Consider the following 449,925-nt stretch of genomic DNA (forward strand, 5'->3'; position numbering starts at 1 on the left):
TGGGCGGGGCAGGACGACGCCCCGCGCCTTCCCGAGGGACGCAAATGGAGCCGTGAGGGGACCGGGGAAAGTGGAGGGGCGAGACGGGTGTTTATTGGTGTTGTACGGCTTGCTTCTGTCCAGGGATTGCAGCAGAATAATTAAGAGTCGTTATCAGGACCGCTTGACGGCCAAGTCCGTGCAGTAGGAGTTTGCAGTTCTCTTTGGGCTGCGAAAGAGCGTAACTTTTGTTACATGACCTGGCGACCAAGGGCAAGCTCCCAGCAGTCTTGAGCAATTGCGTACTTCACAGCTGAAGTGAACCGCACTGAGACGTGGCCTTTTGTGCTCGCGTTGGCCAGCCCTCCTTTGGACTGCCGTGCGTTCCAAGGCTTCCAAGTTACAAAGCGCATAGGTTTCCGTGTGGCGGGACAGGCAACTCTCATAAGCTTGTCTCAAAGGAGTGATCAGTCACCAGTGATTCTGAGCTTAAGGGCCTGTTTCTTGGTGCTCTTTGGGTATCCCATTTCTTCCTATGTACGAATGGAAAACATGTTTCTTACTATAAGAGTCCCAAAGTATTTGCACCGAAATAAGACCTTTAGACAGTATGCATTGGCCCACGTGATGGGTGACCTTGGCTGGATGCCAGGTGCCTACCAGGCCACTTTATCACTCCCCTTCTCAGCTGGACAGGGGAGAGAAAATTAAATGGAAGTCAACTCATAGATTGGGATAAGGCAGTCTATTAAAGCAAAAGCAAAAGTGTGCATACACACAAGCAACGGAAAAAGACAAAGATTTTATTCTGTGCTTCCCATCAGCAAGTGATGTCTGGACACTTCCTGGGAAGCAAGGCTTCAGCACGCTTACCAGTTGTGCTGTAAGGTAAATGTTGTAAATAACAAATGGCCCCCCCTTCCTCCTCTTTCCTTAGCTTTTATATCTGAGCTGATGTCATATGGTAAGGAATACTCCTTTCATCAGTTTGGGTTAGCTGCCCTACTTGTCCCCTCCCAGAACCTTGCCCATTCCCAGCCTACTGGGGCAGGGGCAGAATGTTGGGGAAACAGCACTGATGCCGTGACAGCACTGCCCAGCAGCAGCCAAAACAGTGATGTGTCATCAACACCTTTCTAGCCACCAGTGCACAGCACAGCACTGTGAGGGCTACTGTGAGGAAATGAACTCCATCTCAGCCAGATCCAATAAAGCCCATCAATGATATTGTTGTCCTGCTCCAAAATAGAAGAAGCACTAGGGAAATAAAAAATTTTCATTTGCATTTGCCAGAAAAGCAAGAGTGAGTCACAGCCTTCCTCTAAAACATGCCGTCCTTCAAGGATGACGTGTTTGAGGAGGGATTCTGGCAGGTCCAACATTCTCTGGACATTAACAAAGCAATCTTATGTATACAGGAGAATGGAGGTCACCTCTGAAATACCCAAAGTCCTAGCTGTTAAAAAAAAAGAGGGAATTATGACTCAGCATCCAGAAGACAAACCATATCTCTTAAAATTAAAGGTGATGTATACTGTACATCTTGGAATGCAGCATTCTTTCCTATTACTATAAATCTTGGCATCAGATCAAAGCACCTGTGAAATGTTGTGAAAAGGATTTGATTATACCCCATGTAGAAGTGGCCAAGCAAGCAAGGGAAAAATACACTGGTGTAGAAAATATAGTATCTTTCTGCTAAGTATTCAGGGACGTCATGGAACCTCCCCCTCTGGAGGCATTCAAAACCCACCTGGACACGTTCCCATATTACCTACTCTAAGTGACCCTGCCTTGGCAGAGGGGTTTGACTAGGTGGTCTCCAAATGTCTCTTGTGACCCTAACTATTCTGTGATTCTGTGATTCTGCTAAAGAAACTTTTTGGAGATGAATGTAAGCAGCATCCCAATTTTTGTCTTTTGTAATGCAAGAAAGAAAAAACAATGGAGATGCAGCAATATATATCTCTCCTTATATCTCCACGCTTAAGAACATTTAACATGGATCCAAAATTTCTTATCAGGCAAAGGATAAGAGTCCTAGTATTTCAAGTACATTAGTGAAGAGGCTGAGGTCTTCAAAGTGGTATTAGCCTGACTGTCATTAGACTGTGGAGGGGCAAGCCAGTGTCATTTAAAGGATGGATTAGGTAAATGTACCATTTGGGAGCTGTCTAAAAACTGGGCTGAAAAAACACTCATCTACAATCAAGTTTCTGATGGGCCTCTTTTCAGGCAGCAGCAAAGTCATATAACGAGCTCTCTGTAGCTGTTATATTTTGCTAAAATTGTACCCATAGAGAAAAACCTGCAAGGAAATAGCAATTTCTTAAAATTACAGCATCAATAAGCACTGAGTAGCCTTCAGAGTAACTTCTGTATTAGGGGACATCCATAACTTGTCATTCATAAAAATACAAAGGACAGTCTTTTGAGATGTTGGTGAATAGTTCTTGAGTGTGGTTAAAGGAAATGCATCACTGATTTCTTCTGAATAAACAAGGAAAAAATTAAAATTGCATTCTAAAATACCTAAATTCCTTCTGACCACACCAGGGTTTGTGGTGGGGTGTTCACTTCAGTACTAAGCAGAAGTGAGTTAGGTAGCAGCCAATGCACCTGATTTGTTGATTCATCTGCTTTAGAAAGGTGACAGATTTGCAGCAACTGAAAGAACTACTGGAGCTGACTGGAGAGAAGGAACTGCCACCATGCTGCTACTGGACATGACACTTCAGTACATGAGGATCCTGCTACTATCATGGACACTGCGTGCATGAGAAGCCTGCCAACAGGGCTGGTGGAAGTACCAGTTACTTAGCTGACAAGTTGGATTATTATGTTTATAGATCCAAAGGTTTTTGAGAGCCACGAGAGTCCTGTCACTAGTGAGCCGAAATGTAAGGTTAGAAATTCAGTTGATGTCCTATTTCTTTGCAAGAAGTGGGTCAAGAACCAGAACTTTTAAGACAGGGAGTACTTTGAGTCATTGCTATCCTTGGGCAGTCTCCAAGCAGTTATATTTAATAAGATCTTGAATTAGTAAGTCAGTGAAGAGTAGGTGTGCAAACTTCCAGGAATTAACTTTGCTTTTTCTGCCTTCCAGTATGATCTCCCTGAGCCTGTATCTGCTGGTTTTCTGATATAATCTCAATTCAGGCCAGTGCTGGAAGAGCAGTGAAACTACAGAATCCAAATATGGCAGAAAAGGTAGCCTGCCTAGGCAGATCCATACATAATAAATGCAGAACCGGACTGGCAATGGGATGAAATACTGTGGAACTGCACATACATACTTAATGCATGTGTGTAAGGTGGATTGGTAATTGCTGGGTGTAAAAGTCTGGATGCTCTGTGGCTTGAATAACCTGAACCACTGCAAAGTGATCTCACCTGATGCTGCCTAAATTGTCTTCTGCATGCTAATGTTGTGAACAAGAGCAGAAATAGTCCTGTAAGTGTTTCTACAACCATTCCAACACCTAGTCTGTGACTCCTGCAGTGTCCTGCAGTTCTGAACTTAATTTATACCTGGCTGGATCTGAATACGTGAAACACCTTGGATAAACTCACTTTAGTACAAAACATTCTTGAGAAAGCAGATCTCATCTGTGAAGTCTAGTTTAAAGTTTGATCAATTTCAAACAACTGCTGTGGCAAGATGACTTCTGTCCAAACACAAGACTATAGAAGTCTCAGCTAACCAGCTACGCAATTCCTTTGAAAGTGGTGGGATATTTAATAGCATGTTTCAAAGTACCATAGCATCAGGAGTAGGTTTAGGTGTCCTGATGTTGCTGTTAAGAAAGAACACTGCTGACAGAAAGAACAATTTGGAGCTTTGATAAATGCAAATTTTTTTAAGTACTTGATTTTTGTCTGAAGTACAAAAATGCAAGAAATATTTCTAGCATAAAAAATATTTTTTGTTATGCTTAATATCTCAGAATTAAACAAGGTAGTTTTATCAAACAGTTTCCTGATATTCTTATTTGCTTTGAGGACAAGAGTGAAAAACTCCAGTCATAAGTCATTCCTGAGGAATCTCAAAATGCTGCTCTATAAAGAAGATGCCTTCTTGTTTCTGAATACAGTGTACTGAGCTATGCAGCAATATCAAGACTGTAGTGGAGCACTGGAAAATATTACTCAAGGAAAGAGGAAGCAATTATGTTTAGCCACATCTACAATTCAACTCAATCAAGAACATTTGCAACTAGGCAGGGTAGCCACAAACCACAGATTAACCATCAAGTTACAACAGATAAAATACCTACACAAATCTTAAAAAAAGAAAATTATAGTTCCTGTGGCAGTGAATACAGTCTGCCTCCTGATTAATCAGTGAAATGTATGACAAGAGAATAGTTGAGGTATTTTGAAGGTGTCATCCTCTCTATCCCTGATACCCTGTGATAGCCTGACAGTCCTCATCTCTCTGCAAGATCTCACCAGGTCTATGCTAAAATAATTTGAATGTGAAGTAAAAGATTTAGCTGAAGATATCTGGATTGCCTTTTGGATGAAAATAATTGGTTCAAGAGCACTTAACTTTTGGCCTCTGAATAGGGTTTTTGTGGGTGTTGGTGGTGGGAGCGTTGTGGGGAGTGGCTTCTGTGAAAATCTTCCCCTGTGCCTCATGGAGCTAGTGCCAGCTGGCTCCTAGACAGATCTGCTGCTGGCCAAGACCAAGCCCATCAGCAACAGGAGTAGCACCTCTGGAATAATATGTTTAAGAAGGGGGGAAAAACTGCACAACAGCAGCCAAAGAGAGGAGTGATAATATGTGAAGGAAACAGCTCTACAGACACCAAAGCCAGTGAAGAAGGAGGAGCAGGTGGTGCTCCAGGCATCAAAGCATCTGTGATGCCAACTATGGTGAGGCATCTGTACCCCTGCAGCCCTTGAAGGTCCATGGTGGAGCATATATGTGCCTACAGCCTGTGAAGGACCCCAAACGGGAGCAAGTGGATGCCCAAAGGAGGCTGTTACTCCATGGAAGCCTGTGCTGGAGCAGGCTCCTGGTAGGACATGTGGCCCCATGGAGAGAGGATCCTATGCTGGAACAGATTTGCTGTCAGGAGTTGTGATCCATGGGGGACCCACACTGGAGCAGTTCATGAAGAACTTCACCCCATGGGAAGGACCCGTGTTGGAGAAGTTCAGGAAGGAGTGCCTCCCATAGGAGAGACCCCATACTGGAAAAGAGGAAGAGTGTGAGGAGGAAGAAGTGGCAGAACAACATGTGATGAACTGACTGCAGACCATTCCCCATTCCCCTGTGCTGATGAAAGCGAGGAGGTATTAAAAATTGGGAGTGAAGTTGAGCCCAGTAATAAGGGAGGGGTGAGGGGAACGTGCCTTTAGTTTTGTTCTTATTTCTTATTATCCTACTCTGATCTGATTGGCAATAAATTAAATTAATTTCCCCAAGGTGAGTCTGTTTTGCCTGTGATGGTAATGGGTGAGTGATCTCTCCCTGGCTGTACCTTGACCCACAAGCCTTTCATCATATCTTCTTCACCCTCATCAAGCTGAGGAAGGGAAGTGATAGAGCGGCCTTGGTGAGAACCTGGCAGCAGAGATCAACCCACTGCAACTCCTTATCTTTTTTATGTGTGATCCTGGCATATCCCATAAACATTTAAGCTGTTGTTCCTTTGGTCTGAGGGAGGAAAACTGAGAGCTGATGAGTCATTCATATTTCCAGTACATTTCCAGGCCATCTGACCTGCGCAAGATTTTGCAGGGCTTATGTCATTGCATTATATGTTGACTGAGATGAGTCTAACAGACTATTGTAAGTACAGCCAATGCTGTCCTTGGGTCACAGTTTGGACGGTAAAATTTCTAAATACATTTCTCTAAAAGAGTAAGAATATATTGAGTAATGGACCTAAATTGCTCAATTACATGTTTCTAGCCAATACTCAACAGGTCTTAGCTCAAACCTGTTAAATTTAATCTATTAAGGTGACAAAAATCTGCATTCATCCAAGAAAGCATCATGATTTGTTTGCATTGTTTTTGACTTCAAAGCTGTCTGACCAGACAAGGAATTTGATGTCCAATCAAAGAAACACCCATTCAACTAATCTTTATTGGTTTATCTGTATTTCTCTAAAATTCTAAGCAGGATCAATTATAAAACTAAGTATCTGTGATTTATGATCACAAGAACACTGTAAATTTTTTTCACCAAAATATTCCTGTGCGCATCGTTCTGCACAGCTTTCATACAGATCGGGGAAGACCATGAATACTTGGTGATTTTCTGTATTATTCGCTCACTGTCGCAAGGATGTCCAATACATTTGGAGTCACTTGCTAGCCTCACCACAGAAACTAGTGTATCTCCAGGCTGTATGTAAAGTCCCTGCTATTTCAGCTATGCTCTTCTAAATATTCAACGTGCTTCTGCTAGAGCTACCTTGTATACATTTGTGCAGAGATCAGCCACAGCTCTGACTGCATTATAGACATACTTAAAGACTTTGAAGTGGAACATCTTAGAAAAATCGTTTTGGTAGGCACAAAAGCAACAGAGTATGCTCAGATAGAGACAGAGTTGGGGCTAAAACAGGAAGCAAACTAATACCAGTATTAACAGACTTTGGAACATAACAAAATGTTGGACTTCTATGATGTTTACTAAGCAGAGAGTATTTTCCTAGGCATTTTGAAATTCTGTCTCCTAGTAAAGCACAAATCGTCAGGCTGGAGTAAAGTTTAAAGCCTTAGTAGCTTTTGAGCAGACATAACTATTGGTAACAGTGATAGTTCGGCAAATATGTGTTTGAGCATTTGGGGATCCAGTGAGATTGGAGACAGCTCAAGACAGATGACAGCCTGCTGGGTAAAGAATGCAAACTAGTGAGAAGGTCAAGCAACAAAATTCTCCAGAATACTACAGGGACGCTCCACACAATGGCACAAACTCAACTTATGGAGTGAAAGGTCACAGTGATGCTGCTGATGGTATAGGCAAGCCTTTCTCCTGAGTGTTCATATGAAAGCACATCAGGATGAGACACCTACGTCTAGGAGGTCTGAGGTGTTCTCCTCTATGCAGTAGTAGAAGGCCTGACATTTAGCTTCACTTACCAAAAAAGTTCTCATCCTGATTAAATTTTTCTGGAGAAGTATTGGATAGCATCAGCTGCTCTCTGTAGAAAAAGCTACACCCAAAGCTGCTACATACTTGACTGTGATCCAGTTACTCAGTGCAGGAGAAACAGATGGTATCTTCATCTGGTTCCATCTTCTGATGAATTGCCATGTGATCCCACTGCCAGCACTGAAAAAAGAGAAACGGTCCTGGTAAAAAGAAGTACAAATCTTCTGATGGGGGACCTCCATGCTTCCCAGCAGATGGATAAAATCCCTCTTTAAATTCAGATGATCAGATTTTGAAGAGTGACAAAGTCAAAGAGAGATCATACAGAGCTATAATTTGTAGTTTAAATGCAAGTGATGAAGAAGATATGAATTTTGTTTGTTATTTTGAATAATATTCAGCATTTGTACAGGGTGGTTGTTTCCTTGAGTCCTTATTACTTTCATGTGATTGCTGGTGAATAGCTGGTCTGAAAGAAAATCAGCCTTGCAAAAAAGGAGAAGAAGCTTTTGGTTTAGAATTTAATATTTTTCCTTGTAAACAGTATCTCAATCTGTGCACAAAAATTCACCTTCTGATTGTGGGCTGTTCAGGACTAGAAATAATGTCCATATCATTACTTTACAAAGTTGCTTGTAGGCAGAAATTAAATATGACCTTTTAAACTGAAATTTGAAGGTTACCTGTATCAGATTTTATGTTACTATTCTCTAGCCCATTTAATAAGTCTTACTGGTTTCAGTTCTTATATTTATGCCTCAGGCAAACAATTTATTCTATGAGCAATAGAATATTCAAAGCTGTTTTTTTACAGATTTATGTTCTATATCCTCAATTCAAAGTCCTAACTCACCCAACATCCCCCGAGGTGCCATCTCCTCTGGGGAAGCATAAGTATGTGGTATGACTCACCTAAAGCTACGTAAATACACGTGTCTCTGTTCAGTCAGCTGACAAAAGCATAAGCTTTGTATGTATATGTATGTTTATGGCAGGGGTTTTTTGGATACTTTGAGAAAAATGTATTTATCCATTGATGTTTCATGAGCTGAACCAGATGACTCTTGAGATCTAATCCAAACCAAACCATTTTGTGATCATTAAAATTAATTTATCTTTGGATTCTTCAGAAGTTAAACTCATCCAAACTGAATTACTTTGCAATTCAGTGAAAAATTTGCCCAGCAAATTCAAGTATTATTAGGTGTGGAATGGCAGGGAGGCAGAGCAATGGGGGGTGATTGTATAAGCCTTTTTTTCTCAGAAGATCATATTAGCATGGCATACCCAGCAGTGACAAGATTGTCACTTCAGTGTTGCTAGCTCAGGCTCTGCTTATGTTACCAAGGTTTACTATCAGCATCTGTTCAATAAATTTGCTCCATGCCTGACATCACTGAAATGACACCTGATGACTGTATAAGCTATTATATATTTTAAGTTACCAGTTTGGTTTTAACATAATATAGCATATGTAAAAGAAGCAAATTTTTATTATGGTATTGTACAGTTGTTTCATGACTGTGGTCTTGTTTCCTTTTACAGAGAAACTGGTCATCCATAGAAATAGCTTTTATTAGTGATTTGTCATGTGCTTGTGATTAATTAGCAGCTGACACCTTTTCCAGCCAGTCTTTACTCCTAGAATTACATATGACAAACACAACATACTTTGCTGTTGATGCAAGATCTAGAGAATTCAGAGTTATTCAAGTTCCTTTTGGTAATTTCTTGTCATCATACCGTGGCAAATCCTTTATGTTAAATTGTATCAAAGCTATGTTCTGTATGTTTACTCCTTTTGGATATATTCAGGTTGTCATAACCATGGTTATAACAAGAGGAGAGTACCAATGGTTAAAATAAGGAAGACACGTCTTTTGTTAGACAAATATAGCTGGGGAAGAACATGCTCTTTCTAAATACTGTTGATTGATAGCATCAGTAGCTGTTAAATTCTATTGCTTTCTCTCTACACTGTTTACAGGATCCTTTTTGATACTATAAAGTTTGTTTTCTGTATGACTAGGTTATTTTGTATTTGTTGAACACTGAAAGATGGCTCTGTTTATTTTGATGGGTAATTCCTTGATTTTAGCCAACACAGAAAACTCGTTTATGCGGTAATCACTCTGTTTTTGCTTATTTGAAATATCGGTGGTTCTCCTGTAATTAACAATTGCATTTTTTTTGTAGTGGCTTCCTATTTTCTTTGAGACTTGATGGACTTCAACCTCATCTGTATTTTGAGAGTTTTTAGACAAAGTTTTGAATGTCTGCTGGTAGAAATGGTTTTACTGAAGAACTTCACCGGTTGCAACTATTTCAAGTCAGCTGCATTGTATTTTTATTTTATTGGATACGGTAGAGAAGTTTAACATCTTGAATCAAGGATTTCTATCACCTCGACTTTAGTCTACCTTTTCTCCAGTGAGATATTGATAATTTCTTCCTATAAATGCCTGTTTTATTGGTGACCTTGTTAATAACAGGAGACTTGCCATTTGATGCTTTTGTCTAGCAGCACTTCATTTTAATTTCACAAATTGCATTTGGAATTTTCCTGAGAATTCTGGCTGCTATTTTATAAATCTATTCTATACAGCAATGAAAATTATTTTTTACCTCAGAATCTTTTTTTTAATTTGTGCAACTTGAAAAGTTTCAATGCCCCAACACTCATTGAAAGTTTACCTTCTGCGTAGTTAATTTGTAATTCCTTATTACAACAATCTAAGTGTGTCTTCACAGTCCCTCAAATCTGTGTTGTCATTATGTTTTACAGTCATTATGTGCTTAACTTTGCTACCCTGAATTGTCTCACTGACTTGAACATCTTTCATTCCAAGTAGTATGGCAAATATTCTTACTATTTCTTGTGACATGTTTACTGTCTTAGCGGGCACTAAGAAGCAGGGAAGTGATCTGGAAAAAGATGTTATAAAAAGGGCGGTGAGGCCATAGGTGGTGGCAAGGAAGAGCTTGGCTCTGGTGTAATTTGACCACAGTTTTTAAGTGGCTGCTTGAACAGAACTCAGATATTGCTACTTTTATTATAGGACCAGGAACTACGTCTGGGAAGGACCTCGACAGATCAGGCAGAACATACATTCTCCCAGAACGTAATCCACTGCAGATAACTCATCTGTGCTGTCTCTTTCCTGATGTGTACAACAACAAGGATTCCTCAGTCTTTTCAGATGAACTATTACACGAGTTTAATCTGTGATGGGAAAATGTTTCCTTGTATCTAACTTATTTGCCTTCTGCAGTTTCAATACTGGGTCAAGTGCTTTGGCTCTATATTTGGCTAGAACCTGTGATATTAGCAGGGAATAATACATTGAAAGAGGATGGATACCTGAGAGCCTGGCATGCATAGAGAGTCTTTCCAAAGAAAGTGTCTACTCAGAAGACAATGTAGAGTTATACTGTGAGAAGAATTGGAGGTGCTGCAGTGGCTGCTGAGGCCAGAAGAGAGGAGTAGAGCTGCAGAGTGGCAAATTATGCCATAGTGTAAACTAGAACCTTGAAGTCAAGAACGTGAATGACCTGAACCATAAAAAGGCACTTGGGCCTCAAGTGTTGTAAAAAATCATCTTATGTTTTATCAGGTTTATATAATCAAAATGAAAGACTGAGTTTTAGCATAAAGGACTGCCTTTCACTTCAGTAAAGGATATCAGAGTAGGAGCAGCTTCTTGCTTAGGGAGTGCAGAGATGGTTTGGGCTCCTAAATTAGTGAAAATGGGGGAGTAATCCAAGAAATGGCAGCTAAGCAGTGAGAAGAAGAGCACTAGGAAGAAGAAAATAATGATGAAACAATGGCACAGTGTTTAATGAGTCATCTGTGGGGGATGGAGAGATGATAGTTGCATCCAATATTAATTAGAAACTTTAGGCCTGTTTTACTGGAACAAATTAGTCAGGAGGGTCAAAGGTATTTGTTTATATGACCCACTGTAGAGTACTGAATAATTAAAGTCTGACTATTCGGAGACACCCAAACATCTGTCAACAAGCATTCACATCTAAAAAAATCTGAACCCCAGAAGTTTAAACCTTTAGTAGTCACAAAAAAAAAAAGAAAAAAACAGGGAAAGCTTACTTCCTCTCTCCATAACTGCAGTACTGGCTGTTAGTTTGATTTTTTATTTTATAGTAAGGGAAACTGCTCTATTTGGCAGCCTTTTAGGTGATATTAAAGATGGTAATAACTGTTCTTTTTGGATTAAGAAGTTAAGATAATGACCCAGAGTCGATGTTATTACTGTTGTGGTAAAACCTGAACCCTCCTCCTCAATGATAAATTATGAGATGCACACACAAAGGGGAAAGGGTTGAAAAAAGCCAAGTTAGAAAATACATCTTCAGTTTCTGCTCTGACTTTAATTTACAGCATTGTTGTTAGAGGAGACTGAGGATAGCACAGGGTGACTTCAAGATTTAGCTTTTACAACCACTTCCCTGTTTAAAGGCATTGCTTTACTCTGCCTTCCTCTTTTAGTCTTGTATTAGCGCTGCTAAAAAGAGTGATACAGCCAACTAAGACGTAAGCCAAAGGCATAGCAAGGAGAACCAGAATGAAGAAGACATTGGGAAAGCAGAGGGACACAAGTGAAAAGACGTGACAGCAGAAATGCAAGAAAAAGCAGCTGCATTTGCTGAAGCTGGAGGAAGAGTCAATATCATGCACACACTCCATCTAGGCGCTGCTCTAATCTCTGTGTTTCTTGGGACTGAGAAAAGAAGACCCAGAGGGGTCACAGTGGGTGTACTTGTTTGCCACACAATCTTTCCAGTGTCCTTGGATGGGTACCTGGAGAACTTTCTAGATTTAATCTTCTCTGCTTGTATAGATAATACTGTTTGACAGCTTGCTGAACACTGATGTTTTCTGGCTATTATTTCCCTGTCTGAGCTTCTCTCAGGGAAAATGCCTTTGAATATCAGATAATCAGATAATATGAGCAGCTATTCCTATTACAGTTTGAGAGCCATGCATAACTCTTTGAATGCTGTGATTTGTCATGCCACTGACTGTGTTTTCTTTAAAGAACCATTACACTTTTCTTTGAGCTGAAATGGATAGAGGGTAAACATCAACTACCCCTCATTAACCATTTTCTTCCTTACCATGGGAAGAAACCTTAATTTTATAAGACAAACACAGAATTGTTTTGGTTAGAAGGGACTTCAAGACTATCTAGTTCCAATACCCCCCTGCCATGGTATAGGGACTTCCTCTAGACCAGGCTGCTCAATGTCCCATCCAGCCTTGGCTTGAACACTTACTGGGAAGAGGAATCCACAACTTATATTGGAAACCATTCCAGTGCCTCTCTACACTGTTAGTAAAAAAAAAAAAAAAAATTCAATCATGAAACCTTATCTAGTTTTTATTTTGTTGCACCTCTTTTAGAACTAAATGACCTCTCTACCTTTCTTTTTTCCCTGATGTTCAAAACAGTGGGTCTGGCTGGACTTCCACACAGGATGCAATCCCTGTGTTTCTCTTCAGCCAGTAGCAAATGTGCTCTTCACCCATATTTAATGAGATACTTCATTTCCATCCTAGACTCTATTAAGTAGTTCCCCCTTTACTGCAAAATTTCAGTTTTACTGCATATCTTCTTTATACTGACTGAGCTGGACTCCTGTGCTTTGGACAACTTGAGACGTGTTTCTGCCCCTAGGGCCAGGGCCTTGGTGGGAGGCACAGCCCTTTCACTCGCTTGGGCTTATAGACAAAGCCAGTTAATATTATATGAAAAGATTTGAAGAAAACCAAAGACTTTTTTTTTTTCATTTTTATTCAAATTTCTTCTTCAGTTTGACTGGAAATAAAAGCTGTTTCAGTGACATTAGAGAGAAACGCAAAGAAAATGGTTTTTGGGTTTTCAGTTTCTTTTCTTTCTCAAAGGTCAGAGGAAAGCACTTTTATTTCGTTATGAAAATGAAAAGTTAGGACTCTTTTAAATAATATAAACATCTTCATTGTGAAATAATGAGCAGTTTCAACCTTCTTTTGCTGGAATACTATGGCTTGAAAAGGGCAAAGAAGCAATGGGAGCTATTGTACCTTTGACACAGAAGACAAAAAGGTTTTGGGGCCCAGAAGGAATTAATTGGTGCCTAAGTAAGGGCTGGGGACTGTTTTGTAGTTAGATCTTCCTCTGCCCTGAAAGAATCAGTTTCTTCGATTTAGCCACATGAATACATTTTACCACCTATGAACTCTATCAACAAGAGCAGCTGCAGCCTTGGGGGAAATAGAAGGTGCAGTTGTAGAGGGGTAGGAGACTGCTGTGTGAGGGTCTGTGGTAGTGACTTTATTGGAGACAGACTGATGGCTCAAAAATGCACTCTAAATCATTTTAGCAGACTAGCCAATGATGGAGGTATGAATCAACTCAAGAAAAATGAAGTTTGAAAAAATGTAGGATGTGATGCAATGAAAATGTGTTTTCAGGATAATGAATCTCTGAGGTTATGAAGCATTGAGATCCTTGGATAGGTCATGGGTAGTGTAAAAGAGTTGGGAAACAGAAAAGTTTTCAGAGCGCTGCAGCAAGAGGAAAAGGATTGTTTCACTCTTTTCTCCTGTTCTACTTTTCTTCTCTTCCTATTTTGATTACTGTTTTCCTCCTTGCTGTCTGTCTCCATCACTTGTATTCTTCGTATTCACTTGGCCCTCTTTGAGTGCCCCAAATAAATTCCAACTACACTTTTGGATTAAAAAAAGATTTCCTCTACCGCATTTTCCTTAGACAGTGTAATTTGTCTTAAAGTGGTTTTGGCCCTATAATATTTTAATAGTTCCAAGTTGTCTTATCACTTTCTTATAAGTATATACATCATAGAGATAAAAGTATTTAATTTTCTTATCTTCTTCCTTTACAAATTACTAAAATTTTAATCACAGCAATAGTCTTTGTCATCTTTGATCAGCTCTTTTCTGCATATGCTTTTTATGTCCACTTTCCTTCAGTTTGCAATTGGCACTGGCAGTTGCAGATATTATTTTTGATTTCTATCTACACTTCCCAATTCTTGTGAGACATATTGTAGTCTTTTGTTTCCAATGTGGAGTCATCTCTATGAAAGGGGCATAATTTACAACTTCTGTAAGCTCTTGCAATGAAACAGAAAGGAAAGTTATATTTTGAGTATATTCCAGTATTCAGCAGGTACATAAGTTTGGACCTCAGTCAGCACAGATGCTGTGAAATACATCAATCAATTAATGTATCAGTTAAATCACTGCATTGGTGGTTTCTTCTTTTTAACTTTTTGTTTGTTTGTTAAAGGAAATCAAGAAAATTCTGTAATTATTTGTAATATATATGTGGTATAGTTTGTTTTCCAATATAGGAATTTCACTCAGTAACAGCTTCTACTGTTCTCACTATCACTGTTGGTATATGTATTCCATTTGCTTCCTGATAGGCAAGGTGAGGAAGGAGCAGGAAACATCACTCTGAAAGTAGCAGTTTGGCTTCTACAGAAGGCAGTAAGGAGATAGGTTTGTGTCAAAACTGAATTTCAACATAATTTTATTCAATGGCTTCATACAGCAAACATACAATTGTGCAGTTTTCATAAATCAAGTATTTGAAGACATTCCTTATTTCAATTTCAAAAGCATACAGCAACCCCCAGAAATTAAAGTAGTTGCAGATACATTCCAGATAATCTTCTGATTTTAGGTTTTAGTTCCAGTTCCTGTACAAATTTTCTGCCTAAAAATTGTTTCACCACTTTGGCATGAATAAATCATCAGTTTGGAAAGAATTGTAGGGTATTTCCACTAAAAGAGGAAACTGAAGGTGTAGCAAGGTATTTTTTGATGCAATCCAGGGCTTTTAGAGAGGCTGAGCATATTTCTATATTTGGAATCAAGTAACAGGAGCAAATTTCTCTGTTCTCAGTTCCCAGTTTTTTTCAGCATAGATAGCCTAAAAGCTGCTTTGCTTTTGTTCATGGTTGTGTCACGTTCCTGCCACTCTTTTGCTGGCTGTCTTGCTTTTTTTTTTTTTTTTTTTGCTAACTTATTTGTCTGCATCTGCAGAGATTCTCTTCACTGCTCTATATGTTAAAAACATGCATTCACATGTGTGTGAATGCCTAGACACACTCACACACACTGCTCTGCATTCAAATCAATCCCATACCTCTGTGCCATTTCCCACACTTGATGTGATCTCATGGGACCATAATAGTTCAGCTGTTGCCCCACCCTCAGTGGCTTAGTCCTTGTGTGACTGATTTGCTGCTATTTTAGCCAACAGGGTCCCTCTAAATTGTTTCCTGAAGTAGGCTGAATGGAAAATAATTATCATGCCAGCAACTTCATCGAAGTGCTGCAATTGCCCATAGACCAAAGACTCATTCACTGGGAACTTAGCTGATGGAGAACTACAGAATAATCTTTATAGCTCCATATTAGGAAACCAAGTAAAACACAGGTTTTAGTTCTACTTCTAGGATTGCTCTTCAGGGAGCAGTGGATTGTCTAAATGCCGCATATTTTATTGATATTTTTTAGTAAAACTTTCAGCTTTTCTGATTTTGCCCATTGGGTATCTAGTGAATTTGATCATTATTTTCGTTATTTAATTCCTAAGTTTTTATTGATCTGCAGGCAGATAGTACATAAAGATAGAAATAGGGCGCAGACTGCCAGTGTATTGTTTACAGAGGTATATAGATGGTTATGGTGTGTTGGGACTAAGTCCAGCATTACCTTGAAGTTTGCTGCAAGTGTCCTGCTTTGATAGGACACTACCAAAGTGTCCTTCCATTGTTTAAAATTTCAAGAGTAAAAATTTATTTTGTTGATTTTTCAGTTTTGTTTTCTGATGAAATTTTAAATTTAAGAATGCTGTTTTGTAGATTCTTCTCTTCTGGATCCCATATCTTTCAGCCCTCATTTGTAACACACATTTGAAATCTGTATAGGGAGTTTTCCTTCCCTTGCACAGGATGCTCCTCATGTCTGGTTATATGTTTTCCTTTGGGTCTCATATGAAGAAGTATTTTTGTCAGTGCAACTTATAAGCTGGCTTGAAACTGCTTAGACAAGCAGTTATAATAGTAAATATAACATGCATGTTGATCCTTGGAGCTAGGCTTCTTTTTGATTATGAGCTCTATTTAATTTATACCAGTAAAATAATCTGTTCTCTTGTGATGTTCCTTACCATGAACAGGTAAATTATACTTTCAATTCAATGATATTATGTATCATGAGTAGGGAACCTTGTATTTTACATACTGATTCACTTATTTTTTTTAGAATCTACATTTTAGCTTTCTGCAAGGTAATGAACAGGCAATTTTTAGATTTTAGGTCATGTGTGCCTGGGTAATGCATGTTCTTTCATCTTGGTTTTCTTTTGAGCTTCTGTCTTTGAGTGCTACCAAAAAACATATTCCAGAGTTTTGCTTATTTTCGTCAAAGCCAGAGGCATCTGAACCAGTGAAGGATTTGCTTCATACTGTGTCACAATTTTGTGTTGCCGTTGTTAATATGACATGATGATATGAGGTTTAGATTGGATTTTGTGAAAAGTTTCTTCCTCAGAAGGCCTGTCAAGCACTGGAACAGGCTGCCCAGGAAAGTGGGTGAGTCACCATCCCTGTAGGTCTTTAAAAGACGTGTAGATGTAGCATTTAGGGAAATGATATAGTGGTGGACTTGGTAGTGCTGGTTTAATGGTTGAATTGACGATCTTAAGGGTCATTTCCAACATAAATGATTCTATGATTTCTCAGCTGCTTTTATGTATATCGAGATTTAGGACAAGACTGGTCTGGCCTACTTATATGTGTGGGAAATACAAAAGGGGTTTGGGTTTTGCTACCAGTAGAATGAGGAGAGCATGAAGTGTAAGCAGATGCAGGTGATAGTAGTGGAGGGGGCAAAGCAACCACTAAAATGTACTGCAGAGCTCCTGTATAGTCACTACTTTCTGTTACAAGCTGCTCTTCTGGCAGAGGTGAGCCAATGAGAGCTTGAGCATTAGCTCTACCCTGGTTAGGTGCCAGACTACATTGTTGTAAAGTGCAATACCCAAAAGAATACTTTTCTTTCCCAGAGTAGTACAAGAAGTGAAAGAGAAGAATCAGAGTACTATGGATCTCTGATGATATGATTCTCAGCCTGTTGGTGGGAATATTAGCTACATACTCCAGTTGTGTAAGTTGTGTCAGAACTGTCTTTTCCTTCCTGTGAAAAAAATATCAGAAACTGAGATGGAGACTTTTGTTAATAGTAGGAGAAATTTTCTGATGATGGTGTCTTAACAAAATAAACTGCTTTGTTGATCTAAGGCCTCCAGGGATTTGACCTGTCACCAGCAGACAAGGCTATAATTTTTATGAAGTATTTCAGCTACCTCTGTCCTTCGGTCTGTTCCGCTTCTCACTGTGGCATAGCCACTGCATCTGTCCTGTCCTTTCACTAGGAGTTATGATGAGAATGGGATGGGTCACTAAAGCAAGCTCTTTACTGACTATACATGTGTATACAGGGAAAATTATTTCTGTAAAGATTCTTTCCGGAACCATACAAACCCGGATGTTACAATGGCAGAGAAACGTATGCTACTGAGGAATGAGACAGCACTGTGGATTATCATCATGTGTTTTCCCACTACTGCACTCAAAAAGAAAGATATTAAATGCTGAAATGCAAGTGTGAACTCAATGGAGAATTAGGATATTATTGGTATCTGGCTCTACAGTCATTATACTGTGGAAGAGAAGGATGCAGTGATGTAAGGGCAAATGGCTAAGGAAAAAAATAAAGAAATTTCCTAGAGGAATTATGGTAGTTTTGTGGCTGGTTCTCCGACCATCATTGGGAGATCCAAAATTGTTTCCATCATTTTAGCTTCAGAATGGTTATTTAATTGTGGAAGAGTCTCAAAATAGACCATCCTGACAGGATGTTTCAGCTGATAGACATGGCTGAGGAGGTATTCAGTTTCCTAAGGTAAAATCTCAACCATTTAAAATTTGACTGGAAAGTCTGAATACATCTTAGGACACACAATATAAAAAAAACCCAAATCTAGGCATTTATTTTCCACGTTTTCAGTATTTTAAAATATATTTGCTACGTTTTCTGAAGTTTTTCAAGTCTCCAGTCAGGATCAGTAACAGGCAGTACTGTGAAAGATATCAAAACAGCCCTGAGTTCACAGACTGAACTCCCAGCACTGCAAGGCTGTTTGTACAGGCAGGCATTTGTGCCAGCATAAGATTCTTGCAGGATGGTGTCCTTAGACAAGAAGTAATATATCAAATAAAAGAAAAGGAACCAGTGAAACATAAATGGTCTTGCCACACATTTGTTTCTATTATTACTATAGATGAGGATGTTCATAGCATCTAAAGGACTACATTTTTGGCTTCAGCACAACAAGCTGTTTCATGTACGAGCTGTATGTAATTATATTGAAAACAAACTTTGCTTCAAGAACATTTTTGGCTCCAGTGTGCAATAACACAAAGGGCCTTTGTTAGGCTCTCAGCAGAGTTATTTATGGATTGCAAAGGACTTACTAAAGGATAGTTTCATCTGATGGTATTCATCCATGGACACAGATTTAAATGGAGTAACTTATATTAATCAAAATTATTAATATGATCAACCAGACAAAGATTTCTGAAACTAGAAATAGGATTGCTCTACAGATTCAGACCTGGAACAGCAATATGGAGTGGTTTTCAGATCCAAAGCTTTGAATGAGCCAGAAGGGAAAACAACAAAAGGCTTTGCATAATTCACATCAATGATAATCATCTTCACTTGAATTGAAAATGAGGCTCTTAGTCTCTTAAATGGAAAAAAAAAAGTCACAGGGAGCAGAGGGAACTAACTGGCTATTGGGAAAAAGGAATCTCAGGGCAAAGTGGGCTTCAGCTAGAAGATCTTATAGGACCTTAAGAAACTAGGTAAGGGCACCGTGCTTTCCTCTGACTTGCTGGAACAGCCATTACATTAAAAGATTACTTTCAGAAATCCTTTCCTCAGATTTTTCCTGCCTGACTTGTGGGACTTGGGAAGCATCCAATGATAACTTTCTGTTCTATTTCAAACTCAGCATGACCATGGACAAGCTCTTTAGGACCATAGTCAGACCACTTGCTGTCAGTACAAACCTTTGGTTTCACAATTGCTGTGGCATCTACGTTTAAGAGTGTGCCACTCAGCAATTCAGAACACTGTTTATACAAGACTGGAAGATCCAGCTTCTGGTGGCACCAGTGGAGTATTTATAGTTAAGTAAACTTATGTGAGCCGGTATGAATGTAGACCCTGTTCATTCTTTCGCTTTGGCCTCCCTGATGTTAAATAGATGGTCAGTAGTTTTTTACCTCACTGGTTTCCTGTAAAATTAAAGACTCTAAAGAATATGGAGCACTGAGGTATTGCAAGAGAGGAGGTTATATAAGTGTAATGTAATTATATGAATCTCTTCAGATGAAATGCACTTTCATTACCATAGCCTTGTGCTACATGCTTGTTGTTTATTTGTGCTATTAGTGGTTGTAAAGAATAGATGTTATTTGAGATGATGAATCCCAGTCTTATTTTCTCTTCTCATGAAGAATTTTGTTTGGGTCATGCAAACTGCAGGGTCACATTGATTCACTCCAAAATTGCAAACACTGAATGCTTCTTAACACTGCAGCCAGTTTTCTGAATTTCAAAATTTCTTTACTATAGCATTTCCTCCTTGACATTTCCAGGATCCACTGGGACCTATTGCTAGCATCTAACTCAAGGTTCATTGTCACTCTACAGGAAATGACAACAGACACTGGATGGAAGGACCAAATTGGCATTATCATCAATACACTCTCTAAAAACTACAGCATTGTGCTGTTCTTTAGGTTTAACCAAACAGTTAAGCGTAATAATTAAGTGTTAATTTATTCTTAACCAAAAGCACTGTATTCTAAGCAGGTCCTTGATGTTCTGAGTGATCAATTACATTGTTCTGTTGTTTCCTTTAGAAACCACTGAGGGGCAGCAGGTTTTCATGTGGAAAATATTATTGTCTTTCATGTGTAAGGAAATCTTGAGCTGTGAGTATTACACATTTTATTATTTTAATAGATTCCAATAATCAGATCGATGAAGATTAAAACAAAAATGTTGTTGTGTACTCCTCTAAATGAATGTGATTGTTACTATTTTGTTGAAGCTTGATGTAGAAAAAAACTGAAGAATGCTCCACCAGATGTGTCTGCAAAGGACCATTTATAGCTATAGATACCGGTAGGACTGAATTAATAAGTAAGTTTGTCACATGTACAACACATATTTAAGCACTACTTTTAGAAATTAGGCCAGTGTATTAGGACAAAAGAATGAAAGAGCTTTGCTTTATTAATTAGAGTTATTACAGCTAACTAGCCAACTAATGGAATAGGCTGTGTTACTCAGAAATCTCTCTATGCTTCAGATAATAACTGTTAACCAGACACCCTACTAAAACAGATCCTGTTCTGTGATCGTGTTCTATTAAGCTGAGCCATGAACAGGAAAGACATACCCAATAGTGAATGCAACCCATCCTTACTTCTAGGAGCTCTGCTCTATTTAGCTACCTTTGCAACTGTCTGTTTGCCTTGATTCTGGCTACTCAGCTGTGCTGCAGGGACTCACACCAGCCCAGAGGTCTGGAGTGAAACACATTGGTCTGTCAGCGTTGGATGCTCACCTGTGTGATGTGCTGAATTACAAATCAACCCGAGGAAATACTGATTTAGATCAATGATTTTTCTGCATGTATTAGTGAGAACAGAATAGCTAGTTAGGTTTGCAGAGGATTTCTTCATGGTCTATACATGAAGCTTTGGACCAAGGGCCAAATCCTTGTTCAGCCAATTTTCTACAAACATTTTGAAAAGTGCTGGCAATTACTATTTGGACATACCCCTGTGTGCTTTCTGTCCTCAGCTGAGGACAACTGGACACAGCTTTTTGGGAACACCTTAGGGCATTAAGCTAAATATCCTGGTAAAGGTTACAAGGAAAAAATCAAAAGTCTGAATTGCTACGCTGTTTCAGCTTGGGTAGTTCATGACAATTCTGTCCAGCATAACTAAAGCATGAACGTATTATAATTCCTTACTTTCATACTCATATGCAGCTTTCCTTCCATAGGCTAACATGACAAGACTGATGAACTGTTTTAATTTTCCAGCCAAAGGCAACTGGAGTGTAACCTTTCCTGGCCACCCTTGCACACCTTTGCAATATTCTATATTCCCACATGTGGGAAGAAACTGATGGGTAAGAATCAGGTTTCACAAGGATTGTTTTATTTCTAGGCAAACACAAGGATTGTTTCATTTCTAGGCAAACACATCTAATCCACTTTCTGCTCCTTTGTGCTGTTGTATGAGTGTGAGCAGAATGGAGTATGTACAGCGTCAGGTCCAAAAAACAAAACAGATTGCCTTTCAAGTCAATGTGTAAATACTAATTATCTCTAAGAGTCCTGTCTGCCTAGCAGAACCAGCAGAACCAGCCACATTAAACACAGGCACAGCAGTATGAAAGCAGGGTGGAATAATAATAACAATTAAAACAAATAACAATTATTTGTCTGAGACAGAATTCTGCTATCAATAGAAGAATAGGAAAAACAGTAGAAGGTTTAAAGCATATAACCTGAATTTGCTGTTCAGTTATGGGACAGTCTTGCCAGGATAACAGAATGAAACCTGGTAAGGTCTAACTTTGCAGAAAGCACTGGCTACAGAGGACACAGCTTTTCATGTCTATCAAATCTAAATTCTGCCCTGTTGTGTGGTAGATGCAGTGCTGTCTAGCATTTAATATTGCGCACAGTGCCTCTTTGTGTCTGTCCTGTCCCTGTTCCAGCTTTTTTCTCCACTGTCCTGTTCATTGTAATTTAAAATGTTTATCTACATTGTATGCCATTTGATTGTTTAAAATAAGAGTGGATCTGGCTATTTTCAAGGAAAAACTTCTGTCCAGCCCATTTATTCTGTCCGGCCCATTTATAGTAAAATAAGACTGAGACAACTGGAGATTTAATTAGCTTTTACAGTATTTGTAAAGAAAACACTTCCTTACTGAGTAACAAATACAGGTGTAATTAAGTCTGTTCTGAAATTAAGTAGGAATTAACAGCTGTTCTGATTTCTGTCTGCGTACACAGACCTGAGAAGCCATTTGAAGTTCTCCCTTCCCCAGTGCTGTAGCCAAGTATGGAGCCGCCTGGAGGCAGCATTCACACAGCTTGCTGCAGGCCTTTCTTTGGAGAGTAACTTTGCTGGGGTTTCATCACACAGAAAAAAGCTAAGAAGAAATTATATAGAAAGAAGCATGATTTTTAGAAAGCCTTTTTGTTCAAAGGACACAGCTTTGATTTTCATGGAGCTGTAATACTGGGATGCTCCTGAGAAGTGCTTTGTTGCAGAAATGTTTGTAGCAAGAGCCAGCATGATCTTCCAGCATACTAGCTGACATAATTCATACAAACATGCAAACTTTTCTTCATGGGGCTGAAGAACATGGTTGCTTGACCTAAATTATTGTAGAGTCTTTTTATTCTTGTTTTTTTCTTGGATGAAACTGATCTATTTTTGTTTGTTTGTTTGTTTGATTGATTGATTGAAGTAAAAATTGATAATGGAATTTCCCTCTTACATTACAGTTGTCACTTCATCTCTCTCTTCAGTTGCACTGAAACAATGACGTGCAAATGTTTGCAAATGAATGCTACAAAACACTTTGGAACCACCCAGAGAAAACTGGCAGTGCTAGTAGAGCTTCGTTTGATGGGTGTTTGCTGTTGCTTTGTTAATTGTGAGATAAGACTCATGCTTATACTTATTCCAAACACACATTTCTCAACCTGCTTTGAAATTAATTTCTTAGCAACTACTCTCCACCCTTATGGCATCAAGTCCTATTATACAAATTTGTTTTTCTTTTCAGATATACAACTTTACTGGACACAGAAGCTCTGAAATTAACCAAATTATATGGAAAGTCCATCTTCAGATTCCTAATGTTGGGATGTAATTGATTGCTATCTGTCTCAGCAATAATAGATATAGAGATATAGTATACACCATTATCAAAATGTAGTATCATGATTCTACAGAATTTATGCCAAATACCACCTCTCTCCATAAAGTGGAACGTGAAGGAAAGGTAGTGAAGGATTTTGTAACAAAGCAAGTCACTGAAATAACATATTTTATGATAATATTCTCCCCATCCTATTTCAATGATGTCTATACTTGATGCAGGATTAAATGAGACTAGTTTATGTTCAATATTTCATGAAGTCCATGGGGTAGAACAACACAGATATATGAATCCACTTCTTTTGATGCTTATATTAAAAAATGTCACTGAACCTGCCACTGTGTGTCTGGAGCTGGAAAAGAAGGCAGAGTCACAAACTGCTTTAGGAAGAAATTTTGAGGATGTCAGATTTGGTAGGATTCTTAGAAAACTTTCTCTTCAAAACAACAAGGGAAAAAAGCTATGTTTTCTGTAAATTTTGTCCCAAATTTCCTTCTTTACAATAACCCTCTCCTTGCATTCCTGTGGTTTACAAATAAATCAGGCCAACACCTGAAGTTACACAGAGGGTTTTTAGCCTTTTTTTGCATAAAGTTCTTGGAAACTTCCGAGCTGACTAAACACATAGCCATCTTCTCATTTGCAACACAGATAACTAGTAGTTTCTGAAGTTTATGGCTTCTTCAGGTCCCTCTTGTCCTGACATTCAGCCTCATGAGTATAGATTTATTCTTTAGACAGAAAAGACTTTGGGTTTTCACTTCTGGATCTGAACTTCCGAGGTTCAGATCACTTCACTTCTGCTTGCAGGTAAAAAAGGCATAGAGATAGGAAGAGATTTGATGGAGGTAATCTCTGGATTTATGATGAACCACAGACTCAGAGGCCACAGGGAAAGGATGAGTGAACAAGGTCTGTTAGATTGAGAGAGAAACAAGGAACGTACGTAAATCTTCAAATGCATGAAAGACTTCAGCAAAGATAAAGTGAAGAAATTCTTCATGTCTCCAATGAGCTGAAAAGAAATAATGTATTTAAATTCCATCAAAGAATATTCACTTAGGAAAAATTTGTTAAGAATAGTGAAGTAACCAGACTGCCTGGCACTGGCATGGAAGTTCCATCATCGGTATTTCCAAACAGGTTAAACAAATGCCTTCCCCTATGAACAAATGATCCTGCCTTAGGGTACTAAATACAGGAGCTAACATTCTAAAGTTCCACTAACTTCCTAAGTTTTCAGATGGCCTTTCTAAGGAAACAAATTTCCTAGGACTGCGCTGTCAGATTGTCTTATTTCTTTAACAAGTCATGTAATTAACCATTAGAAGATGGTGAAGGGCCTTGAGGGGAAGCTGTATGAGGAGTGACTGAGGTCACTTGGTCTATTCAGCCTGGAGGAGACTCCATCACAGTCTACAACTTCTTTTTTGAGGGGAAGCGGAAGGGCAGGCACTGATCTCTTCTCTGTGGTGACCAGTGACAGGACCCAAGGGAATGGCCTGGAGTTGTGTCAGGGGAGGTTTAGGTTGGATATTAGAAAGAAGTTCTTCACCCAGAGGGTGGTTGGGCACTGGAACAGGCTTCCCAGGGAAGCGGTCACAGCACCAAGCCTGACAGAGTTCCAGAAGTGTTTGGATAACATTCTTGGACACATGGTGTGTCCCTTGGGAATGGTTCTTTGCAGGTCTAAGAGTTAGACTCAATGATCCTTTTGGCTCTCTTCCAACTCAGCATATTCTATGATTCTGTGAAACCTGTAACACATCTAATAGTTCCTATATGCTTCACTAAGATGCTACACAGAAATAAATGGGAAATAAAGCTTCGTTGACTTTGCTGCTTGGTGGTTTTTTGGGGGTTGTTTTTTTTTAAGGCAGGGGGTGTTGGATATTTTGTTTTGTTTTGTTAGGGGTTTTTTGTTAGTTTGGGGTTCTTTAGTGATCAGTAAAGCACCCTGACAACTTGTTTTCATCCCACTGTCAATTCCTTTATAAGCCCAGGCTGTGATATGAATTAAACAGGGATATATAGCTTCCTCCTTGGGTCAGATCTCATTTTTAATATCTTCAAATCATTTCTACATATTTCTCATAATTCTTAGCGTGTTAAAATTCATCCTTTTCAAACTAGGTATCTAAACATTCAAAAATCTTATCATCTTAATACCACGTTCTTCAACATTCTTTTTTTTTTGTGAAGTCATGCACTTCAAATTTTTGCATGTTTTGATGGTTTCAAAAAAAAAAAAAGCCTAGCTGCTTATATGGTTAGTGTGTGATAGGCAAGCTGCATTCTATGCCACAGTAAGTCTCTAAATTGGTAATGATTGCTCAAAACATTTCTTTACCAATTTTAGCCTCTATTTTAAGCCACTTTATCATGCATATGTCTTTAATGCTGTGTGCATTCTGGTGCTGATGAAAGATCTGGCCTTTCTGTTTTACAGATTTTACGTTATTCCACTTTCTGCAGAGGTAATGCCCAGAAGCGTTTAGAAGGGAAATGTAGTGCATATAAAGGTAGATGGATGCTTTCCAACTAATCTACATTTTAAAATAGCTGCATTCTTGATTTGTCTGCTTTTGGCTTTCAGGCAAAATTTCCAGCTAGTATTTCAATCTGTTATAAGCCTGGGGAAGGGAGATGGCTTTTTTTTAAAATCTGTGTGCCAATAACAATCTGAAAAGAATACCTGAAATCCCCATTGAAGTTTTGTATATATAAGTGTTTCCTGAACTGTAGAATACCAACAAAATAAGCTTATTCATAAAAGGTAGTCGAACTAAACCTTTCAACACTAACTTTGAGAATAGGATTTTCATGAAGACCTTAATATAGAATGGGTGGGAATTACATTCTAGAGAGAAATGTAAGTTGTGTGGTATTTCACAAAAATAAACTATGGAAATGTGTCCTTTATGGGTTCCAAGTACAATGGTACCCTTTCTATGAAAAGCCTTCTCAACAGAGTCAGCGTACAAATGTCCAGGGGTTTTCTTAACTTAAGCAGATTGATATTTCCTAACAGGGCTTTTCATTTGTTACAGCTGAGAGTGTAGAGTGAATCAATGAGCCTTTTTTTTTTTTTTTAAAGTAATGGCATGTTCTACTACTCATATAAATAGGAGTTATATTTTAGGAGCCTTTGGGTTTTTTGCTATTTTGACATAACCATGTATTTAAAATGAGATTTCCAGAGATCAGATGTGTCATTTGAAAATGAGTTTTTACTGGGGGTGTGTTGTTCTGTTTCAGCTCTCATGATTTAAGGTATGAAGATAATATGAAACTACTCCATCATGTTATTTTTAATTTATTTGACTTTTTTTTTTTATTGCAGAGTAATTTCTTAAGACTTTTAGCCTCCAGAAGAGGAAATCTTGTGTACATAGTACCTTGAGACAAGATCCAAACTTACTTTTGACTATGTATTCTCTAAACTATTTGTCCAGAGAAAGATTTTGTTATCAAAGTTTGACATATTTACTCTGTAATCATATTCTTTCTGCATTTTGTCTCTTTCATTACATTTTAAGTGATAAATCAGCAGGGTGCTCATCTTCACTGATTTTCTTGTGAAGCATGAAATGCTCTATAGATAACTCATTCTAACATTTAGACAACTGCAGTGAATTAGATCTTCTGTTTCTGGAAGAGCTCCTTCAGCTGTTGTTCAGTCGTTGCTTCTTTCTGTTGCATCAGGTCCTTGGCTCCTTTGGTCACTCCCCAGCCATCTGGCTTTGACATGGAAGGGCAATATGGCCTGCCTGAAGCAGGCTTCAGGTTCTCCCAGTATTCTTTTCTTGCCCTAAGGAAAGAAAAGGAAATTCAGGTGGGTTTTTTTTTTTCCCAGCACCTAACAATACTGAAGGAAATGTGGCCTAAATGACCATTGCAAAGGGTCATCTAACTATATTTAAATACAGAGGAATGAAAGCATGCCATGAAATGATATGTGCTTAAAAAGTATCTTTAAGGTATTCTTTCCATCTTTGAAAGGAATACCGTAAGCCACTCACCATTAAAAGCTGATCTACAGTACCCTGTCAGTTTTTCTTCACTTTCAATAATTACTTTCATGAATTACTTTTACAAGAGCTCCTCTAGTACTCCTTCACCCATTTCCCTGCTCTGAGATCAGCTTTAAGTCTTTAAAATTATTAACACACAGAATGTTTACCATGATATTTAGACCTCCATATGAGTTAAGCCAGTCTGCTGCACAGAGCAATATAAGCCTTTGAAATAGGTGTGGTGGTGTGCTTTCCAGGTCAGATATACACACCTTGCTCTGACCCAGGGTTTGGTATGCATGCTCAGGTTATCGCCCCAGCTACCGTGTTTCTCAGAAGCTTCTGGCAAAAATCCTCTTTCAGGTGCCAGCTCCTCAGCTATTGCTCGGATGTGATATGGCTCAAATCCACAGCAGCCTCCAATGAAACGAATCCCTAAGTCATAGGCCTTTCTTGCATATTTTTGAATGTCCCATCTGGTTAAAATTCTTGGCTCCAGACCTGCAAAGACAGTCGTATCTTAAGTTTCCACCATGGTTCATTTCAACACAGTTTTTGTAAGAAATCATGTAGTTGAAACACTTGCACTCTGTTAGCTAAAATTGTTGTAGATGTAGATGTACATGTTTGAACTGTCTGACCTAGAATTAGCTTTTTGATTGTGCTGCTCTGCTGACCTGTGCTTGTTAGCATTTTTGCCCTTGCAAAACAGCACCTAATATCTTCTGAGACTGATCACATGCTTGCCATTCTGACAGAGTTCTTAGCTGAAGTATTGGAGTACTTTCAGTGTTATGGCTACATTTCCTAATTAACAAGCAATACCTGGGAAATCTGATTACCACACATTAATCTGTGAAAGGAGAAGGTATCAGTCTATCTGAATAGGAATAAGCCTGCTCATTATTCCTCAGGAATGCTTATTACATTTTTTTCCATGATCAGCTAATGTGTAGTTAAGAAATGGGTTCAGAAATTAAAAAGCAGAAGGAAGAAAAATAAATATTCTTAAACAGAAAATTATTGGTCTTAGAGGGAAAGACTGGACAAAGGAAAAGTAGGTGGTCTAATATCACAAGGAAAACAGATTACGCTATCTTAGAAAGGTGTTCAAATAAAAACAAGCTCATGTACAATGCTGCAGATCTGACAGAAAGCATCAGAAGCAAAAATTCATTATTTCCTTGTTTCTCATATATCATGAAAATGCTAGTGCAAAATTCATACAAATGATCAACATTAACAATGCAGCATTGTGCACTTGATTTATACCTGTATAAGCAACAAAACTCCAGAAGAACAGTATAGAGTGTTTCCCTGTCTTCACCACCCTGTCACAATCCATGTGACCTGATGAGATGCATCTGAGGGTCCAGAGGGAACTGTCAGATGAAGTGGCTAAGCCACTATCCATCATATTTGAAAACTCATGACAGTCTGGTGAAGTTCCCAGTGACTGGAGATGGGGAAACATAACTCCCATATAAAAAAAAATAAAAGGAAAACCTAGAGAACTACAGATGGGTCAGTCTCACCTCAGTGCCCATCAAGACCATGAATCAAATCCCATAGAAAATAGGCTAAGGCACATGGAAGATAAGGATTTGACTGGTGGCTGCCAATGGGGCTTCGTTGAAGGCAAATCATGCCTGACAAATTTGGAGTGCTATGATGGGGTTACAGTGTTGGTGGAGAAGGGAGGAGCGACTGATATCACCTTCCTTGACCTCTGCAAAATATTTGATACTGTCCCACACCAAATGGTTTTCTCTTAAATGGAAAGACACCTTCCCAAAATTGAAAAACCTTCTGTTTTCCCCATCTGCCAATGCATTTCTTTTCTTGGCTTTATTCAGAATTAAATATCTATAACCTAATAGTTAGAATTTTTAGTAAAAAGAGATTTAAATTTTCATCAGTTTTTGATGAAAAGTTTGTAACCTGTTCCTAGATTTGCCCCCTCTATATATCTACTTTTAAGATAACTGGGTACTTTCATTGACTGGGACATTTCTTTCTAAAATATTGTCCTTATTAATTGGTGACATTTCAGAGAAATTGCAGTAACATAGAAGAACACAGGAAAATAGATAGTTCTACAGAAAAATAAATACTGCTGGCATCTAGACACTGGAGTTTGCCAATACAACATCACTAATGCTTTCCTTGATACTGAGATATTGTTGGCCTGTGCAGAGGTTATATACTTTTCAGATATCTAAATACCTCTTTGTCCATATTGCCATTCACAAGAAACAGTTAATTTGGTTAGGTTAACAATGATTTACCAAACAGCTTATCTGCTGTCAAGTAAACTGTTGCTACTTCTTGGTATTGAAAACATTCACAAAATGAGTCTTCGCCAATTATTCATGAAATTTCTGAATGCTGAGATCTCATACAGATTGCTTAAAACATACAATCCAAGAGCGAATCTTTCAATTCACTTGATTGCTTACTGTATCTGTTTGATCTTTTTTTGCTTGCAATCAGAGGACTTATATGAAGGAATGAATAGGATAAATGGTTCCTAACACATTTTAAACATCTCAGAATATTTTCAGAACTCAGACACATTATTACCATTTAATGAATGCCTCAGGCTCACTGTTTTCTTTCCATCATTTATAAAAAGAAAGGAATTTAAAGAAAAATCAATGAACTTCCTAAAAATCGCATCCATGTCTTAATTTTTTTCTACAAATTTGAGTTGCGAGTGTTTAATACCATACAGTTGGATCTTGAAAAGAAAGGTGTATGTTATTGGAAAATGAAAGAATTTTTCTAATCAACCTTAAAATGTTTAAGCTGATTCTGTCCTGTTAAAGGGATCCTTTGCACCGCAAGAGAAAATAAGCCTAAATACACAAGGCTTATATACACAACAAATGGCAGAATCTTTCAGTTTTTGTAGAGTTTCTCCTGAGCATAGTTGTGATACCTCCAAACTGCCAATTTGTTAGCCACATTGAAGTCCCCTTTTTGGTTTCTCTCTAATCTCACTTTAATTACACAGTAACACTCACAAGACTGAACTATTATGCAATAATCATGCACCTATATCCCGTTCTGCATATGCACTGTACATTAAATCCCTACACAGGTAAACATAGGCCTCGTGGGATAGCAAGGGTTTTTTTGAGTATTTGCTGTTATTCATTTCTTTGGACCGTTTATAGCTGTCCTGAACATGTTTCTATAGCACTGGGAAGAAGTAAATATTTAACTTGAGTTTAGATGTGGCATTTGAACTGTTTTCATCGTAATTTCACTTTCAGTCACATGCTGTGATACTAGTGAAGCATTGTCACTGTGTGGATGATCTTTAATCCAATACTATACTGTAATCTGTCTGGAAAATGCCAGAAGGTAACTGGGATTCATCCTATTGTATAGAAGGACACTTTGCAGCTTCAGCTTTACTAAAAGCTGGGGAAAAAAACAAAAGAGGAACATACAATAAAACAAAACCACAAAAACCCAAACAACAACAACAACGACAACAAAAAAGATACCCTTGTCTTACCAAAGGGAAACTCTGGAAGATCAATAAAACCCTGCTTTCCACAATCAGGTGTATGGAAAGCAAGAGGTTGGGACATCAGGTGGGCTTTCAGTTTAGCAGCCTGCAAGCCCTCTTTCATCAGTTTCACAGTTTCTAGGGAAGTTTCTGGGTCAAAATGGCAGTTGACTCCAACAATAGAAGCACCTAGGAAGAGAAAAATAACTTCAAGTCACATCTCCACGGGAAGTGGAAGGGGAAAGTTCTGAGCCACAGCAGTCCAGTAGCAGTACAGTCCATCTTTACGCCAGTGTTATGAAAACAAGGCATCTGTGTTAGAGCTCAACTCTCCTGAGGTTAATCATTGGATTTGCATCTCAGTTGCACTCCTCTTTATCTTCCTGATGATGAATGACATCTTCTCCCCTTCTATAGCTGCTTTTCTTACCAGTGCTTAATCAGTGAAGTCTGATCATGTAGAGCCACACATGCAAATAGTTTGCAGGTTCCTTACACAAGTTCTACCTTTGGATTTCAACTCTGACTTGAAAGGAAAAGAGTAGTTCCAAGCAGATATAATAAACTGTTGTACCATCATTCATCATGCCCCTGCTTAGTTTCTTCTGCCTTTCCCCTTGTCCTGGGAATAGGCAAAATTATTAGTTTTTTCATCCTCTTAATTCTTTCATCCTGGGTTTGAACTGTGCTTCATACATTTCAAAAATACATAAGCAGAGAATCAAAGGTGGCTTTGGATCCTGCATGTGATTCTAGAATTTGGGGCTGGGGCTGTAATGAAATTTAAGTAGGTTTAGGATTTTGCTGTATTCAGTATCAGCTGTCTGTGGCTATTGCTCCCAGCCATTGCATTCTGGTTATCAAGGATTTCATAGCTGCATTTTCATCTGTTTTTACAAGATTGCTTTAGTAAAGTACACATAAAAACTTTACTACAGAATCAAAACTTTTACCAGATATAACTGGGAAGCTACCTACTTCAGATACACATTCATTTATCTCAATAATTAAGGACTTTACTTTGTTCCCTGCTTTTAAAGGGCATATTAAAAGAGATTCTTACCAGCCTTTACCAGCTGGACAGCACATTGTCCAGGGGACACTCCATGCATGTCTCCTTCTGGACCAATGCACATCGTAGCTGCAACTGGCTTTCCAGATTCTTTTAGAACTTCAACTGCCCACACAGCCTCTTCAACATGTTCAAAATACTGAAAGAAATTAAAACCGGACAACTTTAGTTTCTTGGCAATGAAGCATGAACACGTTAATCCAGACCCCAAATTCATCATCAATACAGTGACTTGATTATTTTCTGATTTATACTAACATAATTCAATGGAGTTCACTGACCACTCAGTTAAAAAAGGATTTTTATAACTCAGTGAGTAAAAGTAAGTTAAACATAATGATAATTTTGTCTCAGAATAAGACTGCCCATGCAGGAGCTTAATCAGGGATTAATCCAAGAACTATTTTAACCTAGAAAAGTCATCTTAGATTGCTTACTATGTATGGAAGAAGTAGAAACAAGTTAAGACCCCATTAATATATCCTCTTTGTACAAGTATAGAATTTTACTTGACTGAGGTAGAAACTTAGGTTCCAAGGTCCTATTCTAGGACACCTGCAGGGGATGGTGTGCATTTGGAAAAATATCTGATACTACTGGGACAAAAGCACAGCAGAAAATTTTAAAGGCAGAAGCAATATATAGTTGTTCCCCCTAAAGTAAACTAGACATCTTAAAATTCAACATTGTGCCAGTTGAAGGCAAGTGCTTTTTTAAAGATTTACCTCCGCAATTAGGAAGTCCACATTCTTCTTCATAAAGACCTCTAGTTGTTTTCGAAAGACTGCTTTAACTTCTGTTTTATCCTTGCAGCTTAAGTATGATGGTGTTTGACTGACTCCTCCAGCCACCAAAGCATCACCTTCATTAGCCACTTCTCTTGCAATGTCACAAGCAGCTTCATTCACTTTCTGGCACTGTGTGAATATATATTATGTCAATTTTACCTAGTCAAAGATATGTATATAATTTCAAAGCAAAATAAGGACAAAACAAGTCAAAAGCCACAATATCTTTTTCATATTCTTTTATAACTTTAATAGTTTTTAAAATAATTTTGATTAGGAAGATTCTTTAAGAAAAATAACAAACACTCAGAAAAAAATTCTTGCTGCCTGTAAATTATCATATCATCAAATACTAAAAAAATCATATTACCTTTAATACATTTTACACAAATATTCTGTAAAAACTAAGTATTTGGTGTGAAGTAGAATTTTCTTGGCCTATTAGAAAACAAGTTAGTTACCTTTAAGTGTATGTGCTTTTATTCTGACATTTGTGGATGTAAAACAAAATATATGGTAATTTCAATTGATTTTTTTTAAAAGGTATTTTCATGTTTTGATAATTTTAAAAAATTCAGATATAATATACAGAATTATTTAAGGCATTTTTAAAAATATATTAATTATTTGATGTTAAAGTTAACAATTTAAGAAAAGTAGAGGGAAAGTTATCAGTATTTGTAATTGATTAATTAATCACCTAAGCTGAAAGACAGATTCCCTCTATAAGTAAATCAGGATGACCAGAACAGCTTTGGAAACAGGTTAACCTGGGGAGAAAAAAAAAGATTTGGAGAAAATCTATCCCATTATTTGGGATAGATAACAAGTACTGATTATAGCAGGTTTCTCTGCAGTCCATGGACTACTTAGAATCTACATAGTTTTCTCTCAGCTGAAGTTTTCCATGGCTGCCTTAAAAGATGTAGCTGATTTTTAGGGCTATTGCTGATACATTGTCTTCCTTTGTGTTCAGGTACATGTTTGAGAACTCTGGGAGGTGGAACCACAAACCACTTAAATCCTGAAGGAACCTGCTTCTTGAACTGGCAGGAAATCAATTTGGAAAGGTTTGCTGCAATGCATTCCCAATACCAGGTGCTCTCCAGCCCTTATAATTTTGCATGGCAGCAAGAATTGCAGCATGGCTTGTTCCAGAGGTACAGTGTTTCTGGGACTACCACTTCCGACATTTCAATGTTGCATCTATTGAATGTAAAGGTACAGCATTTCAGATAAATTTGATCATAACGTTTTGTTGTGACCTCAGTTAAAGTGTTTCTTTAGTGTCCAGATTGTTCTAATTTCTGACTGAGGCTATCAAGATACAAAGATATTCCTTCCCCCCTGAGTCCTGGAGAATTTTCTGTATTTTATGAAAGTTAAAATGTGCAATAGGACCAAAGGGAAAGGATCAGAGAAACCCCTCAGTGGCAACTATTCTATCTAGAGGAGCTATCTAGAAATGCTTGTGCCAGAAATCCCGCTGGACCTTGGGCCTGCATCTCTTGAACACATCCAACATCCTACAACTCCTTTTTGCAGGGGGTAAAAAAACACCAATGTGGTACTTCTGATGATGTAACAGATTACCCTTACATGGGACAAGGGGAATATTGACCATAGAGTATATCTTGGATTTTTTTAGTTGTTACTTCATTGAAGATATGGTTCTTAAAAACATTTTGTTCTAATTAGCCAGTCATTATTATCTAGGATTCTTTACCATTTTTGCAGCTGATTCATTTCTCTGGATGTTAAAGCATTTCTTTTTTCTTTTTCACTACTTTTACCTGTGCATTTAGTCCTCCCTATAGTCTTTGTATCAAAACTCCAGTAAACCAATCTCCTCAGATGGGAAAAAATACAATGTGGGCATTCTCTTTCCTCTCTTCATCCTTGACCTATTTTGTCTGGGGAGGAAGGGGGTTGCTTATTTTGGTTTTTGTTTGTCTTTTGCTAGGTTGGTGAGGTTTTTGTATGTGTGCTTTGTAAGGAGGTTTTGTTTGGTTGGTTTTGTTGTTGTGTTTGTTTGGGATGTTTTGTCCTTCAACCTCGTCTTTCTTGCTAAAACTGTTAAGAAAAACTGTGAAAGTACTTGATAATCTCTCTACTAAACCTTTTGAAATTAATCAATTCATTTCACATCTCCATCAAAACTGGTTTACTCACAGTTATTTTCTCAGCTACATAATTGCCCCTGTTCTCTAGTTTGTCCTCACTGGCATAAAAGGTGAATGTCTGCAGAACATTGGATCCAGCTCTGAGGAATTCTCGGTGAAGCTGACGAACTGCAAAACAAGAAACAAAGAAGAGATGTCTGGTACAGTTATTAATGTGTTACCCCAAAATCAAATGTTTATTGATGTAATGTAAAATAAGTGATAGTGTGTTTACTAGAAGAGCCATTATGAGAACGCAGGAGCAGTACCCCAGTATTCATAGAACTTCTTTCTTCTCACTCTCAGAACATTAGGTAGAAAATTTTCTCCTTAATTTTTCTTTGCTAAGAATGACTAAAGATTCTATTTTATCAGCAGATTCAGCTTTGCCTACCACCTTGCCTGTCTTCTACTTTGTGCAGTCCTTCAGACCTCCCAGACTGCCAGAGCAGGAGCAGAACTGGAACTGTCAATTGATTTTACATGTATATCCACAGAATAAGAATTTTAATAATTTCTAAAACACCAGTGATCCTGTAAAACAGAGGTAAATGTTTGACAGCTTATAGCAAATGTAGGAATAATTTATTCCCTAGATACACAAGTAGTTTTTTCTAGTACATTAAATAGTACAAAAGTATCTAGTACACAAGATACTTTTTACATGCACAAGAACTCTGCAGTTTCTGTGGCAGATGTTTAGTAAAGCTTTCCTGAAGACCTGGTTTATCATAACTCATTGTCTATAGACAGTCTGTGTCATTAAGAAAATACTGAATTCGTCATGAGTATAAAATTACTCCCTTCTGCTGCAACAAACACAGCTTTCCACACCAGAAAAACTCAAATCAGCAGTCTGAGTTGCTAGAATCAACCTGCATGCATGCAAGTATGTTTGCTTTCACTGAAGGATCAGTGAAAGTGTAGTGTCCCTTGCTTTTCTCTAGTAGTACAGTATTTAATTTCTAATTACAGTCTTGAGTAACCACACTGTGATTTAACACAGTGCTCCTTTTCTCACCAGTCACTAAGATCTTTCCAGGAACATAGGTTACAGAAAAGCTACATTTCAAAAAGTCCCTGAGATGAGCTCAGTTGGTACTGAGTTAGAGCCTGGTACTAGTAATGCCAAGGTTGTGGTTTCAGTCCCTATGTGGGCCATTCACTTAAGAGTTGGACTTGATGATCCTTGTGGGCCCCTTCCAAGTCAGAATATTCTGTGATTCTGTAAAAAGCCCATGTAATCTGCATGAACTGCTGGGATTAAATTTAATTCTTACACTTCTATGGAGAGACAAGGATTCATAATTCAGGGAGTATTCTTTTCCCTACACCATTACAATAGGCTACTGATCCCAAATATATGGACTGTCTCATGTTTCTAGTGCTCTCTCGTTTCTGTTTCTATTCTCCCCAGTGAGAAAGCATTGATGAAAACTAGTCAGGAAATAGGAAAAGGAAAAAAAAAAACTACAAATATTTTCATAAATACTCTATGATATTCAATAGTAGACCAGATTTGTTTACCCCCATGACTGGTGGTCTTTAAATATGGTTCTTGCATTCCTAGAAGAATGCCTGGGATTTGTATGAATAACGATGGTGACATAAGTATTCAAATGAAACACAATCTAACATATGGGATTAAGCAACTTCATACTCCAAAATCTCAGATATGTGAACAGGAGACTCTTGAATGGGTCTACAGTTTGAGGGAAAAAACAGTGTTGTAAATATCAGCCTGAATCTCATTTAACCCCAGGCAGATAATTTTTTTACCAGAAGAATGAATACACTGTTGTTATCAAACCCACAGCATGATGCACTATCAAAACCCCAAACCACTCTGTAATTACTTGTGTGACTTCCAGCATACTAGTGAAACTCTGTTTCCCTCCAGCATTTGAGAAATGGGGCTAACAGCCACGTATGAGACTAAACCATTGTTAATAATATTATTTTGTTTTTAATCCCTTGCTGCATTCTCAGAACCTGCCACCTTTTCCTTCTTTCCTTATAAAAACAAGAAACTTAGGTAGTTTGTAATGTTTTTACATCCACTGGCTCAGCCAGTTGCTCCCTGTGTTCTTTACACGTGCTTTCAAAGTAACATGACCCTTGAGCATGCAGAAGCAAAAAAGCAGTAATGGAGAGGAGGCAGCCCCCCTGCACAAAAAGCAATGAATACATTTCCACTGAAGGGTGTATTTATAAATAGCCTGTAAGAGACATGTGGAGAGGGTCAAAGGGCTTTTCAGGTGCAAAGTAACAAGCAAAGCAGAAATAAAGAGCATGGGATAAGTGCTATGAGTTGTAAGTTGGAACGTGCAGAGGCAGACAAAGGTAGACATGCAGAGAAACAGAGAGAGAGATAATGGAATTCTCTTTGGGATGAGAGTCAGCAAATTAGATCATCAACTCTTAAACCTTTGCTGGAGCTCTGCACTATCTAAAGCTATGCATAACCCTAAATTAGGCATGCTACACCTGAATGACACTTGAAGGCTGAGAAGAATTAGATTGAATGAATAGGTAAGGTGTACAGAGCAATGTAACAGAGAGAGCTAAGATATCTCTTCTTACCCTCCTCTTCCTTCTTCCTATGTGTAGAAGAAAAAGACTAATTTGGAAGGGGAAACACAGAACAAAGAAAATTTTTTTCCCCAGGCTTGTGGGATTAACTGCACATCATATTATTAGTGCAAATGCTTTCTTGCAATGAAGCATACATAAATAGTTAATAGCATCTGCTTCTGCACTATTTATGCTAAACACTATAATCTTTATGCTGGAAGGCGTGGAATGGTTGTTCATTTTTTTCTCCATCCACTTTAAGAGTGTTACTCTGTTATATGTTTATGGCAATTTTTAGGTTCTTATGGGATCTATCATTCCCCATTTCATAGTGGAGCCAGAAACATTAAAGACTCCCATTACGATGTTTATTAAAAGCTGCTATTTCTCTGAAAGAATTAATAAACAAACCATTCAGGTTTATAAATATATGAGTCCTACAATGACTAAAACAAATCAAATGGTTAACTGCAGAATTCTTTTTCATGAGATGTTGTAAATCATAAGCTTTAAATGATCAGCTCAAGGACAGACTGGACAAATCCATGACTGAGAAATCATTTAATGTTATTAAACAAATATAACCACATGTGTATCAAAAAGTCCCTGAGATGCAAATTATTGAAGACTGGGAGAGCATTTTGAAGAGGTATCACTAGATGTTTGCACTATTCATATAAGAATATGAATATAAAACCCAGTCAACTGCTTTTGGCTAGCGTTAGAGCAAGTAAAAGGGGTAAGATGGGCATTTCCTATGCTGTTCTTAACAATGTAACACAGTGTCAAGGAACACTTGTACTTGAAAACTACTACAAGTTCCTGTATAGTTATTATAGAGTCAACCATGTTTACATTCACTACAGGAATACCATTTCCCAGTAAAACTGACCTGCCTCTGGGTGTTCTACAGTTGCTTCAGGAGTCCAAGGCCCAGCTTTTACATATCCCCTCTTTTCAAGAGCAAAGACAAATCCTCCATCTCCAATCACAATTTCCCCAGCATCCAAGCGCTCTAGAATACCCTGAAGAAAGCAGGAGGAAAGGTTAACAGTTACCGTGCTTCAGTTTTGTGGCCTTCCTTTGTCTATGTTGGCATTTTCTGTATTTGCAAAGGAGACATAAACACCTGTGGGCTACCAGAAATACTTCTGCTGTAATAGGGAAAAGTAATACATTTTCTTTTGAAATTATCTTTAAAGAATGGTATATGTGCTCTTCTGCAGCATAAGGCTTTATAATGTACACACTTCTTATGTCTTTTCTTTAGTCAGTTGTATTGTATTTCAGAGATACAGTCTCTAGAAATGGAAGTCAAAGGTCCAATTCCATTCCCATGAAAGTAAAACAGCATCTCAAATTCTTCTGTAAAATATATGCAAAACTTCTTAAAATTAAACACTAGTATCACTAATCTCTTTATTAGTCCATTTAGCTTTCTAGCTACAAATGCCACATTGATAGAGCCTTACCACAAGTAACTTGTGACACTAGATGGCACAATAGGCATCACAGAAAAGTAATCATGTAACAAGACACATCTCAAAAAGCTGGCCTGCAGTTTCTGATAGTCTTTTTAAAGCCAGGGTTTGCTTATGCAGATTTACAAAATCAAAGAAAATCCTGTTTGTTTTGGACAACCCTGAAATGTTTTAAGATGCCAAATTAAAAACCTTACAGCATGCTGTGATTACCCTTGCTTCTGCCTTCAACTCCATGCTAGTGCAAGGAAAGTGGCAAATTTTTTTTGAAAACTGAAAAATATGAGAACGTATATTAGTTTCACCTGAAATATATTACTTATTTTATTCCTTTCATTGCTTCATTGGCTTGTTCAACATTTCTAAAAAGTATATTGCTGTCAGAATATTTCTGCTATTAGATTGCAACCATAGTTCTATTTATTTTTAAAAGTGGATGAATGAATGAATGAAGACTATATATATAAGGTAGTGAGTACAGGAAAAGAATTTATCAAAGGTAAGACTTCAATTTCTCTCCATAGTTTTCTTGATGGCACACTGGCATTTCAGTGGATGAAATTTGAGGAACAGGAAAGCCTCATGGACATAGAGCTGCCTGTGATTTTCATGCAGAGTGGAAGGGTTTTTTAACAATTAGCCTTCAACCTTTAGTAGATTTGCTTTTTTGATACTTTGTCTTTCACTAGTATAATTATCTTACACCACATATCCAGCAAAGGCAAACACTTACGACATCTCAGCCCTGGCCTTTAGGCAGAAGGAGAGTATCGCTTTCCAACCAGCAGAAGCACTGTGCCAACTGTGCTAGTTTCAGTACCAAGCACAGCAGTCTAAGGCTCTTTAGAGCATACCAAGCCTGACTGAGAGGGTCATCGTTTTTGGCTCAGGCACTGACATTGCAGCAAGATGGCAGGACTTCTCTGCACAGTGCTGCTGTGCAGAGATTCGCCAAGTGTTGGCTTGCAAACCTCTGTATCAGATTCCATTGCACACTGTGGACTTGCCAAAATACGACTTGATTAACTTTAAAACTTTAATAAAGTGTGAAAGTTTTTATCTTTATTTCAGCAGAAACGGGGCAAAAGAATTTTAGTATAAGTGTCAGGAGACTTTGTAAAGGTTGTGCTTGCAATAAACTAACTTGCAGTTGTAACCAAATGCTTCAAATGGGGCAAGAGAAAGGCACCCAAGTGATCACTGGTTGAGCCCTGCTTCCCCTGCCTGCCAAAGTATCTTTTGGAGATGGAGCTTGCTTCAGAAATGTAATATCCAGAGAACAGGTGTGCAGGAAAAAAAAATTAACATACAAGCAACCTCAGGTTTTGCTTGTTAACTGAACATCAAATAATAGACACATTAACATCACATATAGGTATTATATTTATTATTATATTATATAAGTATTTAAATGTAGTTCAACTGACTTTTTTAAAAAGTCACTTACAGGGTTCAACCACAGTTTTTCTCCACAGTTCTAGTTTTTTTAAACTGCATTTTAAAATAATCTTCACTTTTGACACACAGAAGCAACACAAGCCATATTTAAATAGACCATGGCCTCTTAATATATAGTGATACATTAAACCTAGCATCAGGGCATCTGATGGCAGCAGAGATAACTACAAAGCACAAAATACTTAATAAAAACTTATTCCCATTTTAATACAATATGAACTGACAAAGCAACTTTTTGCAAAGTTTATTATGGGTCTGGCCTTTTCCCTTCACAGCATTTTTGCTTTATATACTGTGTAAAATACCACTGGTTCAACAAGCACATAGCTAGCTGAATTTCAGCATCAATATTGTTTTGTTCTGCCCCAGAGACCTACAGCTGTGTGCTCATGTCTGATCCAGATCAAAACTGTATCGGCAGGTGATCCACTACTACACAAACCTGGTATTAAATTACAAGAAACAGCACGAGTAAAAAGCTAACTAAGGCTTTTTTGAGCCATCTTTTCACTGTTTCCCTTTTGCTCCTCTGAATGATGTTGCAGCACATGGTTCATCTGTTCATGGAAAGAGGGAGTGCCAATGTCCCTAAGAAGATGTTTCCTCAACCACCTTTAGGAATGTAACTGAACTGTGTAAGTGAAGAACCTGCTTGGTCTACCTACAGCCTACCTTTTCCTTAGTGGAGAGAAAAAGACTCTCAAAACAACTATTCCAATCTTAAGTAAGCCCTCAAGAGAAGTCCATTGCCTGTAGGGGGAACTTAGGAAAGTTTCCTTCCGCTAAGTGTTGAAGTTAGGTGGTATGAGTATATGCCAAAATATAAAAAGCAGAAAAAATACTGCCCAACCTGGTTCCTTTGCAACTGATCTACCTGAAAGACCAAGAGCTCATAGACTTTTTCCTGTATCTTTCTATTCTCTTACTCTGGACTTACATGCTATACATAAAAATGAGCAAAACCAGTTCTGAGTGAGATGTGCCCTACTAATTGTGTCCTTCCAAATAAAAGATGGATACATGATTCTGCTGATCTTCCCGGGCAGCAGTGCAGGGTAGCAGTATTGGTATATGTCAGAGAGTTTGATTTAGAAGCTCATAGCTTTGCCTTAATGGCCTGAATGGCTGCTGCCTGGATAACTTTTTATACTGGTTGATTTCTTTAGCTAATGAAGGAGCAAAGGGCATAGATGCATAGGAGTTTGGGTTGATATTACAAATACTGTTGATATCAAGTCATAATAATCAAGAGAAAAGCAATTTGGGGCTTTTAAATAGAGGAGGCAGGACGCTAAAGACAAAAATCCAGCCCAGTGACAGTGTACCCTTAAAACCTTTACAATTTTAATTTACAGTATGTTGTGAGCCCCGCTTAATTTGCATATCAAATAATATTAAATAAAATGGTCTTGAAGTCTGTTGGCTCCAGTCTATATGTTCAGAGAAACAAAACCTCTGTGAGCTGTTAGAGAGTTAATTCATTCTAATCTATCTCATAATGATGTCCAAATGCCTTTAACGACTCGATGCCGAACAGGTGCAATTACAATCATGGCTTTATTTTAGGTTTTCACAAGATCACCTTACCTGCAGAGATACTGAGTACCTTACTGGGAGGTAATCGGCGCAGTTCGCGGGTTACGCCGCTCTAGCAGCAGCTCCCCCGAGGAGCCTACGGGCAGGACCCCGCGGAGGCGAGAGGCTCTGGCCGGAGCCGCCGCCGCCGCCAGACGCCCGGTGCGGGGCTGCTCTCCCGCACCGCCCGGTCCCGCCGTGGCAGGGTCCGCATGGCGGAGGGGAGTGGGGCAGGCACACCACTCCCGTGCCCACAGGGAGCAGCGCCCGGGGTTGAGAGGGGGAGGGAGGCGGTAGAATTACCCTTTTGCCCTGTTTCGCGGTCTTCCTGATCGGCAGCATCTTCCTCGCCAAGGAACACCAGCTGCACGCTCTCTACCGACGGCTTGGCGCGAAACTCAGCTCAGCAGGTCCTCCGGCCGCGCTTTTATAGCCCCGGGAGGGGGCGGGCGCTGCGGACAGTGCTGCGGGAGACACCCCCCACCCGGCCCGGCCCGGCCACTGACCCTGGCACGGCCGGGGCTGTCCCGCTCCTCCTGCCGCCGCCCCCGTCCGGCCCGAGGTCGAGAGGCGCTCGGTGCCCCCCGCGGGCTGCCCCTTCGGCCGAGGGGCGGTCCGGCGCCCTCCTCCGGGAGGGCTGGGCTCGGTGAGACAGGGGCAGGACGAGACGGGACGCCGCGTGGAGCGGCCCGGGGCTAGCGCTCCGCATCCCCGGTCGTGTGCGGGATGAGCGCGGTGCTGCGGGGAGCCCTGTGGTGGCTGCGGGCGTCGCGCCGGGCCTGCCCCCTCGGCGCGGCGGCCCGGCGGTCCCTCAGCGCCCAGGGGCGGTGAGTGCGGGCGGGGGGCGGGCGGAGGGGCCGGGCGCGGTCGCAGGATCCGCGCGTGGTTCCGCGCCGGCCGAAGCCGCAGCCGTCGGTGATGCCGCTGTTGGGGATGCGCGGGGAAGGCAGTGAGAGGGGCGGGCGCCTGCACCCGGCCTGCAGTGCTCTGCCAGCGGCTGGACGGATCACCTGAGGGCAAGAGGTGCATCTCCCAGCGCCTCGCATTGCTGCGCTAAAGTCAGAACCAGCCGGGGTGCGTTGCTGAGCTGGTGTAGAGAGATCCGTCCTGTTGTCTTCTGGGCCATGCCGATGAGCAAGGACTGACCGGTTTTAACTGGCACGATCAAACATCTGGGTGAAGGTGTAGTTCACCAGGAAGGTGCACCCCGGATCATTGCTCTTCGGCAAAGGTTTGAAAAAAACCTGAAAGTCAGGTGAGAAAATCTCAAATCCACAGCATAAAAGAAGCATGAGAAAAGCCTCTGTGCTGGACCTTGATTAACACGTGCCTCAAAATTCAGTAGAGGAGCTGGTTTAAGTGTCTCACATTTAGCTGTTAAACAGCTTACCGTTAACTTGCAAAAATTAATATGTAATCATTAAAAAGTACATGTGCGAGTGTGTGGTGCACCAAATACATAAACCTGTGGTGTCCTGTCCTCCGATTTATTCATTACTTGCTAGTGAATAACCATGGTGCACATTCCTCCTGAAATTGCATTTAAAATGTTGTAAGATCTATATTCATAATACATAAAACTAGTAGCTTTGTTTTCTCACTGAAAGACTAGTTATACATTAGAAAGTCTGTTGCCAGAGAAGTTGCAAATGGACGAGGAGAGATAAAACTGAGTATTGATTAACTGTCCTGAAGGGAGAGATACTGTGGTTTCACATAATGTGTACTGCTACTATACTAATATGTCCTACCTTGTCTCACACCAAAAAAAAAAGACTTTTGAAAAAATCGTGATAAATTTCCGCATTCCACAAGCTTGCTGCTTGGTTGTCTGTGGGTGAGGTAGTAGAGAGGAGGACCAGATGACTTGGAGAAGAATGGGACTGCCTGTGGTAGTGGTTCTGGTTTATGCTGGCCTAAAGTAGTTGTGAAAATACAGTGTGGTGAGGTAGCAGATGTGAGACAGTGACAAAAACCTGTTTCTATAATGTTTTGTCTTCAGAAAACAAGAACATGTCAAAATAGACAGAATACAAAGATAAAACCCATGTTTCATTGTTCATGAACACATACACTGTCATAGTCTACTGGCATTGGCTTTAGAAATTTATTAAGGAGCCTTACTAAGGAGACATTTTTAAAGACTTTTTGTTGCACATTACTATAGCTCTTTTGAAAAGTCAGGTTTTGATACTGTCATTTTGGGGACCAGTTTGTTACTGAAAAATAGGATCTACAGATAAGGTTAATTTGGGTAATAACACAAGTTTTAAAGTTGTAAGTGGAAGCAAGTTTGCTTTGTTTTTTTTTGTTTTTTTTTTTTTATTACTACTGTTTACATATATGACTCTCCAGGAGTATTTACTTTAAAAGAAGATACAAGTGAACAGGTTAGGGTTTAAGTTAGGTGTGTAAATTGCCAAGCAGACACTAAGTTTTATTATCATTGAAGCAGTAAACAAAAGAGATGGAAAAGTGCCTTTTTGAAATTCTTCTTTTCTTTCAGGAAAGAAACCTCATCTCCTTCCTTGGGGAAAGACAGAGCAGACACAGTGATCATTGGAGGTGGTTGTGTTGGTGTGAGTCTGGCCTACCACTTGGCTAAAGCTGGCTTGAAGGATGTTGTTCTGCTAGAAAAATCTGAGCTCACTGCAGGATCTACCTGGCATGCAGTAAGAAATATTTTGTTAATCTCTCAAATTAACAGCAGTTTTTGTGTATAACAGTGTGGAGATTTATTACCTTTTTATTTCCCAGCTTTGTTTCTTGCTGACATTACCTAAAGTCTTGGAGGAGCAAATGTAACAACTGTACACTGTGGAGTTGAAGAAAAAGAACTCAAAAGACATACATGTAATAATGTTAGAGTGGGGACTCCTCCTATAATAATGCTAATCACGTGGACATAGCGGTGCATAACATACATACATGTAATTACATATTTTCTACATCAGTATCTGGAATAGGCAGTGTAACAAAATGAAATAAAGCTCGCCACAATAATACACTTGAAGAAGGGTGTTAGTGAGTTGATAAATTCAGGACATAGGCTTAACTTAAGTAACACTTCAATCTGCTTTTTAAGTGCTAAATGAATGCCATTAGATTGATGCGGCCATCTCCATTGTAGGCACGGGAATAGTTTCCTTAAATATAAGAGGCTGTAGTAACCTCTTGGTTTTAGCTTTGCATGAACTCAAAAGAGCTTGAAAGCTTTCTGAAGTCAAACCTGTTAAAGTGATGTACAAAATGTATACAATAATTCTTTAAACTACTTCTGGAATGCAGCAGTTGCTCTTTAGCTGCCAGACAAGACAACTGTGGAGAATAGAAGAATATCGGCTGCCCTGCTGTTCACACTCCAGGAAAGTAAGAATTCTTGTGAAGATATGGTCTTTCTGAATGTTTGGTTTCTCTCCCATCTCCATTTACAGGAAGAAAAGACCTTACTACAGGACATTTAGAGTTCATAATTAGACTTAGTTGTCAGAAATGGAGTTTGTGTGTCCCTTCCAAAAGATTTAAAGCAGTCAGCTCAATAACTTAAGGAAGAGAGGAAACTATAGGAGAGAACAACTGCAAAACTATCATGGTTTGACACATTTGATGAGAAAGGACAGATGGAAAGACACTTGTGCAGAAAACAGTAATGCCTTAAGTAGGGAAAGGATTTTATTTTTATTTTTGCAGCAGTTGGCTGTATCCATGTGTTGTTTTTCTTTATGGTATCTTGACAGTTGGAAGGAAGTAAAGAAAACATTACATTTCTAATTTATGTTGTTATTTTTCCTATTTCTTATTTGAGGCTGGCTTAACTACTTATTTTCATCCTGGAATAAACCTGAAGAAAATCCATGCTTACAGTATCAAGCTCTATGAGAAACTGGAAGAAGAGACTGGGCAGGTAATCAAATTAAGCTTTAAAGTATTAATTCAGAACAATACTAACTGCAGTAATAGTCTTACAAAAAAGTTTGTAGTTAATAAGGGTGTGGAGTGAGAGTGTGTCCCTTTTTATTGAAATAAACTCTTCTGAATGATTAGTCTCTATGTATTTTAGATGGTTTCCCAGATCCCTCTACAATTGAAGAAAATGGTGTTCATAAAATATCTCATGAGCTCAGCAGACTGAGAGTCTGCAACTTCAGCTTGATAGAGGAGCTAAAATAGCATCAGGGATCTGGAGTGAATGGATTGATTATGATACATTACTGCTTTAAACATGTCCACTTAAAAATGCATATGATATGATGCTGTCTCTACTTGAGAAAATTGCTGCAATTCTCCCCATCCCTTTCAGAGATGTGTTTTTATTTAGAGACTTAAGGAATGGATATGCAGGGAAACACAGGTGTCATCCTTTTTGTCTGGTATCACTCAGCCTTATAGATTTCATTTACTAAACTCATGCTTGGTTAGGACTGCAGCAGAAATTGCATGATCCTTGCTATACTAGTCTACAGATTTTGTAGAGGGTTTTTTTTACATTCATCATATTTAATATGACACGTATTTTTTCTATTTGTCATAAAATGCTTTTTTCTTCTTTCTACTACTCAACTAGATAAGATACCACAGCAGATTATCACTGTGAGTTTAAGTAAAAAAACTTAATTCAGCCCTGTTACTGTCCTGTGAGGTAACATAGAAAACATGAAAAAAATAGTGTGTACCAGAAAGTAATCAGTCAGTGTCTAGCTCTGGATGTTTACTTTGTTAAGAAGGCAGAAAAGGCGAGTGGTTATTCATTGAGTCAATAAAGGTGCTTAGTTAGTTAAATACATTCTGCAGCATTTCAGTAGAAAATTATGTGGGTGATAGACTTCAATAAAAGCTGTTATACGTACTAATTTTTGAGACATACCTGATTCAATTTTTGAAAGTGTGTGAGTCCATACATCACGTATTAATCAAATCTTAAAAAAAACAAAGGTATCATGACATTCAATAAATTCTTCGTGCAACTGTCTTGAAGATAGTATACATTAACCTAGGAAATTATTTGATAACTTCTTGAAAAATTATTTTCTCTAGGAGTTTATATCTAAGCCCTGTTCCTTCAGGAGTCCCTAACTTACTTGACTTTTCTTTCAGTGATGTTAGTGGCAAAATTCCTGTTAGACTTCCCATAGCATAGAAACATGCATATATGGTGATCAGTAAAGGTTCTTTCAGTAATTCACTATTTCTTTTTGGTTTAGTCTGTGGGGTTTCATCAGCCTGGAAGTATCAGAATTGCTTCAACCCCTACTAGGGTGGATGAATTCAAATACCAAATGACTCGTGCTGGTTGGCACCCAACAGAGCAGTACCTAATCATGCCTGAGAAAGTACAAGAGTTATTTCCCTTATTGAACATGGATAAGGTAAAAACCTGGTTTTATGAAATATAATTTCCATTGCAATTAAATATTGGTCTATCAGATATATATACATGTAAGGTCTACTTTCTTTATACAAATTGTACATGAAATTCTTGTTTCTCAATGAAAAAAAGAGATGTATTATAGCCTAAAATCAGACTCATGTGCATTTTAGTCCATAATGTATCCAGTGTCCATAATGTATCTCAGTGTGCATACTATTAATTACTATGTATATAATATTATAACATTAAAGCATTGCAACCTTTGATTGCATGGGAGATCTGAGCAATTTTACTCCTTTAGACCATTGTTAAGTTGGATAGCTGGATAGTTCTATGTAGGCCAATGTTATCATATGTTTTGAAAATTTGTTTTGATTTGACTTAAGGTTTACTATATTCAAGAAAGAAAGTGTTGTGTTTTTTTTTTTTAATTACTAATTCTGATAATTTTAATTTCTTTGATTTGGGGAATTTTACCTTCACTTAGGTTTTAGCTGGCCTGTATAACCCTGGAGATGGTCATATTGATCCATATTCTCTCACTATGGCCTTGGCTGCAGGAGCCAGAAAATATGGTGCCCAGTTAAATTATCCCGTCCAAGTGACTAATCTTAACTCCCGATCAGATGGGACATGGGAAGTTGAAACTCCACTTGGAATAATTCGAGCAAAGAGAATTGTGAATACTGCAGGTAAGATTTAATATAAGCATTTGTGCACTCTTCAAATTTACAAGCTACCACCAAGCACCTGTATGGAATTGCATGGATTACACGTATAAGCAATACATGTTTTCAAACATTCACTTGGTTTGTGGTAAAGTGTACTTTGCATGTATTACTTTACACTGTGATGAAAATTTAGCTCTTATGTTAATTGCCCTTGAATAGGCATTAAGACTGTATAGTAGCAAAAGAGACCTTTACTGGTTTATAATAAGTTGTGTAGAAGAGAGGCTACTGTCTAGAATCATAGAATATCCTGAGTTGGAAGGGACCCAGTCATCAAGTCCAACTCCTAGCCCTGTACAGGACACACCAAGAGTCACACCATGTGTCTGAGAGTGTTGTCTAAATGCTTCTTGAAGTCTGTCAGGCCTGCCACGGACCTGGGGAGTTGTTCCAGTGCCCAACCACCCTCTGGGCGCTTGAACTACACCCTGGGCTATGCAATATTGTTGCTGAAATCTAATGGGTGATGGAATGTACAAATGAAGTAGATATGTCTTCACTATTTTTTCAGAGAGACTGATGATTTGACCCTGCTTATTTTAGTATTATCTTTCTCTAAGATTTAACTCTATCCACATATCCTTGAGACTAAAGATTTTTTTGTTTTCCTTTGAGTAGTATTTAAACATGTACTTAACAATGCATTTTTCTGCATATCATAAAAATTGCCTGACTCAAAAGAGCTTGTGTTTACATGTGCAATTTTTATTCTTCTTTAAAGCAGCCAAACTGATGTTTAAAGAAGCCAGACTGATGTTTCTGCTTCAAAGAGCTTTTGGGCAAGAGTCCTTTGGATTTGTGTTTGTTTTCCTAAGCAAGTTAATAGGTCTAAAAACCTGTATTCAATCTAAACTTCACTTATTTTTGTGCTGCCTTATATAAGTATAGAAAAATATATTATTAGTGAAACTATTGGCACATCCTATATGAAGCATATCTTTTGCTTCCTATTAGAAGACATTCTAGTTTCTATTGTTTGGAAACGTGTTGAATATTTACCATATAGATTAAACTTTTTTGCTGACTCTGTCTGTCTCAAACTGAATCATACCTGCATTTTTGGGGCATTAGTCTTCCATATTTCCCATTGCAATGAACAATCAGGCTTCAGCAGGAAACTGTGATGTCTCAAGTGGACTTTCTTACTGAGATGGGACAAGTGAACTGAGAGCAAGAATCTGTCTTTATAATTCCTTTCTGTATATGTGCAGTGGAACAACAACAAAAAAAAGCACATATTTCTAGTGCAAAGAAGATAAAATGAAGAAGTGAGACAGAGACTCTTCTTGTTTGTGGGTAGAATAACCATGGTTGACAATTGGAATTATGACTGAATTGGACTGGAAGGGGATTAGACTGGGAAAGCAAAATGCTTGGGAAAGATTCCTGGGAGCACTGGCAGCAAGTGGAACAGTTACATGCTGGAAGACTTAATGAATAAGGAAGCTCAAACTAAGAGGAGATGGCAACAGTGGTGATGACACCAGGGAGAGAGAGAGTGGAAAGGTACCTGATATATTTCAGTAAAGAAACCGGACCTAGGAGATTTTCAGACAAATGATTAGGAAGGATCCTCAAGGAATGGTTGTGTGTGAAACTGAGTGGAAAACTGAGGCTGCCTGATCTAAGCAAAAAAGGCTGGTGGAGTAGCAAGGGAGAGGTAGATGAGAGTAGATTAGAAGGCAGCGAAGGCATCTGCGACAAAATTTGACAAACAGGGGAGACTGACTTGCACACAGCAGCAAAATAGCTGAAGAAGGATTTAAGGACCGGAGGAAGAAGAATGGAGTTTGCAAAAGCAGAAAAGAAGAGCAGGTGTGACCCAAGCAGGGATGATGAAGAGAGAAAGTTGGGATAGAGAGAAATTTCAAGAGAGTGGGATAAAATGGCTGAACTCTTAGGGCAGGAGCTTTACTGGGTGACCTCTCTTTCAGTGTCTGGGATGTAGACAACCCTGTGTTAGATCATTCCAGGCTTTCAATAAAGACTAACTGGAAAACCCGTTGAAGGGTGCACTTTCTCATCATGTGCCTTCCATACATAGGTGGTCACCTGCTATAGCTATATGCCTAGCTTAAATAGCAAGGATCTGAGAAAGTTCACCTTGAGGCCCTAAGCTTGCTCATGAGTGCTACATAATGACATTTGGGAGAGAAAGAAGACTATGGGAATCTAATATGCTTTTTAGATAGCAAACAACCACACAAACAGGAAAGATAAAGTAAAAGAATTTTACGTAGGTCGCAGAGTCAAAGACTTGGAATTGAGAGGTGGCAATATTTGATTGCCTTTGGACTGTCAGTTCATGGCTTTCAGGCATGAATTATGGGACAGCATTCAGTTACAAAATCCCAAGGTCTCTTACAAATAGGATCTGTATGTCAGTCGTTACACAGTGTGGATATATTGGTCTGGGAGTGATCCAAGGTAATGAAGTGGAAAGGCAGCTCTTTTGGCAATCAGACTTATTTAGGCCACAAGCTTCTAGGCACTCATTATTCCTGACTATTGGCTCTGCATCGTATGGATGAAATATCACAGATGTAGTAATTTTCTTAAAATTTTATACTGCAATTATCTTTCTTTGGTTTATGTATCAAGTTGACGTTAGGCGGAGTTTTTTGGTAAACGCTCTTCAAATTTTATTTGCAAAAAGTAGAATGCACCCTTGTGAACTTTTCATAAGTATTTTTTATTATTTAATAATTTATTAAATCAACAATATATTTACTTATTTCTCCTATGTAGTTAACTGTTCAGCCAAAATGAATATTTGAAGCACATATTGCTTAACATTCTGGCTAACGATGTAAAATCAATACTGTATAACACATATCTCTTATAAATGTTTTCTCAGATAACATTCATTCTTTTTCTCGGCCTTGCCTCATTCCACTACAGATCATGACTGGTATAACTCAGAGCTCATATTTTAGGCACATGTTGCAAAGAAAAATGCATCAGAAGGCTCTTTACATTCTCTCTCCCCCCACCTCACACCACAACTGACATCTGCTGAGGAACTGGAACAAACTAGTTTCAACCAATCTTTAGCTGTTCCTTATGTGAGATTGAAGGAAAGCAGGTGCCTAATAAATAATCCCTGAAATGAACTAACTCGTACTGAGCCTGCTGAAGTGATTTGCAGCCTGCTTGATTAAAGTCTGCAAAAATAATGAATTTAGTTTATATATATATTGTGGGTATGTGTATATAAACATATCTTCAGACATTTAAGCACTATATACAATCACTTAGATATAAGTAGTGGTGGGAGATGTTCAAAAACAAGAGATAGATTACATACTTCAGCAGATATGCTAAGGAATACAACCACTAAATATTTCAGCATCAGCTGTTTGCAGTCTTTACAATTTAATCTTCACAAACGTCCTAGAGACATAATATATGCCTTTATTTATCTCTACCATATGTAATAGGGCTTGACATCTGCTTCCAATTAGAATTTTGTTTCAGAGAATATGTTCTTCCTTTTGCCATTTTCGGTTTTGTAATACATTTGCATATGGTTCAAAAACCTTAAAGAAATTGTAATATTTTTTAATTAGTAAATGTCACCTGTTGTTGTTTTAAGCAATTAAATGCACACTTACCATAAATTACTTTTTTTAGAAGACAACTGAAGATTTTATTTTAAGCAAACCTTTTACTCAAAAGCATTTTAAAATCGGCTGTGTTTGTAATGTTATTCTGCAAACTTCATGGCTAAGAAAATTTCTATTTTCTGAAAGAAACAAAGGTAGGTTTCAAAGACCTAATTGTCTGCTACTTCACCTTTTGTTCTCCTTTGTGGATCATTAGCTGACATCACCTTTAAATAGTTTTACTTTTAATAATAATAATAATGGCCAGTCTTCGCGAGCGAAGATCCGGGGAAGGTCTTTACACCTTCCAGCCTGCGCATTGGATTTTTTAGGTGAGACACAGTGTGCGCGGAACTGAGCCCACCCTTTAATCCTAAGGTTCATCTGCCGGGGCCAAGCGAGCTTGGACGGTGGCAGCGAGGTCCTTAGGACGTAGGTGGGTTGCCTTTAAGGGCTAACGAGCCCCACCTGCCCGGGAGTGGCCCTGACCGAGAATCGAACCCGGGTCTCCGCGGTGATAGCGCGGCGCCTTTACCACTAGACCACCAGGGGCTCCTCAGTTTTACTTTTAGGTGATATGAAAATGCCCAAATCAAAAGACATTCCCTGAAGATTTTTAGCTTCCAATTAAATTCACTTTTGTGTGCGTCATGTGAAATGAAGTAAACCCTTGCAGATGTGTTAGAAATGCAGTTTTACTAGAATTTTTTCATCATTTTCTGTATAAGGGAACGTAAGTCATGTTTCAGTAGTGTTAAAGGATTTTTTGGATCATTCACTGTATACAACTATGGCAGGATCATGCCTGAGCCAATTTAAATGACCTAACAAGTGTTCTGGCAGAAAGTCTCCTCCAAGTGGTAAGCGTGCCATTAAGAACGAAAGCCTTACATCTGATAATGGCAGAGCAACAGGTACTGGTTTCTAATATTGACTAGACAGTATTGACTGGACAGGGGCTTTTAACTGAACAGATCTCTTGATGGTGATGCTGAATTTCCTTCTCCCTTGCTTCACTTGGTGATCAACAATTGTTGAGTCACCACAGAAAACGTTTCTGTTAGAAACGTTGCATTTTTAAAAACCATGGATGTTAGACCCTAAGGCTAGTTTGTAATAAATAAGAGACTGACAGCCCTTTTGGCATGGCGAAATGGCACAAGACCAGCATAGCCCAATTCAGCTTTCCTAATTGCCCTGGCTTTGAGCCATGCCAGAGGTGAGAGGATGTATTCCCAAGTTAATGTCAGCAAGCAGCGTGAGTCAGCTGCTCCTGATGGGACAGGGAGCCAAGCACGGTAACAAGGCTGGCTGAGCCAGCAAGAGCTGTGTCTGACAGGGCACAGGGAAGGCAGCAGGGAAGGCCCAGGACCCACACGTGGGTTCAGCCCACAGTCCAGACCCCCTGACAAGCTTGTGGAGACAAGCTTGTGGAGACAAGCTTGTGGAGATAAAGCACAGTCAGACCCATAGTGATAAAGTCAGGCTGAGGCCAAGCCAAGAATGTGACCACAGGTCAGGAACAGGCCTGGTGACAGAAACCAGGGTCAAATAGTGCCCAGTAAAAAACAGGCAGGACTGTGGAGATGAGACTGAGCTGAGGTCAAGTTGAGAAGTAGTCTCAGATCAGGGTCTGGATCAATGTGTTCCATGGTCAGGCACAGGCATGGTTGTGACAGAGCTGCACACACCTACAATCAAACCAGCTCAAACAGGTTCTGAAGGACTTGAGCTGACCTGGAATGGCACAGCTGACCTGTGTCCATAGGCAGGAGGGTGGGTGGAAGTCCCAGGTGGGGCTGTTCAGGATCATTTATGTCTTTTGCTGCCTTCAAGGCCCTAAGAAACTTTGACCAGATCTTGGGGGGTATAGGATTGAAGTCTTGGAACTGAAGTGAGAGGTAAGAATGTTTGGTTAAGACAAGTAATCAGCAAAAAGGAAGAAAAGTTGCATATTAAGCTAGGCAACATGAATTGTATGTCCCAGGAGAAGGGGCAGCTGTGTTAGGTAGCAAATCTTGCTAGAGGTAGTTTGTCATGAACAGTTTGGAGTCAGCTGGTTGCACAAGAACTAGGCTGACCTACCTTCTTCCTCCTGGGTGCCATATGGCCCATAACCTTTTATTTGGAATGTCCTGCTACCTCTCTTTCATTTTGCCTTCCCCAGTGCTCACTCCCAGACCCCCCTGAAACTCCTATTTCATCCAATTTTCCCCCTTCATTCCCACTCCTGAGATCTCTGCTCCCTGCTCTAAAGAGTCAGGAGAGCAGGGTTGAGGGATATTCAAAGCTTCTTATAGCAGCCACCATTCCAGACAGGTGTACCTGTCCAATTCCCAATACTGTTATGTCCCAGCCTCACAGCAGATGTAAGCCATGATGCAGAACCAAAACTAGTAAGTGTGGCAGTTAAGTGGCTTCCACTCCTTGACTTTGATACAAGTATCTCACCAAGTGAATCTGTCTTACCTGCTTATCCTTAACAGAGAAGAATTAGGTCTTATTTAACTTATGCCTCATGGTATATGTGAAGGATCTTGAGCCAGTTTCAGAGGCAGGGAAATTGTTGTTTGCATTTTCTGGTCACAGTCTGTATCAGAACTTCTGATATGAACATTATGAAGCATTGATTGCTGTGTGAGAGACATAATTAACATGAATCACATGATGCATGTGAAAGATGAGAGAAATTCCAATTCTTGAGGTTACCTGTCTCTGAAAGTACTTCCTTGCTCTGTTGGGTTGTTAGGACTTGACTCCTGTCTTGGGAAAGCATACTAACTCACTTGGCTGATTGTAAGAGTCTAGGTTAACACCTATGGTGTAAGCTAATGTATTCTGGTTTTTATGTGTCTGACTGTTAGGAGTACATTGGAGACCTACTTTACTGGAAAAAAAAAACATGGGTTTTGTGCAACTGTTAATTTAAGCCTAATTTATAATTTACTAATTATATATATTTTTTTTTTGTATGTGTGTGCTATAATAATATACAGTATAATTAGGAAAAAGGACATGGCATTATGGAGGGAAAATATGCTGGATAATATGAAAAATAATGTGAAAATTAGAAGTATGGGGGGGAAAAATATCACATATAAAAGCACAGTGTTTCCTGCAAATATTTTACTATTTGTTCACTTAAATTAGTGTTTGAATGTTGGGTTTGTTGGGTTTTTTTCTACTCTAGGCTTCTGGGCCCGTGATATAGGCAAGATGATTGGCCTACCGCACCCTCTCATACCTGTTCATCATCAGTATGTTGTGACATCAACTATCCCTGAAGTGAAAGCCTTAAAAACAGAATTGCCTGTGATTCGTGACTTAGAAGGATCATATTATCTAAGGCAAGAAAGGGATGGTCTTTTATTTGGTCCATATGAAAGTGAGGAGAAAATGAAGCTGCAGGACTCCTGGGTAACAAGTGGAGTCCCACCAGGTAATTAAGAACATTAAATCTTCAAACTTGATGAGCACTAGCACACATTTCAATGTGTATAAATCCCAGGCTATTATGTTGCTATTATGTGATGGAAAATACTAAATATTTGTGGTACATGATTGTAATGCCGAAACTTTTTTCAAAGAATAATTGTAGCTCTAATAATCAAAGAATAGAAATACAGCTGTAACATAAGGAAAGCCTACTTGAAATAGGCACAACATACACATCTACAACATAGTCTTAGCCTACTTTCTGAAGAGGTGGCTGTGCTTTGTGATTAGATGCAGTCACCAAATCTGCATTATGTAGCCTTTTTTGAGTGAATAGGGATTTTTCTAATTTACAGTTCTCTCCAGCATACTGACAGGGGCTCTGGATTTTTGCTATTCTCACAGGACAATGTGATTGTCAAATAGGAACAGCAAAAGAATATCTTAGACAAAATGCTGTGTTTGGATATAAGTGCAAGAGAGCTGTAGATGTGTATAGAATACAAAAATATCCTGTGTCATACAGATGCTTACTAAAAAAAAAAAATTATTAACTGCTGTGTAATACCTAGACTCCAGCTTTCCCTTCACTTTAGACAAAAAGTTATATTAAGTCAATAGTACTGCTGTTTTAAAAAAATGCATGTTTCCTAAGGAAGAGCAATCAACATGTTGAGTTTTGGATAGCCTGGTCACAGCTTCCTGAACTTATTGTCTCCAGTAGCATCAAATGCCTCTACAGAATAATGGTCAGCAATGCTTATGGCCCAGACTGAGGGGTGAAATAATTCACATAATTTAATGGAAATGATAAGCATATACAGGAAGTATGTTTCTTCCCCTTCTCAAATTATTGGCACATTGAGAAAAATAAGTGGGTCTTATTAACGTAGAAGAAAGTTTCTGTGTTCCTTCACTTCATTTCTACTTCATTGTTGAATTTGCATGACCTTAGGGTTAAACAAATATGTATAAAGGATACTATAACTGCAGTGACAAATAAACTCCATCCTGTAGGTAACTAGGGATTTTTGCACACTATTATTTCTTGTGTAGGGTGGCAAAGGCTTGAACATACACACTGTTTAATTCCATATAACTTTTATATGTAGAGATTGTATACCTGAATTTAAAATGTATGTGTTTTAGTGTAAGTAACTATATAATAAGAGTCAAATATTTGTGCAGGTTTTGGAAAAGAACTTTTTGAGTCTGATTTAGACAGAATAATGGAGTATATTGAGGCTGCTATGGAAATGGTCCCCGTTTTGAGAAAAGCAGACATCGTAAACACAATTGCAGGTCCTATCACCTATTCTCCAGACATTCTTCCTATGGTGGGACCACATCAGGGTGTCAGAAATTACTGGGTAGCTATTGGTTTCGGGTGAGTAAGTTCTTTGCAACAACTTTTGTTTGTCTGTCATATTGTTAAAATGGCAGTCAACTCAAGCTTTGTATATTCTTATGTGTTTGACCATTGTTTTGCACATATTTTGTGTAAAAGATAATTGGAAATACTCTTAATTATCACAATCTCTATAATGTAAGCTCATCCTTCTCTCTTACTTCTTCATAACTCTCACTATTTTTTTTATTTATTTCCTCCTTTCAATCTGGAGGCCAATATCTGTGACACTTGATGAAGCAGCTAGAAATGGGTAGTACTTTGTACTGTCTGTGCAGCAAGTTAAAGTCATGAAAGTGCTGAGATTTACAATACACTTTCCAGTTAATTGTATGTATTGCTTTGAAATACACTGTATTTAACAGTTGTGTGGAGTATGTAAAACTGGTTTTACCAACGCTGGACAAAAATGAGTAGTACAGGGAGAATTTTTTAATGTGAAGTATTAGTTTTTGGGTAAAGAACTGAAGGTATACTAATCAGAGGACCAGCATACCTTGGGACTGACTGCTTAAGGGATACAAACCCAATCATGTTTCTAACTGTGAAAGTTGAGCTGAAAAATTACATTGTTGGGTATTGGAGGAGAGCAAATGAAGAGGACAGTGCAACAATAGAAACAAGTGGTTTACTGGTGTCATTCTCCCACCAAATATGACATTTTCCTTGAATGTGATTTACATCTTATTTATTACAGCTGTACTGGAGTCAGTGGTAAAACACTTACTGACATCTCTTTAATTGTCTTAGTTTGACCATTAAGTCAAAATGGATAGAATGAACCAATTGCAATTCCGGGTGCATGTTATTGAACACATTCTGTTTACATTGTTTTTCCAATTGCCTAATTTGCTGTTCAAAATCCAGCTCAGCTTTTTCCAGTTTTCTTTCATTCCAAAGCAAACAAACCCTCAGATCATAAGATAAGGCAGTATCACTAACATGCTTTATGAGGCCCTCAAAATAAGAAGGCTTGGTAATTTTGCAATGATTCATTGTGAAAGGTATTCACCTTTGCTGCTTGGATTTTAAAAAAAATAATGTTATCTTTCAGTAACATTTGCAGAACTTACAGTTACAAAAGCAGTTTGCCTAGACCTTGTTCACCAAAAAGACTGTTTAAGTTCATTACTCTGTGGCCAGACTTTGGAGCTTGTTTTAATTCACTGGTATCGATGGGAGCAGAATCAAAGTTCCATATATGAAAAACTGAAGACTAGTGTTACATGTTTAAATTTCGTTAAACAACTTATTTCAGGAGTTTGATTAATCTCTAAATGTTTAGTACACAGGTTTTTTTATGGTTTTTTATGTGGCTATCACTGGATTGCCTTGTCTGCTTTTCAGGGACTTTTGACTTTCTGTTCTATGCTTTTGGGTCACTGCAGTGTTTCTACCAGTGTTGTAACTTTTTGTGTGCATTAGCAAATCCTTATCTCACAGTCAACTAGCATGGACATTGTGACAGGGGACTTAGTGCTGTTAGATTAGAGGATTTTTATTATCTAAAATTAGCAGCTTGCTCGGCATTTTAACATGCAAAGAAGTTAAGTATAGTTAGCAAAGTGTGTAGCGCTATTTATTATTAAGGTTGCTCAATGCTTCCCATTTTTATTTACTTATAGCTTTGGAAATGTTAACAAGCTTAGGTTAGGATTTTATTCAGAAAAGTTTATTTTAAAGCACTGTAACCATTCCATAACTTGGGACAAAGCCATTGTAAAGGGGACCACGGTGCACAGAGACTCAGATTTCCTAGGAAAAGGAATGGAATGAGTTGGAAATGAGTGAGAAGCAAGGAACTCATAAGTAAGACACAAGAATGTGACAGGAACAATGAGAAGACAATCTGTCAGGGATTGGAAGGAGAGATGAAAAACCAAGAAGGGCAGATTGTGTTCATTAAGGAAAATTTTCTCTTAATCATATGAAGACTGAGATTCCTATACTGTACCATTCTTCATAGCTACTCGTAACGTCCTACCCCTGAACAATACATTTCATTTTTGTGCAGAACAATTGCAGTGGATGTATTAATACAATCAGCTCCCTATTATCTGAGGTAACAAGGGATTTGGGCATCCTATGTAGTACAAAATCAAAACAAAATCAATGGGTTGCACAGAGTCAGTGTTGCAAAGCAGAGACCACTCGGCCTAAGTGCAGGGGCTGTACCTATAGAAGCAGGGCAGCCTCCCCTGTGCTGTCTTGCTGCTGGGGTTACCCTGCCATCAGCTCAGCAGTCTTCAGCTAAAGCTAAAAACCTGCACTGTATTTGGTCTGTCAGCATTCACAATCGTGCAGTGGTCTACTGTTGTTCCCCTCTGCTTTTGGCTACAGTGAATGGTGAAGGGAGGCTTAAACTGGCTAAGACTGGAGCTGTACTCAAAGGCATCATAGCCATGCTCATAAAGCTTATACCCATGAATAATTAAGAGTTGCTGACAACTCTTTATTAACACCAGGAACACTTGCAAAGTGGCAGTTTACAAGCACTCATCCTTACTGCATCAGCTGTGGTGATAGAAACTTGTGCTGAGCCTGAAGATTTATGCTGAACTGCCTAAAAGGGTGTTTTTAGCAGAATTACTTCATGTAATCAGTTTGGTATTTCTCTTTTATTTATTAAGACCCCACTATATCAAAGTAATGTTATTGATATTATGGATTCATTCTTCTTATGCATATGCATTAGAATTAAATTATTTCTTCTTTTTTTTTTTTAAGATCCTTACCTATTTTAATGGAGGGGATAGACTTGAATGCAAAGTTGATGAGCAGCAACTGAAGTTTGCTTTAGCTTTGCTATTCTGCATGAGTATCTATGGTTTAATTGCTGCATGTTAATCTAAACGTGGTTCTGAAAAGACTTACTTTTTTTTCAAGGGTTTTTCAGTTGTGCTCTTGGCAACATTTCATAACTAACTAAGAATTTTTTTCGCATCTTCCCCAGGCAGAAAGATATTTTGACAATTTTTTTTTCAGATATGGCAAACTAATTCAACAGAGGTATCCAAAGTTTTAAATCATTCGGTATTAATGATTATTTGTCATTAAACATTTCAGTGTCAAATCAGAGGCTCTATTTCATTATACACAGACTGAGTAGCAACATGCACATATCGCAGCACAACAAAGTTTGTGTCCCCAGTTTTCTGTAACCTGGCAGGAGCAAGTTTGACACGTTTTTCCCTATGGATGTCAAGATGTCAAGCATTTTGATAGTTTGAGTTGTGTACAAAATGTTTAACAGAAACCTAAAATCCATCACTTTATAGCTTTTGAACATCTGCCTTTGCTGTCTAGAGTGGTTCCTTTAATGTAGGTTTCTGACAAGATATTTTCTCTACAGTCTGATTCTTCACACACTCATTATGTAGAAACAGGACAGGCTTTTGCTACAGACTGGTAGCAGAAAATTTCTACATGTTTATTTTATTAGCATAAGCTTTCTGGATCCAGTTCTTTTTGTAGCTGTAGTAGAGAACAGAGAAGGTAAATCAGGTGAGAAAATGTGGTTCTCAACCTCTGGCACCATTGCAAACAAGTCTCCTATTTTTGTCCCCAGTTCCTCTACATTCCCTGATTTTCTGTGGAGCAATCTAAAAGTACTGCTGGAATTTCAAATTCCTTAAAGCAATCTCTGTAGTGTTGTCTTCTGGCTTTTGCTGCTGTTGATCTTATCACTGGAATATAAATACTCACTGTAGATTCTGGAATGTCTCTATGGATTTCAGATCTGAGTGTGGTTGAATCAAACGTGATTGAAACAGAAAAGGTATTCTATGACTAGGAAGTGTATTTAATGGACATCACAAATTTGAAAACTTACTTTAATATGAATTGTTTAAGAATGTTAATTCCCCGGAAAAGATGATTGAATTATGAATTGTAAAGAAAGAAAGAGCTTGCTAATATCTCACACGCTGCAGCTGCTGTACATTAGTGAGGACATTCTGCTGCTGACAGTGGATCAGTAGAAGGACCTGTTTTGTTTCTAATCTTGTTTTGTAATCTTGGAAAACAAGACAAAACAGAAAAAATGAAAAAAAAGAGGGAAAAATGTAAAATATTTTAGAGTCTGTGCAGTATGTGTTAGTAGTATATTTTACTACTGATTTTAAAAGAACAAAACATGAAAGATTTGGTACTGCAGGACTTTTTCCTGTTTTTAAGGTATGGCATTATACATGCTGGTGGCGTAGGAAAGTACCTCAGTGACTGGATCCTTGAGGGGGAACCTCCATTTGACCTGATAGAATTAGATCCAAACCGCTACGGAAAGTGGACCACCACAGAATACACAGCAGCCAAAGCAAGAGAATCCTATGGTTTTAATAACATTGGTAAGAAGATATTTTTAAAATATATTTATTTCCTGAAGATGGATTCCAGCAAAGCTTGCCTCTAGATTTCTCTGTTTATATACATGTTTTCTATGCTGGTGATGATCTTAGCATGCCATAGCTTTTGAGGGTTTTTGGTTATTTTTTTACTTTTCCCCTCCAGTTGGTTACCCTAAAGAAGAAAGATTTGCTGGGAGACCAACAGAGAGAACCAGTGGGCTGTATCATTTGCTAAAGTCAAGATGTTCAATGGGCTTTCATGCAGGATGGGAGCAACCTCATTGGTTCTACAAACCTGGAGATGAGACTGGATACAAGTAAATAAAAGATTACTTCTTTTTTCTCCCCTGAGAAATTGTCATAGCAAAAGCCAGCTGAGTTAAATTTAATAAGAAGCATACATTTATCATTCATTTCAGCTACTGACCTACCTATTAGATAGCTCTTCTATTCTTGCTTTTTCCATAGTTTAGAATACATTTTATGCTGATAATGCAGACATTTCAAAACACACATCAAGTATCCTGTAACTGTTCTAAGTTTGGCATAGCAGGGAGCAACTTAGCTCAAGGAAGAACTTGGAAAACAACTTGTTCATTATAGAAGTGTATTTTTGTCCATTTCTTATTATTTGATCAGCAGCACAGTATAATGTGTTCATAAAAAAGCTCATTTCTCTCTAATTGTCTGGAATGGAGAAGCCTTTTCCCTTCCCTTTCCTTTCCTTTCCTTTCCCATTTCCTTTCCCTTTCCTTTCCCATTTCCTTTCCCTTTCCTTTCCCATTTCCTTTCCCTTTCCTTTCCCATTTCCTTTCCTTTCCCTTTCCCATTTCCTTTCCCTTTCCCATTTCCTTTCCCTTTCCCATTTCCTTTCCCTTTCCTTTCCCATTTCCTTTCCCTTTCCTTTCCCATTTCCTTTCCCTTTCCTTTCCCATTTCCTTTCCCTTTTCCTTTCCCTTTCCTTTTCCCTTTCCTCTCCTCTATGATTGCCCACCTAGTTACCTGCCCGCATCAGGGAGCTTCCAGCAAATAAATATTTTCCACGTGGATACTGGAGTCCCAATCTAAATGAGGTTCATAAACGAATACAGAGACACACTTGGCTGTTCAGAAATAAAGCCTTTGACACCTTAAACTTAAATAAATGTTAAAGGATTTTAATTATTAAGCTATGTTAGACTAAGGAAAATATTGGGTAAGCTGCCTACAAGTCTGTCTCTTTTGGATGATTATTAAACCGAAGAAACTGAAGACTATGTTTTGCTGAAAAGAGCCACAATATTTTAAAATTGTATTTAATGTGTCTAACTGCTCTGTTTCAGACCCAGTTTTCGGCGCACAAATTGGTTTGACCCTGTGGGTCGTGAGTATAAACAGGTTATGGAAAAAGTTGGTGTGATTGACCTGTCACCATTTGGCAAGTTTAGAGTAAAAGGCACAGATTCTGTTAAGCTGCTGGATCATCTCTTTGCAAATGTTGTTCCAAAGGTAAGTGGGACAGTGATAACTGTTGTAATGTAGGATTTAGACAGACAAGCTCTGTTTCAGACAGGGAAAATGAAACATAATATCTTTCGGACACCAAATACACAGATCCTTTGGAGGAATTTCTGTGTGAGATGTATTGCATTCGTTTAAGAGCACAAACAGTGAAGTTTACAGTAGAGCAACTCCAAGTAGAAGTACATTTTGGCACTGATCATCAAATCAGAATGGTTGAGGTTAGAAGGGGCCTCTGGATGTCAGCTTGTCCAACCCCCATGTTCAAGCAGATCACCTGGAGCTCAGTGCCTAGCACTGTGTTCAAATGGCTTTTGAGTATCTACAAGGATGACAATTCTACCAGCTCTCTGGGCAACTGGTTCCTGTGCTCAGTCATCTGTAGAGGAAAACAATGTTTTCTTTATGTTCAGACAGAAACTCCTGTGTTTCAAATCTTTATCTAAAACATGAAAGTTAATCTCACCTGGAATTTCCAGTAGAATAGCTTGGCAGTTGCCTGCCTAGAACTGTGGTGTACTGTGGCAGCTTGAGGCACAGAGCAGAGCAGGGGAAGATGCTCTTGCCTGGCCACAGCTGGATGTTGTATTCTTCCTGAATTTCAAAATGAACAACTTTATTGTTGGTTGTTTGTTTTTGGTTGTGGTGGGTTTTTTTCTTTTTTTTTTTTCTTTTTGCAAATGCTCCTCCTTATACTGTGTACAGTTTTACAGCTGGCTGCCTCGTGCAGGCAGGGCTGCAAATATACAGGAGATTCAGTTTTTACCTCACACCCGTCCTTTCTCACACCCGTCCTTTCTTCACAGGTGTGGCTGTTCATAGATCCGTGTAGTGTGTTTCTGCTCTAAAAAATGGCACACTGTGATAAACTACCCCAGGTTTCTTATTCTTGGTTGTAGGGCTCCATGAGTCATTTTGTTTTTCTGCTTTGTCAACCAGTCTCATGTAGTGTCTTTAACTTTAGAGGTACAGCTCCAGCAAGCAGATTGTTCCTTTCTGAAGTGCTACAGACTTGGGGTTTGCTTATTTCAGCACAGAATTGCATTAAGTACTTGCAGTAGGTGATGGCTTTCATTGCTTCAAACACCAAAGGGAGGAAATATAGGGAAACAGTAAGTACACAGATTATAGCTATGAAGGTATATAAGCTCTTGTCAGAGGTCAGAGTCAACTGAATGGGAAGGATGTACATGAAGTTGGTATCTTAAGAGAAAGAAGAACCTGAATTGCCATGTGGTCATACTTTTTTACCATGTTCGTTTTGTGGTAACAATATAGATTGAAAGTTTGTCTTCTGTCTAATTTGGGGTAGGAGTAGGGTAACATAACACTTGCTGAGTATATTTATATGGTGGAGGGAAATCGAGATTAAACAGGAAATTATGAGAACAAATCAAGTGCTTTCTGTGAAGTTTCATCAGCACTGCTAAGAGGAAAAAGAAAACTAGATGGCAAAGCAGAAGGCATGGTTTATGAGCCCACTTAAAAATCCAACATTCACAACAGTTCGTTAATTTTTTTAAAGCTGCTGATTTTAGTACCATTCATGCTTATCTGCATCATAAAATAATCCAGTGGAGTTGCCAGAGATATACTTGTATCACAACCAGGTTGGATGTGAGTAGCATCAGGTCCTGAAAATTCAACTAAATACCTGATATATGTCAGTAACTATATTAATGTAACATGACCTTGCAAACGAATCTTAATATCTGCAAAATTTTTCCTTTCTCCGTTTGTTATATGGAATCTGGGCACTGACTAGCTGGCTGACAAGTTTCTGTGAAAGCAGAAAGAAATAAGAGAGATTAAATTCTACCTCTGGAACCAGACCAGCACAACAGCTACAGCATATTCATATCTATTTATATGGATGGATATTCATATCATATTTATATGGATGACATATGTATAAACATGTGAGCGTTTTATGGGCACAGCTAATTAACTGTCATTTGAAATTTTGTCTCTAGAGATCAAGTTCCTACACAGGACCTGATCCAAATATAGAGAGATGTAGATTCATAGTCAGCAACTACTAATATAAAAGCATACATAAAACAGGGCCACAAAAGCATAAGCCAGCTCATTATTTCTTTCTTTAAAGTAAGGGGCAAAGCATATGCTATTCTTTTGGGATCTGAAAGCCTTATTCATATGATTGAAAAAAAATTTATATCAATAAGGTAGAATTTTTTATTCAGATAATGAGAGACAAAATAAAGTTGACTGAATTTGCATTTAAAATACATTCTGAAAACAAATGTAGCTTAAGCCTGCCTTGAGTAATGCATAATTAACAAATATTTATAAAGGTCTTGATTTATCTTATTTTAAAAATTTCCATTTTTTCTGTAAACAAAAATGTGTAGTTTCCACTGCAAACCTTAAGCTTGGCCAGTTGTGTATCTCTCCACTCGTATTATGGCAGAGCAGAGCAAACATTAAAAAAGTTGTTTTTTCAAATGAAGACATAAAACCATAAATTTAATTATGTTTAAGAATTGAAAGGTTTTATTTTGCATTTTTAATAATTGCAAATTTTACTCTATAGGTGGGCACCACAAATATAAGCCATATGTTAACACCAAGAGGAAAAGTTTATGCTGAACTAACAGTTTCTCAGCTGTATCCTGGAGAATTTATGCTTGTAACTGGGTCAGGGTCAGAACTCCATGATCTGAGGTTAGTTCATCTTTTATGCAGTAAGTACATAGTGTTATACAGTCATAGTAATATAGAAACATTTTTACTAAGTTGCAAATTCTCAATTATTACTTAACAAACTTATCACAAAATTCATGAGAGCTATACTTATTTATTAACTTTAGTTTGTTAGAAACTCGGTTGACTTAAAATCTGAAGTATAAGCAATTGGGTAGTGGATTATTGCTGATGTGAAAAGATTGAGAACTTACTGACAGTTATGTAATACATGTTATCGGAGGCAGTTATTGTTTTGTTGTTGAACCTTGTGTTTGGCATTGTATGATGTAACACAGCACGCTTGTTCCTTTCTAGTGTGTTCTCTTACGCAAAAAAAACAAATTGGCTTTAAACAGGGAGGACCCCAGAGGCACTGACCTGGCCTATAGAGATAGGTAGTGTAGTCTTCATGATTGTGGTAATGTCTCCTGCCTTGGGCTTTGGGGTCACAAAGTGAAACAACAAAAAGAAAGGAAGTAGAAGTAGTTGCAGGATGACTTAATAAATTACTTTTCGTAAATGAGCATCGGAATTGACATATCTAGTGCTGTTCTTACTGGAGGTTGCTGGCAAATCAGTTAATCAAAATGAATCAATGTCTAAAAGACTGAAACCTGCTACCCTAACATTTAAAGAATACAAAGTATTCTTTGAATACCATTTAGTATACTAATTCAAAAGAATACTTTTGAGTACTGTTTAATAACAGTCCCAAGAGAATCAGTAGGATCACTAGCACATTCAGGAACCAAATAGCAGAGTCAGATCTAATGTATTTAATTCTACAGATTTCTGAAGTCCTGTTTGGTACTCCCCTATGCCTGAGATCTGCTGACACTGCTGAACAATCCAGTACTTAATAAGATTTTAAAATATACTCATTTATTTTCTGAGCTTCCTAAAAGACAGTTTTCAGTTGTTGTTTTTTATTAAATCCAAACTGAACTTCCTGCCAACTGTATTCAGGATGGAGCAAACCTGCTTGTAAATTTCTGTTGTCACAGAAACTTATTTGGAGATTTCTTATGTTTATCGTGTTTATTACTTACTCTTTTTCTATGTTGACTTTTTATTAACACATTCTGGATCCAAAGCCAAATCTGTTGGCATTGTATGAGATAATTTTTTTCCTCTTATCTTGAATATACTGTTGCATGCATTTAAATTCTTTTCTTTCCTGGCTGTATCTCAGATGCCTGTGTTCCTGTACCAGTGCCTCATGAGAAAACAGTGTTTAACATCAATGATGGATTTGACTATCTAATGTAGCACAGTTTTGTTGGTTATCAGAAGATGCGGCACTGGAAGCTGCTTGGAGGATGAAAACAAAAAAATTACTAGCATTAAAATCTTATCTAAATCAGTTACTTTTCATAAGAAGTGTAACATCAGTGTTGTGTTTTGTGTGCAGATGGATAGAAGAGAAAGTAACAACAGGTGGATACAAAGTTGAAATAGAAAACATGACAGATGAGATGGGGGTGCTTGGTGTGGCTGGTCCATATGCACGACAGGTCCTCCAGAAGTTGACAAATGAGGATCTGAGTGATGGCTCATTTAAGTTTCTTCAGTGTAAACACCTGAAACTTTCCAATATTGCTCTTACTGCTATTAGGATATCGTACACAGGTAAGGCATAGAAAAACCCATGCACTTAAGGAAAGAGACAATTAATAAAATAATAAATGTCATTAAAATTATGTTGAAAAATAAGTCTCATCATGTATTCATAAGAAGTAGGTTCATTATATTTTACATATAAATGTCGGAGGAATTACAGTACATTGATTTCCAAATGTGATATGGTCAGGGTCTGTGCTGAGTTTTTCCAAGACCTTTTTTTTCTAGAAATACCTTATAGTGTAAATATTTATTTTGCAGAACAAAAGGCCAGTTCTGATAACCTCTGTGGTATTTGCTGCAAAAACAACGTCAAGAATTGTTTTTAGATTACCGTATATTAGTGTTTGTCATGTGCTTTGAAAATGTAATGCTGTAGTGCTTAGTATTGGGGTTTTTCAGTTATTTTTTACTTCTTGTTACATCCATCCCTAGTGCAGTAGATTCAATATAGAGCATTCTGAAGTAGCTGAAATCCTTGTAATTCATATTCTTTTTCTGTTGTGCTACATATGATACAATGCACTGATTCTTATTTACACTCAGTTACATTTGCTAAGTCATTATCTGGTTTTAATGCCCTTAATTTATCATTGTATCTTTATTACATTAACTTTCCTTATCAGGTATTCGGATTTTTCCTTACCCACAGTTTTCAGTTAACAGTTTAAATTAGAATAATGGTATCTATTCTAATTCAGGTAAGCCCTCTGCTTAATACAGAGGGCACAAATCCTCTGGTGGTTCTTGCAGGGAATGAAACTTGATATATCATAGAAGAATTGGCCCTGGAGTGTGAATTAACAGTTACAGCATTGATCCCCACTTTTGACCAAGGACAGGAGTGTATTTATTAGAATAATTTCATTGAATTGATGAAATGATTAATCTTTTTTGTATAATAGGTGAATTGGGCTGGGAGCTGTATCATAGAAAAGAAGATTCTGTAGCTCTTTACAGTGCAATCATGGAAGCTGGCCAGAAAGAGGGAATTGATGACTTTGGAACATATGCTCTGAATGCTTTAAGGCTGGAAAAGGGTTTCAGAGCCTGGGGAGCAGAGGTCAGAAAATCTTCTTTATTATTTCTTCTGAGATTTTTGGTGAGGGGGAGGAGAGTTACATGTTTGTTGGTTGGTTTATTTATTTTTATTTAGTTATGCTTGTACAGCTTTTAGTCAGAGTTAGCATAGCTGGTATTTGTACCAGTTTCTCCATTTAGCATGAAAAAAGAATTTACCTTGAGCAGGAAAAGCTGCTATTATTCTGACTGGTGATTTTCTAAATAAAAATAACTAGTGTACTTCATTGCAATGCTTGCAAAGAATCACTTATTTCGATTCATGGATGCTTTTCCCTGTTTTGTATAACAAAATTATGAGGATTTTGCTGAGCTCTAGTGTTTTAAAATCAAAGGTTTGGCTGACAGATTCTGAAAATGTTTTATTTCTGTAATAACTATGTCATGAGAAGCCAATTATTCTTGCTTCATAATGTCTTTGGAACTTTTTCATTTCCCATTAGCTTGTTTCTGCAGAATTTGCTCACTCAGAATAAAGAACTGCTCAGGGAGTCTAGAGAATTTGGGAAGATCAGTATAATTTCTGCTTACCTGAAATTTTTCCTAATTCCTTTTGAAATGAAAGACCTCAAGAGGGTGAAATGGTGGGCATGTAGAGGTCCTTTGTCTTTGTGCTGTGATAATTATTTTCATTCCTTCTTCAAATGCTGCTGAACAAATTATTGTCCCTACACCTAAGGGGAAGGTGGTGAATGAAATTGGCTGTGTTTTATTTTCCTCTCCAGCTAAGACATTCTGCTGTGTTGTAAAAGGTCTACATACCTCAGTTATTCAGTCTTCTGCAGGTTCTAGTCTGCTTTGATGAAAAATCCTATTTCTTACTGAAATGTGTTTATTTTGCATATTGAAACTTAGATGACGGATTTACATATCTATATGTTATATTAGGCACAATAGTAGATACACCGTTTAAATCACGTATTGGAAGCTTTCAGTGTATTCAAATGGAAGTTGTATGTATGCAATGTGGAAGACATTGACATAAGAGTAGCTAGAAGTATACATAGAAAGAATAAATAACCCCACCAACCCAAAAGATATGATGGACCCTCATTGCTGAATCATGAATTTATATCTTTTAACAGATGAACTGTGACACTAATCCCTTGGAAGCTGGACTGGAATATTTTGTAAAGCTAAACAAGGTACGTCTTATTATTTTTAATGTGTTCTATTATGTTCAGGGTTATTCCTTTAATTGTTTGCATTGTTTGCACATGAAAAATGTCATTATCTGGAAAACAAAATAGGTTTAGAAGCTGAACTGTGCAACTATAATTATAAGGATAATTACTTTATAACAACCAACTTGCTTAAAAAAATATTTTCCTTTGTTGCTAACAGAATTATACAATAGATCAGAAAGCTGCAAATACTAAATGTTGTTGACATAAAAAAGTAATTCTTGGTGATTTATTCTCAGAGAGAAACTTTAGTCATGTACTTTTGTAAACATATCATATACATATATACAAGCTGAACAAACCTGTTCATATTTTGAAAATGTTTTACTTGCTTATTCTTGTTAAAGCAGATGTCTCTGAGATTTTTTTTCTTGGCTACCACTCTAGGACAACAATTACTGAAAAAAAAATTTATTTTTTAGAAATGCTGACTGACAACTGACAATAATAAGTTAAATATAAGATACTTCAGTTAAAAAAATAATTAGTTGTTCATAGAACTTCTGAAGAAGTCCTCTGCTCATAACTGTTTCCCACCTGATTTGAAGTTACAGAATGGAGCTAGTTGCATGTAAATGTGCAGTAAAAAATATGTTATTCTATCTCCTTTTATCGGCAATCTCACTTTCTTATATTATTATTTTGCTTCAATTTTTTATCTGTAAAATGAAGTGCCAACATTTTTATGTAAGATCAAGAAGAAAAAATGCTTATGAAACATTTTATCTTTACAATGATGTAATGTGGTACAGGGACAAAATGTTCTTACTTACGCTCCCTTTATACCTGAAATGGTAATAAATCAGATAATAAATCATCCTTGATATTTTTGCTATGTTGTGTGGAGGCACCGTAGAACTGACAGAAAGAATGTGGAACTTTGAGTTACATCTCTAAATAAAAAGCAAGTGTTAAACCATAAGAAAGAGTTATGGACGTGTGTTAAACCTAAAACAATGCTTTTATATTTATAAGACAATTTCACAAACCATTAACAGCAACAAGCCCAGGAAAGTGATTTTCCTCCCCAGCTGCTGAACCTGTCTATAGAGGTTAAAGTTCTTCAGCCTGTGTAGGATTGAGGAAAGGTGCTCCCAGGAGTGTCGGTGTCAGTTCTAAATGTTTCCATTGGGTAGTATAATTTTGCCCTAATCAGAGTAAATGACACATACAGGGGGAATACAGAATCTTAGGATTATGCTGTATTTGCAAATGAAGGATTTTCTCATCTTGAAGAGAGATTAGCAGGATTGAAGGGAAATACAATAAAAAAATATTATTATTACTCATTTTTCTTTCCACTTCCTTTTGATACATTTGTTTTCTTTCGTTTTCCCCCTTTAGTATAAGTAGGAGAGTAGCCATAAACAGGGAAAGTCATTACTTACCAAGATGCCCATGCAGAACATATGAAGGCACTAATGTGCATGAAGCACTTGATTCTCTAATTGCTCTGCACATTTCTCTGCATGGTTGAAATGCAGGTTGGAGCAGTTCTTCGGAGAAGATACTCACATTGTAGGCAAATGGGCATGTAAAGAATCTCCGTCAGAGATGCAGGGTGTCAGCTTAAAACATTTGGCAGTTTTGCTGAACTAATGTGAAAAAGGAAATAATCAATTTTTTTATTGACTCAAATGAGAGCAGTTGTAACTGTGTGTTGACACTTCAGAGGTACCTGAGCTAATTCAGATATTGGAAACACTTGTATGAAATGCAGTGTGAGAGTATTTACTATGCTTCTTGGCAGTTTGAGTCCCAATTCCATGCCTCTGGTTTGTTGTACATTTAGCATAGCATTATTTACTTCAGCATTATTTACAGGCCACTGTGACTGAAGACAAGCAATACTCTTTTTTTCACCTGTTTCTATTGTTAAGGAAACTTTCCCCCCGCAAAAGGGTAAACGAGATAGAAACTATAACAGATACTTTAATACTTCTTTTTGACGTTTTGGTGTGTTGGGTTCCTCACAAACATTAATCTTTGTGAGGAAACCATGTGCCCCCAAGTAGGGAAAGTGCTGATCTCTGTGTAAATTAAAACAAAAATGCACTGTTCTGTTAATTACTTCTTACCCTGCAAAAAGAAGCTGAAATAGCTCGCAAAATAGAAAAAAAAAAAGACTTCAGCATAAGTGAATCTTGAGTGAAATGTAATGGAAAACGAAAATAGTTTCCAAACAGAGTAAAACGAATGAAGAACCAGATGCCACTGAAGGCAATATGATCAAAAAGAATTTTAATTTCCACAAGAGGGCATTCAAATATTGGAGAAGTATATATTCAAGAGGGGTAATTTCCTAATAAATTCCTGATGTTCTCTGTGTTTAGAAAGTTTAGTATATGCATCATTTTTAGGTACACATGGACTAGTAATTTTTTTTAAATTAATAATAGGACAAACTCTTAAAAGCTTAAGCTGATTTTTTTCCCCCTCACAGTAGAATAAATTATAACATGGCAATAAGTAAACCCATTTCCTCAGGATTTCTGTGGCAACTTTCATTTCATCAGTAAGGCTGAGGAGATGGCATTGTTTCAGGTGGTTTCCTCTAGACTCTGCTTAATAATCTCTCTTTTTCTCTAATGTTGGTGTTAGTTGCTTCCTTGCACAGATGAGCAGGATGGGCTGCAAAGTGGAGGGACAGAATATAAGGGAGGGACAGTATATAGTGTCTTCACAACAAAAATCTGCCCATTTTAGTGATGAGATTTCTTTTAATACCTGTTGTCTTTCTTTGGGTTGTTCAGTTGAATTTAGTAAATCAGATAAGTTGTTAGACAACCTCATCTCATGAATAAGCATGCTGCTACTAACTATTGAGTCCTAATTTTAGTCCTGAGCTTAATGGACCGGAAAGTCCAACAAAACTTGATGTTACAGTGAAAAACATCCATACCAGTTTAAATAGCTCATAGAAATTAACTCTTTCAGAAGGGTTTTCCTTGTGAATCCAATAGTGACAACATTCATTAAGAGCTTGAAGTCCAGTCAGCTCCTACGTTTGTGCTTGTGTTGCTGTATCCAAGGCTGCCATCTCCTGGTCATGCTCTCTGCAGCAACAGCTCACTGTGATTAGGGAAGAGAATGCAGTAGATGATGAAAACTCTTTGGAACTCTGCTGTAGTGTGCTCTTACAGGCCAGGATCTGAGTGTTTAGCTCATAATTCATGATTTTTTTCCATTAGGAGAAGCTACAGAGGCACTGTTTTTTTTGCCTCAGCCCTCTTTATTTACTGGGGCAGTTTCTTTGTTCTGCATTCCAAGCTTCTTTCAAGATTTCCCACTCTGCTCTGCACTGGAGTGGCCTCAGCTTGAATATTGTATGCACTGTTGGGCACCACAATATAAGAAAGATACATTAAGCTGTTAGAGAGTGTCCAAAGGAGGGCAACAAAGATGGTGAAGGGCCTTGAGGAGAAGCCGTGTGAGGAGTGGCTGAGGTCACTTGGTCTGTTCAGCCTGGAGAAGAGGAGACTGAGGGGACACCTCATCACAGTCTACAACTTCTTTGTGAAAGGAAGAGGAGGGGTAGACACTGATCTCTTCTCTGTGGTGATCCAAGGGAATGGTCTGAAGCTGTGCCAGTGGAGATTTAGGCTGGATATTGGAAAAGAGTTCTTCACCCAGAGGGTGGTTGGGCACTGAAACAGGTTCCCCAAGGAAGTGGTCACAGCACCAAGCCTGACAGAGTTCAAGAAGCATTTGGATGATACTCTCAGGCACATTGTGCAATTCTTGAACATGGTCTGGTGCAGGGCTAAGGTTGGACTTGATGATTCTTGTGGGTCAACTCAGCATATTCTGTGATTCTGTGATTTTTCTATATCCAGAATCTCTTATGTTTTCTTCAGCCTACTCTACCAGCTTTTCCTTTTTTTTTTTAATACCAACCTAAAACCTTCTCCATTGTTTCTTGCTCTTTTGCTTATCTGCTTATCACTAATTGCATCTCATCTCCTCGAACTCTAGTCAGTGACTACCTGAATTTTTTTGTCAAAATTCACCTCAGACTACAAGTACTACCTCTTTTTTCTCACTTTGACATTTGGTGGTTTTAATATTGAACCAATTAGACACACAAGTACTTGTTTTGTTAGGCATTATGCATAAAAGTTGTGTTATGCCCAACAGCTTCCCACAGATGGGTAAATGACAAGACACAGTTCTTGAATATTGTTCTAACCTCCAGCATATCTATATATAAGTTGTCTTCTCATGGGAAACTAGGATGAGCAGTTCTAAGCATGTGCTTCCGTCCTTTTATTCCTCTGGTAGCAGATTTAGAGTTACAGTTTCATGCCCTCCTCTTTCTAGTCATCATTTCCCTCCTGGCCACTTTGCCAGAACTGTTCCTCAGTTGTTTCAGTCCAACTCATGGTGTTCCCATGGCCTAAGGTGCTATGTCCTGATGTATTAAAGCCCAAAACAATAAAACTTCTTATGGAAAAGCCACCTTTTTTTTTTTTTTTAATTGAATGGGTAGAGGTTGGAGAAAGAAAACTAAAAGAATCTTGAACTGTCCCAATTGCAGAAAGCATACCCTCCGAAAACAGAGCACTAGGAGAATCACCACTCCTGCCATGGGCCTCCAGAGCCCTGCCCAGCCAACACTAGGTGAAGAGAGAGCGTGGGGAAAGTGACAGAATAGATGTACATGCTGGCTCTCTAGGTCCCTGCACCGTTGCAGCATATGTAGTCATTTGTATCATTAAATGACTCTCATTAAATGCTACTATTCTGACCTGGTAACACCCTGCACTCTCAGAAGCACAGAGGCAAGCAGTGAGTAGGGGCAACCAGAAAAACAACCACTTGTAGCTATTTGTTTGTGTTTTCTATTTCTTAGTTATTTGTTGAGGGTTTTCTTTCCTTGGTTGTGGTTTTGATTTGTTTGGGTTTTTTTAAACAATCACTGACTCTCAAACAAAATCTGTCTTTGTGGGACTACAGCAAATGATTTATCATAATCTTCTTAATTCTAAATCCACTAAAGGGCAGACTCAGTGGGTGGAATGCCTGGCACTTTATATCCAGGTCTGGATCAAGTGCTCCAACGTGATGCGGTACAGCCTGAACTTCAAGAATTTCTGTATCTTGCCCTTATTGCAATTGTCTGCCCTTCCTTCACTTCTCCATCTTATATCCCTCCTGTTCTGAGAGGAATGACTACACTAGTGGTGACCAATCCCACTCCATAACCTGGTGTTTCATGAGGAGGAAGAAGAAGGAGCAGAGACTTTACTGAAGAAGGGCCAGGGATCCTGAGGATCTGAAAAAGGATGGAGTAATTGATAGAAACTAGGAATTTGAGAGGGGGGGAATAGTACTTTTTCCCCACCTTTCTTTCAGTCCCCATTTTTTATGTCTATAACATATTTATTTGATGCACTTCTCCACCTAAGTCCCATTCAAATTGAAATTTAGGTGTGGAACCATATTCTGTCATTACTTCATTTGTTTTCCAGAGGGTCATAAAACATATGACTTATTCCATAAATTTATGCAGGCTATGAAACATGTTAGAAAGAATATGCAATGATTCTGTTATCTGTATAAAATGAACACCTAGGTCACTCCCAGTGTTTTGGTTGGGCCACTTAAAGGAATAAGCACCCACTAAGCTAGGAATTTTGAGCCAAAATAAATAAGTAATTCATCAGTTGTTTGTAGCATGTCAATTTCTTAGAGCTGGGTGTTTGCATACAAGAAGGGCTTAGGTAGATTAGTGGTGCAGATGTCATACATGACTGGCCACATCTCCCTTAGAAAACTATTCTGTGCAGTTTAAGCTGTAGCATTGGCATATAACATCGTATTTGAATGCTTGTATTTAGTTCTAAAGTTACATTCCTTGTGATTAAATGCCAGAAATTACATTAGCATGAATAGGAAAGGATTTATTCAATGCTAAGTGATTGTTTAGTTCCTTGGTATTTCTCTTCATCATGCAAAGTATTTTAATCTGTGAGTCCTGCTATGGTATACAGCCTTATTTGCATTTCTAGTTGTAGGTATTTCCTACAGTTGTACATGTTTCTGTATAGTAGAAAAGTAACAGGGAACTAGAATTGCTGAATATTGTCTCATCTGAGATATTAGCTTTATATTTTCCAGAAGCATCTTGACAGTTACATTCTAAAATGAATCTTCACAGTCTTTTCTGATCTGAGCTATATTTCATGCTATCTTTCCCCAAAGAGTGCCATCTGTGGTCCTTATGCACAGTCTCTGATTTATCTTCAGTTGGTTCACCTCGATTTTCAGACTAACTCGTCTTTAACTGGTTCATAAGCTTTTTTTGCAATGGCTTACAGAGCCTAACCTTGAATAGTGCAAAAACTCTTCATGCCTTTACTAATTTCTTCTCAGCCTACATACAGACATATGTGAACATGAAGAACTGCAAGAACACATGAACTCACTGTATAATAATCTATTCCAAGTATAAGATGTGTTGCTTGCAATTCTGACAGTGCAACACTTCTCTACAGAATTATCTCGAAAGAAATTACCAGAAATAGTATTTTTGAAGTCTTCAACCATATTTAATTTCTTTTCTCTAAGGCACTTATCCAATGAATATAATTCTTGCTTCAGACCTAAGATCAACTGCCTTAAAATAGCTTTCACTGCTAGTCATGTCTTCAGCAAAGGCTGGAAAACTAGAGGACTTTGTAACTGCCATTATGTTTCTTGCCTATGACTGGTGTGTATCTGGCAGTTTAGTTGAATACAATTATTTTGTTTTGCCTGATCTATATCTTAAAAGAAAAAAATGAATAGGTAGAACTTACAAGCCATTGTTCCTAATATTTAATGCACAGTTATTAGAAATAATGACATCCAGCTTGATTACTATTTTATACTCTGTCCTAATTCTCAGGATCTTTGAAATGAGCTTCCCTTGGTTCTTGAAGAACTTTGTCCTGGACCAAAATGTTTATAACAGCTCTTTTTTTCTATGGCTCCTTTTTCCAATTTATTCTCTACCCAGCCAACTAAGTTGTCTGGGTTGCATTTTAAGTTACCTTTAACTCTTCAGCTTTAACTGTGAGGTATCAGGTTCACAGCTATTGGTAGGCAAAATGCTGTGAACCTGGCCACAATACTACCTAATATCTTTATTGATGATCTGGATGAGGGGATTGAGTGTACCCTCAGTAAGTTTATGGATGACACTAAGTTGTGTGGGAGTGTTATCTGCTGAAAGGAGGAAAGTTCTGCAGAGGGATCTGGATAGGCTGGATTGATGAGCTGTGGTATGAAGGCCAGTAGTATGAAGTTCAGTAAGGCCTAATGACAGGTCCTGCACTTGGGTCACAACAATCCCAAGAAGTGCTACAGGCTGGGGGAAGAGTGGCTGGAAAGTGGCCCAGCAGAAAAGAACCTGGGGGTGATGATCAACAGTGACAGTGACTGAACATGAGCCAGCAGTGTGCCCAGGTGGCCAATGGCATCCTGGCTTGTAGCAGCAATACTGCAACCAGCAGGACTAGGGGAGTGATTGTTCCCCTGTACTCAGCACTGCTGAGGATGTACCTTGAATGAAGTGTTCAGTTTTGGGCCCCTAACTACAAGAAAGACATGGAGGTGATAGAGTGTGTCCCGAGGAGGGCAATGGAGCTGGTGAAGGGTCTGGAGCACAAGTCCTATGAGAAATGGCTGAGGGAGCTGGAGTTGCTTAGCCTGGAGAAAAGGAGGCTCAGGGGAGACCTTATCGCTCTACAACTACATGAAAGGAGGTTGTAACCAGGGTGTGAGTCAACCTCTTCCCCCAGGCAACTAGTGACAGGACAAGAGGAAATGGCTTCAAGCTGCACCAGATGTGGTTTCAATTAGACATCAGGAAAAAGTTTCTTCACGGAAAATGCATTGGAAGAGACTGCCTGAGGGCGTGGTAAAGTCAGCATCCCTGGAGGTGTTCAAGAAACGACTGGAGGACGTGACACTTGGTCTAGTTGACAAGGTCGTGTTTCGCCAAAGATTGGACTCAATAATCTTAGAGGTCTTTTCCAACCTAAATGATTCTGTGATAGAATCAGGCTAGAGGAATTAGCTCAGCATGGTCACATATAGTAAATACTGTCCTATACACCCTTGAGGATTTGGAGACTTGCTGATGACTGTCCCCATACTTTTCATGCATTTATGTAGTCTGCTTCCAGAAATATGAGAATCTGCATGTACCTTTCTAAGCAAGCTGAATCCAAACAATAGTATTACTCTTTAACTAACACACAGCATTATCCCATAAAATTGAAGATATGGGAAAAAAACATACTTACCTTAAAACAAGAATATGCAGTAAACTGCCTGTTGTGCAGCTTGGCAGAGACACCAAAGTGAAATGCTGACAAGTTATTATCATGGTTGATACAGCATCAAAAGGAAATGTGTTCACAGAGGAAGGCCCAAATTTTAGGATCTGGGTATTGGAATTCCCTTTTTTTCATAGAAATTGAAATGATGTACAGTCTTCTGGCTCATAACCCTAACTGGGCAGACAGTATTGTTATACATCTCAGTACATGGGTATTTCTACTATGTTGGAATTATTGATATTAAAGTACTGAGATTTAGGAAAAAAAATAAATGGAATAAAGTTACCAACATACAATGTACCAATATAAAAATACCAAGATACTATCTGTCAAAGATTTTATTTAATTTATATTTCATACAAAATACTTAATGACAGGAAAAGAAATAAAGATAAATTTAAATGTTTATATCTCTAAACTTTTTGCAGAACCCAAATAAACATATATCATCATTATCTTGTATTTTTTTCAGCCAGCAGACTTTATAGGAAAGCAAGCACTGAAGCAGATTAAAGAAAAAGGGCTCAAACGACGACTGGTATATCTCACCCTGGAAACAGACAATGTTGATCCAGAGGGAAATGAAAGTGTGTGGCACAATGGCAAGGCAAGGACTACAGATCCTATTAGTTACAAAAATCAGTATTAATTCTCCACGCACAGAATCTAACTTTGTGTTTCAAGTGTAAATGCATTATTTCTATTTTACTGGCACAGATCAATTTGGAGCTATGATAAACACTTTCTAATCTTCATGCAGGAAGCAAAGGCTAACCAAATATCTACATAGAAAATGTGAAATGCTGCCAAGCCACAGAAATTAGGCTTGGAACAGACTGAAGTATTGTCATCCATTTTCTTCTTTAGCAAGTTCACCATTCTCCTAACAACACTTTTGCTATTCACTTAAAAGAAATGAAACAACGGCAAAGTTCAGGCCTCCACATTGCAGTATATATTATGTATTGAAATACTCACTGGCAGTTAAATTGTTGTAGATAATAAACATATGCATGTGTACACTGTATATTCCAGTGAAAACTTAACTAAATGAAATACGAATAGAGTATTTTGTCAAGGAGCAAAAACTTCCCAGTTTCTGGTGATACTACTCGTAGTTGAGAATATTCTGAACTGCATGAGATGCTTGAGACTTGCTTAATGTCTCAAGTGTATAAATCAAAATAACCAAATTGTTGCAACCTGGTTTAGAAGCTCTGCGCTTTACCAGGTGTTACACTTTTATTTCAGGTGTCAAGAGGTTTTGCCTACACAAACTCTTGCAAAGTCTTTTGATTCTCTGGTACCTTGAGTTCGTGTAGAAAACTACACATTTTTCTCTAAAAGATTTTAATTTGGTGAGAAAATAGGGGTTTTAGCAAAAAGGGTTTAACAGAAATAACATGCGACTTCACAAAAGCATTACAACAGATTACAGAAAGTAGCAAGTACTGCTATAGTATTTGTTACACCCAGCAAACACAAACTTAAGTGAAATACAGACAAGTTGCCCACAGGACTAAAGGAAGAGAGATTAAGAGAAGAAGGAATAAAGAGAGAGAGGAGAGAGACATATTTACCACTTTGGAGGTCACATGTTGACAGGTCAGGAGGGCAGAGGGCAAGGGGGAGATGGAGACCCTGTGCATGTCTGTTTATAGACTCTGGCTATTGTACCACTCCACTCAGGTGGGATCTTTGGCTCACTGCCACTCACTGTCCCCCCACCCAAAGTGAGGGATGCCACAGCCACTTAAGAGGGTGTGTGGTGTGGGCACGCCACCAGGCAGACCTTATTGACAGCCCAGCCACATGGCTTTCCCAGTGCTCTGCATGGATGTGGCCGTGTTAGCTCCAGGCCTAAGCATCCCCCCTCCCCCAAACAGACAACTTAGTTTATTTGACCCATCAATCAAACAATCCGGTGAGATACGAATCCAGTCTCTGCCAGATGTGTAGTTGTTTGTCTTGTTGGTTGGGTTGTTTGTTTGTTTGTTTGGTGGTTTTTTTGTTTGTTTGGGGTTTGTTTTTGTTTTTGTTTTTAGGAAAATCTCACTGCATCTTGAAAATGAAGATAATTGTTTGTGATTTCTTTCAGGTTATTGGCAATACCACATCTGGATGTTTCAGTTATGGTGCTCAGCAGAGTCTAGCTTTTGCATATGTTCCCATGGAACTCAGCAAAGTTGGACAGAAATTGGAAGTTGAACTTTTAAGTAAAAATTATCCAGCAACAATTATACAAGAGCCACTGGTGCTGACTGAACCAACAAGAATGCGCCTTAAGAGAAAGGGTGAAAGTCCCAAAATATAAACTCAAATGAGGATACAGCAAATTACACAGTAGGAAGTAGTGCTGTTAATATGCATGAAATTAAGAGAATTGAACTACTGAGATTTGCTAATTACTAAGCACAAGATCTTCATTGCCATGCATCAATGAGAAATTCAATAGTCTTACCCTCCTACTTCCTTGTGTGGGCTGTTCACAGTAGAGATCTGAGCAGAGCTGATGAACCAGCAGCACTTGTGAGCAGAAGCACTTGCGAGCATAAAGTGGCAGGGAATGAGTAGGTCATTGATTCAGCTTGCTCCCACACTGGCTGGCAGATTTATTGCATTAATGCATACAAGAAAGGTGCTCTTGATACTGTCCATAGCAAGTTCCTCCTCCTCCTTGACACTCAACAGTTCCTCCTTTGCCTGCCCTCAGGGTAAAGTAGCTTACTTACCCTGTCTTCTTTACAACATGAATAGCAAACTCGTCATTAAAATCATATCACTAGTTCTGCTCAGAATGCTTCATAAGGAATTGAAATACATTCCATCAACCATTAAAAATAATAAAGGTGTTATTAAAGGCAAGCTGTTGTCATTTTTTTGCAGTGTGTCAAGCTGGCAGAAATCTAAAATACAACACAATGCTCTATGGTTTTATTTAGAGTATGGAGGAGAAGAGCAATTCTTAGGAGCACAGTTTTGAATTTCAGTTTTCCCAAGATTATGCAAATTCTGCAGACACCACAATCTGGAGTGTACAGCAACAGTCCCTCTGAGACAGACTTTCACATATACTTTCCTAATAAGTTTGCTAAGCCAAAACTGTTCCAGTGATGCCTGCACATCCCAGTTTGAAAAGTTAGAATCAGGTTTGTAACTTCTTTTCTGACTTGTAAGAAATAAATGCTATTCATGAACACATCAACTGAATAAGTCTGACTGTGCAGAAGGGATAGGCTTTCTGCAGCCTGAGCAAAATAGCAGATACAATTCCTGTAGTCAGATGAACTCAGAAACTGTTCCCTTCATGAGCATTTCTAGCTGTAACCTCCCAAATCCTAATTTCTCCATGTAGCTGATGCAGACCTGTCTTATTATACAGTGTAGCATTATACAGGTCCAGACTCTGATTTCTGTGTGTGTTTCTCACTGACACCTATTGTCACCCAAGTGTCACCAAGATCAAGCCTTGGCCAATTAGTGGAAGCCATACGAGGAGTGGCTGAGGTTGCTTGGTCTGTTCAGCCTGGAGAAGAGGAGACTGAAGGGAGGCAACTTCCTTGCGAGGGAAGAGGAGGAGCAGGCACCACAGTTCTCTGTGGTGAGCAGTGACAGGACCTGAGAGAATGGCATGAAATTGTGTCAGGGAGGCTTAGGTTAGATATAGGAAAAGGTTCTTCACTCAGATTGTGGTTGGGCACTGGAACAGCCTCCACAGGGAAATGGTCACAGCACCAACCTTGTTAGAGTTCAAGGAGCTTCTGGACAATGCTCTCAGGCACATGGTGTGATTCTTGGGGTTGTCCTCTGCAGAGCCAGGAGCTGGACTCGATCCTTGTGGGTTCCTTCCAACTCAGCATATTCTATTATTCTAATTTTCATTTCATTTCAAGATTTAGATAAGCAGACAATGTGTTATGATGTTTCTGGGACAAGGCAATGTAAAGTTTCTTTCCTGCAGCCAAGTTAGAAGACTAAAACAACTTCCTGTTCATCACTGACTCTCAAATACTTCATTTGTAAGACAAATGGAGTATCTGAGAGCTTGTTACATTCTGTTACTTCTTAAGAATGGCTGTGCTTTCTGTTTAACAATGCATTCAGGACAGAGATGCCATAAGTAGTTTTAAGCATGATGGCTGAGTATTAGAAGCGCTATAGTTGTGATAATCGTATGTCTAAAAGGACTTCCTAGTTGACCTAGCTTCTTTTTTACTCTTCTGATACCCAAATCAGCTTACTGAGTATTCATCAGGATAGCTCAACATTGCAGCGTCTTGCACAACACAGATAAATGAAACAGTATTAAGACAAAGTTTTACAAATCATGCCTACAGAGAGATTCACATATATAGCTCCATCTTTCAAGGCTTTTAAAGAAAAAGAAAAAAAAAAAAGGTAAACCTGGAGAAATGAGATGGGGGAAGTGTTCAGCAGCTTTTGTATCTTCCTGTCACTTCACTACAGGTTGAGATATGGTGTTGCATAAACTTGTGGTGCCAAGATACAGCAAGAGTAAGTGAACAGGAGCAAGAATGTTGTAAGTAGTACTTCTGAGTTTTAAGAGGGCTTCTAACCAATCAAACAGAAACATTAAGGTAGAAAGATTGACAGAGGCTTCTCTGGAGTCTTCTGCAATACCATTAGCTAACAGAGGAGACAATTTCTGCAATGAAGGGAAAAAATGACAGTTGGTCATCAACATCATTTCTACATCATTTCAGAAATTTTCTGAAATACTCAGATCCAGGATATGTCAAAAGGCTGTTTTCTCAGATGTAATTTTTTTTTTCATTTTCCTTTATTATTCCATCTCCAGAGAGTATTTGCATATCAGACGAGATGTTACTATTACCATTTGAATTTTTGCTCCAAGTTTCCATGGAAAAAGTGTCATGTTCATGCTTTGTATGGAATGATAAATCCGCATGGATACCGTAATCTTATGTGTCACTGTAACGGCTTCATGAATCACTGACCTCAAAACAGCATCCAAATTATTCAGCCCCAAATTCAGAAAAGGTAGACTGAAACACAAGAGACTGAACATAGGCCATTTCCAGGATTTATTCTTTTGATTCAAGAGAATGTTGTCTGGTGTAAATAGTATTTTCTGATGGGATTCCAATTCCCTCAACCAGTAATAAAATATAAAATAAACCAAAAATACTTAGAAAATATGACAGGCAGCAACATCCAGACTGTGAATGTGCAGTATCTACAGTATATGTTTCGGATAATTCCATTTAATGTTTTAACTGTCAGCTCAGGCAACCAGGTTATCCTGTTCTGGTGGAGTAGGATAATCAGCACATAACTCTTGACACAAGGGAATATGAGTTCAGCTGCACTAAATACCATAGTAACTTTGAAAACATGACAGGTGAATAGCTATTATTAATTTTATTGCAAAATTTGTATCCACCATTTCTGATTTCACCAGCATTATGCAGATTTTCAAAGTAATTATTTTGAATGAACTAAAATGGTTTCCATGGGAATGTGCTTTGAATTAAACTTTACCTGTAATAAGGGCATGGAAGATGTTAGACAAATAAACAGTTCAGTGTGACATCTGAGACTGGTCATGAGACCTGAACTAGGAAAAAGATAAATCGGAACTTTGCTGCTTTTGAACAGTATGAATCACATCTCAATTTAAAAAATTCAACTCATAGTCATATACCAGCTTGTCAGCAATCCTGGAATTTACTTCAGGAAAAACTGACTTCAGGACAGTACTGTTGCTTCCTGTTCCAGTACTGGCTTTGACTATAGCATATTGTCATTGTAGAAAAAATCTGGCATCACTCATCATTGCTGTTGTTTTCAAATCAGCAGGGAAATCAGTGGCATTAAAAAAAACCCAACCTGATAACTTCACAGGCTTATCCACTAGACTTCATTCATAGAAGCATGAACTTTCTTTATAAAGAGAAATCAAAAAGAAAGTAGTTGATCAAAAAGAAAGTACTCAGGAGACTAGCATACTCAGTATTTGGCTTTCTTACCAAGAAAACCAGTTTTTAATGTGGACTGTTCTTTGACCTGTTACCAAATGGCAGTATAAATTTCGCAATACACGTACGCACATTCTAGCTAAATGTGAAACAGGTGGTTATTTGATCTTCAGCTGGACACTGAAATTTATGTTTATTCCATGGATGAACAAAATTGATCCAAGTTGATAGGTATTTCTGTCCTTTCACGGTCTTAGATTTTACATCAAGATTAAAACTAAGGTAGTGGTTGGTTGCATTACTGCTTTAGGCAATTCTGTGGTTTGCAGAAACAGACAGCCCTGTTGACATAGCTGCTATTTCTGCTTCTGGGTTGCTTCACTTCCTTCCTACACTGTAACTAACAGTCACGACCACCATTTTAGAGCCAGACCCAGATCAAGGCTTTTCATCTGTACGGGCAAAATGAAAAGAAAAAAGCACTGTGATTTTTATGGCTTTGCAGAGAGGTCAAGGAGGAGGAGGGAGGGATGACACACATGGGTGTCGCGTGTGTGTGTGTGTGTGAAAGAGTGCAGTTGATACTGAGAGTTCCTCCAACAGGAATAATTTCATCTGCATCTTCAGTGACGGTGGCAACTTGTTTTTCCTAGGCCCTAGCACACATCAGCAAGCAGCAAGGCCATGTCTGTGTTGCAGCTGTCTCACTTCACTTACACACAGAATAAACTCTGTAAACAGTGTATATTAGATCTGGATGAACTCCTATGAAGGTAGAAGTAACAGCCCAGTTACTTGTACCTGAAAGCACGATGTCCTCTTCTCATAATGTTGTAGTGACTTCCTTGAAAACACAGATTATTTGAAACACAAGCTTGAACATAGTTACCTGGTTCCCCTGGGGAAAGGCTCCGTGGTTTAAAACGAGTGTTTAATGTAAGAGTTGAGGAAAGTCAAAATTAGAACGGACCGCCAGCATCAGCGAGTCGGATACTCCGCCAACACCAGCAACAACTTTACAATTTCCTTTCTCAACTCACTCCAAACCTCACCGTCCCAAAGCCACACCGCTAGCCCCGCCGCAGGCCCTGCCTCCGCCGCCCCGCTCGGCCAGGGCGCGTCCGGGCCTGCCCCGCCCCGGTACCGCCCCCTCCTCGTCCGGTTCGCTCGGCGGGCGGAGCCCCAGGCCCAGGGCGGGCTCTGCGGCCCAGTTCCTGCTGCCGGCGGCGGTGGGGTGGGAGGGCGTGGGAATGGCGCTCAGCCGGCTCCTCTGCCTGCCCCTCTGCCTCCTGCCCCTCTGTCTGCCGCGCCCGGCGGCGCCCCGGCCGCCCGCCCCGCACCTGGTGCTGGTGCTGGCTGACGACCTGGGCTGGGGCGACGTGGGCTGGCACGGCTCTGCCATCCACACTCCGCGGCTGGACGCGCTGGGCGCGGGCGGCGTACGGCTGGAGCGCTACTACACCCAGCCGCTCTGCACCCCGTCCCGCAGCCAGCTACTCTCCGGCCGCTACCAGGTAGGGCGAGCACTCGGAGCCGGAGCTGCTGTCCGCGGGAGAAACTCCGGGGCTCCCTTCGTTGCCCCCGGGGCTCCCTCCGCTGACCAAACTTGGCGCTCCGCGGGCTGTCGGCAGGTGGATGGCGGGTGTTGCTCCCCTGCTTGCTTCTGGCAGCGCTCCGTGTAGTTTGTGCTTCATGTGTCCCGTGTGCCGGTGCGCTGGGAAGAAGCTGGTTTCCACTGCTCTGTGGAAACCGGCTGCTTTTATATGCAGTCTTAACTTACTTTTGTCTTGTGAACTCAGAATAAGCCGACATGGATTTAGTGCAAGTTGTTCTGCTCTAGAGAAGCCGAGGTGCTCTCTGTGCTTAGGTTGGATTAATAGGCGTGGCAGCCTGTAGTGGAAGATACCTTTAGTCATCTGACTCTTAGGTACTTCTCCACTGGACAGGCACATGGTCGAGGTGCAGGCAAAAGTGGATCAGCACCAATCATTCAGTTTTTCCAGCATCTTTTCCAATGCAGGTTTAAATGCATCCCAAGCTGTATACATTCTCCTCCATACGGTACCGTAGATGTAAATGTTTCTGTGCTCCTTGATGGAATGTGCACAGAATGATCCTTAGGCTGCATGCCCAGCTGCTTCATAATCACAGTCATGATTTTTCCCACTTCTTTCTTAGTTGCACAGGTATAAGGATTGGGCTTTTTAACACTGGTATATTTCTCCCCCTTCCTGCCCTTGTTGCAATGTTGGCAAAAACGGGAGTGGAAGGAAAGAAGCGTGGCCATACAGCGTGGATGGAAGGAAGAAACTCACAAAGGGTTAAGTGCGTTTCAGAAACTTCCCCTCTCTCTCGAAAAGTTCTGCTTATCTGTGTTAACGGTAGTGATTTTCCAAAGAAACTGCTCTTAATTAATAAAAATAAACATCATCCTCTATGATTGGATGCTCTCTCTTGTTGCAGAAAGGTTGTTCTAGGTGATATGCTTTCTATGCAACATTTGCCCTATTCCTAGAAACTCCAAGAATCAATAACAATTAATAGGAAGAAGTAATTTACATTATCTTTAGCAGCTCTTTAAGCTGTTAAATAACCTAAAACATTTATTCATTGTGACTGTTTTTAAAATACAGTTCGTAGTGTGAACATGCTTACCTAGAAATGGGCCATTGCTCCAACTCATTTTAAAAGTGGACCTGGAAATAGCTATAGTTCAGTCTGGATTTAAATTCATCCTATACATCTGGCTCGATAATTTAATGATCTTTGTGTTGATCTTGTTGCAAATAAGATAATAAATATTAGAAATAAAATAAATATTAGAAATATAATAAATATTAGAAAATGGAAGTATTCTTTTTTAAAAAGAAAAATATTCGGTGCAGGAAATAATTATGCAGCAAACAGGTGGGATTTTTTTTCTTTGTTTTACCCATTGATATAATTAACAATTACCTAGAGATTTGAGACACTAACCTAAATCTGGTCCTATCAGGAGCTGGAATTTTGATAGTCACCTTGCAATCTGTAAGAAAAAAGAGCAATGGTATTGGTCTAAGAAAGCTGTAGATTTTTTTTAAGTATTGCTTTCCTCTTCTTGTTCTTGTTTTCCAGAGACAGTGGGAGAAATTAAAGTACTTTGCTAGTGTGTGTCTTTCTCTATATTAACAATATTTTCTGTAACACAGCATTTAAAAATATTTTTGAATATAATTTTGTATATAATATAAATTCTATACTATCATTTTTGAAACCTCCTGTTTCAAGGAAAATTAGTAACTAACAGGCCCTTTATAAGAGTGCCTTACCCACTTGCCTAAAATCAGGGCTTATTTTAAAAGCCACTTTGAGTGTCGCTAAAGTGGTGCTTTAAAAGTTAATCATGGAGCTTGCTACACTGGTGTGCTTAGTGGAGTTATAAAATCTGGTATCTTGTGCACTAGGGGGTCTTAAAGGTTTTGTGCTTTGACACACACAGATTAATAGAAATATTTAGTAAATAAACAAGATATTTATACTTGTTTATTTACTTGTATTATAAACTTCTATATGTTTGCTGGCCTAGTTTTAGCGTAGTGCCTTCTTTTTATAGTGGAGAAGACGAGATTTGACAAAAGTCAGCTTACAGTACACAGTAATTGAAGAGTTTCCTTACATCAAGCACAATATACTACTTGAAGTATTGTTGTCAGCCATGCTTTTGTAAAGAGGTACAAAATCCACCATTTATCGAGATTGGAAGCTTAAGTGGAACTCTTAAAGGTCAGATCTAGGCAGTGTCTAAACTTTGGGTCATCCCCATATCCAAATACTTTTTATAGTGCTCACACTCATTTAAAGTATGAAAGTAAGTATAAAAATGTGTATATATAATATCCTTTTAGAAGAGTAATCTTTTATTATCCTTTCCTGATACAGAATTTCCTGTTCCCTGATACAAGCAAAAGCTTGATAACTTCGACTGCCATGTGCCTTTTTGACCATTTCCATCTTATTTAATCTCCATGCTGAGATGTTGTCCTTAGCCTTCAAACACACCCTAAGTGTCATTGTTACCTGTTGGATTTTTAGCTAAAAACATTATAAGCTTTGGGTTTGTTTGGTTTTGTGTTGTTTTGTTTTTTGGTTTTGATGTTTGTTGGTTTTTTTAAATTGCATTTGATTTATGCCTGGGAAGATGATGTTAACCCTTGCAGTGCTATTTTCTTGTCTTCCTCCATGCCACCTTGCCCTCCACTTGCAGCTTCCTCATCTTCCTTAGTGCTACATCAGTAAAAAGAGGATCCCCTAAAACTAAGGCTAACCTCTGATGTAGCTGTATGTCCTTTTGGGCCTGGTTATAAATTAACCCATGGGAACCCCTGACTGCATTGTAAGTGGTCTCTCATGCTTCTTTTATCTGCTAGATCCACACAGGTTTACAACACCAGATAATTTGGCCATGCCAGCCCAGCTGTCTGCCATTGGATGAGAAACTCCTCCCAGAGCTACTTCAAGAGGCGGGATATATTACTCATATGGTGGGGAAGTGGCATTTAGGGATGTACAGAAAAGAATGCCTTCCAACTCGCAGAGGATTTGATACTTTCTTCGGTAATGGTTTGATTTAACATGGGCAATAAATGCAGTGTTGAAAAGGGTAAAAAACTGCCCCATTCTTTTAAGAACAACAGATTTACTGTTAGTTTAGAAGTACATCAGTACCTGGGTGTGCGTGTTTCTGAACTGCTTAAAAGAATGCCTTTAAGCATCTACCTAAACTTAACAACTTACTGAAGAAAATACTGTAATTATTGTGTGGCTCCAAATAAGGTATTCTGTTCTTACGATCTCTGACTCCCCCCTCCCCCCGCCCTCTTTCCCAAGCTTAAGTTTATTCCCAGTTCTCTACCTCTTCCACACAGTAGCACAGGAGAGCAGGGAATGGGGATTACTGTCCGTTTGTGTAGCATTGGTTTTCCGGAGCTGGTGACAGGATGGTGTGAAAACCTCTATAAAGCAGCATGCAAAAGCTTGCAAGTTACAAAGTCAAACTCTCAGACTAATAAAAAAATGTATTGTCCATGTGTGAGTCCACTACTTACACAGCAACTTGTAGCTACCCATTGCTCATTCTTCCTCTTATGATGCTGGGCTCCTCTCCCAGTGCTGATTGGAAGTTTATTAGTTGTGCACAAGTGTCACAGATGTTAAGTGACTTGGGCTGTCTGCTCTGCATTTCATTGCAGAAATGTACAGAGGCCTGTGTTGCTCTTTTCTAACTTTAGGCTTAAATGAAGAGCAAGATTGTGCAATGTGCCTTCTATAGACAGTGTTGATCCAAATGTTAGGTAGAAAAAACAGTTCCCTTAGGTAGTTCATCTCCTTTGAGTCTTCAGGGAGCTTGTGTTTCTGGTTTCACAACTGAATTAAGCCATTATATGTGGATCAGAATACAATGGCTCATTGCTTAAACATATATGCTTCCTCCCATCCCTTCACAGAAGCTTGGGATCTTTTGATAGCATAGATTTAGGTAGGCTGCCATTCCTCATGAAATCTCACCCTAGGACTGAGCAAGCACTTAATGCACAAGCCTGAACACAGTCTGGCACTGGGTACCAGACTGTATGGGTACCCAATATGACATTATTTTTCAGGGAATGTAATGGTTCAATATCCTAAAATGTTAATGAAATTACAGTAGGCATCGATTAGCAGCATTTGATTCCATGCCACACTTGATGGAGTGTGTCCCCCAGTGGCCCTTCAAAATGGAAAAAAATGCAATTTGTGCCTCTGAGTACATTTATGTAAGCCATCTGCCCACAAAGTCAGTCTTTATGCTTTGAAAGAAAATGCATTTTTTCCTCCTAAAAATATATTAGACATTTATATTGTATTTAAGGTAACTTCATTCTTTCTGTACATACGTTTTGCACAAATAACTATTTGAAGCTGCTGAATAAAAATTCAAGTAAGTAGTAGTAATTTTTGATATTCAAAGAATTTTTAAAAGTTTTGTTTGTGATAGCTGAAACAGAAAGGGTAGCGTTATCCTGCTCCATAGGATAGCCTTAGGTAGGAGCAAATCTATATCTGTAGAATTTTTGCTTGGTTTCTTTTGGGTATCTCTAAATGATAGTGTCCTTTCTTCACCACCTGGTGTCAGTAATGGATCAGAAATTACTTTGCAGCTGACATAAAACATGCTTCGTACTTGAGTGCTTTTGAATAAATAAATTTTTAAAATTCCAAACATTCAAATAGAAAATACAAACATACAAATTCATACCAGAAAAATCAGACTAGTTTATACACAGACTAGATAACTGCCTTTGCAATCAGTGCATTAGTTTATTGCTAATGTTTTTGATATCAAATTATAAATATGAAGTCTTGGAACGGCTTTCAAAATGTTTAATTTCTTTTGAAATTACTACTTGCATTCATGGTGAAAAGCCTATGAGGTATTAAATGTTGTACTACTTAGAACTGTCAGGGGTATCTCTGTAGGTGGTCCAGTGTTGAATTCATGCTTCAACTCAAAACCACTGAAGTATTGACATTTATGTTTGACTTCTTTCTGCCTCTGATGTATCTGTTTCTGTGACATGATGTTGACCTGCTCATTTCACATCTTTTCCTGTTCTAGGCTATCTTTTGGGCAGTGAGGATTATTATACTCATGACCGCTGCGTCCTCATCAAAACAAAAAATGTAACGCGCTGTGCTCTGGACTTTCGAGATGGAGAAGAAGTTGCAACTGGATTTAAAAATATGTACTCCACAAATTTATTTACAGAAAGAGCAATAGATCTTATAGCCAATCACAAAACTGAGAAGGTACAGTCATCAGCTGTTACTCTGATAACTTCAGTGTTAAGGAATGTTTTAAAAAATGTGAATGAAATATGAAGAGAGAGAGACCTGCACTTGAACTGTAATTCGGTGCTATTCGCTAAGGTGCATAGAGCTAAATGTGAGAAGTAGTGCTGGTAAAAATGGTCATCTTTGTTTGCATGGCACTGGCCTGCTACAGATCTCCATTTCTTTTATTACAATACAATTAATAAGTTTTTAGAAATGGTTTAGCTAGTAGTTTGCACTTCTAAGAAGAGAATGGAAAATTTAATGTGAGAAGTTTAGTAGAAATAAATTATTCACAAATATATTATGAAGAAAAGATACACTTAATGTTTTTCCACAGATTTGGAGAAGTAATTTTTCAAAGTTTTGTTAGTTTATGTGCAGGGATTAGAAGATGTAGAACAAACCAAAACACACTGCCAGCACTGTTGATGAATCAGGTCTGCTTTTGCTGTGGTAACTTTGGCACGTAGTACTCAATGTTCAACTAATTTGCATTCTGTCCCTTCCACCCCAGCCCCTCTTTCTCTATCTTGCCTTTCAGTCTGTCCATGAACCTCTTGAGGTCCCTGAAGAATATGTGAAACCATATTTTTATATAAAAGACTTAAAGAGGCGCCATTATGCAGGGATGGTGACTCTTATGGATGAAGCTGTAGGAAATCTTACCGATGCTCTGAAAACATATGGTCTTTGGGACAACACAGTTCTTGTTTTCTCTACTGGTAAGTTCCTTTAAATATTCTTTCAGTAATAACTTTGCTACAGTGTTTAACAAGCTGACTAGAGAGACATCTGGCCCCTCTGTCGTTCCCCCATATATTTTTAACTACAGAAGGGCAGTGAAAGTGAAGTAGGACTTTAAATGAAACAGCAGTTCGTTCCTAGAGCTCTCTCAAGCATGACAAAACCAACTCAAAAGTAGTGTCTGTGCAAATGGGGGATGCTCCTGTTGAAGTAAAAACACCATTGTAAAATCTGAGGAGTGCAGTGAAGTTAGAAGCATCTTTCTTGCCACTGCAGTTACTGAGGATCTGTCAGAACTGAATCCTTAGTAAGAACCATCTACAAATTTATTTGTCCTGAGCTATAGGGAGTTGCCTGACCAGTGTGTGATTTGCCATGTGTTGCATGAAGTACAAACAGCAAGCAGTTTGAAGCCAGAACTCTTTCTTTCCCTTACTTTATTGTGGCATGTAATTTCTGTCTTGCTTGAAATGTTTCATTGGCATCTTACTTCCGTGAAGCAAAGGTCTATTAGTAAAAAAGCTGAATACATGATAATACAGTCTAGTCTGCCAAATTACATCTCAGCTTTTGTATGTGCAGGCACAGAATCTGATTTCTAGATTGTTAGAGGAATGCAAATAATACGTTGCAAAGCACTTTCTTTTGTTTCCAAATTAAGAATTAAACAGAACCTTTTTGAAATACAGCTGCTTGGCTGGGTTTCAGGAACGTATTTATTCTTGTTTGGTTGGGAGTAGGCTTTCAATGCTTACAGTTGCTCTTTTGTCCAGGCTTTACATGCTAGGGCTGTCAAAATGGCAAATTAGTTTTCTGTGAACACTTAAAAAAACCCAACAACAAAAGCAACACAACAATAACAAAAAAACACCAAATCAAACCCCAAGGTTTGATGAAAATGCACTGATATGTTTTGAGTTTAGCATCTGCTTTCTATAGCACTTGGAGTCCTGGAATTTCATTTTGAGTTCAAACCTGTTTGCCTTATGATGTTACATTTGTGTCCAGGTTTTGGCTCTAGCAGGATTTGATAACTCTTCTATGCCTGTTTCTGTTTACAATGTTTTTATATTTAGAACTGAAAGTAAGCAAAGACATATGTAAAATGATAGCAGTATTTATTCCATATGGAAAAAATCCAGTCTTTGCTGATGGGGTCTTGGTAGAGTAATTTCAGTAATGTTTGTTCAGTACATTGTAGAATAAAACTAAATACATCTGAGCTAGAATTACAGAGTTTGAGTGAATTAAAAAGACAAATTTTTTTTTCATTTATGAAACTTCTTTTTTTTTCAAAGTGACAGTATACTGTGCTTTTTAATAGTGATTGTTTTGCACTCAATTACATGTGCATTTCAACCAGAGTCAAACAGGAGAATCCAGTATCTGCACTATCTAATGGGACTTATTTTGAGTTAATTGACATTTCAAACTACCAGGAGTTAAATTTATTAACTAAAATGCACATAAATTGGTCCTAGATCAAGGAAGCCAATGATTTGACTTTTTCAGTCTTCTCTCTTCACTTCGAACAGTTTTCTTTACAGGCATGAAACATTGAATGCATTAAAGATGCAGTTTCAAAAACCAGATGTTGAAACCATTAAGCATTGAAAAAAATTGGCCAAAAAAGGAAAAAAAAGTGTGAGATTACTCAGTTTTTCTGTATTTTATTTAGTGCTTTTTCAGGTGGTGTGTTTCAGAATAGACATTTGACCTGGTGTAAAAGAAACTTGAGAGGATCTGTGATTGAGTATCTTATGCAGAGTTGTGCATAAGCAAAGGCCCTACTTTTACATGGGTACATTTTACTGGATTTGTTACTATTCCTTTATAGTTGTGGTCAAAATTTACATTTGTATGTTTGCATCTCTCCCTGCTTCAAAAGTCCCACCCTCAAAATAATTTACAGGTGATCATGTGTGCTCTAGCAAGTAGCATTGCAGCAGTCTTCTGATTGATTACTTCACTATGAAGTGCTGACCCCAAATTAGGGCTCTCTTTTTAGTGGGTACTTATTGAAATACTCTAGAATATATTGTAATCTTTATCTTGTGGTAAGTTTTTTTTGTTATACTCTTCTGTGTTTCTTCCTATTTGTTACAGAATTATAGAATTATAGAATTTTTAGGGTTGGAAGGGACCTCTGGAGATCACCTAATCCAACCCACCTTCCAAGGCAGGGTCTCCTAAACCAGGTTACACGGGAATGTCTCCAGAGAGGGAGAATCCATGACCTTGTGGCTCAAGCAGGATTGCCTTGAAAACATGCTAGTTGACAAATGGAAATAGTGCACATTTTGAAAGAGGCTTGTAAAGTGTGTGGAAAAACTTAAATTCCTCTTTAAAGTGGCTTGATGGAGAACTGGGATAAAAATAACATTACCTGATCATAAGCAAAGTCTGACTCCATCAGTATATCCTGTAAAGCAACATCACCGGTGTCTTTTTGGACAGATAGACAAGCTATTTCTACAAGTAAATAAGACAAAGGTGAGCTAGTTCACTTTGTCTATCAAATAGTAGCTTTAAAAGTCTTGATTAATGATATAAAATAGAATTTCTTTTTATGGAACACTTTTTATACTGCAGATGCAGGTAAGTCTGTGCTGATGAGGTCATTGGTGACAATGAATTTATTACTTGTTTAAGCAAAACAGATGAAAAAGTATGTGTGCAGCAGTGTTGGGTACCCATGCATGGCCTTTTATCCACTTGAAATCAAAGAGAATGAGACATAGGGTGTATTTTTCTTTTTAGCAATCACAAGAGAGTGTAACTACTAATGTCCCTGAAGAGGACCTTGACTTAAAATATAGGTCTTATTTCCAGTGCCTACTTTGAGACTATGAATCTGGCTTTCACTCATTCTCTAAGGGCATTTTTGTATCTTCTTAATGCTTTTGTTCCCATATGAACTCCTGCTCCTTTACTTTTGCTGCTAAAGGACTTCAGAGAGACTTCTGATTGCAGATTGTCGAACCCAACTGAAGGACAGACTGGTTATGGCAGTTATTCTCTGTCTGTGGTGTTGGAGTTGCTAATTTTGAAGGTTCTGTTATCAGATTTTTTTTATTATAGATCTGAAAACCTCTTTGAATTGGTCTTGCAAGAGTTTCTGAGAGGTTTGTTGTGTTATAATGAGGAAGATGTCAGGGCATCTATTGCCTGAGCATCTGCTGCTTCCTAAGAGGAAATAAGCACAGGTGCCTTAGCTGCAAGCACCTTCAATCACACTAGTTATTTGAGTTCATATATTCTCAAATATTATTTTTCTATTTCTTATTTATTTAGGCTTGTTATTATGCAGGCATAAGTTCCAGCTGATCACTGTACTTGCATTGATTAGAGTTGTCACATGCCAATGGTTATAGTGAAAGGTGCACGTAGTTTGGTGTTTTGTACTCCAATTCTGGCTTTTATCCTTTTTTTAGGCCTTTTCCATATTAAAGTATGGGTGCTAAGAATATATTGTTTAGAAATAAAAAAAATCTCTGCCATATGATGCAGATAATAGTAATGAGACTATATTTTTAATAATATATCATCAAAGGTGAAAATATTGTGATGGTAATGGATTTCAAACTAATATTGATAGATATTGATAGTCAATATATTGATTTCTCCCCCCTTCCCCTTTAAAATCCACTGAAAACCCAAAATGTTTCTGTAGGAAATATTTATTTATCTTCCATTTCTTCTAGCATTAACCCCTACCCATCCACCTAAACTTTTTCCATGCAAAACCTAACACTCCAAAGCCAAGTTCCTGAACAGGGACTGACCTTGTGCTAGAGACACTCACTTCTTTTTTTCCATTATGTTCAAAAATTCCATCTTAGAGTGGAATCTTGAATTTTTCTTCTGGCTTTTAGCAAGTGTCAGTGCTTAAAGTGAAGTTCACTTGTAAATGATACTCAGAAGTGAATTTTCCCCAGAATTTTGCAAGCTGGCCAGTTTTCTGTAAAACTTTGATTTAAGCATGCTAATAGCTATCTTAGCAATTTTTTTCTCAAACTGAGATGAATGCTGAAAACAGCTAATTATAGATATTTACAATGTTTAATAATTTCTGACAGCTCTCCAAAGGTTATCTTAAACTATGATTGCTGTTAAACTATACTAGTTTGTTCTCAATAATAGTGTTTAAGAAGCCATTATTCTTTTTGTCAGAATCTTTGACACGCATTCAGTGGTCAGGTTTAGTGCTCTGTAACTGGGACAAGTCAAAGTTGTCTTGCTTAACTTGCTTACTGCAGGCATGTGAATAGTTTGCCAGGTTATTCCTGTTGCTTTTAGGTTAAAACTTCCCTGTGTGTTTCTCTGGTGTTTAGGGATAGTGCATGCTGGTGTAGACCCTGACATGGTGGGATCTGTAACTGACCTGTTCAGTTACTGAAACTGTTCACAATGAAAGCAGTTGCCTGGAACTGTCTGTACTAGGACTGCTCCTGTCATGAAAGCTGGCCTGTCCTAGGAAGCAAAAAATAAAAAGAAAAAAAAGAAATCAATAGGATGAAAAAGCATGTTGTTTGTGTAGCTTTTGTGGACCAACTGTTGGAAGCTTATGTACATCAAATGCATTTTTTTCCCCATGAGATTGATTTTTCTTTTTTTCTTTTCTTTTTTTCTTTTTTTTTCTTTTTTTCTTTTTTTTTTTTCTTTTTCACATTTGGAAAAGTTAGGAGAATAAAGAGCCATTTCTGGTGGGTTACAAAAAAACATAGAGGTTGATTTATATGAGCACAACTCAGTAAAAGTTGTGCTTTTATTAATGCACAGTAAAGTTCCTGAGCAAATGGTGCTCTGATGCAGGAGGGGTATTATGTTCCCTTGATGGAAAATAAAAACCCTATGGTTGTATTTAGAGCAGAGTAAGAATTATATTAGCAGAATTTTATAGTATAAGGTACAGTTTTCTATCATCTTTCTAATGAAAAGGCTTTCAATAGTTCTTTCATCACACATACACAAAATCTGTATTAAGTACTGAAAATACAGTAATGCGTCAGCATTCTGAAGACTGAGAGGCTTTTCTGCTGCTTACATTGAACCTTCAGCATTATTCTTTCTGCTGAGAGTATATACAACGTCATACTGAAGTACACAACAGATGTTTTCTCATCAAGTGATCTTAACCAAATGGTTTTGGTTTGTTTCATTGAAAGTACGTGTTTCATATTAGCCATCAGAGGGAGTGTGCTTCCTCTTCTGTCACACTTGCAATGTGACTGAAAAACACAGCTACGCATGGATCTTTCAGATGGAATATGGGGAAGCAGGGAAGAGCTTGAGTTCAAATTAAGGGCAAAGTTGTTCTTTAATTCATGCAGTGAGTCTCTTATCACCAGTGTAGATCTATGCTGTGTATTCTGTACTCTGTTTTCTGGAGTTTTGTTTTGGTTGTTTTGTTTTGTTTGTTTGTTTGTTGGTTTGGTTTGGTTTTTGTTTTTTTAATGAAACCTCAGTGGGAGTCCTGCACTTGGAACATATACAGACTAAGCATTATTTATGCTGTGAAGATCAGAGGGGAGAAATTTTCCCCAAGTGTCTTCCTTTACCACTGTTATTGGCAGTGCTCTCTGTTTAACTGTGAGTCACAACCATGAGCTGAAATCACACAAAGGAAGGGCTCTGATGTCCTGTTCTGTGACCTAGACTTTCAGCAAGAATGTTGGAGGTCAAATATGAATGTTGGAGGTCATAGCATTTACAGAGCTGTACATTGAAGCTGTCTGATGTTTGCTAATATTGTGTCTGGCAGTAGTAAGTGCTATATAATTCCCTTTCACATATACAAAATTTCACACAAAAAATTAAAAAAGATTTTAAAAATCCCCACCAAAACAAACCAAGGCCTGACTGCCTGCTTGTTTTGTTGATATTGGGAACTGCTTGTAGCTTACATTCAAACTTCTGTGTATGAGTATTATGCATGCAAACTTGTTTCCTGCTTATATAATTTTAAAATAAGTACATATTAAATTATGTGTGGTGGTATCATGTCTGCTAAATAACTGGGAGGGTTTTAAAATGTTGTATCACTCTTGTTTGTAGTTTGCATTCTTTGTTTTTTATTACAATGAACTATTGACTGCCTCCATAATTTCTTTAGTGTTTAAAACGAAATCATACAAAGTCCAGATTTACATTATGGAATAGACATGACCACACTTAATGTAAACAAAACTTCTGGGATTTGGCTCTTCTGTAGTCTCCTCATCAGAAATAGGCAACAGGAGAAAAGGTATAGGCATAGCAGGTTTGTCCCACCTATCTTTTGTACTTTTGTGGGTTTATTTGCATGATTCAAGTTATGCATTTTATTTATTTTGAGTTGTAAACTTGAGAAATATGTTTTATAGAAATATTCAACGTAATACAAGTCACTTCATTGACATGCTCTGTTTTCAACAATACCAAGACACTAACAGTGTTAATTTGGCTTCTTAAAATCTGTAAGTTACATATGAAATAATTTCCCAGTTAACTTTTAATATACTTTCCAGTTCTGCTTCAGATGGATGGACCTTTACACTCACCTCCATGCAGTTCTGATTAAGTATAAGAGCACGATTAGTCATAAAGCCCCAACTCGTCAAAGGAGCATGACATATATAACATGTAGTAAATGTTTACACAACTAAACTGTGAATGAATTGGATATGCCATCTTATTTCTGCCATCCTTTTCTATACTTGTTACACTCATTATTGTTTAGTTGTTGACAATTAAGGGAACATATATGGTTGCTAGTATTCAAGGTTGAATTGAATTTGATTTTTAAAATGCGTTATTACAATATAAGAGAGAAAAATAAACAACTCAGTGTTGGAAAAGAAAGCCAGAATTACATGAATGAGAAAAAGAAGCAACACTTTCTGTTGTCCAGTTTAATGGCTCGTACTGTTTTGGATCATTGAGACAAAGTGGTTGAAAAGCCTGTCTGCAATCAGTCATCCCTTGTAGTTCATCTTCTCTTAAGGGAATTGTGCTGCCTGGCTGACAGTGGCCCAGGGTAGGATTGCTTTAGATGCTGTAACATTCAGCATTAGAAATGTGTTTCTAGTGCTGCTATTTACAACTTGTAAAATCTCTTGATGCAATAGTACAAGAAAAGGGAAAAAAAGTCCATATTCATGAGAGTTTGAGTTTCCAATTTTATGCTTTTGTCATTCTGAGCTCAGATGTTGCACAGTGGAAATACTGTGGAAATGCACAATCAGAAATATTAGGAGAGGGAAGGAAGGAAATTCCTTTTTTGGAATTAAGGAATACTCCTTCCTTATTTTCGTAGGACCTAGTGAGTATGGTTTTCTATCCATTTCCTTCGTTGCCCATCTTAGGTATCCAAATGGTGGAATGTCTTTCACTTCCTGTGGGAAGTGAAAAGAGACTATGAGACAATCTTCTAATCATAGAATCATTAAAACTGGGAAAAACCTCCAAGGTCATTGAGTCCCACCTTTGACCAACACCACTGTGCCAGCTAAACCATAGCACTAAGTGCCACATCTAGTCATATTGTAACACTATAGGTGATATCAAAAAAGCTTAGAAAAACTTTGAGTAAATAAGCTTTCTCTGGTTTTCCTCAGAACTCTTCCTTGCACAGCTTCTAGAATTTCTTCTTTGTCCTGTACATTAAGTGACCAGATACTATTACAGGTACTAAATAATAAGATATGCCCACATATATGATATTTACTGATCATAACAAAGGAGATAAGTATAATTTTGTACACTGCCATTATTCTGTTAGAACCTAATTTTATTCAATAGCCAACTTTTGAATTTTAAATATGGAAGAAAAAGAGGAATACTACTTCTAAGGTCACTAGAAATCACTCAGCGACATGACAAAATACTAAATCTGTCCCACAGGGCACTCATTTTTTTTAATATTTGCTATTATGTTTTCTCAGTATAGCTTGATTTTATAGAATGACATAATGGTTTGAGTTGGAAGTTATGTTTAAAGGTCATTTAGTCCAATCCCCCTGCAGTGAGCAGAGGCATCTTCAACTAGATCAGGTTGCTCAGAGCCCCATCCAGCGTTTTTGGGGATGGAGTATCTACTACCTCTCTGGGCAATGTATTCCAGTATTTCACCATCCCCATCATAAAAAAATTCTTCCTTCTATCCAATCAAAATTAGTCCTCTTTTAGTTTAAAACCATCACCCCTTGTCCCGTTACAACAGTCCATGGTAAAATCTCTTTCCCCTAAGCCCCCATTAAGTACTGGAAGGCCACAGTGAGGTCTCCCTGGTGCCGCCTTTTTTCCAGGCTAAGCAACACCAACCGTCTCAGCCTTTCCTCACAGAATAGGTGCTCCAGCACTTCTGACCGTCTTCTCCCTCCTGTAGACCCTCTCCAACAGGCCCACATCCTTCCCGTGCTGAGGACCCCAGAGCTGGACGCAGTGCTCTAGGTGGAATCTCACGAGAGCAGAGTAGAGGGGCAGAATCCTCTCCCTTGACCTTCTGGCCACACTGCTTTTGATGCAGCCCAAGAAATGGTTGGCTTTCTGGACTGTGAGTGAATATTTTTGCCTCACATCCAAGATTTTATTCACCAGTACAGCCAAGTCCTTCTCAACAGGGCTGCTCTCGATCTGTTCATCCCCCAGCCTTCACTTACAGCAGAGTTGCCCTAACCCTGGCGCAGCACCTTGCACTTGACCTTGTTGAATCTCATGAGCTTCCCATGGGCCTGCTTCTGGAGCTTTTCTAGGTCCCCCTGGATGGGATCCAGGCATGTCAGCCACACCACTCAGCTTGGTGTTGTCTGCAGGTTTGCTGAGGGTACACTCAATCTATTAAACAGCACTGGTCCCTGTATGGATCCCCAAGGGACACTAGTTATGACTGATCTCCATCCAGACATTGAGACACCTCTTTTCAGTTTAGAGAGAAGGATCATAAGGAGGGAACGCATCAAAGCCTTACAGTAGTCCAGTTAATAGACATCCATAGCTCTTCCCTTGTCTACTGATAAAATCACTTTGTTTTAGAAGGCTATTAGGTTAGTCAGGCTTGACTAACCGGATCAGACTTTGAAGCCATACTGGCTGTCCTGAATCATGTCCCTGTCCTCCCTGTCCAGTAGAATCTGTTCCATAGTCTTCCCATGCACAGAGGTGAAGATGACAGGTTGATAGTTCCCTTTCTACCCTTTTTAAAGATGGGTATTTCCCTTGTTCTCCAAGGAACAAGGACTTCACCTCACTACCATGACTTTTCCAAATGGCATGGAGATCAACTTGGCAACTTGATCAGTCAATTCCCTCAGGACTCTGGGATGCATTTGGGCAGGTCCCATCAACTTATGTGTACGTTCTGTTTCCTCAAGTGGTCATGAATCTGATCTTCTCTTACACTGAGAAGGATTTTGCTCCCCCAGTCCCTGTCTTGTGGTCTATCCTCTTGCGAGGTGTGAGAAGAGAAACTGCCAGTGAAGACTGAGGCAGAAAAGTTGATGATGACCTCAACCTTTGTTACCAGTTTGTCTTTGTTGCCAGTTTATCCCCTCATTGGAGGGGGTACACTTTCGTTGACCTTCCTTTCCTGCCTGTAGAAGTCCTTGTTATTCTTTGCATCCCTTACTAAGGGATGCACAGCTCCAGCTGTTCCGTAGTGCATGCCTTGGACTGCATCCCTATACTCTTCCCAGGAGACCTGTTCCTGCTTCCATGTTTGGAATGCATGTGCATTTCCTTCTTGTCCTTTAGTTTGACCATCAGGTCTCGACTCAGCCATTGCCTTCCTTCCCTGATTTCTCACACCTGGAGATCAGGAACTCTTGCCCTTTATGGAAAGTTTCCTTAAAGGTCTCTCAGTTCTATTCTGCTCCCTTGTCCCTGAGGGCAGTTTCCCAGGGACTCTGACTTGAAGAGCTGGAAGTTTGGTTCCTAAAATTCAGTGTCCTGACTTCACTCTTTGCCTGACCCTTATCTCTCAGGACTGAGAACTCTACTACTGCATATATTATAGAAGAACTTGCAAAGTTATCAAAATGGAATTCCTTAGCTTTTTGCAATTTTGCATTTCAGTATTTCTTCAATAATTGTTTAATAGAACTAAACCAAATAGACTGAAGTTTGAATTTTATATACATTTTTAGATTGCCTTTGTTACTGATAAATATTGCTTGGAACAATGTAAGAACTGTCTGACACAAAGCTTTCATATTTCTTTAGAAATACTGCTTCTCCAAGAGACTTACTTTGCCAGTCATGGACAGCCCTGTAGAAACACAGGGAGAATCAATCACTGATTCACTTGGGAAGGAAACATGCAATTTTGTCTGGTCTGGTTTAAGAATTTGGGAGAAGTTGCAGGTGTTGTAAGATTGCCTTAGTCAAATAAGTAGTATCTGAAAAGAGTTACTTGAATCCCTGCTGAGATGTTCTGGATCTGTTTTCCTTCTCTGCTTTTTCATTTTTTTCATGTATGTTCATATAAACTATGGTTTGGTTAGTATATCTGTTCCATATATTTATGAATACTCCAGAACTAAAGTATGCTCCTAGGTTAAACTGTACAGGAGAATTAAGGAGCTTCCAAATAAACACTCTACACAACTGTCCTTCATATTCTTTTCTCTCTCTCACTTTTCATTATTACATGTCATTTTTATGTGTAGAATATAACAGATCTATATTTGTGGACGATTTCACTTTAACATGCATTAAAAGAGTAAGATTTTTCCCTCTCTGCCTTAATTCGTGAGAGAGTAAAACCAACAGATTTTACTTAGAGGGTCAGAATATGTGTATTCCAAATGCCAAGGAAGCCATACATTTTACAGATTTTTGAGTTAAAAATGCCAAAAGAAACACTGAAGTCCATATGCATGTTAGTTGTCAGTGGATGTTGAGATTTGGCCACAGGTGAGTGTGTCAGATTGTGTAAATGTCTGATGTGAAAATGGCTTGGAGAGCTCTTACTGCAGTGTCCCCTGCAGTTTTCTTTTCTCTCTTTATACTAATACTGAAACTCATAATCTAATTTCCCCTCCTTTTGGAAGGTTCCTTCTTTGTGTTTTAGTGTTCTTCAGTCTTAATCATTCCTCTGCTTTCTCTATATGTTCCTCTTTATTACCTTTTGAAATATGTGTTTAGATACCTTCATTGCCTCCTATGACTGGAATATCTGTCTCTTAATCTACAGCATCTATCTTTACTTTTCAGGCAGGAAGAAACACCCCCACTTTTTATTTGAACTTTGAGCACTACTGCTGTGTGGAATGCTGCCTGCACCTGCTTCTACTTTTGACCTCCAATTGTGTTTTCTCAAGTTAAAGTGCAGCCAGAGCTTTGTGTACATTGAAGTGAGCTGACTCTGAATTCTGTATTAAGATTCCAGAGTTGCTTGAACTGGTCGGGAAGAACCAGAAATCTGCAGCAGTCATTTCACTTATATTTTAGAGTAAATGGCTCTAACTAACAACACATAGATAGTGCAGCAAATATGGTGCAGGTTTTTCATTACTGTCTTCTTGTATTGTAGATGATCTACATGTTTAGAATACGCAAAAGATTATTACTGATCACTGCAGAGAACTGGATGTAGTGAAGCTCTGCACTGCTTCTGATATCTTGCAAGTAAATGCTTTGTCAAATCAGCAATGAAATAGGGTATGCTGACATCTGATACACAGAATTTAATGACAGTTTTAATAGTTGTATCTCTTTAAGTCTGTTTTAAGTCTACTTCTTTCTATTTGCACTGCAGCAATGTAACATGTTTTACAATCATATAAGCATTTGTAACAAGTGAATATTAGGAATGGCATCCTATGCATGCTTTTTATGTTAAGTTTTTTCAATAGTATTCTTCCATTCAATAATGTTCTCCCATTACTCATGGGGTTTAAAAAAAAGAGGTGCATTCCATTACTTTTCTCATTGCAGTTGTGACTGCAAATGATAGCAATTCATATCCTGCTACCATCAGGCTGTATTCCACTGATTTCAGTGGATTGAAAAAGCAAAGCCTTTGTTTAAAACAATGTAATAATTACATTTTACTGACCACAAATGGCTCATATTGACTAGGAGAGATAAACTACTGCTGACCATCAGTTACAGTTCATTGGAAAGTCAAAGGTAGCAGAAAGAATTCAATGGCAAAAAAAAAAAAAAAAAAGGAAAAATGCATGCCTCAGGAGGAAGAATAGCTTTGTAGACAGCAATGCTGATGTGTGGGGCTAAGGTTAGGGTTTTTTTCTGCCCACAGGTGCCTCCCTTCACAGGCGATTGCCCCTGGGGTCTCTCAGCTGCGCTCAGGGACTGCATGTGGCTTCCTGTGATTCTCTCCAAGTGACCTTGGGTTGCTTGAATGTTTTTAATAGCTACAGTAGTTTCAGTTTATTAAAACAAGTAATTTTGATGAAACTGTGTAAGTATGCTTGCAATTATACCAGCCACTTTTAGGAACTGTTGACCCCTTGTGTGATCTGAGCGCTTTTAATTAGCTCTGTTCTTTAAATTAGCTCAGTCAGAGCCTTGCTGCCGCCTAAGGCAAATGAGGAGATAGGCTTTGGGAAAACACGGACCTGAAGACCTTGTCGAATTTAATGGGTCATGTATTCCATAATCCTGAGAGAAACCTGAAGTTAGATTTTTGACAAATTAGTAGCTCCTCTGCTAAAGTGGGAGTATGAGGAAGATGGGGCTTCTGGATTCGCATATATAGATCAGGTAGTGGTTTTTAATGAGGTCAGAAGTCCTTATGAGGAAGAAAAAACTGCAACTGTAATTGTGAAGATTAGGAGAGCTCGCCACTCAAGGTGCCACCATTACCTCATTTACAGTGACCTAGCCCACGGACATTTGTTAATGCAAGTTTGGACTAAGCAGGCTGAGGGAGGATCAGCTGAGTGGTTTGGTCAATAATACAAAGAAGGGGGTAAATTCTGGCTGTTGGTGGCATCAGGGATGACGAGCGATAGGGGAGAAACTCATTAGGAGAGCACAGGTTGAATCAGAAAGCAGATGTGCTTTATTGTTTTAATATCATTACATCACATAAGAAATTTGTACAGGAAAGAAGGCAAGATGTCTTCTGAAAATGAAAGGATTAACCTGTTCTGAAGTTTGGGTGAAACATTTGACCATCCAGGACCAAAGCTTTATTTATAGTGAACCGCTGTCTTTGAGGAATCTGTTAGTGCAGTATGGATTTTTCTGCTTCTTTCCCACTTCAAGGAATGGGAAAGGAAAACCTGTAGAGTTTCCAGGGTAAGCATTCTAGGGAATGATCATTAGGCACAAACCCATCTAAACTATAATGTCCAGCAATAGCAAAATATACAATTCTGCTAGTCCTTTGAAATCTGCGGTTGTTTCTGTTGTGCTTATGAACAACTCCCCTTTGAAATCTCTGAGAGTTATAGTGTATATTTAGGTACTGAATGTGGTCTCTACAGCTAGATAGTTGCCAAGAGGAGAGATTTCACAACTTCAGAATTCAGGACATACGATCAAAAGTGGCAGAAGGTTCAAGGATGATGATGTTGGAGAAAGGTTGGATCTTGCCAAGAGGAAATTGCTGTGACCTTAATGAACTAGCATGGTGTCTTGCAGGCATACTGCAGACTTTCAAACATGAGAGTAGTTAGAAGAGGGCATGTGTTGGCATGTAGCTGGGGGAAAAAAATCACAAAGTTGGAATAAAATAATCATTAATAACTTAAAAATTTCAAGTGTTCTTTCTTGTCAGTCATGTGATATGACCAAATGAAGGAGGAGAATATTAGACACAACTGTTTATTTGGAGAAAATAAGTTCAGTTTTGTCTGGCTTAACATCCTTTTCCTCAGATTCAGCAATATGTTATTCAGCCATTGTCACTTGTAACCAAGCAAAGATGTTAAAGAAATAAATAACAAGCATAAACTTACTCTGAAACACTCACTCAGGAAATAGGTTATCTACCATTTTCCTGCCTGGAATAATCCATTGCTGAAAAACAGATTTATGAAAACTTGTTAAAAACACTGCTTAGATTATTAAAGAGAACAGAAATTATTTATATAAACTTCCATTTCTCTTCATTACTTGTTTTTCTGTGTCACCACATTAACTTGTCAAATAACACCTTTCGTCCCCTATAAACTTGGTTGCATTTAGCGAAAGCTGAGGTGGCTACTGGGAGAGGCCTAGACAACACTGAATGTACCTATACAAGACTGATGTATTTTCAACTTGTCCAGTTAACTTACCTGTTTTGTTTCATCTGACTTTCTAGGAGAATGAAGTAGCCTATACCAGAGAAAATAGTTACAACAGATCACAAAGCAATTAGCCTTTTTCATCACACCTCTAAGACCAGTGTTATAAGGAATATTATTTTCTTTATTTTTAAGAGTGAAGAGTTTCAGCTTTTGTGGTTATTGTGCTTGGTGTGAGAACTAACTTAGGAATACATACGTCTTACTACAGTGCACTTTTTCCAAATGTCCCCTGTATTAAGTAATAACTAAAGACTTTTGTTTCCTTTTTTTTGTATCTTTATGCCAACAGGTATCTGATTTTTTCTGCTAGTGAATTGAGTCAGTATATTCTGGGTATAGCTAGGGCCCCAAGTGATTAAAAACTCAAGTCACTCCTCTCAAACAAAAGTGATGTAAAAACCAGATGTAAATCTGTCCAATTACCGGAATCAAGTCATTGCTTGCACTGTGTAAAGCCAATGCATGTGTCTAAACTTAAGAAGGAAAAAAGACATCTGGCTTGTAGAGGGTAAAATATAAAAGTCATAGACATGCAGGAGGAGTTGGGTTGCTGCTGAAGTTGTTTCAGGGGAGGTTTGCGTTAGGTGTTGAAAAAGTCTTCTTCACCTAGAGGGTGGTTGGGCACTGGAACAGGCTCCCCAGGAAAATGGTCACAGCACCAACTGATAGAATTCAGGAAATGTTTGGGTGATGCTCTAATGCACATGGTGTGACTCTTGGGGCTGGTCCTATGCAGGGCTAAGGTTGGACTTGATGATTCTTGTGGGTCCCTTTCAACTCAGTATATATTCTGTGATTCCATGCTGGATGTCCAAGGATCAGCTATAATACTCCTCATGCAGAGCTGTGGCCCTGCCACTCCTGCTGTTTGAAGTGAACTTCTTAATTTCCCAGATTGAAGCTTTTCCTCTTCCTGGGCTGGTTGGAGAGTTTCATCGTGGGGCAGTTTTCCCTCTCTGCAGGCAGTGGTATTGAAAGGTGCCTATCTGCATTGCCTTTTTGTGTGCAGGCTTGGTTGGACTGTGTGCAGTCCTCTTCTTTCTCCCCAACCTTTCTCCCAAAACCTTTCCTAGCTGTATCCTGATGGCTAAAGTACTTAAATTAACTCCAGATTGCTCTGTTTATTGTGTGCCAGAGAAGTGACGGAAGGTGATCGGAGCAGCCTCAGCTCAAGTAAACTCCAAGAAAGAGGGGGTATAGGATATTAGGATGGAAAACGTGGGTTCTGGGGAGAACCCTGAGGCTTTAATGGCTGTATATTAGATCATTTGTCTCTGCTGGTTGCATGTGATTTTAAGTTTTGGCAGCTTCGCATCCCTGGAAGTCATTTTCTGTTTTTTGGGTTTGGGTTGGTTTTTTTTTTTTTTTTTTGGTTGATTGGGGGTTTTTTGGTGTTCTTTTTTCTTTTTATAAGGAAACAAAAAGAGTGTTAGGTTGAAGTAGTAATTTCTTTCCTCCCCGCCAAACAACAGTGGAGAAGAGTGAAATAAGGATCCTCTAAGGCTGTCAGCCTCCTCGAAGGCCATGCGCATGTTAAAGCCTCTATTGCATGTGAAGTCAGGGACATCTTTTCTTGTTTATCACTCTGATCAGCAGTAAATGTAAAACTAGTTTCCCACCAGCTCCTCTCTTCACAGTTGGGATCAGACCGTGAAGAATCTTCTTACATTACAACTGCAACCTAAAATGCAAAACTAGCAGGTCTGAGGTCAGGTATTTTCCATACAGCTGAAAGTGTGGGTGCATTGATTTTGGCTGATCAGTGCTCATACAGTGTCTGTAAGCACAGTAACAGTGGCCTGACTTCCTGCTTTTTTCCTCTAAAAGCTGCTATAAATATGCCTCCTAATTAGATCCATAATATTTTTTGGAATATTTTCTAAGCAAGTCACGCTGCTTCGAGGAGCAGAGGAAGAAGCCCAAATGTATTCAAAATAAACTTCCGAATGCTTTTACTGAATAAAAACACCTAGGTGCTGCCAGCTATTGGACAGTCTCTGCACTTAGAAAATTTAATGCTTGAAATTCAGTGCTTCCCAGCATACTTGTGGTCATATGTCAATCTTATCCAATCCTCCTTTTATTAGTATCTGCCTACCTTATGGACATATCTCTTCTGTTTGGTAGGGAGATAGGGCGGATGCACTTGAAAGCTAAACATTCTTCTGAGTTACATTTACAAGAACTATTTATTTTAAATGCAAAGAGGGAGCATATAGGAGGGACTCTGTTATTCCGTTTAGCAAAGAGAAACCATTCCACTCTCACCTTCATAAAGCCAATAATGTATTAATCAGAAGCATGAAACCGGAATGGGAGTTATTATTGACCATATTTCCCCTTCAAACACTTTGTGCATGTATTTCATCCTAGATTACATGTAGTTGATGGCTTCAGGATTTTAGCGGCCTTTAGTTTCATTAGCAGAAGTTTAAAAGGTTCCTTTTTCTCCTTGTTTTGAAGATGCTTTAATTGAGTAACATATTGAAATACCCTGCATTATAAAATAAACTAAAGCTGGTTTTTTTCTTCTGGTCTATACTCACTTTAAAAATATTGCGTGGCTTTAGACAAGGCTTTCAAACAGAGCTTGGCATGGTTTACATATCAGACAGATGTGTGATAGATCAGCTTACTGCAGGGGCCCTTGAGAAATTAAAGGGTATGGGAGTTTTCTCTTGCAGCTTCAGAGAAATTCATCAATTCAAAAAAAAAAAAAAAGTTTAAGTACAGGTGGAAACAGAAAAAAAGATCTGGGGCATGCCAGTGTTGGATTTGAAAAGTACTGTAGATACAGTAGGAATATTTGGCAAGTGTTTTGTAACCATTTTCAGCAAAAAAGGAGACCTGGGTATTTGTAACCAGGACCCAGAAGTGCTATACTAGATATTTAAAGACTAATGGTTGATTGTAGATATCATGAGTACATGATAAACAGTGAATTGAGTTGTGATATCTAATTGTATTTATGTAATCCTTAAAGTCAAGTTTTCCTCTTACTTTGCCTTTGCAGATGTACTATGTCAAATAATTTATTTGTACTGTGTTCTGGATAGGATAAGAAAGTGATTGCATAGTCAAAGACTTCCTTGATACACAGCCCTTGATTTTTTTCTCCCTCCTTTTTTTTTTTTTCAGTTTTGACTGATTCCTTATCAATTAATTCCTAAATCTTGGTTGGTTATTTCTTGATCTGTGGATATATGAGTTATATACATGTAGATGTATTAAACTTCTGATAGCTATTTTAACAAATGAATGTTGGTATCCAAAGGAAGTATTTGAATTCATAAATTTCATTTGCATAAAGTATTTTGCATGTTTAATTTTGTGTATGTGGTATCAGGCAGTTTTTGACTTCTATTACTTACTGCTAAATTTTATTTATGAAGAATTTGTTCTGCTCTGAAATGTATACAGTGCAAAACAGTTCAGAAATACTTAACCCACTAGATTACTGTGCTGAAAGAGATTTTTTTTCTCATAAGGCAGTTATTTTTCTTGTAGTAAGTAATTAATTACTGCTGTATTTTCTAGAGTTATTGTCATAAAGATTTTCCATATTCTTAGATCACTCTTTGTTCTTCAAGTACTGAAACCAGTTGTTAAATTTGCCATGATAATTAGGATGATTAGGTCACATACTTAGGATTACAGTTCTGATACTGTAATCCAGGTTGTATAAAATGTAGCACAAACTTAGGTGCACTTATATCATCTTCACAGAACGGAAGGTTTAAAATAAATAGAAATTAAGGATAGCTTATGTAAACCATGCATATGTTTATGAGGTATTCTCATTGTCTAACACAATTTGCACACTAAATGTAGTCAGTGAGTGTTTGTTTTTTGATTTTTTTTTTTTCTGGTGAGAAGGTTATGGGTAACTTCCTATTATTTGAACTAAGAAAATATAAAGACTGAAAAGAAATGCTGAAGTGAAAACTGATTAGTAACAGCACCAAATACAGCCTGGAAGAATCTGTGGAGAAATTCCAGAAAACCCTCTCTGAGGAGCTTGTCTAGAACAGTTTGCCAGGCACGTCAATAGGACTCTGGGGTGTAGCTCACTTGTAGTTGAAAGAAGAATGCAGTTACCTGAGCAATCACCAGGGAGACAAAAAAAGTATATTCTATTAAAAAAAAACAAATGACTTTTCTGTAGTATAATTGAAACAAGGCCTGGTCCTCTGCAAGGAGCACACTGTTTCTTTTGGGAAAAAAAAGGCAAAAGAAAATTTTTTTTATTGACACACTTAAACCTTCAGAGTTGACAAAAAAGCAACAAGGAAGATCTTTAAACAAAGACAGTTTCTGGCCTATTTGCAGAGAAAAGAGTACTTTTATTCTAGACCACTATTGTGAGGCAACATCATGATCAGAAGCTACTAAGATAGAATGTGCAGGGAGTAGAAGTTGCAGGAAGGAAGTTGCTTTGGCCACTTGTCCACATGCTGGAGAAGTTAGGGTGTTGGCCATACTGTACTTAAGTAGTCTTTGGAAACTCTTATTACAGTGTTTTTCTCACCCTCCAAAAAGTAAAACATAAAGACCTCTTTATGGCTTTTTTAATAAGTTTTCATTCCACTGCATAGACAATAACATTTTCTTTGTGTGTATGACTGGGTGAAATTAAGCTTACTTTCTTAGAGAACTGACCTTATACGAAATTGCAGTCTTGTTTCCATTTAATTTGTCCTCCCAACCATAAGTTTCAAGCCCACTGATCAGTTTAAGCTGAATTTCTTAGAGGAGTGAGCTCTGATGCTTGAAGTTTTAACAAATCTATTAATGCTATTCATATTGCCCCTGAGTTCAGTAACCACTGTGGACATGGCAAGGAACGTGCACAGGCAAAGGATATTTATGATCCTGAGGAGGACATTTGTCAGGGTTCATTCTTAAGTCAACACTTTTGCATTTTTTGGTTTTCTACTGTCTAATGAGGTACAAATCCCAAATGAAGCTTTCACCATAATTTTGAGTATCTAATGCCGATGTGGGTTATCTTCAGAGTGTAAAGCAGACTGTACAGCTTCAGTTCTAGAGTAATTCTGTAAAACAGTGACTCCATCCAAAGACTTGAATCCACCCTTCATTAGTTACTGCTCTCAGAATTCTTTTATTGCTGTTTTTTATTGTCCATCTCCTCTTTACAGAACTCTTAATCATTAAACTGCTTACTAGTTGCATACATCCCACATCACTGCATGTATACATTGTGCTAGTCAAAATGTTTCGCAGCTGGCAACTCTTCAGAGAAGTGTTTGGGAGAAACAGAAGGGCTTCTGTGTTTAGTTTTGTTTATTGATTCCTTTAAAAACTCCTGCAAAACATCTTTTACAGTTTAGAAATTACAGATTTAACAAATTAAACCCTCTCTCATGTGTATGACAATGAATATTAATTACAAAAGCAGATGTTTGTGAGAAGAAAACATTTGCCCTTGTTTTTAAAGATACATTGTATATTCAACACACAAGCTTTATTTTGCATTTATTTTTCTAATACTGAAAAGTTTTTATTAAATAATTTTTAAAAAGAACCTTTCCTCTTCATTATCTTAAGTATTAAAATCACAGTAGTGTTTGAAAGACAGTCACCTCCTTTTTGAGTGTAGATTATATTTTCTGATTTTTTGTGTGGGAAATTGTCCTATTTTCACCCAAATTCTTTTGTTATAGAAGTACAAGAGTGCACGGGCTTAAACTCTGCCAGGGGAGGTTTAGGTTGGATATTAGAAAGAAGTTCTTTACAGGCAGAGTGATCAGGCGTTGGAATGGCCTGCCCAGAGAGGTGGTGGATTCACCATCCCTGGAGGTTTTTAAGATGAGGTTGGATGTGGCACTGAGTGCCATGATCTAGTAATCACAGTGGGTTGGATCAAGGGTTGGACTTGATGATCTCGGAGGTCTCTTCCAACTTGGTTAATTCTGTGATTCTATGATTTTATGATACTATGTATTTTTGTTGTTTCAACTCACTCCATTAAAGTGTCTTAATGTGAACAACATGTATGGACTGTAAGATGAATGAGAAAGTGACTAGATATAAATAGAAGTATGAAAGAGTGTAGAAAAAGACCTTTAAGAAACAATGTTTTTCTTGAAGGCATATTTGGGTAGTTACTAGAGTTAGAAGAAAAACATTTAATTTTTCCGCAGATACTTTAATCAAAACAGATGACAGAAGTTCTTACTTCAGAACTTATTTTTTTTTATAACAATGTGTGGTATTTACTGAGGATCAGCTTTACCAGTACTTTAAAAAGTATTCAAGGGGTTAAGGTACTGTGAATGAGTATTTTGAAAACAGAAGTTATTTCTTCTGGAGAGTTTTATGCCAATCTATTTTGTCAGGATGCATGTGCCACAGATACATTCATATGGAGAAACTAACATGAAATGTGGTGGTGTTTTGGATTTAGAAGGTTTAAGGTCTAAGGTTTAAGGGGAGCTTGAGAACTACTGGTTTTGTTAGCTTCAGTTCCAATGAAATTATTCAGTGTGGTAATTTTTTTTTTTTTTTTTGTGATGGTACGCTCAGTTTATATTAGATTCCTGTTCCTTGGGTACTGAAGGACAACACAGGATAAAAATAAAATTACACTTGTAGCCCAGACAACCAACTGAATAATGGGGCCAGCAGGTGAAAAGAGGTGATTCTCCCCCTCTGCTCTACACTTGTGAGATACCATTTGGAGTACTGTGTACAGTTCTCGTCTCCCCAACATAAGGACATGGAACTCTTGTAGCAAGTCCAGAGGAGGACCACAAAGTAGATAAGAGAACTGAAATACCTCCCCTATGAAGACAGGCTGGGAAAGTTGAGGCTATTCATCCTGGAGAAAAGGAGATTGACTGGAGTACTCATAGCAACCTTCCAGTATCTGAACAGGACCTACAGGGAAGCCAGAGAGGGGCTCTTTATCAGGAACTGTAGTGATAGGACAAGGAGTAATGGATACAGATGGAAAGAAGGGAAATTTAACTTAGATATTAAGATGAAATTTTTTACATAAGAGTGGTGAGACACTGGAACAGGTTGCCCAGGGAGATTGTGGGTGCCCCAAACTTGTCCTTGAGCAACCCAGTCTAGTGAGAGGTGTCTCTGCCCATGGCAGTGGGGTTTGGGACTAGGTGATATTTAAGATCCATTCCAACTCCCTTAACATTCTATGATTCTATAAGTTATGTAAATTGGCAAAGGATAATAATATTAGAGATGAACTTGGATTTTGTACCTAGGGACTCTTCTAACCAGTTCCTGACTTCAAAGGTATTTATTGCTCATGCTGTTTATGATTACACAGACTTGTTTGCAATTAATGAGATTGGTTCAGCTTTGATGGAAACTACCTTTTAAAGGCCAGGATGCTTCTGTTTCTCTCTTTTATTATGTTGTTTTGCCATTTACCCTGCCTATATCTTCTGTGCATTTTTTTTTTCATGGTGGTAATACCTGCTACAAACTCTTCTTCAGCTTCTTCTTCTATCAGTGACATTGTCTCTCCCCAGGGTTTTCTTCTGCTGTGTCAAATTTCAGCTTGTAGAGGAAAATCCTGTCAGAATAGAAATAAAGCATTGCGGTACCCCTGTCTGTAAAGTAACTCATAAGAGTCTTATGTATATATATTAAAATAAATAAGAGTGATTAATACTGTTGAGAAAAAAAAAGGTAGCTAAACATCTATGAAAGCAAGCCAACCAACAAACAACAAAACTCTTGAAAAATGTGCAATCCTTCCATTCAAGAAAGCAAACAAAGCTTCATAAATCAGCTAGGTAATGCATATGACAAGTAGCATAATTTCTAAGTATAGCCTTATTCTCTCCCCTTTCATCATTTCATTAAGGACAAGAACTGGTTAGTTTTATGATTTTTTTAATTCCTGTAGTATCTTGTGGGTACTACTGCAGTCTAAATTATATAGATGTAGTTACAAAAGCAATTCTTACAGATAGGAAGCATCTGCTCACTACATTTTCCAAACTATTTCAGTACTTTTAATGAAAAACATATTTGATGTTTGTCTCCAGGAGGGAGAGAATAATTAAGTATCATGCTTGGGGGAGGTTTGTGTTTTTAGCTGAAGTAGCGAGGCTGAAGCTTTAATAATAGGAAATGTTATAAACCAAGGATACTAGCTGTAGGTAGCTTGATTCCAAAAGCTTTGCTCTGGAGAGTGTCTTCTGAGATAAAGTATTAGGATGAGTCATGGAGAGAAACAGTTGCAGAAATGGATGATAAATCATTCAGAAAATATTTTAAAATAGATTTAGAATTGGATATGAAGCCAGGGTAGAACATGAAGGAAAATGATCCCATTTGTCTCATACCTAAGTGGATTTTAAGAGTGTGTTTTAAACTAGTGGGAGTTTCCATATGGACTTTGGTATTTGTTCCATATCTGAGACACTTTGCTAAAATAGTGTAAGGAGTTAGTGAGGAATAACTTATTTGGGAGAACATGGATGAATGGCTGTACTTCTGCAGATGAAGGATTTGTCTAGCCAAGCATCTCCTCACTATGGCAATGTCTAGTAGCACATATCTAGGAAAGAGTTCTGGGGTTAATCATTTGTGCCTTTCACCAGAAATTTTCTGAAAACTTTCAAATCTTCTCCATTTTGTGGCTGAAGAAATTCCTGAGACTGAGGTGATGTATTTTCCTCTAAGAACTATAAATTATTTTTTCATGTTTTCATCCAGTGGCATTCTGCACCCATGCAAGCTTTTGTCATCAATTTTCTACATCTCCTGTATCTTAGAGGAAAGATATCTGAACATGGTATATGCATGACACGTACACAGCCAATACCCATTCTGTCTCTTGCTGTCTAGACATACTCTTGTAGATTAGACCAACAAGAACACCCATTACAGTCCTGTAGTGGTTGTTCATGCCTGACTTTCTGCCATCTCTATACCTCATGCAATCAGTGATTTCTTGTTTATTCCCTCTCCATCCTGATTATTTAGTGGTTAGCTTAATATTTTATCAATACAGACTCCGTTATGGTCTTTCACTACTGTGTAACCAACTCCTCTTTAACAAATTGTTGATACTTGAAGTCCTTGATAATAGTTTACAGCATGTGGAAGGTGCCACTAATGTATAAACTGCCAGTGACACATCAGTTGTGTTCTGCCTACCTAGAAAGGAAACAAACTTCAGTAATCAAACCAGAAACCAACCTTTTCCCCCACAACACTTTCTTCATAACACAGTCAAGAAATTAGGCAGGGAGGGCCACTTGAACATGAATTCTGGAGGAATTTCCTTGCCACTCTGTTGCTGATAATCAGGAATAAAAAAACCCCTCATGTGATCTGCTGCTGTTAAACTGATACAGACAGTAAGTAGTCTGTGATACAAATAAGGTATTTAGCATACTTAAGTTCTAATCCCACTGTATGTCCAAACTGTGCTTTAATACAGTGTAGATAAGTTACATTTTATTCTAAGGCCACCAAAGATTAAAATCTACTGGAAGCTAGTCCTGTGAGTATCCCTGACAGGAATTCCTGTTTATATTACAAGTAGAAGGAATTGTTGAAACTGGTTTTTTGTTATGTTTTGTTTGGTTTTTTTTATTGTAACTGGCAACTTCTTTAAGTTCTCAGAGCTCAGAGCTCAACATTGTTGTGTGAGAAATATTGGTAGAGCTCTTAATTCATTTATTTTTAACCCAAGAGTGCAGGACACACAGGCAACCCTACTGGAAGCTAACTGGGCCACAGAACACTTTACACTTTTCCAATCATTCTCTGTTTACTGAATGCTTCATTTAGCTTAGGCTTCCATCTCTCAAAGTCTTCACAGAGACATCTAATTTATTCCTTAGTAGGGGAAATATGGTCTCTTCTGTGTATTAGAAAGATGTTGAGTGGGAGTTTAATTGATTGAATTAATTAATGAATCAGAAGGGAGATAATTTTGTTGTGGTTACAGTGAAGTTCTTCTGTAAGGTCTTGGACATGTACTTCATGTTTCTTCCCTCGAATTCCTGGTTTTTAATCAGAAAATACAATATGAACATGTCAAATTACACTGAATGTCAGTTCAACAATTACTATTTGAAATTTTACCTCATTAAAATACAGGAAAATTATGCTCAAAAGAATTGCCAGCAGTGACTCTTCTGAGAACACTACAATAGGTTGGAACAAGAACAACTGTACAGCAGAACTAAAAGTAACTTCAAAGAATCCTTAATTCTGTTAACTTCAAGAATCTGGATTTTATTCTAAGTGTGGAAGTTTGGTCAGAGACAGTTAAAAAAAGTGTTCCATGAGCTATCTCTAATTCACGTATATATTTCTGATTTACTGCAGTCACTATGCAACTTTTTCTGTAACCGTCTTATATGTTATTCTCACCAAACAATAAATTCAGTATATTTTGGAATCACTTAACTATTTTAACTAGTTTCAGCTCATTTTGTTAGGGCTATCTCCCTCTGCCTGAGAAACTTTCTGTTTTGTCTGACATTAAAAATCAATGTGCTGCCTAAAAATCTAGGAAAAAAAAATGCTTCTAAACTAAGAGTACGAGTACAGTCCTGAGACTGGAATAACAGGTTTCCATTTTAAGCATACTATACCACTTTAGAAACCAGAGTATTCTGAATCTGATGGCAATGACAGCAAATCTTCTTGTGGTCTTTAAATTAGTTGAAACTAATTGTTTTAAATCTTTGATTCTGAGAGCTTTGGGTTCCTAAAGGTATTTTGAATCATGGTCAGAAGTTGCTCTCAATAAAGTCTTTCTAAATCATTATCTTGTAGTATGGTATTATTTCTGCCTAGCAATAGCTTTTCATGGTAGTAATTTTAAAGAGTTAAGTAATATGTTTGTTACTTGCTCTGAATTTGTGACATGTTACATGAAGACTTAACAGCACTATCCAAGTACTCACAACAGGCTTGTATTGTGAAAATATTTGTTCAAATAGATGAGTAAGTGTTGTGGGGAGGATTGTTCTTTTTCTTTCTTACCAGGAATTCCTTTTATTTACATGTTTTTCAGATAACGGAGGACAGACTTTGGCAGGTGGGAATAACTGGCCACTGAGAGGGAGAAAATGGACCCTCTGGGAAGGAGGAGTGAGAGGAGTAGGCTTTGTTGCGAGTCCTTTGCTGAAACAAAAAGGTGTAGAAAGTCATGAACTCATCCATATCTCTGACTGGCTGCCAACACTGGTGCATCTTGCTGGAGGACATACCAATGGCACTAAGCCCTTGGATGGCTTTGATGTTTGGAAAGCTATCAGGTAACTTGCATGTCAAATTACCAAGTCAGCATTCTGCTATAGGAATTTAATCAGCCCAGAAAACAGAACTGGATCTAGGAGGAAAATATTATGTGTTCCTTTGCCTAAATAAAGGGAAGGTATAAGTGTGGTTAACTGTGCTGTCCATGAGAGAATTATCCAGGTTTCAGATTAATCCTGTTCAGAGATACAAAGCCTCCGTACAGCTTTAAGTAGAAATTTGGAATTTTTCAGTATAAACACAACAGCGCACAAGCATGGTATACTTTTTCAAGAACACTCTGTGATCCTGAAGTATGTTAACTGATTTTGCACAGCATGGAATATAACTAAATTTTATGGACCAAACCCTGCTCTCTACAGAGCCTAGTTGGGTGTCTCTGCAGCATGCATCAGGAACTGGACACAAAAAAATCTATGCAGACATTTAACTCACTGAACTCAGATTCCACTTTGATGGGTTTTTAGCTCAATACAGGACTTAGCAGGCTGGCTCAAAGTGTAACCTTTTGCATAGGCCTGTATCGTGCAGTGTCTCAAAAAGTGTATGAGATCAAGTACAAAAGTAGAACTGACCTGGTTCCTGAGGGGTCATGATGCTGTGACTGATTCTAGCAAGGCGGAATGCTGAGAAGCACAGTGCGGACATGCTGAGATGACTGGAAAAAAGAGCCAACATAGCTCTAGCTGGGTAGACACTGTGACCAAACCACTTTTACTGGGCTCTGTCTGACCCTGTGCACCTCTCATGCTTGTGAGATTAACTGGGACATCCCAAACCTCCTTAGTTCAGATAATGGAGTCTTCTGGGCACTAAAAGAAAAATGAGTTAAATCCCATACATTTTCCTTTGGAAAAGATTAATAGAAGTGGTTATCACAAATGCTGGGTATTGGGAGCTCTGGGCACATGTGGGTATGTGCTTATTACTGAAGCCTTGGGCTCAGCAGAGTAAGGAGAATAATAGAATGTATAAGAATAAATGAAATAGACATGAACTGGTAACAATTCTTTGCCCTGGGAACAAACTATCAAAAGAAACTCTGGTGTTACTCTTTGCAATATCTTCAGTCAGGACTTATGTTCAGTCAGTCCTTCATCTTTCAAAGCCTTTTCTTCATTTCAGTGTTCTTTTATTCCACTAAAATACATTACAAAGTCTTTAAAATCTGAATTTCTGCAGAATTTTAAATTTCTCTGACCAACCCTTAGTTTTGCAAAAATTGCATTGGTTTAAATTCCTTTGTTCCTTCCTCTTTTGGGCTGCATGTAATGTATTAATTGGTAGGGCTAAATCGTATTGTCTGTGTTTTTAGGAGTTGTATTTATTTTAGTAGGTCGTTGAATATAGTTTTAATTCACAAGAATTATCTAGGATGGAAAGTTTAATACTGCTAAAGCAGAATAAAAGGACTAGCAATTCTGTTTCCTACACGCCGTTCATTTGAGGATTAGAGCTGTATTTCTTTTGGTAACCTTTGTTGTGTTTTTATAGCAGGTAGACTGTATGTATTATGTGTGTTATAACCTTTTGTCGCCTTCTTGGGGTTCCCACCCCGGCTGACAGGAGAAATGTAGCTGTAACAAATGTGTTCATGTAGCAATTGTTGATTTCTGTGCAATTTTCTACATGGTACATTAAGATAACACTGATTTTTGTGTGTCTTAGTATCCTAGACTGTGAATTACAAGAATTAATCTCAATTCCTAGACAGGAATGAGCAGGACTGCTGTTTCGGTTAGGGACTGAGATGAATAATTGAGAGTTAGGGTAGGAAGATTTTAACCCATCTACTCATCAATCTGTATAGACCTTGAAATAAAAAAAAAACTAAAAGAACAAAACCAAGCCCAACATCCCCTCCCCAGAACCAAATCCTATATCTTCAGTTAGAATTATTTTGTTTATACCTCTGGTAGATTTACCTTTTTTGAAACTGTAAGCTTGGTTTCATTCTTAGTGTTGCCTCTTTCTGAGGAGCTGAGGGGTTATTTTCAATACTGGCTGGAGTGTGCAGGAAGCCTATGGCATTGTGCCCAGGTGTATTGTATGGCTCTCTTCCAAGTGGAAGAAGATAACGGTATGTATAATTGAGGCCAGGGACCATTAACTGCCAGGAAGGAATGGAGACTCCCATCCAGCCAGAAAAAGAAAAATGTTTTACTTGTCAGTGTTCCTATGGGAAAACTTAACATCAGCAAGATCCAGAACACACTTAAACCATAGGCTTTTCTTCCAGCTACCAGTAGAATTCCTGTCTACTTCAGGTTCTGTTTCAACCAGGTATTCTTTGCAATGGACCGGTCTGCTCAGGTCAGGTTACTTCAGCAGGAGAGTTACATGTTGGGAAGGATAGGTACAGCTGTGCCAGCACCCTACTGACATTTGTGTCTTATGTCTTTGTAAAGGGAATGAATGCAATGTTTACTGGCACTGTTGTAGGGAACAGGTGACCCTCCCCTGTGGTTTTACTTCTGTCAGCAGAGGGCCTCTGTCTGGGCAGGTAAAAAGTCAGGTTTTTTAATTGTTAGGCTGCTCTTTGGCTGTCCTTGCAACCAAAATGTCACATTTCACATGATTTTCCCATGTAATCAGGATAAATGAGTGTATTAAATTTCATGATCATAACTCAAAAGGTCACTTGAATATTGGATAGCAAACAATGAAGGCACAGTGCCCTTTTTATGGCATCTGATGAAAAGTTCAAATATGTTGCTTTGCTTGGACTAGGGAGCTTTTAATGAGTGAAATTATAATTTGCTAAGATCCTAACTCATTTGAAAAGAGGAAATTGATAGCCACTCACCATATTACATCTATGGGTTTTTTTCAGTCCAGTCTCGTATTCATAGATGCATGTGCTTCTTGTGATTCTTTTTTGGGGGGAGAGGGCACTTAATGCTGAGCTTACTGTTTCTTATGTGTGTGTTCAAAAGAAAAAGAACATAAACTTGGAGCCTTGATTTAGATATTCAAAACAATATATCAGACAGTACAGGTATTCTCAGAAGTCACAAAAATATTGAATCTGTTTCAGTGATCTGTTAATGATCAGTATTTAAAGGATGTGTTCTTAATATGCTATTTATGTAACAATATTAAATAAAATAATATAATTTAATAATTTATAATAAAATACTATACCACTGTAAATAAATGTTTATAAATTTAATACAATATAGAAATATTATTATATCTACAAAACACAGAAATTAAACTCAAAAACAATACTGCTTTAACACTGTATCAGTGAGAGACATAATAGAAGAAGAATGTGATTTCATTTAAAATAGAAAGTGAAAAAAGGCAGATTTTGCTCACACTCTCACAGCCTGACAGTCTTACTCACCAAGAGGCGTGTGTGTGTGTCGGAGAGGTCTGCCCAGCAGCCAGGCACCGGGGCACAGGATTTCAAACCATCCACCTGGCATCCCAACTCCATGATGCTTGTGAACAGATGTTGGGCCCAGCATCTATTGCTATGGTTGAAAGGTCTGGGGATGCCAGCTTGAAGTCCTTCAAGCTCCTTCTGTGTTCTTCTTAGGCTGGGTACTGTGCACAGGTTCTGGTTATGCCTGTTTGTAATCCTTTTGATGCTGCTTCTATGTTCTGCTCCACCTCTGTGAGTCCCCAGGGGCCATCACTGTTTTGTCTCCAAATGTCCCTGTGGAACTGCTCAGATGTATTGATGTCTTGTTAATATGCTAGTCTGGATTGTCTAGGCTCTAACATAGGCTCTAACAAGGCCCTTTGCCTCCACACAGAGACCTTCCCAGTCTTTCTCCATCCATACCAATCTTGGACTACTTCATGCAAAATCTTGTTGAAGTGCATCTTTAGACCAGTGATTCATAATTTTTATTTTTCTCCAAGTACCTTTGAAATGAAATTTAACTTCCCCTCTTACTCTCTAACTTCTTTTTTAAAATAACTTAGGATAGTATCACTGTGTCAACCTATTCTTGGATAACTATCAGATCTTTCCAGTCTCAAGTATAAACCTTTTACATAAATCATAGTAGATTTCCCTTTTCTAATGCCTTAGATTATCATGGGTAACACTACAATATATCTGGCACCTCTAAAACCATGTTACAGATTATTTCTGAAAGTACAGTGATAATAATATATTTTACAAAAACATTAATTGAGAATACCAAGGACAATACTAAAATGCAACTAGTCAAGGAATCTAAACTGTACTGCATATTTCCAAGCAAGTATCTGAAAAGGCACTCGCATTTCTAACAAACATCTGTTCTCCAGATGCTTGCTACTCCATTGAAATTGAGATACTAGGCAAAATAGGTTTTTTTAATGTATAAATTTGCATTGGTTGGCAATTTTTTTTTGTATCTCTTGATTTTAAGTACTGAATTTCTAACATGTCCATGCTCAGAAGAGGTATTTTATTTTGCATTAACATAAAAATGGAAAAGTAAATGGTAGAGTGCATAAAGCAGTATGATAACACATGAGAGATTCAGGATAAAATACTGTAAAAATAACTTATTTTGTAAACGTTTATTAGTGAGCATAGACTTCCAAGTTTTACTTACTTATTTTGCAGGGCAAGTTTCAGTTTTACATTTCTGTAGTATTGGAAATATCAGAATTGATTACACGAAGTAAATGAAGAAAGATCAGTTTGAATTTTGTATACCAAATGCTTACATTCATTTTTGGAATTAAGCACCAGTTTGAAACAAAACTTTCATTGTTTTGGTATAAATTAATGCTGAAGAAAGAGCATCTAAAGCTGAGAGTAATGTTTATTTCCAGCATATCTGAAATATATTTATTTTGTGAAAGCACTACAGATATGACCCAGAGAAGTATGGCAAGGTTATAAAGGCTGAGATTTTGCAGGGTGACACTGAGGATGTTTTTGTGCCAGATAAACATATTTACCCTGAAAAACCTTGAATTCCTTCCCAAGGACTTGTTTAACAACAACAAAACTGAAAAGATTGCATGTAGATGTTTGTTCATACTCACTAAGGAATAATAGATCTTTCTATAAGATTTAAAAACTTTGCAAAGGAGAAGATAAAGCAGTGTTCTCAGCATATACTAGCTGATTGTCATACCAATGCTGGAATTACACTGTATGCTTTCATTAAGATGTTCTTACTTAGAGGACTGTTTTGGAAAACAATAGCTTTTAGCTGCTTAAATAATTAAGGCATCTTAATTGTTATACCGTCAGACGTGGTAGAATAATAACCAGACAAAATAAAAAGTTCCTTATTTTTAGGTAGAGGGATGAGGTATTAAAATACTGAAGTCTAAAAATGAACACTCTAAAATTAGAGCATTGTAATATATGGTTACACTGGCAGTTACTAAAACAGAACAGCAGGTTTCCCTGGGGAATTTTGTTTTCTTTGTTGTAGCTGTGTTGGCTAGACTATATTCCTGGTGCAAAATGTCCTTGAAGAACATCTGCCGAAGTGAATCTGCAGTACAGTCCGTGTCTGTGTGGAGTTTTGTAAGTGGGAAGGAGGACAGAGTTTAGGCACAGGGAAAGGGACCTCTGTTACACGTGTAAATTCCCTACTTTTGTCCCCAGAATGTTGTTTCTGTCTTCCTGATGTCTTTTACTGTCAGACAGGTGCTTTCTTCACCATACAGTGGGTCCCAGTTTAAATGAGACAAGGGTCTTTTACTGAGGATGGGTTAGGAGAAAAGACCCAAACCTCTCTTTCTAAGCAATTATAAATCCAAAATTAAGAGGCTCTGATTGAAGGAAAACAAATTATGGAAAAGGGAAAAAATAACAGCCCTTTATTAAAAGGTATGTGTGTATTAACAGAAACATGGAAAAAAACCACAAGTGAAACAACCAAGCAATACTCCTATATCCACCAATAATCCCCTTCAAGAACAAAACCGATAAACTGGCAAAAGGAAAATTAAACTTCAATTCTTGCACCCTTTGGTGCAATTCCAACCACAGTCAGCAGGGGGCGCCATCCGGTCACTGGAGATGCAAAACTTGTAGTGTCCTATTGTAGTCACCAGGTGGCGCTGTTGGATCACTAGAGGAGCAGAACTTGTAATGTCTGGTACCCGTCACCAGGCGGCGCTGTGAGATCCCTGGGTGCCGCCACGTGGGTTGGGGGATGGGAAAGGAAATAAAATAAATAATAAAAAAAAAACAGCAATAAACCAGAAGTTCTCCCAATGGAAGAAAACTCACGATCTCCGACTAGTTAGAATCCACCTCAGGCAAAAACTGCAGCTGGCAATGGCTCAGGGCAAAAAGAGACAGCAACGAACTTCTCCTTTTACGATGTGTCCTGCCGTCCCCGGCCCCAGCCAAACACCGTAGCCCCCCCAAACTCCTCCCACTTCGTTGCCCAGGAGACAAGAGGAAAAAGTAAAGTGCAAGTCCTTATCTGCCTTGTCTCCTAGGAGACTAATGTCCGGCCATCAGCCATGGGGCTAGGTCTTTTTGTATTCTGAAGTGCTTATCTTGATAACCAGGGGGGAAGGGAGAAAATTCTTCACTTGGCTTATGAGAGCTAGCTAAAACCATGACACAGTGCCAAATTCTTTTCTCTGGCTATTGTTTTATGAATAATATGTGCTGGTTATAAGCATCCATGTTGTGCACAACAGCAGTTCAGTACTGCTTCATAATGCTACAGAGCAGGAATGCCATAAGCTTCAGGGAGTATATCTCATGATTATATGTAAATCCCATTTCCAAGTTACGAATACCATTATTCTGTCCCAGAACAAAAATGGATTCCATAAAAATGACAACTGCAGCATGACAAATTTAAATTAATGCAGGTGTAATCTTTATTTTTTGTGTTCTACCACCTGTACAATAATGTTAATAGCCATGTTTAGTGTATAATATCCACTGTCCACATTAAAAGTTATAAAGGAAATTATCTTTAATGATATGATATTAATACAAGTCTGCTTGAACACTGTGAATATAGTTGGTATAATCATAGACTCCTATGGAATTGTAGAACAGGTTGGGTTGAAAGGGACCTTTAAAGGTCATCTAGTCCAACACCCCTGCCATGGACAGGGACATCTTCAATTAGATCAGGTTGCTCAGGGCCCTGTTCACTTGACCTTAAATGTGCCCAAGGGATAGATCATCTGCTACCTCTCTGGGCAACTTGTGTTTAACTAAACACTAAACAATGTTTAACTACCAACATTGTAAAAAATTTCTTCCTTCTATCCAACCTAAATCAACCCTTCTTCAGTGTTAAACCATTTCCCCTTATCCTGTCACAACAGGTCCTGATAAAAAGTCTATCCCCATCTTTCTTGTAGGCCCTCCTCATGTACTGAAAGGCTGCAGTAAGGTCTCTCTGGAGCCTTCTGTTTTCCAGGCTGAACAACCCCAAAGTGCTTTAGCCTTTCCCCATAGGAGAGATGCTCTAGTCCTCTGATAATTTTTGTGGTCTCCTATGGACTCTCTCCAACAGGTCCATGTCTTTCCTGTGCTGAGGACCTCAGAGCTGGATGCAGTGCTCTAGATGGGGTCTCATCAGAGCAGAGCAGAGGGGGAGAATCACCTCCCTCAACCTGCTGGTCACAGAGCACTGTGTGAATACTGAATGCATAAAGTGAATATCGAATGCATAAAGATGAGAAGTAAATTTGGGAACTTATTTCATTCTTCTGTATTTGTCTCTGGTGGAAGATACTGAATTACTTAACATAACTCTGGTGGTCTTATAATATAATACTGAGAAATGTACATACAGCTCAAAAACTGCAAAATAAGAATATCTTCTCGGGCAGTTACTGCAGAGTCAATGACACGCTATAAAATTTGCATCCTCATTTAAGTTGTGCTAACTGGTTCATGTTACTGTTACCTATAAACATATGGCAAAAGGCACACTTGAAAACAGCTGTCAGTGGAGCACATAGAGACAGTTAGAGTTTATTAACTCTTAGATGAAATTTGTTTAAATAAGGCTGAGTGTTCCTTAGTTAAGAGTGTGCCTACTATAGATATTGGGGAGGGGGTGGTGATGGAATTAACCTTTCACTCACATTTAGGGAAAAATATTTTTGTGGCAGTTTTTATACATTGAATTACCAACACTGAAGCTTGATTACTATAGTTCTTCTGTATTAATTACAATAGTGTATTTTCTGAACACATTTAATCATTCATCCAGTTCTCCTTGTTAGTTCTGTACTTATTCAAGATGTGTAGCATCCAGAAATGGTTTTAGAAATGCAGTAGAAAAATATTAATTTTAACTATTTGTTACTGAAAATTTTAAATTACAGGTAAATATTGTTAATTATATGTTTTATGTATTAAAATAACTGTGATTTTTTTAGCTCTCAACTAAGGTTTATATTATCTGTTGTTTTTATTCTTAATGTCTAGCAACTTAGGGGCCCTGGTTGAATTTTTGAGTCTTAAGTGAAGCTCCATAATGAAAAAACCCGGTTTAATTTACTTGGAAATTTCTAAAAGGATGTGTTTAGGTCCACTATCAAATGATAAAGTATTGTTGTGCTTTGATGTAGCCAAAGTTCTTTCTAGTTACATGTTCCTAGTTATTTTGCCCTTTATAAGGAGTCATTTTTTTTTCCACTTAACTGAGAAAATTTGCGGGTAAGTTCGGAAGCTTATTACACACCATCTCTGTGTAGCCAATGGCTAGAAAAAGAAGGATGATTTTTTTTTTCAAGAAGGTTCAGAATATCTAAATAATCTTTGTGAGATCAATTACAAATGAAAGGTGGGGGTTTTTGTGGGATAGTGATGCCTGTGGTGTTTTTTGAGGCACCCAGACAAAATGCTTTCAGCACTAGTTCAGGTATGCAGAGAGCATAGCAAATGCCATGCCAGCTTATGCTGCGAAATTTGATTCTTAAAGCTGATTGTTGTAAAACCCTGCTTTGGTAGGGCCACTTCTGTACTCTGTAAACTTATGAATAATCCCCATAAGCACCAGTGAAGTTAGGGGAAACTTATAGGGGCAAAAGCTGTTTCTACTAGGCTAGAAAGGAGCATTCAGATTAAAGCTGATAGTAATGAATTTACAGAGCTCACTCTGTATTAGGATGACAAAAAACCAGAATCTTAATGAGTTGTAGAAGGAAATTAATATTTCCTTTCGAAATCTCTCTTAGTGAAGGAAGACCTTCTCCCAGAGTGGAACTGCTGCACAACATAGACCCCATGTTTGTGGATGACTTCCCATGTGAGTATCCTATTGACTGCTCAAGATTTATTAAACATACAGTTTATCTTCTGAACATTTCTTGTTTTCTGTAAGTGAAGTATTTCCTTTAGGGTGAAACAAAATACAGTAGGATACCTTGTACTTTTAAGCAAATAGCTTTAAAATACAGAAACATTGTCCCCTAGATGCTGTAAGTACTTAATCATGACCAACATGCACTTCCTACTTCAGAGAGCTCTGAAACACTGGTGAGTAATGAATAAAGTACTCTGGGACATGGAAAGGTTGAGGATCAGCCGTGTGCCTGAGGTGCATGGGGAGGCACACTGCCAAAAACCCCTTCCAAACCCTCTCTTCAGTGTTCCAAATGAACTGCTCACCCTCATGCATCTTGATAGAGCTATATAATATTACCTTGCAAATGGAAAACTTCAGTTTGTGAGAAGCTGAGAAGTTCCAAGCCTTGTGATTGCTTTTGTTCTATAATCATGTGGGTTGGATCTTCAGTGCCACAATCCCATGAATTGAAGCTGAAGTTTGCTAATTCTATAGCTCTTTAAGCACCATCTGTTTTATGATTCAACGTTATTAGTTTGCTATGGACTACAAACTTTTGAGGCAGACATTTTTTTCAAACAGAACATTGGAACAGGCCCTTCCTAGTATTTTTGTAGCATTTCTGTATTTCATTAAATAAAGAAGTAAATCCAGGCAAAGGAGAAGTAGAGCAATGGAGACAGTGATCTGCTGCCAGCAAGGCAAATACACATTGTACTGCAATAACTGGATGAAAAGGGGTAAGATGGCCTTTTGCAATGCACATCTGGTTCTGTGATGCTTTTTGTAGAAGGAGCAACATTGTGCCTATCTAGTGCTGACTGGGCAGCACTGCCTGCAGATAATTCCTACATATGGATTGAATTAAGGTGTAGCTACTCCAATTTCCCTTCAAAGAATGCTCAGTGAATATGCTCAGTAGCATTCCTAAATGATGTTTTGTCCTGACGTGGTGTTGTCGGGCATACATCAGAGACCATCTTTTCCCTGTGGGAATGGCCTATGATTGATTTCAGCAGAAGCGTTTGAGTAGACAGATTCCTGGTGTAAACAGAAGTGGGACAAGTAGAGATTTTCAGGACCCTGAGCTCTTTGGAAATATGTCACCAGATTGCTTTCATGATACCATGCTCTGATGATCCTTCTCTGTTTGTGACATACATCATGGCTTTAGTTTTTGTGTGCATGGCATGAAATCTGGGCAGGGAGTGGGGCAGGTGGTGAGAAGCTGTAATAGCATAACTCTTGTGCTAGATGAGGTGTGGTTTTTAAGTGTCATGAACAGAGGAAGGTACATGCATACCTGTGAATTTACAATGTTTTATGTACTATTCAAAACTAGAGTAATTAAAAACAAAAACTTAGTTCTTCACCAACATGTTTGTATGCACCATATAGGGTTTCACTATCTCTTCTCAGGCCTATACTTTAGGCAAATTGCTTTGTGTCTTAGTGAAATTATGCTTTGTCATATAAGAATTAAAATTTCTATTTAGCAGTCTGAGTTATTAAGAGTAATTGTATGTAAGTCAGCTGATTCCTGCACACTGTTTTTCATATGTGGAAACTGAGTAATAAGTTTCCATAAAAAGTGGTGTCTCTATTAGGAAGACACAAAGCTGAATACAAGTACTTTCATATTTTCTGCAAATATCATGGCTCTCTTTGTGCTTGTTTTGTTTTGTTTCATTTTGTTTGGTTTTAAAAAGCATCTTAAACTGCCCATACAATCTCCCTGTCACTGAGGTGATAAACTGGGTTACTCTGGACTCTTGATCTTTCCTTGACTGTTTATCATTTCCATGTCCTAACTGTTTTGACATCGGAGTATTCTTATGCAGATTTTGCTGGGTACCCTCTAACTGCCAGTATAGGCCTTGACCTTCTTTATGCATATTTAGCTCATGTTCTAGCCAGCTTTAAAAAATCTCATGACATTAAATCATCTTGTATCAGATAAAGTATTCCTACTAATGCTTTCTTTTTTGTAGAAATTTGAATTAAAAAATGAAATAATAACTGAAAGACATAGATTAGCCAAATCTTTGGGTTTGAGGAGGATAGCAAATAGGCAAGTAAATCTCAAGATACTGTTAAATATTAAATTTTTTTTAAAAAGCCTTTCAGGTTGTTCTGTACAGTCAGGCAAGAAGACAGTTTACTGTTGTAGTTGGCATTAAGTTAGTATTTTACTTGAACTCAATGCAGGTTCAGTGTTCCTGAACTCTTGAGTGGTTTTACTTATAGTGTATACATTCTTTCAGCATAATATGTTTTTATTTAATGAATGCATTTATCTTCATCTCTCTCTAAATAACTGATAATATTTAGTAGCCTGAACTATGGGATATCTCATGTAATTAATTGGTTTCTTTTTTTTTTTTGAAACTGAAATAGGGAAATTGAGCTTTGTTCTGTTCAGATTTTTTACAGCAAAATAAAAATTCCTTTAGGGAAGAATTCATGTAAAAGAATTAGTTTAGTGTCAACTCAACTGTTACAGCCAAGCATTCAACAGAATGTTAAGGTAAAGTAATAGGACATGGTATCTTGATTACAGAACTAACAATATCTCTGCTGCTGTGGTCTGTTAGAACTGAGCTTGGGCTGTCTGTTTACTACTCGTGGGGTAACATCATATAACCTTTCAAGTTTTCAGTCTGAGCGCTGGTTTCTAACCTCCACTTACCTTTGTTTAGGAGCTGGAGCAGGATGCCCAATGGTAAACACTGTAGCCCTGCAGTAGTCTTGTATCAAAGTACTGTACTTCCTTCCTATTTATGATACTAAACAGCATAAGAGGGAAACCACTGTAAACTAGATTGCCTGTGGTTCCATTTTAAAAAAAGTGCAGTCAGGTCTTATTTCACTGACTCCTTCAAGTAATCGTCTTTTCTCTCAAAGGCCAGAGTTTCTTCATTCAAATATAAACCTTTCCTGTGGTCTGATACACATCAGCAGTGTTTTATGCTGTGATTCCTCATTTGTCATCTTTAATGCTAATAAAAGGTTTCCTGTCCCTGGCTGCACACTTTGCTTCCAGCCTCCCTCTGACCTCTGGCAGCCCAGTGGAGGGGCTGTGGTTGAAGCAATCATTTCTCTCAATTAACTGATCTGGCTTGTAGTACAGACCTACAAGAATTGTATTTGTGGAATGAAAAACTGGGGTGCGATCTCTAAAACTAGGATGAATAGAGGGGTGGATTGTGGTCTTTGGGTGTTAGGAAGCCAGTGCGGTGGTGAGCTATTGCCAAGATGTCCAGCTTGTCCTTTTCTTCCTTCACTTGTGTTAGATGTGGAAATTGCATGGTGACAAGATGATTCTTCTGCCAGATCAGCCTTCAGACTGTTCTGGTAGCCAGGTGAAGGAGGAAGAAAGGTTTCTACCACATCAGTCAACTGAATCTCCTTGCCCTGTAGCTGTATGACTGGGAGCAGGGAGTCAGTGTGTGGTTGGTAGCAGATAAAGGGACTGGCCACAGGATTCGTCAGCTATGATCGGCTCTGACCACCTTGGGAGTTTCCGTCAGAGGTGGTAGTTCATGGAGTTTAAGCTAATGTATCTTACTGCTGCTACCACAGAGGATATCCTGCCTCCCATGGTGTCTCACCACCACTCCCCTCTTTTGTGGTCACCAAAACTACACATAGAGCCAGGCTATGAGCCAGGTCAGGATATTGGTTCAGATTTTAATAACCCTTTTTTTTTTACCCCATCCGGATCTATGTTGGATAACCAAGTGCATTTTGGCACAAAGAATGGGATTAGAAGGAATTTTGGGGGACAGGTGAGACTGATTCTTTTGGCTCTGAAATCAAGCTCTGGGGTTTCTGTTGCGTGATATACGATGAAGTGATCCAACAGGTTTCTTCTGGGAAAGTGCTTCACTTTCTCCTCTTTCCATTCCCAGCCATGTGCCCCTAGTGCTTGTTATGCATCCATTCACGTCTTGGATACCTCCATGGACCTATCTAACTTGCTAGCCTGGTTTTCCTCTGTCATGTAGGTTGACTGTGCTCATTGAAGGGGCTGAGGGATGCCAGCAGCAACTTAAGTCTGGGGCAATGAGGGCTGTGTGGTTGGAAGAGGGGAGGCAGAAGCAGAGACAAACTTTCCAGTGCTGTCTGGCTGCTTCTGGAGCCAGAGCCTCAGGGGGAAGGAGTGGGAAACCACATCTGATTGAACCTTGCCATACTAAACCAGTCTGGTGAGCTCTGCAGATGCAGCTGGGCCTGCCCTCCTCAGAGGTGATTGCTCTTCTCCCTCCTTACTAAAAACCATTGCTTTTCTCTTTCTGGTTGTTTCTTTATCACATTGTTGATTTTTTTCAGAAGTGATGAATGTATGTCTCAATTGCTTGGTCTCAGCGTAGATTTGTAGTTTATTAGAGAGTTTAAAATTACGTAAAATTGGTATGAAGGATCTATTGTCTTTCAGGTTTGGGTCTGAAACATATTTTCTGTTAGCTTTAAGAATTCAGTAGTAAAATAAGAAAATTAAAACCAGAAAGCTAAAATTATGTTGAGAGTATAATTTTCTTTGTAATGTATAGGTTAAGAAAACACAAATGAAATGCAACTTAAAAGTGGCACAAATAAAAAATCTTATTTACACACATTTGAAGGGAAAAAAACCAAAATTAGTTTGTCTCATTTTTGTGACTTTGTCTTTAAAAATTAAAAAACCAGCAAGCTGTTGCTGGTTTGGCAGCTGTGTGGGTGACATCCGCTCTGCCATTATGAAAAATCTGCTGTCTCTTAAACAGCCTTATGGCATTTCATCAAGTTGTGGTGATTCAGCTGAACTGAAACCCAACTGGATTTAAGTCTCAATTCCCCTAATTGCTAAACCAAACTTATTTCTGACCACACCATCATTGCTAGATGGCCTATCTTGAAGCAGTATTGAAACTTTATATCCCACAGAAGTTAATTTTATTTTGAGAATAAGAACTAAATGACATGCTGAAAGGAAATGTAGCCTTTAATTCAGAGTTGTTAATCAGAATCTGTCAGTACACACTGTATTAGTTTTAGTCTGATTGCTAAATTTATTAATGAATTTAGTGAATTTCACAAAGTCTTGTAGACTACACTGTAGCATCACTTTCCTGTCAGAAAAAAAAATGAATTTCTTTAATTAGAAAGATGTATTCAAAATAAATATGTTGTTGGTTGGAGCTGGTTTAAGCTAAAAAAACTTTTACCTTCATTTCAAATTCCAGACTTAACCATAAACTAAAACTTCAAACACATAATGACATTGTAGGTTACTAATTGTAGTCAAATTATTTGGAAGATACATCTATTCAGAGGCAGACATCCAAGACAAAGAACTTGTAAAAACATTTTGTGATTTTTCTCTAAACTTTTATTTGCCTTGAGCAAAGTTAATCAAGTTTTACATTGCTCTCCTTGACATTTGAAAGAAGGCATTACCTCATATATTGCACTAATAATTGCCAACATAAATGATTGCTTATAATGGACTAGGTCTGCTATATGCAGAATGAAGATGTGATATGTTACAATAGAGAAACCTTTTCAGTTCTGGGACTGATGTGTCATTCATGGGAATTAAAATTGCATTATAATGGCTGTAGCACTATATATTATATCTATGAATATACCAAAATAATTCATCTTGGTTAAGGAGTAGACAGTCTAGGCTCCTCTAGGTCCCATTTATTACTTATTTTCCCCAGGTGAAAGATGATTCCTGAGCCCTTGTAGGATAGAAATTATTTCTTCTCCAGTTCTATTACAGATGTTCTAGCTTGTTTAGAATTACTAATAAAACTAAAGACTAAAAAACAAAACAAAATTAAAAAATTCCATCATAATGGAGCTATTCAGTAACAGCAGAAGAGGCAAGGATGAGTGTGCTGATTGGGCGCTGAATGGGAAAAATATACTCTGTGTCTATGCCCTGCTTAAGGTCCAAAATCTACTCTTAGAGTCAAAAATATGCAGAAAAGTGACCAGTATGGTTTCTGGCTGAGCTTATATAGTGACAGCTGGAATGAGAGAATGGTCAAGAATAGAAGAAAACCAAGGAGGTTGTCTTTGTTTCTCTGAAACACCATTTTTCTACAAAAACATACATATGCCTGCTGACCACCTGAACTCTGTCATCTTTCCATTCTGAAAAAATAATAAATTGTAATGACTGTTTATAGGGCAGGAGTTGCCAACATGTTACCCTGAAGCCCTCAACCACTTCATGCAGTGCATGTCATGCTGACCTGGCAGTTTTGGATAGAGCTCAGCTCCACTCCTTAATGGGAGGCTGCTCTTCCAGCTAGCTCTGCTGCCATTCACATCAGAGATAAGTATTGCTTTTCTTTTGGCTGTCAGCTATATGAGTTTCTGGGGTATAGCTCTTGCTCTCAGGAAGTTTGGCCTGTGGTTCTACGTTGCCTTGGCACTTAGACCACCTGCATCTCAGTATGAACCATCCATCCCTGCAGTATTCAATACTAGAGGATTGCATGTTTGATGAGCCTCATAAATACTAATCCCCATATTTCCTTCAGGATTTAGATAATATCATTTAGAATTTAGAAATGTTAGGTCACTTGGTTAAGTGTCTAATGCAAGTATCATGACTGGAGTTCAGAAATCTGTCTATACTGCTTTTTTTTATGTTTATTGTACTCGATACCTATTTGATCCCAACGCTAACATTTTGTATTTTTATGGAGGTCTTGACATAAATGGCAGATTACATTTTTCAAATGAAATATCTCTGATCTGTAAGCCTATCAGATTTTAATTATGCGCAGGATATTAGAGTTAGTGCTCAGTTCTCTTTACTTTCAACACTGCAGCCTTACAGTGATGCAGAGCAGGTTTGGGCATTTCACATATCAGGCCATCTCAACATGACATATCTTCAATAATTCCTAAGTTCTATTCCATTCAGTTAAAATCTATTTCCTGGAAAAGTAAGATTTGGATTTTTTTTTCTTATTTGTCCACCTAAAGTAAAAGTCAGGCATTTCTTTTTGCTGTCTCTCATTTTGTGATGTTTGACATTGTAGGCTGTAATATTTAGTTTGCTCTTATTTAGAATAACTTTATTTCTTTTTTATTCTGTAATTGTGTAAGAATGTAACAACCTGGATAAATGATTCGCCCAGTTGATATGCAAAGGGATTTTTTGCTGCCCTGAGTGATTCTGGATTTAACTCAATTGTCTGGTGTGTTTTTTTGTAAAGATGTAGTCTGTTGCAAAAACTAGGGTGAATACTTTGAGAAAAGAATGGGAATATTTTCAAATATTTATTTTTGTTGAAATTAGGAAGAGTATGTATTTTGAAAGGTAAGAGACTGAACATGATATTCTAGTATAAATCTTTCCTTTCAAATCAAACATTACTATGAGAAAACTAACATTACAAAGAATAATACTAGATTTGTATGTTCACAACACTCAACTACGTGAATTAAGATAGGTGAACTTCGCTGGGTGAGTTCATGTACAGCCCAGCCCTACACTTGCCAACATGATAGTAGGAAGTTATAGTGTCTCAGGGCTCATCTGCTTCTTAAGTTCAGTATTCTATTCATTCTTCCAAGGTTAAGGTCACAGCTATTCCTCAAATGTTTTTATTTTAATAAAATAACAGAAAGACTCAAGAGTTTTGTAGAAAACTAATTACTGCCATAAAGCAGCAAAAGGTCACAAAATGTCTTTCCTCAGTGAAGTAACAAAATCCCTTATTCAGTAATTCACTGTCACAGTATAGATTGGAAGAGCCCTTGACATTTCCAGTTTCCTTGTTGAGATGAAACAATTGCTGTACACATCACAATTCAAAGAAAGAGACATCAGTTAAAAGTACATATATGCAAAGGCCTTGTAAGCCCACAGAGCCATCTGCATTTCAAAGTGACTGTAACAAGCTTGTCCTTTCTTCTAGCACATTTTCAGGGACTCTCACATTAATTAAGGCATCAGACCTACAAACATGAGTGCAACTTCAAAAATGAAACTTATAAATGAGGATAAGCAAGTATAAAAGTTATATTTCTGTAACTGAAATGGAAGAATCACCACTTTCTATGGCTAGTACTGACTAATGAACTATCTTTTAGAAACACTGTAGAATATGTATTTTATTTGCTGTAAGAATGAAGGAAAGGCTTTAGAAGAGTGAGCAGAAAAGCAAAAATGAATTGACTTTATCTGTGTGAAGAGGTAAAAGTGCAGATGGAAGAAGGTGCATTTTGTAACTTTAAGCCTTTTCAAAAAATGTGCAACATTCTCTGGTGAGAAGTTGTTGTGTTTGCTGTAGTACAGACCATCAGTTACAATAACAACCCACAGCACTGCAGTAGACCTTGAAATAGCCATGAAGAACTTGTTCAGCTCTCACATTGATGCTGTTTGTTTGTTATTGTGAAGAGGTAAAATGTTACTTAATTAAACAGTAGCTTAAATTCAAAGCTACCTTATAATTTTCAGCTTTGATTTCTATGAGATTTTTTGTCTTTGATGCTTCATAAAAAGGTAAAAGCCAAAGAAGCACTAAATAACATTAAAGTTTTGTTAATGTGCAACAAGCAATGTCTACTCAAAACCAGTCTGTGACCAAAGAAGATACTCTTATATAGACCTTCCTTAAAATAGTGTAAATGACCTACTGGGGCGTCAATATTTAACTTTTTCCCTAGTAGAAGATTTTTTTTCTGTCTTTTTCTGTTGATTTTCTCTCAGAAAGATTAAATTTGCCATGGATGTAAAACAGGAACAAATATAATAGTACAAGTGTTGATGAAGACTCTAAAATATATGTATTTTCTGAAACATCCGGTGAGCTCTAATATTTGGTTTTATTGTGGATGATGATGACTGTGAATGTTAAGATAGGTTCCACAACCCTTTTTTCCTGTTTCTCCATCTCTTCCCACTCATCTGTCTCTTCCCAAAATTTCAGTCACATAAGTAAGAGTTAATTCAGAGACAATATAATGAATTTGCTTGAAATAATATAGCCCAAGAAAGAATAGTCTAGACATTTATAGCATTATCCGTTATAATCAGGAAATAAAAAAATTTTCCTGTATTTTGCGGAAGATACCTCTAATTTCGTTTTTACAGTTCATTCACAGAGATTCACTGCAGTGCAGCAGTTATGAATAAAGGCCTTAAGATAATTTGCGGAGGATCAAATTGATCCTAGTGAGATTGGCATTTTTAACCAGACCTGATTAATCTTCAGTTGACTGTCTTGTGTGCTTGGATCCAAGATCTGAATCACTTGCTGGACATATATGAATTGTATTCATGCTAAGATAACAGTATGCCTTTTGCCAAAGGAATAGGGAGAAATTCCTAAAACTCCTCCTGGAGTTTTTCATCAAGAAATGCTTTGTCTTGTGCGTTTCCTGGTGAAAACTGACAGTCTGCTTCACAGAATCAAGTCTAGAAAAAAGTAATTTTTTTCATGAAGTTTCCATTGTATAAAATGCTAAAAATAAATCTGTAGTACAGCACCAACAAATTTCTAATACATCTATGTGAAACATATTGAAAAATTGAGTTTATGGTCAAGTGAGAGTTTTGCCTGGGATTCCTCATCTGCTTCTATTGAAGATTTTTTTCTCCTTCTGTAGCTATAGGGAAGAGAAATACATCTTCTTTTTCTCCTTTTTCAGTTAAAATTTATGGAGAACAGCCATGTGTTTCCATACTGTTAACAAACAAATGTGGCATTTAAAAAGCATATAAAGGCATGTAAACTTTATGTTCATAAGTAGAAGATATATAAGGTCTAAGTGTACCTCCTAACTGTAAAAAATATCAACTGTACCTTTTGTTCTTTGCTTTCTTATTTCTCAATAAAATTGTCTTTGAAAATTTAGTCTTATCTCTCAGGTGAGTAGTTGCTTCATCTAAATGGTTTAAGGTTTTACAGACTGTATAAATTATACTATTGCATTTCAGTGTTTATAAGAGACTTGACTTAATCAGTGGAAATGAGAAATATAGTACTTTCCCTGCTCTCAATACTATAACCACTGTGTTCTGGGGTATATAACAAAAACTTGAACTGTGTTCAATATATTATTTCCTGAAATTTAGGAGAAAAAAAAAAGCTCATGTTCAAGGAAAGCATGTTGGTGCTTAATCCAAAAACATAAAGCAAAGGAATTCAAATAGAATGGAAATCCAGTGTAATTTTTCACCCAGTCCATAAATCCATCCTAGTTTTATTCTGTGTGCAGCTGAATAGTGTGAATGGTACTGTTCTCCAGTTGCTTAAGTAGCCTTCACTAAAAATGGAGTATTCTGAAAGCTATTTCTATATTCTTATGTTCACGCATTAAACTTCCCTGCAGCCTCCTCTGTGTTCCCCAGATCCAGGGACTTACAAACTGGAAAATACCAAAGGAAATCTGGATATTTTTGTCATGTACCATTCTGCTTTTTATGGTGTAATGTAGAGTCCTTAAGTTGAATGTATTTGTAGACTGTCTCCAAATCTAACTGTAGATCAGATCACTTACAAATCAAAACTATTCTGTGCCTCCAGAATATTTTACATCTTGGATGTTAGAAAATCAGATATATAATTGAGGTAAGACTTAAAACAGAGTAAAATATTAAGAATTTGCTCCAAATGATGTACCTACTAAATTTCCTTACTTTCCTATATAAATTGGAAGTTTTACGTACAAATTTAGTGTTAGTGGAAATCAGAATTACCCAAACCCATCGGAATATCCCATCACCAAGTTAAAGGTTTATTTTTTGCATTGCCATCCAGAATATTTGTATGTATTATATTATGTGAAATGTAAGATAGCAGACTTCGATAGAATTGGACAGAAATCTCTCCTGAAAGATGGTAGATCACTGTTCAAAACCGTAACAATCAGCATAACTTGGTTAGGGTTTTTGGTGTGGCCTGAGAATTTCCTCCTTTATGGTGAGAACTATTGGACAGTTGGAAAAATGCTGTTGGAGTAAAGTTCAGAAGATGTGGTTATGGCAAGCAGTGATTACCACAAAGAAAAATTATTGAGTGGCTTCCTGGCTTTTACTGGAATGGAGTTATGGTTCATTTCTTGACTTTGTGTTCCCCTTTCTGGCTCCATGCTCCTGTAAAGAATTAAGTCTTTGGGTACCTGTTACCTGAAGTCTGCTTTTATTCTGCTCTTTCACTGCTGTAGGGAGAATCATGTTTAAGTAAACATATTCTAGATCTGAACTTTGGAGCTTAGTGACATAGCTTTTACAGCAGGGAAAATTACTCTGCAATTCATTTTTATCTACTTATCTATAAGCCTCAGTTTTTTGTAACATTCATGGCATTGTGTGCTCCTAGTAATTCATTTCTTATTTTATTGAAGTCTCTCATCTGAGAATTGGTAAATTGTGTATTCACACTTTTGTTTTGATTTCAGAGTCACTTTTATTTGAGGGGTTGATTAAAGCATATGTATTGTTGCTAGAAATGATTGCTGTAAATACAAAATGGGGAAGGCTTTCATATGAAGGTTTTGTGGAAAACACATTGTGTTAATTGAACTGTATGGAAAAAGGGGAATTTAGCTTCATTTGTTTGATTAAGAGAAGTTGATAGGGTGTAAATTCCTTGTTTGTTACTGCTGATGCTTAACCAGTCTGAACCAGAGCCCATTGGAATTAATGGAAAGGTTCCCATTTGTTTCAGGGTAGGTTTTCTCAAGCCCTAACAGACTTCCCACTGTTCCACAGCTGAGCATTAGTAAGGCACAGGAAGCCTGCCAATCATGCAGGATCTGTGTGTGTGCATGTGGTGAGATTTCTAGGAGTCTGAAGACTGCTGTCATAAAGGTAATTTTTATGTGGAGTTTCATAGTATTTTAAAAAGTTGGTAATTTTTTTACCTACAATTTCTGGTATTGTAGCAAAAAATCCAAGGCAAGGTGATGAGGAGTCTGCAGTGTATATTGTTAGGAAATCAATTAGTTGTGATTTTTTTAACTGCTTGGGTTTTCTTTTTTTCTATTTATTGGGCACCATGTAAATAAAAATTTTGAATCCTGATAGTAACATAAAATTATTTACATAATAACAGAAACTTTTTTTAAAGGGAGGCTGTAAGAAAATGATACAGTTACCATTTTTGACAATGTATACAAGATGGTGAATACAATAGGGATCTATTTAATGAATATAATAGCATGTTGATTTTAAAGAATGAAAACACTTGAAAGTTCTTTCTGTTTGGGTTTCATATGTATAAGTGGTTTTTGGTTTGCCAGTCTCAGACTTCTGTCTGGGGATCTCCTCTGTAGTTTTTGTAGACTACTAATCAGATCACAAGAGGCAAGGAGGCGTATGCATTGCCTCATTATGAAAATATTACTGATTACTGTTTGTTGGGTTTAAGTTCTTGTGAAGTAGCCTCTGTGGTTTTTTCCTAGTGTTTGGTTCAACTATTAACCAGAATTCTACTCTGCAACATACAGAGAGTTGTTTACTCCTCTCTAATAAAAAACATTTTTACAAAGTAAGGAAACTTTTTTGAATCATTCATAATGTCTTACAGTATAATCTCAACAGAATTTGAACATGTAATTTATCACCTTGAGACTTGTCATTTGCAGGTAACACTACCTTTTGAAAGCCTGTCTGCCAGCAGTGACAGTCTTCAGTGAGTTGACAATCTGTATGCAGGAGATTGAATTATTTTAAATACAGTATCTTTTTTTGGATATATGCATAAGTGCCACTTCCTTTCCTAAAGCTGCCTTACTGCAAGCACTAGTTTCTGCAGTTCAGTAGTTTCTTATCATCTTGCTGTGTGGTGCAACCTTGTCATGTCTGTGTCCCTTTGCTCTGAGGGACTATCTGACAGAATCCTGTGATGCTACACATGTAGCTCTGTACGTGTTCCTCCAACCTCTGTTGGCAGAGGTAAGTCTGAAAACATGAAGACTTGCAGTGATCCTCCAAAGAGTCTTTGAAAACAAGCAAGACTTTATTGCAACGCTGACTTAGTGACAGAGCCTGCTGACAAAATGGAATCTCTTTTATGACATTTACTTAAGGATGTCAGGGCCAGTAGCTCAGAGAGTTGTCCTAGGTGTTCTGATAGCTGAGATGCTATTAAAAGAAGATTTTACAAAGTGATAGAATAACATGGAGGTTTTCCATGAAACATCTTTGGTGTGGTTAAAAAAAAAAAAAAGGCATGTAATTGAATTTGATGATGTAGCTAAGATTATTTTGTTCAGAGAATGTAGTCTAGTCCGGCTGTAACGTGACTGTTATTGGCAAAAACAGACAGTGAATTTCCTAAGTAAAACATTTATGTCTCATACAGTGTTTCAGCATGTTTGACTTTTTCTCACTGTGGGTACATGCTCTGCAGTAGTGCTGTTCCTCATTGTAGATGATGTCTTGTTAGGTCAGGTAGAGTCTGTAGTTACTCTGAATATGCTAAAAACTACAAAGATCGTATGATTTCACTCAATACTTATGAGGTTTGTGTAGTAGGCACTCAAAGTATTTGGCCTGCATGTTTAAGGGATTTAAATCTGTCATTTAAAACAATAACATTTTGATTATTTGATTGCATTTGGCACACCATCTCGCAGGATGGGAAGAACCTTCCTTTGGTCATACAAGGGAGTGAAAACAGGCTGGACCCGGGAGTTCCTTAGAACATGCAAATTTAATTAAGCAGAGTGTACATCTAGCAGAGTATTTTTAGTCATGAGGGATTGTACACCATCCAACCTTGTAACTCGTTTCTGAACTTTCTCAGTCTTATTTTTGAGATGGGAAGACCAGAACTACAGTTTTCCAGTTGCACAGAGCCTTTTGCTTTGTTTACAAGTCCTTTTCTAATAATTCCTTGCACTCAGTTTTCTTTTTGTTCACTGCTGACATAATTTTGAAGAAGCATCAGCTCAGTCTGTCATGATTCCAAGGTTTCATTCTTGCTTGTGAGTGACACACAGGCTGTCATTCTGTATGTGAATTTAGGCAGTAGCACCTGTTTATTATTTGTTTCAGATGTTTTTTTAGTTTGGACTGCAAAGAGTGGGAGCCATCTAAAATCCTAATTCACTCTGGGTTTCATGGCATTGCTTAGTGCATGCATACTGTTCAGTCTTTTACATCAAGCAGGTTGCAAATAAGCTTGGAGCTTTTAGTGATTATATTTTCCCCATCATATGTCTGCTACATTATTTTATTATAAATACATGTTTAACTATAAAGAATGTTGATATTTTTCTTTTTTCCTTTGGGAAATATACTGCAAAAGATAGATAACTTAGAATCATAGAATCATAGAATCAGACGGGTTGGAAAGGGCCTCCAAGATCATCCAGTCCACCCTTGATCCAACACTGCCGTGTTTACTAGACCATGGCACTAAGTGCCACATCCAGTTTCATCTTAAAAACCTCCAGGGATGGAGAATCCACCACTTCCCAGGGCAGCCCATTCCAATGCCTGATTACCCCCTCTGTAAAGAATTTCTTCCAAGCTAAACCTCCCCTGGCAGAGCTTAAAACCATACATCTTGTCTTACTGGTGGTTGCCTGGGAAAAGAGACCGACCCCCACCTGGCTACAACCTCCTCTCAGGGAGTTGTAGAGAGTGATGAGGTCTCCCCTGAGCCTCCTCTTCTCCAGACTAAACAACCCCAGCTCCCTCAGCCTCTCCTCATAGGACTTATGCTCAATTCCCTTCACCAGCCTGGTTGCCCTTCTTTGGACAGATTCCAGCACCTCAATGTCTTTCCTGAACTGAGGGGCCCAGAACTGGACACAGCACTCCAGGTGTGGCCTCACCAGCTCTGAGTACAGGGGAAGAATCTTCTAACATCCTTGTTTTGCAGATGAAGAAACAAAGATAGAAGCTTCATTTGCTTCTCTTTTCCTTAAAGGGCACTAATAGCTGCTTATAAAAGAGATGTTTTTGTTACTGTGTAGGATATTGGAAAATTGTAGAGGCGTGGTCACTCTGATACTCACTTAACTATTCAGATTACTCTTTGGGCAGGACTCTGTCTCCCAAATAAATAATAAATTAACTTTTTTTGTATTTCTCCAAAACTGATCTCCAGTACCCAGTACTGCCTCCCTACATGCTAGTACTGTAGACCACAGTGTACAGAAATGTAGCATGCTTCAAGCAATATTGTTTTGGACTCTTCAAGTTTTGTGGTCAGGACCTTGCTAAATGGCATGTTAGAGAGAATTGTATGTTCTTTGATCTCTTACCAGCCAAAAAAACTCGTCATCAACATGGATCATTTTCATCATCTTAATCATATACTGAAGGCAGAATATTTTTTATTTTTAGATGTACTGTCTGTTTATTTCACCACACTTCAAGTTTCTACTATTTGCTTGAGTTGGTCTCACTGAATGAAAGAAGGGAAGCTAGGGGAATGAGAAGAGTAGTTGCTCCGTGTTTTTAGATCTGTAAGATACTATGTGTATTAATATAGAATATGTATTTCCCTTTATCTTCCTCATTTAAATAGTTTATCTTCTTCCTTATTATGGTTTAAATTAGGTAGGAAATTTTAAAGGAATATACTCTTATGAAAGTAATTACTAATTTGAAGAATAAGCCTTTATTTAAGAAAACTAGGTTCAGATTGTACCTTTTATTTTCTTTAACTTGAAAATTTACGCAATGTGGGTGTGGACTATCCTTGACTTCTCTTTTTAGAAATTATGGTTATGTGGTACTTGAATTATTGCCTTGGCAAAGTAGAAAGCAAAAGATTGAAACAAATCATAGGAAATATTTACAAAGAAGCTGATATCTGAATTTTCCAGCCTTCCTATCAAGTACTACATTCCAGTGGCTTTTTGCTGTTGTCTGCAATATTTTTGATTTTGCTTGCATGATGAAAACTTTTTTTTCTAGTATTTGCTCTTGATTGAATATTAAATATTTCAGAGACTATCAGTGAAACTGTTGGGAATGTTTTAAGACTTAGACAGATAAACAAGTTGGAGTTATAATTCCTATACAGGAAGATGAGTAAGAGCTTCTGATAAGACTTCTAGAGCTATAAAATGTAGTAAAACTGTACCAACCCTTCTTTCTTTTATTATCAGGTAGCATTGCAGGCATCAAGGGGTCACAAAGTTGGGTTTTTTTAGCAGCAGCAGTAGTAGAAGAATTTAAAAGGTTTTGAGTTGCACAGAAAAGAAATGGATTTTCAGACACTTCTGTATTTTTTGCAGTGATCGGATAAATTAGTATTTTTTAATTTTAGGTAAGTTTCTGGTAGGTAACTAGAATTATATGAGCCAAGGAACAGATGATTGATTCTCAATTGTGTATTGATCTGCAGGGAAGAAATGGGAAAAAAATATTGCTTCCTATTTTCCACCTCCAGAAATCATTGCCCAGTTGGATACGTGAACTAATGAGTTAAGCAGAAGGTGTTGTAAGTGTATGCAAAAATATATAGGAAGATTTTTTTTTTCCTCTGGAAAAGTTAGCCACCTAACATAAATGATTTTTTAAATCAGGAGTACACATGGGATACCGAATGATGTCAGAAGAGCTTTTTTGAAAGGGTAGAAGGAATAAAACAGGGCTAAGCACATTGCAGCATTTTTTATGATCTTCTCCATACTTAGAAAGCAAAGTGAAATAACAGATTGCTGGGCAGAGTATGCCTTTTTGGTTTATCTTTTCTGTTTTATGTTGAATCATCAGTTATTAATTACTTCTTGAGACACAATTCAGCTTGGTAACGTGTCATCTTGTAACATTTCTGTAAATCGTAAGGGTTTTTTAAAATTTAAAATTGTATGACTAGAGCAGGAAATCATGTAGGAATCAGATTCTGATTTCAATCACAGAAGTGTAAATCTGGTGTGAATCCATTATTTCAATTACTTTACTCTTGATTTACATTCTGATGTAAGTGCAAAATCAACCCTAGCAAATAACTGACTTGTCTGCACAGACATTGGAAGCCATTCCCATTAGTATTGTCATTTCCTTATGCTATCCCTTCTTTAAAGAATAGTACTCAAAGTAAACTAGTGGATATGCTAAAAATTATTTGTGATGTTCATGTATTTGTGAAATGACATTTAAACCTGAATCTGAATCATATATACATAGAGAGAAGGGCAACCAAGGTGGTGGAAGACCTCATGGGCAAGACTTGGGATGAGTGGCTAAGGTCACTTGGTTTGCTCTGCTTGAAGAAGACAAGGCTGAGGGGTGACCTCCTGGCACCTCCTTACAACTTCCTCAAGGCAGGGAAGTGGAGGAGGAGGTGCTGATCTCCTCTCTCTGGTGACCAGGAGTAGGATATGAGGAGGTGCTGATCTCCTCTCTCTGGTGACCAGGAGTAGGATATGAGGAGGTGGAATGACACTGATTCAGAGGAAGTTCATGCTGGGCATTAGCAAAAGGTTCTTCACTGGAACAGGCTCCCCAGGGAAGTGTTGCAGCACCAAGCCTGTCAGAGCTCAAGGAGTGTCTGGACAAAGCTCTTGGTCATATGTGTTACGTGTGAGAAGCAGGGAGTTGTACTCCATGATCCACGTGAGTCCCTTCCAACTTGAGGTATTCTATGGTTCTATGATTCTATACTTAACTTTTGTGGAAGTTTTGACCCTCTCAGTTCAGTGCATACAGAGAGTAATATAATAAAAGGATTGCATAATTCCATAGCTTTAATCTTTGTCACGTCTTTGAATCTTGTATGGCTTTTCTGTGTACAGTTTATAACATGGGAACCAAAATGCCATGTGAGGCGCAAAAAGGACCTAGATGTTGGCACAGTATTCCATTCTTTGCCAATTCTCATATTTGGATTGCTTTTCTTGACAGCTGCTGGACATTACCTATTCATTACAACTTCAGAAGCACTTCTCTAAGTAGCACATTTTTTTGTGTATGTGCTACAATGAGGGTTGCCTTCTTCCCCCCCATATTCATTACTTTGCCGTTTGTTATATTAGGTTTGTGGATTAACAAGAGTTAATGCACTGAAAGAATGCTTACTTTTCTAAAAAAGTCCAGCATACTCTCTGGTCATCATTCATAATGTTATTTATATACTTACAGTAGTAAATTTTCCAACATCTTGCCTGAAGAGTATGCTAACATTTTGATTGATGCTTTCTGAGCATCTTGCGTAGATTTTTCAGAATTGATGACATTGGCCTTCTGAAAATCAGGTCTTGAAGATGCAATTAGCTATTGAAAATTATTTAGGATTTTTGAATTTGAATTTTGAAATTTGAAATACATATGTGTATGGAAAGAATATATGATAATAAAACTGAAAGAACTAAGCCGAAGTTTCCATAAGGGGCAAAGGGCCAGGCTTCTAAAGTATTTAGATAATAAACTACTTTTGTGGGTAGTGAAAATTGGCTGCCTCAATTCCTTTAAAAATGTGATCTTGAAACTATTTTTCAGACTGTCAAGACTAAGGATTTCTTGAACTGTGCTATAAACTCCAAAATCACTTACCAAGGGCAACATTTCCTGAAAGATTTAGTTTTTTCTATAGAGATATAAAAGCTGTTTGGATACTACTTAGTGACCTAGAACTCCAACCAAAACTCTAAAATCTTTAGTTAAGTTCATTTTATCATTAAATATTTGAAAATAAATATTTGAATGAAAGGTCATTGCTTTCTTAACCAATGAAAGTTCTATCATTTCCCAAGAGCCTGCTTAAAAAAGAAATATAGCAGTTGGTGAGTCTGTGAAGTTGGACTTCAGAAAACAGTGGCTTCTGTTTGACAATAATAAAATTCATGGCAAAGTCTGGGATTTTTCTTTCAAGATAAAAACAAAACTTTAGTATTTCATTAGCCACTGATATACTAGTGATCAAATGACAAAAAAATAAATTGTCTAGCCTCTTTGCACAAGCAAAAGCATCACATTTTTATATTTAAGTCTGTCAGAAGAGTATACAGGCATAAGAAAGAAAACTTGATTACAGAGCTCAATGAAAGGCATCTGTCCTTTAGCTGCTTAATTAGTCCACAGAGCTGTTGTTACTGCCCAGTCAACCATAACAGAAAAAAAGAAGAAAAAAATTCCCCAGGAATCTAGAATAAATACAGAAAAAAGCTGCTTAGATGCTATGGGAGTGAACATTTTATCTTGAAAAGGAAACAAAAAGATTGTGAGTTCTTCAAACTGCCAAACCGGAAAAGGGATCCTTGTAAAATTCATATGGCAAGGGAGAAGACTGCCCAGGCATTTTGCATTTCATCTGTGCTAGAAAAGCTGAAGAATTTAGACAGAGGCAGAAACTTAGCAGATGGACTGAAGAGAAGGAGGAAGTAGGTAAATGCAGGGGGAGGAATATCCAAGTTTAAGATGCAAATCATATGATGGGAAGAAGATAACTCATATCAAGCAATATTTTTATTTATCTTCATTTGTATCTAGTGTTTATGTAGTGTAATAAACGGACAGTGCTGTAAGTATCCTTGTAGAGAACATTCAAAAAAGTGTCAGTCTGTTTTCCATGGCTGACATATGTGATGAAAGTTCACCTATACTGTTGGGGAAGCAATGCACTTGTCTGAATAGCAGACAGTACATACATTTCTTTGACACAGGACAAGTGCTTGCAGTGGGTGAATTAACATGATTGACAGAGTTCTGTTTGTAACAGCTCAATATGAGGAAGTTTATCCATTTTTCTTCAAGAAATTTTGGTGAAAGATAATATTTCATTAAACAACTTCAAACTCTGATAAAAGCATTTCTTTGCTTAGGAGTTTGGTTTTGTTAACTGAATCAAATCCGAGTTTTTAAAAATTATTTTATCTTCTTGAATCTTATTTTAAGTCTCATGCATGGCATTCTAAGGATATCTCACGAAGTATATATAAAAATGCAGTCTTTCATACTGCTTATTTGAAGTATTTTAAATAAGTTATCTTGTGTAATACTATGGATTCACAGCTCAGCAGTCAGACATATATTCCCATGCTAAACCTTAAAATCAGAAATGCAGGCTTACCTAATTTTGTCTTTAGATTAAGCCTTGCTATTGTAGTTTTGAGACATAGTGTTTAAAAAGCAAGGTTCTGTTTTTCTGACCTGCCAAGTGTCTTTCATTATGCTTAAGAAAGTAGATGGCAAAGCTGAGTATTCTCAGTAGCACAACATATGACAGAATAATACATAACACAGTGATGTTGAAAAGTAAGCAGTAATAATCTTTAAACTGTTTCATATTTGCTATGGAAATCACATGTGTGAGAATTTGTCTTCCAGAAGAGATTCTGATGTGGTTATTTATGAAGTTTCTTTGGTATTTATAGGAGTTTGATGGCTTTTTTTAGGTCAACTTCACTGCTTCTTGATCTAACATGAGCTGAGTCTTCCCTAATCTGTGTATGCATACTCAAAACAAGTAGCCCCTTTTATAGCCTTATTAACCGGGGAATATTACACACGTCTGATTTAGACAGGAAAGTTGGTTATGCACAAATGTGGTTTTACAGAAAAAAACAATTCCAAGTGTGAAGCCCAGTAATAAAATAGAAACTTTGCAGACCTCCATAAAAAACAGAGAAATTGTGTCCTAGCATTTCCTTTCCAAACCTTCTGTTGTTCTTTCCATTGGATGTATATTTGCCCCACTGTGTTGTGTTGAATTTACTCTTTTAATAATCTCTTCTTCTCCTTCCTATTGCTCTCACGTAGTCATCTTATGGATTCTCTTTTTAATTTCAGGGGCAAAAATCTGTCAGCTGAATCTTTCAGATTCCTTAAATTGATTGAAAACCATCTCTTGAAAGATGCTACAAAACCAATATTGATTTCTCTCCATCTTCTGTTGTCTCTTCTAGTGTGATTATAGTTGCCTTCTGGTAGTCATTGATAAACTGTTATCAGTTGATACAATTAATTTAAAACTCTTAAATTTTATCTAAATTTTATCTTTTGTAAATAAAACTCCTGTTTTATTTGTGAAAGCCGATATGCAAGTTGGTTTGGGTACTCTTGGAGTGTCTGTCTGGCTCCCTTCTGGTTTCAGATGGTCTTCTGACCATCTCTGGTCAGTGCACATTATTTTCTTTTTTTTTCTGAGCTCCCTCCTATAAAGAGCTTCAGATTTCCTTTTGAGAGGGAATTTGTGCATAGTTGACACTTCAGTTTTCTATAGTATCTGAATATCAGGCCACGTCATATACAACTCTACTAAAGACAGCATAAAGACATGTTCACACTGTGTCAGGCCATAGAAGTGGCTTGCTGGCCAGATGTGGGTCTTTGTGAACGTAGCCAGCTCAGTCCAGAGAAACAGCTCTTGGCATGTGAATACATCAGGAACTGGGACTTGGTCCCTGTAGTGATCCAAGAGAGTTAACAGTAGTAGCACTGACTAGGAAGATCTTTCAGTCCTGTATTTGTAATTGGCAAAAGATACAGGCACTTATATGTCCAAATTTAGCAATTCTTAATACAGGTATATGAGATCACGTACAATACCTGTGTACAGAATGAGTCTGGTTATCCAGACTCAGCTGTGACATTTTCCACTGGTAACTTTTTAAAATGCAGTTCAAATTCTGATTTAAATACATCCATTGAATCGTAGCACAGATCTTTGCACTTATATACAACAAATTGTTTATCCAATACATAAAAATAAATTGATAATACTGCTTTGTTTTCCAGTAGAATTCTAAAAATTACCTCATGCATATGCAATGTACCTAACTTAGTTTACTGTTCCGTTAAGGTCTTGGCATTGACAACAGGACGTCTTTACCACAGAGCAATTCTTCTCCATGGGATGATGCACTTTTCAATATATCCATGCATGCAGCAATACGACATGGAAAATGGAAATTACTAACTGGATATCCAGGTAATGAAATAACTCCTTTTTGTACAGATACAGCCTATCTCTCACCTACCACAAACAGTTTATTTCTGTTTCATGTGTTTTAATTCTGCTAACTTCTTAGGTTTTTTACCACATGCAAAAATCTAGAATAAGCACTTCTGAAATCCAAACAATATACTTTTTCATTTTCAAAGATTTTTTCTACAAATTATGTTAGTGGAAAAAAATGTCATAGAATATCTCAAGTTGGAAGGGACCCAGAACGATCATAGAATCCAAGAAGAAACTAATTGATGTGAAATTAAGTGACACAGAATTTTGAATCCCAATGCTGCAGCTTTTTTTTCTGCATTATAGGTAGCCTTGGACTAGAGAGGCTCTGGTGCAGGGCTAGAGTTAAGGAGTGCAGCAACAGTCCCTGCCCAGGGGCTTGTCAAGAGACCTGGTGAATTTGGCAGTACAGCATAGTTCTGTGTCTCCACACTGCTGCTCCATGTCTGAGAACTGACCCTTGGTCTGTTTCTGTTTGTTCAGGATGTGGTCATTGGTTTCCTCCACCATCTTTGTTCAGGGAGTCGGAGATTCAGTCATCTGATCCATCGATGAAGAGACTTTGGCTGTTTGATATTGTTGACGATCCTGAAGAGAGAAATGATTTGTCTGAAAAATATCCTTATGTGGTCAAAAAACTGCTCTCACGGCTTCAGTATTACCATAAACATTCAGTGCCTGTGTTCTACCCTGATGAGGATCCCCGCTGTGATCCAGCAGCAACTGCAGCATGGGGTCCTTGGGCATAATGCAGCTTTGCATCCTGCAAAAACAAACCCTAGTAGAGTCTGTATATGGACTCTTTATATTGACTTTTAGATTTACTACTTTTGTATGTATCTTAATGATCCATGTTGTCCTTCAAATATCTTTTTGAGATAAAGCATCCAAATAGCAGAGGCTCCATCAGTCCTCATTCTTTCAGAATAGTTTGGTTAGTTTATTTTCGCAATCAAATGCAGGTGGAGATGTTGACACCATTCCCCAGTGTGTAAGGCACGTAGATTCAATGAATTCACGTTATTCTCTTTTTTCATAGGGCATATTCAACTAGAAAGCTAACTGTTCTCCGTTGATATCCACATATAACATTTTAGTTTATAGTAGCCATTACAAGATGTGGTTGCCACAATAACAAGGCACTGGACTTGGGATAGAGGGGAATTTCTGCCCTACATTCTTCTGTGTCCTTCAGCATTCAGCACTCATATTACACGAGGAGAGATGTTGGCTTACCCACAAAAGCAGAAACTTTTGTTAATGGTATTTTTAATACAGATATTGCTCTTTTTTATGTTCATATCTAGTTTCATGGAAAACAATGAAACATCAGGAAAAAAACATCAGCTAAGTTGTAAAAGCTCAAGTAAATAATGTGTTTGAGTCTCCTTGGCTAAAGTTAGAAAAGATTAAAAAATGTGTAATTTTAATTTCAGAGGTAAGCAGAACTTTTATGTATTCTCTTTTCTGTGTGTCCTACAATCTGCATTTTAATATCTTGCTGCTATTCTAGTTCATATAATTAATTTACTAGGAAGAGACTGTTGCACATCACTGTCGTGTATAGGTATTCAATTCACCCTCTGTTTCCTCTCATTATATTTTAAAATCCAAAGATTCATTATTTTCTCAGCTACAGTATAAATCATTGTTTATTTTCTAATTTTCTACGGGTGGTCTTTCATAAAATATTTTAATTGAACTGGGTTAGGAAAAAAAACATCTGGCTGACACGTTTAGGTTGGCATCTCCAAAGAGTTGTATACTGTTCAATTGTTTCAAATTGGGAAATAGAGAATTCTTTATATATTTTGTGGTTTCTTAACATTCAAAAATGAAAGTATTTTGACCTCTCTAAATAAAACTTCATTTCATCCCTTTCCAAGTTAAGATTAATTTTTAATCTAGCAAACATTTGGGCATTTCGAATTCAAAAGTCTTAATTTTTATGCTTTAGAAATTATTTAAACTTCAGAAAAGTAACTAAGTTTAGGAAGAATGCTCACACTGGCTACTCATTTTGCATTGCTTATTTACAAAAAAGATGCATCCAGTCAAGGAGAGGATGATCTTATAAGCAAAACAGAAGATCTGGATCTGTTCTTGAGTGAAAGACTATATTCAGCCTGAAAAGAATTTTTCCAACATACCTAAAGTTGATAAACAGGTCTTGGGTACAGATCTGAGTTTAATCCTCTGCAGAAGAACCTGGAGTTTAAACAGTTGTAGTCTGTTTGGATTTGAAGCTCCACTACTAGTCCCTGTCAGCCTCCATGAACTTGCCTCTCATCTTACTTTCTGACAAAGAGATTTAATGGTAGTAAGGCTACTTGGGATATTCCCAAAGCTTTTCCATGCTTGTATGGTAGAGTCTGGCACACAAGGACAAATGGTCCATATGTGTAGCCATGTTTGTAATCCTAGGGCCGGGGACACCTGAATGAGAAATAGGCAAGTGAATCACAACACATGTAAGTCAAAGTCTAAATGAAAGATTACTTGGCAAGTAAAAAATATATAATGTCAAGCATTACCAGGAGATTCAGGATCTAACCACAGGTTTCTGTCCTGAGCCTAGGAACACCAAACCATTTCCAAAGACGTAGCAGTTATGAGTGGAGAATTTCTTTTCCTGCCTGTCTGCTCCTTTGGCAGCCCACCGCAGGCCCCCCTCCAGCTGGACCCTGAGGCTATGTCTCTGTAACATTAACTGTAGCTCTGGCATGATGGATGGGTCAGAGGACCTTTCTACAGCCAGCCCTTCCCTTGGCAGCCCCTTTGCAGCCCCGCCCTAAGTGGACCCATAGGCTTCATGTCTCTCTAACTATAAATAAGCCGAAGTTTGTAATGAGAAAACAGTGCTTTTGCTAAGAGAAAGGGAAAAACCTGCCAACTCAAAGTTTGAGGAGGTTAAGCAATTTTTTTGCCAGCAGGTTTCCAACTGGATGTTTTAATTCCTTCAGTTTATTTTCTTTGTCAGTTGCAGGCAGTGCACTCAGTTTTCTTTCAAGCTGCATTGTAATATGGGAAGATTCTGGTTAAATATACGGTGTAAAGAGTTCCCTGGGGTCCCAAACTGCTTTTTCTGATTCCAGTGCTCTCACATGTCTTCTTCCAGTGCCTTATGATTCACATATGAGCTCATCTACATCAAGCAGAGCTGCTGCAAGGAACAGTAAAAACTTTTTTTGGCATAAAGCAGTTAGAGTGAGTCAGCCATGCAACTATGGACAGGATCAGTGATGGCCCGTGTGATAATTGCATATTGTAGTTAAGCAGAGGCGAAGAGGATGATGCATTAGTTCTTGTTATGTTAGTTGTTCCCTCCTGAGACTGTTATTTTTTGTGGGTGGAGTGGAGAGATATTGGAAGGATTGGTGATATATCTGCTGCCAAGTTTCAAAAAGGACTACCAGCTGCCATCATCAAAGCAGCTACCGGATGTTGATTCCCTAATCCTGGCTAAACTCAATAGCAATAAAGGCAGTTATATTTCGTCTGCAGGACTATAGTTAGAAAAAGTACAGTCAGAATCTCTAGATTCGGATCTGAGGAATGCAGTGTTTATTTGGACAAATCTTCAAAAGCCACAACAAGGTACTGCACCAAAGCCACAGTGCTAGGCTGCCAGATTTTGGCATTCAGAACAGTGACAAAAATAAAAGAGCTCTGTCTTGTTTTTCTGCCATGCATTCTTGCTGTTTCTTCAAGCAAGCAAGGAGTCAGAACACAGTGAATACATGTACAAACAAAGTAAGCTGTGTTCAGTGTTCAGCAATGCTTATTGAGGAGTTTTGAGCATAGAGCCCATGCTAATGAATAGAAAACTTTGATCAGGACATCTGTGTCCGGCCTAAATCATTTCATTGGATCTGCAATTTTGCCAAGAGCATCACTCAGTGGCCCTATTAACCAGGGCTGTTGGAGCCTTTCTTTATTGTATACATTCTCCAAGCACACTCATGAAGGAGGAGTCATCAATTTTTATTGGATAGAAGGCTCCAAAATGGCTTATTCAAGGACATCTGAGCCCTTAAGTTTACCCTTCACGTTTATCCCGCTTCACTGGAAAAAAAGTTTAATGAGCCTGTGCAGGCGCTGAGAAAATAAATGTTGAGAGCATTGAGTCAGAGGCTGGACTTCACCTCTAGTAAACATAGTTTCAGATCCAGTTTAACTATGCTTAACTCACAGAAGCAAATAGTTTGGGAGTTTTTTATCTATAGAATTCAGTCATGGCAATTCTGTGATTCCAACCTGTTTTCTCAATGTTGCTCATCAGTGTGCAGTTATCCAGGGGAATAATCAGTTTCTGGAGAATGATAATTTTTTCCTCACTTCTCTGTGTATGAGGAGTAAGAGGAGTTTTTTAAAAGGCTGTGAACATTATAATAACTGCCAGCCCAAGAACCATGAATGCACTGCTTCCCTGTAGGTGGCTGCTATAGGTGTACTGAATTTTCACTTTTAATTCTTGTGCCTTTTGCTTTGTTTTCAAATATTCTGTTTTACAAATCATACTTGATTGATAAAGCACTGTCTGAAATAATCCCAAAGGGGCTATTAGTCTACTCTGGTCATACCCGAGTTACAGCAGTGACATGTTGTAGAAACAAAGTTGTTGTCCTGCCTTTTCAGTTCTGTTTTTACATTGCTCTGTAATAAAGAGAGCATGGTCATGGTACATTAAAGAACTGGGTAAGAGCAACATATGCATTGCCATTACATTGCTACTAGCTAAAGCTCCAAAACTAATATAGTGGAGAAACCTAGCTAAGAATTTACTGACAGTTTTCTTTTGCCATAAGCTTAGCATTAGAAAAAAAATCCAGAACAGTTGAAATGGCATAGCCTTTGGCTGAGTGAAAAATAGACACATTTATAATATCAAAGAAGACTTAGGAAAGTATCCCATCAGGATTTTGAAAAATGTAGGAGGGAATAGAGTAAAACAATTGCATTTCTGTTTATATTTGCCCTAGAAAGTAGCCCACTTGGAAGAAATATTTAAGAATGTGAATGATTGAGAGATTGTCTCTTATAGGCAGCAGGTATAAGATACAAGTCTGAAATTCCTTTGAGTTATAGTTGCTGGTTAACAGCAGGATTTTTGGTAATTATTTCTACCCACAATCCAAAGGAATTTTAATGTGTATTGTTTTATGTGGAGAAGTTTTTAGAATTCACCTTTTTCTGGTTTTACTTTGTAATAAAGAAGAGGCCATGGTATAATGAAAAAATGCCTAAAAGCAAATTTTTCTTTAATTGCTATTCCAACAATAAAAAATGGAGAGCATTTTCTTACAAAAATTAGATTTTCTATGTAAATGTTTGTTCTATTAACAGCATTAAATACAATGGCAAGAATCCATCTTTACAGCAGTAAACACTGAGTGTAGTTTTAAGAGGCAAGTGTAATTATTAACCCAAAGATATAATTCAGGATTTTTGTACTATGCAGTGATTTAAACATTTTATATTTAACTTATGACATAAAATATGTACGATATATATGAACCTAATCCAAAACCCAAATCCAAATAAAGCAAACTCCTACATTGTCTAAGTTTGTTGTACTTCTAAATTTTTTATTTTGGGTCTTTGGTTCTAGATATGAATATGAAATTACTCAGTATCTATCCTTTCAGAAGCAGTAAGGATGCTGAAATCCTGCTATCACAACATTGCTAAACAACCATTCTTTTCAGCTCCTACAGTACTATAGGCATCATAACCTGCTAGCAAAAGCAGACTTTTTAATAGCAGCCATTATTCATCCTTTTACTTAATGTGATTTATTGACTTTTGTTTGATGACATGATCAAATAAAGTAATGGCCTCTTTTAAAATGTAAATGCTGATTTTATCTATAGTTTATTTCAATTATACTTTTCATAAACGTACTGCTGATGTGCGTTATAATACAAGAAAATGTTTTAGGAACACTTGGTTTTATGCTAAACATTATTTGGGTAATAAGTGACTATAATGCACTGGTAACCGCCAAAATTCTAAATGTAGCAGAGATCTGGCATTGCTTAGCTCCATAATGCACACAGGACTGCAGTGTCCTTAAAGCATTGTTTCTGTCCACTGCTGTCTTAGGAGTTGATTACTCTCTGTACTATCAGAGTAAAAGTCAGAGTAATTCTGCTCAAAGCCATAGCTTTAAGTGAGTGCACTGTTTATGGAAGATACTTGCCCACAGGCTACACTCAGAAGATTCTGAATTAATTAATGATTAATTAACATCTGTATGTCCTGGTTGCCCATATGACAAGATGGTGAGGACAGGATACTGTGAAAAACACGATATTGTGAGAGAGGGTTGTGCTTGGAAAAACTTTGTTTAGGATGTTGATGACTCAGCCTGAGTGCAGTCATCATTCCAGCTTGTTTTATGAACTGGCCCAGTCCAGTTATAGAGCAGAATCAGATATTCCTGTTTATCATATAAGCTGGAGTCATGTTTTAGTTTAGAGAAAAGTCTTATTCTTGTTTACTGATAAAGTAATGTTTGATGTGGAATCATGGATGATGTGATGACAATGTTATTCTGCGTCACTGTTGGAAGAGGGGAAATTTATTCTTTCACTTAGTTTTTTAATCTATGCATATTGCAAACATTCTATTCTTGTTTAATGTTATTTTAGTTTTTTTCATTATGTGTTTATCTTTAAAATAAATTTTAGCTAGATAGGCTACAGAGAAAGTTAGCAAACATACATTTAGTCATGGAACTTCAGTTTCAGAACAGATCTTAAAGCTATCATTAGTAAAAGTTTCTGCGTTGAAAATTTTATAATCTCCATTTTCTCATCCTTCTGTTCAAAAACCTGTAAAGTTTTTTTAATAAAGAATAAATTATAGCTAGAAAGAAAACATACATCTAAGATAGAATTTTCTTTTGTTAGAGTCATAATAAGGCCCATAGAGACAGCCCAATAAACCTTGTAGATTTCTGTAGCTTAAACTGGCCCCATATTTAGCTTTACATTACATTACATTACTTAGAAATCAAGTTCCAAAAACCCGTAACAGTGGTTACTGTTCTTTCCCTTAGGGTCTGAACAAGGAAATCCAATGTTTTTTGGTCAGCAGTAGGAATTCCACTTTGTAATCTGACGCTCTTCGTTCCTCTTCTCTCAAAGGCAGTAAACCAAAAATTAAAGTCAGAATGGATTTTCAAATCATGTAGCATTTGTAAATCCTCACGCACCTTTAATGATTTGTTGGCATGTGCAAACTGAAAGCGTCATGACCTGGCCTTTCTCCTGTCAGTTCCTGCTCTCATCACATTGTCTAGTTATGCCTGTTTCACAGAGAATTCACGCTTTGCATTTCTCTGATTTCAGTTGTATTGTTCCAAATTCATGAAGAATAAAAGGAGTCATAGAAGAGCCAGGATCTTCTTATTAGGAGGCTGATACAGCTCTGTTGTAGCCAACTGAGCTACCCTAGTTCATACCAATAAGTATTATGCAGTTATTGGGAAGATATTAGTCCTTTTTTTCTATTTTTTTATGTCTGGTATCTAGCAAGCATGTGGCAGTGGCATGCTTCTGCATATTTATCTAGTGGTAACAATTGGATCTTTTCATGCTCAGAGTGAGTAACTCAACTCTAGTCAGTCTGTAATTTCTTTCTGACAGACTCATTATTTCTCTGCCAATTATATGGTTATGGTTATGGGCATGGGCAGCTATACAATTTAAAAAAAGACAATTTTTCTGTAAGCACAGTGTGTCTGTTCAAGCACAGTTCTGTCCTAACAGCGTACAAGCCTGCTCATCCTATGACCATGGCTGCATCTGTTGTAGAACATGGCTGTAACATACAGGATAAAGCAAGCATCTTGCCATACAGTTTTACTTTCTGCACTGTTCAAGTTCACACTGATGTCAGCATGCCCTCTGACTTCATTGTAAGATCTAAGTGCTATTTGAAAAAAAAAAATCAGATTATTTGAAAAAAAAATCAGATTATTTGCAAGCATGATACAAGCTGCAAACTCAGTTGGAACTGTATAAACTTCTGTAAGACTTGTTTGTAGTAGCGACAAATGTAGTAAAGAGAGCAGTTAGGAAATCTGTTTGCTTTTCTCTGTGTTTTCAATATATGTGCTGCACTTTATCTGTGCATATTCCTTAGTCACTTCTACGACTCGTCTGTTAGAGGTGCTTTTGAAGAGAGATGTATTTTTGGAACATTTATTAAAACTGTGGTATTTACTAGACTTGCATAAGAAGTTCTGACAAGTCCACTCCTGCAGCTAGTGCAAAAATCTTGGGGAAATCATAGTGAGGTTTTGGTATATTCTACACCTTGAGTTTGAGTACATCCCTATAGTTGATACCTCTTGTGCATGACATTTAGCTTGGATCCGTTATCCAAACAGTGATAGAAACTATTACTGTAAATCAGAAAAAAGCCTATACATTTTTGTATGTATACTGTAAAGTTGCAACAGTAAGTTTCAGCACAGTGGTTTTATTCTAATAGGAAATGATGTGGATATTGTTCATTGTCACTCTTACCAGCAAATTTTATGCATCTGAAGTTTATGCATTGCCTACAAAGCAGAGAGAAGGCATTGGCATTACTACACCCTGTTCTTCATAGGTCCATCATCTTAGACTTGCTGCACCACCATCTGAAATCAGCTGCTGGGAGGAAGGAACACTGGCAACAGCATTCAGGAAGTGCAGTCTCAGGCTCTGCACTTTGTTAATGGTGTTATGTTAATGGTGATTAATGTTCCTTTCTATTTTGCTAGCTTCTTCCTTGTGGGAAGAGATCATAGAAAGCTGAAATACTTCAAATAACTATTGATATTAATGATTTTCTTAAAAAAAAGAAGTTATTTCTGAATCTGTTAATGAGAAATTAAGAGTAAAACTCTCATCAGAGAATGTGTCATTAAACAAACACTGATGAAAAGAACTGCACCTAACTGTTGTAGTTGCTCCTTTTTCCCACACTGTTGTTTTATTTTTTTAAACTTCAAGTCTCCTCTTGATTGATGCACAGATATTTTAACAATGTCTTTGTTGTGTACTGCAATCAGACAAGTACTAATCCCCTTGAGGAATCTGGCAGGACTGTGGGAATCTTCCAGCCATAATTGTATCTCCATCGTAAATGTGATGATATTGGCAACTTCAGCTGAGTTGACAGAATGTGCTGTTGTTGAGGGTGAATTATATCAACTTTCTCTACTGACCTGCAAGTCTAAGGGTCACTCATTTATGCATTCTTCAGTGTCTCTGGTAAGGGTTTTTTTGGTGCTGTCATGGAAGACGTTAGAGACATAAATGCCTGCTGTATATAAACAAAGAAGGACTGTAATCAGAAAAACTGAATGGAAAAAAAACAACTGGAAATCCTAATTACGTAGTTAAAATAAAAGTACTACCATAGTGAATTACAATCAGTGAAACTGAATTTTAATGGTGTACTAATGGGGTAAAAAAGACATCTCTCATTTTTATTAGTTTGAGCAAAATAAAGGAATGTAAAGATGCTGAATGTAGATCCACTTACTGTACAACTATGTTACCCCAAGATTTTGTTTATTTATTTGGTTATTTAGAAGTTACTTTAGAACACATTAATTTTTTTTTTTCCTTGACAGGTTCTAAGTGCAGAGTAATTCTATTGAAAACTAATTTCTGGGGCAAAGGATGACACAGATGATTCACTACGTGCCTAAATGTGTAACCTCCTCATATTTATTCAGGTTTTGGATTTCTGCCTCAAGCCACGATTATCACTTTTTCAAATACTGGCACAGACCATCCATTTCTCTGGTAATAAATATGGTTTCCCTAAGGATATGAGAAGAAACTTGATTTTTATTCTTGTTAGTTACTCCACTGATCTTCTTTCTTTGTATTTACATGAGAAAAATGTAAGAAACCCATCATTCAGATTATCTAATAGACCCATGACTTGCAAAATATTTTTTCACTGGATTTTATTTTTTATGACTAAAATATGAAGAAAAAAAAATGATTGCTATTTAGTTGTTGCTTTTTGTTTTTTAAAGAGGGAGGGATTAATTTACTCTGATTCGAATAGCACTAATGGAGCTTCAGGACCATTATAATAACTTAATTAACTTGAAAGCTGGGAGATAAAAAGGCACTTCTTATTTGTTTTACTGCATATGCTCTATCTGGGCTTCCCGAAGTCCACTTGGCCTACAGTCAGTTTCAGAAAGACCATGATTTGGCTCTGAGTCAGATGTTTTGATTGAAATCAGATAGCCAAAACCACAAGAATCTTAACTTGTTAGAAATGGTGACTGTTCCAAAAATGTGAATCCAGAAGATAGGCATACACACAAGAAGCAGAGGATGTACATGAGAGCTCCTGATGTACCCTTAGCTTAGGTTTTTATTAATTTTGCTGCTGTTATATCATTGGGAAACCATGTGCACTTTGCCATGCAAGACTGATTTTCTTTGTTGGCTGTTCCAAAGCCAGAATATATATTCTGTATATTAACTGTGATTTCAGTCCTAATTTAAACTGTCTAGCAATTGCCCAGAAACTGCTTGATAGAGCCATTTCATAATCACCTTGCACCTCCCCTTTATTCCCACAGCACTTGAAATGACTACTTGTCCTAACTGCATCCTGAACGTACTGGGAGTTCCCAGGCAGACCATGATGCATCACTCCATTGGAGCAAAGAGGGCTAAATTATAGTTAAAGTTATCTTCTCTGAGATTTTCTCCAAGTGCTGTCTCAATAAATTGTAACCAAGTCTGACTTGCAGGAAAGATCTCAACTGAATTAATTTTGATGTGAGAATAGGACTTGTGCTTACTTGTCATTCAGTGACTTTGCAAATGTGCCTACCACCTTCTCGTGTAACCTTCCCTTGACTACCAAACAAGAGAAATCTAGGAAAAAACTCTTAAACTGAAACTGGTCATTTTGTTAAAACTGACTCACCTAGCAAAACCCCATCTTTTAAAGATTTCTGTGGGACAGTTAACCAGGTTTATTACTGTGTGGTGGCCAATACAGTATTATTTTGTGAACTCCTGCTAATGTACTGTATAATTATTGAATTTGGCTATGATGCCAAGCTCTAAGGTGAGGGTAATAGCTAAGTAAGGTCCTATACATTGAAATTACAATGTTTATTATTTTGGTTTTGGAAGTTGGAATTTTCTTTTTCACTCTTTATGGATGTTCTGGTACTGCAGGAAAACCATGCAGTAATGACTATGAAACATACTCTTTATCAGTATATGCCCTATTTTTCTCTGTAACTAGTTTCTTCCTTTCTCTTTCCTCTTATCTTTAGTAACCCTATAGTTATTATTAACAATGTTCACTTTTAATCAGTTGTGGTATTTTAATTCTCATTTTTATTTCTTTTTTCCTTATTCTCATGACTGCAGTGTCCTTGCAATATCAGTATCATCTCCAGCTAAATGCCAATACTTTGTTTACAAGCTATTATTTTGATTCCATCATATCTGTTCAAATAAGAAAAGCATGAATTGCTAGAAAATCACTGTAGCGTTTAATTAATATTATCTCCAGCTAATAATTTGCATTTTTGTTGTAATGTAGATCATTCATCACATCTTAAATAGCTAATTTAATTCTTTCAGAGATGAAAATCATAAAAATGCAATTTAAAGTTTCCTACTTACAACATAGTTAAAGATTAGGCATAACTTAGCACATAAGAGAATCTTTGAGAAATAAAAGGCTGTTGTGCTTCCAAGTGTGTGATCCAAGACATCTATCTTTAACAAGGATAGATACTATGGAAGCAAGTTTTATGCTGCAGTCAAAAAGGACTGTAAGGGGAATAAGATTATTTGGTTATTTCACAGAGACAAGGCAATTGACTCATCAGAAGACAGGGCTGTCACTGAGCATACACAAATACAAACCCATGGCATAGAAGGGAAATTTACATACCTCATAGCAAGATGGTGCTAGAGTACTTAGAGGGTAGATAATTTTAAGGGCCGTGAAAAAAATTATCATTTTCCATGAGTGCTATTAACATAAATTAAGGGATTTGAATTCTGAGTTTTGATAATGCAGAAAGTAGAATCCTGAGTTTGAGATCACAGCAAATCTCTCACACTGACATACACAGATATGCACCTGATGGGTAAATAAGCAATAAGGTGAAAGGAAGTGTTACAAAAATGCCAGTCTTTAAAGAAAAGCTAAGGGTAATGAGAAATATGTATTTTAGCATAGGGCTAGATCCCTAAAGAATTTTAGCATCCTATACTCCAGAATCCTCAATCTGTAGACCAGCAGTAGCTCCTATTTAGGTCTCATCTATTTATATTGAGGCTGATTTTCACATTCTTTTACAGTTGATCTAGAAATGCCATATCAAACAATTGATATGGTTTAATTTGGGTTCAGTTCAGGTTCCTGTGATTAATTGAAGAAAGATAACGTTCCCTATAGGGAAATACCATAAATACTAATTACGGGGTCCTTCAGGAAGGTTTACTCGGTCATTAAATTTATTTTTGAAATTTGTTTTAGGCAGCTTTCTGGTCAACACAACTCATTATTACTAAAATCTAGTAAGCTCTATTACATGGAATTTAAAACCCAAACACTCAATGAATGATTTTTGGCTTAGTGATGCATACAAGCTATTATTAAATGGAAATACAAAGTTAGAGTATTACTTTACAGAAATGTAATTTTTTTAATGAAAAGGCACAATATTTTCAAAGAAGCTTCACGCACCTTCTTCATGCAGCTTCATGCTCTTTCCGAAGACACTTATGTTTGTTATGTAAAAAATAAGGGCTTATTGCATTAGTTTCGTTTTACATTATTATCCAAAAAAGAATTTAATTCTTTGTCATTAAGAGCTTCAGGTACTGAAACGATTGTAAATGTGCTGACACAAGTTTGGGGGTTTTTAACAGACTCTTGTTCAAGCACTCTAAACAAGTTCTCAATAGAGTAAATTTTAATTAGGGTAAAATTAGCAAGTCTGTTTGCTAGCTTTAAGCCAGTTGCTCAGTCTTCACAGTTTGTTAAGCATCTGTTCCCTGAAAGTATCTAATGTTTAGGCTGACTTAAGTTCAGTATTGTATGCTGCAATGAACATTGAAATCTCATTTCAAAAGTGCTAGAGTTTTTAAAGTATATGGTTAAAGCTCTTAGTACTTCTTACATTAATTTTTTTCTTCTTAAATTCAGAACACCTGGCCGTGTCCTGTAAGTTAACATTATAACCATTGCCTGGTTACAAGGAAGTTTCTATATTTTACTGATAGTCTGTAATTGTGCAAGTGATTGACAGAAAAAAAGCCTCCTGGTATGAGTGTGCAGGCGCTATCAAAAAATACACTCTCCGATCTTAAAAACATTTTCTCAATTTACAAATCATCTTCTTTAGTAAGATCCAGGTTCCCCCAAGTAAGATAGACACTGTATGTGATCCTCCATATTAAAAGATCGTCCCGAAATTGATGTCAGTATGTACTGTGCATATCTTTTCTTCTTTGGAAGAGACATGCAGTTGCGTGCCCCCAGGCTGCTTAGGACATCTGAATCTCTTTAATCTGACACATTTCAGATTAGTGCTCTTGTGAGACGATAAACATGAACATGATGTAGCCCCACAGGATGTGTTAATGCTGTTGCAGGCTTTTTTGAGAAGGAATATGTCTGATCTGTAATGTTCTAATTTTAAATTCACATTTGATGGGTGTTGCAGGTATTCTACAGCTAAAACTGTGTCAAGCTGGTTTCGTTTTGTGTTGGTGGTTTGGTTTTGGTTTGTTTGGTGGTTTTGTGTTTTGTTTGTTTGTTTTGTTTTGTTTTTTGTTTGTTTGTTTCTTTTAATTATATGGGCTACTTGCTAATTGATATGCTAACTACCTTCTGGAAAAATTAAATACATCAAGATGCTGTTGTACAATATGTCCTCCAAAGGTTAGGTTTTTTTTTAGATCTTGAGTATTGGAATAGTTTGTGGCAAGGTCAAAGCAGGTGGGAAAAGAGTTGCTTCTCAGGAAGCTCAAATTTAAACACATAACAAATCCTTTTGCATTTAGTTTTTGTCTTTATTTTCAGAGATCTGGATTAACCAAAATGTATAGTGTTGGCAAAAGTGCTCGACTGCATGCTTTCCAATTTATAATCAATAATCCTCAAAACAAAAACTAAATGCTTCTGAGAGAGAAACAAGGATCAAGGTTGAAAGTGTGATTCCAGACAATACACATGTTGTCTTGTATAACCATATACATGTAAATGAGAATTCCATCCTTCTTTTACACTGTCTGGAAATAGATTGGGCCTATTATGTAATTTCATTTTGGAGATGGCTGTGATAATTTCATATTATCCATATTCAGAAGTAGGAAGAGTTTCAGTACATTTGTGATAATAGCAGGAAAGGAAAACAATGAAACTAGAGCCATGTGAGACAAGACAGGGAAAGGATTTCAAAAACATCTTAGAATACTGTATTACAGATGCCTGACAAGTAAAGATGAGGATACACTACAAATTCAGACTCCTGCACTGGAAAGCATAATTATATATTCTGTAAGAAGTTTTATTAGAGTGCAAGGTGTGGAAATTGGATAGTCTATGGGACACACAGAGCAAAGGGGAATCCAACAAAAAATGAAATAAAGCAAAGGGGATTCCAACAAAAGACAATATGCATCACTGTTTGTTCCTTCTTTTCCATCCTGGCGATGCCATGGTTAGTGTGTACAATCCTGAGTATCCAGATATGTTAGGAATCTATTTCCTATCCTTGAATGGGGGGAATGTGTGGAAATTAACTCAAAACCAGCACAAACTGCCAGCTGGAGTAGTTGATGTCTGTAACTGCTCTGATTTGTGCTGGTCTGATTCTCACTGACATACCACATGGTGCTTAAGGAAACTTTAGTGTAATTATGGCTAAATTATCGCCTAAGCAAAATTGCTCATTGGGACGCCCATTTTAATTTTGAAAAATGTTTCAAGCAGTTATTCTAGAACTGGGAATATGGAGTAATGAGACTGTTTCACTGAATTTCTTCGGATAGTTTGGGTTAATCTTTCCAATTCTTAAGCAATTTCTTCAAGTTTTAAATTGCTTTGAAGAATTTGGCAGTGTTATAGTCCTTGAGAGTTCCCTATCTCTAATGATGTTAGCAATGATAGAAACATATTAAATAATTTTGAGATATATAATTCCTAGAAATAGCACTAGGCTATTTCCTTTTATAATTTGTAACACAGGCAATAGAGCTGTGGGATATTTTGGAAAAAGTCCTAGAAAATGCCTCATTTGCAATAAATAAGCTAGTAGTTGAAGAAAGTATTTGAGTTGATTTTTTCAACTGGATATATGAGTTGATAGAGTACTTTCAAATATTATATGCACAGTAGCCTGCTTGCTTAGTCATTTGATTATATATGTTTTCTCTTAGCACTCCTTAGGACATGAAGCAAGATTTAAAAACATTAGAAAATAAACAGATTAGCATAGCTGGTTATTAATGTGGAAATTTCAATAAACGAATATCATATTTAAAACACAGCCTCTTTAATTATTTATACCTAATTGATGGCTTGATTTGTTCAGTAGAAAGGATACTGTTAATTTAAATTCCCATTTATTACTGCCACAAAGTGCACTTTAAAATATTCCTTGTCCTAGAGTCCCAAATTATGGGAAAGGAGATAAAACAGCTGCTACTGCTGTTGTGTTGGGCAACATTTGTTTGTCTAGACAGCTTTTTTTTTCGTAATACTTACAATAGTATGTGATTCAAAATTACAGATCAGGCACAGTGATAAATCTGGATCGCTTCAGTGAGCCTGAGTGTCTGCATTCAATTACAGCCTTCTTAAAATACAGTGGTGGATTCCTCTGTTGTACCATACTGATGGAGTCCCAAATTAGTTTAACAATTAGTGTCTGCAAAACACCTAGCTTAACTCAGAGCTGGAATCTGAGACCTCAGAATACTTAATCAGGTTCAACAGATATCTCTTGACACCCACCAAAGGCCTTTGTCTCTTCTCCTGTTGCCTTCTTTTTAAAAGTCTTCAACTCTGAGATACTGTTTTAAGTGACCTAATTTTTGCGATTTGTTTTCATTTTGATGAATTCATGCTGCTGCCTTGCATTGGTCTGTAGGTCTCTAAGAATGTATTCTTCATTGCTTTCCCATGGAAACTTAAGCAGCTCTATCCTTTGTCCCCTTCACTTTTTCTCAGTATTAAAATAATCTGCAGGTTATTAAACTAATTTTCCTGAGTCACTCTAGACTTCCTTCTCCTGTAGAGATGAAAAATATCAAGATATCTCTCTGGATTTATTGGAATTAAGCCATCAATTCAAATTCAGTATGGTATAAGACAGATCCCAGTCTTTCCTTCCAAACCTTCTTCCCATTTTCTTACTCTCTGCAAAGAGAAACATCTCTATGCTTTTTGCTACTCAGCGCTGATCTCTCCCTAGGTCATCACATGCAGATAGTCTAGATACTGTGGTGCATTGATTCTGTACATTATGAGTTTGAGACAGTTATTTTCTGTTTATCCATGGGTAAAACTGTCACATAAACTTTACTTTGGGACTGAACTCTAAAATTCTTTTTTTTTCCCAAAATCTATCAATACAGTATTGTACTGCTCTTATCCACTCAGGATGCCCTTGCACCTTTTTTTTATTATCTACAGCATAAGGTGCTAATTTTGAATGACCTTTTCAGCTTAACCACAGCCTCTTCTCATTTCTCATTTGCCTCTGAAGTGTCCATTACGAACAGATGGGTTTCCCCATTCTTCAAATTTTTTTTTTTGTCCTCCCTGTCACTGGCTATACAGTAGAAGGATCAGATTGTTTTCTGTAATACCATATACTCATTTACTCCAGAAAAACAAACTACTGAAAAATTAAATGTCATAACTAAGTGCTTACAGGAACTGAGATTTCTGAAGCTGCAAACAAAAACAAGCATTAGATAGACACATTTTCTTGAAGATTTATTTCAGCGGATGTTTTACATCTTTATTTGTGGTAGAAGAACAAAAAATCCCTCAATAAATTAACACCCATGTCCTCACTCAGTTCCCTCAGACTTTTCCGGAGTTGAGTCCTCCCTTTTATATATTTCCCACCATCTTCTATCTCTTTAACTCCTCTTTTTCCACTTTCTTTGGAATTCTAGGGACAAGTTCCAAGTGTAGTATTTTTTAACATTATTTTACTACAAAAAAAATTCTTCACTGTGTGTTTCTGTAGTCAGACAATTCATTTCAATAGAATATTGAGATTTATTCCATTCTTCTCCAATGAGAAGATTTTGGAACAGCAGCAACTTTAAAAAAAAAAAAGGAACAACAGAAAGAAACAGAAAAGTAACTACCATGAGGGAACAAATCTAATATGAACATATCTGAAGCCTAAAAAGTTGAGACTTATTTGCTGTTTAGTCTCTTCTAATTGCGGTATGTATACACGATATTCCCTGTGTTCAATTTTAGCTTTCTGTAGGTACCATAAAGACATTTTTGTATCTTCTCCAACATTTTTAATAGTTTCCAGTGACTATTCACAGACTAAGTGAGAACTTCATTTTGAGCCAAATAGTGTCTGTTCTTCTTTCCAGCCTGTATGTTATTTGCTAGTTATTTGGATGTCATAATCTCTTTGGTTGTACTGTCTGCTATCCTGTTTTGTCTGCCCTGTCTATATTCTATTCTTACAACCTTCAGAGAATGTTTTCTGGGCCACATCCAAGGCTGTATTTGTTCAGGTGAACTTCAGGAAATTTCAGGGGGAAAATAATCCTTCATTCTAACAGTCCGTGGAGAATTTAAATCAATCAATCAAAATGAGGTCAGGTAGTACTATCTGGGATTTTAAGTAAAGCAATATTTAGGGAGGAAAATTGTCTAAACAGATGAATGCCTACAAAGTTAATACTTGAGAAGATCTGTGAGCAAGAGGAAAAAACATTATATCATTTTTTCCATCTCATATATTACTTAATCCAAAGTGTGCTTGTTTGACATTTCTGTTTCCTGTTTGGATAATGCATATGTGCTAAATTCTGGTGATGAGTTATTTGTTTGTGCAGTTGGGCTTCAGATAAGCAAAATAAAAATGTTTAAAGCTGCACATCAAAGCCAATATAGTAATTAGTAAGCATTAAAACCTTACTACTTTGATAGAAGGAAATACCAAGTTCCTCACACCAATTCTAAATAAATAAGTTTAAATTAAGAAGATTATATGCTATGCTTAGATCTGTCTGGGTCCCAATCCTTGGCCTTCAGGGCTGACTCAGGGGATTTCAGAGTTCTGCTTCCTACCTCCTACTGAAGGTAGGAAAAACCAACCTGCCTGTGGCTGTTTTTCTAAGATGCAGCCTCATTCAGTTCCACAACCTGATGCACTGAGCTTGCCTCACAAGTTTCTGCATCCAGGGTAGTATGGTAAAAAGTATCTAACAATATATGCTGAGGACCAGACAGCATCCAATGGGGTCAGACTGTTCTGTGGGTTATCATTTGCTTATTATCAGGTGTTATCATTTTCATTAGTAATTACTCTATCCAATGGCTAAACATGCATATTACCACTAACTGCTAGCAGTACTGTGTAATTGTTCCTACTGTGTATTTTTAAATAGCAAACAATTTTTAAACAGTTAATGGAGGAGGAAAAAGAGACTACTGCTGCCACTCACTCCAGTACTGCAGCAGCCATCACAACATCACTCTTTATCCAGTATTTTAATTGCTGTGCGACTTATATGTGATTTGGACACACATGGATGTCTAGGTTTAGAAGCAGACTTCATAAATGAAGATAGCAGGGATGCTTTAATAATTATTTTTTTTTCATTCTGGGTAAGCTTTGTTGAATCAATTAGCATTTCACTTATCATTTTAAAAATTAATAGATGAGCAGTGAGAAAACTGATATTTGCTACATGATATTTGCAATGCAGATTTTACACTCTCTGGTTTCACGTTGTTGATGGACTATCATAGTTCTAACACATGGAGCACTTATCTGTTTCAGAAAGCGCTGATCCAAAAGTAACAGACCTATGTATTATAGGTACTAGCTCTAAGTCATTTCAAAAACAGAATGCAAAAGGCCCATAGCTTTTTGAAAACTAATATGACTATTATATTAGTTCATAAAATATTTGTATGAAGTCTCTTGGGTTAAAGTATTCTTAAGGAGGTGTTTATTTTTAGACAGACCTACTGAGTTTTCTCCTATTGTTTACTAAAGTAGCTGCTCTCAGAGGTCAGAAAGAGCTCAGCTTTACAAAGACACTCTTCCTTAGTAGAAAATGAATCCTCAGAGTCTTTAAAGGGAACAAACAAAAATATGTCTAATAAAACGTTTTTTAGAACATTTCATTTGATGACTTGTCCAGAAAGAGGAAAAGTAACGTAAAGATACAAGTTTGGACAATAATCAGACACAAAAGCATATGCTCTCTTCTCAGTAAGTGTAAATAGCTGTGTAGTAAGTGTAAATAGCTGTGTATGTTTCTAATGTTTCTGCCATAGGAGCATAATTCTTTTGAATTCCTCAACCTATGTAGTTGGGAAAACATTAACTGACTTTTGGTTTTCAGAGCAGTGGACTCCCAGTAAAAAAAGCAGATCCACCAGCTGGGTCCAGTCAGATGGAATGTGCTTTTGCACAGTTGAAAACTTTGGAGTCCCAACAGTCAGCAGGACCAGTGTGTACTGATCCCTCACAGTGAAAAGGTAATTCAGACCAAAGCCATAGCTTCAAATAAAAGCAGTGTTTGTGAAAGATATCATTCTGATAGCTGTGAAAAGAGAACTCCATACTTTTTCACAGGAGGAGAACAGCTTTAGCTGCAGCAAATTAAGTTTTGCACTGGTGTAGCACTTCATTTATGTCTCTGAAATACCCAGAGTGATTTATTTTATTGACTCACTTAGCAGCTGGTTTTATCTATTGCAACAGCCAGTTCCAATCTAGCAAATGAAGCTGATGCTGAGATGAGCTGTATGAAGTTAGACACCTGTCATCCACTTGCAACGATCAGCATATTGCACAGGGGTGCAACAGCAGGGGATAAGAGAGGCATGCAGAGACATATCCAAGCCTAAACCTTAATTTTCTCTGCAGATGCTTTAAATGAGTGTTACTGTTTGTAGATACATATGTGCTTAGTACTAGACATCTTAAGATATTTGTAAAATTACGAAGTTCTGAAAAAGCCTGGGTCATCAGTTTGAAACTGAACGAGTGTTCTGTGATTTGAAAGGAAGACTGGGGGGAAATTATTTGTTCCGAGGGGAAAAGGTTTGAAAAGAAAACCATTGCAGGCAATTTTTTAGACATTTTCTTACAATGCAAATTATATTTCCAAAAGTCTAGACAAAGAGGAATGTTTGGAGACGGGGAAAGTGGTGTTTACCATTCTTGCTTTCCATTCTGTGCATCCAGCATGGCTAGGTCCAGTGGAGCAGACTGAACGTCATGCGAAGTGCAGTGGGCAGTACCGCAGCAGTGGCCAGTCGTGCAGCCCAGCGCCCGTTTTCGGCCCAGTGCGTCGGAGTGGGTAGAACGAGAACCCTTGGTTATTCAAATGCCAGGGTGGCAGGGCAGAGGTTATTCCTGCTGTTCCCAGAGCCTGTCCCCGCAGCTGTGACGCTGACCAGGGCACACCAGACCGCCCGTGGCCGCGGTGCCTCCTCCCCTCTTGCCCGGCACCGGTCCGGACGCTTCCCCGCTGCCGGCGGTGTGAGAGCGGGGGACGTCAGTGTGAGGGGGCCGGTCTTGGGCAGGGGAGGGCGGCCGCGTCCCGTCCCTCCCCGCCCCTCGCCGCGGCTCCTTCCCTCCCTCCGGCTGGGGGCGGCTGGGCCGGCGCTCAGGGATCCAATTCCTCCTCTCTCGGTGCATGGTCGCGGCAGGAGCCGAGGAGGGCGAGCCCGGTGGGGCGCGGGCCGGAGGCGACGACAGAGGAGCCGCCTCTGCCCGGCAGAGGTGAGGAGGGCGGCCCCGCCGAAGTTGTGCGGGGTCGGGAGAGAGGGAGGACGGGAGGACGAGGACCGCTGGGTGCGCTTCCATTCATTGCCCGAGCGGCGGCCGGACTGCTGTAGCCGCAGGACGGGCCGGGGAGCAGCAGCAGCGGGACGGGTACGGCGCGGAGGGGGCGACAGAGACGGGGTTGTGGCGCCGGCGAGAGCCGCCCGGCGTCCGCCGGGGCAGCGGCTGGCGGGAGGGCACCCGGGCGCCTTCCCCGCGGGGAGCGCGGCGGGGACACGGGGCGCGACCCGGCGAGGCGCCCGGAGCCGCCGGGCTGCCCTCTTCCTTCTCCCCCTCCCTCCCTCCCCGCTCCCTTCCAGCGGCGCGGCAGGGCCGCCGAGCAGCCGAATCGGCGGGATGCGGCTGACCCCGCCGGGCAGCGGGCGGGGGTCAGCGTGGCCGTGGCCGTGCTCCGCGCACACGGCCGCGGGGCGGCCGCGCTCCCCCTGCGCCGTCAGGAGGTGGACGGAGACGGGCGGGGGGCGGGGAACGGCGGGGGCGCCTCCGGCCGGCTTCCTGCGGGACGGGCAGCGCGGCGAGCGGGAGCTGCGCTGCCCCCGGCCGGCACACCTGCAGCCTCCACCGTGGGGACACGGGCGGGGGCTTCTAGTCTCTCCGCGGGTTGCCATGGGGAGCGAGTGTTCCAAGATCACCTTGGCACCTTCACACCTCCGACGTGCTCTTCCTTCCCGTCGCCTTGCTGGGCCCACTTTTTGAGGAAGGGATGTGTGTGTCTGCGAGGGTATTTTCTTAGGGCCCTTCAGGGAAGGGCAAGAATTAGGTGGCACAAGTTACCAGTGCAAGTTTATTGGCAGTTTAGGCGTCAGTTCAAAGGAACTCATTGCTGAGATTGGATCCTGTAATTCAGAAGTTATGGGTGCGTTGGAGCAACATCAAGTAAAACAGCAGAGCTGGCAGTGCTGTGTCCAGACAAGTGCACGTGCTGCCAGTACCTGGTGGCAGAGCAGCTGGGTTGCACCATCGTAATAAGTTTACACCAAGGCAGAAGTAAGCAAACGAGACACTGTGTGTGTGCATCCTAATCAGAAATATGTTATTAAGAATAACTGATCACAATTACAAAGCTCTAGCTGATCTCATCCAGAAGGAAATATGATGTATGTTAATTACAAGGTTTGGCTTTCTTAGAGAAACATTCCTCATCACCATTACAAATACCTTAATGAAGATGTCTGCTTGGTCACAGTCCTGCAGTGGGTGCTGGCTGTGCAAGCTCACACCTGCAAGGAGCCCTATTGTATTCATAGGTTTGCTTTGGTCATAGAAACCTCAGTGCTGTAACTCATAGAGGCCTAAATTTATGCTATGCCCATAGCCCATATGCCCATAGTGTCATGGACACTAAAATAAATGTTCAATTTTATTTTTCTGAGTGAAACACCCTACAGAAGTATAATCCAAATTAATCTCAGGCACCTTCTGGAGTATTTTCTCCATATTCATGCATTGTTGGATGCAGGATGTAGACAGACTGTAAGGGCAGTTAGTGAGAGGGTTTTATCTCAGACACAGTTTCATGGGACCATTCCTTGATTATTTCATTGAATATGATAGTTGCAGACACTCCAGTTTTAATCACATCACTGCTTTCTTCACAGGATTTCTTTGTGTGGGTCATAGAGTAGTTTTAATCAGTGTGTAGGAAATTACCCACTGTATCTTTTTTTTAGTTAGCCATCTGTTTTTATTAAGCATTCTGGGAAATACTTGCATGATGATGTACCCACATGTCAGGCAAGTAGTGGTAGTGTGTCATTTGCTTTTACAAATATAAATCACTGGGAGTGGATGCAGCAGCATTTCAGTATAAGAATGTTATACTGCTTTTGTTACCTCTGTAATCAAAGCATATTCTTCCACATCTTCTAAGTCACTCTAGATTGTGCTGGGCTGGTAAGTTTGGATCAGGAGTACTTCTGGCACAGACTGAAAGGAAGTCCATGATTTCCATGATCTTTTTTCATGTTCTATCTTACAGCAATGAAAATTGCTTGTGGTGTTTTGTAATACAGTAGGACAATGACATACTTAGTGCTACATGTTATTGCATCAGCAGGATCTGGTTGAGCTGCAGGTGATGCTGTAGTTGGTACCAGAGAAGAAACCCACTGTTTTATCTGGCATTCCATGTAGACATTGCTGTTTAAATAATAATTACATGAAAAAGAGGATTAATTATTTTCCTGAGTGTTGAGAAGAACGGAATTATTATTCATCAAAGTTTGTATTTCCAGAAGCTTCTGCTTTGTTAGATGTTCAGTACTTGTTGGAGGGCTCCCCAGTAAAAGAGAAGAGGTGGTTGCGGGAAGGGGTGTGTTGAACAAAGGATGGCAGCTCCTATCTGATGAGAGATTTCTGGTTATCCACTGCAGGCAAAAAACAGTTTCTAGGAATTTCACCCTCAACATCTTAAAACCAACTTGTTATGAGAGCAAAAGGAAAGAGTCTCTTCACGTAGGACTAGCCCCTGGTGAAGCTTGACGTGGGAGGATGAGGTGCTGCTCCACTGTCCCTCACTGTCCTTGCTTCCTATCCACAGTGTGTTCATGCACAGGCGCAAGCACACACAGCTCATCTTGTGGGTGACTCTTTGCACCATCCAGCCTATGGGTGGGAGAGCAGTGATCAACTTCTGAACTGCTGGTGGCAATGAGAGAAGCCCTTTTATGTCCCCATTCCTTCCTTCCCCTTGAACAAGGGCTTTCTGTGCCTTCCTGTTTGCTGCTTTCCTCTGTGTTTTCTGTGCCTCCCTTCCCCCACAACAGTTTCCATTTCTCTGCTTTCTGCCTAGGGATAAATCATTTGGGGTGTCAGCATTTTTAACTCATTTGGCAACAAGTGTAGAGGTGGAGAGTGACTGGAAGATGTTACTGCTCCTTGGAGCCCTTTTTTGATGCAGCAACAATTGCTAATGCAGTTGTAGTTAACAAGTCTGTTAAAATAACGCTGAAGACGTTTGCTTATATTATTCCTTCTGGGTTTTCAGCTTTCAGAAAAATGACAGATTTCTCCTGTATTGTGGAGAAATGCCCTGGAAATGTGGAACTAACAGGATGTATTTTTCCAAAATCATTGTCCTACACGCAGATGAACTGGAATTAAGCTGAATGTAGGGCATCCATAAAGCCCAGATCCTTTAAAATTGCTGGGAAGGTCTGGTCAGATACTCTGAAAGCTGTCTAAACAAGTTCTGTTATTTTACTTTTAAACAGTCATCTAAGTAAAGTGATATTTTTATGTTATACTGCTGAAAGTAGTTGATACATTTTGAAAAATAATGCTGATTTGCGAACTTAATTTCTTTTTTAATTACCTTTGTTTCTCCTTATGTTTAGACTTTAGGAAGTCACAGGTAAGTATTTCAACATCAGTTAATCAGAGAATAATCAATTTTCCTAGACATATTTTCCTAAGCAATATTTTTGTGGAATGTAATTCCAAAGAAAACAAAGTCCATAATAAAAAAGTAATTGAATTATAAATTTGCTGCAATGGCAAGCAGATGACTGCAAATCTACCCAATTTGTGTGAGTGGATCAGGAATATATATGAAATTCTGAACTATGGCAATGCATGTAGCAATTGGGTAATTATATTTTCCATGACTGCATCACAGCAGAAGATAGAGACTATTGTGCTGTTACACAATTAATAGGATACAGTTTCTGATTCCCTGTATGTAATAAAAAAAAAAAAAATCATGGTCTGTAGCTAAATATTAATTTCTCCAGTCTTCCTTTCTTTTGGTTCTTATAATCATACTGTCTTCTTCAGCTTGGAGTTGCATAGTGAAGTTAGATGTGGACTCTTCAAAGGAAAATCAAGAATATTAAGACCTTGCTGCATGAGGAGAATGCTGCAGCAATTTGTTTCTTAAAACATTTCTTATGTGCATTGCTTTAGATCTTGATGTTTGGGGTTTTCTTTGAGGGTTTCTCTGAGGCCCATGGTGAAAACATGACTACTAAATGACAAGCCATGAGAATGAAATATTATCAAAAGAGAAAAAAATGTCTTGGAGAAAGTGTCATTTTGTGTTTCAACCAGTGAGAGTACTATAAATGAACCCAGACACACAAAGAAGAGTTACATTAAGCTGCTTTTCCAATATTTTCATTTTCACCTTTAACAGCTTCTAGTGCTCCGAAACGATTAATGAAGCAATGTTGCTGAAGCAGCTGTACAGTCTCCCTTGTCATTGGTGTCATTGCTCTATTTCAAAATTCTTTGTCTTAATACTTTCTCATTATCTTGAAGACTATGAAGGTATTGTTAGATTCGTGTGTTCTACATGATATCTAACATCTTACTGGTGAAAATGTCTTGGATTTGAATTTATACACATACACAGAATTAACTTTAGAGTTCACTAATTGATCTTCATGTTTGCTGACACCTGACACTGCATATGTTCTATACCTTCTCTCATGCATAATTTCTGACAGTTCACCAATTGGTATTAATGCTGTCACTCTATTTCAGATGAATAGTAGTAAATTTTGTAGATAAAATTATATAATAGTCTTTAATATTATGACTGATACTTTCACTAAAGTTTTACTGTAGGTTGTTGGCCTTTTCGTTGTGCAGAATTCTTTTCGATCCCAAGTAGGTTATTCTGTAATGCTACTTTAGGAAAAAATCTTGTAAATTTGCTGCTAATACAAATGATCGACATGATAATTGTAGCAATTATAACCAGGGCCTGATCTGAACTTTATTAAAAAGCTTTATTAAAAGCTGTACAGTTCTTAAATCAGTTTATTTTGAGCAGTGTGTCTTCTCAGGGTGGCTGAGACTTTGGGTAACTGCGACAGAACTTTTTTGGTTCAGCTTCCAAGCATAATCCGTTAAATCTGTTTGGAAGGAATCACCTGTGAAGTGGGAGGATAAATTCAGTCTCTCTATCTATTTGATCTTCTACTGAGATTGCAAAAAGAGTGCCAGTTGGTGCCATCTGTGTTTATGGATTTTGCAATAGCATTCACTGGGAGATTATCTGAAAGCCAAATCAGTTTACATAGGTCAGTGAATTGCAGCTTGCAAGGCTTGTGTCTGGGATCATTGTAAACAGGTTTTTCAGCCTTATCATCAAACTTTCATTTGTCAAAACCTGATCTCATCACTAAAGCATGTGGTGGTGATAGTGCACCAGTTTTATATTTTGGTAAACACATTTGAGAGAAACCTTATTTTAATGGTTAAGTACTCTTGTTTTTTTTCTTAGCAGTATTAGTGCATATTGCTTAGATACATCCTGTGCAAACAGTAATTTTGGGGAGGGAAGGCTGTACTGAAAATACTTTCATACATAGATGTGGTGTTTGTTTCTGAAATCTTTAGAAGTCATGTATAAGCAGTGCTGTAAATATAGTTACTGTTCCTGCAATTAAAGTACCTGTAAAAGAGAAGGTGCTGCAGATAAGAGAACAGTTTGTCATATATTAGAAGTTTACTGATGTTCTACTTTCAACTGGGTTAGAGATAATTTCCTTCCTGGTAGCTGGTGTAGTGCTATGTTTTGGGTTAAGTATGAGACCAGTGTTGATAATGCACTGATGTTTTAGTTGTTGCTATGCAGTACTTACAGCAAGTCAAGGACTTCTCAGCTTCTCAAACTCTGCCAGCAAAGTAGACTAGGGGTGCACAAGAAACTGGGAGGGGACATAGCTGGGACAGTCAGGCCCCCGGCTGACCACAGGGATATTCCATACCATATGGCAGTGTGCTCAGCACGTGAAGCTGGGGGAAGAAGAAGAAGAAGGAGAGGGAATGATTGCAGTGATGGCATTTGTCTTCCCAAGTCACAGTTACCTGTGATGGAGCCCTGCTTTCCTGGAAATGGATGAACTCTGGCCTGCCCATGGACAGCAGTGAATGAATTCCTCGTTTTCCTTTGCTTGCTTTAGTGGCTTTTGCTTTACCTATTAAAGTGTCTGAATATCAACCCATGAGTTCTCTCACTTTTACTCTTCTGATTCTCTTACCCATCTCACTGGGAGGGAGTGAGTAAGAGACAGTCATGACACTAAAGCAAGATTTGTAGAGAATTTCTCAAGCGAGTTCTTTGTGTGTAAGGAATGTTAGCATCTCTTTGCACAATTGTTTAGTACTGATGAATAATATGTATTGAATTGTGCTTAAAATGTAAGTATTGGAGGGCATCTCGTGCAAATCCTATAGTTCTCACAGCCTTCTAAAAAGCTTATTTCACAAAATAGGGTGGTAAGTATACATGGTCGTAGTGATAATTTTAGCAATTGTAACTTGATTTCAGAACAGACACCTGATAAAATCTGAATGTCATTTTGCACAGGCAAGTCTAAGTAATTTAAAGTTTACAAGAAAATTTCAAATGTAAATTCTAGTCTAAATAGGGTAACATAATCTTTTATTTTACGTGTTGGGAATAATAACATTTTATATTCAGTTGTATTTGTGGTATTACTTCTGTTCTTTTAGAAAATGGTTTTAACTTGTAAGTTCAACATTAAGTGATGGGACAAATTTGACATAATAATAAAAGTTTCATGCATTCTTATGTCTCTTCTCTCTCTCTCTCTCCCTCTGCACTGATTTTTCTCAGGCTAGTGTTGCTCTCATATGGTTTATCTTTGAGGAGTTAACAAAAGATCTCATTTTTCTCTGGTTTAGGTTTTCTTTAAGCTACTAATAGACACAGTACATGACAGCTGGCATGCAAGATATTCCACAGAGTGCCCAGCTGATTGCTCTGCTGAGATGATAGATAATTTAGCAGAGGTATCCAGTCTGCAGAAATGTGCATGAGGTTTGTATTGCGTATACATGTTTATTCAATCATTAGTCATGATCATGACTGCATAAAATCAGTGTAATTACCTTCAACCAATCTTTACATCTAAGTGACCCAGACTGCATTCCATGACAACCCTGACAGCTTGAATTAGAGCTTACCTTTTATCGTTGGCCAGATCTGGAGTACAGAAATATCCAGCCTTTCTTGAGCTTGGTTAGTGCAAGAATGGTACATGTTAATGTGAAAGAGTGAAAGTCCAGTCTAAAACAGAGCCTTAGAAATACTCTAATTTATTAATGCTTGACCAGTATGTAGCAGCAGAGTTTACCTCAATTTTCAGTTGCCCATTGCGTGCATTGCACAGTAGGTAAATAATCTGTTGCTGTAAGAGTGCATTGGGAGTGTCTCACATGTATGTATGCACTGTATTCTGCGTGATATGCCTCTGCTTCCAAACCATGTCCAGGCAAGGTCAGAGAATAGAAATCCACATTTTCAGCACAATGTCTCCAGCTCTTGACTGCTGGTCTCCCATCCTTTCCACAGGCTTCTTGGAGTTGGGCAGGGAAAGGATCTAAATTAAAAGTTTGTCTGAGCAGGTTGTAACCTAATTTTTTTCAAGGCAACCCTGTACTTCTCTTTAGCCCCCACTTTTATTTTGTTGTTAAATCAGTAAAAAGAAGCCATTCTGTCTTAGGTCCCCAAAAGATCATAAAAATGTAGGATTGAAGAGACCTTATGCAGTCATCTAGTCCCTTCTTCTACATCAGGTTAGGATCATCCAGGTCTATCATCTGTGACTTATTCTAAGGAACTCAATGGTCTCCCTTACATCATCATGCTATGAGGAAATTTTCTTTTCATATTATCCAATTCACACCTTTCCTATTGCAATTTAACATCACAACTACTCATCCTACATCTATCTTGGACATAGCAAGTAGTTGCTTTTCTTCTCACACTGTGTTTTATTAACTGTCATAGCCTCCAGTTTCTCACCTCACAGGTGCTGGTTTTTGTGCACCAATTATTTTTGTTGCTTTTCTCTGAGTTAGCTTTCATTACTTCACATCTATTTTTTATTTGTCCAGGTTAAGACTGTGTTCCCTTTAAAGCTTTAATGATGTTGAATAAAATAGAATAGAATCCTCTGTATACTTACTGACACGATGAAGGTGGTTTTTTTGTCACTGACTCTTTTTCATGGTCAGGCAGTGATCCATCAGATCGTCATCCAAGGACTCTTTTCTAAGACATTACTCTCACTGATCACTTTATAACTGTCTATTTCTGCCTAACTGTAGAATCTTGTACATGTTTTTACTAAAGATGACGTTGCTTTTTCAGGTTATTCCTTCAGTTTGTTGTTTTGAGCTCTCATATTTTTCTCCAGTAAACAACCTACCTTTTCTAGACTAACATTGCCTGGTTATATAATAGCTTACTTTATCACATCATACAGACCCTGAAAATACTGAAACAAACATTCTTCAGAGATCTTACCTGAAAAAAGAGACAATTTTTTTAAATAAGTCTGGTTTTTTTTTCTGTGTGTAATGAACCTTTTCAAGGAAGGAAATGTAGAGGAGAGAAAATTTTAGGAGAAAGTATTTTCTGTGAAGTGCAAGTGATTTAAATTAGCAATGTGTATTGAAGAATCTGTGGTAAGAAAAAAATCATCATATTCATGGTTGTCTTGTGGGCTGGGGAAAGCAATGCATGTCACTTGTAATGCTCAGTGGGAAACTTCCTTTCTCCTCCTGTCTTTCCATTAATTTACAGGTGATGGAGGTAAATATTTTCACAAGAATCTTGGCCTTCATAATTGATGATTTTTTGCAACATTAATAGTAGTTCATTATATAATGAAAATTGGAAAATGCGCTTTTAGGGGTTGTAGGTATAGTTAAAAAGGTACAAGTTATGTGAGAAAGAGAAAAACAGAAAGGTCAAATTCTGGCAGAAATAAATGTCCATAAGAACTCAGATTAGAAAAGAATTTGAGGAGTAAGTCAGTGAGCAGAAGGTCTGCTACAGAAGGCCAACATGTAACTGAAGACTACAGAGAAGGGGAAGGCAAGGCACTGACAAGGACAGCCAGAGATGCATTAACACCTTCCTTACAAAGAAGAGTTAAAATGCTGAGTAGAAGAGACAACTGGGGATGCAATAATAGGTTTATAAAAATTTGAATGTCGTGGCGAGGGGCTTAGAGATCAATTGTTCATTTTCTCTCTCAGCACAAGAGCTAATGAGCATGAACATGAACTAACAGGTCTAGCAGGTGTTGGATTTGGAATAGCAAAAAGAGGAGTTTTGTCATGCACTTATATTAAGTTGTGTAACTCCATAGGATGTTGTGGATACTGAAAGTCTATACTGATTCAAAGTAAGACTGGACAAAGTGAGTGGAAAAAAAGAACCTGTAGAGGATTATTAAATATATAAGCATGACCTCTGGCTTTGAAAGTTCCCGAGCTGCAAATTATTGGAGACGAGTGTATTTGGGGAAAGTATGACTACATGCTTACAGTATTCTTATACTCTTCCCCAGACATCTGCTTTTTGCTGCTCTTGGAGACAGAGGACAGGGTAGAAGATTTGACCTGGCATAATTTTAGATTTGTCTTTTTAAATTATAAAAACTCAAGACACATTTTTCTGTGAGTTAGCAGCTCGGGGTAGCATCTGCAAATCTTGTACTTTTTAGACCAAAAGCCTCCGATCCATTTTCCATATAATCTAAGACAGAAGTACTTTTTTAATAAAACACAAACATTACCAGGAACATTTGTCTCCTGCCAGTTGGCGTCAACTGCAAATTATGTTTCATTTCAGTCATGCTAAAGTGCCAGATGAGATAATACATGTTGTCTCATTTAGGCAGCCTGAGCAGTTATGTCTGTAATCCCAACTTGGCTTTTCTGATTTATTTTTTTCTACGTGTGTGTAAAACAAAAGTTTTTTTGTTTCTCTGCCCATCTCCCTTCTACTATAGATACGTTTTTACTGCTTATGTGAGCACGAGCTACAGGAGCGTCCCTCCAGAGTTCAAGAAAAGACTGAAAGCTCTTAGATCTCCAATGGGGACAAAGCAGTATAGAGGGAGGAGGATACTGTGTTACTTCTTAACCTATAGACACTGATTTACTGGCTCGAGTTAGAATGTTGATTCAATGATACGTCTTTAGGGTACTAGTCAGCAGATCAAAAACCCATAACCACACATGTAAACATAATTTTTCATCCCCAGTTTTATTGTTAACTGTATACTAGTAGGTTTTTTGCTCTGTCAGATATTGTTCATGTCTTTATGACTGACAATTCCTGAACAGGTATTGTTTGTACTTCAGCTGGTGTGAAGTCAGCATGAATGCAGCATATGCCTATTCTCAGGCAAACTTAAACGTGATTGTGTCTACACCGGCTTAGGCGTAGATTTGCATGGTGATCATACCAAATGGTAATGTACCAAATGGTAATCTGGCACTAATGAAGACACCACCATGTGTTGCACATGCCCCCTTTACTTTTTTGTTACATAATAATACGTTTAACACATACTTCCAATGGTTTTCCAAAGTGACTGTGGGGGTTAAACTAACAATGGCTTTCTCTCCAGACTCTTATCAGTAGGCTTCTTACCCCCTAAGTGTTTCCTCTCTTCTTGTAATGCCGAATAAACAATTGTATGCTCCTTTTTTCACTGGTTTGAGGCATGAGGGAATGTGATTTTGACTGGAGGGGGAAAGCCTGTGCAGTGATTATAGTGCCAGTGAGGGTTTTTTGTACCAGATATTAGACTGTTCTGTGTTACCATTTCTTGAGTTCCCAGATTTATCCTGTGCTGCTGCAGTGGCATCTGGGTTAAAGAGGCAAGGATTGTGCAGGTTGGGAAGTTCCTTTCTGAACCTCTGTAGTCTGTTCCTACGTCTACTGCTGGTATAGACTGATCATACAGTTTGCTTCACAAAGTGGAGTGGGCTTTATTGAAGTGTGTGGCTCTGGAGGTGGGGAATGAAAGGCAACGTTTGGGTTTGTGTAGGTGAGACTATTGAAGTTTCTTGTAAATAACTGTGCGTGCTGTTTTGTTATTGTTGGGTTGTTTGTATATAGTAACTACTTTGATCTCTACACACGGAGTGAAAGTTGATTAATGTTAGTTGCTACAGCAAAGTTGCTTTGTGACTACCTTAAGAATGGGCTCTAGAAAAACCCAGAGGTATTCTTGTTTTCAAATATCATTATCTGATACCTGCGAATATTTGAACTGATGATGTATTTGCATATAGCAAATAGAATTCTCTTCTCTGAGGGTTTATTAAAGCTGGGCCTAATGCAATTAGTCGTAGTCAACAGCATCACAACTGAGAGTTTTGGAACTGATAAGGCAGTTAACTTTTCTGTTTAGATGGAACATTGTCCAGCTCTTTTCCTGGACTAAAACACCTCTCCTGTATGGACAGGGGAAGATTCATCTGTGCCTTTAACTAATTATACTTGGAAGTATATCAGGTAATATGAAGTTAATCTTTAAATACCTAACTTCCTTTTAGCTGAAGAATAGTGTAAGGTTCTTTTCCAGAGATTCAGGGAATATAACTGAGGGACTCATACTTTAGATATGATCTGTGAAAACAGTAAAAAAAAAAAAAAAATTTGTTTTTGTTCCATTTAGCCTTTTGCTATTGAGTTGTGCTGCAAAAGAAAGAAACCAAAAATGACCTTGTTTCTATCTATCTGTCAGTCAATTGACTGATTAAACATTGATCTCAGATATATTATTTATGATAGTGATTCTTCTTCTAAGACTGTACTTTTCTGGAGAAAGCTAATAATAATAAGGCTATCTGACAAAGTTGTCAGACACTATTTTATTCTCCATCCTATATTATACAGTACTTAAAGAAGTCTGAAATTGTCCCAAATACACATGAAGTTCTAATGTCATAAAAAAGAATTTAATAACCGATTAGCAAATCTTCCATTTGAAGTTTTTCATGATGAATCTGTAATCACAGAGTTCTGTGCCAAGGGATAGCACACATTTGCGGACTTCACTTTCCATTCATGCTTGCATTTCTCACTAAGGAGAATACATTATTTTATTGAGTACTTTTTTTTTGTCAGTGAGAATGAAGTGTCAAACAAGCCAGATAATTTGAAAAACAGATATCTTTCTTTCTAATGTACCTTCCTTTACTGAAAAGTCTGAACAGAGACTGATCAAAATGAATGCTGTCTTTACTCACTTGAGTTTTTCTGTATCTGATAATATGAAAGGTTATTAAATTAAAGGTTAATTAAAATCCAGTAACTCAGACATTTGTCTGTCTGGGCTGAGGCATCATTTATCAGCTGAAGAGAGCAGTATGTGTATAACCATCTTTGCAAATATGTGTGACATATTCCACACTGTCTCTGAAGTCCTCAGACATTACAGCCCATATGATGAAGGCATTGGTCTGACAGTTGAGGAATGGGCAGTTACAGTCCTGATGTGTGGTGAAGCAATTTGCAATCTGGGAGGAAACGAAATTACCTGCTACTTATTTTTGGTCTGACTTAGACCACTACGTGTCCCTCCTCAGTCAAATTCTCAGAAATATAAAATTTCTTTTTTAGAAAACAGGGTTTGGTTTTAATGTTAGCTTCCTGTGGTTTTCTGCACAGCCTCAGAAGCTCAGGACATCACTATGTATCTTAGAGAGGAAGAAGGTACGGTCAAGCATTTGTTTTTTCTAAAGGAGTAGTAATTTGGAAGAATAACAAAAAAGCATTACATGAAACAGTAACAAATAAGCAGTGGTTTAATATTTAGAGATGTATACAGTCCTGTGCACAGGCATTGTCTTCATAAAGACAGGAGAAGGCAGATGGTTCAAGTGACAGTGCAAGAGTGGATGCAAGGGCTTAGCAAACTCCAAAATCTGGACTCCTACTGGCAAAACCCACAGATCTCTCGCCCCGACAGCTTCTCTTTGTGAGCTCCCTTGCTTGGGGCAGGAGTGCTCTGTTGTCTTTGGATCACCACAAGCATCTCGATTTTGCTTGAGAGAAGCAAAGACCTTATCTCTTAATTTGTGTTTATCGCATTACCTGATGATAGAAATAGTCTGACTGCTGGTCTTGCAGTGAAGCTAGTGTCCTGCTTAAAGAACAATGGGTATGTCCACCTACCAGTTCTGTCTGCTGCTCACAACTGGCAACTTGCTAAAGTCTCTTTGCTGTTCTGTTTTTGCATACAATTCTGAATTAATTATTTGATCCTGGAGGAGTTATATGTCCTAGTAGCTCTGAATTTAAGCAGTTAAAATTGTGTGTTCCTGTTGTTTTAACATGCTGTTACTCTGTCAATGGTTTAGTAATGTAGTAATAGTCTGTTTATGAACCAAAAGAGGAATGAAAATTACTGATCAGCATTGTCCGTAGTGAGTAGAGGCTGATTTTAAGCTTTGAATCTTAATTTTGCCATGAACTATATTTTAGTTGTTTTAATGTTTGTGTGTTTTATTTTTGACTGAGATGAAGTTTTAAAGTGAAAAATGGCTATAGGCAGCATAAACCTGTCTATCCTGCAGAAGCTGGATCTTTTTTTCTGTTTGTTTCCCCCCCCCTCCCCCTTTTTTCTTTGAAGTTCACATACTCTCACGCTGGAGTAAGATTCAGGACCTGGTCCCTCCCCCTGGATTATGGCTCTGCTGAGGACCAAGTTTTGAATGGCTTCTATGTAATCTGTCTTATTTTGAAGATAAGGTTCGTTTGGTCTTCAGAAAGGGCAGACATACCTAACCTGTCAGCCAGTTGGAGGAGAAGCAACTGTTGAATGAAAAATTCCATATTCCTTTTTCTGTAATTTAACATGATCAGGAAGTAACTGATTTTCCTTTTCCTTTTGCATGTAGGTTAGGATGTTTGTTTGTAATTTGTAGGCTGGCAGAAGATGATCCATACCCCCTTCTGTGGTTGCTGACTGGGGTTCAAAGAGCTCTACAGTTTCTGAGGGCTTTTGCATCTTGAAGTTTAAAAAAATAAATGAAGTAACCAACAGAAGACTTTCTCTAAAAATGTTTTTTTTTCCCCTCCTCTTTAATTGGAATTGTTGGGGAGTGTAAGCCTGTGGAGAGGCCTGTAGCTATTCCTGCATCCTCAAATGCCATTGGGATAGCTGGCATGCAGTCTGACAATGGTGGTAGTTCTTGAGGTCCTGGTAACCATTTGGTGAATGTCTCTCTCTCCTTTTCTAGTCATATATAAGTGATCTGAGCATTGCCCTGAGTGGGTGAGTTGCTTCATTGCTAATATGTGTGACTTTCTGGAGGGAGTGTGTGGTCCAAGAGACCTCACAGATTTCTTGGACGTGGCCCATACTGTAATTGTGACTGTTATTTATTATATCCTTTCAGAAAGAGAAGATAAACTAGTTTCCCTAATGACTATGTTTTTTCCTATGCTTAAATGAGTTTCTGCCTTTAGAGGGAAGATATTTGGCTCCCTTTCACTTATTTTTCTGTACTAATGTTTTTGCTCAGCTCAGCTGGAAGATTCACCACCTACGCATCGGTTTGTTCCAGCACAAGACAGGTAGCTACTTAAATATGTGAAGAGTTAAATTTTTAAACATGTGCACTGTCTGGAAAATATTATAAAAGCAACTGGTTGCGTGTTGCAGTTTTTATGGTATTTAATATTTATAATAATGTGATTACTTTTTACAGTGGTAATGTAGCAAGATGTACTTTGAGTCTTGCAAAAACAACCTTAATTTTGTTTGATTGGACATGAAAAAAGTGTTATTTGATGATAATAGATGTGATTTCATAAATAATTTTTAGAACTCACAGTTTGGTGTTTTGCAGAACTAATACATAATTTTTCAGGACAGAAATCTGTGAAGGAAGTACCACCAGAGACGTCATGGTATCATCAAGTCTTCCAAATTAAATAAGAGGAAGAAATATATTGTATTGAGCTTTGTCTTGAAATATTATTTAATACAATGCAGCTATGTAGTTTAAACTAAATAGAAAATGGGTCTAGGAAATCTAAAACCTGTTAATATTTAAGGAACCCTGAAAAAATACATAAGATCTGAGGTAGTAATGAAAAAAGATCAGTTCCAATTGTCTGCAAAAATATTCTAGGGACCAAGAAAGGGAGAGAAGTGATTCTCTCCTGTCTTACAGCACACCTCTTTGTTCTGGAGTGCATTTACATTTGTTCAAATTGCAAGCATTTCAAGGTGTCTGTTATGAAAATATGTTGATGGAATCTAAGGAATTAAGAAGAAAGTGTCAAAAAGATCAAAGGATTGGTGGGATGATTTATGAGGAAAACAAAACTACTCTTAATGTTTTTGTTAAACAGTGGTGACATTAGGTCAAAAAAGCAAGGTGATAATAGGATGACATGAAGAAAATGTGGCCTGTATGTCAGTGTTACTTTGTGTATTGAAATAATTTTCTCTGGAACTGTTTCCTGTCAAATACCAAAAATTGCATTAGTCAGATATGATAAAATTAAATAGGATGCTTTGTTCAGAAAGCAATGCTGTAATGAGCAGTCCTGCATTGACCTAGACAGCGCAGACTGTCTGTTCTCTATCTCCAGTTTTTAAGAACAACTTAAGGGGTTTGTTTTGTTTTTAGATGAACTTTAGCTTCATTGGTGCTAAAGTTCACTAATTCGTGAACTTGTGTTAGAAGTTGTAATGGAAATACTTGCTGAATATTGATCTTAATATACAGAATCTGTCACACACCTCAGTACTTAGATGTTTAGGTTTGTGGTTAACTCTTTTCACTCTCCATGTCTGGAAAATTTTTACGTTTCATGCATTTAAACTGGCATGTTTTCCATTTTTTTTCTCTCATTTTGTTTTCCTGTTTTATTTCCTATAATGATGCAATGAAGCCTGTCATTCTTGTCTCCTCTCTTGAGGCACATCAATCATAAGCAGAGAGAGGGCACTGAGCTGGAGGAATTGCAAACATCCTGCTCCCATCTTCCTCACTCATGAGGACTCCACAGTCCTAAAGGCAGCAGGATGTGTATGCTTCACCACGTGACTGGGGGACACCTGCCGATCATGAATCCAGAGGTCATACCCTACCTGTTACCTTAACTGGGATTTATATGTTTTGACTGTTTGAGCATATGTACATCTAGTTATTTACGGCTGAATATTTGAGAAGCTGTATGTCTTGCAGTAACCAAAAGGGTAGACACTCCATTTTGTCAAACATCCATCAGACATATTTCTACAATTCATTTTAGGTGAAGCTCATTTGAAGTCACTATTATCTTATAAGCATGGGCAAATACTGGAGACTTTTGTATTTTGGATAGGGATGGTACAGCTTCCTGGTCTTTCATGTGGGATGATGTCAAGAGGTGGTTCATATGATTATTCACTGGAAACTTTAAATGTCACCAACAGACAATGAACTACATCAAACAAAACAAGCAAATACGACCACTGCTTTAAACAATAGGGAAATATTAATACAGATATTTTTGAACAAGAGAAACAGCTGAGTTATTTCCATTCCCTTTCCAAAACCTCATAACTATATCCCTTCATATAAATTAATGAGTACTACTCACAGTGTGCTTCTCAGATAGCTCAGTGACCAACCACATGGTAGTCATACATTCTGGTGTTTCCTGGAGAGGTGGGTTTGGCACACTGCCAGGGAGTGTGGTTTATTAAATTAATTATCTATGGTAAGTGCAAATTTTGAAGTTATGAGGCACTCACTTCATAATTTTAGACAGCTTTCTGTGATTCTTCCTGCTTTTATTTTTAGTTTGTGCATTTACATTTGATATTTTAAAAAGATGAATGTTGCCCAAAAGAGAACACAATTAATTCCTAAAGGCAAAGTTGGTTTATCCCTTTTTACAGTTATTTTTTCATTGTGTTGGTGAACTACTAGGCTTATTAATTGCATGAATGGTTTGAATTGATTGAATTTTGAAGAAGCAACCAAATCCTCAGCTTCTCTGTATTCTGGCATGGCTACTATTGAGAAAAAGAGCTTCTAAGAAACCTCAGTATTCTGAAAAATAACTGAAGGATATTGTTGTGTGATAAGTAAAACATGTATGGTATCAGTTGGTCTTTCATTTATAACTAGGCATTTGAACATGAAAATTCTGTAAATCTCTAACACTTTATGTAGTTTTATTCTAAAACAGACTCCTGTAGTATTTTTATTTTCCTCCTATAAACAGGTGAAGATGCAAAATTAGATTTGAAATTGGAATTTCCTTTGTTTAGACAGGAACAAAACAGCAAAAAGTTGAACCACATTGACTGGGTGGTGTCAGTTTCTTGATAAAATTGCAAGTATTGATTTTTGTATGGAATATATACCTGTTAAAGAGAGCCTATCTGTCTTGTTTCAACTGAAATGAAGATACTCGCTTCAAGGGTGTGCGTGTTCTCTTTAGTACCTTGAATTTTTTTATCTCCTGTGCCTAGCAGTTCCTTAGACCCTGTATTTATTATTCTTTTAGTCAATTAATAAAGGTAATGTTGAGCATCTGAGAAAGAAATGGGTACAGATTATAGTGAAAGAGATACTTACTTAGGAGATCTATTGCTGTTTTCAGGGAAGCATATGCTGACCTACATGCTGTGTATGTTAGTGCGTTTTTCACATGCTCTTCCTGTGTAGGGGGTACATTTCCATATTCTGAGCATATGATCCCATTTTGTGGCATTTTTGATTAGCTTTTGGCATCAAAATCACATGTATTCCATATGCGATGGAGAACTCTTGAAATTTTATTCTTTTCCCATCCTGAAACACAAGTTTGCCTTTAAGGAGTGTGATCACTGAGCAAGAAACTGTCATGCTTAAGTTGGTACTTCTTGCAGATACATCACATTTTTATCGGTTTTTTTCTTTTTTTCCAAGATCAGTCTGGCTTTGATAAAAGAAGAATGTTCTGAAACTGCATGTCAGCAGCTTTGCAGAGGGCATCCAGTACAGGGAAGTGGTCACAACCAGGGCACATTTTCAATCTCTTACTAAAGTGTAATTACATTTATTTATTTAACTTATTAATTTAATGTAGCATTGAAGACACAAATTCCAGTCCTTAAAATACAGTAAGCTTATATAACAGTTGCACCATGAAATGTCCATATTATTCTTCGAGGTGTTTTCAGGAGAACTGCAATTGCTAGGGTGGTAGGACAGTTTTTAATTTTGGAGTTTGAAAAACAAATAAAGGAACTGGAATATGTTAAATAATGGTATGAACATTCTATCTATTTTTCTTTCTCCTCAGGAGGGATTACTGTTTAAGGTTGTCTGGAGCTTGTTTTTTTTAAGACCATAACAGTGATGAGAGCTTGGGTATTTTTAAAAGTTACCTCAGCAATTGACTGGCATTTAAGAGATGCAATCTTCTCTTCCTTTATAAGACTCTGTTTACTGACTACATAGAAAAATACCAGCATCAATTATAACAGGAACTGATGCAAGAAATTTTAATAACTGGGAATAGCTATAGACAACCTTTAGCTGTATATTGATATTTGAAGTTTACATGAATCTGTTGATCTAAAGTGGAAGAAAATTACTTTTCTCAAAGGTGTTGAAAGACAGATAACTCATCTGGCAGTGATGATGTTGCAATACCATAGATATCTGAGTTCAGTTTATAGAGGTATTATGCAGGGTAAAAGGAAGTGAATTGAAATGTATGATCTCCACACATGAAGATTATACAGGATATATATACTTAGGATCACATAGATAAAAAGAAATTAGTTCTGCATGTGCAGAAATGGAGATGGTAACCTGGAAATGTGATTAAAAACCCCAGTCCAGCATAGCCATTGTAGTCATTGTTAAAGCCTTTTTCCAGCAGCAACTGTTCCATGCTGGTTTTCAGTTATCTTAAAATTCTGAAAGAACATCCAGGCACTGTCTTTATGAATTATTTGAGAGCACAGAATTGCCAGAGGGCCTCTGGCTCCCAAAGTCTGGCCTTCAGATGCCAGATGCAGCTATACAGTAGGTTTTTAATTTTAAGAGCTTTGCAGAGTATCTTTGCTCACCATGACACACATCTCAGAATGCTTCCCAGTGCTACCTATTAAACTTTAGGCATCTGCTCATTTCTGGGATACACCGTGTATCTGTATTAAATCTGAAATACACAAAAAGTTTGATTTTTGCATTAATTCTTTAATTCATTAGGATAAGATAATAACCAGTGTTCTCAAATCTCAGTTTCCTCCTATTTCACCTCACAGATGACTTCAGTATTTGGACAGTGATGTCAGCTACAAATCTTGTTTAGAACAAGTCAAGACTCTGCCCCGTGGGTGTGATTATCCTGACCCCTGTATTGAGGGATGTTGATTTCTTTCTATAAGGAGCGAATCGAACTGCAGCATTACAGTTGGAGCATCACTCAATAGGAATGGAATAACTATAAATGAGAGTGCAAAACCAATAAGGATTTTATAATTAGTGTTGTTCAGTATTTGAAAGAGATACTGTAGCTCTTTTCACATATCTATAACAAAGCAGATTCCAATCCAATAACTCCAGTTGTAACAGCATCCTTTAAAATAACCAAGGCCAAAGGAAGTATGTCCATAAAATTTTGAAAAGCTCCGCAGTAACTTCTCTGCTCTGTTAATACTGTTTACATCCCCATCCTCACCACTTCTCCTACCAATTTATTGGTTTTTTTTTCTTCTGGAAAAGTTTCAGAGACTAGAGTATGACACAAGTGTTCTGTCTCTATTAGATAATGTGTGATGAGTTAATGTTGTATGACAGACTTGTGGGCTGAATCTGTGTTTTGGTATGAGCTGCTGGGGAAGAGAGGTTAGGAAGATAGCTAATGTACAGATGTGTGAGTGGACTGTGCTGTCAGCCCTGAACAGTCAGAGTGCTGTTGCTGCCTGAGAGGGTAAGAGTAGTTGATGGTGGCAGGTAGTGATACCCCAGAAATGGTCATTGGCTCCCATCACCAGTAGTTTCAGCCTGACCTTCTGCATCAAGCTGCGGTAGGTGGCAATTTTTTACTCCTCAAGGAGTGGGTGCTACCTGAAAGCCACACTTTTTCCTCCAGGATGCTGGGTGGACTGGATAGAAATGCTGGAAAAGCCAGATGGGGGGACAGTGGGCTGTTTGTGATGAGATGTAGGCACTGGAATAAGTGTGTAAAACTCATACTAACTGTTAACTGTTTGTGGAAAATTTATCTGATGAAATTAACTTGATATTTTTTTCAAGTGAAGTGACAAGTTCAGTTGATGAATAAAGATGTGTAACAGGCTTAGATGAAGTACTTAACATTTCAAGAGCCTTTTGTGTTCACAAAGCAAATCAAAATATTGGTTTTGACCTGGCTAACTGATGGATGTAATGGAACTGTAACTTTGGAGTTGTCCTTGTTTACCCAGGTTTGCATATAAGCTGCTAGCTCTTCACTAACCATTTTACTAGTGACATAAAACAAAAAAAATCACATTACCTGTGCGAGCCTCTGAAGAGTCATAAAACCAGCGATTGCAAGGCACTAAAGGACCCCTGTGGTCAGGCAGCCTGACTTTCAGGTGGTAGAGGCATTGGAATATTTCTGGATTAATTATTGTTTAAGCTGCAATATAAAAAGAGCATTCAAAAATTACCAGTGGTAGGAAAAAAAATCAACTCCTTCCCTGCCAATGACATACAGCAATTAGTGGAATGACAACAGAAAGAGATGGTGATGTGGACACGTTAATAAGCTGAATCTGGTTAATGACAATTCTGAAGTCAAAGTCATCCTGATGGGAAATATGAGTAACTACCAGGGGTTACTCATGTCATGTAGAGATGTGGCAACTCTGAATAGAGGGTTACAGCAGATAGTCAGCTCAACCTAAGTTCTTAATATAGCAGGATGTGAGAAAACGACTATCACAATTCCTGGGTATAAAAATTAGGTGCTCTGCCTGGGAGTAGAAATAATATCATGTTTTTGGCACTGGTACAATTGCTACTGGAATAATCTACTAATGTCTATGAATCAAAGACAATGTTGACCGTGACCATAGAAGAGCAAGAAAAACCTGTATAGTAGACTGAGGTAAGGTGTCAGAAAGTTAGGGGCAATTCTACAGTCAAGATTACACGTTTTTCCCCCCTGAAAAATGAACTGTAATTCAACAATGAATTATTTCATGAAAGTCATATGGCTTGGGTTACATGGCAGTCCTTCCTTTCTAGTTCCATAAGGTATGAATCTCGTCCATGGAACTGTAGAATAGTTTGGTTGGAAATTATGTTTAAAGATCTTCAACTAGATCAAGTTGCTCAGAGCCCTGTCCAGCCTGACACTGAACATTTCCAGGCATGGGGTGTCCACCACTCTCTGGGCAACATGTCCCAGTGTTTCACTATCCTCATGATAAAAAACTTCTTCCTTATATCTAATCTGAGAGGTGCTCCAGATATTTCATCATTTTTGTGGCCTCCTGAGTACCCGTTCCAACAAGTCGACATCCTTCCTGTCCTGCCCTGTGAGGAACTCCATAGCTGGATGCAGTATTCCAGGTGAGGTGTCACGAGAAGGGAGTAGAATCACTGCCCTTCAGCCTTCTGGCCATGCTGTGTTTTCAGTTGTGTGTATTTGCATAGAGACCATAAACCAGTGCTTTTCACTTGTCAGATTCTTGGCTCATCTGTACACTGTAAAATGCTTGTGAACACTGAAGTCCCTCAAGATGTTATGCTTTGGGAACTTGTCCTGATTTAAAAAAAAAAAAATGCTGCTGAACTTGGTTGAGCTACAGCACTGTTGTCACGTCAATCAGGATCACCTGTGCTTTCTACCTGGCTGTGCTTTCTACCCAGGTTAGCTTACTGTAGGATAGTCCCTCCTGCAGTGCAGTGACCTACACATCAGTGCAGTTATAGACACATTTAGCTGGCCAGATGGACCCTACTAGTGCTTAACCTTGACTGCAACTGGTGGCCTAGGGTTTTTCGCCCAATTAAGAGCTTGAACACTTTTTTGGAGACATCTCCTATGTGAAATAATTCATTCTTGAAGAGATGAATGTAACTGAGAATGTCCATGATTCCAGATGATTTCTATAGATGTATTACTCTTCGATAATAAATCATGGCAGCTGGGGGATTGCATTATTTATACTGCAATGTCATATTTCCAGACTGAAATGCTACATACGTATTTGATTTCTTTAGAAACAAAAAGATGTCTTCCTAGCTGCAATACACAACTCCTTCAGATTGAAAGAAAGATAACTTTTTTTGAGCTTTTGTCATGGTCATTCTATTGTATGTCAGTGATAGGTGCTAGTTTTGGCATGATCTCATTAGCTGAGCACTTGCCATGTTACCATAGCTCTATTTGAATTTTAAGTCCTTGCTTTCTAGCATGACTTCTGCTGTTTCACACACACAAAAGAAATAAACCACACAAATCAAAAAAGTAAGTAAAATTTTTGTCCTTTTTTGCCCTTCCCAGACAGTTTAGTATGAGATCCTTTGTGGTATAGTAAAATAAAACCAACCCTTGATTTGATGAGTGCTTTGAAGAAAATCCTGTGTACTGAGTTATGCTGTGAAATAAAGCCTTCATAATTCACTGATTTAAACACAAACTTCTAGAAACACATCTGGGTATTTAGTTTAAAAATAGATACTACAATGCTTTAGTAGCTGATGTAACCCATTTCAGATGTTAAAAAAAAAAAAGAAAACCATGCCTTAACAATGTAGACTTACTATTATTTTCCAAAAATTGTAGTTCAAAAATATGGTAAAAATACAAAATTAAGTAAAAGTGCTAGAAGTATAAAGCTGAACTGTTTTCAGTTCATGTTGTGAGTGTACAGTGGATTTTACCTAATGAGAAAAGGACTGAATAATCAGTTCTTTCTAGCAATTATCTGATATGCCTGCAGGATCTTAATTAAAATGAGTCGTTCATGTAAAAGGAAACTAAACATTTCCCTTGACTCATTTTTCTTCCATAAATTCATTTTCGGAATGTCTTGCTTTCAAATTCTGCCAGAAATTGATATACAAGTATATTAAGTCATAAAAGTGCTGGGTGCAACTTCAAAGCAACTCTGTTCGAATCCCATGTAGCGCTGAAAAATTTGCCACCTGATTCATGTTACTTGATCTTAGAACCTGCAATGTTTGTAGAGTCAGTAGAGAGAACCAGAGATCTCCAAGGGAATGGTGAAAGTTGCAGTATTAGTCCACGGACACAGTTGCTGCTTGTGACCTGCCTGTCTTTGGAGTGGAAGTACCTGGCTGCTTGGTGCTGGTCATCTCTGCCAACATCCTCTCCTGAGGATGTGTAGGTGAAAGATCTGTGCCTGCCCCATAGCCCTACAGCATACTGGTGAAAGAGGTGGTGCCATAACCTCCCTTTGTCTGCTAGTTTGGGTGCTTGCACTGGAAATGGATGGACCTGTATTCACATCTTTTTGCAGGCTGGGGGACACACAGGCAGTCACCACCTCTGAGTGCTATGTCCTCACCATCTCGGGTCACAGAATTGTCAGAACGAGAAGAGTTGGGGGATTTTCCCATCTTAGTAATTTGACCCACTCATTTTGAGAGTAAGAAAGCCAGGAGGAAGGAAAAATGGTTGAAAGAACCCCATTTTTTGAGACTTTTTAGATGTTACCTGCAATTGGGAGTGAGAAGTTACCATTTGTCATCCCTATGCATGATGATTTTAGGTGAATTCTTAAAAATATAAAAAGCTTTAAATGTCCAGAGGATCTGGGCAATGTGAAGCATCACATCCATCTCATGATTTAATCAGAATTTTGTGTTGTTACCTGTGACTGCTGGTGATGGCTGGTGTTAGGCTTCTGATACAGAAAAAATGCATGTGAAAAGCACCCATGTTTTGGCACCGGTGAAAGACGCTCTCCAGCCCAACAAAGAGCTGCCTGCTGAGCTGTCAGTGCCGTGGGGAAGGCTGGCAGGCTGGCTGCTGCACCACTGTCTTGTTAAATGTGTATTTCAGAAACCAACTTCCTCCCAATTCTAGTTTTAGGCATCAACACAAGTAGCTTGATGTTAACTTTGCAAACCTAACTATCAACTCTGTTGAAACTGCACTCACAGTATCATCAGAAAAAGGGACTTAACTGCTGTTTGCTAGTATATTTTGGAAGTGTGTGTCCTTTGTTTATCACTTTGATACATTCTCATATTCTAGGGTTGATTATTTCCAAGGAGCTGAAAACCAGTAAAAATCAGTGGAAGATGTACTGCTTGCTATACCTGACTGCTTTTTATTAAATATCAAAGGGAAATAACCTTGTTTTTCTTTAACATGTTAGGATTAAAGGTAACATTCAGCTATTGTTTTGCTTTAGGTGCTTGCTTAAAAAATCTTTACTTGGAGCTGTGCTAATATATGTTAGTTTTTTGAGAAAGCTCTTCAGAAATGCATTTTTTTTATTTTATGTTTTGCTTTATAAAATTGGTGTTCCTCTTCTGAAGGAATATAAGAAAAGGCTCTGTTTTCTGTTTTTTGGAAAAATGAGATTTGTCCAGCAGTTGAGTTCAGACGTTTGGCTATGTGAATTTTTCAGAGATTTTTTTTCTTGCTGGGTAAGATTGTAAAGACTGTAATTGAGAAAATTGGTTTAAATTGGTTTCTTGGATCGTAAAGAATCAAAAATGGCAGACCACTAGGTTCCTAGTTATAATTAAAGTAAATATTTTAAAAAGTTACTCTGTGTGTAAATGTTGCCACTTGCTAATGGCTATTGTGTTTATTTCCACACCAAAGCAAGTGAGTTGCAAATGGGTTTCTTTTTAAGCAACTTGGCTTATACTTTCTGCACACTGTAAATGTTAATATTTAAACAGTGAAATCAGGGGGTTAAATTCTCTTTGATTATTCAGAATTGTTAAATATTTTACCAATTAAGAAGCAACAGATTTTATCTGACCCACTGGAGTGGGGTGGGATTTTTAACACTTAATCATTTATAAGCTACATTTGATGTAGGGGGCTAATGTTTATCGACTGAATTCTTGGGTTTAACAGAATTTTTTTCTGAAATACAGTGGAATCTAATTTAGTGTTTTCAGAGAAGCATTGTGGGGGGGGTTGTGTGGTTTTTTTCTTTGTAAAACATTGAAAATACTGCTGAGTTACTGATGCAGTTAACTAAATGTCCATGAAGCTGTGCTTACTAGAGATGCAGATGGCAGATGCACAAACGGAGAAATACATATGTCTTGGAAGTGCATTAATTTTATTTAAAGGCAGCTCTTCTGTGGATGGCTCTAAAATTTGAAATACCTTGAAGACTGTTTTGAATTTTCCTGTATTTATTGAGAACTGAACTTCATTGTATATAGTATGTAAGTAGTATACTGGCCACAGGAGGATTAATTAAAAGTATGGGCCTGTCAGATTGTATCTGCAACACCTGTAATAGGAGTTTGAGATGGAGAGGAGAGCTAGGAGGAAAGGATCAGGTTCTAATTATTTTTGTTTTAATTTTCTAAGGAGGTTGGTTGTATCCAGAAATAAAAAGAAACATTTTCCTGGGAAGGTAGGTCTTGCTGTGGCTGAGTAGGGGCAAAGAAGTGGGGCTCTGCTAAACACATACAGAATGTTTTTTTCTTGAGCAGTTTTTTCCCTTTTATTTGGGTTATTGATCAAATCAAAGGAGTGTAACTGAAGAGTGCCTTCAAGTGAACTAAAATACCTTCCAAGTGAACTAAAACATCCCTTCATTTTGAAAAGGATCCAGTGTGGACAGTTTCAGGAAGCTTGATGTCATCAACAAAGAGCGACTCACCTGTTCCTTGATAAGCTGTGGCTAGTGCTTTGTTCATGGCTTGTATGCTGCTGGACTGAATGCAACTTACAGTGGTTATCCTACTTACACTGGTTTTATTAATATACCTGTTTTTCTGTGCAGTTAACTTCATACATTTTTGCTACTCCCAGAATTACAGGAATCTTTGTGTCTTTTATCGCATCTAGCAGAAGAACTATAGTATCTTTATTACCAGCTTGTGCTAAAATTGTGATAACTAGGTACTGTTCTTGAAAGCTTGAAAATTCTCTGTTAAAAGATGTGTTTTTTTGTTAATTTGAGTTGGGTTTTTTTTTCCCCTAAGATCTCCACCATCTTAAGATATGGGCTTGCCAGTTCTCTTACTGCAAAAAAAAGGATGCAAATGAAATCTTATCTGAAAAAATGTCTTTATCTAGATTGGAACAGGAGGTTCACAATTTACCTTGTTACTACTGGGAAGATAAACATGGGTTTTCTGTAATGTCCAACTCTTGATGTTTTTATCAGGAGACAATTTAGCTTTAGAGAGTATTCACTATTGCAAGTAATGAAAATTGGATATCAAGTTTATACTGACATTTGAGCACTCTCTTTTAAGTAGGAATATTCAGATGAAATGAGGAAAATAATTTTTTTGTTTGCTTTTTTGGTCAATTGAAGTCATTGAAGACTTTCTGCTGATGTTCAAAACAATGGAGATAGGGCAGATTTTTTTTAAGATCACTGTCTCTCTGTATTTAAAAATCACAGGAAGTGCTGTATCACTTGGTGCACACTTCAAGTGATCAAATGCGTGTTCAGATGTGGCCAGATAAATTAGTCTGTTAACTGATAGATAAGTTTAAGACCTTTAAATTCCTGTTCTGTAGTTTTACTTGTAATTCTAAACCACTGTTTAAAATACAGGTAGTATTGTAGGAGATCCTGGATGCTTGCATAGTGGAAGTAAAAGATGAATCTTTGTGTTTTGTTGTAACATTAAGTATCCTTAAAAAAGGTAGATCAGTATATCATTAGCAGTTATTATATTATACTATAAAATTAGTTTTCTCAAAATTAGCTTTCTCAAACAAGTGAAGATAGGTGTCAGCCACTAGGCATATTATTCTGTGGAAGAGTTGTATTTTCTAACTGAACTGTGAAATGTGCATTTGACCCTGAAGTTGGATAATTTTGTGCACACATTTGTAAAATACATCCATTTGTAGGTTACCACACAAAATATTGCAAATATGTCTGTCTAAAATACTTAGGACACACAATGCTAGCATGCCCTGTTACTTAATTTACAGATGTTTTCTTTTAATGAAATAGTGGGCTACAAACTTAACCATGTTTGTGTTAATAAGAAGATGGTTTTGTTTATGTTAAACGTTTTTACCCTTCAGTCAGTTAAAACAAACCAGCAAGCTAATAACATTGTTAGGTAGGTTTCTCCTAAATCTGAAGGAATTTCTGTTTATCCTCTGCTATGACTGAAGAAAGTTTTAGCATGAGCAATTTCTGAGGCTGAATATTTGTGCAGTACTGCAATCGTAATAGAAAGCAAAGATGTCTGGAGTGATCAGAAAAAAAAAAATGTGTGGGCCTGACTCTGGTCAAATGATATTAAAAAAAAATTACAGATGAGGCAAATTGAAGGTGTTCTAAGATGCCATAGATGAGCAACCTTTCCGATGTTCTTAAAGAGGCCGGTCTTGGGAGCCCATTCATTGTCTAAATCCCCTAGAACTGAAGGAGGGCATAGATTGGCTCTGCTTCTGACCAGCCCTGCTCTTCCCCTCTGCCAAACTAACTCAAGAGAAAAAGTACACAGGCTTTTAAATGCAGTATCTTGTTAGGGTGACCTGTCATGCGCTCATGTAAGGGTGGGAAGGAGATGGGACCGAGTGGCCCTATGCAAGGCAGAGAGAAGGGAGGGCAGGAGTGGAAGTCCTCTGCCATGTTCCTTTTCAGGTGGCAAAAGAAAATTCAAACTGGTTAGGCTGCTCCTGAAGCTGCAGCCTTGGGGTTACAGGCAGGCCTCTTTCTTCTAAGAGATGCTTTCATTTTGCGTGCAAAAGGGCCAACTCATATTTTGATCAAAGGAGGTCAGTGAATACAGGAGACTGTAAGATGTATGACAGTTTTAGGAACATATTTCAGACTTGGCTGCCTGTAAGGCCATGACATGAATGATACCACGGAACTGGCCTTGCTCTGCTTCAGATCAAAGCTTTGCACTCTTCTCCTCATTTTACTTCTACTTCCAGATAATTGTGGACAAGCACAGCAGGACACTGTCTGCCTGACACATCTAAATAAAATCTTAATGCGGAGATTCCTGTTCAAAGCATTCCCTCGTTACCCTCCTCAGCTGTTGTGTTTCACAGATGGAAGGAAGCCATTTTGTTTTCACAACCTCTGTTGTTACTGTTTGATTCTCCCCTGGGAATCTCTTTTTCCAGGATTACAGTAGCAGTATGTTGGTTTTGGAAAGAGTAAAATAAACTGGTTCTGTTCCTGGAAATCGAAGTAGTGCTTTATGCAATGAAGAGAGATGTGGTACTATGGCCCCTGTACATAGTACTCTGGATTGAGGAGTGACTGGGAGATGTGACACTGACTGTGCTGAGTGTTTCCAGGTACAGGGCTATGCCCAAAGAAACATACATGGAAGACACAGTTGTCAGCAGTGAGGATTTAACTGATATCACAGAAACAAAGCCTAGCTCCTCCTGATACCTATCAAAGTATTTGATGTCTTGCAGAGGCAGACTGGTTGAGTTACAGTGGTTGAATTACTTATCTGATGTCTCTGGATGTCTCCTTTCTATGTCCTCATCTGCTGTGAGGATCATCCACTTCTACATCTGTTGGCAGTAAAGAGCAGTTTCTGTTTGAAGGGATCTTCCTGATTTGGCTGAGGCAAAGGGTATTTGAGGGTCTGCTCCCGGAGGTATCGCACTGCTCCTACCTGCATGAATAGCCAGCATGTGCTGGTGAGTACATCTGTATTTGTTATGAAAGCTGCTGTTATGCCTGATCTGCAGAGCGATTCTCGTGTTCCAGGGGAATAAGAGTGTCCCGTTGCTTTGTGAACTGTCCATGGACTTCTTGTGTTTACATGAAGGAAGATGGACCAGTGCTTGTGTGACAGTGCTGCCAGACAGAGCGGCTCTCACATCTGGGAGGAAATACATAGCAGTTCATGAGTCCTGCCAGTGGGTTTGTGATCAGTCTCTTTGCAAGAATCTGGAAATTAGCAGTAAAAATCCCATTCTGCCAGCCAGTATGTGAGGACACAGTGGGAACTGCTAGGGGTTTTTGTTTGTTTGTTTGTTTTGTTTTGTTTTGTTTTTAAGGATTCATTTGAGCGTTTTTTTAATTTTACTTGTCATTTCAGTGATCACCCATAATGGAACAAAAGATAGGATTGAGAGAGTGGCCCTGACACTGTTGTTATACATTTCTGTCTGGAGAACTACTGCCTCTTTGGTTTGTCTAACAAAACCCGCAAGCTTTGCAAAGTACCTTGGCAGAGGGAGTTTCCTGGTGAATAACAGGCTTCCATCTGGGTCTGTGGGGAGTTAAAAGGAGTGTTTTGATGATGTGGTACATTGCTAAGCTAGGCTTCAGGAAGATGTCAACAAGTGTTGTACCGGTGTATGTAAGATCCAGCAGTTAAATACTGTGTTAAACACGTGAAGTATAACCTTAATGGCTTTTTGTGAAAATTTGGGCAAAAGTATGATGGTATTACATTGATGATATTAACAAATGCCGGAGAAGTATTCTCTGCAAGGATCCCAGCATTAAATGGTTCCTTAAGGTGCAAATTATATTTCATCCTTGCAGTTCACAGGTTCTGACTTCATTTCTCCCAACACTATACTAAAATATCTTGATGTATCTTGAGGACTACTGAATCTACACTGGGAGATTTTATTTGAATTTAAGAAATTTCTAAGGAAAAATAATTGTTTTTCTGTCATGAAACCATTCCCTATAACTGTCACGGCCATTAACTCTTCTGTATTTATTTCAAAACTGTTTCTCCTTCATTTTAATATTGAGTCCTTTAGGAATTTTCAACCCTGAACAGTTGTAGAATTCAAGTAAGAATCTAGTTGTCTGTCAAGTGCTAGTTAAATATTGTGTTCTTTTATTTTTTGGTCTTGGTCCTTATTTATTGCAGTTGTTACCAGTATATCAAATATCTGAGGGAGGACAGGAAGAAAAGCACAGGTGAAAAGAGCAGATGAAGGAGAGGCATGCCACTTTACAGTGTATTGTATGTCCACACTGGAACACTCTGCTATGTTTCCTGGAGAAGCAGACTCTTCCTGACTCTGATCTGCTTCCTGGAAGCACAAGTCCCTTTCTACTGGATTTCTGGATCTTGATGTAAGGAAAAAAAAAGAAAAAAAACTTTCATATTTACCAGGAATTTTATTTTCTTTACAGGATCAACTAAGTCAGCTTAGCTAATCTTGGTAAGAAATGGAGATTGACACTTCGGAGTTTGAATTTGCTACTATGTAGAATATAGGCTATTTTGGAGAATGAGAAATTATTTGATGTGTGCTTAAAATAATCTGTTACTTAGGAAAGCACCACTCACTGGAAAATACAGGGATAATGTAGTATAACAACTTAAGAAAAAGCGGTGATATGCAAGGAAAATGACCAACCATATTAACAGATCTAGATGCATGTGAAAATAAGGTATTTCAGACTTAATTTTCATTTTTGGCAGGTTTAACTCTTGTTACATTGCTTGATGGTGAGGAATTTAATTCGATGTTACCTTTTGACTTTTCCAGCTGCACTCTTGCTTCATTTGTGTTCTTCGTGGCTTCAGGCTATTCCAAGCTTCAGTACACATGAGAAAGCAAACAACCCCTGCCATCCAAAAACTAAGCTAAAACAAAGCCCCTCTAAAAGAGTTTTTCTTGCCTTTTCTTTCCCCTGCTATGATGTACATAATCTGTCTTGATATTTAAGATCTCTTTATTCAAGTTTTATGTACTGTTTCTAGCCAGCAAACTTTGAAGGACTAAGAGTTGATGCATAACTTAATTGCCCTTGCTAGTTAAGTGGGACTGAACTGCATCTTTGTGAAAAATTATAAGAAAAAGAGTTTGCTTTATAGTTTAAAAAAGGATATTGATTTTACTAAGGAAAACTACATCCAGAGCCTGTAAAATTTCCAGAAATATTTGAAAGACACAGATAAAATTTGAAATTAAACTTTGGAATTCAAGTGTAGTATTCACAGTAGGACATAGGCACATTATTCTGTTGTTTGAAAGGAACAATTTGTTTACTTCTGGAAAATGTGGGAACTGTAAAGGAGCCAGTGTTGCAAATTTGCTGTAATCAAAACCCAATGAGACTCACTGGGAAAATACCCCACTATATACTACTGGAACAGAAGTTTAACAGATGGGCTTAGTAAGATTATTTTTAGACATGTAAATTGGTTGAGTGTTATCAGTAACACTTTCTCTTACTTGAACTGCAACCAATAGTTTGTCAATTTTTTCTTCCTAGCCACTCAAAGGTTAAATTAGAATGTTTTACAAATGATTCTTTTTCTGTCTATAACTTCTGTTTTCAAAATCTACAGATATGAAATAAATAAATAAAAAAATCAAAGTGAATTTTTTTCCACAGTAGAAAAGCAATGCAATATGCTGTTGAACAGATCCATGGAGAAGATAATTGAAAGCTGTTGAGCAAAGCTCTAGAAAATCATTATACAGTCACAGTCTTTGTCAAGCTTTATGGATAACCTACTTTTAAAATGGGCCCCAAGAGTAGAAAAAATTCAGATTAAAGAATAGTGTACTGTATGCTTCTTTGTCTTTGATTCTGTCTTCTGAAATCTGATTTTCCCAAAGCTCTATAGAGATTACAAGGAGTATACTGACTGCATGTTGGTTCCTATAAAAAAAACCCGAGGAATTTGAAAATACAGAAACAAGAAAGCGGCAATTGATCCTGGCATTACACAGGAACATCTGTCTGGAGTTTCAAAGGCAGCTAGCTATCAGCTATGGCAGATTTTCTGTCTGGCTGTGCAAGGACTGTGTGAGCTTGTTGTGTCTATATTAAAACTGCTATTGTTCTCCTGCTGTGAAATGGCAGATGGACATGTCTATCCTGAGAGATCTGCGACTTTTGGCTGACTTGTAGTTTTTGAATCCATGCATAATAGAGCTTGCCCTAGTCCTTCAAGAGGGAAGAAGAACATAGATAGAAAAAAAAAAACCAAAATGAAATGTATGGTACCAGGCTGTATTGTGAAATCATCAAAAGTAAATTCCTTTCTTCTTTTTGAAGGCAAATGGGTTGTTTTTCTAAATGGGAGTTATCAGCTTTTAGTTTATTTTTCTGGGGATATAACATATATACATACATGTGCAGTGGATATTTTTCTTTGCCTTAAATGAAACAATGGTTTTGTCTATTGGTGCTATTCTAAAGTAGTTACATAGACAACCAGTACAAAGGCATGGAATCCTGAAAAGTATAGGGATAAAGAAGACTGAATTTGTTGAGATGTAGGAAGGGAAGGTATCCAATTCAAAAAGACATGATGTGAATTAATGTGTCATTAGAAACATGTTAATTAGTTTTTTAATTACATGGGTTTTTCTTAATATGTAGCCTAAATATATGTTAATTGGTTAATAAATATATTTTATGTTTCTGAAAATTGTTTGCCTGGCAAAATCTTATTAAAAACATGCCATCTGTATTCAGCTCAGGTAAATGTGTTTTTTTCTTGAAGTAAATGATTCTAGAATTAAAAAAGGAGATGGAATTACTGCTGGTTTTGAGACATCTATTGTAAAAGTACAACTGAATTCACTGGGGCCACTGCTGTGATGTAAAGCTAAATGCTGATGCTTACTCTTCAGTTTATTGTTGTTTAATTCAAACACTAGCATTTTTGCTTCTGTGATGTTTCTCTGCAAGTTTGTGAATTGTTAAGGTCGGCTAAGGCAATCCGTTAGTCAAGTGTGTACCACTTTAAATTGGGAGCTATAAACCATCCTTCTAGACAGAAGAATCTGTTTAAACAAAGTCCTCATTTAAGCCCTATACAAAGAAATACATGATGAAGAACAATATATTGTAGAAGGGGAAAACATGGAGTGGACTGTGGGTGAAAGCATCACTTTTCTTTTACAGAATTTTCTGTTAACATGTGAATAGTAAGTGCATATTTTTAAAATACTAGGAAGACAACTATTAATTTAGTTAAATATTTGTCTTGCCTTTTCTCATGCAGTACTTTAGACAGGTGCATTACAACTCATCTCTTTGTTACATGTAGTTCCATACAGAATAGTTGAAGAAAGCAGATGAGGCAGTGTGTTGTGCATCCACTACATGGATGCACAGCAGTATGTCAGTGTACCCTCCTGAACAAGGGTCAGTCAGAGTCAGCCAGTGTCTTTCTTTTTCTTTAGCTGTGAAACTGTTCCTTCAACTGCCATGTTCTGTGAAAATTGATTTCTTTCTGCTAATACATAACTTTATAAATCAAAAAGAATTAGTTCAATTCAGAACAGTGTATTTGAAGTCCAGTATTCAGTAAAATTTTGATCCACAGCCCAAAGGAAGGTTTGCTACTTACCTAAACTGATGATTACCAGTGTTGATCAAGAATTCTTACCAGCTGTGTTTCTGGATGACTCAGATGTCTTGTTAAAGACGGAGTGGATTTCAGCCAAGTCTTTTTTCAGACTGAATGATAAGGTATAAATAGTTACCGCGGACAAAAAAGAACACCAACAAACATTTCAATTCTGAATTTAATTAATGAAATGTGGACATTTGTCAGGGGTAAGGGTTAAGAAATGAGATAATCCAGTCCTTCATCCATGTATGTTATTGCGGTTCTCTATGTATTATTCATGTTAGTATTCATTTCAGTTCTTCTAAATGGATTTTGGGTAAGTCTTTTAACTGCTCTATTGATCTACTGTCTGATGAGATACATCACTGTGCTGCTAAATACAGAAGGTGTGTGGCCTTGTACTTGCTCAAGTCCCGTGTATGCATTGAACATAGCAAATTGAAATTGTGCAGTAACTCTGCACAATTGATATCATGGGCCCCAAGCTGACCAAGCTAAAAGGATAAATATAGTTGTTTTACTAATGAATTGAATACACTGGTAAAAGGAGTCATTCTACTATTATACTTTCTGGCTACAAGTAGATTTGAAGCTCTAGTGTGTGTTTTAACCTAATCCAGCATCTGTCGTGGCAGCCAGCATTGATGGAGAATGGAACTGAAGTGTATAAATGCCAGAAATTATGTGTGTTAACTGGGGACCGACGTTTTGATTGGTGTCTCTTGCTCTTGGCTTTATTTTTCTTTAAAAAACTTCCTTCTCTTTAATTTTTATTAAAAAAAAGGAGAGAGAGAGACGTACCTAGATTAGTGTGACCTTTTATAGTTAAATTATTCAAATTAGTGCACATCTGATAGTGTTGTTTCTGGCAGTACCAGCAGGCTGCTTTAGCTGATCATTGTGTAACAACACATATTAGTGGAATCATGTCTTCTTCATGTGCGAATCCAGTCAGCCTACCTTCTAGGTAACCTGACATTTTCATTTACTTCAAGGCAGATACAGAAAAAAGATTGCCTTCATTGCCTTCTTGCTATTCCTCCTACATTATCCATGTCCTGACAGGCTGTCAGAATCGCTTGTGTCTCTTCTGTCTGTGACAAGGTGAGCTGCCTCCCAGTATTATGGAAAATTTCTTAACTATAGGCCTTTTTAGACGTTTACATTTTGGGAAAACTTAGCAGGAAAGTGACAGTGCTGACTGCAATTGAGAGCCAGCAGGGGATTTCCATTCACACAATAGCCTCCTACTATAGCAATAAGAAGTACCTTGGACCAGAACAATGGAGACACAGGCTTCCTGGACTTTACCAGCAGTGCAGCTGAAGGCAATACCTCAGTAGACCTCCACCTACCAGATCAGGCCAGACGGCTTTGCTTAGTTGTATAGAAGTGTTTTGTTAAACTTCTGTTGAACCAGTCTGTTTTATTGGCTCTGAGTAGCCTATGGAAGCCAATCAATAAGGTTGGTGGCCTAGACTGTTTCTTTACTATCTTTATTTAAAGAAAAAACCCCAACCAAACACAAACATTTGCTGCCTGAGTACCTATCAGTGGTCCAAACTAGTGTTGTTTGTTTGGTTTGGTTTGTTGATGTTGTTGTTGTTGTTTAAATCTAGGTGGCCAGGATGTACTCTTACTAATCTCCACTTCTTACTGCTTTCTCCTCACCCCTTTTTCAGCTTCCATGTCATCTCTTTACCTTCCGCTTTCACTGATTTTAATAGCTTACTGTGCTCAGGTAAGAACCAGAAGATTGCTAAACTGAAAACCAGCATTATCATTCTTCTCTTTGTCAGGTACTTTATTCTGAATATTTGGAGAATCTTTGGGAGAGCAGGAGACTCTTCAGAAGGCTGGGGAAGGGCACATGTAAACCTACACTCCCTACTTACTTCCTTTTTTAAATATATATATTTATATATAATATAAATATATTTTATATATATGTATATTAGAGGTGCTGGAGAAAATGAAGAGAATTGGAAGCTAGTCAATAAAACCTGAAAGAGGAAAAGAATTACAAGCTGGTCAATGAAACCTTAATCCCTGCACATTTTTTCAACAAGTTATTAAACAGTTGCTTTATAAGCACCTCAGGAATAATAAAATTGATAAGCAACCAGTATAGATTTATCAAGTGCCAACTGTGTCAGGCAATTTCAGTTTCCTTCCTTGACAGTACAGCTAGCCTAGTAGATAAAAAAATGAGCAGCAGATGGATGAGGTATCTTAACTTTGTTATTTTTTTCCTGCAGTGACTGGGTGTGATATTCTTGACTGTCTCGCACATCACTCATAGAAAGTGGTGGGGAACTCCACATGAAATGGTTGTGAAGTGAACACACAAGTGGTTGAGAAAAGCTCTCCAACTGTCCTTAATGGTTTATTGACAACTGACAAGTCATTTCAGAAGGGTCTAGTGTATATTCTGGTTTTGTTCTGTATTTTTATTAGGTACTTGACTAGTGGAGTACAGAGAATGTAGTAAATGATTATCAAGCTGTACTCTGCAGACCCTGTGGATCCACTGGTTACTTATAAGGAGTCATGATGGTTAACTAACAAAAGCAAACCTATTATCAGTAGGTCTAAATTCACTACACAGGGTCCTATGCCTCAACTGGAAAATTTAAATGGATCTCACATGGCAAAAGGATGGTTGAAAAGCAGTTATTTTGGCAGTTTGGAGAGACAATCCAAACACAATGAGTTGAACTTCCAACTTGTGATGTTTTACATACTTGTTGGAAGAGGAATGAAAACCTAAAGTAGTAAAGCTAGTGAAAATCTGGGGTTTGTAGTTAGTTGAAGGACAAATAATTTGTTTATACATCTGAGATGTATAATTAAGGAATGTTGCATGTAAGAGGACATAGCTGTTATTATCTGTTTAGCACTGCTGAGGTCTCAGGTAGAGGACTCTATACAGCAGCTGCTATAAAGTGCTTTGATACTATAAGCTTCAAGAAGATTTTGAAGGGATTGACTTTGTTTGGTCTCACTGGGAAAAAACAAGATTTGTGGGAGACATCTTATGGAAAGTGAAAAGCTTTATAGGAGATACTGTATTCCACTAGAGGAGGGCAGAAAAAAAATTAGTAGTATGACTTTGGGTAGATAATAGAAAAATATTAGATATGCTAATTTCTGTGGCAGCTACCTAATACCCTGTGTCTATTATGTGGTTTATCCCTCTACATTTTCTCAATAACTTGTTTCATTTGGTTTAATAGAAGGGACAGGTTCTCACATGTCACATAAGTGGAGATCAGATAATCTCAGTTGCCAGCCATAGGCGTCTGAGTCACACTGGGTTTCCAGGCTGAGGTGCTGTTGTCATTTCTGATGGCTACTGAGTGCAGCAGTGAGTAGAACCTGGGCAGCAAGCTCTGTCCAAAAGAGCGAAATCCTGTTTCGTTATGAACAGGTGATGACAAAATTATACCTTGATGGGTTTGTTGTTTTCCCCAGAGAAAAGATATCAGATTTAATATCACCTTCATTTTTAGAAGAAGTTTTGAAAAGTTCCTCCACACCTGATTCTTCTTGCAGTATCTCTTATACAATAAATAACCATACCGCTGACAAACCCCTAAAACACCCCCAAAGCTACCACATTCCTGCACTCGATTGGATGATTTATGGATTTGTGAATAAATCTGAAGGGACTGTTGATCCTGATGGAAATTTAATAGGTAATTAGATTGAAAACAACATTTAATACGTAAAGGGAACAGAAATCTTGGCCTAAATTACTTCTTACTGCTTATACTGGGATCTTTGTACTGTGCTGGGGCGTTTCTCAAGTACAGGGTCCACCTGTCCACTCTTGATTTTCACTGAATTAGAAAAGCTTTCTAAAAGTAGACCAACATTTAACTGTTTTGTAGAATACAGCCTTGGCTTTTAAAACTGGTTGTACTAATTTGTTTTCCTGTTTGAAAGTTGGCTGTGGATCGTGGCTTGTTTCCCAGCAGCAAATAAAATCACACATATTGGAGAAGAAAATTAATTTTTTTATTTGTAATTTTTATTTCTCACAATAATTACACATAACTGTCTAAATCTGTTGTGTCTTATACCATGCTGCTTACAGGAGTAGTGATTAATGCTGTTTGAGAAGTGGGAGAGAATTAAGAGTCTAATGTCTGCATACATTTTGTGCCTGTTGCTTTGTCTGCCTTCGTCTGGTATTTGGCATGTCTGCCTTTATTTAATGAGAACAGATGACTAGCCATGTTCTGGTCAGGCCAAGTGTCCATTTAGTTTCATACTCTTTCCAAAGGCAGTTAGTAAAGATGCTTGGGGAGAAAAATGTAAGAAATACCTGAAGTATATGTAGTAATTCTTTCCCATGGCTAGGTCCCTTAATTAGATGGTTTAGGGACCTCCTTAGCTAAAGGTTGAACCCAAGCATTTGTGTTTAAAGTAACTATCAGTGGGTCTGTCATTCAAGAATTTATTTATTTTTTTGTGTGTCCAATTGTGTGTGTCCAATGTCTTGCTGCTCTGATTCCATAATTCAGGTACACACTGTGAAGAAAAAGCATTTCCTTATTTGTTACAGATATGTCATTTAGTAACCTGCCCACTAGTTTTTGTTCTGAGAAATGGTTTCTTGTTGACTTTTCCACACATCAGTCATTCTGCCAGCCTCTGCATCCTTCTCCTTGGTGATTTTTTTTCTTTGCTGAAGAATTACTTTGGTCTTGGAAGGTTTGACAGTGTTTTGATGCAAGAGTCAATCCTACAACACTGTGAAAGCACCACCATCCACTTGGTGGCAAACACACTGATTTTTTTTCTACTTTACTATCAGTAAAACTGAGTTAAAATTTATTTAATTGAGATACTATGATTTATGGGTTAAATTACGTATATTAATTAAGGAGGAACCAGATTGTGGTTTGAAAATTGTGATGATTTCCAAAGTAGAATAATGCTGAAGTTTCTCCCTTTGTGTGCTGTACATAGTCATTAATGGTGGCTACTGTTATTTAATGAAAAATATTTTCACAGGCTAAACCCACTTGTAATATCTGAGGGATTTTTTATGGTTTCTTCTTCTATTTTTATGTAAAAATTTCAGAATAACAGAGACAATCTTATTATAGCATCTTACTGTGTTCAAAAAGCACCTTGGCAAACAGCTGTTGAGGCTGAGAAACAAATTCAGATGAATTTCAGTTAAATAAGAACAAAATTACTTTAGAATTTAAAAAATGCAAACGCTTTTCATTCCAAAGAAAACCATACATTTACCTGATTTATTGGATCTAAACTATTTCCCAGTCTGCTGAGCCTGTAAGTGGATTCTCTGCAAGTGCTCTGGCTGTCCTGTTTTGTCTCTCTTTTCGCCCGTTACCAAGCCATATGTGCCTGTTTATCAAGTGCCCTGTTATGGAATAAGCAGGAGGTTTAGCTGTGCTGCCCCTTTATGGCTTGCACAAAGGAGTGAGAGTCTATTTGGCATGCAGTGGTGGAAAGGACGATTTGGGTGTATGTTGTGTATTAGCACGATGCAGTGTGGAGCAGGGTGTAGTGGGAAGGGCTGGACATTGCAATGCTGCTGAATGTGTGTTGAGCATGAGGTTGTGGATGGTGGGAGAAAGCTACTGAAGTATCTCTTATTTTCAAAAATAGGGACCCATTTGGAGGAGGGACTATAAGAGATCCTGTCAGAAATCTTGATCATCTGTGAAGCACAAATCTGACAAGAGTAAGCTTCATTAATAGCAGAGCTCATGGATCTGCTTGCTTTAATCAGTTTTCCGTAACTGAGGAATTCTTTGCCATATAAGTGTTTATTTCAGATGCAAGTTTTCTATTAGCAGACAAACACAATAAATTTTAATTAGAATAATTCAGACTTCGCTCCTCCAAAACTTGATGAAATAGCTCTCTTTGTCTTGAGTGATTTCTTCATATATTGTATTAGGAGCCTTAGTGGTGAGAAGTATTGGATGGATGACTCATCTGTCTTTACTGTGTGCTAGGTTGCATGAATGATACTGCGTATATGCTTGTCTACAACTCTGTGCTACAAGTTACAAGGGATTACTGACCATGGAATTATCTACAACTGTTAGTTATCTTGGAGCTTCTTACCTTGGAGAACTTTGTGGAGAGACTACCAGAGAGCAGAATAGACTAGATTGGCAGGCAAAAGGTGGGAAAAATATGTGGCCTTCTATGAAATACTAAACTTAAAATTAAGGGGAAATGTTTTATGGGTCTTTGAACATTTTTCAATGTTGTTTTGAGTTACAGAGGTCAAAAACAAACCATGGGTTTGGTTTAGGTAGGCTAATGCTTTATAGCCCAGTGATCATAAATGATGAGCTGAAATATGTTTTTTAAAAAGAAATAGGTTGTACTATTATCCAATAATTCGCACTATGTTTAAGTTGTAAAATGTTCCTTTTCTTTAGAAACAGAAAATTCTGACAAGGCCCAATAGATCAAATTCATTGTAGTACTAAAACCATGTATAAATACTTTTTTGTATTTCAGAATTAAGTAATTTAGTAATAACTTTAAAGTTATTCACTCTGACATAAGCAGGAGGAGTTGTATTATACAAGAACTACTTAGCACTTTTTAAAATTTACTTAGAATATATAAAATTTTTGTTGTTGCTCTAGAGTTTTTGGGGTATTTTTTGTGTAGCCAAGTGATTTCATATTATAATTTTATACTTACTTTGTGTTGAAAAATACCAGTCAGCAGTGGTTTGGGTGGGGGGATTTTTGTAGTCTTTTTCCTAGGCGTTGTTCCAAAATACACAGCTAAAATGCTTCATAGGTTTTGTTTAGAGCAGGGCTTTTAATGTGAAAGATCACTGCTGAGTCTTTTTGATGCAATTTGCAAATACTTGATTTGTGTTCTTTCTTCAAACTCAACATGACATTGCTGTGAAGTGTGGCTGTTAGAAATACATGTGATTGTCTTGCATACTCTGTTTTAAAGAGGATCAGAGAGCCTGCCAGTTTTTTTCTGAACATTGAGAAGTCTAGTAATGAGAGAAAGAGGAGAGTACATGAGAATTAATTGTGTCAAAGGGTTAAGATATCATCTTACTGCAATAAATGTGGATAACTTCCTTTGGACTGTTTGGGTAAGGTTGTACCCCGATCTGCTCCTCAGTGCCCATGACTGAAATTTATGATGCATGGTAGATGCCTTTCGGCACAGAATGAGCAGTCAGCTTTTCATTAATTTGTAACAGAGAGACTGATGAGAACATTGTTCCATGCTGTGGAGAGCTTGTAGTGAATTCCTTCAACGTTAAGCAAGCTAAAAATAATTCTCTAGAAAATGTATGCGTTAGCTAAGCCCTTTGTTTTCTGAACATACATTTGAACAGATGTGATGAAAGTAAAGAGCAGCATGTATCCTCCCTCTTTTTAAAGTAGTCTTGAAACTATTAAGATTTAAAATTGGTCAGTAAAGTTTACATATCATTGGGGAATTTGTCTATTTGCAGTTTAAAGATTATGTTAGAAAACTTTGTAACTATTTTTACATATGTTGATTCTCCGAGAGGACTGGGATGGAAGTCTGCAAGAAGGTAAGTTGCTGAATCCAACTGCTCCTAGTAGGCAGAGCAAAGGAAGAACTGCACACTAGATAAAACTAGTTTCCTTTGCTACTGTTTGGAGGCATAAAGTTTCACGAAATTTTAGTTTCCACGGGAAGAGGAACAAAGATAAGAGCCATTGGTACAAGCCTTTAAAAATTGTGGTGGAGTGGGTTGTGGAGGGAGAGTTGCCAGAGTGAAGAGAGAGAAAAGCTGTGGAGGGAGCAGAGATATTGCAACTGAGGGGCAAAACACAGATGAAGGAGACTGGTTGGAAAGCAAAATGAAAGCTTTGAGTAAGCAGGCAGTTGTTGCATGCGAGACATCTTTGCTATGCATGATTTCCCAGGTATCTTCAGGTATCAGGGAACAAGGGGCAGCAAGCTGTCTGTATAGTCTATAATATTTCTGTAAAAATAGAATGCATTTATATCCTTTTTAAAGTAAATTTTTAAAATGTAGGTCTCTATGTCTCTTTCTTGCCTCAGAGAGCAAAGATGTTAATTGCTGGATGAAACTGCATAGCTGTATTTCAGACACTGCATCTCCTTGAGGGACAAATGGTCCATGGCAGGGATGTTCAGTGGTAGAAACCTGTCCACCATGAAGGTCTCACACTTCAGTTGCTGGGGAGGGAGGCCTGAGCTGGAACCCTTTCCTGGAGATAAATTACTGCTTTTTCTTTTTTTACAAAGGGAAAATAAAAATAACTACTGGAGTATTAAGATGCTGTTCTGCTCCCTATCTGTATGGTAAACAAATCATTAGGGCACTTAGTTGTGAAGGTGTCTTTCTGTCCTGGCTGCAAGATGATTCAAACCATCCCAACCTCTCCTGGCCAGAGAGGCTGGAGCTGGCAGGTCACCAGCATGTGGCCACCTTCTCTGGTCCTGCTGAAGCTGTGTTACTGCCCAGCTGGGAACTCAGCCCTCTTTGTGCCATGGAGAAAGGGAGGTTGGCCCTGGCTTAATTATTTGCACTTAAAGGGAATGTGGAGATCTCATCTCTGGAACAGAGGCTGTTCTTAGGACTTTAAACACTGAACAGTGGCAGACCTCTCTGTGGATCTCATCTTGATTTAAACTTTGTTTTTTGTATTTGTGTTGGGAAAGGGGTTGTAAGACAGGAAATTGCTGCAAGCTGACTTAGTATCACTAATTTAACCTGGTATGTGTGTCCCTGAAAGGGTATGCATTAGATGCAAGTATCCTGTTCTTAAACCAGTTTTCCTTTGCTAGCCTAGTTTCCCAGGGCAAAGTATACTTTTGAAATCACTATGGTAGTTAGTTGTGATTGATTTTGGTGGCTGCAGTATAGTTAATGTGTCTGTGAATTTAGGAAGAAAGAAAATGAAAATATTAGGTATGAGGTCCAACAGCATAACACATAAAATTAATTATATGCACATCAGAACATCTCGGCTAGATGCATTTTCATGGTGTTAGGTGTGTGAATAGAGCTTCTGTTTGCTCACATAGATGAGGGTCTGGCAAACATGAATCCTTAACTTTTTTGGGTTAATACTAAGAAACAACAAAGATGCATTTATTAGAAAAACCCTACCTTAAAATTCAGGCAGGAAGCAAATGGAGATCCCATTGACCTTGTGTTGAACCAGGAAAATACTCTTAATTTACAGATACTGTTTTGACTAAATACAGGAATTTATTTGTTTTGTAAAAGTGTATAGAAATACTGAATTTAAAAGCTGTTTGGGGCAATGTAAACATATTACTTATCCAAAACACTTCAAGGAAGGAAGTGTGTACTTCACACTTTTCCTTAGGAATTAATGTCTTGCTTTTAAGTAGTACTAATTTATACAACCTATATTTATAATAAACAATACAAACTGTAAGGGGCTAAAGGGTTTTTTTTGTTTTTTCCTCTTAAGGAGAGTCTTTCATCTCTTTACTGCACATAGGCTCAGAGACCTTCTATTTGAAAAATACTAGTAGGAATTAATTTCATATTTTCTTACACTTAAAGAATAGCATTAAATATCAGTTCCTAGTCTTTATTACTTACGTTAATAGTGGCATAAAAATCATACTTGAGTGCTGCATAAAGAAGGTGCAAGATGCCCTGAAAGCTTTTTCGTTCGTTTTGTAGGAATATTAAAAATTTATTTTGGCCTCATGGCTGCCTACATAACTTCCCTGTGCAAATCTTAAAGTTGTTTTCTTATTTGGCTGAAAATGTTATACATAATTATCATCTTGTTTGGAGTTTTATAACATGGACTTCTGTTTTATAATCTAGTGAAAAGCATTCTATTTGTTTTATACAGACATTCACAAAATGGGGAATTAAAGAGAAATATTGTTGTTTCTCTTTACCTTTATGAATAATTAAAGCATATTCTCCCACCTCCACTGTATTTTTACTTCCCATTCTATTTTTTAAAAAAATAATTTTCTAAATATTAACTTAGGTAACTTCCACCTTAGATAAAATTCCACAAATTGAAAAATATTAGTCCAAAGTTAAATTTAAAAGTAATTTTGAACAAGGTTGTCTTTCATACAGACAGAAAAATGGGAGCTGTATCCCTATCAGGCTAAGACAAGATTCCCAAAGAAATGGAGGTTTTCCACAAAGCTGAAAGAAAAAAAAGATTGAATTTTTGTCTGCATCCAGACTGTTGGTGTGGAGCTGAGTTGTTTGGTCACAGGCTCTTTAGTCCTGCAGCTTGAATTTTACCTGTCTAAAAGGCATTTTTGCCTTCATATCCAACCACCTAATTGCTATCAAGAACCTCTTTCACTTGTCCATATAGTGCTGGATCACTGTTCAGGTGTGAAGTTGCAGAATAGCTTCCGGATTTGTCTTCAAACAGCACCACTTGGGCTGTTCATTGTTTTCACTCTTTAGCAGTTTCTTGTCTAGGCAATTCAGTTCTTTGAATGTGATCAGACATTAAACAAAACTCTAAAAAAGTTCTCAATAAGCAAGACTTTGCCTTTCAGCCAGATTGTAGTGCTGGAATAAAGTCTTTGACCAAAAAAGGCAGACCAGAGTAATAGGTTTCCCTGATTAGGCTTTTATAACTGCATATTAGTATTTTTGGAGCTTGATTATAGTGTGATCACAGAATCATTATGTATTATTTAGGAAGAAAATAATAATGATTAGAGAAACTGAAGTAGCATTTAATTAATCTTTGATTCTAGTAATTAAAAAATAGTTGTTTCAGGAGCAAGATGCTTTTGAGTGACTCTGTGGGAAACCATTATATTAGGCACAAAGATTTGAGATCCAAGCTTAACAGCAATGTATGCCGTAATCTCATCCAAACCTGCTTGTCTGTCATTAAAAGTGAACTGGTTAGGCTGTAGGAATTAAAAAAAACAAAACAAAACCAACAACAACAAGAAAGCACCCATCTTTTATAGACATACAGTCTTTTAGAAGAACATGCTTTATAGATAACTATACGTGTACTATATGTAAACTGATGTAAGAGATATTAGTTCATGTTAGTGTCTGAGAGTAATATTACAAGTGTTGGGAATGTACCCCTAGAAATTAAGAGTATTTAATATTAGTTTCTGTGTCTCTCTTTTTTAGTTCAGTTGTACTTTGAGTTAATTATAAACTTTCATCAATGTGTTTATGAATATTCTCTCTCCAAAGTCACTTCAGCATGTGAAATATTTTTAACGGGAATACCATAGGATCACAGGATGGTCTGGGTTGGAAGGATCCTTTAAAGGTCATCTATTTCCAACCACCTTGCCTTGGCCAAGGACACCTTTCACTAGACCAGGCTGTTAAAAGTCCCATCCAACCTGAAATGGGGTATCCACTGCTTCTCTGGGCAACCTGTTCTAATGGCTCACTACACTCCGAGTAGAGAATTTCTTCCTTACATCTAATCTGAACTTCTCCTCTTTTAGTTTAAAACTGTTCCCCTTGTCTTATCACTATGTGCCTGTGTAAAAAGTCACTCTCCTTATTTTTTATAAGCTGCCTGTAAGTTCTGAAAGACTGCAAATATACACTATTCAGAAGACAAAAAAAAAAACAGGTACTGTTAATTGACTGAATTTTTTAAAGCAGCACTTTCTCTAGATGACTTACAGTTTTGGAAGCTGGAACACTGTTATCACAGCTAGGCTTTGTGAACGAAGATTTGAGAAGGGCTCTACCCACACTTGCTACAAGCATGCTGATGGCTAAAAAGGCCAATGTGAGATAGACAAGTCTGGTTGCAGAAGGCACAGTGGAAAGACTCCTTAGGTGATGTCGACAAGATGCGATTCTTCCTGCGTTGTCTTTTCTCCTCGAGAGTGATCCTGCGTGTGTTCTCAAAAGCAGCAGCAGCGTTATAGATGGTGTGTCTGTCTCCAGGCCTCCCGATTGGAGGCCAGGGTAGACCAATGGTGGTGATCAATATGGCCAAGGCTGAGGGATTGTTTCAGGCAGTCCTTGTATCTCCTCTTCGGGGCTCCTCTCTTGCAGCAGCCAGTGGCAAGTTCCCCATAGAGCACAATCTTAGGGAGGCAGCAGTCCTGCATCCTGGAGACGTGCCCTGCCCAGCGCAGCTGTGTTCTCAGCAGCATGGCCTCAATGCTCGTGACTGCTGCCTGTTCAAGGACAGATGTGTTGGTCACACAGTCAGTCCAGTGGATGTTTAGGATTGTATGGAGGCAGCGCTGATGGAAGCGTTCTAAGAGACGCAAGTGGTGGTGGTAAATGACCCATGATTCGGATCCATATAAAAGAGTAGACAGTACAATGGCTCTGTAAACGCTGATCTTTGTACTTTTCTTCAGGTGTTTGCTTCGCCAAACTCTTTTATGGAGTTTACGGAAAGCTCTGTATGCCTTTGCTAACCTGTTGTCTATTTCTGCATCAATCTTATCATCTGAGGAGATGATGCTTCCCATGTAATTAAATTGCTGGACTGATTTGAGCTCTGTTTCACCAGTGGTGATATGGGGATGATGGGAGACTTCCTGAGGTGCAGACTGATAGAAAACTTCTGTTTTCTTCAAGCTGACTTCCTGTACCTGGGTGCACAATCCTGAATGACCATAGGTGAATGAATGCTGTTCTAGGCAATGCTAAAAGTTGCAGAAACTTTTGTGTTTATTTTATGATATCCTTTCTGGCCACGCAGTGGTTATGAAGTAGACTATCCTGCCTGTGACTTGTAAAGACACATATTTTAGTGATAGTGGAAACTGTCTTCCTGTTACATGCAGCTTGTGTTTCTGATGTTCATCCTCAGTGTCCATCTTCCAGCAGAGGCCACAAAAATGACAAGGAATCTGGAGCATCTCTCTTATGAGGAGAGACTGCAGTAACTGGTCTTATTTAGTCAAGCTAAGAGAAGACTGAGAGGGGGTCTCATTAATGCATATAAATATCTCAAGGGCAAGTGCCAAGAGGATGGTGCCAGACACTTTTCAGTGGTGCCCAGTGACAGGACAAGGAGTAATGGCCATAAAATAAAATGCAAGTTCAACTTCAGTATGTCCTTCACATTGAGGGTGGCAGAGCACTGGAACAGGCTGCCCAGGGAGCTGTGGAGTCTCCCTCTCTGGAGACATTCAGAACTGACCTGGATGAGTTCCTGTGTCGCCTGTGCCAGGTAACCCTGCCTTGGCAGGAGAGTTGGACTAGATGACCTCTAGATGACCTAGGTGACTAGAGGTCCCTTTCAATCTTAACAATTCTGTTATTCTGTGATTTTTGGGAATTAATCATTATATGTAAACTAATGTAAATTCATACAATGAATTTATTTTCTGTTGTGCTTCTATGTTACTCTCTATAACCTGCTTCTTGCTTATGTCAAATAATTCTGATGAATCAAAGACTGAAATTTCTAAGTCCCAGCTCTCTGAGATATGTTTTTGACCTTGATTAACAATTTGGAAGATGAAAATGGATTTTAGGATCTTAAGAGTGGGTGCCCTGGCAACTGAAAGCATGTCTAAGATTTTTTTGACTTTATAGTATTTAAGGCGCAGTATAGATGAAGATCAGTTCTATCTGATTTCTGGTGACCAAAAAAAAAAAAAAAAAAAAAAAATTAAAGAAATGCCCTTATTTAATCTTCTTGGTTTTCACTTTTCTATTGCTTGTTTTCATTTTTGAAAGCTATCTTTTTCTTTAAATAACTGGAAGAAAATGCTCTTTAAACTTCTAATCGGTTTCAGAAAGGCTTGGATAAGGCTTTTTAGTATAAGTAAATTCCTTGTTTTGCACACTTGGACACTTGGCAGATGAATGGGGGATATTTTGAGTTTCAAAGAAACTGAAGATGCCATTTCGCACAAGCAAGCAATTTTTCAAAGACAGAGTAATATCAAACACAAAATAGTCCATTCTCAATAAGAAAAATTTAGAATAACTAGTCTTGCAGTTGCTTAGTTTACATGTTGGTATAATAAAAGTGGAGGTGTTGTTGAGCATTTGACAAATTCCTCACTATATGTGGTAGAATAGCATCTCCTTCTGTGCTGAGTACCTGTCATGTTGTTTAGTTACGAGAGTTACAAGTTCAGCTTTGCACACCAATGCTCCTTTGATCCAAATTCTCCTTTGATTTTTCTTCCTTGTCATCCAGGGTATTGATATACAATAAAATGAAGTTCCAAACCACTGTTCTCCCTCCTGTAAAGTAAGAATAAATTCTTTTTTCTTGGTTCCCACTTTATTTCCTTAATTTGCTCTCTATCGCTTTGTGTCCACCCGTCCTTATTTCATAGGAGACATTAAATACGTGCTGTGATTTTCTTAAGAAGGTGTGAAGGCACTCTAATAGGAATTTTTGTCTCAGTATGTTAAAATCAATTTAGTGGCTGCCATGTTATGATGCTCTTCCTCCCTCTCCCACTGATGGAAACATGAGTGCATTAATCTAGCCTCAAATTGCTGTATGGAAACCCTTTACTCTTAAGTCAAAGAAGTCAATGCAAGTCTGTGAATTGTTTTATGAAAATACTGGATCAAGTTTCAAGCTTCGAGTCCTTGCTGATACATTAAATTCTTCATGGTATTGGCAGGGAAGAAGCAGGGGACCTTTCTTTAGCTAGATAAATAAGAGAAGTGTCAACTCCAGATGCCTTGAGGGAGAGACTCCAGACAAGCTTTTAGTACAATTACAGAAGGACAAAGTAGAAGAGACCCAGGGGACTGCTGTGTGTATTGAATGTCATTTAGCTTTTTAGTACAACAGAGATAAGCTCTATAGGAGTGTTTAAAGTAGATATATTTGTAGTCTTTTGTGTATAAATGTGAGTATATGGCACTTTTTAAAAAATATATATACATATATGTGTATATGTACGCCGTGGTGTTTTTGGAAGCAGGGTTGTATGTGCAGAAGGGAATTTTGAATATGCAGTGTATCCTCTCTGTGCCTTCACGTTTATGGAATTGGTTATACTATGAATTTTAAATGGAAGGCTTAATTAAGTAATGCCAGCAATTTTGCTGAGCAGAAGACTTTTAGAACCCATCACTGTCCTTTCCTGTAGAAGACTTTTTTTTTTCCTTATCTGAATAGTTTCTTTTTACACAAACTATAAGCATTTGGTTATTTGAACTTTATTTCTTCTGCACCTTTTCTCGATTTTCATTCTAGAAAGTTTCTCTGGTTCTCATTCATGTTCTTCATCTGGTTCTTCCAGGGTAACAGTGTTTCAGCACTGGCCACATGGTACTACCCAGGTTTAATCTGGTTTCCATTGTTGCCAGTATGGAGGAGTTGTGTGTGTGTGCATATGTATGTGTGTAACAAAACCAGAAATAATGTAAATATTTATTTACGTATAAAGTGTTTTGGTGGGGGGTTTTGTTTGTTTGTTTGGGATTTTTTTTTTTGAGGTTCTGTTGTTGTCCGTGTTTCTAACCTTAATGAATGTGGAGATAAGTTTGAAAACATTGAGATAATCACATATCACAGGCATCTGCATTTTTAAGAAAACTTCAACTGTTGGAAGGTTTGCAGTGCCCTTGTAGCACATGGCAGCAGTATCTGGTTTCTTTGACTGAGGCATCAGTTTGGTGTGACTGAACTGAAATTTTGGATTTCCTTACATGAGGCATCATCATGTATGACTAATCATTGCTTTAATCCCAGAATTAATTAAAAAAAAGTTTGTAAAAACAGTGTCTTTTATCTACCCTGAGCCCTACCTCAGTCACTGTAGATAGTGTCATTCTTGCACTTGTTATATGTGGAGGTCAAACGAAGGTCCAAGCCAATGCCATAAGACCATAAATAAAATAGTTAACCAGAACTACCTAGTAATAGCCAGTGGCCTAAAATACAGAGCAAATTTGCACTGATGTTTTCATAGTTTCCGCTGCTCTGCACCTAAAGGACTTACTGCATCAAAGGAGGCAGTTTTTCATTTAAGGCTGTCTGTGTATCTTTTCTTCATTAATTTGTCCCATTATTTCTTGAGCAAATGTGGAATTTAGCATCCATAGCAAACTGTGGCAGATTTCCTCAACATAACTGCATCGCGTGGCAAAAGTACTTTTTTGAGCTTAACATACCCCATTGTTGCTGCCTACACTTGCATTGGCAAATACAGTGAAGAATTGCTATTCCTTTCTGTGCTTATCAGTATTTTACAGAGATCAGAAGAAAATACATCCTTAACACTTAAATTTGCAATCTGTTCAAAAGATGCTCACTGTCATACTCTTATAGTCTGGAACATTCTCTCACAACTATGGAGCTCCATGACAAAACCATGTATTTCCTGTATTGAAGTTCTGTGGGATTTCACCACTTCTGCATAACTTTTAAAAGTTACCTGACAGGCCATAAAATGGATTTTTGCTCTCTGGGTAAACTACTGAGACATGAAATGATGACCTTTAGGAAGAAAATCTGGATATTGCTTTGCCTTTTTAATTATAGTCTGTGACTTCTTAAGCATTTATTAATCACTTCCATCTGAGAGAATCTTATTTTTTTATCTTACTTAGAAAAGAAACAAAAACATTCAGCAGAAAAAAGCTTCTTAGACTCATGGTGTTTTCCCCTAGCACTTTGGGATACTATAACACATGCTTGCGATTATCTACTCTGCAAACAATTGTCAGGAAACCAGCTGTTTTCCAAGTCCCACAGAAGAACAGATGTGGAATTAAATTTCAAACAATGTACTGTTAATCACGTACATGTGGACACAAAATGAACTGGACCTCAGTGAGAACTGATTGGATGCTTTGTTAGCTGAGCATGGGGTGGAGAATATGCACTTTTCTTAGTCTTCATTGTCTGAACAGTCCTTTGAAAACAGTACTAATACATGGAAAGGATAAGGGTCTGGATTGGATATTTAACTCCTTCTAGAGAGCCAAAACCACAGGGGATCACCTGAATGGAACTGGACTATATTATGTATATACAAGTGATTGTATATGTATGTGCAATTTACTTTTATTTGAGAGCATTTTTGATGCTGTAAAGGATATTGAGGAGTAAAGTAGCTGCATATCATCAGTGTGCTTTCAAAAACAATTATTTAAACCAGACAGCTTTGCCTGTAAGAGATTTCAAGTCCATGCTGGAAAACCATAAGAAAGCAATCATGTCAGAAAACCTACTCATGCTGTGTTCTAAACCTCAGCCTTCCCTAGAAAGATCACTTAAAAAGACAGTCCATACAATTTCAGAAAGCTGGTTTTGGGGGAGAATGCATTAATATTTAGGAACTTGGGAACTTAGAGCTTCAACTTTACAGAATTATTATTTTGAATCAGCGCATTAGACAGTCATTGAGACTTAAGGAATTGTTGGATTCTTGTTCTTGGAAATCTTTTTTTTCATTGGTAAGAAAACTCATGGAAAAAGGGCTCTTGATGTTTGTTCTGAGTGTGATTGTCCTCACTGAAGTATGTATAGGTCTTGAAAAATAGTGACTACTGATAGGAATCTGCATTTTCTGCTGCTACAGAATTGAAACTGTTGTTAAAATATGTAGCTTATATATATATATATGTGGGTTTTTTCAGTTATTTGATCCCATGTAGCCTGGAAATAATTTGCCTTCCTGAACCTACAAAATAAAAAAAGGAGGGGGGGGGGTATGAAAAGAGAGTATAATAAATTTACAGCTTCTTAAATTTGATGAACTTGATTAAGCAGACAAGATTATGTCTTGTTTCAGGGTTTATAGTAACTCCTTGGAATTTTTTAAACCCCTTTAGAAGTTTTTAAATTAGCCTTATTGTTTTATATTGAAGGCTTAAAAAGGCTGTAAACTTGGCTGCCTGTGGTTTTTGGCTTGACAGTAATTGCCCCACAAGCTTGAAATAGGGTATGAGAACATTAGTAGTGATGCATTTTCTTGCCTCCCAGGTTCTCCATCTTGCTGCCTCATTGGCTGTTCCTTAACTTCTCACCTTGCATGTTCATTGTTATGTTTATTCTATTAGTAAGGAAATGGCCAAAGCCAATTAAAATGTTAATTCTTACTAAAATAGCAAATACAATGTTTTGAGAGATGGAGAGAACAGAACGAACTTTCAGAAATCTTTATATGTTCCAGAGACATGTTGTCTCTTAGCTTGACTTCTGGAGAGATCTGTGAAGGCTATATCAGAGTTTATGTATTTAAAAAAATCTTTCATATGTATTTCTGGGGCTATTTTGCTTGTGCTCTGTGAAGTGACCAATTCTTTCTTTTCTTTGTTTTTGGGGAGGTCTACTTGACCTTAGTTTTTCATGTTTTCTTTCAAAATTGTCTTTCTTTCATGGATATTACTTTGTTTATATGCTTTGCCAAAAATAAAAAAGAGATAATCATATTCAAAATAAACATCGTTATACCCCCATGTCTTTGTTTTTTAGCCTTTGTCTAGAATGACATAAGTGGCTAAGTATTTCATGGTTTTTAAAACATGACTTTGTGAATGTAGTTGATGTGGACATTGTGTGCTTTATCAAGACTTAATAAGTGCAGTTATCTGCTGCCTTTAATAATCAAAAGCATGGGATACAGTCAGTAGTTCTGTATGGTGATAGTTAAGAAGAAACTGCATTTTTGATGTTTAATACTTTGAGAGTATTTTAAATGGGCTGATAATGCGTGTTTTGACTTTAACAGTGGAGTTTGGGATGGTTTTAAGCTGTTTGAAATGTACTTTCTGAGGGGTGATTGAAAGCTATGCTAATATACTCTAAGTACAGATCTTTGGATGAGAAGGCCTTTGTAAGGGAGTTTGTTCCCTTGTTATTGTGGGCAGTCAGGTTGTGAACAAATTGTTTCATCACGTCATATGCCTTTGACTTAAAACTAGAAAGCTTTTTTACCTCTGCTTTTGTGCTTGAAAGGCTGTTGCAGAATTTTGCTCTTTCATATGGTTTAGAAATCATCTCTTAAGCTGCATCTTAAGTGTGTTTACAGTCAGTTCACAGTTATTTTGTTCTTACTGCAGGGTTGACTTTCAATTTAAATATTTCTTGTTCTTGCTAATTAGCTGCCTACAGTAATGGTAGAAATAAAAAACTTCATTTTTTGTCAACATTTAGTTAGGCTAAAGAAGACAAGACCTCTTATCTTTTCTCAGCTCTCTTCCCTCATTCAATGCAGTATTCTTTCCGTTTCTTAATCCAACTTGGATTCCTACTCTTCCCATCACTTATAAGAATTCTTTGTTGTGTTCAAAGTAAAACCTCACTGCAGTCTTCAGGAACTGGTAAGACTATCCTTTGGGTTGATGATAAATGATATAATCCAAGATTATACTGCCATTTATCACCTCCATGTCATGTTAGAGGTATTGCCCAACAGGCTCAAGGTAAGTTGTGAGATACGTCTGAAGGTTTTCTTCTTCTCAAAACAATATAAGCATATTAAACAACCATTCTTTAGGAATTCAATCTACCAGTAAAATTTAAAAGTGACTCTGGTGGAGAATACCACCTGCACTGTAAGTATGGTGTCTGTTTTTTATTTTTTGTCTAATGAATTGTTTTAGTTTAGAAAGTTACTGTTTAATGAGAAAGTATTTGATAGGAAAGCACAGTGGGGTTTTTTAAAGTTGTAGAACAAGTCTAAGTTAAGTAAACTCATGCCTATCAGCATCTCAGTTTCTCAACTGGAGACATAAGGAAAGCAAAGAATCTTCCTTCACTCCTACAGTTGTTGATAAAAGTTAAAGGAGAAGACATCAAAAAGGTTTTGCATCAGACTTAAAAGTTTGGGTGAGGCAAACACCCTCTCATGAGTTTCAGAAAATAATCTTAAAACTGATGTAAATGGCCTTGTACAACTTACTTTTGGGAATGTGAAACGTAATCAGTGTAGAAGATAAGCAAGCAGGAGCTTAAGAATGCATATTCAGGGGAAGTATGTCTGACTAAAAATTACATTCAGTTACTTGGAGTTAAAATTACACAGGTTGGAAGGGACCACTGAAGGAAACTATCATTTTTACCCTCAACTGGGGAAGATGAGTAAAGAAAATTTGAGTACTCTTCTTCAACTTACACCAGCCATTCCTATTTGAACTGAATCCATCATGGATTATTTTGTAAGCCCATTATTTGAACCTGAAGTTGACCTATGACACTCCAGCCTTGCAAGTACCTTTATACAGGAAATGGTAAAGGTAACAATCAATATTTCTTTTTAAAGAATTAATATAATCTTGAAAGGGAGAGGAAAAGCAGAAACTGAGTGCTCTTTTTGCCCTCTGAATCCAGAGGCCTTTTTAAAAGTGATTCTTCTCTTTGTATGTATATCTGTATGTGGAGACAATCTTTCACAATCTTCTTTTAGGTAGTAAAAAGAATAGGTCTAGGGAAAATAAAATGTAATCACTAGGAGCTCATTCTTGTCAAGAATTTATATCTTGGTTTTACTCAGAAATGGATTTTGAACAATAATTTAAACAATAAAGGAGTTTAAAGAATATTTAGAACTTCTTACAAATGTGTGCTGTGACAGTCTTCAAAGAGGACATCAAAAGCTTCAGGAAAAGCTAAACCCAGCCTTGGTACTCCTTGTATTACCAGGAGTTTTTCTTAAAAGATTGTTTCTCTAGGAGTGTTTAAGTAAATTTACTCTAGAAAAAGCTTAAAATGAAAAAAATTAGAAAGGCAAAGGAAAGCATCTTTGTAGTGTACAAAACCAGAATTAACATATTTCTTAGTTACTGTTCAATTCCCACCATTCCTGGGGCTAGCTGATTCTTCCAGCTGCAAACTGAGTGTGCTTTTTAACTCTTAGCAAGCAGTGGCTAGCTCATTTCCTCTTCCTTGGGTTAGCATCAGAGGAATGCCTCTTTGTGGGTTTGTAAGCGTGTGTCGGAAAAGTGTTCTGGATGGAGATGGCTCTGGACTTTCAGAGCTCTGTAGAAATAGCAAGATGTTCTCCAGAGATAAGACTTGAGTAAGGATTTTCATTTCTGTAACGTGTTTCACTGACATGCTCAATGAAGGCACATGGAATGTTTCTCAAGGTCTCATCTTTAATTAATTTTACTTACAATGGGTTTGGATATTGGATTTTGTTTTTTGAGGCTGAAAATGGATTCTGAGACATGAGCTGGAGAAGAATACAATTTAATGTGCTGTAAGTAGTACTTCTATCTTTGAATTAAAGTTTCAGGTGCATAATTGGCCTTTTTGTTGGATAGTGTTCAGATAGACCATTTTTGGTAGAAGTAACTTTGCTTTGAAACCAAATTGAATGGCCTAAGCTCAAGATTTTGTCACCTAGCAATATCATTACATGAACCATTGAAGTGTTTCATGATTAAAAAACCGCTTTTCATTGGTAGAAGGTCACAGGGTGTACCTCTGGATGCTTTAATTTGATAAACTGCTATTTAATTGTCTTTTTTTTATTGCATCCGGGGAGATGAAAGCTGTGAGAAAGGCATGGAAATTAGTTCAGCGTAGAAAATACACTTAAGGTGAACAATTTTGTTTTCCTGACACTGCAGAGAAGTCTGAATTTGTATTTTGAGGACTCTTAACAGCTTGTTAATGTCTTAGTAAGTCAGTCCCTAGTTCTGTATTTGGTGGTTTTGTTAGATATCTTGTCTTAAATGTACATGGAGTTTGAGTGATAAATCAGGTCTTCTTTTCTTTGGAAGGGAGAGGAGGATTGTGCTTAAGGCATTTTTTTTGTTTAGGTTGGAACCACAAAACAAAGAGGTTCCTAATTCAGTCCTGGTGCAGGATTATGGAAAAGTGCAGGAATGTTACCAGGCAATTTGGAGATTGTAATGGTTATTTCACTGACTTGTAATAGTCACAGCTTTTGTCACCGAGATCATACTCTGACTATAACTTTGGCCTGAGAAGGAGGTGTGGGAATGAAAACCAAACAAACTCTGCAGCTGTTGGTTTAAAGAAACATGTGTGGGTGGGTAAGAGAAGTCTCTTCTCTCCAGGACACCATGGTGGGATAGCTCTGCAGCTTTCTGCAACAGGCTCAACATGTCTACTGATTAAATAAAATAGTGCCTTAATTGCTTATGCCTTAACAAAACTCCACAGTTGCCATCTCTAGACCTTCAGGAAAAGATAACTGAGCTTGGAGACATTCTCTTCCACTTCTGACAGCAGATGGCTTTATTTGTAAACTTAGTGTTTTGCAGGCCAGCATGTGGTAATCTGGGAGCAATAGTTTGAATGTTAATAATACTCATCAGAAGTTGTTATTAAGCCAGTTGACATTTAGGAAGAATAGCCTGATCTTGCCAAGTGATTCTGGCTCGTTGCTGAGGAGCATACCACTGGTTAGAGCGTTTAATTAGCATCCCCGTGTCAGGGCCCCTGGGTGTTAATGGACCTCAGCCTCCCCTGGGTCCTGTTCACATTCTTAGGTGGGGGCCCAGATGCCTGTGTCAGACCAGCCTGGTGCAATAGGTCTGTGTTGGAGCTCTGTTACCAGTGTGCCTGTTCCAGTCCCAGCCTCTCTGGGTTGACCTGGAACCTACCTTTGTAACAGGCTGCCCATGGGACCTGCTTCTCTCACCACCCACGCAGGCAGGAGCTCACTAAGCAGTGCTGGTCCCAGGGTGAAGCTGCTTTCTCAAATCACCACTTGTCTGGTTCCTCTCTATGGTGGTCAAGCTGCAGTCACCTAGAAAAGCTTTATGGCCAAACTGGAGCCAGGGAACAATTTCAGTAGCTGTGGATATTCTTATTGGAGATGCTGCTGCAAAGCTTTTGGCTGCCTTGAGTTGGCAGAGAGAAAGGGTTGATGAAGCAAGGCCTAATTGCTGACTGTGATGTAACTCATAGGGCAGCTGTGGGAGGGGGACTTTGTGCTTTGTAGTCCCTGTGACACAGAGATGTGACTCAAGAAGCATGTTGTAAAGTGAGCTTGTTAAGTGCTTTTACAATGCCTTTAAAGTAAACAGTTTATGTCCTTTTACCCTCATGGATAACCCTAAAGAGCTCCCATTGATTTCCCTGAATGTGGGGTCTGGCTCCTGGCTGATGTTCCATATTACTAACTTCAAATAAAGATTTATGCTTAGCTAAAATAAACCTTAGAAGCTAAAACTAATTTTAGCGGGTAACTTTACTAAAAATAAATTTGCAGATCTTTTGTCTTGGTTGATAATAAATGGCTTTTTAAAGAAATGTAATTTGATTCACCTACAACTCGGGTGTTATTGTATTAGGTAACAGGCTGAGATGAATCTTTCATTCATAGTGCAGGTCTCTTAATGGTTCTGTTTTTATTATGTTTAGTTTTGTGAGAATTGATAGGATCAGAAAAATGCAATTTTGCTTTAAGCATTTTAATGATGTGTGTGCATTTGAGTAAAAGATTTTTTGTAGTGTAAAAAAGTAAGGTTTTTTTCCATTGCTCTCATTTAAATAGCTTGTAAATTAAATTGCTCTATATGGCTCTTTTGAATTTGCTTTAAATTACATATGTATAGATATGAAGGATAGCCTTCTAGATTGAACAAATTAGGTAGATAATAAAAAAAACAAAACTGGAGTTTTTGTCTCCTGTAGGTTTGTGAGAAAAAGAATAATGAACCTGAGAAGAAATGTCAAAAAATCTGGTTTATATCTTGAGCTGTTAGCTTCCTGTAGTGTTTGGCATTGTAATAAACTTAGAGGTTGGTTTCATTTGTTGGATTTTTATTTAACCCTACAGAAGTATATCCTTCAAGAAAATACTTTCCTTTTCTTGTTTTGCTGTTATTTCTGAAGGTAGCCTTGATGACGCCTATGAAATACTACTTTTTTTTTGTCCATTTTATCTTATGTTGTTCTGCATTGATAGCAAAGGACAAAGAACCCATTGAATGCATTATTTCTATTCATAGTGACATAATTGGTCATACAAACCTTCCTGAAGTAAGTAAATATTTCTTTGATTTGGGTAATTACTGTTACATAATAGGTGGAAGTATCATGCAGTAGTATATCTGAAGAAAAAGCTACTTGAAAAGGATGTTTTAAGATACAGCGGATATATCTGTATTCTTTTTATTTTATTTGTGCTGGGTAGCCCAAGTATACCTAATTCCTGTTGTGTACAAAGGCAGGCTATGTGACATGGGAATGTTATCAAACCAACAGGGTTCTCTTAACAGTGTCCAGCCTATTTGATTCTCCTGTTGACTGTAAATAAAAAAAAACTTGAAATCAGTGGCTCTGCTTGGTATAGAGACTCTTTCTCCCTGGATTATACTAAAACGTTTCTCCCTTGCAAATGAGAAAGGAGCTAAAACTGAAGAATGTAAATGTTTTCACCTTTTCTTTGAGGGGTAGGGCTGATGCAACCAAATTTACTGCTAGCTGCGTAGAAAGAAAGAAAGAAAGAAAGAAACAGATTTGCTCTATTTTTGCCAACTGTTGTAGAAATCCATCTGAGCTACTGCAAAATTTGTAAGAGTTTCTGAGGGAAAGAATGAGAGTGTACATGTGTTTTTTTCATTCTGATTTGTTTGAAAGGATTTGGCCGTCTGCAGCATACAGGAAGTGCACACTGCCTATTGACGGTGGGATGGGGAAGGCACATAGAGTTTCTTCTTGTTAGTTTGGTCACAAATATGGTGGTAAAAAGAAGACTGCTTTTTTTAATATAATATATGCTCTCGTTTTTTAAATTTTTAATTTTCTTTTTTTTTTAGTTTCTTATGTGCAGGTGAAGATCATTTCTGTGTCTTTGGCAGGTGGATGTCTCTGTGAGAGAAGGGTTTTCTACAGCTTCAGCTGTGGGCTATTCCTAGCTTACCCAGCCTGTGCTTCTCTTTCTTAGGGAGCCCAGACTACAAACAAGGAGATTTTCCTTAAAAGCACCACTTACTGGATTGCTCAGACAATTAGATTTATTTACACATACTTAAAATTGATCCTTCATTTTTTGGTACTTGAGTTTTAAGAAAACAATTTGGCCTTTTTTGTTCTTGAAAGTAGTCTCTGTCTCTGCTAACACTGCTCTATTTCCATTGCCGTAACAACTTTTTGAGACAGAAAAGTTGGAGTAATCTAGTTGGTCAAGTCAATGGTTTTTTTTGGTGAGTTGTTTTTGTTGGTTTGTTTGGGGTTTTTTTGGAGTAATATTATATGTGCCAGGAATTTAGAGGCTATTTTAAGCTGGGCTTGATTTTGCAGTGTTCCTGATACACTTTCATCTGTCCTCAGCAGCACACTTTGTTAGAAGTCCTGCACCGTCTTTTCTGTTGTTAAAGCATCTTCACCAATGCCAAATTATCTCTCTTTGTTAGAGTACACTGACTTTCTAACTCACTTTGTTCTTTTATGTAAGAGGAGGTTCATCATATATCTGGTCTTGATGAATGTATAAAAATGAAGGATTTGTTATTACTGTGGGAAATCCTGTATTTAACATTGAATCAACTTTATCTTGCTTTTATCACCTTAATTTATTACTTTTTGGTACTGGGAATCCAAAACTGCATTTTCTGTTCCAGGTGTGTATTCCTGGATTGATGGCTAAAGGCAAATAATGGCTTATTAGTGGGATCTGAGCCTGTAGATGTACTCGAGGATATTCTTGACCCTCCTTTCTGCCTTGCTCATGTTTAACCCACTTTCTGTCTAGACCCCCAGCTCTGTTTGGACAATGCTCTCAGGTACGTGGTGTGATTCTTCAGGTTGACCTGTGCAGAGCCAAGAGTAGGGCTTAATGATCTTTGTGGATTCCTTCCAACTCAGGAAGGAATATATATATCATTCTATGGTTCTGTGATGATATTTCTAGTCCTTCACTGGACCCTCTTCAGTAGTTCCTTGTCTTAGCCTTCTGCACTTCAGGCAGTGTGGCTGGAGCACTTGCTGGTGAAGACTGAGGCAAAAATGTCATAGAGTACGTCTGTCTTCTCTATGTCCTGGGTCACTCCATCTCCCATTTCCTTTTGAAGGCCCACATTTTCCCTAATCTTCCTTTTATCACTGAAATACCTATAGAGGCTTTTCTTGTTGCCCTTGATGTCCCTGGCCAGGTTTAATTCTATCAGAGCTTTAGCTTTTGTAACATGATTCACAGCTACTTAGATAGTTCCTCTATATTCTTCCTTGCTTCCAAGGTTTCCTTTTGTTTGTGTCTGTCAAGGAGTTCCTTGTTCATCCATGCAGGTTTCCTAGCATTTCTGCCTGACTTTCTTGTTGTTAGGATGTATTGCTTCTGAGCTTGGAGGAGGTGATCCTTGAATATTAGTGAGTTTTCTTGGGCCTTTCTTCTGTCCAGGACTTTATCCCGTGGTGATTCACTAAATGGATCCCTAAAGAGGCCAAAGTCTGCTCTCCTCAAGCCCACAGTTTGTGGTTTTTCTTAGCTCCTTAGTGGTTGGAGTGATGTCTAGAATGCTGCTTTTCTAGACAAGCAGAAGTGTCCTGGTGGCAAAATATTACTCATGTGCATATAATCTCTTACAAGCAAAGTTTTACCATTCCAGCCACCAATACTAATCATAAATATTGTTTTCATATTTTTGGCTCTGTACCTTTCTTACATTTTACATCACTTATTTCTCTAGGTATTGCCAGGCATCTGAAGTGGTTGCCCAGGACTTAGGGACTTGGAACAGTGGTAAGTAAATGAAATTCAGATTATATTATCTGTGTTTTCACATGTTGGCTGACTGTGAAGTTTACCTGCTGCTTGAAGGATGGAGGATTGCAGTAGGTTATGGCTTTTGAGTATTTTCTTCTGAGCACCAAGTTCTTTTTCAGAGGATTCACAGATTTTAAGAAGAACGGGATGTAGTCTCAGTGATTGCTTTTGATAAGTGAAGCTTCCTCCCCACACCACCCTGACTTAGAGAAAACTTAAAATATTTCAGGTACATCAGTTCAGTTTCTACTTGTTGAAGTGGTAACATGACCCTTTGTATTAAAAACTGTAGTGTTCTTTGTAAAGTTAGATAATTTTTTTGATTTCCTATGCTTATTGCTGAGGTTTTGCATCTTATGCGCTAATTATGCACTGTTTTGACTAGAGAAGAATGGAGGAAGGATATAAGGAAGAACTTAAAAAATTTCAAATACTTTAAAAAGTGACTTTTGTAATGCATTTATAAATATATTGTTTGTGCTTCCTTATCTGTAGATATAGGGTGGCAAGGAGAGCCTTAGACAGGCAGAGGTAAACTCAACAACTCTTAATTGTATTTAATAATCATTGAATACAATAGAGTAATAGAATCATTAAGGTAGGAAAAGACCTCCAAGGTCATTGAGTCCAACCTTTGACTGAACACCCATCATGTCAACTAAACCATGGCACCAAATGCCATGTTCAGTCAATTCTTGAACACTTCGGGCATGGTGACTCCTCCACCTCCCTGGGCAGTCTGTTCCAATGCTTCATTTTCAATGAAAAAATTCTTCTTGATATTCAACCTGAACCTCCTCTTGTTCTGTCACTAGCTGCTTGGGAGAAGAGGCTGATGGAAGAAGAGAATAATTATACTTACAAAAAGCAACTGCATTTTCTTGCCAAGACATAGGTATTTGGAATAATGTAATATTTCTGTTTCTCTGGTTTCCATAGTAGAGCCAGTTTATGTGAAAAAAATCATACTCATATTAAGGGATCTCATTTGATTTCAGTTGGCAGCAAATATAAATTTTTAGCACCTATGTATTTGATTCTGTGTGCTGTTGACTTTGATGATCAATACAGTGAGTTACCCTTGCCTTGTTTTGATTATTTTTTGATTTTGTGACCTCTGAAAATCATACTTGTTCTTCATTTCTAAAAATACCATTTAGTTAAAACACTGAAGAAATTTATCAGTTTAGAATATTTGCACTCATGTAGTTCTGTATTTACTATGTCCTTTCTATTTGTGCTTGTATTTTGCCAGGAAAAGCAAATAAGTGAATTTTAAGTGAATTTGTCAGTTAGTTTTGATAATTCCTTTTTGTCTACTGTTTATCTACTCCTGTGTCCCTATCCTCCACTGCCTGACAATTGTCAGGATAAAATGCTGTATTCGTGGTGTCATTAGTACACAAGTGGAATGAAAGCATCATAGACAGTTTATGTATCTTTATTCAACAAAAAATATAGGTATTCTTTCTTTCAAGTTTGATGCTGTTTAAGAAGTGGATAGTTAAGAATTAAGGAGACTTATTAATTTCAAATTGATTCTTGGGTAGTGTTACAGATAATGTAACTTATTTTATGACAATATGCCTCAGACCAGTTAAGAAGGGAGTCCTGTAGTGCTTAGTGATATAAAAGAAACACTAGCACATGCATTAAGGTGAAGCTAACTTAAACAACTTGAGCAACCTATAGCAGCAGCAGCAGCAGGTGGGAAGCCAATGTAGAGAGTTAAGTGTAGTGGTGATTGGTAAAATTGCACAGTGAATAAGATTAGTTCTATGCCAATCTAAATACGTTGAAAAAAAATGAAATTATAACTTTTTCTTCATAACAAAATATGTAAATAATATAGTGTCTCTGCAGATGTGCTAATGAGCACAAGAAAGGCTAGTTATCTGGGTTTTCTTCAGAGGCATTGCATAATTTGTCTTGGGGGAACATTTGAAAATATCTAAGCACTTCATTCCCTAAAAATCTTCACTTCAGTTGCAGTTAAATAATTAATAAAATTGGAACTGGAAGCAAGTAATAAAGAACAATGATAAAAATTTAAAGGATCAGATTACCTTCTGACAATCTCTTAAAGAAATCTTTGGTATTTTGCCTACTCTTTCCTCTTCTTTTTCTCCTCAGTGTTTCAATAATTATAAGAACATTCATATACTTGCTGACTTGTATATGTGCTCCTTTTGTTGCAATATGAGTAGGATAGAAGCTTATAATACTTTTCTAATAAACATGAAAGATAGGGTCTGATATTGTATTAGGCAAAAAAGGACCAGTTGTTTTAGTTTTCCATATAATGCTACTAAGAGGGGTTAAGATCCTTCCAGGACTTGCATATCATAGCTGATGGTGATCCATGCTCCAGTGAGATGCCTCAGCGAAGGCAGGTGCTGGTGTTGAATATTTCTGGAAAACAGCAGGTGTTTGGGGAATGTTAGCCTCAGGACTCTGATGGCTGACTGTGAGACTTATCTCTGAAGATCTGGAGGTTTGATCCCCTCTTTTAATAGCTGAAGTTTCATCAGCCACTTGCTAGTAATGTTGACTTAGTTGATACAAAGGTGCAGTAATGTGACAAATATTCTTCTGTGTTACCTGGAAATAAATGTTTTGACTAGCTAGTCCTGTTCCTCTTCAGGTAATAATACTTACCTAACTTTCCTGGGTAGGGTCCTAGTTGGCACTGGAGGACGAGGGTTATGCTTCTGACCTTGGGAACAACTGGGAGAAACCAAAGTGAGGGAAAGCAAGCAGAGTGCCTTTCTGAAGGTCTTGTCTTGTCTTATGATAATCCTCAGAAGAAAGAATACCGTGGTTTGCTCAAGATTTTTCTAGCTGTTATCTTATCAATGTGCTGAACTTTGCCTCTTGATGGTAACTTTGTGACATAGAATTATATTCTGTATTTCCGATAAAGTCATGCCGTACTTTAGCCGGAAATAGAAAATTTGATAATAGTTTTGAGGCAACTAGAGAGTCTCTGTTAAATCCACATAATTTACAGCAGAATACAGATAGGGACAGGGGTAGATTTTTGGATTTTGTGTTTGGTTTGGGATATATGACTTTGTTTATATTAGTCCAGTTTTGTACTATGTACATAAGGGAACAGAGGCAGGGTGGAATTGAAAACTAGAGGTGTGACCAGTATTGCTGGTTTTATGTTTTGTTAACAGCCAGAGTAAATAGGAAGTTATATACTTCTACTGCTTTTCCTCTTTGAGTAATCTCCTTTCTGTGTCTGTGCTTTGCCTTTTTGTTTTTGTTTTTCATATAATTTATCTTTGCCTACTCCTTCTTTATAGAATTCCAAGATGATTGTAAAGTATTAATTACAAATTTCACCCCACTTCTATTTAATAGAAACAATAGCAGTGGACTTTTTTCAATTTCTTTCCTTTTTTCTGTCATTAGTGGGAAGAAAGGACAAGTTACTGAGTCAGAAAAATATTACGGTTTCAAGTTCTTTCCTTGGGAAGGCACTGGAAACTTTCAGATGCAGTAAACCACACTGAACTGATAATTTGCTTATGGAATATAAAAAACAATGGTTAATTTTAATGTTATTATTTCTGGAACTTAGTGCAGTTCTTGATGTGGAGATGCCATGCCACAAGCAATGACTAAATAGCAGTTGCAGCTACAGGAAGAAATGTGGTGTAGCAGATAGAACTGCCTGTCCTGACTCCTGCTTTCGACTTCTGCGTCTGTTCTTAACCTGCTAAGTGATATTAGGAAAGTTAATTAGTTTCTTACTCTTTTTGTCGGCTTAGATTGCAAGACCTTTTGTCCAGGTACTGCATCTCAGTTCATGTCCCTGTGTTTTGGTGCATGAGGATTCCTTCAGTTGCTATAGTATTACTGTTGTTACTTGCAGGGTGTCTGATTAGCTCTCAGGAGCTCACCATGTGACATGGAATTCTGAAAACACTTGAATATTTGTTCTACAAGAAGAAAACAAGTAATACTTTTCAGAGCCTTGTTTAATGGTGCATGTGGTCTTGCACAGCTGCAGGCTGATGCCAAAAGGGACAGTATCACTTGAGCCTGTTCTTTGCCTCTTGCATCAACCCCCAGTCCCAAAGTGAGTTCAAGGTAAGCAGCTAATTCAGAAAAAAATAGAACCTAACTACCTTGGAACGAAAACTAAACCAGATAACTATGCTGGCTTGGCTTGTCCTGTGGCTGAGAAATTACTAGATGTAACAAAAAGGACAAAGACGTAATAAGCAGCTGGAATTAGGTGGGGAGAGTAGTACTGTTTCTTTCAGCAACAGGTAATAAGTATACCAGATGAGACATAGCATGGAAACCTAGGCTTATTAAGATCTGCATTTTACAACCAGATTTTGAACACAGCAGAAGAGTGTCTTGGCAATGAATGTGACAGCCCAGCTTTACTTCTGCTGATATTAGTTGCCAATATTAGATGTTCTTCACTGAAAGTATTTTTTTCTAATAGAGCTTTTTAATTGTTTTTTTTTCCCCTCAGGTAACAGTCATCTTTGCAATCCACATTATAATTTCAAGGCATATTTCTGATGCCTAAATATAACTTTTATGTAATTTTAATTGAAATTGAAGTCCACCTAATCTTGCAAATTTAGCTGAGAGAACTACCTCTTGATGTGATACTTTCTATAGACCTCGTATTCATAATTTCCCCTTTAAACTCTGTCAGGAAACTTGATTTGTCTTTGAAAATGACTTATATAATTGGAGTTGACTCTTTGAAGAGCATTTTTCAACCACTGCCCTTTCTCTTAAAAATGTATACAACAGATTATATTGGTTTCTTTGATCTAACTTTCTTTGTGAGCCTCATGTAATATCTCATGTTGAAGGACCTGTGTTTTCTTTCCCACTCACTATTGGTTTCTATGAAATAAAGAGGGGTCAGCAGGACCAAGGAAGAGAAAAGTGAAATGTTAAAATGATTTTGGAAAATTTAGGGACTAACTTTAACTGAAGAGCCTTTGCACACAGCCCGTACATGCTTATGAGGACATGAATATTTCCTGTCAATTGCATTCGTGGGTGAGGTTGTCCAGTAAATTCAGCCAAGCAAGAGGAACAACAGTTCAGCAGCAAAAAAAGCAAGTGTGTCTCTGAGAACACTGCAGCCCAACAGGGATCTTGGCTCTCAAGCTGTCTCCACAACTGACCTAGGCAATGATGTTGCTGAAATTTCACATCTGTTGTTTCTTACTGCCCAGTTCTTTGGCAACAGCCAGTCTTCATTTTTTCCATTATAGGCAGCTGCTGGAACTAAAAAGAGCTTGAGCTCATTTTCAGATGTGCTAAATAGACTATGTTTTACCTTTCTTTTTTTCCCCCCTTTTTTCTACCACGTACTAGAACACACTCACTTGTTTCAAAGGTGCATGATCTGTGAGTTCCATGCTCTACACGTGTCCGAAGATAAGCAGATGTGTTAGACTTACGCATGGAAATGATTTCTTAGAAATGGAGTCATCATAATGTCTGGGAAAAGAGATATACTTAAAAAGAAGCTGTCAGTGAAAGAAGAAATCTGTATAGATTGAGAAGGACTGATGGTCAGGAGTCACCAATATCAACACTGAAACCCTCTTTCCTCCCTGGCTGTGACTGACATGCAGGAAAAGTAGATCAGTGCTCAAAGCCCAATGGCGAAGCCAAGAACTTTATCACCAAGTAGAACTGAACTGTTTGAAATAAGTAGTCCCTTTTGCATTTCTTGGGGCTGTCTTACCCTTTTAACTCAAAGTCCCATAGAGGAATTCTCCTGTGTCCTTCTGGCCCTCTCTAGCTTAAGCTATTGAAGCCGTCAGACTATTTCCCAAAGCTATTAAATGGGGGGAGGTGTTACAGCCTCTAAGCAAGCTTGCAAATAAGTTTTATTTGTGTTTAAATACGTTGTAGAATTGAACCATAAGAATACAAAGTATTTTTCCCAATAATTTATACTGGCAGACCATGGTAAAACCATTTAACGAGAGTTATGAACTGAGAACTGGCCAGCTTGGTGAGCAAAGGTTTCTGGCTGAACTTTTTTTGAATACCAGAGAACCACCAAAATCCCTATTGCACTGATTTTTAAACCAGCATGAGATAATAGATATGACTTAATCAAGGACATCTACTAATATATGTAATCAGGAATCCCTGACAGTGGAGTGCAGTGGTCTGATCATGCTGCTGTAGTTCTGCGTAGGTGCAGTGCTTCCCTTAGTCTGGTTATAGAATACTGGAAGGTAATGCACGACTTGGGTCACAGAGTAAACAGCAGTAAGAGGATATTACTGACTTTCAGTGCAATGGAAGGAATGGATGGGAGGAGATAAGGTAACATATCTGACCCAGAGGTGAGTGTCTCCTAAAATATTTCAAGATGCCCATGAAAAATGCCTTTTAAATTAGTATCTTATTTTTCTGAATTATTAGAACGGTATTCTGGTGAAATATTGGTAAAAACTCAGATAAAATTATATATTCTTGCAACTGAAAAGAGAAAAGCTATACTAAATATAGGCAACTTAGCAATTTTTATCTCTTCTATTTTTTTTTCTCTAAAGCCAAGTAGTTTGTCTAGTTGGTAGAAGGTTGCCATTGTCCTTTACTGGATGATTTTTAAATCCACCTTTTACAGAAATCATAGAGGAAGATAAATATTTTCATAAAGATTCTTTTGGGGGTAAAATTTAATGCAGTAGACAAAGAAAAAATTATAGTCTCTAAAGATTTATGGATTTTATTAAATGAGAAAAAAGTCCTTCCCTGCAGATATTTTTTTTCAGGTATTGGAAAAGTTGAAGCTGAGAGAACAAAAAGAAATTCTATACTAGGGAGGTTAAAAACATCCCTTAAAATCCAACTGGTTTTCCAGATTGTGTTGAGCATATTTCTCTTGAAATTGGCTACTATTCATATTCCTTCCTGAAACTGTCAAATCTGTTAGAAGTATGATAATAAAGTACTCTTGCATGCACATATGTCAAGACAACATTATACTCCATGAAATTAAAGCATTTTCTTGGGCTGCCTTCCTGGCATTCTCACCAGTCTATCCACTCATGGATATTTTTCTTTGTTACTGACTTTTTCTTTTTTTTTTTTTTTTAACGACTGTTTTCCTGGCAGCTGGAGGGATTCTACCTCAGAGGTACTCCTAGCATATTAATGCTTGTGAAATATAGAGGAGATGATGCTTTTTCTGCATGTAGAATATCTAAGTGAATCAAAAGAAAATTGACCAGATGCCATGGCTCTTAAGTAGGAAAGACCTTATCCTATTTATTTTTACTTCTTTTAATCACCAATCTGTATGTATAGTTCCTTCTTATTAAAGGAAATCAACAGGAGCCCCTGGTGGTCTAGGGGGTAAAGGCGCCGCGCTGTCACCGCGGAGACCCGGGTTCGATTCCCGGTCAGGGCCACTCCCGGGCAGGTGGGGCTCGTTAGCCCTTAAAGGTAACCCACCTACGTCCTAAGGACCTCACTGCCACCGTCCAAGCTCGCTTGGCCCCGGCAGATGAACCTTAGGATTAAAGGGTGGGCTCAGTTCCGCGCACACTGTGTCTCACCGAAAAAATCCAATGCGCAGGCTGGAAGGTGGAAAGACCTTCCCCGGATCTTCGCTCGCGAAGACTGGCCATTATTATTATTAAAGGAAATCTATGAATAGTAATAGCACATTTTAATTTGTTCTCCATTTCACCAAATTATTTCAAAAATTCATCACTTTTGTTTTAGGATGGTACTCAGCTAATAACGATAAAATGGGAGTTAGGATTAGCTGTGCAAAATCGTATTTTTTAGCATGTTTTGCAACAGTCTGAAAGATTGCTATGTCTACCTCTGTCTTGAGGCAGAACTGAAAATTTTACACCTATGGAAAGTCTCTTATGGGTTGTGTGTGTTTCCACATATTTGGGCATCCTTAGAAGAGACCTGGTTACATTGGCACACTGCTAATAATTTTACCTGTTGGAGCATCAAATACCTGTACATACTGAATAACCTTCTAATGTTGCTTGAGTTTGATTAGAAATCATTATAGAGTGTAATTAAGATTTTGAAGTGTATTGCAGTTGTCAGAGAAAAGGAATTATTTAACTGATAAATTCTTGGCTGATGTTATGGAATGTCTTAAGTGTCTGTAGTTGTGTTGGTCTAAGAAAACATCCAGAAAGGGAAAAAAAAAAGGATTTTTAAATCTATAGACCTTCAGTAATACTCTGGAAAAATGAAAAGTTTCTGCTTTCACATATGAGTACTGAGTTTCAGTTTCTCTGTTAAAAACATTTCTGTTTTAAAAGTTGCCTTTGTGGAATTTCACAAAGGTTGGTAAAAATTAGAGGAACATATTAAGAAAGGGATGAATAACAAACAAAGCAGTTAAAAAAAGATAGTGGCTAGAGAGGTCTTAAAGAAGCAAAGGTTGAAGACTATTAATTCGCTGGCTCCCACAAAGTAAGTAACACTTGTTGTTCCTCCCACACCCTAAGACAGGAGCTAGTAAACTCTCAGGTGTCGAAGTGTGAGCCACATTATCTGTTAGACTATTGCAAGACATTCTGAGGAACGTCTGAGGGTTGTGGTGGTATCACCTCAGTACAACATTCTGCCCAGCTTCTTTGGGTGTAATACTGCAGTAGAAAGTATAGCAGAGAACACAGAGCGAAACCATTTTGAGAGGTGTTTCATTAAGTCATTCTGAAACCAGACCGTAGAAAGGAGGAAAAATTAGCTGTTAATTATCTGGTGCACTGAAAGAAAACTGCAGGACTTACTCTCTCAGTGTGCAATGTTTGGACTTAGATATCTACAAAACTTGTGATAAAGTCTTAATTCCTTTCCTTAACACTGTAGGCTGATGATACTGAGGATATTACAGCTCCTGCTCTGCAAGCACTTATTCATATTGCTTAGGTGTATGAAAATTCCTTCGGAAGGAAGTCTACTGTGAGTACACAGAGCGCTGTCCTTAAGTGTCTGCAGAAAAGGGGCCAAGTCTGATACTGAGCTGGCTATTGCTTTGTTCCATTTTCACTTTTTCTTAAGGGAAAAAAAAAAGGAGTTACTTCTACTTGAAATCTCTTGAAGTGTTTTGCATAAGTAAAGAGCTCAGTTTGCTCAGCTGTTGCATTACTTCCCTTTTTGTGAAAATATTTTGAATCTAAACAGGGACTTTGATTCCACTTTTTTCCCCCGCCTTGTTATTACAGGCCAACAAAAAATTGTCATCATAACACATGATGCTAAAATTCTGTTTACACAGTTCTTCAATCCGTATTTGCTGTGACTAGTCGTACCTTTCACCAGGATTGTTAGATTTGATGATTAGAAAAGTTCAGCAGCCTATGGTCCCTCTTTGTGACTGCTGTTTTGACAGAGCAGCTAAAAAGAGCACTGAGCTCAGCCCAGTAGCTGAAGCCATCACCTTCATCTGGGGCTTGTTCTCACAGCTTTATATCTGGATTTTGGTGAGAGCCATTGAGTCAAATGCAGTCCATTTGTTCTGCTAAGAGCCCAGCTGTGAATATGTAAATCCCCTTTCTCTACTGTTCTTTGCAACAACAGGTTTAATTGTTACGGGCTCATAGGAACCAATTAGATTAACAGATGTTAAAGGGAGCCAGTTTCAGGTCTTAGTGGGAAGAAGTAATTTGAGAAGCCTTGTGTAAGGGCTTGCTGACACCGAGTGTCTGGGTTTGAGGCCGTGGGTGCCATGGTGGGAGATAAGGACAGAATTTTTTTTTTTCTTCTCCTGTTCCTCTACTGATTTAAACTTTTTGGTCAGTCCTGAATAGCAGTATCTGCACTCAACAGTGGTTAGGATTTACAGATGTTTATGTGAATATTGAAAGGCAATGTGTTTATGGCACTTGCTTTTCAAAAACTTATGAAGAGTTTCAAGGATATACAGAGGAGCTGAATTTTAAAATCGGTAACCATATTTATACTATGAGACGTATATGCTTTCCTTCTCACTGTCTGATTTAGATAGTGTTGATTCTTACATGCATTTTGAGTCGTATTTGAATGGTCTTGAAATTATAGAACAGAATAACAGCTTTTAGCAACAGAGGCCCAGCCAGTGTTGTTTTCTTACTGACAGTACTCATTAATTTTACTGGGTTGATAAAGGAAGAAAAAAAAAACCCAAAAGAAAAAATCCCCAGACAATTTAGCTTCATTTATGTTCCTGCAGTTTTTGACTTGTTCCAGCCTATATGTGGGTGGAATGTCATACCATTGCTATTGTAAGTTGTCCAATAAATAAGTAGTTGTTTTCTCTGAAAGGAAAAAAATGGGAGTTCTCTCCTTAAGGAAAGTACACAATGAAGAAGACACTTTGGAATTCATGTATGTGGATCTTAGTGCACTGTCACTCAGAAATTATCATTAACAGATCAAAAACACCTCTGTAGCTATCTCTTGCTTTTTTTACAACAAAATCTGATACCAAATAGTCTGTCATGTTACCAAGGGTGTCATCTGTGTGCTTAGTTACTTGATGCATAAATGTATAATAGCAGATTCCTCTCCCCTCACCACAGTAATGACATTGTACATTGTAATTATGGACACCATGGCCGAGGCTTCTAAACGTATGACTCAAGGAAAACACTCGTGATAAAATCACAAAAGCTGGAAATCATCTGAGCTCTCTTAGTTTTGATAGGTATCGGCTATAGTTGCACATTTCTTTACAGGATCATGCTTGTAGATTCACCTAACAGCATATTTTTGTGGTATTATCCATGCTAATAAAAACAAAATTAATAACACTGGGAACTGTGCAGTGGTATTTTGAGAATGGAACTTAATTTTATGTGCCAGCTGATGAAGTAGCAAGTATTGATTTAAGTAATTATGCCCATACTTCACTGAGGGACTATATAAATTTTGACTTCATATTCGCTAAACATAGTATATTAAATATGAATGGAACTTTACAGTTTGATTCATTGGAAGCTAATGTATTATAAAATATGATGTATTTAATAACAGGATTGTTTTCCAAAATAGGCCCATAAAGCTGGGCTTTCAATATTCATATGAATATTTACAATCCTATGCATGAGAAACAGAAGTCAGAATAGCAGACACCAAGGTGAAAAGAAAACAAGACCATTTTCCATTTGAGTTTAATCTATAGATCAGTTCCATATGCTCAGCTGTTTGTGTGTGTTAGCCCTGTTTCCTGACTGGCAAAGGGTGCAATGATGCCGTGTCTATTGTACAGGTCCAGCAATTTGCAGCATGCCTAAATCAGTGAGAATTATATGAAGTTATGTATTTTGTCAGATTTTCCAACCAGGGTGGCCTAATCCACCCAGTTTTTTAAGACATTTTTAAAATGTTGGCAATGTTCAAACATGGAATTATCAGCACAACTGTAAGAGTTGTTACATGATCCACCTGGATTTAATCCTTGCAGTGAGAAACAGCTGTGGCTTTTTCAAGACCTATTCCTATGATGTTTGTGTGCATGCAATTAAGTTTGAACAAGGAAGGGTGTCTCTGTATCTGTAGTAACACAGGTACACATCTGTCCAGTGCTCAGTGAAGGTGGGTGAAAAAGTCTGGTTGGCTTCAGTGAGTAGTGACTACACCTTTAACAGTGGAGTATATGTTGAAACACACTGAAACACACTCATGCTAAGAGGCTCATTTAGAACTTCACAGAATTTGGCATATCATTGGGAAAATCCTGCAAAAAGGTTGTTCCCAGAGCGCTGCTATGTAGCTTTGTTTCTTTCTCCTCATTATATTTGAGGCATTTTTGTCACCTCTAGAGTATACAAATCATAGAGAGTAATGTAACAAATATTAACCATGGACATTTTAAAAGTTTTGAAGAAGAAGAGAGTAAGAGACAGAACAGTACATAAAACATTGGGACTTTTGTCATTGTCCTAATTATTTTTGGAACAAAAAATTGTTTGAATTCTGTGATTTGAGGAAGACCTAGTCAGATTCAAATCTGTCTCTCAAAGCCTTATGTCTGATATTTCTGTGACATAGTCTAGAACAAAGTCTGTTGAGTAAAACATTTGTTATTTGATCTAAATTTATTACAACAGAATAGATGTTTTTGCCATGGAAAAGTTATTTAGGAGTGATGGAATGAAGTTGGTTTGCTGTATTGTGATGAAGTACATACTGTAGTAAGGAACACATTATTTTAATGAAATGGATGCACAAGTCTTTGTGATCTTATTATTCTGATCATCACTTGATAAAGATCTAGACTGAGTTTTCCAGTTGCTAAAGGATTTTGATGACTTACACATGACGGCTTACACAATAAGGGTTGATGGCTATGCTGATTAACATCCTGCCTTTATAATTTAAAAAAAATAAGAAGCATTGTTACAGATCATTATTACCACCTTTAATTCTTAAATGTTAGCATTAATGTTATCTAGTAGTAGTTAGTAGTTACATCTGTTAGTTATAACTGATCAGAATTGCCTATTTGCTCCTTTCAAAAGGTAAATTGAATTGTGCCCCTTTGTTCCAAGGCAGAAGAATTGCTCTTTTGGTACAGAGCAATCCTTCACAGGCACTTGTCCTTTCTGAAACACAAAAGGCTAAGGGGAGTTGTGGTTTTGCAGAAGGAAAAAAGGAAAACTTGGGATACTAAATCACACAGACATTTGGTAAGTTGTGTTCAGCATATTGAATATGAGTGAATCGAGAGCAGATCCCAGCCCTTTCTTTGCTGAGTGGAAAGCCTTCCTGCAGCGGTATTCAGAGAAAAGCATTCAGTGTTGCTTAACTTCTGCTCCTTTTCAGCCATTGCAGGAATATCCTCCAGAGCTTACAGTGTAGTAGAAACTATAAATTATGTAGCTTCTGTCAGTGCAGTATTCTAGCACCATATTTTGTTTACCCATAGTTGCCACCTTTGAAATGCAGAGTTGCTTTGTGAAGTTCTCTGTTGTTCTAAGCTGACATTTATATGTTTTAAAAAATAGTTAGTTTTCAAACATTAATTTTAGGTCTGAGGGACAATCTGTAATTCTTTCTCTAAAAAGAAGGTACTTGTGCCTTTAGTGAGAGCAGTAACTTTTGTTCTGTAATGTTGTATGACTGGAGAGGGAACAGTAAAGTGTGATCTCTAAGTTAAAAGATGTTCTTCCTGAAAGTGAGCAATGGGTTTGTTGTTTTTTCTTATCCCAGGATTAATAAAAAACATTAGTTCTTGGCAGAGTCTGTGGTCTCAGGTTTGAAGTCTTACTGCTGTCCTCACGTTTTAAAGATAACTTGTAGTTCAAAAAGGGAAGGAAAATAGGTGCTGAGCAGATGAGAGGCTGATGGATAAGCTTCTATAGCAACAATCTGAATGTTGCTCAGTAGTAAGTACACCATGCTTGTTTCGAAAAGCATATTGGGCCAAGACTCTTTTGAAATGTACTTTCATTGTATCTCTTTCTAACTTAGTATATCCTCCAGAATAGTTTGCAGTTGTTTCAGCTTGCTATCTCCCAGCTGACACTGCCTGATCTCAAGATGGTGAGGAATTTTCTGTGAACTTTCTGAAAACCTGAAATGTTATGAAATCAGTATTTTTCACAGGCCTATACTACAGACATTGCTGGAATTGCTGGCACAAACTAGAGACAGATTTGTTTGCACTGAAGCAGTGAACAAAAAAGTAACTCGCCACATTTCAGCCAAAAGCCCTGAGGTGTGTCCTTGTTCACTAATATTAGGTCAAGATCTTGAAAGTTTTGTCTGTGTTTGAGGAGATTGACTCTTGTGATGGAGGAAAGTTTGAATGATTTCTGCTTCTCATATAGAGAAATACATGTCTTTTACCTGTAGTACATAGGGGGTTTTTGTTGTTGTTTTGCTTTATTTTATGTATTTTTTGGGTTGGGTTTTGGTTTGGGGGGGATTTTTTTTTTAAGGGAGAATAGCTGTTTGACAGACTAAAATATATTGCATACGAATGCTAAAAATTGCTAGAAATACTTCCAAAAAATCTTCCTGCTCTGTTGTTTAGAAAACTGAGTCATCTCTGTGCTTCATTACTGTGGTTTGATTTATATTGCCTAATTGCAGCTAGATTTCCAGGGCTTTAGGAATGTTCATTCCATTAGGAAGAGCAGTAGTTCTTTATTTAAAGAAGAAGAAAAATTTCTGGCAGGAGGCAATAGAGTCTGTGAATACAGATTGCATGGGACCTGTTTTGTGTGTGTACATCTTTGTAAAATTGTCACTGAAAAATAAATGCCTGTATCATAATCAAAGGCCATTGTGGGTTCCTGGCTGTAAACAATTTGAGTCCTTGGAAACCATTTGAATAAAATGCAGCAAACATTGAAGCTGAATTCCTCAGTACAATCTGTTTTGTTTGGGTTTATTTTAATATTTTTTTAAAGTAAGAATAGAGTAGGCACACATTCATTCTTCAATAGGAATGGGAAAATATTTGATGTATTTGATAAAGGGTCTTGACAGGGTTTCATTCTTTAATAAAACATGGTTTGAAAGTTTGGGGGGGTGAGTCATATCTTACTTTCCCTTTTGTGTTCAAATTACTTCTTCAGAAAGTAAACCAGGTGAGTTTGCTTGATGGCAGCATAGGATAGGATGGACAGAAAAAACGTTGGTCAAGTTTATGCTAGGGTGAATTTTCACTGAATTTTAGTGTGTTGAGTTCTGTATCTGATTTATGCTGTCAGACCTTACAGATGATGTCTGCTCGAAGGTGATAGGCTTTGATACCAGATCAAGCCTTAGCTCCCCATTTTGATGTGGTGATAGCATATGAACAGACTACTTGGCACTAGGAGGAGGCAATGTAACCTAGTGGCTTGACTATTGCTACTGAGCGTCAAGGGCTGTCTCTGGTACGTGGGAGTGGTGATCTGGGGCCTTCTGCAGCGCTCTTATTTGCTATGTTGTTGTTGTGCATGTTTATGTTAGGGCAGCAAATCTGTTTTGTTGTGTGCAATTCCTCTGCAGATACCAGAAAAAAGAATCATGAGGAAAGAGAAATTTTTAGATCATCTTACTTCTGTAAACTTCCTGGTTGTTTGTATTAATTTTGGAGGAGACATCTGGAAACCCTAGCTCCAAAAATGTTAAAACTCAGCAGGCAGTGATTAGCAATTATACAGAGGGGAACATCTGCAGCAGCCACAGGATGACTTTCTGAGCCTCTCCTCAAGACCTAGCTTCAATGACATCTTCACTGACAAGCTATCTATTAAGACTTTGATGTAGAAGAGAAGAGAAGCAGATGTAAGATATGATCCTTCTGAGTTATTAGGGGGTATTACAAAGGAGCAGAGATTCAAGTGGTTTAGCAGATGTTTCCAGTTAACCATGACTTCTTGTGTAACTGGTGGTGATGCTTTAATCCCGGGAGGGAAGAGAATGGGTTACTCTTCCACTAATACAATGCAAATACTTGCATTTATGCAGAGCATTATTCTGTGAGGTTGTGGTTCCTAAACATAGAATCTCACTGATTATCTTTCTTAAAAAATAAAATATATATATATATATATACATTAAAAAAAAAATAAAAAAAATTGGTAGGGCTAGTTGATTACATCTCATATATAGATGAGCTATCTTCATGATCTTTTCCAGGCCATTCATATCTCTATATTTCTTTATTTCATCCACTTGAATGCTTTGTTTTCACCATACGTTCTCCCATCTTCAGATAAAGCTAACATGTTTTCTCCATTTGTCTTGTTTTCCTCGTCAGTTTGTCATATTTTTCCTCTGTTCTTCCAATGCCAACCAAAATGGAGACATTCGCTTCTTGTACATATACCTAAATGTTATGGATCTCAACAGTGAAAGGGAAGTATGACAGGCAAGCTATGACAGGTGAGCTTCTGCAGCTGCTCCAGCCTGAAAGCATTCATGTGATGAGTTTTGCAAAAGGTCGGGTCTGCCGGGAGCAGCAGAGCTTTTGTTTGGAGGAAAAGGTACATGATTACAAAGAACTAACACCTTTGCTTTAGAGATTGAGAAAAAATTGCTGGTTTTCTAGAAGTTAATGTAGGATCTCTTTGAGAGAGGGGATCTTGAAGTGGAAGTTTGCTTCTTCCTAAGGATATGTTGCAGAGATGTGTTGATAGGGATCAGACAGATGACTATCTGTGATACAAAGTGCTAAGGGTATGCACTGGCAAAACATTAACTACTTGTTTTGTCTTGCTACCATTGTGGTTCGATGGTCCATTTTATGATTATACTGGTAGACCAAGGTCAAATGCAGGCCTACAGACGTTTATGATGAAAGTTGTATGGTATGGTTTTGTAAGTACCTCTCAACTGGATCTGCCTTCTTCTGCTTTATTTATCTGTTAAACTGTTCTCATACTAGCTATTAAAGGAGATGAATTTAAAATTTTGATGAACATAGCAAAGTTCTTCCTATTGTCAGGACTGACTTCTGAGCTTCAGATGCAATTTTCATCAACTCATAAAACAGCATAAAGAATATTTAAATTAAGCCTGCATAATTCCTACTTAAAACAGAAATCTGACTTGAGGCATCAACTTTTTGTGCAAGGAATTATGTTTGACTTGCCAAAAGATTGTCTTAAAAAGATACAAAAAGTTTTCCTTTGCTCTTAGGATAGTACTAACAACAGTGATAAACTGAGAGCCTGTAGATTGCACTTTGTGGGGGAGAGGTGAGTGACAAGCAAGGGATGGGTAAATACAAGTACTTTTCTTTTTCCTTAATATTATAACTCTATAGAAAGAAGCTATTTAGACAGAAATTGAAAAATATATATTAAAATGGCAATGAAACAGAACAGGAAAACCAATTCAACCCACACCTGAGAAGCTCAATTATTTATCTTTTTTTAAAGAGAGACAACTACGACAGAGTGAACTAATGTTGAGCTAAAAAGGTCATTAAAAAGTTATTTTCACTTAATAATATATTTCATAGCTGGATACAATTTACTACACTAGAGAAGAATTTTTTTTCAAACTACTGCACATATTTTTCATATGTTACTTGCTTTTAACTCTGTGGGATTAGAGTCTTCTCTATATCCTCAAACACAAGCAGTGCAGTGATTCCTGACTGAATTGGATAAATTTTGAATATAATTTTCAAATTTGTTTCAAACAGTTGTCAGCTCTAGCTGATGGCTGCAGTTGAAGAATAATGGGTTGTTTCCAGCTTTGTGAATAGTGTTTTATGTTAGAAGCATTGAAATTCAACTTGCAAGAACATAGCAAGGAGAACCTTTCTCTAAAAAAGGTAGTTTGTGGTTCTTTTGGGTTTTTTTTAAGTAGTGCACTATAATCTTTAATCATGCAAAACAGAGATTCATTGCTATGTGCACAAAACTCAGGCACACATATATGCTTATTATGTAAGTAACAATGTTTTAAAAAGAAGCATATTCTTATAGGCTACTATGTGAATTATGTTTGCATTACAAAAATGAAAGTAAGGAAGGCTGTTGTACTTCTCGTATTACTGCCAGAGATTTCTGTTAAGGAGAATGAGATGAATGGATGAGAAAATATCCCAAATATACTGTGAGAACTTTAGGTTTCACTTAGGATCTCACTCTATTTGGGCATGCTAATGCATTAACCTGGGAATTCTGGCATCAAATGGGAGTTTAACCCACCCAGAGTGTTTCCCCTGTTGTCATATACTATGCACGCTTCTTGCCAATTAGCTCTACCCAACACATGCCCTTTCATTTCTTTCAAGGTTTTTTGCAAAATTGATTCTTCAGTCCCTATTACACTGTGAAAGGCCCGGAAGGGCTTACTTTTTGCCTGGGTGACTAAAACCAGATTTCTGTTAGAGGACCTTAACATGTGGCTTAAGTAATAGGATATTCCATCAATTAATGCTTTTTTTCTGTTTTGGCATTCTATTTTCAATCTCCATGGCTAAATAGTGCTAAAAGCTTTAACAAAATCTGCCTGGCAGTATAATTTATGATTAGACTTGAGGGGTGAAGGCTAACTCTGCAGTGTATTTCACATAAACAAGTCCTTAGAGTTGTGAGTTGGAAAGACAATTCCTCTGGCGTATAGGTTATTTATGACATTTTCAAAGCCTAGACAAACTGAGACAGTGCAAAAGAAAAAAGCAAAGGAGGGAATATTTCATGCTCTGACTTGTAATTTTAATTGTTTTGGTGCTTTTGTTGTTTTCACATGCCAAGTTAACAGCAAAAGCTTGCTGGTTTTTTAGCTACTTTGATGATCTTTTTTAATGCATCTAAATCCAAATTCCTGAAAAGAAATGCTTTCTTTTGGACTATTTGAACTCTTCTAGGAGCAGAAGTGAATTTTTCATCCCAGAAACATGGTACAATAAGGGGGTCAAACCCAAATCTATCTCAGATACTTCTTTTACAGCTTTGAAATCTGAAGAATGGCTGAATATGCTCCTCCCTATATTTTGGGAATTGGTTTGAATGGGTTAAATCTTGCTTCTGCTATAATTGAGTGTAAACTCTTACACATCTTTCAAATCTATATTCACTGGTGTTAGATTAGGTTTAAAACCTATTTTGACATTAATGAGTACAGTCAGTTTCCCCATGAAGAATAGGAATACTGTTGGTTGTCTGATCTCAGGAAAAGAATGGACCAGAAGGGATTTTCTGCTAAATTTCCATGTCCTTTTAACCTCCACTTTCTTTGTTGAAATACATTAGTGAGATGGGGGAGAGGGAATAATTCCTTAGAATTTCAATTTTTGAACCAACCTTCAGGGCATTTGGCTTAGAATATGGTAGGACTTACAAACTATCCAGGAAATATTTTCACATTAGCAAAATCTTGTCATCTAGCATGTGCTAATGAGTAATTAGTGCTGAAAATAAATGGCAGTTGACCAGAATAGTTATTACATGAACTGGAACCATGTGACAACACATCTGAAATGTGTATTTTGTCCAACTATGCAGTGGAATCTCTACTTCAGATTCTTAAACTGAAGTAATTTTTTTTTTATCCCTTTAATTCTCCATCTAACACTTTCAAGGGACTTCATTTATTTCTCAGCTCACATTAAAACAATGGAGTTTTAGGTTGAAAATAATTGGGAAACTGACTTCAGGTATTTTACCAACAGATTAATGGGTAGTAGCTGCTAGTGATGCAAACATTTAAGAATTCTAATTGTATATACAGTGTTACCTAAATCCTTTCTTCTCTCAGGAAAATTCTTTCCTGTCTGTTATCTGAAAACCAAAATACTGAAGTTAGTATTTGCTCTTCCTGAAGGGAAAAAGGAAAACAAAATTTTAAAAATACAAATTTATTAATGCTCTTATTCTTTGGAAGAAGCAGAGTCTTGTTGATTTCTCTACTATGTGCACTTATAGACACCTTACAGTTTCTTTTTATATGATACACACTTGCAACATTTTTTAAGTATGTATTTATTGCAACTGGAACATTTAGATATAAGTGTTAACATTAATTATTTAAAACTCTAAGAGGATACATTTTGTATTTAGGATTGGTATACCCAACTCTTAACAACTGAGTGTAAAGGTATTTTCTTTTTATGTGTGCAATAGTAAAAGCATGTGGTAGTTTACAGTCTAGAAAGAGATGGAGTTTCTCAAAAAGTGTATTCCACCTTCCAAGAGCTCAGAGAAGCCTCCAACAGGGGCCTCCTGTCATTAATCCTGTATTGGGATGTCGTGTCTGATGTTCTGCTTTCAGAAGCATCGTGCTATAAAATTAACGTATTGAAGATAAGAGCAGCAGGTTGAAACAAAGTAGATCGCTGGAACTGGGTAACTAAACCAACTGAAGCTCATTCTTTTAGAGCTTACTTGGACAGTCTGTGTAAGTTTCAGTTTTTAATGTACACGTGTAGCTAAGTTTCTAATTGTTGAGTTCCCATGAGGAAATGAGCATTGAGATGGGTCTTGGAGGATAGTCATGGTAGATGAGGTGAGAAAGAGAGTTCAGGCCAAAAAGGCCCTGACTGCATCACAAGAAGAATGTGATGCAGTAATCTTTGTTTCTTGCTGCAGACTGCAGCAAGTATGTGGTGGGGGTTTTGTTGCTTTTCCTTTTTTCCTCCAGTGCACAAGTCTAATCTGTCAGCTGGTGTGATGAATGGTACTAGTCTGCAGCTGGACAGTGGTGTGGCAATCCTTTCCCCACTCCAGGACACTTCATGCTGCAGATATGTGATGCAGACCCAGCTCTGTCCAGAAGGACTGTGGAGTGGGGAAAGGTCACAGCCAGGTCTGTCTGCCTGTGAAAAAAAGATTGACCTGCAGGAAACCATTTGGAGACCTAAGCTGTGTATGTCTCTCAGCATGCTTAGGATAGTCAATAGCTTCACATTTACAGTTAGCATCCTTGCTCTGAGCCCATGGCATGAGGGAAGCTGCCCTCCCCAGGTCCCTCTGAAACTGTGGGGTCTTGCCCAGCACTTCCCCATGGATGTCTTGAGGCTGATGAGACCACGAGGCTTCTTGTGTGCCAGAGCCAGGGTCACTCACTCTGGTCACAGCAGCCCACCTGGTCAGTGTCAGAGCCAAACAAAGGCTGGGCTGTTTAGTGCAGAGTCAGAGGTGCTGCTTCTCAGGCCAATCATTGCTGTTATTTTCAAACACAAGTATTACAACTGGGAGCTGGATCAATGACCTCTTTTTTGAGATGGGTTTAAATGTATATTTTTGCAAGAATTGTCAGGATTTGGGGCTGTGGTGGGGTCAGCAGGCTGTTGTTTAGGAAAAAAAACAGTGGAAAGGAAACTCCTCAAAACTTTGTCTGGAGTGTAGTGTATGAATGCGAGTTGAGTTGTAATGTGTATAAAGGAGGAACTTTTAAGGAAAACAGAAGAATTATTTTTCTAGTTTTAATCTTGAAGTGGGCAGGATGCCCCTGGATACAATGGACCAGTGTGACTGAACTACAGAAAAATCAGAGCAACTAAATAAAACTATATTGTTTTTAAAGTGCATAGATATGAGTTTAACAATAAAGTTGAGCTCTTTGTGGGTACTATACTGCATATCAGCATTGCTGAAATGAAATAATTTCAGCACGTAACTTTGAGTAGTGTGACATGTGATATGTTCAATCTTCTCCTCCCAAAGAAATATCAATAGTTTTGTCATGTTTTCTGGAAGAAGCTTCTGTTACTATGGGCCCTGATTGATAGGGAAGTTTAAGCAATTATGTCACACTGTAATTTTTTTAATAAATGTCCTTCAACTTGTGATGCTGAAAACCATTACCTGAAAAGAAGAGGGTCTTGCTCTCCTTCCCCCCAACTCCCTGTTGTTTGGTCCTTGCCAGCTGGGGTCTGTCTCATCTTCACTGGGAGCCAGTTTAACTTTCTCACTGAGAAGATGCCTGTGGGATTGCTTCTTGGGTTTTCTTTCCTACCCTTCTCGATTCACATTTTGTTGGGTTGGTAGATTCAGTCACCCCATGGAGGGATCCAGTGGCTATCAGAACAGTCCGGGGAAGAAGAAGGAAAATGTATCTGGGATTGGGAAGAAAATAGTCAGGTTTAGTCTCCGAAGAGTCCCTGCTGGGCTGGCTGTGCTGTAGCATCTTAAGTTTACTCTTCACAGTGTGTGTATGGGCATTGTAAAGTAGTGTTTCAGATACAGAACAAGAGAGCTTTAAGAATGCTGTCATACAGAGTTCGAAAGGTAAGGAAATGCCAGATTTGGGGGTGGTTGTGCAAAATAAATTCTGTACACGTCTAGGTGCTTTTCGTCTCTTACTGTTAACACCCAGTTGCTATCCCTGAGTAAGCTGGTTGGGGTGTCCTCTGAACAGACCCTGTTCATCAGAAAGTCCTGTCTCCCTGATTCAGTCTCTCCATCTTATTCTAGCTCACTTTAGTTCTTCAGCCCACCCAGTGTCCAGCTGTGATGTGGTTGTTACTGGTTTTGGTTTTGTGTGTTTGGTGGTTAATTTTTTGGGGGTTAGTTTTTAAAGTTCTTTCACTGTTTCCTTCTAAAGTAGCCTTCCTGCCTGGCCCTCTGTGTAGCTCAGTCACTGGCAGAAGAGAAAAGCATGCCCTGCCTTCAGCTCTGATTTCAGCTCTAGTCAGCCATGGCACAGAGCTGATTGAAATCACATGCTGTCTCCCGGGGATGGTAACTGCTCTGCTCTTCTGGTCAGGACTCCAGCTTGAGGGAAAGCTGTGCAACATGAGGGAGCAGACTGTGGAGGCTTGAGTCACTAGGCAAACTTATGAAGGGCTTATACCTGCCAAATCAGGGTAGGTGTGCACCTCTCGATGTCACACACCAGCTGATGGAGTAGCAGATTTTATCTGCTATTACAAATATTTCCTTCTTGAACAAAAGGTCACCATAAGCTTTTAATACTGAAAAATGTATCTTCATTTTCTAAAACATCTTAACTGTTTGGCTAAAACTTGTGCAAAAAAATTTAGCCTCAGGCAGGCATCTGGTGTGGAAAGTTTCAGCCCAAACTGCTATTTTGGCAAAGTTGTTAGCAATGAAAAACTGTTTCAAGAGTGTTGAATGATCTCTGTACTAAGGCAGAACTTATATTTTGGTGGATAAAGGGAATGTATGATGGAGTTTTAGGCTGAACTGCAACAGCTTTCATTCCCCTTTCCTGTAAGGGGAAACTTGAATTTCTTGAATTTCTCCAACTTGAATTTCTCCAACAAAAAACTGTTTGCTAACACTTACATAGTTACCTTACGCAGTCTTAGCTGTTACCAAGGGGCATGGAGAGAAGCTCTGTGCTAGCATTACTAAAACTTAAAAAAAAAATAACCTTGGATTGTGATGGCATACAAAACTTTTTTTCACAGGTTCCCACAGCACACTGCTAATGTTGACAGGAAGCCAAGCAGTAGATTTTGTTATGGGATCCAGTTTTATAATTAGTTCTGCACCATTTTGAGCATGTGCATCACCTGGGCTGGAAGTTACTGCAAATCCCCTTGGATGTCTTGGATCTGCATCCCAGTGGAGGTGTTTGAGAAACACAGCAACTACCCTGCACATCCTGTTTTGGTGGGGTTGATTTATTGTCCTGTAATTTATAGACTGGCCATGTGAAGGGCATGAATCTGAAGTTTGACTGATTGCACTGTAAAAGAAAGCTCTTTTCAGATCACCCTGAAATTCTGACCACATTTCTACCCAGCCATGCAAGCTTACCCCATCCACAACTGCTTTCATAGCTCTTGCTGAAACCTGAAACTGAGAGAAAGGTGGAGAAAGTCTGTGTACAGGTTTTTTTAATGGTAACCCCACACAGGATTTTTTCTGTTCCATTCTGCTTTCTTAGGGCTTTATTCAGCACTGCAGTTGTTCTCACAAGTACCCTAATAAGCCTCTGTCTTGTGTTTAATGTCAAAATTGTTTGTTGGGCAAAACATTCATCTGTGAAGGGTTTATGAACCAATTGTGAACTCTAAGATCCTAATTATATTACTTCAGTTAATATCATATTATGGATCTACTCTTTCATATGCATTAACATTCCTTGGATCTTCCCTTACATGCCACATTTTTAAGATCTCTGGCCATTTTTTTTCTTGTTGCTGTCCTCTGATCTCTCTTGTCTTGTCTACATCTTTTTTTGAAATGTAAAAAATCTGGATGCACTGAAAATGCATAGAATCACTGCCTTCTGTGTGTTGATAGGAGTGCTGACACATCTTTGAATTAGAATGTTTTAGTTTTGCTTTTGTCATCTTACTGATGACACTTCTGACTCCTACTCAGTTGTGACCCATTTTACTGTCACTTCCTTTTCTGTGGTACTGCTAGCTGCTCTTCAGTCTGTATTTATAGACTTAATTTCTCCTTCTTCCTATTTGCCTGCATGGAATGTTGTCTTTTTTTATTTCATGCTATTTTATGGCGGTGTTCTGCTATGTCCAGATTCCTGGATGCTTCAATTATTTAAAAAAAATAAAAATGAAACTTCATTCATTATCTCGTTTTGTCTGAGAGGGAGAAAATGGAACAGTTTTGAAGTAGGATTCATCCTGATCCCACCCCCCTGTCTGCTCCCTCCCCTTCCTTTCTTTTTCCTCATTGCCAGAAACATTCCAGATCTGTCTGTCTGGCATTGTTTGGACTTCTGAGCACATACGTACATTCTTGAGATACAGCAAAAGATTATATCTCCTTCTCATGTACTATTTCTAACTGAGAAAGCAGCAAAGCTTTTTCAAAGTGCATCAGTATCCTATTAGCCCATTTCCTCATTTAATCTCATTGGTCTTAGTTAATTCATAGCCCTTGATATATACCAAGTCTTCAAGTTCATTGTATTTATGATATGTAATTGCTATAGGCAGATCCAGTTACTGACTTCTATTTCAATAAATTGAATCCCTCTACTTGGATGCCTCTTGAATTTCTTTACTAAAGATCATGTCTACCTTACAGTGAAAGGTTTTGAGGGTTATCTTTGATTTAATCAGTTTTAGCTTGCTCTATTTTTTTTCATTGTCTTTTCAGATGTGTCTGTTTCTTCGAAATGCAGTCTTGGGAAGCCCCTAATTGTTTGTACCTTCTGATAGGTGCTTGGTTAACTTAGTGTAAGCCACGGTCTCAGCTCACAATATGGCAACACAGCACAGGATTTTTCATTACATAGGTAGTCTTCTAGTGTTAACAGCATATAGGGACAATGTAAATGTAATGTAAGTGTGGGTTTTAATTGTGAAAAGGAAGAACAAGCAACCCTGCTTTCATGGAGAGGGCTGGTGCTCAGCCTTGTATTCAAAACGTTAGTCAGGATGTGACAGATATGCAGTGATACATTCACCTTCAACTAAGTTTCTCCATCACCTGTTTTCTTTAAGAAACTGTTCCCAGTGATTTCATGATGCATGCTTATTCTTCTGAACTTTTAAGACGTCACTCATCATTTCAAGGGCTCTCTCAGATGATTAGTAATCAGAGTCTCACTTCCTGAATACCACCGATCTAAGTGAAAACATAGTAACTGAGTCACTTGTTATTTTGTTTCCAAGATCACATTTGTAGATGCATGTTAATTGTCAAAAGATGCTTGTATTCCCTGTGATCAAATAGCTAGGCAAGCTTCATGGAAATAATGAGTTCATAAACTGTTGGCAATTAAGTTAGAATTTTTAGATTATACTGAACATTTCTAAGTATATCCTTTGAAATCTTTCTGCTTAGGAGAAAAAAAAAAGAGTTTATGTAAACATATTTATCATTTCAAAAGTTTTGCTGTAGCTGAGAAACCTGATATGTCTACAGCCTTGATATTGTGTATTAGTTTCTTCTGGGAACCGAATTCAGACAATGTCACTAACCAGAGGGATTTGTGTCTTAATATTCTGGTGGGTACATGAAAGCACTTTACTAGGTCAAAGATCAGTATAATAGTCTGTATTGGGTTTGTGCTTTAAGCCACAATTTTATTTTAACTAGGAGCTAAGTAGTAGTATGCATGGCAAGTTAGTGCAGAATATATCTAGCAATTTTTTCAAAATGAAACAAAATAAAACATACCCCCCCATCTCTTCACCCCTGTCCAGTGAGCATTGCCTGAATTTTATTGTTGGAATCAATAGGGCTTCATTTTCTGACTTTCATGGCTGGGGAAAAAAAAGTGGGTGGGGCGTACTCTCTATTTTCTCTCTGTCTAATTTTTACAGAGCATCGGTTTATCTGTATTGGGATAACACCTCCCTGAGAAACTGTAATAGAGCATGACTTTGAATTAATTTACATGTACTTGTAGTTATATTGTCAGACTTAAAAATTTGCTCTATGCTAATGCTTAATTTTATCAGGTTAAATATAAATATCCTTTAAAAGTACATGTTCTTTGTATGCTACCTCACTTAATCAGCTGAGGTATAGTGTATTTTTTAAATCATGTGCTTTTTTAAAATTGCATGCTTTTCAAAACCAGTATCCCTGTTTTTTCACTATTGATGCAAATATGGCTTGTGTCTACCAAGACAGGAAGAAAAAAAAGGCAAAAAGTGGTTTTCTTTGTTAATTGTTTCCATCCTTCATTTGTCTTATAAAGAAATTGCTTGTTCTTGAGTGATAAGTGTACATAAGTACACTACCAATGAGCCTAAATGAATGCTTTTTTTGTCTCTGCTGTCTCAGAAAGCAAATAGGAAAACGGACAAGTCATCAATGTTTTTCTTAGTATAGTACTGCTAAACACTTGTTTTTGAATGGTTTCAAAATGAATCTCAGGGTGATTCCTGCTTTCTGAGCAATATTAGTGTTTGCTCATACTAATCTTCAGGACGTGACTCTGCAGAGTAATTAAAAAAGGTAGTGAATTTTAGCAGCTGTATTGAACTCTTGAGTGCTGTGATCCCTCAGTTATATGACTTTCAGTGGTAGCCTACCTTTAGGAAACTGAATTGTTCAGGGTTTGATAAAGGGATGCATCCAGATTTAGTCTAACTCCAGTTGTCTTCAGCAGCATTCTTCTGTGCATTGCTTCATAGTATTTTCAGGAGACAAAATATAATTTAAATTGTACAGAGGGATAACTACCTGCTTGCTCCAAGACCCTTTTTGGTCTTCTCCTTCCTAAGAAATACTGTCTTAAGTTTTGGGGTTTAGGCTGTCATTTGACAGGATTGAGAGGGAAATGCTCTCTGCTATCCACCCCACCTGGATGGAATGGCAGCGCTGTGAGCCCAGGTGTAGGACGCAGCAATGAATACACAGCACGCAGGCTGTAAGTTCTGTTGTTCCTCTTCATATTTTAGCACACTGTCATTGTCTCTGAGTATGGTAATACTGCATTGGCCTGTGCTTATGCATACAGCTTTCCTGCACAGGTTATTTTAACACCCTGTGTTTTCGTTCTCATACTGTGCTTTGTTCCACCACTCTCTTCCTCTCTCCACCTGATTCCTATTTACTTATTTTCTTTTTAACTACATTTGCATAAAGGCATGGATGTTTTACTGTTACTTTCCTTCCTCAGCAACTTGCAGCTGCTCCAGATTTATTTTTAGTATTTCACCTTATCTCTTCCTTGCATTTGCTTGTGGTTTAAGTACTTTCTGTTTATTGTTTCTTTTTATAGTTTCCTGTAAAAAAAATATCCTTAAACAAAAAGATGGGTTTGAAAACAAGGGAGGGGATTGTTTTACTAGGTATAACTGTGACCAGAGTGTTAGTTTTACATTTCAGACACACACATCTAATCTAACCCAACCTGTAATGTTTGTTTGTTTGTTTGTTCACTTTTACAAACTAACCAACTTGACAAGTTGTATATAGTCTTCTTGTTACAGCTCATAAAGAAGCCAAAGTCTGGTACACAAAAGTTTTACTACCTTTGGAGAAAGGAGCTATATGCATTCTTGTTCTTGTATATGCATATTTCATTGCAGTTTCAACTGCTTTTAAGCCCTCGTGCGTAAAAGGCAGTGTCTGTGGAATACAGGGAATCAGGGGTGTGCACATGCTGCAAGCAGTATTTGGCTGCAGTTTCTGATTTCAGCCTCTTCAGTTTCTGATTTAGAAGACAAGATATTGGGCAAGTCTCAAAGTCTTCAAAATGCTTCAGAATTTTTGTAATAATTTGCTAAACCCCCTGTAGTGAATAACAATGCCCTACTTACATATTTTGTAAAAGCATTGAAAAGTTCAATGCTTCAACAGCTGCAAAGACTCATAGAAGTCTTACCTCACACTGCCGGAGTCATGATCATGATGAGCAAATACAAATACAGCTTACAAGGCAGGAATTACCCTAAGTTTGGTTTTGAAACTATACAGCTCCATCTGATCTGCCTTCTATGTTCCCTTCCCTAAATATGATAGTAGATTTTGATTGTAGCAAAAAAAGGAACAAAGTAGTTCTTTCCTTTCTTGGGAAAAACATGTTCAGTAAACATATGTGAGACACACACCTTGAAAGCAGAGAAACACAATTGCCACTCATCTCCTGCACCAATCTGTATAGGTCTCTTACAAATCTTAAAATATTACTGCAAAATGACGCAATACCAAAACAGGCATTAGCAGCAGTACCAGATGACACCAGCAATGAAGCCAGTGTCAGTATCAAAGCCAGCTCCACTATCAAAGCCTGGTACACAGTGAATTTTTCCAAATACAAAGGTAAGCAGTCCACGTGGATCTCAGACCATCAAGGGCACACGGCACAAGTTGCAGCTGTGAGCACAACCTGCTGCCAGGAGGCTGCTGCAGCACTGCTGACAGCTCTGAACCACTTGTTCATGTGTACCAGCTGGCCTCTGGTCACATCCCAAGACCGTCTGCTTTAAGAGCCTCTCACTTCTGCCTTAAAACAAAGCCCTCCTTCTAGAAGAGCTGCAGAGGAACCTAGATTTTGCAACAGCAGTTATGTCATCTCAAGCAAATTGGTATTTCACAGCTCAACTCAGATGAGGTAATTTTCCAAATTATGTCAATCCAGTTAAATCTTTTGTTTTGGCTGTGCTGCAAATGGACCAGGCTGCACCAGCAAGCTTTGAGAGCTTCTTCTCTCTTACTCCTGCCATCATCAGAGCTCAGAAAAAAGTGATTACAGGACCAAGGACTCAAGTAGTTGGTTTAACCTGTTCATGTTTTGTTTGGCACAGTAGATGCCAAACTGATGATCTGCAAGTGTTGCAGACACTGTTCTTCCAACCAGTTTTTGGGGACTGGCAAGGTGCTGAATGTGCACTGAAGATGTTTTGTTTCCCTTTTGATTTATTCAGTGGATTGGGGAGTTTGTTACAGTCTGGGCTTTTTTCTTAATGCTTTGAGAGGATAATTTCAGAATTTTACCTTCTATATAAATATTTTTATGGCTACCTCTAAGTAAATTAAGAACTTTTCTCTGCTAAAATCTTTTAATCTTTTCTCTGCTAAAATAGATGAATCTTCTGATTCAGCTTTTATTCAGGAAGACTGGAAAGTGATTTTCCATGGAGAGAATGTTTTTAAGTCTTTTTACTATATGAATATCGAAGACAAAACTTTTAACTGTGTCAGGTAGCAGGATTTTATGCACTGTCAAGAGATCTGAAGTTTAATAATGGGCAGCAGTTAGTGGAAAGCATTTCACAACAAAAAACCCACCCTCCTTTAGAGATTATAGTATTGGTCTTTTTATCTCTACCTGCATGTTTCTGTCCTCTCTATCCTAACCTATGTTAGGTTGTCTATTTTGTCTATTTTGATTTTTTTTCTTTCTCTTCTCTCCCTCAATGGTTTGGACATCTCATAGCTATGTTGCTCAGAAGAGAGAGAACATTAGGGCTGAGCATCTTGAAAAACAAAACAATAAAAACAAATGAACAGAGAAAATACTGGTTTTCTCAATATAGTTCATTTTAGCCTAAACTGGTTTTGCTTGCATTATCTGAACTTCTAATTCTCCAATCTTAACATAACTAAATAGACAAAGACTCACTCACCTGAAATTACAGCAAATATGCTCTGTGTAAACTAGGAGGTTTGTTCTAGATTGTGGATTCATAGTACAAGATTCTCAGTAAAATATTGATAATTGTTTAAATACATGGCTAGTCTGCATGACCATATTTGCCTTCAACGTTGTACATGCTCTTAATGATTTATTCAAACCTACCCAATTTTGCCCATTATGAAATGAGTTGTTTTTCTATGAGGGCATTTATTAGTAAACAGATGATGCAATTCATAATTTGCAACCATGTATTTTAAAGAACCAACTAATGCTAAAAATTACCATTACCTATGTACAAAATACGATGCACTGTTTAGAATTGTTTGAAAAAAAATTTCCATTATGAACTGTAAAACTTGTTGTGTGTACTGTATACTTACACTGTACTTTTAATTTTGTACTGAAGTTTTACGTTTACATAGAACTTGAAATGCAATAGGGAGATCTAGTAGCTAAGCTGATATTTAAAGATCATTTCCAGATTAGTTATCCATTTTCATGGTTGTATACATTTTAAGTACAGAAGAGGGCTGCTAGCCATATGTAGTCTAGCAAGTTAAACTGCATTAAAACAAACCAGAATTTTGCACAAGGCTCAGCTTGTAGAAGTATATCTAATCTTGGCTTTAGAATTGAATCAAGTTGCTAAAGTAAATCATCTCTTTATTTTTGTTTCTTGCTCTGAGTTTTCCAGAATTTCAATTATTAGTCTAGATTTTTTCCTTTGTGATGAGCTTCTGTTTTAAACTTTAGAGATCCCTGCTGAACACAGCATTCCTTAATTATTGGTTAATGAAATGTACAGCATTGAAAACATCTCAGTTCTTCTCTCTTTGGCCACGGTTAAGAGGTTAACCATTAGCAACAGCTAAAGCTCACATTCAGGAGATGTTCACAGAGATATGCTTATGTCTCTCTGAGTCCACTGCCTTTTTCCAGACCAAAAAAGGGGGTTTCCTGCACTTCTTTCAAGTTTACTGCTCTTTGTGGTGCTCAGATACTTCAGATGTCATTGTCAGTACACAAATAGGGCAGCTCTAATATATCACAATCCTTTTCAGTTACTTGAGCCACTAGTTCTCCTCAGTTCTAATACAACCACAAGTCTATGTTCGGTCAACAAAGGTGTTCCTGTCATGTACCTGAGTTTTTTGTATTACTGTGCTGAGCTGCTTGTCTGTATTGATTGGTTTTGAAGGACGTTTCACTTTCAGTTTGAATTAAGAAGAACAGAAATTATTGTGTACATTTCGAAACACAATAGGTTCTCTACCTCGTCTGTTACTGGTATTGTAGCACATCGTTTGCTTGAGCTGTGGGGTTTGGGTCCAAAGATCCAAAGTGCATCCTGTTCTGCCAGCTGTGTGTCCTTTCCTTGCTATGGGAATGTTACATATCATGAACCTGGGGAGCAGTCGATACCTCTGAGGTGGTTTTCTAAGTGGTGACTTTCAGGAAACTACTGATGTAGAAGATTATTTACAGGCATTTGCAGTGAGTAACAGTGCAAACACTTGCTCACAAAGGGCAATCCTTGGGTCTAACAGCCTTAGATCTTGCGTCAGCTGAAGCATGACCCGCCCCTGGCTGTTCAGACAGGCTGGAGAGCCACAAATGTGAAAGGACATACTGCAATGGTTTCCTTTTGAGAATTAACTGAAGCAGTGTTTCCTTCACACAGGGAGCCAAGGCTGTTCGCAGGGCTTTCTGCTTTGCCTAAAGGCCAGTGAGAAACTCAGTATGGTATCCCATGTTGGCCTAACTTCAATAGGCACCTCTGATAGGTGCCTTTCTCTTAAGCTTGTTTGTCTAAACCAGCTTCTCTTCCTTTCAGTTTGAAAGACAGTTCCTTCCTAAACAGTCCTCAGATCTTTGATCTGCTGTGTTTGTGAGGCTTTTCCTGACTTAGTATTGTCTTTTTAGTAAGCAATTCCCCAGAGTTTGCTGAGAAGTGTCATAACTGAGTCATTCTTTCCTTCCCTGCCTGTTTTTTCTCACTAGTTTCATATTAAACAATAACCAATACATTAGTATAATAAATATCTTAATACAATATTAATAAATTATTAAGAGTAGTTCCAAATCTGTCATGATGAAGTCATGGGAGTGAATTGTTTTTTACAACAAGCACAGATTCCAGGTTTTTTTGGGCTAATGCTTTAGCTGATGCATATACTATTAACTATTTAAACAGCCATAGCCTTTTAAAGTAAAAATCCTTAGTGTAAAAATCCTTTATATAAAAATAGGAAGGATTTGTTACTGCCAAATATCAGTAGTTCTTTCCTTCTGACTTCTTATTTCCCTCCTAACCTACCCATTCATCTGATCAGGCTCCTTTAGAAGCTGTAGTTAGGAGTTGTAACAAGTAATCACAACATGCGGAATATTTGGCCCTGCTTGACAGAGGTGATAATGTAGGTAACCACAAAAGGGATCTTCAGATGAGACTTTTGAAGATTGAGACTTAAGTGAACTAGTGACAAATCAAAGTAGGAAAGGAAACTCATGATTTCACTCCCAGTTGGTAAATTCCTGAGCAGTTAGACTATCATTAATTGTAGCCAAGATTGCTCCCTTAGTGATGATTTTTGATGTGATGTGTAATTTTCTCCTAAGATAGCAACAATAGAAATACTACACATTAGCTTTTCTTAGCATTGTAGGTTTTAATAAATTTTGGAATTACAAAAGATCTTGAGTAAGTTTTCAAAACACAACGTAATGGCTGTAGGTTTAAGGAATTTTGTAAGTCAATAAATACAGAGCAATGGAACAAATCTCCTGCTTGAGAATTTGTGCTGGAAATTTGAGTTAGCTTGATTTCCTCTTAGTGGGGAGGCAATAAGCAAAGTTTTGTCTGGATGAGGAAAGAGGGAAATGAATCCTGTGTTTAAACCTCCCTTGCAGTTGGTCTGAAAATTTGGAAACTCTCATTCTTGTAGTGATTTTTCAGTGATGTATTGGTCTCATTAAAGTCAGTGGGATTTTTGCCATGGCTTTTAATGAGGTCAGAAAAAGAATAGTATATTTCAACTGCCTTTTTTTTTTTTTAAGTTGGAAAGAGGTTTTGTATTTTTCTTTTACAGTGACATATTCTGGAAGCAAATCCACCTGTAATTAAATAGCATTTTCCATAGCACCTGCAAGATGAGATGGAATAAACATCTTGCATAGCTTCAGGAGAACAACATTCATTGTCAGCATTTTTTTAAATTTTTATATTTATTTTTCACTTGTTGGTGTACAGAGTATTTGGGCACATGTAAGATAGTTTACTTTAAATTTTGCATCTACAAGCTCTGCCTTTGGTAGGAAAAGGCTAAAGTAAACAGGGCAATTCAAATGAAAGGCAAGAAAATAGGGATTTGGTTAGGATACTTCAGTGAGTTTTGACTATTTTGCAAAATATTTTAGTTTTCAATTTCATATCTTACATTGTGCCAGCACGAATAAGACATGATGCATTGTAAGTCTACATTCTTTCCATTACCAGTGAAATTCATCTGTCTATGAACAGATTTTGACATGTTTTCAACCACCTGTCACAATAATGCACTCATTAATATGCCTGTGCAGGTTTATAACAGTTAAATATTTATGAGATATGCAAATACTTGCTCTCTTTCTTTAATTCACAAGTGATGACTAATAAAAGCTTTGCTCTCTGTTCTTCAAGTAAAAAGTGCTGCTTTGGAATGTTGTTTTAGTAGGCAGTAATTTGAGGAAAATATGAAGGTGGTTGGAGGGGGAGGGAATCCTTTGCTTGTTCTCTGCTGTTTGTTTGAAACTGTGCAACCACTTCAGCTTTAAAGCATCTTCTCCTGTTTTGTTATTTGACCCTGAATATTTTTGATGACTTTGAAATGTGTTGCATTTAAAAAAGCAAAACAAAGACAAACTGAAGTATCCAAGTGTCCTTCCCTCTTCTTGGTCCAGGTGCTTCCTGTGGTGAGTATGCACTGCTTACCAGAAACCAGTGCCAGCTGAGCTCGTTGTGTTCTGCACAGAAAACCTACTCCAAACTTCTTGGGACAAGTGTTTTTTCCTTAATTACTAAACCTTGTCCCTATTCTCTTGTGATAGGGTAATGTGATGAATATTCCTTTTCTTACATTTGCAAGTCACCTCTAGGTGTGTGAATAGAAATGCAGAGGTGCACCTTTAACGAGGTGAGTTGGTGTTCATGGTTCTGTCTCCTGAGAAATTGCTTGTCGTCTGGTCCACTGCTTTGAAAAAAAGACTGCATGGAAGTTGGCAAAATCCTGACATGTCCTCCTGAACAGCAGCTCTTGGAAGAATGGTGAGAGGACCAAATGAGAGGAGAAGTTTATTTACCCACATTTATCACTCACTCAGAAAATGAGTAATGTCTAATGCTCATACCACATTGTCTTAAGTGTAGTCCCTCCTTTGTCTGTGGTTTGATGGTTGGTTCACTCTGCCAGGCAGGGTGAGCTCACAGTTGACCAGCTTGCTTGTCCAGCAACATGCATGGATGGAAGCTGCATAAAGTGGGAGCTCATGTCGACCTGGGTGGGGTCAGCTTGAGGTAATTGAATCTTAGTGTGTGAGCCTCTTTCTGTTTGTTTTAAACGAGTCTGCAAACATCAACACAAATAGGAGCCCTTTCCACTCTCACAGTTCAAAGCATTTTCAGAGAGTTTATAACTGCTAATGAACAGTTTCAGAGAAAGCAGATCCCAGGTTTCCAAGATTTGCACATTTTGCATTATGAGATGCTCGAGCTTGTGTATTGTAACCAAGGTTTAGAAACTCCTCTATGCAGTGGTGCTTTGGACTCCACCAAGCTTTAGAAGAAAATGTCTAACTGTGCTTGGATTTATTTTATAAACTAGGGTGGCTTCAGCAGTCTGTGTGGCCTTCCATTCAGCTGTTTGCTTAAGCCAAGCCAAAAGCCACTTATCTAAAGATGATTTATTCTTACTCTTGAGCTGAGAGAACCAGGCTGGAAAGGATGAAAGCTGAATCATAGGTTTTAGTTTGAGCTTTTGTCTTAAGTCAAATCATAAGGGGAGAATGAAGGACTGACCATAACATTTTTCTGGAGGGTACTTGTGGTTCTCTTGTACACTGCTCGTTGGACACCTTTTTAAAATAAACAGCCGTGGTGTGATTGACTCAGATTTGAACTTTGCAGCTGTTCCTTCCTATCTGCCTGGTATGCCAAAGCAAAGCTCTGCAGCTCAACATCTGTAAAATCAAAACCTTAATTCAAATATTGTAGTTTGGATCAGCTTCTGACTTTCTGGTTTTGGCACTGTAAGCAAAATGAAGGCAAGTGTGTTTCTTTATCTAGTTCAGAAAAATAGATGTTGTTTATATACTTTGTATGTCGGAACACTGTATAGTAAAAGGCAACAGCTGAACGGTCCTCACTAGATAGAGATGTGAAAGTACGACTGGAGGCAGAGTATCTGGCTGTCAAAATTGCATCTGAAGAGAAAGTTTTAACAATGTTTCAAGATGGTTTGTTGTGTTAGATGAAAACAACAAAAATATTTTCGCATTTGAGAACTCAGTTTTATTCTCTCTGGATGCTGTGAGGATCTGATGTTCTCACTGACATCTTCTCACTGTGTTAAACTTCACTTAATGCAGAGCCTTACCATGAGCATGGTTCCAGTAGCCAAGTAAATGAGGCTGAAGGTATAGGTTTGATCCATCCAAGAGCTCTGCCATCCAGACAAGGAATGGTGGGTTATATGGTAGGGCAGGAGGGCACTGCCAGGACCCTTGTGCTGCCATGGTGTGCAGCTCATGCAGGCATTTGCTGTGCAAGACTGTTTCCCTCCTGGGACCCTTGCTTCCTCGTGTGGATGACCTCCTTCCTCTCCTGTGCAATTCAAATGCGATAGTAAAATAAGGGGGAGCCCAAATGGCTAAGGGGTGGGGCTACTTTTTGTAGTCTGCTTATTCAGCAAGAGTTATTTTGAATTAGTTAATACCAAAAGGGTTAAAGAACCATTGTATATTTTGAATTTGGGTTGTCAAAGCAAATATTTTGGCAACAGGTCAGAAATGGATATTGAGTGGTGTTCTGTGAAGAACATACAGTTCTGTTATGGAAAAAACTTGTTAAGGGATGGGAAACTGAGTGGAAGAATAAACAGCCAGTTTTCAGCCTTGCAAGGGCCTAGCTTGAGTTTCTGTTGAGCAGAAATGAAAAAGAAAAAAAAAGGGTGGAGCAGAGTGCTGGAGTGAGGTTTCATGAAGCACAGGTATTTAGCACACCCAGTTGTTGGAAAGGCTTCTGGGTATGGCACTAACATATTGTTGGAGCCATGTGATGGTTGGTTAGGTTCACTGGGAAAGCCAAGGTGCGGGGAAGAGATTGTTGAAAGGAAAAGGTTAACTAAAATGTGACTGAACTGTAATTTTTCTCCAGTACTCTATCTGCGATCTTTCCTTGCTAAATCTCAGAAAGAAGAGATGCCTCTGCCCCTCCTCTCTGTGTTCACTGTCCTGCTTTATAAGTTTTTATAAGTCTGTCTGCTAACAAAAAGGTGAGTGGTTATCTCATTTCAGGGCATCACTAGTGCAAGAATAAACTTATGCAGCAGTTCTCCCATGAATAAGAGTACATTGCTCTGCATATGTTTTGCACCAGAATAAAAACATTCATTGTCTGGGAAAATCCCAATTGTGAAGATTTTAATGAAAACCAAAGTATATTCAGTTGAACTGTAGTTCTCAATGACATCTACTAACTATCTTTTAGATGCTGCTAAGTTCCCTGTGTCGTACAACAGGGAAGTATATGCTTCAGGGAACTCCTAAGATTTGACATGACCTCTGCATCATCTTTAAACAGGCTGTTCTGCTTATGCAATGACTTTTTTGGAGATACTGTTTTAAAATGTTGATGCAACTTACTCCTGCACTTATGTTTCAATTGGAAAAGAACTCCATGGTTTGGTCTTTCCTTGTAGGATAAGATCTCATGTTATGAGTGATATGCTTTTATGACTGCCAGTGTTCATTTGGAATTTCCACCTACCTGTGTAAATATGAACTTTGTTCTCATCTCTGTTCAATAAACAGGTTCAGAGTAGGCAGGTACAGAAAAGGCAGTAAGAGCTATATAACAGCTATGATGAATGTCCAGCTCTCATGTCCCTTGCATCTCAGTTAAAATCCTGGAGTTACAAATATGAGGAATTCATATGGGTGTAGTTCTTTCAGAGAAAACCAGATTTTAGAGCTTTTTGGAGCATCTGTTAAAAAAATAAAGACATCTTCAATTAAATTCTCTTTAATCATGCAGATGATATCAGAAGAATGTAGATTTTCAGTGGACATTTCCTACATTCCAGTCATTATTTAAAGTGGAAATACTGAGCAAATTAACTTTTTTTTTTGGAAGGTTGACACTTCAGCTCTCTGTTATTACACAGGGTGTATTTGAGTCATTAGTATGCCAGGTTGCTTGAAAACTTCACACTTTCCCCCCTAAAAAAGGATAATTACCTGAACTGTTATCTCAGTATGTCTAAAAGCACAACTAAATATGTTTTGCCTTTTTTTAAGGCAGTGCCGTAACATTGAACTAAGGAAGACAAATTGCCCTTTATACCAAGGGAATCTGCAGATCTAGATGATTCATTACTACTAGTACAGGAGGGAGTAGAAATTTCTGGATGAAATTCTGAATGTGTGAAGTTGTGGGTGTGCATTTCATTTTGCATTCAGTGGGACTAGTAGTCAGCCGCTGGACTCAGAAACTTCTAAGAAATTAAATACCAACCCCATGACAAAACTAAAAAAATACTGGGGATGTCTGTTTTCCTGGCATCTGCTGACCACTTAGTCTTTGGCAGCAAGGCAGCAGTGAGGTCCAGATCTGGTTCTTCACTCTCTTGCCTCCAGTTCAATGTCGGTATTTTGGATTTTGTAAGGAAAACTTGGAAGCCTTATGTTCTCATCATGGAAGGGGTAATGTGAGGGCATTTCCTGCTCCCACCCTTGCTTTCAGGCAACACTGTTTTAGTTCAAGCAGAGAGGCATGTGCGATGACCCATTTGTTATTTTGAGGCTGATATTTGGAGAGGAGTTGGAAGTATAATGGTCTCTACCTCTTTTACTAAGAGGAGTGTAACTCTGGGAATGTCATTAGCTACTGTTGAAAGGCAGCAGTAAGGCTTGGGGAAAGCCCTGGGGAACATTTTGCTGCAGTCACAGCATACAGAAGACTGTGGAAGAGGGGATTTGAGAAGAGTTAGGAAGCCCAAGGCTCACTGGCAACCCCTCTCACCGGGGCTCTTGGACACTTGGCAGTGACTGGGGCATTTTTCCACAGATTCTTGTTTACAATGGTGTAAACCACTCACAGAAGGCTGCCTGCGTTGGCATCAGTTCAGGATGAGGTGTGTGACAAACCTTGGATAAAGAACCCAAGAAGCACTGCTCCCGCAAAATCCAGGCTTCAGAGGGGTCACCACATCACAGAGTGACACAGGTCCTCAGCTGTAATCCTGTTCACTTCCTCTTGAGGTGGGGTTGGCTCAGCCGCTGTCAGCAGAAACCCAGAAGGCTGAAACAAGGTTTCTTTGCCCTTTGCACCCAGGTGCTAATGGCATATGGAGCTGCATTCAGCTTCCGTCCTGGAGGTGTGCCATGCCGCCTCCCCAAACTGAAGGCAGGAGCTGCACATCTGTGAAACTACTTAAACGTGTCCGAATATTTTGTTGGGTGACTGCCAGCACCCTTGGTAATATCGACCAGAAGAAGATGATGGGGGTGTGGTGGTAGGAGTGGGTGGGGCCGCTGGGTGTTACTGAGACCTTTGCTTGCAAAGCGCTTGACAAACACTCACCGTGGGATAGGGCACAGCAGATACTGTAAATATCGGCAGCAGATACTGTAAGTATAAGTATCAGCAGTGGTAGGGGCACACTAATTACTCCCCTGGGACAAACCAGGGAGGTTCCAGCAGGCTGTCTGGTGTGCCCTTGTTGGAGCTTTTGTATGCTGATGTGGATTTGTGCCAGATCTTGGCTCTTTGAGGGGGTGGAAATGACTTTTCTCTCACTGCAGATGTGTTTTCTCTTTTTTCTTGTAGGTGTGTGATGTCAAACAGTGAGCACTCCTTGCAGCCTCCCCCACCAGCCTGCAGTGTCATGTGACAGTATGAATATTAAGAAAGAAAAGTGTACTTCAGAGTTCAGCATCCCAGAAGAAAAAAAGGAGGAACTAAACGGAAAGAACAAATGACTGCACTGCTTGCAAAACTTGGGGCTGTTCATTTTTTCTCCTGAGAAGCTTCATCTTGGCCTTTGTGAGAGAGTGGAAAGAGTAGTCGGAGCAGCCACAGTGGTTTCCTTAGGGTCCTTTTTTCTTTTCTTAATTTAATTTTTCCCCCCTGGTGCCTGGATTTTAAGACCGTCTGCTTCACTGATCACAAGCACTGGACATCAATATGTGTCATGTCATTGTAACGTGTCGATCAATGCTGTGGACTCTCCTGAGTATTGTGGTGGCTTTCGCAGAGCTCATTGCCTTCATGAGCGCAGACTGGCTGATTGGCAAGGCAAAGCCTTCCAGCTCCGAGGATGTGGACAACAGAACGGGGGGATCGCAGGAGCCTTACCATCCAACGCTGGGCATCTATGGGCGCTGCACCAGAATCTCCCACATGCAGTTTTCTAGACGAGACACACTTTGTGGTCCTTACGCTGAAAACTTCAATGAGATTGCCAGTGGGTTCTGGCAGGCGACCGCTATTTTCCTACCCATGGGAATCATGATTCTCTGTACCGTGGCATTTGTGTCTGTCTTTACTATGTGTGTGCAGAGTATTATGAAGAAAAGCATTTTTAATGTCTGTGGGCTGCTACAAGGGATTGCAGGTACGTGCACTTTGAGAGCAACTAACATTTTTAATTTTGGGGCTATTCAGATGAAGAAATACGACAATTCCGTCCTGTCTGCAGATAGACTGCATTAGGCAGACGCAAAGCTATTCTATACACTGATGTTTATTCAAACACAACTGAAATTTATAGCTACACACCGTGTAATACATCAACGTTGGCAGCAGAACTGCAGCCTGATGCATGCCAAAATGAAATGACCAATGTTGCTTTTGTTTTCTGTTCATTTTTTCCCCCTCTGAATTTCTTTCAGTTACAAAAACTTCCCTCCTTTGTTACCAGCAGAGAACAAAGTTAATACTCACGTTAAGGCAGTCTATCTCCCTCTAGCTACTTCAGTAGTTTTTCCATGGACCGAAGGCAGTTCCCTCAGCGTCTCAGAGGCTTCATGACTGTGGTGAGAGTAAAACTACCCCAGGACTAAGAACTGCCTGCAGTCGCACACCCCGTTCCTGCAGCATTTCATGCCAAGCAGCCTCCTTCAAAGCTGACAAGTGATACCTTGTGATAAACCCTTCCTTTAGCGAGCTTATCGTTCAGTTGAAGTTACACAGCCCACTAAGCTTATCTTTTCACTGTCCAGGGATCAGCTGTGGTTTGCCTGAAGAGATGAATTTGTTCTAGAGATTTGATGTTTCTGCTTAAACTCATAGATTTTACAGAGATTAAATGACTGTTAGCAAACCGACCCTGGACGGCCTAGTTAGAGGAGTATTCAGCTTTCTATAGCTGCCAGCAGGCTTGGGGAGAACTTGTCTCATACACAGGGTTTTATCATTTGTGCACTGTGTGTGTGTGGTCATCTGGAAGAGTAGAGTGGTCTTCTGCCCTACCTCAGGGAGCCATAAGAGACTGTAAACAGGGAGGGAATGAGGAGGGACACTTCCTCTTTCTCTCTTGGTGGTGCTCTCAAGCAGATGTTTTCAACTCACAAAATTATTTCATTACAACAAAACTTTAGAGTTTTAACTTGTTTGCTTTAACTTGTTTCCTTTTCTCACCTCCACTGAGGTGGCCAAACATGTCTGTGATGACTGTACCTAGACAGGAGATGTAATGGTAGGTATTCTGAGCTTTGTGAAGCTGGTTTGCTTCATTTCTTGATTGAGACCTAAATTAATCTTACTCCAAACACACATGGAGAAGTAGGTGAAAACTGAATTTGTTGCCTGCTGCAGCCCTCCAGAGCCAGTGTTACAGGCCAGGAACTGGCTGATGCTGGCATCTGAAGCACTAGCATTGCAGCTCTCACCATTGTCTGCTTCATATGAATTCAGTATAAAAGTGTAATACTTTCTTCCTATCACCCACAGTGTGAGGTTTGTGCTTCAGAGCAGGATTAGGTCCCTAAATTGGATAAATATGCTTCTGTTCACAGGATGGCGTACAATTAACATACTGTTTGTCCTTTATATAAATATGACGGGTTTTCTGTAACCAGTCCTGGTTTACAGAATTTTCCAGAACCAGTGTGACAAGGAAGCAGCTTGGCAGTGCAGATTAAGGCAGAGGAAGTTGTTAGCTTCTTGTTTTCTTACCCTATACTTCAGAAATAATCCATGAAACCATTTTTTAAGGATACATAATTGTTGGTTCTTTTCTGCTAGAGGGGTATTTGTATGGAAGGGATTGCTTAGCAGCATCAGTAGATCTTTGGCATGTCTGACTTTGCTCTGTTGAAAAGATAGCTTTTCTTACAACTCAGATACCATCTCAAAACACCTAGTCTACCATCTAGGGTGAGCAGGAAGTAGGTTCTTAGTGTTCTGTAGACCATGTATTTGTGAGAAAATACATGCAAAGACAGTTTCGTGTTTTATTATCTATCCAGCTGCACCCGTAATGGGACTTGAGGCCTAAAGGATTGAACTACAGTTGACAAAGCATTTCTTACATGTTAGGGGATAGATCAGTCCTTCTTGAGCTGTACTGAAGATAGAAGCACTTCTCTTCTTATAATTCAGATAAATGACACAGCATGAAACTGGGTAATAGGAAGGTCACGTTACTGAAACTGTTGCTATGAGAAGTACGCCTGCCAACAATTGCAGCCAGGTGTCTTGTGGCTCACAACTTGTTTTGTGAAGATTAGTTTTACTGGGTCCACTGCTACTTTTGTGCCAGTAGCATTACAGCATCTGCTTACTTAGTTGTAATTATTTTCTTTATGACTTACAATGGTTGTTAATTTCAGGTTTCTCAGTTCCTGACCTTTGAAAAATGATTAAGCAAGTTGCTCAAGAGGGACAATTGTCAGCATGGTTAAACCATACAGGGATTATGATAGCTAAACTAATGCCCTGACCAGAGAACAAGATACAACCCTGTCTTAATCACTTTAAGCATAACATCATTCTTTCAAATGTGAACAATTATGGTTTTAATAAGCGTAGGAGAAGAATTCACAAAAGAATTTTGTTAATCAGTCTATATCAGTCCAATATTTGCAAGTATGTCAAACATCTCCTTTTCAGAGATGAAATGCACTCATGGTACAGAGTCATCTACAGGAACTCAGGATCTTGCAGATTTAATCTTACTTAAAATCTCTATATTTTTGCAGTGGAGATTTAATATAATTAGAAACATGCAACAAGTTAATTTATTCCTGGAATTCATCATAAAAAAAACCAATAACAGACACTGGATATATCTTTCCAGTGTAGCAAGATTGGTTGTGACCTGGATGATGCCTACGGTGAAATTACAGAAGAGAAAGCAACATCTCTTCTTTTATTGCCTTTGGACAAACATGCAAATCCTCATTTAGGCCAACAGGGAGAAGCCATACACATATCTGGTCCATTGAGATTTTTTTTGTGGCAGAAAATGAGAAATGCAAAGCTATAAAGGAAGAAAATATGGCTATTGTTTAAACTCCTGTAATTCCTTTGTTGTAGGGCAAGATCTACCACTTACTTTCAGACTGCAGTACCTTTCATTCTGCAGCTGGAGAAACAGTAACCAGTAGCCCTGGTTCTGGAGATATTTGAGGATTGTTTCATCTGGAAAAGCTTTTTTTGTCTCTATTAGAGAATGCAGAGAATGGAGCCATGTAATTGAATAGATAATTACTACCCAGCATTAAGAAGTCCGTGCAGACTTTCATTTGTAAGTCTTTTTGGGGAAAGTATTCTATTTTTACAGTCCATGAATCACTTGAAATGCAGAGGCTAGAAGAGCAAGGATATTATTACTTGACAAGAATCAATTCAAAGTAAATTTTCACAGTAATCATGTAGTTATAGGAAATAAATAATTGATTATCCCCTATTGACATAGCTTGATATGCATATAGTGTAGTTGCATATGTGTTTACAAGTCTTGGTCTGGTGTACTTCACTTTGGTACTGAGTAATATAATCTAAACATAACCTAGCATCAGAGGAGAGTGGGGTGAGCTTAGGACAGAGCCTAAGCATGGTTTGGCTTCCATCTCAGATAGTTTATGAAGTTCATAATCAACAACTTTTCTTGGCTTCTTTTTTGAACCTCTGTTGTGGCCAGGTGGACAGGACCATTCCCCACAGCCAGCAGCTGCCGGACTTGCAGATGAGCCCAACCTGCCTGCATGAGCCCTGTCTGCATGCCTGGGTAGAAGCTAAATTAGCTACTCAAATATTGTGTCAGCCACAGAACTTGAGCAGGCCCCTGTGTTTGACTGTGGGAAGCTCAATACCATGTGCCCAAAAAGGCCTTGGGGAGAGTGGTGGGGAAAGGGTGTTGACATGTCAGGAAAGTGAATGGGTTTGGGAGGTCAGCTTCTTTTACTCCTGCTTTGCCATGCTGGAGCAGGGCTGCCTTACCAGGCACATTTACCAAAAGGGGATAAACCCTTTAAAGACCCTTTAAAGTCTTTCCAGAGTGCTGAGGGCTTCATCTGGGAGGCCTCTCACAGGTCAACCCCTTCTCATCTCTTCCTCTATTCACAGTCGACTGTCTTCTAGCTCAGACAAGCTTGACTAAACTGGTTTTTCCTGAGAGAAGCATAGGGGAAATAAAAGCATGTAAAAATTGGGTTGCATAAGTCAGAAAACCAGCTGTTTCCCAGCTGCACACTGAGGGATGTCTCTAGTTTATTCAGGTGAATGCATGGCTGCATTTTGCTGTCATGTGGCTGTGCCACTGCCAGTTACATCTTTAACAGGTAGACATCCAGTCAGCTATAGCAAAGGTTTGTGTTTTCCAAGGCTGCTGCAGGCAGGCCAGGAGAGGGCTGTCTGCTTGGGCCTGGATACTGCAGCTTTGTGCCTCCCTCTGTCACCTCAGCAATTTTTTCCCTAGCATTGCTGGGGGATGACTCAGCTTCTTTCTTTCCAGGATCTGAGAGGCTTGTTTTTTCCCCTTACACTTGTCCTGCTCAATCCCAAGCAGTGAAGTCTCTTCCACATTACTTTCTCTTCTCAGGTATCTTCCAAGTATTCCTGGGTGCATTCTTCTGACCTTTCCATTATTTCCATGTATTACTGTTCATGTCTTCTCCTGTTCCCTTCTGTGGTGTCTTGGGGGGTTCCTCCATCAGAAACTGCAGCAGTACCTTAGCAATAGTTCAGCGCCAGGAGTGCAGCTTTACCCTCAAACACAAGGAAACTTCTCTGCAATTTTCTAAAATGAAGAGGTGAAATTCAGTTTGAAGCCAGCTGTGTGTAACAATCTATCTTTGCTGCTGAAAGAGTTTGTTTCACATCTCTTGCAATGAGAAATAGTTCAACCTGTTATACTTAAAGGGCATCATTTTCATTTTGGGAGGCTGGGTGATTAGGAAAATGGCCTGAGCAGAGTGGGATGGGAAACATCTGAACGGAACAAGGATGTAGAACTGCTTGTGAAGGTGAATGAAGTAGGATCCAGCTGCACAGGGTGGGTTCAAGGTGTGTGCGGCCATGGAACTGCTCACTTCTGGCTCCTGGAATGTAAAGAGGCCATCAGGAGTTGCAGAGGAGACAGTGGGAAAGCCAGGCCTTTCATCAGAGAGGGGAGAAAAAGCAGGAGAGGACATGAGCTGTGGTGGAAGGAGCATGAGGCTGCTATAACTCTTTGATGCTCAGATCATAACATGAAAGGTTATGATAGTTGCCCCACAGTTTAGGATATTTGGTTGTAGGTTGCAACATGCTGTAAAAAGACATTATTTTGTCTGAGAAAGGGGCAAATTGGCAAGCAAGTTAAAAAGCACCTTGTGAGCTCATGTTGCCTGCAGGTTACGGAAAGTGTTGAGCAGACAGGGAGCCCAAGCAGTAGTATAGCAGAGCAAGAATGGTTTTGCCCTTGAAGGCAAGGAAGCTTCTTGTTTGTCTTTCTAAAATGCAGAGCATGCATTTTTCAAAAAGCATATTTCCTCTTTGGATTCAGCTCAGAGTTTTTCTTTTCTGGTGCCAGAATTCTGAATTCTTGGGATGGGAAGAAAGAAAAAAGGGAGGGGAGAGGGATTTCTAATGGAAATCCTGACAGTCTGAACTGCTTTTACTGTCTGCAGTATAGTGCTTCCTGTAACCTATATGGCCAAATGCCAGCATGACATCTAATACGCACTTGGCTGTTGAAAGTTCAAGCAAAGGGGACTGCTGTGTTGGAATATCCAGGGAAGGAAAATTGAATTCAAGTGCTAAATTGCTGCTGAGCCTGAGGGAGAGCATTAGTAACTTCAAAGAAATAAAATTAAGATTTCAGTATTTTTTTAGATTTGTTGGTCAACTCATTTCCTACAGTATGAAGGTGGGCACTTGGGAACCAGTAGATACACAGCAGATTAAAATGAACAGAAAAATAAACAAAAATGTCATGTTTTCAGTGATCAAGTTCGGCGGCTGATTCTCTTGGCGAGCATAAATCTGTTCCGTCAAACAGCGCTTAGTGTGGGACTTTCTCGCTACCCACTGAGAAACATTTTACTGTGGCACATGTGCACACTCAGGTCCCTTGCCTCTATCAGCATAGGTGAGATGCTGTGCATTTCTTTACACCCGTACTCTGTTGATGTGGGAAAGAGTGCTGGTGACCCAGAGAGGCCAGGGGGAGGGCAGGAGGGCAGCAGGGCTCCGTTCCTGTCAAATTTTAGCTTCCAGGCCTCAGAGCCAAGACAGATGCTGTTGTTTGTATGTAGGATGCAAACAGTAGGAAAATATTCAAACTCAGCAAATGCTGTGTTTTTTACAAACACAAGAGAAAAATGAAAAGAGCTCTTTCAAAACAGGGGGCTAATTTTTGCTTAGCTCTTGTCTTTGGTGGTCCTGGTGTGGTGGTGAGGAAATCTGTGGCTTTGAGTTTTGCTTCCTTCCCCAGTACAGATGCCCGGCACTCTGCTGTTGAACAACTCATGAAGCCACATGAAACTCTCCCCTTCCTGCATCCCCCTTTGCCTTTTCCTTCTGGCGAAACTATAGTTCCTCTGCAGCTCCTCAGTCCCACCCCTGCATTCTTGAGGTTTTGTTTGTACTGCGGAATGGGTATTGAGGAAATGTAAGGCTGTGAAAAAGATGACTTGCATCCCTTTTACCTCTGCATAATCTGAGGCAGGGTGTTGCTTTGTCCTCCCTTACAGAGCTGTCGTAATTTTTCATTCATTTCTGCTAATTCAGCGTAAGCGGTAGTTGGTTTGAAGGACATGGCACTCGCTGGTTTAACAGCAGTGGAAAAGGTTATGGTGAATGGTGTGAAATGTACTGGTCTTCTCCTCTGTTTCTTTCATGGAGAGAATAATTGACATGGCCTAATATTTCCTTCCCTGAATTGGGAACCTCCCGAATTTACCATTCACAGTTGAATTTCTCGTTTAGGAGCTTAGAGGGAGCCTTTTATTCGGTCAACCTAGATTAAAAACACTCAGTGTTTACTGGCTTTTAAGGTAAAATGTGAGAGGTGGCTGTGTCTGAGCAATGACCCTTTGAGTGGACAGTCTTTGTTAACCTCTGTATTGCTGAAAACTTGTAAGCATTAGGCTTTTCCCCTTTAAGGTGCTTTGCTTTGACTTAACTGCTGGGTTGCCATCTGCCACACAGGAGCTCCCCTATGCTTTTCTGCTAAAGCAACCTGCATCAAGCTGATAAACTGATGTGGTTTTTTTGGCTTTCTCAATGGGTAGTAAAGCACAGTGGTTGAGTGTTTCACCAGTAGTTCCCTGCACTGTATTCCTATCACTGTTTCCAGAGCCCAACACCAGTAATGTCATCAGATATTTGCATATGTTTGCATAAGTTTGGTTATATAGGGTATCTTTGATTTGCATAATACTTGGGAAAAGAAACATGAGAGGAGGGATCTTACCCTCTTCCTCATCTTGGTGAAGGCCATGGTCAGGGAACTGCTTTTTCTTCTGGTGACTGCATACCCTCATATCTCCCCTCATATAAAGGGGAGAAAAAAATCTGTGCAGGTTTTGAGCCATCACCTGGTTATAGTTTTAAACTATTAATTCTCCTGGCTTAGCTTAGGGTATCCCAGATACTCTGAAATCTGTATATGGGAGAGTCATCTGCAGTGACTCCAGGTATGAAGGTATGGACCTTGCCTGCTGGCAACCCTCCCCACCCTCAACTAGCCATGCCTCCAACTTATCCCAAATCACCTCTGCTTGTGTGAATCTGCACTGATTGAGGTGTCCAGGTAGGCTTTTAAGGCATTGATCTTCTTAAGGTTATGAATTTTTCTTTTGTTGGATCTGCAGCATTTCCAAGCAGGCCAGAGGCCATCTCCAAGGCACTAGGGCATGCAGAATCTCCCTTCTCTTTTGGGGCAAAGACTTACTTACCTCTGGTCAGCTGCTTGCATTTGGTGGGTCTGGCAGCCATCCAGCATCATGGAAGGCAACTGCAGAGGCAGGTCTGGGGCCCTGTGCTGTGGGTACTGTCACAGTGCTCCATTCAGCATCTCAGCACTACTCCGGTACCTTTCCTATAGCCAGTGTGTAGTGCTGGGACCACCATGTCAGCTGGCCTGAGCCCACCTCGTGAGCTCTAATCTGATTGAAATGGTATTACTGAATCATATCACAGGGCTGAAGATGTCTGTTGTGCAGCTGCTGTGTTGGAGGCCATCACTTTGCTTGTCTGTTAGTGGGTAAAGCGATCAAAAGTGCACGAATAGTGATCTGGTAGTATCCTTGCAGGGTTTGTCATAGAAAGTTTGTGTATGTGAAAGCCTCCTTGACTTAAGCTAGAGCAATACATTTGTAGAAATATTTAATACCTGAAATTGTTCAGGTAGCATATTGACACATGGAAATAGGAGCAATAAAGGCAGGGTACCTGGCTGGTGCAGTGTCTCTGCGCTGTGTCTTAATCTTCTGTGGTTGCTCAGAAGATGACGACAATCAGGATCAGTGCCACTGGGGTTGTGGCCCACCAGCACTGCAAGGCTAGTCCCTTCCTGCCTTTACCCATTTTCTCTTCCTCCCTTAAAATGTTGTTGCTCAGTTGTGTTGCTCCATGGGAGCTTGTTGCAGTGCCACCTCATTGATTACAGCTGCCTAATTTCCTGTTTCTTCAGCAGTATTTAAAAGCTTTTTTTACTATTTTGCTAGGAAATGAGTAGATAGTTTGAGGCTTTGCAATGGAAATTGGCTTTGTTATATATACTGTTGTTTAATATGGCAGAACAGCAGCTGCACAGGAGACTGTCAAAATTAAATAGCATGCCTTCACTTAGTAAATAAGCATCTCCTAACTCCTGCCTCAAGGGTTGCTTCCAGAGTTGGAATGAAAAAGCTTTTACTCGGATCTGACCCCAGCACACAATGTGGCATACAATTGCCCACAACAATAGACTGGTCTGTTGTTTTTTCACAGTGTTGATATGGCAGCACTACTGCAGTGTATAAAAACCAGGAGCAATTGCTTCATGCAGCTAAAGGCCCTTTAAAAGGAAAAACTCTTGGTGCACAAATACAAAAAAAAAAAAGGAAAAGCACCACTGAACCATCTTCAGAGATGTTGCACAGTGATGCAGTCTACTTCATTGATATTGATATTCAGTGTGCTGTAATGTTGTTTCACTTTAGTGTTTGAGGAGACATTGTTTTAGAATAAAAGGCCTGATGTTTAATAGGCCCTTGTAATCAGGAAATATATTTAAACTAATAATAACATTAAAATCTAAATCTCATAAAGGCTTCTTTTTGAAAGCAAGTAATTATTGCCTGATAATAAAAAGTTATGTGACCAAGTTGCCTTCAGTGAAAGACGGGGAAATGTTCTCTGCTGACAGACTCACACCAAAGAGGGAGAGATGAGGTCTCTGGATAAACAAGTCATTATTTGAATAGTTTCTGTTGTCATTCCTAGGCATCTGACAACACTGTGTGGCATTCTTTCAGACCTCTGTTTTGAGGAATCCCAGGAAGAAAGGTAACTGAGAACTAGCAACAACTAACAAAAAAGAAAATGTAATTATGAAAAATTATCATACTGATTTCAAGAAGTGGGATAGAGATAATTAAGAAGTAGGAACAAGAGTATGTGTACAGCAGAAGCTACACTCTCAAAAGTGCAGCTATGCTTAGAGAGGGGGTTAAATCTAGAACAGAACAAGCCTGAGCTCTGTGAGCCTGTAGAGGAACACAGTTGAAAACAGCTTGTAATGTTTTCAAAATGAATTTGTTTCTCTCAGTAGGGGGAACAAACAGCAAAAATTCCGCAGGTAGATTGGCTGTGAATTAAATATAATTTACTGTACAGCAGCATGAATAACTGAAAGGATTCATTGCAGAAAACTTTTCTCCAGACAGAGCGCTCAATTTTTGTTCTCTGTGCCTTCTCTTGAATATTGGTTTCTCTTCAAAGACAGAGGGACAATAGCAAAATCTGATTTATTAGAAAAAGAAATGCCTATCATTGACATTTACTGTCCTCCTGCCAGGTATGTCTCAAGGCAAATTGTCAACAGGAGATAGTTGTTGCTTTATCAGATTATGTTGACATAAAATTATACAACACAAAACTGAGCTTTGTACTGCTATTGCTAAAAAAAATTTAATTGCTTTAATTTTAATTTATATCATTAAATGTCTTAGAATGCTGAACAATACAGACTAAATACAGAATTAATATTTGAATTAATCAAGTGCAAGAACAATTACTTGAATGACATTCAAGTGACTTGGGAATTATAATAGTTAATCAATCCAGAGAGCAACTTCTACCACAAATCACAATTGGTGTCCCCCAGGGATCAGTATTGAGCCCAATGCTATTTAATGTCTTCGTAAGTGATCTGGAAGATAGGATAAAGAGAGTTTTCTGATGATACCAAGCTGAGTGGGGAGTTGGACACTTGGGAAGGGAGACCCACTCTGCAGGAAGGCCTGGATAGGCTGGAAGAGTGGGCTAACAAGAGCCTTATAAACCTCAACAAAGAGAAGTGTAAGGTCTTTTGTCTGGAAAAGCATAATTCAGGAGTGCAGCGTGGGCTGGGATCTACCCTTCTGGGGAGCAGCTCTGTGGGAAGGAACTGGGGGTCCTGGTGGACAAAGCTCAGTGTGAGGGACCAGTGTGCTGCTGTAGTACAGCAAGGTAACAGGATGCTGGGTGGCATGAAAGGCATCAGCAGCAGAGATGAAGAAGTCATTTTACTGAGTGCTTGTCAGGCATCACCTGGGATACTGTGTTCAGATTTGGTGCCTGCTGTACAAAAAAGATGTGGACAGCCTGGAGATGGTCCACAGAAAGGCCACAAAAGATGATCAAAGGCCTGGGAAGCCTGCCATGTGATGAACAGCTGAGAGAACTGGTTTGTTCAGACTTGAGAAAGGAAGGCTTAGGGGAGACCTTATCCCCATGTTCCAGTATTTAACAATTGGCTACAGAGAAGCTGGAGACTCGCTTTGTACAAGGAGTCACATGTAAAAGATGAGGAGTGATATGGGCACAAGTTAGTGCTGGGCAGAATCCAATTGGACACGGGAGGAAACTTGTTCGCAATGAGAATGATCAGCCATTGGACTAATATCTCCAGGGAAGTGGTGTATTCTGTAACATTGGACACTTTCATGGTTTAGCTGTAGAGGGTGCTGGGCCATCTTGTCTAGACCATGCTTTTGCCAAGAAAGGTTGGAACAGATGATCCTTCAGATTGCTTTCCAGCTTGGTGTTCTATGATTATATTATTTTATACATGAATTCATAGATTATACCAGAAACCAGTCTTGTGTTCTTTTGCCTTGTTGGAACAAATGTACGCTTGGCTCCCCTTTCCAGCCCCTTGTAAGCCTGGTCTCCAGGCCATGCTCCCTGCCGTGTTTCATTCATGGGCAAGATACTTTGCTTTTGGCTCTATGCAGCCCATCCACTGCCCACCTCCATCTTCATCTAGGGACTCTTTGAAAAACAAAACCAAGAGACCTCTTGCAGGTTTGTGCTGTCCGCAAACAACTGAAAACCTCTTTCTCTTCCTTCCACATTTTTCTTAAGACTTTCTTGTTAAAGAAGCTGTAAGAGGAAAACTTGGTAACCAGCAGGCTATGGATTTCATGAAGTTATTGTTGGTATCCTGCTCAGGGTTATCCCACTTGTGCCCTGTGCTCCATCTCTGTGTGTCTTGTCTGTAAAGCAGATTTGCCAGGTATTGGAGGCAGAAACTGTGAGCACAGATCCCAGGTTGTGTGGTAATGCAAATAAATAACCAAAGCAGGAGAGCTGCATGCAGAAGAGCCCCAGGGACTAAACAGCAGCTACAGAAAGGCAGGGATATAAGCAGGTAGGCTTAAACTTCTGTCAAGGAAGCAAAGAGAAGTAAGGGGCCTGCCTAGTCAGGCTCTGCCCCATGGACACTGGTATGAGTAATCAGCACTGAGAATTTAGTGGGTTTTCCCCTTGTGGATCATCTCACCACTGACTGGCCTGTAAGTGGTTTTTGCTCAGCTTAGCAGCTCTTTGCACAAGTGTTTGATCTAGATTAAGGCTACAGTGTTATCTGTAGAAATAGCCCTCTGGCTTTTTTGTGTTGCATAAAATGGTTGTGCAGTGCTCCTTAGGTCAGAGGTGGAAGAGCACAGAGACTGATGAGGTATTCCCGTCACATTTAACCATTGTGCCTATTTAAAAGCAAAACAAGACTCTCCAAGTAGCATCACAATCTCTCCTGCCCCTGCTACCCCTGCTGTATCTTATTTTGTTCTTTCCATATGGGACTTTTTCCTTCTCACCTCTCTGCATCCATGTTCCCAGGAACAGAGAGGTGGTTCTTTTTCAGGAGTTTCTGGTTGCAGGTAGTTGAACAGTTAAATGCTTGGATTTGCTGGCTTCTAGTTTAAGCAATGGTTTGCTTGGCTGGTGGGTGGTAAAGCATCATCCGTCTGTTTTGTTCGAAGTGTAGGAGTCATTAAGATGAGCTCTGCAGCCTGTGACTGTTTCTTCTCTAGTTACTGGGAAGCAAGAGGCAAAACTACTCTGTAACTGAGCACTCCTTTCTGGGCAGGTTACGAGAGTCAGGAAGAGACCCTGCACAGCTCAGCCATTACTTTGAGTATTTGAGCTTTGAGATAAATATATTATGAGGAGTTTATGCCTCTCCACTTGCTGTTACGATGAAATCAAAGGAGAGCATTGCTGTTGTGAGTATGTTGAATTGGCTTAATGGAGTCATCTTTGTTCACTCTTCCTGGCAAGCAGGAGGAACCAGTTATTAATTAAATGAAAAATAATAAATACTAGTGATAGTGCTAAGAGGCACATCAGAAGCTTTCTGTCTGCCCTGAAATGGGACTAGTAAAAAGCAGGCTTGGCAGTGAAAATATTACTTTTTTTGGAATTATTCTTATTATCCTGGGTGTTTAAGAAAGGACTTAACATGGCATGTAGTGCCACGGTCTAGTTGACAAGGTAGTATTTGTTCAAAAGTTGGATTTGATGATCTCAGAGATCTTTTCCAACCTAAATGATTCTGTGATTATGTGAAATTATGGGCTGTAGTCAGTATTTCTCCAGGAATTTTCTGTACTTTTTAAAAAAAAGTTCTAAGTCAGTAAAGTCCTGATGGCTACATTTTGGCAGAGCTGCTGCAGCCTTTCAAGGGGCTGAGTTTTGGGTAACGGCATTTCAGCTTGGAGCATATATACCATGAATCAGTAGCTTTCAGGAGCTGCTCAGTGCTCTAGTTTTGGTAAAAAGAGATGGATGTATCTTCTTGGTCCTGTTTCTGACTCAGCCCTAAGGCAGGTTTGCTGTTAAACATAGGTTTGTGAATGATGGAGAGGTAAACTTGAAAAACTTCCTTGTTGGCAGCAGCTGCACTGGCATTTCAGATCCGGCTTCTTAACTCAGTGATGGTGGTTCTTACCTACGTTCTACCCAAAGGGCTTTTGATCTTTAGAGAAAATGGCCCAAACCAATGTACTGTCAGAAAGATACATAGTTGTGGTCATGCTGGTTGCATAGAACAGGAAATAGTGATGAACAGAGGAGAAGGAACTGCTGGTGTTTAGTCTGAAATGGCTGCAGGGCTCAGCAGGATGAACGCACAGCTTATGCACGTCTGTCCAAGATAAAGCAATACTTTATACTTAATGTAGTTTGTTCAAGCAGCCAGGAAACACTGCATAAAAGTTGTCATTAGTTCTTGTATGTAGGCAGTGATGAAATCCCTTCACAGAGAATGGGTATCACTTACTAATGGATTTTGCCACCCCAAAGAATAATGGCATTTAGGTCATTCGTGCCCATGGTGTTGTGTCATCATGAGAAAAATGCTGGAGGAAGGACTTTCTTTTGTGAAATGTCTGGCATTCATAGACACTGATTTTAGACAGTTGGATCATGTTTTTTATGGTTTGCATAAATTAACTGCTTACTAGCTAGGACCCACCTTTTTCTTTTCAGTAAGGAAGATTTCTTGCATGTGGCTGAATTTCTTTGAACAAAAAATTAAGGAAGCCTAATGTACTGCAGAAAACCTGACTGAATGTAAGAAGCTGTGAACAAGCCTTCACAGCTGTTCTTGGTAATCTCTTAGCATAGCACCTAACTTTCTGCCCACTTCTAGAAGGTGGCAGCACTTTTAGCAGCTATTTTCTTCAAGATGCCAATTTGAATAAAGGGTTTTACAGTGTGGGACAAGTTAATTGGACACATTTTTGGGAACTGAAAGGCTGTATTCATTTTCTGGATAAACTGGTTGTGTTTAAACAAAAACTGGTTTTTGTAGTTCTTCCTATTCTTCTAAGTAAAATTTCAAGGAAAACAGAAAGCAAAGTTGGATACCTCTGAGTTGTCCTGATGTTTAGCTCCTTCCTACATACCTTGTAGGAGGGAGATGGGTGTTTAATTCACTGTGGCTTTTTTTTCGCAGGCCCCTAAGAGTGCACTTTAGCCACTAGCACATTAGGCATTTTGATTAAATTTCCTATGACACATTATGTGTGCAGGGATACTAAGGTGACTTATTATTTCTTTAATGAAGTCCTTCAGTGCTTAGAGATTGGTCCTCACAGAGAAAACTGTGAACAGGAGAGACAATCAGATGGGCAAAACATCGAGTCTGAGCTTTTCAGTTCCGAACTGAGGTGCAGCAGAGTGTTCACGCAGTTCAGTAAGATGGGGAGTTGAGGCTTTTGCTCCTGCATCACTAGAAAAGTGAACTAGGAACCAATTAGTGGAACTAGACCATTATCATATAAAATAAGCCTTTCACAAGATAAACCACAGGGTAACTCCAAATTCAGTTAAAAGGCTGCATGGCTTATGGCGGGGAACAATCAGTAAAGAAGGACTGGATAAATAAGGAAGAGGGGTTTTCTCCTAATCCTGGTACTTACGAGTGGGTGGTGACCATTACTACATGTGTTGCATTTGATGTTAAACTGCCTGTTTGTTAAACTTCTTTCTGTTTTTATTTATAGGGCTCTTCCTTATCTTAGGCTTGATACTTTACCCTGCAGGTTGGGGATGCCAGAAGGCAATAAGCTATTGTGGACCTTATGCTTCTGCTTACAAACTAGGAGACTGCTCCTTGGGCTGGGCTTTCTACACAGCCATCGGTGGCACTGTTCTGACGTTCATCTGTGCAGTCTTCTCAGCGCAAGCTGAAATAGCCACGTCCAGTGACAAAGTGCAAGAAGAAATAGAAGAAGGAAAAAACCTTATCTGCCTCCTTTAACTCCAGTGGGGGAAAATACCAGCGCCTGGATCTTTACCTGCTTTCCATTGACTGGACAAGCAGATCCACTTACTTGTTTTTACCATTTGTGTGATTGAGCCCCATGCATTCCAGCCCTGAACTACTGAAAGGGTCTTTCTTCTTTGCTGGGCAATAAGGATCAGAGAAAGGATCCCAAGAAGGCAGAATGTAAATACTTGGGGATATTTTTAGTTTCATTCTGTGATCAGTACACAGTGGAATATATTGATCTGACTGGGGATGTGAGCAATCACCTGTATATAGCAGGAATGTTGTTGTTATAGCTGACAAATTCTGACTGATTGGATTGCCTGACCCACCCTGGTCACTTTGAAAAATTTGGGTTGAAAATAATAAAAGCCAGCTTTTTTTTTTTTTTTTTTTTTTTTCTTATGCAAAAAAGAAGCCTATTTTACTGAGGTTTTGTTTCCAAGGGCTCCCCTCACAGGTGAATATTGCTTCACCACCACCTGATTTGGTACCATACTTTTCATTGAGGTGCTTTTTGTTACTGAACTTCCTGTAAGTACAGTGCCTTCTTTGACAGTAAGTCTCTGCTGCAGAGAGCAAAGCTGACTTGATTAAGTTCACAACGATCCTTAAGCATTTAGAAATTTAAGTCCCTGCCAGGTTTCTGTCTTGAAACTTAAGAGTGGAAGGTGTGTGCCACTTTTTACTTAGCAGGTAAATTATTTTGTTTCCACTGACTAGACAGAAAAGCTGTTGTTACACTGGCCCTCACCTGATTCAGATAAAATTGAAGTATTTCTACAGTCTTCATTAAAACTTCTGAACTCCCAAGTAGATGACAACTCCCCATGGCACCAGCCTGACCTGGGCTACAGCCTCTCCTACAGCTGTGGATCTCATGTTTTACTTCAGCAGTATTATTTTTTCTCTCATCAGTGAAACCTCATTCACAGTCTACAGATCAGTCTGTCTCATGACCCAAAGGCACATGAGTCTTTAGGAAATAAAAATTTTTCAGGAAGTCTGGCCAAATTCTACATGGTTGGGAAGATTTCAGGGGTTTTTGTTGTTTTTGCTTTTTTTTTAACTTCTGTGTGGTATGGACCTTTTTCCAATTAAATCAGCAGAAATTAAACACACCTTGCACAAATGACATTCCTTTCTCAAAGGCAGTTGGTTGTGTTACTTGTGGTGAAGCCTCACTTACTAGAACTACTCCGGAAAACAAGTTTGAAAGGTATTTAAAAAAAAAAAATGTAGCTGTGCCATAGGAGCATTGGGGATAATTCATTTGAGAAATAGTTCTAATTAAATACTAGGTGAATTTTAGATTCCTCTTCTTACTTCTTGGTAGTTTAACATCAGCCAAATTACAGTGTTGCTTCACTGTGTAATAGGGAGCAGAAATTCTTCTTAATGCATGGTCAGTCCCTTAAAGTGTGCCATCAGTTATTTATAGGAATTAAGAAATCATTGCTACTGTACAGGTAGATAGCCAGTTTCAAGGCACTGCTCAAGTCCTTTGCAATACCAGAGCTGCTCAGCAGCCCTGACCACATGCCCGGGGGTCAGCCTCAAGGGTGGGTGAACAGCTGCGGAGTTGGGGCTCCCTTCCAAGCGCCTGCCATGCCCTGTGGACACTGTGGCACACACAGAGCAGCTCCCACCCTGCACCTATCTGTGCCTAGTGCTCCTTCAGACCATGTGCTGGACAGAGACAGAGGTGACCTCGGAGACATAGTGTAATGAATAAGGTCAGCTTATGCCTATCTGCAGAAAGGGACTGTTCTAATCTAGCCTCTTCCTGTATTCACCTGCTCCTGCAACCCCCATCCACCATCTTCTAGTTTAAAACGGGTAATTCACTTCTCTGTTAAGTATTTATTTTAAACACACCCTCCCTCAAAAGTTATGGTCTGGAACCACTTCTGCCAACTGCCTGCACAAAGCACAATTTTAACAAAGCAAAATTACCAGCACAAAGCGATGGCTGAGGGTGAAAATCACAGCCTGCATGCCCTGTCCACACCAGTTTGTCTCCTTGGGTTTGCCTTGTAAACACACATCCCCCCACACCTGAAGGGCATGCACTGGGCTTGTCCCTGGGGTCCAGTGATGCATCCTCCAGGTGTCTCTCCTGAGCTCCCGCTGGAGCATGTGCTAGAGCCTGGCTGCCAGCTCAGCTCTGCTGTCGGGAACTGGGGGGCTAGCAGTTGTATGAGTAGCATATAACTCAGCTAAAATTAATAAGTAGATTTACTGTTTTAGCTTTCCTGGGTGGGTGGCAATCCAATGTCCAGGTCACCACTGCCAACAAATCTTGCCAACAAATCACTATATTAAGTGAGAAATGCTGCTTTGGCTTGAGCACTTGATTAGTCAGAATCAAGTCAGTTCTTCAAAGGTATAGAGGGTATACATCACTCTGGCTGAGATGCAAACAATGAGCAACCTTCATTTACATTAATAGCTGACCTCTGCTGTGATCTACACAATGCTTAAACAAATTTCAACTGTGCATTTTTGGGTTTAAGTACAACAGAGATATTTTCAGTGGCACGTTTTGCTTTTGTTTCCATTTGTAACCAAGAACCAGCTTTTCTGCTTGTTGCTGGTATATTATCAGCTTGCTCTGCAACAGCATAATCAGCTAACTTGCAAGAATGTTCATCACATTGCACAAATAGAAGACAGGCTGGGAAGAAATACAGAGGAAAAATAATCACAATTTCTTTTCTCAGGGTTCTGTTTTTCTAGCAAGTGATAAGATGGTATATATTGCGGATTTTTTTTTCCTGGATGAGGTTTTCAGGTACAGGATGCACTCAGTAAATTTCACAGCTGTTTAAATTGCTCCTGAAGTTCAGCTTTGTGGGGGAAAGAAAAAAAAAAATCAGCTTAAGCTAATTTAACTGATTTCATGAGTGGGCTGCAGAGTGTAACTGCTTCTTAATGTGCATGCACTGCATAGATCTAGAAGAATTTGCTGTGGATTCTTTCAAACCTGTGTGCCAATTAATTCAGTTTGTTTTTGTGGTATTGAAGAATTCTTCAAACATTGTGGTGTCATCAACTTCTTAAACTTGTATTCAGTAAAGTGCCACAGAGCTCTTTAACTGTGGAATACTTAAATAAATATATATATATACACAAATGTATGTGTGTGTGTGTATATATATATATATATATACACAAACTTGTGTGAGATGTGCAATACCAGGAATAGATTTTCTGGTGGGCTTTTTTTGTTTTTTTAACTTTACTTTTTGCTTTTAAACAAGTGATTTGAAAAGGGACTTCCCAGGGAAGAAGTGGCCAGAATTTGGTGGTGTGGAAATAGAGTAATACAATAGAATCAGTGACGCTGAAGATTAATTCAACAATAGTACAAGCAGCTTGAAGAGTTAACAAAAATATCTTCTATATTGATTTGAATTACTCAGATCTATGTAATACAGACACTTCCAATGTGAAGTTATGTCCACCTCTGGCCACACTACAAGCTGAAAGGGCTCAGCAAGGTTTCTTGATGTGCTTTATTTGTAATGCAGCACTGCAAAAAAACATTGCTACTGAGCTATTATTTCTGGGTTGTCTATATCACCTTTGTATCTATTTTACTTAATAAAGTTCTCTGGATTCTGAGATTTTTTTTTTCAGCTAAATCATTTCCATTTTGCTGTTACCTCCAATCAGAATTTCTCATGTCCTAGTGGTAAACAGAAAGGAATTCAGGCCTTCCTTGAAAGCCATGGGCACTAGTGCCTACCTCAAGGAAAGGACAGAGTCCAACAAAAGCAGAGCATGGCAGCGACACAGACACCACAGGTCCTCTGTACAGGAAGTGTAGCTGCACCAATCCAGCTAGAGTAGTTTTTGAGCCATGGTTTATTTGTGGTACTATTTTTCTGTTCTTGAGTCACCACTATGTACATTTGTTAGCATGAATGATGTAACTAATGCCTTATTTTTAATCTAAATTTCAATTAAAATTTGAGTTTTCAAACTTTTAACAGGAGTCTGACTACCTTAATTCAAACATATTGTACAAGCTGAGCAACAGCTAAGTAGCTTTAATTGTAGCTTTAATAGCATTTAAGATCCTAGTCCAATGATATATTTCAGATTCCCATCTGACTTTAACAATTATTACTGCTTACTAATAAAAAGTATGTGATCTGAAATTGTAAATGTGTTATACAATACAGTTGCATTAACAAGATTTTCTAATTGAATATAGGTCTGAGAAGTGTGTTTGATTTTGCGTCAAAAGCACTGCAATTCCTTTCTCGTGAAAAGGGGTAACAAAGGTTGTAAAACAAATATTGATCACACAGTGTTTGCCACAATGTGTTTTACCTTTCAACTGTGACTTCGCAAACACTAGAGAAAGGCTACAAAGCCAATCTACGGCAGAACCAGGAGTAAGGCTTTCAGTAGTTTAAAGAAAAGTCAGGATGGTTACTTATTTCTCATAGTTGTTATGGTCCATTTGTATTAAATTTATATATAATTAATTGCATGTAGTTTAATTACACTTACAACAGTTTCCAAACTTCAAAGAAGTAGCTCTAGGTTAAAACGTGGGACATTTAGAAAGATACACTCCAGAAGAAGTTAGGGAATAGGTGCCACTCAATGCACCACTACCTTAGTCACCTTTATGAATTTCAAAGCAGATATAGATACAGCAGTTATTCTATAAATTAAAAATACTGTTTAAATTATGAAGTACTGATTTGAACAGCTAAAAATATTGCCTTCATATTTCAGTGAAGTTAATCAAGCTGGCAATAGGGAGCATAGAGTTTAAGTCTCTACTTGTGTGTATTGTTACAGATTTCTGTATTCTTCCTCAAGCTCCAGCTGGGTTGAGAAAGGTGATGTAATGACAAAGTGGATGTGTATTATCCATATAAGAGGAACAGGAATACAAAGAAGTTGTCTTGTTCTGTGACTCACTGAAAGCTTGTTTTCAAATACATGCCTTTTATTTGGAGTATCTTCATATTGGTGGGATTCTGAGAGCATAGTCCCTAACCAGCTTTAGGTATCACTCAGATGCAGTGGGATCAGTAATTTGGTCTGACAAACGTAAAGAAAAAAGAATTCCCAATTTAATGACAGAGGTCAAAGGTTTGACTTGATGATCTTAGAGATCTTTTCTAACCTAATTGATTCTGTACTCTGACCACTTCCAGTTGTTCTCTTACACTGGACAAAAAGTATCACTGCAATGCCCAATCCAGGATATCCACTTTTTCTTCTAAAACTTCAAAAACATGTGCACAGCAAAGACAACAGCCCTGCACTGTAAAACAGCAGCTGTGCTTTGGCACGCTCACAATGATCACAGCTCAGGCATACACCACTATTTAATTAGCCTATAAACACGATAAAATCTCCTTGCAGCACTGTCAGCTGGAACAGTGGCAGAGCAGCTGATGCCACAGAGGCACCAGTGGTCAGAGGCAGCTGTTCTGTACAATGGCCTGGCCTCCAGCCAGTGTATCCTACACAGCTCCAGCTGTACACAGTTGAGAGCAGAAACGCTGAGAGCATAGCCACAAGTAACTAGACTTCAAATGAGGCTGTTTTCCAGGCCTGCACTAGCCCTGTCCCAAGCACACTTACAAATACAGCCTCAAACTTTATCAAAAATCAGTCCCCAACATTTCCCATCTTTCCAGCTGGAAGATTCTCTTCCTGAATCATGGTACAAAGAAGTAAAACCTCGAATTCTCAGCACTCTGAAAAGAAACTCCTCTGCATTTGTTTTCCTTCACCTCTGAGTGATGTAACAGCAACGTGCAGGAACACCCACTGAAGCAGGACAGACATTATATATATTATATATTATATACATATGTATTAATCCTTCCATAAAGTTGAACTGGCATTCTGCTGCTGAGCTAAGAAATCTGCACCTACTTCCCTTGTAAATATTCCCAACTTTTCTACTGATGAGATTAAAAACTACTTGCAGACTTAAAATAATTTGTAGAAAAAAGGACAAATTAATCCTCAAACATTTTAACATGAATCAAACCTAACTGTTTTAATTATCAGATCTACTGTGCCTTACTGCTGATTCATAACCAGAATGCTCTAGGTGTGCCCCTTTTCTTGGCATAAGTATCATTGAATATTTTTAATCACAGTTCTCTTCCCCCATGCTTTTCTCTTGGTGTGTGTGTGCCTTCCCAACTCCATGCTCACAACTTCTTGAGGAAAACTAGCCTTAACAAACCAGAGGAATTATTTCCCCCCAGCAACACTAAATTATTGCGTAATAATTCTAATATGACTGCATCATACAGCACAATCGTACTGACATTTACAAAACCTGTTCATTTAGTCACTGCCACCCTGGATCTGTAAATTACAAAGAAATAGATAAAGTTGACAGAGAATTTCAATACTGATTTGTATGCATGTGGAAATGTCTTCAAAAGCTCAGATCTGCCATTTCCCAAAATTATCCTGAGTTTCCCTCAGAACACTGTTCTTTGTATTGTGCATTTCTAAACTTAACTACATCACAAGTGGTCTGGATGATGTGGTCCTGCCTTCAAAGAAAAGCCAGTATACTTGAGAGCAGGTGCTACAATTGACATTACATGAAAAGAAAATAATCAACTGATTGTGATAGTGCCTAAAAAAAAAAAAAAGACAGACACAGCAGTGACACAGAAATGTTGATTCATTGACACAGATTTGAAAAATAAACACTACCAAAGCAATGCTGTTTTCAGCAACTTCATTTTACTTTCAATATTAAGATTCACTTAATACCTCTAGGATTTCATTCAGACATGACAGAGCATGTTTAGATTTTACCCCTCATGAGTTTACAGCACAAGAAAGTGAACTGCAAGTATTTTAAGAATTTTCTTTGTAACAATTGAGTAGACTAATTCTCAATAACCAGATTTATTGATAGTGAACTTTTTGCTTCCCCATTTCACAGCAGAATTACAGCATCTATATACAGAATTATAAAAAGCAAGTCAGACTTACACACATCCTCCCTGCACATAATCCTGACAGTTAGAAGAAATATCCCCATATTGGTTGAAGCTATACAGAGCAAACATCCAGGAGAAAAGTCTTGATTTATTCTATGACACTGTGTTAATACAATAAATATACAAAACTTCTGAACTACTCAGACATGCAACAAAGGGACAGAAGAATATGAAGAATCATATACATTCACCAGGATGGCAGAGCATTGTTAGTAATTTACAAAATATACAAACATCCTCAGATAAATAAAAACAACTGCTAAATTACAAATCAATGACTACTGACATTCCAGTGTTTAAACTTCATACTTTTTACTCAATTTGTCACAATACTACAAAATGACAACTCAAGTGGGCACCATACTCTAATTAATAAGAGATAAAATCTAGTGTTTGTTAGGTACAAAATATTTTAGCCAATCTCAGCCTTCTGTTGTCAAAGCTAAACTTCTCCCTCCTTTTGGGGCTGCAAAGTATTAGAGATTTCTCATCTAAATGTGTAACAGAACCTTGAATTTTACTCAGAAGGCTTAAATCCGTACATCCAACTCACGACATTACAAATCAACAATTCTTATACACAGAACATTACATACATTTTCTCAAGGAACCTTTAAACATTTAAGAAAAAAATCTACCTGTCAAATTCAGGTATTATGCCTAACATGTATTTGTTTCCCTCATAATATATTCTGGTAATGTATGCTATTATGCCATCTTCAACTTCAGTTAAATTGTAAGGATGATGTCCCTTGGATTCCTATCCAAGAGATACCATAAGAATTGCCTAAATTTAGATTTAACAGTAATCCATAGCAGAGTTCCTACGTACAACTCTCAAGTTAAGTTTAAAATATTATGAAAAGAACTTGATATACAATCTTGATATACAGCTACTAGAACGACAGTGCCCAATCTCAGCAGAGAACAGTGACTTTTATCTGTTAAGCTTTAAAAACACTCCACACAAATTTAAGTTCGCTGCTAGCATGTCCACTAGTATGAAATTTTAGTGGCCTTGTTACATAGAGTATTTAAAGCAAGTGGATTCATTAATATAAACTTCAGCATAGGTGAAGCTATGACATTTATCCAAATTCAAATTAGATTTTAAAGAAATTAGTAAAAGAAAGGAGACTAACAGGGGACTTCATGCTAACAGTATACTGCTGATCCAGGGATTAAGGTAGGGGTGTATCTTTTTTCAATGATCTTCTGTTATTATGAATACAGTGTAGTGAAAAAGAATCCATGAAATTCGGTCCACATTCAGAACATGGAGGAGGCTTAGAATTTTATGCTGTCTCACTAAAGGTGATTCACCTTAAGAGCTGAATTAATTTCAGCCATGGTATGTATTTACACAGATTGTGGGATGTTGTCTTTCCTGTTTTCATTTCTAAAAGGGTTTGAAAAACTGCCCAAGTACTGTAGGTAAGACTCATGAAGCAATCCAAGAATATAAACTATCTTAAAAGGAGAGAAACATGTCACTATACTAAGGTCTGATTACATGATATTCTAGAATATTATGATGGTATGTACCACCCTGAGATCAGCTCAGTTGGTCAGAGCATGGTGCTAATAATACCAAGGCTGTGGGTTTGATCCCCATTATGGGCCATTCAATCTCATATGGACCACTCACCTAAGAGTTGGACTTGACCATTTTGGGTCCCTTCCAACTCAGAATATTCTGTGAAATCTGTGAAATTATTACAGATTGTTCAGTTTCACAGCACCAATTTAACCTCTCAGGCCCAGTTCAGTGAATTAAAATTTAATTTCATTAGAGATGAACATTTCTCACTTTGCCAGTTCAAAATAGTTTCAAAGGCTTTTTACCACAGCTTAAATCACACCACAGAGATGGCTGAGTTACCATTAAAATTAATTCAAGTGTCTGTTAAATGCCATTGCTTAAAGGGCTTGGTTTTAGACAATATTCCTGTTAGAAAATTAAATACTGTATATTTAGGGGTTTAGACAAGCAGTAAACAGAGGGACTGACCAGGCTAGAGATTTAGTACCACTGTTAAACATAAATCTATACTTGAAAAAACAAAAAAAAACCAACAACAAACACCCCCAAAAATCCCAAATAAAACAAAAAACCCACTGCACATAGAAGAGGGAAGGTGGACAAGGAACTAGTGTTCTAAAAGTCTATATTGGTTTCTTTTCCAGTAAAATTATTACCCCAATACATGAACACTGAAATTAAAAACAGTAAATACATAATCATTTAGCTCTGCAATTGAAACCACCGGTTAACATCCTTAAACTGTACACTGCATTACACATTCTATTACAGAGAATGCTAATGCATGATAGTAATTTCTCACAGGTAGAGAATACTCCGTGGAAATAGATACAAACAAATGCTATAAAGTGGCGCAGGTAAATTCCGGACCAAACCACTACTTAAACAAATTCAGATAACTCAACAGTATTCATGCAAACTTACAGGTTTATATCAAAAGATTTATCCTAAAAAAAAAGTTACAGTCTCTACCGTACTTGTATTTCACCTCCAGCAACTGCTGAAGTTGCAAAAGCAGTAGCCAAACCTAACTTTCTACATCTCTCAGTCTACCCCACTTCTTACAGTAGAAATTGGGAAATCAGTTCTTACACAGAAAAATAATTGATCCAAAGTGCTTTCCTGAAGTTAAAAAAATACTGGAGTGAACCGCTAAAAAACCTTCCAGATTCTTAATACAATTATTTGATCATTATATACCACAGTTCATTCTCACGCCAGTTGTTGAAATTATTTATCCTCCATAAAATATGGAAGGCTTTTTTATTCCAGAATGCAACATCTTAAAGAAGGGCATAAAATGGTTTTCCTCTTAAAATAAATAAATTCATAATAAAATTAACCAATTGTTTCCCATTTTACCCATGCACAGCTGCAGAAGAGACAAACATGCTGTGTGAATTTTGATCTAGACTTTTAGGGAATACTGTAAGTGACTGAAAACCAAAGTACAATCGACGCGAACAGTGATGGTTTTGTTTCCCTACATTCGGTTCCCCTTGAACGCATTTTGGGCTGCGCTGGTGGCTGCTGTTGATGCAGCGTTGGCCGCAGCAGTTTGTACAGTTTTGTTGGACATCACTCCTGTTGCAAACTCCTGCTGGGCTTTCTCAAAGCTAGCACCAGTCGTGCGGTAGAGGCCATGCACCTGTGTAGGGGGAACAGCAGTGAAAAAAACAGTGCCACACATTCCAAGAGCTTTACCCTGTTCCACACACCATTTGACCATAGGGAATACTTGTAATTATCTGCAAGTTCAGAGAGGTCTCATAGGTGTTTACTAAAATATGTGATGTACATTTGGTGAACTTTTTTCTACACCAATATTTAGAAGCATTTTAATTACTTGACTGGTTACAAGAACAAGTTAAGTTATGCTCTGACTGAATATAAAACAGTATGAAATATCGTAACCATACAGGTACTGCTAAACTAGTGTGATGATTGATAACTCAGCATAATAACCAGAGGTATAAACAGTATGACTTACAGATCTGACTTACAAACACTCTAAACAATACAGCACATAATGAAAAAAAAACCAGACAAACAAGAAATCCAGAGCAACTTCCAACTACCTGAGTATTAAAATTCAAATGCTATTTCCAACTCTTGCTCAGTCAAGTCACAATAAAGTTGCCAAATAATACTGCAAAGACATTTTCATTCCAGTGTAGCAGGAAAATTAATGCTGAAATTTTTTTCTTTGTTATAAATGTGACTAGTTCTCATCCATAAAGATACACCAGGTCACATAGGACTATGCAGGTTTTTGAAAAGAATCCAGATGCATACAGTAAGAAAAGTGTAAAAAAACGTTCCACCATACATTTTTCTTGCTTGTTTCTTTCTCCACTGAGTATTTATATAGAAAACAAGAAAAGACATCTCCAGGCAATCCCTAAAAGTTCTAGTTTACTGTAAACAGCCTAGAAGAGTTTGTATATGTGAAGATCTTTAAGCCTAACTCTGCGGTTGAATTATTAGAATTGCCAGCACATCATCATTAGAATTCTTGGTTACACTTCATCTTAATGACATAAAAAATTTACTAGCACATCAGTATCTAAACTTACATATTTTAGATGGAAATTCACCAAAAGTAAGCATGAGAAACAAGCTTCTTTCTTCGAACTTTCATGCTCCAGAATCATTAAATGGCAATAAAATGTTAAAATAATGAAGCGGAGAAATAAAAATCCTTTTCTGAGGTCCTGGGACCCCTCTTTCATTGATTTTAATAGGAATGATTTTGATAAGAGCTGAAAGTTAGCAATCACTTGAATTACACTTCCATGTGCCTGATAAATCACCACAGATTTCAAAATTACAGCCTGGCAACTACAGCTACAGTCACAGTGTCCAGTGCATTTACCCACCCCTTCACGGTGGGCTTACCTCCCAATTTCTTTTATTCAGAGCTATCCTTCCCCATTTCAGTTTGCAGAAAATACGTCCATTGTATAAGCAGCATTTCATAGCTCCACAACAGTATAAGCAAAATTATATTCTTGTTAATAGGTAAGAATATAATTTAATCCCCACCACTTTATGAAAGAGTGCCTCTCTCAAGACAGAAAGCAAAATCCAGATCAAACACTGGAATAATATGTAACTCACCTTTTTAAACATAACTAATGAGATAACAGCAGATGCTGTGAAAAGTGCAGCTATGATTATCATCATAATGCCAACAGGAATACTCTTATTAAGTCCAGTTAGAGATGAAATCCACCCACTGAAGAAGAGAGAAAGGACACACTTTACTAGTACAGCAATGAACCATTAAACCAAAGGTATCCAGATCAAAGAAACTCTCATCACCTTTTAATATTTTTGAAGAAAAAGTCATGGGAATTTTACATAAGCATATTTTGGTTCTATAACATACTTTTATAGCTTAGTTTACATTTTTCCCAAAGAATGCAGTGAAACTATATGAAAAATTGTAGTAAAGATTATTATCCTTGAGCAGAATTGTGAGGAAATTAGAGTTGCTCATCAGCTTCTATTTTTTTGTCATACTGTCATTTTAGATTAAGACTACATGAATTCACAGATGAGAAAATATCCCTAAAAAGATAGCTTCTAACTTCTATAAATATAAAACAGAAACATGCCACACGTACACAGCTTCTATGTGGGATGACTCATTTAATTGTATCTACACAGTGATGACTTCTCAACTGAGGTTAATATAATTTTTTAAGTAGATAGTAGCAGCTGAACTAACAGACAAGATTGCTGTCTCAGTATCTACTTCAAACATTTCCCTGTTCTTCAGAATTGAAACACTAACAGACACCAACAGTATCAGACTTGAAAATTAAAAAAGCAGGTTGCCTTAAGATCAAAAAACCCTATCTTAAGATGGAAAAGACTCTTCCACATTAAAAAAAAAAAAAAAGGCAAAAAAACTTAGTGAATTCTCACAACCTTAAAACTTTCCTCTACCTGTTTCAAATTGCTTTGATATCCTCTATGTGCCACTGGAATCTACCAAAAAAATCCAAAATCCAAACTGTACTTAATATTTTCTGATGATCTGTCTACTTTCCATACCCCTTCCCCAAGCACACTTAAAAGCACAGAGTCTTGGATGAAAAAGTAAAATAGATGATTCCAGAGCAAAAATAATAAAATGGGATCTTTCCTTATACAACAGTTCTAAGTCAATGCTGTTCTGTCTGCCTTACGTATGTCTGGAGGTTCATAACAAAAAGTACTCATACAGAGAAGTGTCACTTCCCAACTACAGTACTGCCAGTCATGGCTCTCCATGTTACCAGCAGGCTACTACAATGATGCTTTCAGTTAATCTCTTTTTTTCAAAGATAATGACTGATTCCCTACAGCTTTTCATTGTAAAATCTAAATATTAGACCTCAGCAAGTATAAATATTGAGGCTCAAATATAAAAGATAATATACATACAAGATTCATGTAAAAGCTTATATATTTACAAACATCTAAAAGAAAAATCAACTTTTTACAGAATATGGAGGTGACTCAAACGCACTTTTCAAATATCAAAGATAGAACACTATATTTACCCAAATACATTGTTGACTCATTCTTTGAATTTTAGCCACAAATTTCCTTAATAACTAGTATATTAATACAATTAAAACAACTAATTAATACAAAATAATATGCAAATATACAATTTTTTAAAAATTTTCCTTTATCTTAAATAGGGAATGAGTAGCAACTCCTCACACCACCAAAACAGAGGAGGTAATGTATAAAAGAATAGTTCAAAGTCGTTTACAATGAAGGATAAAATTTTGATCAGCCTAATAACAGAAGTACCTCACATTGTTGGGATGAATTTCACCCACTTTTCCTAGTTAAGAGCACTCCAAAAATGTTTTCCTTTGAATGTTAAATTTAACAATTCCAGTGAACACAAGATTATTCTTTTAAAACATTTAACAGTAGTCTAATATAAATGTTTGTCTTACAGACAGTACAGCACTACAGCAAACTGAATACTCACCAGTTTCCCCATCTTTGAAATCCTGCAGCTTGAAGTACGTGTACAGCAAACTGACAGATATATACAAAGAAGAACACAAAGAACCTGAATGAACTGTCACTCCTGAAAGAGGGGGGGGGGAAAGATTAAAGCAGCCAGAAAATTAATTATCATTTTTTGCATATTCTATAGTACCAATCTAACTTTTTTCTGTATTAACTAGAGGAAAAGTCCTTTCATTTATCAACAGTGACTTGAAATCAGCAATTCTGTGGTTTTATAGAGTGTTTATTTACAAGAGTTGCTCTTTCTTCTTTAATATAGTATTTTTGCCACCTGCACCTCTAAGAAAGGTGAGAACAGTTCTGTTCAGCACACAGCGGAGCCTCTTCAACTAAACATAAAAGTCTGCACGAAGAACAGAATTCTGGTCCACTTTTAGGCTGGAGTTCACAGTGGTGGCAATATGGGAAGAAAATATTTTACTTGTAAAATAATCTCACAAGCAATTAGTGTAACATCTTGTAAAATTGTAAAAATTGTAAAATTTCACACGGAATTACTGAAACATAGTGCACACCATGAATACTGAAGCAGCTTTTACTTTAAAGTAAAATATACAAAATAGGTTTACTGTTTAAATTACTAAAATGCCAGCCTGACAAAGAGTGAAAGTAAAAAAAAAACCAGACGCATATAAGTGTACAGGCAAAATCTCAACAAAGACTCCATTTACTGCTATCAAAACTAATTACCATATGATATAATTGCTACTTGAGTTCTTAAGAATGCAGAAATCACTTGGTTAACTCACAGTATCAGATTTTGCCTTTAACAGCTCTTCCTGCAGAAGAGAGTTTGCTAATTTCTATTCAACGAGTTCAGTTCAATAACTATTTCGTTTTCAGTTAAGCAACTGACTGAAAGTTGAATATACAAGTAGTAGTTTTCCTTTTCCAGCCAACCAATATTTACTAAGAAAAGCTTGGGATTTACTACAGAGCAAATGCAAGTTAAACTATATGATTCCTCCAAGATTTGTGGGTACATCAATATCTCCTTGATTAGCAAAAATAAACATCTCATTTAGTCTAAGCGTTACACTTAATTGCAACATCTGACCACCAATCTTTCTCTACAAGAATACGGGCATTTTAACTGAGAATATCCCAAATCAATGTTAAAAAAAAAAGTTCCCAAGATATACTGTAAGAGTACAGCATTTGGAATCTCTACAGCCTGATCTTCACAAAAAAAAAAATTCAATTTTGCATGAAACACACCATTCTCCTCTTAAACACAAAGTTGTCACACACCTTACATCTGTGAAGCCTGCAAAGATTGCTAAGAGCTAGGAAAAATACTAGTCTGTTTACTATCTACCTGCTCTATTCAATCTTAAGAATCTCAGGCTACAGATACTGTAGGTGTCTATCACTTAAAATTGCAGGTGTAGCTGTTCATGAAGTTCATTCAGGAAATCAAAAATTTAAGACACTCTTGACTATTAACCTACTCAAATTCTTGGTGTAAAGGAACAAGAGATTTAATGAGAATTTTCTTTACAACTGTTATCAGCCCTTACTAACTTCAACAAAGTTGCAAAATTACATCCTGCAAATATTTTGTCAATGGTAGGCTATTCCATTCCACATTATTGCCATGTATATTTCAAAGTCAACAACAACTGAGTTAATGGCAAAGATACTAATTGTTTCTAATGAAAACATATTGAAGGATTATCATAATGATAATTAAGTTAATGCATTTTGGTATGCTTTTAAATATCCCGAGTCAAGTTGAAGTTGTTACCTGAAAGCTCCATAAAGTGGTCTGTACCAGCACACAAAAGAACAAGGGGTAAAAAGCAAGAACCAGAGAATACTCAATCCAAAATCAACCCCTCGTGTAGCATCAACGTAAAACCAGGCCAAACATCCAAAGATATTAAGAAACAGTGTCACTGTATGGACTGTAAAAGCAAAAGCAAAATAGTCTTAATTATCTTATGTTTGTACAATAAATTATTACAACTGTTAAAGTAATATCCAAACTGAGCATTTTAAACAAAGCATCAGCATGCGGAAAATAATCAAAACCCTCTCAATGCCCTCAGCAATAAACTGATTTTTACCCAGTTTACTTTCAGGTAAAACCTCTCTTTACAAGTGAAAGTACTAAGCATGAAAATTCACATACTACCAGCTATATAGCAAAAATTCTGACATTTTCAAACATAAAATGATGAAAAAGGAGGTTTCTACAGGTGCAATAATTGGTATTTTTCTACAGTGACAAATGGGTACAAATATTTAATAGACTAATGGTCTTTTGGGACAAAGCTTATAAATTGCATAAACTGTATCACAAAATACGCAGTCTAATCATCTCTTTGTCTTCCATATAATAAAACAAACAAAAAAACTTTTTCTAAGAATGTTCCTCAGTAAAACAAGATCTGCAAGAAGTTGTTCTAACGCTTTAATACATTTTACATATTCAACTATTTCTTAGAACACTGGTCTTAAATATTTGCCTTTTTGGTGCTCTGTTCTTAGCTCAATACTATCATTTTCTCATTGGCAGACCTTGTTACAGGTTAACTATTCAATTCCTACTAAAGAAAATGCATTTGGATTATGGCTTCACATTTTATTTCAAATAAGTTTACTTCTTAGAATAAGATACAGCAATATTAAGAAACATTACAACTACTAGCTTCATACTATCTGGCAGAGAGAAGTTAGTCCTGCCAAAGTTAAAAGATGAACATGAATTTTTCTTTTTGTTCAGCAATAACCCATGATTCAGGAGTGATTTTGCTGTCTCAGAGGACAGTGTCTGTCCTTGTGGACCAGAATAAAGTAGGGTATCTATCACTGAGTGTGCACAAGTTGGTCCTGACAGCAGTGATTTTTTTTTTTAATTTAAGTTCAGAGAAACACTTCAGTCATTCCACTGCAAGGTAAGGTCAGCAGAAGGAACTGGCAAGATACTAAGGATTCTGAAAAAAAAATACTACTCTTTACTGCTGCCTTAACCAGTACTTAAACAAGCTCTAAATCAATTTAGTGGGGAAAAAAAAAATCTTATAAGCAACATGCATAGATATCAAAGACTAATAAAACTCAAAACATTTCCCTCAGACAAATCACATTTTCCTGTAAGAGTCACCAGAATCAGAAAACCTTGTGCTTTTAAATAAAAGGCAATTAATGCACCTACATATCTCAGATTGCCCTAAAAGGTCAGGAAAGCACCTCATTTCAGAATTTGTGTGTGTGTGCCTCATAAAGCACAACAAAGGATACAAATCCCAGTTCTTGCCTTCCTTTTGACAAATGTAAGAAAGGGGTATTCTCTCTTTTTCTAGTCAATACTGGAAAAGAGGGAGGACACCCTAGATTACTAGAAACATTTAAATTCTGGTGGAGTTTGAACTTTCCAATTTATTTTTTTTTTGTGTTGACAATTATAGTAACAGGACAAGTTTTAAAAGAATACCAGAAAAGGCGTGAAACATCACACCCACTACTGATACTAAAACCAGCAACACAGGGGTCCACTTCACTACTGCAACATAGAATCTCAGCTATAAAAACCAAGTACTAACAAGCTACCAAGGAAGTCAAGGAGACCTGGCTGACAATTCTTGCTTCACTGTACTTGCCCTCTGCCTGCTGCAAGGTACAGAAAATCACTTCTCCTTTGAGCCAAAGTCTTCACTTCTAGGTAAGCTTTGCTACTGTAGGAACAGACAGGTGTTTGTATGTTCAGGGTAACAGTTTTAAGTATCTTCCACTTACTTGCCTCAACAAATTAAACCATGATACAAGTTTTTAAAAGATAATGACCAACTGGGAGCTGAAATGACCTCATGCTTTGGCAGAGGTCTGTGACATGCAAAGTCTATCTGACAATAACTTCACAGCTATACAATACAGTACTCCAAGTGATCCAAGAAAGCCTTCTCCTAGTTTGTCTGTGGAAGTAGATGAAGTTAAAAAAAAAGGGATAATAGTCAACAATGGGAAACTGCATTAGTTTAATAAATATTGAGATTCAACTTCCTTTTTTTTGTGGTGTAAATGCCCTTAAACAGAAGAATTCTACTTAGATATATTCCCTGTCTTAATTAACTACACTTTATCATCCATAAATGCCTGAAAAAGTACTGTAGATAAAGACCACAAGTTGCACTGATGCTATCTGGCATGTACATTATTGAGATCATTATTTTGCTGTCCCATTGGGGACTGCATGAAAATAGATTTTTGTATTAAGTTTCATTTCAGTAATGTTTTACTGAAGGTATTCTCAGGAAACCGAAGCCCACACTAAGACAAAAGGATGTGCCTCTTCCCAGGATTCAGTTGGACTGTCACTCTATAATAGGCTGCCTCAAGGAGGGTGGGATGTCTATGGAAGGGAGGGTTTTGAAGTCACAAGGCCACTCATAAGTGAAGACAGGGAAAGTTTGGTCACATGAAACCTTGGAGAAAAGAGTAGCTTCAAATATAGTTTAGGCTTTTGTGCGTTGTCTGTTCTGCTCTTCTGGGAGTGATGCGTTAACATGTTTTACAAACAAGAGAAATATCTTCCACAGGGAAAAAATATATTCTAAAGCAGACTTAGATCAGTACATGCTATCAAAAATGTGAAGAAGTTCTTTTTAAATTTCCTGATGCTATGCACCAAAAACCTGCATAATAACGTGGAGTGAACCAAACAGTGAATCTGTAAGGCACCAACCAGTCAGTCAAACCTCTGGAAAAGATCACCCATAAAAAAAGGCTGAGCAAACTATGCTAATTAAGGCAAAAGGGGATGACTAATGGGGACAAATGTTTTCCATAACAACAGTGGATAGAACACTGAAGATCAAACACAGAAGGGGAGAATTACATTATATACTGAGAAACATCATCTAATTCTAAAAGACAGCAACACACCAGAAAAGGCTTGGAGGGAGTTTATGGAATGTCCATTCTTGGAGGTTTCCAGGAGCAGAGGAGCAAAATTCTACACAGACTGATCTCTCTCTCTCTCCCTCTCTCTCTCTCTCTCTCTCATTCTCTCTCTCTCTCTCTCTCTCTCATATCCTCAGATAGAGGACAGATGAGATGAAACTCCTAAACAGAAAAGAAAAAAAAAAAAGATACAAGTTGGCACTTTAGGGTATTATTTTTCTAAAAAGGCCTCTTCAGTTTGTAACTTCAAATAAGAAATATGATTTGAAAATCAGTAGTGTTTATTTAGTGCATGCTATTAGCCTGTGGGGAAAGCAGCTTGAATACACAGGCTTCTGAGGCAAAAGATTTTTGGTGTTAGTACAGGTCAAGAGACATTGTACTTGACACTGGACATAATAATAACATAAAAAGATCTAAAAAGCACTGCTCAGTGCTAATGAGCCAGGGAAACTTATTCTTACGTGCAAGCCCTTAAAACAGCAGTGGTCAAAAAACCATGATAGAATAGAAAAGCTCTAAAAGCAACTGGAAAAAGCCATTGCTAATAGATTGTTATAGTTCAAAAAAACATGTAAAGGCTCAGTCAAAAATAAGTCTCTCCTCAAGTGGAAAAGAAGTGCAAATATAAAACCACATCAAGGAATTAAAAAACTCTGACTTCTGATACAAAAGGAGAAATTAATTTAAAAGAGGAATTAATGAAACAGGGATACAAAGACACTTGTTTTCTGATGAAATAAGAGCATATAGATCTTAAACAGATAAAGAGATATAAAGCCCAAGATTAATCATATAAAAATTAATACTAACTGTGGAAACACACAGAAAACTAAAACAGAAGGTTTGTTCCCAGGGCTGCTAAAAAGGTAAACTATCCTATTTTATTAAGTGCTGAGAATGCAGTACTAGATTTATCCAAATGTGATGATGTTCACAGGACCCCTAGAACCTACAGGACATAGGAAGTTATGGAAGAGGAAATAAAATGTAGAGTAGAGTGGCAAACAGAAGCAGGCTGGTCTGCGATGGCAATAAGTCCTCCACTGAGGAAAAACAGTCTAAGGAAAAATGAGCCAGCCATGAAAATGTGATCCTAGGAAAGAAAAGTCTCACGGAATGATTCAACAGCCAATTCTAGGGCATGGGGTTCTATACTCAATCTTTTCTATAGTTTTTTTAAAGCCTTTTGTCTTTCTTTTCCTTTATTATGCCCTCTTCCTTCCTTCCTGAGTAATCCCTAAATCAGAGAGTACTAGAGCCAAAGAATGAAAAGTTCAAGAAGACTTGGTTGAAACCTCAGGCTACAGAGAAGATGAGGTGTCACGCCAGTACAGAAACACAGCTCCCAAATATTTTGAAGTAGTATAACATTTTTGCTTTCTTTATTTGTTGCTATAAGAACGAAAATTAAAACCAGTATTAATATTCCAATTCTCCCTGCCGAAGTTCAATTCCTGTTTGAAGCATACACACTTTCAGAACTCAGTCCTCCTAATGGCCAGAATTAGTAACCATCCTAAAATTCTGAATATTTCATCTTAGATTTCATATAAATCTTAATTATCTGTCAGCTTTATGAGAGTGAGTAGTCATACATTATACAGTTGCTTATTTGAAGATTAATGACCCAACGATGAATACGGAAAGCTGTGGATTATGATGAAATGGAATAGACTTAATTCAATGCTATCTGCTCATTTTAGGTGGTTCAATTAGGGGGTTCAATCACAGCAATAAGATTACCAGAGTAACATGTAAAATTATGGAGATTTGCTAACTACATCTGAAACTATGAAAAAATACAGAAAATGTCTGAAATTCCCATTTCCTTATAATGTTAAAAATACATGAAGAGCATCAAACTACTTAAGTCTTTTTGATTTCCTCAATGTCAGAATATTTATTAGGCTTTCATCACACTGGACAAGGCAGAAGAAACAAGAGTGCATCCGTATATTTGTTTAATCCAACACTTCTCTAATCAAAACACAGCATAAGAATGAGGGCAAAATTAATCCTACGAAGATGGTGCAGAGCATTCTTTGTATACAAAGGAGAGTTTTAACATGGACTGATTCTTCAACTAACTGACACTATTTCTTAAAATACCCTAACATGATACTAAGTCTCTCCTATAGAGGAAAAACTGTATTACACTATATAAAACTATGTATATTAGATCAAATGGGTATTACATTTCTTAAACTCAAAAGTCTATTGACACTAATTGTGAGTTATAGTTCTTAATATATAAGCTGATTTTAAAACCAGTAAAATTATTTCTAAGTTAATAAATGGTCAAAGATCAATTTACAACAACAGAGAAACTCAAACCAGAAAATTGTAATAAACTAGACAAAACTGCCTTAGAATAATCCTCCTTTTTATTTCTGTGGAAGTTTTTATGAAATAATTCAATATTTTTAAAAACTGTAGCTAACCATAAGATTTTGCTCCAACATTCGGCTTCTAGATTTAAAGTAATTTTTCACTACAGACATTAAAAAAGCCAAAGTAGTGGGTATGTATCACCAAGTGTGAACAGGCACTTCGGTTTTTTCTTTAAAAGAAAATACTTACACATCCACAAATAATACATAATCTTTACTGTCTTCTGGAATTCGACAGGAATGTCTACCGAAAAATCCTGGTAAAAACAAGGACCTACTGGAAAATTCTCAGGAAGAGGTGGCCAGTTATTTTTTCTACCTGCAAAACAGAAAATAAAGAAAAAACAAAGGTCTTTATAATATTGTTATACTAGAATGAGACATAATTTTGAACTTGTCCACACTGTTTTATGCATGAGTTTTTTAAGTGGATGGATAACCTGGGCTACCAAAACCCATGAGTTTTAAGAGCAATCCTCACACAATACTGAAATTAAACTACCGAAATAAAATACAATTAAGTATAGGCAGGTTAAGGAAAGTACAATATTTATCTACATAAAAGACTGAGCAGGCATCTCACAGTTCTTATAAAGTAATAAGCAAAGAGAATTCTTCACAAAAAAACCAGATATGGGCAGAAAAACCATTTCTCAGAGTTCCTTGACTTTTATATTAATATTTTTCTAAAGTCTCATCATACTCACATACTTTGTTGAATACAAAGACAGGGGACTGAAAAGCATTTTCAGAATTGCGGTATTTTTAACACTAGACTATCTCTAATAATTTGAGCTAGTTCCCAATACAGTTGACAGTCAAAACTTACCTAAAAGGCAGAAAATCTCAAGAAAGACAGGTATTGAAATGGTCTGTAACTACCTTTTTCTTACAAGAATATGCCCTACAGCATCAGTGTATTTTGATAGTTGTGTGGGGCTCAGACACGTGGATTTCCTGTACGCTTGTCTAATCACAGCCTCTGCTGAACACCAGTTATACCAAGCACAGACTCAGAGATTCAAGTGAGACAATCGCTGCAGCAAACCTCTATCATAGCATTTCAACCTCCAGATGCACGAGATACACACCCAAATGAACTACTTGAAATAGGAAGCAGCACATGTTCAAATGTAATGCTGCTCAGGACCTGAGCAGAGAAGACTGAAGGCACTGAGCTCTCACAAGCCAGTCGGGTACAGAGGGGTGCATTGCCAGGAGAACTGCAGGAGATTTAAATGGGAACATGAACGAACCGGAACATAGTGAACAGAATGTGGTGCAGCAGTTTGGCTAAGAAGGGTAAGTGGGGAGGATGCTGCAATCTGCAGTGGGTTCACACCTCAGGTAAGTGCTAAGTGCTGTAGGTCTCTGCCATGATGGTGGGCACTTGTCTCAGAAACAAAGCGAGTGTGTCTACTGAGACAGCCCCTGCATCCACCCAGACAGAACTGGTAAGGAAGGAGAGGCACCAGTACAAGTGGTAGCTTGCAATGAATGCCCAGACACTTCTCCTGGAGGAAAGGCTGGTACATGAACAAGTGTGCAAAGGTTGATAACCTGTTGCAGCAGGCAGACAAACTGCAATACGATACACAGTATTAGAGGGGCTGAAACAGAGATAGATACATGGTTTCAGAACCTTACACCTACAATGGATACCACTGAGGGTGACGCACGTTGGACTGTGGTCACACACAAAAGTTCCAGTTCAACCTCCATCCTCCAACAATCAGACCAAAAACAGGTATGATGCTTTAAAGGCCAAAGGAAAACCTGCACATGGTGGTTACCATACAGAGAAATGTCAAGTTATTAGAGTGGGCAACTGTTAAGGGGCATCAAGGCACCCATCTGCCAGCCTGACATAGAGTTGCAGGAGCTGTGCTGCCCACGGGGGGCTACAATCCGTGATGGTGCTGAGAGAGTACCCCAACTTGTCAAGACCACAGACTATTGCCCACTGTACAAATGACACCAAAAAATGGGCAGGATCAAGGGAGACTATAAAGCCCTGGCAAGGTAGATGAAGAACATCAGTGCCCAAGTCATCTTCTCATCTATCCCACCAGTTAGAGAAATGGGGACAGCCAGAAACACAACCTAGTGCAGATCAACATTTGGCTTCAAGGCTGGTGCCATCCAGAAGGTTTTGGCTTTTATGAACAATAGATTGATCGTGCTTTAAATACTGATTACCTCTCCAAAGAGCTTGTACACAAACACGTGCACCATGGGGAATAAACAAGACCTGTAAATCTATGTGCAGTCATAGGGCCATGATCTCACTGCATATATGGAGACATGGTGGAACAACTCATACGACTGGAATGTTGTCAAGGATGGCTCACTGCATATATGGAGACATGGTGGAACAACTCATACAACTGGAATGTTGTCAAGGATGGCTGTGTACTTTTGAGAAAAGATAGGTCAGAGAGGCGAGGTAGTGGAGTTGCTCCTTATGTCAGAGAGCGACTGGAATGTACTGAGCTCTATCCAGGGATAGATGAACAAGTGGGGAGTTTATGGGTGATAATTAAGCGACAGGCTAATATGGTTGACACTGCTGGGGGTGTTTAATATAGGCCACCTGATCAGGAGGAGGTTAATGAGGCTTTCTGTGGGCAGCTGGAAACAGCCTTGCAGTCACAAGCCCTGGTTCTCCAGGGGGACTTCAACCACCCTGGTATTTGTTGGAGGAACAACACAGCTTAACACACCCAGTCCAGGAAGCTCCAGCAAGTCACTGATAATAATTTCTTCATGCAACTGTTGGAAGAGCCAACCAGGCTCCTGGACCTCTTACTAACAAATCAGGAGGGACTGGCTGAAGATGTACATGTTGGGAGCAGCCTTGGCTGCAGTGAGCACTAGATGGTGGAACTCAGGATCCTGCATGGCAGAAGCAAAGCAGTAAGCAGGACTAGAGCAATAAACTTCCAGAGAGTTGACTTCTACCTCTTCCTACTTAAAGGAATCCCACAGGATAGGGCTCTAGAAGAGGAGTCCAAGAGACTGGTCAATATTCAAGCATCATTTCCTCCAAGCTCAAGACCAGTGTATTTTCATGACAGGAAATCAGGCAAGGAGGGTAGGAGACCTGCATAGATGAGCAGAGAGCTCCTCATAAATCTCAAATGCAAGAAAAAAATTTATGGGATGTGGAAAAAGGAACAGGTCATGTGAGAGCACTATAGGAACATCATTAGGGTATGCAGGGATGCAACAAAGAAGGCCAAGGCCCACTTGGAACTGAGTCTGCTAAACAATATCAAGGACAACAAGAAGTACTTCTAAAAGTACATCAGCGGTAAAAGGAAAATCAGGGAAAATGTGGAGTCCCTGCTGAATCAGATGGGTGTCCTGATGACATAAGACACAGAGAAGGTGGAATTACTGAATGCCTTCTTTGCCTCAGTCTTTGCTGCTGAGGTCAGCCCTCAGGAGTCCCATACCTCACAAGTAAAAGAAGTAGTCCAGAGAAAGGAACTCTTAACCCCTCAGATCTTGATCCCAAGATCTCCACTTGGTCACAGAGGGTTGGGTTATAGACTGGCTAGGTAAGACTTCACACCCATAAATCCATATGCCCTGATGGGATGCACGCACAGGTGCTGAGGCAACTGGCAGATGCTATAGCTAAGCCACTCTCCGTCATCTTTGAAAAGTCATGGAGAACACGAGAGGTGCCCAATGACTGGAGGAAAGCCAATGAAGATGGGAATAAGGAGGACCCAGGAAACTACTGGCCAGTCAGCCTCACCTCCATCCCTAGAAAGGTGATTCAACAATCATTCTAGAGGTCATCACCGAGCATGCAGAAGAAAAGGTCATAAGGAGTAGCCAGCATGGATTCACCAAAGGGAAATCACACTTGACCAATCGGATAGCCCTCTGTGATGGCATGGTAGGATGGGTTGATGAGGGGAGAGCGGTGCAATATTGTCTCCCTCGACTTCAGCAGGGCTGTTGATATTGTCTCCCATAACATCCTCATAGGTAAGCTCAGGAAGTGTGGGTCAGATGAATGGTAGATCAAGAGGTAGATCAAGAACTGGCTGAATGGCAGAGCTCAGAGGGTCGTGATCAGAGGAGTAGAATCCAGTTGGAAGCCTGTAGTCAGTGGTGTTCCCCAGGGATTAAGACTGGGTCTTACTCAACCTGTTATCAATGACATGGATGAAGGGATCAAAGGCAAGTTTGTTGATGATACAAAACTGGAGGGAGTGGCTGATACACCTGAAGTCTGTGCTGCCATTCAGAGGGACCTTGGAAGGCTGGAGAGTTGGACAGAGAGAAACATGATGAGGTTCAACAAAGGTAAGTGCGGGATCCTGCACCTGGGGAGGAATAATCCCAAGTACCAGCATAGGTTGGGGCCTGACCTACTACAGAGCAGCTCTGCTGAGAAGGACCAGGAAGTCTTGGTGGAGTCCTTGTGGCCAGGAGGGCCAATGGTATCCTGGGGTGCATTGGGAAGACTGTGGCCAGCAGGTGAGGAGAGGTGATCTTCCCCCTCTACTCAGCCCTATGAGGCCACATCTGGAGTGTGGCATCTAGTTCTGGGGTCCTCCTACAAGAAAGAAAAGGATCTACTGAAGGGTACAGCTACAAGGACAGTACAGTGCAGGCCCACAAAGATGATGAGGGATCTGGAGCATCTCTCTTATAAAAAGAAACTGTGAGAGCTGGGCCTGTTTGTCTAGAGAAGAGAAGACTGAGGGGGCATCTCATCAGTGCATATAAATATTTCAAGAGCGGGTGCCAAGAGGATGGTGCCAGACCCTTTTCAGTGGTACCCAGTGACAGGACAAGGAGCAACGGCCATAAACTAAAACACAGGAAGTTTCATCTCAACACAAGGAAGAACTTCTTTACATTGAGGGTGGCAGAGCACTGGAACAGGCTGCCCAGGGAGGCTGTGGAGCCTCCGTCACTGGAAACATTCAAAACCTTTTCAGAATGTATTCCCGTGTAACCTGATCTACGGGACCCTGCCTTGGAAGGGAGGTTGGACTAAATGATCTTCAGAGGTCCCTTTCCAACTCTACACAGTTCTGTGATTCATTGCAGGTACCTTCCAACTGAAAATATTCTATAAAATTCCCCAACTTGAATTACTAAGAAATTATGTAAATCAGAATTGTAAAAAAAGAACAGCATATGAGAAAATAAAACAGAATTGTAGATAAAACTGAAAAGACCAGATGAAATCAACCTTGCAGACAGTGTTTTATTTTGTTGGGTTCTGGGGTTTTTTGAACTCCAGTCTGAAGTTCTTCCTTATGAAAAGGAATATTCCCACAGATCTACTTGTAGCAAATTATCTCCAGTTAAGAGAATGTAAATCTTCCCATTTGTGAAATCGCTACACAAAAACTGATGGTTTTGCACAGCACACAGTTTGTGGCAAAATGAGATACTGCTTTTGACTATGGATTCCAAAGTACCATAAAAATTAATAAAAGATTACAAATAGAATAGATCTTTCTGCTATTTGTATAGAGTATTATGTTTGTAATACAGCAAAAAAAAAAAAAAAAAGAAAATGCTTCAAAACAGAAAAGTTCTCTTACAGCTATAAATATTGACAGGTGAGAGGTTAAAGAGATGTTACTTAGGAAGTTACTTTCACTTCATCTCAAAATGCTCCATTTCTATTCAATAATATTACTTAGATACTAATCTAGAACAAAAATAGCTGACAGCAAATCATAACATGTAGCAGAGGCCATATTTAGAAGTTTTTCAGGGCAAATCTGCAAAGGACAAACTAGTTTTTATTCACTACATGCAGTGTCTGAAGAGAGATAAACTTTTTTTCCTGAAGACATTATAAAAATCCCTCTTTGATCTGCTTCAGTGTCACTGCCAAATTAATACAGTTTTTAAGAAAAAGTGAAATTTCTGAAACTTGAAGTATATTTTTCATGCATACCCCCTTGCTGACTGAGATTCTGCATTTCCCTTTCTCTGCGATCTAGTTCAGCTGCTTTTCTTTCCAGTTCTTCCTGACGCTTTAGCAGTTCTGCCTGGGCCAAGGCATGCTCCTGAACAAAACAAGCATCATTGGACACTGTTAAAAAGTATGAACACAGCATAAATATTCCAAGTCTGTTTGCTATAATTAAGCATCTCCAGTTATGGCTGAAGACTGACCCAATATTGCACAAATTGACACAGTAACCAATTATTTAAAGGCAGTATTAACTTTAATTAGGAAAGCAGTGCTTATTTATGAAAGACATCAGTCCAGAACTGTATTTAAACAATTATAACTAAAAAGAACCTAAAAGAGTGCCTACAAGTTGCAGACAAACCTTAGCAATTTGCGTGTAGGCAGGTGGTTCTTCTGTTGGTTTCATTATTGCTGGCTGGGTACTGGGTACATCAGGCATTTTCACATTTCCTGGAGGAGGCTAAGGAAACAAAAGACAATTATTGGGAAACAGTCCCCCTTTCTAATAAACTTCTCTTCGTTAAACCTGTAAGAAACAATCTAGTTGTTGTAAAGGATGTATTACTGATAAACTGAAAATCTGATATGCTGCCTGAAATATTTAAAATCTTCAGGAAAAAGGTGTTAACTGTACTCTGTGGTGCAGTGTTCTGTTTATTTGGTTTTACACTGCACTACTTCTGATACATACTGATGGAATTTTACGAGTCAGTCAAAAGTAAAGAGGATTTTAATTTTGTTCAGACATGAATATGAACACAGAGTTTCTGTTTCAGAGAACTGCAGCATTTAACAGTGATCTATTCAAATTCTGAAACACAATGCCATCTATTAAAAATGTTTTCCAGAGCCTTCTACTTAACAAAGGCTTGTATCACCTGGCTAACTAGAGAAGCAATGTACCATATTAAATTTTCTATTCAAGATCCATAATCCATTGCTTGACTATTTCACCAGCATGTACTATAGTACCTGGCTAGCAATTCACTCACTCACCTATAAGAATAGAGTTTATAAGGAGCTTTCAGTGGGTCAGTTCTTTTGTTTTAATTTCTCCTCTCCTTATTGCCATTTTCTCTGATTTTCTCCGCATCTCTTTATCACACACAATATTAACCTGCAGCTATCAAACCAGCAAAAAAGACTGAAGTTGCCTAAATTGAAGTTATCAACTGAACGTGACCAAAGCAGATTGGTATAGCATTATATGATATATTTTATTCTTAAATACGCTTGGGGCTAAACTACAATTTTTTGTGTAGAGCTTGCAACTTGAAAGACTTCCCTGTTCTGTCATCTTGTGAGACCACTTGTTCCTAAAAAGACTGAAATCAAGAACAAAAATACAGTGAGAACTGTCAAGTTTTCAACACAAAAGCACCTTAATACATATGAGGAATCAAATAATATCATTAACTTGGCAAGCTATGACTTGAATCGCATTATTGCATCTTTTCTTACCTTCTTTTAAAATACACAGATGCAATACACCCAGGAGAAAACGTGATACCTGAGTGAACTCCACCTCTGTGTGTGATACTGCAGCACATCTCAGCAACAGCACCTGATTTCAGTATTTCAAAATGATCTTTTCATCTTATACATCAGAATATTGAGATATCAGAGAAGTCTCATTTCTCAGAAATAAACAGGATAATGGTCTTCCTTCAGGTCTCAGCCCCTAAAAAACTATAGAGCTGTATCTATGTAATAACATGAAGGAGAATACTGCATTTCAACCACTGCAGTGCAAGCAAACAGCTGACCTGAGCCTCATGCTGTTACATCTGTGTGCTACAGTCCATTACTTAACACAGGAATGAAACAGCAGTCAAGACAACTTCCACGTCCGCTTGAAGATTAAAGCTTATGTTTCAACAGGGGTCTGCTAAAAAAAACCCCAACAAAATAAATCCTGAACAAACAAAAACTCCAACCAACCAACAAAATAACATTAATTAGTAGTAGACTTTTCTCCCCTGCTCCTATCTGCCCAGCAAAGACTTCCTGACTTCTTAATTTCTTGAATATTTTTTAAATCCTTTTCTATAGTGAGTGTGACATCTGTCCCTGTTTCTTCCTCTGGTACTAAGTCCATCTTAGTTTTCTTAACACTCAGCTCACTACGTCACAAGCTGTCACTTCTCAAAAGTCTGTTCTATTGAGAAATCAAGTTTAAGACACTTACCCTGCAAAGAAACAATTTATTTAGCTTTTTCTTATATCATTATTTTCTGTTAGTATTCTTAAAATCTTAAAGGACAGCATAAGCTTCATGATTCCAAGAAAGAAAGTTTCCCAAGCTGTAGTCCAAGTTTTAACTCATAGCTTTGATCCTGCCTTATGGTTTCACACTTCGCTTCAAGGAGTTTAGATTCCTAAGTTTTCTCTGAAAAACAGCTTCCACATTTCCAAAGACTGTCTTTCCCCAGGTGCACACTTGACAAAGCAGCAAAAAGCCAGCATGGTAAGTCTCTTTTTGTGGTACATCTAAAGAAGCTGTTTTTGAGCTACAGTAAGTATGTCCACACTATTCATGAATACTACTCTGTGTGTAGTACCACTTACAATTTATTTCGTATCACTTGATGCAATTCATGCACAAAGTATACAAAGTAGAAAGAGCTTATAAGTGAATCATAAGTACTGCAGAAAGGCAAGGAAAAAAAAATCATGCATCTGCTTCAACATCCATTGTTAATTTTTGCTGGTATCACTCCAGAATTTCTGCTAGGTTGATACATGTATTAAGAATATAATCCCAGCAGAAGTTGCATTCTAGACATTGTATTCACAGGATACAGCCTGTTGCTGAAATACAGCAGTATTTCTTCCATTAAGTACAGAAAAAGCCATGCATGTTTCCATTTACAGCTGTGTTTTCGTACTTACTTAGCTTAGCTTCATAATGTGTGCACAAGGAAATAAAGTTATCAGTGCTCAAAAATTACCTCCAAATGGTGGAAGTTCAATATTGCTTTAATGTGTTTTTCCAGGTTATTATTCAAATATCAGAACTGAATGCACAACAGATACACATGTATAACAAATAATCTTACAGATAAAGAATCTAGTGGAGAAAGTACCATGATCATAGAATATCTCAAGTTGGAGCAGACCCATAAGGACCATGGAGTCCAACTCCCTGCTTAAGCTGGCTAAGTAGGACTTTCCCCTCATGGACCCATACTGGCTATGACCAATGGCTGCACTGTCTCTGAAGTGGTTTTCACTTGCCAATGTTATCTTAAAGATCCTTTTGCTATTAAGCTTTTAAAAAGCCCTTTTTGTTGTCAAGCTGCTGGCCAGCTTGAATGCTCATCAAGCTTCGACCCCACAAATTATCTTCCTGCAGTGACAAATTCTATGCAGCCTGTCACCTGTCCTTGCTTCCAATGTCCATACACTTTCCTTTTTTACCTACATTCTAGAAAAAAATCCCTGCTCGGCCCAGCTAGCCTTTTGCCCCACTTACTTGAAATCTGATACTTTGAAATTGCCTGCTCTTGAGCTCTTCAAGAAATATTGTGATTTTGAAACTTTGATTGCTCTAAGTCTTCCTACCAAACTAAAGTACTTCTTTTTATAACCCTAATCAAAACTGAGAAGCAAAAGAAATGCCACAGCTACTTAACATGAAACAAACAGAAGTATCCAGCTGCCTTGGAAGCATTCAACTAGCAAAAAAATGCCCAACAAAACTACCTGCAAAACACAGCTATACAGTTTGAGAATTTCCTAGAAGCAAGAAGTAATGAAGTTGTGTCAGTACACCTTCAAGGTCTAGCATTGTGCTGGTTTTGAAGATATGTATGGACTTAAAGTTCAGCCAAAATACAAGATTACCTATTATTGGACTGATGTAGTTAATAAGGAAGGAGTACAGAGTGTGGGGAAAAAAGAAGCAAAAAAATTTATTTGTGAGAACAGTTTGTCAGAAGCCATTTAACATGTTCTTTTGTCCTATATAAATATACAGTATACAGCAATCACTGGACAAAGAGACGTTCAATAAAAATGTACACAAATAAAATTAACCTGAAGAAACAGGGAGAACAGAGGTTATGCACCCCAAGCCTTAACGCAAACAAGATACTCAAAACAATTGCTGCTTCACACATGCAATTAAAACCTACTCAATAACAGTCAAATAAATAATAATTTACTGGCTTAGAAGACAAAGCAGTAAGGCAGACAGCTCTTTATACAGTTATTAATAAGGCCATAGAAAGCACAGTTCTAGAGGCAAATGTGTTTCACCAATTTCCAATACAGCGTATGCACAAGTTTGATCTAACTGCCATCTCTGATGCTTAATTGAGTTAGTTCAATTAAGAATTAAGCTAACTTCATAATGAAAAGTTGTAAAACAGTTAAGTAAAAACACTTATTGGAAAATTCGCCTGCATAAAGCAGGTTCCTAACATTCTGAAATAGAGATGTATTCTCCAGCTGCTCTATCGAAAAACTCTGAAATGGCCCAAGTGCTACTGTGCAAGATGCATGAAGGCTAAAACTGGAGGCATTGTGAAAAGCAGTAGCTCAGATTTATGTTTTTAAAAGTTGGCAAGTAACAGACCCTTAATACAGAGGAAAACTGTACATAGTCTATGTAAATCATACTGAGGAAATACTATTACCAAGCTGTCAGATTACAGGTAGTTACAGGAGCAATTGATTTGCTATTTAGACTCAAAGCAAACATCCACTTTCTAAGGGCACGTCAAATGTTTTGTCAGCACAAAACATGCATGTGCAAGAAACACACTTGGTCAATAACCATCAAAATCCTGAAGATGTCAAAGTAGGTGGCTGCAGGAACTAGTTTTGAGAATTAATGGACATTTCATAAAGATGCTGAGCTCCATAACTATTAAGTACACAGAACAGGAATTCTTATCTGGTCGTCTACTTTTGTTTTATGTTATTTTTTATTTTTATTGACAGAGGATTTCTAGGAATAAAAATTGCTAAGGCATCTTTGAAGGAAACTACTGAATCTGGTAAGTAAGATGAATAGACACAGGCTTCTTAGGTAGCTTCAGGGCAGCAGAAATCAAGCCTCTTCCTTCCCCTCTCAAACACTGCAGAGAGGGGATGACATCCAGAGAGACCTGGACAGGTTTATGAGCTGGGCCCATACAAACCTCATGAAGCTGAACAAAGACTAAATGCCATGTCCTGCCCCTAGGCAGGGGCAATCCCAGGCACAAGTACAGGTTGGGTGGAGGATGGATTGGGAACAGCTCTGACAAGAAGTACTTGGAGGTGTTGGTGGATGAGAAGCTTGACAAGGCACTTGACAGACCAGAAAGCCAGTTGTATCCTGGCCTGCATCAAAAGAAGCTTGACTAGAAGTGGCCCAGGTCAAGGCAAGCAATTCTGTCCCTCCTCTCTGCTCTCAAGAGACCCCAACTGGATGGATTACTGCATCCAGCTCCAGGCCCCCAACATAAAAATAACATGAGAAGAGTGAGTTCAGAGGAGGGCCAGAAAGATGATCAGAGGAATGGAACACCTCTCCTGCAAGGACAGGCTGAGAGTTGGGGTGGTTCAGCCTGGAAAAGAAAAGGCTCCAGAGTGGTCTAACTACAGCCTCCAGTACCTGAAGGGAGCCTACAAATAAGATGGAGAGGAACTTTTTACAAGGTCATGTAGTGACAGGACAAAGGGTAATGGCTTCAAACTGAAAGAAGGCAGATTTAGATTAGGTATTAGGAAGAAATTTATCATGAAGGTGCTGAGGACTGCACTAACTTCCAGCCATCAGTAAATAGATAATATATTATGCTATCTCACTCGCATTTGGACAGGAGAACTAAGTCAACTGTTTTTACAAGGACTTTCTTCATAGGGGTATATGACCTCTCATTGACACATTATGATAACTTGAATATATGATATCTTGAAATTCAATCAAGCCCACTCTACAACAACCCTATTTTTCCTACCCCAAAGGTACTTCTGAGATTGATCATTCTATTTCCTGCCTTGCTCTCAAAGCAGCACTGAGGGAAGAAGCAAATCATTACCACCACTCTTAAAAGTTGTGTTAAAGACTCCATGTTTGGTCCCAGGCAAAAAAAAAATTTAATAATTGAACTGGTATCACAATAGGGATAGCTTGAGCTGGATGCCTCCAAGACAGACCTAGAACAAAGAAATCCTTGGGCTTTTATATCCTTTACACCAGATTAATCCATTCTCCACATACTCTTTATTGCACCCTGCACATGCCTTTCGGTCCCATGGTGATTTCTGGCCTGGGGCCTTCTAATTTTTTTTCTGTAAGTGTTTTTATCTGAACAGGTACCAGCTTCTGTTGACTATTGCAGTTTAATCTTTCAGTTTGCACTGGTCTCAGAGTCCTCCTTCACAAAACTAAGTAACAGTTCAAGATTAGTTCAGCTTTTCAAGGTGAAAGTTTGTAGTTCACAGCCTAAGGCTGCAGTAATACTCAAACAAGACAGTAAGTTTAAAAAATCCATCTAACTAAACTTGTCCACAACAGCTGACTGGAGACAAATGCTTAAAAGATGTTCTCTCTTGAACTGATATCCTCATATGAGTGAAGTAGTTTATTTATTGGGGGCACGGGGAAGACTTCCAAAAGAAGCCAGGTGTGGATGGTCAATTCAACTTCCTACAAACTTGTTGATGTGTTTAGATGCAAGACAAAAAGTGGGGAGCTACCCAGGAATTAACTGGGAAAAAAATCCACTGAAATATGTCTCTTGAAACAAAAACAAACAAACCACACAATTTCACTAATGATTTTTTCCAATTTTTTAATACAGCAATTTGAAATTGATTGCTATATGCATTATTGTGTATAGGTACACATGGCATATGTATGTACATAGAATGCTCAAAGGGGTTAAAAACGTAAAAGCAGTAAAACTTCTTTGACAGAGTTTCATTAAATGATGAAGCAGAAATACTAATTGTCTAATCTCATCTGTTCTGTGTTAATTTCAGATACATGACAAAAGACACAATGTAATTTCCATGGTGACTGTTATAGTTGGAGACAAAACCACTGAAGATGCATCCAGCAATATTTAATCTGACATTTACACTGTTCACTGAAAATTTTGTTCGATTTAACCATAAAAAATAAGACAGGTTTTGAAATCTGATAAGCAAAAAGGAAAAAAAAAAAACCTCACAAAACTGCTGATATTAAGATGGTGACACGTGAGACCTAAAATCTCCTACGTCCACTCACTTTCCTCCTTGTCTTATGTGCTACCTTCTTACCAAAATTCCCACTGAAGGTAAAGGATATAAATTGACTGCAAAAAGGTCGAAGTACCAAAATCCTAGAAAAACACTTGCCAGGTAACTCCTTGACAAATGTGGTATATAGCTGAGTGTCTCAAAACCTACTGTGTCTGAATACTGAGGAAAAGTAGAATTTACTTTTTTCCCATGTCCTATCCTGACAACCAAGAAAGAACTCATAGTAAGCATCTCTCTTGGCAAAGGGAACACAACTGAAATAAGATGATGCATGTTAGTATTCAGTTTGAAGTCACATTCCTACAGAAGAAATATCCATTAAAATCCAGTCTGGATTTGCAACGGAGAAATATTTTTGCAGTCCAGCATGCTTCATTTACTTCCATTTGGAGAGAAGGGCGAAAGAATCACAGAAGACCAGGTTAGGAGGAGACCTCAAGGATCATTTGGTCCAGCCTTTCTTGGCAAAAGCATGGTCTAGACAAGATCTGTCCAGCTCAACGTTAAAAGTGTCCAGTGTTACAGAATACACCACTTCCCTGGGGAGATTAGTCCAATGGCTGATAGTTTTCATTGTGAAAAATTTTCCTCCTGTGTCCAATTGTAATCCCCCCAACAACAACTTGTACCCATCACTCCTCATCGTGACTCCTTGTACAAAGCGAGTCTCCATCTTCTCTGCAGCCATTTGTTAAATACTGGAACATGGGGATAAGGTCTCCCTTTCTTTCTCAACGCTGAACAAACCAGTTCTCTCAGCTGTTCATCACATGGCAGGCTTCCCAGGCCTTTGATCATCTTTTGTGGCCCTTCTCTGGACCATCTCCAGCCTGTCCACATCTTTTTTGAACAGTGAGGACCAAAACTGAACACTGTGTTAATTCTAAAGACTGCAAGATATCATCTTCTCACTGCCACTAGAAATCTGGAAACCAACACCCAAAAAATTATTTGGATGTTTTTGCTTTGAGTAGCACACAAAACACAGAGTGATTTCTATCCCTACTCTGATGGATACTGTATTCCTCCAAGTCTAAAACTCGTAGACCCTGCCTCTATCTCTGTTCATCTTTAAAGGCATTCACCTCCACTGTCTCTTCCCTTACTCCTCTTGCATTTTCTTTTACATTTCTTTGCACACACGTAACATGCTCTTCTCTTGCATACAGGGCTGGTAGGAAAAGAGAGGTGAGTTCATGGAATTGTGAGTATTTCCTCAGGTACCCAGCTATATTCCTGAAAACGCATATAATTACAGAATAAATACTCACATATTTAGTAACCACAAGATACAGAGGAAGGGGAGTAACATGTAAAGGTTGATTATTACTGCACTCTCAGCTAAATATTTGCTTTACTCTTTCAGTCTTGCTTTCATCAAGAAAACCCATGAAAGTTCTTTTCCTCTACAGAGAGCTGTGCATTCAATAGACAATTTTTATGAATTTGCTAACATCCCATACATAATTAACTGAATCACATTGCATGACAGATCTGACCACTGACGTACACATTTCCTCCACATTTCCTGTTTTCTATGAGTGACAATTGTAATGAGCAATTACAATTTTTATACATGCACAGCTGATTGTTCAAAGTCAGACAACTTTAGCCATGCACTTCTGTTCTCCTCTTCCCATAGAGCTGCATGTTAAAATAAGTATATAAGTAATAAAAAAAGTCAGAGTAACTCAAGATTATATTTTTTTAAACATCTATTGTCTTTGTAACTAATGGTCATTACAATGCAATTCTGAAACTCTTCAAGCTTCCAAAAACTAAATCCAGCATAATTCCTGATGCTGTTAGCTAGGAGAAAAAAAAATTTGGAGAATTACTTAATATTGTTGCTAGTTGTACATATTCTACTTTAAACAGCTAATCCAAGGCATACCCAAAATGAAGCTTCTCCCATCATAGCATTTTAATATTGTATGAAATCTTACTGATTTACTGCTGTGATGGTGTGCTCTCCCTGCCCCCACTATTTCCCACAATCCTGATCAAGGGGTTACAGCCAGTGACAGTTGTAATGGATCCATCTGGTCATGAAGTTTGGAATAAACTAACTTCTGTAATGGATAGGCAAATATGACTACAAGTCAATCATCTTACTCCATAAATAGTGAACAGCCCAGGGCCCCTTGATCTCTCCCTCACAGCAGTGGGTGGCACACTAGGCTCTCCCGTTGGGTAGGGACACCTCTCAAGGTTACTCCTTGAAGCTGAGAGATTCCTTGCCACAACATTATTCTCAGTAAGTGATGCTAAACTTTGACATCTTAGCCAAGTTATAGAAGGATTTACTGTGCACATATAATCCTTTAGACATAAACCACAGACATAAGTCTGGATCCATACACATCTAAGCTCCCCTCGGGAAGGAATTCAAGATGTAATGGGGTCCTTTCTGAAACTCATGACTCAATGAGAGGCCCTTCCTGACAGTTTTGTGTCCTCTAGGCAGTAATCAAATGCACCTTGACATCAAATCTTGTTAAACCATTGTTGCATTTACAATGGTTTTAAAACATTTTTTAAATAATTTTAGTTTTTGTTAAATTGCTGGTTTATATCAATTAATATATATAGCTGCTTCTCTCAAGAGTGAATTCTGTCACTCCATCCATGACGTTGCAAATACTCAAATATGAATACTCCCCAAAAGGACTACCAGATTTGCCACAAGAAATAAGCCTACATTTTAAAAATACAATATTTGACTGTTTATGAATTATATTGACAGACAGTAATCAGCCCAAAATTTTGCTGTTATTGCACAATATCTTCTCTGTCAACAACAGCCTCTGAAAAATGCTGTTATCCATTCCTTGTGTTTATCCCAGTGGATAAAAACAGTGCAAGGTATATTGGAACAATATAAATTAGAGGCAAAAACCAACTGAGTATCTTTAACATAAACTTTTCCTTTTACTGCTGCACTACAGCTTGTAGATTGTTACTTAAATATAACATCTTCCTGATACCAAGCAGCACCTGCATTAAGTGAAACAGAAATCAAAATAAAGACACTAGTGAAGTGTGCCACACTGCAGAGTTTTAAAGCCAGCGAAATGCAGAAAAACATCAGGAGAGACTACCAGAAATCTTACTAAAGAGGGAAAAACTCAATTCTATTTTGATCCCCTTTCAGGGAGCCACTCTTCTTTAGCAGGTCAAAGCTCAATTAAGTCAACCTTGCCACTGAATGCTCCAAATACTTAGTGCGACTATTTATTCTTACATATCTTCCACTATCTGTAGCTAGATCACTACACGTTTTTACAATGTCAGACCCCACTGTGAAAACAGCACCTCAGAAATCTAAGGTTAACAGCATTTTTAAGAAATTAATGTACTACTCACGGTTCTTGAATCAGAGAATGGATTATACTCATCTAGCCCTGGAGGAACATTTCTTGTCACTTGTGTAACAGAAGGATCCTAGGAGAGAAAACAGTTGTGTAAATGTATGCACATGTATATAACCAAAAAGTTGATATTTATATGATTATATTACGTGAAACTCAGATTTTACTTCAATGTAAAAAAGGGTTTTTTTCATTTAAAAAGTCTGTAAATGTCCACTTCTTTATCTCCAAAATAACATCATTTTGTTCTGAGTTTCCTATAAACTTTGATTAACACAGTAAAAAAGAAAGTTCATTTGTCATTTTTTGATTTAAACAGAGAAGGACTCTCATCAGAGAACACAAGAAAACTCTATCCTGCTATGCTGACCACTAGACTCCACAACTACACATTCAAAAAGCACACCAGAAGAAAAGAGCTTTCTGTAATTCTTGGATGTCCCTAACCAGAAGCACACCTTCAGGACTACAAAAAGCATTTAATAAAAAAGAAGCTGAGGGAACAGGGTCCCATAATGTCAAAAGTACTTCTGGTTCAGCTTCTACCTGAACCATCAAAATTGAGGAAAAAAGTGAACTTTTTGTCCTCAATTAACTATACAGTAAGAAAGACTGTTTGACATATCTCTTAAGAAAATTATTTCATTTCTCAGTGCTAGAGACAGTTAGGATTCGTTCTGCAGAACTGCTGAAGTGCCCACCCCATAGACCACACCAACTTCGTCTGAAAAAAATCCTGTACTTATTCCATTGCATGCCTTGTTCCACCACACAGTTTCAGTGCCTTGAAGTTTTTGCATCTTCAGAATACAGCAGTAGAAAAAAGAAGGTTTTCTTGGAAATTAATAAATCCATTTAGTCAGTATTGTTAGTTACATTTATATTTACATAAATGTATAAGTGCCCAATATTTTATATGTACATCAAATACAAAAAAAGCTGTAAATACACTACTTATTTTAGAACTGTTACATTTAGATAAAGATATTTTCTTCTTTACAACAGTCTAGTTCAACATGGAAAACAAACTAGAATTGATAAAATCTGGGAAGAAAGTATTTACGTTTGTATACATCTACATTCATAATTCCTTTAAAGACAGATACATTTGAAATCTTTATACGGGATGCACAGATTAACAGGAAGGACATCTAAAGGTATGTTAAGCAGAAAAGGAGTGTCAAAAAAGGTGTACCCACCTGATAAACAACGCTAGAAGAGTGGTAACAACAGGTGAGGAGAAGGTTGAGATACTCAACTTTTTTGACTCAGTCTTTAATGGACTTTAATGACCCTGGAAACTACCAGCCTGTCAGCCTCACCTCTGTTCCTGGGAAGGTCATGGAACAGATCTTCCTGGAAGCTGTGCTGGGGCACATGAAGGACAGGGAGGTGATACGAGACAGCCAGCACAGCTTCACCAAGGGTAAGTCCTGCCTGACCAGCCTAGTAGCCTTCTAGGATGGAGTGACGACATCAGGGGACAAGGGAAGGGCTACAGATGTCATTTGTCTGGACTTCTCTAAAGCCTTTGACACGGTCCCCCACAACACCCTTGTCTCTAAATGGGAGAGATGGATTTGATGAGTGGACTGTTTGATGGATAAGAAAGTGGTTGAATGGTCACATCCAGAGGGTAGTGGCCAACGTCTCAGAGTCCCAACATGCATCAGTGACAAGTGCTGTCCCTCGGGGGTCCCTACGGGGACCAGTGTTCTTTAATATCTTCAGGAATGACATGGAGGGATCAAGTGCACCCTCAGCAAATTTGCCGATGACACCAAACTGAGTGGAGCAGCTGACACACCTGAAGGATGGGATGCCATCCACAGGGACCTGGACAAGCTCTAGGAGAGGGACCATGGGAATCTTATGAGGTTTAGTAAGACCAAGTGCAAGGTGCTGCACCTGGGTCAGAGCTGTCTTGGTATCGGTGCAGGCTGGGGGATGAACAGATGGAGAGCAGCCCTGCTGAGAAGGACTCGGAGGTGCTGGTGGAGGAGAGGCTGGACAAGACCCAGCAATGTGCACTCACAGCCCAGAAAGCCAATTGTATCCTGGGCTGCATCAAAAGCAGTGTGGGCAGCAGGTCAAGGGAGGGGATTCTGCCCCTCTACTCTGCTCTGGTGAGACCCCGCCTGGAGCACTGCATCCAGCTCTGGGGTTCCCAGAACAGGAAGGACATAGATCTGCTGGATCAAGTCCAGAGGAACGACACCAATTTGATTAGAGGGATGGAGTACCTTTCCTATGAGGGAAGATTGAGAGATTTTGAGTTGTTCAGCCTGGAAAAGAGAAGGCTTAGGGGTCATCTAATTGTGGCCTTCCAGTACCTGATGGGAAACTACAAGAAAGATGGAGAGAGACTTTTTACAAGAGTATGTAGTAGCAGGAAAGGGAGGATGGATTCAAACTAAAAGAGAGTAGGTTTGGCTTAGATATTAGGAAGAGATTCCTTACTGGTGAGATACTGGCATAGGCTCCCCAGAGAGGTTGTGAATGCCCCATTCCTGGATACATTCAATGCCGGGCTGGATGGAGCCCTGGGCAACCTGATGTAGGGGAAGATGTACCTATCCATGGCAGGGGGTTGGAACTATATTACTTTTAACGTCCCTTCCAACCCAAACCATTCATTATTCTATAGAATATCTATTTTTTTTTAAATACAGTGACTTAATCTGCAGTTAATATAGAAATTATTAAGATAAATAAAATAAAAATACATTTAATTAAAATCTAGTTTCTTAGAATTAGCATCTATTAAGGTATTAGCTTAGTCTTGACAGCAGTAACTTTATCTTCAGATGCAAGAACAGTATTTTCTTTATGGTTGCAGTCATCTATAATATCAGTCTCATGAGACACCTACTCAACAGCAGCCATTTTCCAAAACCCAGGAAAAAGTGGACAAGTCAAATTCAGAAGAGAAATCTATATTCAGAAATACAATATGCACATAATAATAAATATCTGATGAAAAAAAGCCTTTTTTACTCCACATGTTTTAGAGAAGACAAAGCGAAAAATGCTTCTCAAATCTCTTCATACAACTATTATGACATGCTAAAACTGACAGATGAAAGGAAACATGCTGAAATGAACAAGCTGACTACAGTAGAAGTCTTAGTACTCAGAAATAAATTGTACATTTAAATACACACAGGAAGTAGAGAAGGAAGCCTTCCATCAGAAGTCCATTGCCATTTTGAATTAACAATTGCTACAATTCTGCCAAATATAGCTATTGTTTGCTACAGAGGAGCAAACTGAAAAAAACTGAATGACCCAGAGGACATTCAATAACTGCTCTATACAAGAAAAGTTTCATTACCTAGTAAAGAAAAAAAATTACAGTTGTATTGAAATGCACACATTGAATCCCACCATGGCAAGTAGCATTCAAATTCTGCTTTCAGAAAACTTGAATTAAATATTCTGGACTTCCAAAATAAGTTTGTGACGTGATTCTTCCACAAGTAGAAACACTGAAGGAAAAGTAAACCAGAGTTCACAGGAAAAGAATAATTGCATAGTTGCAGGACCTAAGTACCAACCTGGAGATTCATACCTCTCCTATACTCCCTCACTGCTATCTTGTCTAATGCTAGACCTTATCCTCAGCTCTTCCCAGTCTGGGTACCTAGGTACGGGTTGCTAGACTAATTGTTCTGGGCACCTTCACTGCATCAAATGACTGATGACGACAGGAGCTGTACTTCATATTTCAAAACACTACTTAAAATATTCTGAAGAGATTAGACCTGACATCCCAAGGGACATAAAGAATTGTTTTGAATCATTTGCCTTACACTCACTGCATCTCATTATAAAAATGGAGCAAATGCCAACTCATGTAAATACAGTGATGAAAACTGTGAAGCACTCATACTCACTGCTGCAGAATAAAGAAACATTGGATTTAGAAATTGTTCAGGGTTTGAATAATGAATAACAAATGTGCAGGACCACATACTCAGAATAAAAATGGTATTTAAATTAATGCCATCAAATTTCTATGTTGCATGACACACATATTCTAGTGGTTAAAAAGAGTGAAAACTAATATTCCGCACGAATAAGCGAATCTATGCTGGCATAACTTATTCTCCATATTTGATATTCCATCCAGTTTTATCTGACCCATACTCCTGCCAGTTCAGCCCCTGAGTTTCTGACCTTTTTATTTAACTATTAGTCATTCAACTACAGAACAGAATTAAGAACAGACCATTTTTCATACCCAGCTACTGCACCTATTGGTGCATTTAAGTCACACATAGTCATTTCAGATGGCATTTTCAAGACATGAATTACTTTACGGGACTGAAGTTTTAAGAAACTAGTATAACTCAATTTAACTCTTTTCCATCTAATCTTTCATTTTACCTGCTTCTTGCAGTCCCTCTCCTATAATGTCAATCTCAAAAGCAAAGATCAGTATCACATCTTTTGTAATCTCAATGAGTCAGTTACAAGCAGCAACCTATTTTTTATATCAAGAATGGAAAAGTCAGGAAAAAAACCCCAGCAAACACAAACTAAACAAACCCAAAAAAATACAATGCATTTATATCTCATGTTGGCAAAAGCACCTACAGAACTATTAAAATCATCTCCTGTGCCAAGTTAACCAATTATTATCACATCATTCATATATATCTATAAAATTAACTGAATACCCAGTTATCACAGAGAGTATACAATTACCTACAAATGAGAATGTTTAAAATAGAGCAGAATAATCCATTCTATGCGAGTTTTTATAGCTTTTTTAAAACCAAATTGAAGGCAACAGACCTCTGTTGTCTAGGAGACCAAAACTAGTCATTAGCTACCAGTTTCACTAATACAGAAGAGACTAGCAAATTAAAAACTGAAGAAGATACATCTGTAACAAATCTTCACATAACTGTTCACTGGAAATGGGTCCAGAATTGTTCCATCCTCAGTAAAAGCCTTTGATAGCATACATAATCCAATAATATTGTGAAAAACACCATCAGCTAAATTTACATCGTTAATTGTGATTTGGATTTAAGTGAAGAGAATACAGTGAACTAGGAAACATCCCCTCCAAACTGTCATTCCAGTTGTCGAAAAAATTTTTCCCTGAGTAATACCCATTCCTCTACCAAAAAGATAAAAGCATTTATCATATGCACAAAAAAACTAATACGGGGAAAAAAACAGGCTCGTGTTGCATTCTTTTTTTTTTCCGAGTGGAATTAATGACATCAGTGCTCTGCAAAGAACATTTGACTGGCCAGTATTTTTCAGTTTGTTCCCAAGAACTATCAGGGAAGCAAAAGCACTATCTTATTGCAGAGGTCAAGAAACAGGATTTATAAACACTAAACACTGATTTGGATAGAGATTATAATGATTTTTTAACACATCAGCAACTGAAAACAACTTCAAGTAAAAATCTCTTAAGCTAAACAGAACCAAAAAAATAGCTAAAAATAGCTGGAAATAGGAACAGGGAAAAATGCATAGGATATGTTTACAAGGAAGAGAACAGAAGGAACAAAGGTAACTACTAAGAAAATGGAATACTTAGGTAAATTTTAAACCCTCATTGACAAAGGTAAGAAGGCAAGACAGTTAAGTATCTTCCAAATCCTTGACACAGGAGTACTGCATATCAAAAGAACGCAATAATCATGTTGTTTGGAAAAAAAGCATAAAATTGAAATGCTACGCTTAAAAGTAACAGAATTTTTCTTTTTTGTTTCTTTTTTCTTTTTTTAAACTTACATAGAATTCATAGGACAGTGCCAAATATCTGAGTAAGCTGACAGAAGTATATCTGGTTAGTCCTGGGAAAAAAAGACTAAGGAGAAACAATATACTATAAACATAAAAATGTATTTTAAAAGAGGAGGACTAATTATTTTTAGTGAATGAAATAAAAAGAAGAAAATATAGAAAACACTTTATCAGTTAAACATCTCCTTTAGCGAAGGGAAGAATAAGCTACTGAAGAAGACTGTAGAAATCTTCATATTTTTATCTTAGTTCTACATTAACAATGATCTCTTAATGACTGGAGTCATTGCAATTCAAGTTGAGAAAACAGTTCTCCTCATCACAAAAGCTCTTTTAAAGATAGTACCTTTGTATTAATTCACTATATCAACCCTATCACCTCCCTCATCAGTCACTGGCCAGCCTTCAGCTCTGCCACCCTACAATTTTTCTCTTATACTTCAAGATTCCCACATAAAAGCTAATCCAATCTGTTTTACCAGTCACTGGCATCACCAGTCTTCACTTCGCAACTTCTTTGGCATTTACGGTTCCACAACCCCACCGTCACCCAGCCATGCATTTTCACTGTTGCTTTCTGTGCTTGGAAGGAAGTTCCCAGAAAGCAAGAGCCACAACCCCAATCTTATCTTCTCTACTACTCAACATGCTGGAATGAATCCAGACTGGCGAATCCACCCTGTGGAAATCATGAGATTAATTCCACAAATCTAGCACAGTCAATCCTGACCAATTAGGATTTCTTATCCCTACCACTCCTACTGAAGGGTTTTGTTTTGCTACATGAAAAGCATAATCTCTTTCCATTTCCAGTTAAGTTCTCCATGGATTATTACAGTTAGTTTCCTATTCCCACTTCATATTAGCCTTTTTTTTAAATGCAAGCAACAGTAACGACACACTTTTCAGGAACAGTTTACCCTGAAGTTCTGTGGATTTTTATCTGGGAAGGGGCGGAGGGGGAAGGGTGTTACACTAACAGTTGTACTTCCTGCTCTCTGTGGAGCATTTCCTAAGATGACACCACTGGCTCAGAAAATTAAGCAAAAATGCAACACAAAAATGCCTGAAACTATGTTTGTTGGTCTGAGTTTTTTGATTTCTTGACCAAAGACAAAACTATCCATCCCAGTTTTCATAAATGAGTTCTGGGGAGCAATCATAGTTGTTGTTTCAGTTGAAACTCTCCATATGATACACTTGGCTTTCAGTACGTCCTCGAGAGCATTTTTGGGAAAAGATTCCTGACAAATCTTGCTTTTGAGAGAAAAAAATATTTGGCCAGCACTGGATATCAAAGCTTTATTCCTCCTGTGTTAACTGTTGGGTTTCAACTTTTAAATTAGGACCCAACAAACACATGATAAGCCTGCATATGAAGAATGTGTTTCTCAGTCCTGTAATACTCTGCAGTGGGTGGGGGCCCCTGGTGGTCTAGTGGTTAAGGGCGTGGCACTGTCACCACCGAGGCCCCGGTTCGATTCCCGGTCAGGGACACTCCCCGGGCAGGTGGAGCTCATTAACCCTGTAAAGAGGCAACCCACCTACGTCCTGAGGACCTCACTGCCACCGTCCAAGCTCGCTTGGCCCCGGCAGATGAACCTTAGGATTAAAGGGTGGGCTCAGTTCCGCGCACACTGTGTCTCACCTAAAAAATCCAATGCGCAGGCTGGAAGGTGTAAAGACCTTCCCTGGATCTTCGCTCGTGAAGACTGGCCATTATTATTATTAATACTCTGCATTCAGCCAGAGTGCATTAAGCCTCTGAAATTGCAATTTTCATATGTTCAATAAACACTTGGTATAAAGTAAAAAGCTGAACTCCCCAAAAACTTGCTCCTTCTTCATGCACAAGTTGCACATGGAAAAGTTAAGTTTCAAGAAGCTATTAATGTTTTGATGCAGTGTCAAACACTGCTGGTTCTTCATGCTTTATGTCTTCATTCATCATCTCAGGCCTAAGAACAAATAAAGGTACAGAAGCATCACAAACAACTACTGAATTGAGATTTCATGTTTCACTACCCTAATAGTAAATTAGCAGTATAAACAGTTTACATTCAACAGTATAAAGGAATTAACGCATTGCAAGTCAATAACATATTTTAACCTATTATTAAAAACTTCTTAGTACAAGTTGTCCTAAAAGATTACACATGTAACCCCTGGAGGAACTGATGAATTAAGAGGCAAAAAAAAGACTATTTCTGTACTTAGAATAATAAAAATATCTGAGTAGCCACTCAACAGTTCTTCCACAATTGCAAGTTTAACATCTCATTCACTGTTCATCCATTTCCCACCCCCCTCACAAAATGATGTTCAAAAGATTTTCACTCCCACACTGCTAGAACACTATTATTAAATAGGGTAACACAAAAGTAGCCAACTGAGGTTTCTTAAACTTGGCTTTCAAGCAGTGCCTATAATATGCCACATTCATCCTATGGAAGCAGAGCTGTAAAGGGTTCTGATCTACTGAGCGAGGCAAGTTCCCCATCCCTGAAACCTAAAAGAACTTCAGAGGCTGACAAGGCCAAATTTGCTCTAAAGCTTGTACCAGCCCTATCTTGTAGTGGAGTACCGGATACCTAACAAAGTACCACCTCTATCCTACAGCTATTCTCAAATCCTTCTCCTTTCTCAGCTCCAATACGTAAGTTATGTTCCCCTTTGAAATGTTAATTCTTAATATGCAATGAAGTAATAATACTAATGCAATATGTGCTGTTTACTGAAAATCTGGGGGAAAATTGGAGCTATAACAGATACTGAATATCTACTAAAAACACTTTTTAAAAAGTTTTAATAGACTATAATGCAGTTACAGGACTGACCGATGCACATTCTTGAAAGCCAACTACCATGTAGGGCAGCTAAAGGACACTTCCGCTACCATGATGTTCACCATTAAATTATGCAAGATTTAGGGGAATTTATAATTCTTGAAGACATGAAGGGGAACCAGGTAGTAAAACTCAGAAAAATATCTCTATTTTATGTCCTTTACTAATTTAAAGACAGACAACTTAAATCAGTATATTTTATAGTCAGACAAAAGAATTAAAACTCAGTTACGCATAGAGGCACACAACAAAACTTCTCCATTTTAAAGTTGAAATGCTGCAGAAACACTTTAGGTATTAAGGGTCCCAATCCTTCAAAAATAATCAGGACATCGTTCTTCCTGTAAGTTTCTGTAACTTTAGCTTCACTTTAGCAATCAAGGTGTAAATTGTATAGATTCCGCTCCCAAAGAAGGTAGCAGTAACTTGCACAATTACCTTCAGCATCAAACCTTCAGCTTGTACTTCCTGCCAAACCAGACAGGAGATTAATTTGTGCTCATGTGAGTCAAGAATAAGTGTAATATCCAACTTATAACTGGAATTACTTCTGTAAATTTAAACTCTAACACAGTCATTCTAGCAACTCAAATAATCCTATGACCTCAGTGGGAGCAATTAGGGTGTCTAATGCCATTTTTAGACAATTTCAGCCACCCATACCAGAAAGTCAGTCGTGACAGAACTACATAAGATCTGTGTCTTCATGGAGCAACAACTCAAAGCTAACCACAGTTTGGACACCTAACCCCACCCAAAGAAACTACTCCCATACTTTACATGCATTTGAGGTTTTCTCTGATTGTGTTGTTCCACACTAAAACCAAACAAGATAAAAAAATCTACATATCACATAGTAGTTTGGCCTTTCCTTGAAGGTCACCATTCACATTTGAATAGAAATGTATCTTAGTTTTCAGTCCTATCACAATTTCTATAGCGTTAAATACACACACCTGCTCAGAGCTAAACACATCAGATGAACTGACCCAACAGAATTCACTGCACTACTCAGTCTTTAAAGTTCTGATTCTACAGCCACCCATAAATAACTGTTTCATATTTTTGGGTAATTAACAGTGAGCTCTCAAACCTTTTGAAGTCTGTCAACCAGGACACAAATGCCTGTGAAATTCATAGCCCTACTTTAAAGAACTATGGATAATTCAGTTATAAAAGAGAAAAAAAAATCCAACTAAGAACACAGAACCAAAAAATCTTTAGATGAATTGCTGATTGTTTCAGAGTAAATGAAACACTGAACTTTGAGATGGCTACTTCAGAATTTTTGTAACTGTATCATCTCCCAAGACAGAAGACTACAACTATCACCTAGCCCAGGATAATAAAAAAAAAAAAAAGGAGACAGCTACATTAGAAATGTGCCTTTGCTTTTTCATACGAAATTTATTTCATAATGGTTTAGTCTAAAGTGGCAAAGCCTTGAGGATTCCCAAATGCCTCCTAGGTGGTCATCTTCATCACTAACAACTAACAACTTACCTGGTCATCACAGGATTGTTGGCTGACCCTGTTTACTTCCACTGGCTGTGATCCTGACCCTGGTTTGGCTTTCTAACTTGGGCTCAGATCTGTCTCCTCTCTATAGACTTGCCCAGCACTGAATGCAGTTATAGTCACCACACCTGCTCCGCTCACGCTGTCTGGGTGCTCTGGGACTGCACTGTTGTCAGCGAGAACTTCACCAAGTGTGAATTCACACTCACAAGCCAAGTGCCTCTCAGTAAAAGCAATTAAACAGATATCATTACTAGCCCACTTTCATTTATGATACCTGAGGTTACATCAACTCTATAGTTCTTCACACTGCTGCTCTATTGGATTATAGCAGGATTATCACATCTTCATTTGTATGGTACATGAATGCATTTTCTTCTGCATAACTTTAATGTGATCAAAAGTTTAATGTTAGAATGTTACTTATGTGTTTGTTTCATTACCTTTTGTCTTCCAAACCAAAACATACCTAGGTACAGCTCTGCTGTTACAGCATTAAGAGGACAGTTATTTACAGATGAATACTAGGACTTCAAAAGTGTATTTGCCTTTGAGTTCAGTTCAAGTTTGTTGGTTCTTTTAATAATAAAAAAAAAAAATGCAGAGGTTAGGTAGCCAAAATCTCAAAGTCTCAAAATCTACAGTTTTTTATGATCAATGCATCTAAGCTAATACTTGAAAAATGAAATTCCATTTTACAAACTAAATTTCAGTTTTTCTAGCAGATAAGTTAATTTTAGACTTCTGAAAGTGTCAACTATCCAAAATACTGAGCAAACTAGATGTTTCTGCTTTGCCTTTATCTTTCCAGAGAATATTTTTATTTCATTCAACATCAGGCAAGAAGCTCTGCTCTAATCTTTTCATAAAAAGGCATAAAACAGTCACAGGAAATCTCATAAGGAGATCACAGATAATTAGTAAAACCAAAATATTTAAGAAAAAGAATGATCTAACTTTAGACCTTGGCAACAACTCTTCCACATGATGCCTTCCCCCTCTTCTCTGCCATACTACTTTGTGATTACATTAGCATAGGAAGCATCTTAAAAAGCAAGGAAAACAACTAATCACATCATACATAAAATTATCAAGCAAAGACAAAAATATGAGTACATCTGAATACGGCGTTTGGACAATATGACTTAAGATTGTCAGGGTCCACCTGGAAATACCAGTTCTATGTGTAAAGTATTTTAAAAGCAATAGTCAGGTAAACCTTAAATGCAGTCATGTATGAATACCGACTAATTTCAAAGGTTTTGCCAACAAGATGGAAATCGAGCTTTGGCTTATATATAAGACCTTTTCCCCCTTCAAGTTAAATGCATGGATAAGTAAAGGTATGCATGATTACCTTTTGTGAGCAGTAGAATGTGATAAAAGTTAGCAAAGACTGGAAGAAAGTGAGAAAAGCCTCTGAAAAAGGAAAAGTGCACAGCTTTCCTGAACCATCTTCTGCAAACAAAAGAAATCCAGAAGTCTGTCTAACAGTGAGCTTCAAGTTACAGCAAAGTTGTTACAGCGTCCTTATATCATGATGCATTGCAGATGAGAAGCAGAGCACGGATTCTGCCCAGCAGCTGCAACAGAAGTGTTTCCTCAAAGAGAAACTGGAATAACTGGAATAACTGGAATAAGTTACTGCACTTCAAGCAATGTCTTCAAACTGGAACTATGGTTCAGGTAGGTCCCTAGCTTAGGTCTCAGAATCGCTACACAGGACCAGTTACATGGGCTGATGAGCAATGCAGGGGCAACTATCATGCTCCCAATAACCCTTAATTGCTCTGGGCATCCATACACAATAAATTTTGCTAGATGTTGTTCTACTACCTATTACAGAAAGTAAGAAAGGAGGAGGAAAGACACCATGTATTTCTATTGCAGAAGACACATTCTAGAACAATGACACAGTTTGGCTTGGTGCCAAAAGGTATTTAAAAGAACAGTGCTTACTGATAATGGTACCAGTCCAAACTATTGTTGGCAGCAAACCCAAAACCAGGACTCCTGTTTATCTGGAAGGTCATTGCACTGTGTACAATAAGTGAAAACACAGGTTTACCCTAAGGAATTCTAGCCTAATGAATACTGTTGCCTAAGTTTTATGACCATAAAAACTAAACTAATGATTCAGATTATAATGAACAAATGTCAAGAATGCTATGCTTCCAGCATTTACATGCACAGAAGCATACCTGAAATATCAATTTTTTAAAAGCCTAATTACTCCAGCTGACATCCTAAACTCACAGCCATCTACTATGTGTGTGCTTTAAAGTATAGGCAAAATTTCATTTAAATTACTGAAGTAAGTAGCTCAATAAGTTGAGCTGTAGAACTGGATTCAAATAATAAAGGAAGATCTGGATGGGAAGCATCGAGGGAGGTCAGCTCATTTTCACAGCTGAAACCAGAACAGTGAGTGAAGAAAGAATTCGCAGCTGTATGACAAGTCAGTAGATCAAAACCTAAAATCTTTATTACACTACAACACAGCATTTTGAGATGCAGGGCAGAACTCATGTCCAGCCATCGGCACCCTGATTGCTTCAGAAACAAGGTAAGGGTATAAGTAAGCTTGATGGGGGTGGGAGAAAGCTAGAGAAGAAAAAGACGGTAAACTCACTAAGCTTAACTATCTGGGTCAATCAGACGAAAGAAAAAAGACTGTAGTAGCGTTATACACACATAAAGCTACCGTCAAAATAAAAAAACACTAAGCAAAAAAAAACTCCAAACCAACAACCAACCAACCCACACAAACCTTTCTTTTCCCTTCGACATATTGCACCTGAAACGCGACTTGTTATTTTAGCTACAGAAGAAGACACGGAACCCACAGTTTGAGAAAACGTTACTTACCCTCGGCGCCCCGGCCCTCCCCGAGAGCCGCCCCCTCAGTGCCCGTCGAGGGCAGCGAACCCTGCCCGCACCCCCACGGGGCCCTCGCTCCCCCACGTCCGCGGCGTGCCCGCGGATTGTTCGGCGCAGCCCCACACCGAGGAACCCTCACGGTCGCCCCCGCCCCGGCCTCACCTTGAAGGGGTTGTTGAGGTCCGGGTCGGCGAAGGGGTTGCTGTCGAAGTCCGACATGGCGCGGGCAGGAGGGTCCCCGGGTGCTGCGGTCCCCGGGCGGCAGCTCTAGCCCTGCGGTGGCGCTCCTACACTGCCCGGAGCGGGTGTACGCCCCCCACGCTGTCGCCCCTGCTGTGCCCGCCGCTGTCACAGCCCTGCGGCCCGGGCCGAGCACGCCGCCGGCGCACCGACCTGCCACGGACCGCCCAAAATGGCCGCCCCGGAAGGGAAGTTACGGGGCGGGACTGGCCTGGGAGGGGAGGAGGGATGGAGGGATGGAGGGAGGAAAGAGGAGGAGCAGGAGGAGTAACTGCTCTCGGGGCGGGCGGGCAGGCAGGTGGGAGGCAAAGCAGGAGCTGGTCTTGGCAGACAGTGTTGTTGGGGCGGGGATGGAGGAGGGCGGGGAGCGCCATTCGTGGGCTCCTCCTTTCCCCCGGGTGTGGAGGAGCTGCAGTCGGCCGCCCGTCCAGCCTCGCCGCTCCGGCTGGGGAGCGATGAGTGGCCCTGTCCCGCGTCCTGGTTTGTCAGCGCCGGCTGGTAGCTGGGATGGGCCTACCAGCTGGAGCGGGAGCGGGACGGGGCTCGGCTGGGGCCGACCCGTTGGGTGCCCGCTCGGTACCGGTGGACGGTGCCCAGGCAAGGGAAGCTCGGCCTCCCCAGCCCTCCGTCCTGCACCGTCTCAGTGGGCCGGGACAGCCGCGCTGCTCTGGAAAGTGAGGTGGATGTGCGAAGCTCTTAAGAAAGCCTGCGAGTTTGAGGTCTACTTGGTGTAACACGAATTTGCTCTCGTCCCCTCCTCCTCCTGGCCTGGTAAATCAGCTTGCCAGGCATGTGACTGCTCGGGTGGCTTGCGCAGAGGTTCAGCAGGAGCTGTAGGTGACGACTGACTTTGAACCACGTGGAACGAAGCATCGAAATGGCCTCTTGGAATTACTCAACCATTTTCAACAGTTCAGAAGACTTTTAAAATACTTCCTCAGTAATACAGACAGTGCAGTTTGAAGAACCTGGTCCAAATGATGCAAATAAATGGGAGGAGCTCCTTTGGTACAGAGCTATGGTTTAAAACTGAAATCCAGTGTCTGTGATACCAAACAGTCTACACTGATGCAACATTTTAAAAACCTGAATTTCTTTATGTACTTTTTAAAGAAGTTATTTGAAATTTAATTAAAAAAAAAAAAGGTTGAGGCAGGTCACTACTGTGAAGTGAAAAATACTTCAAAAAATACAAATGTAACCAGATAACCATAAGTTAGGTAGCCACATATCCCAGTTGGGGTAGGACAACCTTTTTTAACAGCATACAGTATTTTTCTTGTTTTTCTCTGCTCAAACTTTTTTCCTTAGAATTTTTTTAGGGCAATGACAGATGTGGTATCATATGTAATAGGCACATGACCTAAAGCAGAAGGTATATATTCTATTATATGGCAACTCTTTATAAAATAAGTCATAGGAACTACAGCTTTAAAAAATCCCTACTGTCGGGTTTTTTTGTGAACAATACAAGCTAATGGCATGTATATAATGTGGAGTTTGTGTTCTCATTAGTTTATGTTCTCATGGGAGTTTTCTGTAGGCTTCCAGAAAGTATATGCATTTAACAGTTGACTTTTGAAAAATCAGTTGTATCTTACTTGCATACTTAAAAGGTGTGCAGGCACTGAGCAAGCAGTGGGGATGGACACAGAAAAGAGCTCTGGAAGTTTCTGACAACTACCCATGCCTACAGCTGCAGAGACATCATCGTTTGAAAGAGATTTATTGCACAAGGGTTCACATAAAAATACCTTTTTAAAAAAATAAATAACTTGTTGTTTTGAATTTACTCTTTGACATTCATAACAGGTTATTAATCATATCCTTAAAATAAAAAACATCCTGACAGAACTAAAAAAAACCATGCTCTCATTAATTTCAGAGGCTTCTTTTCAGAAGGGGCAAATTATGGATATGAAAAATGACAGATTTCAGTATGCAGACTAGGCTTTCTCTGAAGTAGAAGAAAAAAACATAAAATTTTTATTAAATTTGTGCCTGTTCAGATTTAAAGTCAATTAGAATAGTAATATATTTAATATTAAAAATGTAGCAGTTGCTCTCTCTTTTCAGTAACAGTAGCTTAGTACACACTTTCAAGACAAAAAGTATTGTTTCCTTATTGCAGATCTCTGGAGGAAAGTATTTCAACATTGATTCTATTTTGTGCTGATTCTTTATTGGGACAGATTTGATCAGTTATTTTATTTCAAGCCTGGTCTGTTGTTTACAAAAGCCTTGGAATTAAAATCTTTACCAGGTTAAGTTACCAAAAGTTAGTTCATTCACTGGTTGAAAGAAAACTCACTGGAAATGCACCAAAACTGAGGAAAAACCCTGTGTTTCTTTCTGACTTTGAAAAAAAAGTCTGTCTCTCTGAAGCATTGCATAAAAAGGAAGCAAAACTGCAATATTAGCTCAGAAGGCCAAAGTTACTCAGGTTACATGTTAAGAACACCTGCAATTCATGAGGAAGAATTTTCTTGCTAGAGCCACATCCCTTTGTCCCCCATTTAAAACAGATAACTGTTTTTTCTGTAGTTTCAAAAGTATGCAAAATCAGATCAGTACTCCCTGTGAAATACCAGAGTATAAATGTGCAGCAAGCTGTATGCCACACTTAAAAATTCAAAGCTCAGAATAACCTAGAAGTTGTAAATGTCAAATTGTCATTTTACTAAACAGAGATCTGAAGTGTTGGGGAGAAAACTTGCAGGTCCTTGAGGAAATACACTGGCCACTGAGAAACTGAATGTATTGCCAAGTATATTCTTGTTTCAGTCTGTCCATAAGGATGAAACATATAATACTGTTAGCACTTATGTGGATAAAGAGTGGTAGACAGAGTATATATTTAGTGCAGATCTGTTAAAGTGGGTTGCCAAACAATTTCAAGTATAGGATGGTACCATTATTTCCATGTGATAGAATGGCAGTGCATGCAGAGTGCTCTCCTCCAGCTCCTATTCTCAAAGAAAGAAAAACATTTAGAAATATGTGTGTACCACTAAAATACTGTAAATCCATGCAAATCAAGTTTCCCCCTCCTTTAATAAAGACTTATGGATTAAAGATTTATGAACCTAAACTAGAACCCTGAAATAACTGTAAACTTCTTGAACTACTGAAAGTAGTTCATAACCGGGTATTACAAAGTGCTAAATATTACCCTTTGCTAAGTCTCATGGCATTTTTAGCAGAAATTAAGATTTAATTTTTCATCTACTAGTGCACTATCAATATCCTAGACTATCAATATCTAGAGACTAGCAACATCGTTTAAATACTTGTAAGTAGTCAGCAAAAGATGAGATAGTAAACTATTGTTTTAGTTCACAAGGCACATTTGCCTTGAAAACCCAAAACTCTTTTCCAATGTTTTTATGTTAGCCTTTAGTAGGTGTGTCTGGTTTCACAGATAACATGTCACTTTCATTAAGCTCAATAAGACAAAAGTTACCAGAAGCTTTGTGATCCAATTGGTGTAAAGAAACTAATTTTTAAATATGGTACCAGGCTGTTAAACATCTTTTAGAAAATGTATAGTGAAGTATATTCTCAGACTCAACTCTTGGAGTTCATATTTTTGGATACAAACTATGACTATAACTCCAAATTGCTTATTTTTTCCATGCTGTATGACTCAGAAGTCAGTGAAAATATGAATAATACAGAATCCAAAGTGATACAGAACACAAAGTGCAAAATTTTGAATCAAGCAGACTGATTTTGCAGAATTTCTATTCAAAAGGGTAATTGCATTATAAAACATTTCTTCTTCAATTTGCAATATTCACAGTAACAGGTTAAAGAAATTGTATGCTTCCTGCTTCATGCCCATGCCCATGCTGTGAGAGGCACTTAACATTTCAGTAATATTTAACAACTGAACAATACTGTTCCTATTTTTGGGATAGGACATCTATTGGAACATTGCAGAAATACTGACAAAACATACACACCAAAATAATATATTTGGTATTTCATTCAGATGAAAAAATACAAGAGAGTCAGTATTACATGCACTGAGTAAAAAAAGAAATGCAGTTTCACATAGATGTCCCATCCAAAAGATAAGCTTGTTCAATGATTCTGTCAAGCATTTGCAATGGAACATAAAGTGAAGTAAAAATGTCAGTAATACACACTCATAGTGGCCCCCTTTCTTATCCACCCTAACAGCTAAAAACCCTCAGCAAGGCTTTTATCATCTGGTATCTCATTTATTAGAATAACCTTTCCCTGCCTAATCCATTTTTCACTGCTCATATCTTCCCAGAATGCTGTTGCAAAATTCATTTCCACTGTCAGTTTTACAGCCCTATATGAACTCTCCCTTCTCCAATATGTCCTGTATAAAGTAGGGCCTGTGTAATTTTACGTTTGACATTGATACCTGGGACAACAGTACTAGCAAATTGTATAAAATGTTCCATGAAACAAATTGCTGTCTGGTTAATTTTGATATTGTGATATAGCTCCTTCTAATCTTTTGCTGTTGGTTCATGTTTGCAATCCATACTTCATAAATTTAGAGACTTTAAATTTTGTCTTTTAAAAGCATAGCATTGCAATAACACAATGCAAAACAATTTTCATTACCTTTCCATGTTGCAGATTTCTGTATGAAATTTTGTAAGGTAATTAGCTTTATCAGCTTGCTTTCTAAGGGATTTTTTATAATTGACTACTTTTAAAAATTCCTATCACAAATAGTTATCTTTAAATATACATATTAAAAATATAATGCTATCTAAGGTTGTATGCCATGAATAAATCTTTACTCTTGTTTCAATACTTGTGCAATGTTTAATTTGAGCCTGAGTGAAAATATCTTTCTCCTCTGTCTCTTTATATGTAAAAGTGTGTGCCTATGTATTGAATTTATACTGTTTAACTCTATATTGCCCAAAGTACCCTGTAGTGTGCTTTTAAATTCTAGAGGTTGTTTTATGCTTGCAAGAGTTGGCAAGCGAATATACTGAATGTTTTGGCCTGAGCTACATTACGGGATTGAGGGCAGTAAGTTCTGTTCTGTCAGTGTTTCCGAAGAAACATTTCCTCCAGGAATTCTGTGACATCGCTGTACCAGTTTGTCCTGCCACCACATTCTTTCAGTTGTTCTATTTTGTGTATTAACTTACAATTTAACCTTTAGGACTTGTTTAATTATTTTATAGAGTTCTTCAAAATTCTGTGGATTAAGAGAAATTCAAGAAAAAGAGATGCTAAAATCCAACTATACATTTAAAGTCGAGGAATTCACTAGGTCATTTCACTGGTAATAATATTTCCATATTTACAAAATAGTAAGCAAATGCTATTCCATATTTCATTGAAATAGGTCGTCCTTCTTTGGAAATTTAATGCCAAAATATCTAAGCTTATTATCTCTACACTTTTGAAATCATCTGTCATCCTTTACTGTTTTAAGTCAAAATGCTCTGTTATTTACAGTGTTTTAATTCATACCCTCATGGCTGAAAAAAAAAAAAAATCTCAGTTTTCCTGTAATCCTTCCCAACTGTATTATGCATATTATATACCACCATAAGAATATAATGATGTCCAATTTCTGCTCCCAATAGCTAAATCCCTACACCTTATCCTGTGTTCCCACTCACCTACACAAAATGGCTTTCTAATTTAAAAAAGTGTTTGTTAAGCATTAGAAATGTCCATGTCTTTTTCTTTCATATAATGTTATTGTTTCTGGATTTTGTTACTGATTTTTAGCTGTGAAATACAGGAGTGAAAAATATCTGTTCTACCTAATAGCAAGCCCAATTTTGTAAAAACTAAGACAAGGACTTTGTACACTAAGGATTCCTGCCCAGGGCTCTCTCTAAATTACATTATGCTCACAGAAATTTGGTGTAATAGCTCATATTATCATTACTATTTTATGTAATGAAGACACAATTTTTAAGGCCTAAGAATAATTTGCAAAGGACTTTGGAGTCCTTGGATGGCTGATCCCGCTTTTTTGTGTTATGGTGCATGACACCAGAAATGTTAACACTCAGGAGCTGTTGCTGGAGGCAGTAAGAGATGGAAAATGCCCCCCCAAATGCTGAATGCCTTTCAAGGATGAAACCATGGCTCCATTTGAGATCTCTGTCTCTGTGCTGGCATCAGTTGCACCCTAGCATGCTGGCAACAAGGTGGGTGGCAATGAAGTTCCTCCAGTATTTTAATCCACAAGCAGCCTGTGAGTTTCACTTAGCCCACATCTTAATATTACGACTCTTACACCCCCCAAATAAACTCAGATAGGCCAAATTATACTTAAATAACATGACAGTGGTGGACTGGATCCTAATTACTGCAAAAATGGGCCTGGTGAAGGTTCCAGGGTCCATAACAAGTAATGAATTGGAATAATAAAATGCATAATTTAGTATTGCAATTATTTATTGACATAATAATTATATATAACCTGTAAATTGCATAAGGAAAAGTGACATGGGAAGTACCAACAGCTACAATGCTGAGGAAAATATTTTGGATTTCACTCAGCGGTTTAGCAGATTACAGGACAACATCTAAATTTATTATTTTAATTCTTTCAATGCTTTCTCATTAAAAACTCTGCAGTTTTCTTTGGTGTCTCTTGCTCTCACAAACACGGCTCATGGTTCCCCTAGTGCAAAGATGAGAGCTGATGGTCCTCTGACTGCACTCCACATGGAGAACTACCCGGCTGGCTTCTCTGAGAAGCTACCAGAAGTTTCCTCATGTCTGATGGAGCCATGGCACCTGGATTCGAGACGAATCCATTGCTGGCCAAGGCCGAACTGGGAATGAAACTGGCAGCACCTCTGGGATAACATATTTAAGAAAGAGGAGAAAAAATGGTGCAACTGCAGCAAGACAGAGAGATTCAGATTTGGGTTTATTTTTCCTTATCCTACTCTGGTTTGACTGGCAATAAATGAAACTAATTTCCCCAGTTTTGTTATCAGGCAGAAAATACTAGCGTTTCACAACTAGGTTTTGGGGGTATCCCTTGTCTGGAAAAGATAAAAGAGGAAAAAGCCCCTTCATCACTTGGAGGTTCTTTGCAGTTTCTGGAGCTTTGGGCTTGAAGGGATGTTGCTTTTCCAGCCATTGATTTCTGCAAATAATAGATGGGACTTCCAGAGTCTACAAAGTATCTGCTTTGCAGTGGGCCTTTTTTTAAGAACTGTACCCGCTTAGTTTGCTGTTGTGTGTGCAACAAGCTCACTGGAAAGGAAGTGAGATTTGCTTTTGTCTAATATTAGGCAGGAAAGCAGTAAAATGTGCTGTGTTTGGGAATAATTGGAACCTAAGTATTAAAACAAATTTTAAGGTTATTAATCTGAAAAAATAATTCTCTTAATGCTAGTCTCTTAGATGAATCCTATAGTGTTTTTAGAAGAAAATCTAACTTCTTCAAAGGAGCTGGCAGAAAGAAATAGGAATTCTGTATTAAATGTTTCCTAAGGAATTACTGGTATTGTGTCCATGTGTGTGTATGTGTGTGTCCCCATCAACTCCCCTTAAAAATATCCTATTTCTCCAAGTTTCAAGGAATGAGTGCTGAGGTGAGAGACCAATTTAGTGGCCCAAAGGAGAGAAAACTTGCAACATTATTAGGCAGCAGACAATTTAAAAAGGGAGCAGGATGAATGCCTCCACTTAGAGAGAAAGCTTCAGAATTGATTCTTCACCACATGATTTGCATCATCTCAGAGCGGGAGGAGACCCAGCTGCAAGAGTTCTTCTAGTTCTCCAGTTCAGGTAATGTGGTATCATCTCTTTGATGAAGTCAGGACCCTGTGCATGCTCATCTAGAGGCACTTTACAGAACAGCACAGAGAACACAGAGAGCCTCCTCTGCACTTGCTTTCCCCTGTCCAGGGAACTGCCAAGGCATGCCCTGATGGGAAGGTCCTCAAAGCAAACTTGCCACCAAAGAAGTAGAAGAGGCAAAGGTAGCACAACGGTTTTTTATCCCCGTTGGGTTCCTTGGGGTTCTATATGGAATGCTGGGCTCTGCCCCAGCAACCGTTGTCCCCTGCTCCTGCAGCCGTTGGTGGATCACTGGTGGAGCAACAGCTACAGGATCTGGTCCTGCACTGTCTCTAAACAGCCAGCTCCTAGCCTCAGCCACAGATTTGGCTTCTGGGTCAACATTCTCACCTCCTCCTGTGCTCCTAGAATTGCTTCAGGGTTGTCAAAGGTAAGAAAACCCTCATTTGCCTTTAAACCGGTATCAGAACTGCAGGGGAGTCCATTTGGCTGTCCCACCGGACCACAACAAACACGGTCTGTGGTTGCTTTCCCCAGAAGAGGTTGTAGATTAAAGTGGTGTCCACCTTCTGTAGGGAATAATAATGCCTCCATATGAAATGTGGACATTTCAATAGAGGAGGTAGGGAGATGTCAAGGTCAGATCCTTGTGCACTCATGACCTGATTACCAGTTCTTGGTACCTCTTTAAGTACCACATTGTGGTTACCCCAAAACAATCCTGTCATTACTGAGGAGTTCAGAAGTTGTGTCAGCAAATACCATTAAGCCCTGATTCTGCCCACAGCTTCTCCAAAGCTTTAAAAACCAGAATTATGTGACTTCTCCTCTGCAATTCCTATTGTGCATGGGATGCAACCACTTTACTGGGCTTGCCCTCCAATATTAGTTTTTACCCCCAAAAATGTTCTGGTTTTAGTGATTATTATATTTGTGTATTTATATAAAATTTAAATTTGTATTTATATTTGTATATAAATTATAGATATGTTCTATTTTAATATATGTATTTACAGTTTTTATTTTCCCCATATATTGAATATCTCTTCTAGATATATATTTGTATAAATTTCTCTATGTTTTTCAATCCCTATGGGGCTGGTTCTCCCCCATGGTCAGGGGAAGCTGTGAAATCCCATCCTGAATGGTCCCTCTCAGGAACAGAATCGCAGAATCTTCTGAGTTGGAAGGGACCCACAAGGATCATTGAGTCACCCCCCAAAATGACACCATGTGCCATAGAATATTGTCTAAATGCTTCTTAAGCACTGTCAGGCTTGGTGACTTCCCTGAGGAGCCTGTTCCAGTGCCCAACCACCCTCTGGTGAAGAACCTTTTTCTAACATCCAGCCTAAACCTCCCCTGACTCAGCTTCTCACCATTCCTTCAGTCCTGTTACTAGTCACTAGACAGAAGAGGTCAGTGCCTGCCCCTCCGATTCCCCTCGTGAGGAAGCTGCAGGCTGCTATGAGGTCTATCCTCAGAAGTTCCAAGTGAAAAATTTAGCAATTACACCAAAGTAAGGGGAATTCAGAGAGAATAGCTAGTGGTTTGCAACAATGAGGATGAAAAGGAAGCCTACAGGGCAGTATGGGCAGAATGATTTTTACCCAGAGCATTGTTTTGATCTCTTTCAGGTGGAAATGAGAGGGAAAACAAAGAGGAAAGCAAAAGTCTACATTAAGCCGTGAGTTCTAGCATAGTGATTAAAGCCCAGCAAATCTGGGGAATGGCAAGGAGGGAACTGCTATTTCGCAGTCAGAGGGGGACTGGTTCAAGCCCATGGATCCATAGGATGTTCTCTTCACCACTTGCCTTTCTCACCTCCACTTCCTTCTTCCTTTAGACACATCAATGTTGGCAGTGACTTTCAGGCTGAGCTCCCTGAGCTGCAGGCCAGACCCCCAGCTGAGGATGAAGAACATGAATCCCTGGTCTGGAAGCCTTGGGAGGACACTGACTCTGACATGGAAACACATGACAAAGGTATCTGCACGCTTTTCTTCCATCCCTGAGACACTCGGGTTTGGTAAAAAAGACTGCATGCTCCACTGCTCTCCTTGTCTCTCCTATCTTCCCACACAGTAGTGTTAGAGGCAAGGAGATTGCTCACTTTTAGTAAACCAGCAGAAAGAACAACTTTTTTGCTCTCCAAAAGGCTCAAGGGCATTTGTCACTGGCCAACAACTCTGAAAGAGGGGAGATTTACCCCCACTTACCATTACCAAATCTGCTTTGAAGAGAGTGACAGCACTCCCTTGGGACACCACAGCCTTTCTTCCTGGCCTTTTCATGTTCTTCAGTCTGTCTTCAGCTTTTCCGCTTTCCTTCTCCTTTGTAACACAACTTTTCCCCTTTCTTTGCCCAAATCTGACTTTCTCTGGGTTTTTATTGTGCTTGCAGTGAGAGATCTGCTTGACATGGCCATCTCCAGTGGCATTCCTGAAGCACCAGCTAAGCTGGAGCTTGCCCTACACTGCCTGCATGAGGCCCAGGGCAATGTTCTGGTAAGAAGCAGATATTTGGATGGAATGAATAGGGGAATTAATAGACAAGGAATTAATAAGGACTGGGGACTGGGACAGCCTTTGCTGCTCTTTTGGTGTGGATTGAAAAATTTCCAAAAGCCTCAGTGGGCTGAGGTGATCCTGGATGTAAGATGAGCAAAATCATTGGGTTGGTGAGCAAAATCATGATATTGAAGAGTGGAATTGAAGGGCTAAGGAGCAAAATGAGGGACTGAGGAGCAAAATCACAACGTTTTACCAGTATAATCAAAATCTTCCTCCAGCAGACTGAATCACTGAAGTGGCAAATTAGCTGAAGGAGTGCATTTACCTTTTTGGTTCCTTGTGGTTGGGACACTAAAGTCATCTTCTCCTTGATCCTGCAGGAGGCTCTGGAGATGTTCCAGTCTGGGGGGCCTCAGACATCGCAAGGCCATCCATTGGCTGATTATCATTATGCAGGTAACTGAAGTAGAGCTTGTTCCTTTGCTGACAGATACTGCTTTCCTCTTAACTGCCATGTCAAGCATTTATTTTTAAAAAAGTAACATGAGAACAAGGTCTCATGTTCTTTGGGGGTGGGGAAAGCAGCAGCATCTACCCCTTAAGTTTTAATTGTTTTCTGTGCTTTTTTCCCTGGGGAATGCCTGTTCTTATCTTCACTGCTTTCCAAAGGAGAGATAATTGATAATTGAATAATGAATGGTGCTGATTTCTCTTCAGCTGCAAGTGATCTGTTTTACCAGAGGGATCTATTTCAAATTGGTAGAGTGATTGATTTACCAGTTGCTTTTTTTTTTTGCCAGGCTCTGATACATGGACACCTACTGAGAAGGAGTCATTTCAAACAGCTTTTCACAGCTATGGGAAGAATTTTCATCTCATCCAGAAGAAGGTAAAGCCAATGGATGTTATTTGCCCTAATGGAATGGAATGTTGATTATTTCTTATACCAAATACCAGAATTCAGTATCTCTCTTCTCATATACCAGAATTATTAAAATAATAACAAAATGGTACACTGACTGCCTGTATGAAAGGCCCTTCCAGCCTTTTCTTCCAAGTTTTTTTTGGAACAGGGGGGTTTATTTTCTGTCAGATCTCTCCTGTATGTGTGCTGGCACTTCCACGGCACATTGCAGTGGGATAACCAGAGAGAATGGGGAAAACAGAAATCATGCTAGGTGGATCTGCGGTTGATCTGTGCCCTAAATGTTTTGCTACATAACATAATACATGTTTAACTACATTGCATAATACCTACTTTACTCCCTATTTATTTAATTTTACTTCCTATTCCTTTTGCTCCAATTTTTTACTTTCTATTTTACTCCATACTCTAATTTTTCTCCAATGCACAGTACAAGATTGCCATTTTAGATTTCTTCTGTTGTCTCACAACAGGTTCAAAGTAAGACTGTGGCACAGTGTGTGGAGTACTACTACTCCTGGAAAAAAGAACGTAGAAATCCTCCCCCTCCTGCTCAGGTGAGTGGGAAAAAAATCAAGAAATGCAAGGAGGGTCAAGAGCTGGAAAAGGGGAGAAAACCTGATGGGAGGGCTTGTGAGATGCTGCTCTGCCAGGAACACATTGCCCTGTGCACTGGGAAAGGCAGAGCAGATGTTGCCCAGGGCTTTACTGCATTGCTACTTTGAAATACTAAATTCTGTAGAATAACTTTGACCCAACAAAGCCATGCCAACACCAAAAGGGGCTTTGACTCCTTACAGACCTTTTTCTGAAGTGCTGGCACCCTCACTGATTTCAATCAGATCCTTAATTCCTCACTACTTCCTAACATAAGTAATCCTGCTTGTGTTAAACTAGAGGCTGAAGATTTTTAGGGATCTTTCCTAGCATCCCAGCACACTCCCTAAAAGGAGTTGCTGGTGCCACGGCTATGGTGAAACTTTTCTTGCCAACGAACAGGAATTTGATTCACAGAAACAGAGATTATTTTGGGTCATAGAAACTGGGTAACTGTGTATCTTCAGTAACTTGACTGAATTTTTAACCTGTTCCCTAGACATCTGTGGAGGAAAAAAATATATAAGTAGATAGTAGATAGAGAGATATAAATGATAAATGTAGAAGTAGCTATATAGATAATTATGTATTTATCCCACCACTTTGGGCAGTAGAAATGAGGTGTTTTTACTTCCAAGTGCTGTTGTGTGCTCCCCATCCTTGCAGCCCAATCAAGGCATTTTCTCAGCTCTTTAGGGTTTGGAGGAGTTTGCTTGGGCTGATATATTTTTGTACTGGACACTCCAATTTCCAGCTTTCTGAAAAGAAGGAAAAATTCATAAAGACTCTTTGATTTTCAGACTGTGGGCAGACCAAAGCAGACCAGAAACCCTCCCAAGAAGGAGAATGTGGAGACAGAGAAGAGAGGCCGAAGAAGGCCCCGCAGCACTGTGTGTCCATGCTGCCAATCGCCACAGCCAACCCGGTCAGCAGGAGGCCCATTTCCGTGTAGGACATGCGAACGGTGAGAAACTTATTCTTCCTTCTGCTAAAAACCTGCTGCTTTAGACTAAAAGAGACTGAACTTTTCTAAGGCAGTTGGAGGATCACCTCTCACAGCTGTAATGTCTTCGACATTACAACTCACTTTAACCCCAAACACCTTATTTAAACCTCAGCATTCAGAACGAACCCTTGTCATGTCCTAACAAGACAGAGTTCATAGAAGTAGGAACACCAAAACTTGGTTTAATGGAATTAATCAGATTAAAAATATGTACAGGAAAGAAAAAGAAATTTAAGAGTTGAAATAACAAAGCTCAGTTTCATGGTGCTTATCAAATTAAGAATATGTCAAATCCCAAAAAGATGGAAATTCTTGAAAATGGAAATCTTGAAGCTTGGTTTAATAGAATTAAAATTAAAAAATTGAATTGTTTATTGAATTAAAAATGAAGGAATTTAAAATACTGCTTTGTTTCCTCACTTCCAGGGTGTTTGAAACAATGAAGGAAAGGAACAGACATGAGAGAAGCCATCGTCCACAGAAAGAAGATGAGCCTCTCCCCAAGAAGAAAAGAGCAAATTAGGGGTTGTGTGGGGCTAGCAAGAGTTTGATGTAAATAGGAGTTGATGTAATAGGAGTTTGATATAAATAGGAGTTGATTGGGTTTTAAGGTTTTAGTGGTGAGGCTTATTTCCTGTTTAGTTTATTAGAAAGATATTTTGATTAGTAAATGTAAGAGGTTATTTCCTGTTTAGCTTATTAGAAAGATATTTTGATAAGTAGGTTTGGTGTTGATAAGTAAGAGGTTTGGTGTTACATTCTATATTTTGTCTTTTTGCATTTATTAAGTCATTAAACCAAAGTTCATTCCATTTAGTCTTTTTGTCTTTATGAAAACATTATCCAAAGTTTGTTATGCTTGTTTGCTGTAGCGAACACAGCATTTGCCTTGAAAAAAAGAACCTGGGCATTCTTCCTCAGGCCCAGCGTCTCAGCGGGCGGGGCACTGCAAAGTGGGGTCCTCATTGCTGCCACTGAAATAATGGTGGGATTTTATTCTTTGATTCGTAGAAATCTCAAGTAGGAATAAAAAGGGAGACTTTGATTAATTCAATGAATTGGATCGAAATTTGCAGTCTCATCTCATTGTACTTGGAGGGATAAAATGCTTTTTTTGGGGTTGTTTTTGTTGCCAAGCCACAAGATTTTCATGGCTATATTTTATTTCAGTAAATGGATGGACTTGACCACCTTCAAGGTCTTTTCCAACCTGATTCTATAAAATTAATACCCACATTCCTACAAATAAATCAGTAGATCAGTTTCATTTTCTCTTCAATTAAAAGACTAACCTCTAGCTCTGAGCCTCAATAAACCTCCTTACCTAATACAGAGGGGTGCAAACACTATCCTCTAGCTTCTCATAGCTTGTATTTGCACCAAAAAAAGCGCTAAAGTCACTTTTTTATCTAGCCCGGTGTATAGGGGGTGTGTGGCAAAGTTTCGGTAGTGGAGGGTGGGGGAATGGAGTGGAGGATGAGGGAGGGGGAACTACTAGTCTGGCTCTGACAGGCTTCCAGGAGCTTCCTGGTGTCCGATGGAGCCAATGCAGGTGGGTCCTGCAGAACCAATAAAGTATTTGCTTTGCAGTGGGTGTTTTTTAGGAACTGTTCCCACTTAACTTGCTGTTGTATGTGCAACAAGCTCACTGGGAAGGAAGCGAGATTTGCTTTTGTCTAATATTAGGCAGGAAAGCACTAAAACCTGCAGGGTTTTGGCATATTTGGGACCTAAATATTAAAACAAATTTTAAGGCTGTTTTTGTGAAAAGGTAGTTCTTGTAGTGTTAGTCTCTTAGATGAATCCCATAGTGTTTTTAGAGGAACATCTAGCTTCTTCAAAGGAGCTGCCAGAAAGACTTAGGAATTATGCATTAGATGTTTAAATGTGTATGATTGCTTTAGAGCAATTGACTTTCCCATAAATTTCTATTCTCCATGTTTTTAAGGGTTTGGGTGGATCAGGTATTGTTTTGATTCAAGTTCTATTATCAAGATTAGTATTACTGTGATCTACTCTTTATACTAATATGTAACTTCTCTCTGCTCCAAACAAGAGCTTGCCCTAAAACCCATTTAGATTTAAATAATAGCAAGAGAAGAGTTTTAATGTCTTTTCTTAAATATTCTTTATACCTTCCAGGTAGCAATTTTATTACATTTTAAGGCTTTTCTGTTGCAACCATGAGAGACAGTTGAGATTAATTTAATTCCTATTAAATCCTAATATCTGTTGCTTCATAACTCTTGCTGTTTTCATATCAATTCTTCAACTAAATAATTGTTTAAATAAAAAATATTCTATATTAGTTATTTACTTAGAACAACAAAAATACAAATCAGGTGGCTCAACACACAAAATGACAAATGAAGCAATGAAAGCCATAGCATCCAATAGTAATTATAATAAATGTCTTAGCTAAAAATTTGTAAAGTGAGTATGTCATCACTCATTTTGACTTGCCTGTCTTATTTAGATGGAGATGTCTCACAGCTTGGCTGTAATTTAGCTTTAATAACATCCCTGTTAAATAGATGCCTGTTGAACAGACAAGCATTACTTAAATAATGACACTTCAGTAGTGAATTAACTTTCTCCTTTGCAATTAAGTAGCTGTCCATCACATTCATCAGCTTACGAAATCATCTTTCAGTATCTTCATTTTTAAGTATTAGCTGCCCACAGTAACTCCTTTCCAGGACTAGGTTTGAGTCCTTTACATATTGATGGTACTGAAGAGGAGAGGATAATGATAACTACTCAAAAATCTCAGGATATATGACTTTTAACACTAGAAAGAACAAAGGTATTTACTTGGCTGACACAGTAATAAATGCTAGGTTATTATAATGGTGACTTGTATATAGAACTGCTTTACTCAAATTGCATACACATCTACAGGCTCCATATTCTGCCCCAGATTTGTTAGATTCAGATCAATTTATTTTACAGTGTTTGTTTTGGGATTGAGAACATGGAGAATAGGACAAAAAGTGTATGATGCTTTCTTCTTATCTTCTATGTCACTAACAGTAAATGTCTGTTTTCTAAAACCTAAAAATCACAGAATCACAGTTGTCAAAGGTCATTTATAATCATGACTTCAGTGACTTAGATTTCCCATTTAAAGTGGGCCATCTGGTGAATCCAGTTTTGAGTCAAGTAAGTGGAATTTAAACCAAACAACTGGAGTCTGTTGAAGAAAATAAGCATATAGTCCTCATCTGTAAATGTATTGGCTTTTTTTTTTTTTTTTTTTGTCCCAGTAACTAGCCGCTTTAATTTTTATGGATAGATAGCTTATTTTGTATTTTATGGCTTTAATTTCAATTCATCGCTATTGTGCTTACCTTGAGTGACTTCATTCTTTGTTAAGTTTTATTTTCCCCTGATGAGATATAAGCACATCCTAACAAAGTCACCTTTCATCTCTCTTTTTGTTAGCCCAGTAAAATAGAACTGATAACGTTCTAAGTTTCTGTAAGGCTTTCTGTTTTTTTCAAGTTATTCAAAAGTTGTTTTCAGTCTCTTTCATATCCTTTCTTGTTCACAGAATTCCATAAGATAGTTAAAGTTGGATGAGGCCACTGGTGGTTATCTAGTCCAATACCCTTGCTCAAGCAGGGTCCCCTAGACCAACAGTACTCAGGAATGTGCAGACAGCTTTTGAATATCTCTGGGGAAGGCATCTTCACAACCTCTCTGGGCAACCTGTTGTAGTGCAGGGTCACCCGCACAGTAAAGAAATTCTTCTTCAACTTCCTGTGTTCCAGTTTCTGCCCATTGTCTCTTGTCCCACTCAGGGACTCAGCATCACTGAGAAGAGCCTGGCTGTACAAAAAATATCCTCTTAACACCCTCCCTTCAGATACCTGTATATACTGAGGAGTCCCCTCTCAGTCATTTCCTCTCAAGGCTGAACAGGCCCAGTTCCCTCAGTCTTTCTCAAAAAGAGGTGCTCCAGTCCCCTCATCACCTTCACAGCCCTCTGCTGGACCCACTCCAGGAGCTCCACGTATCTTTTATTCTGAGGAGCCCAGAACTGGACACAGCACTCTAGGTGAAGCCTCACCTGCGCTGAGTAGAGGGACAGGATCAGCTCCCTCAACCTGCCAGTAATGCTAAGCTATTACTAATGCTTAAGATAATTAATTAATTTAAAAAATATAATATTTTTATACTGATAGCAGACCTGAAAATTATAGTCCTATATTTACTACTACTTCTTTTACTACTTTCTTGAAATGCAGCCTAGGAGTCTATAGAAATGATAAATTTCAATCCAGTTATGTAACAAACTACTTGACTTTTATTTTTTTTTTTCCCCTTCGTCATGGAATTAAAATGCTTTCCAGTATATTTGCCTGACTTTCTTCCTCTTGTTTTCAAGGGTTCTCAAATGTACAGTGACTACATATCCATGACAAATGGTCAAATAATACATACTGTGAGAGGAAATTTGACTTACATCTCCAAAACCTTGCCTGGTTTTTGATTTCTTCTAGGACAGGATTCATTTCACTAAATGAACCTGTCTTACCTGTATTTCTCAACATCTGATCTATTTATCAAATACACCATTTATACTTAACAGTAAGCAACAGAAATAGAATTAGAAACAGAAATAATAGAAATAGTGTGTGATACAACCGACCAACCATAGATATTTATTTTAGAACAAAATTCTTTGGTCTCCAGTAATAAATCCTATTCCTCATGGTTCTGTTCCATCTTGCATCATTGATACCTTTGCTTTCTCTGCCATTCTAACAAGAAATACTGGGTTCTTCTACAACAGTTTGTGAATCTTCCAGGATAGCAATGGAAGTCTGCAAATATACCTTAATTTTAAAAATTATGCCTCTCTTCAATTTTTATGTCCTTTTGCTGGTGGTAAGGTCTGTTTCACAGTCAATAGAACCAAAATTACAGCTGTCTCAGGTATAGCTTTTCTTTTTAATATTTGTTATTTGGTAGGTGTCTGGTTTGCTGCAAAACTGTTTCCAAAAGCATAATCATTTGGCACACACTTTTGTGCCTTGAGCACCTTTCTGGATTTCAAATTAGTTAGTATATTTCTAACAGTTTAGCCAGGCTTTGGAAAGATTATCTGTTTGTTAGTTCCTTGCTATTCAAATACAAATATGAAAATTATTCATATAGTCATATATAGTTCATATAAATCAATCAATGAAACTTTTTTTTTTTTTCTGAACCATACAGTGCCTACTGTTTTCAAGATTTGCAATAGGGAGATACTAAGTTAAGATGGTAGGAGTAGCAATATTCTTCTCATTAAATAGAGATAGATTTTTCCAAAGCTAGCTTTTGTTCATAAAGAGGTTAGTTATTATATGCATTTATATGAAGCAAATTACTACGCATCTCTGATAATTTTAAGATAAATGCAAGCAAGAAACAAGGAAACAATTAACTAGGCAATCTGCAAAATATAATTATTAACAATTAAGTAAGAAGAGCAAAATATTCTCTATTTCAGATTTTAGGCAACAGCTTAAATGGGATCCTGCCACTTATTGAACTGTGCACAGTTAGTTATAAAAGCTTGGACATATGATTGAAATTCCATCTTTTTGCAAGTAGGACAACATAATGCTTAAGCATAATTTAGAAGTAGTGCACTGCAGTAAGGCAGTCCTGGGAGAGCAGCAATGAGCTTCATCCTCCAAAAAACACATCTGAAAATTTTAGATTAGTGCAAGTCAAACGGATGGATGGAAGAGACAGAGAGATTTAAATATGTGGCACATGGGGCCATTTAAGTTCCTGCAAAACATAACCAGCTCCTCAAATTTTGTGCCTTCTGACAGTGAAGAGAACAATGTTCATTTCAATCACAGGTTTAGAATTTCTGTATTAAAATTAATAGCCAGAATTTCTCAGTGATTTTTACTGTCCCAGATAAAGTGGCTTAAATAGTTTAGCTAACTTATTCCACTCTTTTGTAATCATGTTTCTGGGATAATCTAAATTTGTGTTATTAACTGTAAGGTTTTTTTTTTACGACAGGCTCATTAGCTCTAACCTCAATTTAGTTGCCATTTTAATATCAAAAAGAGATGTCTAGGAAACATTAAGAAATTTCTAGCAACTTAGCTGTGAACTGAATAACCATCAATATTAGCAGTTGGGCCATTGCCAAAAATATTAACAAACCTCATTTTGACAACAGTTTCGTTCTCCCTGTGCAAAATGGCCTAAATTATTCTACTGGTAATTTTTCCATATCCAGGTATTCATCACCTTTCCTCAAATGAAAGCTGCAATTTGAGTAATCCTCTCCAGTTACATATAAAAAGCATATAGCACTTCCCAGCTGGATCTGGTAAGCACAAGCCAGGAGGTTTTCAGGCCCTCAGCTAAGTTCAGCTACATTCAGCTTTTTTCCATACATTGTTATTGTAAAACATGAAAAGCTGTAAACTGCATAGCATTAAATTTCACAGTTTTAAGGTACCAGATGTTGAATTTGAAATAGCTTTCACAATTTATCATCCCATCATTTTCCACCGGTTCTACAAGCTCCATTTACCTTCTTGTCTGGTAAATTCTGGGTACTCAAACAAGAAACCCAATTCAGCTCAAACTTACCTGCTTTTGTAACTTCACTGTGCTTCAGTTTCTTGCTGCAACTCATTATTTTCTATATTTATCACACACGTATATTGCAACTATTTGCTTCACAAACAGTAATCTCATATCACAGGCATGCCCATATATTCCAAAGCTAGTTTCTGTGTTCATAAGATGTAGTTTTTTTATTGTTCATAAGATGTAGTTCATGTGTATGTTATGTACTACTGTATTATGGCATATGAGTCAGCCTTCCAGTAGGCTGCTCTTGCTTTATGTACTAAAGAACCAGGATGCCAGCTGTGCTCCAAACCTTGTTACTAAGAATGTGTCAAGTGGGTCAGTCAGGATGCAAAGCCAAAAAAAGGGAACCACTGCAAAATTCTTCTGTGGCATCTGATCTGTCTGAAATACATATTGTAGTGGAACTGCAGGGCCCCTGCTTTTGGCTTCTCACTGCTTGGGGCACAGAACAGAGAATCTCTGTGGTTCCCCTGCATGAAACAGCCTGTAACAGCCTGGCTGATATGAGAAGCAGTTCATTTAAAGTCACATTGAGCTCCTGGAGGCAGGACTTTTTTCCTTAAAACGGACTCTTTACCTACCAAATCTGTAATCAGCCTGTGCTGAAGGAGCTTTCTGAGGCAAGCAGTGATAGGTCTTTACTGTGTAAGTTTGGCTCGTTCTGGTTTTTTCTGCTTAAATTCCAGAAGTATTAACACTGCAATAACAGAACCTACTTGAATTGTTAATCTTAAGGGTTTCTTAAGAATGAAGTTAATTTGGATGTACAAAACTGCATTAGCTGGGGTTTTCTTCAGTTATTTTTCCACAACTGGTTTTCTTTTACATGCAAAATGCTATATGTGTATGAAGAAAGTAATTAAATTAACATAACCTGCTGTTACAACGTTCACGCTCTCTCTGATGTGAAACAGTAGGATAAACTTTCAGGGATTTCTGAAGTATTGTCAAATACACTACTTCAAATCAATTATTCTTCACTTTCAACAACATGTTGGAATATAGTGAGTGACTGCCAAGCCAATGAATGTTACAAGGACCAATAAAAAGCTAATTTTTTTTTGGTTGGTTGTTTGGTTGGTATTTTGCAGTGCATGAGACAGCAATTATAAATCATCTGCTGTAGCAGGGATTATGTAGGAACAAAATTGAACCGATACAATTTAGCACAAGAACATCTGAAGAAAGCAAGTATATTGGATACAAGAATCTGCATCAGTCAGCTTTCACAATGAATGCATTATCACAAAATAATCGCATAAGCTCATGATCTAAACACTGGAAATCTCCATCACAGAAAAGTTAGGATTGTAACAGAAAAGAGAACAAACTTATCCATAGGATTTCAGAAAATTAATGGCAAGTAATTACTTAAAATTTCAGTTTTCGTTTTCAAATTGGATACTGTGAATCTGTGTAATGCACAGGCCTGTGAAAAAGTACATTTAAAGACTACACTGTTGCCTTTCAAAAAAATATCATATTTAGGTGATTATGAGAAGATTAAAGTACAGGTAATATTTTGAACATAATGGTTGACTTAATATGTAAAGCAATACTCATGTTTGCATTAATACAAAAACCTTTTATAATCACGGCACTGATAATCCTTCTCCTATATAGCAGTTAAGCAGGGAATGTGTGCGTGGGACCCTACGGAAAATAAATAAAGGTAGCGTGTTGCTTTTTCTCTATGATATTTAGGAACAGAAAAGTTCTCACAATGTTAAAAATTTAAATATTTTAATGGACTCAAGTAGTTCTTCCTTATGACTTATTAAAAACAAACAAACAGACAATACAATGTAAACATAATATTATTTAAAACTTAATAGTGTTGAGGGTACAGATACTCTTGGCTTTTAATCAGGTTGGCTTTTTAATCTCTGCTTTTTAAGCTGCTTACGTTGCAGTGAGTAAGAAATAACTAACAAAACAGTCCCAACCTACACAGAAAGTTACTAGAGTCAGCACAGGTCAGGAGAATGCCAGTGACAAGCACTCTCAATCTGCCACAAAATCAGATTCACTGTGTGTAATCTGGTCTCACAATTGCATGTAAGTGCATATAATAGTATTTTCGGCCAGAGAGCAAAAGATAAACAAGACACTGCAACCCCTTGAAGCCCTGAGATCCCCTGGCAAAAGAAATAACTATGGTAATCCATTATATATTATAAATGCACAGCTACTTCTGTTCTCCCTATTTATTTGCAATTAATCTCATTTTTTGCAAATATATTCCTACATAAAAGAAAGAAGAGGAAATTAACAGCTCCTAACTACCCCTTATCCTGAAGTATAACAGCTGATTAGTAATGAATGTTGAGTATTCGATGAAAGTTTCATGTGAAAACATCTACATCTTGTGCCCAAAGCTGGAACTTCCACAGACAAGACAGTTTTCATTAACCAACATAGAACAAAACTGAATATACTGTTATTATTATTATCTCCCTTTGGTACTGATTCATAGTATAATACAGGTCTTCATACTGTAAGGATAATGTGGATCTTTGGACAGTCCTTTTCTGTCTCTGAATTTACAAGTCAGGGCTCAGTGAGGGACAGGGTCTCCCAGAGGAGAAGGCCAGGCCAGGAAATCGGCCCATGTCAAAAAAGTTTCAAAAGCACTGATTTCTATTGCTAATAAGTTAAATTAAATGCCAAAGGTAAGTTTACTTCAAAAATATCAAATTAACTTCAGGTGCAAAAAAGTGCCTGATGAATATGAATTTTTGTTTTGCTGCTAGGAGGCTTAGAATTTTATTCTATATGGGTACAAAAGACATAAATGATACCAAAATCTTTAGAGAATCAGATCTGGTGTCTTTAGCCTATGTGTTGTGGAGATAATGGAAAGGCTTCCTATTGCGTATTCCTCCAACCCTTCTTCTAAAACATTATTTTGTAGGTAATTTATTTCTGATTTACCATTTTCTGTTCAATGCAGTTTTCATACTGTTTTTCCCCTTAATGATTTAGAAAAGGTTTTCCTGTACTGCTTCCATGTCACAGTCTCAATTAAAAGAACATCAGAAGGCCACAGTGGGTCAGAACAAGAGATCATCCTCCTAGTCTCCTGTCTCCAAAGAGGAGACTTTTGAGACTTCCCGAGACTTTGTGTTTGGTATCAAATTTTCTCTGCACTTCTGACATATGGGAAGCTGAGTGCCACTCAGAAAAACTAAAAAAGGGCAAATAATATACAGAAAGAAATGCAGAGCAGTATTGATGAAAATTTGAAGTATTGGAGAAAGGGTGCACTTAGGCAGCCAAACTACTGAGTTCCTATGTAGCTTAAAATTTAAACCTATTGCTGTTTCAGAAAGCCTGAAAGTTTGTCTCCATTCAGAAGTCTTTTCCTGGTGTAATCTTTTCTGGTGTTTCAAACTCCCTACCCTTTAAAATGAGGGTGCCTGAATTTAGACACTTTAATTCATTGGCGAGGACTTGGGTAAAAGTAGTCTGCTTTTATAATTACTAATTCTGTTTAAATTATTTTTTGCTGAAAAATACGTAAGTTCTCATCTTTTTTGAAAATCAAGCACTTATAGAATCATAGAATCATTAAGGTTGGAAAAGACCTCCAAGATCATCAAGTCCAACCTTTGATCAAACACCACCATGCCAAGTAAACCACAGGACTAATGCTGCATCTAGTCGTTTCGTGAACCTCCAGGGATGGTGACTCCACCACAACCATGGGCAGCCCATTCCAATGCTTAACTACTCTTTCAATGAAGAAATTCTTCCTAATGTCCAACCTGAACCTCCCTGATGCAGCTTGAGGCTGCCTCTCATCCTGGTACTTGTTGACTGGTAAAGAGACTGAACCACACTTGGCATCAATGTCCTTTCAGGCAGTTGTAGAGAGTGATAAGGTCTCTCTTGAGCTTCCTTTTCTCCAGGCTAAACAACCCCAGCTCCCTCAGCCTCTCCTCATAGGACTTACTCTCTAGACCTTTCACCAGCCCTGTCACCTGCCCCTGGACTTGCTCCAGCAGCTTAATGTCTTTCTTGAGTTGAGGGGCCCAAAACTGAACACAGGACTTGAGGTGTGGCCTTACCAGTGCCATGCACAGAGGGACAATCACTTCCCTGGTTCTTTTGGCCACGTTATTTCTGATACAGGCCACAATGCCATTGGCCTTCTTGGCCACCTGGGCACACTGCTGGCTCTTGTTTAGCCACTGTCAAACAGCCCTCTCAAGTCCTTTTTTCCTAGGCAACTTTCCAGCCACTCCTTCCCCTGCCTGTAGCACTGCCTGGGGTTGTTGTGACCCAAGGGCAGGACCCAGCCATTTGCCTTGCTGAACCTCATACCGTTGGCCTCAGCCCATGTATCCAGCCTGTCCAAATCCTTCTGCAGGGCCTTCCTACCCTCCTGATGATCAACGCTCCTACCCAACCTGGTGTCACCTGCAAACTGGAGTGCACTTCATCCCCTCATCCAGATCATCAATGAACTGGATGAGGACAGGACAGTATAGGACTGGCTCCTATGCTGAGCCATGGGCAACACCACTGTTGACCAGCTTCCAACTGGATGTAACTCCATTCACTACCGCTCTCTGGGCATGACCATCCAGATAGCTTTCTACTCAGAAAAGAGTGCATCTGTCCAAGCCATGTACTACCAGCTTCTCCAGGAGAATACTGGGAGACAATATCAAAAGCTTTACTGAAGTCCAGGTAGACTACACCCACTGTTTTCCCTCATGGACTAAGCAGGTCTCCTGGTCATAGGCCCCAAACCTGCCAGAGTTCAAGAAGTGTTTGGACAACAGTCTCAGGCACATAGTGGGATTTTGGGGTTGTCCTGTGTGGAGACAGGAATTGGACTCAAGGATCCTTGTGGGTCCCTTGCAACTCTGAATAAAAGAAGATCAGGTCAAGCAGGACCTGCCTTTCCTAAACCCATGGTAAAATGCCGATAAGAGGCAGAAAGCTGTAAGCCATCAGAATAAGTAAGGGTGAATGCGAACCTTACTGAATATAGAAAGAGAACTTCCAGGGCTGAAAGAGTGCCTTGGAAACTGCAGAAGGAAACTGTAATTTAGTCATTGTCTCTCTGTTTTCAGGGAATTGGACTTTGTATACTAAGCTGCATTGAAGAAGTACTTTTCTCAAAACAGAATGAGGCATTTGGTATCAAAGGAAAAATCTCGGATGTTTTCATCTTCTTCAGTTCCCCCAATCCCACATCTAAGTGAACATGCGAATGGGTGGGGTAGTGCTCTCCAATGCTCAGTGTCATCTTCTGCCTTAGAAACAAAGCCCAATACACAAAGCTCTGCTGAGGAGAACCAGATGCAGACCACCCTGGTCATTGTGTAGGTGTGGTATTCCCTGTTGTCCCAGCTGGATTCCTCATCCCACTCCCATCCTCCCACTATTTGGACTAGTGTGTCAGGTTCATCTATGCTGTATGCTCAGTTTTGCAGTTTCAAAGGAGTTGACACTCCTTTTGAATGTCCTAGTACAGTTGCTCCTTTTGTATGACACTGATCATTACTTTGACTTTGCTTATCCAATCCATTTCTTCTAATAGAATAAGCATGACAATTTTTGACTATTGTGTAGCAACTCAAGACCAATAACAAGCAACTGTCTTTCTCTGATGGACAACCAGTAAAAGAGAGTAATGGAAATGCAGCTGTCTTCTTTCACTAGCATTTCATGACTCAGTCACTACTGATAAAAAGAAGGAAGAAATGCAGACATTAAAGGCAGAATTTGTGAAGAGAATGGTGTCAGGTTTGCATGACACATTGGCAAATCTTTAAATGCTTTATCAAGGTTTGAAAGGAAGTAGATCTAGGACCTCTGCTATCCTTAGATAATTGCTTGTCTCATGTTTGAGAAATACTCCTATCTTCAAAGACACTATTTCATTTCCAATGAACTCTTGTAGAAAAGCTTTTCTCATTTGAGTTCAGTAATGGAACAAACAGGCATAGAAGGCAAAATAGGATTTTGCCTCTTCAGCATCATCATCTTATTTCATATTTCTTTAATAGGAAAATGAATGACTAAGGTAGCTTGAAGTCTGGATTGTAGTTTATTGCTTAAAAAAAGAAGAATTTTCGTGTAAGTTGTATTTGCTGGTTTGACTCAAGTGATTAGAGGGAGTGAACTGCTTTGTGGAGCACTAGGTCTAATAAGCAGCACCAAAGCATTACAGTTGAAGGACTAGACAAGCAGCAATCTGGAACTTGGTGTCCCTGACAGCAGGATAGATGGGTCATCCTAGCTATATCAGCTCAAGTAGATTTTAAGTATAGCCCTATAAACATCTAGCATTTTTTAAAGACTCGTGACAATGGTTTGGCAGGAGTGAACATAAATTCTCTTTCACAACTTCAAAGGCAAAAATGTCAAGCAAGACCTGGGGGGATAAATAAGACTGAAAAAAAGAGAATGTTTTGTTTTTCTCTCAAATAAAAGAGGAAGCCTCATTACAGTTTCAGCTTTTGTGATCAGAAGGGGATGTATAGCCTGACTTACCTCATATGTGTCATTCTTCAAATACAGATGGGGTAGGCTGATATGTTCCCTTTTGTTGGAAAACAGAAATAAAAAGGTATCATGACTTTAGTTCCCATTCTAACAGACTAGAAGTCTTTTGCAGAAGTTGAACCATGCCATTAGATAATATATGTGCTAATTTTTTTTGTGCTCCACATAGTTTCTCATTTTTCAGCTGCTGAACTGTGTTAAGGGGAATATCTGCACATTTATCTAACTGCAATAGGAATAGTTAACTAAAGTATATCAGATGAATTGTACCTCCAAAGGTCTATCTAGCCCCAAGTACTTGTAAGTATTATCAGTATCAGAACAAGGAGAGTATATAATGGTATTTCTCTGTAATAAACTTGTGGTTCAGGAACCTCCTGAGCCAGAGATGTTATCATTGCATTTAATAACATTTTCTTTCATGAATTCATCTTCTTGTTGTTTGACTCATGGAAACTTTTGCATCTACAATATTTCATGCAAAAAAACCCCATATTCAGTTGTGCTGTAGGAAAAATATCCTTTTATTTTGAACTGCAATCTACCAGTTTCATTTGATGGTGCCTAGGAGATGAGATAATGAGTCATGTTTTCTGAGCAATTCAGGACTAAACCGGAGTGATCTCTATCAAATGTCTATTTTCTAGGCAACAGAGTTCAAGTCTATTCAGGTTTTTCCTTCTCATATATAAGTAATTTTTTATCTTGATCTCTCTGTATCATTTCAAGTTTTGTTAAATACATCATGAGATGTACTGAACAGGGTTGTTTATAAATGTTCTATATTTAAATGAAGCCTATGTTATAAAAAAGGCTTGTGAATTCACATTCAAAATAGCTTTAATAATAAGAGTTTATAAAGGTGTATTATATTTCCTTTATTTTAGTCCTTAAAATAAGAAGTGAAAAAATTCTACTTTTCTCACATACTTTTAAGGAAGTTCCTTTTAAGAAGTATGAAAAAAATGTATTTTACAGTGATTCAGTGGAACTAAAAAGAATAGGTATCAGAGATACAGTCTGATATTTTAATTAAAAAAATTCATGTAAAATTATTTTTCTTAATTCATATAGTCATAATTTAAAATTTATTGTAACTATATGAACATCTATATAAATAACATTAATGTTAATGTTAACTGTGATTAAAATAAATATAATTATGAATATAATAATTTAGAAAAAGAAAGTTTATTAAAATAATTTTTAAACGAGAATTTTCATATAAATTAATATAAATTCTCTTTCCTTTGAATTTCCTACATTTCTTTTGAGAAATAGGACATCTTTTCTGAGAGATAGTACTTAATCTTAGAAAATCCCTTCAGATTCAGTTACCTAAATAAGTGAGTTAACGTTAGGATCACAGTTCTAGGGTGCTGAGAAACCCTTATCTTATTCCAAGACAAGGCAGATATATTGTTCAACAAGAACATACATTTCCATGGCCTTGGGAGTTCCAGGTTAGGTCGATATTCAGATGTGACTGGAATAGAAATTTCTGGCAAAAAAAGGCTGAGTTGTTTTTTTTTTCTTCCTTTGCCTGAAATTATCTTCTGTGTATCCAGTGTTATTTCCAAGATGTTATTTCAACTTCTTCACTCTTGGTCTGCCAGGAAAATAATTTATTGACCTTTTCACCCCTTTCATATACAAGTGCACTTGAGTGTAGCAATTGCTTACAGACCTTATCCTCAGTTCGTTCATTATGTTCTTTCAAGGAACTATTTATAAATTATCATACATTAAAAAAAATCTGTTAGGATAAGTAATGCAAGTGTTTCACCCTTAGGAGAACGTGAAGCATAATCACTTTTAGGCATTGTGCCTTTAATTTCTCCATTTGTTTCTCCTCCAGTAAGAGACTCTCCTATGTTTCTCCTCTAGATCCTATTACATTCTGATCAAGAATTTTATCATTACCACCTTAAAGAGCCATCATGGTTCTCTGAGACTTCATTTCCGCTTTTTGCTCATTCCGATTTCTAAACATAACTTTCTCCTTTCCTCTTATTTAATCCATGCTCTACTCCTATTTTATTTTCAAATGCATCAATCACAAAATGAATATCAGGAAAAATGTAAGTCGGCTACTGAATGGAACAGGGAACCTGGTGACAGAGGTTGAAGAGAAGGCAGATTTACTGACTGTCTTCTTTGTTTCCATCTTCACTTCCAAGGCTATTCCTCAGGAATTCCTGACCCAGGAAACCAGGGAGAAGATGTGGAGAAAGAAAGACTTTCCTTTGGAGGAGGATTGGGTTAGAAACTTGACACCCCCCAGTCCAGGGGCCCTGACAGGATGTATCCACAAGTGCTGAGAAAGCTGATGGACACCACAGCGAGGCCGCTCACAGTCATTGAAAGGTCATGATATAGTAGAGGTGACTAATGACTGGAAGACAGCAAATATCACCCAGTCTTCAAAAGAGCAAGAAGAACAACCCAGAGAACTTTTGTGTCATCCACCTGGTCATCCATCACTGGCCGTATTAGTCAGTTTCACCTTAGTTGCTAAAAAGTGATGTAATAGCTCAAACTGGAGGCCACCTCTAAGCACATGGAAGACAAGAAGATGATCAGGAGTAGTCAGCATGGATTCATCAAAGAGAAATTATGCTTGATCAATCTGATTGCCTTCTACAATGCGGCAACTAACTGGACAGATGAGGGGAAAGTAGTAGATATTGTCTATTTGGATGACCTATAGCGGCCTCATCTGACCTTAACCATTCCAAGATTCTGTGTGATTCTGTGATCTCTTTGGACAGGGACTTTCTTTGTTGTATACTCTTTTTTTTGCACCATGGGACGTGATACATGCTGCATGCAGTAGAAGTAAAAAGGTGGTATTTTTGAAGGGCATTGAGCTTCAGATACAGAGAAAAGTAGGATGCTATATTCATTTGACACCAGTAAAACCTGTTCCAATATCACTGTGAGCAGCTCCTGTGGATAACATGGTAGCCAGTTCTTCTAAGAAGGAATGGAGAACCAGTACTTCTGAAAGAGCATTCATTTGCTTTTATTACAGTCCCAAATTTTGATTCATGTAGAGAGAGGCAGATCAAAGTTTTTTTCAGAGTCATTAGTTTTCTCATTTGTGTAAGAGTTTCCTGAACTATTCAGGAATAGTAGAAGCTGAGTTCATGCCACAGGCTAAAAACCCATTATTCCAGGTTAGGGAATGAGTTCTTGATGCTTAATTTTAAAGTAACTTATTACACATCAGATTTCTAAATCATTACTGAATGAAAAATTGTATTACTAGAAGTTTGTATTGTATCATTACTTATCCTTTATCAATGACATTTACAAGTCTTACACATTTGTGTAGGATCTGCAATACCAGCACATTTTGGGTATATCAGACACTACTAGCAATATAGAAAATATGAGCAAAGCTTTTAATAGCTTGACATTTCTGTTATACAGAGTTTGAATTCCATTAAAAAATAATTTCCTTACCAGCGCATCTCCTTTTTCATGTCAAATAGCATACTAACAATGTGAGCCACAAGAGGGCACACAATAAGCATTTGGCAGCCCAGCTCAGCTTAAAAAAAATCCCCCCAAATGTATATAACTTGGGAAAAAATGCTGCAAAGTATCTTCTGTAATTATTTTCAGAAAGCCTAACAAAGTTAATGTTTGTTGAAATTACAAAATTACAGCTTGTTGAGTAACATGAGTCCCCAAGTTAAATTATTGGATGAGCATCAACAGTTACTGTGACTGTTTATGGTAGTAATAATGAGATATTTCCCTCTCCAGGGAAAGAAAACTATGATGGCTGTTACTATAAACAATGCAAAAGGCAGGACAAAAATGGAAGTCTAAATAACCAACAAGTAACATGTAGATGGCCAAGAACATTCACACTGAGAATTTTACATGCTAAAGCATGACTTTCAAGAGACAGTGCTACACAGAGAAAAGCTGTGAGAGATCATAAAAGAAAATCAAAATGTTGACATCTTTAGAAGGCAACTATTGACAACAACTACCCTTATAGCAGTCCCACACTCTTAATAAATTCTGTATTGGTAACTCTTTTTGTAAAAATTATTTGCGTGGTAACGAGTCAATTTCAATCAAGCAAGCTGTAAAGACGAGCCAGTCAAAAAGCTGCTTCAGAAAAATACTATGACAACCCATTTCCTCTCCACCCCCTTTTCTTTTCCTCTGCAAGATAAAAAGTATTGATTGTGAAGAGATAACCTTTTGGAAATGAGTTTACTTCTAAGGATGAAAAGGTTGCACTCCACTTATATATGTCAACAGATGGATAGAAGGGTGTTTTAATGAACTCAGATCATTCCTCAGAGACTACGGGGAGGGGGGAAAGACGAACACGAGAAAACCAGACTGTAAAAAGAAATTAGGAGAAACTTTCCTCAGACGACTTCTAATTATCCCTCTACACTTTTGGCCTCCCACATGCAAGCAGCTGCTGTCAGTCGAGGCCGCCCCACTCCTACCGCGAGCGTGGGGGTCATTGTGAGGCACCGGCGGACACGAGGACCTTTATAGCACGGATCACTGCCACAGTCTGTACTTTGTACTGTAAAGGGCTGCGCCGAGGGCACAGCGGAGGGCCAGGAAGCACAGCTCGGCAGGCAGGCGGTAGCTGCGCTACCCCCTCTCCGGCCCCGGGGCTGCCACGTCCCTGCCCGGCTGCTCCCGCCCCGCCCTGCCGGCTGTGCCCGCCCCCCGCCGCGTGACAGCGCAGCTTCCGGGGGGAGCTACGGGCCGTGAGGGGCGGGAGCGGAGTGGGGGTTACCTGTGTGCGAGAGCCGCGCCGGCAACTTTGGCGGGGCGGGCGGGGAGGGGCGGCAGCGGCGACATCGTCACCATCGTCACCATCACCATGTCTGGCAACGGGCTGGCTTACAGCGAGCAGGGGGGAGAGGCGGCGCCGGAGCTGGCGCAGGAAGCGGCGCCCACCGTGACCCCTTCGACTCCCGTGGCCTTCGGGCTCTTCAGCAGCGACACCAAGAAGTAAGGCAGGCAGGGAGGGAGGGAGGGGGCTCCGTGCGGGCGCTGGGTGGACGATCCCGTGGGAGCTCGGGCGGTACTGGGCTGGCGGGCCATCCCACGGGCAGGGGCAGCTCCGGGGGCCTCCCGCTTCCCCCGGCGTGACTCCGCGGAAAAGTTCACTTGCTTACGTTTAAGGTGTGCATAGGGAGTGGGTTAGATGCAAAGTTTTTCTCTTGGTTTGTTTGAAATACTGCTTATCGTTTTTCCTCTGTTTCGACAGCCAACGACGCTGGAATTACTTTAATTTTGCCTTCAAATATATTTATATGTATTTTTGTATATACAAAAGTGCTTGTAAAAAAAGTATTTGTGGGGGCTGTAGTTGAAAATGTAGTTCAGGGCGACGTGGCCAGCTTGAAGTGGGTGTTAACAGTGCTAACAGTGTCTTCTTGGTCAGAAGTCAAAATGAGGAAATGGAGAAGGGAAAAAAAAGCCCCGACCAAATGCACTGGCACAGCGAGCCTGGAGCTCCTTAAAGCTGCAATTGTATGGTACAACAAATTGGAAATCTATTCCAAGAGCAACCAATAAAAAGCACCATAAACTAAGGTCTCATGTACATTAGAAAATCAATCGCTACTTCTTCAGTTTGATTGTTTTGCACAAAGGGAACATCCATGCTCTAGAAACCTCTACTGATGTGTTTATTTGTGTGCGACACCAAAGTAAATCACAACATGAAACTGCTGTCACTCTGATGCTTAGCTCTGTGAATCAGCAGCTGAAGGGCCTCCTCAGTTTATCAGTCGCATTTCTTCTTCCCCTTCTATTCTACTAAATCCTTTGCTTTTTCATTCTGTTCCGGTTGAATTTTTCAGTGTATAGCATAGATACCCCTCTGTGAATCAGCTGTAGCTGATTTGTGTTGTTTGTACTTTTCTTTTCCTGTCCCTTTCCACAGAAACAACTTTGCACTTGATTTCTTAATCATCGTTTTGCTATGTTCTTTTTCGCACAGAGAGGAGTACCCCAGTCATTGGTCATGGCCGTAATTCTCTACATAACTCATAATCATAAACTTCAGACTGTTTTGCAGATGAAGTGTAGCTCCCTGTTTAATTAGATGCAGAAGCTGAAGTGACTAATTCTACCCAAGGCTCCCCAGTGATCATGGGAAGATACAGCTCTGGGGTCCTGAGATATTTTGTACATGTGTATGTGTATGATTGCCCTTCAGTATGGAAGAAACAGAATAGCTCGTGATATGTGGTGCATGGTATTAATAAATTGCTCCTCCAGACTTTCTTCTGCACTTACAGGAACGGGCAGAACATCTGTTCTCTAAAGGTATTACTTGAGCGGACAGCAGGCATTGATCTCAGTGGTCTTTTGTAGCTGACAAAAAAAATTCTTGCTGAAATAGGAAGTTATCCACGACTCAGACTTGTGTGGTTAAGCTCTGAGTATGGATTGAATAGCTAAGGGACAAACACTGTGCAGAGAAGATGATGAAATTTGTGTAATGTGAAAAAGCCACTGATCTGCAATTGAGGGTTACTGTTAGAAAAGCAGACTGTGTTGCACTCTGGAAAATGCAGTATTAATTCATCAAGCATATAGGTTACATTTCTAATAGTTCACTCTAGTAATAGCCCAAAACCTGATGAAAGAGCAATACAAGGAAATACAGAGAAGTGCTAGATGTGTCCCTGCCTCTTGAATATGAAAGTGTGGGTATAGTGGAGTATTGCACTGATGAAAAGAAATTACTTTTAGGGTTTTTCGAGGTTGTTTGCAGGTCTCTCTTGATTGTCATTCATCACTGCTGATATGCTTATATCGGATACCACTGTGATGTTTCAGTGCTTTTTTTGTTGCTGAGGAAGGAGGAATTCTTCCTTAGACTACTGATGATACAAGAAGTACTCCTTCTCAGCAAAGGGGCACACATGTTATATATGGCCCAGAACATTACTACAGTGACAGTTGGATCAGAAGCTTGCACTTACCTGTTAATAGTAATAGTTAATAGTTAATAATATCATGCAGTTAAAGTGTAAGTATCAAGACACTACTGTAACCACTTTCTTTAAAAAAATTCCAATCTCTTCTGTTTGTATGCCTGTCTTCTAATGTTTGCCATGAAGAGGAAGTAAGCCACAATGCTTCTAAAATAAACAAATTGTTTATTAGGATAAGTTGCCTTTGATCTTGCAGCAGAAGGGCCTATGACAAGTTGCACAGAGGCACAAATAAGTATCGGTAGGCTTAAAGATGAAATCTAAAGTTGACCTAATATAAATTATTTGTCCTGTTTTGTTTTTCACATTTCAGTAGAAATACTCATCTGAAGTCCTTATCATGTCTCACATGTTTGAAAAAGGAGAAAAAGGGTCAGATTTTGGCAACCAGAATAAGGAAACATTCTGCAGACAAGTTTTTGCCCATAACAGGAGTTTTCAGCAGAAAATTTGTAAGAGCCAATGGGGTCATGTAAATATTACAGATAAGCTGAATCCCACCTGTGGGCCTCAAGCTATTTCTCCATGTTCTTGATTGATGGAATCCATGCAATAAGCCCTGGAAGACTCTCAAAATCATTTGTATAGTGTAGAGAGGTACCATGTGATGCACATCACCTGAGATAATAGAATATTTTTATAGTTACATTGTTCATTTTACATTATTATTGCTCTATATGGAGAAATAAAAGCTCTAACCACCTTCCAACTTCTGAGAGTACCTGGAGAGCTAATTAGTACTCAGAATCCCTGTTAATTGTTTGTGTTAGGGTGCAGCTATTACTGCTTACAGTTAATTGCAGGTGGACAGAGTATTTTAATCTATATTAATTGCATTTTAAACAAAATATACCTACATGTAAAACTGAAGTATAATAATGTTTGGTTCTTGGAAATAGTACAGTTTCGGCAATAAAACTAGCTATTGCTTTTTCTGAATAAAATGTAAAAACTTAGAGGTGAACCACCAGGGTAACGTCATTAGATACCAATTTTTAAGTACGGTATTGAAGCAGGTGGCAAAATTTATAACACACATTTTCAACTTTACTGATTTACATCTTTAAACTGTATTTCTGCCAAACAAAATACATTTGTAATATATTAGACTTTTTTTTGCTGCAAATATAGCTTATGTGTTTTGTTGAGCTATTCGTCAGAAAACTCATCAGGGCTACAAACCCTTTTTTTTTTTTTTTTTTTTGCAGAGATTTTACTAGCATGTTTTGTAGAGAGCTGAAGGTGGTGATTTCATTAAGATACTCATTGCTGAATTCTCTGTGCAGATGACTTTTCCAGACTCATCGGAGTTAAAAGCTTGCTTTCCACAGCTGCCAGAGGTGTTCTTGGAGTCTTAAATTGATCTAGTTTTGTCTTGGCATATTCTGTTCAACCAGTCATGGAGAGATTGTACATGCATTGCCATTTGTAAAATTCTTGGAGGAGACTCCGGCTCTAATATTCAAACTTAATCCACTAACTTATTGGCACAACTACTTTCTTTCCCCATCTGTTAAAATGGCCCTATGCTCACTAATGTGGTGATATGCCGGTTTTGGTAGGATGTACAGCCCAGCAAAGATGAATAGTTTGGATGAACTGATGAGTCTACAAGATAAAATCTGAATCCTCTAGTCAGTACCAGGATGGGAACTAAGTGCAGTGTATGGATGTGGGCAATACTATTGTAGAACGCTTCTCCGGCTGAAATCTGTCAGATCTGATGGGAAGTGACACGGAATGAATATACTCTTATTGCCATGCACTTGGCACATATGAGGATGCAAGCAATGAACAGTTGATTTGATGTGGTACTCTGTAATGTAGTCATTGCATTTTGAGGCTTTTTTATTTTCTCAGGCAAGTTTTATAGTTGAAGGTCTTCACTGTGGTTTCTGCATATTTCTTGCATTGTCATATATTTGCTTTAGATGCTCGCTTTGATCTGCATCCTGAATGGTATCATGTACACATTTTTATAACTGTTATAAGGCTGATGCTTGCAAGAAATTCCACGTTTTCTTAATTCTGCTTTTTTGAAGGCTGTCCTTGTCTGTGCCACCCTTTGGTAGTTTTGTTTCTTGAAGGAAACCAGCATTCTTTTGGTGTCCTGCCAGAAGATGAACAGCATTGTAATGCTCTTTAACAGTGTTTCTGAAATGTTTTGTACTTGTGTGTAAGTATACTGACACTGTGGTTCTGTCAGTGACAACATTAGCTTTGTGGTGGTATCTTTAAAAGAAGCCTTTTCCCACCATTTATGGGAAAGCTGAAAACACTAAGAGTTGGACTCAGTGATCTTGTGGGTCCCTTCCAACTCAGAATATTCTGTGATACTGCTTCTCACTTCCCTGTGAGAACTTTACAACCAAATGCTGCAAAGTGAGCTACAAATGTCTGCAAACTCTGATCACTTACCTCAAGAGAGGCTGTAAGTTGACACAACCACTTAAGTGGCAGCACCACCTCAGATTTTCAGCCTTCAGGCAACTGATATTTTCCACCAAGAAAAATTTCTCTCTAGAAGAAGTTTCCTTGCAGTGTTGATGGTGTAGGCACTACCAGAAGAGGTTGTAGGCAGTAGAATTGCAAGATTGATACTTTTCATCCTTTCAGACAACCTTTCTTGTCACTGGGTGAAGTAGTGTCTGTTACTACTCTACTAACAATAGATTATTTTAGATTAAATTGCAGTCAGATCCAGAAAGGACTTCAAATTGCTTTGTCATACTAGCTGCCATCTGGTTAGAGCATTTGAAATGTAGGTAGTTTGCATCTCGGCATTGATGGTGGTGGTAGCAGCAGCTTAGAGGTGTTCATGCACTGAGCTGCTGAAGCATTGTTGGGGTACTATAGGTTCACAACAGAGAACTGGGAAGATGCTTTACTCAGGTTTTAGCTTTACGCTTTTTTATCTGTTTCCTCACTCAGAAGGATGAGACTATACCCAAACCATCCAGATTGCAAGTACTTTGAGCAACTAGTGGCAAAGCAATAATTAAATGAATTAAATTATGTTGCTACTCAAACTATAACTGATCTTGTTCTCTGTGGCTCTCAGCCTTACAGGATACTATAGTTATCCTGGTTTTCCTCACATCTCTGCAGGCTATCCTTTAAACTCTTATGTTTGCTTTTTGGGTAGAGTGTTTCTTTTTCAGATTGAAAAATTAGGAGTGGCTGAAAGCAAATAAATTACCTCTTACCTCAATTTCTCTTTAAACCGTAGAACAGCTACACTCATAGCCGAATGACTTGGCTCTTCTTTGAAGTAATAGTTGAATACTGTGTTGTGAATTAGGAGTAAATACAGTACTATAATGGAGGAGGATGGCAGTACTGAATAGCACCACAAGATGTCACTCAAACAGTTTGTGGTATAGACTGAAACACAGTGAAACTTAGGTTTCTTAATTTCCTGCTAGAGGAAAACCCCAAATTAACAGCAAAAACAAACTCATTCTGTAGCATATATTCGCTGCCAATTTAGCTTCCAAGTTTTATGGCTCTGAAATCCATTTGCAGTTCCTCTTTAAATGTTAAATTTAAACTCATTTAGAGTTTACACAATAGCACGTCCTAAAATAAGCCAATTTATTTTAAGGATTTTGCAGTGTAAAATGTAAAAGAGAAAAAATATAATATTTTTAAATTTTGTGGGGAAACATGAGACTTTGTTAGTACTACATAGGACTTCATTACTACTCACTTGCTAGGGCAAAAAGTTAAGCTGCTCTCTCAGTGTGGATTTTCTGCTTCAAACTTCATAACATTCACAGTATTTTTTTTGAACTTTACATTGGATCGTTTTGCTGTGCTGAAAGCAAAAATAAATCTTAGTGTGCTTTGGTAAAAAGTATGTCCTCTCATCTGAAATCTACTGAAGACTTTGAACACAAGAACAGTGCAATTGATACTGTGTAACTGAAAGTATGCAGTAGATGGAAAATTTAAAATAAGAAACGCATTGTTAGAGTTCAACTGAGTGGGACTTTTGTAATTAACTTCTCTTCTATAACAGATTGTTCCATAATACCAAGAAGCTTGCTTACTCCCCTGTGGTGGATTTGTTTACCATTTCCTGTATCTTTTCTTGCCATGATATAGTGCTGTCCTTATATATGAACACCCTCTCTCTCACTGGGGGTTTATTTGTTTAAAATTCATTCTTCTTTCATAGAGTTGATTGAAACTCTTCCCGAGGTTTTTGTTGCATTACTGACTGGGCTTCAGTTTCAGTTTTGATACTCATGAACCTTCTGCTTATTTACAAAGAAAGCCTTATGATTAGTCGGTGACTTCTTTCAGTGACTGGGTACGTTGTAACTGTAGCAAAACCTGACAATTCATGGGTTTCATCTTATAGTGTTCCTAAATAAAGAATAGAAAATAAACCAAATGTATATTTTACCAGAGTGGAGCAATTGTTCTCTTAACAAGAATTGTTCAGAATATGTAGATGCAGTGGCAAATGACATGGCACAGGTTATTTGATTAATATTTTAGTCTGATTAAAAGTTTGTCATAGTTCCTAGGAGAAGGTGAAGTTATTGAGGGGCTCAGATTTATTGCTGACAAAGGTGTGTAAACCTCAGTGATGTGTAGTTATGCCTATCCTTTTTTGTTTGTTTTTCTGTAGAAGTGGGTAATGTTGTTCAATGGAATCTGTAATCCTTGTCTTAACCCGAGCAAGATGTTTTAGTGACCAAGTGTGTGCTGACAATAGTATGGTATATTCAGAGTTCTTCTCCAGTTACTGTTTGCCATAATCAACAGAGAGAGTTAGGTGGTTGAGGTGCTTTCTGACATAAAAGGCTGTGAAAGCTGTTTGGCGGTATAATCTTATGAATTTAAAGATCCTGTTTTTTTTTTGTTTGTCTGTTTTTATTTTCTTTTGTTCCCTGCACTCCACACACTCACCACATCACACCTCCACCCCCTGCACACCCTCTTATTTTGGTGCATTGGAATAGGACTGTTGTAAGGTTTATGGGTTTTTTATTTTTTTAATGGCAGGAGAGTAGGGGGTGCATGAAAGAACATGAGAACTAGAAAAATTTAACTGGTGTTTTTTATTTCCTTTCTTAGAGTACCGTCTATAAGATTAACCCAAAAAGATAGGTCTGTCATGGGTCTTAATTGTATTCATACCTCTATTATATCTACAAATGGTACAAAGGTATGAAGAAAGCAGTGTTTTGAGGTAGAAAGAAAACAGTATTATGTATCATAAATGCCACAGTCTCAAAATATGAAAACATAGAAGAAAATTAGAAATCATCTTGCTCGTGGTTCATTGACATTCAACCAGTGTTTTGAGAACATATTATTCTGGATGTGTTTTGTGATGCCCATCATGCTGTGTCATTGTAGATCTGCTATGTGTAATGCTTGTTATGAGAGAAAGGTGGGGAATTTGCATTTCTAATTTACACTCCTTTAGCTTTCAAATTCCAGTACTGAGGAATACAAGCCTCTGGTGGTAAAGGCAGCTGGGAACTGATTTCTAAATATATTAATAATTGACTCATTGCCTTTTATAGTAGAATGCTATACAAATAGTAAAGATCATATTTCATAGAACTGTTGTATATGAGTATATAATATTTCTAATTGTAGTCCACAGCAGTGCTTTGAACTTGCAATGTTTAGCAATGGTGGGGCTGCAGTATAAAAGAAGTTATAACACTAGATTATGAGTTGGGAACTCAGGGAAATCACATTGCATTCTTAGATATGTCATTGGGCAGACAGTGAGAGTCGTCTTGTTTATCCCTTTTTTTGCTCTTGGAAAGTAATTTTCTTTCTTCTTATTGTTAGGGAAAATGGTTCAGAGACTATAGTTACTATTACAAAGATGGGCATTTTTTTGGTATCTTCTGTTGTTGGAACCATTACTTTCCATCTTTGTATAGCTCTGCATCATTCGTCAACTATCAGATTAGGCTTCTTTAAAGCTGGTGCTACTCCTGAAGTAATAAAGCTTGTATTTCAGTAATCTGTAATATGTACTTCGTTCTGTAAGGCTCTCAAAGTTTTAGCAGGAAGGGGCAAAGGTATTGATGCAGCTGGAGAGTTGCTTACATTTTCCTGAGCTCCTGGCAAGTGGAGGTAAGTGATAAATTATTTGTCTAACATTCTGTACTGAGGAATTGTCAGATCAGAATAATTATGAGTATATAAACATGAACTGAAGTGTGGTGCTTACATTTTTGCTTTCTGTTTTGAGGGATCTAACGTAAGGATTGAAATTCCCTTAAATCTTGTCAATGCTCAAAAGATGAAAATATTTTTGCACTGTACAATAAACTGTATTACGCAAGTCTGAAATGCATTTGCTTTTCCCATTGTTCATTGAGGCTGCTGATAAGAGTTGTTTTTGGAGGGAAATGACCTTTGAAATCTGCGAAGGATATTTGTTTCTAGAAGTTAAAACAGCAAAGGAGTGGGTATCCTGTTACTTAATAAGATTTTCTCTTTTTTCGAGTAGACTTCACTCTTGACTGGCAAGCTTGATTGAGCGCACTAATTTTTTGGATTTTTTTTTTTTTTTAAATACTGCACTTATAAGAATGGAACAAAATTCCATAATGCTGGGTAAAATAGTTGAGGTGTCTTGCACTATTAAATCTGCTCTTAAGGGGCAAAAGTTTGAGGTTACACTGAAACCATATCTAACTGTAGAAGAAAAAAGGCTTGCTGCTGCTGCTGATCCATGTGCATGTATGGAGCAATATTTTTCTCTGTAAGTACCTCATGTTTGATAATCCTGGATTATAATTTGTCAGAAAATGTTTAAAACAACCTGCACAACCCATCAATTTAAGTACAATTAATTTCCAAATGAATTAATCAAAAACTTGTCATTTAATTTCTTTTTTTTCTTTTCCCTACTTACTGCTTTTCTCTTATGGAAGCAAGACTGGCCGAAAACAGGGCTTCATATCTTAATTTCTCTGGTTTGTGTCTTCCCAGATAACATTTCAAAATGTTTTAATTTGAAATGTATGATGGAATATTTTCTATAAGCAGCTAGAAGTATGTTTCATCATTAAATATTCCTTTCTTCTGTCTTCATATCTTAAATTCACCTTTTCCTTTTTCCTTCACATTTGTTACATTTTGGGAGAAAATCTTCAGCATCTACTTGGATCTTGTTCTATATAACTTCCTCCTTTTTTGCTTCTTGATCCTGAAGTTCAGATTATTTTTTTACATATCTGTATTTTTTCATGTTAATTAGTATTCTGTCTTCTATTGGTTAATGATGTTAATTAGTCCACTTGGTCAGCCTTTCTTTTTTTTTGGGTTGGTGGGTGTTTTGAGTTGGTGGACCATAGTCACAATCTCCTACTGTGGACAGTCAGAGCTGATTCAGCACTGTTGATGTGTTGTCTTTATTAGTTTCTTTTTTATCTTGGGGGTTCTGCCAAATGTCATTGTGAACCGTAAATTCTGCATTCTTTGTATCCACTGTCAATGGTACATCCTTTTTCCCAAGCTTTGTTAACCTCCCCCTAGGTCTGAGATAACTGAAACATGTCAAGCCCTTAACAAGGCAATTCTACTGACAAGTAATTCGTCTTTTTAACATCTAGATATAACGTAAAGCTGACTTGTTAGTTGCTATCTATTTCATGGATTAAATCTCCTTTCTTGTTGATTAAGCTGGAAAGTATACAGAGATCAAATGTCAAAGAACATCCTTTCTTAAGAAAATTTTTGTATATTCCGTTGTTTGCAACAGCAGTAGGAAGCTGGAGCATAGGATAAGAAACAGCTTCGTAAATCAGATCCAATCTTGTGCTACATAACTTTGATAACTGTGTCAGATTCTTGCATAGATAAGGATTAAGACTTAAGCAGAAAGAATTAGAGATCTCCGAATTTCTGTATCCAGCTAGAGCAAAGTCTCAGGCAAGGTATTTCAAGCTAACCTAAAAGAACTGAGACTTACTTGGTGTCCTATACCAAGGTGGATAGGAGTGATCAGCAAAATAAGCTATTTCTGTGGCCAAAAATAAAGAAAGCTTGGTAGGAAATAATGTTGATTGGGGGTTTTTTCTATCTGGTTGTGGTTCTTAATTTTGTGAATGTATACTGAGATGTGGCCAATGTGGATTTCTCATGGAGGGGCACAAAATAGATGCAATATTGGCTTTGAAAAGATGATGAAATCTCTACTGGAGTGGCTCTGTTCCTTACAAGTAGGAAAAATGTCCTATAAAGACTTATGAAGGAATGCATGACAACATTTGGTCTCATGGTAACTAATTCTGGCTTTGACTTAAACCTCTTTTTCGTCCCCATCTGAAATTCTGAGAGATTTTGTTTGGATATATTGGATTTGTCTGAGTGGAATTACTTTCCCCCGTAGCAGCCTTCATCATGCTATGCTTTCTTTTGATGTCTAGAAAGGTGTTGATAACACACCAGTGTTTTGGCTACTGCTGAGCACTGCTCACACAGTAGCCAAGATGTCTTGGAAGGATGCGTAGCCAGGACTGCTGACCCTGACTGACCAAAGGGATAATCCATACTGTGTGGTGAATGTTCATCAATAAAAGCTAAGGAGAAGGAGAAGGCGGTGGGCATTCATTATTATGATTATCTCTTGAAGCACCTGCTATGTATACTGAAGCCCTGCTTTCTGGGAGGGGGCTGGACATTGCTTGTGGATCTGAAAGAGAGAATAAATCTCTTTCTTCCTTTGCTTCTACACGCAACCTTTTCTTTTGCTTTATTAAACTGTCTATATCTTGACATATGAGGTTTTTTTCATCTTGTTTTCTCACCTTCATCTTGCTTGAGGAGGGTAGTGATGGAGTGGCTTGGTGGGCCCCTTGCAGCCAGCCAAAGTCTACCCAATATGCTATGCCCTTCAATGTGTGAAAGCTCACAGGTTTGTAAACTTTGAAAGCTTTTGGAGTTCTTTGGAGTATTGCAGGCTTCTCTTCTTGAGCCATTGTTTGCTTCATATTTTTTAGTACTTAATCCAGACACTACAAAAGGCTGTTTTTTCAAAGAATCTTTTTTGTAAACTTTTACTGTCTGTAAATGCAGTTAGACTGTGATCTGTTTGCATCTAAAATGCCAAGCAGGGTGAGGTTTCTTACTAGTGACAGCTAATGAGGAGCTGTATCTACAAGAGAACATCCTTATTGACTTAATATTTCGCTGTGAGAATTTTATTTCAGCCGTAAAAAGTGCTTGGACAATATACGTCTAATCATCAGGCTATCTTAATCGTATGACTTGTAGAATAGACACACTGCAGATCTGAGGCTTTTAGTCCTGGACTGGGGATGGCAATTTACAATCCAGAAAAGCAGAGGAAAGGTAATATGTGTGATTTTTAGTGAAGTTCAGAGCATACTGAAGTCTGCTATTGGGCTTTTCAGTGACTTATGTCATCTGATACTATATTTTAACACAAACATATCAACCTTAGGGGATTGCATCTGGCCCTCACAGGGGGAAAAGGGAGAAGGGAATGAGTTGAGTTGTTGGTTTAAACTAAGCTCTTGTGCCTCAAGACCTCAACTGGATTCCAGTCAAGGTTCAGCATACAGCCTGTTGAAGTTGCTTGATCTTACATTATTGTTAGAATCTGATAGATTCTTTTGCTAAACAGGTCATTATACTAGGCCAGCATGTTAGTAAATAAAATTTAAAAATGGACAAGAGGCGGCATTGGTTCAACTTAAGTTCCAGAATTGATGGAAGAATATAAAAATGGTATTCTGGTTTTATTCTTTATTTTTTCTAATTGATGCTTTACTCTTTCTACCATAGAAATGAAGACCTAAAACAAATGTTGGAAAGCAGTAAAGATTCTGCAAAACTGGATGCTATGAAGAGGATTGTTGGGGTATGTGATTTTTTTTATTATTATTTTTATTTGTTAGGGTATATGGGTTTTTATTATTACTTTTATTTCTTGGTTGGGAATAATGTTTTCACTTTACAGATCCTGTACAACATTGACATTTGAATCTCCAAATGACGTTTAAAAGTTGTGGTGGTGAAATGTGAAATCCTTAATTTGGAATTTTGTGTAGAAATTCCTATATCAGGATACATGCAGTCATGTACTTTTAAAATATTTATGTAACAGTGGCGATATGCCTGTAAATAACTACTTTCAGTGAGACCTTGAATAGGAAATGGCTCCTTAAGAGAAGCTTCAAGGTCAGCAGACTGGAAACAGCAGAAATTTGCAGGAGAAGATGACAAATTACATTTACTATTTTTGTTTTATTAGATTAAGTAAAGATTTTCTTTTTTTAATTGAGCATGATGCCTATGTATTTGACTAAATATTTCAGGCAAACTGTACATCTATAGAGGTGATTAAATGACAAGGTAACCCACCTAGCTAATCAGGGGAAGTCAGTTGGTGTACTGTTTTTGGATTTCAGTAAAGCTTTCAATACTGTCTCTCACAGGGCTGTTCTGGACAATATGTCCATCACACAGCTGCATAAACACATCATGTGGTGGGTGAGCAATTGGCTCATGGGTCAAGCACAGAGGGTAATAGTGAATGGGGTGACATCAGACTGGCAACCTGTCACTAGTGGGGTTCCACAGGGCTCCATCTTGGGCCCTGTGCTCTTCAACATCTTCATAAATGACTTGGATGCAGGATTGGAAGAGATACTGAGCAAGTTTGCAAAACTGGAGCTGTTGACTCTCTCAAGGTCAGAGAGGCCCTGAAGAGAGACCTCAACAAATCAGGGGACTGGGCAATCACCAGCCATATGAAGTTCAACAAGCAAAACGGCCAGATTCTGCACCTGGAATGGTGCAACCCTGGATGTACAGACAGACTGGGGAATGAGAAGCTGGAAAGTAGTGCCACAGAAAGGGACCTGGGGTTCCTGGTCGATGGCAAGTTGAATCTGAGTCAGCAGTGCTCTGGCAGCCAGGAGGTCCAACCGTGTCCTGGGGGCATCAGACATAGCATCACCAGCCGGTCAAGGGAGGGGATTGTCCCGCTCTGCTCTGCACTGGGGCAGCCTCACCTTGAATATTGTGGGCAGTTTTGGGCACCACAATGTAAGAAGGACATAAAACTGTTGGAGTGTCCAAAGGAGGGCAGTAAAGATGCTGAAAGGCCTTGAGGGGAAACCGTATGAGGAGCAGCTGAGATCACTTGGTCTATTCAGCATGGAGCAGAGAAGACTGAGAGAAGACCTCATCACCTTCTCTTTCTTGCATATTTTCCCTTGCTCAACTGCTTCTTAAAGCAGAAACAGCCTTTTAGCTTGTAAGCTGAACTTGACCGCAAGTGAGTTGTTTGAGTTACTGCATCCTCTGTTTTTAGTTCCTTCCGTATCTTCAAAGTATTTGCTGTTTTCCTGTGCTGTGTTTAAATTGTATTTCATACCAGACATCTGGTACCAATCTCTGGTTGACATAACAAACTCAAACAATGAGCTTCACAGGCCAGGACTGGGACATTGCACAGTTAGCATGAGGTCTTGTAGCAAAGGTGATAATGTTCTTGCAGACCACAAAAGTGCTTGTGTGCTTGCACACAGAGAGGGCCTTACAACTCTCAGGAATGAGATGTGTTTTCCACAAATGTTTCCTCGATCCTTATTATTAGAGGAAAAAAGGAACTCTGTTGTCAGAGTATTGTTTAAAGTGTCTCACAGAAATGCTCTTTTCACTAGTTTTAGATAGGGGAAAAAGCTATGCATACAGTATCCACAACTTCTCTGGGCAACCTGTTCCAGTGCCTCACCACCCTCACAGTAAAGAATTTTTTCCTAACATCTAATCTAAAGCTGCCCTCTGTCAGCTTAAAGGCATTACCCCTTGTCCTGTCAGTATATGCCCTTGTAGAAGTCCCTCTCCAGCCTTCTCATAGGGCACTTTAGGTACTGGAAGGTGCTATAGGGTTTCCTCTGAACCTTCTCTTCTCCAGGCTGAACAACTCCATCTCTCTCAGCCTGTCCTCATAGGAGGAATGCGTGATAAGCTGTCCCTCTCCATGGAAAAGGGATCAGTCTCTAAGGTCACTTCCACCTTAAACCATTCTATGACTCTAACTCTATGATACCGGTAGATTTCTTAGTCTTTTAGTAGACTTCAAGAGGCTGAACCTTCCTATAGGAAGGTTCTTTTGTGCTTCTTCCTCCTGTAAGGTGGTTTGTGAACTTTCTCCTAGGGAGAAGGAGATTTTTTACAAATAAATCGAAATCTGTCTTCCAAGGAGTGACTTTTAACAATGTAAATTCAAGCATAGGAGTAGTCCATATCTTTCCACTCCTCTCTTATACATAAATATATCTAAGCCTAGTTCAAGTAGAATACATATGTGTAACTTTAATCATCAATGATTTTATTTCTTTTTATATTTATTTTTAGTTAGTATGTAATTTTTTGTTTCTTCCTTAAATGCTTGCTATAAAAGAATTGCAGTCTTTGAGTATGAGCAATACCGCTGGGTTAGAAATAAATTTGAAGAGTATACGTATTATACTCTATGCACAAAACCACAATAGTTGATATTTGTTTTAAAACATACACTGATATTACAACAACCAAGATGCTCTCAGTACCATATCTTGAAGCCCATCTGAATTTCTCATCTGGGAAAATACTCTGTGGAATTTCACTTCTGAAGATTTCAGAGCATTAATTTAGGAAACAGGCATATACCTGATTTTCCTCAGAGGGTATCATCCATGTCTATGTCTCTCTCACATGGGGGGGGGAAGGAAAAAAGAGTTCAGTACATCCTGACATTACATAGCACATCCTAGAATGGAAGTTTTTGTGCAGAAACTCCAGGTATGTCAGACAACACAACTGGAGAATCTCTAGGCACAGCAATCAAAATGAGATGATAGACCTTAGTCTTGGAAAGAGCCATTATGTTCTTTCAGGTTAATGATCCATGAGCTAAGAAGGATTTATGCTAATCGTTATACAATAATGAGTCAAAATACATACTTTTAAAAGACCCTAAATACATATTTACATGGTACACTGGATCTATTATGGTTGATCAGTTAAATAATCCAAGTAATGCATAGAGTCATACTGTTAGAGCCTGTTAGGGAAGTCTGAGGATCATGCCAGTTTTTGAGTAACATAACTTTTGTTGCATCAAGATAAGATGATAGTGCATCTTGGTGCTGAGTTCTACCTGGTCGTTCTGAATTTGGCATTTATTATGAAGACCCCCCAATCTTGACAACAGTGGTTTATTTTAGATTCTTAGATAAAACCTCCTTGAAACTCATATAATATGCTTACTTTTTAGTTTGTCACTTCTTGTGACTTTTAATACAGCTGCAAGAAATAGCTCAAGATGTTAAATTTAAATGTCATGCTTTACAGCTGCTCTTAAATCCTTTTGAAAGACTAATAGCCTGAACTACAGCTGCCTTTTTTCTTCTTCTAGCATCTTTCTTCTAAGCTTCTGTGAATATGCAGTTTCTCAGGTATTGCCTGGTTTTGTGTGTTCTTGCTTTTGTTGCATGGGATCCTAATGCTTTATGCTTTTGATGTGTTTTACCAATGAAGTACACAAACAGACCTGTGAGTTGAGAATATGAAGTTTAATCAGCTGTATAATGTTGAGTAATGGTCAAAGTGTGAGATGGTTATGTACAGGAGTAACTGCAGTTGCAGAGCTCGTGTTTCTTTGTTGGATGCCTGCATATTTGTTGTTGCTTATTTGTGTTGGACCCTAGTGAACGTCAGTGACAAGTGGTATCCCTCAGGCGTCCATACCAGTACTGTTTAATATCTTTATTAGTGACATGGACAGTGAGATTGAGTGCACCCTCACCAGATATGCAGACAATATCAGGCCGAGTGGTGTGGTTGACACACCTGAGGGATGGGATGCCATCCAGAGGGACCTGGACAAGGTGAAGAAGCGAACCCATGGGAAACTCATATGAACCTCATGGGGTTCAACAAGACCAAGTACAAGGCCTTGCCCTAGGGTTGCAACAGCCCCCAGTATTAATACAGGTTGGAGGATGAAGGGCTTGAGAGCAGTTCTACCAAGAAGGGCTTGGAGGTTCTGGTGAATTAAATGCTGGTTGTGAGCTGACAGTGTTCACTTAAAATAGCCCAGAAAACATGGACTTTGGGTCAAGGGAGGGGGATTCTGCCCTTCTACTCTACTCTGGTACCAGAGACCTCACCTGAGGAACTGCATCCAGCTCTGGAGTTGCTGACAGGAAAAAAGTAGACATGTTGGAGTAGGTCTGGAGGAGGCCATAAAAGTTATCTGAGGGCTGGAGTATGTCTCCTATGAGGACAGGCCGAGAGAGTTGGGATTGTCAGCCTGAAGAAGAGAAGGCTCCAAGGAGACCTTTTAACACCTGTCAGTACTTAAAGAAGGCCTGTGAGAAAGCTGGAGAGGAACTTTGTAGTAGGACCTGTTGTGACTGGACAAGGGGTGATGGTTTTAAACTAAAAGGTTGATTGAGATTAGGTACAAGGAAGAAGTATTTTACAGCAAGGGTGAAACACTGTAATAAGTTGCCTGGAGAGGTGGTGGATGCCCCATCCCTGGAAACAATTCAGTGTCAGGTTGGACAGGGTTTTGAGCAACCTCACCTAGTTGAAGATGTCCCTGTTCACTGCAGAGGAGTTGGTCTAGGTGACTTTAAAGGTCTCTATTCTATGATTCTGTATTTGCTTAGTGAACTTTCTGATTAACTTGATGTTTGGCTGATTGAATCTCATCCTTGGGCAAGACACACAGATTCTCAGAGTTATGTTACATCAAGTTACAGTGCTGTTGAATACATTAATGAAATTTTGGGGTTTGCAGTTTGGACTGCAGACAGTCTACTGCAGTAGACTGTTCTTACTATGAAGTAAGAACATTGTGCAACTGTAGTATTCATACAAGAACTGAAGCTAAACTGGGATTTTGTTGTTTATGGTCTTTGTTGTGACAATTTTATTGTTTATGACATGTCTGGTTTCAGATTTCTCCGAGATCAAACAGGAAAACTTCCTTTGAAAAAAAAAATGTAGTGCATTGATTGATCTTGCTTTTACTGTGCGGTTTTCTTATATCCGTTTTTGTTCTCTGTAAACACTTTACAGCCTTTTGTGTTTTACTTGCTATGGAAAACAATCTTGCCTTGTTTTTAAAGTGTGTGACTATTTTAATTTTTATCCTTGGTTCTGTTGCAAACCAAGATTGTTTCAGGGAAAAAGAGCAGGACTGAAACTTGTAGAGCTTCTGGTGGGTTTAATTGTGCCTTTTTTTTTTTCCCAACTCCCAAAAGGTAATTCTGCAAGGCTTTTAAGATTAGCAAGATCTTTGTTTCTAGTCATTTTTAAGGCATTGAAAGTTATTTGTTATTCTATATGTTAAAATCCAGTTCATTGATTCCACCCCCAAAACTTGTAACTAGCTAGCAGAGTTTTTGCTGTATGGATTGTATCATGTGTATTCTAATAATTACCAACAAATAGGCTTTATCTTCAATTTCATAGAAATCGGATTTGAAATACAGATCTGAAATAAATCAACAAAACCCAAGCCATGCTCTAATAAATTTTATTATTACATTAGCAAGATTTGTCTCTTCCTTTTTTTTTTTCTTTTTTCAGATGATTGCGAAGGGAAAAAATGCTTCTGAGCTGTTTCCTGCTGTTGTGAAGAATGTTGCCAGTAAAAATATTGAGGTATTCCTATGACTGATTAAGCATACTGTTATGGAAGATCTGATTATGAAAATTTTATCTAATTGTATCAGACTTCAATAAAAACCGTAAAATCTCTAGCATTTTTAGTAGAACTTTCTGGGGTTTAATTCAGTAAGAGCATTATGGTAGAAATTTTATGTGTAAATAAAGGAAACCTATTAGGTATTTGGAAGGAGTTATAATAGCTATTTACATTTTAAAAAAAATTCTTGATTTCAGAAAGTTTGTGAAATGCATTTGTAATTGAGAAAAGTTACTGGAGTTTATTTGAGGTATGGTGCTTCTTGCAAAGTTGGGATTGTGCTACATTGTATTTGAAAGTATGTTGCAGATTGAAGCTGAGAGGTAAGGGTTGGGTAAAAAAAGTGTGTGTTCTTGCCCCTTCATCAGGTGTTAAACACACAGAGTAGCTTGCTTCAGTTGCTGCTCCAGAGGTGTCAGAGTTGTAGTTGACTTGAAAAATGAGATTTGAATAAAAATAGCATCTATAAGTTTGTAATTTGAGACCTCATAGTGACTAATAAGCATCAGTTTGATGAAAGTGGACTGAACATGCAACATTGAAAAATACGGGAAACAGTTGTTTGAGACACTGGGTTTCAAGTCAACTGAACGTGTGCTTCAGTTGTTCCATCCTCTTCCAGTTGTTCCATCCAGGAAACAGGAACTGTAAGTGTGCGAAGATGCTAACTCAGGGTCTTTCAGGAACTTACTGTATTAAAGTAATTTTAGAAATTGTAATTGTACTTTTAGTAATAGGCAGTAAAAGGAAATGAGACAAAGAGTCAGGCTAGTTAAATACTCTTTTCCTCCTTCTCTTTGTAAGTTATGAGTACTCCAAGTCCAATTTTAAACAGAGAGACCTTACACCAAAGAGGAATGCCTTGAACAGTATTACTCATCTTATGTGCTTTTAACTGTTAGTGCTGGAACCACTAGCCCAACAGAGGCAAGGCTGCCCAAGCTCTAGGCTTTCAGCCGAACAGTGGTAAGCCTGATAGTGTATTCCTGGCAGATGTGCACATAAATATAAATCTTGTATGTGTATATGTACAAAACAAATATGTATATACAGAGGCAGCCCCTGGTGGTCTAGTGGTAAAGGCGCCGCGCTATCACCGCGGAGACCCGGGTTCGATTCCCGGTCAGGGCCACTCCCGGGCAGGTGGGGCTCGTTAGCCCTTAAAGGCAACCCACCTACGTCCTAAGGACCTCGCTGCCACCGTCCAAGCTCGCTTGGCCCCGGCAGATGAACCTTAGGATTAAAGGGTGGGCTCAGTTCCGCGCACACTGTGTCTCACCTAAAAAATCCATTGCGCAGGCTGGAAGGTGTAAAGACCTTCCCCGGATCTTCGCTCGCGAAGACTGGCCATTATTATTTATTATTATATACAGAAATAGCCCCATAAATTGTCACAGGGTATGGTGGTGAACACAAACAGCACCAGCAGCTTGTCAGTTTAAGATGAATGTCTGCTGGTGAGAATGTGTGTATACATATGTATGTACAGTGTGGGTCCATCCACACTGAGTCTGCGAAGTGGCTGGCCCATGGATCTCAGTCACTTCTGTTGCTGGCACATGGACATATGAGTCCCTAAGGCTGTAGCTCTGTTTCATGCCTGTAAACCAGGACTACCCTGGTTTCTCAGTAGCTTCTCCCTCATGGACTCTCCCTTAGACACACAGGTGTGTGCACAAATGGAGCACAACTGGACCTAGCCAGAACTCCCCATGTCCTCTGTTGTCCAAACCCCTGTGATTATGCCCTTAGAGAGGTACACAAAAAAAGCCTGGATCTTGCCCAAAGGCCATCTGGTTTCTTTGGTAGCTGGTGGGACTTCTGTGGTCTATGCCATAGTCAGTTCCTCCCGTTGTCTCACTCTTAGATGCCCATACCCAGACTTACCTCCTTCACTGGCCACTTCACCTACCTGCCAGCCTGTGCAGCTTGATCCACGTGCACACTTGCATCCATTCCAGTCACTGGCACCACAGGGACATGGCTTGTGCTTGGTTTCACAGACTCTGGTCTCTTCAGTTGCTGGCACCCATGGACATGGGCCCTCTGGCCTGTGGTTGCAGCCCAGGTGTGGGCAGCCAGACCCTCCCTTGTTTCAGGTGCTGGCCATCATGGATTTAGAGGTCCCTATGGCTTGGCATCACATTCCAGTTGCCAGAGTCACACTTAAGTCCTCTCACTCTGGTCTCTTCAGTTACTGGTGCCCATGGACATGTCAGCCCTCTAGCTTGTGGCCTGACTGTAGTTGCTGGCACATACATGCACCTTCATGCTGAATAAAGAGTACCTCACCAAGGAAAATAGTTAAAAATGTAATTTAATGAGTAAATGTAATAGACTGTACTAATCACGTGCACGATGTTGAAGGGTAGATGTACCAACCAGCAAACTGTTCAGATGTGTCCAGCCGTCTTATCTCTCTGTTTTCCCCAGCTTGTTCTTCCCCAGGTCACACAGATTTCCCCCGCTTCTCCTTCACTTTGGTTCTTCCTTAAAACATCCCATGCTAAGTCTTGTCTAAAATGCTCTTCATCGGTTTCCCATACATCCCATATGCATGAAAGCACTTCCAAGTCTGAAAGGTGCTATGGTGTTTTTAACATCTGGGCATGGGAGCTGAGGCTTTCCTGGGAGGAGTGTGACAGGGCGTCCTTTCCTTGAGTCCTAAATTTAGTTTCCCTGCTACTGCTATGTCTCTTTCTGCACCTCTGAGCTGATGGTTCCAGGTATAGGCTGGGGAGACACTAGAGCAGGGTATTGCATGCAAACATCCCTCCATCCCCCTTGTCTCTCTGTGCTCCTTTGTGGTGTGAAAACAAGGTCTTATCACATAACCTAACACTAATTAGCAGAAGCCTTTCACTGTTAATATTTTATGGACCTGTTTTCTTATTTTAAAACAAATAAATCACATATCTTCTTTGTGCAAGAAGAGACTGTTAAACTGCAAAGAGATCAGGACATTCATTAAAGCCATTTGACTGATTTCTTTCTCAGGTTGAGTTAGATGACAAGTTTAGGTCATAATATAGCTCTACTTAGAGCCACCTTGTTCGACCTTTTGTGTCTCGGGAACCTTTATCATGATCTATTTTTTTAAGATGCTTTTGAAACTGTGAGAAATTACTTGGTTAAGTCAGATTCTTAGTACATTGGTAATGATACTGTTTTCTGAAAATGTTTTGCCAAATTTCCTAAGAATTCTTACACAAATCTGTACAAATTGCTACAATGTAGTAGCATACAATACATTGGTTTATCTGAGTGACTTTGTATCCAAGTGACTTTTCTACCCAGAAATGGCTTCTTTTTTTATTTTAAAATCAGGACTGAATGCTCTGATGCAGGACAATGGAGATGAAAAAGCGGTATAACATGTTAATTTGTTTTAAGAGAAGCAAAGGGCATCTTATTGTTTACAGAAGTGCCCTATTTTTTATTTTTTTTTTTTGTAAGTACATGCCAACCTCAGCTTGATTAAGTGCATCATGTCATGGATGGTAAGGATACAAAAAGTGACCTAATAAACAATTGATGGTATAGAACAAAACTAAGTCTTCATCAATAATTCATAGAGTTTGATGTGCTTATATTGATAAATTAATTAAACAAATCTGCCTCTGTTCTTCAAGCCTAATGTGCCCTGTTATGATTAGTTTTATAGAACAGCGCATTTTAACATTGAATGAAGGTAAATGGTAAAAGAATAGTGTAGTCACGAAGCTCTGAGTGCTTCCATTTCTAGTCACAGAGTGGTTTCAAGGAAAAGAGGCTTTCTTTGCACACCTGCAGTCATTCAGTGCATAGGCCTCTTGTGGTCAGTGTTGATTGCTACTTCTCTATAGTTGAACAACAAATAATTTAGTATGGTGTAACCTTCTGTGATTTAATATTATGGTTTTTTTTCCAGAATTGGCACAAAGATACATCTTCTGGTAGTGACAGTAATTATTAGCACAGCTGTAGTTGAGGGTCTTTCAGAATTTTCCATTATAAACCCCAATAGTCAGTTTACAACTCAAATGTAAAAAAAAAAAAAAAAATTTTCACTGCTTCCTGGGCATGTAGTGGCCATGAGGGGGTAAAGTGAATTAAATTGAGTACCCTTCTTCCCAAAATCATACTGACATTTTCTTAATCTTTGAACATTGCATCTTTTGTAGTATAGTTATATTGGCGGCATCTTTTGGATGCTTGTAGTCATGCAAAGGTGAATCTAATATCCTTTGATTTTGTCCAAAACGTAGTCAGAAGTGCGCTTTTAATCAGGTGTAAATAGTATAAATTACCACACTTCAGCTGGAAATTATATTCACTTTCAAACGTGTTAAAGTAATTGATATTGAGTTTCAGGGTAAAATAAAATGAACTTGTTGAAATTCTTGGCTATTGCAGTTTAATCTGTTTTCTGTAAGAAAAAAAATGAGAAGTGGTCAGTTGATACATGTCAACATCTTAGATTATTCTTTATTTACTAGTTGATAATATAAGGTAGTACTTTGTTATTAGCCTTTGTCTGACTGTGTCATTAATTAAGCAATGCAGCACATCAGGAGTTTCTATTAAAAGAATTAAAGTAAATTGCAAGACACTGGAGAAGCATGTGAGTACTTCAGTGATATATTACCTCTTCCTTCAAAGAAGAAAATTTTGTTTAACTGTGCAATCTGTGATTTAGTTTTACAGAATTCTAAAACTTTCTGATTGTGATGTTCACTGTACTATTTCTTTTCAGATAAAAAAGCTTGTATATGTTTATCTGATGCGCTACGCAGAGGAGCAGCAAGATTTAGCATTATTGTCCATCAGTACTTTCCAGCGTGCTTTAAAAGTGAGTGACTACTAAAAAGTGACTACTAACTAACATGTCATAGGGAATTCTGAGCTGGTAGCGGAAAAACAGAAGTATTTGTGTAAGTGTAGTATGGTAAATTAAAGCATGTAAATACGTACATCAAATGAAGTAATTTCAAGTTATGTGATTGACAGAGTTTTTTGTGCTACCTCAAACCTTGTCAAGCAGCTAAGCCTGGAAGATGTAAAATTACTTCACTAAAGAAAAGCAGCACAATGGTGCTCTCAAATCCACAGCCAAGCATTTAATTTCTGGAATACCTTTTCTCATTCCAACGTAACTTATGTGTATAACAAAAAGACCCTGTTATTACCATGAACTACCCATCTTCCTTTTGGTTTATCTAAAAGAGCTTTTTTTCCAATCCTCTGTTGTAAACAAGATAAGGAAGACACTAATACCTAAATTAAAATATTCAGGGTGTTGCACATAGTGCTTTTTCATAAAAAGCACTGAAAAAAAGGATTTTGTAATCTTCTGTTTCAAATCAGATCACAATGAGAAATGGGATTAGAGAGCAAAGATTAGGGTTGCTTTTGACGTGTGACTGTGGGAGAAAAGAAAGATTTATTAAGTCTGTGTTCTTAAATTTGGCCAGTTTTTATAATAAGAAAAGATTGCCTTTTTTCTTTTTTCTGGTATCCTTCTTGTGAGGCTACTCTGGGTTCATTTCTGTCATGTCACTTAACCCAGACCTTGCATCTTGTTGGGATATGTTGCAATCAGAGCACCACTTGTGCAGCTGTAGGAGCATCCCACACCAGCTACAGAGTTTTTTGCCCTTTTCCTTTCAACTTCTATCTCAATGTCAAACGTTTTTTACTATCTGTGACTGCCATGAAAAGCTGAAACTCAAGGTACTTTGTATCCTTTGTTTCTAGTGATACATGATTGCAATGAACACTTCTCATGGCATAACTCTTTTAAAAGCTATGGGTAATAAGAACAGTAGGAAAGGGGATAACTCAAATGTTGTGGCTAAGTAACAAAAAAAGAAGTGGTGCTGTGGCAAAGAGATAAACACCAAGCTAGTGGAGATTGTCAGCAACTAAGGAAATCTGCTATAAAAGACAGGCAAATGTAATTAGTTCTCCGTGTTAATTTTTTGTAATGTATTGTTTCTCACTTTGTAATTATTATAATTCGGCTTTATTTGGGGAAATTTTTCCCCCTTCTGTAGAAAGAACATTTTAGGGTATTTTAAACTTCTGTGACTGCAGGTGAGATTTGCAAACTCTGGTAAGAACAAGTTGTTTTTCCAAAACCTGTCAAATTAAGTGCTTTCACCATCCAGATACTTACTACTCAGAAGCTGCTAAAATGTAGGAATTTTGAGAGCTTAGATGAACTCATCATTGAGTAATACCAGTCTGAAAATCCGTGTAACCAGTGCTCAGTCCTTGGGAGAAATGTTCTTTAGGAAGTTTCCTTCTGGCGGGACAGTTCACTGAATTAACAATACTGCAATTTGAGTTTGGTAGATTTTGGACGGTTAAGTACCCTATTAAGCAACATTTTTCCCTCATGTCCCAAGGCCATAATTAATGGAAGTTTACGTAACAGTTCTTCCAAATACAGGTGTGTTGGATCTCCAAGCTAACTCCTAAAAGAGGACCAAGAACTGGGACAGAATAAGGGAGGGAAAGAAACAGAAAAAAGTTTCAAAACATTTAGCCTAATATTTTGACATGTTGTTTAAAAATTCGTTTTGTTACTGGCTTCAGTTTGTATCTTGTAGTAAAGCATAAAGTGGATTTGTTCTCAAGAACGTGAACGTGTCACAACTGAAAACAATATTTTCATTTGACCTTTCTTAAATATAAGTAATAAAACTGAGCTAGTGTGTCTTTGAGAATATCTGAATTCCACTTGATTGCAGGAAATGTATCAAATAATTAAATAAAATATTAGTCTTTTTTATGCATCATTCCCATATTTTGTTTGTGAAAGTGCATTATTTTAATTTTTTCCTTTGTAACATTTTCAGATTTTTAAAATGTTTTAATGTTCTCATTCTTAATTTGTTTTACTTTTTTTTGGTTGTTGGAAGTTTCTTTGTGTGAAGCGTGGCACATTTTCATAGTAGCGTGGCCTTTACTTACAAGCCTGACTTAGAGTCAGATGGATTTATGTGTTTTAATGTGTTGTCACTAATTAAGTGTAAAAACTACAGGAAATCTAATATTTTTTTCTGCATTACCTTATTTTATTTCTCCCCTTTCCTCCTGTTCTTTAGGATCCTAATCAGTTAATCCGTGCAAGTGCTTTAAGAGTTTTATCCAGTATCCGGGTCCCAATTATTGTTCCTATTATGATGCTGGCTATTAAGGAAGCCTCTTCTGATTTATCTCCTTATGTGAGAAAGAATGCAGCCCATGCAATCCAAAAACTGTACAGGTAAGTGATTCTGGAAAATACTGAAAAGCAATTTTAAGATAGTTGTGGGCTACATTTATAAAGACTACTGGGGGTTTGGCGTGTCTCAGATACAAGATCAGTTTCTTAAAAGTATAAAGTGTGTGCAGACATTCCATGAATCAAGTGGTTTGGTTGGAATTCAAGCAATTCTCTTGCTTGCTAGACTAAGAGGATAATGGTAAAGAGAGGCAAAAAGAAACTGGTACACTATCTTTTAGTTTTTAATGTACCAATTATTTTCATTTGTGTAGCAACTGTTCTTATGGGTATTCTCCAGATCTTAAGAATTCTCTGTTTAAAGTCTGCATCTTTCATTCTGAAGACATTTGTTGTAGTTTGCAGTGCATATGACAAAAGAATGGTAACTTGTAGAAATTTTATCTGTGCAACTCCAAATTTTCCGGATCTTCCTCTTCTCTCGTCAGAAATTCTTGTTGTGGAAGAGTTCTTACCGAGACATTGCTACTGTTTTGCAGAGATAGGGGCAGCAGAGCCTGTATCTTTGCAAAACATCAGCAGGCATTTATTCTACTGTATACTTCACTTTTATTTTGTCTATGCCAAAAAGTGGAGTTTGAGAGATGTTAGAGGTTCTGAATCAGGCTGCTGCAGTTCCGTGCCCTCTCAAACCACCTGCATGCAAGGCTGACCATGTGTTCCTAATAGGCACATACAAGATATATGTACAATATGCATACACACAGCCATCTATACAGATCAGCAGAGACACAAATCAGCAATCATGCAGCCAATACCAGCACCAACAGCCTTATCCTGTTGCACTTTCTGGCTGATAAGTATACAAGCCCATTAGTATGCCTAGATGTAGACAATATGGATACCCCATTGATAATCCTAGACGTTCAGCGTTTCCAGGAACTGACTTTGCATCCCCAGTCTCCTGTTTTTGGCACACACAAGCACACAGTGCTTGCAAACCCACCACACTTCCTATGACAGACCCCCTCAGTCAGATGCAAAGATGCCCTGCCCTTTCACTTGGACACTGTAAATCCCACAGTATCTCGATTTAGAGACTCAGACTATACTGTAAGTGGCCCATATACCTCCTCATCTCCACTTGTCTTGCGGGAGGTGGAGAGGAAGTGAGGAGAGAAACAGAGAGATCGAGACATGGTTATCTCAATTAACCTCCAGTCCTTACAGTCTCTCCAGTCCTTAGCCTGGATACGCTTGTCCTGCTGGTAGACAAGATCTCCAGTTGTAGCACTCAGAGACACACACAGGTGTCCAGCCTAGATCTGTGGCCCCACTTCAGTATTTGGTTTCCCAAACCACCCGGTCTGGTTTGATATTCTCAGGCAGTCACACATGGACTGACATACTTGCTCTGTTTGCTGGTTCTGCTGTTATACAGGTCCATATAACCCATGGTTTAACTCCAGCTGCTGGAGCTTAGATCTCCATATCACATATACACACAGAATAGAGACTGACTCTGTAGTCATCAGGTGCATAAGGTAGATGAGTGCACTGAACAGCAGAGCATTTAGATACACCTGGGTCCTTCTGTGCACCTGTCCCTTCATTTTCCCACTCTTGTTCCTCCCAAAGTAATTTAGATCCCTCCATTTCTCCCATAAACATCCCATCTTGTACAAATGCTCTGCCTCGCATTGCATATTGAGTCTCATGGCCCTGTAACTAATGATACCGCTAAGTCACTGAAAGGTATTCTGGAGATCCTCTCACGGTATGTTCATTTCAGGAGGCTGATTGCTTTTCCATGGCAGCTCTCTGAAAAACCTGGGTAGGGGCTCCTTCCTTCTGGTGTTTTGTTTTTGTTTGGTTGGTTTTTTTTCAGGTTTGCTGAGTGCTCTCATATGATGGCCCTGGAAGTAGTTGGGTCAGGATGCTTTTGGAATTTCCCCACCTCTGTACTCCTTCGTGTGCAGACAAGCTTGTTATCCTGTAACCTCACAAAAGGGAAGAGATTTAAAGTTTCTTCCTGTTATTTGAGTAGTTTATTTTTTCTTAGCATCTGGTTCCGGCACACAAAAGTCTTTATTTGGCCTGAATTATTCTGCCTACATAAAATGTTCTTTTTAATTTTTTTCCTGATAGTATCAAGACTCTTTTGAGAAGTTTGGCAGGAAATAATAGTCTGTTACTGCCAGCAAGACACAGTATCTGGACAGCAGGCTATTTCATGGAATTTTAACTGAAATTGATGCTTCAATTTCTTTTCTTCATGACAGTGGATTAAAGAGCTTATTGGTAATTAGTGCAAAACTGGAAGATGCTGAAATCTAATGTTTAAAAAAGACCTTTTATCTGTCTTTCATCTAATCTCCAGATATGATTGCATCTTCAAATATAATTGTATTTTTTCTTATCTCTGGTTTACATTTTATGCTTATATGATATCAATAGCAATATTTGGAAATCATCCTTGCAGATAAAATAAAAAGGTATTTTTTATGGTAGAAGAGACAATGCGTGGTAAAAACCATAGCAACACAATCTGGAAAAACTGACTTCACTCCCTTCTACTTTCCATGAACTCCTATTGGTAGTAAGGTGTGCATCTAGCTCACATAAAAAAGGAAAACTAAGGGAAGTAATGTTCTTTAAAATTTTCCTTAATGGTTTAGAGGGCCCGTATGTCCTTCATAAGTTTTCACTTAGGCAAACATCCTAGGCATCATAATGCAAGTTTTCAAACTGCTGTAGCTGCAAGTTTTTCCTTACCTGGACTAGAATAAACTTCATGGTTACTTGTGAGTGGAGTTAATACTAGCAATTGCGATCTTTGTAGTAGGATTTGGGAGCTAGCTGTATCTGATAGTGCCTGTTTACCTGTGACCAAGGGAGAGACTATAGTTTTCTTGGTCACTTCAAGAGGCAGTAGTACTGAGAACTGGCAGAGAGGCTATCAAATTAACCTGACCACAGGCTGGCCCAGTTGGCTTACCTGCAAGTAAGTCTTTAATAGGCAGTCTTAGCAGGTGTTTCAGCAAGGTTTGTGACTGGTGGCTACACAATTCAGCAATACCGATCATACACTAGTGGCAAGGTGATTATTGGCCTACAGCAACAAGTAAGTAATTTCAGAAGACTTATTTTTAAGTTGGTAAGAATCAGAATTCTAGGGGGATGGATTTTTGATGTGAAGATCAACAGTTTATATACTCTCCTAATCTAACAACTCTAATTTCTGCAACCATTTGAGTAAGAAGTAGTAACAGTTTATTCTAATACTGTGTCTATGCTCTATGTGCTTTTTGGTTACCCCAGCTTCTCTGCCTATTTGATAGTCCTGCAGTTAGTGCTCTAGTCAGACTTCTGGATGCAGTTGATACTTCCATCTTCCTTGTATTTAGTGTAATGGTGTTTGGATGGATGTATGCCCTAGAAGAGCTTGTTTATTAGTGGTTCAGTCACTCTTAGTAGCAGGAAGCTCACATATTAAACAGAAAAGATTTCAGATGAAGTTCAACAAGGCCAAGTGCCGGGTCCTGCACTTTAGCCCCAGCAACCTGCAGCGCTACGGGCTGGGACAGAGTGGCTGGAGAGCAGCCCAGGTGGAAAGGACCCTGGGGGGTGCTGATTGACAGGAAGCTGAACATGAGCCAGCAGTGTGCCCAGGTGGCCAAGAAGGCCAATGGCATCCTGGCCTGCATCAAGAACAGTGTGGCCAGCAGGAGCAGGGAAGTGATCCTTCCCCTGTACTCTGCGTTGGTGAGGCCGCACCTTGAGTATTGTGTTCAGCTCTGGGCCCCTCAGTTCAGGAAGGATATTGAGGTGCTGGAGCGGGTCCAGAGAAGAGCAACCAGGCTGGTGAAGGGACTTGAGCACAAGTCCTATGAGGAAGGCTGAGGCTGGGATTGTTTAGTCTAGAGAAGAGAGGCTGAGGGTGACCTCATCCTCTCTTCAACTACCTGAAGGAAGTTATAGCCAGGTGGGGGTTGGTCTCTTCTCCCGGGCAACCAACAACAGGACAAGGGGACATGGGCTCAAGCTCTGCCAGGGGAAGTTTAGGTTAGATGTTAGGAAGAAATTCTTTACAGAGAGGGTGATCAGGCATTGGAACGTCCTGCCCAGAGAGGTGGTGGATTCACCATCCCTGGAAGTTTTTAAAAAGAGATTGGACATGGCCCTTAGTGCCATGATATAGTAATTAGAGTTGGATCAGGGGTTGGACTTGATGATCTTGGAGGTCTTTTCCAACCCAATCTATTCTATGATTCTATGATTCTATTTGTGTCCAATGCAGTCAACATTGCCAGGTATGTTGGGGTAATTTTATCACTGAAAATGTGATATTGCATGTTGCATTTGAGAGTGCATTTTAAAGTTATTAGTAGCTTCTCTCTGTCAGTTGTAAACTGTACCTGTACTTGCACCTACTTACAGTGAGGTTTGGAAAAGGACTTCTTAAAATTCCCATCAATAGTATACTAGTACTAGCAGATGCCATAATGGGAGCAAATCACAGAGCGCTTTAACCTGTTCTTTATTTCCACTCCAAAAATGCTCCCTTCCTTGTCTAAAACATCAGGAAAGAGAAAAGGGAGGAATGTAAATTCAGTTATTGGAGCCCTTACTAATGATTTGCTTGATCACATAAGAAAGACTTTTGGCTTTACCTCTGAAGGTTTTTGTCCTTGGCAGAAGATCCAGTAAAACATTTTTGACCAAAATAGAAGTGGGAATGAAAGGTGATCATAAAAGTACTTATTCAACAATGTGCTGTTGCTTTGCTTATGATGATAGTGGTTTCCAACAAAGTTTTGTTATCCATTTTGCATGTTCTAGTATTGCTAGGTCTTAAAGTCTTAGTGAAGTAGTACACAGCTAGATACTTACTTTGTGAATCTGTAACTAGAAGGGATATACTGTACATTAGGGCAGTTCATCACTCAGCATTAAAACTGAAGTGTACAATAATGACCAAATACTTCCTTACTTATCTGTAACTGTACCCATGTTGAAACGACTTTCCAAAGGCATAGAACTACACATCTGTATCAGTCTTTGTACTCACTTTCTCTTTGTATTTTCTTCTACCTTGGCTTTGAATTCCTCCATGCTGTTTAGATCCACGATGAGGAAAGAGATGGAATGAAAACTTGGTCCTTACCTACCTAAGAAACAGGTGTTACAATAGTGGATGTCTCGGGCAAATTTTTCTCTGCTCTTTTAATATGGAAAGGATACTACAAAGGTTATTGTTTGCGACTTTTGTTTTTCCTCTTCTTTTACTATTTATGTAGGACTTCAAGCAGTCTATTTTGTATCAACCTGCACACCAACTTTTTATAGGTACATTTGAATACAATGTCCAAATCTTTGAGTACCAGTACTTCTCACTAAAATTAGGGTTAACAAAGTAGCTTATTTGAAATTTTATATTGATAATTAGATAATAAAGGTGTGATTCTTCTTTGTTCTGCTGTTCATTCAGTACTGAATTAGTTCATGCTAAAATTCACTTCTGCAAAAGCAGTGAGATCCTTATAACTTAACATATGAAGTTAGTGAAGTTCTCCCTGATGTGGGTTGGCCTGTCTTAATGTTTCTTAAGTCCTGAAATTTTTATAAGTTAAATTATTAAGTTTCTTACAGAACACAGGTAAGTGATATAACATAATATTTATAATTTAGTTTTAAACTCCTGCAATTAAGTTAATTAGTAACTTATATTCAGTTAAGTTCTTTTCAAAATGTTCTTTGCAGTACTTGATTTTTCTGACAGTGTTTTCTTCAATGCTCTTTGTTCCCACTTTGTATGTAGAGGTCAGAAAACCAAACCTCTTTTAGTTTTGAATATGTCTGACTTAACCAGTAAAACTTATTTTTCCTTCTAGTCTTGATCCAGAGCAAAAGGAAATGTTAATTGAAGTGATAGAAAAGCTTTTGAAGGATAGAAGTACGGTAAGAAACAGTTTTCTATTACACATGCTTATATTTTAAAGGAGTTTACTCCTTAGCGTGTCATTTAGTAGTATGTAATACACATTCCTAACCCTTGCTGATGTGATTTTATATGTTTTCAGGTAGAAATATCATTGTGTATTTATGCATTACAGTATGACTCTAATAGTGACCATCTCCTTGCATCATGAGTCTGTTAATTAATCTGTTTTTCTTAGCATGTTTTTATGTATGCTTCTTTAAACTTTATTTTGAAAATTAAAGTTATATAATTATATAAATCAATGTACAAGTCTTCATGTATAAATTTTATATCCACTTTTTCATTGGGACATCAGCTTGGTAATTTCAATTAGTTTATAATACCGTAAGAATAAATTACTTCAGTATAATGCAAATTGTGCTTATTGACATCCATCTGTCTTGTAGTGTGTACAGTTATTAAAAAATTATACTTGCTGTGCACTTGTTTGTTCTTGCAAATATCTTCACTTCCAGTCTGATAAATGAGAGATATTCTGGCAAAATTTCTGTAAATTTCTGTAAATTTAACACTACTGTTGTATTTTACCTGCCCTGTATAGTTACAAGTTTTCTGCATGAGCTCCTAGATGTCTCACAAAGGTCATACACTTTATTTTCTTTTATTCTGAAAATAAGTTTCCCATGTATAAACTGAAAAGACAATTGAGCAAGGAATCAAAGTCAGATTTCAAATAGAAACCACAGTTGTAAATTAAAACATTCTTTTGTTCATTGTGTGCAGGTTGCTAATTTAATAATTGTAATGCTTTTTGACTGAAGGAAAGTACTGCTAGGGTATCAGATGTTGTGTTACTTCGTCTCTCATTTGCCAAGTGTTTTTGTAACATACGACTGTATCCTCTGTTGTTCTAGCACAGTCAAGGTATGCACGACGTAAGTGTGCTGTTCTCTAAAAAACATCTTGCAACTTCTGTTGAAGGGTTAGTGAAGGAGCGTGTTAGAATTTAATGGCTCAGCAGACTATAAATCAGTTAGTTATGTCTCCTGTCTGCATCTCTGCTTGACCTGTGCTTAGTTGTCAGAGGCGTTTGTGCTTCTGTGAAGTTGTCCCTGCAGTGGTTCTTCTTGTATTTTCTTTTTGTGGCTCAAGCTCTTGGTGTGTATGCAATCTGTGAGTGTGAGATTAAATTGTTTGTACCTATGGAGGGCATAAAGGACTAAAAACTCAACAGGAAAATAAAATCCCCGACTATTTCCTAGTCCTTATTGTATATGGTAAGTGGCAAGTCAACAACTAGTCATTTACACATTTACTTTAACAAAATGTTAGAGGAAAAAAGTATAGAATAGATTTGGGTCTTCTTTTTCCTTGGATTTGGAGTTACTTGTAAGGACATATATGCTCATTGCTTGGTGTGTGCCATAATTTTAGTGCCTCTGTGACGCTGAATATGGACAGTGTCCATTGATAGAGATAGCAGCTGAAGCAGTAGTCAAAATTATGCCATTTTGTTGGCAGATTCAAGAAGCTGAGCATGATGGACTAGGATCATGTCTTCTGGACTTGTGTGGAGACATAACATGGTTAACTGCTGCAACATTTTCCTCCGTCTGATCTCTCTTGGTCTATTCCCTAGGAAGACCTGATTCCAGTCTGGACTGAGACATCTCAGCTTCAGAAGTTTTACTTTTTTGGGAAGTGGTATAAAGAATAATTATTCTGAAAAGAAACCATACAAATCTTTCTTCAAGACTCTGTGAATCAAAACCAAGTATTAATATGTGCTCTTTTGTCACAGACTCCACAGCTTGTGGTGGTCTAAAGTGAATCAGTCCTTAGTAGCTTTGGGAGGAATTCTGTTGCATGGAAAAACTTTACCTTAAGAAGTTATCTTTTGTCACAAACCACTAAATGTTCCCAGAAAGCCCTCACATTTACTAACAGAAAGTGCATAGGGTACAAGTGTTTCATTAACAGGTAACTCCTGTCTGAATGAGCTTATTCATTGCCCCTAATTGGAAAACAGCAGTTTACTCACAGTGGGGAAATCAGAATGCCACTTGTAGCTGGTTTGAGCTTTTAAAATTGAAGGAGATACAGCTGCTTATGGATGGTGGTCCTCAAGTACAGGTTTGTACCAATGTAGCCTATGAAGCCTTAAGTTGGCAACTTTCTTGGCCCTAATGAGGCTGCTCCTGGGAAATTTGTGTTAATTTGATGCACCTTTTTGTATTCTCTCATGGAAGCTGAACTTCATACACTTAACCTAAAGGAAAAACTCCTTCTACATAAATAAAAAGATAAAAGCTCATTGTTTTTGCAACCTCGCTTAAGAAAGTTAAGTCTGGTTTGTTGCCGTAGAAAGGCTAGAAATGGTATTGAACTGTAGAAGAGCAGCTTTTGATCGTAGCCTCGTGAAGTGCCTGTATTTGATTAATGGTATTTCTCATTTTTTTTGCAACTTCTATTGCTTGTTTGACAGTCAAAATGCCTGAAATTCATAGGATGATAATGTAGAACTGGAACAGCAAATGTTTAATTGACCCTAGTCTTTGGATTCCTTCCATTAAAATGCACAGAAGTTGTTCCCTTACATGAACATTAGTTGTCATCTCTTGATAGCTCTAATCTAATATCAACAAATCAGTTTGTTCACCAGAATGAGAGAATCTCAGTGACTTCAGGAATTGTTGGATATTGGTGGTTCTCCACCTTTTTTTTTCACTTGATGGAAATGTTGGATTGTTTTTGGCATTTCTTGTACTTAAGGTCTGATAATCCTCAGACAGGCCATAATGCATATTAACAACTGGATCTAAAAAAATCCACCATATTTTTTTTTTTTATTGTTCTTAGTCGATTTGTTTTATACATGTTTGGAGGGAGAAAGTAATTAGTGGCAATAACAATGTATATAAGTGTTGAATATTGTTCAAGTGATATTTGAGACTGTGTTTTAATGAGAAATAAATTTTTTTCCTCGAAATTTGTTTATTTTCTAAAATTATTTGAAATTTTCCAGCATAAGCTCAATATTAGTGAAGAGATAGAATAGCTAATAAATGTAGATGCTTCTGAATTTCTGTAAACCAGAACATGCTATTGTGTGTTATTAATGCAGTTTTTGTTGCACAGAAATGGCACAATGTGTTTAAATTATTAAGACTCATTTTACATTTGAAATAGCAAGAAACTATCTGTATGAGAATTTTACTACAGTAAAATTAAGCCCTTTTATCAGACAGTATGAGATGTGTTCATTTTTTTTAGGTCTCAATCAGTAGTAAATTTTAATATAAGCTGAGGTAAGCAAAACTTAAAATGAGATGAGATCTAACCTTAACCCAGCACTTCATTAAAATTTCTGGTGAGACGAAAGATCACTCTACTCCTTGAGTGTCTTAACACAAAGATTTAATTAAAAGCCTAGCTCTTAGTTAATCTAAAATGCAAAATTATCAAGTGCAAGCCATTGTTAACATACCTCAGGGGTATGTTAACTGGGAATTAGAATCTATCAACAAGTCTGTGATTTTGTGCCAGTATATTTAAATTTTAAACAGGTAGGATGTTTGTAAGTCTTTTTATTATTGAGACTCCGAACTCATCCTAGTTATGTTTCTACCTTTGCTTTACCTCAGATTTTGATAGGCAGGTACAAGAGCATGAATGCCTGCTCCTTTTTTTTTTTTCTAGTAATTCTACATAATTGAGTAGCAGCTGGATTGATTTTATGTAGAAGGGAAGATAAGACTATGCGTGTATTTTATCCTGAAATGATTTTCTTTGAAAGGAATATGTCTTGTCATGTAGTCATGTGTGAAAGTATAATGGGCTGGTTTAGAGGAAACTAGTTCCCTTTTCTTTTAATTAATTCTGTATTGCTTCACTCTAATCTTGTTTTTTCCATTTGCTTACCAACCCTGATAATCTAACTCTGATCCGTAGGATTTAAGGCAAGATTTGCTTAAGTTTCTTTAAGCGTACTGTGAGGGACTGTATTTAATAGCCTGCGCTGCTCTGATTGTATAAACAACAATAAAAATCAAGTTCATTAGTGATATCTGAGTTCCAGCAGTTAAACATTTAAAAGAAAAATAAAATCCATGTTATTACTGAAAAGAAATCATGTCTGTTATGCAAACCTGTAAAGCAAAAAGAACTTGTGACTTGCATTCCTCCATCCAAATTAAAGTATCCCAAAGTGTATCAAAAACTGCATCTAAAGATAAAAGGCAGAATGTAGACCTGTAGTTAGAATGTAGTTGTATGGATGATGGGTGTATTGAAAATGCCCAAATTTATTTCAGGTTTCCATCTGTAGCTCTGGTCTGATTTTTTGTTTGGCTACATACCTTATAAACAATTTATTATTCTGTTTTGGTGTGATAATCTACTTTATAACAGATACAACTTAGTATTAACTCTGTTTTGGGGGGGTGAAAAGACCTTATGCAAATATGTGAGTATTGAAATTTCTTTTGCAGACTGTATGGTTACCAGATGAAGTGCAGATTCTTTCCAAGTGAGATTCCTTTGATTAAAAAATGATCCTAGAAACTGGTGATGGTTTTGTGATGAAGGTGTTGATCTTTTAATCTAAAGCAGTATATTTGGGGATGATGGTGAAAGAAAGCTTGGCTCTCTTCTTTTCAACAGTAGGCTTCAGTTAATAATGTAGTATTTCAGTTTAGAACCCAAATGTGTAGTGTAAGACAATGTTTTCTTAACTTATTGATTTAATGTTGGTAAACGCTTCACTTTTGTGGAAAAAAATTACTGAGTTTGTGCAGATGTTTTATTGTGATAGATCTATTATCCAGCTATTAGAAGATAAATGACTGATCTTTTCCAGTTTCCTTGCCTCCAGAAAATTGAAATAAGAAGGGGAATATCATTTGGGCTGTATGATTAGGGCAGGTGGGGTGGCCATTAATTTAAGAGAGAAGAATCTTGGCAGCATGGGCCAACTTGCACTGTATTATCAATCAAACCTCGATGCACTTCTTGTGATGACCCAGCACTCTCAGGTTTTTGCAACGTTAATTAGAATTCATGACAAAATAGATGCAAGGAAACGTTTTGTACCCCTCATAATTTTATAGAAAATTTATTGTTATTAGAGGAACCATTTGCTTAGTGTGATTTTTTTCATTACCAGCTTGTCAACTAGCATAGATAATCTGGAGAAAATATGAACTCCATAGATTGGGTGTCACTTTTGTTGATGGTTCATATAGTTTACCTTGGAGCACAGCTAATGGCTGAAGTTCGTAGCAACAGCACAGAAAAATGTGGCATCCAGTGAAAGACAAATGAACCATGTTTATTGCTTTAATATAAAAAATACATAAATGGAAAACAGCATTTGAATTTGATGAGCTCATTGGTAGTTTTGTTGGAGTGATTTATATTTTCTCCTTATACAAAAAGCTACTATTGACACAGTGAGATGGAAATTAACTGACTGTTTTTTAGAAACCGATATTTTTTGGTTTTATATTCTGATTGAATCATTTTGTTTTAATTCTAAATATTTTTATGGAATGTTGAGCATTTAATAAACAAGATTATTAGCTGTTCCACTGATGTTTAGATATATAGTAGGATCAAACTATAGGGGAAAGAGTATCAACTAGAAAATTATCTCTTACTAAGAAGGCATTAAGAAATTTTCTCCGAAAAATCTTCTTGTCACCAGTGCATTTTCAATCTGTCACATTCTTAATTTTTTCCCCCTTTCAAATGAAAAACCTAATTTTAGAAGATGCAATAGTGGGGAGAGAGGAATGATCTTAAATAATGTCATGAATGAATGGCAATTCCTGTATTAACTGGTAGATCTAGTGACTTGCCACAGGAATAAAATGCTTGCTTGTCCAGTGCACCTCTTGCATTTCATAGCATATATTCAATTTGTTATTAATAACTTTTAATATCATTTAATATCTTTGTCACTTTTTACAACTGAGAGCATTCTCATTGTAAACCTGAGTGGGTGACCGATGTGACTTGAAATAAGTAATTATTTAGAATTCTTGTATTTCAGTTTGACTCTTTCTTTGCATTAAATTATTCTGTTTTACTCTCAGTAACTGAGCTTTTAAAAAGCCAGAAATGTTCATAGGATATATTTTCAGTTTAAAATAGGATATATATTTCAGTTTAAATGATCTGAGCTAGTGTTATATGTATTTTATGTCAGCTTCTTTCAAACTAAATCATATCCAAATGAAGGAGAAATACAGCAAAATGTACTGGCTTACTAGCAGTAAAAGGCAAGTGTATCCACTCCACAATTACAGTTGAATATCTGTGTTGTCCTTCACCTATGAATCTAAAAGGGTGTTTTTAAATATTAGGTTGTGACTACCTTGTAGTCATAAACTGATCTGTGTGTCAGTCTCTCTGTGTGGTCCAAAAGTATCATCCCTTTCTTCTAAAGCTTCGGGTTTATCACACTGTCCTCTGCAAGATGGCCTTAACTGCAGTTCAGAATTCTGCATCCTCTTAAAGGGGTTTCCCACCTTTCCAGTCTTCCATGCTCAGCTTCTATGGCCTAATTGAATACCTACTCAGGACTCACAGTGATTTGCCTGGGATTAACCACTGCCTTCTGCTGAGTTTTGAGTCCCCATGTAAGCATCAGCTCACAGCAGTTTTTAATTACGGAATAGCTTACTGCAGCACGTTGTTGTGAAGAAAGTTTAGTACAACAGCACATAAAAAAGAGCTTTTTGTTTTGTGATACAGCAAAAAGTAGCAAATTATTTTAGATGTAAAGTGTATTTAGCTCTATCAAATAATCAAATTTTGCTCCCTGGAATGCGTTGCATACTTGCTGGGACCAGCAGGTACCAGTATGTGGATGAGGCTGGAGACAATAAATGCAACTTCACGTTTATTCTTATTGGTAATTCATAAAATCCCCACAGAGCCTGAGACTGGTTTAGCATAATAGCAAGACTATATTCTGCACTGTTTTCTTTCAATTGTCATGTTGGGCGCATACTAATAAACCACATGTCAGCCAAATACAGGGAGAAAAATGTAACGTATGAATATCATTGTATTTAATATTTCTCAAAAAGTACCATTTCAATAAACTGCACTTCTATTTAATTGCTTACTTTAAGTCACTGGGGAAATTTTAGAGGTTGAAATGCAGATCCCTGGTGCTCAGATAGAATATGACATTAATTTGCTGCCAGAAGGCTATACTGCATGTATGCTAACTGCATACATATCGACTGCTTCATATAAAGTCTCATCATTTTAGTTATTTGACTTAACATGTACTCTGACACAAAGCAAATCTTAATTAAACCAATTAGAAGGGAAAGAATAGTAATTCCAGGCACACAATGATATGCCCTTATAAGGCATGGTCAGCTTTTGAGCTTTTCTCACAGTTTGAGTAACCTACTGACAGAATTTTAACTGGAATTCCAATATGTATTTCCTTCTTTTATTTTAAAAGAAAATACCCTGGCAGAAGGTTTCAGTAATTCCCAAGGTATTAGAATGTTGTTAATCTATTTAATTTTCTCATAAAAGCAAAGCTATTTTACAATCATAGTCAGCATGAGAATCTTTGTGTATAAATAGAGATTTATTTCTTATGGAGGCAAAAAATTTTGTGAGAACATGATAGGGCATAAATGATACATTCCTGCAATTTTGTAACAACATGCAGAAATTCTGTTTGTGTTCTTTGAGGAAATGTATTAATGTATCTCTTTATTGTATTACTGATTTTTGTGCCTTTTTTTTCAGAGTGTATTCATGAAACTAAATATAAAATTTCCTATGACAGTTAATTTGTCCTTATTGAGAGAGAAGTTTGGATTCCAGTAATGCAAGGGAACTTGCCCCAGCTCCTCCTTCTTTTGATCTGACCTTTTGATCAGGCCAGAGAAGAGAATCCCAGTAAATGTTATTGGGCATATTACTGTGTTTTACTTCTTGTTGTTTTGTATTACTTCTGAGTTAATTGCAAGTTCTCTGATAATTTATTTGGAAGCTAAAACTGTAAAAAAAATAAATTTGCCTACTTTGCACTGTCTTCAGGGCTGGGAAGTAAGATTTATGTGTGTAATAGAAACAGTGATTCCTCTGTTCTAATAATCTTACCCCAATTCTATTTTGAGTAAGATACCATTTCTATGGACTTATTTGTTGTTGTTGTTGTTGTTTTGTTTGTTTTTGTTGAATAGAAATAATACAAAGTTGCTGAGAATTGCTAGTATTAATTCTGATTCTCGATTGTGGATGAACTGTAGAGGGAGTACTGACCTTCTGGTTTGTATTTTGTTTTCTAGCTGGTAGCTGGGAGTGTTGTGATGGCATTTGAAGAGGTGTGTCCAGATAGAATAGATCTGATTCACAAGAACTACCGAAAGCTCTGCAACTTGTTGGTTGATGTGGAAGAGTGGGGTCAAGTTGTTATAATCCACATGTTAACTCGATATGCACGTACACAGTTTGTAAGCCCATGGAAGGTAAGCTTGTGACTTTAAAAAATAGCGTTGTGAGCCTACATTCTGAATTATTTCCATTGTTGCATATACTTAGTCTTTTAAGTTGCATTTCTATGGGGACTTTAATAAAAATAGCAATCAAATATGTGAGTCTTAGCTCTCTAAGACTTCACTAACACAGATCATCCACCCTTCTTCAGAGCATGAGAATTCTCCTTCCAAGCTTTAACCTTTTCTGATTTATACAAGGCACAGCCCATGGGCAGCAGAGATTCTCCTTTTTCTGTGTTTCTTTGAGCCACATGGCTCTTTGCTTTTACATGAGTGAGAACAAGAAAGGGTTGCCCTTCTGTTCTGACGCTGGGTGGAACCTACCTACATTTTAGATACGAATACCCAGTATCACAGCATGAAAAAAATGACCTAACTTGTCTAGGCTTTGCTAATGTGGTGAGACACTGTGTGGAGACTTGAATATAAGTATTTGAAATGTGAATTACAAAAAACAATGTTGTATTTTCATTGTAACAATGTGAATATGAGTATACTCTTTAACATTTATAAAAGGAGATACTCAAAATACAAATTCTGTTGCTTCTTACAACAAAAAAATGTGCAGCTCAAGAAATTGATGCTATTGTTTCAATAGGGATTTAACTCTGGATAACAATTTAAATTAAAAGACAGAGTACTTCTGGAAAGAACTGTATAAAATTGCTCCACAGTTCTGGTTGTTTGCGTTTATCACAGGCTTGGGGATATTACTAATGTTAAGTTTTACCATTTAATTTGAAAACCATTCATGTTTAAAGATGTACATTTCAGTGCAGATTATTGTGGTTTTGTAATTAGCATATTAACAATTTTTAAAGGTTTCTTTTTTCAGCTTTGGAATAGGGAATGACACCAACTATCACTGAATTCATTCAAACAGTCTTTTAATACTGTTTGCCTGGGAATCAAGACTGAAATGCAGTGGCATTCTGTGTTAATATATGTATAATTTATTATGTGAAAATAATCGTAAGGAGTTGTATTTGGACAAAGTTAATTTCAACCTGATTTAGTTTACAGTTGTATTCACTTCTTACATAATCAGGGATTATAACAAACAACAAAAATGTTTAAAGTAGAATCATACTTCTGCACTACCAGTTAGATTCTGAAATACTCTTTTTTGTTTCTGATGAAAATTAAATTGTTTACAAGAACACATTTTTCCAGAAAATTACTTAAAATAAGAAAAGTATTTTTAGATAGTGAGAGATTTAAGTTATATGTTTTTCTAATATCCTTGAGGCACAGTGTTTATTACATGTTGCTTATTGGAAGAAGACAACTTTCAGTCTTCCCTCTGACATTTAGAAAGAATCAAAATTGTCAGTCTACTTTACCTAAAGTTACAGTTCCACAATTTGCTTTAGCCAGTTTTAGTCTGTGGCTGGACAAAGGAAGGTTAGAAGAGGAGGATGACCTCCTGTCTTGGACTGAGAGGTTGGAGGTCTTAATGGGATTTGATTTCTTTAAGGCTCTAATGTACTTTTTTTGATGAAACTGAATGTTGTTGCTGTGGCTTGTGCTTTAGGATTGTAAAGGGTTTGTGTGACAACACTGACTGTGTCAACCTAAAATTAGTCATCAGTAGAGTAGTATTAATAACACTTTGTTTCCACTTTTAAAAGCTTCAATGTAAAATTTAGTTTGTCTACCTACTCAGGAATTAAATTAACTGATTTTTTTTTTTTTTTTTTTTTTTGGTGGTGCTAGTTGAAATGCATGCCTTTGTCAATAGGTTCTTAAATGAACTCATCATACAACAGACCATCTTGTGCAGTAGAAGAGATTTTTAATTTGGTTTATTTGCATCATTATGGATCAGTATTTAGGCTGTTTATATGTAAATGTATGATTTGAGGAACAATTAAGTGTTGACAAAGTAGATTGCAGTCATATCAATTGCAGTGCATTTTCCATAATTTTTCTAACTGACATCTTTGATGATAAATAGTGGATGCCAAGTAAAAGCCGATTATACAGTGCACTAGGAATTCATGGCGCTGTCAGGGGGAAGACCGATTGACTTTAAATTTACATATTAATGAGAAGATTTGTTAAGAGGGTGCTTGACTATAGAAAATAACAGCATATTTATAGGGCACGACACTTTATAAATAAGCTGATGCAGGAAAATGAAAATTAAACCCATCAGATTAATAAATTCAAGGCTGCTAAAATGCATATTTGCATTTTTATTCAGTAAAATTTACCTTACTTTTTGAGAAACATATGTTGCTTTTGTTCAAGTTGAACTAGTTCCTAGCAAGTAATGATGTAATGTTTTGAATTGATTTCTTGTGCATTTAGAAATCTAAAAGAAATTTGGAATACTTACCAGTTATGGTGAAAGATCTTTTTTTAAGCGATATGCTTAAAATTGTTGCAAAACTTTAATCAGATTACCCATTAACCAAGAATACTTAGTTTTATATTCCAATTTTTAGCTTCTTTGTAGGGTATAATTTTTAATTCCATTTGTAAATGCTGTGAGAAAGAACATCCTTGGTTTATACTATTTGTCTTAAAATACTTGGAGGATGTTTTTTGAAGTAGTTACATATGAATACAGTATCAGAATAACCTCTTTTTCTGTATGAATTGTATTCAGCTTTAACATGTGTTAACTGGAATGAGAGCATGGCACTCATATTCCAACTACCTACTTGGGACTAGAACCAGCAAAAACAATTTCAAGTTTGTTGGGAAACAGCACACTTCGTAGCAGATAAAATGGTGATGAATTCCAGCATAAGTATTTCACCCTGCTCTTGTTGCAGAAGTTGTTGGGACCGCCAAGTTGTTTGCAAACATCTCCTGAACCATAACAGTTTACAGCTTATTCTAAAATAAAATTGTTTTTGGTTTCAATGAGTATGCTGAGTTGCAGTCTGTCAACTCAGAAACTGATTTGCAGGCTGTTCAGCATCCCTGTTTCTGCAAGATGAGGATCGCAAGAGATAGTGGTTGCTTCAGCTGTCCTGGTGCATAAATTTACCACCAAGCTCATGTCCCATCTGGAAGGGGTGTCTTCTAAAAACAGCTGACTTGGTCAGAAGTTCTGACAGTCTTTATATAGAGCAAAATGGAGCTGGGAGGTGTAGTCTTGCAAAAAAGCAATGACTCTCAGGGCTGCTCAGCTTCATTTCAGACAATTGAACAAACTCTCTTGGTGTTCAATTAAGGTTGGAAAAAATGGTGAATTGATATTGATAATGGGCTTCAGTTATAACAAAGTTGCTTATAAGGACTTAAGAGAAGCTTACGTTTTTAGGATTAATTATAGAAGTATTGCTCAATTTAAAGTGCTCAGAATTTACTCAGAATAACTGATGGGGTGGGAGGGAGGGAAGGAGGAATTCAGCCTGAAGAAAATTATCTGAAAGAATAAGGAATTTTACAAGGAAAATGTGAAGTATTTGAATGTGTACGTACATAAACCCATGAATTGTGAAAAGTGAATTACAGAACGAACAGATTGAAAATATTTATTTTGATTGATAGCTCTGACTAAATGTTGGGGTCCCTTCTGACTTCAGCTCTTCTGTGATCTCTTGTCTTTTGTTAAATGCTTTAAAATGTTTCCTGCTCTTGCAGTGTTTTCTTAGTATCTTTCAAGGAGGAATTCTTAGTGTATTCCATAAAGGTCATGGTTATGTGGGATAGAATTCAGTGTCTAATGGCTACTTAGCTCAGCAGGGTCTAATACTGCTTTAAATTTTTTTTTTTCTTACTGTTCCCCATGTTGGAGTGCACATTGAGTGAGCTGTATTTGTGAATGGTAAAGCTTCAAGCACAGCACAGAGGAAATACTGTCTGTCCTTAACTGTTGTAGAACTTCTTAACAGTGTAATGAGCATCCTGAATCAGTTCTTCTGGTTTACTGCAGGAGAGCTTAATAAAACTTCTAAATCCTCTGCTGAGAGGCTGAGAACAGAATGGAAAGGTGTATTCAGGGTAATAGCTTCCTTTTAACTAGGTTACCCAGACAAAGCAGTAAAAGTGAAACAAGCTGAAGTATTTTAAAAATATTTTGTATATATGTCATTCATTTAATAATGAATCCATTTAATAATGAATCAACCTGAATATACCTTTTGCTTCTTTTTTTCTCCAACTCGCAGTAGAGGATCTAGAAGTTTTATTATGCTCTCCCACAATAAGAAGATGAATAAGGAGACATAGTTACATATTTAAGAAATATTCAGAATAGCATTCAATCTTCTAGGATAAAGTTAATTGTGATATGTTGTGCATTACTGAATTGACATATCATCTACAGTCCGTTGTTGACCTCAATGAAGTTTCTTTGTGGATATACCAGATGATAGTTTCACTGGTTATTTTATTTTATTTTGGTTTGGTTTGTTTTATCTTTTTTATCCACTGCCCTAAAAGATTGTGAGACCAGAGAATTTTCTTTCCCAGAGATATAAAGCAGTCATCTCACCTTCAACTTGCACTAAGCTGTCCTCTTCAGACACAAGGAAACCACATACATCAGTAGATTTACTTGACCCTGATTGGGCTGATACAAGCAAAAGATTAAATTTAGGAAAGCTAGTTTACAGTGAAGTTATGTGTTATGCTACTTATTTCTTCCTTTTTTAATGCACCTATTAGAATCCTCAGTCTGAATCAGGGCAGTATGGATTCAGTTACTGCTCCCTTTTTGTTATAGTGCAGGACTCCCTGGCCAGGTTCTTTTAGATATACATGAAGTGGGGTTAACGTTTAATATCAGATGCACTTATTTGAAGATATTTAATGAAACATTTGGGTCATTAAAATGGACTGTCTAGCTATTTTACTGTCACAGAAGTTTTGTTTCTCCCTATAGTTAATTATAGGTTTTTATTTTTCCTAATAAGATGAGAATACCATAACACATAGATTTATAACAAAAAATTACCTCAAGTTGGTTGTGGAAAGTTTATTTCTTGTAACTCTAAACTAAACTTTATGGTCATTATGAATATAATCTAAGAATATTTTCATGATCACTGTATAATAACCTCTTCTGTCACTGAAAGGGACCATTATTGGTTTTCTACTGTTCCTTCATCTTCCCCATCTCTTCCCTTATGTTAGGGATAGTGTTTGAAAGGAAGTCTGGATAAAGGAATTAATCCAGCAGAAGAAAAACTGAAGAGAGGGTTGAATTTCAGGCACATTAATTTCCTGATTTGCTTTGCTTTGTGGCTTCTAGACACTAACTGCTGGCATAAGAGAAGTACAGTCTGTAAATAAAAATGCTATGTATCTTTGCAGCAAAGTATATTGCTGTGGTTTCTGTTACTGCCATGACAGACTCGCAATGGAATAGCAGCAGTGAGTAGAATCTGTGTAGGCAAGTTCTTTAGGACAGCTGTATCTACTCAAACTAAGAAAGCAACCCCTGACTTTCCTGCAGATTTGACCAGCAGTTTCCACATAGTCCATCCAGTGCTGTAGTCTTGCCTTCTTGACTCTGGATAAGGTTCTTTTTTATTATTTATATATAGATTAAGAGGTATTCTAACCATTTGTTACAAATAGGTTAAAATTGTTTTTATCTCTGTCTAAATCATTGACTTACAGAGATGAAAATTAATTGGAAGTAAATGGAACTATTTTTATAGAAATCTAAATATTAACTGTCTAACTGCTAGTCATTTTTAATTTAAATATCAGACGTTGCAGATCCCTGTGAACCACCAAAGTTTCTGGCTTTAATTTTGGCCATTTGAATGCTACTTACTCATAGAAAACTCTGTAAGCAATATGAAATGAATACTGTGTTAGATTACTTTGAGTCCTTCCTGGATGCCAAAGTATTTGTGAATTCTGTTCTGGGCATCTTTCTTTGTGGTATTACTCTCTGTCTAGTAACTTGTGTGGTCTTTTCATTGTCGTAACAGGATTTTCTCTGGATATTTAGAAGAGTTGCAAAATAAGCTTCCTTAGCTGCTTTACAAAAGTAAATCTTTATTAATTTTTCCACTGTTTGACAAACACCTGTAAGTGGTCAGACGTCTGCTCTGAGAAAGGTTTAGGTTCCTGAATCTGATTCTGTACACTTCTGTTTGTAATATCAGGTAGAATTCTTGATTAGTTATGGCAGATCTCTAAAGGACCATGGGGAAGAGTAAATATAAAAAAATTCAAATTACTTGGATCAGTCATCTCTTCGTCAGTGTAAACATGAGTTTGTTCCAGTTCATGGTTAGAAAAGTGCTAGACAAGAAGACTGGGGTAACTTAGTCCTGAATTGTAGCAACGTGTCTTTATGATAAAAGGATGATAAGAGAATAAGTATACCACCAGTTGTTAGTGTGAAAATACCACTTGAAATTGAATAAGGGATGTTTTAAGATGCTTTCAGCTCCTTTGTCTACTTAGGCATTAGAATGAAAGAGAAAAAATCTGTAAAGAAGAATTTAATGTCCATCGATGATGTTTAGATGAGCAGGGCACACCTGTCAGGTAAGGATAGCAAATTTCCACCTTCTAGACTTCCAACTACAGATACAGTTAGCATTCTTCAAAAATTTAGATAATTTTGTGTTTTGAAAACTTGAGTCTCCCATCTAACATCTAGAGCTAGGACTGTAGTCCCAATATGATTTAAATATTGGATAAACATTTAGGTAGTTGTAAACAATCCTAAAGCTACATGAAAATGAAAAATAAAAATATGAGTCTGTTTGCATATATGGGAAATATTGTCTTGGTATTTACTTATTAAAAGTGTCCACTTTTTTCCCAGAGAGAAGGAAGTGAATTGCTTTAAGGAGTGAGTATACATGGTTTGTTGTAACTAGAGCATATAGTCGAAACACTACAAAAGCAGGAGCACTGTGAACAATTGCAGTTCTGTACAGGCTGAAGATCTGTGAGGTCCGTGTTCCTCCATACCTTGTCTATAATTCTTGAGGGGTGGTAACTGATCCTAGAGCATGTAGTACCCTTCTCTTGGTTGCAGTAACTAACAACTGGTTTTCTTCATGGTTCATTTGTTGTGCGACCCTGTGGAAGAATACTCTTGCTTGGCAGTTGGTTCATATGTGCTTATAGTCTTGATCTCTTATACTACCTCTTCAGATACTTAAACTGATGTTAAACCTTAACCATCTTAAAAAACTGAAAAACAGCTCAAGCACTTAGCCAAACATCTGAATAAAAGTTCCAAATTCACTTTAATTTTTGGACTTGAGAGAAATAAATTGTAAACTTTTAGCAAGAAGCAAATGGTATATTTTTCCTTTAATTAATCCCTTCACCTTTACTCCTTCTCAATTTTATTTTGCAATATTTAATTTATCCCTTCATGTTCTTCCTTGTACTTGCTTCCTCTCTTCTTACGCTCTATATGTTTTTTCTCTTCTTTGCTTTGCATCTCTGTTTGCACTGTCATTATCGTACCTTTTCCACACACTATTGAAAGGAAGGATTTTTTTTTTTTTTGTAAGAAAGTTATTTTATGCCTCAGTTCCATTTTGAAGAGAATTAAACTGTTTTTAATAAATGAAAGTGATCTAAAAATCATAATGGATTGTTTTAATTCTAGTTGCAAGTGTCACAAGACTTTGTTACAACAGTAATTGGGCTTTTGGGGTTGATGCAGAAAGATGTTCATTATTGCAGCATATTTAAGTCTTAGACCCTATTTTTAGACACCAGTCCACGACTTTAATTGCTGCTTCTTAGAGGAATGAGAACGAACACTTCTTCAGTTTTCACGTTAGTTTGCTATGAAGTTACTTAGCACAGATGTTACTGTAATTGTGATATATTGGGAAAAATTTATTGTTCAGTGGACCTCAAACCCATACTTCCACCTGCACAATGCTTGTCTCAAAGCTGTAGTATAAAACTTTATGAATATTGTCTTTCTGAAGAATGTTTTGTGTTTGTTGTTTTTGTGTTGGTTTTTGTTTGTTTGTTGTTTTTTACTTTTTCACTAATTCTTTTATTTCATTACCTTTTTGAGTTTATATTTAAAAACTATGTGATTGGCTAAGTGAGTTTTTAAAAGCCACTCTAAGGCTGGATTGAAGAGTTGGAGGAGTGTCTCATGTAATAAATGAGTTTGCGTATTCATACTGTATGGGGAAATGGTGGGGCTTTTTTTAGAATGAAATAAACATGTACGTCTGCACTGGAACTGAACAGGGTATTGTATAGATGAGAGTATTATTAGTAAACTACAAATGAAATTTGATTCATATTTTATATATACTAGAAGTTAAGCTAAGTACTATGTGAGTGCAAGTGCCTTAATGTTAAATTTCACCTGCCACAGTTGAATTCTCTTGAATTGGTAGGTGTCTTAGTTCCTTTGGAATTTCCTCTTGGAAATTGATAGGTGTCTTGAATTGCTAGCTTGAGTAGGTGTTCCCTTTGTGTAGCTTAGGTATCAAAGATTTTTAGCAATTACTGATTTGTTCTGATAGATCAAAGACGAGTCCATTTTGGTGTTCTGAAACCCATCTGTGAAGCATGTGGAAGGATTTAGGCATGTTCTCACACAATATGGAAATTTCAGCTCTATCTCGGATATTAATGCTTTAAGTAGGAAACTGTTGTATACATTATGTACTGTTTTCCTTCTTTAAGGATACTGTTCCTGATACAGCAAATGATTACTGATCTTGGTGGGCTAAGGTGGTTTTGGTATTGTAGTCCAATTTGCTGACTAGTGAATAATCCCAAAACTCTTCTTACCTTCAAAACCTATCTTATCCAAACTCTTTGAGAACGGTTCTTAGAAATATTATAGAGGGCTCTGGAAGACAGCTAAAATCTTACCTACTAAATAATTTACTAAAGGCATAAAAAAACCCCTGTGTGTGTATTTCCTTATGAATCTGGGAAAAGAAACTGAAGATCTATAACTTCAGTTCTACCTAACCTAGGAATACAAATATTTGAATCAGTTTTTCAATACAAGATGGAGTTAAGGCTGGTAAAGTAGGCAAATATATTGAGATCATGCTTTGGATGTCGTTGGAGGTTTACTTAAACTCAGTTTGTGGGTGAGTGAAGCTCTGTTTGGAGGTAATTCACATATTATGTGAATGCTTTCCTAAATAGAAGTAACATTCCCAGCTTTTATGCAATATTAAATATAACGTCAAGCAAAATCTCAGTTAAGTGTTAGCTCATTTACCTAGGGACTTTAAAAACACACTAATGGGATTTGCTAGCTGTCAATTTCTTCATTTAAACTGTTAATACTTTATGATGTCCCTAAACTGTATGTCTGGAATAATCTAAGAAAGAATTAATGCATGTTCTTTCACACTAAAATACTCCTCTGCTGTGAATAAATCGTAGTAGGTGGGGAATGCACAGAGTCGATTTGCAGTTCCTAGCCTCGAATGCTAGTGGTCTCAGTTTTTAATCACTTTATTCTCCCAGGGTTCTGAACTTTTTAGTCATTTGCAATTTAGAAAAGCTATTAACTGCACAATTAAATCATGTGCTATTACAAACTGTTAAGTGTATTTAATGCAGTTTAACTAATGACTGCCACTATCCTGTTCTTCTCCCCTTACCCTCCTAGTGCTTTAGAAAATCCTATAGTTCCAGTGATCCTATGACCCCAATTTACTGATCCTGGTGAAAACAAAACATGCTTTTGAAAAACAAACCAAGCAACAAGCTTCTGTTGGACTGATTAGTTGTAAATCAACTCTGAAACTGCATCTAACAGGATTGAAAGCAAGGGAAGATTTGAATCTACTCCCAGACTCTCATGCTGTCTCCCTCTTGTCAGAAAGGATCAGATTACTGGATTTTTTTCTGATAAAGTTGCTGATGTGTACTGGTTGTCGTCAGTTTGAGCTCTAATTAGAACCTGTGAAAGTAAAATATGATTGTCACCAATATCTAGTATTTCTTCAAGGTTGTGTGAAGAAGCATCTTCCACAGTTTAGTGTAAGTAAACCATAGATACTGAAGATTGGAGCGTAAGTGTATAGGAAATTATCTGTAGAAGCTGTCAGTTCTGGATTCAACAATACTAGTTAAAGCTGGAAGACTTTTATCTCCCAAATGTTAGCATCTTATTTTCAGTGCTACTCTGGTAGTAAAAATATTAGTGTTATCAGTGGTTATTTTATACCCCACTCATATGTTATCCATTATACCCAATCATACTTTTTTTTCCTGATTGAAGTTAAGGAGCATGCTGTTCTGGTTGCTATTCTTCTGAATACCCCTAGCACAATTGCTGAGCATGGAGGTCCTTTCTTTGATCTCTGCACAAGGTTTTCCCCTTTTGTTAGAATATGTGGAGGCTTTGGTTGGGCCCAGAGAGTGGTGGTGAATGGAGTTACATCCAGTTGGAAGCTGGTCACCAGTGGTGTTTCCCAGGGCTCAGCATTGGAGCCTGTCCTGTTTTGTATCTTCATTGATGATCTGGACAAGGGGATCAAGTGCAGTCTCAGTCAGTTTTCAGGTGACACCAACTTGGGTCGTCCTGTTGATCTGCTGAAGGGTAGGAAGGTTCTGCAGAGGGATCTGGATGGGCTGGAATAGTCTGAAGTCAGTGGTATGGGGTTCAACAAGGCCAAGTGCTGGGTCCTGCCCTTGGGTCACAACAACACCAGGCAGTGCTACAAGCTAGAGGACTGGCTAGCAAACTGCCTAGAGGAAAACAACCCAGAGGTGCTATTTGACAGTGGCTGAACATGAGCCAGCAGTGTGCCCAGGTGGCCAAGAAGGCCAATGGCATCCTGGCCCGTATCAGAAATAGTGCGGCAAGCAGGAGCAGGGAAGTGATTGTCCCTCTGTGCTCACCACTGATGATGCCACACCTTGAATCCTGTGTTCAGCTCTGAGCCTCTCAATTCAAGAAAGACACTGAGGTGCTGGAGTGTGTCCAGAGAAGGGCAGCAGAGCTGGTGAAAGGTCTAGAGAGTAAGTCCTGTGAGGAGTGGCTGAGGGAGCTGGGATTGTTTAAGCCTGGAAAAAGAGGCTTGGAGACACCTTGTTGCTCTCTACAACTGCCTGAAAGGAGATGTATCCAGATGAGGGTTGAGTGACGTGACAAGAAGAAATGGCCTCAAGTTGCACCAAGGGAGATTTAGATTGGATATTGGGGAAAATTTCTTCGCTGAGGGTTGTCAAGCACTGGAATAGGCTACCCGGGGAAGTGGTGAGTCAGAATCCCTGGAGGTATTTAAAGGACTTGTAGACTGGGCACTTAAGGACATGGTATAGTGCTGGACTTGGCAGTACTGGGTTAATGGTTGGACTCCATGATCTGAGGGGTCTATGCTTCTAAATGTGCAATTGTCTCACTTTGACATAGTCTGTAGTTCAGCTTGAGGCTTTAGGGGTTGTGAATGGTTGAATGTTTTCACTTTGCCTGGTAACTGCTCTCCATGTGTGGGATGATTAATAGAATTTGAAACAATAATTCTGGTACACCAAGAAGCCTGCAGGTTTTTATTTTGCAGTCTTCTGGCTCATACATAATCCTTTGCTTTCCCTTCCGTGGTAATGTGCAAATCTTGCCATATTTCATATCCTTGTTGTCTTAGTAGGCCCCTACAAATTCTAAGTAGGACTTCATCAATTTGATTTTGATGAATTTCAGTTCATTAAACTTATTTCCCTGTGTATCATCATCATCTTTTTTCTGGAACAATTATTTCCTACCAGATCTTAACAGATCAAAGAGGAATATTATGAATTTGCAATGAAATATGTGACTACAAGACAAGAGCACATTAATACTTCTTCTGTAGGGTTATGAAGCAGGTGTTTCAATATAAAGACTTTAATCAGATTTAAATTAAAAGTGGTTTTATGAGAGGCATACATTGCATTATAATTAGTTGGAACTGGGCTCCAAGTATGTCTAACAAACAACTCTTAAAAAAACCCATTAGAAATGTGAGAGTTCAGGCTCTTTCTGTGCAACAGTTATTAATGAGTTAAATACAGTTTCAAACTCTGTATTCCTGTTGAGTTCAGTATTCTGCAGTTCAGTTCATGACGTGCATGTCTGTTAGCAGTCAAGGCGGGGATGCTGAAGACTGAATCAACGAGGATTGCATTATCCTCCCTGTGTTAGAGGAAGCTTCTTCAGTGCAGGGTTGTGAGTCACCGCGATTAAGAAGTTTGTTTTCAAGTTGCCTGTTCTGTAGGCAAGAGAGGAATTCGGTTACCACTTTTCTTGATTTAGCATCCTGAATTTTTAGTTTAGATGTGTGACTGCCACAAAGGTTTGTGGGAAGAGAAGTAAGGAAATTAAAATGCTTCAGTTGCTACTGCAGAAGAAAAAGAGTTTGCTATGGATTCTGTAAAACACTGAGAGCACTGGCATCAAGTACTAAAACTTCACATATCTTCCCATTTTTTTTATTTTCAGTGTCCTTTGAAATCGTAATAAAAACTTCAAATTTACTACCTTAATACATTGTCACTTCTTCCCTCCCTCCCCCTTGTCCTTTCACCTCTACTGAAGACACTTTTGTGGATTCTTTTACTACAACTGAGTTTTGACCAAGGCATGCAGCAAAGGTTTGAAGTTACCCTTGCATGGTTTTCTGAAGACCTGTGTATGTCGGAGGATGCCGCAAGGCCGTGCAGCCTGGCAGCATGGAAAAGAATGTAAATAAGAGGTGAACATCCAATCATATGTGAAGGCTAGTGGTAAATTATGGATAACAGAGCTAAGAATAGTTTTAGTATGTAAGATTCTACAGGAGTGTGTGAGTGCAGTGGAGTGAGAACAGGATGTAATACACGAGATGAAGGAAATAAAAGCTGAATTTAGACCATCATCGTAAGATGCCCAGTTTTATTAATTTGGTCGTCCTCTTATTTAATACAACAACTTGTGTATTTTAATTTCTACTTATTTTTCCATTCACTTTTGATCACTTTGCTACTACCATCTATTATTAAAAAGATACATTTGTCTGTAAAGTAATTATATCTTTTAAAAAACCAGCATTTCGGTATATGGATTAAGTAATTCAGTTTAAACTGTTGTTTAGGGTTGAATATTCTTTAGATAGTTGGACAGAGGTTTCAAAGACAGGCAAGCAGACCTATTGGTAGAGTTGATACTTGGTACCAACAAGCCCGTTGTGACATGAATCGCTCCAGCTACCCAGTTATGTTCTTTGTTGCAATTAGATGTTTTGGTGACAAATTGAGATGGAAGAATTTAGGAGTGCAGACATACAAGTTGGGGAAGTCAGTAGCTTATTTCTTAAGACAAGTTTTTTAATACAGAGTACTCTCAATACTGGTAATCCAAAACACAGCTTCTGAGATCTGACGGTCTGTTTCCATCTTAGTTTTCTTTAAGTTTATGGCCTTTAAATGCAAATTAAATTTAAGCATAATGAAACACTTTAACTGTATTCTTTATCCCTTTCTGTATCAACATCAGAAATTGTAAGATTTGTTGTAATTCACCATGTTTGTGTAAAGTGTGTTCCTTTATATTCTTTTATTTAATTCTGTGGAGTAAATGAAAGGCCCAATTTACTAATATCTCACATTTAATGAATTCGTTCAAGGTGGCATATTGTTTTTTTAAGTGACGTTATGCAGATAATTCATAACTTTATTTAAACAGCTGAAGGATTCGGACTTCATCAGAGAAGACCAGACTCAGAACTCATAACCTTTTACCCACCTAATTTCTTTAAAAACAAAAGTACAAACCAAAACGAACAAACAAAACAAAACAAAAAACCAAACAACCAACCAACCAAAACCCAAAAACCCAACAACAACAACAAAACCCAAAAAAACCCCAACAAACCAAAAAAAACACACCTGTCCCTTTTTTCAGATTTGCTATTTCCACAGATAATTTATATATAACTAGAGCAGGAAGAATGCACAAATTTGCATTAAGTTTTAAAAAAAAGAGGGAATTGTAAGAAACTGACCGTTTTCAGAAGTGTTACTTTCAGATCATAGGCTTTAAGTCCAAAAAGTACCGATATACATACCTTAAATAGTTTATAGAATAATAATAAAAGTATTTCATTTGCAGTTCGTCTTATTTCTAAAGAGATTTTGTATATGTTGTTAATCTCTTTTCCTGTCAGTGCATCTACTGCTTTGAACAAAAAGACAATAGCTAATTTCAAAAAAACTATATAAGTCTTGCATGCAGTTGTGATGTTGTATGTGTGAATAAATTAGTGAATAAAACAAGTTGATTCAAATATTCTCTGTATGCCTTTGTCATTTTGTCTTTTGGTAGGCTGATGAGGGGGTGGATGAATATAATGAAAATAATTTTTATGAATCTGATGAAGAACAGAAGGAGAAGGATCAGAAATTGAAAACCACCTATACCATGGACCCAGATCACAGACTGCTGTTACGGAATACAAAGCCCTTGCTTCAAAGCCGAAATGCTGCTGTATGACAAATTGCTTTTTCGTTAAAATGTTAAACTACTAAATATCTATGTTTTTAGAAAATTTAGAAGATTGAAAAGTAAAATCTCCATCTCTTTACAAGTGTGAAGTTACTCTTCAGTAACCTTAGGAGAAGTATGATGGAGCTGTTTCAAATTTAACTTAGCTTGTAAACAAACATGTGCACTGGTTGTAATACGTGCTCCAAATAATATAGACAAACAAAGTATTAGCAAAAAATGTGGGAACACTTGAATCCAACTTAAATAACACGTGATGACTTTATCATAGCTAGCTTTTAATGCTAAAGCCTTCAGCAACCAGGATGGCACAAACTGTTTTAGTGGTATAGATCTACAAAGAAAATTGTAGTTGTTATTGATTCATTAATTTGTTCTTTTAAGTCTCGCATTTTAAAAGTGGACAATATGCACCTTGAATTATTTTGTCAGTCCAAGCCAGATTCATAGTGGTCTTGCCTTGGCAGGGTTGGAGGATAGATACAACATCATGACTGTAGTATGCTCTATATTATTTCCATGAAATTTTAAAATACAGGTAAATTTTTAGAAAGAGAAAAGGCTATGCTGATGGTGAATCATTGTGATGTTAATCAGATCACAGAATGTTATTTCTAACCTCAGCTTGTTCTGTTAATCAAGACTAGATGTCTTCAGGGAAAAGTCTTTGGGTGGTAATGAGTATTCATATCACTGCAAAAACAGTTACTGCACCGTGATTAAGTCACCTTGCAACTAATCCTGATAAGATAAGCAGATTAGGTTTTAGTTCTCCATTGGAAAATACTTCTAGATTCCAGCTAATGTCTTACTCTTTTCAAAATCACTTACAATCTGTGAGCAGACCTTGGAAAAAAATTGATTAAATTTTTACAACTTTTTGCTAGAAATTGCTGTTTGATGTCTATGATATTTCCTAATTTCACACAAAGAACAAGTATTTTGATATGTTTACCATCATACTTCACTGAGAACAGATTCGGTTGCTTTTTCCTCACATTCCATAAATAATTTTCTTAATATTTCTGTTAAATATAGTATTGATTCTCATTTAGGATCTTTAACTTCTGATATTAGATTTAGATATTTAGGTGCACATTGACAAGTGAAATCATGCTTCTTTGAATTGCTTTGAATTGTTACACAGATATTCATAACATTCTAAGAATTTACTTGCAATTAAATTAATTGCTTTCTCTGTGACCTTATATTTTTCTCTGTAATAAAAGATACCTGTAGTATATTGCTAAAAATATTTCAGTTATTTCCTGTTTTCAGATTTTTTAATCACTTTTTATTGTTTAATAATAATTTTTGTTTCATTAACACTAAGATTTTAGATACCGAGTGAAGTGTCATCGTGATAGCTTTACTTGGAATCTCCTTTCTATGATTTGTTTGGAACAGAGAGCTATCATGAGAGTTTTGTAGGAAAGGTTGTGACATGACATACTCATTATCATAGAGGTCATATTTTGCCTTTAACTTATGAGAAAACTTGAAAGAAAAAAATAGTATGAAAATTAAAAAATAAAAGTGCATTTCACAGCAATTTCCCGTCTTGGCTCATAGGCACAATAAGCTACTCTGTCTTCTGCTTTTCACTAGCCAGGATATTGGTATACAACTCTGTAGTTTTTACTAGTTTTGGATTTTATACTTTAAAAGTTGCCAGTAAAGGTAACTGTTGTTTTATAAATTACATAATAGCATAACTGAGTGCAATATTTTAAGTGGAATTTTGAACTTGTATTCATGAAGTCAAAGCACAACATAAGCAGAATTTTAAAGAAGTATTTCTTCATTAATTTGTGCAGCTGATGTTAGCAATGCTGACTTGTTAGGGATGATATTGGTATGTTTACAATTTGAATTATGTACTTTTTTCCCTCTCATTGTGCCTCTTCCTATGACCTTCTATTTACTATAGCGTACAATAAATACAGGGAGGAAGTGAAGGTACTTAATTAGTAAAAATATATTAATTCTGTGTTCTTCCTCAGTTTGCTTTGTTGATTTTGAAGACTGCAGGTAGGCACTTTGCTTTCTGAAAAAGAGTGAGTTGGTAGTTCTGCAGGTCTGAAGCACGTATGATAGATATGTATGAACAATTTAAAGTTAACGTGTTGTTCTGAATGTTCTCCTTTTAGGTGGTAATGGCAGTTGCACAACTTTACTGGCATTTGGCACCAAAATCAGAAGCTGGTATTGTTTCTAAGTCATTGGTGCGTTTACTCCATAGTAATAGGTAGGTCAAGTCCATACTTAACATCTCTAATTTTTTGTGAGAGCTTTTGTGTGTACTTGTTTAACCATAGTTGTAAGAATGCAACTGTTTCACTATTGTTTTCATTTTAAAATTGTCCTACAATACTCATTTTTACTCAGAAAATTAGGATCATTAAAAGTAACTCCATCATTTTCGTTACCATATCCAGGGATCCTCAGTATTGTATTTCATTTCTGTGACTTTCATTCTGACAAGAATCATGGCTGCTTTGTTAGTACTGAAATAGAGGCACTAGCAATTGGTTTGCTTAGGGTCTTGATTTTTTTTTTTAATTATTGGAATCTATTGGAAATTTACTTCCATTGAGTTCCATACTGTCTTGCTAGGTACTAAAGAAGTCTCCTGGTGTATAAATTCTTTTCCTGCACTTTAACACAAATCACAAAATAGATCAGTTTAGAAGGGACCACTAGAGATTATCTGGTCCAATCCCCTTGCTCAAGCAGAGTCACCTGGAACACAGTACTCAAGACTGTGTCCAGTCAGCTTTTGCATATCTCTGGGAAAGGAGACAACACATTTATTAAAAGTACCATTTGATCCTACTTAATCTCCTTTGTTTCCTTAATCCCTGGACTGTTTTTAAAGAAAAAAATTATATTTAATTCAGGACACTTAATTTCGACTTCCTCATCTTCAATATTACATTATCTACTTTTGTATGAAGGGTCTTGCCAGCCCATTTCATAAGATTGCTCATGCTGTTTTTTCATTTGTGTTTCCTAGTTTTGGCATGGTATGCCAATATTTGCTGCATAGAAGTGTGGAGTTTTTTCCCTACTCAGTTTTTTTTAGATTTTGAAATTTCATGTATATATGAGACACTATTAAGATGTTTTCAGAATTACTTTCTAACTATACCTGGTAACTTTGTTTAGAACTTCGCTGTGAAAGTAATTTACATTTTAAATTCATTGTTTGTGTTAAACAGACACCAAGGTTTTTTAAAAAGTCACTTCTATTGTGCCTGATAAGATTACTCGGATGTACTTTAAAGTTTGTAAGCTCTGTCATCATAGAACTCTTTCTCTGTAAACCTTTGCAGCTTACTCATGGCTAATATCTTTATCGTTTAAAAATTAGTAAAGAAGTAAAATTGTGTTATGTATTCATACTTTTATTTCAGGTAAGAATGAATCACTATTATTTTAGTGTTTTGTTTTATAGTTCTGTTATGCTTCCCATTCTGTGTGTACAAAGATAAGTAAAATGGCTAAAGCAATTTGATATATGTACAGATAACATATAGAGTTAAACTCATACTCACAATTAATATACTCATTTATACTCAAATTTCATTAAAAGAGAAGTCACTTCTTTCCTGTACCTCAACTAGTGCCTAAAACGTCACCAGTCTTCTGATTTTCCTCTGTTGAATGGCTTGTCTGTTCTCTGTTACCATTCTGGATGAAACACTTCTGTTGTTAGAGCCACTTTGAAATAAGCTTTTGCTGTTTGCCCTTGAAGTTATGTGCCTATGGCCTTTAAATTAACGTCAACTAAACTATAATCTAGTTAGGGTGAGAGTACCTGAAAGAGCATTTCATAGCAATTCCCAGTCTTGGTTCATCATGTGCAACTGATTATTTCCATGTACCTATATAAGAATTACATAAAAATAGGTTTAAGATATTAAGTATGTCTCTATTATTAGTTTTCTTTGTAAGCAACGGCTGTAATTACCTTAGAGCTATTAGACAGTTTTGAGTAAGAGGAGATAATGGGTATGATGATTTCTCTATTAGGATGTACTTGCAGCATGCAAGGTTTGAGCACTCATGGTTCAGAAAAATTGTATGTAAATCATTGTTTAGTTTTTAAGCAATTGGTGGCACAAACTCTGCAGTTTAAAAGCTTTAGACTGGTACTCAGATTTCTTTTTGCTCGCTCCTGCTGAGGCTTTTGAACTAATGCATGAGTTGTGGGAATGCCCTCCAATCATGTTTAAAATTTTTGTGTTTAGAATGTTACATAAATCTATTGTCTGTATCTTAGGAAGACTATTATGTAAAAGTACTGCTTTTTGATAGATGTGTACACCTGCCAGTGTATACCCTGCCCTTTTTTGAGAATTTTTAGAAAAATTATTTAAGACCAGAAAAGTCACAGCAATTCTTGCTCATTGTGCAACGATTAACTGTTCTTGTAATTAATATAGTCATTTCAACACTGCAGATGAGGGTGGTATGTTTTTGTTCTCCAGCTGTATCATCCTGAAATATTTGTTCCAAGAGGGTCATTGGAATGTAAGGTTTTTGTAAGTGATTTTCATGTTATTAAGATGATTAATAGATTTCTGTTTTAAATAAATACCCAAGGTCCAGAAGAGGCACACCACTGATGTCAGTGAATATTTTTGCATACTGGCATTTTAAGAAATGAGAACCCGGTTTCATACATCTTCTTGTGAAGAAGATGATGAACTTCTAGCAGTTGTTTTCAATGTTTGTGCCAAAACAAATGTATAATTGACTTGATATTCAAATAGAATTGGACTTTCTTTGCCATGTTGCATTCTTCTATGTACCTTTAATTTTACACAATGACTCTTATTTTTCTTTTCACATTCTAGGGAGGTGCAGTATATTGTTCTGCAAAATATTGCCACTATGTCAATTCAGAGAAAGGTATACCCTATTTAGAATTTTCTAAATCATTTTTTATATGAAACTACAGAGAGAGCTACATAAATATGTTCTGATTTTCAGGGTATGTTTGAACCTTTTCTGAAGAGTTTCTATGTTAGATCAACTGATCCAACTATGATCAAAACACTGAAGGTGAGTTTAAAAACAAATTCTTCTATATAGTGCTGGACTAATTAGTTTTCAACAGAAAGGTACAATTCTTTTCACTGATAGGACACATCATTCTTTGTGGTTTCTTTTCTTCACTAGGAAATGTAGAGTTGTGACTCTTAGTTAACTAAGTCCACAATTGTCCTTTGGGCTTGTCAGGCTGTCTGAAAGTTCTCTTGTTACTGTATTGCTGGTGGCAGATGAGCTGTGTTTTCCACTACAGCATTTAGGACTTCTCAGTGATAGAGAGCACTACAGTTTTTATCCAACCAACCATTCTAACATTGTGGAGTTTGACTGTTTTCATGTGAGGAAGAGACTCTTTAATACCGTTAGCTTAAAAAGAGTTCGAGTCTGTTCCTCTGTACAAAATGGGGCAGTGTTAGAGTTCCAAACTCCCTTTGAAGTCAGCATCTGACATGAGAAGTACTTTAGGCTTTCCTCAAGGTCACATCTCAGTGCATGTTTTTTGGCTGTTGTCTTCTTTTTTTCTCTATTCTTATTCTTTAACAAATGTGAAATCCTTGACAAAACAATAGCTAAAAAATTATCTACTATTATGTGCCTTTTCTCATTTTCCTTTAGGTTGTTGTAAGCACTTGTGTTTAGGAGTGGAAGGTACAGTTTTCTGAAAAAAACATTATTTTTTCCTATCTTCATTTTACATGCATATTGTACCCTCATTATACATTCAAGAGTGGTGATGTCCAAGATGGCCATGCCAAACCCATTATATTTTTTTATGTCTAAATAAATTTGAGGCAAAAAGATATTCTCCACATTTAATGATTATGATAACTGTCAGGAATACTGTCAGGAATGCCTTACTGTTATGCAAGAAAAGTCAGTCCCAATATAATTGAAGTTAATACTTTTAAATTCCCATATTAATTGATAATACGGTGTGGAAGGGGTGGAGAAGTAAAGATTGGGTGTTTTTCTTTCATTGTCTCATTTGTTTCTTGGTGGCTGAAAAATTTAGGACATCATGAACTGTTATGTACGTAAGGAAATCTTGTGGATTTGTCTATCTCCTACCTTTGTAGTTCCAGCATATCAGCTATAAGACAGAATGATGAGACCCATGGCAGTATTTAAAATGTGGGGGCACCCTGGAATTCATCCGCTGTTCATTTCTATTATGTTCCTTTTTTCTTTCCCAACATCAAGTTTGGTTTTTTGGTCACTGGTTAGCATTGAGCTTATATCTTCACAGATATTTTAATCACAATTTCTCAGTTAGTTGTAATCATCTCAGAGCCTATAATTTTCTGTACAGGTCAGGTTTTTACACAATTATGAACATTACTTTGCAGATACATGTGTTGAAATTTTTTTTGCCATTTTATTAACCAATCCCCTACTACTTGGACATCTTATGCAACCTTTCTTAGTCAGCCTTTGTCTTCATTTAATGGAAAACTGTCAGATCGGTAAAAACTTTGTCACCTGTCTTCTCATTGCTTTCGTAATTCATATATGAAAAAGGCTGGCAAAGATATTTGTGATATTCTATTGATAGCCATCCTGTGCTATAAGATAGTCTCCTTTTTTCCTGCCTATTTGCCTTTTTCAATTATCCTCTTGCTTTCTATGCTATGCTGGTTATTTATCTTTAAGAGCCTTCCGTTATAGGTCTTACCAAACTGTTTTTGAAGTACTGGTGGACTGTATCAATTAAGTATCCTTTTCTGGGTGCCTCCAACTCAAAAAATACCACCAGATTGCTGAGTATGGCTTCCCATTATAGAGATAGGATTGTCTTTTCAGTTTACTTTGTTCAAAGGTCTGGAAGTATAGCATCTTAGACAATATATACCAAGTATTGTACATCGTCCTTTTGTTCATAAGGAACAAAGAAGAGAGTTTTCATGGTCTGATGTTGTTGATATTGATTAAGATCTGAGGAATCTCATAGGTGTAAGTGTTTCTTAACTGAGTTTAAAGGTCTTTTTTTACAGTTCATCTGAATATAAGGCACAATTTATCTCTCCCCAGCTGCAGTCATGACTTCCGTTATTTCTTCTTGCACTTGCTAGTTGTCACATGGTTCTTCCATGCTAAGGCCTGTTGTGTAACATTGGAAAGCATACTCACAGAAGTATTTCAAGTCCATTTGATATGCAGTGCAACACTAAAGCTAGAGCTTGTAGCAATTGCATCACTGCACCCTACAGTCCTGCTTTGAAAACTTTTTGAGTACTAGCAAAGAAAATACTCCTCTTGAACGCAGTGCTGGTGCCAGTTGAAACTGACAGTGGTATACTCTGTTGAATTCTGAATGGTATTTTAATAGTACTGTCTTTTACTTATGTACAATAAAAGTATAGTGTACATGTGGTACTGTTTGTAATATTTTAGCTTTTGATAAAATACCTTTTTTTTTCTTGTAGCTTGAAATCTTGACAAATTTAGCAAATGAAGCCAACATATCAACGCTGCTTCGAGAATTTCAGGTTTGTAGAGAAGTGTATTCTTCTAATGTGAATGCTCTCTTTTGCCTTTATTGGATGTTTCTTTTAGATTCTTAGGCTTAAATTTTTCAAGTTTAAGTCTTTTCCAGGATAAAATGTTCTCAAAATGGAAATGAAACTGTCTTATATCTTGATGGATAATGGAGATTTTTGTATATCGAAAGGAGTTTCAATGTTTTGTTTCTCACTCTCCTTCCAGCTACCAAAAAAAAGAAATTAAGTGGTGGCAAAAACTTGAGCATTCTGTATTCTTTAAAACAAATTCTACCAACTTGACTGACACTGTAAGTCACTATATGATAGTCTTAATTTTAGCGGTATTTGGCCATCAGCATTTATGGCTGAACCTCACTTCCATAAGTCATTTGATGAAATAGTATTGTCTCCAATATCTTTATCAGCAAGACGTTCTACCTATATTGTGAAACAGTGTCTGTGCTTCTTTCTTTCCTCTTTGCTTATGACATCTATTTTCATTGCTTCAGTTCTCTGGCTGGATTTCTCTGAAAGGTACTGGTTCTCAGGCAGGTAGGTTATTCATAGTTTCACAGATGCTCCTAGTTAAATGAACTGAAACCTCTCTGAAGAGAGAGCTCATCGACTCTTCCAGCCATGCACACAAACTAATTGCTGTTTTTGGTTAATTGCCCCCTGCCCCAAACTTCCTTGAAATCAGAGGTTTGCATGGCCACGGGTGACCAAAGCTGAAAAGAAAATACCTTCTAAAAGTGACAGGTGAAAAAATATTACTACTAATGTGCAATGTAGCTTTCTAGGTTGAATTTATTGTACAGTATGTGTCTGTCTTATGAGGATAGTATGGTAAGTCTTTGTGTGACAAGAGTTATCCATTGACTAATGAAAATCCTGTTTCCTTAGACTTACGTGAAAAGCCAAGATAAACAGTTTGCTGCAGCTACAATTCAGGCTATAGGCAGATGCGCAACTAACATCACCGAAGTGACTGACACATGCCTCAACGGCCTTGTATGTTTGCTGTCCAACAGGGATGGTAAGCTAAATGTTCTCTTTGTTTTCTCAGTAGCTGATGGCATGAAACCTTTTCTTAATGAGGACCACACAGAGCAGATCACGTTAAAAACCATGTTAGGGTTGACTTTTGTAAGAATTTAGCTGACAAGACTGGATAAAAATAGTGATCCTGGACTTCCAAAGCATATCATATTCAATGGGTACATATTTTCTCTTTTGTTAGTGAAATTAATTCCTTGTGGCCTGCAATTACATCTTTACCTACTTTTTCTTAAAATGCTGTGCTTATTAAAGTGTGATGGTTTTTTTCATAGCAGTAGTTTTACTGTTATATGTTTAGTTGCATCTAAGCAGTTAGCCTGTAGAGGGTGCTGAAAGCTTGGAATTTTTTTTTTATTGCATCAATGCCTAACTGAATTAAAAAAATTAAATACTTTTAGGATAAATAGCCCCAAATTTGGCTTGATTTTGTAACCTAACCTTCTGTTATTTTTATATAGTGAAACAGAGTTGCAAGTCACTAAGGAACATAAGAAGGAGCAGATAAAGTCATAGGATATAGCACCACTATAAATCAATACCTGATAATATTGTATAATCTTACTGGTTGCCAATGAATATTGAAGATGATAAGTCAAGTAGAGAACTGGAAGATGATTATGTAGTGTACAGTTTATGTGAAAGTAGTTAAATATTGTAAATAGAGTTAGGAAATATATGCTTTAAAAATAATGTCAGGAAGGAGGAAAAACATGATTTTGGGGTGCCCTGGAGTAATTAGAATTATTCAGAGAACATAGATGAGATCTCCTCTAAGCTTTGAAAAGTAGCATTAGTGCCTCTGCATATCTTCCGGGTATGTTGATGGTAATCATAAAAAAAGCTTTATTGGGGACATCGCCTTGGCAGCACATAGTCATCCTGTGACCCACTAATACACTCAGAGCTTTCTCTTACTTGGTTTATAAGCTGTGAATCCTCATTCTCAACCCCCTCACCTCGTATCAGAAATTCCTGAGAGGCCTCAGTGCTTTGTAGTTTTAATATATGTAACTTTTAATTTCCTAGTGCTCTAGACCTTGTTTACATTTAAGCTTTTCTGATTATCAACTATGTTTAAAATATCTTCCCAAATTGTGCTACAAGGCATGTGTGCACAGTGCATCTTTTTGTATTACATTCAGCAATTACCGTTGTAAAAATACAAGCTTTAAAGCTTGTTCTTGATTTGCTTAATTCTACTAGCAATCTTACTCTAACTGAAAGGGCTCCTTTCAGCATGTACAGATCCCCATTTTTCTTCTGTTTTAAATTAAATAATAAAACTATCACTTCAGAATACTGAGTTTGTTACTTAATAATCCTTTTTTTTCTGTTTTCTTGCTTTGTTTTTCTTTTTGCTAAGAAGAAACAAAGATAAGAGGAAAAGGGTTTTTCTTTTATCATAGATTGTCAATTTAATATTTTCTTCAGAGTAATTCTATATATATACACACACATGTGAGTCTATGTATACAAAGGTCTGTCTCAACAAGATTAGTTTTCTTGTCTGTTCCTAAGTAGTTGTCTAGCAAATAAAATTATCTTCTTGTGCTTACTGTTCTGAAAGACTGCAAAGGATATATTGAGGATCTTTTAAACCTGGCAGCTGGCAAATTGCTTTACCATAGTTGCAGTGTCTTCATTCCTTCTTTCAAGGAAGGAATAGAATGGCATAATTTATGTGGTGCCTTTCCCCAGGTGACAGGAAATTACCAATAGTCTCAGCTTACTGAATATACGAGTTTTGGCATGGTAAGGGAATAAAAAGAGATTTAGCCAGTGTAGGAGTCTTGGTAATCTTGCTCTCCCTCAACTTTCAACGTTTAAGTATACGAGCAATCTGTTTACTGTGTGACTTCTTTCATAGTAATTCAAGACCTGGAATTAATTCTGCTGCTTTGCATAGCATGAAGCACAAGCTGGTAGATCCAACAGGTTCTGAGGTCCATGAAAGCAGAGTCAGAGAGGTGACCAGACTAATTCTACCAAACCAAAATAGAATGCTGAAGAACAGGCTTGTGGCTAAACTGGCTTCTAATTCTATGCTCTTGTTCTGGAATGGCCTTAACTGTAGATATAACCCAACACTCAAGATATCTTGACTGTACCTGGCTGTACAATTCACCATTCTGGAACTTGGGTGCTGAGAGGCAGAATGTCATTCCAGAAACAAGGCTGTGGGGAAGGCAAGAGTTGCTCTTGAAATTTCTTTGGATATTTATCAGTGGCTTATTTAAAGTCAGATTTCCCCTACTCAGGAAAGCTGTGGGCTATGGAAAAAAAAAACAAAACCAACAACATTTGAACTACAGAAGCACAACAGAAACTAGAAAGTGCAATAATGAGACACTCAAAAAGCTTTGTAAAGAGTTATCCCACCTGGACCTGACTGACTCCTGGAGAGACTGTTCTGTGTGAAGCCATATTGAGGGCTGAGAATTATTTTCCTTCCTCATTTGCTGAAGGAAGAAAAATTGTTTTGGTTCCTTGATGTGACATTTGGCATTTGACTATTGCGTTGATAATTTCAACTGACCACTGGCCACACTGTGACATAAAAGTCATTTTAGATGTAAAAGACAGATAGGACTATTGGAAGTCTCTTTTTTCTGTCTGTATATACTGTATATAACTGTGTTCTGCATATAGTAGAAACTCTGCAGGTTTTTTTTTAAATGAGTGACTTTCATTTTCTGTCTTGAAAGTTGCAGGTTGAATGTAAACACAGTTGTAGGATGTATAGCTAAAACTTTTTTTTCCCTACAAATTTATACAAAACCAGGAAAGTTATAAAATCTTTTGAACTGTTAATACATCAGGTAAATACTACATATCTAGTGTAACTACTGCTAGAATGACATAAAAGCAAAACAACTCCTTGTAACTTTCAGTTTATATGTATTGATGGGGTTTCTGAGTTTTGTTATTTATAAGGATGGAAAAGTTAAACAGGTTAAACTTTGTGTCGTTCTGAAAAGCAGAAACTTCAGGTTTACCTGGATACTTAGTACTTGCCTTTTGACATTGTTTTTAACCATTTGCATAACTTTCTAATAACCCAAATAATCACAGGAGTGTTTGGGTATAGAAGGGACCTTTAAAGATCAGCTAGTCCAACACCCCTGCCATGGGCAGGGATACTTTCCATTAGACCTCGTGGCTCCAACATCTGTCTAACCTGACCTTGAATGTTTCCAGGAATTGGCATCACCACCAGTCTCAGTAACCTGTTCCAGTGTTTCACCACCCTCATTGTAAAAAATTTCTCTCTTATATATAATCTAAATTAACCTTGTTTTTCTTTGAAACCATTACCCGTTGTACTGTCTCAATAGGCCCTGATAAAAGCTTTATCCCCATCTTTCTTGTAAACCCCCTTTAGGTACTGAAAGGTCACTAGAAGGTCTCCCCAGAGCCTTCTATTCTTCAGGTTGAACAACCCCAAACTCTCTCAGTCTTTCCTTATAGAAGAGGTACTCCGGCCCTCTAATCATTTTTGTGGCCTACTCTGGAGTTGTTCCAACATGTCCATGTTTTTCTTGTGCTGTGTACTCTAAAGCTGGATGCAGTGCTCCAGGTGAGGTCTCACCAGAGCAAAGCAGAGGGGCAGAATCCCCTCCCTTGGTCTGCTGGCCATGTAGGCTTTTGATGCAACCCAGGATACAATTGTCTTTCTGGGCTCTTGAGCGCACATTGCTGCATCATGTCCAGTTTTTCATTCACCTCAAATCCTTCTCAGCAGGGCTGCTCTCAAAGTGCTCATCCTCCAGCCTGGATTGATACTGATATGACCCCGTAGATATAATTTACGCTGTTTTGAAATTCTTGTGTTCATATATCATTGCCTTCTATGCACTTTTCCTTTGATAATTCTGGTAAAGTTACATTTTAAAATTTTCTTGCTGCTCATTCAGAATGCCATTTTTATCTCCCCTTTTAGTGTTTTGTTGGAGTTTGGTTTTTAGATCTACATGTCTGTCTTTTGTTTCATGCTTATTTTTGGGATTCTTTGTGTGTGTAAAGCAAGCCTCCAAGATTCTCTCTATTTTTTCTGGACTGTGCAAGCCCTTATTCTAAAATAAAGTCATTTTATTTCTGTTGGTACTTTCTTTCCTGGTATCCAGACTTGTGTAAAAGAACTGTACTGGTTTATTTGTTCACAGTTCTGGTTTATTTTCCTTAAATTTGCTCCCACAGATTGCATTAAAGTGGTTTCTATTGTGACATTTCATTTAGTGCAGTTGATTTTATCATAATCAGTTCTACATTGTCAACAGGTGTTTTAAATAATGACTTCAAGTCTGCTTAGGTTTTTGGGTTCCGTTTTATTTTTCTGAACTGTTCAATGTATCACGCTATAAATATTCCAGATTGTAATTTTCAAGAATTGTCTTCTTCTCTTAGTATCTGGCAAAACACAATTTAAATTAGATTCATCTGTAGGATTACACAAGACGTTGAGATATATGAAGCAGACATGTTAACCTTGCTTCAAGGAATTAGTCTAGAAAATGACAGATGTCATGTCAAATAAAGGATGACACAAAAAGCTGCAAGCTAAAACTTAAGCATCTCATAAGCTTATGGCATAATGATGCACACTCAGATCTTTTGAAAAGCCTATATCCATAAAGAACTTCGCTTTCTCAAAAAAATAAGCAAACAAACCCCAAAATTTAGGCATTTCTTCCCCATGCTGTTCTGTTGAAACTTGACCATCCTTGATTGCTAAATGAATGGTCCATGTGTCAGGTTAACTCTTGAGATGTAGGAATATCTCTGTTTAACCAGTGATAGTTAGACTTCATCTTTCCTGACAGCAGTTTACTCTTGCACCTTTGCACCTATTGGGTCTTTTTAGCTTTAGAAGTTGTATATTTCATAGAAGCTGAATAGGCTATGAATGTTACTTGTTACAGTAGTTAAGCACTCCAGTGCATGACTTCGGCATGAATCTTAGAGCAGCTTGCTACTTAGAAGCTTCATTGGAATGTACTAGAGATTACGTTACAGATCTGAGAGGCACTGTTTAGAATGTGTAAAAGTGCAAAGGAAATGCGTAATTATTTCTCCAGCGTATGAATGATCTGTTACTTTTAATGTTGAATATTTCTTTGAAAATTTAACTTGTTTGTATTTTTAATGCAGATTTCAAATTACTTATGAATATGCGTGATTTTAATGAAAAACTTTTTTTTTTTTTCACACTGTTCCTCAGTTGGAGAAGGAAAAATACAAAATGTGTCTTTACTAAAAGACAGTTTCATAAAAAGTATGTAGTAGGATGAAATTTTTCCATTTAGAATGTTTCTTTGTCCTCTTTTTGCTGCTTATAACTTGATTCAGGAATCTGAACTTGAGATACTTAGAACCGTTTACGTCTTTGTTACCAAGTAAATGGAATTCAGTTCTGCAAAGCATGTTTTAAAAGCTTTGAAATATTTTACAATCAATTATTTATGACTTTTTCCTTTGCATAAATGCTTTTAAAATTAATAATTTGTTTTCTCTGAAACAGAAGTCGTAGTTGCTGAAAGTGTTGTTGTCATTAAGAAACTGCTGCAAACCCAACCAGCACACCATGGTGAAATTATTAAGCATATGGCCAAACTCTTGGATAACATTACAGTGAGTATTTTTTCACACTGTCTAATTTTCCTTGTTGACAGATAGTGAAATTTTTATGTCCTTTGAATTTGTGCCACAAATGGAAAGAGGTATATTAGAGAAATACAACATAGCTTTTAATTTTTGACATAAAATGTGGTGTTTTGTGATCTTAAAGAAAAGGAAATAGAAGTTGTCAAATGGCATCTATTTGTGCCTTAGATCTGGAAAACAATTTTGAGAAAGATCCCTGGAAATTTTGAGTATTGCTAGTACTGTTATGCCAAGATGAATAGCAGGTTTAGAATATGAATTGGATAAGATGCAATGAAAGTAAGGGCAAAGCAGCACCTATCTTGAGGATTATCAGCCAGTTGTGTTAGTGATCTGGAGTGGAGTTTAAAAAATTTTATTTTAAACCTTTTTCCCCAAATCACCTGAGCTTTCCATGGTATCAGACATGCTGCTGTTGAGTTTGTTTTGAAGTTGCATTTTTCTCTCCTGTGAGATTCTGTGGTATTTAGCAGTAAAATTTGCATTATTCGTTATCATCTGTCTTTAGATTTATTTGACCTTTAGGTATGCAAATAGTTACTTGCCAAATTCTCCGCACAGTCCCAGTAATTGGTACAACATTTAGTAGTCTATACTAAATTAGAATATAGGCCTGATGACCAATAAGCTACCTATTTCATCATAAACCAATGGTGACAGATTTTGATCTGTCAGTAATTATTTTTGTGTAGAGCCTCTTAAGTAAGACTGTTTAGTTTCATAAAATTGCACATTTGTTCATGATGGAGCAGTTTCTAAATCAGTGAGTCTTCATTTTTCAGTAGTTGAACTTGGCAAAGTTTGGATTATTAAAAGAGAGAGGAAATGTGATATTCTTGGTTCATGTTTGCTGACAAATAAAATGAATCTTTGACCCCTAAGAGCTAATGATCAAACTCTTTAACTGAAGTAAAGACAATAAATTCTACTGAATTTTTTATATCAAAAGAGGATATAAGATAATGCTGCTAATTACATATCAAAATAAGTATTACCTATTTTATAATAATCACCTGTGTCTTCAGAAAATTTGTTCAATATTTTGATTATTACAATCTCTTAAATAGTGTATAATCTTATTACAGACAACTTCTGGCACTTCACCAAATGAGTTTGTCATCTTGTTTCCACATATTGTACAGGCAAAAATAGTTATTTTCTAAGTATTCCATTTAACACTTAGAAGAGTTTTATACAATCAAAGCTTCCAGGTAAATGCTTTAAGTTTTAAATAAAGAGAATATTTTTAGAAAATAAAGTCTCTAAGTTGAATAAGGGGGGCAGAAAGACATGCTGTACTTGAACTACTTCGGTGTTCTCAGGTTTTGCAGTATGAGGTTGTACAGAATATCAGAAAATGGTAAGTAGTAGGAGAACAGTCTGTGGCATAGAACAGTCATAGGAATAAATTAAAAGTCAAAATCTGATTCTGAATCATGCTTCTTATTCAAGAACAAAGCAATGATGTAGGCTCTCCAAGGTGAGAGCTGTTTTATATCTTGTTTGACAGTTTTCCCTGTAATTTTTTAATAACTTCCAAGATACATGTTTCTCAGTATGCTTCAGAATAAATCGGGAAGAAGTTCATATTTATAATTTTTCTGAAATAACCTGCCCCAATTATGTCTGAAAATGAATGTATTCCTTTACAGAATGGTTTGGGTTGAGAGGGACCTGTAAAGGTGATCTAGTCCAAACCCCCATCCCCTTACTTCTGTAAAGGTTGAGCATATACATTTAGGAAGAAGAATATAATTACTGAGGATGTGAGTTTGAAGGGTCAACATTTAATACAGTATTACTGGAGTTCCTGAGATTTGTGCCTGTACTTTAAACGTTGCTCTTGGTAAAAGTGGTTGTCAGTTGATGTGACACAATTGCCTTGAGTTTTGTGTGCTGTAAGACAGAGACACAAATCAAGGTTTCCTGACCATTATTACATTGACATACAGTATGTGTACATACATACACATTTGTATACACAGTTACTTTGCATGGTTTTTTGTAGTGTTTGGGAGTTTTTTGTTTTTTTCTTCCTGACCTCTTCTGTTGGGTAAAGTATTAGAATTGAAACTTACAGTACCTACCCTATAGCCGTATGCAGGAGTATACCACTGTCTTTGAATGACTCTTGCATTTGGATGTAGGAGAAGCAGTCAAATGATATGTTGTTGAATGAACTTGACAGAAACTAGAGGATAGGAGGATGTGACCAAAGTAGTTATTTGTTGATTTTTAGAGTTGAAATTAATTTTAATACTATGTAATGCACAACTGAAAGCATGAACAGAATTAAATACTATTAAATCAACAAGCACTTAAAGAAAAAATAAACTTTCTGGTTGTTCTATCAGGGTTTAGTTTAGGTAAATGGCAAACAGCCTCTAAAATAAACAAAACTGGTGTAAACTCAGTGGAATACCTTAATGGATTGGTACCTGAATTTCTCTCATTGATATTGTGTTAGCCTGAGATTGTGATTGGCAATCACAGTCAAGGTGCCTAAATCACAATCAAGGTGCCTAAAAATCTTTCCTAGCAATGTTTCTTTCAGGTCAGGTACTTTACTGACATTCTTGTCTTCTTCTTCTTCATCTACAGAAGTGTAGTGGGTTGATCCTGGCTGGACACGAGGTACCCACCAAAGCCCCTCTATCATTCCCATCTGCAAACGGACAGGGGAGAGAAAGTAGAATGTAGGGTTCATGAGTTAAGAACCCGGAGAGGTCACTCACCAATCACTGTCAAAGAAAAAACAGACTTGAAGTGGGGATATTAGCTGAATTTATTACTAACAGAATCAGTGCATGATAATGAGAAGTAAAATAAATCTTAAACACACCTTCCCCTCATCCCTCCCTCCTTTCCAGCTTCTGCTTCCTTCCCGCCACACAGGGAAACGGGGAATGGGGCTTATGGTGAGTTCATCCCAGGTTGTTTCTGGTGCTGCTCAGGGAGAAGAGTCCTTCCCCCACTCCAGCCTGGGATCCTTCTCACAGGAGACAGTCCTTCTGAACTTCTCTAGTGTGAGTCCATCCCACAGGCAGCAGTTTGCCATGAACTGCTGCAATGTGAGTCCCTTTCCACGGGATGCAGTCCTTCAAGTACAGGCTACTCCAGCGTGGATCCCTCACAGGGCCACAGTTCCTACCAGGAAAACCTGCTCCATCATGGGCTCTCTCTTCATGAGCCAGCAGGTCCCTGCCAGGACCCTGCTCCATCATGGGCCTCCCACAGGGTCACAACCTCCTTTAGGCGTCCATCTGCTCCAGCATGGGTCTCCTCCATGGGCTGGAGGTGGATCTCTGCATCTCCGTGGTCCTCCATGGTCTGCAGGGGACAGCCGCTTCACCATGGTCTGCACCACGGGCTGCAGGGGAACCTCAGCTCCAGTGTCTGGAGCACCTTCTCCCCCTCCCTCTCCAGTGACCTTGATGTCTGCAGAGTTGTTCACATGTTCTCACTCTGCTCTTCTCTGATTGCAATTTCCCTCTGCCCAGTAATTATTTTTTTCCTCTTTTAAATATGTTATCACAGAGACATTACTGTCATTCCTGATTGGCTCAGCCTTGGCCAGCAGTGGGACCATCCAGTGGTCTTAGTGATGGGACCATTCTGGAGCTGACTGACATTGGCTCTACCAGGCATGGGGGAAGCTTCTGGCAGCTTCTCACAGAAGCCCCCCCTGTAGACCCTCTGCTGCCAAAACCCGACCATGCAAACCCAATACAAGAAACAGTTTAGAAAGTGATAGGATATAGAATATTTAGAAAATAAGTGTTTTCTCTTGTAAAATAAATAAAAGATAAGGTAAAAAACGTTAAATGTTAAGACCATATATATAAATAATAAGACCCAATATAAGAAGTATTAGGAAGTTCAAATAAAAATTACTGAGCTCTTGTAGACCACTGACTCTCATATACAGTAAAGATTAGGTCTGTTTCATCTTGCCCTTTGATTGATTGTTTCTTACGTATCTGAAAAGAGTGGTTATTTTTGTTCCTTTGCTTTTGTATTTTCATTTGTACCTTAAACTTTTATCCCAGGTGTGCCTAGGCAAAGATCTATGATACCTATTTTGTGTCTGATATTTGTTGAGTACATAGACTTATGCAGAGTACAGCATAGTACAGCTTGATCTAGCTACATTCCAGCTCCTTTCCTCCACACTCTTCAAAAACTGTAGCTGAAAAATGTGTGTCTTGTGGTGTCCTGCAGATATCAAACAAGATAATAATTGGATGTCTATAAATTTCTGTTTTTAAAAATCAGTAAAACATGTCCATTTAGCTGTTAATGTGTTAATAAGATTGTCATTGCTTTACAATTTAATGACTTGCTAAGTTGTGGGCTGGAGATCTAAGCAATGTTAGTTTGTGCTAGGTGTTCACTCTGTGATAGGCTCATGTGTATAGCTTTTAGAGTGACAGGTTAAAAAATACACTTACAGGAAAGGGCCTGTTCTTTCCTCTGCACCTTTTCTTCTTGCTGTCAGTCTGACATTTCCAATCAACTTTATCCCTCTTTACATTTCTGATTCCAAGTAAAATTAAAAAAAAATCGCTAGCTATGCAAATTTTCTTCTGGATGCAGAGAATTACATCTCATTTGCAATTCGAATATCTCCTCATTTTGACACATGGATAATCAGAATTAGTGATTTTAAGTTGTACTTTAGCCTTTTGTGGTTTGTGATTAAGTTGAGAGATGAACTACAATAGTTTTTCAATTGTGCTGCTTAGAGCAATCTGTAAAATCTTTATAATAGCTTTCTCTAACTGATGAAGGTAACCAGTTTTGCTTTGAGGGGAGGGTCTGGCTGGTTTTTCTTTTTTCTTTTTTAACTGTTTATTTATTTTCCTTGAGACGAGTAATGGGTTGAAATGGTACTAGAAACTGCCTCCTGGTACTAAAGGCTTAAAAAGTGCACTTAACCACTTGCTCAGGGCATATGGAATAAAACATCAGGCAAAGTAATTTACAATCCTGTTTGCCTTTGAGGATAATGCAGAGCAGGGCTGAATAATGAAAGTATTATTTCCTGCATTTTTGTCAATTCAAGGTCCCTACTTAAGCTGTACTGGAAAAGGCAGTGAAGGTCTGGAAAGGACTTCATTTCTTGTTTGCTGCTTTGAGTGCCCTGGAAACAACAGCTGCAGGATCATGCACTTGATATTATGTGGCTGAGAACGGGAAGACTTAAACAGGGAAAAAGAAGTCTGAAAATATTGTGTGATTTTGACCCCAAATGAATCCAGTGACACAGAAACATTGGGTTCATCAGTTCGACATACACTTTTCATTAAAATGGCTTCTGCTCAGGGTTTGATTCAAAAAGTCTCTAATTGATATTGATTCTTGTGGCACAAAATTGTGTTTAATGTATATACAGTATTTGCATAGTAAGGTAACCACCTGGTTAAAAGGCAGAGTCTCATGAGAAATTTCACCTGTCTTCCTTCTTGTCACTGTTTTTCAAATTAGACTTTGTTTAGTCTACTTATTTAACATTCTAAAACTATTTTATTACTCTGATAATTACATTCTACAAACTGGGGAAAAACTTGGAGTAATACACTGTGCTTAAATACACACTATTTAAATATATTTAAAAATATTTTTATATATAAATATATTTAAATATATTTATTTGTGGGTTTAAAGTTTCATCCTGAGTTTGATTAGGAAAAGTACAATAAGGATGTTAGTGTTTCCTAATTAATTATATGATAATGAGCTATTTTTACTTTATAAGAAGATAGTTAATAGGAAAAGGGATGTTTCTGATAGGCTGCCACCCAAACCATGGTACTTGGTGATTTCTTGTAGAATTCTAGTATTTTAACAAGTCTGTAATGAAATATTTTAGAAAAATAAATCTAGCATAACTGAAGTCTGAAGTTGCCTATATATTCTTATTTAGAGGTATCTATCTGTACAGCAGGCAACTTGAACTGCTCCAATACTGGAAAATTTAATGTACCACTCAATTACTATTCTTTATCCCAATTTAAAATAATAGATTGGGTGTGAGGTCTTAATGCAGTGTAACCTTTGGAACATTAGAAATAACCTCTTTCCCTTCTGAAATTGTTGTACAGTAATGGCATCAGTCTTACCGTTTTGCAGACGAACATACTCTGACTGCATTTAAAGTTCTTATATGTAGCAGTTGTTTGCCTCTCTTGCACTGTAAATTCCAAGACTATTTAATTTTTTTGTCAATTCACACTAAAAAAAATTATTTCAGTGAAACTGTCAAGTATCTCTAAGATCTGTAAGAATCACGTAAGAACTTTCTGATCAGAGTGTTTTCAATTAAGATGGTCCTATTCAGAAATTGAGAATTGTAGTTTTGAACTCCTGTCTCACCAAAATTCTGTGTTCAGCTGGTCTTGAACATTTGCAAAAATAAGAATCTTACTGCCATAAAATTTGGAATAAAAATGAAGGAAAGGTAACAATAGTGTTAAAGAAAGCCATATGATTTTAAACTAGATAGGCAGGATTTGAGAAAGATGTATTGTTGGAAACAATTTCTGTATGAATGTAGTAATACAGAAAACTCTGGCTTGTTTCAGCATGGTGCTTAGTGTAACCTGGTGGCAAGGATTCACAACCAACCTCAAAGGCTTGGATTGTGTTCCAGTTACCATCAGCTTGTACTGTAAACATGAACATGTCACTTCTGTGTGCCTCTATTTCCAGTCGTCCTCTCTTTGTCTCATCAACTTGTACCACGTGGTTTTTGGGGCAGAATCAGTATAAATATTGTATAAATATTCTGTCTAACACATTGGCCATATTGAACAGTATTTAATTTCACTCTGCATTTCTTGCATGGCAGTTGTCTTTAAATAGTATTTTTGTCTAACTATTTATTGAATACGACACATACAAGTATGCAAGTGGTCTGTGAATGTATTAACTTAAAATTCTCAATGTTTTCTCAGGTTCCAGTAGCCAGAGCCAGCATTCTGTGGCTGATCGGCGAGTACTGTGAGCGGGTTCCAAAGATTGCACCCGATGTTTTGAGAAAGACAGCCAAGAGTTTCACGAATGAAGATGACCTTGTGAAGTTGCAGATCTTAAACTTGGGTGCAAAACTGTATTTAACAAACTCAAAGCAGGTAAGCCTAAACTCAGAATTGTGTGTATTAGAGTCATGGTAGGTTTTGCATAGTCTGTATAGATAAGTAGTGATTTCTTCTGTATACGTAACCCAAAATAGTCCACATTTTTGTAAGAAGAAATGCTGAACATCAGTTTTCAAGAAATCTAACAGACTAAATCTAACCATGAATCTTTTAAGTCTGTTCTGGATCATAAATATGAATTTTTGTTTGTTTCTTTCTTCGGGAAACTCAATTTTTCAATTTACATTAATGGGGAAGGTTTGTAAATTGTATTAGTAATATCAGATAGGAGATTTTCCCAATGTGAGTTGCTGTTTTCTGAAACTAAGACCAGAATCTTCAGAAAAAAAAAAATTGTCATTTTGAACAAGAAGCTGCTCATTTTTTTCCAGGATATCTAAAAGGAGATGCCAGTAAAAGGCCTCATTTTGTTTTTCCATCAGTTCTTGTTTTAAAGATAGTTACTGCTTTCCCTTTTTTTATTTTTTAATATGTTTGCTTTTTTACTATTTCATTTTACCTTGTGGAGAAGGTTGGTTTTTGATATCTCTAATAATAAAGATAATCTAAAAATGTCAGGTAGTACAAAAAGGTGAACTTACATCTCCAGCAGCTGAATAATAGCTGTGAGAGGTGCCAGCTGCTTCATTCTTCTCTGTGACAGTATTGTGAACTCCATCACTCTCTGGCTATGGAATATAGTATTTTGACACTAATTTTTCACTGTAATTCCAATTACTACTTTAAAATGTTCTAAAATTGAAGATTTCTTTTTTCCACATGTAGATGAGATATATTGTCTGAGATTTATGCACTTGTCTGGGCTGCTGTACGTCTTTGTTTTACAACAATTTACACAGCACATGATATTGCATCTCCTCGACTGTGGTGTCCTCTTGTTCCTTGATAGCTATATCCAACTACAGATGTGATCTGAGACTTTATTTTGTAGGGTGTGTGGGAGATGAACTGGCTCACCATGCACTCAGATAGGAATGAATGCTTTGCTTATACAGTGTAAAATGGGGCAGTAACAAAAGGTGACTTCTTTCTGTCATTGCTCGTCTTGCTGAAAATGCTGACTGAGATAAGAAAAGATTGATTTGACTATCAAAACTGTCTTCTTTTAGCTCATTACATAATATCTAATAATTTTCCATATAGTTTTTGTAATTTTTCATGTAAATTTTTACACACCATATTTGGTGAAAAATCCATTACCTACAAAGGGATGATGATTTCCATGATGCCTTTTTTCCAGTTTCACATCTTAATAAATTTTAAACCATATAAGCATTGTATATTTTTTATTCAAATCTAGTAATGATGATAAAGCAGAAGAAACTGTCTCCTGAGATGCCTACTAAAGGATGAACGTCATCAAAGGGTGTTTTCCTCTTTTAGTTTTAGGTTGTGGAAAAATAATTTCTCATCTCAAGTGGTCAGGATATTTGTATAAAAATTTTAACTGTGTAGGTTGGTGACTTGTCCTGTGACTTGGAGTTCAAAGCTCCTTTTAAACTAGAATACCATGGGTTTCCCCTTTAGGAGCTGGCAACACTCTTCTGAATCTACATCCTTATTCCCAGGAGTAGCACTTCTTTACTCACTTAGTATTACAAATTTACTTTCTGGAATAACTTATAAAAGGTAAAAAAAAGTCCAACCATTTTTCACTCTTATTTTTAAAACTTGATGTCAGATCTTGTACACTTGATTACTCAGTTGCTGGTCTGTCCATCTCTGCTCAACTTGTGTTTTGTGTCTCTATATTATATCCTACCATATTGTACTTGTATGTATTTTTTATTTTTTTAAAATTAATTTTATCTTTTCTTTATCTTTTTAATTTTATCATTTTCATCCAAAGTTAATGGGGTTGTGAAAATCTCAAAGCTACAGTGTCACTCTATTGAAAAGTAGTGGTAGAATAGCAGAGGCAACACCAACCAAATAGATGAATAGAGCTCTTTCCCCAGGTGAGGGAAAGGTGGGTTGAACTCATCTATGAAGCCTTGTTTGGAGAAAAGTACAAAGTTGTGGGGTAAATAAGACTTGGTCATTTTATTCCCTTTCTCCAAATCTATTATTTTATTTGCTTTTGGTTTTCTTAGTCATATGTTCAAACGGTTAGTGCAGCACATTTACAGGAATTCCTTTTAATATTCAGAATTTTTATAATCATTTCCAGTATACTTTAAATCCTGTGATCACCCCATGAACTTTTAAATGCTGTTTATAATTTAAGAAAGAATTTCAGATTCAATCCTATCTGTAAAAATATGTAATAAAATCAGGCTTTCCTCTGGTTGTCTGTATTGTTTGGTAAACCTGCTTTGTCTTTTCAACACTTAGGGTCATAAAATCCTTGTGGGTGTGCTAGATAGCTATCTAAATGGAGCTCATATAAGAGAAAGTGTTATGCAGAAACTATGCCATATAGTTGCCTTGGATGTTTGTTACATATAGCAGGAAGAATAAAGAGATTTTGATGGGTTTCTGTTGCCTAATACAGTAAGACTCCCACCAGAGAAAGTCCCAAGTAGTCGTAGAGTGTAAATAGATATGTCAGTTGCGGTTAAGCACAATACCCTTATCTTTTGTATCTGAAGAATCAAGTTGCTGCAAGCTAATGATATCAAAGAGTGGCTAAATAACTGTTTCTCTCACTTTGTGAAGCCTCATCTATTGATAATATGTCTATTATGAAGTTTTCAAGTGGAGATCTACCAAAAGGTTAATTGCTGCTAATATAGGATAGGCAATAAATTCTTAAATAGAACTGTTGTCACTAGAAAATTCCAGAAATGTTGCTGAAGGATGACTTGAATGAATGCTTTTCACACTAGCCAAACCAAAATGTACAAAAAATAATAATGGGTTCTAAAAGTGTGGGGATTTAAAAAAAAAGCCTGTATAATATTATACATGTTCTAACAGGCAAGATTGGCATATGACAATAAATGTATTAGCTCATGGATCAGAATACTTTGTCACTATTCTAAGAAGCAGTCATGGTGTGGAGATTGTATCATATTTCACCAAATTAGCATGCTTGCTCAATTATTTTCAACTTATGGAAATTCCTTTATTGGAGAGACAGATGTATATTCCTTAGTTTATTTATCGTTCTTAATTTAAAATATTTTTTATTAACTACCTGCATGTAGAAAAGCTCTTCTACTTGTTTGGTTGCATTGCTGTAAGAAAAAATTAAAAAATGTTCATGTTTCCTTGCTGTTTTCATGAGAACAGTACTAGATGTGATGCTTGCAAGGAGACTTCTTGAAGATACGGAACAGTCTTCCATGTAAATTTATTGTGTATTTATCTGTATTGGACAGTATGGGAAAGATATCTTAGCGGACAAGAAAGGCAGAGGATCATGGAGAAAATTATTCCTTTAAAGGAAATGCATTCTTTCAGGATCAACCCTTTATCTGTCTTAATTTGTCTTTTTCTAATTCCACCAACACTCACTGAAAAAATGCCCACCATGAAAACAAGGCCCTAAACTTTTCCCATCCTTATAGCAATTCACAGGTTAAGACCATTGTGTTTTATGATCCATTCTGCTGAGCCTTCTGCCACAACATCGAGGAGTCTTGTCTTGTTTCACAGACAAGTGATGGCAAAGGCTGCAGGAGGTATCCCTCATTTGGTTTAATTCATGCTACCTGGGAACCCTCCCTTCCAATTCCATTTCAATTGAACAGCATAAGTCCTGCATGAGTGCAGATTACATATACTCTGCCTGATGCAGTTGTTTAAAATTTTATACCCGCATACAGAAATAGTTGCCGATAAGCTGTGAAATACATATGGGAAAGTTTTACCTTTACCATAACTAAGACGGTACCTTGGGGGGAAAAAATATCTTTTCACAGATACATTCTTGGGTGTCAAAGACAAAAAAGAAACAAAAAATATTTCACTGAAGGGGTTTTTTGACTATGCTTTTACTGTTACTCTAATATAATATGACTAGATTCTTCAAATCTTTGGTACCATAGATTATTTAGTGAAAAAATGTTGTGCAAATACGCTTTGCGTGAGATTAAAATTAAAATCAATTTTTGTTTACTGTGTATTTTACCTACAGGAGTTAATAATTATTCTGAAAAAGTAATTTTACATCTTTAGAAAAAAACCTGTAGCTTGCATCCTCAAGTTGGAAATTATTAAACTGATCTTTTTTTAGCAAATGGCCTGCAATAAAATTGACTCTTTTTTTCTGATATATTTTTTCTTCTCACATGATTGAAACTGTGTTATTGTTGTAGCAATAGTATGATAAACAAATATATACGCAAACTTGTTTTCTTTTCTATAAAGAAAATAGATCCTTCATGATGATACATTTTTAACCCTGTGTTATGCATCCATTCTGAGCTGAAATACCAAAATTTACTTCCTGAGCATGGTATATTGTTTCTGCTCTTTTTCCTGTTCACTTTTATATAAAGGAAGTGTCCTACTTCTTTCAAATGTATTTAATGGATGCAAGTCTATTCAGCACTATTGTTCTGGTTACACTACATTATTTCTAAGATACTGGGAAAGTCTACCTCCATTTTTATATTATTTTATTATCTTAAAAATTAACTGAATTGTTAGAATTACTTAAGACATGTTAATATTCTGAGACATGAAATTAGGAAGCCCTGTTATGCTGTAAAAACCTGTGATAGTATAAGTTGCTCTCTTATATAAATAAATAAATGACTGATATTACTGGAGGCTTTAAGCTTCAAGAAAAAAATGGAAGAAGTCTTTTATCCTGGTTTTTAGAGGGCATCAGCAGCTTGCTTTTATGAAAAAGTAACAGCTAAATGCACTGCAAATAATTTGCAGTAATCCAGTTCAGTGATTCATGTGTCTGCTTTAATGGGTCATAATTCAGGATAAAGTAACTGAGTGCAGTCAGAGTGCAGACACTGCTTATGCCAGGGACAGTATCTCTTCATAAAACACACCTCAGCAGAAGCAGTTTGCCAGCCCCCTAATACCCTCTGATGTTTTGATGTCCTGCATATTTTTCCGATTAAGTTTTGAGTGCCATGTTTTTAGTTGTATTTCCACATTCATTATCCTCACGTAGACCCTTCAGCGGGTTTGCCATATATGATTATTTTTTTAATGATGCCTTTCTTTCCACTTCAGCAGTTTAATAATCTAGCACATGGCTGCTTCTCAGTACTCAGCATTCACCTCCCCAATACAGAAGAGGACATGTGCTTTGGCTGCAGAATTCCATTTGCAGCTTTAGAAATGCATATTCCCTATGGAGCAACATTTGTTTGACATAACCATTCATTTTTATTACCTCTTTAAATATGTTTATCCAGAGTTATCAATAATCATAAATAACTTGGATTCTGTTCTTGTCCTGTTTTTTTCCACAGACAAAATTGCTTACCCAGTACGTATTAAATCTCGGCAAGTATGATCAAAGCTACGACATCAGAGACCGTACAAGATTTATTAGGCAGCTTATTGTTCCAAATGAGAAGAGTGGAGCTTTAAGCAAATATGCCAAAAAAATATTTCTGGCGCAGAAACCTGCCCCATTGCTTGAATCTCCTTTTAAAGGTATAACTGCCAAAACCATTTGGTAAATGTTCATTGTGTAAAGGAATGTAGCAGCTTATTCTATGTCAAATACTCTCACAAATTTTGTCACTTAGCAAATAGAAAAGATTAATATGCAAGGATACTCAGTCTGCTTACTTGCTTTTCAGCAAGCAGGATTTGCATGGTGCAAACACAGTGCATTTTTTTTAATGATAAACCCTGACAAACTGATCCATTTTTATTCATGTGGATTTTAAATTTGATTTAAATAACAGAAGGTGTGTCTTTTGAGGAACACTCTTCTTCAATTTAGGAGAACAGCTCTAATATTTTATCTGGACTTCATTAGAAGATTGTTAACGTGAGTGTTGCAAATGTTTTATGAATCTGAAATAAATTGAATCTCAGTAGATTAGGTTTTTATTATTTTTCTCAAAATCGTAATTTTTCCTATGCATTTTTCCTGTCTTTTTACAAGTAAGATCCATTGTCTGTCTTCTCAAATTAAAAGGTTATCAGGTTTTCTAAACTAAAAATACTCTGTTACTGTAATGATTTACAATTTTTGGTTTTATACTTACTTTATACACTTAGGTCTGATTTTGAAGCTCTAAAAGGAGCTCCATTTTGAAGAAAAACTATTAAAATTCTGGATGTGTTTGTGCCAAGACATGTATATGGATTGTTTAACTGTGCTGTCATTCTTAATATTCACAGTAAAGTAATTTTTAGAGAAGCTACATTTCAGAGCAACACCTCTAAACACACTGACTGATTAGCTTTTTTATTGACCATTATGGGGGAGATTATTGTAATCTATGGACTGAAATCAGTTTTTTGACCTATGAAGAGCTTCCTAGTTTATATTTATTCCATGACATTTGAGGTAATACAATGGCAATTACCTTTAGCCCTGATTAAGATTGCTCTTTGTGGCAGAGCTTACGGTGTTTGTGTATTTCTCCCTTCCTCCCCCTCCCCCCTCCATTTTTTTTTGATAGATCGGGATCATTTCCAGCTTGGCACCTTGTCTCACACACTGAACAGCCAAGCCATTGGCTACCTGGAACTGTCTGACTGGCCAGAGGTGGCGCCTGATGCTTCTGTCCGAAACGTCGATGTTGTCGAGTCGGTACGTCAGCATCATTAAAAGTAACTTTGCTGAAGGCACTTGTCAACATAGAGTATTAGTCCAAAATACTCCAAAATATTTAAATACTATCTATGTACTGTACTGAAAACCATTGATGCATGGGAAAATCTGAGTTACTTGTTTTATCTTAGAAATGGAACATTTGGAAGCTTGCACAATGCTTGCTCTTTTCAGTGAGAGAAGTGGATAAACTCTAGGCCAATTCTGTGGATTAAATGGGCTTTTTTCACCTCCATCTCACTTCTGATTTCATATTTTTTATATTCTACATACTGTGCTGCAGTATGTTAATTGAGTGTAGGTGGACTACCAAAGGAGGAGATAAGTGGAAGTTAATTTGTGTACAAATCCACATCTAAACAAAGAAAAAGAAAAGATAATAGAAACAAAAAGAAAAGATAATACAAACAAAAATCAGCAGCATGGGGTTAAATTATGTATTGAAGTGTGAAGTTTGGATGAGACCAAGATTTACATTTTGGATAACCTGGAGAGAATTAAGAAAGTTTATAATGGGAAAATGTCGTCTATTAGTGCACTAGTCATGTGTTGACATATAGGGCTGGTCCTCTACAGTTCTTTGTTACTGTAGTGTAAACTCTGAGGCAAAGCTGTGTTTTGGTATCAGAGCTTTGATTTATATGTCAGGTACCGGAGTCCTACTAAAATGCCAGTGAAGGTTGTTGAACAGTAACAAAAATGTAAATGTAGTGGTATACACTGTGCTGATGGTGCTCCTGGAGGTGTGGCATTGTAACAGGTATACAAGGAAAAGCACACAGTCCTTGTAATGAGCCAACTTCTGCAGTAAATTGTGGATGATTAATTTGCATAGATGATGTTGGGCATGGAATGGGTAGAGAAAATTCTAAAACATAAGTGTGACTTGCAGAAGCCAATGGACAGCAGCGTAGTAGAACAGCGTTTCTCCTTAGTGCTGTAATATTACGTGTCCACCTTCTTATATAGATTTCATGAAAAGACGTATTTGTGTACAAACTTCTGAAAGTTTTTATGGGAAGAATCTGAAGGTAATCAGCTCAAACAGAGGATTATAGGGTTGGCCTGAAAGAATGTGTGAAGGTGTCTTTGTCCATAAAACTAAAAAGCATTGCAGGAAATTGATCAAATGGAGTAATCCATCTACAACATAGTAGAAAACATCTACCTCCAGCTATTTAAACCACAAAACAAACAGGAAAGTCCTTCAGCCATGGGGTTTTTTTTGCAGTTATTTTCTTTGGAGAGTATTTCATTGTCATTAATTTTGTGGTTGTTCTAATACTGCATCTGCCTACACAACATATGTGAGGGAAGCTGAGTTAAGCTGCAATGCACCATTAAATTGTCATTTATATCCAAAAGAATATTGGCTTTTTAAGCATGAGCTGATTTTGGTGTTCAGCAGGAAATCAGTGTGTCTCTAGAGCTGTACACCCTTGCACCCTTGTCTTATTCCAGATCAGAGCAGTCACTGAGGCACACCTATATCAATCACTCTGTTAATATAGTTGTCTGCCATTTTTGGTTTTTTCCTGTCCTGAGCTATTCCTTTGCTTCTCTAGTAGTATAGAGGTATATGGAAAGAAAAGAAGTCTGGGCTAAGTATTGCCACATTTTGGCATTCTCTTGGTGGTAAGAATTACTTTTATTTGGGGAATTGCAATGGAAGTGAAATATAATTCCTCTGTGGCTACCTATGGGGTCCACATCTGTTTTCCACTTAAAACTTGGGATGATAAAGATGGTGACTAGCCCTATTTACCCTTCATTCTAGTCATAGTCAGTTGGATCTAGAGATAAAACTCTCAGACTTCATGTTCTTTTGGCATAGAAGTTAAATTATCATTCCTGATGCTTTTAATCTGCCTTAGTAAATCCTTTTCTAGACTCTCTAAGAGACTTATCTCACCTTTTGTAGGTATGTACAAAGCTTCTAGTTCTCCTAATTGTGGAAAATAAGAGAAGTTTAATAATTTCTCTTTTACTTGTTTAGATGATTTATTTAGAAACTGCTTAATACCACTGCTCTGAGTGTTGTGCTTTGATATGTGTATATATTTGTATTGCTGGTTGCAAAAGTAAATTTAAATTGAAATTTTTTTACAGGCAAAGGAATGGACTGGAATTCTAGGTAAACCAAAGAAGGAGAAACCTGCTGAAAAGTTCTACTCTGAATCAGAAGAGGAAGAAGATGAATCTGCCAGTACCAGTTCATCAGGTAAGTATTTGGAAAGCAACTTGGATCTCCACTGCCTGGAGAACTGTATTTTCAGAACTGACTGCTATATAATAAAAAAATGGAAAAAATGCCAAAAAAATCCAGAGCTTCTTTTATATATATATATAGTATAAAGTCAGGAAATGAGGGGAAAAATTTTACATTCACTATATGAGTTAACCTTTGCGTTGTTTCCCAGTTTAAAAAGCTGTCATGCTGTTTTCATCCTGCTTTGAATCAAGTGTAAGTAGTAAGAGTCTGTAACTCCAGTTAAAAGTGAAGGCACCTAGCTCTTTGCAGAGGAATGTGCTTGTCTTTAATGTTTTTGGGAATTTGTTGGTGGTGAAGCACTGTTTTGATAGCATGTGCTGCTGTGTTGCTAAATGGCCAGACTTTAATTGTGTAGTCTTTTGTGGGATTTATTCAGCAAACTGCATCAGTATTTCTCTCAAATTCTACGTAACATTTTCTGTTTATTGTAATGGGGATGATGATGAAGAGTAGAACAACTGCCTGTCGATTTCAGCGAGCAAAGGTTCTTTTAACTTTTAACCCTATTATTGCTAGATAGTCAGTTCCCCAAGGCAGACATTTCAGAAGATGTTAATGTACTGCAGATGTAGTGAAGATCATAATTCTCTCAGGTCCAGACCTTAGTCATAGAAAATGTTTAACATTAGAGACTTTAAAGAATTATAAGCATCTAGTTGCATGGAAGAGGGGCACCTTAAAATCTGAATATGGAGCTGCTTCCTTCCAATTCCTAAACTGAGGAAATATGTAGAAGCGTTTAAGAACTATATCACTGAAATTAATGATTTCTGAAGCAATAAAAATATATATTCACTTCAGATATTTGAATATTTGATAACTGTGTGATTAATTAGAGGATGAATAATTTGTTTAAAACAGTGATTCAATCAGTCACAATGGGTATTCAAGAACAGATTATCTAATTAACAAGTTGTTTGAAAAGATAATTTTGCAGCTAAGTGAATGTATAGATTGGAAAATTTGAGGTCACCTCCACCTTCTAATGGGGTTATGTAACTTTGAAGAATCCACGTGCAATTAATATATTATTAGACTTTTTAATTTGATAAAGTATATAATACCATAGGCTGCAGAGGACAGGTCTTTAACTAACAAAATTTTGTAAATGTAAGGAGAAAGTGATTTTCTTGCCTATTTTTGACACAGGGTAAATAATGATAAAGCTTACAATAGGATCTTAAAATACTAAACCATTGTTTAATGTAAAACAAACTTGCATACCTAAAATACTATTTGTTTAAGATATTGAGACTGAAATTTTAAGGGTTATTTGTATTTCAGGGAGTGAATCTGACAGTGAAAGTGAGAAGGAAGATAAAGAGGAAGGCAGCACTGATGAGAGTA

The 449,925-nt window shown here is 37.8% G+C and overlaps 6 protein-coding genes and 1 pseudogene across 10 annotated transcripts in view; 5 read left to right on the forward strand and 2 right to left on the reverse strand.

Moving 5' to 3' along the window:
- Positions 1-26,483: 26,483 nt before the first annotated feature.
- LOC126647344 (betaine--homocysteine S-methyltransferase 1) lies at positions 26,484-42,297 on the reverse strand. The gene is made up of 8 exons (XM_050329488.1): positions 42,133-42,297; positions 38,208-38,340; positions 34,752-34,870; positions 32,517-32,708; positions 31,783-31,930; positions 30,726-30,908; positions 27,472-27,700; positions 26,484-26,994 (listed from the first exon to the last, which is right to left on the reverse strand). Exons 1-8 carry the CDS (start codon positions 42,169-42,171, stop codon positions 26,820-26,822), a joined length of 1,218 nt encoding a protein of 405 aa, XP_050185445.1. The 5' UTR covers positions 42,172-42,297; the 3' UTR covers positions 26,484-26,819.
- Positions 42,298-42,488: 191 nt separating this feature from the next.
- On the forward strand, positions 42,489-80,004 carry DMGDH (dimethylglycine dehydrogenase). Of its 2 annotated transcripts, none has more exons than XM_050329485.1 (16): positions 42,489-42,656; positions 44,336-44,501; positions 45,635-45,733; positions 47,031-47,195; positions 47,685-47,889; positions 54,724-54,972; positions 56,157-56,355; positions 60,553-60,722; positions 60,886-61,039; positions 62,045-62,210; positions 64,777-64,907; positions 66,340-66,557; positions 67,454-67,611; positions 68,714-68,773; positions 77,612-77,746; positions 79,238-80,004. In XM_050329485.1, exons 1-16 carry the CDS (start codon positions 42,556-42,558, stop codon positions 79,451-79,453), a joined length of 2,592 nt encoding a protein of 863 aa, XP_050185442.1. In that variant the 5' UTR covers positions 42,489-42,555; the 3' UTR covers positions 79,454-80,004. The 2 variants fall into 2 exon arrangements, with proteins under 2 accessions (XP_050185442.1, XP_050185443.1); XM_050329486.1 differs by lacking the exon at positions 42,489-42,656 and adding an exon at positions 42,929-43,084.
- A 4,335-nt stretch (positions 80,005-84,339) lies between these two features.
- Positions 84,340-156,197, forward strand: ARSB (arylsulfatase B). The gene is made up of 8 exons (XM_050329435.1): positions 84,340-84,613; positions 87,506-87,692; positions 89,734-89,924; positions 90,466-90,673; positions 115,968-116,211; positions 125,348-125,418; positions 147,180-147,308; positions 147,822-156,197. The coding sequence occupies exons 1-8, from the start codon at positions 84,350-84,352 to the stop codon at positions 148,085-148,087; spliced, it is 1,560 nt and encodes a 519-aa protein (XP_050185392.1). The 5' UTR covers positions 84,340-84,349; the 3' UTR covers positions 148,088-156,197.
- Positions 156,198-168,191: 11,994 nt separating this feature from the next.
- LHFPL2 (LHFPL tetraspan subfamily member 2) lies at positions 168,192-282,836 on the forward strand. Its single transcript, XM_050328769.1, has 4 exons — positions 168,192-168,357; positions 228,212-228,264; positions 266,777-267,563; positions 282,415-282,836. Exons 3-4 carry the CDS (start codon positions 267,134-267,136, stop codon positions 282,669-282,671), a joined length of 687 nt encoding a protein of 228 aa, XP_050184726.1. The 5' UTR covers positions 168,192-168,357; positions 228,212-228,264; positions 266,777-267,133; the 3' UTR covers positions 282,672-282,836.
- Positions 282,723-283,373, forward strand: LOC126647531 (uncharacterized; annotated as a pseudogene).
- Positions 283,374-289,347: 5,974 nt separating this feature from the next.
- On the reverse strand, positions 289,348-333,579 carry SCAMP1 (secretory carrier membrane protein 1). Its single transcript, XM_050328767.1, has 9 exons — positions 333,328-333,579; positions 320,145-320,222; positions 309,898-309,996; positions 309,516-309,627; positions 303,765-303,893; positions 298,024-298,183; positions 296,233-296,334; positions 294,354-294,471; positions 289,348-292,881 (listed from the first exon to the last, which is right to left on the reverse strand). The coding sequence occupies exons 1-9, from the start codon at positions 333,382-333,384 to the stop codon at positions 292,717-292,719; spliced, it is 1,020 nt and encodes a 339-aa protein (XP_050184724.1). The 5' UTR covers positions 333,385-333,579; the 3' UTR covers positions 289,348-292,716.
- Positions 333,580-364,187: 30,608 nt separating this feature from the next.
- AP3B1 (adaptor related protein complex 3 subunit beta 1) overlaps positions 364,188-449,925 on the forward strand; it is a 150,426-nt gene continuing 64,688 nt past the window's right edge. The window contains exons 1-19 of one of the 4 annotated variants that reach the window (XM_050328755.1): positions 364,188-364,366; positions 376,162-376,237; positions 381,970-382,044; positions 386,823-386,918; positions 389,179-389,339; positions 395,192-395,258; positions 403,566-403,745; positions 418,003-418,164; positions 420,333-420,430; positions 423,045-423,099; positions 423,181-423,252; positions 425,664-425,726; positions 426,624-426,756; positions 432,298-432,407; positions 439,397-439,573; positions 444,985-445,171; positions 446,155-446,285; positions 448,416-448,527; positions 449,863-449,925. The exon at positions 449,863-449,925 is cut by the window's right edge and continues 94 nt beyond it. In XM_050328755.1, coding sequence (XP_050184712.1) covers positions 364,236-364,366; positions 376,162-376,237; positions 381,970-382,044; positions 386,823-386,918; positions 389,179-389,339; positions 395,192-395,258; positions 403,566-403,745; positions 418,003-418,164; positions 420,333-420,430; positions 423,045-423,099; positions 423,181-423,252; positions 425,664-425,726; positions 426,624-426,756; positions 432,298-432,407; positions 439,397-439,573; positions 444,985-445,171; positions 446,155-446,285; positions 448,416-448,527; positions 449,863-449,925 — 2,149 coding nt within the window. In that variant the 5' untranslated portion in view covers positions 364,188-364,235. Of the gene's footprint in view, positions 364,367-372,930; positions 373,112-376,161; positions 376,238-381,969; positions 382,045-386,822; positions 386,919-389,178; positions 389,340-395,191; positions 395,259-403,565; positions 403,746-418,002; positions 418,165-420,332; positions 420,431-423,044; positions 423,100-423,180; positions 423,253-425,663; positions 425,727-426,623; positions 426,757-432,297; positions 432,408-439,396; positions 439,574-444,984; positions 445,172-446,154; positions 446,286-448,415; positions 448,528-449,862 lie in introns of those variants that run through there. The other 3 variants (XR_007630479.1, XM_050328753.1, XM_050328754.1) reach the window with 3 other exon arrangements.

This window comes from Myiozetetes cayanensis, unplaced genomic scaffold (genome assembly GCF_022539395.1).
Source record: "Myiozetetes cayanensis isolate MyiCay16 unplaced genomic scaffold, myiCay2020 scf4, whole genome shotgun sequence".
Lineage (NCBI taxonomy): Eukaryota > Metazoa > Chordata > Aves > Passeriformes > Tyrannidae > Myiozetetes > Myiozetetes cayanensis.

Excerpts from the sequence above, each read along its gene's own strand:
- LOC126647344 (XM_050329488.1), bottom strand. The coding sequence starts at position 42,171 with ATGCTGCCGATCAGGAAGACCGCGAAACAGGGCAAAAGG. Across the intron at positions 31,931-32,516 it reads TGGACTTCCTAATTGCGGAG|TATTTTGAACATGTTGAAGA; the intron begins GTAAATCTTTAA and ends AATTTCTTTCAG. Across the intron at positions 26,995-27,471 it reads AAACCCTGGGTCAGAGCAAG|GGCAAGAAAAGAATACTGGG; the intron begins GTGTGTATATCT and ends TTCTTTCCTTAG.
- DMGDH (XM_050329485.1), top strand. The coding sequence starts at position 42,556 with ATGAGCGCGGTGCTGCGGGGAGCCCTGTGGTGGCTGCGGGCGTCGCGC. Across the intron at positions 47,196-47,684 it reads CCTTATTGAACATGGATAAG|GTTTTAGCTGGCCTGTATAA; the intron begins GTAAAAACCTGG and ends ACCTTCACTTAG. Across the intron at positions 61,040-62,044 it reads GGAGATGAGACTGGATACAA|ACCCAGTTTTCGGCGCACAA; the intron begins GTAAATAAAAGA and ends GCTCTGTTTCAG.
- ARSB (XM_050329435.1), top strand. The coding sequence starts at position 84,350 with ATGGCGCTCAGCCGGCTCCTCTGCCTGCCCCTCTGCCTCCTGCCCCTC. Across the intron at positions 84,614-87,505 it reads TACTCTCCGGCCGCTACCAG|ATCCACACAGGTTTACAACA; the intron begins GTAGGGCGAGCA and ends TTTATCTGCTAG. Across the intron at positions 90,674-115,967 it reads AGTTCTTGTTTTCTCTACTG|ATAACGGAGGACAGACTTTG; the intron begins GTAAGTTCCTTT and ends CATGTTTTTCAG.
- LHFPL2 (XM_050328769.1), top strand. The coding sequence starts at position 267,134 with ATGTGTCATGTCATTGTAACGTGTCGATCAATGCTGTGGACTCTCCTG. Across the intron at positions 267,564-282,414 it reads GCTGCTACAAGGGATTGCAG|GGCTCTTCCTTATCTTAGGC; the intron begins GTACGTGCACTT and ends TTTTATTTATAG.
- SCAMP1 (XM_050328767.1), bottom strand. The coding sequence starts at position 333,384 with ATGTCGGACTTCGACAGCAACCCCTTCGCCGACCCGGACCTCAACAAC. Across the intron at positions 296,335-298,023 it reads CCACTTTATGGAGCTTTCAG|GAGTGACAGTTCATTCAGGT; the intron begins GTAACAACTTCA and ends CCCCTCTTTCAG. Across the intron at positions 292,882-294,353 it reads CATTAGTTATGTTTAAAAAG|GTGCATGGCCTCTACCGCAC; the intron begins GTGAGTTACATA and ends CCCCCTACACAG.